The following is a 552,337-nucleotide window of genomic DNA, read 5'->3' on the forward strand; positions in this document are numbered from 1 at the left end:
CCTAGAACAGTCCCACTGCCCTCTTCCCATCTCTTTTTCCTTTTTTTAATTTTTATTGTGCTTGGGTTTTTTTTAAGTGAAAGTTTACAAATCAAGTCAGTCTCTCACACAAAAACTTATATACACCTTGCTACATACTCCCAATTGCTCTCCCCCTAATGAGACAGCCTGTTCCCTCCCTCCACTCTCTGTTTTCACGTCCATTTTGTCAGCTTCTAACCCCCTCTACCCTCTCATCTCCCCTCCAGGGAGGAGATGCCAACGTAGTCTCAAGTGTCCACCTGATCCAAGAAGTTCACTCCTCACCAGCATCCCTCTCCAACCCATTGTCCAGTCCAATCCATGTCTGAAGTGTTGGCTTTGGGAATGGTTCCTGTCCTCGGCCAACAGAAGGTCTGGGGACCATGACCACTGGGGTCCTTCTACTCTCAGTCAGACCATTAAGTCTGGTCTTTTTACGAGAATTTGGGGTCTGCATCCCACTGCTCTCCTACTCCCTCAGGGGTTCTCCGTTGTGTTCCCTGTCAGGACAGTCCTCCGTTGTAGCCGGGCACCATCTAGTTCTTCTGATCTCAGGCTGATGTAGTCTCTGGTTTATGTGGCCCTTTCTGTCTCTTGGGCTCATAATTACCTTGTGTCTTTGGTGTTCTTCATTCTCCTTTGATCCAGGTGGGATGAGACCAATAGATGCATTTTAGATGGCCACTTGCCAGCATTTAAGACCCCAGATGCCACTCTCCAAAGTGGGATGCAGCATGTTTCTTAATAGATTTTATTATGCCAATTGACTTACATATCCCCTGAAACCATGGTTCCCAAACGTCCGCCCCTACTACGCTGGCCTTCGAAGCATTCAGTTTATTCAGGAAACATCTTTGCTTTTGGTTTAGTCCAGTTGTGCTGACCTCACCTGTATTGTGTGTTGTCTTTCCCGTCATCTAAAGTAGTTCTTACCTACTATCTAATTAACGAATACCCTTCTCTCACCTTCCCTCCCTCCCCCTTCTCGTAACTATCAAAGAATATTTTCTTCTGTGTTTAAACTATTTCTCAAATTCTCATAATAGTAGTCTTATACAATATCTGTCCTTTTGCATCTGACTAATTTCACTCAGCATAATGCCTTCCAGTTTCCTCCATGTTATGAAATGTTTCACAGATTCCTCACTGTTCTTTATTGATGCGTAGTATTGCAGTGTGTGAATATACCATAATTTATTTACCCATTCATTGGCTGATGGGCACCTTGGTTGCCTCCATCTTTTTGCTATTGTAGACGGTGCTGCAATGAACGTGGGTGTGCACATGTCTGTTCGTGTAAAGGCTCTTATTTCTCTAGGATATAATCCAAGGAGTGGGATTGCTGGATCATAGGGTAATTCTATTTCTAGCTTTTTAAGGAAGAGCCAAATTGATTTCCAAAATGGTTGTACCATTTCACATTCCCACCAGCAGTGTATAAGTGTTCCAATCTCTCCACGGCCTCTCCAACATTTATTCTTTTGTGCTTTTTGGATTAATGCCAGCCTTGTTGGAGTAAGATGAAATCTCATTCTGGTTTTGATTTGCATTTCTCTAATGGCTAATGATCATGAGCATTTCCTCACGTATCTGTTATCCACCTGAATGTCTTCTTTAGTGAAGTGTCTGTTCATATCTTTTGCCCATTTTTTAATTGGGTTATTTGTCTTCTTGTAGTTGAGTTTTTGCAGTATCACGTAGATTTTAGAGATTAGGTGCTGATCAGAAATGTCATAACTAAAAACTTTTTCTCAGTCTGTATGTAATCTTTTTGCTCTTTTGGTGAAGTGTTTGGATGAGCATAAATAGGTGTTTGATTTTTAGGAGCTCCCAGTTATCTGGTTTCTCTTCTGCATTGTTAGTAATGTTTTGTATACTGTTTATGCCATGTATTAGGGCTCCTAATGTTGTCCCTAATTTTTCTCCCACTATCTTTATTGTTTTAGATTTTATATTTAGGTCTTTGATCCATTTTGAGCTCGTTTTTGTGGATGGTGTGAGGTATGGGTCTTGTTTCATTTTTTTGCAGATGGATATCCAGTTATGCCAGCACCATTTGTTAAAAAGACTGTCTTTTCCCCATTTAACTGTTTTGGGGCCTTTGTCAAATATCAGCTGCTCATATGTGGATGGATTTATATCTGGATTCTCAATTCTGTTCCATTGGTCTATGTATCTGTTGTTGTACCAGTACCAGGCTGTTTTGACTACTGTGGTGGTATAATACCAAAACCAAACCACACCCACTGCCGTCGAGTTGATTCTGAGTCATAGCGACCCTATAGGACAGAGTAGAACTGCCTCATAGAGTTTCCAAGGAGCTCCTGGTGGTTTTGAACTGCCAACCTCTTGGTTAGCAGCCATAGCACTTAACTACTAGGCCACTAGGGTTTCCGTGGCGGTATAACAGGTTTCTAAAATCAGGTAGAGTAAGGCTTCCCACTTTGTTCTTCTTTTCCAGTAATGTTTTATTAATCCATGGCCTCTTTCCCTTCCATTTGAAGTTGGTGATTTGTTTCTCCATCTCATTAAAGAATGTCATTGGAATTTGGATCAGAATTGAATTAAATCTAGAGATTGCTTTTGATAGAATAGATATTTTTATAATGTTAAGTCTTTCTATCCATGAGCAAGATATGTTTTTCCGCTTATGTAGGTCTCTTTTGGTTTCTTGCAGAAGTGTTTTGTAGTTTTCTTTGTACAAGTCTTTTACATCTCTGGTAAGATTTATTCCTAAGTATTTTATCTTCTTGGGGGCTACTGTAAATGGTATTGATTTGGTGATTTCCTCTTCGATGTTCTTTTTGTTGGCGTAGAGGAATCCAACTGATTTTTGTATGTTGATCTTGTATTCAGATACTCTGCTGAACTCTTCTATTAGTTTCAATAGTTTTCTGGAGGATTCCTTAGGGTTTTCTGTGTATAAGATCATTTCATCTGCAAATAGAGATAATTTTACTTCTTCCTTGCCAGTCTGGATGCACTTTACTTCTTTTCTAGCCTAATTGCTCTGGCTAGGACCTCCAGCACAATGTTGAATAAAAGTGGTGATAAAGGGCATCATTGTCTGGTTTCCAATCCCAATGGGAATGTTTTCAGGCTCTCTCCATTTAGGATGATGTTGGCTATTGGCTTTGTATAAATACCCTTTATTATGTTGAGTAATTTTCCTTCTATTCCTATTTTGCTGAGTTTTTTTTTTTTTATCATGAATGGGTGTCAAATGCCTTTTCTGCATCAATTGATAAAATCATGTGATTCTTGTATTTTGTTTTATTTATGTGGTGGATTACATTAATTGTTTTTCTAATGTTGAACCATGCCTGCATACCTGGTATGAATCTCACTTGGTCAGGGTGAATTATTTTTTTGATATGTTGTTGAATTCTGTTGGCTAGAATTTTGTTGAGAATTTTTGCATCTAAGTTCATGAGGGACACTGGTCTGTAATTTTCTTTTTTTGTAGTGTCTTTACCTGGTTTTGGTATCAGGGATATGCTGGCTTCATAGAATTAGTTTGGGAGTATTCTGTCTTTTTCTATGCCCTGAAATACCTTTAGTAGTAGTGGTGTTAACTCTTCTCTGAAAGTTTGGCAGAACTGCAGTGAAGCCGTCCAGGCCAGGGCTTTTTTTTTGTTGGGAGTTTTTTGATTACCTTTTCAATCTCTTCTTTTGTTACGGGTTTATTTAGTTGTTCTACCTCTGTTTGTGTTAGTTTAGGTAGGTAGTGTGTTTCTAGGAATTCATCTATTTCTTCTAGGTTTTCAAATTTGTTAGAGTGCAATTTTTCATAGTAATCGGATATGATTCTTTTAATTTCATTTGGATCTGTTGTAATTTCGCCCATCTCATTTCTTATTCGGGTTATTTGCTTCCTGTCCTATTTTTCTTTTGTCAGTTTGGCCAGTGGTTTATCAATTTTGTTGAGTTTTTCAAAAAAACCAGCTTTTGGTCTTGTTAATTCTTTCAATTATTTTTCTGTTCTCTAATTCATTTAGTTCAGCTCTAATTTTTATTATTTGTTTTCTTCTGGTGCCTGATGGATGCTTTTGTTGCTTGCTTTCTATTTGTACAAGTTGTAGGGACAGTTCTCTGATTTTGGCTCTTTCTTCTTTATGTATGTGTGCATTTATCAATATAAATTGGCCTCTGAGCACTGCTTTTGCTGTGTCCCAGAGGTTTTGATAGGAAATATTTTCATTCTCGTTGCATTCTCTGAATTTGAGCAAGGTATTGTTCAGTTTCCAAGTGTTTGATTTCTTTTCCCTGCTTTTCCTGTTATTGATTTCCACTTTTATGGCCTTATGGTCAGAGAAGATGCTTTGTAATATTTCAATGTTTTGGATTCTGCAAAGGCTTGCTTTATAACCTAACATGTGGTCTATTCCAGAGAATGTTCCATGTGCACTAGAAAAGAAAGTATAGTTGGTTGCTGTTGGGTGGAGTGTTCTGTATATGTCTACGAGGTCAAGTTGGTTGATTGGGGCATTTAGATCTTCCGTATCTTCATTGAACTTCTTTCTGGATGTCCTGTCCTTCACTGAAGGTGGTGTGTTGAAGTCTCCTACTATTATTGTGGAGCTATCTCACTTTTCAATAGAGTTTGTTTTATGTATCTTGCAGCCCTGTCATTGGGTGCATAAATATTTAATATGGTTACATCTCTTTGGTTTATTGTCCCTTTAATCATTATATAGTATCCTTCCTTATCCTTTCTGATGGGTTTAACTTTAAAGTCTATTTTGTCAGAAATTAATAATGCCACTCCTGCTCTTTTTTGATTGTTGTTTGCTTGATATATTTTTTTCCATTCTTTGAGTTTTAGTTTGTGTCTCTGAGTCTAAGGTGTGTCTCTTGTAGGCCGCATATAGATGGATTGTGTTTTTTAATCCATTCTGCCACTCTCTGTCTCTTTATTGGTGCATCTAGTCCATTTATGGAAACCCTGGTGCATAGTGGTTAAGTGCTACGGCTGCTAACCAAAAGGTCAGCAGTTGAAATCTGCCAGGCACTCCTTGGAAACTCTACGGGGCAGTTCTACTCTGCCCTATAGGGTTGCTGTGAGTCGGAATCTACTCGACGGCAGCAGGTTAGCATCCATTTATATTCAGCGTAATTACGGATAGGTATGAATTTAATGCTATCATTTTGATGTCTTTTTTTCGTGTGTTGTCGACAGTTTCTTTTTCCCACTTAGTTTTACGTGCTGAGTAGATTATCTTTATATATTGTCCTTTCCTCATGTTGGTTGTCGTTATGTTTCTGCTGAGTCTCTATTTTTTTCCTGTATTTTATTTTGATGAGTAGGATAGTTTGTCTCCTTCGTGGTTACCTTATTATTTACTGCTATTTTTCTAAATTTAAACCTAATTTTTATTTCTTTGTATCGCCTTATCTTCCTCTCCATATGGAGGATCTACGACTACTTAGTCCCACTTTATTGTTTTAATGTTGTCTTCTTATACGTAATAACATCGCTGTTACCCTGTTTTGAGCATTTTTTTAATCTTGCTTTGTTTTTTTGATTTCCCTATCTGGGTTGATTTCTGATTGCTCTGCCCAGTGTTCTAGTCTTGGGTTGATACCTGATATTGATTTTCTAACCTAAGAACTCCCTTTAGTATTTCTTGTAGTTTTGGTTTGGTTTTTACAAATTCCCTAAACTTCTGTTTATCTAGAAATGTCCCAATTTCACCTTCATATTTAAGAGACAGTTTTGCTGGATACATGATTCTTGGCAAGCAATTTTTTTCCTTCAATTTTTTAAAAATAAGTCATCCCATTGCCTTCTTGCCTGCATGGTTTCTGCCGAGTAGTCCAAGCATATTCTTATTGACTCTCCTTTGTAGGTGACTTTTCATTTATCCCTTGCTGTTCTTAAAATTCTTTATCTTTGGTTTTGGCAAGTTTGATTATGTCTTGGTGACTTTCTTTTAATATCTACCGTATGTGGAGTTTGATGAGCATCTTGGATAGATATCTTCTCATCTTTCATGATATCAGGGAGGGTATCTGCTGACAGGTCTTCAACAACTCTCTCTGTATTTTCTGTTATCCCTCCCTGTTCTGGTACTCCAACCATTTGTAGGTTATTTCTCTTGATAGGATCCCACCTGATTCTTAAGGTTTTTTCCATTTTTTTTAATTCTTTTATCTGATTTTTCTTCAAATACATTAGTGCCAAGTGATTTATCTTCAAGTTCAGAAATTCTGCCTTCCACTTGCTCAATTCTGCTCCTCTTTCTATTGAGTTGTCTACTTCTGTAATTTTATTGTTAATCTTCTGAATTTCTGATTGCTGTCTATGGATTTTTCCAGCTTATTAAATTTTTCATTATGTTCCTGAATAATCTTTTTAATTTCTTTATCTGTGTATTTCTTGGCTTGTTCTGTGTATTGTCTCATTTCCTTCCCGATGTCTTGAAGGGTTCTGTATATTAAACTTTTATATTCTGCCTCTGGTAGTTCCAGGAATGCACTTTAATCTAAAAGATCTCTTGATTATTTGTTTTGAGAGCTTGTTGAGGCAATCATGGTCTGTTTCTTTATGTGACTTGATATTGACTCTCATCTCCGTTATTGTACTCGACAGCACCGGTATATTTGCTTACTGTATCGTAGCTTCTTGCTTTGTTTTGTTTTGATATGCCCAAGTGGGTTGCTTGAGTGAGCTAGCTTGATTATTTTCACCTTTGGAGCTCTGACATCCTGTCCACAGATGGCTAGAGCTATTACCAGGTATATCAGTGTAGGATTCCACTTGCTTTTCTTGTATGAATTCAGTTCAGATGTCCAGGTAGCTGATCATCAAGTGTGTGGTACAGGCTCTGTCCTATAGTCTTAGAGGGGCAGGGGTGATTGGTGTAGGTGCCGGTATCTGGTTGCAGCAGGCGGTCACACCCTGAACAAGGCAGGGGGCTGAGAATCGTCCCCCACGTGTCTCTGAGGAAAGTGTGTCCCTGATCCCTAGAGCATACAGGTGGGTGGGTTCTGCAGACAGACCATGGGCATCCAGTGGTTTTGGTTATAAGGACTGGGAGGTACCAGTTATCCTTGGGCCCTAGTAATGGGTGGCTGGGTGACCTGAGTGGAGCTACCAGTCCTTAGGCCCCTGATGTGGGTAGGTGAGGACCCTGTTTAATAGGCAAAGCAATGTCAAACATCAAACTCTCCGCCCCTCAGCTGAAATGGTTGGAGTCTGCCAACAAGGTCCTATTCCCCTGAAATAGGCCCACACAGGTCTATGGGGAGGGGGAGGGTATTCAAAGTCCATGGACCATTTATGCTTAGACAAGAGACACTTTTGTCCTGAGCTCCCCTGGTTAGTGAAGCTGGCAAATTATCTTTTCCCCCAATTGCAAATTTTTTCTTTCTCCAAGGTCAGGAGGATGGCTCTAGGCACTCAACAGGGCCTATCTCAGGCCCAGGGAATTCAGCCGCTGAAGCTGGCTTGGGGGCTGAGGGGGCAGCGGTAAAATACACGCAAGTACTTAGCTTTTGCTGAGAGCGCCTTTCTCCTCAGGTTCCGGAGGTGTGAGTAGGCTGTGTGGCTGGCTGCTTCTCCCTGAGGAAACCGCGGCCGAACGCTAGTACCAGCCTGCTGCCGCCACTCCGGGAATGGTGCCTAAGGGCTCCCCATGGTTCAGGTCCAGTAACTCCTCTCTGCTTCTGAACGGTCTCTTCCTCCCCTTGCCTCTCAGTTCCTTTTCTAAGCTTGCCTTTGATGCTCAGGGCTCCTAGCCTGTCATAAATATACTCGTTTCACTTGTTTTTTCAGGTCTTTGTTGTAAAGAGGGCTCCCCGGAAGCGTCTATTCTGCCATCTTGGCTCTGCTTGTCTTTTTTAATTTTTCATATCACCTAAAACACATGGGATCACTCTGAGTCAGGACTAACTAGACAGCAATTTTTTTGCTTGTTTTTTAAACCCCTCTCTTTCCCCAAATCCTGTAACAATTCTATCTTTTCCCTTATTTGATGAGCTGCCCCATGGTGTACAGTCTCCGAGTTTTCCTCATTGCCACAAGTCAAAAATCCTGAACTTGTTGGACTAAAGATTGTCCTCTGTGGTCTTAGGCTGAAAAGCTCTTTCAGTGGCTGGTACTATGTCTCGCTGGTCATTGTAGCCACATGCATACTGACAGGCACATAGTGAAAGGCACATAGTAGGCACTTAATAAATTCCTCAGATTTCCAATGTCTGGGATTCAGCCTCGGAATGGGAGCGCCCGGTCAAGGGCGGCAGTGACAGCAGCAGCAGCGGATGTGCAGCAACTGGGAACCCAGGCCGGTGCTCACAGGGAGGCGCGTGCCCGCCAGGAAGACTGGGGCCTGACCCAAGCAGCATAGAGTTATTGTGCCAGCGCCCGCTAGGGCCGGCCTTGTCCCTTCCTGCTCCCACCGGGCTGCGGTGCTGCTCGCCTGGACCCATCACGCCCCTCCCCGCCTCGCCCCGCCCCTCCCCACGCGCCCCGCCCCTCCCCACGCGCCCCGCCCCACCCCGCCCTGCTGCCTCTCACCCTGCCACCTCCCCCGCCCCACCTCGCCGCGCCCCGCCCTGCCACCTCCCCCGCCCCGCCCCACCACCTCGCCCCGCCCCACCACCTGTCCCATCCCCGCCCCGCCCCGCCCCGCCACCTCCCCTGCCCCTCCCCGCCACCTTCCCCCATCCCCACCTCCCCCCGCCCCGCCCCACCACCTCCTCCCCCGCCCCGCCCCGCCACCTTCCCCCCATCCCCGCCCCGCCACCTTCCCCCATCCCCGCCCCGCCCCACCTCGCCCCGCCCCGCGCGCCGGGCTCTCCAACCCCAGCGGGCGCGCGGAGGCCGCCTCGGGTGCCATGGGGACTGCCTCGTCGCTGGTGAGCCCGGCGGGTGGGGAGGTGATCGAGGACACGTACGGGGCGGGTGGCGGGGAGGCCTGCGAGATCCCGGTGGAAGTGAAGCCCAAGGCCCGCCTGCTGCGCAACTCGTTCCGCCGGGGCGCGGGGGCGGCGGGGGCCGTGCCGGGGTCGCTGCCCCGCGGGGCCGGCGGCGGCGGGCTGCTGGGGGCCAGCTTCAAGTCCACCGGCTCGTCGGTGCCCGAGCTGGAGTACGCGGCGGCCGAGTACGAGCGACTGAAGAAGGAGTACGACATCTTCCGGGTCAGCAAGAACCAGGAGCTGCTGTCCATGGGCCGCCGCGAGGCCAAGCTGGACACGGAGAACAAGCGGCTGCGGGCCGAGCTGCAGGTAACACCGGGCCAGGCCGCCGCGATGGGGGAGACTGAGGCCCGGGGCGGCCTGCTCACGGCCGCGCAGCCGCGTGGCAGCACTGCCGAGCTAGGCTGGGGGCGTCCGATCTGCCCGCTCCAGACTTACCCCTCCTTTTTAAACCTAGTACTTGTGAGAGCTGGTGGGGGGAGAAAAAAGAAACAGAAAAACCCAGCCTGTTGCCATCCAGTCATTTCCGACTCAGCGACTCTGTAGGACAGAGGAGAACTGCCTCATAGGGTTTCTGAGGAGCGGCTAGTGGATTCGAACTGTGACCTTTTGGTTAGCAGCCGAGTTTTTAACCTCTGTGCCACTAGAGCTCCGAAGCGTGGAGGTGTACTGTGAGATAAACATGGGCCTTGAAGTCTAACCAAACCCATTGCCATCCGTTGGTTCTGACTCTATAGGACAGAGTAAAACTGCCCCATAGAGTTCCCATATTGCAGCTGGTAAATTCGAACTGCCCACAGCCTTTTGGTTAGCAGCTGAACTCTTAGCCACCAGGGCTCCCTCCGTATTTTAGATTCGGGGCCTTATTCTCTTGGGTTTTAAATTGATCCCCTAATTCCCCCCTCCATCCCCACCCCACACACTTTTCTGTTCCTGGTTCATTCATTCAGACACCCTGAAGCTGTAACCGGAAAGCCTCCAGCAGCAGTAAATGCCAGTCTCCATGGGCTACAGAAAATAGCTTCACACTAGGCACACACATACAAAAGACTTTGGGGACGTCTCTTGAAGCAACTCAACAAACTCTTCTAGGAGTTTTACCCCAATTTTTTACATGCTTCCAAGTAGGGCTCATGTCTTTATTGATCTTCAAATGGGTTTTGCTGGGAGCTCGTGAAGTCCCCTGATTTTCACTATTTTAACTAATGTGGTTGAAAATCTTTCCAAGATATAGTCAAATTTTCTTTAATCCATTTGATTAATTTACTCAAGAAACAATTCTTGCATAATCTCCCTTAAAATAGTATGTAAAGTGAGAGGTTGCTTTTTTGTAAGTAAGGTTCTCAGACTTTGTGCTGTTGGTTTGGAGGCCTTCTGAGGGTTGTGTGATTCATTTACTCTGTACTATGGGAGAGACTTCTAGTGTTTCTGGACTCATTACAGTAAGAATTGAATAAATCCCCTGACTGATTTTTCTAAAATAAAATCCTTCCTTCTTCTAATCTCAGTATCCTCCTAGTCAGCGTTTTTGTTTTTTCGTCATTAGCTGTAATGTAATTAGCAATGTTATCTAGGAGGACATACTTACCAGCAATCTATCTGTTGTCTTCCAAGTTTTTCTCTTGGGCAATCTTAATACACTTGCTTGTATAAAATGGATTTGTGCTTTTCAGATATCTGACTTCATGTGTCCATGCCACTTCCATAAAGAAGGGACTCAGCCCCCTCAGTGCCCACTGCACATTGGAGGTGCCTTTGAGATGGCAGGTGGAAAAGAAGGCTGGACCAAGGAGGGCAGTAAAATAACAACAACAACAAAAAAAACTGAACCCGTTGCCATCAAGTCGATTCTGACTCATAGTGACCCTATAGAACAGAGTAGAACTGCCCCATAGGCTTTCCAAGGAGTGACTGGTGGATTCAGACTGCTGACCTTTTGGTTAGCAGCCAAGCTCTTAACCACTGCACCACCAGGGCTCCAAAGAGAGCAGTAAGAGTTGACAAATGTCACAGCCCCAATTACACCTGTTTCTAACCTTGCTTCTGCACGTAACTTGGTTTTTTTCTCACATATCTAGGCATTAAAAAAAAAAAAAAAATACCTCATATATATTTATCTTAATTCAGTTTAGTCGAACATTTACTAGAGGCCTGCAATGTACCAACCACTGAAGGGCTCTGGGAATAGCAAGGTAAGACATGGTACCAAGAAACACACTGTGTCTTGCAGAATTAATTATCCCTCAAATTAAACCTTATGAATTCTGATTTTTGTTCTCGTAAAGATAGAAAAAACTGAAGCATAGGGAAGATTAAAAATAGCACTGTTAACTGATAGCAGTGTTTCAGGGAAAAAGGATTAATTCCCTTTGAAAGCTTAGTGTTGAAGTGTCTTTGTTTGCTGTATACTTCAAGCATGTTTGCATTTTTTTCATTCTGTGTTTGAATAAAATGGCAATATGCTGTTTTTGATAACTGATAAAATAGTAAGCAGATTGGTGAAAATGGTAAGATATATGTAATATATATGCAAGAGAATGTAAATTTTGGGAGAAATATTATTTTCGTTAAAAAATAATAAGGTGAATTATTCCCAGGCACTTCAGAAAACTTATCAGAAGATACTTCGGGAAAAGGAAAGTGCTTTAGAAGCAAAATACCAAGCAATGGAGAGAGCAGCTACATTTGAACGTGATAGAGATAAAGTTAAAAGGCAATTCAAGGTAAATTCTTTTTTTACCCCAAAAATGATGAGAATAAAAATAGCATATTTACAAAATTCATTTAGTATTGTGAAGAATAAACCTGTTAACCTGTTGCTATCGAGTTGATTCCAACTCATGGCGACCTCATGTGTTAGAGGAAAACGAGTTCATAGGGCATTCTTGGCTGTAATCTTTATGAAAGCAGATCACCAGGCCTTCTATGGTGTTGCTGGGTGGATTTGAACTGCCAACATTTAGTTTAGTAGTACAGCGCAAACCTCTTGCACCACCCAGGGATGCTGTGAAGAATAAGAGGAAGTAAATCATGTAGGATTTGTGAAACTTACAGGAACTAGAGTAATTTTTACAGATTTGAGTTGAACATAGTAAACTTGAGATAGTTTCAAAGGAAAGGTATAAAAGGGAACATTTAAGTGGGGATTTTGAAAAAAAGGTAGTAAATGTTTCTATATGGGGAAGAGACATTTAGAAATGTTGAGGGATGTTTTCTGTGGGAAGGCATTACTGGCATTTAGTGGGAGGAAAAAAATTTCCTAAACACTGTGGAGTGCACAAGACAGTCACACACCACCGGCAAGCATCCCGCTTGGAATTCCAGTGGGTTCCAGTTATGAAATAGTGAATTAAAGGAACTGGGGTTATTCATCCTATAAAAGAGGAGATTAATAAACAAATGAATATTGGTTTTATGCATGACTTTTCCCTTACAAATTGATGACATACAATTGGCATAACATAGTTCATAAAGACAGCATTCTACAACCTTCTTTGGTGAGTAGCGTCTGTGGTCTTAAAAGCTTGCAAACAGCCATCTAAGATAGAACTGTTGGTCTGTTTCCATCTGGAGCAAAGGAGAATGAAGAAAACCAAAGACTCAAGGAAACAATTAGTCCGAAGGACTATTGGACCATAGGAACCTCAGCCTCCACTAGCCTGAGGCTAGAAGAAGTAGATGGTGCCTGGCTACCACTACCCATCCCTCTGACCAGGAAAACAATAAAAGGTCCTGGTTAGAGTGGGGAAAAAATGGAGAACAAGATTCATAAAAAAGGCCAGATTTACTGGTCTGCGAGAGACTGGAGGAATCCCAAGACTTTGATCCTTAGACACCCTTCTAACTTGGAACTGAAGCCATTCCCAGAGATCACCTATCAGCCGAATTATAAATAGATCTATAAAATAAACAATAACACCTGTGAGGAAAGTGCTCCTTAGAACAATCATCTATATGAGCCCAAAAGGGCAACATGTGCCCAAAAGCAAATATGAGAAGGCAGGAAAGGGCAGGAAAACCAGAAGACTAGAACTGGGGAACTCAGGGTGGTAACGGGGAGAGTACTGACACGTCGTGGAGTGTGTAGCCAATGTTGCGAAACAATTTGTGTATAACAGAAAACTAATTTGCTCTGTAAACCTTCACTTAAAGCACAACAAAAAAGAGGAGGGGGGCAGAAGACACATTTTACATTAATCCCATCTCAGTAATATAACAAAGAAAGCCCATTCCCAAGTGGGATTATAACCACAGGTGTAAAACCAAACCAAACCTACTACCGTGGAGTCAATTCTGACTCATAGTGACTCTATAGGACAGAGTAGAACTGTCCCTAGGGTGCCAAGGCTGTAATCTTTACGGGGGCAGACTGCCACATTTTTCTCCTGTGGAGCGACTGCTGGGTTTGAACCTTGACCTTTTGGTTAGCAGGTGAGTGCTTTAACCACTGCTCCACCAGGGCTGCCTCACCACAGGTATGGGTTAGGATCTACGACACATTTTGGGGGGACATAATTCAGCCCATTACAGTGGGTGCTGGGAAATTCTCTGTGATGACTGACAGCTGACCACCACCAGCTGGTTAAAGTTACCAGAGTGTTCTCCCGATTTGCTTTTATCCTATTTAAATTGCATACACAGTTAATACCCTTAATTATTTTCATATCTTTTGCAGGAATAAAGGAGGTAGGAGTTTTTTGCCATTTAATTCTAGTAATTTTATTTTTTCCTAGGGTACCTAGCACAGCTGTGCTCTGAAACACATGGGGGTTTCACAAGTCAAGATCGATTAGACAACAGCTTTTTTTAGAAGCTGGGTGGGATTTTGGGAATGTGGTAATAGTCAAAAACGTGAGGGTCTTACATGTCAGAGCAGACTTGTAAAAAACTACCTAAATACACAGTTGTAAGCCTGAAAGACCAGACTCAATGCTGTCAAGTTGATTCCGAAACATGGTAACGCTGTGGGACAGAGGAGAACTGCTTCATAGGGTTTTCTAGGCTGTAATCTTTATGGGAGCAGATGGCCACATCTTTTTCCCTCAGAGCAGCTGGTGGGTTTGAGCTGCCAACTTCTCATTTAGCCACTGAGTGCTTAACCACTGTGCCACCAGGGCTCCTTAGTTAGAAAGGAAGCAAGTACGGATGAGTACTGAGCTAGGCTTTTAAAGAACTATCTGTATGGACAAATTGACAACAGCAACTCGAGGGAGTAGATAGGATACTGTGGAGGCAGTGAGTTTCTGTTAATGGGGGAGGAACAATTCTAAAAAAGGTAAGAATGGCTGCACAACTTGAAGAATATAATCAGTGTCACTGAATCGTGCACGTAGAAGTTGTTGAAATGGTGTATGTTCTGCTGTGTATATTCCCAACAAGAATAACAATAAATTATTTTTAAAAATTTCATTAAAAAAAAAAAAACTTTTGGGCTATAAAAAAAGTTTCAAAATTAAAATTCTTCTTTTAAAGATTTTTAGGGAGACCAAGGAAAATGAAATTCAGGACTTATTGAGGGCCAAGAGAGAGTTGGAGAGCAAACTTCAGAGGCTACAGGCTCAGGGGATCCAGGTATTTGATCCTGGGGAGTCTGATTCGGATGACAACTGTACAGATGTTACTGGTAAATTTATTTTCTCTTTATAATATTTTGCTCTTTCAGCATAGCTGTAGTGATACTGTAGAGCCAACTTTGAATGCTATTATATTCCTTTGACTTACCTATATTAGCTGGGTGATTGCTTTGACTGCTGTTAAAAATGGAGTCTCTTCTTTCTCTCTCTCGCTCTGTTTCTCTCAGCTGCTGTGGCACTCCTTCTGTGTGAAGTACGTGAAGTTGTCAGGGTCAGAGGTTCTTTCTGTCTTGTTCCTCTGCCAACCATAACCCACAGCTTTTCTGTCTCTGGTCTAAGATAGGTACACCAGCTCCAATCATCACATCTGCATTTTAGCCAACGGGAAGAGGAAAGGGGAGAACATTTCTTTCCTTGAAGGCTCAACCTCGAAAGATAAACAGATCATTTCTGCTCAAGTCCTATCGGTCAGAACTATCCCCACTGCTGTCGAGTGGATTCCCACTCAACAGAGACCCTGTAGGACATGGTAGAACTGCCTTTATGGGGTTTTCAAGGCAATCTTTATGGACGCAAACTGCCACATCTTTCTCCTGTGGAGCAACTGGAGGGTTTGAACTGCCAACCTTTCGGTTAGCAGCCGAGTGCTTAACTATGCAACCAGGGCTCCTTGACCAGAACTATACCTAGGAAGATTGGGAAGTATAATCATTAGCCAGATAGCCGTATGTCCAACTAAAATTTAGGGTTCTGTTACTAAAGGAAGAGGGAGAGAATGGATATTGGAGGGCAGTTAATAGTCTCTGCCAATTATTTTTGCATGTAATGATGTATTCTTTGTAACTATCATTTAGAATCTCTGCATAATATTTCACTGAGTGGTTTTCAGAGCAGTTTTGTGAACTACTCAAAGTTGCTATTTTATAATTAAACATAAAATATGTTTTTCTGGAAGAAAAATCTGTAATTACAGACTGAAAGCGTTCACCATGTTCCAAGAAAATAGTAAAAAAGACTGATACTGAAAAAAAGTAAAGGGTTCTATTTTAAACGTAGTGAAAAACGTAGTCACGCTTCTGTTTATAAAGAACTTCAATTATATTTTTACAAACCATATTTTGGAGTGACAATTCCCTTTTAATTTGCGTTTTAGTACCATTGTAATCTGACCAGAATCCTGGGAAGGTTTATTACTAACTTTTGAGAAAAAAATAGAAATGATTCTTACTGACCAAGAGTGACCGAGAAAAATGCTTTTATGCCCCACATTAATCAGAGTGGTCGTTTGAGTACCGACGTGTTAAAATATATGGTGTTTTAAAGCTGTTACAGTGTAATTGTCTTGGCTGTCCAAGATTTTCTCTCCTAGGTCCTCCTTCATATTTAAACATGAAGAAGGAATGCCTGAGGGAATGTCACCTGTTTGAGATTTAAAGAACTATAGACAGTAACCTCAATTTTGCCAGAAATATCGCCCAGATAGCTGTTTACTTATAGGCAGTCCAGGATGCAATGTAACATAAGTAAATGCAATTTATAAAGAACCATCAACATGTTCATCAGTAGCTACTGTTTCAGAAATCAGTTTTGTTGCTATGAGAGATTAAAAAGAATGTTCTGCCTGCCACAAAGAATTTACAGCCTAATGAATTACTAATATTAATTAGTATTCATGTGCTAATAAAAATGTACCTTTAAAGTTCTGTCTTTGAAATTTTCGTTCAATACCTAAACTGTACGGTTTGTTGTTGTTGTTAGGTGCTGTCACGTTGTTCCGACTCATAGCGGCCCTATGTACAGCAGAACGAAACACTGCCTGGGTCTGGGCCATCCTCACAGTCTTTGCCATGCTTGAGCCCTTTGTTGCAGCCACGTGCCAGTTCATCTTGTAGAGGGTTTTCCTATTTTTCACTGACCCTCTACTTTACCAAGCATGATGTCCTTCTCCACGGACTGGTCCCTCCTAATAACAAATCCAAAGAATGTGAGATGAAGTCTCACCATCCCTGCTTCTAAGCATTCTGGCTGCACTTCTTCCAAGACAGATTTGTTTGTCCTTCTGTCAGCCCACGGTATATTCACTATTCCTCGACACCACCGTAATTCTTCTTTGGTCTTAACTTATTCATTGTTCGGCTTTCACATGCATATGAGGAGATTAAAAACACCGTGGCTTGGGTCGGGTGCACCTTAGTCCTTAAAGTAATATATATATTTTTAAACACTTTAAAGAGGTCTTTTGCAGCAGATTTGCCCAGTGCCATGCATCGTTTCATTTCTTGACTGCTGCTTGTATGGGTGTTGATTGTGGATCCAAGTAAAATGAAATCCTTGACAGCTTCAGTCTTTTCTCCATTTATCATGATGTTGCTAATTGGTCCAGTTGTGAGGATTTTTGTTTTCTTTATGTTGAGGTGTAATCCAAACTGTACAGATAGAAATGCTTTTTATAATGTTTGGGGGAGGTGATGTTTTTGATGTCTTTCTCTTACTGTAATTCTTCTGTTTATTGTATTCTTTCTTGTTTCCATTTGTTGTTTTTTAATCCCTTTTTTGAATTTGAGATGATAACCAGAATTGTGTTAACGAGCAAAGTAGAAGAGTACTTTCAATATCATTAAAGTTTGAATTTTGTTGTATTTATAATATTCTAGTATTTTTTCAGTTAGGAATCTTGTTCAGAGTATGTGATGAGCTTTTGAACATTCAATAATTTGGTTTTCACAAGATCAAATTCCTTGCACTTAGCTGCTGGAACCCAGTGTGAATACTGGACTGGTGGAGCCTCAGGAAGCGAGCCTTCCATAGGGAGTATGATGCAGCTTCAGCAGCCCTTCCGAGGCCCAGAGTTCGCCCACAGTCTCATAGATGTAGAAGGACCCTTCGCAAACGTCAACAGAGGTAATATGTGCTGGTTTCCAGTGACCTTGGCCACCTGCAGTGGCTGTTCATGTACTGTGATCTTGTGAAAAGAAGAACTGCCATCAACAGAGCATGAGTTTCGTGTTCTAGGTGCCTCCCTTAACACACCTGGCCAGCCTGGTCAACAAGGTTCTAGTAACTGAGCTGCTGGTCAGAATTCTCAGGTATTTTAGTTGAGCAGCCAAAGTGTAATGCAGATTAACTGAGAAACAGTAGTTTTTAGTTGTTCCCTCAGCTTCTTTAATGGTGTTGAAGGTTAGAGCAGATTAAGGTGCGGAATACAAATAGCCGTGTTAAGTCATATAGTATTCTTAATCAAGAGAATACTTTTACTGTTATATAATTTGGTGTTCATAGTAGTTCTAAGATCTGGTCACAATTTCAGTATCCATGCAGACCTAAGAAGTTACTAGTAGCTCTACTCTTTTTCCTTAAAACTAGAATTATTTACGTGTTCAAAAATGAATGTGGTTTTTTTTTGTGTGTGTGCCTTTTGAATTAGCCAAGTATGTCTTAAAATGTTTATTCTTGCTAAATAGCATACTTTCATTTTGTGCCACTTTTGAACTTTTCTTTATGACTCAATATAATTAAAAGTAATAATTAGGTAAAACCATAGGCCAACCTGGAAGTATGGGCTCCCCTCAAATAGCAAACTAATTGAACCTCTCGTGCAAAATAGTTCCATGACATTTGACTGGAACCACTGGTACCCCAGGGAAAACCAGTGTTGACATTCGTTGCTTCAAGTCTCAGAATTTGAGATTGGAGAACTAATTGACTTCTCGTATGTAATTCTAGAAGCTCTGTCAGTAGTGACATGTGAGATCAGATTCCATTCTGTGATGCCTATTATGTTTTTTCAGACTCCTTTTGAATCATCCTGTCCAATGTTTTCTGGTGATTTTTCATGAACTTACGAAAAATTTTATTTTCAGATGACTGGGATGTTGCTGTAGCTAGTTTATTACAAGTTACTCCCTTGTTTTCACATTCTCTATGGAGTAACACTGTCAGGTGTTACCTCATATATACAGATGAAACCCAGCCTGAAATGGAGCTTTTCCTTAAGGTGAGGATACTTATAAATTCTGTATTCACTGATGTAGAAAACAAGGTAATATTTTATCCTATTTATGACATTACTACATCTAACCAAGTAGTTTATTACCTGATAGATTAAATGTCTTAAAGAACAGCAAGCACTTTGGGCTTTTCTTAAGAGAAAAATCTTTTTCCGTATTACCCGTTGCCATCGAGTTGATTCCGACTCATAGTGACCCTATAGGACAGAGTAGAACTGCCCCATAGAGTTTCCAACGAGTGCCTGGTGGATCTGAACTGCCGACCTTTTGGTTAGCAGCAGTAGCACTTAACCACTGGCCATCAGGGTTTCCTTTTCCGTATTATCAGTGTATTAAAGAAGTTCAGGTGCTGTGAATCGAAGGCTCTTTTTGTTCTGTTTGTTTGTTTGGGTTTTAACTTTCTGGGAGTAAGAAGTTGGAATCTCAGGCAGAAAAAGAAGATTCTAACTGGTTTTGGAGCGTTCTGAATATCAAACTATGGTGTTGGACCTTAATGTTTTTGGACCGTTTCACTGCACATTCTACCTCATGTTTCAGACCCTCGTTGAGGGTGCCAGCTTTAAAATCTGCAAGCTCTATCTTTGGGTTTGTTTCAGATTATAACAAAATTAATTCTTGGCAGGGCTTTTAATATTTCAATGCTGAAATTATTCTAAGGGGGTGGTCAACAAATTATAACCTGTCACAGTGGTTAAGAGCTCAGCTGCTAACCAAAAGGTTGGCAGTTCGAATCCACCATCCACTCCTTGGAAACCCTATGGGGCAGTTCTACTCTGTCCTATAGGGCTGCCATGTGTCAGAATTGACTTAACGGAAACGGGTTTTTTGGGGGGCAAATTCTAACCAGTTGCCTGTTTTTGTATGGCCAGAGCTAAGGTTGATTTTTACGTTTTGGAATGGTTGAAAAAAAAATTAAAAGAATAATAATGTTTTGTGATGTGGAAATTATATGAAATTCAAACTTTAGTGTCTATAAATGAAGTTTTATTAGAATACAGCATACTCATTTGTTTATGTATTATCTATGGCTGCTTCACACAATAACATCAGGGAAAGTTATGACTCAGACCAAGTAGGTTGCAAAGACCTATGCCAGAACAGCCAAGTTGTTATTCTTTTGTAAAAATATTTGGCATCTGGGCCTTTACAGAAAAAGTTTGCCAACCACCGTTCTAAATGAATTTGAAATAAATCTACGTGTCATGTACTACACCTGCTATGTAAATATCTTCCAAATTGTTGATTAATAAATTCATTATGTTTCTACTTTGTGATATTCCTTAATTTTGGTAAAAAGAGAGAATATTTTAAAGCACAAAGCTTCCACCCATTATTTGAACACAGGCTTCCCAAGGACATTTTGAAGGAATTACTAATTTTTTGTATAATCATAGTCATCATTACTTAGTAACCTAATTTATTATAAACCAACATATTTCTAATTTATATCTGTCTGTTTTAGTATTCTAATATATTGTGAATGCCTTCTACTATATGAATTTATATTTTCTACTTTTTTAAGTAATGGAACAGAAATTGCTCATAAACTAATAATAAAAAGAAACAAATATTAAAGCAGATAGCCTAATGCTTTCTCAGGTTGTTTTAGGTTTTATTATGAAATAACTTTTCTGAGCTAGAAAACAGCCAAGTTGTTAAGCTGTTATTATGTTTGTTTTATAGAAAACATGTTTTCTTCAAGGTTTTTTTTTTTTTTTTACATGTGATTGTATTATTTTAGAATTTAAACTAGAAAATATCCAACATAACCTGTTTAAAACATGCTTTTTTATTTTAAGTAGTATAACACTCAGTAGCTCTTTAATTAAATAAGTTATGATTTTATTTGTTTTAACTTGTTTTTAGGACTATTCACCTAAACTTAAAAGAATGTGTGAGACAATGGGATATTTTTTCTATGCTGTGTATTTTCCAATAGATATTGAAGATCAATACCTCACTGTAAGAAAATGGGAAATTGAAAAGAGTTCATTAGTTGTTTTATTCATTCATTTAACTTTACCAAGGTAAGTTGATAAAAATCTGTAGTATATTACAGGATTTAAGCTTTTACACAGAATTGAGATTGCCAAATGAATTTCAAAGATAAATTCTAGTTGCTTTGTTATAATCAAAAACAGTCCAAGAAATTCAATAAGTTCTCTAATTATTTCACACTTAAGTAAAATGAAGAATTAGAAGTTGCATACTGTTAAACTGGAAACCCTGGTGGCATAGTGGTTAAGAGCTACGGCTGCTAACCAAAATATTGGCAGTTTGAATCCAGCAGGTGCTCCTTGGAAACTCTATGGGGCAGTTCTACTTTGTCCTGTAGGGTTGCTATGAGTCGAAATCGACTCGATGGCACTGGGTTTGGTTTGGTTTTTGGTTCTGCACTGTTATATTCGTTTAATGGGATCATAAGAGCAATGTCATTAAAGGTTATTTTAATCAGGGGCTGTCAAACTACAGCCAGACAGAATCCATCCAGCTCCTGCTTTTGTAAATAAATTTCCATTGGCAAGTAGCCACCTTCACTTACTTCTTTTCTATGGCTGCTTTCATGCTAAAACAACAGAATTCAGTAATTTCGGCAAAGACTGTATAGTCTGTAAAGCCTGAAGTGTTTTACTATCTGGCTCTTTATAAAGCAGGTTGGTGATCCACATTTCAGTGATCAGCATTAACCTCCACTGTTTTATTTCTTTGGATACAAACTGAGAGATATTTGACATTTATGTGGTGCATATGTACTTGGACATTTGAATAGGTGTTGAATCATATTTTAAATCATCTAAGGAGCTAGCTACTTAAGTAAGCCCAGTAGAGTGAACATTTTCCTTATAATGTGACTATAGTCACATCAATGAATCTGTCTGCAATTAAAGTTTTTTTTTTTTTTTAACCCTTTGGATGTATAGATAAAAGACAAAATAGACTTAATAAGAAGTTAACTTTTCTTTCTAGATTTATTGTCCGAATGGATTTAACCTTTCCAAAGCATTTTTACTTTTCAGTGTTGTCAGCTCTGATTTTCACTGTGTGGGGAAGTATGTGGGGCCCTGCGCTTTGCCAGAGGACCATGTAGTGCCCATCACTGAGCCATGACTCTGCCTGGAGGCCAAGTGAGCAGAGTGTTATTGATAAAGGAGCATTCACCCAAATCAAGTTCAAGGGTGCCTTCAGCTTGGTTGCCTCCACTTGGATTTCTTTCCTATCCGCCCTCCTCCCTTTTTCTTTTTCCATTTGGTTTTTATATTGATTAAGAGGGTATCCTGTTTTATTACTTAATATCTAGGTGGTATTTTATCTCAGATGGTAATATATTTCCTTTGTTGTTAGATTCTTTTTCTTAATTTATTTCTTATCTTTAATCCTTGAAACATCTGGGTTTTTTTTCCTCCACTTTTAATCTACATTTTGTTAAAATATTATAGTCATTTTTATACTTTGAACGTTTTAGATTTAAATTTCTTGTTTTAAACTCTTCGTAATATTTTAGCTTCCATTTCTTTCATGTTTTATTACTTTTATTTGACAGATTTTGGTTTATCTCTTAATTAGATTTTTTAAAACTTTATCCTTTTAAAGAATTATGATTTCTGAAATTTGGTCTTTTGTTGACCTCTGCTTTTCCCTTTAATTTTTCTTATTTCATTTGTTAGTTATTTTATTTCATTATTTGTTTCTTTCATGGCTGTTAAGAAGTATGGCAATAGGAGTGGGCTTCACTATAATCGGACTTTGGGGATTTTATTTCTCCCAGATTGCTCCTTCTCCTCTTCTCATGGCTCCCACATCCTTCCCCAAAGATGAATCTAGAAAAATCTCCCCTGAACAGCTTGGAATCTCATGGAGAAACACTTTGCCAATCAATAATTATTCCTGTGTGCAGGTAGTACACTTGAATTTCTTGAAGATATTGCTCACTGGTGGCTCACACTAATTAACCCTCATCTGCAAAACGTTATAGCTATAAATTCATGGTCTTTGGGATCTGAAATCATTGAATTTGGGGCAAGCTATGCTAACAACATACATAGTGGCAGGAGAGGAAACTGCGTGGGAGGTCATGCTTGGTGAGGAACTCATGTGCCATGCTTCTTGGTTGATGTGCATTGGAGAAGGTACCAAAAAACCACACCCATTGCTGTTGAGTTGGTTCCGAATCATAGTGACCCTATAGAACAGAGTAGAACTGCTCCACAGGGTTTCCAAGGAGTGGCTGGTGGACTCGAACTGCTGACTTTTGGTTAGCAGCCGTAGCACTTAACCACTGCACCACCAGGGCTCCAGAATTCCCCATAGGGTTTTCAAATCTAAGTCTTTATAGAATCAGACTGCCACATCCTTCTCCCGTGGCACCGCTGACGGGTTCGAAGTGCCCACCTTTCAGTTACCAGCTGAGTGCCTAACCACTGCACCACCAGGGCTCCCAGGAGAAGTTAGGGTAGAGGGGAAAAGGTCAGACTTCTGACACTGCTTTTATATGTGTTCTTTAATGCATTTAATTTAACCCACCTCCCCTCATAAAAAAAAATTTTTTTTTTCCCCTCATAGCATAATCAGAGAAAAAAATCTCTTAAAATGAAGAATAGGAGCTAAGATATGGAGAGTCCAAGAGAGGCTGCCTAAGTAGAAGTAATCCAGATAAGGGTTTCAAAATGGGTCTGCTTTGCCCATGATGGGTGCTCCTTCATTTTGTTAGGAACCTCGTTTGGCATTGCAGGCTCACGTTCATGCTTGAACCTAAGGGAGAGGAAAGACTTCCCCTTTGGACTTCAGGCTTTGGTCCTGACAGCACAGGGGACTGACACTGGTTTTCTTTAGTGCATTGTCCATCTTTCTAAAGGGGGGAGAATTCACTCTTGGGAACGCTTCAGTGTCCAGAGGGTAATTGTACCATGTTTCAGGGCTTATGCCCTATTCCTGATTTCTTTCAGTTCTTGGTTTCATACAGATAGTCCGTAGAGTCGCCTCACAGAACTTAGTTACACAGGAACTCTTTTTCTGTGAATGAACTTTCTTCATTACTGGTCAGCCTCAGTGTCTTAACTCTTCTCCAGGCTCACAGAGTGGCCTCTCTCCACAAGCTCCCTCTCCTCTCCCCACATTTTTCTCTACTCAAGCCACTTTCTGATGGGGTCCCAAAAGGGCAAATTATCAACATATTAGCTGACTGACATGCTGTCTAGCTTCACCAGTTATCATCTCATGACCAATTTGTTTCATCTGTACCCTGTCTACTTTTCTCCCACCAAATTATTTGTACCAGATCTCAGGCATCATATCGTTTTGTCTGAGTACCATGTATCAGTTTTGTAGGGAGTGGTTTGGAAGTAGTAACGTGTACCTTGACAGAGATCTACTCTTTTGTATTCAGGTGGGCCACAGACTTTTCTCCCAAAGAAATCACAGATGATCCATTGAAGTTCCAAAATTCTGCAGAAGGTGGTCGGAATGATCTCAACATGGAATACTTCTATGATTTGGATAGGTTAGAATGGCATAGAAATATGTGTTGTTGTTAGGTGCCGTCACGTTGGTTCTGACTCATAATGACACTATGCACAACAGAACAAAACACTGCCTGGTCCTATGCCGCCCTCACAATTGTTGCTGTGCTTGAGCCCATTAGTGTGGCCATTGTGTCAATCCATCTCATTGAGGGTCTTCCTCTTTTTTGCTGACTCTCTACTTTACCAAGGATGATGTCCTTCTCCAGGGACTGACCCCTCCTGATAACATATCCGAAGTATGTGAGACGTAGTCTCATCATCCTTGCTTCTAAGGAGCATTCTGGTTGTACTTCTTCTGAGACAGATTTGTTTGTTCCTTTGGCAGTCTGGTATATTCAATATTCTTCTACAACACCACAATTCAAAGACGTCAGTTTTTTTGTTGTCCACCTTTCACATGCATATGAGGCAATTGAAAACACCATGGCTTGGGTCAGGCACACCTTAGTCCTCAGGGTGACATCTTTGCTCTTCAACACTTTAAAGAGTTCTTTTGCAGCAGATTTGCCCAGTGCAACACATCTTTTGATTTCTTGACTGCTGCTTTATGGGTATTGATTGTGGATCCAAATAAAATGAAATCTTTGACAACCTCAATCTTTTCTCCGTTTATCATGATGTTGCTTATTGGTCCAGTTGTGAGGATTTTTGTTTTCTTTATGTTGAAGTGTAATCCATACTGAAGGCAGTGGTCTTGGATCTTCATCAGTAAGTGCATCAAGTCCTCTTTTCTTTCAGCAAACAAGGTTGTGTGTCATCTGCATAATGCACGTTGTTAATGAGTCTTCCTTCAATCCTGATGCTGTGTTCTTCTTCATATAGTCCAGCTTCTCGTATTATTTGCTTAGCATACAGATAGAATGGGTATGGTGAAAGGATACACCCCGATACATACTTTCCTGACTTTAAACCGCGCAGTATCCGCTTATTTTGTTTGAATGACTGCCTCTTGATCCATGTACAGGTTCTTCATGAGCACAATTAAGTGTTCTGGAATTCCCATTCTTTGCAGTGTTATCCATAATTCGTTATGGTCCACACAGTCGAATGCCTTAGCATAGTCAATAAAACACAGGTAAATATCTTTCTGGTATTCTCTTTTATAGCACAATATTATTTTCTTCTGTTTTATATTTAGGGCTGGTACTAAAGTTTATTACACAAACTCTGAATTATGGAATAGCTCCTCCCTAACCCCATACACACACATACACACTTACCTCTCTAGACAAACTTTCATTTAATGCTTTCTAGAAAGGGGAATTGATTTTAATTTTTCTTGCAGTACAGAAAACTCCAGTAGGTTCTTCAGATTTTTCCAGAGTTTACATAGTAGTACAAAGTATAGTTTTGTACTGTGGCAAAGTTAAGGTTACCTCAGTCAAGGTTTTTGCTAGCCATTTAACCTCTCCCATTTGCCCCCAACACTTTTCTGTAGTGTATCTTGCTTATAAAGGCACCTGTCACTTATTGGATGAGAAAAGGCTAAAACCCTAGAGAAGAGAAAAATCCTCAGACCTTGGGGCTGATAATATTTGTGTTTTAATTTGGAAATCATGTGTTTGTAAAGGAAATTAGGTTTTCCTTTCGGTGACAAAGTCTCATGAGTCTGATCCATTATTTTGAGGCATGTTTAACAGTATTTTTGAGTTTTTTTTTTTTTTAAGGTTTAAAGAATAAAACAATGTTATGCATGCTTTAAAATTTAATTTAATGCACAATTTATTGTACCTACTTTCATCGTCTGCTAATGAACATGTAATATTTTAAGACCAAGCTAGAACAAAGCCATAAAACCCCTTTTTTGGAAAGATTCGCTAGTCTTGCATCTGGGTCTTTTCTGGCCATTAGTCGTTGAAGTAAACCCCATTGTTGGCATTTAGGTTGGTGGACTAAATGTTAGCTAACTGTGCGGTATAGCTCACAAAATGCTGATTTCCAATCTAGCTTTTTATCAGAAGAATGTGACGAAGCTTTTCTGAAAAACCCTGAAGGAAAACCACGATTAATTTATCATCGTTTGGAGGATGGGAAAGTCAGTTCTGACTCTGTCCAGCAACTGATTGATCAAGTTTCTAACCTAAACAAGACCAACAAAGCCAAGGTAAAGTTCAGAGGTTTGTTTTTAAACTTATATACGAAACTTGATGAGAGAAATAGCAAAAATAGTGAGAGTTTCAACAAAAACGAGGAAGTTCGTTAAGGATATTTTCTGTAAATTTGTATTTGCATCCATATGTCTGGTGAACCTAAATATGAATCAACTCGTTCGTTCATTTATCAAATAGGTGTTGGGCATCTGCTATGTGCCAGGCACTGTTTTAGTGCTTGGATACAAAATAAAGTTGTAGAACTTAGATTTTAGTGGGGAGATACAGGCAGTAAATAAAATAATAAACAAGATACTTAGTATATTAAAGGTGATAAGTCCTATGGAAAAATTATTTAAAAATATCATAGGGTTAGGGAGATGGAATGTGTGGTGGCAGGGGGAAGGGACAGTTGCTGAATTAAATATGATGGTTAGAAAAGGCCTCACTGGCAAGGTGAGATTGAGCAAATTCTTGGAGGAGGAGGAGGTAGTCATTAGATATCAGGCAAAATAACACACTTGGCAGAGAAAAGAGCTAGAGCAAAGACTAGGAGATGGAGTGAGCCTGGCATGTTTGGTGAGAGGAAGGAGGCCAGGGTGCCTGGAACAGAGTGAGTGAGGGGAGATTAGTAGGAGAGAAGGCCAGACAGGCAACAGATGACCTAGTGGTAAAGAACCTTGTAGATCATTTTAAAGGCTTTGTTTTTACTTGGAATGAGATGGAGCACCATTGGAGGAGCTTAAGAGAAGAATGACAGAATCTGACAAGATCATCAGACAGTGCTTTCTTAAGCTGTTGTGTTGAGAATAGACCATGGTTTGGAGGGTAGTGGGAGAAGGCAGAGTCAGGGAGCTCTGCCTGGATACTATTGCAGTCATCCACATGAGAGATGATGGTGGCTTGGATCAGGGCAGTGGTAGAGGAAGGGATGAGAAATGGCTGGATTTTGGACAAATTTTGACAGTTGAGCCAACAGGGTTTCCTAAAACCAAAAACCAAACCAAACCCACTGCTGTCAAGTCAATTCCGAGTAATAGTAACCTTCTAGGACAGAATAGAACTGCCCCATGGGGTTTCGAAGGCTGTAAATCTTTATGGAAGCAGACTGCCAGACCTTTTAGTTAGCAGCCCAGCCTTTAACCACTGTGCCACAGGGTTCCTTCCCTGTGGCAACGGTATAAGAGAAAGAGAGGAATAAATTACAACATGTGGCTAACGAGTATGATCTGTGTGTGGACACATCGGATTGTTTTCTTTGCTGTTCTCCCAAGCACAGTCTGTCTACTATCCAAGGATTTGTATAAGGAGGAGGATTTTTATTGTGATCTTTCCAAGGAGTATTGGGAATAACAAAAAACAGATGATGAATGTGAGAAAGAGATTTCGATCATCCATAGATGCATGGTGCAGCGTTTTGTACAATAGAGATTATGGGCTTTGTGTTACCGTGCGTTTATATAGCTTGGTAAATGTGTTGTAGTTAATGTTAAGAGTGAAATTGAAATAAACTCGAGGATCTTGACAAATGTATTATCTCTCGGTGCCCAGCCAGAAAATAAAATAAAATGTGCATTCAAGCATTTTTCTTTACATCGTTTACTGTGGAGAAGATAGCCCAAGACCAGCATGACAGATTAAACCCAAGATCCTTAGTCCGAAAGAAGTGCATATTTATTATAGTTAATCTCCAGAACCATTTCACTCTTTGTTTTAATTATTTTATATCAGCCTAGCCTGCTAGGTCCCATGAGATATGGAACCCTATATTCTATAAATACTGCTTTTAAGAATTAGTACACTAGAATGATGAACTCATTTTGTACAAAATGAGTAAAGATCTCAAAAAAAAAAAAAAATGATTGTAGACAGGATAAATTTCCGTGCCTGTTCACTTGTTACGCTTTCTAAAACCGTTGCCTTGTTCTCATCTAACGTTGATTGTTTATTAGCAGTACCTATGTTCGCTACAGATAGGGCATTCTTCTTCTGGTAAATTCCAAAAGACTACTGTTTTACATAATAATACCATTTTGCTTTTGCTTTTTTTGTAGAATTAGAGCTTTACGGAAAAGTTTATTTTGATACATTTTGAAGGTTGTGTGTATTGAATAGTAGGGAAATGCGTAAGACAAAATATTTACAGGTAGACAAAAAATATATACCTTTTTATTTCAACATTGTTTACACAGAAATCCTATGTAACGGAATGCTTTGTAAAATATAAAAATAAAAACTGCATGTGACCGATGTGTGACCTTGGACAAGTTACTTAACTTGCCTCAGTTTCCTTCTCTGTAAAACGGAGATAACGGTAGTATCTCCCTGATAGGGTTGTTGTGAGGATAAATCAGCTAATGTACTTTAGAACAGTCCCTGGCATATAATAAACACTATACAAGTGTTTGCTACCGCCTCCTCCTCCTATTACTGGAGTTGCTGGTGCTGGTGGTGTTCTCTTGTGGTTGTTAAACCTTTTTGTTTTGTTTTGTTTTCCTCAGATCATTGATCACTCAGGAGATCCTGCAGAAGGAGTGTATAAAACTTATATTTATGTGGAAAAGATTATTAAACAGGTAAATATACGTTCCCCATAAGATTCCATCTAAAGTATTTTAAGGCTGTTTTCCATAAAATTGGATTTTCCAGAGAAAACCTCTAGTTTGATTTTTGAAACCACCACTCAGGAGAAGCACCAGTTTCTCTCGGGGATCCGTCGTGGTAGCCCTAGGACTGTGCATCTTTCTCTGTCCACTCACAGGGCTACTTGATGCCAGGTAGTATACCTGTTAGTGTACAGTGGATCATAGAGAGTGTCTCAAGCCGAAAATGTCTATGAAGTCTCAAGTGTTATCTTGAAATTTTATGCAAGCTATATATTCTGCTCCATGTTATATCTGTTTTTCATACAAAAAAATAATGTTGTAAATTATATATCAGTAAAAATATTAATGATGATAATAATCCCCCTCATCTTCAAATTGGAGCCCTGATGGCACAGTGGTTAAGCACTCAGGCTGCTAGCCAAAAGGTCAGCAGTTCAAACCCACCAGCCACTCCCTGGAAACCCTACGGGGCAGTTCTCCTCTGTCCTGTAAAGTTGATATGAGTGAGAATTGACTCAACAGCAATGAGTTTTGGTTTTTTTTTTTTCCTCAATTTTCAGATAAAATGGGTATTATAGGAAGATGTACCATGCATAGCCTGTGGTTGCCCAAACCTCCTGAGACCTCCCCTGTGGTGCTGGGGACCCTGTTTCAGAAAGCAGGGGATTAGATTGTCTTTTCTAATTAATTTGCATTATAAGTATGGAGCTTGTTATCAGAGAAAAAGAGTGAGCCCCAAGGCTAATGATATCATTTCTGGCAACACGTTTGTTCAGCCTTCTTTTAATGTAAAGATTGACATTACCAATTTTGATCTTCTCAACAATCTTGTGAGTTTTGGAACTAAGATAAATAAGATGAATTGAGTGGAATGAATGGTAGGAGTGAAACTGGATATACCATTTTCTAATGCTTGAAGGACAGTATGTTTTCACAGATCTAATATAAAAATTAGATATAACAGCAGAGATACTTGGTATCAAGAAACGCTGTTGGTAATTAAATTCTTGTAAAAACATAAAGCAGCGTATTTCTTAACCATTAGCACAGTCATTAAAATTATTCACCAGCCAGATATAACTGAAGATATTGGGAAACATTTTTTAGAAAACAAATTCCATGCCAATCAAATACCCCTCTAGCTTTATTTATAATAAAAGGGAGATATCTTTGTTTTTATTATTTTTAATACAGTGAAACCTCTAAGAGGCAGAACTGTATGAGACTGTCCCGCTTTTGTGGGTCTCACAAGCTTCCACTTTGTGAGAACTGCACCTAAGGGTGCAGTCTTAGGCTTTTTTGCCGCTCTTTGTTAATGGGAAATACTGGCGTTTTCCGTCTCTGACAGGTTTCTGCGTTATACAGGTTCCTGCTTGCACAAGTTACGCTGTAGGTCTGTCTTTATTTTATAACTATAACTTCTGTTTGTAGGCATTATACAAAGGCCTTAGGGCTTGAATTTGCCTTCCTCGGCGTGTGTGCTGACCCGTGTTCGAGGTCTTTACGCTCTTCCTTTGTTTTCATTGCTTGTACTTGATGTTTAGGACATACTGGGCTTTGAGAACACAGACCTGGAGCCTAGGGGTCTGAGCAGTGACGATTCCATTCCAGAAGAAGATGATTTGGGTGATGTTCTGTGGGACATACATGATGAACAGGAGCAAATGGAAACTTTTCAGCAGGCTTCTCGTTCAGCCCATGAGCTGGGATTTGAAAAAGTAAGCATATGGACTATTGTTCCAGCAGAGGATCAGTTGCCACCTGAAGGCTCTATAATGATCCAGAGTAATGATTAGGCTGGTTGTCTGCCCTCATGGCTTAACTGTCTGTACTGAGATGTGTGCTTGGGTTTGTATCAAATGGAAGATGCAAGAGATTCAAATATACTTATGAACATCAATCATTTTTATTTACAGATTAGGATTTATAAACTACATGTTTATCATGTCATCATCTGCAACTCATCTAGGCCGAGATTGGGAGTTCTAGGAAGCAGTAAGGCTGTCCATGCCTCTAATTCTTCAAAGAATTGAAATACCGAACATTCAGAAAATAAATCCCAGTAGTTTATGCAGTAGGCAGATTAGTCCTTTTTGTTGGCCTAATCAGCACCCTTAAATATCTAAACAAATTAGCAGAATTTGAAGCACATGAACAATCTGTGTACCCATTCAAGCACTATTTAATAAGTAAGAACTAATATATTAACAAATATTACAGTAACATTAACAGTTGTATTTTTATAGAAATTGTCTGACTTAGACTGTCTGGGTTTGTGTCCTGGCTCCACCATCTCCTGACCGTGGAGTCAAGTTACTTAACTACTCTAAGCTTTGGTTTTCTTATCTGTAAAGTAAGAATAACTGATAGTACCTACCTCATAGGGTTGTTGTGAGGATTAAGCCAGGTAACACATGTAAGGTCTTTGGTGCTGTACCTGGCACATAACAAATGTTAGATTAGTTGTTATTTTATAAGAGAGGTGTTATTATCATGATTTTGTAAATGAAGAAACCAAGCTTCAGGTGATGACTTGCCTAAGAACACATGGGGAGTCGATGGCAGACCTAGCATTTGAATCTTGATCTTCTGGTTCCAAATCTGTGTTCTTTTAAAGAAGGGAGTCTTAACTGGGAACCATGGTCCATAAATAGGCCTTTAGATGGGCCTATGACTCCAGCTATCAGAGTGTATGAAATAATAAACCAATAAAGCCCTTTGCTCTTTCAGAAGCATCATTGTTACCAGAATTATTTGAGCTTTCGGTAAACATTCTGTATTTAGACATGTCAAACAGAAAAACTGGCTAAAGAACTACATCAAGTAATCGATTTTGTAGTTGCTGGAAATTTTAGCTACCCTAAAAATTTTTAGCTACCACAAACAACTTAATTACAAGTTCTTTTAATTTGTCATCAGCTATCGTTTAGACCGCTGGTATGGTTATAGTATCTCAGCTCCCAAGATGACTTTGGAAATTCCTTTGAGAGTTTTAGTAAGTATTTAGATTTTTTGGGTGTGTCCTTTTCAGCTCTGAACCAGTTTTGAGTGTCTGGTTAAAGCCTGGGAACGTGAATTCTTGGATGTTGCATAGAACTCAGTTTCAGAAAGATCTCAGAGGTTCTGTCCTAGCCTGATTGCCTGGAGCAGGTTGGATAATTCCAAGGTCCTACACGAAATCTGTTTGTGTTTGGGCCTGTTCTCAGGGATTTCCAGAAACTGAAATGGGCTCCAGGAGATCTAGGATGCCTGCTAGGCCTTCAAGGCCGTTTGTGGTTTAGGGACTTCAGTATAGTACAGCAGCCTCCCTGCAGCGTTCTGCAAAACATCTGAATGTTGGAAAACCCCACAGGAGTCTTCAGTTTTGTCCCTCACCCATTAATTTACAGTGATATTATGTGTAGAAGAAGTTGAAGCTCATTCTTAGTTTACTACTTCAGGCACATGTAGCCAACCATAAAAACAAATACTTAATAAGGCTGCTGTTGACTAAAAGTAGATTTCGTTTTCTCATGAAGCTTTTCTTTAATGTTTTCAGAAGATAATCAGAAGTTGACTGTGTTTAGTATTCTAAGAGGCATGTATGCCCTCACGATCTAAATTCGTTTTTGTTTCTAGTATTACCAACGCCTTAATGATCTAGTGGCGGCACCAGCACCAATTCCACCCCTTCTTGTATCTGGAGGACCAGGTTCTGGAAAGTCCCTTCTTTTATCAAAGTGGTATGATGCGGTGCAGTAAAACCGTCGTTGTCATCATGGTTTGAATTACTGAATTCTTTCAATGAAGTGTGTTACTGCTTGTCTTCCTTTCTGTGTGACCTGTGTTGCTGCTGTTCCTGCTGTTAGTTGCCGTCAAGTCAGCGCCAACTCATGGCGACCTTACGTATAACAGAACAAAGCATTCATTGCCCAGTCCTGTGACATCTTCATGATTATTGGTATATTTGAGTCCATTGTTGCAGCCATTGCATGGCCTGTATACTACACGTTGGAGCCCTGGTGGCACAGTGATTATGAGCTATGGCTGCTAACCAAAAGATCGGCAGCTCAAATCCACCAGCCGCTCCTTGGAAACCCTATGGGGCAGTTCCACTCTGTCCTACAGTGTCACTATGAGTTGGAATCAACTTGACGGCAATGGGTTTTATACTAAACATTACAAAAAAAAAAAAAAGAGTTAAATAATAGATTATATAATTTGGATGTTAGAGTGAACATACAGAAAGGGATATGAAATGTGAGCATTCATGGTGCTGTACGTAAATGATTTAGGTAAGAGTTAAAGGATTGCCAGGTGAGGGAGTGGTCAGTATGGTGGGGAAGTAGGTGAGTTAGGGAGGTAATGTGCCTTTATTTTCGATTATTTGCTTCATCTTAAAAGTTCCATTGGGATTTTAGATATTTGAAACAATAAGACAAATGTAGACTATGTAGAATGAAATACATCATCAAAATGAAGGACAGTCATTGTTCTGAATGTAGTCTAGCTCTTCAAATTATGGACTAAACTTCATATAAGCTAATAAACATTTATTTTATTTAAAGTAGTAAGAATGTCATTTGGTTATGTGCTATCGAGTCAATCCTGATTCACAGTGACCTTGGTGGTGTAGTGGTTAAGCCCTTTGCTGCTAACTGAAAGGCTGGCCATTCGAACCCATCACCTGCTCTGAGGCAGAAAAATGTGGCAGTCTGCTTTCGTAAAGATTACAGTGTTGGAAACCCTATGGGCAGTTCTACTCTGTCCTGTAGGGTCACTATAAGTTGGAATTGACTCCACAGCAGTGGGTTTTAGTAAGAATAGGTATTTTCATTCATAATTATTATTTACATTGAAGAATTAGTGTATATAATTGTTTCCTTTTTATTGTCCTTTGATTTAAAGTTACATTTGGGAAATATTTTTGTACTTAACAAAGAAACATCTTTTTTCCTTCAATAGTGTATCTTTAATTAAAGGTTAATGTTTGTTTTACTAATACCTTAACCTCCAATGTAAACTATTTTGGTATAAGTTAGTTAATCTGAATTTGTTGTTAGAATGAACCCACAGTTGTTTTTTGTTTTTTTTTTTTAAGTTTATTTAAAAGGATTTAAAAATGGAGTAAAAATGGAAATCTCTGTATTTATCAAAAAGTGACTGTGTGAACCCAGATAGGTAGCGTTTGATGTTTAGTATGTTGTGAATTTTGTTATTGCCGATAGTAAATGAACCTCCCCAGTCTTGTAAAAGTTCTGTCTTTTTCTTTCAGGATTCAGTTACAACAGAAGAGTTCCCCTAACACGCTGATTCTTTCCCATTTTGTGGGGAGGCCCATGTCAACCAGCTCAGAGTCTTCCTTGATTATCAAACGACTAACTCTAAAGGTATAGGACGCCATCTTGGGAAACATCAGAATTTTCATTTATATTCAGAGATTATCGGGACTGATAAGTACCTGATGATAAACCAATTTTCAATATTACCCATTTGTTTTGATTTTGTATGAGGGAAAAATAGCAGTCAATACATTCAGTGACTCAATTTTGGTTAAAAAGTAGATTATTAAAGCATAGCTTGAATTTGTACGTGTTCCCGTCTTGTAGTTGATGCAGCATTCTTGGTCAGCATCTGCTTTGACACTGGATCCTGCTAAGCTTCTAGAAGAATTTCCACGTTGGCTAGAAAAGCTCTCTGCTCGTCATCATGGCAGCATCATCATCATTATTGATTCTATAGATCAAGTTCAGGTACTGTTTTTACTTTGTACATAACCTATTAATACATTGTAACCTATTAATACACTCAGAAACTATCAATAATAGTTATAACAGGCTTTTAAATTATATGTTATGAGAAGAAAATGTTGTTGTTGGATTTGTTTAATACCTAGGGAGACAGTATGTGGACAAAAAATGTACTGTTTGCCGGTAGATGCTAGTGTCTTATTGGGAAAGACCAGCTAAATGTATACAATTAGCCAGGATAGGTCATATTGACATATTTTTAGAGCCTTGTGTTTAGAATTCAGAGCAGTGACAATAGTGCTTTGCCACTTGTTCTTTTAACATTCTGAGCTTAATCATCCAAAAATAAAGTCTTACCTTGATAAGAGAAAGCTAATTTAAATTTCACTTTACTTGGGGAGCAATTATTGGGTTGTTTGGAAAGATTTTCAATTAATAGATTGAATTTTGTTTTTATATTTTTAAGCAAGTTGAAAAACACATGAAATGGCTGATAGACCCACTGCCAGTGAATGTAAGAGTAATTGTTTCTGTGAATGTAGAAACATGCCCTCCAGCATGGAGGTACGGCGCTAACTTTAGTTCTTTCAGATTACATGAATTGTTTTAAGTACAAACAAGGAAAGCCTTTTGAAATGTGTTTGTTTTTTTCTTATTTTTCACATAAGTGGCAGTGAGGACAGGGAGAAGGGGATGAATCCAAGAAAAAGAATCTAAGATTTAGTGAGAGGTTAGATCTGGGATGTGAGAGAAAAGGAGAAAGCTAGGATGATCCCCAGCTTTCTGCCTTGAGACATTAATTGTGGTTCTGTTAACTGCAATAGAAGCAAAGGTGGAGCAGGTTTGTCAGGAAAGGATCACGAGTGCAGATTCAGGACATGGTTAGTGCGAGTTGCTTGTTGTAGCTCCAAGCAGCCATTCCTAGTAGGCAGTTAAATTATGGATGAGGAAAAACAGGGAGAGGGCAAGACTAGAGATCTGTTATACTGAAATGCAAGCTCACTTTTACTCAGAAAAGGGACCCAGTGGTCACATTCTGTAAGACAGTATTTCTCAACTTATTTTGCCCTCCCCCTTTTTTCCTACTGTGTGATTTTTTTTTAATGTAAAAACATAGATAACACAACATTTGCCAATTCAACATCTTTCATGAGTGCAGTTCAGTGACATCAGTTACATCAATCATGTTATCTTGCCCCTTTTAAGGAACCTTTTTAGACATTTTTTTTCCTAATCCCCCTCATAAAATGTTAATACCACGCATATACCATATATCCAGAAAAGCAAACCCACTGCCGTCGAGTTGATTCCGACTCCTGGCGACCCTGTAGGACAGAATAGAACTGCCCCATAGCGTTTCCAAGGAGCATCTGGTAGATTCGAACTGCTAACCTTTTGGTTAGCAGCTGTAGCACTTAACCACTGTGCCACCAGGGTTTCCATACTGTGTATCAGTTTATGTATATAAACAGATATGGATGTTTATCTGTGCTTTATACACAAAAGGAGTAAGATTTTTTCCACCCTCCTCCCCCTCCCCGGCTTTCACCACTGCCGTTGAGAATTCATGCTGGGGGGCAATTAAATTCTAACGGGGTTATAAGTACCTGGTACGCAAAGACTGTCTCGTCCTACCCCTCACAGGCACCAATACTTACATTTAGCTTTACTGATAGTACAGAACATAGAACTAGAAATGCTTTCCTAGTCAGCTGTATAGTATATATGCTGTTTATAACATTGCTTGTTGCGATCACTTGTTGAAAGGAATGCTACACTTAGGTTAAAATGGGTGAAATAAATTAGTATTACTTAATATTTAATATGATTAACAGATTAGTTTTGATTATAAAGACAGTATAAAAAACGTAATTTCTGTAATGAATTTTCACTTGTTTTTTTTGGGTATATTATAACTCTTGTTGTATTTTTAGAAGAGAATTTTATTTTTCTCTCTTTTAAATAAAAGGTTGTGGCCTACGCTTCATCTTGATCCTTTAAATCCGAAAGATGCAACATCCATTATAATGGCAGAGTGCCACTCTGTAGACGTTCAGCTGAGTAAAGAGCAGGTAGGAACTTCTCACTTTGACGCTATCTTTCACTCTCAGCTTTCCTACAAAATATGGTATATGAGACTTAAAATTCAATATAGCAACTCTGTATTGTTTTAGAAGGAAAATAGTATTTACTTTGTTTGAAGCATCCTGTCTTATACTAATGACATAAAAAAAAAAAACAACATATAGAAAGTAGTAAAAACAGCTTGGTCTTAAGGCTCACTTTAATATACAACATTAAGAAGTATTTTAAAGCAAAAAGCATTTCTATGTCAACTGCTTTTGCCATCTGCAATTGGAAGATTGGCCACGGCCGAGAATCTTCCTCTGTGTGGCGGTAAGGTCACTGAGGAGATGGCAGGAGCTGCGCCATTTCTCCTGGGGTATTGATTGATGGCTCCATGGTAAAGACCGCTTAATTCCAGGGTGGTTTTTGTATTTTGTTTTGTTTTTTGGTAAACTGGTGCAGGAGAAGAAGCTAGAGCGACACTGTCGTTCTGCTACAACCTGCAATGCCCTTTATGTCACCCTTTTCGGCAAAATGGTTGCACGGTAAGTGGTGATTGACTTCAGTGATCTTCTGCATGCTTTGTGTTGGCTGTGGGCCACTTCCTAACCGTGTCAAACTGAGAACTGAGCATTCCAGCAGCCTCTTGGGCCACTCAGGTTCTGTTTAACCTAACAGTGATACTAACAACCTGTGAGAATGTGACTACATTCATGACTGACGATTGAGTAGCCATGAATTATTAAAACTTGCTGAACATATTTGTCTAATTTTTATCACACTAAACCTTTCCCTCCTAGGGGTTGCAAAACAAGGCCGTCTTCGCCCTCCTTGGGGTCCGCTCATTAGTGCCCATTATATAACCTGTGTGAGGTCCCTCGCTTTGGGATAGTGGAGCAACCTCTGAAGTGTAGAATGTTATTTCAGGTGTCCTGGGATGTAGGTAGGTATGGGTGGCACAAGCGGTTTGCCACTGGCCGCTAACGTAAAGCTGGGTGGTTTGAACCTTCCCAGTGGCTGCATGGAAGAAGGGCCCGGTGAATTGCGTCCCTGAGATGACAGCCACGGAAACCCTGTGAAGCAGTTACACTCTGTCATACACGGGGTCGCCCTGGGTCAGAATTGCCTTGTCAGCAACAGGTTTATGTACGGAGGTAGGAATTTTCTATTATCGCAGTTCTCAAAATCCTGATGAACTTTTCATCTTAAAACATAATGCTTTTGTTTTAGATACACATTAGTAATTTGCCTTTAGATTAAGTATTCTGACATTCCACTATTTTTTTCTTCAGTACAGCTTCATCTTACTTTGTGTATCCCAACCAGAGACAAAAAAAGTGGATGCTTTGTTTTAGTGTTAATGGCAACAGATGGCAACCCTAGCACCGCTCTTATTTCTAGACATTGAATCTAGTACTCTCGTGTTTCAGTCCCACGTTCTTAAGTACCAAATTTGAAATGAAAAATCTTCTAAAACTTTTCCATGGTATTTCCACTATCCTCCCCAGTGTCAGCAGTGCCGTGGTGATGTATCTGGCAGCCGTGAACACCAGTAGCTTGCATAACTACAGTTCAGGAGTATGAGTCATTTTCTAGACGTTTCTTAATTCTTGTCAAAATTATTTATTTTACGAGGTACTGTGGATCATTTTTTTTTTCTTCATGTTAAAAAAAAATACTGATAAGCATTATATCAGTATCTTAAAACAAACTCTCCTGTTTACTGATTTTCTTTAACCTGAGGTTTTCCAAATTCTGGCTTTAAACAAATTTGCATGGCTAACTAACTAATAATACTTATTTATAATTGTATATGTAGGTGGCATGCTTCTGGATAAGAGGCCTCATCTTACTTATTTTTATATTTCATGATGATTAGCAGTTGCTTGGCGTATTGTCAGTCCCAGCATATGTTTATTAAGTTGAATTAAGTGGCATACCAGAATAAACTTGATGATTCTAGCAGCCTGCCATTTCCCTGTACCATGTTTTATTCAATTCCTTTTAATATAAGTTACAGTACAAAAAAGAGAGACCACGTTGTTTTTGTCTACCCCACAATTTTAAGATTTTGGCAGTCTGTAAGAAATTAAATCTCTTCTCAATTCCAACAGTGCTGGGAGAGCAGACAGTTTAGATAAAATCCTTCATCAGTGCTTCCAGTGTCAAGATACCGTTTCATTATATAGACTCGTTCTGCGAACTATCCAAGATTCTATTGGGAATGATATGGGTAAAGAACTGATGAAACAGGTAAAGTGTAATAAACTTATAAAAGGAAGAGTATTTTGCCTTGTATTTGTGTGTGAACTGAAATAAATAATAACTGTTTTATAATTTGTCTTTAGGAAACCCTGGTGGGGTAGTGGTTAAGTGCTACAGCTGCTAACCAAAGGGTCGGGTCGCTATGAGTCGGCACTGGGTTTTTTGGGTTAATTTGTCTTTAAATACATTTCAAGCATATACGGGAATGCTCCCAGCCATAGTGTGCATGTGACCAGAAGTGCTATCAGAAAAATTTGCATTTTCCACATTACCATTGAGATCTATACTTTTTTCATGTTTGTTGACGACAGCATTTTTACGCAGATAACACACAGCTTCTACATTTGTTTGCCAACCATGCCCTTCCTGCCTTGAAGTATTTTTGTGATCACTGCTATGCCAATTTTTTTTACATATAGAAAATACTTCCTTGGTGAGGGGAGGGGCAGTTGACAGACAAATATAGAAGGCGTGTATTGTTTGCATAAAAATAAGGGGGTAGTTTTGTTTCCTCTTATGTAAATTGACATTTTAAGTTCTTTACCTGTTTGTTTTTAATGGGGTGGTTTGTCTTTTTTCTCATTGATGTATAAAAGTTCTTAAATATTCTGCTTTCTACATATAAATTCTTTGTTATAGAGTTTGCAAATAAATGTCTTTTTCCTCTTGTTTTTGTCTTTAAACTTTATGGTATCATTCATAATACAGAGTTTTATTCAGATACAGTTCATTTATCAACATTTCCTTTATGATTTATACCTGTTTCATCTTGTTTAAGAAGTCCTTTGCTATCGTAAAGGTGTTCGTATATACAGTCAGTCCTCATTATTTGCAGATTCCGTCTGTGCAAATTTGCCTACTCGATAAAATGTATTTGTAACCCCAAAATCATTATGCATGGTGCTTTCGCAGTTCCTTGTGGGCACATGTGGAGCAGTGAAAAATCTGAGTTGCTTGATGCTGACATTCCCACCCGAGGTCAGACAGGGTTACACTCTGCCTCCTTGTTCCAGCTCTTGTGCTGCAAAGAAGTGTCCTTTTTGTGATCTATTTAGTGCCTTTTTTTTTTTTTTTTTTTGTAATTTTTGAGCTTTGTTGGTGATTTTACTGTTAAAAGTGGCCCCCAAGCATAGTGCTGAATTGCTGTTTAGTGTTGCTACTAAGCACAAGAAGGCTGTGATGTGCCTTACAGAGAAGGTACTGGTCTTGGTTAAACTTCGTTCAGGCGTGAGTTATAGTGCTGTGGGCCATGAGCTTAGTGTTCATGAATCAACAATTTATATTAAATGAGGTGTCTTTAAACAGAAACACACATGAAACAAGGTTATTTATTGACCAGTTGATGAAAATGTGGTGCTCAGAGGCTCACAGGAACCTAACCCTGTATTTCCTCTAGGAAATACAGTATTCTATAATCCAGTGTTTACCCTGACTTTTTAGAGCATAACCACCTTGAGTAATGAGAATCAACTGTGTCAGTGTGCACATATATATATATATACTTAAATAAGCTTTATAGTTTTGTTCATCATGTGTAAGTCCTGAATTTATGTCAATTTATTTTTGTTTATTGTGTGAGGTAAGGAATCTACTTTTTAATCTTTTATTGTATGGCTACCCAGTCATCCGCTTTACTAAATAGTACATCTGTTCTAGTTATTTGTAATGTCACCTGTCAAAGGTCAACCTCACATATAAACGTGCGTCTGTGTCTAGGCATTTCTGTTCTAATTTTGCCGATCCGTTGCCAAATCCATGTGGTCTTAGTTATTAGAGCATTAAAGTAAGCCTTGATGTTTAGTTGGGCAAGTCATCTCTTATTATTTATTATTTTTCACATTTGCCTTGGCCAGTTTTTCATATGTATTTTTAGAATTGGCTCAGCAAGTACCATGGAAACTGTCTTAGTTGTCTAGTGCTGCTATAACAAATATCACAAGTGGATGGCTTTAACAAACAGAAATTGATTCTCTCACAGTTTAGGAGAGTACAAGTCTGAATGCAGTGCCCCAGGGACCTTCTCTCTGTAAGTTCTGGGGGATGGTCCTTGTCATCAGTCTTCCCCTGGTCTAAGAGCTTTTAGCGCAAGGATCCTGGGTCCAAAGGATGCACTCTGCTGCAGGCTCTGCTTTCTTCTTAGTAAGTGGTCCCAATCTCTGTACTTGCTTCTCTTTCCTTTATATTTGTAAGGTAGAAGGTGATACAGGCCACACCCCAAGGAAACTCCACTTACATTGGATCAGGGTTGTGACCTGAGTAAGGGTGTTGTGTCCCATGCTAATCCTCTTTAACATAGCCTAGTCTTGGCCTCATTAACCACAGGCAGACATTAGGATTTACAGCACATAGGAAAATCACATCAGAGCACAAAATGGTGGATAACCACGCAATAGTGGGAATCATGACCTAGCCAAGTCGACACATATTCTTTGGGGGCACTATTCAATCCATGACAGAAACCCGTTTTGGGATTTTAGTTGGAATTGCATTCAATTTAGAGACTAAGTTGGGGAGAATTATGATGAGTCTTTGTCTCAGTGGAAATGGAAACCTCAATAGGTCTCCACTTCCTTATCTTCTTTAATGTTTTATCTTCTCCATGAAGGCCCATCTTTTATTAAACTGCATTTCTGAATATCCTGTAAAGTAACATTTTTAATTGTTTTGTTGCTAGTATATTCTTTTTTTCTATTGAAAATATGTTTTATGTCTAGCAACCTTTCTGAACTCTTATAGTTTGAACCTAGATCCACTTTTATGTTAATTTCTCAGCTTGGCAGTTGCTGAAATTTTGACTTCTCATCTCAGCCCCAAGCCCACAAGCTTCCTTATCTTCTTCTCGTGTCTGTTGGCAGATGTTTTTCTCTTGCACCGCTTCACTGAGGGTACAGCCTTTCAAAGGTCCTAGCAATTTGCAAGCATTCTAGTTCTAACCCTTTGCCTCTCAGGGCTTAAGGGCTCACCTTCCATCCACACTGTGGGTGTGAAAACCCAAGCCCTTAAATTACTGTGACTGCTGCCCATCCTCTGTTCCCCCTTTCCCAAGGCCAGCAGCTCCATCACACCAGCACTCAGTTCTCTGAGTTTCAGTTTCCCCTTCATTTCTGACACCTTTCTTTTTTGCAATTTCAACTTTGCATTTAGAAATGTTTTGTTATACATCATCTCATATTAATAGGCGTCTGTCGTAGGGGGGATAGTCCACCATCTTCCCAGGTTTGGAACTCTCATCACCTTAATAATCCGTGCAGTTTTAATCTTCACCAAACTTTTTTGTCTGTGTGCGTTTTCCTTGGTGCGATAGATTTTATATATTCACACTCTTTGTTGATTAATGCCTATTGGGAGAGTGTTTTATTGTGTGAAATCTGCTTCTTAGTTTAATAAATCATTAGAATTGTAAATGTGAATAAGTTAATAAGTCTAAAGGAATTACTGTGGCGTTTTTCATGGCTATTTTTTTTTTTTTATAAGTTAAGGAGGTGCTTTTTAATCGTTAATTGGTTCTTCTATCTAGATTCTTTGCCTCGTCAATGTTAGTCACAATGGTGTGAGTGAATCAGAGCTGATGGAACTCTATCCTGAGATGTCCTGGGCTGTCTTGACCTCCCTTATTCACAGTTTACACAAGATGTGTTTATTGACTTATGGTTGTGGCTTGCTTAAGTTTCAACATCTACAGGTAAATGTTTTAATAATATTTAAAAATATATATATGATTGCATGGTTTGACAGTGCTATATTATTTTAAATTACAAGACAAAATTGAAGTCTAAAATTGGTATAAAATTTGGCTAATAGTATACTTATGTAGTACCTTTATGTGGTAGCTATTACTTTAAAAAGTATTTTCTTTCTGAAATAGAAAATATTTTTCCATTTGATGTTTCATTGAATTCCTGATATAATTACATATATACATATGTTGTCATGTGCCATCAAGTCAATTCCAACTCATAAAGACCCTACAGGACAGAGTAGAACCACCTCATAGGGTTTCCTAGGCTAAAATCTTTATGGGAGCAGATTGCCAGATCTTTTCTTCCGAGGCTAGCGGGGTTGAACACTGACCTTTCAGTTAGCAGCAAAGTGCTTAACCATTGCACCAGTGGGGCTCTTTACATATACATATACATATACATATACATATACATATACATATACATATACATATACATATACATATACATATACATATACATATACATATACATATACATATACATATACATATACATATACATATACATATACATATACATATACATATACATATACATATACATATACATATACATATACATATACATATACATATATATTGTTGTTGTTTGGTGTCATCAAGTCAGTTCCAACTATGGCAACACTGTGCAACAGAATGAAACACAGCCCAGTTCTGTGCCATCCTCACAATTGTTGTTATGCTTAAGCTGATTGTTGCAGCCACTGTGTCAGTCCATCTCATTGAGGATCTTCCTCTTTTCCGCTGTCCCTCTACTTTACCAAGCATGATGTCCTTCTCCTGGGCCTGGTCCCCCCAATAGCATGTCCAAAGTATGTGACACAAAGTCTCGCCATCCTTGCTTCTAAGGAGCATTCTGTACACATCCAGTAAAGGTTTAAGTAAATGTTGGCTAATAGCATTTTTATCATCTGCACTGCCTTGGTTGATTTATATATGTATACAGTTACCAATGAAATCTTTTATTTGAGAATGTTGTGTATTCGCGGCTGTGAATGTTTACGATTTTGCTGACTTAATTTTCTCCTTTATTATGTGTCTCTTGAATATATTTTACTCTTTTTAGTACTTTTTCACTCCACATTTCTGAGATTTTTAATGTATTAAGTAGGCGTTTAAATAAAATTTTATCTTAAATTCTTAAAATATTAATATAGGAAATTTTATTCTAATAATCAAGTTTATCACATAAATATATCGTGAATTTAAAACTCTCCTGATGTCATTCTGCTATACAATTATAAAATTGAAATAATTATAAATTCCTTTTTAAAAGTTCGTTGTTAGATGTGCAGTGACTCACAGAAAATAGAATGCAGTATTTTTCTTTCTTTTTCTCTAGGCTTGGGAAACAGTAAGATTGGAGTATATGGAAGGTGCGGCCGTTGTTTCTTCATATAGGCAAAGGCTAATCAAATATTTCACCATGCAGCTGAGGTACTATAAACATCTATGTTGTTCTTCCGTAACTCCTACAGCACGCTCTGCCTTTGTGTCTCCGAGCTCTCGGTTTATAACTTTACATATAAAAATTTGTTACGAAAGAGATTAAAGCCGAGCCCTATTCTGTTAATGTCAAAAAAGCAAAAGATGATATAAGTAAGTGTTTTAATATTTTGCTAAAGATTTAAACTTAACCAAAACTAATTCAGGATTGTTTTATTATTATTTTATGCCAATTAAGTAGATTAAAAAAAGTGTGTGTGTATCTGTGCGTGTATATTTGAGTCCATTGATGATTTTTTTTTCATAGTTCAGTTTTAGAAAAATGCCTTTAGAGTTTGGTTAGTGGTCCTGAATTTCACTGAACTTATTTGTATCATTAGATGGGCAGAGTTTCTGATTTGACCTGTCTTGGTACTAGATTATACTTTAAGAGCTAGGGTGTATGTTGTCCGTTTTTCTCCCATCAACATTTTTGGGAAGCCTTTGGAAGCAGTCCCGTTGTGGGAAGCCATTACTGAGTGCCGTCCACCCTCTTGTCACACAGTCAGGACAGAGTGACCTGGAGAAGCGCGGATGAACTCCCTTGGCTTTTTCAGCAGCAGGGAAGTAAACAGAAGCTGCAGGATTGCCTGCTCAATCTCTTTGTGTCTCAAAACCTTTATAAAAGGTAAGAAACTTAGAGTAGAACACAGAAGAACAGAGTTAAATAGCTGCTCAGTTTAACAAAGGAAAAAAATGGCATTTCAGTTTAAAAATTCATCCAGTTTCAGTGGTACCTGAGATACAAAGCAGTGTGGGAGAAGTTTTAACATAGTTTGGAAATACGCCGTGAGATCTGCTTTTTCCAAGAGGACACGTAAAAAGGGTATTGTTGCTTCATAAAATCAGAGCCAACATGCTTCCTGAGACAGCTTTATCCTCCAATTCTTGCCTTTAAAAACCAGAACAATAAACCCATCACTGTTGAGTCGATTCCAACTCATGGTGACCCTACAGGATAGAGTAGGTTGTAATCTTTACAGAAGCAGACTGCCACATCTTTCTCCCATGCAGCATCTGGGGGGTTTGAACCACCAACCTTCTGGTTAGTAGCCAAGCGCTTAACCACTGTGCCACCAGGGCTCCCGTTCTTGCTTTTAAGCATGTCTAAATCTTAACCACCCAGATAGGTGGCTCATAATGTCTACCCCTTAGGGCCTTCAGATATCTCAAAGTATGGCCTTAAGTCCAGACTTTGGGCTCTAAATAGAAGCTGACTGGCAGTGATTTTCAAAAAAAGGAATACCTTGTCATTCATAAGTGTATTCTATGTCTCTTTTGTCAGGACAGAATCACCATTTTATGAGCCAAGCTTCTGACCTACAAGCCTCATGAGGATTTTACTGCCTCACTTAGAAATGGAGTCATTTCTCCTGATAGAACTGCATACTTGATTTTGCTCCTGAGTGAACGCTCTCAAATTTCTTCATTGCACCTCTTATATTATTTCTGACCTCTATTCCAATTTTTCATGGCTGCTTGGAAATTGAATTCATTCTTTAGTGTACCAGCTGTCCCATCCTACTTAATATCCTCACAGATGAATAAGCTTACTTTTATCATTAAATTCCTTGATGGAAATGAAAAGTAGATACCCTGACAGTTTGCCTGTATTTCATTAGTTTTTGCTTTTCTACTTTTTATCACTTAAAATAATTTTTTGGATGAGCTCAGCAGTTGACTATCATGAAATGTCTAAAAAGGATTCAAATAAATTCCCATTAGTGAGCAACCATACTGATATCAGTGATAACAGCCATCCGGGGAGTACTTACCGTGTGGCATTATCTCCTTACAGTAACACCTGAGGCAAGTAATGTTGGGTTCTCACTTCTGCAGATAAGAGCAATGAGGTGTAAGAAGTCAGACAGCCTGCTCGTGGTCATACAACTGAGAAAGCAGTGGAACTTAGATGACCATCTCAGTCTACAGTTTACCCTCACTGCACTGTACTTGCCTACTAACAAATTATCAATAACTTGATAGGAATTCTGACATTTTCACCATATAGTGTGTTTTAAAATTTGTTTTTCATGAAATTACTGTTATTTGTTGCAACAGAGGACACTTTGCTGAGTTGCTGAGTTATTGGCAGTTTGTTGGCAAAGATAAAAGCGCGATGGCAACAGAATATTTTGATTCATTGAAGCAGTATGAGAAAAACTGTGAAGGCGAGGAGAACATGAATTGCTTAGCTGATCTTTATGAAACCCTGGGGCGATTTCTCAAGGATCTGGGTCTTCTCAGTCAGGTAACTTCATCAGGGAGTCAGAGACAGTGGGTTTTCCTGAGGTCTGAGGTTTACTCCTCTCTCCTTCTTCCAAGGAGCTTTCATTTGTTGTGCTAAGAACTTGAATGGTAATCAGATGACAGGTCTTAGAGCATTTCAATCACTTTAAATGGCCTTTAACCTTTTTCCAGGCTGTTGTGCCTTTGCAGAGGTCTCTTGAAATTCGAGAAACAGCTTTAGATCCAGATCACCCAAGAGTAGCTCGGTCTCTCCACCAACTGGCAAGTGTTTACGTGCAGTGGAAGAAGTTTGGCAATGCAGAACAGCTGTATAAGCAGGCATTGGAAATCTCAGAAAATGCTTATGGTGCGGACCATCCACATGTTGCTCGTGAACTTGAGGCACTCGCAACGTTGTACCAGAAACAAAATAAGTAAGATTTAGATCCAGAATACTCCGGTTTTATGAGGGGGAGTTTCAACGTTTTAATGTACTCATGTGATAGGCTTGTTTTGTGGCTATGTAACTTTTCCTTACTCTGTATTCTTTGGAATGCACCATGTTCAAATAATACTTCCTGGTCTGTTTTCACAGGCTAAACAGAGAAAATTAAAACTGCGAGACTCATTTCTGGTTGATAATGTGTGGAGCATAGAGCATGCATAGACTTGGGAGTCATAGTCCTGGGTCTGAATCTTGTCTCACTCACTGATGAGCTTTGTAATATTGAGAGTATGACTTAGTTTAGTACAGGGCTTGTCTGTTGCCCATGGTTCAAATCCAGCTAGTCCCCCATTGTATAAATAAGGTTTGAGTGGAACACGGCCACATTTTTTCATGTACATATTGTCTGTGGTTGCATCTGTGCCACAGTGGTGGAGCTCAATAGTTGTGACAGAGCCATGTGGTCCACAAAGCCTAAAAGATTTACTGTCCAGCCTGTTATAGAAAAAGTTTGCCAACCCCTGGTATAATATAAAGTTTCACATATTTGTTAGGCACCCCAGAATGGCATGTCTTCCTCTTTCAGAAATCATTTCTTCTGCTTCATCATCACTGATACATATTGGAACTTTTTCTTAACTTCTTAGAAGTATTATTTCTCACAAATTTTGTGTGAATCCCAGACATATATTTGACAGAAGAAGGTGACCTATGCAAATAAACTTTGGATTTTCATTTAGTTCATTTGCCCTTTAGAGATTCAAACAGCAGTCAAATGCCAGCTACTTGAAGGACTAGATTTGTATCGTCAGATTTTGTGTTATGAAGTTCTTTGTTAGAGATTTATAATTCCATATGAATACCACTTCTAGAAGCAGTGCTGTATTAAATAGTCAAAGGTTTTACAGTAGGTAAGGAGTACTTTCATCTCACTGAAGTGAGATACTTTGAACATGTATCTTTTGTTTGACTTACTTTTTTTTTTTTTTCTTAAGATATGAACAAGCTGAACATTTTAGGAAAAAATCCTTTAAAATTCGCCAAAAAGCTATGAAGAGAAAAGGCAACTTGGTAATGAAAGATTTCTTTTGTGTTGTGTTTTGAACCAAAGAGGAGAACAGCATCTCTGAATATCAATAATATAGGTGCATAAACCTCACATGTTTAAGAGTTTTAAATTTTAAAGTGACTTCTAGGAAAGTTCTAACATTTTCTTGTTTACGTGTATTTAAGTACCACTCTTACTGGGAAATACGATAGTAAACTTTTAAAAAGTGAAACTGAAGTTCATTGAAAGGTTCGACTTTGCAAGATGGACTTCAAAGCTGGTTCAATTCTTTTTGTTAAAGAACTGGAAAAAGAAATTTAGTTAATATTATATGTTAGATTCAAATGCAGAGAAATTCTTCCCATTGAGTGAAAAAGATAGTTTTCATTTTTCTGAGTTGCTGATAAAACCTAAACATTGCACGTTCCTTTGTTGTAACTTCAAATGCTATGTGCGGTTTGAAGTATCTGATGTTTAAGTGTTTAAAAATGGGATTAATACCTGCAAGTTAATTCTTTTTCCAGATCTTTTGAAACACTTTGTGGTATAGTTCACTTGGCTCAAAGATCTCATAATGAATTTTAGACTGTGATGCCCTGTGGAAATGTGTATTCTTAATTACCATTAGGCTAATTATGATACTTAAAATAATTGTCTTTTACTTCAAAGGGGAAAAAAGGAGAAAGGATTTTTTAGAGCCCAGAATTAAGGATTACACTTACTTAGTGATTGTTTTTAATGTTTGTGTCTGCTGCAGTATGGGTTTGCCCTTTTACGTCGCAGGGCACTACAGTTAGAGGAGCTCACCTTAGGTAAGGACACACCTGACAATGCTCGGACCCTCAATGAGCTGGGTGTTCTCTACTATCTTCAGAATAACCTGGAGTGAGTACCATAGTTAATAGTGAAAATAGGCATCCATTTTGTCTCTGAGATGCAAAGCTGTTGTACTTTTCTGTCACCTTTAAAGCTAGAAAAAATCATGCCAAATTTCATGTTTGATTTTATGTTGTGCACATAGCCATACTTAACAAAGATGCTGGCATTTTCTCTACTTTGTTTCTTTTCATATTGTTTCTTTAGTACTTCAAAAGTTATTCTGTAGCTTCTATAGTACGTTTATATATTTATGAAAAGTGATTTATGTAGCTATTATACATGAAACCTCCCAAAAGAAACTTGTGGTTAATGGAGAATAAAGAAAATATAGATGGCTGCTAGTTTTATTCAGTTTATTTGGACATAGAAAAACCAAAATGGCATTTATATTTTATGAAAAAAGTATGTTTGGACTTTTTTGGATGTCAGAAAAATATAACAAATTTGACACTTCTGGATGTCCAAAAAATTTAACAAGTGTTTAACCCACTTCACAAAAGGCTTTTTTATTTAGTAATTTTTAAATATTTTTAATAATTTTAAAAAATATTTAAAGTACTTTTAAAAATTATTTAGAACGAACCTTGAAGGAAGAGAGTGAGTGACAAAATTGTTTGTTTCGTTAGGCCTAATAATTATGGTTGTAAAACATTGGTGTTGGAAAATATTTATGGTGTTTAGCTTTGAGGAGTAGTGGAGAATTGAGGCAATCTGCCAGAAACACTAGCCCTCGGTTATCAGGAAAGCATTTTTCATTTTTGGAAAAGGGGTGGAAAGGATGGGGGTGGGAAAGAGAGAATTTTGAGTCAAATCCTTCGTTTTAATTATCTTGGCTTTAAGAATAAAAATGTTTCCGTTCTCTACTTAACTAGGGCTAGGAATTCTGACCACTAGAGGATAAACAGCTTCTCATCCATTTTGGGATTTTGTTCATAGCACAGCCGAGCAGTTTCTGAAGCGTTCCTTAGAAATGAGGGAGCGAGTTCTAGGACCAGACCACCCTGACTGTGCCCAGTCCTTGAACAATCTGGCCGCTCTATGCAACGAAAAGAAACAGTATGATAAAGCAGAAGAGCTCTACGAAAGAGCTTTAGACATTCGGAGACGAGCATTAGCACCTGATCACCCTTCTTTGGCTTATACAGTGAAGCACCTTGCAATCTTATATAAGAAAATGGTAAGCAGTCCTCGCACGCTTACGTGTTTTATAATACTCTTTTTTTTTTTTTTTTTTTTTACCAGTTAAGGCGTAATTACTATCAGGAAAATAATTTGTCATCTGATGGATAAATTATTTTATCTGAACATTTAAATCATATTTAATTTTTTCACAAATAGCTGATTAGAACATTTAAAAATATTATTTCACAGACTTACTAAGATTCTGGTTTGGTTTTGTTAAAATACATTCCAAATACAAATGCATTCATCAGCATTGTAATTAGAACTTGTTCTTTTATTATACTTCAGAAGTTCTGAAATTTCAGTAGTATTGAGTTTGTTGTGTAAAGCAGTCCTTCACATAACAGACCACTCAGCTGTCAGGGCTTAATGAGGGATCTTTTTAGTTGATTAAATGAGCATTTTTATTTCACCCTTTCTTGGCTTTGCATACAATTAAATGTAACCCTTTTTTTGCCATATAATAGTTTGCCATAGCCTTCTATAATTGGGATTTTTATAACTATTCTCTTTTTTTTTTTTTTTTAATTTTTATTGTGCCATAAGTGAAAGTTTACAAATCAGGTCAGTCTCTCCTACAAAAATTTACATACACCTTGCTTACACTCCTAATTCTCTCCCTGTAATGAGATAGCACAGTTCTTCACTCTCTCTCCTTGTGTCTATTCGGGTAGCTTCTGGCCCCCTCTGCCCTCTCATCTCCCCTCCAGACAGGAGATGCCAACATAGTTTCATGGGTCTACTTGATCCAAGAAGCTCATTCTTCACCAGTATCATTTTCCATCCCATAGTCTAGTCCAATCCCTGTCTGAAGAGTTGGCTTTGGGAATGGCTCCTGTCTTGGGCTAACAGAAGGTCTGGGGACCATGGCCTCCGGGATCCTTCTAGGTCCAGTTCTGACCATTAAGTCTAGTCTTTTTACGAGAGAATTTGGGGTCTGCATCCCACTAATCTCCCGCTCTTCCAGGGGTTCTCTGTTGTGTTCCCTGTCAGGGCAGTTATTGGTTGTGACCAGGCACCATGTAGTTCTTCTGGTCTCAGGCTGATGTAGTCTCTGGTTTATGTGGTCCTTTCTGTATCTTAGGCTCATAATTACATTGTGTCTTTGGTGTTCTTCGTTCTTCCTTGCTCCAGGTGGGTTGAGACCAATTGATGCATCTTAGATGGCCACTTGCTAGCGTTGAAGACCCCAGACGCGACTCTCTAAATGGGATGCAGAATGTTTCCTTAATAGATTTTATTTTGCCAGTTGACTTAGAAGTCCCCTGAAATCATGGTTGTAACTATTCTTAAAAAAAAAAAAGTGAGAAGCTGACCTTGACTTGGTGCAGTTACAGAGCTACATAGATAGTCCTCGTAGTTCCTGGGACCCTCTGGTTGCCCTGGCCCTGAAGTTGATATGCTAGTAATATAGAGTCCGTTGTTGCTGTTTCTGCCCAACTTTTAGTAGAAGGAAATAAATTTTTTTTTTTTTTTAAATGTGGAAGGGACTTAGGGGATGATAATATTCATTGCCTTAATATTCTTATTAGATTTCCCTTTCATTTTTTAGGGGAAACTTGACAAGGCTGTACCTTTGTATGAGTTGGCTGTTGAAATTCGACAGAAATCCTTTGGCCCAAAGCACCCTAGTGTAGCTACTGCCTTGGTGAACTTAGCTGTTCTTTATAGCCAAATGGTAAGTTCCTCCCACTTGAATGAATTTAAGGTATAAAAGGTAAACATGAGTTAGGCATAGCACAGTAAAAATAATTAAAGAAAATGTAAGGTTATTATCTACTTGAGAAGTTATTGAAGTTGCATTTGTAGGAAGATGGTCCCTTCCTCTTATTGTAAAACGCTGACTTTTAGTTTACAGTATAGGCTTACTATTTTATATTCTGGAAGCTCCTACATCTCTACATATAATATTATTTTTAAGCTTGTGGCATTTGCCTGTGATGGGTAAGGAACAGGTGTGGTACCCACTGGCCAGTAAAGAAACAGGTTTGTGCTTAAATTGCTGGACTAAAATTAAATTTTCTGATTTTCTGTTACAATGCTTTTCCCACTATGACTATTCATTAATTAATCTGCTTATCCAGATCTTTTAGGGATGTTGATGTTTTTGAAGCACTTAACAAAGTAGGTCAGCTTAGTCTAGAATACATTAATAATAATTTCATAAACCCAAGGTATTCAAGTGAGCATTATTACTTTTTTTTAATAAGAAAAAACACATTGAAGCCTTGCCGTTATATGAAACAGCATTAAAGATTTATGAAGACAGCCTGGGCCGGATGCATCCTCGAGTTGGAGAAACGTTAAAAAATTTAGCTGTGCTTAGGTAAGAATTTTTTTTCACTTCCCTGATACAGCCCAACTCTCTTTAGGGACAGCTTTAATTTGACTCATCATAGAAAACAGAACATATTTACTGGAGAGTAGGTTTTTTCCTGGTGGGGGTGGGGGGTATTGTTGTTTATTGCTCTACTTCAAGAGGTAATAAAGTAGTATCCAGAAGTGAAGTGAAGGGTGCATATCCTGCGGAGAGAAGCGTATCATGGATGGTTCACGTTTATAACATTGCTAGCTCTGCTGTCCTCAGAGCTGATTTACCATGAAGTACATGTTGACTTTCTTGCTCATTTGTGTTTCTCTCACAATGCAGAGTAGCTAACTTCCTTAGCAATTTCACTGCGTCCATTACTACATGATGTTCATGTTGTCCATATGAGACCCTGAAATGTTCCCCAGAGGTATAGATGCTGAGTGAATGCACTGAAAAAAGAAAAAACATTGGAAACTAGTCACAACTTTTCTGTACTCTATAAGGTCACTTACAGTTGTTAAGAGGTTACAGTAATTCTTATTTTAAGAATTTTTTTTTCTCACAGTTATGAAGAAGGAGATTTTGAAAAGGCTGCTGAACTATATAAAAGGGCAATGGAAATAAAAGAAGCAGAAACATCACTTTTGGGTGGAAAAGCTCCTTCACAACACTCATCAAGTGGAGACACGTTTAGCTTAAAAACCACCCATTCTCCTAATGTCTTCCTTCATCAAGGACGAAGGTAATAGCAACAATGCCCAGTCACCTTAGGATAAATAAGAAACATTTGAGCATTAGAATTTAAAACTTAAAAACAACTTCTTAAGAAAATTCATTTTTATTTGTGTGATTTAACTAATATTTGTATGAAGTTGTATTGGACTACATTGATGTTTGAATTGAGATTGTGTCAGTTTTGTTTGAAATAATTAACTTGCCTATCCTGTGGGATCCAAGGATGTAGACATTAGAATTTTAAGGTGACATGAAGGGTGGATTGGTCTTCTCTGCAAGAACTGGCAGAGCAGTTAAGACGAGGAATTGAAGAGTTCCATCAGTCTTCTCACCTCTTCAGAGCTATGTTAGCCTTGTCTTGCTTTTAGTCTGGCCCCATTCTCTACCTCAGAGAAAAGTTTCGAGGGATTAACGGATGTTTATGAAAGGTTTGAATTGTCTTCAGTGAAAAGAACGAGTAGTGAGAATCCTTGATTACTACCTTTTTTTATTTTACCTTTTCCTTGAGCAGATTGGGCCAACCCCTTTGCATTCTTTGCTTTCTATGTTGGATATTGTTAATTACTGTGTACTGTGTATCTGCATAATGTCTGAAGTCTTTAACACAGTAACAGGTCAAACTCGTTGGCATTCTTTGACTCTTCGCGAAATAGGGACATGACATTATTAAGTGGCCTAAATCTGTTTCTTCATTTACCTCAAACTTAATCTGCCATTTTTATACTGAAAATTAAGTACTTTTTATAGATTTTATAAATGTTACAGCATTTTGGATGTTTTGTGCTGTTTGATGTATTTATATATAATTTTTTAAATCGTAATAATTTTAATACTTAAAAGATTCCAATGTGTATTAACTGTTAAGGGTGAAAGATATAAAAACCATACTTCAGTGTTTTAAAATAAAAGTGCAATTTTAAGTTTTTTTCCACTGCCAATTATACAAGAGGGCTACGTTCTGCATAATTAAAAACTTTACAACAAGACTTGAATGTTGCCATTACTGAGTAGTTTCCTCAACTTGAGGAGCTTTGCTGACTTTCATAGGGCTTCAGTTAATGCTGTCTACTAAGGCCTGGCTGCTCACAGGGTGGTCCATGAGCTTATGAAAAATTCAGACTCTTGGGCCTCCCCCCAGACCTACTGAATAAGAATCTGCAGTTTAGCTTGATCCTCAGGTGATTCTTATTCACCTGTTTGAGAGGCAACGTAACTTCTCTACATAAGTAGTTATATTGCTTAGCATATACACTGTAAAACTCCAAGGCACTCTCCTGAGTGCTGTCAAATTGATTTCAACTCATAGAGACCCCATGTGACAAGGGTAGAACTGCCCCATAGGGTTTTCTAGGCTGTAATCTTTAAGAGAGCAGATCTCCAGGTCTTTCTTCCATGATAGCAATTAACCATTGCACCACCAGGGCTCCTTAAGGCACTATAACCCAAAACCTATTTTTTTTATTGCCCTCGAGTTGATTCCAACACATAGCAACCCTTTGGGACACAGTAGAACTGCCCCCATAGGGCTCCCGAGGCTGTAGATCTTTACGGAAGTAGACTGACACCTGTCTCCCGCGGAGCAGAGCAGAGTGGCTGGTGGGTCTGAGCTGCTGATCCTTTGGTTAGCAGCCGACCACCTTAGCCGCTGCACCACCAGGGTACTTCTTAAGGAACTGTGGTGACTTAAAAGAAATTATGTAGGATCTTATGAAATAAGCATCCTTCCCCCTTCCCCCTCCTGGGAGAAGTGCAAGGGGAAAAAGGAAGATAAAATGTGACCACAGCTTATCTTTGTAGGTTTGCCAGCAGTGAAAGCCACAAAATCATTAAATTTATATACCAGTGATTTTAGAATTCAGCTATTAGAGGCTGAAATTTGATTATTAGTAGTGTAAGTAATTTAGTATATATATGTTTCAAGTTTAAAGTCTTAAAAAGCTGCCTCAGGAAATAATTTGAGATCAGTACTCTATAACAACCCTGAAAAAAAGGAAAAACCAGCTTAATATGTATTCGTTGTTTCTACAGAATTTGAACTTGAAAAACATACAAAAAGCAGAAACTTGTATTACTCAAAGTGACTTTATGGTAAAAATTCACTATAGTTAGGGACGATTACTCTAAAGTATGTATTTCAAAAAAAATAATGTATTTGGATCTTACTGTACTACCGACTCAAATGTTTTCATCTAGAATGCCTACTTAAAAAATTAAAATAGCTGGGACAAACTGTGTGTGTATGTGTGTTTGAGGTTCTCAGATAAGAATATCATGTTCACAATGTAAGAGACACCTATTATATATTAATTAGTATATTAATAGGAGCCCTGGTGGCACAGTGGCTAAAGCACTCAGCTGCTAACCAAAAGGTTGGTGGTTGGAACCCACCAGTCGCTCTGCAGGAGATGATGTGGCAGTCTGCTTCCATAAGGATCTACATCCTTGGAAACCCTATGGGGCAGTTCTAAGTTCTACTCTGTCCTACAGGGTCACTGTGAGTTGGAATCAACTCGACGGCAGTGGGTTTTGGGGTTTTAGTGTATAAATACAAGACACCCCTTCACAATGAAAAAGGTAGCTTTCAGACAATGCAGTTATAAATGTGAGTTGGTAGTATCCAAATTATGGTAGTTATAATCTTCATCAATTTTTACAGAAAACAGATTAAAAAAAAAACATGATTTGAGGAGGTCAAAGTTTTTCTAATAAATACTATTAAATGGTTATTACCTTTTGTGTTGGTCATTGTGTTGGTAGGTATGCAAAGAGTACTTTTATGAGAAGAAACCCGTAATAATATTTTCCCTACCACATAAAAACATTTGAGAAGTACCACAAACTCACTTCCATTAACAATGAGGAAGGAATTAAAGCTGAATGTACTGTGTTTTACCATAATTTACAGCCTCTGTGCTTAGGCAGCTTTAGGACTGCTTTTCCATCTTTCACATCAGAAACAACAGCATTTACAAATCTGATGAAATATGGATTTATTTATTAATGCAGTATGCAGTGAGGATTAATTTCTCACGCTCAACTGCTACCTATGTTGGACTTCTTAGGAAACCAAGTTCATCTGAGGAAAAACATAAACCGGATGCAAGTTTTCATGGCATGTAGACTGTCAAGAGAGCACTCCAGGTAGCGGCAGATAACAGTTACCAGACTTTGGTAAAATAATCCAATAAATATTTTTTAATTAAAGATCTTAAACCAAAAAAAAAAAAAGTTACATAAAATTTGGTTCAACGTAAGACCCCAATAATGATGTGGTGCCACGTTAAGAGCAGATAAAAGGTCTTTAGAAAATGGTAGGTTTAGGTACTATGCCTTATTAAAAAATTATAAATAAAACCTTACCAAATTAGTATACTAGAGTTTCCAAGGAAATAGAATTATTTTAGAAAGACTGTATTTTTGAAATTCAGAACATTTCTACTAACTTGGAAAGGTATTTTACAGATGAATGCAACCATGTCTTTTAAAAACGGTAAATGACCTACCAAGACAACGTAAGTTTCAAGAGTAGAACAAACTATCCCCCCGCTTTCCTGACTTCAGTGTAAACATAAGAATCACAACAATATTCTACAGCCACAAAATGGATAAATTGAACATAGGTGATACCTGGGCTGAGATCTGTTTTCAGAACTTTATTTTACAAGTAGGTAATGTACTTTTAATTTTTTACTAACATTTTTCTCTTAGAGATACAGTTTAGACATTCATATCATAAAGCAAATACTCATTTATCAAAATGACATACAGGTGTAGCTATGACGCTATTTATTGGTACCCAAATCATTAGAAACTTTATTTCAGCCAAGGCTCTCTAAGCTTTCATTATTTGTATGCAACTCCAGGAACACCAGTTCATCAATTTATGGTTTAGTGGTCACGAGTAGATACATGTCAGTCATTGCAGAGGCAATTTAGGCCTCTTCTGTTATGCCCACCATTCAGGACAAACCTTTTTGAATAGTTAACTACCTAGAAAGTCAAATATAAATGAAGTACAACATTCAAAAGTCAACCTATATGATGGACATTAATCTGGTTGATTTTAGCCTAAATTTATCTGTTGCTCCTCAGTAGAGTGAATCCAGATACATGTTCCATAGATGCAATGACTTTTTTCCATTGGTCAGTGAAGAATAAAATAGTTTGTACTTTCAGAAAGCACCTTTGTTTTTCTGTCCATGAGAACAGCTTCCTTTTTATTTGCCCTTGCCTTCTTTGTTTCGAATATATAATACTCAGGTTTACAAATTTTTCCAGTGACTACATTTCAGCCTGCACGTCATCAGGAAGCACGTGAGATGTTTTTATTTTAAAGGTTAGCTATTTTAAATTCATTATTGGTCAAGTTAGTCATGGGCACTTCTCTTACAGAAAGCAATTCCAAAAACAATAGATACTTGCTAGCTCTAATCAATACTTTGACCTTCTCCCTTTATTTGTGGATCACGTGATACTTTACTGTCCATGATCCTCAGATAACAAACCACATGGAATTTCTGGAAAAATAACAGAATACAGTATCGGACTGGTCCAGAAAAAAGAGGCCAACACATTTTAATGGCTAAGTTTTCAATAAAATTCTTAACTGTCTACAATATTCCTTTGAAGTAAGTTTTCTTATTAGAGTGGAACATGAATTTTAGAATTACTGATTTGGTTGGAGGGGACATCAAGCAACAGTCATATATAAGTCATATATTTCCCCAAAAGATAACAATTAAGTGAAGATTATCCATCAGTTAATGTTACCTTCTGTAAAAATATTCGCCCGTCAGTTTGTCATACTATGGTGGCTTGCATGTTGCTATGACGCTGGAAGCTATGCCGCCAGTATTTCAAACACCAGCAGCGTCACCGATGGTGGACAGGTTTCAGCGGAGGTTCTAAACTAAGACTAGGAAGTACCTGGTGTTCTACTTCTGAAAAAATTGGCCAGTGAAAACCATATGAACAGCAGCAGAAAACTGTCTGATACGGTGTTGGAAGATGAGCCCCTCAGGCTGGAAGGCACTCAAAATTTGGGGAAGAGCTGCCTCCTCAGTGTTGAGTCAATCTTAATGACATGGGTGGAGTAAAGCTTTTGGGACTGTGATTTGCTGATGTGGCATAACTTGAAATGAGAAGAAACAGTTGTAAACATTAATAGTAGGAATGTGGAATATACAAAGCATGAACCTAGGAAAACTGGAAGTGGTCAAAAATGAAAGGGAATGCATAAAGATCAATATCCTAGGCAACAGTAAGCTGAAATGGACTAGTATGGTCCATTTTGAGTCAGACAATCATATGGTTTACTATATCGGGAATGACAGGAGGAATGGCATTGCATCCATTGTCAAAAACAACACTTCAAGATCTATCCTGAAGTACAACATTGTTAGTGATAGTATAATATCCATACACCTACAAGGAAGACCAATTAATAAGATTATTAAGTTTATGCATCAACCAGTTAATGCCAAAGATGAAAAAACTAAACATTTTTACCAACTTCTGCACTCTGAAATTAATCAAACATGCAATCAAGATGAATTGATAATTACTGTGATTGGAAACAAAGCACGATTGGTAGTTGGAAAATATGGCATTGATGACAGAAACAGCGCTGGAGATTGCATGATAGAATTCTGTAAGACCAATGAATTCTTCATTGCAGATATCTTTTTACAACAAATGGTGACTATACATGTGGACCTCGCCTGATGCAATACACAGGAATCAAACTACATTTGTGGAAAGAGACGTAGAAGCTCAGTATCAGAACAAGGCCAGGAGCCGACTGCCGAACAGACCATCAATTGCTTATATGCTAGTTCAAGTTGAAGCTGAAAATTATTGGAGCAAGTCCATGAGAGCCAAAATACGACCTTGAGTATATCCCACCTGAATTTAGAGACCATCTCAGGAACTGATTTGATGCATTTGAACACTAATGACCAAAGACCAGACGAGTTGTGCAAAGACATCATACACGAAGAAAGCAAGAGGTCATTAAAAAGACAGGAAAGAAAGAAAAGACCAAAATGGATGTCAGAAGAGACTCTGAACCTTGGACCTGAATGGAGAGTAGCTAAAGCACACAAAATATGAAGTAAAAGAGCTAAATGGAAGATTTCGAAGCGTGGCTCAAGGGACACAGTATTATAATGAAATCTGCAAAGACCTCAACTTAGAAAACCAAAAGAGAAGAACGTACTCAGCATTTCTTAAGCTGAAAGAACTGAAGAAAAAATTCAAGCCTAGAATTGCAATACTGAGGGATTCTATGGGCAAAAAATTAAATGACACAGGAAGCATCAAAGAAGATGGGAGGAATATAATCACTATACCATAAAGAATTGGTCAACGTTCAACCATTTCAGGAGGTAGCATATGATCAAGAACTGATGGTACTGAAGGAAGAAGTCCAAGCTGCACTGAAGGGAATTGTGAAAAACAAGGCTCCAGGAATTGACAGTATACCAATTGAGATGTTTCAACAACGGGATGCAGCGCTGGAAGTGCTCACTCATCTGTGTCAAAAAATTTGAAAGACAGCTACCTGACCAACCAAATATGAAGAGATCCGTATTTGTGCTCATTCCAAAGAAAGGTGATCCAACAGAATGTGAATATTATTGGACGATATCATTAATATCAGACACAAGTATAATTTTGTTGAAGATCATTATCATTCAAAAGCGGCTGCAGCAGTACATCAATGGGGAACTGCCAGAAATTCAGTCCAGATTCAGAAGAGGCCATGGAACTAGGGATATCATTGCTAATGTCAGATGGATCCTGGCTGAAAGCAGAGAATACCAGAAAGATGTTTACCTGTGTTTTATTGACTATGCAAAGGCATTCGACTGTGTGGATCATAACAAATTATGGATAACATTGGGAAGAATGGGAATTCCAGAACACTTAATTATGCTCATGAGGAACGTGTACACAGACCAAGAGACAGTTGTTCGAACAGAACAAGGGGATACTGTGTGGTTTAAAGTCAGGAAAGGTGTGCATCAGGATTGTATCATTCACTATTCTTATTCAATCTGTATGCTGTATGCCAAGAAGCTGGACTATATGAGGAATGGTATCAGGACCGGAGGAAGGCTCATTAACAAACTTCCAATACGCAGATGACACAAGTTGCTTGCTGAAAGTGAAGAGGACTTGATGCATGTACTCATGAAGATCAAAGACTACAGCCTTCAGTAAGGACTGCACCTCAACACAAAGAAAACAAAAATCCTCACAACTGGACCAATAAGCAACATCATGATAAACAGAAAATACTGAAGTTGTCAAGAATTTCATTTTATTTGGATCCACAATCAACTCCAATAGAAGCAGCAGTCAAGAAATCAATTGCATTGGGCAAATCTGCTGCAAAAGACGTCTTTAATGTGTTACAAAGCAAAGATACCACTTTGAAGATTAAGGTGTGCCTGACCCAAGCCACAGTATCTTCATTCACCTCATAGGCATTTACAACAGCTGTAAAAACTGGCACGGCAGAGGCATTGTCTCACCTCCTCTAACTTCAGAAGGGAGGAAGAGAATCAAAGATCAACAGCATCAACTGCTCAAGGCTGATTCTTAGGAGCCAGAAGTCAAACATACCTCCTCTGGCAAACCTTTTACCAATTCTGATACCAGCCACCCCTCCCATGGCACTCTACTTCTCTGCTGGGTTCAGTAATTCATTCCAATGGCCACACAGAACTCAGACAATATTCACAGTTATGGGATTTATCAGGGGAAGTAATAGGTTACAATTCAGGATCAGGAAACAACTCAGGTACAATTCTTCCATCAGGACAGCCTCTTAGCTGTGCTGCAGACAGGCAGGTCTCTGGCCCTTGCCACATCGGCCCAGCCTCTGCCCTGCTCCAGCAAGTGTTACGAAGCTCTTTTAGCTCTGCTGATAACTGCCCAGAGGCACCCCCACACACAGTCCACCAGTAAGCCTCAGCCTAGAGGTGCTCAGCTTTCTCACTCAGTGGGTCGGATCCACCAATAAGTGCCCAGAGACACTCCACTCCACCAGCAGGCCTCCTGCTCATAGGCCCTAGCTTTCTCGCTCAATGGGTCGGTAAGCCTAGCTCTACCAAGTACCCAGAGGCACTCCACTCTGCCAGCAAGTCTGCTGCCCAAGGCACTCAGTTTTCTCACTCCATGGGCCAGGAGGCCTACAGCGATGTCTCCCACCAGTCTCCTGGTTTTGCCACCATTTCTCTGCCACTGCTTCTCACCGTTTCCTCTGTCTCTGGTGTTACAGCTCTCTCTCTCTCTCAGAGGTTCTTCTCAGCACAGGGACCCCAGGTCCAAAGGATTTGCTCTGCTCCCATCTCTTCTTGGTGGTGGTTAGGTCCTCCCTTTCTGCCTCTGAGGTGGCTCATTTTAAGCTTAGTAGAATGGCAAATCTGATCAATCCCCTTGTTAGGGTTCCATACAGCTTGTTTGCATGGCCCCACCCCCACATGGATGCCATACACTGTATTTGCATATTAGCAAGCTTTCAGTCCCCTTGGTGGCCACCTTCTTTGCATAATCCCACCCAGTCACTTGGGTGGGAGTGTATAAGACCATGGCAAGAAAAGGCCATATAAAAGCGAGCCATTGCACTGCTCCTGCCCTAAGTTTTATCAGTTTTAAAATATTTATTTTAACTCCAAAGAAATAGGTTTAAACATAGGAAATAAAATATATGTTAGTTCATCTACATATTCTTCATCTTGGCCATGAGGTCTTCCAAGCTTTCACCAGAATCTTCTACTGTTACATCAGGTACAGAATCTTCTTGCTATCAACAGATAAGGGAAATACAGTGAAAAAATAACTATATAAAATTCTTAATGCTTAGGAGCATATAATCAGCAAGCTTTAACCATGTTCAACAAATTTCTAAAGAAGTTTATAAAGCAGATTTTTCTTACTAAATATGCCTTCTAATTTTTAGGACAGACAGTCCTTTACTTTCCCTACAAGTCTTGATTTACAAGGTAGAGAGTAATTGCAGTTTTTGTGAGATCTCTACTGAACGGTATCTTTAAATAGTGTTGTGGCTAAAACTATCAATTTACAAAGCCGTCTTCATTTAATCAAAATCTATTATACTTAAGCCATCAATAAGTGAACAAAACTACTTTATGTCTGTTTTCAAATAGTTTAAAATGTGTTGTATATGTCTCCATATTAACACTGAGTACCTCTTTCTGACATCTTAATGCCTACAGTCTAAAATATCTAAAACAGGAAATACTGTATTGGTATTAAAAAACAGGATGAAGATGAAAGAAGAAAACTGATTAATTTCTCTTCTACAATATTTACTTGTGGATAAATCAGATTTTAGAAATACCTTTTTTGGGATCGTATACGCCACTGTAATTCCTTCAGGTAGGTCAGGAACTGGGCCTGAAGAATTTTTCAGTTCCTCTTCTGAAACCTCAGATACCAACTCAATACCTACAGAATTAAATTTGATCTATAATAGTTTTTAAGGAAGCTATAATTATTCAAAATTTGTAAAATATTATTACAATTATATTCCCTGCCATAAAAAATTTGGTTTTAGGATGCCATTTCAATTCCTAAAAGAATCCCTACCCCACTCGTTATCTTCATGTATTATCTCTTCCTCTTCTTGGACAACCTCCTCTTTTGGCAGTGCTGCTACTTTTTTCTGTGGAAATCAAATAGTATCAAAATGTTTTTACTCATTCTCCATTCTCTGAAGCATTCATCAATAATTCAAATAGCTTTTTATCTTACTAAAATCAAGAAAGGGCTTTGAATATATACTTATTTTCACTTTTGAATTTGGTGAATAAATTAAAACTTCAAAAAACCAGAATCCATTTATCTTATATTCCAAATCTAAATCACTGTTTCTATTTTTTAAGTTATCATCCTATGCAACATGATGCTTCATATATTCTGATTGACTGACATATACCTTATATTCTTCCTGCTGCTTCCTGCAATTTCTGTCATCACACTGAGGATTTGGCTTCATGGACATAGTAGGAAAAAAATCCTGCATTGCATTGTATCCAAGGTAAAAACTGACCGTACCAAAATTTAACAGAAACCTAGAAAAACAAAGCAATAAATAAAACCATAAAAAAAAGTACTAGAGAAGACATTCAGGTGGCTAACAGATTCATGAAGAAATGCTCACGATCATTAGCCATTAGAGAAATACAAATCAAAACAACAATGAGATTCCAACAACGCTGGCATTAATCCAAAAAACCCAAAATAATAAATGTTGGAGAGGCTGTGGAGAGACTGGAACACTTAGACACTGCTGGTGGGAATGTAAAATGGTACAACCACTTTGGAAATCGATTTGCCGCTTCCTTAAAAAATTAGAAATAGAACTACCATACAGTTCAGCAATCCCACTCCTTGGAATATATCCTAGAGAAATAAGAGTCTTTACACGAACAGATATACTCACGCCCCATGTTCACTGAAGCACTGTTTACAACAGCAAAAAGCTGGAAGTAACCAAGGTGCCCATCAACGGATGAATGGATAAATAAATTATGGTATATTCACACAATGGAATATTGCACACCATTAAAGAACAATGATGAATCCATAAAGCATTTCATAACATGGAGGAATCTGGAAGGCATTATGCTGAGTGCAACAGTCAGCTGCAAAAGGACAAATATTGTATAAGACCACTATTATAAGAACTCAAGAAATAGTTTAAACAGAAAAGATAATATTCTTTGATGGTTACAGGGGGGAGGGAAGAAGGGAGAGGGAGGGAGAGAGGGATTTTCACTAATGAGGTAAGATTTATTTTAGGTGAAGGGAAAGACAGCATACAATACAGGAGAGGTCTGCACTACTGGACTAAACCAAAAGCAAAGAAGTTCCCTGAATAAACTGAACGCTTTGAAGGCCAGTGTAGCAGGGGCGGGGGTTTGGGGACCATGGTTTCAGGGGATATTTAAGTCAATTGGCATAATAAAATCTATTACGAAAACATTCTGCATCCGACTTTGGAGAGTGGCAACCAGGGTCTTAAACGTTAGCAAGCAACCATCTAAGATGCATCAATTGGTCTCAAGCCACCTAGAGCAAAGGAGAATAAGAACACCAAAGACACAGGGTAATTATGAGCCCAAGAAACAGAAAGGGGCACATAAAGCAGAGACTACATCAGCCTGAGACCAGAAGAACTAGATGGTGCCTGGCTACAACAGATGACTGCCCTGACAGGAACACAGCAGAGAACCCCTGAGGGAACAGGAGAACAGTGGGATGCAGACCCCAAATTCTCGTAAAAAGACCAGACTTAATGGTCTGACTTAGACTTGAATGACCCAGAGGTCATGGTCCCCAGACCTTCTGTTAGTCCAAGACAGGACCATTCCTAAAGCTAACTCTTCAGACAGGGATTGGACTAGACTACAGGATAGACAGTGACACTGGGGAAGAATGAGCTTGGATCAGGTAGACACATGAGACTCTGTTGGCATCTCCTGTCTGAAGGGGAGATGGGAGGGTGCAGAGGGTCGGAAGCTGGCCCAGTGGACTCAACAATTAGGAGTATAGAGCAAGGTGTTTATAAATTTTTGTGTGAGAGTCTGACTTGATTTGTAAACTTTCACTTAAAGCACAATAAAAGTTAAAAAAAAAGTACTAGAAGAAAGTAACTGAATTTTTAAAAGATGATTTTATACTAGGTAATGATGTTTACAGGCCTGGCTTATAGTAGATACTTGAATATTTGTTGAATGAATGAAGGAAAAATATTTCATCAACTGTAGAACATACTATTATTTGATGAACCACTAAGAAAAATAAAATGTCACCAATTAAAATGTAACTTGTCAACAACTTTTTAAGAGGCATCCTGGATTTAGAGAGGTTAAAATGTAGGCAAAGTGTGTCTTAAAAGAATCCCTGAAATATGACAGAAAATCTTTTTTTTTTTTTTTTAATTATATGTAACTTCCAGTACAGTGGTCAATCTTAAATGTGCAGGTCGATGAATTTCAGCACAAGTCTTCATGCAAGTAACCACCACCAGATCAAGATAGAGGACTTCCCCAGTATCCCATGAGGCTACCTGTGCCTCCTCCCAGTCAAATCTGACTCCTTCTAAAAGCTTCTGTATAGAGCAGAAGTCATGTACAAAAGATAAATGACAAGAGGAAAAATATTTGCAAATGCTTAACACTAAGAAAAGGCCAAAAACTGAGAAAGGACATGAGCAGACAATTCACATAAGGATACATGCTGAACCTTCTCACAATAAATGTTGTTAGGTGCTATCGAGTCAGTTCTTACTCATAACGACCCAATGTACGACAGAAGAGAACACTGCACCATCCCCACAAGCCCATTGTAGCAGCCACTGTGTCAATCCATCTTGTTGAGAGTTTTCCTCTTTTTCCCTAATCCTCTTCTTTACCAAGCATGATGTCCTTCTCTAGGGAATGGTCCCTCCTAATAACATGTCCAAAGTACATGGGATGAAGTCGTGCCATCCTTGCTTTCAAGGAGCATCCTGGCTGTACTTCTAAGCCAGATTTGTTCACGCTTCTGGCAGTCCATGGTATATTCAATATTCTACACCAAGACCATACTTCAAAGGCATCAGTTCTTCAGTGTTCCTTATTTATTGTCCAGCTTTCACAGATGTATGAGGCGACTGCAAACACCATGGCTTGGGTCAGGTGGACCTTAGTCCTTAAAGAGGCATTTTTGCTTTTTAACACTTTAAAGTGTCTTTTGCAACAGATTTGCCCAATGCAATACATCATTTGATTTCTTGACTGCCGCTTCCATGGGCGTTCATTGTGGATCCAAGTAAAATGAAATCCTTGACAACTTCAATCTTTTCTCCATTTATCATGCTGTTGCATACTGGTCCAGTTGGATTTTTGTTTTATGTTGAGATGTAATCCATACTGAAAGCTGTAGACTTTGATCTTCATCACTGTTTCAAGTCCTCTTCACATTCAGCAAGCAAAGTTGTGTTATCCGCAAATCACAGGTTGTTAACGAGGCTTTATTTTTGCTTCAGATAGTCCAGCTTCTTGGATTCCTTGCTCAGCATACAGATTGAGTAAGCATAGTGAAATGATACAACCCTGATGCACACCTTTCCTTACTTTAAACCATACAATATCCCCGTGTTCTGTTTGAATGACTGCCTGTTGGTCTATGTACAGGTTCCCCATGAGCACAATTATGTGTTCTGGAATTCCCATTCTTTGCAACATTATCCATAATTTCTGATACACAGAGTCGAATGCCTTTGCATAGTCAATAAAACACAGGCAAACATCTTTCTGGTGGTCTCTGCTTTCAGCCATGATCCATCTGACATCAACATGATATCCCTCCTTCCTTGTCCTCTTTTGAATCCAGCTTGAACGTCAGCAAAATTTTACTTGTGTATTGTATTAATGATATTGTTTGATAATTTCAGCATTCTATTAGATCGCCTTTCTTTGGAATGGGCACAAATATGGATCTCTTCCAGTCGGTTGGCCAGGTAGCTGCCTTATAAATTTCTTGGCACAGACAAGTGAGTACTTCCAGTGCTGCATCCATGTGTTGAAACATCTTAAATGGTATTTCATCAATTCCTGGTGCCTTGTTTTTCCACCAATGCCTTCAGTGCAGCTTGGACTTCTTCCTTCAGTACCATCAGTTCTTAAATCATATGCTACCCCCTGAAATGGCTGAACGTCAACCAATTCTTTTTGGTATGGTGACTGTGTATTCCTTCCATCTTCTTTTGATGCCTTCTGAGTCACTCAACTTTTTGCCCATAGAATCCTTCAATATTGCAACTCTAGGCTTACATTTTTTCTTCAGTTCTTTTAGCTTGAGAAATGCCAAGCATGTTCTTCAATTTTGGTTTTCTAACTCCAATTCTTTGCACATTTCATTATAATACTTTCTGTCTTCTCGAACTGCCCTTTGTGATCTTTTGTTTAACTCTTTTATCATTTTTCTTTCACTTTAGCTACTTAACATTCAAGAGCAAGTTTCAGAGACTCTTCTGACATCCACTTTGGCCTTTTCTTTCTTTCCTGTCTTTTAAACGACCTTTTGCTTTCTTCATATATGATGTCCGTGATGCCATTCCACAACTCATCTGGTCTTCGGTCATTAGTGTTCAACGCATGAAACCTATTCTTGATATGGTCTCTGAATTCACGTGGGATATACTTAAGGTCATACTTTGGCTTGGCTCTTGTGAACTTGTTCTAATTTTCTTCAGTTTCAACTTGAACTTGCATATGAGCAACTGACTGTTCTGCAGTCGGTACCTATCCGTGTTTTGAATGATGACTGTCTTAGGCTGGGTTCTCTAGAGAAGCAAAACCAGTAAAGCATGTAAGAGAGAGATTTATATCAAGGAAACGGCTAACACAGTTGTAGAGATTGGAACATCCCAAGTCCATAGGTCAAGCTGGAGGCATCTTCTAATTAACGTAGCTGCAGGGGCTGGTGATTCCAAAATCAGCAGATCAGAGAGCAGGGCTATTGCTCACAGGCTATGAAGATAGGCAAACCACAAGATTCAGGAGGCAAGCTGCTAGCTCAAGTCCCAAGAACCCCAGGTCAGATGAACAGGGGCGAGCTGCAGAATTCAGAGCAAGCAAAAGCCCCCAAGCCTTGCAAGAATGTCTGCTTATATATTCAATGCAGTTCACATGCCCAAGGAAACTCCATTTCAACTGACTGGCTACTCACAGCAGATTCCATCACAGAGGTGATCATATCATCTTACAGCTGCAAAACCACTGAGAATCATAGCCTAGCCAAGCTGACACACAATCTTAACCATCACAATGATACTGTCCTTTTCCATTGTCTCATTCCATAGATATAGTCAATTTGATTCCTGTGTATTCATCTGGAGAGGTCCATGTGCATAGTCATCATTAATGTTGGTGAAAAAGGTATTTGCAATGAAGAATCCGTTGGGCTTGCAAAATTCTATCTTGCGATCTCCGATGTCATTTCTATCGCTAAGGCCATATTTTCTGACTGTTGTACCTTTGTTTCCAGCTTTCACATTCCAATCATCAGTCATTATCAATGCATCTTAACTGCATGTTTGATCAGTATCAGACTGCAGAAGTTGGTAAAAATCTTCAGGTTCTTCATCTTTGGCATTACTGGTTGGTACGTAAGTGTGAATAATAGTTGTATTAATTGGTCCTCGTAGGTGTACAGATATTACCCTATCACTGACCACACTGTACTTCAGGATAGATCTTGAAACGTTCTTTTTGACAATGAATGCAATGCCATTCTTCTTCAATTTGTGATTCCCAGCATAGTGGACCATACGATTGCCCGATTCAAAATGGCCAATACCAGTCTACCTCAGCTCACTAATACCTAGGATATTGATCTTTATGTGTTCTGTTTCATTTTTGATGACTTCCAGTTTTCCCAGATTCCTACTTTGTACATTCCACGGTCCTATTATTAATGGATGTTTGCAGCTGTTTCTTTGCATTTTTTGAGTCATGCCACATCAGCAGATGAAGGTCTCAAAAGCTTGACTCTATCCACATCATTAAGGTCGACTCTACTTTGAGGAGACAGCTCTTCCCCAGTTGTATTTTGAGTGCCTTCCAACCTGAGGTGCTCACTTTCCAGCACTATGTTAGACAGTGTTCTGCTGCTATTCGTAAGGTTTTCAACGGCAATTTTTCAGAAGTAGACTGCCAGTCCTTCTTCCTAGTCAGTCTTAGTCTGGAAGCTCTGCTGAAACCTGCCCATCATGGGTGACCCTGCTGGTATTTGAAATACCAGTGGCATAACTTCCAGCGTCACAGCGACATGCAAGTCACCACGGTACGACAAACTGACAGACGCATGGGGTACAATAAATGAGATACTGATTTTCCACCTATGAGACTGACAAAGATGGAAGAGTCTGATAATACCCAATGTTATCAAAAGTGTGTTAGAAACAGGTACTTCTACACTGTGGTAGAAATGTACAACCTTTTGCAGGAGAAATCTTGCAATATCTATCAAGATAAATATTGCCTAAACTCAGAAATTCCACTTCTAAAAATTTGTACTGTATAAAAATCTAGTGTATAAAAACATATGCAGTATGTTGTCTGCAGCATTGTTGATAACAGCAAAAAACTAGCCTAAGACACCATCAATGGAGGGCTGGCTAAATATGACACATCCTCAATAGAATACTTTGTAGCCATTATTTTTCTTTTTTTGTACCATATTATAGAACGTTTGTTTAGTTAGGGCCTACTGAAGTTTGTACAGACTATTTGCTCACATATTAAACAGCCCTAGACTATTGCCTTTAGAGTTCTTATATGTGCTTTTTAGAATTTCCGTGCTGGTAGGTAACACTTTTCACTGATAACAAGGTGCCTCCTTGTAACATGTTCCTGTTTGTTCTTATAATATTGGAGGACTAGGAAAGAGATAACTGAGCTTATTCCAAGTTTTAAAGTGAGAACAAAATGGCCCCTGTTAGGGAACACCTGAAGGAGCTTTGCCTTTAATAGTCATTTTCAGTTGGCTCATAAACTCTTTTGACATTAATTATAGCTGCAAATAAACTTTCCTTCTTTTTAGTTATAGTTTAGATAGGTGTTAGCGCTGGATATGTTTCTGTATAGCACAGGTGTCCTGGGTTGAATTGCATCCCTCCTCCCCCCACCCAAAAAATGTGTCAACTTGGTTAGGCCATGATTCCCAGTATTGTGTGGTTGTCCTCCATTTTGTGATTGTAATTTTATGTTACTTAGGGTGGGATTGGAACACCACCCTTACTCAGGTCACCTCCCTGATCCAGTGTAAAGGGAGTTCCCCAAAGGAAAGGGAAGCAGGCGGAGATTTGGGAACCTTGAACCACCAAGAAAGAAGCACTGGGAGCAGAGCACGTCCTTTAGACTTGGGGTTTCTGCACAGAGAAGCTCTTAGTCTAGGGGAGATTGACAAGAAAGACCTTCCTCCAGAGCTGACAAAAAGAGAAAGCCTTACCCTGGAGCTGATGGCCTGAATTTGGACTTCTAGCCTACTATACTGTGAGGAAATAAACTTCTCTTTGTTAAAGCCATCCATGTGTGGTATTTCTGTTACAGCAGCACCAGATGACTAAGACAACAGCTATTGCCATGGTTAGTGTTTAATCATCTTCAGATTATTTTTCTGACTCATGGTAACCCTATGTGTGCAGAGAGAACTGCTCCACAGTGTTTTCAAGGCTGTGGCCTTCTGGAAGCAGACTGCCAGGCCTGTCTTCCAGGGTGCCTCGCCATGAGTCGGAATCAACTTGACAGCAACTAACAATAACAACAAGATTATTTTTAGTAAGAGTTCAGTCAGGATAGTGGAAAGCAAGTGCTTTTATGTCTAATCTCCACCCTTGGTCAAACCTGCAGAGATTTAAATCATTTGGTTAATGTTTCATAAATAAATACACTAGTACTATTTCACTGTTTTGACTCATAGCAGCTCTGTAGGACAGAGTAGAACCACTCCATAAGGTTTCCAAGGCTGTAAATTTTTATAAAAGCAGACTGCCACATCTTTCTCCTGGAAGCAACTGGTGAGTTTAAGCTGCCAGCCTTTCAGTCAACAGCTGAGTGCTTAAGCGGTGCACCACCAGGGCTCCTTATAGGGTCACTATGAGTCAGAATCAACTTGACGGCAAAGGGTTCACTGTACCATTTAACAAGAGCTATTCCAAACGCAGACAATAACTGATAAGGTTGTGTGTGTAATAATTATGTGTATCATATATTACATATGTATAATTTATATATATGATTCACACATGTATACACACATACAGTACATATATACAAACATACTCATAGGATATATATACTGTACACACATTATATATATATAAATTACATATACATAAAGTATGTAAAACTAAATACTTGGCTGCTAATTTTAATTTCTGAAATTATTTATGAAACACATTTACTTATATCAAAAACAAAAAACTATTCAGAAAAATCAGCCCTCACTTACTTTAACACGTTTTGTACCAAGATTCCAGCAACTACTCCCATAGTGGTAGGAAGACTAGCTGCACAAACACCTTCTCGTTTCAGAGTCTTCTCATCAATATTTGCAGCAACTACAAGTGGTGGAGCACACTGCATGAAAAAGGAATAAAAATACATTTTAAAAGAAGGGGGAAAAATAGTATGAGATATTCCAAATAATATTTTATCACATTCAAAGTGTTTTTTCTTTGAATTATAATGTGTTTTCAATGCTTCTAATAACTCTAGTTAGAGCAGCCTTGGTGATGCAGTGGTTAAGTGCTCTGCACTAACTGAAAGGGTGGCAGTTCAAAGCCACCAGCTGCTCCCAGGAGAAAGATGTACAGTCTGCTGCCGTAAAGACTGCAGCCTTGAAAACTCCATGGCTCAGTTCTACCGTGTCCTGTGGGGTCGATGTATGTCAGAGTCGGCTCGATGGCAACAGATTAAGAACTCTAGTACCTAAGAATGAAAAACAGCCCAAAATGAACAATGCGTACCGCAAAACACGCAGACTCTCCAGGAATTATGAGCTGTATGTGCCCTGAAACTGCATTTTCACTGACTCCGGATTCCATCCATGTTTGTCCAAGTTCATTACAAGCCTTGGTTGAAACAGGTGAAAACATAAGAAAGAACATAAAAGAACAAGACGTAATTTACCACAATTCTTTTGATGAAAAACTATGGTTTAGTGAAATGGAATGCCACATTTTTTAAAAAATTAATTTTCTGAATAAAAGAGGAAAGTTATAAATAATGTAATTCTTTGGCAACTGAATAGACAGCATTCAAGTAAGCAGTCAATAAATATCTAGTTAATTAAATCATAGTGTCACTGAAACTTTTGTTACGTTCATGTAAAAATTCATTCTTCTAAAATAATTTCTGCAACAAAAAACCAAAATGTCATTGGAAAAGTTAAAAACACAGTAATTCCCAAGAACAAAAATTCAGTTTTACTTTTGAGAAACCAAGTTTTTAAGTATAGTTCAAAGTGGCAAAAGTTAAAACCAGTGCTAACCAAGAATAAGATAGTTTTACAAAATATTGATTTACTTTATTTAAAAAATCGTGTATCAGAAGTATTTTGCTATTTTATAATTTCCTCTAAGGGAGACTCTGAGTGGCACAAACAGTTAACACTCAGCTGCTAACCTATAGGTTGGCAATTCAAGTCCACCCACAGGCACCTTGGATGAAAGGCCTGGTGATCTACTTCCAAAAAATCAGCCACTGAAAACCCTGAGGAGCACAGCTCTGTCTGAGCACATGGGGTCCCCACGAGTCCGAACAGCATCAACAGCGACTGGCTTGGTTTTATCAGCATAAGAGATTTTTTTTATATGCCATACCAGCTAGGCTAATTTCACAAGTAGGCTAAGGGAACATTAAAAAATAAATAAAACACATTATAAAAAGGCTTAAATTCAGGACTGTTTTTAGGATGGGGAATATATATCAAGAGAATGTATGGGAAAATAGAAAAATCCATAGGAATACTCACTGTATTTATTGTCATTCGAGCTTCAAAATTGTCCACACAGCTAAGAACTAGGTCAACAGGTTTTCCCTCTTGTAACCCACCATTACTAGGCAAAGAAAATAAATTTTATTTAAAAAAAAAAAAAAGACACAATGCATTCTATTTAGACTTCATTTATTCAGTGACATGTTTATTATTTCATTAGATGTTTAAAAATAATTATAACACAGTATATATCAAATATCAGTAAAGCTCTAGTATATCTCTAGTACTGAGTAACGAATATGAATACCACATAAATGTTACTGTAGTACTTCTTGTATAAGGAGTACAAGTGTGAAAGGAGTTAAAAATGTGTTCACAGAAGTTACTATTTCCCTATCACCTTTCACAAACTTTTGATCATGCTTCACCACAAAAGTAAAGGTAATGAAAACTCATTGATTCCTCAAAAACACAGAATTACCATATGACCCAGCAATTCCATTCCTAGGTATATACCCAGAAGAACCGAAAGCAGGAACACAGATACTTGTACACCAATGTTCACTGAAGCACTGTTGACAATAGCCAAAAAGTGGAAACAAATGTCCATCAACAGATGAATGGATGAGCAAAATGTGGTATACACATACAATGGGATATTACTCAGCCGTAAGAGAAACGAAGTCCTGACACATGCTACAACATAGATGAACCCTGAAAGCGTGCTCAGTGAAATAAGTTAGTCACAAAAAGGTAAATATTATATGATCCCACTTCTATAAAATATCTACAATGGGCAAATATATAGACCCCAAAGTTTATTAATGGGTACTGGGAGTAGAATGGGGTGGCTAATGAGAAATTACTACTCGAAAGGCACTGAGTTTCTGTTAAAGGTGATGGAAAAATCACAACACTGAAAGTGGTGATGGTACATATGATGAACATAATTAATCTTACTGAAATGTACACGCAAAAAATGCTGAAGCCACAAAAATAATTTTTTTTTTACAGCTAGTTGAAGGCAATTCATTATTTCTGTCACTCTGCAAAAAACTGGTTTCATACATAAATATAATCTAGAACACAGAACCTTCAATTGAGAATCCCTTATTATATCATTATAATTTACAGGGAGTTTTGTTTTTTATTTTTTTGGTGTTTTTTAGACAATATATACTTGTTACTGAACTCCTAATATACAGAAATGACAAAAAATTTACTATTTTTAAAAGCAGAAAGAAATACATATATCAATCTAGCAAATGCTAAAAGAATGAACAAATCTGTCTTGGAAGAAGTACAGCCAGAATGCTCCTTAGAAGCAAAGATGGTGAGACTTCGTCTCACATACTTTGGACATGTTATCAGGAAGGATCAGTCCCTGGGGAAGGACATTATGCCTGGTAAAGTAGAGGCGTTGGTGAAAAAGATGAAGACCCTCAGGAAAAAGGACTGACAGACACAGTGGCTGCAACAATGAGCTCAAGCATAGCAATGGCTGTGAGGATGGCGTAGGACCAGACAGTGTTTCGTTCTATTGTACGTAGGGTCGCTGGGAGCTGGAACCAACTCCACGGCACTTAACACCACCACCACCAACTCACTGAATTGATCATCGGTAGATCTAATAATAATAATTGTTTAACTGAGCTGGACATTGTAAAAAATTCATAAATTAATATTTTACCTTATTCTATCCATGAAATGTTGAAAGTTTTCCACTGTGGTAATATTATAGTTGTGTACTTCAAAAAGAACATCAGGATTAATGTTCCTAAGAGGGAAAAGGGGAATGATTATAAAAACTTCCAGGAAGAATGCAACAGTAAGAGAAAGCAGGAAGAAAAAAAAAAAAAGTTGAAAGAGCCAAAGAACAATTAATAGGTTAACGAGGGGAATTCAAGCTTAAAATGAAAATCCAAAGTTGTCTTCTTCTACTTTTGTCCCACTTCAAGGGCTACATTCAAAAGCAGGTAGTGTGTAGACATAAGGATTACCAAAACGTTCCCAGCCCAATCTGGGTCCATCTACATGCTGAGAAGTAAGCCTTCACCATGTTTGGTAGCTACAGCTCAGCCTGACAGAAGAGCTTCTTTTTTCTTCATTCAATTCAGTGCAAGTATGTCTGGAGATATAAAAAACTTCTAGTACAGGGCTTGGCCCATGTGCCAAATCTGATCTGCCACCTGTTTTTGCATGGCCTGCAAGCTAAGAATGGTGTTTATGTTTTTAAATGGTGGGGAAAAAAAAATTCAAACCAAGAATAGTATTTTATGACATGTGAAAATTAGATGAAATTCAAATTTCAGACTCCATAAATAAAGTGTTATTGGAACACAGCCACATTCATTCATTTATGTATTATCTACAGCTGCTTTCACACTACAATGGCATGGTTGAATAAGTGACACAGACACCACACAGCCCGTAAATTCTGAAATATTTTTCCTCTAGCCATATACAGGTAAAGTTTGCTAACCCACATCGAAGAGGTAAGAGAACTCTTTGTACAATCGAAACCTAAATTTCTATAGAGAAAAGTTCAGGTCTATTTACATACTAGGTTAACTTATGTCCAAATACACAAAGGAAAGCTTCACTTAGTATGGTCTGTAATTGCTGTTCTACTTACCTCAAAGTGTGCTCTGCTGCTTGGACTTTACTTAATCCTGCTTGATGAGGTTGGAAGAAAAGTCTATTCATATTGGCAAGTTCCACCTTGTCATAGTCAAAGAGTAGCAACTAAAATGAAAACGGTGGTATTCCGATGAAAAACATACCAAAAAATAAACTAAAAATAACAGAGAGTAAACTAGCAAACATAAAAATGGAAGGGTTTAAGTTTGATAACTATAATATTAGCTAACTCTACAACAATAGGTAATGTGTATGAACTCAGTTAATGCTCATAACATGAGGAAAATACACAGATACCGGTGTAAATCCCCATTTTAGAAATGAGGCAACTAAGGCACTTGCCCAAAGGCCACTCAGCTAATATGTCGTTGAGATGGGATTCAAATTCAGGTATTCTCAGTCCCAGTGTCTGCACCCTAATCACAACTCTATGCTGCTCGAAATGATTCATTCAGAAATTAATGTTCATTCAGTTCTATTCTCATTTTTAACAATTGTACCAAAATCCTGTTTCATTCCTAGTTTTAAATATTATGCTAAAAGCCAAGACCCCAATACAAAAATGAAATCTTTAAGTAAGATAAGACAAATGCTATAACTTAAAACTATAACCTGACTCCTTTTGCAAGTATGACACCATAAAAAGTCACTGCCATGGCTAAAAAAGTCTAAATAAATTAACCAAGCAGCTGTCATTTCCTGCTATGTACTTAGGACTGTTTCGAACAGCATTTCCCTCCCTCCCTCTCTCACACACTCACACAAACAATGCCTGCAATGATCAAAAACTTCCATTTCTTATCAGTAAGAAAAGATTGGACCCAACGATCTCCAGTGGCATTTCCTGATCTAAAATTCTGTGAGTCTGCAATACAGTTCCTCAACACTCTAAATTTAATAATAAAAAATAGAATTGTTGTCTTAATACAGAAATTATAAAGAAAAAAATTAATCCAGCCATAACAACATCTAGAAAATACTTAATATCTAACATTTGCTACAAAAGATATCACTTACGCCCCCTGTGGTAATTTTCTAACCCTGCTGGGATGGGGTCTGGCAGTCTATGCCAAGCCTTCCCAGTGATCTTGTGCATCCTCAAATCTGAGCAGCAGAGATCTCCATGATTTCTAATACCCCTAGTCAATCAACCAGCCTCCTTAAGTCAGTTATAACTTACTGCTGGCTGGCCTTTGTAAACTTCATGAAAGATATTAAAATTTTAATAAACATTTTTAGTATTATTTTGGTATTTTTTCTTTTCTATATTGATAAAGAAGTATCAATTTGAAACCATTTTCTTTTAAGAATATGGGGAATTCGGTAGACCAACATTAAAAAACATTGATAAACTGTGGGAGAATGTTTGCTTTATCTGGATGACAGACTAAGAGGTATATATAATTGTGGAATGATTATTTATTCAACCACTATGTATCATGGACTCTGGCTTTATAAATCTAAAATTGGTAGACTGACTGCTGTTATGGGAAGTTTACGTCTTCCCACTCACAATCCCAATCAATTTTAGAAAAAAATGAAGGTATGGGTTTAAAAAATATCTGGAGCATTCTCCAGTTCAAATCAAAGAGTAAGAAAGATACATGCTTTCTAGTCTGTCTGGTCTAGGCTAGTCTAAAGCATGTGTTTAATAAAATATTTGTTGGATGTTTCAATGTTTCATTCACAGACTCTGATTAATTTAAAAGCCTTCTTTCTTAAGTTTATCTAAAACACTTAAGTCCAGATTGTTCTATATTATGCCCCCCCCTCAAAAGTTCCTGAACACAATTCGGTAGTTTTTGTTTAATTAGCAATAATATCAGCTTCTATTTGGGTAGGGATTATCTCTACCCATCAAGTAGAAAGAAGAATATGAATAAAAACACAAATAAATCATTCGTAATGAGGGAAAAAAAATTAATTTGTACCTGATTTACTTCAGGAGTGAGTGGTTCCCTATATGACAGGCAAAGAGAAATGTTTTTACCTTACCAATGCCACATCTTGTCAGCATTTCAGCAGTCACACTACCAACTCCGCCAACACCTACTATTGCTATCGCAAAGGTACGGATTCTCTGTGAAACGCAAAATTATATGTGTGTTGGTTAATAACTCCTCATCAAATACGTCACCAGAAATTATTTTCAATTACAGTAATCATCTTTAAAAATTTTGAAAGGTTTATCATACCTCATAGTCATTTACAATTCCCATTCGTTTCAATGCCATCAGGCGACTTAAAACAAAGAAAAAAAAAGTGTTAAAACTTAGAATCTTTTAGTTCATAGTGATATAGATAGGCATACAAAAATCACAGAAAGTAAACACCAACACTCAATCATTAATATTTTAAAGAGAATCACCTGTCTTTTACCAGATGTACTTCACACGTTCTTAAATGAGTTCTGTCTTAACCAACCAAAAAAACCAAACCCGTTGCTGTCAATTCCGACTCATAGCAACCCTATAGGACAGAGTAGAACTGCCCCATAGGGTTTCCAAGGAGCATCTGGTAGATTTGAACTGCTGACCTTTTGGTTAGCAGCTGCAGTTCTTAACCACTACTCCACCAGAGTTGTGTCTTAGCTGCACGTTAAAATCACCTGGGAAGCTTTTGGAACACTGATGCCTAAGCAACAAGATTTTTTTTAAAAAGCTCCTTAGATATTCTAATGTGAAACCAAGTTTGAGAACTAAGTGTTAAGTGTCTACATGAGACATGTCACAGTGAAGTTTCAACATTTTCCCATGCTTTCTTGGTGTTCCTGTCTATTCCATGTCCAACACTCTGGTCTCCATCATCAGGGTAATCTGGAATCCCATCCGCTCGTCACCTCTGCCCCTAATGAATATTACCCACTAACTCTTAATAAGGACCTTTTACGTGCCAACCACTGTACGAGGTGCTTTACCTAGTTCTGCTAATCTGTTTTGTTACCTTTTCAAATTATATGTACACGCATAGTTTAAACCACCCTACATACAATTCCCATTCATTTACACTTTAAAGAGTCAAACAGTTTCACCTCAACTGTTAGAAAATACAGCAGTCCTCAAGCCCCCCGGCTCATTTTCCTTTCTTCTCTCACTTTCAACTCTATTACCAACTTATCTCTAAATAAAATGCTAACATTGTTATTTCTTGACTTTCGGTTTTAGAAATACTCTGAAGATTTCACTCTTACCATCCTTTCCCTATTGCACAGAAACAAAACAAATTATCCAGAGAATAGAGCAGAAAACTAAAGTGATAGGAGATAGAATAAGAAGAGGACCAGTCCAGGTGGTCCAACTTCGTAATAAGAGGAGTTCCAGAGAGTCCAGGAAAAACATTTCCTACCATTGTTATATGACCATTTAGTTAGATGTTAATACTATTCATAACTGAGTCATGCACTATGTTAGAACTTAGCCTTTCCTGTACAACTCTTACCTCTTAAGTTAATAATTGTTTCCCCTTATGCTTAATTTTCTATGTATTTTTCACAAATTCAACCCCAAATCTCTATCAGTTGCCTAGAATTCCTCTAGATAAATTCATATGCAAGAAGTGTTCTATCAGTTTCATCTTCTTAAAAATATAACTTCCAGAGTCCTCTGACATGCCCCATGTCTAGATGCACTACACTCATAGCACCCATCCTGAGATCTCCATTCATCTTTATATAATGAATTCTCATTTCTTTATCCTGTGTTGATCCCCTGCTCTCTGCACCCTACAGTTCAGTGGTTTTAAAGTATAGTCCATGGACCCAGCACCTGGAAATATACTAGAAATGCAATTTTTTGGGCCCCATCCTAAACCAAAAACCATTGTCGTTGAGTTGATTCTGACTTATAAAAATAGCAACCCTATAAAACAGAGTAGAACTGCCCCACAGGGTTTCCAAGGAACAGCTGGTGGGTTCAAACTGCCGAACTTTTGGTTAGCAGCCAAGTTCTTAATCACTGCACCACCAGGGCCCCCATAGGCCCCACTCTATGTCTACTAAATCAAACATGACCCTTTGAACATGGGGCCCAACAATCTGAGTTTTAACAAGCTCCCCAGAATGATGCACAATAAAGCTTTAGAATCTCTGATATAGATTACTTCTTAATTTATTCCCTTGTGTTGATTGGAAAAACATCCTCCAGTAGCTTCATAACAAAGGGTATGAGGAAGGTAAATTTAGAGAACTTGCATACTTGAAAATGTTATTTCCCTCCCCCAACACACACACACACACATTTTATTGATAGTTTACCTTTATATTTAAGTCTAGGTTAGAAAAAAACTTCCTTCAAAATTTCTAATATATGGGAGGCGGGGCCAACATGGTGCTATAGACAGAAGCAACATGCTGTCCCTCTGCAGCAAAGACCCAAAACACTAAAACAGATACAAATGTCAATGCTGGAACCCAAAGCGTCAAACAAAGGAATAAAAAAACTCGATCAAGCACCAAATGGGATAAGAAACTGACAGAAAACTGAGAATGAGGAGAACGAGGGAGTGGAGGTCCCCTACCAGCTAAAGCAGCACGGATTTGCCATCTTGGACTACAGCCACCAAAGAATGCAGACAGGGAATATGGGAAGGCAGCTTCACAGGGTTCCCAACAGAAGACAGACACCCACTCTGCACATCACATCCTCTCCTTTCCCTCCTGCCTACCTGTACACACGCCAAGTGCTGTGCCCCTGAGTGGTACTGGCACAGATTCCTGGACCCTACCCCATACTGCCCCTAGCCCCGCCCCAGCAGCCCCAGTTCATGCTGCTAACAACCCATCCCCACCCTCCCCCTGCCCTGGACTTGCCCTCCTGCATCATAGCTGAGCGACTCAGCCCTGCCTACCTGGGCAAGGTGGTGAGAAGTATCATGCCCACAGATGAACAAGCAAGAAAACGTGCCCAGCCCACCTGCCCAGACATAACCAAATAAAACAGCAGGATGAAACAAACAAACCTACAATCAATACACAAAGAAAATAATTCCTGAATGTTCCCAAGACAGCGGACAATATCAAAACACATAAAAGAAAAAAAAAAAAGGAAAGGATGGCTCCAGAAAGCAACCAAAATAAAATACCAGATGACCTTCCAGTAGAAGAAAAGTCACTGGAACTACCTGATAGGGAATTCAAAACTTTAATATTCAGGGTTCTCCAAAAGATTAGGAAAGAGATGAAGGAAAATACAGACAAAAATAAGGAAAAAATAGACAAAATCATGGAAAATACAGTATCAGGGAAAACACAGACAAAGCAATGGAAGAATTCAGGAAAATAATACAGGAACAAAATGTCAAAATAAACTAGAAATCACACAAAAATAGCTATTAGAAATCCAAAAGATAGTAAGATTTCAGAAATGGGCAGTGCAACAGGTTTTAGGAGCAAATTTGAAACAATGGAAGACAGGATGAGCAAAATTGAAAACAAATTCTTGGATACCACTTTAAGGAAAAATCAGAGTAAAGAATGAAGAAACCCTGAGAACGATGTGGGATACAATCAATAAAGTAAAAATTTGCATGTCATCAAAGTTCCAGAACAGGGAGAGAAAACAGAGAGAGGCTCATTAAAGACTGGCTGAGAAAAAACTTTCCTAATGTCATGAAAGATGAAAAACTGACCATCCAAGAAGCTCAATGAAAGATGAAAAACCGACCATCCAAGAAGCTCAATGAACCCCATATAAGATAGACCCCAAAAGAAAATTACCAACTCATATCAGAATCACACTTGCTAAATCCAAAGACAAAGAAAAAAACCCTGAGAGCTGCTCGAGAAAAACAGTCACATACAAAGGGAAAACATTAAGACTAAACTTTGATTACTCAGCAAAAACCGTGCTGGCCAGGAAGGCAATGGGATGGCACATATAAAACCTTGAAAGAAAAAAATTGCCAACCGAAATTTCTAAGATATTGCTCCAGACAAGAACAAAGCACGGGTTTAACAAGAACAAATCCATTCTGATTCTGATACTTTACTACGTGGCCTGGTAACTTGTAAGATCTTCTGAGTCCTTATTAGTCCGAAATGTTGCAACATGCCTTGGTGTCAATCTATTCTCATCCATTGTGCTGAGTACACAGTGGACCCTTTCAACCTGGAAACTCATGTTTTTTAGTTCTAAGAAATTTTCTAGAAGAATTTGATGATTTTCTTGTTTGCTTTTCCTAGACTCTGGACTCCTATTATTAGGATGTTGGACCACTACCTTGACTAGTTCTCTGTGTTTCTTATTTTCTCTCTCCTATTTCCTATCATTTTCGTTTTCTGCTCTGTTTTTGGATAATTTATTTCAACTTTATTTTCCAACCCTTTATTGAGATTTTCATTTATCATTTTTCATTTGCAAGAATTCTATACTATACCATAATCCTGAAGCGCAGGGCCTCGACCCCCAACTGTTAATACACTTTATTTTTTCAATAGATGTTGATTCCTTTAAAAAAATTCCTTTACTATCACTTTAGTATGGTTGAGTAGAAAGTGACAGTAAATGCCTGTGATCAACCTGACATCTTTACCTTCCTCTATTCTTCATGTATAACCCTGAGAAGACGTATTGCAACTCTCTTTTACAGATGAGGAAAAAGATTCAATTAACTTGCTCAAGATCAAACAGCTAACTGGTAAGCAATATTCAGAGCTGGGTTTCTGAGCCAGATTTTAAACCATGTTTTCTAATTCCAACGTCTCTGCTTGCCTCTCCATTTTCTGCACATGCTTTAAATTATATTCCGTAACGCATAATTTCACACTTACTTATGTTGTTTGATCATTATTCCACATTCATTAACAGTATCTCCCAAACTAAACAAAAGATCTTTGAGAGTTCAGGGCTTTATATATTTCTTTATATCACTTGATACAATTAAAATGGTGCTGAGCTCCTAAAAACCCCTCTCCTATGTTTTTCCATAGCCCTGTACCTTCCCTATCAAAATTCTTACCACCTGTATTACAACTGCACGTTTACTTTTCTCACACTTATCTGGTAAACTCCGGAGGGAAAAGATCAAGTCCTCTTTGCATCCCCAGTGTCTGTACATAAAAATGCTCAGTAAACGGTAGAAAATATCATAAGAGGGCTAGAGATGAAAAGGTGCTCAATAAGCATTTGCTGAATGAACGAACAATTAAAAAACTTATGGCTAATCTTTTCTAAATTTCCCATATACCAGTAAACAGTTTTGCTTGGCAAGTGCCATCTCCTATTTAGCAATTTTAATAAAGTTTCATGGTACAAATGAGACAGAAAATACTAAATGTTTAAATTTGAGTTCTGAAAGTTTCGTTTGTGACTATTACAATGTCAAGGAAATCATATCACATTCAAGCAATATCTGAAATATGACTAAAGATGACTCTAAAGAACAGCCCATATTCCTTTGTTTTTCATTCTTAGAGGGAAAGTTTCAAAGCCTTCATGTGTGAAATTTAAAAATGTTACAAGGTGTTAAATGGAATAGTTTCTACTCAATTCTGATTAGAGATGTCACCTTATGCTTATTCACTCTCTAAAACATTTGAATCATTAACTCTTCATATTTGACAACAGTTAAAATACAGTGCACCCTAAGAGTTCACTGAAGCTTTATATGTCACAAACAACTAAAACTTTTTTTTTAATCAAAAGTCTCATGCTCTTCAAAGGGAAAGAGCAAAAGCACCTTTTCTATTTCACCTACTTTAAAACTATCCCGTTTTAAGCCACATTGTACACGTACTGGCTTGTTTATTTTTCCTGGGGATGTACGTACTCTGGAGTAAAAAGCCTAATTCTGGTCTAGGCCTTATAACTTACTTCTAGGTCTATGACCTGAGGCAAATCATCGCAGTTCTCTAAGCCTCAACTTTTCTCACCTAAAAAATGGAGGTAAGATAATAGCGATATTATAGGGTTGTAGTGAGGCGGGTAAGAGAATGCATGCAAAATGCTTAGCACATAAGAAAAGGTGTAGTGAGCAATAAAATTTTATATAAGGCTCACCATGCACTGACCACTTTACATATACTGACTTTCTGAATCCTCATAACTCTGGGACAGATACTACTATTATTTCCACTGTACAGATGAGAAACTGAAACAGAGAGGTTAAGAACTTGCCCAAAGTTAAACAGCTGCTAACAGAGCTGGGATCTGAATCCAGTCAGTCTGACGCTAGAGTCCTTATCCTTAACCACTACACTACACACCACCTTCTGAATTAAAAAGCCTTTTTAGGAAAGAAAAGGAGCTAGGAGCTTGAGCGGAAGGACTGGCAAAGTCGAATAGTCTGAGATGTTAGGGTGCCCTCTAACAGATTAGAGTCAGTTCGGTTCTCCCTTCCACCCCTTTAAGAAAAATTGAGAATCCTTTGTGAAACTTTTTAAAATTTATGCTTCGCGTGTTTTACTTTAGACGTCATCTGCAGAAAGTTCTTACTGCAACCAGTCTTACGTGGAGAGAGGCCAACTAACAGAGGAAGGGGTGAAAAAAAACTGGATACGTGTCCACAGCAGTACCATATGGCTGACTCGCTTGCGGTATGTTAAAAGAGAAGGAACAACTTATGACCAGTACGAAGAGGTGGTTTTGCCCCTTTGACAATGGGACCCCAAGACGAGGAAAAGGACGACGAGGCCCAATAAACCGGACGCGGGCGGGCGCGCCTCGTCCGTCCCCACGGGGGCACCGTCACCTCGTCTCCCTCTCTGCCTCCAGCCCCCGACACAGGTCACCTGTAGGGGTTGGAGTCCACCACCTCCGAGCTCATCTTCTCGATGCGCGCCCGGCCGCCGCCCCCGTCGCCGCCCCCCAGGGCCCGCCGACTTCTCTCCTGGGCTAGTTCCAGCTCCAGCGCCTGTACGCGCTGCTGCAGCCGCTCCACAGACTCGGCCATGGCTGGGGCTCCGGCCGCCAACCCTCCCAGCCCCGGCCTCCGCCGCCGCCGCCGCCCCACGCTGCTCGGCCGGCCGGGCCCACGATGGGTAACAGGAGGAGGCACCTAGTCGCCGCCTTAAAGCAAAGCCCTGGGAGGTACCACCGGCGCCTCACAGACAGACACGTCTCCCCGGCTCCAGCCGGACTTCCGCGGAACTGCTTCCGGTGCGCCGGCGTCATTGTTCCCCCTCGGCAAAAGTCCGCCCTGCTTTGGCTTCCTTCTTTTCCCGGAGCTGCGAGATCGGGCCGCGACAGAGCCCGGGTTCCTAAGTGTCTGGGCCGGTAGCCTGCAGGATGGACTCTGTGCGGCGAGGAGAAACACCAGGAGCTTTTATTCTTGGGCTTCAAGCCCTGACGGGCTCTTTTCTGAACCGGACCCTACAAGTCTTCCGCCTGCCGGTGCATTAAATTTAGGTGTGGAGGAGGCCTCTTTGTTCTCGTTCGCCTGTAGCGACGACTGGGCCTTTGCTTTCTTTAAAAGTGAGGCCTCCATCCCTACCCAGCCGCAATCCGGGCGCCGGCTGGCGGGCGTTGCGTAGCAACGGCGCTCGGGGCGTCTGTGATTGGCTGGAGCCCCTGGGCCGCCCCGGCCGGCTGCGGCCGCTGCTCCGACCTCTACCAGGCCCCGCCCCGCCCAGGGCTGGACAGCGGCGCTCCTCCGGCCGCCGGAGGGTTCTGAGCGCTCCAGACCGCCGGGTGCCATGCCTGTGTGGCCTTCGGCGGTGGCGGCCATGGAGGCCTGTGGCGCCCGGGAGCCCGAGACGGCCGCAGTGCTGCCCCAGCACCAGTTCGATCGCAGGTCGCTGGAGGACTACCTGAGCCAGCACCTGCCCGGCTTTGCGGCCGAGCCGGGGACCGCGCTGGCAGTTTCCCAGTACAGGTATCGACTCCGGCCGTCGCCTCCAGCAGATACAAATCTGTGCATTGAGCCTTTCTTCCTTTGGCTCTAGATGGGTTCCTAAATCCCTGCATCTCGATTTCTTCTGCAGCGATGCACTCTGCAGGCGGGAGCTGCCTTGGCCGGTCCCCCCGCATTTATTCTGGGGTATTCAAACCCTGGTGGCCTAGTGGTTAAGTACTGTGGATGCTAACCAAGAGGTCAGTAGTTCGAATCCACCAGGCGCTCTTTGGAAACTATGCGGCAGTTCTACTCTGTCCTGTAGGGTCGCTGTGAGTCGGGATCCACTCGACAGCAGTGGGTTTGGTTGGTCTTATTCCCAATTCGAAGGCAATAATGAAAGCCTGTTAGCATTCAAGATTCCTGTATGCGAAGGAATCATTAATAAAGGATGCAATTAGGCGCCTCAAGGGTTCACTGAGGCAATTGAGGCTGTGAAATAAAGACGCTTTCTCTCAACGTTTGTGCTACAACCGTTAGATCTTTTTTCTGAGGAGCTGGTGTAATTACGTTAAAAGTGGTGGTGTTCCTGGAGGCTGTTAATAGCGCCAGCTGGGGGATTCGAATTCTAATCCTAGCACTTTCACTCAGCAGGTCACACCACCACTTTGGGCCCAGGTTTTTGTTTTTGTCTTTGTCTTAAATGAGGGAATGGAACCCGAGACTACTGCTCCACATCTGAATCTGGTTCTATTCTTATATTTTATAATAGAAAATGAAAAAAAAAAAAAAAAACTTCGTTCTAGAAATAGCATTTTGGTAAACACAAATGCTATAGAAAGAGTCCTGGCTTCTGAGCAGGGCTTCGAATGTGGTTCATCTGGTTCCAACCCTCCTGAGAATCTGCATTCCTAACAGGTGCCCAGGAAGTCATAGGTAAGAATTACCTGAGGATCTTGTTGAACTGTAGATCCTGATTCAGTATATCTGGGGTGGAAATGCAAATTTTCAGCAGGAAACTTACTAGAAATGGGAATTCTCAGTAGGGGTTGAGCCTGATAACACAGTTGGAAGCCCTGCTTCTGAGACAGAAAAGATCTATCAGTTATAACTGGGAGTTGAAATATGTTACATGAGCTCTTTTGAGAACTGTTTCTTTCTTTTTTTTTTTTTTATTAACTTTTATTAAGCTTCAAGTGAACGTTTACAAATCCAATCAGTCTGTCACATATAAGTTTACATACATCTTACTCCGTACACCCACTTGCTCTCCCCCTATTGAGTCAGCCCTTTCAGTCTCTCCTTTCGTGACAAATTTGCCAGCTTCCCTCTCTATCCTCCCATCCCCCCTCCAGACAAGAGTTGCCAACACACTCTCAAGTGTCCACCTGATATAATTAGCTCACTCTTCATCAGCATCTCTCTCCCACCTGCTGACCAGTCCCTTTCATGTCTGATGAGTTGTCTTCGGGGATGGTTCCCGTCCTGTGGCAACAGAAGGTCTGGGGAGCATGGCCGCCAGGATTCCTCTAGTCTCAGTCAGACCGTTAAGTATGGTCTTTTTATGAGAATTTGGGGTCTGCATCCCACTGATCTCCTGTTCCCTCAGGAGGAGAACTCAGTTTCTTAATCTGTGACACCTCCTTCTAGTCAGTAATGAAGTAATGAAGGTGAAAGGGCTTAAACACTGTAGGGGTTTGAATTAAGGCACCAAGATATTAGTGTAAAGGCAGACAAACAAACCAATGAAATGAAATAGAGAGTCCAGAAAAAGACCCACGTAGGTGTAGAAGTTTGATATATGACATTGCTGGCATTGAGAATCAGTGGGAGGAAAGGAAATAATACTGAGATAGTTGTTATCTGTGAAAAAATTGAAATTAGATCTTTTCCTCACACATCTGCACGTGGATTAAAGACTTGAATGTTAAAGGTAAAATTATAAACATTTGGAAGACATACAGGAGACTATGACTTTGGAGTAGGAAAGTTCTTTAAAAAGACAATCAAATAAACATAAAGGCAATGATTGTGCTTTAGGTGAAACTTCACAGGGCAAATTAGTTTCTCATCCAACTGTTTCTACACAGATTATTTTGTGACATTGGTTGCAATCCCCCATGTGTCAGCACTCTTCCCTTCCATGCCCCAATTCCCCATTTTCATCTGTCCATTTTTCCTGTCCTTTCCTGCCGCCTTGTCATTTCTTTTGGGCAGGTATTGCCCTTTTGGTCTCATATACATGATTGAACTAAGAAGCACATTCCTCATGTGTGTTATTGTTTTATAGACCTGTCTAACCTTTGGCTGAAAGGTGAACTTCGGGAGTGAATTTAGTTTTGAGTTAGAAGGGTGTTCAGAAGCCATAGTCTCCAGGGTTCTTCCAGACTCTGTCAGAGCAGTGAGTCTGGTCTTTTTTTGTGTGAATTTGAAGTTTGTTCTTCATTTTTCTCCTGCTCTGTCTGAGATCCTCTATTGTGATCCCTGTCACAGCGGTTGGTGGTGGTAGCCAGGCACTGTCTAGTTCTTCTGGCTCGGGCTGTTGGAGGCTGTGATACCTGTGGTCCATTAGTCCTCTGGAGTATTATTTCCCTAGTATCTTAAGTTTTCTTCATTCTCCTTTGCTTCAGATGGGATGAAACCAGTAGATGTATCTTACATGGCTGCTCGCAAACTTTTAAGACTGCAGGTGCTACTACTCACCAGAGTTGGTCGTGGAACATTTTCTTTATGAAATTTTTTATGCCAGTTGACCTAGATGACCCCTGAGACCATGGTCCCCAGCCCTCTGCCCCAGTAACACAGTCCCTCAGGGTGTTTGCATGTGTCTATGAAGCTTCTATGACTTTACCTTGGTCAAGTTGTGCTGACTTCCCCTATATTGTACACTGTCTTCCCCTTCACCAAAGTTAACACTTATCTACTATAGTTATTGAACCCAGGAAAGTGGGTCCTTGTCTGGCATGCTCAGACCTGCCAGTAATCTGGACACCAGCCTTTGAGAAAAAGAAGGCAACTTTATTTGCAATGCACAGAGCAAGGAGCCAGGAGGAAGTCCCTCAGAACCAACTCCCCAAATGGTGGGGAGGCAGGGCTTTTATGTGATTAGGTAGCAAGATGGTGTCTGTGCAGGCGGCAGGGAGGGGTAGACAGTTTCCTGCGCAGCTACACTGGTTGGTTCCTGGGGCCAGGCTACAATCCCTCCTTGAGTTGCAGCAATTCCTTAATCTTAAGGAATGAAGGTTGATGACTCCCCTGGCTACTTCCTGCTGATGTGGGGTAAAGTTAGGGACTGAGGCTGCAGAATTGCATAGCATCTTTTGTTTGTTGTTGTTTAGGATCTGGTGGAGCAGGACGGAAAAGATCCCTGTGTACTGAAGCCTTTTTAAAATGAATTGGGTTAAACACTTTAACAGACAGGGCAGGATCAGATATAACAGGTAAATGAAAATTAGAGGAGTCACCAGGGACCAAAGCCAGCTGAAACTGAGTTGGCCACTTGGTCAGTTACCTGTAGATTTAGCTCAACCTCATGAAAGATATTGACCTATACACAGCAGGAGGTGCCAGCTATTGCACAAACTTCCCCTTCCTTAGCTGGAATATTGTCTAGAACCAAGTGGTGGTCTAGTCCTATTCCAACCAGGGAGTTTAATGACTATTGTTGAGCTTTTATGGCTCTCATAGTGGCTCATGATAGAAGGTGGGTGGTGCTGGAGAGGTTAAGCACGGCATCCTGTAAAGCAGCTAATTGCGGGATAATGGTTAGGATTCTTAAAACTGACCATCCTATTTCTATCTCTGTGATGGGGTTATATCTTGTTCCCCTTTAAATCTGAGCCTTCTTCGGTATCATTGGCATCTCTTCGCCACCTGTGTTATAAGGGTGATGAGGTTTTTGGAGGCCTCAAGGGTCATGGGGAAAGAGGGAACTCCTATCATACAAGTGCCAATCAATTCTTTTGGATTTAGGCATGGTAAGCTAGGCTCCTGCGATACTGAGTGCTAGGAGAGATAAAATTACCATGCAGGAAATGGAGTCCTCAGGGTGCATAAACAGAACCACCCTCTGCCAGGAGGGTACAGAGACAGGTAGTATTGAACCATGTTGAGAAGTTGGTCAGCCTAAAGGTGGAAACATGGTGGTTTCTATCACAACCTGGGTAGACACCAAGATCAGCCATTGAGGAAAGGTGTCTCCAAGTACTGAGGTTTCCAAGGTATCTTAGTTGTCTAGTGCTGCTATAACAAAAATGCTACAAGTGGATGGATGGCTTTAACAAAGACAAATTTATTCTTTCACAGTCTAGTTGGCTAGAAGTCCAAATTCAGGGCACCAGCTCCAGGGAAAGACTTTCTCTCTCTGTCAGCTCTGGGAGAAGGTCCTTGTCATCAGTCTTCTCTTTGTCTAGGAGCTTCTTCCTGCAGGAGCCCTGGGTCCAAAGGATGCGCTGTACTCCTGGCACTGCTTTCTTGGTGGTATGAGGTCCCTATGCCTCTCTGCTTGCTTCTCTCTTTATATCTCAAAAGAGATTGGTTTAAGACACAATCTAATTTGTAGATTGAGTCCTGCCTCATTAACATAACTGTCACTAATCCTGCCTCGTTAACTCATAGGATTTACAACACGTAGGAAAATCATATCAGATGACAAAATGGTAGACAATTACTTACTGGGAATCATGGCCTAGCCAAATTGACACACATATTTTGGGGGAGGACACAATTCAATCCATGGCACCAGGTAATATGCAAAACCTGCAAACTTGGTCCTGTTAAAAGAGGCAGTTTCAGGGACCACTGTAGGGCATCATGCCAAGCCAAGTACTTTGAAACATGGCACAGTTCTTCATGAGTCTTTTTTAATGGAGAGTACTCCTCTAAGGGGTCAGAGGTACTGTTTCCTCTTTTTGGTTCCAGCCTTAGATACAGTAAAAGTTGGGGATAGGGTTTCCTCAGGGAGTTTTCATATCAGCAGAGGAGGTTAGGAATGGATGACAGATCCAGCAATTAGATTACCTCCCCAGGAAACGGAATTGGAAAGGTGGATGAATTGGTTGTCTTCCCACTTAACATGGGTACAAGTGATAGGTTGAAGTAGGTAGACCAAAAGCAACAACGTCACAACAGGGTCCTTACTGGTTAATTTTAGCACCATGGCAAATAGTTGGTGCCCACAGCAAGGAGAATACAAGAGAAGATACAGAAAAAGAGGATCAACAGAGCACATGTGACAAGGACACCTAGGACTTCTACAGTCTGCAAAGATAGAGACATGGAAGAAAAGCGTTACTTATCTATCCTTTTGAAGAGTAGTTTCAAGTCCTCTAGCGGCTCACACTCCCACTCTGGCTCAGGAGGTTGGCTGCCTTTGCAGTCCCATGAATGGATCTCACTCTGCCAACCCGTTGCTGGTCTTCAAAGGCTCGTCTGGATTGAGGGGTGCTCACTTCACTCTGGTGTGGTGAATCCAAGGCTTTATTCCGGCTATCTTCACTGAGGAATGAGTGGCTAATAGAACCTCGTAGGGACCAGTTCACTTGGGCTGGAGCTGGCTGGTGGTGTGGTGATTGTCCCACATTTTTACAAGGACCTGGTCTTCTGGTGCAAAAGGATGAAGAGGGATATCTGTGGGAGTGAACAGACGACTGGAAGTGTACTGGTAATAGCCTTTAAGTTTTCATATAGTGACCTAAGATATCTGCAAACACTAAGTTCTTGGATTACCTTAGGGTCGTCTGAAGCATTTAGCCCCCAGGCCACCTTAAGGGAAGGTCTCCCACATATTTTATAAGGCTCAATTGGGGCCTGCTTCTAGGGGTCACCTGGACTCTCAACAGGACAGTTGGCAGTAGTTTGATCCAGGGCAAGTTGGTTTCTTGACAGAGCTTGGCCAATGTCTTTTTCAAAGTGTGGTTCATCTTTTCTGTCTTTCCATTTGACTGGGGTTTCCAGGAGACATGTAGCCTCCACTTAATTCCTAAATGTCCTGAAACCTCTTGAGTAACTTTGGATATAAATGTTCCTCCATTATCACTCTGAATTGAATAAGGTAAACCAAATCTAAGAATAAGTTCATTACGAAGAGCCTTGCTTACCTCTGATGCCTTTTCCATCCAGCAAGGGAAAGTTTCTACCCATCCAGTAGAAGTGTCTACAAACACTAAGAGATATTTCAACCCCCTTGTAACTATTGGCATAACAGTGAAGCCTACTTGCCAGTCTTCTCTAGGTCCAGTTCCATGGGCATGTACCCCAGGTGCAGAAGGTGGCAGACCTGTGTTTGGATTTTTTTTTTGCACAGGTGGCACATTGTTGCACTATCTGAATACTTCCTTGCATATTAGCCCCTTTAATCATTTTGTCATCCATTGGAACATAACACCTCGGCCAAAGTGTGTACTCTTCTGAGCTGCTTTTATCACTGGGTGCATCAGGTGTCCCAGCACTTAACACCTGCCTGTAAGAATTATAAAGCCACCCATCTTTCGAGAACCATGGGTCATTTACCAGGAAACCCCATTCATCAGCCCTGTTTGTATCACACTCAGTGTACTGTTGGTTTGTTGTCAGTTGGAGATCAGGAATCAGAGCAAGACAGGTGGTGGGGGCTTTTGCCTTGGTGGCTTGTTTGGCCACCTGATCTGCACGGTGGCTTCCTTTAATTGTGTGAGACTCTCCCTTCTGGTGCCTGGGGCAGTGCATGACTGCCACTTCTTTTGGTAGGGTGACTGCTTCTAGAAGGGCTAAGATTTCCTCCATATGTTTTATTTCCTTTTTACCTGAAGTTAGGAGTCCTCTTTCTTTCCCAACGGCTCCATGGGCATGAAGTCCTGAAAAGGCATAACTAGAATCTGTATGTATATTGGCTCCTTGGCTGGAGCTCATTTGGAGGGCCTGGGCCAAGGCAATAAGTTCTGGCTTTTGAGCAGAGGTTCCAGGGGGCAGTGCCTTGGCTTCATTGGTCTTACGAAGGGTGACTATGGCATAGCCAGCTTTTCAGACTCCTTGTTCCACAAAGCTGCTTCCATCAGTGAACAGCTTTAAATCAGGGTTTAGTGAGAGGCTGGTCAGACAAGTCAGGTCTGCTGGAATACACCTCTTCAATTACCTGGACGCAGTCATATTCAAGGTTCTCATCCTCTGATGAGGGTAGTAGGGTTGCAGGTGGAGGCAGTCTTCAGCATCACAGCAGGATTGTGGAGTAGGATAGCCTGGTACTTGCTGAGTTTCCCCCGCCTTTAACCACAGACCACCTATCTGTTCAAACAAAGGAATCACACGGTGGGGGGGTTAGGACCGTGGTAGGTTGGCCAAGAATGAACTTCTCGGCCTCTGTCGGGAGTTCACAAGTAGCTGCAACTGCCGGAAGGCAAGTGGGCCAGCCTTGGGCTCTAGGCTCTGGTTGTTTGGAGAAGTATGCAACCAGTCATTTCCATGGCCCTAGAATCTGAGTAAGCACCCCCAGGGCAACTCCTTGTCTCTACTCCTTGTCTCTCGTGAGTGTAGAGCTCCAAAGGTTTTTTGAGGTTTGGCAACCCTTGGGTGGGGGCAGACATCAGCTTGTCTTTGATTTGTTGAACAGCTATCTGACATTCTGGTGTCCATACCAAGGGTTCTGAATCGCTAATTTGAACAGCCTGGTGTAAGGGTTTGGCCATGAGTCCAAAATTAGGGATTTAGATTTTACAAAAACTTGCCATTCTAAGGAACCCTCACAACTGTCTCCTAGTGGTTGGGGAGGCCACCCAGGCAATTGCCTCTTTTTGGTCAAGTAACAGCTCTCTTTTTCCTTGTGATATTTTGAACCCTAGGTATTTTCCTTTAGGGGTGGAGATCTGAGCCTTTTTCTATGAAACCTTGTATCCTCAGTCTCCTAGAAAGTTCAATATCGTAACTGTACTTTTGTAAGTTCCTTGGTGGGACTGGCAATCAGAATGTCATCTATGTACTGGAAGACTGCAAGTCCTAGAGGTCTCTGGCTAGTACCTCCCCAAAGAGAGTGGGGCTATTCTTTTTTTTTTTTTTTTAATTGTACTTTAAGTGAAAGTTTACAAATCAAGTCAGCCACTCATACAAAAATTTACATACACCTTGCTATATACTCCTAGTTGCTCTCCCCCTAATGAGATAGCACTCTTCTCTCCACCTTGTCTTTCCATGTCCATTCAGCCAGCTTCTATCCCCTTCTGCCTTCTCATCTCCCCTCCAGACAGGAGATGCCCACATAGTCTCATGTGTCTACTTGAACCAAGAAGCTCACTTCTCACCAGTATGAATTTCTATTTTATAGTCCAGTCCAATCCCTGTCTGAAGAGTTGGCTTTGGGAATGGTTCCTGTCTTGAGCTAACAGACAGCCTGGAGGCCTTGACCTCTGGGGTTCTTCTAGTCTCGGTCAGACCATTAAGTCTGGTCTTTTTATGAGAATTTGGGGTCTGCATCCCACTGCTCTCCTGTTTCTTCAGGGATTCTCTGTTGTGTTAAGAGTGGGGCTGTTCTTGAACCTGGAGATAAAACAGTCTAGAAGTATTGAGTCTTAGTTCCTGCAGTAGGATCCTCCCACTCAAAGGCCAATATCTCTTGGGACTTTTCCTCCAGGGGGACACAATGAAAGGCATCCTTTAAGTCTAAAACCATAAACCATGTGCAGTCCCTTGGGAGGACTATCAGTAGAGTGTATGGATTGGATACCACTGGGTGAATGTCCTCTGTTATCTGATTCACTGCCGGTGGGTCCTGCACAAATCTGTACTCCTTAGTGTCTGGCTTTACTACTGGCAGAATAGGGGTGTCGCAAGCAGATTTGCAGGAATGAATAAGCCCATGTGCCAAGAAGGTTCTGATCAGAGGCTGCAAGCCTAGTTTAGCCTCTTGCTTCAAAGGGTATGCTTAAGATATGGGATAGCGTGGCTTGGTTTAAGCTTTACCTGGACTGGGGTCGCTGTCTTTGCCTTACCAGGGATTCTGGAGGCCCAAACCTGGGGACTGACTTGTTCCTGGAGGTGCTAGAGTAGGAGTAGAGACTCTGCAGGGTCAGTCAGCTCCAAAATGGCCACCTGTAGAGCACAGACCTTATCTGGTTCCATTCCTGCTTGGAGATGATGTGCTGTAAAGGTGACTGGAGATTTTAGCTTGGCTAATACAGCTCTCCCCAAAAGGGGAATGGGACATTCAGGCACATATAAGAAGCTGTGAGTCAATTCTTCACCTCCACCTTGACAGCTCATAGGTTAAAGAAATGATTTACTGGCAGATTTTCCAAATACCCCAGTAATGGTCATGTTTCTTTTAGAAAGTGGGCATTTTAGAGTGTTTAAAACCAAGTAGGTTGTGCCGATGTCCACCAGAAATTCAGTAAATTGTCTGCCCACAGTCATTGTATGTAACCTGTGACTCCTTGAGAGAGATGAGGATTGGTTGAGTGGACTGTAGAGGAGCCCCTGGATCCTGTCAGTCTAGAGTCTTCCTCTGACAGCAGGAGCTGTGTTACAGGTTTTCTCTTAGGTTCCTGCTCAGGTTGGGCCAACCTTGAGGGGCACTCCCATTTCCAGTGGCCTTCTTGTTTACCGTAGGTACACTGTCGGGGCCTAGTTTTGGGGGGGGGCTTGGTTTGGCCACTCTCCCTTCTGGGGCCTGTGGAGATTTACAAGGCTTGTCTGAGTGGTGAATTGCCTCTGAGAGCCACTGCCAGGAATGCAGCTTATTTCATTTTCTGATTTTCGTTCTTCTCCTGTACCTGGTCTCAATTATTGAAGACCTTAAAGGCAATCTCAATGAATTCTGAAGTATTCATTCCCAAAAAACCTTCTAACATGAAGTTTTTACCTGACACGTGGGGCACTCTGGCTGATGAAAGTCATATTTATTAACCTAGCGTTCTCTGGGTCCTCAGGCTTTATATTAGTAAACTGTCAGTAGGCCTCATATACCCGTTCTAAGAAACTGGAGGGATTTTCTTTGGGGCCTTCCTGCACATCCTGAAATTTTCTAAGGCTCTTTTGTTTGGGGGCCCCTTGTTGCAAACCTACTATTAGACAGTTTTGGTAAAGTTCTACCTGCCCTACCCCTAGCCGATCACTCAGGTCCCAGTTTGGATCAAGGGCAGATATAGCTTGGGCAGCTGGGAGCCTAAAATTGTTCTGAGGGTTGAGATTGTGTAGCATGTCAGCCTCTCAGCATGCCTCTCCTAAGACCATCCTCCGCTCTTCTGAGTTAAAAGAATATTTAGGAGTGACTGGTGATCAGCCCAGTTAGGGTGATGTGTAGGAAAAATGGACACAAACAGAGCTTCAGTGTATTTTAGGTCATCTGTGTACACTGGGGAAACCCTGGTGGTGTAGTGGTTAAGAGCTGCGGCTGCAAACCAAAAGGTTGGCAGTTTGAATCTGCCAGGCACTCCTTGGAAACCCTATGAGGCAGTTCTACTCTGTCCTGTAGGGTCTCTATGAGTTGGAGTCGACTTGACGGCAATGGGTTTGGTTTGTTTTTTTATGTACACTGGGAGACTGCTCTTCCAATCATACAGTCAGAGGTAGAGGACAGTGTATGGACCCAGACAAATCCTCTAGTCTGGCCATTGTGATCCAGTCCAGGAGGCATTTGTCTCAGTGAAAATTGCCCTGAGGAGGTTTGGGTAAATCCCTGGCCAAATTGCACCCCTGGGGAGATGATTCCCCAGGCAGGACCAGGAGCTTCCGACTCATGAGGAACTGGTGGGCAGTTCACTGGAGGGGTGGTGAAGGGTCCTGCCAAAGGATACCAGCTGCCACTGGTGAGGCAGCTGGGGCCGCTGGTGTTGAGGCCACAAGGGCTGTAGGGGCCGGCACAGGGCCGGAAGCCAGTCCTGCACCTCCAGGTGAATAAGGAGGAGGGGGCACAGGTAGAGACAAAGGGCTGACTCACTGTCTGACTCCTGAAGGACCAGGGGTTTCCTGTCTCTGCCTCCCTCTTCTTCTGTAGTCTGCACCATCAGCTTACACTGTTTTTGTAGGTTTTTATTTTGCCAGAGAGACATAAAGGTCTGTATGTAGGGGATTTCATCCTACTTTTCTTCTCTTTTGCAAAACAGATCTAACTGTAAGATGGTATAATAGCTCAGCCATCCATTCTCAGGCCAGTTTTTGTAGGACCCCCAACTGGTATTGTGGCCAGGCAGTGTTACAGAAGAAAATTAGTTTCTTCTTCTTCATAGGCTCATAACTAAAAAGGGACCAGTTTTTAAGTATATAGCTTAAAGGGGAACACTTTGGAACACTAAGTTTGTTTCCCATATCTCACACACGCACTGTCACTGAGAACCAGAACTGGAACTAGAAGCAGAACCAGTACTGCGGTCAACCAGAAACTAGGGTGCCTGTTCTCTGCCATCAGCTAGGGGGAGTGGCAGCAGGACAGGCAATGAGGATGTCTTAGTGGGATCTCAGTCACCCTTAACGGGGATGTCTTAGTCCCACCTTCAATCCTCCAGATAGCCTCCTGCTTCAAATCCCCAAACAAGAAGAGAAATCTCAAGGACACTTGCCTAGTGGATGTCCAAACCTGAGCTAGTTTCTAATTTTCAAAGTAAAAGGGCCTCGGGCCAGTCGCCACCTTGGCCATGGTTATGAGACTCACCCAGTCCTCCCAAACAAGAGGCTTGGTGCATGCTGAGAGTTGATGGAGGTCCCACTCACGGTCGAGGGGGAGCCAGGATCTGGATTGAGTGTCTCCATGACCCTCTAATGTCCCATCTGGGTTGCCAAAATTTTTATCGAACCCAGGAAGGTGAGGCCTTGTCTGGTGCGCCGAGACCTACCAATATCCTGGACATTGGCCTTGAGAAAAAGAAAGTAACTTTATTTGTAACCACAGAACGAGGAGCCAGGATAAAGTTCCTCAGATAGGATTCCACATATGGTGGGGAGGCAGGGCTTTTATGTGATTAGGTAGCAAGATGGTGCCGCACAGGTGCCCTGGGTTGGGGGCTCCCTACCCCAGGCATGCTGGGAGGTTTGTGGGGCCAGGTTCACTATCTAATTAATGATTTCCTCTTCCCAACCCTCCCCTCCCTTATAACTATCAAAGATTGTTTCTTTCTGTGTGTAAACCTTTTCTTGAGTTTTTATAGTAGTGGTCTCATACAGTATTCGTCCTTTGTGATTGACTTATTTTATTCAGCGTAATGCCGCCCAGGTTGATCCACGTTGTGAGACATTTCAAGGATTCTTCATTGTCCTTTATCGTTGCATAGTATTCCTTTGTGTGAATGTACCATAATTTATCTATTCATCTGTTGACGGGTACTTAGGTTGTTTCTATCTTTTTACTATTGTGAATAATGCTGCAATGAACATGGGTGTGCATGTCTATTCGGGTGATGGCTGTTGTTTCTCTAGGGTATATTCCTAGGAGTGGGATTGCTAGATTGTGTGGTATTTCTATTTCTAGCTTTTTAAGGAAGTACCATATTGTCTTCCAAAATGGTTGTACCGTTTTACATTCCCACCAGCAGTCTATAAGAGTTCCAATCTTCCCATAACCTCTCCAACAGTTGTTTTCTCTTCTTTTGATTTTTGCCAGTAATGTTGGGGTGAGATGGTATCTCAGTGTAGTTTTGATTTGCATTTCTTTAATGGGTAATGATCGTGAGCATTTCCTCATGTGTCTGTTAGCCGACTGAATGTCTTCTTTGGTGAAATGTCTGTTTATATGCTTTGCACATTTTTTAAATTAGATTACTTGTCTTTTTGTTGTAAAGGTGTTGCAGTATCTTGTAGATTTTAGAGATTAGACCCTTGTTGAGTATGTCATAGCCAAAATTTTTTCCCGGTCTGTAGGTTCTTTTTTTTCACTGTGTTGGTGAAGTTGTTTGAAGTGTTTGATTTTTAGGGGCTCTCAGTTATCTAGTTTATCTTGTGCTTGTGCATTGTTAATTATGATTTGTATCCTATTTATGCCTTATATTAGGGCCCCTAGCGTTGTCCCTACTTTTTCTTCCATGACATTTGTCATGGATTGAACTGTGTCCCCCAAAAAATGTGTATATCAACTTGGTTAAGCCATGATTCCCAGTATTGTATGGTTATCCTCCATTTTGTGATTGTCATTTTATGTTGAGAGGATTAGGGTGGGATTGTAACACCACCCTCACTCAGGACACCTCCCTGACCCAAGCTAAAGGGAGTTTCCCTGGGTTGTGACCCGCACCACCTTTTATCTCTCAGGAGATAAAAGGAAAGGGAAGCAAGCAGAGAGTTGGGAACCTCGTACCGCCAAGAAAGCAGCACCAGGAACAGAGCACGTCCTTTGGACATGGGGTCCCTGCGCCTGAGAAGTTCCTCCACCAGGGGAAGATTGAGGACAAAGACTTTCCTCCAGAGCCGACAGAGAGAGAAAGCCTTCCCCTGGAGCTGACGCCCTGAATTTGAATAAAACTTGTAACCTACTAGACTGTGAGAAAATAAATTTCTCTTTTTTAAAGCCATCCACTTGTGGTATTTCTGTTATGGCAGCACTAGACGACTAAGACAATCTTAATAGTTTTAGGTTTTATATTTAGGTCTTTTATGCATTTTGAATAAGTTTTTGTTTATGGTGTGAGGTATGGGTCCTGTTTCGTTTTTACAGATGGACATGCAGTTATGCCAGCACCATTTGTCAAAGAGATTGTCTTTTTTCCCATTTAACGGACTCTGGGCCTTTGCGAAAGATCAGCTGACCATAGGTGGATGGATTTATGCCTGGGTTCTCAATTCTGTTCCATTGGTTTATGTGCATGTCGTTGTACCAGTAGCTGGCTGTTTTGACTATTGTGGCTATATAAACAAACAAACAAAAAAACCTGTTGCCATCGAGTTGATTCCGACTTATAGCTACCCTATAAGACAGAGTAGAACTACCACATAGGGTTTCCAAGGAGCAGCTGGTGGATTTGAACTGCTGACCTTTTGGTTAGCAGCTGAGCTCTTAACCACTTTGCCACACTGTGGCTGTAGAGTAGTTTCTAAGATCAGGTGGTGTGAAGCCTCCTGCTTTGTTCTTTTTTTCAAAAACACTTTACTTATCTAGGGCCTCTTTCCTTTCCATATAAAAGTTAGTGATTAGCTTTTCCATCTCATAAAAGAATACTGTTGATATTTGCATTGGGATTGTATTATATCTGTAGATTGCTTTGTGTAGAATTGACATTTTCACAATGCTGAGTCTTCCTATCCATGAGCATAGTATGTTTTTCCATTTATGTAGGTCTCTTTTGATTTCTTGCAGTAGTGGTTTGTAGTTTTCTTTGTATATTTCTTTTACATCCCTGGTCAGATTTATTCCTAAGTATTTAATTTTTTGGGGGGGTGGATTATAAATGGTGTTGTGTTCTTGATTTCGTTTTTGAAGTTCTCTTTGTTGTTGTATAGGAATCCAACTGATTTTTGTACATTGATCTTGTAGCCTGCTATTTGGCTGAGTCTTTCTATTAGTTCCAGTACTTTTCTTGTGGAACCTTTGGGGTTCTCTGTGTATAGTATCATATCATCTGCAAATAGGGATAGTTTTACGTCTTCCTTTCCAACTTAGATGCCTTTTATTTCTTTTTCTTGCCTTATTGCTCTAGCTAGGACTTCTAGCGCAGTGTTAAACAGAAATGGTGATAAAGGGCATCCTTGTTTTCTTCCTGTTATTAGGGGCAATGCTTTCAGCCTGTCTCTGTTGAGGATAATGTTAGCTGTTGGTTTCGTGTAAATGCCCTTTATTATGTTGAGGAATTTCTCTTCTATCCCTATTTTGCTGAGAGTTTTTATCAGGAATGGGTGTTGGACTATCAAATGCCTTTTCTGTGTTGATTGAGCCGATCATGTGATTCTTTTGTTTTATTCATGTGGTGTATTACACTGACTGATTTTCTAATGTTGAACCATTCTCGCATACCTTGTATGAATCCCACTTCCTCATGGTGTAGTATTTATTTTGATATGATGCTGAATTCTATTAGCTAGAATTTTGTTGAGAATTTTGCATCTATATTCATGAGAGATATAGGTTTGTCATTTTTTTTCTTTGTGTTGTTTTTGCCTGGCTTTGGTGTAAGGATTATGCAGGCTTCATAGAATGAATTCAGGAGTATTCCTTTTCTATGCTGTGACATAGTTTGAGTAGTATTGGTGTGAGCTTTTCTCTGAATGTTTGACAATTCTCCAGTGAAGCCATCTGTACCAGAGGTTTTTGTTTTTTTTTTTTGGTTGGGATTTTTTGTTTTGTTTTTTGTTTTTAATGTCTTCAGCCTCTTCTCTTGTTATGGGTCTGTTCAGATTTTCTATCTCAGTTTGTGTTAGTTTAGGTAGGTATTATGTTTCTAGAAATTTGTCCATTTCCTCTAGCTTCTCAGATTTGCTGGAGTACAATTTTTCATAGGATCCTTTTTATTTCAGCTGAGTTTGTTGTAATGTCCCCCATCTAATTTCTTATTTTGGTTATTTGCTTCCTCTCCTGTTTTTCTTTTGTTAGTTTGGTCAATGGTTTGTGCATTTTGCTGCTCTTTTCAGAAACCAACTTTTCATCTTGTTGATTCTTTCTATTGTTTTTCTGTTCTCTATTTCATTTATTTCTACCCTAATTTTTATTATTTCCTTTCTTCTGGTGGTTGTGTACTTCTTTTGCTGTTCTCTTTCTATTCGTTTGAGTTGTAGGGCTAACATTTTAATTTTGGCCCGTTCTTCTTTTTTGATGTGTACATTTATTGCTATAAATTGACCTCTGAGCACTGCCTTTGCTGTGTCTCCAAGGTTTTGGTATGATGTGTTTTCATTCTCACTTGATTCTAGGAGAATCTTTGATTTCTTCTATTACAGAGTTGTTTTTAAGCAAGGTGTTATTCAGTTTCCATGTACTTGATTTTTTTATCCTTGCTTTTCTTTTTATTGATTTCTACTTTTATGGCATTGTGAGCAGAGAGAATGTATTATTTTGATGTTTTGGATTTTATTGAGGGTTGCTTTGTGGCCTAAAATATAGTCTATTCTGAAGAATGTTCTATGTGCATTGGAAAAGAATATATACTTTTGCTGCTTTTGGGTGGAGTATTCTATGTATGTCTATGAGGTCCAGGTGTTCAATTTTGGCCTTTAAATTTTCTGTATCTCTGTTGAGCTTCTTTCTAGATGTTTTGGCCTTTGCTGAGAGTGGTGTGTTGAAGCTTTCTACTATTATTGTGGAACTGTTTCTCTTCTACGTGCTGTTAGAGCTTGTTTTATGTGTTTTGGGGCCCTGCCATTAGGTGCATAGGTATTTATTAAGGTTATGTCCTCTTGATGGATTGTCCGCTTAATCATTATATAGTCTTTCCTTGGCTTTTATCATTGATTTTGCCTTAAAGTCTATTTTAGCTGAGATTAGTATTGTCACTCCTGCCCTTTTATGGTTACCATTTGCTTGTTACATTTTTTCCATCCTTCGATTTTAATAAACTTATGCCTTTGTGTCTAAGATGTATCTCTTGTAGACAGCATATTGATGTGTTGTGTTTTTTATCCATTCTGCCACTGTCTGTCTCTTTACAGGCATGTTTAAACCGTTTATATTTAGTTGTGATTATTGATAGGTATAAGTTCATTGCTGTCATATTGTGCTTTTTTTGTGGTGTGACATTTTCTTCGTTCCTCTACTGTGCTGAGTTCCTTTTGTTTGTGGATTTTCTTTTCTTTCCTTTCATTATTGTAGATTCTGTGTTTACTGACATCTTTATGTTTTTCTTCTTTTTTATTCTGATGAGTAGGTTTGTTAACTTTCTTTGTGATTGCCTTGAAATTTACACTTGTCTTCCTAAGTTCGAACCAGTCTTTTATTACTTGATAACATTCTGACTTCCTCTCCATTTGAGAGTTTTATACCTACACTGTTTATTCTCCCTTTTATTGTTTTGACATTGTCATCATTTACCTATTGGAGTCTCTGTTTCTCTGTTTTAAGTCTTTTATCTTTGTTTTATTATTGAGAGTTCTTTATCTGGGTTGGTATCTGGCTGATGCTTTCCTGTGTTTTAGACTCAGATTGTTGTCTGATGTTGTTGGTTCTCTAATCAGAGGACTGCCTTTAATATTTCTTTTACGTTTGATTTAGTTTTTGCAAATTCCCTTAATTTCTCTTTATCTGGAAATGTCCTAACTTTGCCATTGTATTTGAGAGAGAGTTTTGCAGGCTTTTTTTTCCTTTCTTTCAAGGTTTTATATATGTCATCCCACTACCTTCCTGCTTACATAGTTTCTGCCAAGTAATCAGAGCTTAGTCTTTTTGTTTCCCTTTTATAAGTGACTTTTCCTCATTCTCAAACTGCTCTCAGGATTCTTTTTTTGTCTTTGGTTTTGGCAAGTGTATGATGTGTCTTGGTGACTTTCTTTTAAGATCTATCATATATGAGGTTTGTTGAGCTTCTTGGATGAGCAGCTTTTCTTCTTTTATATTTCTGCCAGCAAATCTTCAACAATCTTCTCTGTGTTTTCAATTTTCTCCTCCTTTTCTGGAACTCTGATCATGTACAAATTTTTGCACTGAGGTGTGACGGGTTCTGGCTGCAGGGATGGGAGGTGGTGTATGGGGCTAGGTTCAAGGGAGAAGGAAAAGAGAAAAAAGAAAAAATAAGAATAAAAATAATTGGTGGTACAGTGGATGCTGGAGACTGGGTGCAGGGAAGTTCCAGGTGCCAGCTGGAAGAGAGGGGATATGATGTGCAGAGCTAGGTGGGAAAGATCAAGAAAAGGAAGAAGAGAATCAAAAGCAGGAAAGAAAAAAAATGGCACTGAAGGAGCTGGCCGGTGCAGGTGGGGCAGACTGGGGGTGGTGGCAAACCAGTGTCTCTCTTGCCAAATGGCACAACATGGCCCAACAGGAAGGGGCAGAGGTGGCAAACTGGGCTAGGTGGGAGGGAGAAAGGAAAGGAAGGAAGGCAAAGAGAAAAAAAATGGCTTGGCAGGAACCAGCCAGTGGAGGCTGGGTATACCTGAGGGCCAATTGGATGGGAGGGGATGTGATGTGTGAAGCTAGATGGGAGGGAGGAAGGAAAGAAGGGAAACAAAAGCAAAGAAAAAAACGGCAATGCCACAGGAGCTGGCAGGTGGGGGCAGGGTAGGTCCAGGGAGTCTGTGTTCCAGTGGCTCTCTAGCCAAATGGTGCAGCATGGCACGTTGAGAAGGGGCCAAGGTGGCGCATGGGGCTGGGTGGGCTCTAGAAAGAAAGGGAAAAAGAGAGAAGAAAAAAAAATACATGGTGCTGAGGGAACCGGCCATTGGGGGCAGAGTGGAACTAAGGTGTTGGCGAGTTGGTGTCTTCCTCACCAGGTGGCAAGGCACAGCCCATCAGGAAGGGGTGGAGTTAGCTTTAGGGGTAGGTGGGAGGTAGAAGGAAAAGGGTGAAAGGGAAAGAGAAAAGAAATGGTGCTGAGGGAGACGACCTGTGGGGGCAGGGTGGACCAGCGGTGGCAGTGAGCTGGTGTCTCCCTTGCTGAGTGATCGTGGCCTGTTGGTAATTGGTGGAGGTAGCATACAGGGCAGAATGGTGAGGGCTGGGAAAGCATGCGTCTCTGATTACTGGGTGCTCTGTCTCCTGTTAGGAGCTCCATGAATTTACCTTCCCGTACGGAGATGAGCTGCATTATTAGCTGGCAGGGTACCTCCACATCATACCTCCACTGTCCTGGTTCCCTGTTCTGTCAGTTTCTTCTTCCATTTGGTGCTTGATCTAATTCTTTATCCCTTCACATGATGCTTAGGGTTCTGGAATTGACATTTGAATCTGTTTTACTTAGTTTTTTGGGTCTTTGCTGCAGAGAAATGGCATGGTGCTTCTTTCTATAACTCCATGTTGGCCATTTCCCTCCTGATCAATTTTTATTTAAAAAATTCCTTAAAGAAAATGAAAAGACTAAAGAAAATATTTGCAGTGTGTACAATGGATAAAAGATTAGTATCTGTAATATATAAAGAAATACAGGCAGTCCCTGGGTTACGAACATCTGACTTTCGTACAACCCATAGTTAAAAACCAATCCCATAAAGCCTATCAGGAAAAAGTGTACTCGGTGTTCGGCCCCAGCTCCCACAATAGACTGTGCTTGTCCTTCTTGCACAGGTGCCACATCAGGTCCTTGAGTGGCCACTGGCAGCAGGTGGGCCCCTGCAACATGGTATGCCCAGCCACTGCCTGCAGCAGTGAGCAGAAAGCCCACATGCACCTGCCTCCCTCGGAGCTCTGAAAGGGCCAGCCCCACCATCCGCGTGCCCCAAACACCTCATGGTGGACCTGTAGGTGGTGGTGGTGGCCGCCACACTCTACGTGTTCTCCAAGTACAACTGGTCAGTGTGCAACACTGGGCACGCGGCTGGACCTCTGTAGTGCCCCTTTACCCAGCTGCGCCCCACCCCATCCCTCTAGGCAGTCTATGTGTGTAGCCCAGGGCCATCACAAAGGTTCTTGGCCTCTTTTGGTGGCTGGAAGGGAGGGGGGCAATCTTAGATTCCTGACCTCTGAATGTCCACATGGTTTCTGGGAATCTGTGGAGAACTTCCAACTTGGGCTTCCCTAAACATACTCTCTTCAACCCTTGGGCCCACTCTAGCTCACTCTAGCATATCCTGAGTGGCCCTTTCTCCCTTGCACCCCGAGGCAGGGGCCTCAGAGTTGGTGCACAGTGTCGACAGGTCTGGTGAGGAGGTGATGGAGGGATGATCTGTCTGAGCCCAACACCATCCTACCCATGCCCCCAGCCTTCCCTGCCTCTGCTGAGGAGGGTTCAAAACTCAGCGGAAATGTGGCCTGGTGATACAATGTAGATTTTTTAATTCAGAATCTACAACAAAGTATCTAATTGGTCTCAAAGATTTTACAGAACAGAATCTTCTGAGTATTTTGGGTAGCATTTGTCCTGTAGGTATCTTCAACTGTGGAGAAAGTACATACAAGTGGTTCATAATAACAAACGGGCGCTACTTTGCAACATGTAATAATTATTATTATTACTGTATTATTGTGTTAAAGATGTTTCAGTGTATCTGGAATGCTTCTTTTATGTTTTTATGCATAGAAAGTTACACTATATACTATGAAAAACATTTGACTAGCCAACGTTAGATACGAATCATACCTAGCTGTTCTGATTTAACATACAAATTCAGCTTAAAGACAAATTTAAGAATGGAACTCATTTGTAATCCAGGGACTGCCTGTACACTTTAATGACTAAGGTCCGCCTGACCCAGGCTATGGTATTTTCAATTGCCTCATATGGTTTTCATATGCATACAAAAGCTGGACATTGGAAAAGGAATACCTAAGAAGAATTGACCCATTTGAATTATGGTTTTGACAAAGAATATTCGAATATACCATGGACTGCGAGAAGAATAAGGAGCCCTGGTGGCAGAGTGGTTAAGCACTCGACTGCTAACTAAAAAGGTCGGTGGTTTGAACCCACCAGCTACTCTGCAGGAGAAAGATGTAGCAGTCTGCTTCCATAAAGATTTATAGCCTTGGAAACCCTATGGGACAGTTCTACTCTGTCCTATAGGGTTGCTATGAGTTGGAATTGACTCTATGGTAAGGGGTTTGGTTTGGTTTAAGATAAGGGGTGATGCAGGCCACACCCCAGGGAAACTCCCCTGGCATTGGATCAGGGTGGTAACGAGTAAGGGTATTGCATCCCACCCTAATGCTCTTTAACATAACCTAATCTCACCTCATTAACCACAGGAAGAGATTAGGGTTTACAACACATTGGAAAATCACATCAGATCACAAAATGGTGAACAACCCCCGCCATACTAGGAGTCATGGCCTAGCCAAGTTGATACACATTTTTGGGGAACACGATTTAATCCATAACACTCTCTTTGTTGGCTCTGGAGGAGGGTCCTTGTTTCTTTTGAGCTTCTGCTCCTGAGCAGTCTTCATGTGGTTTGGTATCACTCTTCCCCCATCTCTGCTTGCTTTTCTGTCCTAATCTGCTCTTTTTATATGTCAGAGGTAATTGGCTTAAAACACACTGTACACTGATACAGCCTCTTCGTATAACAAAGAAAACCCATTCCTAAATGGGATGATAGCCACAGGTAGAGGGGTTAGGATTTACAATACATATTTTTGGGGGACACAGTTCAGTCCATAACAGCTCCCAACAGCCAGCACCCGTGGTTTCCTTTTGAGAAGCTTGCCCTCTGGCTACTGGAGCCTCCTTTGCCCTGAATGCTGTAGTGCCTGAGATAGCCTGTTACCAGGAGTATGAAATCCTCAGCATCCTTGCTTTGGGGGATATGACAACTCTCAGGTATAACTTATACCCCAGAATTCCCCTGTAGTGCGTTAGACAGTGCTCTCTTCCCCCCAAATACATATATATGTCCACTTGGAGCTTTTGGATCTCTTAACTTTTCTATCACATTTTTCACCTTTTTTATTTTTTTGCTTTGTATTTTGGGAAACTACCTCACATATTTTAGCTTACTGATTTATCTTCACCTGCATCCATTCTGTGCTTTAGCTCATGTCTTGATTTGAGAGGAGGGTAAATTATTGTATCAACTTATTTGTCCCCCCACCCCCCAAAGAATTCTGATTGTTGTTTAATAGCTTATGTTTCAATGTTGTTTTATGGTTGAAGTTCCCCCTTAAATCTCTCAGAAAATATCAATTATGCTCATGTCAAAAGATTTTTTTCACTTTCCCATATTACCTGTTATCTCAGGGATTGATTCTTCTGTTTATTTAGTTTAGGGCCTTTCTTTCATGCTGCGGGATTTTTCAAAAGTTGAGTGATTCTTAATTGTCTATATAGTAAGTGACGGTCTAGATTGATAGTTTTGGTAGCTGGAGTATATCTCCTTAGTCCCTGTGAAAATTTCTGTTCACCTAGTGGGGAAGGCTGGTGCCCTGATGTCTGTGAGTTAACCGGGACCCCGCTGTGCTTCCCTAGTCCAGATGCTCACTCTGGTGTATTGATTATCAGAACTTCCAGTGTAGAGAGCTGTACTTGGGTGGTAGCCTTTGCCACGCCAGTGGGGATTATCTGCTCCAAGGGCAGGTGAGGGGCACTAAGCCAGCTTTTCTGGCATCCTTTAATTAATTTTCTGACTGATCACCCAATATATCTTCTTCCTGCCTCTGTTGCCTTGATTCTAGGCATTGTCCTAGGGGGACTTCTGATAAAACTCATGTTTTTCAGAGTATGACATCTTCTCTCCTACCTCTTGGTTTATAGATTCCCCACTGCCAACTGGTTCCCATCTGCTTTATTATCATCCAGAAGCTGCTGTTGTGAGCTGCTGGTAGCATCCCTCTTGGCTTTCCAGCATTGAGATGAATTTTATTTTTATTTCATGTTTCTTCTGACATTCCAGTAGGATTTGGAGAAGAAGGAAAATATATCTTTGTAATTGACCCTTTCTCTGCTCTTACCTAGATTAGGACAGTCCAATCCAACCTTTTATCTCCAGAAGGGCAGTCAAGCATATGTACTCAGGAAAAAACCACCGGGTTCCCTTCTTCCTAAAGCACACAAGGTATGGTATACGGGTCAAACAAATTATTTCATTCATACAAAAATAATTTAAATTGCTTTTAAAGACATCTCATTATTAATAAGTAATAGAAAACACATTTTATTTCTCAGCTAGATTAAAATTTCACTTGAATTATATCCCTTTCTGTTTTTGAAAAGGACTTGGGGTTGAAATCTCTGGGCTGTTAATCTTGAGCAACACCCAGTCCTCTTGTGGGTTTGATTCCTCCCTGTACAGTTGGCCAGAAGTATAGTCATTCTGTGAATATTTTCAGTACTGCTCATTTGTGGATGTTTTCATCTTAATTATATATTTAAATTATATAAAATATGGAATTATAATTTCATATACTAATATCTACTTAATGAACTATTTAATAAATTTGCTATGATTATTCTCTGATCTTTTAGTAATGAAAAGAAAGCTTTTAATAATCATTCTGATATTAGATTTATCAGTGAGGATTTTAAAAGATCTTCGTTAAAAACTGAATTTTTCTGTTTTCAGAAAACAGGTATTTACCATGGATTTTTAGAGAAGAGAACAGGAAAGGACAGAAATCAAAGTACTAGAGAACATAAAAATCACTGTGTATATTCAAACTGCCGACTTCCTGGTTAGCAGCCAAGCTCTTAAACACTGCACCATCAGGGCCCCCAGTGTATATTTAGGGCATTATGATCATGTGTAATGGAGTCCGCGGGTGGCGCAAATGGTTAAACTCTTGTCCACTAACCAAAAAGTTGGAGGTTGAAGTCCACCCAGCCTCCCTGGTGAAAAATCAGCCACTGGAAACCCTATAGAGTACATTTCTACTCTGACACACGTGGGTTGCCATGCGAATCCACTGACAGCAGTTGGTTTTTTTTTCTTCTGTTTTTGTTCTTTTTTTGAATCATGTATCACAGATGCTTCTTAGGCCTAGCTCCCCTGGGGAAAGACCATTGAGGGGTGGTTTTAATATCACAGTGATAGAAAATGCAGATTCTGACTTCAACCTTTCGTTTTGTACCTTGACACCCTTAACTTTCTGGGCCCCATCAAATTCTTAGAAATATGAAGTAACTTAGATGCTTATGATCAAAAATATTGGATAACTTTTATTAAATCTTCTCAGCATGACATGGCTGAGGGATCTGGAGTATGGGCATAACTCATTTTATTGTGCTTTCTTTATTGTACTTCAAAGATACTGTGTTTTTTTACAAATTGAAGGTTTGTGGCAACCCTGCATCAGGCAAGTCTATCGGTGCCATTTTTCCAACACCATGTGCTCACTTCGTGTCTCTGCGTCACGTTTTGGTAATTCTCCCAATACTTCAAAATTTTCATTATTATTGTATCTGTTATGGTGCTCTGTGATCAGTGATCTTTGATGTTACTATTGTAATTGTTTTGGGGTGCCACGAACCCTGCCCATATAAGACGGCGAACTTAACTGGCCAGCGGTTCCCCTGTCTCTCTCCCTCTTCTTGGGCCTCCCCATTCTCTGGGACATGACAGTATTGAAATTAGGCCAGTTAATAACCCTACAGTGGCCTCTAAGTGTTCAAGTGAAAGGAAGAGATGCACGTCTCTCACTTTAAATCAGAAGCTCAAAATGATTAAGCTTAGTGATGAAGGCATGTCAGAAGCCAAGATAGGCTGAAAGCTAGACACCTTTTGCCAAACACTTAGCCAAGTTGTGAATGCAAAGGAAAAGTCCTTGAAGAAAATTAAAAGTGCTACTCTAATGAACATATGAATGATAAGAAAGTGAAACCACCTGACTGCTGATACGGAGAAAGTCTTAGTGATTTGAATAGATCAAACCAGCCACAACATTCTGTTAAGCCAAAGCCTAATCGAGAGCAAGGCACCAACTCGTTTCAATTCTATGCAGGCTGAGAGAGGGGAGGAAGCTGCAGAAGAAAAGTTTGAAGCCAGCAGAGGTTGGTTCATGAGGTTTAAGAAAGAAGCCATCTCCATAACATAAAGTGCAAGGTGAAGGAACAAGTGCTGATGTGGAAGCTGTAGGAAGTTATCCAGAAGATCTAGCTAAGATAATTGATGAAGGTGGCTACACTAAACAGTAGATTTGCAGTGTAGACTAAACAGCCTTATATTGGAAGAAGATGCCATCTAGGACTTTCATAGCTAGAGAGGAGAAGTCAATGCCTGGCTTCAAAGCTTCAAAGGACAGGCTGACTTTCTTGTTAGGGGCTAGTGCAGTTGGTGACTTTAATTGAAACCAATGCTCATAAACCATTCTGAAAATCATGGGGCCCTTAAGAATTATGCTAAATCTATTCTGCCTGTGCTCTGTGAATGGAACAGCAAAGCCTGGATGACAGCACATCTGTTTACAGCATAGTTTACTGAACGTTTCAAGCCTACTGTTGAGACCTACTGCTCAGAAAAAAAGACACCTTTCAAAATATTACTGCTCATTGATGATGTACCTGGTCACCCAGGAGCTCTGATGGACATGTACAAGGAGATGTTGTTTTCATGGCTGCTAACACAGCATCTCAGGTGACAAAGTGGTTAAGGGTAAAGGTTGCCAACCAAAAGGTTGGCAGTTCGAATCCAGCAGTCATTCCTTGGAAACCCTGTGGGACAGTTCTACTCTGTCCTGTGTGAGTCAGAATCGACTCAATAGCATGCAGTAATAACAACAGCAACACAATGTCTATTCTATAGCCCGTGGATCCAGGAGTAATTTCGACTTTCATGTCTTATTATATAAGAAATACATTTTGTAAGGTTATAGCTCCGTAGATAGTGATTTTTCTGACAGACCTGGGCAAAGTAAATTGAAAACTTTCTGGAAAGGACTCACCATTCTAGATGCCATTAAGAGCATTTGTGATTCATGGGAGGAGGTCAAAACATCGACGTTAACAGGAGTTTGGAAGAAGTTGATTCCAACCCTCGTGGACGACTTTGAAGGGTTCGAGACTTCAGTGGAGGAGGTAACTGCAGATGTGGTAGAAATAACAAGAGAACCAGAATTAGAAGTGGAGCCTGAAGGCGTGGCTGAGTTGCTGCAATCTCAGGATGAAACTTCAACAGATGGGGAGCTGTTTCTTAGGCTGGAATCTGTTCTTGGTGAAGATGCTGTGAACGTTGTTGAAATGACAACAGAAGATTTAGAATTTTACATAAACTTCCTTGATAAAGCTGTGACAGAGTTTGAGAGAATTGACTCCAATTTTGAAAGTTCTGCTGTGGGTAAAATGCTATCGAACAGCATCACGTGCTACAGAGAAATCTTTTGTGAAAGGAAGAGCCAGTCAATGCAGCAAACTTCATTTTTATTTTAAGAAATTGCCGCAGCTACTCCAGCCTTCAGCAACCACCACTCTCATCTGTCAGCAACCATCAACATGGAGGCAAGACCCTCCACCAGCAAAAAGTTTATGACTTGCTGAAACTTCAGATGATGGTTAGCATTTTTTAGCAGTATTTTTAAATTAAGGTATGTATATATTTTTATACATATTATTATCGCACACTTAATAGACTACCCAAACCAAAAACCAAACCCATTGCCATCGAGTTGATTCTGACTCATAGTGACCCTGTAGAACCGGGTAGAACTGCCCAGGGCTTCCAAGGAGCGGCTGGTGGTTTCGAACTGCCGACCTTTTGGCTAGCAGCTGTATCTCACTGTAGCTTTTAACCACTGCACCACCAGGGCTCCTAATAGACTACAGTATAGTGTAGGCATAACTTTTATATGCATTGGGAAACTGAAAAGTTTGTGTGACTCACTTTATTATGACATTCTCTTTACCACGGCAGTCTGGATCCGAGTCCACAATATCTCTGAGGTATGAGGTATGCCTGTACTTTGTTTCAACTCCCTTCATTTTTCCTAAATCTGCATTGCAAAAAAGTAATGCTCCCATTCTGCGGTTGCTTCATTCTCCCATCCCTTCCAAACCTCTATGTCTCCCCCACTTCCCAAGAGCAGAGGGGTTATATTATAAACACTCCTTGCTATAGCCATTGGTCCATTGGCTGCTCTGACCTGGGCAGTGGTTTAGCCCCTTCCCAGCTCCAGTCATTGCAGCAGCTACGCTTTCCTCCCTGCATTCCAAATGAGCTGCGTGGTTTCCCCTCCTTGGAAGTGGCTGGTCACCATTACCTGAGTCTGGGGCAACGCAGCTTTGCATACAGATGAGTCGTCTTCACCTGGTCTGCGTCATAGCTCTACTGCACCCTAAGGTCCTTGGTGATAGGCCTGAACGGCCACCCCAACCTTCCTCTTAGTTGAGGAGGTCGTTTTATTTGGACTCCTGCTTTGCCTCTGGCTGACTCCTCTCCCAATAGCTCTGTTGAACTCCACAGCAGCCCTGAGCACCAGAAAGAACCCTCATACCCCTGCAGTGGAAGCATATGCCTTCTTTGATCTCCTGAAGAAGTGGGTGCTTTTCCCTTCCCACAAGCACCCAACAGCCTCCCCCAGTACCCTGCAACGCCCTATTTATAGCTTTATCCTCTATGCTGCCTGAAGCATTTCCACTCTCACCCCCTCACTTTTCTAGCTTTCATCAGTCACCCTTTGGGGAGCCAAGCCAGCAGCACTTGGCCTGCATTCCCATGTGGCAACAATCCAGTAGAACAAGTTAGCATTTTTCCCCTCTAGAGAGGAACTGGGCTCTATAAATTGTAACAGTCCCACCTCTCTCTACTTGCTTCTTCTGTTTACATCCTCTGGGTGGCTCCTGTAGGCATTGAATTTATGACTTTTTTTTAGATATGTACACTGTTCTTTTTCGGGGGCGGGTGGGTAGGTTGGGCAAGAATATGTTCTTCCCTGCAGTATGTATTAGAAATGGTGAGAAATTGGTCACCTTACCCAAATTCTGTGGCTTCTTGCTGTATTTCATTTTCCTTTTGCCTAATTTGGGAAACCCTATATCACCTTTTTTTTTTTTTTATCACCTTAAACCTTTTTATCTTTTTCTATTTCCTTAATTTCCCAAAATCCTAGTATTCATAACAGCTATTTAAATTGCACATCATTAGAATAGACTATTTTGTTTCTGCTCAAGGATAACTACCCCATCCCAAGGACTAGGTCCGAAAAAGGAATTCCTTCAAAGCTAGCATCCTCACAGTTTCCTAAGGAAGCTGTCTTTTATCCATATCGATTATATTAACATATATGAAGATGTTTTACTGTAGGGTAACAAATTCAACAGGAGTCAATGGGCCTAGTTCAATTTTTTGCCCCAGAATTTATTAGTCATGGGACCCTGGTCTAGTCATGTAATCTATCTGAGCTCAGCTTCCTCATCTATAATATAGAGATCATTGCAGAGGAGAGAAAGACATAAGCTAGAAGACATCCAGCTACCTCTTCAGACCAGACCCCAAGCGTGACGTAGAGGTCATTGAGATATTGTCTGGATCTCATCCTTAGTCTAAAAGGCATAGACCTCGGTTTTGTCAGAATACCTAGAAAAAACTGGACTCCAGGGCACCCATGCTCATCAGACAAGGCCTAGACTGATGTGTAAACAAGAGTGCTGTTTTGAAATTTACAAAGCTGACTGGACACTTAAATTACAGCAGCAGTATTCCTAAAAAGCCCTGCGTATCCCTTTCCTCTTAGTGCATCTTCTTCGAGTTTAGCAATGAGTAGCATTTGATGTGAAAACAGGCCAGATTCAGGGTACCTCAGAATTTTTGGACATTTTTTAAAATGAGGTTTGAAACATAATTTATGTACATCAGAGTATATTCAGAATAGTATAAATTTGGAGGCCTCATATGAGCAAAGAAGCTGAGGACAGAGCACTTCCTCTCTACTGGTTTGGGGATGCAGACTCTAGAAAGGAGCCAGGCTGATAGACTGAGCGCTATATGGCCTGAATGCACTCTGGATGCTGAGAAAGCTCTTACTCCCGTGATGCTGCTTGGCTTAGCTCTAGCTGGCTGTTGCTGAGAGCTAGAACAGAGACTTGGCAGGGTCCCTTTGGGAAGGATTAGAGAGAGTGAGCAAGGAGCTGCTGGGAACAAAAGGATGCTTTAGGATAAAATCTGTGAAGTGTTGGTCAGGAGCTGTTTCCCAGCATTACCAGAGCCAAGGTTAAGCCCCATTGCAGGTGTCCATCCTTTTAGCCTGATGAAGTAATCGAATAACCTGGAAAACTCATTTTTTAGTTCTGTCCTAATGTATTAATGATTGAAGTAAGAAAATTCCTTACTTACTTTTAAGGTTATTTGTTGCTATTGTTCTAGCATTTATCTCTAGCCTTAATGTTAGCTCAGGAGCAGTTTTTAAATGCCTATGTTTCTGATTTTTAATAACCCATCATTCTACTTAGATTTATAGAGAATTTCAAGTCCAGAAGGCCTTGTATTCAGTTGGATTCCCTGTTCCCAAGCCTTTACTGTACTGCAGCGATGCTTCTATTATCGGAACAGATTTTTACGTGATGGAACATGTGCAGGTAAATTAGCCTTTAATCTTACTTTGTTATGGATTTTATTTTTAATTCTGATGTTAGATGTTGCTAAATAATAGCATTTCTTCTTCAACATTTTAGGTCATTAGACAGCTTTAAAAAAAAGGCTTAAACTTTTGTTTTAATTTCAACGCACACAATGTGGAAGAGTAGGAACAAATGTAGTTATTAGGGTGTACTGACTTATTCGTGCATTTTCCTCTAGGTGTCAGTAAAGAGCCATATGAAATGGCAATAAGGGCGGGGGACAAAAGGGAAGGGAGTGAGAATCTCCAAATAGAAAATCGAGCCACTAATAACAATAAATAATTAAATTATTCTTATTTTTTGTAAAACGTAACGTGAAAGTAGTTTTGGAGCTTTAAGTTCATCATGGCTTATCCTTGTAATTTCTTTTGGAGCACGTACTCTTACGTTAAACAGGTTTTACAAATGAATGTTTTCAAGCATATTCCACAAAGAATTGGTTTTGGTTACAAAACTGTGATCCTGATCGTTTTCAGGCCTTGTAAGGAGTAAGAATGATGATATAGCAATTAATCGGTATGGAAAAAAAAATTTTTTTTTTTTTAAATAATCTCTTTCATAGGGGAGAATCTTTCGCGATTTCACAATTCCTGGAGTTAGCCCAGCAGAGTGCTCGGCCATATACGTGGCCGTGATTGAAACCTTGGCTCGATTACATTCCTTGAATATCCAGTCATTGCAGCTGGAGGGCTATGGCAGAGGCGCTGGGTACTGCAAAAGACAGGTAATGCATCTACGGACAGCGTTCCTTTTCTCGGGTTGCTGGAAATAGTGTACTGTACATTATTAGTCAAAAGTACAATTCTGTTATTTTATAGCTTTCTGAAACATTGGCTATGACAGTTAATATCAACCTTCAGTTTTACTTGTTTTCAGCATAAAATGATTTTCCTTGTTTTTTTTGCAGATCAGGTTTTGTTCAGAAAAAAGCTTCTGTAATTGACAGCATGTACTTGAATGCAAATCGAAAGCTGTTTACACTCTTCACTTAATGTTACCACTATGTTTTATATACCATTTCCCTTTTTAAGCTAGGTTAACAGGTATTTATTACAAGTGACTGTGTGATTAATACCTGCCGAATACTGTGTAAAATATCAAGAAAATAGAAGATAAGTCTCCTAAAGGAACTTATGCTCACTTTTGAGAGACCTATCTGTGAATCTCATATGCATAAAACAGCTTAAAAATGGTCTGAATGAATGTATAATTTGGTACTTAATTTTCTGGTATTCATCACGAGAGGTGAGCCATTCAGAGGGCAGAGATTGGTGTGCTCTTGCTTAGGGAGGAAAGCTTCCTGGAAAAGAGATGTCTTGTAGTGGGTATTTAAGGAAGGATAAAATTTAGAGTGATGAGGAAGAGATGTTGGGCATTTCAGCTCAAAGGAACAGCAGGAGCAGGTATGTCTGGAGTGATTTCTTTTGTAAGCATGTCATTTTGGGAGTTCAGGAAGGCAGTGGAGAGAGAGAAAAGGGAACTAAGGTTTAGAGTATAATCAGTTTATGCCAAGTTCCAGGCTGTGTGAGCTGTGGACCTCTTTTGATTGTTGCAACAATGCTAAGACATAGGTATTATATTATTAGACTCTTTTTGCAGACGAGGAAACAGAGGCTTACAGGGATCAAGTAATATACAACTGAGTGGCTTAGATGAAATTTAAACCCAGGTCTTTGTGACTACAGTGATGAAGATCTTTATCCTACTGCACTAAATTGCGAAGAAATACCTTGGGGGGTGCAGAGAGATACCAGATGCTGTTGAATTGATTCTGACTCATGGCGACCCCACGTGTGTCAGAGTAAAACTGTGCTCCATAGGGCTTTCAAAAGGGCTAATTTTTCAAAAAATGGATGACCAGGCCTTTCTTCCAAGACACCTCTAGGTAGTCTCCAACCTTCAGCCTTTTGGTTAGCAGCCAAACATTAACCCTTTGCGGCACCCAGGGACTCCATGGAGAGATACAAGCAGACAAATACTATGGTCCCAGTTGATGGAGGACTTTGGGAATAGGTTGTCTTGTTTGCATTCGAGTCTAAGAACAATAAAGAGTCTTTACACTTCTCATATGTGTAATAAGATTCTGTGAGTCGTCAGAAAGGATATTAAAATGAAAATTAAATCCCTCCCGCTTCTTCCAGCCCTCTGTTGTCTTTTTCAGGAGTTTCTTCTTTCTTGTGATCCCTTCCAGAAATTTTCTATGCCTGTTTATTTGTGTATGTGTGCCTTTTTTTTTTCTTTCCACCAAATAGTTACAGAAAAAGATTAGAACCTATGTCTCTTGTTGCCCATCCTCGAATTTTTATTTTTTCCCTGATAAAAAGCTGGGTAAGTAAAATGGAACTAGATGGAAAAGGAGCTGACATGAGTTATTACTTACAGGCAGTTGTCTTGAGCATTTAGGAGTAAAAGCAAGTTGCATATCCTTGAAATTTGTTTTAAATTTAGGATGCCGGAGCTTGTATTCTATTTTTAGCTCGGTTTTCTTATTTATGTATCTTTAGGTATCAACCTGGACAGAACAATATCAAGCCGCAGCTCATCAGGACATCCCTGCTATGAGCCAGCTATCTGACTGGCTAATGAAAAACTTGCCAGATAATGACAATGAAGAAAGTTTGATTCATGGAGATTTCAAACTAGATAACATAGTTTTCCACCCTAAAGAGGTATGTAAAATACACTGAGTAGGTGTGATTGGGGACACAAGTACTAAATGGACACTCCCCCAGAGCACCAAAGGAGTCCTTCTCATCCCCATTCTTGTCCTGCAGCTAGGGACTGCCTTCACCACTCAAAACTTTCAGAAATGCATCCTGCACACTGGCATAGGTAGCTACCTGCCCTTAAGGCCGGATCTAATCCTGATACCTGATTTACTGCTTAAAAAGGACTTGGGAATTATACAGACATATCACTGTTTCCTTCAGGAAGTTTTTCATTGGCTACTTAACATCTTTAGCTTATCCACATTCTTGCTCTTTCTTCTGGTTCATTTTCATTTCTTTGGTTTTTTTTCATATGAAAAAAATTTTGTTTATTATAAGCTTAAGTGAATAGAATTCCAGAAAAATCCTCAGTAGCATTGTATGAAATTAAGGTAAGCTTGCTCTGTGTAAATGTACTCAACGTAATCTTTATAAAGAGTACATATAAATCAAAGCTGTCACCCTCCACTGAGCACAGATAGTAAGGTCCATGACTGGAGGAGCATGGAGGGAATGAGGAAACTGCCTTGGTTTTTGTCTCACTAACTGTGTGCCTTTGGGCAAGCCACTTAGCCTTTAGTGTTCTTACAGTAATAAGAACAATTTAAAGTTCACTGAATCCTGCTTCAATCGTTTTCTCCAAATGTTAAGATGTTTTAGGGCAGGAAAAGTTGCTCTAAGTTCATGTGCTAATTTTCTGGGTTTCGTGTATTTTTCCTACAGAAAGAGTACAGGGGGAAAATGCCATTATAAATTACATTGCTACCATTATAAAGTAGTTCAACATCAACTGAAAGTCCAAAAATAACATAATATAAAGATATGTGAGCACATTCATCAGCAGGGCAGAATATTTTTCATAGAAAAGTCACTTTGGATTTTAGAATTATGTCCATATAATTATATATGAGAGCGCTTGGGTGACGCTGAACTATTAACCGAACCTATCCAGAGGCACGTCAGAGGACAGGCCTGGCGATCTGCTTCTGAAAGGTCACATGGGGTCATCATGAGTCAAAATCAAATCGACAGAAACTGACAACAATTATATATGCACGTGTGAGTAACCTTTTGTCAATGGCACTGATGAATTTTTCATACTAACTTTGTCAAATAGCTACCCTTATAGTGGGAATTTTAATTTATAACCTGGACAGATTATAAAAGTTTATACCTTAAAACATGGCAGAAATTGGCCTACAGCATTCGATTTGTTAATATTTTAGGAGTCTATCTTTCAGTAAATCAGAGTCCTCTGTAAAGAACAGATCCAGACCTGGATCTAATGGTTTGTGTGTTGTCTTCTAAGATGTTTACATTTTAGGATTAATCATGATACCTGAAAGTAGTGATAAGCTACTGTAAGTACCAAATAATTTTTCCCCTTCTATATTTAATATCTGAGAGCTCTGGTGGCACAGTGGTTAAAGTGCTTGACTGCTAACTGAAAGGTTGATCTTTCAAAACCACCAGCAACTCCATGGGAGTAAGATGTGGCAATCTGCTTCCATAAAGATTTACAGCCTTGAAAACCCTGTGGGATTGCTATGAGCCAGAATCAACTTGACAGCAGCGGGTTTGGTTTTTGGTGTTATATTTAATATCATGTTTAAAACAATTTGTTACAGGAGCAGATTTGCTAAACATATATCATCTTCCTTCATAAAAGGAGGATATTCAGTAGTTTGGGAGAGCCTTTTTTTTTTTTTTAATTTTTATTGTGCTTTAAGTGAAAGTTTACAAATCAAGTTAGGCTTTCATAAAAAATTTATATACACCTTGCTATATACTCCTAGTTGCTCTCCCTCTGATGAGAGAGCACACTCCTTCCCTCCACTCTCTATTTTCGTGTCCATTCGGCCAGCTTCTGACACCCTCTGCCTTCTCATCTCCTCTCCAGACAGGAGCTGCCCACATAGTCTTGTGTCTACTTAATTCAAGAATCTCACTGTTCACCAGAATCATTTTCTATCCCATAGTCCAGTCCAATCTCTGTCTGAAGAGTTGGGTTTAGGAATGGTTCCTGTCTTGAGCTAACAGAAGGTCTGGGGACCATGACCTCCAGGGTCCTTCTAGTCTCAGACCATTAAGTTGGGTCTTTTACGAGAATTTGAGGTCTGCATCCTACTGCTCTCCTGCTCCCTCAGGGAGTCTCTGTTGTGTTCCCTGTCAGGGCAGTCATTGGTTGTAGCTGGGCACTATCTAGTTCTTCTGGTCTCAGGCTGATGTAGTCTCTGCTTTATGTGGACCTTTCTGACTCTTGGGCTCATAATTACCTTGTGTCTTTGTTGTTCTTCATTCTTCTTTGCTCCAGGTGGGTTGAGACCAATTGATGTATTTTAGATGGCTGCTTGCTAGAGTTTAAAACACCAGACACCACTCTCCAAAGTGGGACATAGAATGTTCTCTTAATAGATTTTATTATGCCAGTTGACTTAGATGTCCCCTGAAACCATGGTCCCCAAACTCCCACCCCGGCTATGCTGGACTTCGAAGCATTCAGTTTATTCAGGAAACTTCTTTGCTTTTGGTTTAGTCCGGTTGTGCTGACCTCTCCTGTATTGTGTGTTCTTTCCCTTCACGTAAAATAGTTCTTACTTACTATCTAATTAGTAAAAACCCCTCTCTCTCCCTCCCTCTCCACTCTTGTAACCATCAAAGAATATTTTCTTCTCTGTTTAAGCTATTTTTTGAGTTCTTATAATAGTGGACTGAGACAATATTTATCCTTTTGCAACTGTATTTGCCCTCTTGCAACTGACTAATTTCACTCAGCATAATGCCTTCCAGATTCCTCCATGTCAAGAAAATTTTCACGGATTCATCATTGTTCTTTACTGATGCGTAGTATTCCAGTGTGTGAATATACCGTAATTTATTTATTCATCCATTGATGGGCACCTTGGTTGCTTCCATCTTTTTGCTATTGTAAACAGTGCTGCAGTGAACATGGGTGTGCATATATTTCTTCGTGTAAAGGCCCTCATTTCTCTAGGATATATTCCAAGGATTGGGATTGTTGGATCGTATGGTAGTTGTATTTTAGTTTTTTAAGGAAGTGCCAAGTCGATTTCCAAAGTGGGTCTACCATTTTATATTCTTACCAGCAGTGTCTAAGTGTTCCAATCTCTCCACAACCTCTCCAACATTTCTTATTTTGTGTTTTTTGGATTAATGCCAGCCTTGTTGGAGTGAGATGGAATGTCATTGTAGTTTTGATTTGCATTTCTCTAAAGGGTAGTGATTGTGAGCATTTCCTCATGTATCTGTTAACTACCTGAATGTCTTCTTTAGTGAAGTGCCTGTTCATATCCTTTGCCCATTTTTTAATTAAGGTATTTGTCTTTTGATTCATTTTGAGTTAGTTTTTGTGCATGGTGTGAGGTATGGGTCTTATCTTGGTTTTTTGTCAAAGGATATCCAGTTATGCCAGCATATTTGTTAAAGAGACTGTCTTTTCCCCCATTTAACGGACTATGAGCCTTTGTCAAATATCAGCTGCTACGTGGATGGATTTATGTCTGGATCCTCAATTCTGTTCCATTGGTCTATGTATCTGTTGTTGTACCAGTACCAGGCTATTTTGACTCCTGTGGCAGTATAATAGGTTCTAAAATCAGGTAGAGTGAGGCTTCCCACTTTATTCTTCTTTTTCAGTAATGCTTTACTTATCTGGGGCCTCTTTCCCTTCCATATGAAGTTGGTGATTTGTTTCTTCATCTCATTAAAAAATGTCATTGGAATTTGGATTGGAATTGCATTGTATCTAAAGATTGCTTTTAGTAGAATGGACGTTTTTACAGTGTTAAGTCTTCCTATCTGTAAGCAAGGTATGTTTTTCCACTTATGTAAGTCTCTTTTGGTTTCTTGTAGTAGTTTCTTGTAGTTTTCTTTGTATTGGTCTTTTACATCTCTGGTAAGATTTATTCCTAAGTATTTTATCTTCTTGGGGGCTACTGTAAATGGTATTGATTTGGTAATTTCCTCTACAATGTTTTTTTTTGTTGGTGTAGAGGAATCCAACTGATTTTTATGTTTATCTTGTATCGTGATACTTTACTGAACTCCTCTATTACTTTTAGTACTTTTCTTGAGGATTCTGTAGGGTTCTCTGTGTATAAGATCATGTCATCTGCAAATAGAGATACTTTTACTTCTTCCTTGCCAATCTGGATGCCCTTTATTTCTTTATCTAGCCTAATTGCTCTGGCTAGGACCTCCAGCACAATGTTGAATAAGAGTGGTGGTAAAGGGCATCCTTTTTTGGTTCCCGGTCTCAAGGGGAATGCTCTCAGACTCTGGGAGAGCCATTTTCTTAATGGACAATTTTCTAGGGCAGCACAGTTTCTCCTTCCATTCATGTGGTACTTTTGTCACAGTTAATGAGCCAATAGTGATACATTGTTATTAGCTAAAGTCCACAGTTTACATTAGTATTCACAAGCCATTTGTATTTTAAGGAAACAGCTGAGAAAGGCATTTAGCTGTAATACTAATTATATGTTTTATCATTATTTAATGTTGTAGGATTGTGTCACAGCTGAGCTAGTAAAATGTCTTCTAGCCTATACTCGGTAAGCTCCTAATAACTATTAGTTAAATCAAATTTAATCGGCTTGTGCCCTTCGCTGTAAATATTGTAGCTATTTCTTCTCCCTGGCAGCAACATATGGTTGGCAGAGTTCAAGTCAGCTAGCATGTATTCATTACTAACTATGTGCTCTCAATTGTGGGACTAGAAAGAAAATATAGCTCTTAATGAGCATAAAATATAAATGGAGAGAAAAGATACTGAGCAAATAGCACAGAGCAGTACATACCCAAGTGCTAAAGTATGTCATACAAGGTGAACTCCAAAAGCAGTTAAAAAAGGGAAGATACCCACTGTGGACAGGCATTAACCAGGAACTACAAATACTTCAAAATTTAATTTTCCTTAGTAGTTTATCTTTACTGTCTCTTTTAAAAAGCATCACAAGGAGCTAGGAGATTAGACTGCTTCTTTTTCAGCGAGGGTGTGCCACAAGTTGGAGAATCAGCCCCTGACTATGGCGAGGTGTGCATGTGTGTGCTCTCCTGTGTACATTCCTGGGAATAGGGCTGAAAGCTTTTTTTTTTTTTCTTTGAGGTTAAGGATTATATCTTTAATTCTTTCTTTTTTTTTTTCCTTTACCTTTGCCTCTAGACTCTATATATAAAACCGAAAACCCACTGTAGTTGAGTCGATTCCAACTCATAATGACCCTGTAGGACAAAGTAGAATGGCCCGAAGGGTGTCCAAGGCTGTAAATCTTTGTGGAAGCAGACTGCCACATCTTTCTACCATGGAGTCACTGGTGGGTTCGAACCACTGACCTTTTGGTCAGCAGCCAAGCACTTTGAACCCCTGGACCAGCAGGGCTCCTTAACTCTACGTAAAACCAGACCAAACACATTGCCATCGAGTAGATTCTGACTCATAGTGAGCCTATAGCACAGAGTAGAACTGCCCCACAGGGTTTCTAACGAGTGCCTGGTAGATTTGAACTGCTGACGTTTTGGTTAGCAGCCAAGCTGTTAACCGCTATGCCGTCAGGGCTCCGTATATGTATAGTACATGCTCAATAAATGAGGACCTGCTAGACTGGGAACTCCTTTACAGCAGTGACTGCATCTTGTTCATCTATGTTCAGTGTCTAAAAGGGAACCTAGAATATAGGAGGTGCTTATATGATTCTGGGTTATATGATTCTGAGTGAATCTATGTTGAAGAAATTGATTTTAGTGAATTAGCCACTAAGTAACTATTTCCACCTTATATGTTTAATTTTCATTGCCTAGCAGTATGGCCTTAAAGCAAATTACTTAACTCTTTCTGTATCTGTTTTTATTTTATCTTTTTATTTTGAAATAATTATGTGCTCACAAGAATTTATAAAAATAATACAGACAGGCCCTATGTACCAATCATCCCGATTCTGCCAATGGTAGCATCTATGTAACTATAGTTCCAGTCTTCAGAAAAAATATTATGGTAAAAATAAGTCTTTCGTAATATGTACTAAAACAGTAATTGTAGGGAATGGAATTACAGGAGACTTAAAAGTTACACATTTCTGTAATATTTGAGGTTTGAGGTTTTGGAGTGTTTTTTGTTTTTTTACAACAAGCATATTTTATTTTTATTGCTAGAAAATAGAACAGCGATTAAGAAAGAGAACAAAAACCAGTTTTAAGTGATAAACCTTCCAGGAATGTGTCGGGTTAGCCAGTAGATGACTACTGAAGGGAATGGCCGAGAAAAGCATGTTTCTCCATTTCCCAATCCCCAGAGCTTCTCCCGTTACTTGTGTGTAAAGTATTTGAAGCTTGTTTGAGCAAGTATTTGAGGAGCACAACATGCCTACTACAGTCTTTAAAAGGAATCCAGTTTTGCTGGTTTGTCCAAATGTAAATTTTAACTATCTAGTGAAGTATTGTTTAAGATTTTGAAGCTTAGTGTAAAATCTGCATATTGCCATTTTTAACTTGAAAAACAGTTTTTAACTAGAAACAGATAATTCCAGAGGTATTACACCTGCATTCATTAACTAGCAGTCAAAAGTATTTAAGATGTCAAATGTGTGTATATATAAGTCCCTGCCTTGTAGGCTTTTATATACGGTGAAACCTGTGGGAGCCACAGCTTGGCAGGACTGCCTGTTTTTTGGGATCTTGGAATTTTTCAGCCTTTGACAGACTGCAGTCTTACCGCTTTCTTTTGCTCACTTTTTCTGGAAAACATTTGAGTTTTCCGTCTCTGACAGGTTTCTGTCTTTCACGGGTTCCAGTTTTCGCAGGTTTTACTGTATTTACTTATGAAGAAAAAATGATTTATACAAATCACTTTTGTTGTAATTGTGTTTTCTTTTTAATTTTCCCATTGTCTCTAAAATGTAGGTGTAGTTGGAGAAAAACATAGTCATAAAATTTAACTAATTTATAGCTAGAAAAGAAAGGGATTTTTTTTCAAACTTTTCACTTTACAGATTTTTTTAAATGCTCTTTATTAGCATTAAATAATCCGAGAAGTGGACTATATGAAGAAGAATGTGGCATCAAGACTGGAAGAAGACTCATTAACAACCGGTAGTATGCCGATAACATAACCTTGCTTGCTGAAAGTGAAGAGGATTTGAAGCACTTAGTGTTCAAAGACTACAGCCTTCAGTATGGGTTACACCTCAACATAAAGAAAACAAAAATTCTCACAACTGGACCAATAAGCAGCATCATGATAAATGGAGAAAAGATTGAAGTTGTCAAGGATTTTATTTTATTTTACTTGGATCCACAATCAACAGCCGTGGAAGCAGCAGTCAGGAAATCAAATGATATATTGCAAATCTGCTGCAAAAGACCTCCTTAACGTGTTAAAAAGCAGATGGCATTTTGAGAACTAAGGTGTGCCTGACCCAAGCCATGGTATTTTCAGTCACCTCATATGCCTGGGAAAGCTGGACAATGAATAAGGAAAACTGAAGAAGAATTGATACCTTTGAATTATGATGTTGGTGAAGAATATTGAATATACTACTGCCAGAAGAACAAAAAAATCTGTCTTGGCAACAGCCAAAATTCTCCTTAGAAGCAAGGATGGTGAGACTTTGTCTCACGTACTTGGGGTGTGTTATCAGGAAGGAACAGTTCCTGGAGAAGTACATCATGCTTGGCAAAGGTCAGCGAAAAAGAGGAAAACCTTCAACGAACGAGGTGGACTGACACTGACTGCAACAATGGGCTCAAACACAGCAACAATTGTGAGGATGGTGCAGGAGCAGGCAGCGTTTGGTTCTGTTGTATATAGGGTCACTATGAGTCGGGACCAACTCAACTGCTTCTCATGCCCTGGAATTGATCACTGCAACTGCTTCTCATGCCCTGGAATTGATCAACTTCAGTGATCTAGAAATTAAAACCCCTTGTTTTTTCTTATCACATCCTCTTTACCATCCACTTCATTCTTTATACGTCCCCTGGGATGCTGCGAGTTTGATTATCGGACTTCAGAATCCATGAGCTCCTCATGACTTCACTTGACCTCTTACCCTGCCTGGGCCACATGGTCATGGACAGTCATTTCAAAAACTATTTTTTCTAGTATCAGTTTAATTAATAATGTCTTGACTGTGGATATGTGCAAGTAATATAAGAATTATAAAGGCTCCTGACCTTAGGTTACTTATTCCAGAATCCTGCCACCCTTGAACTTGGCTTTACACTGCCTCCAACCCTCACCTTGGATCGTCATATTTTTGCTGCAGGATAAAGTCAGAAAACCAGGTTAACTGTACCTGGAACATATTTATACATACGTGTAATTTCATCTGGGCTGTAACTTCATCCGTTAATAAAACCTGTGACATTTAGAAAATAATATTTTTTTCAAATCTTTTCCATTCTTCTCAAATGCTCAGGTTGCTTGTCCCATCTAGACTTCTACCTTCAGCATGTGGTTCTGCCTTCTACTTGACCCATTTTGATTCTTTCAGTCATTTTCCACCACAGGCTGCTTTCTGGGAATTACAGGCCTCTTGAAGTTTTCTTGATGTTGCTGAAAACATTTCAGCCTTCTGCACAACATCTCTTTCATGCAGATTGATGAGTAATATTTTCTTAATCTTCATTGCCAAGAAAATCCCTGTGAGCAGCTGGTTTGTTTTTAATCTCTCTAAGCTATAAATGTCATGAGTAATGCTTCCTTCTTGTGATGGTTAAAGTTGTATGTCAACTTGGCTGAGCCATACTTCTCAGTGGTTTGGCAGTTATGATGTAATTTGGCAGCTGCATAATGATGTAACCACCTCCCTGATGAGATCTGATACAATGTAATCACCTCCATGATGAGATCTGCTATGAGCAGCCAATCAGTTGAAAGGGAGTTTCCTTGGGGGTGTGGCCTGCATCCAATATATGTGGAATTTCTGGTGAAGCTTGCTGGTGTTGCTCATTGTGAATCCTCATCTGACCCCAGGCTCTTGGCACCTAAGCTAGCAGTTTACCTTCCGATCTTGGTAGTCATCAGCCTCCACAGCCTGTGAGTCAGAGGCCTGCTGTTTGACTTGCCAATCTTGGGTTCACCAGCCCCTGCAGCTGTGTGAGTCAGAAAAAGCTTCTAGCCCAACCCACAGATTTGGGACTTTCCAGCCTCTACAACTGCATGAGCCATTTCCTTCATATAAATCTCTCTCATATATATATTTTATATATATATATTATATATATATATAATTGAAACCCTGGTGGCCTAATGGTTAAGTGCTAAAACTACTAACCAAAGGGTCAGCAGTTTGAATCCACCAGGCGCTCCTTGGAAACTCTATGGGGCAGAGCCTACTCTGTCCTATAGGGTTGCTATGAGTCAGAATCGACTCAATGGCACTGGGTTTGGTTTTGGATATATATATACATATACATAATGTGTGTATATAGGAGAAAGATTTATATCAAGGAAATGGCTCATGCAGTTGTAGATGTAGATAGATACAGATATATACTTCACTGGTTTTGTTTCTCTAGAGAATCTAGCCTAAGGCAAATACAATAAACTAATGCCAACTAATTTATACTAATTGATACAGCTTGATGAACCATCAATTTTTTCTCAGTAGACATTTTATAGTTTTGTTTAACTACCTAAAAAATGTTTCAGAAATCTTGAAATTTAACTCGAGAGGATTCTAAATTTTTCTTTTTTTTGAAAAGTAAATATTTATAGCATGAGGAAGCATATCATCTTCTTTTCCATGGGTATTAAGAGCATAAATAACAAACAGAATGATATAAGAGGAAAATTCTTTTTTTTTAAATAGCTTAACAGATCTAGCTAGTACAATAATTTACTGGTTAAAAGCATATTGCTTTTTAATGGAGAAATTTATTCTTCTCATTTTCTATTTACTTTCAAGTGATGGGGCTTAGTTTTTTCCTATATTCTTCCACCCCCAACACTTCTCCCCAACACGGTCGCTATCCCTACCTTGTGTCTCCTTCCACAGATAGGTATTCTATTATTGTGTGTATTTTGGTAAGCCTCCTCACTTCTTTTTTTGGATAAGATGAAATGTGAATAAATGAAAGGTAACAACAACAAAAACCCTTCAGAATACCAAGACCATTTGACAGTTGTTCTTTTTCTCTTCCTTCCATTCCACTTCAGAGAAGCACTATCTTATTTCTTTTTGGTCCCAGAAGTTGTTGAGTCTATTTTTACTAATAGTGACCTTGTGTCTACCCCAGAGTAGAACTGCCCATAGGGTTTTCTTGGCTGTAATCTTTACGGAAGCAGATCCCCAGGTTTCCATCCCTTGGAGTGGCTGGGTATGTTTGAACTACCAACCTTTCTGTTAGCATCCGAGAGCTTAACCATTATGCCACCAGGGATCCTTTGGTTAATTGATTACAAAAATGAATAAGTGATTCTTTCCATTAAGGAGTTCATAGTCTAGTTGGAGACAGTTACTTGAACAAATTATTGTAATACAGTATAACCAGACCAATGAAATATGAAATTGAGTCATGGAGAAGGGAGTGATCAATTTTTCCCTTGGTAATAATAACAAATGTTTGATTGCCTGCTATATGCCAGACTCTGTACTGATTCATTGAATAAATAGATATTGGCCAGCTACTATGTTCCAAGTATTTTGCTAGGAACTAGTAAACAAAACAGACATGGTACCTGCCCTCATTTATTCCTCACACTAACCCTAGGTAAGAGGTATTATGGTTGATAAACTAAGAGAAGTTACCTAACTTGTTTGGGGTCACACAGCCAGTAAGTGATAGAACAGAATTTGAATAACATGTCTGTCTGATTCCAAAACTCACATCTTCCCACCAAGCTAAAATGATCTTTAGAAGTTTGCCAGGGAGATAAGGGTGTGCAGAGAACACACAGTCATAGCATGAAGCTCAGTAACTTGCCTCGCCCAAATGAGCTCTGCCTTTTTAACTGCTTCTTGATTTTAGCATTGGACTAATGCTGCGTCTTGCTCACTGGCCCTCCATACAGTTTATTCAAAATATAGCAGCCAAAGTGACCCTCTTAAAACACAAGTTGTATCCTGTCACTCCGTACAAAACCTTCCAATGGAGATTTCCCTTCCCTGTACCCTGTTCCCTTCTGCCTCAATCTGTAGATGTAGCCACAACCATTGCTGTTGGTTTGATCTATATACTTTCCACATTGACTATTCACTTATAACCTTTTCTTTAAACAGAAATGATGTCACACTATGCATATTACTCTGCAAATTGCCTTTTTCCTTTTGTATTTACAGTTGGATGTCCCATCCTCTTTACGTAAAGATATATATTCTCTTGATCCGTGTTGTGACACACTAGTGTGAGAAAAGCTTTCTGTTTTATTGGTTTCAGATTACATGATTCTTTTATCATGTTGCTATGTAATGGTAGATTATGTATTCATATAACAAATAGCATTTTTTAATAATAATTACATTTTTGTATCTATAACATGAAATAACTTACTTTAAAAATTTTTATTGCCACATTGTTGTTGTTTGCTGCTACGGAGTCAGCTCTTATTGATGGCAACCTTACGTATCACAGAACAAAATGTTGTCTGGTTCTGTGCCATCTTCACGATCGCTGGTATGCTGTTACCATAACAGTGTAATATTCATTATGCAGTTGGATTCATCACCAGAGAAAACTCTGAATAATATATGGCACCACACAGATTCTCGAAATAAAAGCAATTAATTATGAGAACGTTTTCATTATTATAGTTACTCCCAGTTGAGAAATTTTACTTGCTTTTGCCTCTGCTTATCAGTAGAGATATTAAGATTGTGTGCAGTGAAGGACAGAAAAGCTGATAGCCAGGAGCGGAGCCAGAGGGCTTGTCTGTACACAATCAGGACTAATTAGCTATTTGATGAATGAGAGGTGCCACTGTGAGTAAAGGCTGCAAATGAGGCCTCAGCTTGGCTTTTGATGATTTTGAATGTACTTTTTTTCAGTAATTTTAATATATGAAAACTTTGTTATTTTTTATTACAGTCTCGTGTTATAGCAGTACTGGATTGGGAGCTTTCAACCATTGGTCATCCTTTGTCAGACTTAGCTCATCTTTCCCTGTTCTACTTTTGGCCAAGGACAGTTCCACTGATAAATCATAGTTCTTATTTTCAAGAAAACATAGGTATAAAAATATATTGTCTAATTTGATATTCATATAAGATTGTCTTTATTATTCTTCATAATTTAAAATTTTTAGGATTATCTTACTATTTTAGGTAAATGATTTGTTTTCTGAAAATATTTCTAAATCATTTTATTTTTATTGATCTTTCTGAACTTAACGTTCCATTTTTAATAATTTATGAAAGAATTTGATCCTTTGTATATAATATTCTTTTTGGAATCAAAATTTATAATGTTTTGTTACATGGATTAATAGTTATTATATTCTGTTTTTTATATATCTGCAATATTATGACATACTGACAAATTCACCATGATATTTTTCTTTTGAAGTTTATATATGTGCTGTTTTTTATAGGGGTGCCATCAATGGAAGAATTGATTTCAATATATTGTCACCACAGGGGAATTAATTCTGTTCTCCCTAACTGGAACTTCTTTCTGGCACTTTCATATTTTAAAATGGCTGGAATAGCACAGGTAAGAAACAGCTAAAAATCTTACTTGATGACCTCAACTTCTGATTATAAAGCCATTGATTGACCAGGGCTGATGATGAGGGAAGAGTTATCTTTGTATTTCCCAGAGCCTAGCACAGCACCTAGCAAATAGAAGCCTCTTAATATATAATTTTTAGTGAATATAAAAGTAAAATTGTCCATTTTCCAATGCCGTGTTTATGTGATTAATTTTGAGAGGAAATTGAGCATAAATTTGATTTTCGAAATAATAATTTAAATAAATGCTTTCTTATGTATACTAATCCAGTCTGTAGGTACTTTAAATTTCAGGGATTTATTTAATAAATCAAAGTGTTTCACAAGTATTAGTGAAAAGAGGGTAGGGTTTAGAGGAGGAAGAGGTAAATAAAAATTTTTAGAAACAAAGAATGGGAAAGAAGGATTAAGGAAAATTTTAGTATTTTTCCCTGTCCTCAGAGTTCATGCTATTCACAAACAGTTACAGTGCCTTCTAGGAAATAGTTATGTTACATCTTAGCTCATATTCTAAGGCTTGAACATATTGAACAATATGTGTTTCTCAAAATAGGATTTAGAGTATCTTTCAATACCTGTCAGTTTCCACAAATAAAATACCAAATAGGCTTTGATTTCTAAATGGCTTTTCATTTCAAATAGATGTTTGACATGGGTTATGATTAAGTTAATATATACATCATAAACTATATAGTAGTAGCCTTAGAGATGATCATGAACATTCCATTTCAACTGGCAATGTGAAATTGGAAATGATGGAAAACTGCTACAGTGTTATATAGCCCAGAGAGTTATTTACACGAAGAAGTAATAGAATTCAGTTCTTTGTGGGGTTTTTTTGGGGGGAGGGGTTTGTATTATGTTGGGTGGTGCAAATGGGTAAGGAACTCAGCTGCTAACTGAAAGACTGGAGGTTAAGTCCGCCCAGAGACACATTGGAAGAAAGGCCTGACTATCTACTTCTGAAAAATCAGCCATTGAAAACCCTGTGGAGCCCAACCCTACCCTGACACACATGGGGTTGCCATGAGTGGGAGCTGGCTCGATGGCAACTGTTGTGATTTGGTTTTTGTATTGTGCTGGAAGCACAGAACATGGAGAATGAAGAAAGAAAAGCTGATTTGTATTCAGCTAACACTGTTCAAAGGAGGCCCAAACAAACCAAACCCATGCCGTTGAGTCAATTCTGACTCCTAGTGACTCTCTAGGGCAGAGTAGAACTGACCCATAGAGCTTCCCAGGAGCACCTGGTGGATTTGAACTGCCAGCCTTGTGGTTAGCAACCGTAGCGCTTAACCACTACGCCACGAGGTTTTCCTTCAAAGGAATATTTTCCATCTTTTTTTTTTGAACCTCTTCAAAGGAGACAGTCTTACCTAAATTAGAGGTAAAAAAAAAATGAGGGAAAATATTCTTAGAAGTTATCTAATTGCCTTCTCTTTGGTTTTATAATTTTTTAATCTTATTTTAGTTCCTTAAGAAGTTTTCCCCCACCAGGAAGGGAGAGTAGTGATCTGCAGAGGTGATACAGTTTGCACGTTTGACATGTTTGTTAACTGCTAAGCTCGTTTTCAAATTTGGTTTGTTTCCCAATTACCATTCTGCGAGCAGGAGAGTGTGCAAACTAGACGTAGCAAATATGACCCTTTATGGGGGTATAATTATCTGACATATAAATTAATAGAATTGATAGTCTGATTTATATCTTGGTAACTCATGAATTTAGCTAATAATAAGAGTAAATTTACTAGAACCTGTTCCACACTGGGTGGCTCATGTAGTTGAGAAACTGTAGATAGACTTACTGGATAGTCAAAGGATCGTTTTCAATAAATCTTAATTGCTTTATATTTACTTATAGGGAGTCTACAGTAGATATCTTCTGGGAAATAATTCATCTGAGAATAGCTTTTTGTTTGCCAATATTGTGAAACCTCTGGCAGAAACTGGATTACAACTCTCAAAAAGGTAAGCAAAACAGATTTCTGGGCTAACTCAAATTAGAACCTTTATTGTACTTACAATAAAAATGGGTATGTGAATATTACAAACTTCAGGAGGATAGGAATGGTTTTTTTGCTTACTCCACAATTGCTGCTGCCAGTTGCACTAGTTTGTTTGCTAAATCTCTTATGTGCTAAAAAATAAAGTGACCTCAAACAGAAAGAAAATTCCCATATTCGTAATGAAAAGTTTTTTTTTTTTTTTTTTTTGGCCAAACTGAATGGATAAACGTTTAAGGATACAGACAAAATTGTCAAATGTTCCCTTATAACATTTGTTACTTACACATATTTACACATACCTATTGAAAATTACATATTATATAAAATGATTTATTAATTTAGAGACATTGCTCTCTTCCGCTGTTACGTTTCATGAAATTTTATTCCAGCATTTCATAGGCGTCTTTGACATCCAGGCCTCTGTCAGTGGGGCACACTGGGAGGCCTCTAACACACTTTGCCAATCACACTTCTCTCCAGGTGGCGTGATATGTAGCACTCCTGAGTGCATGTATGAGGCTGTCCCTGGAGATCCTGCCTGAGTCGCCGGTACCAGTACCCATGGCATAGCATCAGCCCAGTTGTTTTTTACAATGCATCTTACAGAGGGATCTTTATGACTACCACAAGATTTTATTTCTGATGACATTCAGCAGTTGTATTTGTGAGGCATATCCCAAGAGATAATTATTAAACTTGTGTTCAGTTTCTTGGCTTCCTTTTTTAGCGATTGTGATAAGTGGCTTCAATCAGGATTCAAAATACCTTGATTGAGGTCATGCCAGGCTCATGTGTTTTCCCCAAAGAGTACTTTAAGCATTAAAGTTTAATGTACAAAATAAAGTGATTCTACGTTCAGCCCATAGTATGAGAGAGAAAAAAAAAAAAAATTTAGCAACTCATTCTGAGGGAGTTGCAGGGGTAGTATGAAATGGAGGATGGAGGGACTTCTTGTTATATTCAGAAATGTGTAATAATGATTTTGAATGTCTGTGTTTTGTTTTGTTTTGTTTTTTTAAAGAACTTTTAATACCGCACTACCACAGACTGATACTGCTGGACAGTTGTTTGTCCAGACTAGAGCAGGCCGGGAGGTTCTTAGTAGGGTGAAGCATTTCATGAAACAACACATCCTTCCAGCCGAAAAGGCAAGTATTGTATAAACATACAGAATGTATTTGTGCTAAAGGACTATTGATGACTCACTTCTGTTATCTCTGTTTCTAGGAATACCACGGCATCCTTATCTTTGCAGTCAGTCCTTACCTAGATTTCCCTCTTTACCCTAGCACTGGGAATCCCTGGGTGCTACAAACAGTTGCTCAGCTGCTAACCAAAAAGTTGGAGGTTCGAGTCCATCCAGAGGTGCCTCAGAAGGCCTGGTGATCTATTCTGAAAAATTAGCCATTGAAAACCCTGTGGAGCCTGGTTCTACTCTGACACACACGGGGTCGCCGGAAGTCAGAACTGACTCAGCAGCAGCTGTTTCACCCCAGCACTGAGCTGCTATAGAACCTGATCCAGAAAAATTCCAAGTTTTTAAAAAATGCAAGGGAATGCCACAGATAAGTTTGTAGACTAAAAATTAAGTCAAAGAGGGTTAGTCATTTGTAAGGCTGGGATCCTAAATATTTATTTTAATTATTATTATTATGTACCCACTTGAGAATTTAATGAGAACTCTAGACTGCACAAGTAGACAACCCAGAAAATTTTGCATGTCATTTCAGAATGCTCACTGATACTATGACCTCTCTTCCCCATAAGATACTATTTTAAAGTGTTAAGTTTCAGTTCACTGGAGGTAGAGAGGCAAAGTAGCATATTTATTCATTCAGTTAACTCATTATCGGTTACCTAATAAGGGGCTAGGCATGTAGGGAGCCAATGATGGTAAAAGAAAGAACAAGACAAACAAGGCTTATGCTCCCAGGTAGCTTACAGTTTCCCAGAGAAGAAAGTTATTAAATAAGAGATAAGTACTATGAAGAAAAGTGAAAAGCTCTTATGAAAATATGTCAGGGAGATGGGGCAGAGTATGTGTGTGGGTAGAAAGCACTGGTATTAGGAGTCATAAGACATTGATTCTAGTCCACCCTGCCATGAGTTAGGAGGTCTTGGGCAAATAACTTTCTCCAGCCCTCAGTTACTTCATCCACAATGTGAGTAGGCATCAGTAGTTATACAATAAATCCTCATTTTAATCTTCTATGGTTCTAAGAAATCTAGAGCTAGACTGGCAAAATCAAATAGAGAACTAAAAAAACACCAGAAGCCTCTTTCAACAAAAATGTACAGAGCCGATACGTGTTTGTCGGGCAGATAGTGTTGTTGCTTGAATTAAATAAACACTTATTTTTAGTAAAGATCTAGGTTGAGATGAACTCAGCTCACAGACAAGGTGTTTTTTTCTGCTGAGTTTTTTTTTTTTTAATTGTACTTTAGATGAAGGTTTACAGAACAAACTAGCTTCTCATTAAACAATTAGTACATGTATTGTTTTGCAACATTGACTGCCAACCCCACGACATGTCAACACTTTCCCCTCTTGATCTTGGGTGCCCTATTAGCAGCTTTCCTGTTCCCTCCTGCCTTCCAGGCCTTGCCCCCAGGCTGGTGTGCCCCTTCGGTCTCATTTTGTTTTATGGGCCTGTCTTATCTTTGGCTGAAGCATGAACAAAGCAGGGCAACGTTTTTAAAGAATGTCCTGTTTGAATTTGAGGACATTCTTTCTAACATGGTTACCTCTCATTTGTGCTCTGTGATTAAAGTATTGCTTTGGAGACTTTCTGCTCTATTTTTTCAGTTCTGAGCTTTAAAATACTGAACTTTTAGGTATTTAAAAGGGAATGTGACACTTTTGGTTAAAGATAGTAGATTGAATTCAGCATTTACCTCTCCTCCCTCAAATAAAATCCCACTGAAATAACTATAAAGAAGTTTTAGAAAATGAAGTAAATTTGTCTAACAGTAAAACAGGGGAGAATATATCAGAGCACTAAAGGTTTTGACAACAGAATAGAAATTGGAAAGCAGAATGGATCATACTAGAGAATAAACCGTAACAGAGGAAACCACGTCTCAGTGGAAATGAGAGCAGGCTGCAGCAGGGATGGTAACCATTTTTTCACAGTGGGGCCCATTGTGATTGGCTGATACGAAGAGCAAGAATGAGAAGAGGAAGAGAAATCGAGATGCTTGATTGAAGAATTACTTGCAGAAAGGCTGCTTGGGTTGGTCTCCGATACCCCTGTGAGCGGTGGTGTTTGCCACTAGACAGAGGGCTGCAGTAGCTTTCTAAAGAGAGTAAATGATCTGCTTCAAAGAGGCCAGGCCTTCCAAAGTGCCAACGGGTGCCCTAAAGTAGGGTCCTCCGTGTTTCGGCTTTTCTTTTTCTTGTGGGGGAGGGGTTGGATGGAGACCTCAGCTTCCCTATCAGCCTGCCTGATTCCTGTCTACCAACGCTGTTGCCGTTCAGTTGATTCCAACTCATAGTGACCGTATAGGACAGAGTAGAACTGCCCCAAGGGTTTCCTAGGCTGTAATCTTTACGGAAGCAGACTGCCACGTCTTTTTCCCACAGAGCAGCTGGTGGCTTCAAACCACTGACCTTTCGGTTAGCAACTAAACTTTTGGCTAGTTTAACCCTTGTTTAACCAGGGCTCCTTGATTCCCACCTGCTCACCCTCAGATGAAGCCATCTATTGGTGTGTTAAAACTTATAACCAGCCTGTCATTCAGAGGAGAGGCTAGATGGAATTGACAGAGGAAACCAAGCAAGCAACCTATGTTAGCTTATTCTTTCATTCATAAATATGAATAGGCAAGCGAGGGAGAACAAGGAACACAAAAGAGAAGTGTCACAGGTCAAGTGGTGATACCTGTACCGAGCTTAATATCATCTAGCTATTAAAATATTTACAAAGGAGCCACAATAAAAGAAAAAAAATTTTGTGTGTGTTACATGAAAAAGCAATCTATACCTTTAAAGGGAAGGTTGTGAATGTTTTCTGTGACGGGAAGCCACAATCATTTTGTCTTTGCAGATCTGTCAAACCTGAACCATATCCACATCTGATAAATGTGAGCTTTTTCTTTTTATTAAAAAAAAAATTTGTACCGGCATTTATAAAACTGTTTTCCTACAAATATTTTGTTATCTACATATTTACTACACAAACATACACACACACACAGGTGGATTAACCAGTAAGCAGGGTACCCAAAACCAAAACCCATTGCCGTCGAGTCTGTTCTGACTCATAGCGACCCTATAGAACGGAGTAGAACTGCCCCATAGAGTTTCCAAGGAGCACCTGGCAGATTTGAAATGCTGACCTCTTGGATAGCAGTCGTAGCACTTAACCAGTATGCCACCAGGGTTTCCAAGCAAGGCACACACAGGTTTAATTGTGTTTACTTACTAATCTGTAGGGCACAATTTCACTTCGTCTCTGATGTGGTGAAAAACAGGTGAAATTAGTGCACAATTTCACGTGGGTTTCACTACAGCTGTGATGTGTGAAAAACAGGTGAAATTGTGCACTGTGGATTGGTAAGTAAGCACAAGTAAGCCTGTGTATACTTTGCTTATTGGGTCATCCGTCCCTGCACATACAAAGGTATTTAAAAAAAAAAAAATTGTTTTATCCTATAGAGTGATTCTAAGCAATACTAATCCCCGTCTGTGAAATACACATTTGGAATGATATTTAGAGAAAACTAAATAGCTTTTTCAAAGTGGATGGAGAGAAAGTCTATATAATTCTATTCAATGTTATCGTAAGTATCTTTATAAAAACCAAACCAGTTGTGTCTAGAAAAGAAGGTTGTATACTCATAATATACTCACATGTTAACAGTACGTTCTTCATGCTTTTACATATATTTCAAATTTTCTATGGTAGGAAAAAAGCTTTGCTTTAACAATTCTGATGGCCTTTTGAAACTCCCTGGATATCTAAAAGTGACGTGGAGGCTGAGGACCTAAGAATCATTATCTAGCAAAATATTAAAAGCTCATTCTTCCTTTTTAAAATGGATAAGAAATCCTAAAAATAGTATGCTAATAGGAACTGTTGTTGTCGTTAGGTGCCGTCGTGTTGGTTCCAACTCATAGCGACCCTATGCACAACAGAACAAAACACTGGCCAGCCTGAGCCATCCTTACAATCGTTGTTATGCTTGAGCTCATTGTTGCAGCCACTGTGTCAATCCACCTTGTTGAGGGTCTTGCTCTTATCTGCTGACCCTGTACTCTGCCAAGCATGATGTCTTTCTCCAGGGACTGAGCCCTCCTGACAACATATCCAAAGTATGTAAGATGCAGTCTTGCCATCCTTGCCTCTAAGAAGCATTCTGGTTGTCCTTCTTCCAAGACAAATTTGTTCATTCTTTTGGCAGTCCATGGTATATTCAATATTCTTTGTCAACACCACAATTCAAAGGCGCCAATTCTTCGGTCTTCCTTATTCATTGTCCAGCTTTCACATGCATATGATGCAACTGAAAATACCACGGCTTGGGTCAGGCGCACCTTAGTCTTCAAGGTGACATCTTTGCTTTTCAACACTTTAAAGAGGTCCTTTGCAGCAGATTTACCCAATGCAATGAGGTGTTTGATTTCTCGACTGCTGCTTCCATGGCTGTTGATTGTGGATCCAAGTAAAATGAAATCCTTGACAACTTCAATCTTTTCTCCATTTGTCATGATGTTGCTCATTGGCCCAGTTGTGAGGATTTTTGTTTATGTTGAGGTGCAATCCATATTGAAGGCTGTGGTCTTTGATCTTCATTAGTAAGTGCTTCAAGTCCTCTTCACTTTCAACAAGCAAGATTGTGTCATCTGCATAACGCAGGTTGTTAACGAGTCTTCCTCCAATCCTGATGCCCCGTTCTTCCTCATATAGTCCAGCTTCCCAGATTTTTTGCTCAGCATACAGATTGAATAGATATGGTGAAAGAATACAACCCTGACGCACACCTTTCCTGGCTTTAAACCAATCAGTATCCCCTTGTTCTGTCCGAACAACTGCCTCTTGATCCATGTAAAGGTTCCTCATGAGCACAAGTAAGTGTTCTGGAATTCCCATTCTTCGCAGTGTTATCCATAGTTTGTTATGAGGCACACAGTCGAATGCCTTTGCATAGTCAATAAAACACAGGTAAACATCCTTCTGGTATTCTCTGCTTTCAGCCAGGATCCATCTGCCATCAGCAGTGATATCCCTGGTTCCACGTCCTCTTCTGAAACTGGCCTGAATTTCTGGCAGTTACCTGTCGATATACTGCTGCAGCCGTTTTTGAATGATCTTCAGCAAAATTTTGCTTGCATATGATATTAATGATATTGTTCTATAATTTCCACATTCGGTTGGATTATGTTTCTTGGGAATGGGCATAAATATGGATCTCTTCCAGTCAGTTGTTCAAGAAGCTGTCTTCCATATTTCTTGGCATAGACGAGTGAGCACCTCCAGCAATGCATCTGTTTGTTGAAACATCTCAATTGATATTCCATCAATTCCTGTAGCCTTGTTTTTTGCCAATGCCTTCAGAGTAGCTTGGACTTCTTCCTTCAGCACCATCGGTTCCTGATCATATGCCACCTATTGAAATGGTTGAACATCAACTAATTCTTTTTGGTATAATGATTCTGTGTATTCCTTCCATCTTCTTTTGATGCTTCCTGTGTCTTTTAATATTTTCCCCATAGAATCCTTCACTGTTGCAACTCGAGGCTTGAATTTTTTCTTCAGTTCTTTCAGCTTGAGAAATGCTGAGCGTGTTCTTCCCTTTTGGTTTTCCATCTCCAGCTCTTTGCACATGTCATTATAATACTTTACTTTGTCTTCTCGAGACACCCTTTGAAATCTTCTGTTCAGCTCTTTTACTTCATCAGTTCTTCTTTTTGTTTTAGCTGCTCAACGTTCGAGAGCAAGTTTCAGAGTCTCCTCTGACATCCATCTTGGCCTTTTCTTTCTTTCCTGTCTTTTCAGTGACCTCTTGCTTTCTTCACGTATGATGTCCTTTATGTCATTCCACAACTTGTCTTCGGTCACTAGTGTTCAATGCGTCAAATCTATTCTTCAGATGGTCTCTAAATTCAGGTGCGATATACTCAAGGTCATATTTTGGCTCTCACGGACTTGCTCTGATTTTCTTCAGTTTCGGCTTGAACTTGCATATGAGCAATTGATGGTCTGTTCCACAGTCGGCCCCTGGCCTTATTCTGACTGATAATATTGAGCTTTTCCATCATCTCTTTTCACAGATGTAGTCAATTTGATTTCTGTATGTTCCATCTGGCGAGGTCCATGTGTATAGTCGCCGTTTATGTTGGTGAAAGAAGGTATTTGCAATGAAGAAGTCGTTGGTCTTGCAAAATTCTATCATTTGATCTCCGGCATTGTTTCTGTCACCAAGGCCATATTTTCCAACTACTGATCCTTCTTCTTTGTTTCCAACTTTTGCATTCCAATTGCCAGTAATTATCAATGCATCTTGATTGCATGTTCGATCAATTTCAGACTGCAGCAGCTAATAAAAATCTTCTATTTCTTCATCTTTGGCCCTAGTGGTTGGCACGTAAATTTGAGTAATAGTCGTATTACCTGGTCTTCCTTGTAGGCGTATAGATATTATCCTATCACTGACAGCATTGTACTTCAGGATAGATCTTGAAACCTTCTTTTTGATGATGAATGCAACACATTCCTTCTCGAGTTGTCATTTCCAGCTAGTAGACTATATGATTGTCCGATTCAAAATGGCCAATACCAGTCCATTTCAGCTCACTAGTGCCAAGACTATCGATGTTTATGCATTCCGTTTCATTTTTGACAGTTTCCAATTTTCCTAGATTCATACTTCATACATTCCAGGTTCCGATTATTAATGGATGTTTGTGGCTGTTTCTTCTCACTTTGAGTCATGCCACATCAGCGAATGAAGGTCCGGAAAGCTTGACTCCATCCACGTCATTAAGGTCGACTCTACTTTCAGGAGGCAACTCTTCCCCAGTCATCTTTTGAGTGCCTTCCAACCTGGGTGGCTCATCTTCCAGCACTATATCAGACGGTGTTCCGCTGCTATTCATAAGGTTTTCACTGGCTAATGCTTTTCAGAAGTAGACTGCCGGGTCCTTCTTCCTAGTCTTTCTTAGTCCGGAAGCTCAGCTGAAACGTGTCCTCCATGGGTGACCCTGCTGGTACGTGAATACCAGTGGCATAGCTTCCAGCATCACAGCAACACACAAGCCCCCACAGTATGACAAACTGACAGACATGTGGGGGAACAGGAACTAGCAATATGATATATTATTGAGAAAACACTTTAAAAAAATGGTAAGATTAGTCATTTTTTCCTGTGCTGACTCTACTAATACACTAGAGAAGAACTGTTAGCTTTCTTTCTAACAGGCTTAAGTTCAGAGTGAAAAACACATTATATTATTATACAATTATGTGTAGATTCAGAATTAAGATTGTGAACCAACATACTCCAACGTAGGATCTCAGTAAGTGACTGAAGAATTCACGTGTTGAAGGTGATATTTTGGAAAGACTGACCAGGCACCAAGCATATTTTTGGCTTGCTTTTTATATCAACAAATTCTTTTTCATATTTTAGGAACCAAAGAAAGCTTCTTTGTAATGAGAAATTTTATTTTCATTCTGAGTCCAAATAAGATAAAATTTGCAAGTCCCTAAGTGGGTAGACTTTAGAACAGAGAGTATTAAATAATATAAGCTTTTAAATAATTATGTAAATATTGGAATAATTTAATTTCTTAAAACTGAAGATCATAAAAATGTAGTCAGAGAAAAAAAAACCCTTTGCCATCAAGTCGATTCTGACTCATAGTGACCCCTATAGTCAGAGATCAGAACATTGTAAATGTGTTACACAGTATATTTCTTATCAAACCCAATAGCATTATGAGCACTATTTCCATGGCAATATGAGGAATAGAAATAGTAAACAACCCTAAACAGGATGTCTTCCGACAAATAGAGTTCTTGACAGAAATGGCAAGTGCTCTTCACCCTGGTGCCTTTGAAGTCCTTGGCCTTCTTGAAGTGTTCACTAAACACAGCAATAGCACAGAGTAGCCAGGCTTCAGTGAGAGGAATTTCGTAGTATATTGCTTGTGCAACTATAAATCAGTGCAAAAATTTTAGAAAATAACTTGGTAATATGAATTAAGAGCTTTAATAATATTCATAGCCTTTAACCCTATAATTCTGCTAGTCTAAATGTAGAAAAAAATAATAGATACAGAGACAACAGCAAAATATTTAAGAATGCCATCATACAACATTTTAGTTTTATTTTGATTCTTTTAATTACACAATTGGAGATTACTTTATTATTGTTTTATGTAGCCAGTTTTTAATTTAGGTTTACGCATTTATTTATCATTTTAGTTATTTGCTATCCCTCTTGCAACTCAGGTATTCCTTCTGGGGTAAAGTTCCTATAGTAAGAGTGTGCTGGTGGTAAACTTATTTCTCTTTCTTTCTTTCCTTTTTTTGCTGGGGCAAGGGTGGTGCGTGTCTGGTAATGCCTTGATTTTGCCCTAATTCTTGAAAGATAGTTTTACGGGATATCGAATTCTAGGTCGACAATTGTTTTCTCTCAGCAATTGGTGATATTATTCCATTGATTTCTGACTCCATTTGTGGCTTCATTATCTATCTAATCGTTGCTTCATTATTGATAATCTTTTTTCTTACTCTCATCTTCCCTTTAAGAGCTTTTCTTTTTCGTTGATGCCCTACAGTTTGACTGTGCTCTGACTTCATTGTGCTTTCTGAGTTTGATGACTGGCGTCTTTATCAGTTCTGAAAACATCTTAGCTATATGTATTTTTAATATTGCCTCTCCCCTCGTTCTCTTCATCTAGGGCTCCAATTCGACTTATGTTAGAACTTCTCCCTGTATCCACCATGTCCCTCAATCACTCATATTTTCCTTCTCTTGAATTTCTGTGCTTCATTCCGAGTAATTTCTTCAGCCTTTTCTTTTCCTTTCTGTTTTCCAGCTGTATTTAGTCTACCTTTCTGCCCATCCATAGAGCCGAAATCAAAACCAAACCCACTGCAGCAGAGTTGATTCCAATTCATAGCGACCCTATAGGACAGAGTAGAATTGCCCCATGGAGTTTCCAAGGCTGTAACCTTTACTGAAGCAGACTGCCACATCCTTCTCCCACAGAGCCCTGGTGGGTGGGGTCAAATGCCCAACTCTTGGTTGGCAGCCAAGTGCTTAACCACTGTGTCTCCAGGGCTCCTATCCTTAGAGTAGTGGTTCTCAAATTGTGGAGTGTATCAGAATTGCCTGGATACCTAGTAAGGAACACAGAGGCTCAGGCTCAGTTAAGTAGGATAGGGTCTGGGCCCTTGTGTTTCTACTGAGTTCCCCAGTGATTCTGAATCCCACCAAGCTTGAGAACCAGTACCATAGAGGTTTTTGTTTTGTTTTGTTTTTTGTTTGTTTTTACTATGTAGTCAAGTTTATTCATTAACATCAGCACCAGGGAGGAAAGGGAGAAAGGAAATCCCAAACATGGATAGTCCAGATGTTATTTTTGTGATCTTTTTTACAATGTGATTTTTGTGATCTTTTTTTAAATTTTGTTGTTGAGAATATACACAGAAAAACATACAGTTCAGTGACTTCAAGTTGTGTAACCCTTCTCACCCTTTTTCTCAGTTGTTCCTCTGCCATTAACATAAACTCACTGCCCCCTAAATTTCCTGTCTAATCTTTCGAGTTTCTGTTGTCAATTTGTCCTTCTATATAGATAGATCTTGAAAGAACACAATGCTCAATGCAGACATTCTTTACTAGTTCAGCTGAACTATTGTTTGGTTTTAAGAAGACTCCAAGGACTATTTTTGGCTTAGGTTTAATTGCTATGATTTTCTTTTCCTCAAGTTACACATGGTTCTTTTCAAATTCACCTGATCAGCTTTGATAGACCTTTGTCATACTTTTAATTCCTTTCTTTATTCTTGAAATCTATTGAATGTAAGTATTTAATGTTCTGTGTCTGATCGTTATCTATAGTCTATGGCAGTGTGACTCTGTATTATTGAATTATTATTTTTGCTAACTCCTGCTTATAGTGGTTTGTTTGAGTATTTAGTAATTTTTCATTCTGAACTCATGTTCTTTGGAATGGAACTTTATCTGCAGGGATTATCTAAGGCTCTTGTTTAAAACCCCTTCTCCAGAGAGGATTTGCTTTTGTTGCTGCCAGCTACCTGCAGCCACTGTCACCCAGAAACACCGTAAACTTACCTTTTGGCTTGAGGTTTGGGGGCTCCCTAGGTCTGTGAATTCAGATCCCAAACTTGAGTAAAGGCAGACTTGATGTTAGGGAAATTTCTTTTTCTATTCCACCAAAAACCAAGAACTATATATGAGCCTACATCCCTGTGATCTACCTTGGGCTGGCGGGGGCGGGGGTTCTTTTTTTTTTATTATTTTTGGTTCCAGCCTTCAGATGCCCTAGCTTTATGGTAGAGTATTGGTGTTGGTGGTGGGGTGGTGGTCCCTGATCTACCCTCTAGCCCTGTTTGGGTTGTTTGGTTCTGTCTTCTGACCCCTGCCTATTGTTGTTAGGTACCATCGAGTTGGCTCCAACTCATAGCGACCCCATGTACAATAGAACAAAACTCTACCCGGGCCTGCACCATCCTCATAATCATTTTTATGCTTGAGTCCATTGTTGCAGCCACTGTGTCAGTCCATCTTATTGAGGGTCTTCCTCTCTTTCGCTGACCCTCTATTTTACCAAGCATGATGTCCTTCTTCCAGGTACTGATCCCTCCTGATAACATGTCCAAAGTATGTGAGACAACCCCTGCCTCTATGACCCATTAAAGCCCAGGGCCTAGGCTAACATGGATCAGCCTGCATCTCCCAGACAAACTCAGCTCCAGTGCTCGCTCACACTGAAGAGTCAGGCTTTTTTCTTTCTGACCTCTCAGGAATTCCCTTACTTTCCTTTCAACACAGCTGTGCATTACTAAATATATTTGGTTTTTATAAAAATTATTTTTAGTTTTTTTTATCTAGAATTTTTAATTGAACTGCATTGGAAGGGATACTGTGAATATCTACTGTGCCATATTGCTGAAAATGGAAGACTCAAATCTTGGTATAAGATTTTGGAAGTCTGTTGTCTAATATGGAGGTCTGGTGGTACAGGGGTTTAAGAGTTATAGCTGCTAACCAAAAGGTCGGCAGTTTGAATCCACCAGCCTGCTCATTAGAAACCCTATGGGGCAGTTCTCCTCTGTCCTATAGTGTCCCTATGAGTTGCATTTACTGCAACAGCAACAGGTTTGGTTTGATTTTCCTTTTTTTTTGGTATTGTCTAATACAGAGGCAGCATAATTTGTGAACAGCAAACTTTCAGAATTTTATATGCTTATGTTTGTGTTTTTTTTTTTTAAGAAGAAATATTACTGATTTGACAACGTCTGAAAAAAATTCTTCACCTAAAATTGTTTCCTTTGGTTATTAGCAGTTTATGGCATTGTTTACTTTGACTTAACTTTAGCTAATTAACTTTTTTTCCTTTTATTACTTTAAGGAGGTAATTGAGTTCTATGTTCAAAATGGAAATTCTGTGGATAAGTGGAGAAAACCTTTAGTGATTGATAAGCTCAAGGTAAGAAAAATAAGAAACCCTTTACCATTGTAAATTATACACAAATGTTTCTTTGAGACTTTATTTTGTTGTTGTTGTTGTGTATGTACAGATTATAACAGTAAGGAGCCCTGGGGGTGCAATGGTTAAGCGCTCAGCTGCTAACCGAAAGTTCAGCAGCTTGAACCCACTAGTGGGGAAAGTTTAAATATAGTATTCTGTAATGGGCTGCTGTGAGTCAGAATCAACGCGACAGGAATTTTTTTTTTAACATAAAAATTAGGCTACATAGTGTTATTTATATGATAAATGATGAAGACACCCTTTTACAGCTGTTCAAAGAAAAAAATGGTCAACACTACTTACTGCCAGCTGTTACTAAGTTGAGGCTAAAGTCAGGGCAGGGCCCTTGTCCCACATAGTCTTAATCCAAATTTCATGTTTTCAAATCTTAACAGCAATGTGAGGAATTGAATGGCACAAAACAGTATATTTGGCATGATTATACCCAAATGTGGGAGATTTTGTAAAGGCTATGATTGAATAGGAAGTATTCAAGTAAGCACATTTAGTTTTTCAGTCAAATCTAAGGAAGCTTGGAGGAACAGGCATTTCTTTTACAGTCAAACTGTTGTTTTATGAGGAATTAGTAATCAGTTTTACACACTGTAGGATACAATGAAATAAATAGCTCCATTGCTGTTCTAAATTTCAAAAAGCATAAATACCAATATCTTTTGAACATAAACTACTTTAGGTCATGTTAAATTATAATCACTCTGGCATGCCCGTCACCTCAACAGGAAATGGCCAAGGCGGAGGGCCTCTGGAACCTGTTTTTGCCAGCTATAAGCGGACTCAGCCAGGTGGATTATGCCTTGATTGCTGAAGAAACAGGAAAATGCTTTTTCGCTCCAGATGTCTTTAACTGCCAAGCACCAGGTTTCTATATGATATAAAAACTTTTTTTAATATTTTGAGCAGTGTTTAAAGTTTTTCTATTTTATGACAAGAAGAAAGTTTTTCTACTCAAAGTCATTGATTTATAAATTTGTCTATAATTTTATTTTTGGTTAGTTTGATTTAAATATAAAAAGTGGATTTAAAGTTCTCATCAAGTTATTCTTTTGTTAAACCTTATTACATTAAGAGTGTTGTTGACTAGAAGTTGCCACCACTGGGATTGGCAACCTAAGAATCTTGGTGGTAGATTGGACATTTCCATGGCTAGATGGGATGGGTAGAGAGTTCCATGTCTTTTGGTTAGCCTCACTACCTCCCCATTCATTCGCCAATTATTTATTGATCACCTACTATGTGCCAAGCACCGTTCTAGGTCCTTGGGATACATCAATTAATAAAATAGACAAAGATCTCTGTCCTTGTGATGCTGACATTCTAATGGAGAGAGACAAAAATTAACAATAAACAGAACAAGTAAATTATATAGTAAGTTAGAAGATGGAAAGTACATTGGAAAAAAAAAACAGCAGGTAGGAGGGCTCTGAAGTGCTGGGGGACAAGGATATAGGGTTTTAAATAGAATAGTTAGCATAGACTTTATTAAGAGTGACATTTGACAATGACTTGAAGAGGTGAGAGAGTTAGCCATGCTGATATCTGGGAGAAGCATATTCATAGCAGAGGGAACAGAAAATGTAAAGGCCCTAAGGCAAGAGTGTGGATGGTGTATTCCAAGAATAGCCAAGGAGGCTAAAGTGGCTAGCTAAGGGAAGAACAGTAGAAGAGACCTGAGAAGTAAATGGCACCAGATCACTTAGGGCCTTATCGGGTAGAGAAATGGGGACCCACTGGAAGATTTTGAGCAGAGGAGTGACAAGATGCAACTTCAGTTTTGAAAGATTCACTCTGGCTGCTATGTTGAGAATTGACTGAAGGAGGGAAAAGGGAAGCAGGGAGCCTATTGTAATAATCCTGGTGCGAGATGACAGTGGTTTGGACTAGGTTGGTAACAGCAGAGGGCTTGAGAAAAGGAAAGATTTTAAATGTATTTTGAAGGCAGAGCCAAGAGGATTTCCTGATTGGATATAGGGTATTAATAGAGGAGTCAAGGATGATTCCAAGGGCTTTGGTGTGACTGATTGGAATGATGAGGGAAGAGGCCAACTTTTCCTTAGAAAGATAAAATGAAAGGAGTAAACCTGGAATATAGTCTATACGATGTGTTTTCAAGCCTGGATTTCCAGAAGAACCACCTAAGGAATGTTTTAAAAATCCAGATTCCCAGAAACTATCCCTAGAGATTCTGAGTCAACAGGTCTAGGGTAGACCCTCGGAATCTTTTTTTTTTTTTCCCCAAGACACCCTAGCTATTCTGATGCAGCCAGTCAAGGACTAACACTTGCTTTTAGTAGAAGGATGATAGTATGATACCCTAAAGTCTCCCTGCACAAGTCAGACCTCAGTATTGCCTTTTGTGCTTATCATATGGCTCTGCTGCTGAAGCTGTCCCCAAAAGGGCTAATGCAGGGCAAAACTACCCCCAAATAGGTATATTGGAGTATATTGTACTTCTGAGAGAAAAATGCAGTCTGGATTTAACAAAGTGGCTCCACGTTGGACTTTGACTCTATCATTTCCTTGGAGCTCTTAAGATAGTTAGTAGACTTCTGATGATGGTTGAACTTGCCCCTGACATGCTTTTTCCTCTTCCTAACACTTGCCAAATTACTGCTGTAGAAATCAAATCATAAGGCTATTGTAAAAGTAATCTATCTACAGAGTTTCTAGAGATTTCATTTCATTTGTATAGGCTAGTAAATCACGCTGCATAGATAGCATGATATTGTAAAAGGGAACTGGTAGTCTTTTAGTGTCAGTTTGTCACACTATGGGGGCTTGCGTGTTGCCGTGATGCTGGAAGTTATGCCACCGGTATTTAGATACCAGCAGGGTCACCCATGGCGGACAGGTTTCAGCTGGGCTTCCAGACCAAGGCGGAAGGACCTGGCAGTCTACTTCTGAAAAGATTTAGCCAGTGAAAACCTTATAAGTAGCAGCACACTGTTGTTTGCAATCGCCTCCTGTGCATGTGAAAGCTGGATGATGAAGAAAGACCAAAGAAGACTTGACACCTTTGAATTGTGTTGGAGAAGAATATTGAATATACCCTGGACTGGCTAAAGAATGAACAAATCTGTCTTGGAAGAAGTACAACCAGATTGCTCCTCAGAAACAAAGATGACAAGACTATGTCTCACGTACTTTGGACATGTTGTCAGGAGAGATCGGTCCCTGGAGAAGGACATCATGCTTTGTAAAGTAGAGGGTCAGCGAAGAAGAGGAAGACCTTCAATAAGATGGATTGACACAGTGGCTGCAACAATGGGTTTAAGCATAACAACGATTGTGAGGATGGCGCAGTATTTCATTCTGTTGCCCACAGGGTTGCTATGAGTTGGAACTGACTCGACGGCACCTAACAACAACAACAACATAATAAATATATTTTCTATTGTGACCCAAAATGTAATATATGTAGTTGTATGTGTGTGTTTATGTATATATGCACATACAGGCCCATACAAACCCATTGCCACTGAGTCAATTCTGACTCATAGCAACCCTGTAGGACAGAGCAGAACTGCCTTGTAGGGTTTCCAAGACAATAGTCTTTACAGAATCAGACTGCCACATCTTTTCCTGCAGAGCAGCTGGTGGGTTCGAACCGCCAACCTTCCTGCACTTCACCACTGTGCCCCCAGGGCTCCCACACACATATACGTACATATATAAATGTGTGTGTGTATGTGTATATATATATATATCTGTATACTACTGAAGCAAAGGTTCCATGAGCCAGTACTTTCCCTTACTACATGCAACGGACTCAAATACGTTCTACCGACTTTTGTGTTATGTATTTGATTTTGTTCTGTCATTTTTAAGCAAATAGTAGCCATATTCCATTAAATTGATTTCGTGACTCTTCAATGGATCATAATATGAAAATAATGCTACAAGACTTCCTTTGTGGACACAGCTCTGCTATTGTTTTTCCATTTGACCTGTGAACTCACTTTTTATTAGATGGTCATGGAAATGGGAATTAAACTTTCATGAGCCTATCAATTGTAGCATCTAAATGATATCACCAGACCGCTGAAGTTTTAAAATTGGGCACGCAACTACATTTTCTTTAACTAAGTTATGATCAACAACTCTCTTAAGCAAACAAGAAATGAAACTTAAGTAGAAAGCTAGGCATTTTCTCTTCATGTGGAGATAACCTCATGAAGGCCTTGGGGGGTTGTGTTTTTGAAGCATTTTCAAAATGGATGAAGAAGGGAATGTAGTTGATGCCTATTAAATACTTTGTGAACTTTCAGAAATGTAAAAAGATGAATTTCTGCTTGTGCAGTCCAAATAATTTCCCAAATAGTTGTAAAAGCGTGTGGGAAACATGCCTTTTTTTTTCCTCCAGCTCGCCTTTTTTCTGCCCTTCAGTGAATCATGCAGTATTATATATTGGAATGTTGAAAATAACAATTTTAATCCTAAAGCTATCAGTGGAAAATTTTCTGAGCCTTTGTGCTGATTTTTTTAAATGGAAAAAAAAAATTGTTTTGTAGAAGTAACTTGTCTAGGCCTTTTTCCCAAACCATAATTGATACCTTTACTTTGCCAGCTTCTCGGAATAAACTGGTAATTTCTGGGAAATTTTTATTCAATACTTACCTCATTTGAGCTATAATGAGAAATGTTATATGCAAATAATTAACTTCATTAATGATAACTTAAGACTTATTTTCTTCCTTAGTCAAAAAGAATTTTAAGCTTATATTAGTCTACTAGGAATCTTATGAATTTTAGTATAACGTTGGCTGAATTAGGAGTATCTGAGCAAAGCACAAATATATTCTGAGAGATTTAGCTTCGGCTTAATTCGGTCTTCACAGGCCTTTCAGTAACTATCCTTAAAGTTGTTTTCAGAGGTGATACTGAGAATTTCTTCTTAAAAATTTTATGGGTAATCAGTACTAAAGGAAAAGGTTTTAGACCATGTGTTTAGACATTTCCTTGGAATAAGAATTAGAGAAAGCCATCTAGAGCCTTTTGTTCACTGAAACATTCTCTTGTACCTGGGTGATAGTACAGTGGGTTCAGCCTCAGGTGCTGAACGGCACCCTCTGAGGGTCAGAGAGGGTCTTCGAAGTTATCTATTGCCATTTTTTAATCCCGTGTGAGGATTCTGTTTTTAGCACCCTAAAGAGATGGTCCAGCCCTTTCGTAAGTGCCCTGGAGTACACATCAGTAAGAGCAGTGTTAGAGGTAAAGAGACAGTAGTGGTCATATGAGTGCAGAAGAAGGAGATATTTCTGGCTGAGTAATCAAGAGATTCTTCCCAGAGAAGGTGACTCATAAACAGGAATTTATGTTTAAATGCCAAGTAGAATTTCACTTAAGAAAACGCCTGAACCAGCCAGACATGTGGAAGTTTTCGAAAGAACAGGGTGTGTTTGAGAAACACGTAGATTTAAGGGATGGAGTCTCAGTACAGCATGTAAACGTGAATCACTCCCCAGGAGCATTGCAGTCACTCCTAGCAGGGCAAAGGTGCGAGACAGCAGGCAAGGTTTAGGCCAGTCAGCTGTTTTCCTCAGTCCTAACTGAGCTAGAGCTCCTAGAGCCACGCTCCATGGGGGTGAACTGGACAAGAGCCTGTAATTCAGAATAAATCGAGTAAATGTACATCGAATGCTATATACTTGTAACTTTGTACAGCATGCCATCAGTATTATTTTTACTGGATCTTTCAAAATAATTTTGTTACAAGCATTTGCTTTAAAAAGATGCATGTCTGTACTTACTATATGGAATCAAATTGCTAACAGCAACTCAAAATGTTAGGTAGAAAGCTGAGGGAGAAGTGAGTTTACGTCAATAAGGGAGGAGCAGATCGGGAAGAGAGGTTGAGGATGGCTGCACAATTTGAAGAATGTAATCACTGTCAAGGTATTGTTCATGTAGACATTGTTGAATCGGTGTACGTTTTGCTGTGTATATTTTCCGCAACAACAACAAAAAAGACCCATGTCTGTCTTACCTACATAAAGTTGTAGATTTCATATTTGGTAAATGTTTAAATGCAAAACAAATGCCTTTTCTTATTATGTATAGACACAGGGAACATGGAGGTGCTGCACCTATATGGAAGCGAGGAACAGAAGCAGCAGTGGCTGGAGCCTCTTCTTCAAGGGAGCATTACCTCCTGCTTCTGTATGACAGGTAAATAGCAAACCAAGGCTCTCGCCCTTGTGGAGTCACTTATCCAGGAGTTAATATGAGTGAGCTGAAGAGATGTGGCAGGTGGCTCTGTGTTTCAAGCAAATTTGCCTGCATCCAAAAATGTGAATATATCTGCTGTGAGCCCAGTTTTAAATATTGGCATTTTAAAATGTGCAGAATACAACTACATAATGTTTTCTAGTAGCCTGCTTTTTTTTTTTTTTTTTTTTAGTAGCCTGCTTTAGGCATTAACAGCAGGGTAAAACTAGTCTCATAATCTTTTGACTTAAATTTCTAAAATTGCCATCCGTGGGTATTTAAAGGTTTTGTTTTTGTTTTCCCTTGTGTATAGAATATTCATCTTTGTAATAATTTTATATTTATACTTACAAAATAAGTCTTCCATAAACCCATGCAAATAGGACTTTCACCAATGTTGGACACATGGCTCAAATTATAATTGTGTGGCAATATAAAACTAAGGATATGTTAGTAAGACTGGGTTTAGCACCATTTGTACAATTAAGAACTCTTCAAAGGGCAGAGTCACTGTTTCATAGTTGAGTTTAGAATTAGACTGAATCAGGGCTTGAACCTGTCTGTTCTGGGTTGGAACCCCTGCTGAGAATTTGCATTTCTACAAGTTCCCAGGTGACACTAATGCCGCTGGTTAGGGACCAAATGCCGCTGGTTAGGGACCAGTTATGAGAACCATTAATAGAGCAGTGGTTCTCAAAATTTATTGTAGATAAGACTCACCTGGGGGTCATGTTAAAATGTAGACTCTGAGTCAGTATATCGGAGAAGGAACCGCAAATTCTCAGCAGGGGTTCAAACTGGAACTAATCAGTTCAAAGCCCTAGGCTGAATTTTATCTGGCCATATTTTTTTTCTTTTAAAAATCAACTTTATTGAGGTATAATTCACATGTAATAAATTCACCCATATTGACTGTACAGATAAGTCTCATAAACGTAGACACCCATTTAACCAGTGCTACATTTCCATCGGAAACCCTGGTGGCATAGTGGTTAAGTGCTACAGCCACTAACCAAAAGGTCGGCAGTTCAAATCTGCCAGGCACTCCCTGGAAACTATGGGGCAGTTCTACTCTGTCCTATAGGGTCGCTATGAGTTGGAATTGATTCGACGGCACTGGGTTTGGTCTTTGGTTTGGTACATTTCCATCAGCCCCTGGCTAGATTTTTAATTGTTTTCAATAGTCAAATTTACTGTCCTCCATGATATTGTATTGGCTTTTGAATAGCACAGCTGGTCTTCATTTAAGTCAGTAAGAGGCATTTATTGAGTATCTACAGTATGACTTGTTACCTGCAAAGCACTATCTGGAGGCTACAAGGTAAGTATACAGCCCCTTTCTCAAGGAACTGTGTCTCTAGTTTTAGACATAGAGATGTTGTTGTTGTTAGGTGCCATCGAGTCAATCCCAACTCATAGCGACCCCATGTACAATAGAACAAAACACTGCTCAGTCCTGCGCCATCCTCACAATTCTTGCTATGCTTGAGCCCATTGTTGCAGCCACATAGATAGAACACATGAAATATCTGAGAGACCGATTAAAAGAGCAACATATTAACAAGTGTGGATTACTATAATCTAGAGCTAGTTTATAAATGCTGAAGTGCCATGCAGGACAGCAGTCATTTAAGGTGTCCCATGGCAAGCACTTTCTGAAGATGGGAATGCTGAGCAGGCTTTAAAGAATACAAAGTATATAAACTGGTGAAAGAACTTCTGATGAAATTTTCAAGACAGAAATTGTTTAAGATAGTAAAGTATACAGTGAGGAGCTCTGGCTTGTCAATATCTAGTACAGACTTCCACTGTGGAAAATAGAGAATGATTTTAATCTACTTTTGATGCTTGGAGAAAGGATTGAGTGAGTTAATTATATCCTACGTCATACATCAACGAGGAAGCCAAGAACACCATTCAGCAGAAATGTTCTAGAATACTTTGTTTATTCTTTCAATGCACATTTGTTGAATACGATAGAACGGGGGAAAGATACGAAAATGAAAAAGACATGAATGCCTCTGTCCTCAAAGAATTTACATTCTCTTATCCAAGTCTCTTTTACAAACTGATGATAGCTACCTGCTGGTAAATTCGACCTCTGCTTGTTTATAGAGCCTGGTGTAGGTTCAAGTGATGCCACCAATATTGAATGTAGCATCCAGCGCGATGGCGACAGCTATGTCATTAATGGCAAGAAATGGTGGAGCAGTGGTGAGTGTTCCGAATAATTTTTTCACTCAAGAGATTTATTCTTTGTGCCAGATGCTATGGTAGAACAATGTTATGATACATGCTGATTCGTTTCATGATCACAGTTCTTTCAATTCTGCCTTTGAAAGCATTTTCAAATTTAGAAAGTAATTTTAAAATAACGTCTTGATTAGGTGATCTTTAAGAGCAGAAAACACATCTTTTTTTTTTTTTTACAGTTTGTGAGAGAGCAAATTCATATTAGTATGTACTGTTTTCCATCAATGTAATTTCTGTCAAAATTTAATTTTAATAGGGAAGTAGTACATGGACTATAATAATTTGTATTTAATTATTTTTAAAAACATCAGCCCATTATTAAGAATCATTTGTGGTGGAAATATTTTCATTGCTTAAAAATACAAGTATTTACCTGAAAAGTCAGAAGCTTTATACATAGGCTAATAAATTATTTAGTCAGCACTCAGTAACAGAGTCACACAAATGAATGAGCCCTTTAGGATGTTATAAAAATTAGAACCTAGATAAATATGATAATCTGAAGATTGATTCTATCGTGTAAATGATAAAGTGAACATTTATCAGGATAACTAATTATTGCTAAAGAAAGTTGGTACCATGGAAACAGACTGTATCTTTAAAAATTTGCCAGGATATATCAAAAAGGCCAGAAAAAGCTTATGGTATATATTTTTATTGTTTTTTATTCTTTCTGGGATTTTTATGAAATTGCAAATTAAGAAACTGAAAAAAAAGATTAATTTTTACTACATAGTTATTTAAGTACTAAAATGATGCAGAGAAAAAGTCCTTATATTAAAATTTAGATAATTAAAAATAGTTATAAATGCCCCTTAACATAAATTTCTTTATTAATCTGTGTTAGGTGGCCTAGCCCATAGCCTAGTGTTTTTATTTATGTATGCCTGTTACTACTATTTTCCTATGTTGTTTAATTTTTATGTTTGTCCATTTATTATCTTATTTCCTCTTCTCTGCTTCTATTCTCATCACCCTCCCACCCCCACCCGTTCTTTGTCATAAGTTGCAACCACAGTGGTTGAGATTTGAATTTCAGAATAATGCAGATGTTTTATCTGAGGGAGAAGCATCAATCATGTGTAGCCAAGCGGGAGACGGAGCAGTTTTACATTCAAATGCTGAAGCTACTTGTTGGCTCTGTGGGACCTTCAGAGTCGAAAGGAATCTCTTCCACGTTTTGTCGTTGTCTTCTCCAGTGCCCATATGTCTTGGCCACTTTTGTAATGTAGCTTTTAAAAGAGGCTCCCATGAAAACATAGAGGATTGGGTTGAGGCAGCTGTGGAAAAGCGCGATGCTCTCTGTGACTTGAATGGCAACATCCATGCGTTTGCTCATGCTGCAGTCGGTGATCAGGGAGTAGATGATGTCTATGGCTTGGCAGAACTTGACAATGTTATAAGGCAGCTGAGTAACAATGAAGACTACAACCACTGTAAGCAGAACTTTGAGGGGCCTAGATTTTTTAATGTTTGGTGTCTTGATGAGTATCCTGGCCGTGATAAAGTAGCAGATTCCCATGATAAGAAAGGGCACGACAAACCCTATGCAGATTTCCAGCATTTGAATCGCTGCTTTCACTGATGTCCCTAGGTGGTGTGGGAAGATGGGAATACACCTAGCATTGTCATTTACTGTGTTAAAAACCAGCTGCGGTATACTCAGCAAAATGGCGGCCGTCCAGACACAGGAACAGATGATCCAGCCTGGTCTCCCCACTCCTGATTGACTTGGAGCTTTAGTTACTGCTAAATACCTGTCTATGCTGATACAAGCCAGAAAGTGCATTCCAGAGACAAAGTTTACTGTGTACAAGGCCGAAGTTACTTTGCACATCATTTTCCCTAAAACCCACCCGTGAACTGCACTAACTGCCCAAAAAGGCAGCGTGAATAGTAGGAGTAAATCTGCCACAGCCAAATTCAGGATGTACACATCTGTTTTGGTTCTCTGTTTCTTGTAATAGGCATAAATAGCCACGACCACGGAATTGCCTGCCAGTCCAATGACGAAAGCTATGGTGAAGAAGGCAGGCAGGAATGCTTTGGCAAATCTCCTGACCTCTTCTTTGACACAGATCATTTCGTACTGACTGTAGTCATGAGTGCCATTCACTTCATTTTCCTCGTAGTAGTAGTCTGTTGACTGGTTGTGTCCCAAAGCCATGGCACCAATCTAGATGGCAAAGACATTACAGGCTATTGGAAACTCATTTTAATAAGACTTGAAGGCAGGACTTCAAACCGGTTTGTTCCAGTTCAAACCCCTGCTGAGAACTTACATTTCCACTCTAGACATACTGAATCAGAATCTACATTTTAACAAGATCCCCAGGTGATTCTTCTGTATAATAAATTTTGAGAACCACTGCTCTGCTAGTAGGTTGCTGAATTGGTCCCTAACCAACGCGTCAGCATCACCTGGGAACTTGTAGAAATGCACATGCTCGGCAGGGGTTCCAGCTGGAATGAACCGCTTCAAAGCCCTGCTTGAAAGGAAACACGTTTCATCCAGCACGTTTTGTTCTTTCGCTAGAAAATAGATTATGCCTGTACCTTAGGTGAACCTGAAGTCAGCATTCTTTGAAACTCTTTAGTGGGATATACTTTTAAAGGTCTATCCTAAGTATTATTCATTTTGCAGGTATAAGTCTGTGCAGGAGCTTGAATTTACACAGGAAGATAAAACTACTTTTTTTGTAGGGAGTTGCTCTACTCATTAAACTCTAAATAAAACTAATAAGGGCTTTTTTGTTAAAAATAGTTGTTTAAGTGTGAAAATTCAGTCAGATTTTAACTGAAAAGAATCACAGGATGTTAGTTTTTACATAGACATGTTTGCGATTTCTCAAAGATTCCATCTACTTTAAACTAATAAAATAACATTTTTTTAATAAATGTATTTTATTTTTAATTTTTATAATTTATTTATAAATTTATTAAAAATAAGTTATCTCAGCAATTTCAGTAGTTAGCTTTTATAAAACAAGGTCATCTTTAGTCAGCTTCCTTCCAAAACTTATTACTACTTGCTCATTGTATATTCTCTTATTTGATAGCATCGTCAACCCCGTACACACCCAAGCTGTAAGCCTGCATCGTTCTTCTCTTTTTATCTCTGCTTTCAAATCTGTTCCTAAATCCCTCTGATTTCGCCTTCCAAATAGGTCTTAAATCTGCTCTTCGTTTTAATCTGGACTCTCACTGTCCTGCTTTCAGGCATGAACACCCCGCTTCTGCCTACTATAATATCTTCCTAACTGGTACCCTGCTGTTCTTATCTCTCCCCCACAGCCTCCTCCAAAAATGTTTTTCTTATCGCCACCAGAATGTCCTGTCTCTGAAATGCCAGTCTGTCACTCCCCCGCCTAGGTCAGCAGTGACCCCTCTTCACCTGAAAGACACAGCCCAAGCTCCCTAGCATGGTTCAGGGCTTCCTCTGATGTGGTCCCACCCATGGCTCCTGCCACCTCTCCCTGTGCCATGCCCTCACACAGCAACAGCACTGATTTGGTGGCAGTTGCCTGGCACACACTGTGCCGCAGCACGCATCTACATCTTGGCTCATTCTGGTCCCTTTATCTGGCACACTATTTCCTGCCCTTCCCTTAAGGGCACACTCTTACTCAACTCTACTTGGATGTCACCTCACCCAAAAGACTTTCCTCATCCGGAGCTATCTACGTCTCAGAGAACTGACCATAGCCCATGGAAAAGATGTGTTTCCCAGACTACCTTCTCCCTCTAGGCTCTAAGTTTCCCAACGGTACGTGTGAACTATTTGATTTCTGTTTGTAACCTTACTACCTGCAGAGTGCCTGGCACATGCTAGATGCTCAGAGAATATTTGTCCAACAGAAGGTTTTGCCTGCAGGTATAAAGCTGATAATCTAGAACAGACAGGAGATATGTCAGGAATTTCCTGTCTCCACTTATTTTATGATATTAGCTATCAGCACCCATAGTATTAAGATAAGATTGTACAGAATTCACAGGTTTTCAAACGTATGTAATGACTTTCAACGTTTAATATAGTGCTGAAATTTCACTTTCTCTTTAACCTTTCTATCTTCCTTTTAACTATTTTTGTCCTTGAAGAGTCTCAAATATTCTTATAGAATGAATAGTGAAAATAATTCTTTTTTAAAGCAGTGTACCAAATTACTGTACATTTTCAAAAGAGTGTTCTTACACTTGCTAAACGTTTTTGAATGAGTAAAGAAGGTCCCTGAGGAAAGATACTACATAGAACTGATTTTCTTATGCAAAAATCAGGTGCTGATCATTTTAAGCAACTATTTTTATCTGAATATTAATTGAAAAGTTTCAATCTGGTAAGACTGCCCTGGTCTTTATTTTCTTATGCCTCAATTATGAACACAATATTAACTTTGTTCTTTTCTTTCTTACTAGAAATCTTGAATATGATAATCAAGAATAATACAGCCAAATGATACAGGATATTAAGGAAGGGTATTCTTAAGTAAGAATTAATCTTACTGGAAATGTGACTAGTAAGAGTAGGAATGGAAATTATTTGCAGAAATGATCCTTTTGGCAGATACCTAGAAACACATTTAAATGTCTTTATAATTATTATAAGAACAAAAAAAAATAGTATTTGTAAAATAAAGCAGACAAATAACATAGCAAAGCTGATTTTCTCATTAACAAAGTTTTAGAGTCAAGTTATGGTATTAAAATAAAATTTCTTCTTGCTATGTTCAGATTTTAATTTTAAGGTTTAAGTGCACAACTGTTTTCAAGTAACTTGTTTTGTACTTGTAAACATTTAAACCTTCATGCATCAAGATTCCTTCTACAGAAGTAAATATACAAAGTCTTTGGGCTTTAAAAAAAAATCACATTCAAGTCAGGAGAGAAGAAAGAACCAACCTGCTTCAGTCGGCAGAAGGCAGCAGTCCTGAGTGCAGAGCGTGATCAAATGCCCTCTCTGTCTAACTCCAGCTACTTTTGTTTTCGTTTTACACTGCACTTTTGTCTCGTATCCAAGAGGGCTTTCCTGAAATTTAACCTTGTGAGCACTTGAGCTTTTACTTGTAGCCACCCTACTGAGTCAAATCCAAATTCTTAAGCGTGCTGGGAGACAAATCTGAAAGAATTCCATTTTGTTTCAAAAACCACGAACCTCTCAAAGTTTCCACTGCAGCCAAAGTGCCTGCAGCTGAGGCACTGAGGGCCAAACGAAGTAGGGACTGACCCTGGAGCTCAGAGACAGTTAACGAGCACTCGTAGGTAGTAGCATCTAGAGAAGTACTCCCTAAAGCAAGTTTTTCTAGGAAAGAAAACAAAAATGAGTTTAACCCAGAAGGTTGTCTTTTTGAAGACTCAATTATCAAAGACTAAATTCTGAACAATCATAAGGCATTTTTAGTGGAACTTAATATTTTTTTATGCCACATCATTTAATATTTTACTTAAACTGTTAGACTCCTCTTGGTTTCATCATATTCCTTCTCTGTCCTTGATCCTGTCTATGCCTTTCCATGGGGCTTTAACTCTCCTGCCCTCTTTGTAACCTTCTTCTTCAAAGACCAGCATACAGACCTTCAAAACCCTTCTGTTTGGGGTGGCTGTTTAATTTTCCCGCTTTGGCTTCCAAACAAATGTGAGTTAGAGAAAGAAGAGAAATGTCTGCGGTTTGGGGCCTCCGTGGTGTATTTGAACTTAGCCCTCCTCTCATTTGCCTGTCAGTTCTCTTATTTATTTACTCATGCAAGGCCAGCCAGGCTCAGTCTCCACCTGCAGAAGTTATTTCAGACCCCTGCCATTTTTTTCTCCAAACAACTGGCTTAACCTTCTTGACTTACAGGAAAAAGGTCATTAGAGCCCCCTCATCTCCCTTCATCTTCCCCTCAGTATGTGCCTAAGGGGACACCCAGCTTTGCCACCTTACTATCCACAGCTGTTTGAGGAAGAGGCATGTGCTTGTAGCTAAACCAGCTCAGAGGAGTCCCCGGGTGTGCAAATGTGTAAGCCCTTGACTACTAGCCGGAAGGTTGGTAGTTCATACCCACCCAGAGGCGCGTCGGAAGAAGGGCCTGGTGATCTACTTCTGAAAACCCCGCCACTGAAAACCCTATGGCGCAGTCCTACTCTGCACACTTGGAGTCGCCATGAGTCAGAATCCACTCACGGCAACTAAGAGCAACAACAAACGAGCACGCACAGACACGCTGGCCTGGATTTGTGGTGCTTGCCATTTTCTGTGGTATAAATACTCTAGGATACCGACGTGAAGTCATTGAGGGCAGAGCTGCCAAGAGACAAGCACAGTCAGTCTGTCTGAGTAGGCTCCAGCACAGCTCTTCTAAGAGGCACGCTTTACCCTTGCCGTGACTGACTGTCGCTCTAGTCTCCTGCTGCCTCCTGAAGGGTGCTGCCCTGAGTGTTATCCCTGCCCGGGCTAGACTATTTGGTATTCGCTTTTCTCTCACCCCTTGTTCTTGCTCTGTACACAGGGCCAGGAGGAAATGCACTAACAGCCCTCCGGTAAATTCTTAGAGGGGCCTACGTGTTCCCACACGGTCTGCCTCTGTTCCCCATTGCCTCTCTGACCGCATTCTGTGCTACTGACTTGTTTATTTTGCCACACCAACCTCCTTGGTGTTTTGAACATACCAGGCACATTCCTGCTTAGTGCTTTTTTTTTTTTTGAACGTTTCATTGTGGTTTGAGTGTCAGTTTACAGAGCAAATTAGTTTCCCGTTCAACAGTTTATGCACGCTTTGTTTCATTCGTGACATTAGTTGCAATCCTCTCAATGTGACAGCACTCCACCCACTCCCTCCCCGGGTTCCCTATTTCCATTCACCCATCTTTCCTGCCCCTTCCTGCCTTCTGAACTTTGTTTTTAAGCAAATGCTGCCTATCGGTTTCATATGGTTGATTTTTCTGAGGAGCACATCCCTCACGGGTATTATTGTTCACTTGATAGGCCCAGCGTTTGGCTGAAAGGTGATCTCTGGGAGTGGGTTCAGTTCCAGGTTTGAAGAGTATCTAAGGGCCATAGTCTTCGGGGATTCCACCAGTCTCTATCAGACCAGAAAAGTCCGGTCTTTTATGTGAACCCTGCTTGGCCCTTCTGTCTCCCTGGAAGGTTCTTCCTCTTAACAGCTGCAAGGCTTACTCCCTCATCTCTTTCAAGTGTTTGCTCAATCACCACCTTCCCAAGAGGCAATCCCTGACTACCCTATTGACAATACTCCTCACCTCTCTCTACTTTTAGTCCACCTTACTTATAGCATTAATGTTTTACTGTGCCTTATCATTTATATCATGCTTGCTGTCTATTGTTTCTCACCCTGTATTAGAATATAAACTTCATCAGGGTAGGGACTTTTGCTTTGCCTTGCTCACTGATGTATCCTAATAGTGCCCAGCCCACAGTAGATGCTCAATAAATATTTTTAATTAATGAATGAATCCTATGAACCCTTTTGGTTAATATCCCATTTACTTACCCTTGCTGCTATACTTATTTCATGACTGGTCTATAACTGCAGGCTCTATAATTAAATTAGTAATTACATATTCTCTTTTATCCATCTATATGATATGTACGTACAATACTGACTTGTCCACCTCTGCACATGCTGCTACTCCTATCTAGAATACTCTCCAACTCCCTAACTGCTATTCAGGATTCATGTCTGACCTTCACTTTACTTAATCCAGGAAGCCTTCCCTAACCGTTGTAGATTGGATCAGATGCACTGCCCTTTACTCCTATAGCACTATCACACTCTGTTATTACTTATTAAAAAGTCTGCCTTCCATAGCTATCTTGTACCCTTTTATATCGCCAACATTTAGCTTTGTGCAGTACTCACGGTACCAGCTTATTGAATATTAATTAAATGCATGCATGCATGCATGAATGAATCAATCAATCAGTGTTTAAGTAGATTATCCTCCACAGACATATAAGTTTAGCAATGGAGCTAGAATTTTGAATCCAGGTCTTCAGTCTTAGACTGTTTTTTCTCTACCATACTATCTCTTATAAAAAAATTAAAATATATATGTCTTATTATCTTTATTATTCCATGATAGCATCTGTTATAGGACCTTGATACTGTTTTTCATTTTTTTAACATTTGTATTTTAGCCGAAAGTTTACACAATTAATTAGTTTCCATTAAACAATTCACACACAAATTGTTCTGTGACATTGATTGATATCCCTGCAATGTGTCAGCACTTTCCCCGTTTCCACCCTGCCTTCCTCATTTCCATCTGTTCATTTTCCCTGCCCCTCCTTGCTTTAGGACAGATGTTGTCTGTTTGGTCTCATATTCCTCATGGGTGTTGTTTGTTTTATAGGCCAATCTATTATTTGGCTGAAAGGGGACTTTGGGAGTGGTTTCACTTTCAGGTTAAAAGGGTATTTTAGGACGATGGTCTTGGAAGTTCCTACAGTCTCTGTCAGTCCAGTAAGTCTGCTCTTTTTTATGAATTTGAGTTTTGTTCTATATTTTTATCCCATTCTAGGATATAGAACTTCATCTTTATGAATTCTTTTATGCCAGTTGACCTAGATGTCCCCGAGACTGTGATCCTAAGCCTTCAAACCTAGTAACTTAGTCCCACAAGGTATTTGGATATGTCTAGGAAGTTTCCATAACTGTGCCTCCTATGTGCTTTATTATATATGTGAATATATATGTAGCACATGCAAATAGGTGTATATAAATGCCCACAACTATACCTATACATATATGCACACACATATACTTCCATATGCCCTCCCGCACCTGTACAACATACATATCTACCTATGTGACTACTCACTAGTCTTTGGTTGTTATTACGTTGCTGCAAAATTATATATGTTGTAGCATTTACCCTAGTTGTCTTTTATTCTTCCGTATGTCTCAGTGTCTTCATTTACCTTGGTCACTTTGTGCTGACTTCCCCCATATTGTATATTGCCTTTCCCTTCACCAGAATTAACATTAGAGAGTGCCTATCTAGTGACTCTCCCGCCCTTTCCTTCCCGTCCTTGGTAGCCATCAAACAACGCTACTTTCTGTGTGTAAACCTGTTCTTGACTTTTTATAAAAGTGGTATCATATAATATTTGTCCTATTGTGATTGACTTGTTTCACTCAGCATAATGGCCTCCCAATTCATCCATGCTATGTTTTGTGGACTCATCATTTTTCTTTATCACTGCCAAGTATTCCATTGTATATATGTTTATCCATTCATCCACTGGTAGACATTTAGGTTGTTTCCATCTTTTTGCTATTGTGAATAATGCTGCAGTGAACATGGGTGTGCGTATGTCTATTCGTGTCACTGCACTTATTTCTCCAGGATATATACCTAGGAGTGGGATTACTAGATCATATGGTATTTCTATTTCTAGCTTTTTGAAGAAGCACCATACCATTTCCCATAGTGGTTGTACCATTTTACATTCCCACCAGCAGTGTATAAGAGTTCCAATCTTCCCACAACCTCGCCTGCATTTGTTTTTTTCCTGTTTTCTTGATTAGTGTCATTTTTGCAGGGGTGAGATGGTATCTCAATGTAGTTTTGATTTGCATCTCTCTAATGACTATGATTGCAAGCATCTCTTCGTGTGTTTGTTAGCCACTTGAATGTCCTCTTTGATAAGGTGTCTGTTCATGTCCTTTGCCCATTTTTTGATTGGATTGTTTGTCTTTTTGTTGTTGAGGCATTGAAGTTTTCTATATGTTTTAGAGATTAGACCCTTGTCAGGTATGTTGTTGCCAAAAAATTTTTCCCAGTCTGTAGGTTCTCTTTTACTCCTTCGGTAAAGTCTTTTGATGAGAATAAATATTTAATTTTTAGGAGGTCTAGTTTTTTTTAGTTATCTAGTTTATCTTTTGTGGATTGTGCATTTTTAGTTATGCTTGATAGTGTATTTATGCCATAAATCAGGACCACTAGCTTTGTCCCTATGCTATCTTCCAGGAACTTTATAGTTTTAGGTTTGACATTTAGGTCTTTGATCCATTTTGAGTTAGGCACGGTGTGATATGGATCTTGTTTCATTTTTCTGCAAATGGTTATCCAGTTTTGCCAGCAATGTCTCTTCGCCATTGAATGGACTTCTACCCTTTGTCAAAGAGCAGCTGTCCAAAGCTGGATGGATTTATTTCTGGGTTCTCAATTCTATTCCATTGGCCTATGTGTCTGTCATTGTACCACTACCAGGCTGTTTTGATTACCGTGGATGTATGCCAAGTTCTTAGATCAGGAAGTGTGAGGCCTCCTACTTTATTCTTATTCTCCAGTAATGCTTTAGCTATTTGGGGCCTCTTTCCTTTCTATATGAAGTTGGATATTTGTTTTTCCATTTTGTTAAAGAATGTTGGGATTGATACTGTTTTGTGGTTACTTAAAATTATCTATTCCTTTCCTTTGTTTACTTCCCCCCCCCCCAACTACATGCTTTCTTCTAAATAGGATTCCCTTCTTGTAAATCAGTTATGATTCTATCATCTTTACCTTATTTGAATTTCTGCAGTTATGGATTGAATTGTGTCCCCCCAAAATATCTGTCAGCTTGGCTAGGTCATGATTCCCTTGTATGATTGTCTACCATTTTATCTTCTGATGAGATTTCCCTATGTGTTGTAAATCCTAGCACAATGATGTAATAAGATGGATTAGCGGCAATTATACTGATGAGGTCTACAAGATTAGGTAGTGTCTTCAGCCAATCTCTTTTGAGATATAAAAGAGAAGTGAGCAGAGAGACGTGGGGACCTCATACCCCCAAGAAAGAAGCACTGGGAGCAGAGCATGTCCTTTGGACCTGGGGTTCCTGCGCAGAGAAGCTCCTAGTCCAGGGAAGATTGACGAGAAGCACCTTCCTCCAGAGCTGGCAGAAAGCCTTCCCCTGGAGCTGACACCCTGAATTTGGACTTCTAGCCTACTAGACTGTGAGAAAATAAATTTCCCTTTGTTAAAGCCATCCACTTGTGGTATTTCTGTTACGGCAGCCCTAGATAACTAAGACATGCATCATTTTTCTAATTCAAGCACGTACCCATCCCTTGGGGCATAATAGATCCCCGGACCCAACTTCTTCTGATAGCATATAGTGACCCCCACCTATGCGTGAATCATGGTGAAACTAGTCCCATGGCTGGCCTTTTCCTGTATTTTTCTTCTCTCCAGACGGAACTAGATAAGATTATGGTAATAGGGGAGAATTGACAAAATATGAAAAGCAATCGCTTAGCATCAAGGATAGGGAAAGCTATCACTGGACTTCAGCAACTTTTCCAAGTATTTATTTAGTTGGTGTTTCTTTAGTGCCATCTTTTCCTGTATTTCTCTTCCACTTCTCATTTCCCTAAGAACTAAGTCATTGTGATTCCAACTGGTTGCCCACTATCAACGGTCTTGCCCCTTACCTATTCTACCATAGCAATGTCCTTTGATCCTGAACAGTGTCTCTCCTCCCACCCTTTTCTCATCACTCCTCTTGTAATGCCATTTTGTTCAGTAATAGATGCTTGAAAATCAATCTGACTAAACTATATACTACATCATCACTGAAAATCTCAGTGATAGTGAAGTGTGTGTTAAATACTGTTTAGACAATCATATGGTTTCTCTTTACTGCCCAGATTACATATTGAATTCCATATTGTATGAGTTTTTTACATATTTCGCTTGAGCATTTTCATGTGTTATTCCAGACTCACTATAAATGACATTTTTAGTGACTCAGTAATATTTTGTTGTATGGATTATCATAATTTGCTCTACTATTCTCCTAACATAGGACATTTAGATTGTTTCCAGTGGTTTGCTATTACAAATAACACTGTAGAGAGCATCTTTGTAGATATTGTGGGAAACTGAACTTAATCTAATCTTACCAAGGAATGTTGAGGAATGCGACAAACCGTATGTAACTTTCCCTTTTTTTTCTTACACAAAAGACAGTGTTCTTACTATTGACACTGTATAATATATATCCTGGAGTTTTTTGTTTTTTAAATCAGTACATAGAACACTTCCTTGTTCTTTTTAGAGTTGCATAGGGTTCCATTATGTAGACACATCACAGTATATTTAAACTATCTCCAATCAATAGACCCTTGGTTTATGCCTGATTCTTTGCAAATACAAGCAATACTGCTGCAATGAAGAATCTTGTGTGTCTGTTATTTACCTCTCCACAGGGATGGTATCACTTTGAACTCCCACCAATAATGCATGGGAATGCCCGTTTCCCTAGAAGCTTACCAACAGAATGCATTGTTCGACTACACTTTGCTTTCTGAATGACTTATAACAGTCAGTAGTCCCCTACTCTTACCAGCCGTGTATGATACAAAACTCGTTGCTGTCGAGTGGATTCCAACTCATAGCGCCCCTATAGAACAGAGTAGAACTGCCCCATAGGGTTTCCAAGGAACAGTTGGTGGATTCAAACTGCTGACCTTTTGGTTAACAGCCAAGCTTTTAACCACTGTGCCACCAGGGCTTTGCCATGTATAATGATACTGGATAATACACTAATGTTGAATATTATCTTTGCCAATTAATAGGTAGGTAAAGGTAGAATTTTATTATTGCTTTACTCTGTATTTATCTGATTAGTAGTAAGGTTTAACACTTTAAAAATCTAATTATTCTTATTTCCTCTTTTGCACTTATGTTCTTTGTTCACCTGTCTCTTAAAATCTTTAAACTGATTTTTATACATTCTTTATATTCTAGATATATAAGTATTGTATACATTTTTGTCATAAATGTTGAAGTATTTTCTCAAATTTTTTTTTGCTTTTTAATTCTGTCTCTTTAATATACAGTAGTTTTATATAGTCATATACATTTATCTTTTTCTTTCAACTTCATTTATCTTTTTTAAGGTTTAAAATTTATTTCCCATTCAAAGATTTGGTAACTATTAAATTATTTTTTCTTCTTCTAGTTTTTATTTATTTATTTTTAATGTTTTTCTTTTTTTTTAATTTTCAACTCTGATCTATTTGGAACTTATTTTCGTCCATTCATACTCTCTATTAATGACAGCAATAACAGCAAGAGCATGTAACATTCATTGAGTATTTATTATTTGATATAAGTCTTCCTCAAGGTGGATTGAAGCCCTAGTGGCACAGTGGTTGAGCACTTGGCTGCTAACTAAAGGCTGGAGGTTCGAACCCACCAGCCCCTCAATGGGAGAAAGATGTGATAGTCTGCTTCTGTAAAGATTTACAGCCTTGGGAACCCTGTGGACAGTTCTATTCTGTCCTATAGAGTCACTGTGAGTGGGAATCCACTCTGTGGCAATGGGTTTTTGGCTTAGAGGTGGATTAAGTGGATTTCAAAAAGTAGTTCCACCATTAAAATAACAAATGTTCCAAGAGAACACGTGGCTTTTTTTTTTTTTTTACAAATGCAAATTTTATTGTAAAATGATATTTAAGTCATAATATTTTTTTAATTTTAATTGGGATTTATAGTATTAAAGCTAAGACCAAATGAAGTTTAAGTATTTCATCTCAGAAATTCAGTGGTGGTAGAAGAGACAGCCTTGAGCCTTTATGGATGATTAACTGCACTTTGAAGAGTACTCTGTTGTGTTCCAGAGTCTTCATTGGCTAATTTTTGGAAGTGCATTGCCAGGCCCTTCTTCTTAGTCTGTCTGATAGTCTAGATGCTCCACTGAAACCTATCATGGGTGACCCTGCTGGTATTTGAAAGACCAGTGGTGTAGCTTCCAGCATCATAGCAACATGAAAGCCACCACAGTACAACAAAACTAACGGCGACGAGGAGCTTGTAAGGTCAACATGAGTCAGAGCCAACTCAATGACAACTAACAACTGTGCATGATATTACGTAATTTTTATGTCACTTTCTTAATTGTTACAGACCGTATCCATACAAAACATCATGTTTTTTCTTCCATCTTTCATCTTTCCTTTTATTATAGAATGGTTTTGTTTGATAACTGTGTGATTGTAAGACTCTAAGAAATTAAAATTTATCAGCCAATGTCAGGGAGATCTAATTTTTAGCCTGACTGAATTCTGGCTCTTGAACGGTTTTGAAATACCACAGAGTTTGGATTAAAAACAAAATGATTTTATCTCTGCCACCTGTTTTCATTCAGAAGGCCTATGACACACTTAAGTGTTCTCTGGTCTATGCAGGTTTCCCCAAATATGTTTTATTTATGACATCTGGTATCCTGTTCATTAACTAAAATGATATAAAAAAACAAAAACTGTCTTTAGACGAAGGGCATTTCATCAGCTCCACCTGCCAAATCCTGCTTGTGTAGCCAAGAGGAGATGATATATTTGTGAGGGGGTTTTCCCAATTTCTGAAACGTCTGGGTTAAATCAAAATATTTCATCCTTACCTCCTCTATTTAATGGCCCCCAAAAGTGAGCCAAGTTAGAAGTTTTATTTTTGTAGAAATCGTGAACTGTTCTCTATATTAGATTGAGCAAGGCAGAATCGAAGAATCATTTGCCTTGTTTCTTGGGTTTCTTCAAAATTTACCTAATACCTGAAATTTATTATATAATCATTTAAAGCTATGGCAGAAATTTTCATGACAGAAAGAGCCAGGCAAGAATTCTTATGTTTTTGGGAAATATCAGAGAAAAAAATTATACATTCTGAATATTAGAAAAAGAAGACTTTGAATCAGGGGCTGAAGGGAATTGCAAAGATTTTATTTTGAAGGAATTCTAGTTTTTAGTTATCTAGGATTAAAAAAAAAAAAAATTTTTTTTTTGTTTTTTAGGATTAAGATCAAGGAGCCCTAGTGGCACAAATGGTTAAGTGCATGACTGCTAACCAAAGGTTGGCAGTTCAAACCTACCCAACAGTTACAAGGGAGAAAGACCTGCTGATCCACTTCCTTAAAGATTGCAGTTAAGAAAACCCAATGGGGCAGTTCTACCCTGCACACATGGGATCACTATTAGTCAGAACTGACTCAACAGTACTTAACAATGACAAAGGATTAAGACGGGTGAAACCTTAAAAGAGTTACTAAAATGTTCTTGATTTCCAGGAGAGAAAGTAGAGAAAGAAAAGATCTTTAATGAAAATGAACTGCCAAATTATGCCACATCTAATCATGTCATCCTAATCTGATTTTCAGAAGTACGCCCAGGAAGAAACAATGCATTATGTGGGGCGTGTGGCCTGGACACTTCAGCCTGTGGGCCTCTAGGCACTGGCCAAGGCTTCCTATACCTGAAACCTCAGGCACACCCCCAAGTGGAAAAATATCCAGCTGGAAAAGTAAAAGTCAGCCACTGTGAAAAAAAGACTTTGCTTATATAATTTCTACCTACGATTTAAATTACGATTGCACATTATTGCACAGCCAGGGCCAATCAAGGGTAAAAATCCTCAGGGTTTTCAGCTAAGGAATTCCTGCTGAGACCCACGATAAAATGTAAGTGTCGTCGTCTGCCATCTGAATCATCCTCATGTTCTTTGGGCTGCTCCTCAGATTAGTGGGATTCGTTTTTACCTATTAGCGCCCGTAAAAATCAGAAGGACACACTCTTGTAAAACTAAAATAATCATGCACAATTTTAAAAAGTCACACATTTCAATAAATGAAGATAGTTAAGTGGACTCACCATCAAGAGTATGATATCTGATGTTTTTAAAACTTAATTATGACATACATAAATGAGTGATCTGTTCTTTTTAGTGCAAAGGAGCATGGTCCTTTCAGAAGTGGTTAAAAAGTGGATTTCATTAAATTCATAGAAACCCAGATTACAAGCAATGGTTTAAAAGCAATTCAGTTTTAATCTTAACTACATTTTAATTACATGTGTAATTTATACCAAAGAAAAAAACCAAACCCAGTGCCATCAAGTCGATACCAACTCCTAGCGACCCTATAGGACGGAGTAGAACTGCCCCATAGAGTTTCCAAGGAGCGCCTGGCGGATTCAAACTGCCGACCCTTTGGTTAGCAGCCGTAGCACTTAACCACTACACCACCAGGGTTTCCGTGTAATTTGCAAAAAAAAATTAGTATAATTGAGGGAATCAGAATTTTAAGCTCTTAGTTTTATTGGTTTTAAAATTTTAGAGCTTTATTTCTAATTCTGCTTTTTATATGATTATATGACCATTGTATTCCTCAGACTTCCCCTGACACTAATGATAGGTATACCAATTGCTGTAAAGTCGATTCCAACTAATGGCAACTGATGTGTGTCAAAGTAAAACTGTGCTCTATAGGGTTTTCAGTAGCTGGTTTTTCAGAAGTAGATTGCCAGGCCTTTCTTGCGAGGTATTTCTGGGTGGACTCAAATCTCCAGCTTTTCAGTTAACCGCTGAGCACATTAACCGTTTGCATCTTACATATAGATATATAAAAGAAACTCCCACACTGGGTAAATGAGGACTTGATCTTTGGCAATTTAAAAGAGAAAACTGTAGGGGAGTTCCACTTGTGGTATAATGGAATAAGCACCTAAGATTGATCTTCCCACAGATAGCAACTAAAATGCTACCAAAACTTCCCACTTTGGGAGTAAGGAAGAATGAACAAAACTAAAGACACAAGGAAAAGATTAGTCCAAAGGACTAATGGACCACATCTCCCACGGCCTCCACCAGACTTGAGCCCAGTACAACGAGATGGTGCCCGTCTACCACCACTGACTGTTCTGACAGGGGTCACAATAGACGGTCCTGCACAGAGCTGGAGAAAAATATATAACAAAATTCTAACTTAAAAAGAAAGACCAGACTTGCTGGCCTGACAGAGACTGGAGAAAACTTGAGAGTAAGGCCCCCGGACACCCTTTCAGCTCAGTAATGAGGTCATTTCTGAGGTTCACCCTTCAGCCAAAGGTTGAACAGACCCATGGAACAAAATGAGACTAAAGGGGAACACCAGCCCTGGGGCGGGGACTGGAAGGCAGGAGGGAACAGGAAAGCTGGTAATACAGAGCCCAGGATTGAGAAGGGAAAGTGTTGACATGTCATGGGGTTGTTAACCAATGTCATAGAACAATGTATGTACTGTTTGATGAGAAACTAGTTTGTTCTGTAAACCTTCATCTAAAGTTCAATTTAAAAAAAAAATGCAGGAAAATAAATAAAATGCTACCAAAAAAAAAAAAAAAAAAAACACTAAAGGCTCCGAGTAGTGAACCAAAGGCAAGCTGATTTTGTAGGGGCATCAAAATTTGGAAGAAAAGACAGGCACAGGGTGAGTTTCCCGTTTCGGTGGCTTTTGGCCTGAGGACATGGTATGCTGCGGGAAAGCTGACACTTCCCTAGAAAACATAGGTCTTTCTGTTCTGAGAAATCAGAGGACAGAGTCTTAGGCAGCCACAGCTGTTGGAAGGTGAAGGGAGGTATTACTAGAAAGGAGAAAGCCCGAAAAGGGAAGGTCCAGGTTTCACATGTAAACTTTGCCCAAGACTCTGGTTGATTCCTGCACCAAAGTCATGTACAGAGCAGACTCAAAGCACCTTACAGCTAAAAGAACTGAACAGAAATTTGATCTCCCATCCCCTGAGGGGAGGCAGACTTTGCAGTTTGACTCCACCAAAGTGAATAGTCTGATAAAACAAAAACGTCAACACTCTTTGAAGGAATATAACAGAATCTAGAGTCTTCACAACAAAACAATCACAATGTCCAGAATACAATCTAAAATTACTCAATAAATTAAGAACCAGGAAAATGTAACCCATTTTGAAAATGACTCAGGTATTGGAATTATCAGGCAAGTGCTTATGAGAGTTATTATAAATTTGCTCAATGAGGTTAAGAGAAAAATACAAAGATAAGAAATATCAGAAAACAAATAGAAAGCATTAAAAAATAGAAATATTAGAACTGAAAAACACAATATCTGGAATAAAAAATTAACTGAATGGGCTTAATAACATAATGGAGATGACAGAGGAAAGAGTTAATGAACTTGAAGATAGACCAAGAAGAAGTACCCAATTTAAAGATTGAAAGAAATAAAGAGCCTCAGAGAGCTGTGAGACAATGTCAGAAGGTTTAAAATATGTGTAATTGTAGTCCCAGAATAAGGGGGCCAGGGGAGCGAGAGAGAGAGATCACTAAAAGAAGAACTCTAGAAATTCTAAAACTTCCATTTACCAATGTAAACATAAGTATATTTAATCTGAATTAAGGGCCTCAATGCACAGACTACAGCAGACTTTTGGAGGCAATGTAAAATGTTCTCCTTGGACAACATTTTGTTTTTCTTATATTTATGAAAATGCTTGTATTTTTCTTTTAATAAGAAACAGATTCAGCCCTTTTTGGTGTAATAGCTTCCTATTTAATTTTATTTGAAACAATTGTATTTAATAATAGGACTATGTTGAAAAAACTCAGAAGAGTGAGCAGCACAGTTTTGCTCTCTATCTCATGCATAATATGGATGATAAGTCATGAAGTGGGGGAAAATATGGGGGAGACCTTTTTTTAATTATATTTTTGATGAAGTCTTACAGTACAGACTAGCTTCTCATTAAACAAGTAGTACACATTCTGTTTTGCGATGTTGGTTACCAACCCCACAACATGTCAACACTCTCCCCTTCTCGACCTTGGGTTCCCTATTACCAGCTTTTCTGCACCCTTCTGCCTTCTAGTCCTTGCCCCTGGACTGGTGTGCCCCTTTAGTCTCATTTTGTTTTATGGGCCTGTTTAATCTTCAGCTGAAGGATGAACCTCAGAAGTGACTTCATTACTGAGCTAAGATTACTGAGCTAAAAGCATATCCGGGGGCCATACTCTCGGAGTTTCTCCAGTCTCTGTCAGACTAGTAAGTCTTTTTTTTTTTCTGTGAGTTAGAATTTTGTTCTACATTTTTCTCCAGCTCTGTCTAGGACCCTTTGTTGTTATCTCTGTCAGAGCAGTTGGTAGTGGTAGCCGGGCACCATCTAGTTGTGCTGGACTCAGTCTGGTGGAGGCTGTGGTGGTTGTGGTATATTAGTTCTGTAGACTAATCTTTCCCTCATCTCTGGTTTTTTTCATGGGGGGGGTGGTGGGGAAGAGGACAATTTTGTCAACGTATTTGTTATCTGGTTACATTGTGACCTCTAATGACCAATTTAATGTTTTCTTCTTATATTTCCTGTTCTAATTAGTTAAAAAGCCCCTCCCTTCCTTTCTACTCATAGATTAAATCATGTATATGTATATATGATTGCAAGCTCTGATGATTCTAATGGCTTTGGTCAGGGGAATTCAGTCTTGTCATTCAAACTTTAAGCCAGTTTAAGGTGTTTCCTTGTTCTGCCACCAATGTGAGGATGAACAGTCACCCATCTTAGGCATACTACCTTCTTGCCCTTCCCTCCCTTTTTCAGGTGAAACCAATTTTAAGTGTTTATATCAGCGTAAGTGTTTTACCAGGCAGAGGAGGCACGTAGGGTTTTTTTGAGTTTTGTATGATCACATAGAAGAAGTAAGAAATGCCCCGCTGTTTATGCAGGAATGGCTCTTCCACAATCAGGCTAAAAGGAGACGGGGAAGGAGAAATACGGAAACCATTGCAGCTCCCCCAGCAGCCCTCTCAGTCTCCTTCTCCATAATCGGGGTCTATTTTTTTTTTCCAAGATGGTAGGCTAGTTTTTAAATGTTTTTTTTTTTTTAATTATTGTTTTTTATCCAATTAATATATGGAAACAAATCAGAAAACGTCTAAGAACGTATTGTTTCCCATCACTGCACACCCCAGTACTCTACCCTAAAGACAACTCTTCTGGCAGTTTCTGGCTTTAGTTCTGTAGTTACCACTGTAATTCCGGGTAAAATGCTTTGACCTTTCTCCTGATTATTCATTAAAGACTATTGACTTCCCACTTTGAACGGTGAAGATTTAGCTCATTTCTATTATAACTCTCTGCCTTTTTTCTAATGTAGATATTTATTTTATTTAAACATTTTTGATTACTTTTTAAACTTTAAATACCTTTAAATCTCTTTTTCATCCTTGTCTTAGTTATCCAAGTGGATGGCTTTAACAAAGAGAAATTTACTCTCTCACAGTCTAGGGGGCTAGCAGTCAGTATTCAGGGTGTCAGCTCCAGGGGTAGGCTTTCTCTTCTGTCAGCTCTGGAGGAGGGTCCTTGTCATCGGTCTTCCCCTAGTCTAGGAGCTTCTTAGCACAGGGACTCTGGGTCCAAAGGACACAACATTCTCCTGTCTCTTGTTTCTTGGTGGTATGAGGTCTCCATGTCTCTCTGCTCACTTCTCTCTTTTATATCTCAAAAAGAGATTGGCTTAAAACACAATCTAATCTTATAGATTGAGTCGTCCCTCATTAACATAACTGCCACTAATCCCATCTCATTAACATCACAGTGATAGGATTTAAAACACATCGGAAAATCACATTGAATGACAGAATGGTGGACAGTCACACAATACTGGGAATCATGGCCTCGCCAAATTGATACACATTTTTTTTGGGGACACAATTCAATCCATAATAATCCTCATTTAATAGAATCTCTTCAAATTCTGCTTTATAATATAAGGATATCAGGGCCCTAACCCTTCCTCTGCCTTTCCTTACCTTACAGGACTATGTAAATACTCTTTGATGCTGGTCTAAGTAGTATGCTGGATTTTGTGTTCTTCTCTAACTGGTCCAACACAGTATCACCTAGGCCATTCTAAGAAGAGTGATTCTAGCATCTAGGCCAATTAGAATAGCTTTTCATACACTCTATGGATTACTTGACTTCATAGCACAATGTCATCTGCTTTTCTCTTTGGACCATGGTTTACTTGTACATTAAAAATTTTTTTCTTGGAGTTTCTAATTGTTATTTCATTGAATTATTTTCTTTTATAGCTTCATATCCTCCCTCCCTGTGCGCGCGCACACACACACACACACACACACACACACACACACACACACCCCTCTCTAAATCATGCCTTTCTTTCTATTGCATCCCCTTCTTTTCTGAAGACCTCTCTCCTGGAATCTTTAGTCTTCCTTTCTAAGCTGGATGGATTACCATTTAGGTGTGCTCCAGTGCAGCTGGAGCCATGGTAGGGGCACAGTGGTTAAGAACTCGGTTGTTAACCAAAAGGTCAGCAATTCAAATTCACCAGCTGCTCCTTGGAAACCCTATGGGGCAGTTCTACACTGTCCTATAGGGTCGGTATGAGTCGGAATTGACTCCACGGCAACGGGTTTAGTTTGTTTTTTTTCAGTGCAGTTACCTGGGACTTCCATATGCTGCTTTCCTGGGATCCACAATCTTTTGGGTCTTATGACTTTTTTTTTTCTTGATTTATAACCTTACTTTGCTAGAGTACATACTTAACTTTTAAAGAAAAGGTGAATAATAGGTCAATTTTCTGGGTTTTTGCATTTTTTAATATATATTTATTCTGCCTTCACAGAGATTGATGTTTTGGATGGGCACAGAATTCTAGGCTGAGCTCTCCATTTTCACTGAGCACCCTCTGTTACTGTCAAGAAGTCCGATGCCAGTCTAATCCTCATTCCTTTGTAGATGGCTTGTTTTTTCCCTCTGGAAACTTTAGGGATCTTCTTTTTATCTTTGGTATTTTGAAAATTTACAAGCACGTATCTAGGGAGAGATTCTGCTTGCAAATCAATAGTGCTTTTAATCTGAAGAGTTTTTTTTTTTTTCCAGTTTTAGAAAGTTTTCTTCTATATGTTTCTTTAATAAGTTCTTCCCCCTTTTTCCCTCTTTTCTCTTCCTTGGATTCCTTTTACTCTGATGTTGGACCTCCTGCTTTGGCTCTCAGTGCTCTTATCTTTGCTCTCTTATTTTAGTCTCTGACTTATTCCTCTATTTATCAGAGGTTGTCTTGACTTAATTTTTAGTGCTTCTATTGAACTTTTTACATTACCAATCTTGTGTTAATTTCTAATTTTTTTTTCCTTGTTCTTGAATTATTCCTGTTTTATAGCATCCTTTTCTGATTTTATGGCAGCAATCTATTTGACTCTGTCTGATTAGCTAGTTTTTGTTGTTTGGTTTAGTTTTTTTTTTTTTTAGGAACTCTCTGACTCTTGTTTTATCTTGTTCTTTACAGTGAGTTTTTCAGTTTGTTTATTCTGGTGAGTCATTCCATTTAATGCTGCAGATTCTCTTCACATACTAAAGGCCCTGAAGTAGCTGACTAAGGTTATCTCTATTATCAATATAAATAGAGCTCTTTCCCAGGCATGTTTTTCTCCTGAGTAGGAATTATGTTAGGTGGAGCAGGGCTGGGATATACTTCAGCGTGGGCAGATGGGAAGCCAGCTGTCACGCTATAACCCCCCTCCCCCCCACCAAGTATCAGAGTTTCTTTGTAACACGCTGTATACCTTTCTCCTTGAGGGTGTCAGATACCTGCCTATGAGTGTGTCAATTGCTCATTTATAAATCTTTGAAAAATCCCTCATTTGTAACCCTACTTTTCAGTCATATTTCTGACACTTAGGCCAGAGTCTTTCCCTTTGCATTTCCTCACATCATTTTCTAGGCTCTGTCCATTTAATTGGTCAACTTACCTCTCTCTGTTTCCCAGATATTTATTAAAATCTCTTATCTGTTGGTGACCACCAATACCACCAATCCTCTGCTTCACCTTCTCTGCTTCCTTTTCTGATATGGCCGTGCCTGCATTGTTCTTCTATACTTTTATTTCAGCGGGATCTTAGGGTGGGCGGGGGCAAACACACATTTCTGCTATCTTGAATCTCTCCAAGTTGATTTTAAAAGATTTAGCAATTTGATTTCCATTCTGAACTTTATGAAATTCTAGTTTCCATTGTATCTTCTCTGTTTACTTAGTATCTCCTCAGACTGAAAACTCTACAAGAGCTAGAGTTATATATTCTATTTCATTTGTTTCTTCTATAGAGCCAGATATACAATCATAAGGAGTTTTAAAATTGAAAGGTGTTAGTGTTTAAAGTAGACCCTTTCTCTCTAACTTTACTCTTCTACCGTATCCTCTCTTCTGTTTCTTTTCCTCTGGTTCTTACCTAATCACCTTTGTCCTAGGACTGTTTCTTCACTCTTTTCCCACTCTCCTCTCAGTCTCAAGAGTTAAGGTGTTTCTTTCCTCTTGGTTCTGCCTCCGTTACTCCTCATGTTCACTGTTATGTGACCTGTTTCCATACGTTTTCATACACTACCCATATTTCTCCTTCATATCCCTGCTGCACATTTATGTTTCCCAGGAATACTCTTTAACTAGCTTTAGAGATTCATTTTCAACTCATGGTCAATCTTGCTTCATCCCTATACCAGTCCCCTCTTCTCCTCATAGTATTTTTGAAATAAATCCCAGACTTCATATCATTTCCTTAATAAATATTTCAGTATGCATCTCAGTAAGGGCTCTTTTAAAAATAAAACCACAATACCATTAGCATACTTAAAATTACTTAATATCATTACTTGTCCAGTTAGTATTCAAATTTCTAATTGTTTCATAATGACCAATTTTTTTTTATCGTTCATTTGTTTAAATTCTTGTTAGTTGCCATTGTTTAAATTAGGATCCAAATAAGGTCTAAAAACTACTGTTGGTTGATGAGCCTTTTTTAAGAACCTTATAATTCATAAGATCCCCCTCCATCTCCCTTTTTCTTTTTGTTGCAGTTTAATTGTTGAAGAAATTGGATAGTTTGTTTTGTAGATTTTCCACAGTCTGGATTTTACTTCCTTGCACTGTCCTTTAATGTGTTCTGTGGAGTTTGTTCTTTAAACACTTGGGATTTTATGGTGTTATTCAACTATTTGATATAATTCCTAACATTTTTCATTGGATCTTCATATGTTTCAAATTCCTTGAACCACTTTTTTTATAAGAAATGAAAAAAAAAAAAAAGACTGATAAGGCCTTGAACAAATGTGCTTAACTTAATCTGATCCAGTTGTTCATGGCCTTGTAATTGGAAAGCCAGTTAAATAGTATTTTCCCTGAGGGACCAGACACTGAGATTTACTGAAGATGAAATGCATTTTTTGCAAGAAGGCCCCTTTGGGGGACTGCCACAGATCCCTAAACTGTGATAAAATAAAAGTTTGAATTAAAGGGAGAGTAACATTATATTTTTTAAATTTCTGACCTTTAATAATAAGAGCCTGGGCTTACTGAAGATGAGATCAGAGCCTCATATATGCAGACAGCCCCAAGTACTCTTTTCATCTGCTCCATGGTATAACAGGGGTGAATGACATAGTCTGGGATAGGTACCAAAAGCCAAAACCAAACCCATTTGCCACTGAGTCCCAGTGACACAGTGGTTAAGCACTGAGCTGCTAAACAAGAGGTTGGTGATTTGAACCCACTAGCTGTTCCATGGGAGAAAGATGTGTCAGTCTGCTCCTGTAAAGATTTACAGCCTTGGAAACCCTGTGGGGCAGTTCTACTCTGTCATGCAGGGTCACTATGAGTTGGGATAGGTACAGAGATCCTCAAACAGACTCACCCTCACCCAGTTCCCTGGCTAGGAAAATTAGGCCTTTCTCAGCTGCTAGTTGGGAAATTAATATTATATGAATTTTAATGCCTTCTTGTCCATGTATCAGAAAATATGAGGCCTACACAGGAGGAAATACTCTCCAAGAATTTCACAACCTTTCTAGCATGCCGATATCTGAGATGGTTTAATGGTGTCTCAAAGGTAGCAGCTCCTTCATGGCTTCTGTGACCAGCTTATTTTTGTGCTGGAGTGCTCACTGATGAAGTTTGTTCTTGGCCTTATCATTTTTTCTTGCATGAGATTCAGATTTGAACCTAAGCATTATTGTTTTGTAACAAATCAAAGATTTTTCTCTCTGTTTGTTATTTGCCAGAAATAAATTTGGAAGGCTGAGAATCTTCAGGGTGAAATATTAGACTAGAAGTTTCCATCCATGATGTATTCTCATTTTCCCCTGTTTTAGGAGTTGGAAGTCCAACATGCAAAATTGCAATTGTTATGGGAAGAACTGAAAATTCTTCTAAGTCCAGGTAATAAAATAATTCTGACTGAGAAGTCTATGCCTATAATAATTAAATGAGTAGATGTTTAGGTAAAAAGCAATGGTCTTGAAATGTTGAATTTTGTATATCAGGTACCAGTTGCCAATGTTGAGCAATCAAGAGAAGCCTTGATCAAACAACTTTCACTTATCTACAAACCACTGCAGTAAATGAAAGTTATTGTTTCAGATCCAGAAAATTGCAACTCCACCTAACATCTGTTTTATTTTTCCTCTTAGCAGACTTTTCTTAACATCTGTTTTTCTTCTGACTAGACACAAACAACACAGCATGATTCTTGTTCCTATCAACACACCTGGAGTAGAAGTAATAAGACCTTTGTCAGTTTTTGGCTACATGGGTAAGTAGTCGATAAACACGTCCACACTTTAGCAAGCATTGAAGGGAACTGAAGGGATCAATAGCATTTTAATGTATGAGATGTGTTCTCAGAAATCCCTTTGGCCCTTACAAATGTCTTAATGTAAATGCCGGTGGAGTTCAGAATACGGCAAATAAAATAAGAGGTAATATATCATTCTACCTCATTCTATTTTTTTGGAAAGGCAGATTGTATTCAAGAAACAGCAACTCTAACTGCCAGTCTTGTCTGTGTCATCTGTGAGAATGGATTAATGAACTAGACATAGATAAATTCAATTCAGATAATCCACATGGAAATTCATTTTTGTCTCCAAGCTTGGCTTTCTTAGTCAATCTATAAGAGCTGTTAATAAGTAGTGATTTTTGACATATTTGAATATAAAACTTTTCCTTCTTTCTGTCCTTGGGTGGAGCTGCTAAGAAGGAAGGACACTCGTACATGTTGCCACCCACCCTGTGCACGTTCCCATTGTATCCAGGCTACTCATGTCATTCACTCAGTAGGTATTTACTGAGTGCTGAGCACTATTCTAGGTGTTTGAAGTACATCAGTGAACAGAATAGGCTACGACTCCTGCCTTCATGGAGCTTACGTGATGGTGAAAGGAGAGAGACAGTAACTAACCAAAAACCAAACCACACCAAACCTGTTACCGTGGAGTCGATTCTGACTCATAGCAACCCTACAGGATGGGGTAGAAGTGCCCTATAGGGTTTCCAAGGCTGAAATCTTTACAGAAGCAGGCTGCCACATCTTTCTCCTGTGGAACAAGTGGTGGGTTTGAACCTCTGATCTTTCGGTTAACAGCTGCACGTTTAACCACTGCTCCAGCAGGGCTCCTTAGCCAATAACTACAGATGTATAAATGAGATTATATAGCATGTTAGAAGGTGATAAATGCTATGAAAAGGTTCTGTGGTGTCCGTGGCTTTCTTTATGGTTGAACATGGCTGATGAAAATGCCCAATAGCAGGGAAAAGACTTGCAGTTTATAGAGCATTTGACATCATTGCCTTCTGTAGGATGCAGCATACGTAGTCACAGGTTAAGTGGGGTGGCAAGATGGGGATGAACAAGCTCACTAGAGCAGATTGTGCTTGGGGACTCGTTGGATTGCAGAGCAATGACCTGAAAGACTCCCAAAATGGGTTTATATTATATGTTGGCTGCAAATACCCTCCATCACAAGCCTATGTTTGAATTTTCGATATGAAAAATCCACCAGCGCCTGTGTCCAAGGCCAAAAGAAACAGTGTGGAGAAGGTTGATTATTAACGTCTAGTGACAGGAAAAGGGTGTGAAGTTAGTATGAGGTTATCTCCAGAACTTGGCAAGGAGGAAGTGTGATGCAGGGCAAATGCGTGAATGTGTTCTTAGTCTCTGTCTTAGGCTGGGTTCTCTAGAGAAGAAAAACCAGTAAAGCATTTAAATATATAGAAAGATTTATGTCAAGGAAATGGCTGGAATATCCCAAGTCCGTGGGTTAGGCCCCGGAGGTTCCTTCTGATTCACGTAGCCCCAGGGGCTGGTGAACCCAAGATCGGCAGGTCAGACAGCAGAGCTCTGGCTCACAGACCAACAAATCCCAAGTCTCCAGGCAAGATGACAGGTAAACCGCTAGCTCAAGTCCTAAGAACCAAAGGTCAGACAAACAGGAGCCAGCTGGAGGATCCAGTCAGCAAAAGCCCATGAGTCTTGCCTGAGAGCCCACCTATACTGGATGCAGGCCATACTCCCAAGGAAACTCCCTTTCAACTGACTGGCTACTCACAGATCTCATCGTGGAGGTGATCATATTATATCAGGTCTCAGCATGGAGGTGATCACATGATATCAGGTCTCAGCATGGAGGTGGTCACATTATATCAGGTCTCAGCATGGAGGTGACCATGTCATTACACTACTGCCAGACAAACTCCATCACAACTGCCGAATCACTGAGAATCGTGGCCCAGCCCAGCTGACACCCAGCCTTAATGATCACAGTCTCCATGATTCAAATGCCAGCATTTTCAAGAGGCAAACACATAGTGGAACAAGCCTAGACTGGGAGTAATCATACCTACAGGCCTAGTCTCTGCTTCATCACTAATGCTGAGCCTGCTCCGTCCCCTTGAGCAGGCTCTTCTCATCTTTGGGCACAGGTTTCCACAATAATAAAATCAGAAACTTGAATCACATTACTCACTTGGAATTTTTGCATCATTAGAAGCTTTATTTTTTTCCAAGCAAAATTTCATTGGAAGCCTGTACAGTCACAATGAGTCAGAATCGTCTCCAGGTCACCTAACAACAACAGCAACGTATAAATGATTTCCAAGGAGAAACAATAATAAAATAGTCTGGTTGGAGCTGTGGAGCCCAGTCTTCCTTTTTCATAGCACTAGAACATTAGAGAATGGGTTTGAAAACCTCTAGATCAAAGGATGTCTAAGATCTTTTCCAACTTGAACAGGGAGTTGATGAGTTCTCTGGGCTGCTGGGTGCCAGGGGCTCGGGGCTGAGGTCTACCTGGGAATGTCCGGGACTTTTAAATCTTACCTTCTTTGAGTGATTTTATTTCATCAGGTCAACCACGTGTGGCTACTTCTTTTGTCAATACATTTTGCTGCTTAAAGTTTTCTTTTCTATTTTATAGATAATTTGCATGGAGGACATTTTGAGGTCTATTTTAATCAAGTGCGAGTTCCCGTCACCAACTTAATACTAGGTGAGATAAATTTGGGAAAATTACTCTCCAGAATTGTGCGTTCAAATATATTTAGGCCTGAATCTGAAAAAGATATGCCGCCTGCCTTCACTTAAGTACTTCTTCTTCTTTCCAGCATTTATCAAGAAAAAGTCTATTTTGTAAATTTCCTGACATAAAATAATAAGGTTTTATTTACGTTTTGGATGTGTTTTGGCTCAGCACGTCAATCGAGAACATAGCAAAGTACAAAAATCATGCAATTCAGGGAAACAGGCTTTTTCCTGGAACACTATCTCTCAAGCAGGCCTCTATTTTTTTTTTTGTTTTTTTAAGAAAATTTCATTACTTTCTGAATCCAAGTCTTTTATACAAATTGAAGGCACAGAATACTTGTGACATCATATGACTGGAAGGACTCCACCCTCCTGCTTATTGGAATCCTACCTGACCTTCAAAGAATGTTCTAGATGTCCTCTCTTTCAGGGAGGTTTTTGTGTTCCTTATCCCATCCAGACTTATCTATCCACTCAACTACCCCGATACCAGCCAGATGCTCAGGAAACAATGGAGAACAGACAATCTCTGCCTCCTTTGCCTTTCTTGGTCTCTGCCTATGGTCCTTGTCCCTAGCATCCTTGCCCCATCTTCTGAATTCTAAACCCTGAATGTCCAGGACGGTGTCTTGCCACCTTTGTAACCATTGTGACACTCATACAGTAGCTTATGCGTAGTAGGTACCCAAGAGAGAATTTTGGATTTGGCTGATGTATTTATTGATGATGGTTTAAAAATCATAGAAATCAAATTTTCCATAAATGTATAGTGAACCTTATTTTCCCTGCCAGAATGTGACTTTTATTGAGGGCAGCTCAACATTTTTCCCAGAATATGTGTAAATCACCACAGGCATGGGCCACGGCTTTTTCATGGCCTTCTTTCTTTCCTAGGTGAAGGAAGGGGGTTTGAAATTGCCCAAGGCCGCCTTGGACCTGGCAGAGTTCACCACTGCATGAGGACAGTAGGTCTGGCTGAGCGTGTTCTACAGATCATGTGTGAACGTGCAGCCCAGAGGGTGACCTTTAACAAGAAACTGTACGCACACGTAAGGACAATTTTTTAAAATTTATTGTAACCCAAATCACCATACTAATCTTGAACAAAAATGGTATTATTTGATCATAGAGACATTTCCTCTACATGAACAAGGTGATTCTTTTCCACGAAATATATCGGCTGTATTTAAATATAGTCTAATGAGAGGTGTTTATCTTGTGAAAGATTAAATAGCTCCTACCTACACCGCTTCAGTACCTCAGCACACAGAGCATGGGCAATTCCTTCAGCTTTTTCAGACTAGTTCTCTAGAGAACCTGGTACATGATTGCTCTCTGTGGACAAGGAGAGGGGTGTGAGAATAAAGTGGGATTGGACTTGTCATTTGGCCTTCTGGAAAGAATGAGGACAGACGATAGGGTAGTAAATGACATGGGAAAACAGCCTAAAACTCAATGGAAGGAGAAACATTCTGATAGTTCTCGAAATGGAGTGAACTGCTTCCTGATGACGTGAGTTCTCTGTCACTGGAGAGACACAAGTAGAAATGAGGCCAACATCTGGTGGGACTTTTCATGATTTTTTTGAATTTTCATCAATAAATTTTATACTTCTGAGTCTGTTGTTTACAAAGTGCTATAAACAGAGTAGTTACATAAAAAAAAAAATAGGCAATGTTATTGAAATTAGGAGATACTTATCAAGTGGGTAAAGAAGGTATCATTTCAGATTTCCTTGAAGATCTTTTTATGTGAACTGGGAGGTCTAAATCTTCCCCCCAAAAAGCGCTTCTAAATTTTAAGAAGGCGATAAAATCATTAAATAGTTAATTCTTACTACTGCTAACATAGTAATCTGAGGTCAAATTTAGGGTAATAGAATTGTATTTGCTGGATGTGTATATTTTAGTACATTGGTCTCCTTGTAAAGTACTTTTGTGATTATTTTATAAAATTTGAGATATATTTTTTATCTTAAATTCTTATAGGCTTATCTTTCCTTTTTGTAAAATATTATTCAGCATAAAAACTGTTGCCATCAAGTCAGTTCAGACTCAGCGACCCTATAGGACAGAGTAGAACTGCCCCAGAGAGTTTCCAAGGAGCGGCTGGTAGATTCAAACTGCTGACCTTTTGGTTAACAACCTGAGCTCGTAACCACTGTGCCACCAGGGCTCCATTATCCAGCATCTCTGTGATTTATTTGCAACATTTTTCTTCTGGAAGAATACAGCCTGCTTTGTGGAACCAGATGTAGGAATGATTTGTGGGAAACCCCTTTAATACGCGACAAGGGCAAAGGCTCAGCTTTTGGATACCGTGAGAGGAGATAAGAAGATGCGAGCACTGGGGGATGGCTTCAGCCCGTGCTGCTGCCAGAGTAGGGTTCGAGTTACTCATGGCACCAACGAGCACCGCTTACCCCCTTCTCTTTTCAAGACTGCCAGCCACACCCTGCTGCAGGGTGACAGTAGGACACAGTAAGTTGGGGGACAGTCATCTTGAACACATAGAAGCATTCTGAGTGCAGCTGTCAAGAGTGATGTTTTAGTGCAGTGCTGGGTGACAGTTATTTTTTCCCTCCCACCTTTGAAAATTAATGTATCATGGAGAACAAGCCTGGGCTTTGCAAACATAGGCCTCTCTTCACTGGAAACTTCTTGCATCTGGCACAAAGGAAATGATTTGGCAGAAGCAAAAGATATGTATGAGCATGTCATAAATAAAAATCTGGGCCAGGTTTTTGGGTTCTTTTTTTTTAATTCATGAAAGTAATATTCCATTTCCCTGAATTGGGAGACTCCTTCCAGCTGCCTTGTCAACTACTCCAGGCTCTCACACAGAAAGTTCTAGATCAAAGTTTCGTCTTAATAATTAAATGTGGTAGTCTCCTAGAGGAAGCCCTGGTGGCGTAGTGGTTAGGTGTTACGGCTGCTAAGCGAAAGGTCAACAGTTCAAATCCACCAGGCGCTCCCTGGGAACTCTATGGGGCAGTTCTACTCTGTTCTATAGGGTGGCTACAAGTCGGAATCGACTCAACGGCAACGGGTTTGGTGTTTGGTTTTTTTAGTCCCCTACAGCACTCAGTTTACACCTACTTAACATTTTTCAGTAAATGTAGGCTCCGTAGAAACCCAGCAAAGGACACTTTTCCTTTATTCTAAAACTGAGAAATAAATGCATTTTGGGTCTGTTCATGCAGTTATCATTACCCAATCTACAGCCATCAAAAACCAACTCATTGACTGCTGGCATTGTGTTTGCAGTTGTTCTTTCAGAGCCCCACGTTAGCCTCCAGGACAGCGCTGTCCAGGAGAAACATATTGTAGCCACAAACGTAATTTTAAATTTTCTAGCAGCCATATTTTAAAAAGTCAAAAGAAATCGGTGAACATTAATGTTAATAATACATTTTATTTAATACAAAATATCTAAAATGTTATCACTTCAATATGACACCAATATAAAAATGTTGAGATTTTTTTATGTTGATTATGTGACACTGAGTGTGCACTCCACAGTTAGAGTACGTCTCAGTTCAGAGTAGGCATATTTAAAATGCTCGCTAGGCACGTGTGGTCAGCGATTGTCATATAGAACATCACCGCTCTATCAAAATTCTGATCAAACGTCTGCCCGTTGAAGAAATGTACAGATGTGACCAAGCATAAAAAGTGGCTGTGGCTGGGATCTGAGCACTGGAATTGTCTGCTGGTCAAACTTATATTAACAAACATTATTCTCCATTGTAAACAACCAGTTCTCTGTTTAGAACTGAGAACCAAAATCCCATTACAGCCCACTGGACGCGCTAGGCGTGCCCCCTGGGTTTCAGTGCTGGATTCTGAGTGTTTAGTTGCTTGTGGGATTTACGGTAAAGTGTGCTCTCCCTATTCTTCCACTTACCTCCCCTACTGAGAAAAAACTCAGAGAATGTTCATTCAGACAAATTTTTTAAAGTACTGTCTTGGTCATCTAGTCCTGCTATAAAACAGAAATTTATTCTTTAACAATCTAGTAGGCTAGAAGTCTGAACTCAGGGTGCTAGCTCCAGGGGAAGGCTTTTTCTTCTCTCTGTCGGCTCTGGGGGAAGGTCCTTGTCACCAATATTCTCCTGGTCTAGGAGCTTCTCAGCGCAGGAACCTCAAGTCCAAAGGACATGCTCTACTCCCAGTGTTGCTTTCTCCATGGCGTGAGGTCCCCGCATCTCTCTGCTTGCTTCTCTCTTTTATATCTCAAAAGAGATTGACTTAAGACACAGCCTAATCTTGTAGATTGAGTCCTGCCTTATTAATGTAACTGCCACTAATCTCACCTCATTAACATCATTAAAAAAAAAAAAAAAAACCTATTGCCATCGAGTTGACTCTGACTCGTAACGACCCTATGGGACACAGCAGAACTGCCCCATAGGATTTTCAAGGAGCAGCTGGTAGATTTGAACTACCGACCTTTTGGTTAGCAGCCATGCACTTAACCACTATGCCACCAGGACTTCATTAGTATTAACATCATAGAGGTAGGATTTATAACACATAAGAAAATAATATCGGATGTCAAAATGGTGGACAACCACACAATACTGGGAATCATGGTTTAGCCAAGTTGACACATTTTTTGAGGACACAATTCAATCCATAACAAGTACTAATTTTTAAAAATTAAACCTTTTATTTTGAGACATTGTAAAGATGGCACAGGACTGGGCAGTGTTTCGTTCTGTTGTACACAGAGTCACTATGAGTCGGACATGACTCGACGGTACCTAACAACAACAATTTGAGATAATTTGTATCTTACTTGCAATGTGAATGTAAACTCACACGCGGGTGTAGGGATAATTGGTGAAATAATACAGAGAGATCCCTTGTCCCTTTTACCCACTTTCCCCCATGGTAACATCCTGCAAAACTATAGTATAATATCACAGCCAGGATATTGTCATTGATACAGTCAAGATACAGAACATCTCCATCACCATAGGATCTCTTCTGTTGTACTTCTGTAGCCACATGTACTTCTCACCCACTCCCACCCACTTCTGAACCTCTGGCAGCCACTAATCTGTTCTTCATTTCTATAGTTTTGTCATTTCAAGAATGTTACAGACATGGAATCCTACCTTCTATGACCTTTGGCGATTGGCTTTTTTTACGCGGTGTATCCATCCATGGCTTTTGTGTATCAGTAGTTTGTTCCTTTTTATTGCTGAGTATTTAACCATTCACCCATTGAGGGATATCTGCTTTACCCAGGTTCCGGCTTTCTAATAGCTGATATGTTAGGACTTAACAAGATCTTTGTTTCATTGATTTTTCTCTATTGTTTTTCTGTTTTCAATTTATTTTTGCTCATTATTTTTTCCTTCTTCCTGCTTGCTTTGAGTTTATTTTGCTCTTCCTTTTCTAGGTTTTTGAGGTGGGAGTGTAGATTATTGATTTGAAACTTTTTTCTAATGTATGCATTCCCCCCCTCCGCCCCTTGCTGTTGAGTCGATTGCAACTCATAGCGACCCTGTAGAACTGCCCCACAGAGTTTCCAAGGAGCGCCTGGTAGATTCGAACTGCTGACCTCTTAGTTAGCAGCCATAGCACTTAACCGCTACACCACCAGGGCTAGTGCTATAAATTTCCCTATCAGCACTGCTTTGTGTCCCACAAATTTTGACATACTGCATTTTCTTGTTCATTTAATTATATATATATATATATATATATATATATATTTTATTTCCCTTGAGACATCCTCTTTGACCTGTGGACCATTTAGAATTGTGTTGTTTCTAAGTGCTTGAAAGTTTTGTTATCTTTGTTATTGATTTCTAGTTTGATTCCATTATGGAGGTGTTGATTCCATTGCTGAACACTCTGTCTATGATTTCAATTATTGTAGTTTGTTTTATGGCCCAGGATAGTCTATTTTAGTGTATGTTTTGTGGGCACTTGAAAAACGTGTGTATTCTGCTGTGGGTGTTCTATAAATGTCAGTTAGATCCTGTTGGTTGATGGTGTCAGTGAGTTCCTTTGCACCCTTGCTGATTTTCTGTCTGGTTGTCCTATCAATTGTTGAGAGAGGTGTGTTGAAGTCTCAAACTACAATGGTGAATTTGTCTACTGCTCCTTTCTGTTCCATCAGTTTTTGCTTCACAGGTTTGGCAGCTCGGTTGCTTGCTGCATACACACTTAGGATTGCTTGTCTTGACGAATTAACTCTTTTATCATTATATAATGAGTTTTTATGTCTCTGGTAATTTTCTTTGCTCTGAAGTCTACTCTACTACTGTATTTGATATTTATATAGCTACTCTTGCTTTCCTTTGATTCGTGTTGTCCTGATATATCTTTTTCATTTTTTTTTACTTTCAAAATGCCTACATCACTATATTTGAAGTTTCTTGTAGACATGTTTTTTAATCCACTCTATCAACTTTGTCTTTTTAACTGGTATACACAGACAATATACTTTTAATATGATAATTGATATGTTTGGGCTTCAGGAACCCTGGTTGCGTAGTGATTAAAGCATTCAGCTGCTAACCAAAAGGTTGGTGATTCGAACCCCCCAGCTGCTCTGCTGTGGCAGTCTGCTTCTGTGATCATTTACAGCCGTGGAAACCCTATGGGGCAGCTCTGCTCTGTCCTATAGGGTCGATATGAGTCAGAAATCAACGCGAGTGTAGTGAGTTTGATTTTTGGTTTGGATTTGGGCTTAAGTCTGCCATTTTTTTTTTTCCTGTTTGTTTTCTGTTTTTCATTTCCCTGCTTGTTTTTTTTTCCTCTGCCTTCCTGTGGAATACTTGAACATTTTTAGAATTTCATTTTATCTGTAGTGTTTGAGTGTATCTCTTAGTATAACTTTTCCAGTGGTTGCTTTTGGTATTGGAATTGACTCGACGGCACTGGGTGGGGTTTATGTATATATGTGCATCTATATGCACATGTTATGTATGGATGCACACATACATACATACATATAATGATATGTACACACACACACATACATATATACAACCTATTACTGTCTACTGATATCATTTTACCAGTTCACGTGAAATATATAAAATTTACTTTTCTTTTATCCTTTATGTCCCTTTACCCTCCGCCATTTATAATTGTCTTAAATATTTTTTCTATAGACATTTAGTTCCACATCAGACCATGTTATATTTTTTGTTTCAACTGTCAAGCATAATTCAATTTAGAAAACTCAAGAGGTGAAGAAAAAGCAATTGTATGTAGCCACATTTTACTTACCATGTTCCTTCTAACTGATTTTCCAAGGTTCTTCCCTTTATCCTTTAGATAACTTTAGGGAACTTTATTTAGCTATTCCTTTAGGGTATGCTGGTAACAAGTTCTCTTAGTTCCTCTTTATCTGAGAATGTATTAATTGTCCTTTCATTCCTGAACGGCAGCTTCACAGAACATAGGATTCTGCACTGACAGTTCTTTTCTTTCAGCACTTGAAAAATATTGTGCCAGTTCCTTATGATCACCATAGTTCCTGATGAGAAATCTAGTGTGATTCAAATTGGGGTTTTTTTCCCTTACAGGGAAAAAAATATGCAAAAGTATGAACCTTGACCTAAACATCACACCTTACACAAAATTTAACTCCAATTGGATCACAGATCTAAATGTAACACTATAAAACTTTTAGAAGAAAACATAAGAGAAAAACCTTCATGACCTGAGATTATAGAAAATGATTTTAGACATGGACCAAAACATGATCCATAAAAGAAAAATTTACAAATTAGACTTCATCAAAAACTTTTTTCAGGAAAGGTCACTATTTAAAGAATGAGATAACAATCTGTGGATTAGAAGAAATTATTTACTAACCACATATCTGACAAAAGACTTATATCCTGAATACACTGAAAAAAAAAAAAAAACCCTCTAAACTCAACAGTTACAAACCCAAAAACCCAATTAAAAAATGGGCAAAACTCTTGAAAAGACATGTCACCAAAGGGGATTAAAAAAAAAAAAAAAGGGAAAGGAAAAAAGTTGTCAATTCCAACTCATAGTGACCCTATAGGACAGAGTAGAACTTCCCTATAGGGTTTCCAAGACTGTAAATCCTTACAGAAGCAGACTGCCACATCTTTCTTCCACTGAGGGGATACACAGATCACAAATCACACAAAAAGGTGAGCAACATCATTAGCCTTTAGGAAATGTAATTAAGACCATAATGAGATACCACTATGCATTGTTAAACCCAGAGAATGGCCAAAATAAAAAATACTGACAATACCAAGTGCTGATAAAGATGATGAGGAACAACTCGGCCTCTCTTCCACTACTGGTAGAATGCAAGATGATTCATCCACTCTGAAAAACTGCTTGATAGTCCCTTGTATAGTTAAACATATATAACTGCCATATGATCTAACAATCCCATTCCTGGTTATCTGCTTTAAAAAATGAAAGCATATTTCCAGACAAAAACCGACATGCAGATATTTACAGCAGCTTTGCTAATCATTAAAAACAGGAAACAGCTCAAATGCCTTTCAACAGATGAATGGATATACAAACTGGTATATCCCTACAATGGGATACTACTCAGCAATAAAAAAAGGAATGGACAATTGATACACACAACAATTTGGATGAAACTCAAAGACACTATGTGGAGGGAAGGACACCAATCTCAAGTCATATGCTGTATGATTCCATTTATATGACATTCTAGAAAAGGCAAAACAGTAGTGACAGAAAATATCAGTGGTTGCCAAAGGTTAGGAGTGGGGGAGAGTATGGTTAAATAGGAGCAGCATGAGGGAGTCTTGTGGGGCAGCAGAACTGTTCTGTATCCTGATTGGTGGTTAATCTCTGTATGTGTTGTAATTCATAGAACTGTACACACACGTACATTGTTTTTACTAGAAAAATCATAACAGCACAAGAAAAGGCTGCTGGACCATCCCTACACTGAAATTGACCTGGGAATTATCTAGTATGTCTATCAGCAGTCTCCACCACCATACATTTAACCACACTTCAATGAAAGCATGCGATTAGCATTCAGGAGGCCCAATGAGTGCTTTGCCAATAAGACAGTTGCTCAATTCAGCCTTCTTGACCTTAGACATCAAGATATTCAAAATAAACTATTTTTCTGATCAAATAAAATTGTCTAAAATCTGGCAATATTAAATGAAGCATTGACATGTATGTAGCTGGGCCAGTGTCTACTGGACGTTAACTCTTCCATTTTAAGACATACAGGGTATGGTATGTGAACAATCCTTAGCCTAGAGAGTGTCTTCCCTAAACTGCAAGGTGGTATTACTTGTGGATATCAGATTCTAGCTTACCTCCTCCTTCCTTTTATTGCCTTTTGCTCCCCACAGGAGGTCGTGGCCCACTGGATTGCTGAAAGCCGCATTGCCATTGACCAGATCCGTTTGTTGACCCTGAAAGCCGCGCACAGCATCGACACTGTGGGCAGTGCTCGTGCTATGAAGGAGGTGAGGACCGCCATCTGCCCAGCCTTCTCTAGTTTCTCCCACCCACTGGGCACTTCCAGTTTCATGGTGCCTTGATGGCACTCAGACTATTGGAGGCCTTCGTGTCATTTATGGTTTAAAATTGTAAATACATGTCACTTGCTAGTTTCCCTTCCACTGGGCTACTTTGAGCTATGATTTTCAGGGTGGAGAACATCTTAGCAGTCTTGAGATGCAGCAACAAAAAGTGGGGAAATCCTGGACTTTATACTGACCTGTAATTGTACCCCAGTGTGCCACTGTCTGCTAGCCTTTTGACCTTGAGCAAAGCTCTTAATCTTTCTGCTTATGGCCTAGGGTTCTTTTGAAAAGTAATCAGGACAGTCTATGTAGAATACATAGCACTACACTGCCACCTGGTAAATGTTTCATAAAAGGCCATTTAGTCTAATTCCTGCCTTCTTGTGTTTCTGGCTTATACAGAATAAAGATGAGTGTTTGATTCTTATAGTTCAGAAAGCTGCTAAAAGGAAACTGATTAAGTAAAGCTCCTTGAATTCTCTTTATAATCCCCTAAGTGATGAACGTGACTTACTGGCTGCCGGGAAACCTCTGGGGAACAAGGCAAGTTATCAATACGTGAATAAAATACAATTTGGAAGCAATCTCTCTTTCCAGAAGGTCTTTATTGACTGAAATATGGTCATTGACTACATTAGAGCGGATCTTTTTGTTACCTTTCACCAGAGGTCCTTTGTTAGTCGTTAATGTGTGTGGGGAAGTTCCCTTGTTTCATTTCACAAAGAAAACAGATTATATCAAATTCTACCACATTGTTTTTAGTCTAAGAGTGGAGCATTGTTTTAATATCTTGCTTTTATAGATTGCAATGATCAAAGTGGCTGCCCCGCGAACAGTCTGCAAAATCATTGACCGAGCCATCCAAGTATGTGGAGGTGCAGGTGTTTCCCAGGACTACCCTCTGGCTAACATGTGAGTGGATGTCAGTTAGTAGCTGTCTACATTTGATAAACTTGGACTAAAATCTATAGAAGCTTTGATACTCATTGTTTAAGAAGAAAATAGACACTGACTTAATACAGAGGAGCCCTGGTGGTACAGTGGTTAAGCTCTCAGCTGCTAACTAAAAGGTCGGTGGTGCAAATCCACTAGCTGTTCTATGGGATAAAGGTGTGGCAGCCTGCTTCTGTGCAGATCACAGCCTTGGAAACCCTATGCGGCAGTTCTGCTGTGTCCTATGGGGTCGCTATGAGTTGAAATCAACTCGACGGCAACAAGCTTTATTTTTAAAGTGTAATCGAAGGCTAAATGAAGTAATACAGGTACCTTAGTACAGAACTTGGCACCAACAAATAGTTGTTCTTATGATCACCATTATTATTTCACTCCAGTATGTTAGTGCTTACACTGAGAGGTCCCACTGAGCGTTTGTGGACTGTAGCCATAGCATGGGGGCTCACCCTGAAACAGGGAGGAGGGGAGGGCAGCAGGGACAGCCAAAGGGAGCCCAGAGCCAGGCTCTGTTTGCACTTTGGGCCATTTACCACCTACACAAGGAAGGCTTCTGCTGAGTTAGCAGCAATACTCTCCGGTGACAGTCTAATGTGCAGATTCTGATTACTGGGAGTCAAGGGGGAACGTTCTCCATGGCCCGTTGTCCATTGCTACACATATTCACATTGCCACCTTCTCTATCACACTGGAGCTGAGAGCCTGGGGGCCCAGCAGTTTTTTAAAAATTCTTGCCTTGTCAATTTTTAATTTAAGAATGAAATAAATAGGACTATATCATTATTTTCTGTGGCTTACCTAAGATCTCTTAGTTCTGGCAACTTCTAGTAACTTGCAGTAAACCAAGATTGAGAGTAACTCCTGTGCCATTTAAGATTCCACTTCCCCAACTGGGAACTTTAAAATGGCATTTCAGAGCCCTTTGGTTTACTTTCCTTGATTTTCCTTGTATTCCTTTTCTTATCCCTGCCCTCGTAGGATTTCAAAAATTAATACAGTTTTGGCTTAGAATCAGAGCAGCTGACATCAAAATATCATGTTCCCTTATGATAACCCACATCCTTGCTCTGTTTTTCCAGGTATGCCCTAACCCGAAGTTTGCGCCTGGCAGACGGGCCGGATGAAGTCCACCTCTCCGCAATCGCAGGAATGGAGCTGCGTGACCAAGCCAAAGGGCTGATGGCCAAAATGTAGGGCGGAAACCCCACACATTCCGCTGGCAGAAACTCTCCTTTAGACAAACTTTACCCGCTCCAACGTTGGACCCGTGTTATATTTTTGGAGCAACCTGAGAATAGGGTTAATTACTTACTTTTGGTATTGATTTTCGCATCTGTATCTGATCAGTGGGTTTCACAGATTTAAGTTAAATAGGGAATTCTGTAGCTGTTATCACTCAGTCTAGTACTTAAAGAGCTTAATGTTTATTTTTTTAAACACTAAAATTGTAAAGAGGTCGTGAAGTAAATTGGAGCGCTAAAGCAAAGGCATAAAAATATCTTTGCTTTTTGATTTTCAGGGATTGTTCCATGTAATACTGAATCACTATTTAATCACTGTGTTGTAAAAATATAGTGGGACCTCTTTTTTGATACTGGTTTGAGGGGCTGATTTAACACTGTAAACCAGCTGGAGAAAGTATTTAATGGATTTTGCACTAGAGAAAGTAGCACAGACTAATGGGGTTGCTTTAGAATTCATATCATTATGAGCCTCTTTATAATTCAACAGGAAATGTTTACACATGAAATCCAAACGTTGTATAAAGTTTACCAGAAAAAATGGCATAGAGTTTCCAGGGAGCACCTGGTGGATTCAAACTGCCGACCTTTCGGTTAGCAGCCGTAGCACTTAACCACTATGCCATCAGGTTTTCTAAAAGCATGGCATATTGTGAGAAAATTAAATGTAATTAAAATTTTTTATAAAAATGGTAAGTGGGCAGTTTAAGCCATTAAGTTACATAGCTTTGAGTTTAAAGACAGTCCGCTCTGAGTGCAATCCTGGTAATAGCAAACACCTGCTGCAAACATCCTATGGCCGTCTCAAATCTGCACAGACCAAGACAGTAGCCGTTAGCCTCAGGAGGCTCTTGAGGCACTTGAAATGTGGCTAGTGAGACAGGAACTGCAGTTTTAAAAATTTTAATCAATTTAAATATGATATTGAACTTAGTTGAATAAGTTGGGAATGTGGGTCTACTTTTTCAACTGTAAATTTTATGAACTAATACAAAGCAAGTATTTTAAATGAAAACTTAGCATCCAAATTAAGAAATGCCATATTTTGAAGACTTAGTATGAAAAAACCAAAATATCTCAATACTTTTTATATTGATTACATGTCGAAATGATATTTTGGGTTTATTTGGTTAAATAAAATATATTAATTTCACCTGTTTCCTGTTACTTTTTGAAGTAGGATGCTATTGCAACAGTGGTAAATTTTTAAACTTTCAAGTACAAGTATTTTTATTCCTAAAAGTGTTTGAACCGTGTTTATTAGAAACAGACATAAGTTCACTGATGTCCAGCGATTATGTCAAGCATTATTTTAATTTCATCCTGGGGTGGAAGTGGGAAGTGAGGACTTGAGAGACCTGGGTTTTGAGTGTGTGTATGAGAAAGATGCCTCTCAAGCATGACCTTTGAGCTTTAACTTCTCTGTACCTCATTGTCCTTTCCCTACACATGGCTTAGCTTCTATACCTAAAGGATCCTTACCTACTTGACAGACTGTTGTGAGAATTACTGAGGGCATGTAGAAGCACCTTAAAATTTGTGAAACACAATAAAACTTTATACAGTATTCTTATTTCAAGTGGATAAAATCTTACAACCCAAGCTATTTAATATTATTAGTTTTAAAATGTGCAACCTAGAAGAAATCAGGATTGCTTTTGAACAATCAGAATCAAAGGTTATGATGTCTGGGACTTATAATTTTTTCTCTGTCTTTGATGAAAGCTGGCTGAACTGTTTGTCCATTTTTTTTTTTCTGTTTATTTTTATCTGTGTCTGCCTTGTACAAAGCCAACCCTAAGCTGTCTTTCCATGTGACCCATACTTTCCTCTCTACCCTACCTTTGATTTACTCAAATAAAAACATGGTTAAGAGAATACTAAGGATTGTTTTGAAAGAGAAAAAAGTCTCCAGAGGATAAAATAGGAAGACCCAGGGACCTTCGCCTCAGCAATGGTGAGTGAATGGGCTGACTCTAAGTCTGTGAGCTTTAGGCCAGGTCTAGGGCTGTCTCCTCAGCTGTCACCAGAGTCAGTTTGCAGCCAACCACCTGAGACAGTCACCCAGGTCCCCATGTGTTTGAAACCACACTTTATAATAACCTCATTGCAGGAAGGAGGAAAGAGCTCACCATGCAGGGCAGGCGCCTTCACACCCAGGTGCTTTACCCACCGAGACCCAAGACCTCCAAGATTCACCCATGGTCAGCAACAGGGGAGCAGGGGCCTCATGACTCCAGACTTGGAAGATACCATGAGGTGCCACATGGAAGAAAAAAAGGCCCTAGTATTTTTCCAGCAAAACATTTAGGATCCCAAAAGGGGTAGCAGTGCTTATCCAGGGGAGTAACCAGGTACGGATCTCTTTGGTAGTTGAGATTTTTAACTTTGATTAAAATGTGACAGAAAGTTTGACTAATTGAGATGCCCCTCTCAAAAAATTGCAGTGGTTTCCATCTCTCTTAGATTAAAATTGAAAATCCTTACGTTGGCTGACAGGGGCCCATATGAGCTTGTCCCTGACACCTCTCTGATTCCATCCCCCTGCCTCACTATCTCACCGGCCTCCTGGCTGCTGCTCCAACATAGAAGACAGTCAGGCCTCTGAGCCTCGGTTCTTGTTACTGTTTCTCCGCCTGAGAGGAGCGACCCTGAAATTTCCAGATGTTTGCTCCAAAGTCACCTTTTCAGAGGGTCCCCTCCTGACCACTTGCTCTAAACCAGCACCATTATACTTTGTCACCCTTCACCTCCTAATCTGCCTTTCTTTTTTCCATAGCACCCAGTTGACATGTTTTGTATCTGTTTATCTACGGTCCGGCTGTGCACTAGAATGTCAGCCCACCTGGTCCCTGCTGTACTCACTTATCGCCCTTTTGTGTGTCCCCAGAAACCATGCCTGGCATCCAGGGAGTAAATGAGAGTGCACAGATGCTCTCCTGGTCTCTCACTTGCAGCCCAGTAACTGGTGAGGGGGCGAAGCATCCACTTACAGACCTGCAAACGGAACGGAGTGGAGCCTAGGCCCCTGCCTGTGCACACAAGCTGGACAGTGGCCTGGAGTGGACTGGGGGAGCCAGAGAAAAGCTGGCTGAGAAAGGACACTGGTGCCACAGACGTGCGGGGCACACAGTGGTTTAAGCAAATTGATCAAATACGTGTTGAATGAGTATTTAACAATTCAGGGGGTACACATTTACTTTCCACCCCTCCAAGGTCTATTCCAAGTCTAACCGGCCAGAGAGCTGTGAGCAGCTCCAGGTACAGAGGGAAGTCAGGATACTAAGAGAAGTAAATCCCTTCTGGTGATGGTTAGAATCTTCCAAATAAGCTGGATTTTGGGAAGTGTCCCCACTTAATTCAGGGCAAAGAGCACTTATAATTCTGCCATAATATTTTTCTCTTTTTCAGCGCCTCTTTTACATTGTGGCACTTACGTGTTTATCATCAAGAAAATTCATGCACGTTCTAGTGTGACAGTGTGGTTGTGGTAAGGTCTGTGAAACAAAGGCTTTTCGCTGCTATATCTTCACCCTATCAAGAAATCAAAAGATGCATTGCATTGGGCAAATCTGCTGCAAAAAACCCCTTTAAAGTGTTAAAAAGCAAAGATCTGACCCAAGCCACGGTATTTTCAATCACCTCATATCCATGTGAAAGTTGGACAAGGAATAAGGAAAACCAGAGAATTGTGAATTATGGTGTTGGCGGAGAACATTGAATATGGACTGCCAGAAGAATGAACAAATCTGTCCTGGAAGAAGTAGAGCCAGAACACTCCTTAGAAGCAAGAATGGTGAGACTTCCTCTCACGTCCTTTGGACATGTTACCAAGAGGGACTGGTCCCTGAAGGAGGACATGATGGCCAGCAAAAAAGAGGAAGACTTCTCAGAAAGATGGACTCACACGGTAGCTGCAACAATCGGCTCAAACATAGCAACGACTTTGAGGATGGTGCGGGACGAGCAGTGTTTGGTTCTGTTGTACACAGGGTTACTATGAGTCGGTCTCTACAGCACCTAACAACAACAACGAAAAATCTAATACATCGGAATTGAAGAGTGTAGACTCATTCTCTTAGGTTCGTAGAGTTGACTTATAAGCTAGAGTTCTCCTGGCTTAGTGGAATTAATAAATGATATTGTCGTGGGAAATGGAGACAATATTTTTATTAAATTGAAAACTGTGATAATTATTTCCTCCTAAACCATCCCTTAGAAAATTATAAGGTTTTTTGGGGGGGGGGGGGTTCAGAGGAAATGGTCCCCAAATGGTTTACCTGCTGCATTTCATTCAGCTTAGACCATCATAACTCCCATGTCTGTCTCCAAGAGTCCAAATGAACTTTCTACTATTAAAGAACTAAGCCACTAAATAATATTGGAAGGATGGCCCTGTTGTCAGATGTAGGCGTCAGTGCTGAAAGGAGCAAGTTCTTCACAGGAACCTCGAGGAGCCAATGAGCTTCCTTTCAGTCTGCTCTCATGTGCGCTCACGGTTGCTGGTTCTCAGTATGGGGGCAGAAAGGAATACAATGATCCATTAGGGATGCCTGTCATTGGTGGTATTGACCCTCCTTGCCTAGACTGATCCTTAGGCAGAAGCCAGAAAGACCTACACTTGGTTGAGGACTTCAGGCAGATCTGTTGGCCTTGGTAGTCTACCCTCCTCCACTGGATGAGGTTAGATCCTAAATTCCAAGTCCAGTTGAAACCTTTCCTGCAAGAGGTCTTCCTCCCTCCTGCTCTCCTAGATAGCTAGACTAATTTAATCCCAAAGGAATAAATAATTTGACAATCAAATCCTTATATATTGTATCTTCACAGGCTATTTTCTTTTTCTATTTTAAACCTTTCTTTTGCTGGCCAAGTTAGAGACAAAAACCATCCGGAATTAAAAACAGCCACTCACAGAAGCTTCAACATTTTGCCAGAAATGAAGCGGGAATGCTGAGGGACTCAAAATGTTTCCTTCCTGTTCAGTAATGTCTTTGCTGACTCACAATTCTTTAAAGTGTATTAAATGAAAAGGGTTTTTTCTTTACATCTGTTTGAAACAACAGTACACCAACTGGAATTGAAAGAAGACCGGTTTCATTTTCGAGCTGAGACTGACAACCATCTGCAATCCCAGCAATTCACCAAGTCCTCACTGAACCCCCAAGGGGGATGCACATGTGAGCACGAAGTGGTGCCCTTGCCCTCACGAGGTATGTCATCCACTTGACAATTCACTTAACCTAATAGGAATCGACTCGACGGCAGTGGGTTTTTCAGTGGAATAACCACCAACCGTTTGTACTAGATAAGGGCAGGTTTCCATTACCCATACAGCCTCAAGAAAATACACTGGTTCTTACACAGAAAACAAAGGAAAGACGTTTTCGAAATTTCTCTTTTAAGATCACCTTTCCGCTGCAGAAACTTGAGGACAAGCAGCCAAGTCCGAGACAACTTCAGCTGAAGAACCTAAAAGCAGGAATCAAGATAATAGGTGGGGGGACTCCTTAATTGGGAACACCAGTCTAGCCCCAAACTGCGGTAGGCTGGACTCTGAGAAGCTAGCATTGTTTAAAATATCTCAAAATCAGAGAAGATTGGCCCAGAGAAGGGATTTGTAATTTTGTAAACTATTATCACACACAGCACTGACTCAGACACAGCCCATGGTTTTGTTTCCGTCGATTTGTAAAGGTTGCTGTTTGCTAATATAGTCAAGCTTGTACCATGTGGACCTGCACTATTTTTCAATCATGAAGACTGATTTATATGAGCACTGTTTGAGTCATTCACCAAGTATTTACTGAGTGCATACAACACGCTAGGTATAAGGGATGTGAGGATGAACCAGACAGACACGAACCCTGAAAAATTAGCACAGTCTTTTTCAAAGGGGCCTCCCTCCTGTTGTTTGGTGAATATGTTTTATTCCTGAGGGTATAAGTGAGAACTTCTTTATCAATATTTTCTTCCTCATTGTGTTTTCAAATTGCCTTTGCTCTTCCTGTTTATGTCTCTTCCATGTTTCTAATCTCCTTCCTAGGGGTATATAATACTTGTCAGCAATCAAGCCAAGGTCTGATTTCCAAGCTTTCCATCATGCTAAGCTGCTTTAGGAAAAGTCCCTGTTACATGAAGGGCGTGGTATCCTCCAGCTCTGTATCAGCGGATGAGGTCTTCTGCTTCAAACTGAAGAGCTGCTCAGGTACTCTGAACTCATCTTGATCATCTTAGGGCCGAAAAGATCATCTCTGGACAACTCTACACTTAAAAGCCAGGAAATGTGTTCTGTTTCTTACCTTGGATGCTGGGAAACCTGGCAGGTGGATAAAGAGGCGTGAATTGGTTTCAGTTTAAGTTCTAACTGAAGCAACTTTCCTGAATTTGTATTTGTTAATAGATTGCTGAATTAGAGGAAGACTCATTAACAACCTGCAGCAATATGCAGATGACACAACGAGGATTTGAAGCACTTACTGATGAAGATCAAAAACTACAGCCTTCAGTATGGATTACACCTCAACATACAGAAAACAAAAACCCTCACAACTGAATCAATAAGCAACATCACGATAAACTGAAAAAAGACTGAGTTGTCAAGGACTTCTTTTTCCTTGGATCCACAATCAATGCCCATGGAAACAGCAGTCAAGAAATCAAACGATGTCACTTTGAGGACTAAGGTGCACCTGACCCAAGCCATGGTATTTTCAGTTGCCTCATATGCATGTGAAAGCTGGGCAATGAATAAGGAAGACCAAAGAAGAATTGATGCCTCTGAATTATGGTGTTGGCAAAGAATAGTGAATATAATATGGACTGCCAAAAGAATGAACACATCTGTCTTGGAAGAAGTACAGCCAAAATGCTCCTTAGAAGCGAGGATGGCGAAACTTTGTCTCATGTACTTTGAACATTGTCTTAGGCTGGGTTCTCTAGAGAAGCAAAACCAGTAAAAGTGTATAAATATAAATACATAGAAATTTATATCAAGGAAAGGGCTCACACAGTTGTAGAGGCTGCAATGTCCCAAGTTGGTAGGTCAGTATGGAGGCCCCCACTCCTGATTCACATAGCTGCAGAGGCTGCCAAACCCAGGATCGGCAAGTCAAACAGCAGGGCTCTGGCTCACAGGTTGCGAAGACTGATGAATCCCAAGACAGGCAGGCAAGATGGCAGATAAGCTTCTAGCTCAAGTCCCAAGAACCAGAGAAGGTCAGATGAACAGAAGCCAGCTGCAGGATCCAGAGCGAGCAAAAGCCTGTGAGCCTTGCCAGAGAGTCCGCATATGCTGGATGCAGGCCAAACCCCCAAGGAAACTCCCTTTCAACTGATTGGCTACTCACAGCAGGTTCCATCATGGAGGTGATCACATTATATCAAATCTCATCCGGGAAGTGATCACATCACCATATGATTGCCAAACTACAGCATAACTGCTAGACCACTGAGAATCATGGCCCAGCCAAGTTAACACACAACCTTAACCACCACAGTCCATCCCTTGTCATCTTGGCACCTGTACACATCTTCTTAAACCATAATCTCTGAATAAAGACAAAGTCATACTTGCACCTAACATGATATAACAAACATACATACAAGGCAGAAATAACAACGACGGTCCTCGTTTCTGCAACTGGTCACCTAGATATAACTGGTATTTAAAACTACCTTCATCTACCACCCATTCCGTATTCACTTTGCCCTCAGTAAGCACCTTAGCTGGTTGTGGTTCTTTGCCTGGTGGGGTGACTCAAACCTTCATTCACAAAGGGTCTGGGCCATGAGTAGTCATGTTGGAATTGGGTTGCTGTAGTTTTCCACTGATTTTAATCACAAGGCATGGTAGTACTAAGAGACACCCTAAAAGATCACCTGCATTCCAAACATACTCTTCTTTACCTCCATTATGTAACATCAATCCGACTTCTTCTTGGAATCAGGATCAATTACACCAGTCAATATGGTAACTCCTTTCTTTGCCTGTTGATTCAGAGGCATAAGGAGCCCAAAGAGGCCAGGTTCAATGGAATCAGTAATGTCTTTCCAGGTGGGAGCATTCCTCCCTTTGGAACTAAGACCTCTAGACCTGCAGAGCATAAGGTCGTAGGAAGAGGAACCAAAAATCTTAATAGCAGGTCACTAGGGGTAATAATGATTGGTTATCACTTCTATTTCCACCCTTGATTCCTGGACCCATGAGTCCCGGCTATGGGAGAAACAGCACCACATACCGGACGCTGATTTAGAGCAAATACAGCCTCCTGAAGACCACCACCCCAACCGTGCAAGGTACTGCCACCTAGCTGGTGCAGTAATTGTGTCTTTAGAAGGCCATTCCATGTTCTATCAAGCCAGCTGCTTCAGGATGATGGGGAACGTGGTAAGGCCAATAAATTCCATGAGCATGGGCCCACTGCTACACTTCATTTGCTGTGAAATGCATCCCTTGATCCAAGGCAATGCTGTGTGGGATACCATGACAGTAGATTAGGCTTTCTGTAAGTCCACGAATAGTAGTTTTGACAGAAGCATTGAGTGCAGGGAAGGGAAATCCATATCCAGAGTGAAGTGTCCATTCCAGTAAGGACAAAACACTGCCCTTTCCATGATGGAAGTGGCCCAATGTAATCGACTTGCCACCAGGTTGCTGGCTGATTACCTCAAGGGAAAGTGCCATATCGGGGACTCAGTGTTAGACTCTGCTGCTGGCAGATTGGGCACTCAGCAGTGTCTGTAGTCAAGCCAGCTTTGGTGAGCAGTCCATGTTGCTGGACCCATATATAACCTCCATCCCTGCCACTGTGGCAACTTTGTTCATGAGCCCATTGAGCAATGACGACAGTAGCTGGGGAAAGAGGATGACTTGTTTCCACAGAATGCATCATTCTAACACCATCCAGCCAAAGCACTGGCCACAGCCCATGAATCAGTATATAGTCGCCCATCTGGCCATTTCTCCCTCCAAGCAAAGTGAACAACCAAGTGCACTGCTCAAAGTTCTGCCCATTGAGAGGATTTCCCCTCACCACCGTCCTTCAGAGAGGTTCCAGCAAGAGACTCTAGTGCTGTTGCTCTCCATTTTCAAGTGGTGCCTGCATATTGCACAGAACCATCTGTAAACAAGGCACGAGTTTTCACATCTTCAGTCACCTGACCATAAGGAGCTCCCCATGAGGCCATAGGTGCAGACTGGGAGATGAAAGGTATGTGACAAGAATGGAGACCATGGGCATTGGGGCATTTCCTCATGGAACTTACTTGTGCCTTCAGGTCCTGCTGAGGCCCGATCTTGTATATACCACTTCCATTTAATGATAAAGTGCTGCTCTGCACCTCCAACTTTATGTCTCTTTGGGTCTGACAATACCCAGTTCATGATGGGCAGCTCAGCCCACATGGTGACTTGGTGTCCCATGGTTCAGCATGCAGTCTCTACTAAGGCCCAGTAACAGGCCAAAAGCTGTTTCTCAAAAGGAGAGTAGTTATCTTCAGAGGATGCCAGGGCTTTGCTCCAAAATCCTAAGGGTCTGTGGGGTGGTTCGCCAATAGCGGCCTGCCAGAGACTCCATACAGAATCTCCATCTGCCACCGACACTTCAAGCACCATTGAATCAGCTGGATCATACGGTCCAAGTGGCAGAGCAGCTTGCACAGCAGCCTGAACCTGTTGCAGAGCCTTCTCTTGTTCTGGGCCCCACTGAAAACTAGCAGCTTTTTGAGTCACTTGATAAAGAGGCCAGAGTAGCACACCCAAATGAGGACTATGTTGCCTCCAAAACCCAAAGAGGCCCACTAGGCATTGTGCCTCCTTTTTAATTGTGGGAGAAGCCAGACGCAAAAACTTATCCTTCACTTTAGAAGGACTATCTTGACATGCCCCACACCACTGGACCCCTAGAAATTTCACTGAGGTAGAAGGTGCCTGAATTTTTGTGGGATTAATTTCCCACCCTCTGGCACACAAATGTTTTACCAGTAAGTCCAGAGTCACTGACACTTCTTCCTTACCAGGTCCAATCAGCATAATGTCATTCATGTAATGGACCAGTGTGACATCTTGTGGAAGGGAGAGTCAACAAAGGTCCCTGCAGACTAAGTTATGACATAGGGCTGGAGAGTTGATATAGCTCTGAGGTAGGCAACTGCAGGTGTATTGCTGGCCTTCCCAGCTGAAGGCAAACTGCTCCTGATGGTGCTTTGAAACAGGTATGGAGAAAAAGGCATTAGCCAGATCAATAGCTGCATAGCAGCTACCAGGACATGTATTAATTTGCTCAAGCAACGAAACTACATCTGGAACACCAGATGCAACTGGAGTCACCACTTGGTTAATTTTTCAATAATCTACTGTCATCCTCCAAGATCCATCTGTTTTTTTGCACAGGCCAAATAGGCGAGCTGAATGGGGGATGTGGTGGGAATCACCACCCCTGCATCCTTCAAGTCCTTGATGGTGGCAGTAATCTCTGCAATCCCTCCAGGGAGGCGGTATTGCTTTTGGTTTACTATTTTCCTAGGTAGGGGCAGTTCTAATGACTTCAACTTGGCCTTTCCTACCAGAATAGCCCTTACTCTTATTTGTCAGGGATCCAATGTCGGGGTTCTGCCAGTTGCTGAGTATATCTATTCCAAGTATGCAGCCTGGAACTGGGGAAATCACTACAGGATGGGTTTGGGGACCCACTGTGAGACAGGCATGAGCCAAGACTCCATTACTAGCCTGATCTCCATATGCCCCTACTCTGACTGGTCGGCCTCAGTGATGTTTTGTGTCTCCTGCAATTACTGACAGTTCAAAGCCAGTATCCTGTAATCCCGCAAAAGTCTGATTATTTCCTTTTCCCCTATCAACAGCTACCCTAGTAGAAGGCCATAGATTCCTTTGGGGAAGGCTGGGAGAAAGATAAACAGTAAAAAATTTTGGCAGTATCCTGGAGTCTTTCCTCAGGGGTACCTGACCTCCCATTCATTCAAGGGCTTGTGGGTCTTTAAACTTGCTCCCACCCAAACCAAAACCCACTGCCGCTGAGCCGATTCCAACTCATAGCAACCCTACAGGACAGAGTAGAACTGCCCCATAGAGTTTCCAAGGAGCGCCTGGCAGATCTGAAATGCCGACCTCTTGGTTAGCAGCTGTAGCACTTAACCACTACGCCACCAGGGTTTCTTTAAACTTGCTCAAATCTGGGAATTGACTGAGGGACTGTGACACTCTGTTCTGGTGACTCAAGTTAGGCTCCTGTTCACCTGACCTAGAATTCATCCATTTATAAAGATCAAGTAAATATTTAGTAGATTTCCTATCTATTTCACTCCTAGGGACATCCTAACTAGCCGACGCCATAAGTACATACAAATCAGACTATTCTGATTACTGCTTTGACTCCACTGTCCATTACTGTAACCATGCCCACCTTGTCTCTTTCGATTGAGTGCAGCCACTTGGCCTTACTACCACAGGGTCCAATCAGCCTCATTGTAGTTAGGTGTCTTAATTCAGTTAAGACTGAATTCCCACTGTCAAATCTGATTTACATCAAATAGCAATCACAGCAGTCTTCCAAGGATCCTGGAGTTCCCTTCACAAATTTGTTTCTCACAGCTATAGTAAAAGGTATGTCCTCTGGGCACTCCATGTGTGGGTTGTGGGTCTAACCTGAAAAATTGACTCTAGCATGCCAGTTTCCCTAAGCTTTTGGATACCTTCTACAGTATACCGAGGCAGGTCTGGTACTTCAACTTGATTTAGCGTAGGCCACTGCATAATCCATGCTTCAGCAACCCAACCAAATAAACTATTAGATCCTTTCTTAACTTCTTGGTCTGGAACATTGAATAAAGAATCTGTGCTTGGTGGGCCCGTTTCAATAAACTCAGGCTGATCCATCTTTATGCTCCTTGCACCATTATCCTACACCCTGAACAGCCATTCCCACACATATTCCCCAGGTTTCTGTTTGTACCTACAGAAAAGTCAAGCAGTTCTTTTGGAGTGTAATGTACCTCCTCGAGGGTCACACTTTGTACTTCACCTTTTGGGGCTCGCTTGAACTTGAGTCTAGTTATAGGTCTAGAAGCCAGAATCAGTAGGGTGGAATTGTTTTGAGAACGTTCAGCACTGTCTTGTAAAGCATCTGCCTCAGGCAATGCCCCAGACAATGACTCAGGCAAGGGCTCTTTAGAGGCAGCTGGGCTAGAGCTAACCTCATTAGATGGGAGTGAAGGGACTAATGGTTTTTCGGGACAGGGTGGTTTAGCAGACAAACATGAAGTAATCTCTTCAGATGGGTGTGGTTCTGCCGGCAGGAGTGATTCAATGGAATTTAGGGCCTCAGCGCCCCCTGTTTCCTGATTATCTGCCCATATGTCCCCATCCCAAGTTTCAGGATCCCACTTCTTCCCAGTCAATGCCCTTACCTTAATTTCAGACACACCTTTTGAGGTTGACAATTGAGCTGGCATTGTAATTCAGCCACTCTTACAATAAGACTCTGGGTTTGGTTTTTGGCAATATCAGCTCTGTTACTCCAAAAATAAGGCTTTCTCTCAAAGCAAAAGTGAAAGCCTTGAGGTCATTTATGTGGCATTCCAGCTTTGACTCTGACGCGCTTAGCGCATCTCTTTCACCAGTTTGTTTAGCCAATGTAGGACCAACCAACCAGCTTCCTTATACTTCTCATCCTGACAAAAATGCAGAAAGGTATCACAAATGTGTTCATCCAGAGCCTCCCCTTTCACCAACACCTCATCTACTGGTGGCGATATTGTGCATATTTGTATCACCACCTCACGCCAGGATTAGCAGTGCCCTCTTTATTACTGGAAGCAGAGTCATCAGCATCTTTAAGACTAACCAGGCTTTAGAACCACTTTAGGAAACTCATCCTTACAATTTTGTTTCTCTAGGACCACTCTCGGTACCAAATGTCTTAGGCTGAGTTCTCTAGAGAAGCAAAAACAGTAAAGCATATAAATAAATAGAGAGAGAGATTTATATCAAGGAAATGGCTCACACGATTGTACAGGCTGGAACATCCCAAGTCCGTGGATCAGGATAAAGGCTTCTCTTGATTCACGTAGCCGCAGAAGCTAGCGAACCCAAGGTCAGCAGGTCCGACAGCAAGATTCTTGCTCACGGGGTGTAAAGATCGACAAATCCCAAAATCAGCAGATAAGCTGATAGCTCAATTCCCAAGAACTGGAAGTCAAAGGAACAGGAGACAGCTGCAGGGTCCAGACTGAACAAAAAAGCCAGAATGTCTACTTATATTCGGATACAGGCCACATCCCCAAGGATACTCCCTTTCAACTGATTAGCTACTCACAGTAGATTCAATCATGAGAGTGATCACATACAAACACTGAGGATCATGGCCCAACCAAGTTGACAATCTTAACCATCACATATTGCCACCTCATGCAATGGATTAGCTGTGCCCTGTTTACGACTAGAAAGAGTCATCGACATCTTTAAGACTAACCAGACTTGAAAACCAGTTGAGAAAGCTCATCTTTACAATTCTGTTTCTCTCGAACCACTCTCAGTACCAAATGTCTTAGGCTGGGTTTTGTAGAGAAGCAAAATTAATAAAGCATATAAATATATATACAGAGAGAAAGATATACATCAAGGAAATGGCTCACGTGGTTATAGACGATGGAATATCCCAAGTCCGTGGGTCAGTCCAGAGGCCTCTCCTGATTCACGCAGCTGCAGGGGCTGGCAAACCCAGGATCAGCAGGCAAGATGGCAGGTAAGCTGCTAGCTCAAGTTCCAAGAACCGGAGGTCAGGTAAGCAGGAGCCAGCTACAGGATCCAGTGGGAGCAAAAGCCCATGGGCCTTGCCAGTGAATCCACCTATAGTGGAGGTAGGCCATACCTGCAAGGAAACTCCCTTTGAACTGATTGGCTACTCACAGCAGATCTCATGGTGATCACCTTATATCAAATCTTATCCAAGAAGTGATCACATCATTGTACAACTGCCAAACTATATCATAACTGCCAAACCACTGAAAGTCACGGCCCAGCCATGTTGACACAGAACCTTAATGATCACAGATGTGTTATCAGGAGGGACCGGACCCTGGAGAAGGGTATCATGCTTGGTGAAGTAGAGGGTCAGCGAGAAAGAGGAAGACCCTCCACCAAATGGATTCACACAGGGGCTGCAACAATAGGCTCAAACATAGCAACAGCCGTGCAGATGGTGAAGGACTGGACAGTGCTTTGTTCTGCTGTATACTGGGTCACTTGGCCATACCTAACAACAACAAATACTTGTAGAAATTACTTCCATATGACCTCTTTCGAAGACAAATGAGTCATTCCTTCACTGACTCCAGCCTGACCTTCACAAACTTTTCTCTGCAATAATGAGTTCAGGGTTCCCCCTCTGCTCACAGACACTGCCACATTTGGCAGGGGCCAGGTTCTTTGTAGATGTTACATTTCATATAGAGCTGAAACCTCTTTACACACAATAACCACACAACCTTGTTATGTAAACCATATACTTTCTCAATGGTAAAAAATGTAAGCATAAACATTAATTTTTATTTGTGTATATAACTGAGACTTTTCATTAATAGTGCTGGGGCCTTTTGCTGCTCTTACAGTTACTGCCCTAAACTGAGGCTTTGAAAAATGATGAAAATATACACATCTTCTTTTGTAAGCTTGATGGCAAAACAAGAAGAGTTCATTTACAAATACAACTTCCTGAGCAATTAACTCACGGGACAGAAAGTACATACATCCGTGCCCCGTAACTGCCGGTTTTCTCTTGTTTCTAAGAGACCGAACCTCTGATTTTGTTTCCAGAGACCACAAACTGGCAACCCTTGAGTCAAGTCTAATCCACAGCCACATCTGTGTAGCCCACTTGGTTTTAAAAACATTGGCTGAGTTGTAACACTTAAAAATCAGATTTTGCATGAAGTCCAAACCTGCTTTTCATGGGCCTGGGAGCATCCTGCAACTGGAGCTGCTCCTCCTCCGGGGCACCCGCGATGGAGCCTGTTCTTGGAAATATGGATCTACATGAGATCTTCAAAGGGAAAAATTAAACTTGAACAAAGATGTCTCATTAACAAAGCAGTCAATTCCCTTTATTTTTAAAATTTTATGTACACATATGAATGATCTGTATAATGTACATTCAATATAGAAAGCTTTATATATTTAATAATGTATAGAACATTTCACAATTACACTAATCTCTTACATAACATCTTGACATCGTTTTTAATTTTTTTCGCACAAGCTCCTTCTCATTCAATTTGGTAAAGCCAGTTATACATACTGATGTGTACTGTCTGCTCTCAGGAAGTTAATGATTGAGGATACCAGTGAAAGGGCAAGGACAAAACCTAATAGTGTTCGGTGGTGGGAGGATGGCCACGCGACGCGATGCAGGAGACGGAGACACCCTTTCCTGGGACAAGTGACCCAGCCCAGTTTCTGTAGACTGCGGCTCAACCCCGGAGTCACACTAATTCAAAAAAACATTATAAAAACTAGGAAGAAAGTTTTGTCTTTTTGATTCACAGTCTTGTAAACAGATATAAAGGAACAAAATGTGCTTACATACATCAAGAAAAAAAATTCTTGTGTACCCACTTCGGTTGATCCAGAGTGCTTTCTTATAACGCTGATACAATTAGAATCACTGACTGTTTTCCTAAATAAAAATATATTTCTAGAAAAAGGAATAACACTGTCATGAAACCAGGAGAAAGGCAGTAAGAGTTTGCCTCAACGCCATCAGCTGGAGGAATGTGGACTCGGCACTGGCCTTTCGGCGTTTACTGTCTTTCATGAATATTTCAAGTCTGATAGCCAAGGTCGCCTGCCTCGTGGTCTACGGGAGGCGGCAGGTTAGATATAACTGATGAGGATGTCCCTGCGGTAAGGTAGCCAGCAACTCCAGGTCCTGCAAGAGAGAAAGGAAACACCTTCTAACAAGCTGAGTCGTGTGAGAACACTGGCCTTTAGAAACATGCCAGACCCTGGCCAAGCACCCCATCACGAGGAACTGGTCATCTACAAGAAGGACCTACGTGGAAAACTACACCTTAACAAACAGCTGCCCAGCACCATTTTCAGGTACTGCCTTTACTACATGGCAAAGTTAAAAACCACTTCAAAATCTGTACTGGATATTAACACTGGTTTGGAAATACGCAACAAAAATTTCCGTCTCTTATCTTCTGGGAAGTTCAATCTTTCAAAAAAAATCCTGGGTATTGAAAGATAATTATGTCAAATGGAAAAAGATGGGAACAAACAGGAAAGAAACTCACTGCACCGTCAGCCCATCCAAATATCAGACTTGATGAAACTCCCAACATAAACACTTCTATCAATGGTGAAAACTATGACACGCTACAGCTGCTAACCAAAAGGTCAGCACTTGGAATCGACCAGCTGCTCCCTGGAAGCCCTCTGGGCCAGTTCTGCTCTGTCTTATACGGTCCCTGCAAGTCGGAATCAACTCCACGGCAACAGCTTTGGTTTTCTGGTAACAACATTAAAGGTAACCAATTTCCATTTGGTGTAAAGAAATGCTGCTATAACCAGTAACACCAAACGAACAAGTATTGCTATCGAGGTCTCTGGCAAAGAAAAGGGAGGCTCTGGATACCTGTCATAGGTCAAAACAAGAATACTACAGGAAACAGCAACTTAATATTTTAGTTTTGTATGTCTTCACTGATTCTGATAGCCTCTATTGCGTGGAAATGCTACATATGCCAGCATTTATCAAGATGTGTCTATGAGCATCTAATGGTTTTAGTCCTCGTTTATTTTAGATATTGCACAGACATTTATTACAGCTCAGAAGTACAGCACAAACTGTACAAAGTACTTGCAAAAGCCATTGTAGCATAACACTGCATACGGAGCAATACTTTTAGCCAAAAAGTGTAGGAAACAAGGCAAATGGCCAAGCAACATTGAAGGGTTAGGACTAGAAAGGCAGTGGAAGCAGCATGCATTTAGCAAAACGGTTCTCTACCTGCTTCAGAGAGCTACACAGAAGTTAGCAAGCTGCCTGGCAGAGAGGATCTAAAGCCCACTCCTGAGGTGAAGGGGGCTGCTGCCAGTTAGAAGGGAAGGAGAGACACCTGAGGGGAAAAAAGAAATATAAGCAGCAAGGGAAGTTGTGAGGAAGTGCAAACAGCAGAGCAGTTTGATGAAGGCTGTGGCATATCAGGGACTGATGTAGGACAGAGGTCACCCTTCAGGCTCCTCTTGCTTTTCACCTTACAATCACTTGTACCGAAGATGTGAAGTAGCTTGTACCACTGAGCAGACACTGCACAGGGTGTGCAGTTACACGGCCAGAGGCTGCCCAGCCTGCAGGAGCTGCGGCAGATGCCAGCCAGGGCACCAAGGTGCTCAGAATCTTGTACATATAAAAGGGATTTTTCCTTTTTAAGTCACCATGGACCTGCATCTACTGATTTGGGCACTGCTGCCCAAGTGTCCACAGAAAGCCTTTTAGACTTCCTGCCTTCTGCCAAATCGGGATGCCAGGCCTTCCACAGACTGCTCAGGAAAAAGACTACCAGGCCAACGTGCCCCCTCTGACAATGAGGTTCAGGGCCAAACGCTACATTGTGACTTCACTTCCCGCCAACCTATCATTCTTTGAACCTTGGGCAGCAGTAAAACTAAAACGTAGGTCTCACTGAGGATGTGACCCTTAAGAATAAAACCTCAAACACTGCGGATAGGTATGGTTCCTTAGCACTTGTGACTATGGACTCAAATTGGCTCACATCAAAATAGTAGATTCTAAGACCAAACCATGAATGCTACACATAGAAAATGGACTGAAGATGTGCTTCTCAAACTGTGTTCCAAGGCACCCTGGGGCAAATTCACAGAGCATGACTAACCCACCCAGTGCCGTGGACATTTTAAATACGAGGGAAACACAGTGACATTTATTGGACACCATACAAATAACTTTCAATTGTTGGATGCAACTACTAATAAACTAAACTATTAGGTATTTCTTTTGACCTAGAGATGGATGGAAAAAATTACTGAGACACGAAGGGCACTGTGAACTAAGAAAGCTTGGGCACCTGTGGACTACAATCTAACTGATGACATGATGGGCCCTGAAGGATGATCCAGAGGGGACCAAATTCTAGCTCTACCATTTGCCTCTTTAGGAAAGACAAATCAATTCCTTGATGTTTCTGCAAATGAAGTCTGGGATGCTCTCCTTGTGGACATGGCTGGTTTCCTGGGACAAAAGGCCTGGTCATCAGGATGAGGACAGAGCAGTACTGTTCTCCAGAGGAACGTGAGAGGAAGAGTCGGGGCTGCCAGAAATGGGGCATGTGGTGGCACTGTGCAAGGTGTCAGACGGCCCAGGGGAATGACAGAAGATGCGAAACTGATAAAGAACCCGGCAAAATGAAACTGGCTGCCACATGGGAGTAGGGGAAGGGGCATGGGCTGTGGTGAGAATGGCCGTGGGATCCTCAGAGGGAAAATAAACAAAGGGAAGCCCTGCCTCAGTTAACGTCCTACAATAAACTGAATTTTAACCCTGCAATAAACTGGCACTAACAGCACCCACGTGGTATGATCTTGGTCAGGCATTAAAAAAAAAAAAAAGGTAATAAAAACCAACACTGCAAAGATCTCATGGGCTGGGTGAAGGAGAAGCCAACAACTGCTCCCTCTCTCCCTTTAACGACCTCAGGAAATGAAGTTCTATATAAAAAGTTCTCCATCTCTAAATCCAGCCCCTAGAAGCATTGTCACATCAGCCTGCTCTTGATTCTTTCTGTGTTGTTCGTTTTTACTCTATTGATTTGCTAGGTGATGTATGTAATCTGAGGATTTTCACTGCTGAAATTATTTTTATAGGGCCTTGATCCCATCAGCACCAAGCTACTCTATGGCCCTAGATTATGGGCAACCACAGCTTATCTACATCATAGGTAAAGTTCCATCAAGGCACTTTTAAATAATCGTTTATCATAAAACAAGTGAAAAACTAGGCAGCCTTATCTCAATCTGTCACCACTGAGTAATCCTGCCCGGGACTGTTGAGTTTTTATTCCAAATGCTGAGTATATGACTGAATGGCATTTGCTCAGCCGCCCGGGAGAAGACAAATAACAAAGTACTCTGGCCATTCTCATCCTACTTTGAAGTACTAATTAACTTTTATCTTTCCTCATCTCCTAAACAAAATCTACTTCCTTGCCAAACTCACCCAAAGACTGTTAGCTAGAAGCACCTCATCTGACTTGTAGACTGATCGGAGAGGGTTGGGTACAATCTGTACCTTCTGAAGATTGAGAGTAGGTAGGTACATCCTAATTTAACAAGAAGCCAATTCAACACAACGTTGATTACATCCCACGGAGTTCCATATAAGGGGATTTTTCCATTCTTAGAAGCACTTGCCCCTTTTATCAAACACATGACACTTGTACAAAACATCAATGGAAAAGCTAACAGAAGAGAAAACTTTTGGCAACCCAAGTAGTTCATACATATCAGTCCAACTGGTGGTGAACTCAAAAGCTTGAACTCTTCTGCATAAAGTCCTGAAGACGGAAAATCTTCTCAAGCAACTAATGTCTCAATAAAAGAACATCCTAGATTGATGATTTTTAGATTGACGATGTGCCAAAAATGTCAAGGCCAGCACAGCTCAGAATTATCCCAGATTGTCCTGTGTGGGCTCGCCTGCAAGCTTCAGCAACGCCCCTCAGAATGGCTGCAAAAGCTCCAGGCGGCTTCCAGGTGGGGACTTACACTACCTCCTCCCTTCACGGGCTTCACCTGGAACTCTGGCCCTTGTGCTGGCCCAAGGATGTGAAGAAGCTTGTAAACCTCAACTTTCCTTCTTCCCTAGCCTTCTTCCACCCCGACAGCTACTTCTTACATCTCATTCAGAAACCACACCAGGGATCCAAATAAAATAGAAAGGTACAGGCAGAAACCCTTTTTTCCATAGTTATTAGGGATTCGGGAGCCCTGGTGGCACAGCGGTTAAAGCACTCAGCTACTAACCAAAAGGTAGGTGGTTCGAACCCACCAGACACTCCTGGGGAGAAAAAGATGTGGTTGCCTGCTCCCATAAAGATTTACAGCTTTGGAAACTCAATGGGGCAATTCTGCTCTGTCCTGTAGGGTCGCTATGAGTTGGAGTCAACTTGATGGCAATGGGTTTGGTTTTTTCGGTATTAGAGGATTTGTATAGGAATGGGGAACAAAATGATTTCTAAAGAAGTCCAAAGGTCTCTGAAGTAAATTCTTATCTCTTCTGCATTCTAAACTCAGGCCTTTTGGGTCACAGCCTGTTAGCAAGTCAAAGACCACCTGTAATCTTTTATTTCATCAAGTCAAGTACAACGGAGAACAAAAAGAATCAGAAGAGGCCTTCCTGTAGGAAAGCTTACAATCTACATATCGCTATTCCTCAGGGCCAACTTTTAAGTAAGTTTAATCTTAGTTAAGAAAAACAAGATAGATTTTCCAATCATACCATCTTTATATATGAAGCAATGAATGTAATGCACGAACGTGGTGTGTAAACATTTGGGAAAAGAGTATAAAGAGGTAAAGTGTTCAGTTTTCCATTAAGAACATACTCCTTCCTACTTAGAAACTACTGCTCTGTCCCAAATGTGAAAGGAAGATATGGGATAGACTAAGACCACAGTCCAGGCATTTCTTTCCACAGAACTCATAGGACATGGGGTGGGAAACCGAGAGGCTCTCATCTTAACCTATGCACATGACTGACAGCCAGAGCAGCACACTGTATAAACTCCAGGCTCAGCTTCAACTCCTGTTAGGGGTGGATTAATATTCAAGTGGCCACAGTGTCACAATCGAGTCTAAAATTAAAACCAGGTAAGACTTTCTCCACAGCCCCTATTTCTGAATATTCAAGATTCAGTCTTCCTAATTTGTAAGCTTCTTTATTATATATATATATATTTCTTTTTTATACTAGTAAACTCTATGGGGCAGTTCTACTCTGTCCTATACGGTTGCTAAGAGTCGGAATCGACTTGACGGCAATGGGTTTGGGTTTTTGGTATACTAGTAATCAGCAACAGGTTTGGTTTGGTTTTTTTTAATACTAGTAATCAGGACTATTAAAAGTTACCCTGGTATGAGAAATATTGGTAATCTTTTTTTTTCCTCTTAATTTACCTATATCATAACTGGTGAGCAGAGGACAAGGGCTGACATCTTCTATATACTACAATTTCAGGTAGATGGTAAAAACTACCCCAATTTCTTAGGGTTAATTTCAAACTGAAAACTATTTCTCCTTATGCAGAAGCCCATATGAGAACTGGTATTCTAAAATTACTATGCTATTAGTGTGTCTTATGGACAACGTCTCCAATGTCAAAAGTGTATTATCCTTTGATTCCTAAGCAGTAAAACTTGCTTTCATTTATGGGTCACATATTCCACCCTCTACAAGGGACAAACCATAAATATTTAGTAAAGTCAGACTCATCACTGGAAACTTGGAAGAAAAATGTTTTACACATGATCATACATACTTGGAACTTCAATCTGCTTTTCTGATAGAAATGGAATGATGCGATCATGGTTTTGATACTGGTATTTCTCCATTTTTTATGTTTAAGATAGACATTTTAATACAGACATGCTCCACAGAGAACATACGACACCATGTTAATTGGCTCAAAACTGAGTCCAGTACAAGCCGTTTGAGTCAGCACACACTCACCACGACAGTTCACACGCTGTCCAAGGAAATGAAAAAGCAGAGCTCTACTGCATGCCCATAGCATCTCCAAGAAAGGTCAACTAACAGCCTCGGAAAACACTCTCAACGCTATTTTTAGTCTATCAGTGCAAGAGGAGTGGCTTCTGCAGTGTCTCAGGGGACCTAATCAGGTGTGGCTTACCTGTGAGGTATCCTGCTGTTTGTGACTCAGAAATGAACAGATCATGCTTCTGATCTTTGAAGGCACTCCAGACTGAAGAACGGGACAGGATTTCATTCACCTACAGAAGTAGAGCAAACTCTTTGAACATCCATAAATTAAGGGCTGGCTATTGGATGATGGAATCCACGAGAAAAATCAAACTTCCAGGACAACAAGGAAGAAGACCAGCTCAGGAAAGAACCAAAGATGGAGCAAGACCTAATATTCACCAGGCACTACCAGGCACATCCCATTAAAGCAGACATGAAAAAGACCTTAAGTCGCTCTACCCGCTAAAGCGCCATCATTCCAACCTACAATTCCCTGACTTGACGGTAATTCCAGCAGGACGATTCCTGTGCATCACCTTGTGAATGTTAACAGCTGGCTGACAGTGTGGTATGGACTAACGAATTATTGCTGGGGAAAAAATTGTGTGGGGAAAAGAGATTACAAGCTCGGGTCTAAGACCTAAAGCTGTTTTTCAAATTATGGGTTGTGACCATCGTACTTGAAAAAGTAACACAGATTCATATAGAAAGCATGAGAAAGCATCACATGCAAAACAGGTGAATATTGTTTGGTGAAATACAGACCTGAATATAAAAACCTGTGTGTGAAAGAAAGCGAGTGCTGGGCTGTACCGAAACCCATATTTCTTTCTGTGGGACACAGATACGAGTTTAAGAAATCCTAATTTAAAGGCTCTCTTCTGCATTTCAAGGTTCAAATGAACTACTGACTGAGCACCTCTTACGTGCCTGACACTGTGGACACAAAGATGAGAACATCAATCTCTGTCTCTGAGGTGCCTCTGGTCTAACAGGGGAGCCAGGCAGTAGGGATAATTTAGTGACAAGCATTAAAGTAGCAACACACAGGGGGGCCAGTGAGTCTGGCAGTGCACCTGTCCCAACCTTACAAAGGGGCAACAGTGGAAGCGATCACCTGAGAAGGTGGAAGAGGAGTTCCCATCTTGGAAACTATCAGACCTCCTCCATTCCTTTGGGAATGGAAGGTGGGGTGAGGGTTACTTTGCTAATTTCATCAAGAGGAATCCTGAGGCAGATTGGGGGAGGACATGGCCTGCAGCTGACAATACAGGAGTGCCTTTGTCTGCCATCAGGACACCCATGGGCAAAAGTCCAAAGAGGACTTCAGTAAACATTAAACATACTAGTCAGTAATTGCTGCAACAAATGCTGCCTCTCTTCTTTAGCATCATTTTAAATTGTTCAAATGACGATACTGATAGACTGGACAATGGCATCAAAGACGTTTCTTTAGTTGAAACATACAAACACACCAGATTCACTAAAGGAAAACTTGAATTAAAGTCAATTTAAACCTATAAAAAGAGCATGAGTGGACAAGGCTCTACAGTAACACTGAATGAGAAACTCCACAGAGGCAACAATCAGAATAAAGCCGAAGAGGAAAATGAAGTTACTGAAGAGGCCTGAAGTCAGCAAAAGCAACTGAAACACAATTAACCCATAAATAAGTCACAACAAAAGAAAAAGGAAACACCTAGTAAGTGTTAATAAAGAAAGGAGATGAAAATTAAAATGATGTTCTGCATCTTTCAAAATGGCATTATGGGATAGTTAATGAATGTGGTTATCAGCACACAACTCCTAGAGCTGGAAGTCAATTTTACGCTGAGTGTAGTCTTAGGGTTTTTCTTCCTGCAACGTACGACATGCCATCACCCCACAGAAAAGGAACTCTCCTGAGTGACTATGTAAGTATATGGTGTGTGCTTTTATTATGAGGCAACTATGCAAGTTCACCCTTGGTCTCCTGACCTGCTCCAATGACAGCCAACAGAATCATACCTTAAGTGGAACTCGAGCCCAGGTGCACAGACCACCGCGGCCAAGGCCCTGGCTTTGTGGATACAGGGTGGCACTCGGCAGATCCCAGTTGCCCCCGTGCAGACTTACCTGTTCTCCATACTGCAGACTTCGAGCCATAGCCTTGAGAGCTTTAACAATCTGAGCCTTAGTGGCTGCTGGGCTGTCCAGATTTTCAAGGCCAATGCCTTCAAGTAATTTTAAGAGGTATGGGACCAGATCTGCCTTCAGGGCCTAGAAGAACATATTAAGGATATATGAACATACTGAAAAAAATTAACCACCCACTAAAATAATTTCACCTCCAGGGTTATACCTGGAAGAAAAGCAGTCATTTACTAAGCCACCTGTTTTCACACTATTTGATCCAAGATACAGAATTATTTTTTAGCATGTAATGATAATGACATTCTTATTATTTAATAGGAGTTTATTCCATGCCTCAACTGTTCTAAATGTTATACCATTGATTATTTCAATTTAATCTCCCCAGCAACACAACGAGGTTGGTACTATTATTACTCCAGACGCAGAAGCCAATGCGTGGAGGGACGCAGAAGCCAATGCGTGGAGGGTGCAGAAACTTGTTCAGCCACAGAGCTGGGCAGCGATGGAATCTCTATCTGGACCCAAGAAGTGTACTCCGGAGCCTGGGCTTGTGGCCACTACACTGGGCTGCCTGCCCTAATCACACAAGATCAATGGGCAACAATATCTGAAATACCTCCATTTTTTCAAAATCTCTTAAAATAGCAACCTTTGCATTCATTATACATGTTCCTATCAGCCTGCTACAAGCTGAATAGTACTCAGGTATCCCACAACTTTCACTGTCCATTCTGAAACTCAGAAGGGACGAGACAGAGACAACTAACATTATTGAGTGGGCCTCTTTTTTCAGATACTATCCTTGCATTACCTCACTTCATTCTCATAACAATCCCGTGAGGTAGCAGTATCTTTATTTTACAGACGAGGAATCTGAGAGGAAGTGAGACCAGGCCTGAGGTCACAGAGCCATCCGGTGGTAGTACAAGAGCTCATGTTCTTTCCCATACATCAAAATAAACTCTCCAAATCAACTCTAAGTTTGAACGTCAGAGTATCGGATGTCTTCTTAGGATATTACTATAAATACCCCACACTTCACCTGCGTAAGGGCGGGAGATGCAGCAGGAAAGGGGCCTGGGAAATAGAAGGGGCAGAAAATAAAGGTGCAGGGCCTTGTATTCAGGCTAAGGACATGAGGTGCCACTCTGGCATCTGACAGGTAATGGCAAAACAATCAAAGGGTTTTAATATGAAGAGTGATCCAGTTACAGTTCTAGAGAGAGGACTTTTGAAATGGTTTTAAATTTACTTTGTTTTTTTTTGTTCCTTCAGTGTTTGTTTATTCTCCATTGGTACCTACATCAAGCTCTGTTAGGTAGACTGTCTCTCAAAGAGTACAATAAAAATCTTGGCATGCGTCTTAAACATTATTTAAGAAACAAAGATTCAGAATAGATCTTTCCAAATAAGATGAAGTAAGCTTTACAGAGCAAGCTGAGGATAAATGCTGAGTAGATAACGAAAAGTTAAAACATAAACATCACAAAAGTACTTTGAAGCTGGTGAGATTTTTGGTAGCTGGCCCCCTTTACACTGTGTTTGTGTGTATATATATGTGTGTGTGTGTAATCATATAAAATCATACTTGTACTAAGTCAAAAGTTCTCTCTCTAGCAAACCTACAGGAAACCAAATCAGTGCTAAATAAGTAAAAATCTATTTGTCTACCAAACAGTGCTGAATCTAGAAGTCACTTACTTGTGCTACTAACTCACTCTGCTCCCTCTGAAACATTCGGTTAATTGCTTCACAGGCTAGACCAACAGTATCTGCTCGCTTTTTCATTCCATTCATCAGTGGGCCAATGGTCTCTGATGACGCCATCGCTCGAACACACAGCTAAGTGCCCGGGAGGAAAAGGAGAGAAGCAATACTTGTAGAGTTGCGATACTTTATGTAGCACAGTAAAAATTATGAAAATGAAATAAATGAAAAGCCTACATTCAGTTCAACTGTCATAATGAAACTGAGTAAGGTCCAGCCTACTAAGTATACCATTTTGAACTGATTTAAAAATGGTTATAATACCATGCAGTTCCTATCCAAGAAAGGCACGCGGCTGAAAGGGAATGTACGCTTTAATTTACATTAGCCACGAAGAGGGGGCGTAGAGAAGTCCCGGAGCCACATACGCTACCGAACAGATTGACCGATACCTCGTTTTCAGACAGGGCATGGATGACCCGAATGGCACTCTTGGGAATGGCACTGTTCCTGTGATTCATCGCCTGGATGATTCTGGGAAGCTGGCCCAACGGAGGTACGTGGTCCGCCAGCTGAGGCTGCGCGTTGAAGAGACACACTGCTGCCGTTGTCAGAGTTTCCAGAGTCTCCCCCTGGAGGGTGAAAAATGCCCAACAAACCACGACAAGCTACAAAATGCTCATGACGTCCTAAACATCCTTGGCAATTATTTGGTGCTCAAAATCACAGACTGACAAGTTCTAAGTGCTAATACTTGAAATTCAATTCACAAATCCTAAGAGAACAACAAGCTTCCCCTTTCTTTGAGAAGAGGAATGAATTCAAAGGACTTTCAGAATGTGCTCTCTTAATGCAAGCAGACTTTCACTGGGTTAGATTACATCTTGTTTCAACTAGAGGTTTAAGACATCATCTCCCAACAGACATTACCAGAAATTTTTTAAACAATGTTATAAAAATGTCAGTGTCAGAGAACATCAATAATCCAGCAGAATGCAGATGTTTTTCCAGTTCTATTAAAACTCCTACTGTTTAACATGTCTGGCTGCCAGAATGCACTCTGCATTGAGGACCTTAGCCTGCCAAGAGCTGTAGATTATACCACTGCACGCAGACATACACGGCCACAGCACAACGCATCTTAAGTGATCACGGAAATGTGGACACTCCCAGAAAGAAAGGTGCAGATAATGTTATATGTGTCCCCTTTCTAAATTTCTGTTTTTTCTTTTAAGTACTTCATCTTCTAAGCAAACTACATGTGTGGTAAAAATTCTCGTAGAGAAAATGTGACTATGGAAAGTGACACAGGCCAATATTTGGCACACTAACCAGATATAGGAGCCCTGGTGGCTCAGTGGTTAAGAGCTCGGCTGCTAACCAAAAGGTTGCCAGTTTGAATCTACCAGCCATGGAGCAGTTCTACTCTGTCCTGTAGGGCCACTATGAGTCAGAATTGATTAGATGGCAATGGGTTTGGTTATTTTTGGCTTAATCATTTTTTTAAAAGTTATGTGAATAATAATAATGAATATTTTTTAAGCACTGAGTACACTCCGAGCATTAGGCTAAGTACTCTACGTGTACTGAAAACTTTAAAACCTCAGCCTGAGGGGCAGGTGCTGTGATCATTTTATAAATGGGGTGACTGCAACAGAGACATGAGGTACTCCCAGAGAGCTAGTACGTGGTGGAGCTGGGACTTGAATCCAGACCATGTAAAACAAGGCTCAGGCTCTTAGTCATTTTGCCAGAGCCAGCCAGGTTAATTCAATCTCTAACTATGTTTTGATTATTTTCAATCTAAAGCTGAGATTATAAAACCCTATATATTATCGGGATTTCTGACTCACCAAACCAAGACCAAGGCTAGTTTCTCACTCACTGCTGCTTTCCCAGGAGCCTTCTACTTTGAACATAGTTACAAGGCTCATCCATGTAGTGCCAACTTTCCTGTCAGTTTCTTTAACTGGGGTCACTCCTGCTATATATCCTGCTATATATATGCTACACGAAGTGAAGAACATACCCCAGAGCAGGACACACTTCCAGGGGACAGTGAACACTTACAGCATCCCCTCAATATAGATACCTCTAACTTTGGTTCAGAGATAAACATTATACTCAAGAGTTCTACTTTTGAACATGCCAAAAAAAGATCAACGGGGATATCTGAATTTAAAGTGGCTGCTAGATTGAAAGAGGTAGTCAATTCTTTGCACGTGCTCAATGAGAATGCTATCTTAACAAAAACAGCATCAGTCTATTAAGCAAGCGATCTGCAATGTTTGGCTGAAGACTGAAGCTTACATGAGGACTGTTCTTCTCCAGGAGCTCGGTTAATTTTTCTAACAGTGCAATAAGAAATTCTCTAGGCTTTCTTAGAACCCAAGCTGGTTGTGCAATAAAGATTCTCAAGAAAACTCCTCCGACGGCCAGTTCGCCCTCTGCTTCTCCATACACCACGGCAAAATCTTCAGGCAACTTTAGACAGAGAAAGAACCATAGTATAGTCAAGTCACTCAATAACCGTTAGTCGTACATGAAGCAAGAAACATGCACTGTATTAAAGAAATGTATCTGAAATTAAACTAGTATTTAATAGCCATTAATATAATCACAATTATTGAGTTTTATTTTCTCTTAATAAAGTTCAAAAAGAGTGCTTTTATAAATTCCTTCAAAAGTGAGTATCCCTACTTTGATCTTAAGTCTTATTTTCCAGGGGAATACCCAATACCTATCTATACACTGCCATTAAACTGACTCAGCAGGGGTTAAAAAAAATCAACAACAGCAAGAAAAAAGAACTTAAACGTCAAATTTCTTCCTCTGAATAAAGAACATCTTACCTTCCAGTTTACGTCAGGGTTGTCTTGCTGATTTTTAAAGTGCCTTGGGGAAAAAAAAGGGAGAGAAAAATACCAAACTTCAGTCACAAAACACTTCCATTAACCTGCAGAATAAGCCTTAGCGAGGTGGTAAGGCAGTGTGGGAAACCGTGCCCTCCCCCACGACTGTATCTAATGGCCATAAGCTATCACGCTTGTCTTTACTTACTCCAGCATCATTTCTCTAACTGTTGTGGACACTTTATCTCTGGAACTATCGTTCCAAATTAACTCAGGATTTTCATGAGTTCCTTCAAAAATATGTACAGCAGCTTCAGGGTTGTCTCTCATAGCATCCATAAAAACGCTCGGCAGAAATTTCATTAACGTAATTCGAACCTATATGAAAAGGTTTGAGAAAGAAAAAAAAAAGACCTACTGGAAACATCTTAATAGTTGGTTTGCTTTACGTATTTTTAGACAGAATATTGCTGTGATTTGTGTCATGCTGATATAGGCCATAACTATTATCCAAGAGTTCTAGAGTGAGAAAAATGATAAATCTTGATTATTGCAAAAGTAACTTTAACAAGACTCATTATGATCTCCTCTTGCTTACCCCTCCAACTTCACTTCTGCCCCTGTAGATCCCATGCCCTTCAAACCTGAGGAAATGCAGTATCCCTGGCGTGTAGTTCCCAGAGCTCCCCTGCCAGCCTTGCACACACACCTCCTGCCCCCTCTTCCCAGAGTATCTTGAGCTGGCCTGCTCCTCTAGTCCTACCCCCGTTCTCATGCTGCCTTGGTGTCTCACAATATTTTAAATTACATTTTGCTGTACTATTTCATGTTATGCTATATCTTTTTCCAAAAAAGGTTTAAAAAGCAGCTTTGAAAAATATATCCAACACACACACAAACAGAAATTCAAAGTCTGTAAGTGAGGCATAGGACAAAGGGTAAGTGAGGGTTGGGAAGATTGTTTTTCCCTGAGATCCTGATATGGTTCTCTCTCCTTTATGTCATTCAAGCCTGTGCTCAAATTTCATCTTATGGGAACCTCCCCTGATCCAGTCTGTCTTGCTTGTCGCTTACATTCTCAGTGCCTAGCATAAAACAGGTGACCAAATATTTGCTTAAATGAACGAAGATTCATATGTATAACTGCTGGCAATATACACAAATTTAGCTCTGAACTTCCCAGCAGTCAATGAACAGAAGGAAACAACATCAATTTCAACACACAGAGCATCATAATACTGTGCCAGCTGCTTAAGAGAAATCCAATTTTTTCTGGAAGAAAAAAGTAATCTCTCCTGAGGCTCCCATAGGAGGGCATTTCGTTATCATTAAACAAGGCCTTCAGGATGAAATTAGCAAGGAGTCTCATAGGCTTCTTTCTTCCAGCCAACAACATCAGACCCACAGTGCCATAACCTTACTACGCCAGGCCAACAACTTCACCCTTATTACAATCACTCTTGGGTTTTGTTTTTTGTTGTTGTTGTTTGTTTTTAACAAAATCATCTTTTTGAACAACACTTGGTTGTTTTATGTTTAATGAGAAATCCCACTGAATCCTCTTCCTGATTCCCCAGCAACCCAACCCTAACAGAACACTGCTGAGGCTACTCTAAATGAATTTTAGGGCAGAAATATCTGGTTACATTTGAACATATTCTATTATATCCCAGTATCTAAAAAAAAAACCCTTAACTAGTTCATAGCTTGAAACAAAAATTAGAGTTGTTTTTATGGCAAGTAAACTAAATTTGAAGTAAAGCCTTTCTAGAAATGAGCCATTTATACACTTGTCATGAGCTATATTTATGTTTGTGAGACACTACTGAAATCATCCAATGACTGGTTAGATGAATTTCAAATGTCTTAGATTTAAGCCATCGTCACGAATATTGTGAAATCAATATAAAAAGCTAACTTTAGTTTTACTTAGCCTAACTCAATACTGAGTCTTCTCATTTCTAGGTTTATTAACTTAGTCTACTATGGCCTAATAGTTTCAAAAAGAGAAAAATTGTGTTATTTCACAACAAATCATTTTCTTATCCTCACCACATCAGACTTTGGTAAACTTCATAAAACTGGTATCAAAGTAGCAGAGCTTTAATAATTAATTTCCTTCCAAGGACCTGTCTTATGCTCACCTTCGGCCCTATTAGTTTATCTGCTGTCATTTTAGCAAAAAGTTCTGCTGTTTGGGCTCGAACTTGCGGATGTGTTGAATTGCAGAACATATCCAATAAATAAATCAAAGCTCCTATGAGGGAAAAACAGAATCAGTGCTTATGCATAAAGAATATGACTTTTCTAATTAGTAGAATTCACTTTAAATCTTATTTTAAGTAAAATTATATTTCAACTCAATGCCATCTTATTTATTTTAACTACAGCCTTCCAAGGCATTCTTATTACCAGACTAATTATCAGACCATACAAAGCAGCTCAAAAAAAAAAAAAAAAAAAAACTCGTATTTACTATGATTGGATGAGAAAGCACTTCATACATTACCCTTTGCCATTGCTTCTTTGATTATTTTTGTACTTGATGTCAAAGCGTAAAGAGTTTCCAGGACAAGCTGACGACCTGCAGAGTAAAAGACATTTCAAGAAATACATCATCGTGTTTGTGTATATTTACTGGGCCTCAACTCTGCCAGACACTGAACTAGGTATTCCACACAGGGTATCATACTTACTCTTTACCATAACCAGTGAGGCAGGTATTTTCACAGCTGTGTTGTGAATGAGGAAGTGGGGGTGCAGTTTAACCAGCCCAAGGTTTCACAGGTAGTGAGCAGCACAGCTGGGCCCTGTATCCAGGTCTGTCTGACACCGCAGTTTATATTCATAACCACTATGTCATACTGTCTTCCCACCTCATTGTTCACTGCACGCTCAAAATCTTCTCACTTCCTGATACCCAGAAGACCCTCTGATCAGGAACCTAAGGTTTTTATATGGTGCTACTGTCTTGGGATCTTGGGAGGGGAGGGGGGAAAGAGAGAAGGAAGCTGCAGTTTCGAAACACTGTTTCACTTGAAGACCTAACAGCACCCTTCTGGACACAGCCTGCGAAGGCCTCTCACCTCTTGTCATTGCCATTATGATATGCAGGTGTGCTGGGCTACTGGCCTTCACTCTTCTAGAGTCAAATGGAAATGACAGATAGGTGGCCACAGGAGGAAAGAGTTGGCAAAGACAGCAGACAACAACAACAACAACAAAGGCTGGAAGCTCGGCTGGGCTGTTAACATGCGTAAGAACACACACTCAGAAGGGAATTTCTAAAATAAGCAACAGCACATCACTGAAAACCCACCACTGCTCTGAACTTAGCTTCAAAGGAAACAAGGCTTTAGAGGGGATAAAAGAAGGCTAACACTAACATCCCTTAGCAAACAGTGTGAGAGAGATAATTTAATCTAAAATATAAATCATAGCAGAGTAGGCTGAGACATCCAGGTGTCAGTTATTTTGCCTGTAAAATGCACATACTGATTGAACTAGGTAAGTCAGGAATGGATATAAAATTACACTTTCAAACTATGATTTCTGTAGCAGTCTCTGCTTCATCGACCAGTTTAGTTACGCATTGTTTGCAGCCTCACAAAGCTATTGAAAAACCAATAAAGAAAAAGGAAAAATAAAAACTGACTAAGATTGTAGATGTGGTAGAAATAATCTGTAAATGACTTTTTAAAAGCTGCCATCTTACAGAGATATTTCAATGTCATCTATTCAAGAAAACAAAATTATTCAATGGAAATTCAATTCCATTCAATTCACTGAACATACATGAAACACCTAACATGTGCAAGACGTTGGCACACGAAATGAATGAGATCAGGTTCTTGTACCCAAGAAGGTGGACAGACTTGAAGCCAAGCTGCACAACGTATTCTGATGCTTAGTGACAAGGCTGGAGTTATACTCCAATTGCCTAAAAAACTCAATAATCTAGCTTTTGGAAAGCAACGTGAAGGCTGGTTCTAGGGTGCCTACAAACTATTAAGTTATACAGCTGTACAGCTTATTGAGAGCCTATATTAGTACAGACCGTATTCAAGAAATCAGATTGGTATATTTTTAAAAATCAATTTCACCTTGTTGGTGACAGTCTCTAGCAGCATCACATCAGTAAAATACAAACTATGTGGAACTGAACTCTAAGCTAAACACGAGGTAATGTTTCCCTTAAGAATGTTTTTTATCATGCAATACCACGTTTCTAATAAAACATGGAATACTAGTCAATTCTCAATCACTCATTTGTAAACTGTGCTCAGCAAACTGAAAATCCTAGGTTATTTCCCTCTATTAATGCTTTATAGTGCTTCTGGACCTCTCTCTAAACCCAACTTTCAACTTTTGATATGAGAAAAGCAAAATAATTTTATTAACCTACTAAAACATAATTAGGAAGACTAATACAAACAATACCACTTAAAACATTCTAAAACTAAACACAGATGACATAATGTCCAAGGTTTTGTATCATCTATGTAATTGCTCCCCAACACGGGTTGGCTGTGCTATGGTTTCCAAAATGTCACTTGTGGATATACATACTTGATGGCAATGAATGCAGAAGAGCCAATAAATTGGACAAAACCACTGATTCAGCAATATTGTTGACACAATCTTGGTTAGATGTCACTATATTCACAACCTGAAAATTAATTAATAGGATATTAAGAGGTTTGGAAAGAACTTGGGACCTAAATCAAATTAAGTCATGCACATTTTACAAAAGTGAGAAAAAAGTTTGAAGGACAAAATATTTAATTCCCAGAGAAGAGTTTAATTTTAAAAGGTTGGCTTCACTACTTTGAAAAAATACTAGAGCTCAAGTATTATGTACATCGGCTCCCTATTCATCTAGAGGTAAGAATATAATAATATAACAAACATTTTAGCACCAATATGCTACACCTTGAGGCCTGTAAGGGAGCCCTGACGGCAGTGGTTAAGCACTTGGCTGTTAACCAAAAGGTCAGTGGTTCTAACCCACCAGCCGCTCCACAGGAGAAAGATATAGCAGTCTGCTTCCATAAAGATTACAGTCTTGGAAACCCTATGGGGCAGTTCAGTTCTGTCCTATAGAGGCACTATAATTCAGAATCAACTCAATGGCAGTGGGTTTGGTTTGGTTTGGGGGTTGAGGTTTACCAGAGGCCTTCAAACCTATATCATACAGGCTCCAGGATACACTATATTATTGGAAACACTGTAGTGCTTTCCAGTCACTGATTTGGGGGTAGGGGTGTTTAGACAAATAAAATCCTCACTACTGGGACCTTCTTTTTGCCTTTAGAGGGAAAGAATAAATGCCTTCAGTACCCAGCAGCAACCCTGGTGGCACAGTGGTTAAGTGCTACGGCTGCTAACCAAACGGTTGGCAGATCAAATCTGCCAGGCGCTCCTTGGAAACTCTATGGGGCAGTTCTACTCTATACTATAGGGTCGCTATGAGTCGGAATTGGCTCGACGGCACTGGGCTTGGGCTCATTATCCAGCACAATGGACTGAGTTCATGTTTTTTTTTTTTTTTTTTTTTTAATAACTTTTATTAAGCTTCAAGTGAACGTTTACAAATCCAATCAGTCTGTCACATATAAGTTTACATACATCTCACTCCCTACTCCCACTTACTCTCCCCGTCTTGAGTCAGCCCTTTCAGTCTCTCCTTTCTTGACAATTTTGCCGGCTTCCCTCTCTCTCTATCCTCCCATCCCCCCTCCAGGCAAGAGTTGCCAACACAATCTCAAGTGTCCACCTGATATAATTAGCTCACTCTTCATCAGCATCTCTCTCCCACCCGCTGACCAGTCCCTTTCATTTCTGAAGAGTTGTCTTCGGGGATGGTTCCTGTCCTGTGTCAGCTGAAGGTCTGGGGAGCATGGCCGCCGGGATTCCTCCAGTCTCAGTCAGACCATTAAGTTTGGTCTTGTTATGAGAATTTGGGGTCTGCATCCCACTGATCTCCTGCTCCCTCAGGGGTCCTCTGCTGAGCTCCCTGTCAGGGCAGTCATCGATTGTGGCCGGGCACCAACTAGTTCTTCTGGTCTCAGGATGATGTAGGTCTCTGGTTCATGTGGCCCTTTCTGTCTCTTGGGCTCTTAGTTGTCATGTGGGCTTGGTGTTCTTCATTTTCCTTTGCTCCAGGTGGGTTGAGACCAATTGCTGCATCTTAGATGGCTGCTTGTTAGCATTTAAGACCCCAGACGCCACATTTCGAAGTGGGATGCAGAATGATTTCATAATAGAATTATTTTGCCAATTGACTTAGAAGTCCCCGCAAACCATGTTCCCCAGACCCCCGCGCTTGCTCCGCTGACCTTTGAAGCATTCATTTTATCCCGGAAACTTCTTTGCTTTTGGTGCAGTCCAATTGAGCTGACCTTCCATGTATTGAGTGTTGTCTTTCCCTTCACCTAAAGCAGTTCTTATCTACTGATTAATCAATAAAAAACCCTCTCCCACCCTCCCTCCCTCCCCCCCTCGTAACCACAAAAGTATGTGTTCTTCTCAGGTTTACTATTTCTCAAGATCTTATAATAGTGGTCTTATACAATATTTGTCCTTTTGCCTCTGACTAATTTCGCTCAGCATAATGCCTTCCAGGTTCCTCCATGTTATGAAATGTTTCAGAGATTCGTCACTGTTCTTTATCGATGCGTAGTATTCCATTGTGTGAATATACCACAATTTATTTACCCATTCATCCGTTGATGGACACCTTGGTTGCTTCCAACTTTTTGCTATTGTAAACAGAGCTGCAATAAACATGGGTGTGCATATATCTGTTTGTATGAAGGCTCTTGTATCTCTAGGGTATATTCCTAGGAGTGGGATTTCTGGGTTGTATGGTAGTTCTATTTCTAACTGTTTAAGATAACGCCAGATAGATTTCCAAAGTGGTTGTACCATTTTACATTCCCACCAGCAGTGTATGAGAGTTCCAATCTCTCCGCAGCCTCTCCAACATTTATTATTTTGTGTTTTTTGGATTAATGCCAGCCTTGCTGGTGTGAGATGGAATCTCATCGTAGTTTTAATTTGCATTTCTCTAATGGCTAATGATCGAGAGCATTTTCTCATGTATCTGTTGGCTGCCTGAATATCTTCTTTAGTGAAATGTGTGTTCATATCCTTTGCCCACTTCTTGATTGGGTTGTTTGTCTTTTTGTGGTTGAGTTTTGACAGAATCATGTAGATTTTAAAGATCAGGCGCTGGTCTGAGATGTCATAGCTGAAAATTCTTTCCCAATCTGTAGGTGGTCTTTTTACTCTTTTGGTGAAGTCTTTAGATGAGCATAGGTGTTTGATTTTTAGGAGCTCCCAGTTATCGGGTTTCTCTTCATCATTTTTGGTAATGTTTTGTATTCTGTTTATACCTTGTATTAGGGCTCCTAGGGTTGTCCCAATTTTTTCTTCCATGATCTTTATCGTTTTAGTCTTTATGTTTAGGTCTTTGATCCACTTGGAGTTAGTTTTTGTGCATGGTGTGAGGTATGGGTCCTGTTTCATTTTTTTGCAAATGGATATCCAGTTATGCCAGCACCATTTGTTAAAAAGGCTATCTTTTCCCCAGTTAATTGACACTGGTCCTTTGTCAAATATCAGCTGCTCATACGTGGATGGATCTATGTCTGGGTTCTCAATTCTGTTCCATTGGTCTATGTGTCTGTTGTTGTACCAATACCAGGCTGTTTTGACTACTGTGGCTGTATAATAGTTTCTGAAGTCAGGTAAGGTGAGGCCTCCCACTTTCTTCTTCTTTTTCAGTAGTGCTTTGCTTATCCGGGGCTTCTTTCCGTTCCATATGAAATTGGTGATTTGTTTCTCTATCCCCTTAAAATATGACATTGGAATTTGGATCGGAAGTGCGTTAAATGTATAGATGGCTTTTGGTAGAATAGACATTTTTACTATGTTAAGTCTTCCTATCCATGAGCAAGGTATGTTTTTCCACTTAAGTATGTCCTTTTGAATTTCTTGTAGTAGAGCTTTGTAGTTTTCTTTGTATAGGTCTTTTATATCCTTGGTAAGATTTATTCCTAAGTATCTTATCTTCTTGGGGGCTATTGTGAATGGTATTGATTTGGTTATTTCCTCTTCGGTGTTCTTTTTGTTGATGTAGAGGAATCCAAGTGATTTTTGTATGTTTATTTTATAACCTGAGACTCTGCCAAACTCTTCTATTAGTTTCAGCAGTTTTCTGGAGGATTCCTTAGGGTTTTCTGTGTATATAATCATGTCATCTGCAAATAGTGATAACTTTACTTCTTCCTTGCCAATCCGGATACCTTTTATTTCTTTGTCTAGCCTGATTGCCCTGGCTAAGACTTCCAACACGATGTTGAATAAGAGCGGTGATAAAGGGCATCCTTGTCTGGTTCCCGTTCTCAAGGGAAATGCTTTCAGGTTCTCTCCATTTAGAGTGACATTGGCTGTTGGCTTTGCATAGATGCCCTTTATTATGTTGAGGAATTTTCCTTCAATTCCTATTTTGGTAAGAGTTTTTATCATGAATGGGTGTTGGACTTTGTCAAATGCCTTTTCTGCATCAATTGATAAGATCATGTGGTTTTTGTCTTTTGTTTTATTTATGTGATGGATTACATTAATGGTTTTTCTGATATTAAACCAGCCTTGCATACCTGGTATAAATCCCACTTGATCAGGGTGAATTATTTTTTTGATGTGTTGTTGGATTCTATTGGCTAGAATTTTGTTGAGGATTTTTGCATCAATGTTCATGAGGGATATAGGTCTATAATTTTCTTTTTTTGTAATGTCTTTACCTGGTTTTGGTATCAGGGAGATGGTGGCTTCATAGAATGAGTTGGGTAGTATTCCGTCATTTTCTATGCTTTGGAATACCTTTAGTAGTAGTGGTGTTAACTCTTCTCTGAAAATTTGGTAGAACTCTGCAGTGAAGCCGTCCGGGCCGGGACTTTTTTTTGTTGGGAGTTTTTTGATTACCGTTTCAATCTCTTTTTTTGTTATGGGTCTATTTAGTTGTTCTACTTCTGAATGTGTTAGTTTAGGTAGGTAGTGTTTTTCCAGGAATTCATCCATTTCTTCTAGGTTTTCAAATTTGTTAGAGTACAATTTTTCATAATAATCTGAAATGATTCTTTTAATTTCATTTGGTTCTGTTGTGATGTGGTCCTTCTCATTTCTTATTCGGGTTATTTGTTTCCTTTCCTGTTTTTCTTTAGTCAGTCTAGCCAATGGTTTATCAATTTTGTTAATTTTTTCAAAGAACCAGCTTTTGGCTTTGTTAATTCTTTCAATTGTTTTTCTGTTCTCTAATTCATTTAGTTCAGCTCTAATTTTTATTATTTGTTTTCTTCTGGTGCCTGATGGATTCTTTTGTTGCTCACTTTCTATTTGTTCAAGTTGTAGGGACAGTTCTCTGATTTTGGCTCTTTCTTCTTTTTGTATGTGTGCATTTATTGATATAAATTGGCCTCTGAGCACTGCTTTTGCTGTGTCCCAGAGGTTTTGATAGGAAGTATTTTCATTCTCGTTGCTTTCTATGAATTTCCTTATTCCCTCCTTGATGTCTTCTATAACCCAGTCTTTTTTCAGGAGGGTATTGTTCATTTTCCAAGTATTTGATTTCTTTTCCCTCGTTTTTCTGTTATTGATCTCTAGTTTTATTGCCTTGTGATCTGAGAAGATGCTTTGTAATATTTCGATGTTTTGGACTCTGCAAAGGTTTGTTTTATGTCCTAATATGTGGTCTATTCTAGAGAATGTTCCATGTGCGCTGGAAAAAAAAGTATATTTTGCAGCAGTTGGGTGGAGAGTTCTGTATAAGTCAATGAGGTCAAGTTGGTTGATTGTTGTAATTAGATCTTCCGTGTCTCTGTTGAGCTTCTTGCTGGATGTCCTGTCCTTCTCCGAAAGTGGTGTGTTGAAGTCTCCTACTATAATTGTGGAGGTATCTATCTCGCTTTTCAGTTCTGTTAAAATTTGATTTATGTATCTTGCAGCCCTGTCATTGGGTGCGTAAATATTTAATATGGTTATGTCTTCCTGATCAATTGTCCCTTTTATCATTATATAGTGTCCTTCTTTATCCTTTGTGGTGGATTTAAGTCTAAAGTCTATTTTGTCAGAAATTAATATTGCTACTCCTCTTCTTTTTTGCTTATTGTTTGCTTGATATACTTTTTTCCATCCTTTGAGTTTTAGTTTATTTGAGTCTCTAAGTCTAAGGTGTGTCTCTTGTAGGCAGCATATAGATGGATCGTGTTTCTTTATCCAGTCTGTGACTCTCTGTCTCTTTATTGGTGCATTTAGTCCATTTACATTCAGGGTAATTATAGATAAGTAAGTTTTTAGTGCTGTCATTTTGATGCCTTTTTATGTGTGTTGTTGACAATTTCATTTTTCCACATACTTTTTTGTGCTGAGGCGTTTTTCTTAGTAAATTGTGAGATCCTCATTTTCATAGTGTTTGACTTTATGTTAGTTGAGTCGTTACGTTTTTCTTGGTTTTTGTCTTGAGTTATAGAGTTGTTATACCTTTTTGTGGTTACCTCATTATATACCCCTATTTTTCTAAGTAAAAACCTAACTTGTATTGTTCTATATCGCCTTGTATCACTCTCCATATGGCAGTTCAATGCCTCCTGTATTTAGTCCCTCTTTTTGATTATTGTGATCTTTTACCTATTGACTTCCATGATTCCCTGTTATGTGTATTTTTTTTTTTTTAATTAATCTTAATTTGTTTGTTTTTGTGATTTCCCTATTTGAGTTGATATCAGGACGTTCTGTTTTGTGACCTTGTGTTGTGCTGATATCTGATATTATTGGTTCTCTGACCAAACAATATCCTTTAGTATTTCTTGTAGCTTTGGTTTGGTTTTTGCAAATTCTCTAAACTTGTGTTTGTCTGTAAATATCTTAATTTCGCCTTCATATTTCAGAGAGAGTTTTGCTGGATATATGATCCTTGGCTGGCAGTTTTTCTCCTTCAGTGTTCTGTATATGTCGTCCCATTCCCTTCTTGCCTGCATGGTTTCTGCTGAGTAGTCAGAACATATTCTTATTGATTCTCCCTTGAAGGAAACCTTTCTTTTCTCCCTGGCTGCTTTTAAAATTTTCTGTTTATCTTTGGTTTTGGTGAGTTTGATGATAATATGTCTTGGTGTTTTTCTTTTTGGATCAATCTTAAATGGGGTTCGATGAGCATCTTGGATAGATATCCTTTCGTCTTTCATGATGTCAGGGAAGTTTTCTGTCAGAAGTTCTTCAACTATTTTCTCTGTGGTTTCTGTCCCTCCTCCCTGTTCTGGGACTCCAATCACCCGCAGGTTATCCTTCTTGATAGAGTCCCACATAATTCTTAGGGTTTCTTCATTTTTTTTAATTCTTTTATCTGATTTTTTTTCAGCTATGTTGGTGTTAATTCCCTGGTCCTCCAGATGTCCCAGTCTGCATTCTAATTGCTCGAGTCTGCTCCTCTGACTTCCTATTACGTTGTCTAATTCTGTTATTTTATTGTTAATCTTTTGGATTTCTACATGTTGTCTCTCTATGGATTCTTGCAACTTATTAATTTTTCCAGTATGTTCTTGAATAATCTTTTTGAGTTCTTCAACAGTTTTATCAGTGTGTTCCTTGGCTTTTTCTGCAGATATCCTAATTTCATTAGTGATATCATTAAGCATTCTGTAAATTAGTTTTTTATATTCTGTATCTGATAATTCCAAAATTGTATCTTCATTTGGGAAAGATTTTGATTCTTTTGTTTGGGGGGTTGGAGAAGCTGTCCCGGTCTGCTTCTTTAAGTGGTTTGATATGGATTGTTGTCTCCGAGCCATCACTGGGAAACTAGTTTTTCCAGAAAATCCGCTAAAAAAAAAAACTGCAGTCAGATCCCTATCAGAGTTCTCCCTTTGGCTCAGGCTATTCAGATGTTAATGAAGCCGCCTGGGAAGGGTGGGGGAGGGAACAGAGAGATAGGAGAGTAGCACCTCAGAATATAGCCAGAGTTGCTTGTCTTGCTTGGAATGACTGTTATATCTGAGATTCTCGCGGGCGCGTCGCCTATGTGTGCTGGCTGTGTGGAGATTGCCCCCGGGGGGTCTGGCCCGCTGGAGTCACGGTCAGATCCTCCGCTTCCAGCCCCACGCCCCGCGTCAAGGCTCCCCTACTGGGACGGTGCACTCTCAACTCCAAAATCAGTCGCTGCCTCCCGGGGACTTCTCGTCTCTCCAGCCGCGTGGCCGTGCCGCCCCCGTGAACTAGGTGGGCCCCCTCCCGGGGTTAGTTCAGATGGGTGGAGTAGCTCCCTGTGCTTGTGCCGCGACCGAGTGTCCTGGCTGGAACGCTGTTCTCCCCACTCCAATACCAGTCGCTGCCTCCCGGGGACTTCTCCTACCGGCTGCGTCCCACGCCGCCCGCGGGACCCGGCTGGTCCCCTTCCCGGGGTTAGTTCAGGGGGTGGAGCAACTCTCCGTGTTTATGGCGTACCTGCGTGCAGTCCTAATCCCTGCGGGACGGTTCCCCGGCTCGGATGCTGCTCTTTCTGCTCCAAGATCAGTCACTGCCTCCCGGGGACTTCTCCTACCGGCTGCGTCCCACGCCGCCCGTGGAACCAGCTGGTCCCCCTCCCGGGGTTAGTTCAGGGGGGTGGAGCAGGTCTCTGTGCTTGTGCCGTACCTGACTGGTACGCTGGCTCCAGGCTCTGGAAACAATCGCTGCTTCCCCGTATTAGTTCGTTCTCCGTCTCTAAATCTGTGTTTGTTGTTCAGGGTTCGTAGATTGTTATGTATGTGATCGATTCACTTGTTTTTCCGTGTCTTTGTTGTAAGAGGGATCCGAGGTAGCGTCTGCCTAGTCCGCCATCTTGGCTCCGCCCCCCCTGAGTTCATGTTTACATCATAAAGAAAGAGGAATGTTTTTCCTTCAAAGAGAATGACCTCTCAAGGGTGACTTTTTATAGTATACATCTAAAGGCCAAAGTCACTTAAGCCATAAGGCTGGCATCTCAAAGCAACTTATCCTAGATTTCAAAATGTTTATTTTAAAAGTTACAAGGTACTTGAAAGAATTAAGGATGCATGAATTTCAATTAAAAGAGCTGACGCTTTACGCTTTTTGACCAATTCGATGCTTATTATTGTATTAAAAATCTGTTTTAAACCAAAATGTAATCCAAGAACACATGATACAAATCATCATAGACTGCTCGTGAACCTGTGACTGCAGGGCTGAGTTTATCACACGCCAAGCCGGCATGTGTTAACATGAACAGGATCATCTAAAAAATGACCCTGGGAGCTTACTCTGGGTTGTCTGGACAATGAGCCAGCTGTGACAAGGACTGCCTGCATCTCCCAGAGGAAAAGGCTGCACCCAAACAGCTTTCCACAGGACCAGTGGTTTCAATCCTTCTGAAGGAGGGGCCTCCAACTCTCTTGGACCCCCTAGAGCCCACAGGTTCTGGGCAGCTGGCTTTCCTAGACAACTCCGGTGAATAGCATCAGATACCAGCTGTCTATTTGTCATCCTCACTGAAAAGGTTGCTTTAGAACTAGACTTATAGAAGGGAGAGCAGCTGAGGGGCACGGGCAGGGTCCATTCTCTGGATAGCAAATCCATAGCATGCATCTAGCAGAGTGCCCTGGCGTCAGCATGCCTCTCTGTGGGGACAAGTAATCATGGAGCCCCTACTTACTCTTCTTGATGACCTGTGGCTTCTAAGCTTCCCAAATAAAGCCTATTCTTTAACCCACACCACATGACACTGTACATTCCAAGCCCAGCTGCGTGACAGACAATGACCACAAAGAGAACCACCTGGAACAACACTGTGCAATATTCACTCTTTGAAATTAAAATTTTAAAAACATATTCACACTGCTTAATAGGCATACTTCCATTCAATGTCAGATGAGGGTTACATAATCAAGCCTCAAGCCAGATACAGTAAGGGGTAGGAAAGACAACATGCTTTAGTATAAAATACTTTTACCTCTAAAGCCAACTGCTGCACTTGACCAGCTCCATGGACTCGGAGAAGAGAAAATATTAACTTAAAGTGACCGATACATTCACTTTCAGAGCCTAGAGAGTAAGAATAAAAACGTTATGTTTATTTCTAAGAGATGTTCTAAACTGTACACCTTCATACATTGTCAATTACAATTCTCTGACAACCCTTTTCCAAACACGGTGACATGAAATGAGTGGAGTATCTCTTAATGACAGTACATCTTAAGAGGCAAAAAGCAATATATTAGAGTATCTTAGGATTGTTCTGTTTTCCCAACCCCATCCTTAGCTCCCAGGCTAAAAACAAGAACTTCATCAAATAAATAATCCAAATACAGCTGAGAAATACAAGGCGTAAGGTGGTGACTTTCCCTCTTTATCTCTAGACCGTAAGGCTACCCTTCAGCCTAATTAAATACTGGGAGAGCTTGGCTTCATCTGGCTTTTAAGTAAGACTGGGTTAGAACTCTACCACTTGAGGGCTACATAAAAATAAATAAATAAAAATACTGACATACACATACAAAGGCCTTCTGGTGAAAATACGTAAAATTGAATGGTATTTCCATTCCCATCCATCTCAAACCCAATCCCATATATTTACTACCATTTTTTGTGAATAAAAGAAAAATATTAAACAGGAAGGTTTTAGCATATATTTCCTTTTGCTATGGGATCAATTCAATGGCAACGGCTTATATGGTAGGTAGAACATACTATGTAATTTGTGATCTTCTGAAACCTCATTAATTCACTTATACCCCTTCAACTGATATTATTCCATAGATATACTGTTTAAAAATTTATTTGCAAAACACTTAACAGGTAAGAACTGTCATGAATATATCAATGACACACAAACCATACTTCTAAACTACCAGAGAGTACACAATCCTGATGCATGAACTTTACTGACTGCATGCAAGTAAAATGTCTGTGCAGGCCCTTCTTCAATTTTAAAAAGTTCCGAATCAGTAGCTTGACCTGCTTCAATTTGCTTTATATCTAACACACCACTATTAACAGTCTGTGGTGCCAACTCCAAATAAGAGAATGAAGTCTTGCTCCGACCTTATAACACTGACTTTAATAGCATCCCGATGTATACCTTGGGAATAAGTCATTTTTCCTAATTACATTTCATTATTGTTATTTATTTGAATAATTTTTTGGTAATAACCTACAAAAGTCAGAGTTAACAGTACTTTGATATATTCTAAAAAAAGTAAAAAGTATCTGAAAAATAATGCAAAGAAATGCTAAAAAAAATCTGAAATCTTCATGCAGTTTAAATTGAATTTGTACTGAATTTATTATCAAACCAAAGTTATCGAAGTTACAAGCTTCCAGATTTTCACTCATCCATCTCCCTGGAATCAGGCTAGAGTGATAACATTTTTTGCATATGTCCTCTAAAAGATGTTTAAGAAAGAGGATTCTCACCTTTTTATTATTTCATGGGGATTCTCACCTTTTTTATTATTTCAATATTTAAGTAACACAAACTTGAGGCAATTTTTTAAAGACACAAGCATCCATATGCACATGGCACTGTGTTTCACGGTAGAGGAAAAATAAGACCACCTAATGAAGAAGCCTAATCCAAGTACTTGGTGTGTCAACTTATTTCGTCAATATGAAATTTTATATTATCAAATTATTCCTCCTTTTCAACATATTTAAGCCCATTTCCTCTTAAAGGTATAAATTCTTCTAAACATGGTACCTTGACTACTCTCTCCAGCCTCCTGTTTGTAAGTAAAAATATTGGCATCAATTTCCCTGATAAAAGAAAGAACTGGACATTTTGAGGCTTTTCTGTTGTGAGGATCATACTGATCAGGATACAGACACGCACCGGGATTATGTTTTATGACATTTCTCAGAGCTTCCAAAGCCATCTCCACTCTCGGCAGGCGGTCTCCGTGTTGCTCCGACTCCACCTTTGCCGCATGTGTGATGGCCATGAACGTGTGGAGGTACTGGGCCTGGGAGCCTATGTAATCCAAGAGACTTGCAGCAAATTCTTTCGGAACCTGAGTCAAACAGAGAAATATCGGAAAACATGTGTCCCCTCAGAAAGAACCTATAACAAAGACTCCATAACAGAAGAAAGAAATTTCAAGCTATGTAAGGCGAATAAGCATGATTAATTTAATACATACACATGAACACATGTATATATTTAAAAAAGAGGGTAAGTCAAAAACCAGTTGCATTAGAAACTATTTCTCAACGTTTGCTGTCCCAGCACACTGGAGATCTGATACACTTCCATCAGTACCTTAGTGTGACAATTCTGAGATCAGAGTATCTCGTTCCTTTAGAAATCAAAGCAACTGCTAGTTTATATTATGACATGTACTTCCACAATTTGGCTATATTTTTATAACTGTAAATCATATATATTTAGAATACAAATTCAAAAGAACTTCACAAATCTCTTAACTCATTCTGCTTACTAGTTATTTATGTATACTGTTCTGTCATAAATACTACACAGTATGGCTTAGAAATTCCTTCTTTTTTCCTAAGAGTGAAGCATAAAACACATAAAAGTTTAAGGCCTCAGTTCTTCCCTCCTAACAAACCAACCAACCACCAACTTCTCTGTGACACCCCCTCCAAAAAACAAAGAACAAAATTAAATATAATAACAACAAAAAACCCTGCACGATCGCCAGCACTAAGATGAAAAAGCAGGTGATGACGAGGGATAATCACCAGAAATGACCTGATATAACCTCAGCCACCTTCTAAACGTTTCCCTTTGCTCCCTACCTGTATTTTCTTACTCCCTTCTAATTATGGGCCAGAGGAGGACTTCTGTGTTGTGATCTGATATCCCACACGACAGGGAGACCACGTAACTGGCCACCGTCAGGTCCCCTCGCACTACCACATGGGACTAGTTAGCTGAAGTCATATATATCCATAATATATAAGGAACAGCTGGGCAAAGAATTCCTTCTGAGTTTCACGAAATTTAATTCTTCAACATTCAAAATAAAGAAGCTCAAAGCTATCAACAGTTACCCTACCATACACCTAAGTGAGTATTTTGACAAAAAACAGGTATTACTTCAATGTTTCCAGTAGGAATAAACTAGTAACTTTCAACAACAAGTCATCAAAGATATCAAACAAAACTACAATCAGAGAGCTTACCTCTAGTTGGAAAGTAGGGACTTCATTATATACCCTAACAAAAATCTCTCCCACAATAAGTTCTTTGGCATGATCACTGTAGACAAATTCTGATCCATAAGTTTTGTCACAATCACCCTTTTAAGAGAAAACACTGTTAGATATAAATTAGAATCACTGATGTCTGGATTTTAAATCTATTCATATTCAGTTTAGTAACTGATAATTAAAACAATGACCAAAAAAAAAGTGGCTGCTGAGGCTACTTATATACAATCAACACCTCATGGGATTTGGTTCTTTGGTTTGAAGGTTTAGGGTCATGGTTTCATGGGACAACCCAGTTAATTGGCTGAGTAATGTATTTTGTGGTTCTGTTCTGCCTCCTAGCTCACTGCACAGTGCCAGGGTCTTAAAAGCTTGTAAATGGCCATCCAAGGTACAACAATTGGTCTCTATTCACCCGGAGCAACAGAGGAAGGAGAGTCAGGAAAAGGAAGAGCATATGGGATGTGTGGCTAACTGCCTCCATGAACAACTGCCTCCTATGCCATGAGACCAGAAGAACTGGGTGGTGCCCAGCTACCATTGCTGAACATTTTGATTAAAGATTCTATAGCAGAATCCTGATCAAAAGGGGGAAAATGCAGAACAGAACTTCAAATTTTCATGGACTCCAGACTTGTGGAGACATGGAGGCTGGACAAACCAACAAAACTACTGCCCTAATATTTAAGCCTTAAACCAAAAATATTCCCTAAGGTCTTCTTAAAACCAAGCAATTTGGCTTAACTACTGAAGAATGTCTGCCTCAAGCATTATGCTCTTTTACAATCTATGTATATGGGATCAAATTGACAACAGCAACTCGAAAGATTAGATAGGAGCCTTAGGGGGCACAGAGTTCATGTTAATGGGGGAGGAACAACTCAGAAGAGAAGGATGAGCACAGCTGCACAACTCAAAGAATGTAATTAATGTCACTGAATTGTACATGTAGAAACTTGAATCGGTGTATGTTTTTGCTGTATATATTCTCGATAACAAAAAAACAATTTATTTAAATGAAAAAAACTGGCCCTCCAGAAAAAATGTGGTATGGTATGTGTCTCAGCATTCAATGCAATGATAATGTTCATAAGCACTGTGTGACTCTGGAACAGGCACAGAGTTACACTATGATAATGTTTATAAGCACTGTGTGACTCTGGAACAGGCACAGAGTTACACTATGATAATGTTTATAAGCACTGTGTGACTCTGGAACAGGCACAGAGTTACACTATGATAATGTTTATAACCACTGTGTGACTCTGGAACAGGCACAGAGTCACACTATGATAATGTTTATAACCACTGTGTGACTCTGGAACAGGCACAGAGTTACACTATGATAATGTTTATAAGCACTGTGTGACTCTGGAACAGGCACAGAGTTACACTATGATAATGTTTATAAGCACTGTGTGACTCTGGAACAGGCACAGAGTCACACTATGATAATGTTTATAACCACTGTGTGACTCTGGAACAGGCACAGAGTCACACTATGATAATGTTTATAAGCACTGTGTGACTCTGGAACAGGCACAGAGTTACACTATAATTTTTAGTCCACAGATTTCTATTATAACTCATTTTAGAATTTTGAGATCACAGATGAAGTATCTTCCAGCTAGAGTTTATAAAACAAGTATGATATCTGGCTCTTCTTACTCCACTCAGCAGGCATTTGGCCTCATCAGACATAAAACATAGGGTGGTATAACTGAGAAATAAGCAAATTTGGAATGGGTTTTAAGAAGAAATACACTGAATGAAAGTGCCAAAAAATAGGCTCTCTAAATAAAAAGACAAGTATGTCTATAAGTTGACGAATCAAGAACTGTTTCCATCACTTCTTGACCTTTTAGCTACCAAGCTCAAGTGTAAGAAGAGTTTCCATTTAAGGAAAAGGAACAAGATAGAAAAGAAAAAAACGGTTCCAGGGAGAATTTAGGTTGAAAATCACAAGAAATTAAGGTTGGACTAAAATAACGTGTGAAAGTATTGATAAATTTTTATGTGCTACAAAGGAAAGATGTTATTAGGTTTGTTCAGCTAAAAAGATAAATAATGTATAGAAATATGAGGCCTGTTTTGTCCAGCAATGCAGTTCTCAAAAATTTTATCTAAAGAGATCTTGGTAATTATCATGGAATGAGTTCCAAAACAAACTCTGGATAATTCGGGACATAAACAGTAATAGTTAGTCTTGAATAAATCCCAAAGCCACATACATAACTGCCTTCTAAACCAGCAAGATTCGACCACCTAGTATACAATTATCCAGGCCTTCTCCTTATCTCCCAACCTCCTGTCTTCCCTTTTTCACATGGCTTGCTAGCTTCTCCACTAGAAGGAGGCAGGACAAATTAGTCATGTTGGAATGTGTGGCTAACTGCCTCCATGAACAATTGCCTCCTATGCCATGAGACCAGAAGAACTGGATGGTCTCATCCAGCATTTCCAAAAAATGCTCTTCTTAAATGGGCCAAATATTAGGTGGCAAAAAGGTATAGGCTTAATTAATGCTGAACTTGGAAACAGCTGGTTTGTGTTTAGTCAATATTAAGTTATAGTTTCAAAATTCTACCAAAATAAGTTACTCAAGAAATGTATGAAACAATAGCATGCATACTTTTTTAATCATGCTTTCTTGCTGAGATTCAAGAAATTCAAGCAGCTCTGCTCTCGTAGAATTGTTCCACATCAAATAAGGGCTCTCTGTGTTGCTGTTAAGCATCTTCAAAATCTAGAAGACAGGATATTGCTTTTTTGTAACATTTAGAAAAAGGATATAGTAATAGAAGTTATCGTTTACTTAAAACGTCTACTACGTGACAGGCATTGTAATAGATAACTTACTCATGGCGACCCTGCAGGACAGAGTAGAACTGCCCCGTAGAGTTTCCAAGGAGCGCATGGCAGATTCGAACTGCCAACCTTTTAGTTAGCAGCGGTAGCACTTACCCACTACGCCACCAGGGTGTCCTGTAATGACTTACATGTCAATAACTCTAACAAGTTTGATGATACTATCCATTTTGCAACTGAGAAAAGCCAAAGCTGAGAGAGAGAAAATAACTGACCCTGGGTCTCACAACCCTTAAGTGGTGAAACTGGGGTTCAAATTTATTCTGCTTGACTTCAAAACTCTTAACATTTGCTCTGCTAACATGAAAATTAAATAAGATATTTCGTGTTAAATCATTTAATAAACACTGAATAAATTTAAACTTAAAAAGAGTCACACCACATTGCCTTTATATACATATATTTGAAAAGAAAAATCTAAGTCTTTATGAAGCATACCCTTAGGAAAGGAAACAAAATTTATGGGTAGAGATTCAGTTAATATTTCTTGGCCAAACCCTGATTCAAGGGTGGTTGGCTGGTTGTGCAGATATTAAAAAACAAAAAACCCATTGCTGTCACATCGATTCCAACTCACAGTAGCCCTATAGGACAGAGTAGAACTGCCCCACAGAGTTTCCAAGGAGCGCCTGGCGGATTCGAGCCGCCAACCCTTTGGTTAGCAGCTGTGGCACTTAACCACTACACCACCAGGGTTTCCCAAAGTATAAATATGGACAGTTAACTCTCCTCTTAAATTTTTTAATAAATGCAATGTTTTATATTTACAGAGCTCTATGTGCTGAAAAATAATTTCACAATCCATTCTCTCCAACTGTATACCCCAGCTCTATGAGGAAAGCAGAGAGGTATCACCTCCATCTCATACAAAAGTCATCTAATCCTTGTTTTCAAAAGGTTAACTACTTACTAGTAAGTGAAATGACTGAAAAATGTATGGTTAGAAAATTTTAAAGCTTTGAGACTTGGCAGTTTAAAATAAGCATTTTATTAAGTCCACATGGACTCATGTCAATATTTAATTCTGAAGTGCTACATATATGTATGTATGTATGTATATATATTGTTTGTTTGTTTGCTATAGAAATAATCATCAACTTGCTGGTGTTTCTGGAAAGAATGTTTTCGGTCAGAATGCGCCTCACTGGTGAGTTCAAAGTCCGCGAAAAGAACAAAAGTCATGAATGGTACACCTAAGGCTCCTCCCTCTCTCAGGGGCACTGAAAAGCACGGCCTACACTAAAAAACAGACTCAGATAGGATTGAAAGGAAACAAGCTCTTTAAACTCTAAAAACACTATAAATCTTGGGGACTTTTTTCCCTTACCATTAGAAAAAACAAAATAAAAACAGCCCACAATTCTGTCATTCAGGGATAACTACCATTAGCATATTGGTACAGATATTTTTATCATCCATCTGTTTTTTCTATCAAAAATGAGATCTAGCTTTTTCACTTAAAATACCTTAAACTTTTTTTAATGCCCTTAAATATTATTTTACAAATTAATGCAAAATCATTACATAGTCATGTATATACAATATTCCATTTAATGGATTTCTATACCTTACCTAATTCTCTAATGCTAGGTTCTTAGATTCCTTCTCAATGATCCTTAAGACAGAAGTCAGAGTTTGGTAGATTTGCCAACCTCATACTTTCTTTCGTCCTTTACGTATGTACGTATGTGTATATACATGGATGTACGTGTGTGTAGATATACATGTATGTTAGGATTTCATCCCTGAGGCTAGATAAGCTATACTTACAAGAAACAGCCAGGTACAGACTGGGCATCCTGATTCCCCATAGTCCACTCAGTGGGGAACACCATTCTGAGTTCATCTGCTTGTCCCATCCCTTTCTAACTCAAAGGGGCTAAGAATTAGAGTGCGCTCCACAGCTGAGAAATATGAAGTTAATCTACCCTTGCACAGACTGGATTTGTAGAGCTGGTATCATCAGCATCAATCCATAAATAAACTGAATTCATTTTTATAATAGCATATAAACAGTACTAGTTTTTAGGTTTCCAAGAACAATCAGCATAGCTGTGCTCTTTTACTATGTACCTACAGGATCTTAAACTTCTCATCAAAGCCCAGCCTACTTTTTAAGCTAATTTCAAAACCTGTGAAGCACATACCTCAGTAGCACTAACCACAGCAAGTTTTCTAGCAACATAAGGTGTCAGCATGCCAGCTAAACTTTTCCTTATGGTTGGATTTTCTGGGGTTGCTTGTTCTTCAGACAGGTACCCTCCAAGGCGACTTAAGGCACGGACACTCAGTTTGGCAAGGTTATTAGCTACTTCCTGTTATAAAAAAAAAAAAAAAGATTAAGACATTCAAGTAGATCTCATATCTTATACAGGTAACCTACTAACTTTCTGGAATCAAACATGCATGGAACATATTCTAAGCAGCAGTAAACAAACAAGAAAAAAGGAATCAAGCATTCCCTACATTGATGTCAGACAGCTTAAGTATTACAAAAGCTTATTCCTTTATTTATAGGAATCCATAAGAGCCTATGTATTCACCTGTATCCAACACCATAAATCATAGATAACTGGAAGCAGCTTTGGTTAAGGGCAGGGAGGGGAAACTTGCCTGCCTCACACACTGACAGTATAATGGACGAAAGAGAATAGGAAAAGAGGAGACAGAAACAGTATTTATAAAAATCAGACAATTACTCAACGAGTAGGGAAGCCAGCCCCAACAGCCCGATGGTATCGTTCTATTTCCCTGCATTACCCAACCATAATTTTACCAACATAAAGGTGACTGAGTAATCGAGAAAAGATAAAACTATGTCCATATGCTATTACAAATTCCTTTACCTTGAACCCTTTCAACCTAAGTGGTTGAGATAAAAAGTTTTGGGACTTAAAGAGTGGTAAACTTACTTATCTTGAAAAATAGTTTATACCTTGAGGGTTCTGGATAGCTGACACTCTGTTTCACATTAATTTAGCATTAATCTACTGTTCGGGTTCAAATTCAACATTAAAGCGGTGTTAAGAGTTACCTGCTGGTTTGTGTCTTCATTTTTCTGAATACCACTCTCTTCCAGTGTGTAGTCATAATTGAAGAGATAACCGAGCAGATACCACAAAATTCCAGCCTGAAACAGGTGCGTCTGTAGCCAGAAATCCACAGCAAAAGAACTAACACATTCTACCCCAAGAGCAGCTACCCGTGGAATACTCTGTGAGGATCAGAGAACAATTTATAGGGTTAAAAGAACCTTCCAAGAGAAACCGGTTGCTGTGAAGTTATGTCAAGCTAGCTACCTCACTGTGTAACATGTTCACCTCCTCACATTTTAAATTCCAATTAAAATTCAAATCTTACACCTTTTAAAGCCTAAAATAAAAAGTGACCCCATGATGCGATGGCAGAGTGACTATCCTTGAGGCTAGTGTTCAAAGACTTAGGAATTCAGGTTTTCCCATTTTATATATAAATCTAAATTCTCAGTTATAGGTATCAATAGCAACTCACAGGTTAATGATCTTAGGTGCATCAGTGATAACTTTAGTGTGGTATATGAATTTACTTCTTCCTATTAGAGTTCAGATTCTTACTGAGAGGAGATATTTTCATCAGCGATCCTTACTTCTAGGTATCTTAGTCCAGGACCAGCATCTCAATCTTACTCCATTCCAATACAACTCTCACTCTGCCCAGTTATCTAAAAAGTCTCTCTCTCCTCTCTCATCATTTACCATATTTTTACACCCACAGTCAACATCCCCCAGCAGTTTTGGATTGGGAGGAAATAGGAAGCTTTCAGATCCCTGAAGTGTTTCCCGCCAGACTTGACTCTAAGTTTCAGGTTTTATCTGATCCTTTCATTTTATCATTTCTTTAGTCTAGCCTTTTCTCTTTTCTTCTTTGACTCTCTTCTAATGTTTAGGGGGGACCCATCTCCCTTTAGATATGTCACTCTAGTCTTTTTGTTTGTGTGCCAGCCTAGGGACAAAGCCTTCACTGACTGCAAGGTTTCTATGAAAAAAGTTTTTGGAGTTCCAAAGAACTTACTTAAAAATAATTTGGGGAAAACAACCTGTTTACAAGTTGGGGACTGTCTACTTGACAAGAAAACCCATTGCTGACTGTATACAGAAAGCATTAAAGGTGAACTCCACCTTGCCAAAATATAGCACCCGACAGAGATCTTTGATGACACTAGGCATTTCTGTGATCTTCTCTCGACATTCTTCAAACTGAGCAGCCACACTGTAGCATTTACTTATGTGTCCACACACCTGCGGGCAACAGAGCAAAGAGAAAAGAGAGTCAAGTGCACGTTTTTACTGAAGACATAGGGAAATCAAATCAGTAGAGATTTGTGAATAATGCTTCATGGTATATGATACTACAAAATTCAACACAACATTTGTATTGGTTCACTAGTTTCTCTTATTAAGGTTTCCTATAGCTTCCTTCTCCAAAGAAGATAAACAAACGGCCAACAGCACGTGAAAAGATGTTCAATGTCCTTAGTCATTCCACCAACCAAAAACCAAACCCACTGCCATCAAGTTGAATCCAACTCATAGAGACCCTGCAGGACAGAGCAGAACTGCCCCATGGGATTTCCGGCTGTAAATCTTTACAGAAGCAGGTTGCCGCATCTTTCTCCCACATCATTAGTCATTAGGGAGATGCAAATCAAAACCACAATGAGATTATCACTTCACACTCACTAGGATGGCTATTATTTAAAAAAAAAAAAAAAGAAAAGAAAAGAAAACATGACTGAAAATAACAAGTGTTGGTGAGGATGAGGAGATACTGGAACACTCATACATCGCTGGTGGAAATGTAAAATGGTACAGCCACTGTGGAAATGTTCGGTGGTTCCCAAAAAATTTAAACATAGAATTTCCACATAACCCAGTAATTTTAACCTGGGTATAGACCCAAAAGAACTGAAAGCAGCGACTCAGACACATATATACCAATGTTCACTGCAGCATTATTCGAAACAGCAAAAAGGTGGAAATAACCCAAGTGCCCATCAACAGATGAATGGATAAACAAAATGTAGTACGTGTCCATAAAATGGAATATTATTCAGCCATAAAGAGAACTGAAGTTCTGATACATGCCACCACATGGATGAACCCTGAAAACATCATATTGAGTGAAATAAGCCAGATACCAAAGGACAGATACTATATGATCCCGCTTATATGAACCAGCCAGACTAGGTAAATCCACACAGACAAAAGAGGAAGACTGGTTACCAGGGGCTAGGGGGAAGGGAAGTGACAAATACCTGAAGGACAGACACATGCACATGAGCGTGCACACACACACACACACACACACACACACACACATATCTGAAGGAAAAAAAAAAGATTTTCTATAGATGCAGAGGGCTGCAAATCATTGCCACTTCAGCTCAGGGGCCAAAATGACCCATGACCTAACATGGCAGAAAGTGAAAGGAATGATTTTTACCTTTTTAAAGGGCTGTTATTAAAACACACACACACAAATAATACAAAGCAGAGACCGTCTGTACCCCACAAACCCTCAAATATTTACTCTTAGGCTCTCTAAAGAAAAAGTTTGCCTCTGCATTAAGGTAACTTTGTCCAGCAGAATATCACAATTCTATTTTTTTTTTTTTTATTTACATACTCTTCACGTCAATAAACTAGGCATAAAAATGAAGGCACCCTCGTGCTTCATATGTCTCCACAGCCAAACCAACGGAGGCTTGTGAACGTATCAGAATGACTCTTCCTTGGGAGCCCTGGGTGGTGCAAACGGTTAACATGCTCAGGTGTGAACGCAAAGGCTAGTAGCTGGAATCCACCCAGAGACACCCTGGAAGAAAGGCCTGGCGATCAACTTCTGAAAAATCATCTATTGAAAACCCTACAGAGCACAGTTCTACTGTGACACCAAGGGGTTGCCACAGGTCAGAATTAACTCAGTGGCAACTGGTGGTACTTCTCTTTGAGTGTGAAATAAAACTATCTCATCAGATCATGTATACAACTCTCAGCCCAACTATACTTCAAAATACAGGGTGAAACACAAAAGCCTACGCTCAATTGTCCTATATTCTAAATTTTCTTGGCATAAACAAAGGGCCACATAAAAAGAGGAACTCTACAATGATCTTAATGAATTCTTCATGAATTTTCCATCAAAGAATGCAACTATTATAATCTTAACAACAACAACAACAAAATTAAAATATTAGCAATGGGAGAAAGAGGCAGAGAAGGAAATTGTGGGAGGGAGTGGAAAATATATGAAACAAGAGTGGCAAATGACAAATGTTTGATACTGGGTGATAGGTGTATAAGGGTTCATTATACTATTATCCACTTTAAGAGAAAAAAGTTAAGCCAACAGACGACTATACACAGTCTACCGCAGTGATTCTTAAAGTTCGGTACACTGACCAGCAGTTATCAGTATCACCTGGGAACTCGTGAGAAACGTTTATCATCAGGCTCCCATCCCAGATCCACTGGATCAAATTCTGGGGTGGGGCCCAGCAGCCCATGTATTAGTGAGCCCTCTAGGTAGTTCTGATACATGTTGAAGTCTGAACCACTGGTCTAGTGTAACTTTTTTAGAACAATGTTTTAGCCTTACCTGTACTGACATGTCACCAGGTCTACTGGAACGATTCAAGACAGCCACACAGCGACTAAATGCCTCTTGTAACACCTGTCAAAAAAGAAGTCAGCCATTAACGCTCCATTTTGACTTCATCTCTGAAAGAAATTTTCTAGCAGAAATAAAATTGTAAAATAACCTTTTAATGTTAGCTATTTAGTAAATAAATGTTTGCTTAATTAACTTTGTTAAATAAATACATAAATAAAAAAGCCCCGGCAGCTTCTTTTTTAGCATTCCCAATAAGCGACTTTGCCAGCAATATTAAGTTAACCAATTTTGAACCCAAGGCTCTCCAACACATATTACAAAATAAAGCTGCTTCTTCCCCTTTAATTTTGGTGCCAGAATATACAGAATATTGTGTTATCTGATGGAATAAACTGAAGCAAGGAGCTACGTGAGCTGTATTTGCGCTTGGTGAGTTCTCTATGGCCGATGGTGATACAATGTGCCCAAACCAGTCCAATGATAAGCACGAAGGGCGTCCCGTGTCACCTCTATTCCGTTTTCCCTCCTGAGTTCTTCGGCATTGAGGGCCGAACAGTTGACAGTATGGAAAGCCAGCTCCGTGGCAGCAGGCAGCAACGGTGACTCTTTTGAGAAGAGGAGGTCATCTGAAGTTTCCATGGTTATAGTCCTGATTAGCATGGGGTACCCTGCATACTTATAAGGCTGTAAATCTGAAAGAACCAGAGGTTAGTGTTGGGAAAATAAAAGCAGAACACTGGTTTCTGTGTGATTCCAAGAGTTCTTTGCCATAATAATTTTCCATCTATTAAATTATGCTATGGAAACAGGTAACATGGTGGAATTACCTGGGAGACATTAAAATTTGGGGAATAACACATGTCTTACCTTCTTTATGACGGTTGAAAAGGATGCTCTGAGTTTTCAGAATCAAAATTATATTCTCTGGATCTGGTCCATCCACTATTTTTGCTGATTTGGTACATAAAAATTCATATGCTTTATTTACTTTCTCAAACATATCCTGTATATAACCGAAGATAATTAACTTTAATTGGGAACATCTCAAACCACAACCTAAACAACACAGTTGGTTTCTTTTTTTACCGATCACTTCTTTAGCTATTATTTTGCTTTGTTTTTTACGTCAAGGAATTCATTTCAACTATAATCTAGCAGTATATTGTGTAAGGTGAAACTGTTTTCCAAACTACTATCCGATTACCTTAATACTATTTGCTGAAAAATTCTTCCTCACTGGGTTTATACCATTTATAGCTTATTAAACTCACACATACCAGAGACAATTTGTATTGATATAAAAATAATTATTATGCCAAATGCTGTCAATTCCAAATGATAGTGACCCTATCGGACAGAGTAGAATACCCTGTAGGGTTTCCAAGGCTGTAATGTTTACAGGAGCAGGCTGCCACATCTTTCTCCTGTGGAGCCACTGGCAGGTTCAAATGGAGCCACTGGAGGGTTCAAATTCTGACCTTTCGGTTAGCAGCCAAGCATTTTAACCACTGCACCATCAGGGCACTTCATAATTGTGATAAAAAAAAAAAAAAAAAAAAAAACCTGTTGCCATCGAGTCAATTCCGACTCATAACAACCCTATAGGAGAGAAGAGAACTGCCCCATAGAGTTTCCAAGGAGTGCCTGGTGGAGTCGAACTGTCTACCTTTTGGTTAGTTGCCGTGGCACTTAAGCACTACGCCACCAGGGTTTCCCATAATTGTTGATAGCATATGATAATTATGATACTGACTATTGAGCATTATTGCCAGATTTACAAGATCTATCCTGAAGTACAACACTATCAGTGATAGGATTATATCCATACGCCTACAATGAAGACCAGTTAATATAACTATAATTCAAATTTACCCACCAACCACTAAGGCCAAAGATGAAGAAACTGAAGATTTTTACCAACTTCTGCAGTCTGAAATTCACCAAACATGCAATCAAGATGTTGGTAATTACCGGTGATTAGAATGTGAAAGTTGGAAACAAAGAAGAAAGATCAGTAGTTGGAAAATATGGCCTTGGTGATAGAAACAATGCCGTGGATGACATGAGAGAATTTTGCGAAACCAACGACTTCTTCACTGTAAATACCTATCTTCAACAACATAAACAGCACCTATACATGTGGACCTCGCCAGATGGAATACACAGAAATCAAATCAACTTCATCTGTGGAAAGAGACGATGGAAAAGCTCAATATCATCGTCAGAACAAGGCCAAGGGCCGACTTTAGGACAGATCAACTGCTCATATGCAACTTCAAGTTGAAGCTGAAGAAAATTAGAACAAGTCCACAGAGTCAAAGTACCACCTTTAGTATATCCCACCTGAACTTAGAGATCATCTCAGGAATAGATTTGAGACACTGAACACTAATCACCAAAGGCCAGATGAGCCGTGTAATAACATCAAGGACATCATACATGAAGACAGAAAGAGGTCATTAAAAAGAAAGAAAAGGCTGGTATCAGACACTTGCTCTTTAATGTCAAGTAGCGAAAGCAAAAGGAAGAAATGAAGTAAACAAACTGAACAGAAGATTTCAAACGGTGGCTCAAGAAGACAAAATAAAGTACTATGACATGTGCAAAGACCTGGAGGTAGGAAACCAAAAGGAAGAAGGCACTTGGCTTTTCTCAAGCTGAAAGAACTGAAGAAAAACAGTAAGTCTCGAGTTGCAATACTGAAGGATTCTATCAGCAAAAAATTGGATGCAGGAAGCATCAAAAATAGATGGAAGGAATACACAGAATCATGGCACCAAAAAGAATTGGTTGACATTCAACCATTTCAGGAGGTAGCATATGATCAAGAACTGACGGTATTGAAGGAAGAAGTCCAAGCTGCACTGAAGACACCGGTGAAAAACAAGGCTCCAGGAATTGACAGAATACCGATTAAGATGTTTCAACAAATGGATGCAGTGATCCAACGAAACGCTGAAATTATCAAACAATATCATTATTATCTCACACAAGCAAAATTTTGCTGAAGATCATTCAAAAGTGGTTGCAGTGGTATACTGACAGGGAACTACCAGAAATTCAAGCTGGATTCCGAAGAGGACGTGGAACCAGGGATATCACTGCTGATATCAGATGGATCTTGGCTAAAAGCAGAAAATACAACAAAGATGTTTACCTGTGTTTTACTGACTATGCGAAGGCATTCAAATGTGTGGGTCATAACAAATTATGGATAACATTGCAAAGAATGGGAATTCCAGAACACTTAATTGTGCTCATGAGAAACCTGTACGCAGATCAAGAGGCAGTTGTTCAAACAACAAGAGGCTACTGCGTGGTTTAAAGTCAGGAAAGCGTGCATCAGGGTCATGTCTTTTTCACCATACTTATTCAATCTGTATGCTAAGTGAATAATCTGAGACGCTGGACTATATGAAGAAGAACGGGGCATCAGGATTGGAGGAAGACTCATTAACAACCTGAGTTAAGCAGATGACAAAACCTTGCTTGCTGAAAGCAAAGCAGCCTTGAAGTACTCACTGATGGAGATCAAAGACCACAGCCTTCAGTATGAATTACATCGCAACATAAAGAAAACAAAAATCCTCACAACTGGACCAATAAGCAACATCATGACTCATGACAAACAGAAAAAAGACTGAAGTTGTCAAGGATCTCATTTTACCTGGATCCACAATCAACTCCACGGAAGCAGCAGTCAGGATATCAAACAGTGTGTTGCATTGGGCAAATCTGCTGCAAAAGACCTCTTTGAAGTGTTAAAAAGCAAAGAGGTCACTTTAAGGACTAAGGTGTGCCTGACCCAAGCCAAGGTGTTTTCAAGCACCTCATATGCATGTGAAAGCTGGACAATGAATAAGGAAGACCGAAAAATTGATGCCTTTGAATTACAGTGTTGGCAGCCGGCAAAGAGTACTGAATACACCATGGAACGTCAGAAAAACGAACAAGTCCGTCTTGGAAGAAGTACAGCCAGAATGCTCCTTAGAAGGATGGCAAGACTTTCTCATATACTTTGGATGTGTCATCAGGAGGGACCAGTCCCTGGAGAAGAACATCATGCTTGGTAAAGGGCAGTGAAAAAGAGGAAGACTCTCAACAAGATGGATTGACACAGTGGCTGCAACAATGGGCTCAAGCAAAACAATGATGGTGAAGATGGCACAGGACCAGGCAGTGTTTCGTTCTGTTGTGCACAGGGTCACTGTGAGTCGGAACCGACTCTACAGCAGCTAACGGCTGCCAGACACTGCGCTGAACGCTTTACATACATTATTTCATTTAATCCTCACAACACCCACGTGAGGTATGTACCTTTATTACCCTCATTTTTTAAATGAAGATATTAAAAAAAACACTTAGAGATGTTAAATAAGATGCCTAATGTCACAAAGTCAACTGGTAGAAGAGCTAAGACTTACATGCAGGTCTGACTCCTAAATTCATGCTCTTGAACTATTATACCATATTACATTCCACTGATCTGTGTTGATTCTTGTGTCAGGACCACACAGTTTTACAATTGTAGCTTTATAGAATGTTTTAACATCTATCAATAAAATACTGATTTCCAAAACTTTATTCCTATCTTGATTGCTTTCTCTCCCAGATGAATTTGGATTGCTACCAGGTCCTCAAAAATACCTGAGGCTTTTGATTAAAAATGCTTTAAACATGTAAAAGTGACATCTTTTCAACATCGAGTCTTTCCATTCAGGAATACTCTGTCCCCAGTGAAAAACACTGACCTTAGAGTTAGTGGGATTACTCCTAGTTTCTAGCAATAGACTACCAGTCCTAGTTTGGAGGGGTTCTTATGTGATTTCTTCTATTATGAATATCCATTGGTGTTTTAATAGGAAACTGGAAGAGGCAGGATCAGGAAAGCTGGAAGCAAATGATTTTAAACCTGAACTAAATTCTCTACTTCTCCAGTGAAAGTAATTTGAAGTCGGTTGAATACACAAACCCAAAACAATCCAAATGGCAATTGCATCAACTATTAATGAATTAAGTTCGGCCACATTCCAAACCATCAATTATTCATGTGACTTCCCATTCAAGCTGACCATCAAAGAGACACGGGAAAGGACAGAGAATAAAAACCCTAAGTTATTAGTCACAAGGACAGTCCTACTGGTAAAGCGGGGGATGGCCATGAAGGCAGAAGGCATAGGCTGCAAGTTTATGACAAGGCAGACACTGGAAAAGAATGTGAAAGTAACTTTTCTCCTCCAAAATACTGACAGGGCAAAAGGAAGTCAACCCAAAAGCCCTAATTCCAAAGGCAGTACATACCCTCCCTTCTGGATTCTTATCAGGGTGGTACTTCTGTGCAAGCCTGAAGTAAGCTTTTCTAATCTTGCTCTCGTCATGCCTGTTAAATAGGAAAATTGTTTCATGAATACAGTTAAGTGCAAGAAAAAAATATTTACATGATCATCTAAAATGTTTTAACATAACCTTGCTTTTATCAGGAATCTTACGTGATCATTTATTAGGTAACAAATTAAACCCAGTATGATTTAAGTAAGATTATTGTTTATGTTATCTGTATAACTGAAAGATAATGCCTTCCCTATGCAAGGTTATCATTCACTTTAAATTAAAAAAACATACTTGGGGTTTACAGAAGAAATAACTTTTTCAAAAAAACACCAATTTTTCAAAGTGTACAAATATCATTTCAAACTCTACACTTCTAAGTTATTATATCAGCCTTACCAAAAATACACCAACACTTTGAGTTCATATTTAAGAAAATGTCTTTTAAACCATTTAAATCATTTTTCTCTAACATTATCTGATCTACTATAAAGCATCGCTGATAAAGGAAATGTGCATTTTTTCCTACACATCTGTCATTCAGCATTCTGGGCATGTTGCTATCAAATCTCTTCCTCACACACAACACAAACTCCAAGAGGAAAACAAAGATGTGAATGAATACCACAGGTCAGATATGGTTCCAGACACACTGCACACATTATTTCAATCAGTAGAGAGCAACGATTGTAATAGCAATAACAGAAGAAGGCGTCCTGCTAATAAATTTGCAGTAGTGAAAAATCACGTGGATAGTTCCATACAGTTATTCCTCTGTATGTTTATCAAAGAACAGGTAAAAAAATTTTTTTAATTGTTGGTTTAACAACAATATATATTTGACATTGATATTTTAAGGGAAAACAGACGAGTACTATGGTAATACTGAAAATAACTCACGGCCCCTGTCCTTGGGGGAGGTTAAGCACTTCATAAGCATCATCTATTGACATCGTAGGTGGCTTCTTTTCTACTTCCTTCTTCCAGGCATCAAGGGTATCTTTTAGAAGCTTAACCTTAAAGACAGAGGGTTAAAATTTATATCTACTAAAATAAAAATATTTCAAAATATAATTTTTAAGTTATACAATTCTAGTGTATATGTACTTAAATTGACATTTCTAGGCTACTCAATTAGCCAGCTTTCTGAAATACAAATATACCCACTTCTCACTTTTTGACATGGTTAGGTTCCAAAGACCAGGTTGTTACGCAAAAACTGGCATTACGCAAAAAAGGTTGACCACATCAGATCACAAAATGGAGGATGACTACATCATTTCACAACTGCCAAATTACATCCTTACATAACTGCCAAACCACTGAGAACCATGGGCCAGCCAAGTTGACTCATAACCATCACAGCCAGTGTTACTCTCGCTTCACACCTCAGCATTCAATACTGCCAGACATACATGGTTAATACACAAAATAGCTGGATAGTATATTTTTCACTATTGTCATAAATGTGAAACTTTGAATAATGAAATAGTTGGGAAGCAAGGAATAGGTGTAACCAATTAAAATCACCTTCTTAGCAGGGCAGCTGATTTCATTCTTCTATAAAATTACAATAGTATATGAGAACACTGAGATTCCGTGAGGTAGTCACACGTTTCCCAGTTAATAAGCAGTGGAGCTGGATTCAAACCCAGGTCTCACTAAAAAGCTCATACTTTTTCTACTATCTCATGTTGCATCCAGAACAAGTATCACAGTCTACCTGCCTGTTCATAGCACTACAAAGTGACAGTGGCTTGTGGTACAAATAGCAATTGTTCTGAAATCTTTTGCATTGTAAGGATAATGGTATAACCTCTGCCGAAATAACAGAACATGGGCACCCATGTCTACTTTATTCCAGGCTCCAGCAGATAGCCAAGGGCTCAGGCTGGAGGGGGACCCCAAGGGCACTGTGGCCAGGGAGACAGCACATACTGCTACACAAAGGAGCAGGTAGCATTTATTACCTCCTGTGTGTGCCAGCAACTATGCAGAGTTTATCATGTGAATTCTCACTTTTTTTTCACAATCATGACATGAGATGGTTACTATCATTATTGCCATTTTAGAGATGAGAACTAAGGTATAGAGAAGTCAAGCAACATACCCAATGTGATACAGACCTATTAATGGCCAAATTGTGACTCAACCCAAACTGTCTAACTCCAACATCTGTGACCTTACCCATTCTGCTATACAGACAAGTTTCTGTCAAGCTATTACAGCGCATAATTGCATTATACACATGAAATTAAGTTTTTTTCCCCTTGTTACAAAAGATCAAGACTGTAAAGTTCTTAATATTTCCTTTAAAAATTACATTTCAGTTTGGGATTTAACCAAATACCTCAAACTACACTAAGAGCTGCACAGTGCTTAAGTAAGAGGGAATAATTAAGGAAACTGATTACTTCTTATCACAGAAGGAAGAAACATCCAGAAATGGTTAGAGGCTATTTTTACGGTTTCCAACCAAAAAACCCACTGCCATCGAGTTGATTCCAACTCACAGCAACCCTACAGGACAGAGTAGAGCCGCCCCATAGGGTTCCCAGAGCTGTCATCTTTACATGAACAGACTGCCACATCTTTGACCTGCACAGCAGATGAACTTTCACTTAGCAGCTGAGCACTTAACCGCTGCAACATCAGGGCTTCTTTTTTATGGTTTAAGAAAGTACAAGTTAATCTGCTGACTTACCGGATCTTTAATTGGCCAATCTGGAAACCGGAGTGTATCACAAAGTTGTTTGAGATAATAAATATTACAAAACAGTTCATTCTCTAGCTGTGGATAGTTGATAACTGGGATGGGACAATACTGATAAAGTGCTCTTGTGTTGCTCTGAAGACGAGGTGTGAAATCGGCAAGATGGGCAGCAATCTTCTCTATCATGAGGCGCCTACAATTATAAAAACCTCCATTCAACCGTTATGAAAGAATTAATTTATTTTAAAGAGAAGGTTAAGATAGGTAATCATGTGAGGAGGTTACATGGAACTCTTAGAGTAACTCCATTATTGGTCTGCATTGAGAGCTCATAAGGATGTTATTCAGGGTATTCTAAATATATTATATAAAAATACTCAATGGAGACAGTAAAAATCTCCTTTCTGAACACTTATCTGTAAAGAAGACCATGGAAGAAAAGGCCGGTACTCCCCGACTTTTCTACTGAAAAATTAGGTATCAGAAGATCAAATGGATTGAATCTGCATTCATAAGGGTATACCCAGGGAATTCAAGCTTGCTATCACCCCAAAAAAGCTCACTACATGGTATTAATTTTACTTAACTTACCACGGTAGGGTAAGCAAAAACTTGACTTGGCCAGTACATAGAGATGTAGATCTTTTAGATGGGGACTCAGACTAACCAATCTCAGGAGAAAAAAAATGGCATAGAAAAAGGGTATTGCTAACTTATTCATGATTGTGTACATTTGATTCCAATGAAAAATATGACTGTCACACAGAATATATTCAAATTGGTGGCTAGAACATGCCAAGCCTATAGGTTAACCTACCCAAGAAGTCAAGTGATAACCAGGTGGTATACTGGGCATGAGTCAGCCCAAAAGGACTAAGAGGACAGGGATTCTCCACAAAGAGGAGGCCTTGACAATGGAACTATGAAGTGCCAAGTCTTTCCTGGACAGTCTGGCTGGACACTGCCATCTCCTGCTTCTGGGCCTCTCCTTTTTCTGAGTTTCCAGAGGTTTCTCCTATGACCTTCCCCTCCTAATAAGAACATTCTTTAGGAATATTAACCTTTAGACTAAAGTAAAAAAATGCTGGCAGGGAACCCTCATTCTAAAATGATTTTAGATTATCTCTGCTCAGACTCATTTTGTGTGGACATAATTTTTACTTAGTGGATTAAAATCTTATATCCAAATTCCCAGGGGGTGTGTGTGTGTGTGTGTGTTGATTTTATCCCTACGTACCCCCTACATAAATATTATCATTTTATTGATTAAACTATAACCAGGTCTATAAACTTAAGAAGCACCAGTGGTAATAGGTCGTACCCTTACATACAGCTCTATTAAGGTAATAGCAATTTTGTTAAACCACGCTAGAACTGAGAAGGAAAAAAGCTTAAGACCTTGTCAAAACTTATCACATACACCTGATTTGGCACCATGAACCTGGGATTAGCTGTAGCTTATGGGACTAGTGAAAGCATTTCTTTGAACACCATCAAGCCAAGCAGCAAGTAGCAAAGGTTCTGGGTATAAAAATATAATCCGTCACTGGATAGAGGTGGTAGACATACAACACTGTGAAGGCACTAAATGCGTTATGTGAATTTCACCTCAATTTTTTAAAAAGTAAAAAAAAAAAAAAAGTCAATCAATCAACTGGCTATTTACCTCATTTCACTACTCCAAATTGCTTCTGGAGTATCAAATTCTCCTAGAAAAATCTCAGAAAACTTCTCAGGTTCGTAATTTTCTAAGTAACAAACCATTGCTTCAGGTAGGATGTGCCCAAGTATACTCCTTTGAAAAACATCTTGTCCTTTTGTCTTTAAAACAAAACAAAACAAAATGTAGTCAGAAACTCTGAAGTTATCTTTCAATTTTCTAAGAAATAAGTTATAGCTAGAGAACACTTGAAGAGCAAGCTGGAAGAAACTGCTTTATGCTTTGGAAATTTAGATGGAAACAAGACAAAATGCAGAATGGAAGGTATCTGGTATAAACTTTCCTGAAAAGGCAAGGCCTTAAAGAGCCTGCCCTCAGGAAATACGGCGAGAATTTTTATTCAAAGTACTTATATTTAACTGTATTTAGAACTCCACATCCTCTGGCTGGCCAACAGAGTCAAGCTAATGATCATACTTTTTATTTTTAAACTCATTTCTTCACCTGATAGAAATAAAACCTTAGAGGCAAAAACCTATTATAAATTTTTTCTAATTTCCTTTTAGGCAAATTGAGGATGTTTTACTTCTCCAGTACATGACAAACAGAAGGGGGAAAATGCAGACATGGTTTTACCACCTGGCAAAAAGGCAAATTAGAAGATAAATATTTTTAGATTTCTTGTTAATAAAGGCCATAAATTTGCTATGTGTTAAACTTGTAGGTGAAAAACTGCTTGTTCCGTTCTTTAGAATACTATCATTTGATAATTCCTACACCACAGCTGAAAAATTGTTAGAAACATGAATAAGAAATACAACGTATAGGCCAACTGCAAAGATGAAAATCCCAATTCTGGGTGGGGATGAAGTTAAGGGAATAACTGCACTTCTGAGAGCAAGACTACAACTGCCAGGCTCCTAAATAATTAGCCTTTGTGCTAAAGATGATTTCAAAGTTATTGCTTACTATCCATTACCAATATGTACGTATAATTTAAGAAAGCAGAATGTGACTTCCACAATTCTTTAGCTATTATTATTTTTGCCATGTCTTTTTAGACACACTGCTTTAAGAGAATCAAAATAGATCCCTTCTATTTGTAATAGTTAACTACTTGCCCTTCTTGCCTACATTCAGATTTTCTATAAATACGGTTTTGCTGTAAATACTCAACATATTGTTAGGTGAAATGATGTATATAGTTTCTAATACTGTAAAATTTTAAAAAAAGATTACATATGTATAACTGCACAGAAAAAAAAGGAAGAAAAAATGCCAAAAATTACTCAAAATGCTACATTAAGGTGGTAGCATTAGAGGTAATTTCTTGACTTTTTTTATATTCTCATTTTCTATTTGTATAAAGCTGTGGAAATTTTACTGTCACAGGCATCATTTAATACTATGAGACACACTAACTGCTTTTTAGGGCTTCACTAGCTGCTTTCTAAGCCTGCAGTTTGGCCAAGTGTCTATTGTCAAGGTGATGTAACATTCCTTGATTAGTCTTCCAAACAGCGGTCTAGTTTTGGTTACTCTTTTGCTCTTGACAAAATCCAAAAATCAATGAACAGTCAATTTGCACAAGTTTCTAAACATCTTTCAATTATATACTGACAATAAACATTTTTTTGTAAAAGGTAGGTATAAAGTTTCAGGTTGTCAAAGCTACCTGGATAAGTCTCATCCTTTCTTGGATCCCTAGTTTTCTTCTGCAGTTAAATGCCAAGAACACTTGGGAGCACCTGAAAAATTAAGCAGCTTCAAAAGAGAAACCTAGCACTTCTGTCACCTTCAGGTCTGAACAAAAAAGGCTGAAGTCTTACTGAATCTTAGCTGACTGAGTATAAGTTATATAGTTAGGCATGTAACTTATAAAAATCACTAATCTAAGTTTAACACAAGGAGAACAAATTGCATTCACAGAGATGTCAGATTACAATTCACACCTGCAATTTCAATATTAAATTTAATGGGCAATGTTTATTTTCATTTTAAAAAGATTAGCTTAGACTTTCTATATGTAAGGTACCATAAGGAATGTAAAAGCTAAATATAACAACACCTGCCCTCGAATGCTTAAAATCTAGTAAAAGGTAATACATAAACTTTCACCTAAGGCAAAATAAAATGTGAAAAATAAACACAGAGAAGAGTTGGAAAAATAAATAAATAAAAAGGCAAGCCAGTAAACATGCACAGCTCATGAAACTTCACAGTTTACCGAGCGTTAAGTTATATACTCAGTAGACTAACTTGGCTTACCTCCTCTGACTTGAAAGCCTGTTTCGTATGTGTGTACTTCAAAAACCTAGAAAGAAAAATAAATTACTTGTCAGATATAGGAATTCATTAGTTTTAGTAACATCAATTTTCTAAAGACCAGATCATACACACGTACATACACGCAAAGAAAAGCCACAAAGGGCAACTTATAAATTCATATCCCAAATTATTTAATTTCTAATTAAGGCAAGAGCTTAAATGAATTAGAAAACAATTTTAGTTATGGTCATATTAAGATTATGTAATAACTGTACAAACCATTTTAAGAAAAGGCAAAATGTAAAATTACATGCCCAATATATCAAATATGCATATTAAAATACTAGACAATAAAATTTTTGTTGTATGTGGTAAAGTGGTGAAATTCTGAGTATTATTTTTCCCTATTTTTCAACCCTCCGAATTTTCAGACATGTAGCCAAACAACTTTTATAACGAAAAATTTAATAAAAGCAATGACATACAAAAAATCTGGCAAATCAATCTGCCCCTGTAGAATTCAGATAAAAACTTTAACTAGGTTACCATTACAGTTCTTACCGAGCAACAGGAAGCACGTTGGAACCTGTGTACATCATGATAAAGAAAAATACTCCACTCAGGTAAAGACGAGGCAACTGCGGGTTATCTTGCATGATAAGGTGTAACAAAATAGCAACTTTTTCAACAAGGATAGGGTCAAAGGTCAGCAGTAGCTAAAAAAAAAAATAAGAAAATATTTTGGTTATTAGCAAAAATAACCTACAGTATCATCATTCCTTTTAGGTTTATGTATTTCATATGCTACGGTTATGGTTTGTGTGTAGTCAGTTATAAACGAAAAGTCCATGGGATTCAGTAAGCTTATCTGCCCAGCTCCCACAAAATCTGAAGAATGATTCCTATAACATATAATAAAGGGATAATAATATAGATATGGAGAATAGATCAAAACATATTCAGAAGAAACCCAAACATGCCTGACACTAGTTTTTTCATGAGTACAGACAGAACTGCTTCTGGTGCAAGAATCTTCCTGCATAGACTCCTCTGTTAATGATAGAAGGGAAAGGGAAAGTGGTTATGTTTTTGGTTAGTTTCAGTCCAGGTGACAAGAACAATCTCCCGAAGCCTATTTGAGAATTCAAAGAGCAGAACAAAGAAAACTTACGAATGAAATAGTACAAAGAAATACATCTAGAAGAGAAGGAGAGGTCAAGAGCGTAAACAGTTACCAGAAAATGTGGCCTCTAGAAATTTGGGCTAGAAATACTGAAGAGACTTTCTGGGACTACCACACTGAATCTGGGCTAATAAAAACTACAGACAGCTACTACGAATGGACATTTGATAAACACATTTAATAAGTTTTATCTACAAATCTTAATAAAATTGGCATTTCAATTTTCTATTAACACTTGTTCCCACAGAGTCCCCAATTCTGGATCAAATGCTACCAATAGAAAAAATTATAATAACAAGGAGGAAGTACTAGCTCAGATTAGGTGAAAGTTCTAGACTCAGATGTGACACTGAACAGCTACACGTCTTTAAATACCTAACTTAAAGTTCTGTGTCTTAGTGTCTTACCTGTTCAACAAGGTATTTAGATTAGGTGTTTAGTACTATGTATTCTACAAAGGAAAAAATTGAAATATATTCACACAGGCTTTTCCTTCACATTGACACCAGTTGTAGCATGAGACTTGACATCCCTTTAGCACATAATATGGAAATTAACAGGCAAAAAATCCAGAATATTTGAAATTATAACTATATCAGAAAACCCCAGACTGTCACTCAATATATCTTTAAAAAAAAAAAAAAAATTTGCCACGGAGTTGATTCCAACTCAGGGTAACCCCATGCGTATCAGAGTAGAACTGCGCTCCACAAGGTTTTCAATGGCTGATTTTTCAGCACTGGATTACCAGGCCTTTCTTCCAAGGTGCCTCTGTACAGACTCAATTTGAATTGCCAGCCATTCCATTAGCAGCTGAGCATACTTACCATTTGCACCATGCAGGGCCTCCCACTGTATCTTAGACCACACTGAAAATTCTGAAGCTATGTCAAAGAGTAAAACTATATCAAGTGGTGATTGCCTTAAAGTCAAATGAAGTACAGAAATTCCTTACCAACAATATAGTATGTTCCTAAATACTACTGCAGCTACCAAACTGTGCTGGGCAAGATTAACATCTCCCAGAATACAGAAACTTAAAGGAAAAACAAAACTAACTACTAAAAAATATTTTTAAACCTAGTATAAAAAATGTAGGAGGCATATGCTTTTGAAAGAAGCTAGATCTAACAATAAAATTCTTCTCCTGGATTGCTTCAATAGTTTAAGTATTATTAAAAATTTTGGTTCAAATAGCTTAGTTTCATGTTATCCTGATCAAAAAAAACCAAACCTACGACCATCAAGTCGATTCTGACTCCTAGTGACCCAAGGTGACAGAGAACTGCCCCACAGGGTTTCCAAGAGGCAGCTGGTGGATTCAAGCTGCTGACCTTTTGGTTAGCGGCCCAACACTTAACTGCTGTGCCACCAGGGCTCCGTTATGCTGACCATGTAATCTTAGAAGTTTTTCAGTAATCCCTTTCTGGCCTAAAATTGAATGCTGTCTGCATTTACTTTCTTCCTTTTTTGTTTTGTTTTGCAAGTTGTGGAAAAATGTTTAGGAAGTGGTTGATTTTCTAAGCATAGGATTTATCTACACATTGAGAGGAAGGTTCAACACAGAAAATGAATCTCCTTTCCTTTGGACCACCTCACATACGCGGTTACATGGTCCACTGGGCATAAAGTGGTAGTGGTTTAGAAGAAGCAAAAACTGCAGTGCTGTTTTGTTTAATGGTATAAACAGAACCGTCACACTAGGAAAATGACAAAAATTTTGAAATGCTGGTATGCTTAAATAACAGAAGTTGGTAAAACAGGTTGGTAAGGTACTATCATATTCAGAAGTCTTTGTCATTGCCAGCGACTTACACAGACACACCACTGACAGATGAGCGGTGACTGTACAAGAGGTGCAGTAGCTGGGATTCAAACCTGGGTCTCCCACATGGAAATCGAGAACTCTACCACTGAACCACCCCTGCCCCCAAGCACTTATGCAGTATAATACACAATTGTAAAAATATAAATACATCGATATACAACTGATAAGACAAAAACTGTACAAGTTATTGGCACAGATCTTACAGTTAAGCCATGTGTGATTAATTTTAAAAAATAGATTTGACAACAGAATAGACAGGAGGAACACATTTACATAAAACCTCTGGGACCTGCTAATTATGGGGTATACACAGTTTCATTCCAAAAGGGCAGACTGATTTAAATGAAATAAAAAATTTGAAGATACCTTGGTGTATCCTACATAATTCCAATTCAAAGCTTTCAGTAGGCTGCTACCCATGAAAACATACAACCCAGAATAGTCAAAACCTGAGGCATAACCTAGTGAATCTGCTGTGAATATTTCTCAAGATCCAAACCACCACGTCCACATCTGTGGCCTGCTGGTGCTTCCCAGTAGTCACAATACCAACATGCACCACAAACTGGAATAATCACCTTTCAATTTTTGTAAGGGTGTGATTTTAAGAATAGATAATAAATTTCTTTTAGAATAATTCTGGAGTGAGATGCTACTCATGTTTGGATACCTGGATACACAATCTTCTACAGTATACAGTACTCAGAATGTCAGTTCAACTAAGAGTAAATGAAATAAATGTGATCCAGGACTCAGACGGTTTCAAATAAAACAAGGACTGAGGCTCATAATGAAATTACCTAAGGGTAAATGATTCTTAAATTACTGCTCAGTTTGAAAACAAAAGTAACTTACCTGAATAATATGGGGAAGGCAAGTGCTGTCTGACAGCAGTCTTTTCACTCTGGGTAAGGGCCGAATGATGGCATTATCTTGATCCCTAGAAAATATTTTCTAAGGTGAACATTTAATATGTTTAATAAAATTTGTATTTTCAGAGCATATGGTATTCTACTAGGCATGAAGCAGTTACCTTACTTTTTTGTTAATGAAGACTAAGCTCTCATACAGCTGGGAACATGATTAGGTATTTTGGTTTAAATCTATTTGGCTGCTTAATAGGGCTTCATTTCCTTCCATAAGATTTCCTTGAAAAACAGTACCCTAGAAGAGCCAAAGACTCTTATTTATTATTTAATTGATTAAACTTGGTGCTGTCCAACACAGTGCCAGTGGATATTTCCCCCCAAAGGGCATGTCAAACTTTGTCACATAAATTTAAACCTTAACTCCTCTAAATATCTTCCACGTATGGCCTTAATGCTAATGCTACATTACTTCTAAATACTAATTTTATAATTTAAGTCTGATCTGATTTTTAAAGAGAACTGGAGCCACGGAAACCTCAAGCATTATTAAACATGTGATAGTTTCTCAGTAACTGCCATCATTAGCATCGCAATAAAACAAAATCAGGTATACGCAAATATTTTACAAAGATCAAAAAGTTCCATGCAAAAGTTATAATTACAATTATCAACGGGGAACAAAATCTCACCTTCACTAGTCAGGTGGGGACAAGATGTTGGCCTAGACTCAAGTTCTACACCGAGAATGGTCACCCTGATGTGGGAGCCGCTACTCGTCGCTGTCTGTGCTGAGTTTGCTAATGACGAGTTATCTAAAATGTCCATCTCTGATTCACATAAATCCTATTAACTGTTATTTTTGCTAGAGTACAGTTATTGAGCCTCAATTTTGTAATATTATCTGAGGTCTCACAGAGAAAGTCACTTTTCAGTCACTTTATCAATAGAATTTGCAAATTATTTCTTTATATCAGGGTTTTTTAATATTTTGTTTTTATTTTTCCAAAAAGCTCCAATAGCAAAAGCAGCATTCTCCCAAGGCCACAAATTTGGACATTTTTGTTCTAAATCACCAGAGTAATCTCATTCCATAACTGAAGAATAACCTACATAAACAGGGAGAACAAGGTGTTTTAAGAGTTCCTGTTCATCATGAAAGTGCTCAATTGCATTTTACCTGCTTGGAAAATATCCACACATTGTTATTAACATGTTGAGTATAAGGGTAGCAAGGTCAGTTTCATTCAGTACAGCCTGTCCACTGGCTAACAGACACCACTTAAGCTGGGGTATGGCCTGCAGTGGTCGCCAACCATCCATGCCTTGAGCCCAGCACCTGGTTTTTGCATTTAACATTCCTTTGGTCCACAATTCTTGCATCTAAATGGACAGAGGCATCATGGTTACAAACAGATAAATAAAATGAAAAAAATTTCTATTTCAAAGTAAATTCATACTAAACTATGAAATAAACATGCAAGTTCACTATTAAAAACAACAATAACAACCAGCTTTTGTGGGCAGGCCTTCAGGAACCCGAATTTGACTATTAAAACAAGAAAAACAGCCATGTAGTGACTAAACTGCAAAGCATAAGGAATACTAGAAAGAGTGAAAACGGTCGGCAGATTGTAAAATGAACAAATTATATACAAGCAGAAAGCTCTGTCCCCCACAAAACTATTTTTAGCCAAGTTCCAAAGGGACGAAGCCTGGGAGGCTGAGCCTGAGAAGGCAGGATCAGATCTGGGAAGACGTTCAGCAGGCACTGCCCCTAGTTCTTGGACTCTATCAGCAATTTCAGACTGCGTATTAAAAATTACTATTAATACCACAGAGACGCATTATAGTCTGATAGAATTATTAAGGTGGGAATTAATATATAAAATTCATTATGGAGTGCCACCTCTGTAATAACAGCTTTAAACAGTAAGATCCGAAGATGTGACTTTGTGTGTGCGTTTTTCTAGAAATGCAATCTAATCCTTCGTGTGGTAATGGAGTATCAGAGTCCTTGGAGCTGATGACAGTGATTCAAATCATACCTGAGAAATATTTCACATCTATAGGGTCGCTGTGAGTCTGAATCGACGCCACGGCAACGGGTGCCTGAGTGCTAAGCGGAAGAATAGAAGGAAGGCTGAGGCCTTTGGAAAAACGTTCTCCACAACACATACCTCACGAAACCCATACGGGCCACTCCGTTCTTTGTCTGCATTGCCAAAATACCACTCCTTTTCACTCTCTCTTTTCATGTCTGGGGCAGCTTCGATGACATTGCTCTAAGTTTTAAAAAGATTTAGTTATTTACCGAGACAAAAACCTGAGGGAGCAGACACTGTCATAAAACAAAATTAAACGGTACCATTTATTTTCAGCTTATATCCTTTTAGAAATTCACCTCAATTTTTAAGTGATCTTATTTTAAGAGTTAAGGATTCGGTATCTAACCTAATAGTCAAAAAAAACTATTTCCTTGTTAATTGCCTTTGAAGTAAATAATTTCCCAAATCTGCCCAGCAATCTGAGCTAAATTCAAAGACATCTACATTCCTACAGTCATAAATTTTCAGGACACAAAAGCTGTAGTAGCAAAGAATATTGCACAAAGCTATATAAATTAGCATTCACCATTAACCTCAAACCACCATGCTCGGAAAGCTGAAGTTGTTTTGGGGAAAAAAGCTCACGACAAGTAAAAGCTTCAGTAAGAATCTGAAATCATACCATGCAGAGTAAAATGCCAGCTGGCAAGTTTTCAGTGGTTTTAAACATTTACTTTCAACCTATTACTCTCACCGCGGATTAATTCTTGTAACTTTATACATGCTTTATGAGAATCCAGGATAAGAATTTTTATGTAGTTAGAATATTTTATTATAACATGCATTTTGAATACTCTCCTAACTATTGGTTTTCAGTTAAAACTCGTATAGCAAGGTACAGTAAAGAACACAGGCTTCCGGGTTCTGCCAGTGACTGGGCGACTTCGAGCAATACACCTAGCCTGTCTGTTTCTCTATAAAATGGGAATAACGATGGTACCCGCTTCATATGGATATTGGAGGATTTAAAGAGCTAATATATTACTGTATCAGGACAGTACCTGGTACACACTGTATGGTGATACAAGCATTATAATTATTACTACTGATACCTGAGGATAGAAAATGCCATATTCTAAACATTCAAATAGCACTTTTTAAAAAAGTTTTTATTGTACTTTAGATGAACGTTTACAGAACAAACTAGTTTCTCATTAAACAGTCAGTACACACATTCCATGACACTGGTTAACAACCCCATGACATATCAACACTGGGTTCCCTGTTACCAGCTTTCCTGTTCCCTCCTGCCTCCTCCTAGTCCCTACCCGTGGACCGGCGTGCGCCTCGTTCCCTCCCGCCTCCTCCTAGTCCCTACCCGTGGACCGGCGTGCGCCTCGTTCCCTCCCGCCTCCTCCTAGTCCCTACCCGTGCACTGGTGTGCGCCTTTAGTCTCGTTTTGTCTTATGGGCCTGTCCAATCTTTGGCTGAAAGGTGAACCTCAGGAGCGATTTCATTACTGAGCTGAAAGGGCGTCCGGGAGCTCAAATAGCACTTTTGTTGACAATTCAACCAAAATCTAACATGGCATGTCTCACGGCAGGAGATGAAGCAAAAACAAAACGTAACATCAAAAACAATCAGCAACAAACTAAACACAGATCCTTTCTATAACTTAGGTATCAGAAGAGGTCTTTCATTAGAGACTTGCCATTTTGCCCTCTTGTTGGTTGCTTTCAATAAGGCCCCCAGATTTCTCAAGGCAAAAATATAGTCTCGATGGTTTCAATGCTAAAAGTCCTAGTTACATAACTGATGACTTCAGCTTAAATCCTAAAGGTCACACGTTGCCTCAAAATAAGCCACATTTAGAGATGTAATAAAAGACAAAAGAGCTATTGGAAAAATAAAACTGGATCATCACTATTTTGGATGGTTCTTATAAAGGCTTCACTTTTTTGCATGTGAATTAATCTCCTCGGCATTAGTACCATCATAATTATTGGAGAAATACACTCATAACCACATACATTGATGTGTTTTCCGATTTCGATGATTCTTTACCTAGATAAGCATACATACCTGCAGGGGTACTGTGGCTCTGCTCACATGGAGGTGGGCAAGAGTGAGCAAATCCACAAGGATTCTAATTCCATTGGAATCCATCAGGTCCTTAACATTTTGCTGGAAGAGGAAAACAAACCTTTTCACATAATCTAAAACCTTTCTCTCCAAGAGGTACTACTAACTAAAAGGCTTTCAAAGAGGAGAATATCAAAAAACTGTATTACAAAGAAATCACCTAAATTTTTTTAAGTATATTTTTGAATATATATTTTGAAGAAAAAATACATATATACACACACACATATACATATATATATATATATATATAAAAAACCCGTTGCCATCGAGTTGATTCCAACTCATAGCAACCCTAAAGGACAGAGTAGAACTGGCCCACAGGGGTTCCAAGAAGAGGTTGGTGGATTCACACTGCCGACCTTTTGGTTAGCAGCCAAACACTTAACACTGCACCAGCAGGGCCCCTATATACATACATATATACATAACCCACTAAAAATATAACCCAAAAAAACCCAGTGCCCTTGATATATACATATATATATACACACACACATATATATATACATATACATATGTATCCCGTAAAGCCTGGCAGGGATAAAACCTGTGATAAACTTTCTGGTTCTACAATTATGGATGATGAGTTTTCTTTTCCATATCCTGCATTTTCCAAGGTCTTTCAAAAAAATAAACAGCTTATTCCATGATCGGAAATAAAATTTGCCTTTTAAATGTTCCTTTTTTTTTTTTTTTGGTAAACTTAAAACTGCTAATTTCTCAGATGTTAGGAAGAGATTACAAATTACTTTAAACTAAAATCTGCTAGGAATTATTAAATACACTCCATTTTAAAGTATTTGTATTATTTATTAAAAGTGATGATAAAAACTAGGCAAGTTGGTATTAGTATCAAAAATACAAGGAAAAAAACAACTTTGCTTAGATTTCACTCCAAAATCCTACATTGTGAATTAATGTTATATATTACAACTATGAATTCTTGTCAGAAACCAGCATAAGCCTACTAAAATGTCTTTTAAAATGATGAAGAACTAAAGTGACAAAAAGTTCACCTAATATAAAAAAAGGAAAATGGAGATATTATATTCTTTGAATTCATTTTATTATTAAAAATGTACTCTGACAAATTAAAAAAAAAGATTTTTGCATTTTTCTGTGAAGCATTCATTTTACTTAAAATTTAATCTTAAGGATTCCCTAAAGGGAAGTCAGCTAATGACATATCCTTTATTATCCTCCACTCATAATTTTATTATCATTAATCTACTCAGCATCTATAATATTAGGGCAGAATGAACAGCGGATAATTTTGCACAAACTTTTTCCTCCAAGAGGTTAGAGCAGCGAGGTTTCTGATTTCAAGAGGAGATAAAGAATCAGCTGTAGATGATTAACCCAAACTGGGAGAATTTCTGTTAAATGCTCATGTGGTTTACTTGGAAATAACAGCACATTTATGCAAAAGTACTGTACCTTATTAAGGATCAGCTTGTTAAGGAAGAGGATCAGCCTATCACGTTCCAGTTTATCTGTGCACTATCAAAAAAAAAAGGAGGACTTAACCAGAAGTGAACAGAAAAGCAAATTCAGATATTATCATCGCTGGCCAAAGGCAGCCAACTGCCAGTAAGAAATAAGGTCATCTTTTCAACACTAAGGATAAAATCATAGCAGACTGTCAATAACTGCAATTCCTCCAAGTCTTATGTTTTCTGCAATTTAACATAACTTATCTAATTTCCCTGAAAAGGTAGATATATTTAAAGGCATTAAAAAGACTAATATATAGCTTTAAGGATATATGTAAAAATGGAAATAAATGGTAAGAATTGGTTCAAATGACACTCTCAAATTAAATAAAAATTCTAAAGAACTGATGAGTGATGTTTCACATAAATCAAATCATGATGAACCAAACCAAGAAGAAAGAATACATCTGCCTGAAAAGCACAAATGGTATGCTACAATTACCACTACAAAAACCCAAAAAACCAAACCCGTTGCCGTTGACTCGATTCGGACTCATAGCAATCCTACAGAACAGAGTAGAATTGCCCCACGGAGTTTCCAAGGAGCGCCTGGTGAATTCAAACTGCTGACGTTTTGGTTAGCAGCCGCAGGACTTAACCACCACGCCAGCAGAGTTTCCACCGGAATAATAGTGAATTAGAATTCGTTAGTGTAATCTAGTTTAACAGCAAACAATCTAAGGACTTTTGTCCTAGTTATGTTACTTCCTAGGTATGTGACTTTATTCGGAATCAGTTTTCAAATCCACAAAGCATGATTCACTTGTAAGACAATTATAACAAGTATAGATAGCGTGATGGTTAACGCCATGTGTCAGCTTCTCTAGGCTATGATTCTCTGCGATTGGGCAGATACTATATAATCACCTCCCATTTTGTCATCTGATATGAGCAGCCGATCAGTTGAAAGGGGGGCTTCCCTGGCGGTGTGGCCTGCCTCCAGTATATAAATGGATGTTCTGGCAAAGCTTGCTCTCTCTCGACCCTGCATTCTTCTAGTCGCCTGACTTCTGGTTCTTGGGACGTTTAAGCCCACCCAGTGTCTCCAGCCTGCTGCCTGACCTACAGATTTGGGGTTTGTCAGCCTCTGCAACCACATGAGCCAGCAGAGGTCTTCAGCCTGCTGCCTGACCCACGTACTTGGGACTTGTCAGCCCCAATAGTCTGAGCCATTTCCTTGAAGTAAATACACTTCACAGGTTTTGCTCCTCTAGAGAACCCAGACTAAGACAGTTTATTTTAAAAATTGGTGAAATGGTTCTCTTTAAGGCAGTTCACTGAAATTTAAATTTAAAACATTAAATATAAAAGGAATAGAAACACAATTTAAAAAACAAAGCATACATACTGCAACAAGTGAGTTAACACTCAAATTTGAGTTTTATGAATGAATTGATAATATTATCCTCTCTCCTTATCATGCTCAAGTGTTAAATGACAAGCTTTCTAAAAAAAAAAAATGTGCTAGTACAAGGTTTCTTTTCTTTTGGTTAGTGATACAGTTCTAAAAATTTTTACTGTTTTTTGTTATGCTAATATCATTTATAAGATTTAACCAAAATATATACAACTCTAGAAGTCACTATTTCTTTTACACCTATCCAGTTCATCATAATTAATTTAAAGATTGGCAAATAGGTCACTAAAGTTGTTCACAAGAAGCAACTGAAAAAAATAAATAAGTAAACTGACATGGATAAACATTAACCCATTTATCATTTTCCTAGTCATCTAAATTCCAGAAAAACTCCTCATGCAGAAAGTTACACTAACAATGGGATCAAACAGAATTTCAATTCTGGTTTAAAAATTTAACATATACCTCAATGACACTAGCAAATTGCTGTCCTTAAGTGATATCCTTACCCTTTCTAACATTCCAATGATATATCTTGTATCTGTAAAAGGTCCTATTTCTTCATGACATCTGCCATAAACAATAGCAAGGGCTTGTAAACATAAACACTTCATGTTTACTTTTGGAGTGAGCAGGAAACGATGATAAAGCTCATTGAAAAATTCATACCTAAGTTAAAAAGAAAAAAATTAATAAAATCAGCCATGAGACCAAAAGTGAAAACAAATATAACAGGACATGAAGAGTAGCTTACGATCTCTTAATTGATCCACTTTCTTCATTCTCATCTTCCTCCAACAGTAGTCTCAAGTAATAGTCTCCGATTTTGATTTCCTCCGCCAGGCACTCATATCTAACCTTTATTAATAAAAACAAATTATATTATTTTAGTTTACAATAGGATTTTTGGCAATTTCCACACAAGAAATTGCTTCTTACAATTCCTTCCATTCAGGACTTTTTTTCTTTCCTTGATAAGACAGCTCGTAATAAAAAAATTAATCATTTCTTGAACTATCTGATAACTCATTACTGTTAAATGTTAAATGTTAGCAGTCTGAATTACACATCAAGTTTTCAAATGTAAAACTTGCCAACAGAAACTGTCATAGGACTACACGGTGTCAATGAAGGCTCAGGGGAACAACAAAAAAAAAAAATTAAGATCTAATCTGCTCCATTCCCTTTTTGGCCTGTCTTAGCCAAGCGAGGAATAGACAGTCCTGCATCACCACAATTTGCCCACCTCACACAAGCTACCTCAGGTCTTCCCTCTACCAGCAGCTCCTTACCTCTTGTTGATGGACCAAGATTTACAACACATCAACTACATTTTACGTTATATTTTTGTACAGTATTCATTTTCTGCATGTCCAATTACCCCAGGCTACTAAATGAAGGTGATACATCAGGGAGAAGCCCAAGATCAGGAGATGAGGCAGTGCCATGACCCTTGAATTCAGTTAGGCTGCATGCCCCAAGGAAGGATGTGCAAGTAATTACAAAAAAGAATCCCCTGACCAGAGGGGCTGATTATCATATTCTTTTTCCAAAACCTAAGATAACTGATTTTTAAAAATATAAGCTATAAAAAAACAAAATAGACATATCCATTTTACTTTCTTTCTATAAATTCTAAACATTCATTCACTCCCTTTCTATTTATTAAAGATACATTGTGTGACATGTCTGTTATAGACATTGCGAATAGAGTAGCAAACAGATAAATTTTTCTGCCCCCATGGGGTGAGCAAACAAAAAAGTAAAATATATAAATGGTAGTCAGGCAATAATAAGTGCTGTGGAGGGAAATAAAGCGGGGAACCAGTGAGGGAGAAAAACGTATGTGTGCATATGTGTAAAGAGGTTGCATTTTTAAACAGGGTGGCCAAGGAAGGCCTACTCAGATGATGAAATTCAAGAAAAGACCTGATGTAGATAAGAAAACAAGTTATGATGCTATCCAGGAAAAAGAATATTCTAGACAAAGAGTGCAGCAAACAGAAAAACCTTGAGGCTAGAACATACATTTGGTGTTTTCAGGAAGCAGTGTGGCTGAAACAGAATGAGAGAGGGTAAGTAGTAGGAGATGAGATCAGAGAAAATGCTTCAAGCTGGGGTACACAGACCCTTATCCTGAACCTCGACTTTTACTAAGTGAGGTGGAAAGCAGTAGGAGCACCAGAGGGTTTTAAGCAGAAAAGTGACAAGATTCCACTGCTGCTGTCATAAGCCTGATAACAGATTGTAGGAAGGCAAGAGCCATAACAATGACATTATTGCTACAATCCAGCAGAAAGAAGAGAGTTGGATTCTGGGTAAGTTCGGAAGATGCATTCAGCAGGCTTTGCCGATGAACTGGATTTGGAGTGTAAGAAAAAAAATGATTTCAAGAATTTTAACAAGAAAAATGGAGTACTCATTATCGAAGATCAGGAAGACTGCAAGTTAAGTAGGTTCAAGGGAAAAACAGGAGAACAATTTTGTAGGTAAATTCTAGATGCTTACTAGATATACAGACAAAAGCATGAAATAGGGAAGAAAGTCTAAGGAGGAGATAATCTGGGAGCCATGAGCAAATATAAAGCATGTGAAGCCCTGAGAGTTGATGAGATCACTTAGTAAGGGGGAAAGGTAAAGGCAGGTGTTACACAACTATAAATACTAAAAAAAAAAAGAAAAATCACTCTAAAAATATTACTGTTTTTAAAAAAAAGATTAATATACTGCAAACATTTTAGAGCTTACCTCAAATTCATGGTGGTTCCATGAGATCACATTAGCGCTACCAAGTTCCCTATCAATATTAAATGCTCTCATTTCAGATTCAAGAGTATCTCTCAGTTCTTCTCGTGTTTTGAAATTCCAAATTAGGTTTGACCTGGCATGGTCCTGACTAAACCTAGATATACGTATAATCAGAAAATAGTCAGGAAACAGTAAACATTAAAATAAAATCAACAAAAGATCCTTTAATACATCCTATAATAAACAAGAAAACAGTGGGATTAACTTTAAACCAAAAAACCAAACTCGCAGCGACCCTACAAGACAGAGTAGAGCCGCCCCAAAGGTTTCCAAGGAACAGCTGATGGATTTGAACTGTGGACCTTTTGGTTAGCAGCTGAGCTCTTAACTACTGCACCACCAGGGCTCTTCATTAACTTTAGCAAGTGTAAATAAAGAGAATAAAATCTGCATAAAAAGTATAAAACCAAAAAGCCAAACCCACTGCCACCAAGTCGATTTTGACTCATAGCAACCCTATAGGACAGAGTAGAACTGCCCCATAGAGTTTCCAAGGAGCGCCTGGTGAATTTGAACTCCCAACCTTTTGGTTAGCAGCCATAATGCTTAACCACTATGCCACCAGGGTTTCCAAAGCTAGTTAAGTGTTAATGGCAGAGTCTTAGTGGTAGGCAGGCATACATACAGGAATTCACTGTAAAATTCTTTCATCATTGCTGTATGTTTGAAAGAATTTATAATAAATTGTTGACAGAAAAATGGACCTAAAGTACAAAACAAATCTGTGTGAATTCCAAAATAATCAACTATTATTTCAATTTCAGTATTTATTCCTAATACAAATTCCAGTCAGAAAATCACTCTACTGTCAAATGTCAAATATCTGGATGGGATAAGAGTTTATAGCTTCTTGGGTGTAAAGTATGTGGGATGAAGAACATTCTAAATTAGAAACTTGCAGGTGACCCAAGAAAGATTACCGCTAAACTGCCTCAAGCTATGATTGAGGATTTTCAAAATGTCTTCCTTGTACTCTTGGAACAACTTAACTTTTATCACTAATCTGGACACAGGTCTGAACTGGGGTTGGATGGGCCCTGCTTCAGTCTGCCATCCTCCTAGATAGTCTGATTTCAGAGTTCCAAGAAAGTCCTACGAGAGCAACACAACTCAAGGATTCCTGAGGAAGAAAAACATGGCACAGACTTCAAACCATACTAACTATACTTACTATATACTTTAAAAAGTACTGTGGAAAGTTTTCAAATCACATGTTTTCATTTATATTACACCTTAGCTTAGGTATAATCAGATGAATAGACTAATACAACAGCTTTCAGACTAAGTGCTCCGAGTTATTTTGAAGAAGTTTGGCCAACTCCCCAAGTATGTTTGTTACAACGCCCTTCTATGTGAGGTGTGCATCATGGGTGTAGGTGGGTTGGGGTAGTAGTAGATGACAGAGGTAGAAGGTAATCACAGTAGAAAGGCTGGAAATATGTATGAGGTCAGAAAACTTACTCATTTCCCACAAGTCTCCATATGTTTTCTCTATCCACCTCTTTTTAATTGTGTTTTAGGTAAGTTTACAGAGTAAATTAGTGTTCTCATTCAACAAATTGTACACAGAGTGTTCCACTACACTGGTTGCGATCCCCACACTATGCCAGCAATCTCCTCATTTCTACCCTTGGTTTCCCATTTCCTTTCGTCTGGTTTTCCTGCTCCTTCCTGCCTTCTCATCTTTACTTTTGGGCAAATGTTGCCCTTTTGGTTTTGTATTAAGTGTCTGTTGTATGGAGCACATTCTTTTCAGGTGTTGTTTATTTTATAGGTCTGTCGATTTTTAGCTGGAAGGTGGTTTTTGGGAATTGCTGCAGTTCCGTGTCAGAGGGGCATCTTAGGCCATAGTCCTGGGGGTTCCTCCAGCCTTTATCAGGTAAGTAAGTCTGGTCTTTTATTTATGAATTTGATTTTTTTGTTCAACATTTTCCTCCCACTCTGTTTGGAACCCTCTATTGTGATCCCAGTCAGAGGGGTCTGTAGTGGTAGCCAGGTACCATCATCTAGCTCTTCCGGTCTCGGGGCTGTGTAGGCTGTGGTGCATGTCGTCCGTTAATCCTTTGCACTAATTGCTCCCTTGTGTCTTTGGTTTTCTTCGCTCTCCTTTAGTCCAGAAGGGAAGAGATTACTAGTTTTATCTTCGATGGCTACACCCAAACTTTAAGACCCTAGATGCTACTCACCAAAGTAGGATGTAGAATATTGTTTTTATGCACTATGCTATGCCACTTGACACAGATGTCCCCTGAGTCTGGTCCTTAGCCTTTAAGCCTAGTATTTCCACCCTGGGAGGTACCTGGTTGTGCATAATTCATCAACCTCTTTTAAGACTCCATTTCCACCAAGTTTTAAAGGAAGTATGCAGTTATTTCTAAGCCTTAATAAAGCATTTTATAGTAGTCATCTCTAAGGCTTAATAAAATTTTTAAAGTAAATCTAGCTCTTCAGACAATCAACATGCTATAAAAAGCCTTAATTTTATGGAAGCGACACTAATCATACCAACTTTAACAGTTATAGTTCTTGAACGTGATCGCATAAAAATATCTGTGGCATAAAACACTAGTTCCAGAAAAGGAAAACTGTCAGGATTCCTCTGATGGCAATGACAAATTTAATCTACATTAGAAAAGAGGCCCAAAGTTTACCTATAATAGAAGAGATCCCAATTTGCTTCTATTTTTATTCTTTGTCTTCTCTTTCGAAGAACTACTGGCTTTTGAGTTACATTCTAGAAAAGAAAAAAACTTCATAGTGCTCAATCTGAGGCTACCAAATAAGCTGTCAGATCATCCATCACCTTACAAGTGACGAAAAACATTTCATTCATTAAATTTTGGCAGGAACAAAATTAACGAAACAAGTAAAACTTAGAAGATATGAATACATGACATAATGCTGTATTACAATATAATAATTTGCCAGCGTGTATTTCTATAAAGTGCTGCTGAAATATTTCCCATGTAAAGTCCTGTTTCAACACCAAATTTTACAGAGTGCTCACTAACAAAATTTATAACAGTCAAAAACAGTGACTTATTCAAACATTTACATGCAGTTAATACAAAAGTCACGGAAAAACAATAAATGCAAAAAGTTACAGGTTATTAAACTGATACCAAAGCCAAGAGAAGGAAGCACAAACTGCAATAGCTAATGGAGAAGAAGTAAGTATCTACATTGAGACACTTGTGAAGTAAACTCTAATTTATTAGACAAAGATCATCAAAGACAACTCCACATGCCAGGCAGCTTAACACATTTCACACATGTAGCAAGGACTTAAACTCACCATATTGTTTCTGTCCTGAATTTAATTGTAAAAAGGAAAAAACGAAAAATTTTTTTTAAGAAAATAAAAATAAGAAAGCAAGCCTAAATCTGCTAAGCTGTATGATATAAATTCTACACAGATGCCATCAATATAAATCACCTTTATTTTAAGGCAGAAAAAGGCCCACCTGCTTCTCTAAGCTTAAGGCTCAACCTTTTGGGTCGTCATGAACACCTCTGAGAACTGGAAGAAAGCTACAGCCTCATCCACAGAAAACGGCCCACACGTAAGGTTAACGACTGCGGGAGAAGATTTCAGAGATTCCCTGGAGCTTGTACCTGGACCTGAGGTTAGGAATCTGTAGACATTTCAGACATAAAAATTCTAAATCCTCAATATGGCAGAAGCAAAAAGTAAAAAGTGGTATAGATTAAAAAATGAAAGTCGGTAACTTCATTTAAAAAAACCAAAACCAAATCCATTGCAATCGAGTCAATTCCGACTCATAGTGACCCTTATAGGACAGACGAGAACTACCCCATAGGGATCCCAAGGGGCAGCTGCTGGATTCAAACTGCCGACCTTTTCGTTAGCAGCCAAGCTCTTAACCACTGTGCCACCAGGGCGCCAACTTCATTAAAAAAGTGGCAGATTATATAAAATCAATCTAGAAGACAAAATAGATGACCAAGAAAGAATAAAGGTATACTGAGTAGCAAATTTTAAAAAGCAAATACATTTAAAATATAAAAACCTATTCATTATACAAGAAAAATGCTTCCTACGAGTTTTAATTCTGTGCACTGTCACTAAAATTAATGCAAAGTTGACTTGAATAAAATATATAAACAATTCAGAAATTTGATTTCAGTGAAAAATCTTTCCTTAAAACTTCTGGATAAGAAGTACTTTCTTCAAACCCACCTCCCTCCTCCCCAGGACAAAAGGTTGGCAGTCTAAAGTAATGAAAATGTAAGAGCTATGTAAAAAAAGAACAATTAGGAAAAGAGAGAGTGGAAGGAAGGAGCAGGCTGTCTCATTACGGGGAGAGCAATTCGGAGTATAGAGCAAGGGGTATATAAATTTTTGTATGAGAGACTGACTTGATTTGCAAACTTTCACTTAAAGCACAATTGAAAAAAAAAGAACAATCAAGTACCCATAAACTGAGCTGACTCATTTAGGGATTTGGACTAAGAGCAATAACTAGCTAAACAAACTTCTCAACGGGAAATAATAAAAATAAGAACTCAACATGGAACATGAGCTACAAATGGAATTGACCTCACAAACGTTCTGGTTCTGTAAGCAACGCAGCTCATTTAAGACTGGATGGTTAATTTTTACAATGGTTAGTTTTTAGGCTTTAGCTAAAGCACAAGATAATTTCACATTTTGATGTTAGTGTTTCCATGAACAAAAATAGTCACAAAGATAATTCACTGCTTCCTAAAGATATTAATGGCAAAAGAGTACCCACGTAGAAATGACAATCAGTTCATACTACCAAAATAATTTCTTGATCAGCAAATCTATTTGGTATCATCATTTGGTCAAATCTTTAAATAACATTCCACGTAGTAAATAACAGGAAGAGACCAAAAACACGTTATTGGTATTAAAAATACACTATTTTCCCTCTGAATTGATGTCTTTAAATAAGAGATACTATCTATATTTCCAGCTAAAATAGCTTTGTGTTAAACCTTATGCTAGATAAACGTTACATATGAAATCTGATGCCAGATTGAAACAACTATTATTTTAGAACTGTTACTTTAACTACTCGAAGAGCTTGCAATTTTTAGTTACCGTAAAAATCACGCTTATCATAGCTGTAGATTTTCAACTGTTCAAATACTACAGCAATATTATTATGACCAAACATGTATACAGTGCTCTTATTACCATCTTGCTTTTACATCAAAGCAACCCTACAATGTACAGAAAGGAAGTATTGTTATTCTGATTTCACAAAAGGGGAAAGTAAGGTTCTGAAAACCTGTAACGTGCCACATACATTAATAAGTGATAGAACTGGGCTCTGGTGTAGGTTAATCAATTCAACATTCAGAATTCTTCTTCCTATCCTAGTTAGTTACTTGAAACCTTGCCTAATGATTCTTTATAGCGCATATATCACTCATACAAATTAGAATTAATCCTTTATTCTCAACTTCTAAAGAACTGAAGATTGGCCCCAATTTCAGACAGACATGCAAGACTATTAATATTTGTTGTTTGGTTGTAACCAATTTCTAATGTTTAGATATTCTGGAAATTCATAACGAAACCATTTGTTTCCGAAAGTTATCTGGATTATTTTCCTTGAATATGGAAACAGCTATCTTACCAAAAAAAAAAAAGGTTAATGGGAAAGAGTCTAAGTGTTATTGATAAAAACTATGAGATCAAGACAGCTTTTCCAGGATTCCTTAGCTCATTCTTAACCACACCGCAATCGATCTTAAATAGAAGAATGTGCACAGCTCAATTAGATTCTGTGGTAAATACATATTGAAGAATGAGACAAAAACTGTTTTAGATCTGATCTAGATCTGAGGAGCTAATACTGAAAAATTTAAGTACATATACCAAAACCAAACCCACTGCCATTGAGTCGATTTCAACTCATAGCGACTCTATACCAAAAAAAAAAAAAAAAAACAAACCCAGTGCCGTCGAGTCGATTCCAACTCATAGCAACCCTAAAGGACAGAGTAGAACTGCCCCATAGAGTTTCCAAGGAGTGCCTGGCAGATTTGAACTTAACCACTATGCCACCAGGGTTTCATATAGGGAAGCTTAATTTAAAAATGCAAATCTTTTTTCCAAAACTTTTGTCTGGCTAGTTCTGAATAGAAAAGCTAAACAAGAAGTGCAATTTTATTTTTATAGCTATAAACAGAAGTCCAGAAAAGGAAGAAAGAAAATAGATACCTATGAATAATAAAATATAGAAACTGGGAGTTACGGAAGAAAATAGTTGAATTTTATATTCAATTTCATTATTAATACCTAACTAAAATTCTGATCATTATTTATGGAATTATGAATTAAGGAAAATGTATGTAAACACACGAATCAGAACTAGCTCATGTTTCTTTTAAAGGTGCAGATGCCCGATCAGAACGACGTGTCTGAATGTCAGGAACTAAAGAAGACTCAGACCACACAGAAGTGCTAGAAGCTTGGAGAGTTTTCTTTTTACCTCTTTTTGAGCAATGCCCATTCTGTCTCTCCAGTGCATCAATACAAGATCCACTTTTTCTTTGGCAAATTTTTCAACTTCTTTAGCAGCCTTTCCAGCTAATCTTTGCCATTCGGGAACTTTATTGAACTTTCCGTATTGATCCTGTAACAATAATGTCGAAACCTGTTACGGTCTTGTTTGCAAAAAAAAAAAAAAAAACAAACCCAAGTAAAGCTGAGTTACACTGTCTATTTTACTTGATAAAATGAATACTGGATGTCAGGGGTCAGAGAAGAAACAAAGTGAACATTTCTACAATAAATTTGTTGCGTGTGTGCAAACCCTTAACTTTTCTACTTAGATTTTAAGGTGATTGTTTTATGAAGGGTGGTAAGATGCAGGCAGGAGAGATGGATGCAGAGAAAGGAGCGGGGGTAAAGACAAGAAGGGTTTACTTACATGGAAGATGTTATATCATTTATCATGAAAGATGTTTATATAGTTTTCTATGGGACAGCCACATCCTGATAATTAATATATATCTTTAGAGAAAAAAGTTCTACCTAAGATAACTTTTTTCATTGTTTTTTTACCAACACTTATCAATCATGTATTATGTGCAAAACATCAATTACACACTGTAATTAAAAAAAAAACAACTCCCTGAATGTGACAAAAAGTTGAGTTAAGGAAAGAAAACATACACTAAGAGTAGTACTACTACTGGTAAAATTAGAATGTGGTGATTGATAGTTACACAATTCTATAAATATATTAAATTTACTGAATTGGACACTTAAAACAGGTGCATTTTATGGAATGCAAATTTTACCTTAGTAAGGCCATTAATAATAATAACAAGAGTACTACTATTCAATGAAGTGAATTCTTGACTTAAAATTTTTCGTGTGTTTCCAAGGAGAGTATATTACAGTGCCCTCCCATGCTGAGAAGACATGTAAGTCAATCATATTTACCATTGCTATTTTCACATTATCTCTCACATGCATCCGATCAGCGTCCTTCTCAGGGACTGGATCTGAGCTGTCCAAGTAGGCCAGCAAGCCTGGTGGCTAAAAACAACAAACAAAACAAAACACAAACTCTGTTTTCAAAACAACTGCACAAAAGAAAAGTCAGTCTTGAAAACTTAGATAGATTAATATTATGATTTAACTATCGAGGGCAGCATTTCTTACACAGCAATTTCTACCATAACTACCTTTTAAATTAAAAACAACAAAAAAAACTTTCTTATTGTGCAAGAATACACAAATCTTTCCACTTTCTCAACCAACTTACCAAAATGCGTTTCAACAGGTTTGAAGCAGTTGCATTATCAGCTGTCCAGAGTCCCACTAAATGTCTACTTAACTGTCTGAAAAAAGCAGACGTTGAGAAAGGTTTGCTGCTTTATCTCAGCTAGAACAGAAAGGAATTTTTAAGAACAAAATAACATATAATCATAAGAAATATGGCTACAGTAAAAAAAAAAAAAAAGTCATTCTGATGTTAAAGATAAACATTAAAATCAATATTTTAATTCTGAGAGATATCTGAGATAGTAATTCAAATGTTACTAACATTTTGAACCTTTCTCCAAATTAAAACACATCCCTGATAAGTTCACTAATTCTCAATGGACCTGAACAAGAAAAAGCAGTTTCTTCATTTAAAGAAAGGAAAAACAAAAAAAGATTAAACTTGCTGATATAATTAGGTACACCAAGCCCTGACACAGTGGGCACAGCACTCTGGTATTCTCTGGAATTCTGAACGTGAGCAACAGTCACCAACTTTGCTATAATATAACTTTTTTGGACAGAAAATATTTTCAGTTTTGGAGCTTGGACAAAGACCGAAAGCACTTAGAGGAAATTATTCTACTCATCCCTTTTAAAAGCTAAAAGCATATTTTGGTTCAAAGTGAAAATCTAAGCTCAATGCCAAATCTACAGGTTAGCCTTTTATTGATCTTAATTCCCATGACGACATCTGTCTCCTCCTGAACGAGGACTCTATTTTATTCAATGTTGACTCTTTCAGGCTTTGGTAGGGATTCGGGTACCATTTGCTATGAGAATGGGCATAAAAGCTACAAGAGAAATGAGCAAGTAACCACCTATGGCCATATGTATTTAAATATAAATATATGCTGCATTCCCAGAAGTAAAAAATTTTAAGAGCGAAAATCAAACTGTACTTTACTCTGTCAACAGAAAATGAACACTACTACAACTGTTCCTTCTTGTGCCTATTTTGAAGCTGATAGGTCAAAGTAATTACATGTGTAATGTCCATCTCTGACGTTTGGTAGGTACCGTATCAGTGACTCCTAATAAAGCTTTAATTAAGGATAAAAAAAAAAGCGTTGTATAACAGCAATTTGTAAAAGATAAAGCAATGTAAATGAAAAGTGATATTTCCGTTATACGTGGGCAGTTTTTCAATACAGTGACTGACCACAGGAAAGAACGCAACTAATCAACTATAATAAAGGGAAACAGCAGGCAAATGTCTAATACGGGAATTTAATGGAATGCAACATCAAATAGTCTATTTTAATGTAAGATGGTATCTGGCATTGCTAATAAGGCAATACCAAGGAAATATCTTCCTTGTATATCTTTCTGTCCTCACAGGCAAGACAGAAGATTTACTTTTGTAGCCTGACATTTACAAGTGATAATGCGGATGCTTTCTTCTAACAGCAGAAAACTGGCAAGGCAGCACACCACAGCATAACAATTGCTGGACACAGGTGATAAAGAAAGGAAATTTACAGTACCACAACAAAGTAAACATGGGAGTCAACAATTTATGCTACTATTTACACAGTCAACGTATTATTGTGATGTACCAAAAAGAGTAAGATTAAAAATATTTGATACACTTATTTTTTTACTAATATATGATTCATAATATACTATGCTAAGTGTTTCTGAAAGGATCCCATACCAGGAAGCATAAAGAAAGGGTTAAAGGGGCTGAAATTCATGTAGCCTGGAGTAAATGAAGAGATTTCTGTGCTTCCTCATATCTGAATGATTATTATAAGGAAGCAGATGATTTGCCAAAGAGTAAATGACTTGCATAAGAGATTTACAGACTCATGCCAGCCTGGTTAGATGTTAAGGGGGTAGTTGTTTTTTGTTTGTTCTGTTTGTTTTTAATTAGAGCACCTTACTGCCCAAACACATTTGAAAACTGACCAAGGGAGGTTTTCGCATGGGGTCATCTGCATGCAAAATGACCACATGGAGACACAAGGAGAAAAGGCCTGAGCGTGTCATTCTAGTTCCATAAGCTTCTAGATACTCTTCCATGTTCAAGTCCCATGACTGTGGGTTCAGAGCCTGATAACAGGCGAGTGGGAAAAAAAGCAAACACAATTGTCCTTTCCCAAGCTATCCAGAGGCAGGGACAGAGAGCATTTGGGCACAATCCTTCTACAGGGAAAGGAAAAGGAGAGCTAGGTGAATCCAAATAAAATGAACATTTGTGTAATCCAAATGCTTTAGTTTGTTTTAACACCCAACAGCAAGTTGATTTGTAGCAAGTTAAATTTGACCTACCTATTTGTAAGCGCCCTCTGATCCGAGCTCACTGTAAACATCGCAGTGTGCAGGTGTCGAGGTAAGGCACCTTCGCTGAGGGCGAGGTCCTGCATTCTTGTGGCAATTTCTTTGTCACCTTCCTTTGGAAAAAGCGTAAGATGATCCCTAAAGCGGCCATCCACAGCAAACCGTCCCAACTTTTAAACACCCATTTCACCTTCTAAAGAAAATAATTATTCGGTGTACAATACAATAAAAACTACAGATGCAACTTCCAATTACCCAAAATAACATAGGTGACATGTAGTGCAAGTCATGTTTAAGATACTATTTGCCTTTGGAATGAGATTTGAAAGCTTTCAGTACATTTACCTTATGAATTACACTTTGCTCAATTTATTAATAAAATTAGGTTCATTCCCTGCATATGTATCAGTCAACAAAGGGAAAAGCCGACTCAGGGGAATCAGCAATTCCTACAAAAGGCCTCTGCAAACCTGGCTTGCTTTTGCTATTAACAATATATTCATTTTCATAGTGAATACAATCTTTCACTTTTTTAAAGAATGGCGTAACGTACGGATAATTCGTTTTCCTCTGATTTTATTTGATTTATAAGCACTCACTTTGGCAACAGGGTAAGGCAGATAAAAAAAAAAAACCACTGCTAATCAAGGTAATCATAAAATGATGAATTAAGTAAGGAATGTGATATTTAAGGCAGTCTGTCAAAAAGCAAAAAGTCTCACAAAATTAGGAAAAAAAAGTACAAGTACGTAGTACAACTATACCAAATGAGTACACAGTCTGTATATACTTTGGAAGAGAACACAAGCTAAGGGGAAACTCATCAAAATACTAATAGTGGTTATCTCTGGATGGTAGAAATATAGGTGACTTATTTTTATTTGCTCCTTATATTTTTCTGTACATTCTAATTTTTCTTCAAAAATCACATATTGCTTTTATAATCAGGAAAAAAATTAAGATACTTGCCAGGGTTTCTGTGTAAATAAAATCTTCCTCACACAGGTATCAGTTCTAGTCACTGGTTATGACACTCTGACGTGTTGTTTTTTACCTGAAGCCAAACGTCAGCATTTTGGTCATACCTGGCACTCATAGATATTTTTAAATGAACGGCAAAACACTGGTGGATCAAGGTCAGGAGTACATCTCTGTTTGACCTCTTGATCCTATCTGTCCTTGGCTAAGCAAGCTCTGTATGGGAAAGGTGTGGTTCTTACTTTAGAAGCTCAAATTGAACATGAAACTCATTAGCTGGAGGGGGAGAACTAGGCTTTAATTGTACATACACACTAGAAATGCAAATAAATTTGATGTTCTAACAAGTTCAAAGGCTGTATATCACTTTTTGTTTATACCTACTTAAAAGCATACTAAGTCTATGCTTATATTTAACTACCTGTTACTTTTATGAGCTAAAACAGCAGAGCTTTTTGGTAAATGAGTCAAGCACTCTTACATTTTATCAAATTACTACGACAACAAACAAATACAGGAATTCAAAAGTCATTGTGGACTGATGTCATTGCAAACACCACAATATGCAAGTTGACATTCAGTCACCATCTCATCTTTAAAAAAAAAAAAGGAGAGAAGGCTGAAGCAATATCCGTGCCCAACAATAATCATCCTGATCTCTAGGGCTTAACTACTTAATTTATGTGCAGTGAAACCTGGGAGAGCCAGAACTCAACAGGCCTGCCTTGTTTTTCTGGGTCTCGCAAGTTATCTGCCTTTGACCAGCTATCATCTTACCACTCTTCTATTGCTTGTTCAGTGGAAAATATTTGAGTTTTCCTTCTCTAACAGGTCTCCGCGTTAAACAGGTTCCTGCCTTCCCAGTGTCACTGTCCTTTACACGAGGAACTAACCCCTGGTTGTCACTCGTCTTTGATACTGCCTTGCTATGAACTACCTCCTTTCACGTATCTCTATGTAACCTCAGTACCTAAAGATTTCAAGACTGTTACCACTGTCCCCTGAAAAACAACAAGAGAGATAGAATGCTAACTTTTAATTCTTTAAAAAAAAGAAAAAAAACTAACAAAAAAATGCAGGAACAGGAAGAGATTCATTTGCTGTACAACCTGCTCACTTAAGAACTTCCGACTCTTACTCTTCTTAAAGGCTGTTTCTGCAAGTAATTTAAAACTAACTTCTGAATAAAGATTTGAAATTACTTTTCTCACCCATGCTTCCCATAAAAAGACAAAGGCACTTTTGCCAGCTTCAATTAAAACAGCTAATTGGTACTGACATAAGTTTAAAATTTCAAAACTGTTCTCTCACCTCTATTATTGCCTTCATAACCAATCCAGCTCCCTTTATAATTGCCATGGAAGGATGCTTTGAAATGGAAAACAACAGAAAAAAATAGCACTGAATAAAAACATTTTATTCTAACACATTCGACTGCTGCTCTTAAGGAAGATATGAAATTTTATGCAAACTGTAATTAGTAAAAGATACATCTCAAAGTCAGAAAAAAGTCTAGCTAAATATTTTAGGTATTCTTAAAATACAGCCTGAGACTTAAAACAAAGAGTACACATTAGTAGGAACCAGCTAGCACTTATTTGAATATATATTTATGTGAATGATACAAATCACACACTAATGATACTAAAACTAAATATAAAAGAAAATGTACACACTGTACATTTATGCACATATGTATACATAAAAAATACCATGGTATTACTTGGGAATTTGTAAAGAAAAGGGAACTTTGGGCCAATGACAAAATGGGTTTTTCACTACTTCTAAAGATGAAAACAAAGTCCCTGGGTGGTGCAAATGGGTTGAGGCACTTGGCTGCTGATTAACACGTTACAGTTTGAGTCCACCCAGAATTGCCCCGAAAGAAAAGCCTGGAGACCTACTTCTGAAAAATCAGCAACTGAAAACCCTAGGGACTGCGTGTGAGGTTGCCATGAGTCGGTGTCAAGTCGATGGCAACTGGTTAAAGATGGAAAAAACGGGCAAAGGGGTCAAAACAACGGTCAACAGCTGTCCACAGAGCTCTACATGAGCCCCTAAAAAATACGTGTGTTTAAATTTCCTAATTGGGCTATATATTATTTATCAATATTACTATAGAAACACACATGGGTTATTTAAAAACACAAGGACCCCAAAATAAGTTCCCTTAGACTAGTTGTCATCTGACAAGAAAAATGCATGCTCTTACCTGAAAGAGTTTAAAGAGGGTTCTTCCATTGGATGCTACCATCTCTAAAAGCATATCGAACTGCTGCCCTTCAGTTGTCTCACTATACGGAGCACAGAGGGCAAAAGTAAGGAAGTCCAACAGTGAACTAATAACTAGGGCACCAGTCCCATGATCCTGAAACGAAGTAACATACTGCCTTAAAGCACGCCAATACTGGGTCTGTGTTATTCTACATGTCAGAAGTGAAGGCTTAATTTCTCAGCATGAGGTTCAATGTTTGATGACTAAGGACTACTTCTGGCAAATCTATTACCCGCCATACTGCAAAAGGAATGTAATTAAAATTCATTAAATTTCAAGAGAATAACCAAGATTTCTCAAATGTGTATAACTAAAGTTTACATGTATTTGTATAAAAATTAATCTTTGAAACACCTAAAAACTTCAGCAATTTATGTTCCTCCTAGATGTTATAGATTGCCCATCTCCAAAATTATTACCAGTGACTGAAGAACAAAGATTCAGCTTAATTTTTCCAGAGCAGTTTTATTTCATAATGGGCATTTTTAAAGAAAGAAAAAACAAAAATCTGGAGTATCACTGTAAAAATCTAGAGGCTTTGCAACCTCTCCTTCCCAGATGAATGGATACAGTCCTAAAACAGAATATTTTCTTATTAGTGACCTAGCCTAACCATGACTAATACCACAGTTGGGGGCTGCAATTTAAAAGAAAAAAAAAAAGCATTTGTCCATGTGCACTTCTAGAATACCTTTCAATAATGATACAGCATTTCCCATTAAGACAAATTTCATTACAACTTACCACATGGGAATTAAATTTCTCCAATAAGTTTTCCAGAAACTTCTTTGAAGAGAGAAGAGAGGCTTTGTTTAGTTGTTCTTGCCTTAAGTCATAGTCATCATGCATGGGCTATTGATTAAAAACAGTGATAATTCATGAGCGGTCCCACGTACTGGCATCACACAAGTCATTTATAAAGAGTATTCATTATGCACCAAAAGAACTAAAAACCACAGCCTTTAAAGTTTAAGGCAAAAAGGAAACTCGTGATAAAGACAGTCAGAAGTGACAATTTCACAAAAGGGCAGGAAAACTGGACGAATGGAAATGGGGAATTCGGGGTGGTAACGGGGAGGGTGCTGAAGAAACATTGTGGGGATTGCAACCAATGTCGCGGACTGATTTGTGTACGAACTTCTGAATGGGAAAGTAATTTGCTCTGGAAACCTTCACCTAAAGCAAAATTAAAAAAACAAAATAAAAGTGACGATTTCCTTTGGGTTTAATTAGACTTAATACATACATTTGCCCAACAAGTGACTGCAGACAGTCTCGCACAGGGTACCCTCTCACAAGTCTTTCTTAAAAGACAAACATCCTCCCACCCACCTACGGCTTTATAACATAAGTTGAAATGACACAACTTTAGCACTTCAAACCAAAACAAATCCACTGCTATGGAGTCAACTCTGATTGATACAGACCCTGTAGGGTTTCCAAGGCTGTAAACTTTTTGGAAATGGACTGCCACATTTTTCTCCTGCAGAGCGGCTGGTGGGTTTCAACCACCGACCAACTGAAATTGTAAAAGGGATTCCAGTATGACAGTTAAGAGCTGAGTTCAAATCCTAATCTGCTACTTCTATAGCTGGGAGGTAACTTACATCTTTAGCTTCATTTTCCTCTGCTATAAAGTAGGCATAATTGTATTTACAGAACTATCATGAAGTTCAAATGTGATAATTCACATAAAATACACAGCCGATACCTAACATGTAACGAGGGCTCAATGTGTTTCACACTATTATTTTATGTCTCAGTTATCCCACTAACTCTCAATGAAATTATCTGTAGTAGCGAAGACAATAAAATAACAAACTTTAGTTCACTTCTGGGAATAAATAAAAAAATGTTTGTTCTATTCTGCTAAGCTTGCATAGAACACTTTATATAAAAAAGTTCCAGACTACATACGAAGCTGAGGTAAATGAAACTTCAAAGTTATACTGAACAATTGCCTCTCCCTCCATAGAAGCAGTCGCACCAAGTTAGTTCCTTATCTCTTTAGCCCCTGTCTCTGCCCGAGCTCAGCATCTCATTTCTTACGTGGTAATTTGGTCTACCTGTCTCCAACTGTACCGCTAATCCATTTTCCACACATCACCAGAGCGGGCTTTCTGAAATCTAAACCTGATCGTGTTGTTGCTCCCCTGTTGACAAAGCTTGCAGTTGTTCCTCACTAAAAGATACAGCTTAAGGCCGATCATCTGAAACAAGGCTTTTCATGACTGTCTCTTGTGTACATCTATAGTGACAAACCCTAATGCCACTCTCATACACACTTTGCATGCCAACCACATTTAATTATTTGCTGCTTCTCAAACATGCTTTTGTATACATTATTCTCTCACCTAGGAGAGCCTTCCCACAGCAGGAAAACATCCACCCACCCTCAACATCTTCTAGAAAGACTTGTCTAGAATCTCTCATCTACCCTCACTACCAAGCTAAACTCATGGCCCCTGTACTACTTTATATTGCATACATGTGCCTACCCTACTAGACTGCCGGCAATTTGAAGGAAGAAAAGACCTTTGTCTTAACGTCTTTATACTTCTAGCACCTAGCATAGTCCTGACTTACAGGATGTGCGAAACAAAAATTTATTAGACTAAATAATAGCTATAGGAGCAAATTAGGGGACATAGAACCGTAGGCTTTAATTGGTACAATGACAATCTAGGTTTTGGCAACTAAATCACCAATCAACTTAAGAAAAATCAGTTTCCTTAAGAGAAATACTACTTACACACATGAGGGCACAAAGCATATCAACAGCTGCATGGATTACTCCATTGTTGTTCCTCTTGAGAGCTTTCACTACCTTCACTCCTAGACGCTCTCGAAACCTTTTAGAACAAAAAACAAGCACATACTTGCACACTAGAGCATTTGTTATTGTTCAATTATTAAAATGTAACACAACAGATCATCTTAAGTTTTCTTTGCATTACTGCAGCAATTAGGTATTTTGGTTCCCACTTCTAGGCTATATTATGCTTACAATCTACTCAGTTTTCAAAAGCTTTTTTCTTTGGGAGGGAGGAAGGATTTTTTTTTTAAGGTTAACTAGAACCAGAAAGCACATCATTTCCCATTCCAATTCACTAAAACAAGAGTGAGCCGTATTGCTGGTGAGGATGCGGGATCAATATCCCACTTCAGTTCCCCTCACCTTGCTTTTGCATTTCTCCTGAATAAAAACCACCATATCGTCACAGAAGAGGTATCAAGGTTTAATAAGATATCAAGAGGTAAACTGTGGGTTATTTCAATGGTTGAAATTCTCTGAAAGGAAAAAAAGTGTCAGAAACAACTTACTTTGGAAGCTGAGTGAAGGCTAGAAACCCAGCTTTGGAAGCCACGAGCCTCCTCACAGCCTGGAACTGACTCTCAAGTTCTGCATTTGAAGCCACAGCATCTCCCTCTTGGGACAGTAATGCTGTTATGGCGTTATTGATCAGTTTTTCTTTGTTTTCTGAGAAGAGGCCCTGGGTGAAGGAAGAGTATTTCAAAAAAGTTTCTACACCAAAAGTTAATGACAATGAATGCAACAAGATAAAATTTATCTTACATCCTGCGTGACTGCATGCAGAACCCCACTGTAGGAGATATTGGCATTGAACCTGAATACAGCGTCTGCGAAGTTCCCATCTATAAGGAAATGAAAAGGTTCAAACAGAAGAGTCAGAGGTCTGCATTCCTAGTTCTTAAAACATTACTGAGTAGATGGATCAAAATGCAATTACATCGAAATCAGTGCTTACTTGGAGGTGCAGCTAAGAACCTGAGATGAAGGCTCTCTACTTCCTCATCGACAGGCATGCTGAGTAACCCCCATCGCTGACCTTTATGGGTTGATGTCATTTTTACACAAACATCTCTGTTACCAGAGGCTCTCACTCCATCCAGCAAACTTGCTAATAACGAATCTCTAGGAAGTTAAAAAATACATGAACAAGGTTTTAGGATTGGTATAAGGAAAATTTTGATTCAAATGCAGCCTAGGCCCTTTAACACGTAATGCACTCAGGGAGGCACTGTGGGTACAATACAAAGCTCAAAAGAGCAGGGGGCTTTGGGAGAGAGCCTGGAATTCCAAGATCACCTCTTTACCTTGCTGCTGCATCACCCTGTACAAGTTACTGGAGCACTACAGCTTTAATGGCACTGTGTTTTTCCTGTTGTTGTTGTTAAGGCTGTATGTAACAGCTTTATTGAGGTCTAACTTCTTGTTGTTACTGTTGTGTGCCGCCGAGTTGATTCCAACTCATAGCAACCCCATGTTACAGAGCAGAACTGCCCCATAGGGTTTCCTATGCTGTTATCTTGACAGGAGCAGTTCGTTGGATCTTTCCTTTTGGCTTTAACGAACAGAAATTTATTTTCTCAAAGTTCAGGAGGCTAGACGTCCAAATTCCGGGTGCCAGCTCTAGGGGAAGGCTCTCTCTCTGTCTCTCTGGGAGAGGTCCCTGTCTCTTCCAGCATTCCTTGTTTCCTTGGCAATCTTCAAGTAGCATCCATCTTTTCCATTTGTGCTTGCCTATCTCTGTATCAATGCTGCTCCTTATAACTCAGAAGTGATTAGGTTTAGGACACACCCTTCCTCCTGAGCAATGCTCCAGGTGGGCAGAAGTGTAAACAGCAGTGAGTTTATAGAGAACTCACAATGGGCCAGGCACTGTGCTGAGAACTGCAATGCATTATTTTTTCCCCAACAGTTCAATGAGGCGATTGTTATCTCATTTTATAGATGAAGAAACTAAGACTTAAAAATGTTAATTAATCTGCACATGGTCACACACCCACCAAATGGCGATGTGAAGACTGGAATTGAGGTCTGACTCCTAAGTCAGTGCAGCTCACGACCCCACCCTCACCTATCACCTCTCAGATCTGAATTCTTGCATCCCCTGTTCATTCCGCATCCTATCCTCACCCTGGTCCCAGCTGCGCTAGCCCTGCCCTAGGTGCCCCAGATGCAGCTGGAAGGTTCACACTGCCGATCTTTCCGTTGACAGCCAAGCATTTAACCACTGCACCATAAGGGCTCCTTAGGTATAACTTGCAAATCACAAAATTTACCCCATTAAAATGCACAATTTGATAATTTTTTAATAAATTTATTCAGTTGTGCAATCATCACCAGAATCCAGTTTTGGTACACTTCTATCATCCCAAAAAGTTCCCTTGTGCCTATCTGCAAAAAACTCTTCTGTTCGCGGCAACCAATGATGTGTCTTCTCTCTCTATAGATTTGCCTTTCCAAGAAACTTGATAAAAATAGGGATCATACAATATGCAGTCTTATGTAACTGCCTTATTCACTTCTCAAGGAGGTTTCACTTATTTCACATGGCACACTGTGGCATGTATTAGTTCAGTCCTTTTCATGACTGAGTAATATTCCATCATATGGCATTTTGTTAATCCGCTCACCAGCTGAGATATATGTGTCATAAAGTACGTGACAAACTGAGTGTTGAGTTCCTTCCTCAGATGAGGACATCTGCACTGTTTTTTTCAGCTATTCTCTTCCCTTAAATTCAGGACAGGAAAAAATAAAACCTACGCTTGTTGCTGTTGTTAGGTACTATCGATTCCAACTCATAGCTACCCTATGCATAACAGCACAAAACACTGCCCGGTTCTGTGCCATTCACAATAGTAGGTATGTTTCAGCCCACTGTTGCAGCCACTGTGTCAATCCATCTCACTGAGGGTCTTCCTCTTTTTCGCTGACCCTCTACTTTACCAAGCACGATGTACTTCCCCAGGGATTGGTCCCTCCTGATAACATGTCCAAAGTAAGCAAGACGAAGAATCACCATTCTCGCTTCTAAGGAGAATTCTGGCTATACTTCTTCCAAGACAGATTTGTTCGCTCTTCTGACATTCCATGATATAGTCAGTATTCTTCGCCAATACCATAATTCAAATGCATCAATTCTTCTCTGTCTTCCTTATTCATTGTCCAGCTTTCACCTGCACATGAGGCGATGAAAAATACCATGGCTTGGGTCAGGCACACCTTATTCATCAAAGTGATATCTTTGCTTTTAAATGTTTTAAAGAGATCTTTTGCAGCAGATTTGTCCAATGCAATATGTCATTTGATTTCTTGACTGCTGCTTTCACGGGCATTGATTGTGGTGGATTCAGGTAAAATGAAATCTTCCACAACTTCAATTTATCTCCATTTATTATGACATTCCCTATTTGTCTAGCTGTGAGGATTTTTGTTTCTTTAAGTTGACGTGTAATCCATACTGAAGGCTGTATTGTTTGATCTTTATCAATAAGTACTTCAAGTCCTCTTCACTTTCAGCAAACATGGTTGTGTCATCTGCATATCACAGGTTGTTAATGAGTCTTCCTCCAATCCTGATAAAGCATTCTTCATATAGTCCAGCTTCTCAGATTATTTGCTCAGCATACAGATTGAGTAAGTATGGTGAAAGGATACAAGCCTGACACACACCTTTCCTGACTTTAAACCACACAGTATCCCTTGTTCTGCTCAAACGGCTGCCTCTTGGTCTAGGTACAGGTTCTACACGAGCATAATTAAGCGTTCTGGAATTCCCACTCTTCGAAATGTTATTCGTAACGTGTTGTGATCCAGAGTCAAATGCCTTTGCGTAGTCAACAACACACAGATAAACATCCTCCCGGTATGCTTGCTTTCTGCCAGGATCCATCTGCCATTAGCAATGACATCCCTCGTTCTACGTCCTCTTCTGAATCTGGCTTGAATTCCTGACATTCTCTGTTGATGCACTGCAGCAATCGTTTTTGAATTACCTTCAGCAAGATTTTACTTGCATGTGATATTATTTTTCAAAATTTTCCATATTCCATTGGATCACCTTTGTTTGGCATAGGCACGAATATGGATCTCTTCCAGTTGGTTGGTCAGGTAGCTGTCTTCAGAATTTCTTGGCATAGATGAGTGAGCGCTTCCAGTGCTGCATCCGTTTGTTGAAGAATCTCAATTGGTTCTCTGCCAATTCTTGGAGCCTTGTTTTTCACCAATGCCTTCAGTGCAGCTTGGACTTCTTCCTTCAATACCGTCGGTTCTTGATCATATGCTACCTCCTGAAATGACTGAATGTTGACCAATTGTTTTTGGTACAGTGACTCTGTGTATTTCTTCCATCTTCTTTTGATACTTCCTGCACCCTTCAATTTTTTGCCCACAGAATCCTTCAACATTGCAACTTGAGGCTTGAATTTTTTCTTCAGTTCCTTCAACTTGAGAAATGCCAAGCATGTTCTTCCCTTTTGATTTTCTAACGCCAGGTCTTTGCATGTTTCATTATACTATTGTAATGAACCTATGTTTCCCAACCCAAAACCCAGTGCTGTTGAGTCGATTCCGACTCATAGCGACCCTATAGGACAGAGTAGAACTGCCCCATAGAGTTTCCATGGAGCGCCTGGCGGATTCGAACTGCTGACCCTCTGATTAGCAGCCGTAGCACTTAACCATATGCCACCAGGGTTTCCAACCTATGCTTAAGATGCCATTTTTGTAGACCTTAGATAGAAAGTTTTCTAAATCGAGAGATGATTACTATAGAAATTCTTTTAAAAACCTCAATAAGGTTGTAGTGCACACATTGGTAAAATGTACTGAAACTATTTTAACTCAATTTCAAACATAGATTCAATCTCAATTTATTTCTAGTTGCATGAAAGAACTGCCTGGAATATAAGAACTGCCGATCCTATGGTAACAGTTTAGTACGTGAAGGGAGATCCTGTCACTCAGGGTAGAATGCATTATGCATGCATTTACCTTACAGGTGGTTCTGAGCTCTAACAGCTCACAGGTGTTCACAGCCACAGCCACAGTAATATGAAAACATTCAAGTATATTCCACTGGAAAACTGGTAACTAGCTTATGATATCAACTTGCAAAAATCTAACATTGAGTGTACTTATATTAACTTGTCGCTGTTATCCAAGCAACCTCAAAAGTGTCGTTGTTCCATCTGCTGCTATAGAGTCTACTCCCCAACTCATGGCAAACCCCTGCACAACAGGATCAGGCTGCTGCAATCACAGGGTTTTCACTGGTTGATTTACAGTCTACCTTAGTCTGGGGGACTCACTGAAATATACAAGCCTCCACTGGCAGTCCAGTGATGGCTGCACATGAGGGGCACTGACCGGGGATCGAACCCAGGTCTCCTGCATGGAAGGCAAGAATTCTACCACCGAACCCCCACCACTCTCAACAGTAGAAGGTGCTATTTTAAAATACTTAAAAAAAAAAAAAAAAGTTACAGAAATGCTTTTTTTTTTATTTCATTTAAAATTAAACCACCATTTTTCTCTTTAGGAATCTGAAAAGTAAACGGAGGTAATTTAAAGTACTCATTTAAACGTAAAAATTCTAAATAATGTAATGTCTTCCTAAGTTACATAATTTTACAGTTCTAGATTATAAATCTTTGTTCTTCCTCTTTAATGGGGCATTTTTCTTTTTTTCAAAAGCTCGAGGAATAAAGAAAAAATAATGAAAAAATAATACCTGTCTGTTGAAGAGTACTTTCGTATTTGCCCTTTTATAAATTCGATGGTAAAAAGCTGTGGATTTTCTGAGTCACAAATCAACGCAAATACCTAATGAAAACAAAAAGTTCAACAAAAAAAAATGTTTATAGTTTTATGGTACTGCATTACAAAAACCACATACCATCATTTAGCTTACAATATTTTAAAATATAACTAATTTACACTATCAGAGTTTAAGAACTGCTTAAAAGTCACATTCAGATTTTCATACATCACTGAATAGAAAGTTCTGTTCTTCGTATACTTTTTGAAAAATATCCACTGCAATATTCATTGTTCTAAGATCAATAAATATAATTATATGGACTAATGAACCATAACTACCACAGTCTCCACCAGACTGAGTCCAGCACAACTAGATGGTACCCAGCTACCACCATGGGCTTCTCTGACAGGAATCACAATAGAGGGTCACGAACACCACTGGAGAAAAATGTAGAACAAAATTCTAACACACACAAAAAAGAAAGACCAGACTTACTGATCTGATATAGGTTAGAGATCCCCAAGAGTATGCCCCCGGACACCGTTTTAACTTTAGTACTAAAGTCACTCCTGAGGTTCACCCATCAGCCAAAGATTAGACAGGCCCATAAGACAAAATGAGACTAAATGAGCACACCAGCTCAGGGGGAAGGGTGAGACAGCAGGAGGGAACAGGAAAGCTGGTAACAGAAAACTCAAGGTGAGAGGGGGAGAGTGTTGACATGTTGTGGGGTTGGCAACCAATGTCACAAAACAACATGTATATTAATTGTTTAATGAGAATCTAATTTGCTCTGCAAACCTTCATCTAAAGTACAATAAAAATAAACAGTGAAGAATTATATACAGATTCTGCCTATTGCCCATTCTCCAGGCATGAGTAAGTATTAAAACAGAAAAAAATTCTAATTTATCAATGAGAAGAAATCTCATTTAAGTTAAACGTACCTCTCCTAAAGGCTTCAACGTAGCGATATTATAGGTTGCTGGATCACGTTCTACTAAACACGTTTCTGTAAGCGCTAAAACTCTTTTTACAGGTTCCTTCAAACAATAAAATTGAAACATATTACAAAGTTATTGAAAAACAGTCAAAATCAGATGAACGAATTTTGATTTTCAACACGTAGGCCTTACCGAATGTCTAGGTGATATTTTTTGGACTACAAACTCCGCTAAAGACGTGATGGACTCATCAGTGCTGTATTTCCCAAAGCGAAGATTCAAATATTGCTCAAATTCTAAAGGTTCTTTTCTGATCCTCAGTGAAATGCCTATGTAGTTGCCAGCATGGTCTATTGCACTTTTGATAATTTCTTCTCTTTGCTCTGATGCAAATAAATGCTGCACAAATATTGAAATTAAAAAAGTCAGGGCTGCAGCAACTAACATGTGACATTACTTAACTCATAGGAATGAAAATAAAGTAGCAATTTGGAAAGAAAAAAAGAAGTCGTAGACATTCTCAGAGGTAAATAAGCAGTGAGCTGCAGTTCAAAGGTTATTACTAAATTAAGCCAGACAAGTAACTCACTGAACGGAAGTTATCTCACAGCTTCTCAGGGTATGGTTCTCAACACCGTGTACAAAACAGTAACCTGGAACTTCCAAGGAAAGGCCCCAAGGACCCCAGCCAGGCTCAGTAGGGGTGAGGGGTACTAGGTAGGCAGGATTCCCAATTACAATTAGGACAGCTCTGATTTAAGCTGTTTTATACAATAGGCTTCTTTGCAAGATAACCTTTGAACAATGTATAAATGATTACAAGTCATTGGCCAAGAAATAGTACAAACCATCCCTGGTGGGTATTTGCAAACTAAAGAATAATGTATTGCATTTGGTACCTGGAAACCAGAAATGCTAAATGTCCTGCCAAGGGAAGGGCTAGAAATTCCCACGCTAGAAAGAACTATCCGGTCCAGAATGCTAATAAATAATAAACCCCTGCTGAGAAACACTGGATCAGATCATGCCTAAGAACCTGATTTTATTCCCAGCAGCATGTCACAGTCACTACAGGTGTCTACCTTCTAAGGTATCAGATAAAGGTTTGTTGGATTAATGAATCTATGTTACGATATATCTGTAGTGAACTGATTGTTTTTAAAAGCTAGTATTTTTTAAAAGGCAAAGAATATACTTTGAAGGTGGATGATTAAAGTTTCTTGCTGCCATCAAATAATAAAAAAAAGTTGGCAATAAAAAGAGTATCAAACAATTCTCTTTAATGGTTACCTTGTGTACTATGTGGTTGGTTAAATTGTAACAAAACTGTTGAGGTTACTTTGATATGGTTATCCCGTGAAGACCTGCAAGGCCGTATTTCTGTAATTAGGTATGTTTTCTACCAAGGCGTTAATCATTACAAATCACCACTGCCCAGGTACAGCAGCTTTAGGCGAGAAAGGGAACCATGTTTCTCCTTGGGCCTTCCTCATTTGGGTCTAGGTAACAAAATGTCTAGATGTGTGTTCCCAGATGAGGGACACTAGGATGGTACCCATCACCTGGGGAAAGAGTAAAATCTAGGTGGAAAAAGGCCCATAAACTCTGAAGTGTAAACTACGTTTTATAAATCAGATCATACAGCCCTCCGTCATTGTTTATTTCCCTTTTGCTATTCTCTAGGCTCTTGTATATGTAAAAGTTCCAGGCTTGCCTTGGCTCTGCTCCCCAGGGAAGGATAATTTATCCACAGAACGCTCTATCTTGGCGTAGTGTTCCCAGACCACCAAGGTAATAAAAAAACAGTTGCCAACAAGTTGAATCCTGACTCATGGTGACCCAATGTGCTGCAGGGCAGAACTGTGCTCCACAGTTTTTAAGGCTATGATCTTTCATGTGTAGATCACCAGGCTTGTCTTCCAAGGTACCTCTGGGTAGGTTTGAACAGCCAATCTTTCAGTTAATAGTCGATTCCTTAACCATTTAAGCCACCCAGGGACTCCTAAGATAGCTATACCCAGTACTGTCAAGCCGATTCCAACTCACAGCAACCCTACAGGACAGAGCAAACTGCCCCATAGGGTTTCCAAGGAGCACCTGGTGGATTCGAACTGCTGACCTTTTGGTTAGCAGCTGTAGCTCTTAAACCACTGTAATAGCTATAAACCAAAAAACTGGTTGCCATCGAGTTGATTCCGACTCATAGCGACCCTGACCCACAAGGTTTCCAACAGAACAGCTATAGGAATTATAAATTCTAAAGAGACAGGAATCTTGAGAGACAAGAGTAAATTCACCTGAGCCTCTGCGTGCGGAGGCTCTTTGTATCACTCATCTTTGAGATCCGGGGTCTAAATTTTATTAAGAAGACAGGATGTTTCTTATGAAAAGATGGTCACCATCTATAGTTCCAGGTTCTATTACTGACTAACAAACAGGGTCTCAGCATCTTACAGCTTCTGCTATACAAGACAATTTACTTACAGATAATTCAGAATTTTAAGACCAAGAACGTGCAATGAATTCCAAATCTGAAGTTCATGGACTACTCAAATTTTAAGTTACAAATAGCTGGGTGAAGGAGGAAAGGCTATAACTATAAAAATAAGAGATTTTAAATTACTTCTTCAAAGAAAGCTTAGACACTATTAGGTAAGACGGTACCAGTGAAAATAACTGTGATCACAATTTACTGAGTGCAGCTTAGCCTGCACTGTGTGAATTAAGCATTTTACATAAATTATCTTACCCCACCCTCACAAAAAAACTAATGACACATATATTACTCTCCCTGTTTTAGCGAGCAAGCAGTAAGTTGGAATTCTAGCTCAGTTCTCTTTGCTACTAAAGCCTGCACTCCTAACACCATACTTTCTCCCAAATGACTCACATGAAATTTCAAAATGAAGTATAAAATCCCTGCTTTCCTTCAAACATCTGTTTCTTTTCAAACGTCTTTTTAAAAAACAGTACTTACCAATCTACTAAATCCTCCATAAAGTATACAAAACCCTCCTTGATAATCAGAAAGATCTACGAAGCCTTCAATATTTCTATAGTCATAGGAACAGAGGACTCTGTTGGTTGCAGGATTAATTTGGTCAAAGCCTCCAGGAGTTACTTCCAAAATTACAGGCTTTCTTGTATCACTCCAATGATGCTTATAGCAGTTATATCTCTAGAGAGAGAAACAATACTACTTTTAAGTTCATACATAAACTTGGCAAAAAAACAAAGTTACAATTAATGTACCAATCACTGCTGAAACAACCAAAAATCTAGGTCGTCTTACAAATATTTAGAACTCCTATACGAATTGTTAAAACCATGCATAATTTCAGCTATTTGGAGAGAGTCTGTTTATCTCATTAAGAATATTTGTTCTAATTGATGATAATATGTTCTTTTTTAAATAGCAATGGTTTTGGTTTACAATATTTTTAAAAATTATTTTAAGTCACTGTATGTAAATCTATAAAAAGAAAAAAGTTGGGGATTCTGGAAGAGTTTTAACAGGAAAAAGATTTTCACTTTTGTTGAAGGATTCTTTTAATCCAAGTTAGATATGGAAAAGAGCCAAGTCACATTCCAAGGAAGTTACAATATTCAACTTAAACAACCTGAGCTGGCTCATAGATTAATACAGATTTTCTTTCTACACATAAAAAAAAAAAAAAATGCTAAAAAAGCATTTTTCTAATAACACCATTTGGAAGTTATCTCTAGGAGTTCTGATCAGATTTGCAAGTAACATTCCATTTACGTAATAACATTCCTTTATAAAGTAACTGAGTATCAGAGATGATCAGTCTTATTCTTAAGAAAAGGAAGCAGCTAACCAAAATGACGTGAAATAAAAGGAGACAATAAACTAAAACAAAGGAAAAATGAGGCAAAGAGAAATGCAGATACACCAAAGTTTGGACTGTGAGTTAGTATCCCCTGCCCACCAAAAATAAACACACAGTTTTCTACCCATCAGTACGAAGAGGGACACGTGATGACTTACACGATTCTTGAGGTAAAAATATATTAGTCGCTCAAGTGTACAACCACTTCTAATACTGAGATCAGAGAGAATTCCCTCACAGGTGTTCAGAAATGAGAGCCAGACACTAAGAAGCGAACACCTGCACTAACACCAGCCACACGAAACCCACGAAGAGGTTTGTAAGCCCACGTCTGATCAAGCCCCCTCGGGATTACTGATCAACGGCGTCAGGCACAGTATAGCTCCATAAAAGGAATTCTGCAGAAAGCCGAGAGGACCTGAACAAACCAAGAATGTATTTAGAGTCTTGGCTCTGAACTAAAGGCTGATCAGTGCCACACCTCTGCAGCAGGGGCTGACAGCATTAAACACGCCACTGGAATAGAGGTGGAGGTGGAAGAGAGGCCACAAAAAATTGTGATGCTTTCCAAACCATGCTTGTTTACATGGGTGGTCCCAACCTGCTCTGCAGGATAGTCTCCATTCCTCCCAGCTGACAGTCAGCTGCCATGATGAGATGTGCTGACGGAAAGAAACATCAGCGAGGAGGCCACGGGGAGACCTTGATTTAGAGTGTATCCAGGGGCAATTGGAGGCCTGAGGGCCAAATTCAACTTACTAAGAATGTTGTTTAGGCAGCACAGCATTGAGGTTGAGTCTCAACTTTTTCTAGGGAGATACACTGGCCACAAGAGTCCTTACTCCTGGCCAGAAGTAAAGTTAGGTGGACCACCCTTCAGACAATCTTCTAGCGATACCGTTTCTACGGCAGAGCTTTTCAAATGTCCTAAGTGGCTGAAGTTAATCAACACAAAGAGAAGCTTATCAGCAGATCTGCAGCAATGCTTTTGGATGCAGGTGTTTTCCAGACAGATAAGATACACAGAAAGCTCACCTGCTAACATAAAATAAGCATGCCAAGTTATGATTTATAGAAATTTGACTGTGGGTCATCGGGAATACGAAACGAGCACTTTGCCAGTTGCCATAAAAACTATTTTAAATGGCTTTCGGGCAACTAGCCAAGTGCTGGAGTTGAGATCAGTGAGGCTTTTGGGATGTTAAAACAGGCAGTGAAAATTCCACAGAAAGGAAGAAGGGCTTAAGAAAGACAGGGAAATGGTGCCACCAGCATATCAGAATTCAGTTCTTGCCTTTTGCCAGAAGCCATAGGTTTTAAGCAGTATTTTTTTTTTTATATGTTTAGGTTTTCTTTTTTCCAATTATATAATCAGTACTTGCTCATGAAAAGAAATCCAGTATTTCAAGAGTAAAACCCAATGCCATCGAGTCGATTCCAACTCATAGTGACCCTATAGGACAGAGCAGAACTGCCCCATAGTGTTTCCAAGGAGCGCCTGGTAGCTTCAAAGTGCCAACCATGGTTAGCAGTGAAAAGCATGAACTACTATTACCCATCCCCAGAAGTCTCTGCTTTAGGTTAAACGTTGCTGTCGCACGATTAGAAAAGGCTTGGAAAAGTTGAGAAGATTCTAGTGAGCCACTAACAAAAAGACACCCCCCGCAAAGCTATCAGCGTACTATACAAACCTTCATCCTGGCCAGATCCAGTGCAAGAAGATATAATAAGATAGTTTCAATACATCTGACCCTTCTTAAAGCTTTAATTCTTCTAAAACGGGAAACTCACATCAGCCACCTGTCGCATGTTCCAACCAGCATTATCAGCAGTGTAATGCTTACTTGTGCTCCGGTTTAGAATACTGAATAAGGATTACTTTTTAGTGGTTGTAGCTGTTGTTTTTAACATTCCACAGATCCTGCCTGATGATTTTTTCCCAATCACTGGCATTAGCAGTTTTAAATCTAATTCCTCATATTTCAGTTTCCTGTTAAACTACGTTCATCTCTGTCACATGGTATCAGGGAATATTAAAATTGTGTTTCCTTGTTTCCCATCAGCTTTGCCATAAAAGGAAGACACAGAACATGGAATGATTTCTGCAATAAAGGGCAACATCTGAACAAATAAAAATATCTACTAATAAATGTTAAATACTTGCCCTTCCTGTGATTTTTCCTTCTGCAAAATCAGTTCGAAATCTCTGAAAAAGAAAACAACCACAGTTTATGACAACACACTGGTAAGGATGACTCATGACTCAGACCTTTCTACCCAAACAACTAAAGTCCCACCTTGGCAACCTTGATATTAAAATATGTTATTAAAATTACAGTTTAAGAATATTCAATAGTGTGTGGAATTTCATTGAAGAACAAGATGGATTACTTAAACATACAATTGCTTTATACTATAGATGCATTTAAAAAGACAAACTACCAAATATATAGGATTTTCCAGCCTTTCAGTTAGAGAATAAGGAAAGTTTTCCAGCATCAAGTCAAAGGTCAGTAAGAAAAAATACGATTAGTGGATACAGAGGTTCAAACATAAATACCTGTACTTTAAGGTATGTATGTTTTATTTTACAAAGAAAAAAGAGAAATTCAGTTTGTCAATGGGTAACCTGTCTTACCAACGCTTCTGTAAGAAGTTCTGTTCTGTGCTCTGTAGAAAATTTTAAAGTTTCTGACTTTTTTCCACTGCCTTTACGAAAAGTGAGGTTGAATTCCGTTCCCTGTCCTTTTCCAACAGGACTGATACTACAGATGTCTCCATAAGGCCACTAACAAAAAGAAAAAAATTCCTTCAACTGATGGTACAATATAGTGAATTATGACACTTATTTTTTATTACTTTAATTTTCACAACTTTAATTTTGCTGATTAAACGAGCAAAATTTTACAAAATAACATACTGCAGAGGTCTAAAAGAAGTTATGTCCTATAGCAATCCTAGAACACAATGATTGCTTCCAAAGGTTTTTAGTCATCAGAGTCAACAATAAGAAACACATCTGTATTCCAATTTTAATGATTAATGACATCAACTCAAAGCAATTAAAATAGATAAAAGTGAAATGAACTGGGGAATAAAATTGTATACTTACTTGCTTCAGTTTAAAAAAAAAAAGAAACCTGGACTATATGCCTAAGAATTAAAATATCTTTAAATACGTCTGCTTAGCCACAGTGAGGTTAGTCTTGTCTTTATAAACAGTATTCCTTCCCCAATGACAAGTATTTTCACCCACTTGCACTCATGACTTAACTTACACATGCATATCACAGTAACAATATAAACCTTTCAAAATTATAAAGAACTAATTTACTAACTACACATTAAAAGAGAGAGCAGCATTCAATAACAACATATTAAAAAATTACACCCTTTAGAACACAGAAATAAGCAGCATGTTCTCCCCCCCTCCTCCTTTCTTCTCATTTGGCTCTGAGCACAGAACACTGTATAAGTGTATCGGTCTCTTTCAGATGTGACCTTCTGTGCCAAAGAACGGATTTCAGGCCAGGAGGTCATGAGTTATGCTGTGGCTTTTAAATTTCCAGTGGAGTTCATACAAATGTCTGATAGCTTCCAGGGTGATTACCTGATTTGTTACTTCTAAGGTATTAGGATTATAAGTAGTAATCGCATGGGTTCCAACTGAAAAGACACGCTTATACCTACAAAAGAAGACAAGCGCTTAAATTTAGTTTCAACGAAAGCAAACATTTTATAAGAAAATACATGATACCAACACAAGAACATTTCAGTGAGGAAAGAGAAAAGTGTTAGCTGATTAACGGTCACTAAAAATATTTTAGTTTTTGTATTTTCACATTTTTCAGTGTTCTCAATGTTACTGGTACTAAAATCTATCCTCTCCCCCACTTAGTATGAATGATTAAGATTCATAAATGGAAAAATATGACTGACGCAAGCAGGCTTGTGTTGTTAGCATAGACTAAGGTGGTAAAGCACTGGCTGAGGAAGCCGAAAGGTTCTAAATGGGAAAGGTTTATTTTTACAAAAGACACTGAACACTACCAATTCTTTCAAAATATCCTTTGAACAAAACCGTGATGGAAAGGAAGGAAAAGCTATGTCCTGCAACTGCTCAGTCAGAGCCATATCCTGGAATCTTAATAATTTCCATTTAAGGAACTACCTATTACATTTAATTGTTGCAATTTTATACAACTAGGAAGCCTATACCACAGACAAGCAATTTTCACTTCTCACTTTACTTCCTTCACTTAAAGTAACAAATTTGAAGGAGAAAAATTACTGGGATATCAGTAATTCTTTAAGAGAAAGAGAAATTCATAACAATAAGAGTAGAAATTGAATTAGAAAAACATATTTAAAACTAAAGAGCTTATTCTTTAGAAATAAAATTTTAAAAATGGGTAAAACATTAACTACTCAAAGAAAACACAAAAACAAAATTAGGAATAAAAGAGGATTTATAACCACAGATAGAGAAGAAATTTTTAAAAGAAAATGCTGCGTGACTCCATCTTGAAAAATTTGAAAATCAAGAATAAACCATCCCCCACAGAAGAATTTAAGAAAAGTGACAAAGAATTACGCCCTCCAAAAGCACCAGGTTCAGGTAATTTCAAGGGAGATGAAGCTTTAAAGGACCAGAAAACAGGACAGCTTCTCAATTCTTTTAGAGATACTAACCCTGATGAAGACAACACAAAAGAAAGGAGGAAAAAAAAAGAAAAGAAACCACGCAATATTTTTAAATAAATATTGGCAATAAGAATCAAACAGCATATGAAAATAGCGGTATACTGTGACCAAAGAAGATTCACTTTATGAAAATACAGAGTTCAATAATGGAAAAGTCTTACCAATAAAATTGATCATATTTATATGATATTGAAATATCCATTTGTATTTTAGTAAGAGACTCTTAAATTATCAAAAACAGATGTTCTATATACAAATGCCTTTCTGATATCTACGGAGAGGGTCATGCTTTTCTGTTTGGAACTACTAATAAAGTAAAAAGTAAAAAGATACAAATTAGCTTAAACCAGCAGACATCATCAGACTCAAGAGTAATACACTAGGGCCATTCCCATCAAGACCAAGAGAGATTTTTCAAATTTTAATTTTTCTATTGTCCATTTTTTTTTTCTCATCAGTATATTACTTACATAATAAAAATAGCAGTTATTTCCATTTTGGGGAAAAAAATGAGAGATTTTCTGTTTTTCTCACATATTCATAAAAAAGCATTGTTGTATTCTAAGTGTTTTCCTAATTTTCAACGTCTAAAATAGAGTGTGAAGGTGAAGAATGAGAGCACTTCCTTCTCACATAAAAACTGCAGCGTTCTAGGGTGTGGTAAGGAAGGGGAATTGGGGAAGTAGATGAGGATTTATCTAAACATTGATCCCAAACCTGAAAGCTTCAGAGACATAACCAATTCATGAGAACCAAAACAAAGAAACAAGATCAAATCAATAATTTGCCTTAGATATACACAATGAAATCTAATACATGATAGGAATGTGAGCTCACAAATTCTAACTTTCAGAATGATCATGAAAGTCAAACATGCAAATCTTTACAACCTGGAAATAAAACTTTTCTTTTTCACACTGGAGTAAAAAGGATAAGAATTAAAGGCCTAAAAGTTCCAAATGTCAACTATTGTTGTCACATGCATAACCCTAGAGGATCAGTTAAGAAAACATTCTTTTCAATTCAATATTAGTCTCCTTTGCCACAACTAAGCCTCTTTGAATCTTTCTCATCAAACTTTGTCATTTAGATCAGCGCTGTCCAGAGAACTTTCTGCAAAGATGGAAACTTTCTGTATCTGCATTATCCAATAAGGTAAACACTAGCCATGTACGGCTACTGAGCTTTTGAAATGTGGCTGAGAAAATGGATTTTTAAAATTTAACTTCTTTAATTCTAGTACATGTATATTGATATATTACATTTTAAGTGTTACAGCTGTTAACCAAAAGGTCGGCAGTTCGAATACTGCAGGCGCTCCTTGGAAACTCTATGGGGCAGTTCTACTCTGGTTTACATTTTAATAAAATTGTTTTACTTATATCTGTGTAATAGCAAATGACATTTAAATTGCTTTGTGATCATTCCCTATATCTGCTTACTCAGTAATTACTTAATAATTATTAATTTCTTATAAATCTTTACAAAAAGGAAATATTTGAAGAGAATAATATGAATAAACATTCAAATATATTTTAAAAAAAAAATTTAACTTCTTTAAATTCAAATAACCACATGTGGTTAGTGGCTACCATATAGGACAAAGCACATTCCAGGTCCTTCAGCAAAAGGATCCTGGAGTTAGTTGCACATTAGGCCCAAAGTACTGTCACAACTAGCAACTCAGAGCTAGAAGTAACTCAGAGCTACAAGAAAACAGAAATCTTAGGAGAGCTTCCTTTCCTTCTTCCATGCACTCCCCATGCCTCTCCCTTTTCCTAGCCCAAACAGCAGCTGAACTTCCCTTTAAGGGTAGGACAAATGCTTCTAGGTCACTTAAAACACCTCGCTAACTACCTTAAACCTTCAAAGATTATAAAGTCCCCTTGGATGTCAGATTTAGAGATTAAAATCTGAGTGGTCTCACATGTTAGTCTCATAGCACTTGTAACTAAAAGATTTTTTCCCCTAATCTTACTAAGTCACAAATGCCCTAGGTCATAAAGTACAAAGATTCCATAGATTCGGGAGAGCACAAGTCTTTTTTATCTTTCCAAGTCTAAAGCCTAGCACAGTACCCACCATGGCATACAACAAATGTTCAATAAATGTTCGTCAAATATGATCCATTAGTTTACCACTGTTTTTTAAAACAGAATATAAGTTAGGCAGCAACTAATTTTATACCAATTTTTTTATTCATAACTATAATACCATCAGAAAAAGACTAAGTTCATATTTTTATGACAGGAAATATATTTTAATGGTTATCTGCAAAGGGAATTTGTCATTTGGAAGTTTCAATCATTTAACTTGCTGTTCCACAAGTCTGAAATGAACTTGCTGGCTAACTTTTAAACAGTATCATACTAAAAATAGATTCTTATTACAAAAATACGGCTACATAAATCAAATTATAAAAGAAATAGAAGCTGATGTAAACAAAACATTTAAATTATGAGATGATATCACATATACAAAGAAACGTGAAAGCAAACACCTTTTTCCCCAATTGAAAAATTTAATATTCACTATTATTTTTACTTACTGCATTTATTTCCTTTTTATTCAGAACTAAAACTTGTATCATTAAATGCCTATAGGGAGAAGGCATTCTCCTATTCCACAAATTTCCTGATCCAAATACTTAATATGACAGATTATTAGGAAACATGATTTACATTACCCATTTTTATTAGCTATAATGTTATTTAGAATCAGAAAACTAATGTCACTCAAATAAATAAAAAAGTGTTGGTGGCAAAAAAAAAAAAAAAACCCTGCTTTATCTAACCAACCACCAAACCCAGTGCCATCAAGTCGATTCCAACTCATCGCTTTATCTAAGGGACGTTTTATTCCTGTAGCAACTGGTAAGATGCCACCAAGTCAATTCCAACTCATAACGACCCTACAGGACACAGTAGAACTGCCCCATTGGGTTTCCAAGGTGTAAATCTTTACGGAAGCAGACTGCCACACATCTTTCTCCAGCAGAGTGAATGGTGGGTTTGAACTGCCGACCTTTCGATTAGCAGCTGAGCGTGTCACCACTGAACCACCAGGGCTCCCTTAAGATGATAAGAACATGTGAAAAAATGTTGTGCCAATAACAGTGCTGGTAGACTTGAGAAAGATCACCTGAAAGCAAAGAAGACCACTGAAGTAAAAAAAGCTGGGGATGGAATCACGTTTTGGATTTGACAGGTAATGTTTAGTTTTTTAATAGGCTGACTAAACTTATATTAAATACACTTCTGTAATTTTTTAATTCCTGCAAATAAAAATATGTTGTACCATTCTTAAACTTTCTAATTGTTACGAATACAATGTTCCCCTTTGAAACAATTTTTTTAACATGGTATTTTTTTCATAAGGCAAAATTGTTTTTAAGGAAAAGAAAACATGTTAAGTCAGGTATTGTATTAAGAAGTCATACTATGAATTGATCCAATATTAAATGAGCACATAACACTGTGTTAGTTCATTGACATGACAGTGAACAAAGAAGTCAGCCCTTTAAAGACTTAGCTTCCTCCCAACATTTTACTTATTATTTAAATTATCTAGCTCAGACATCCGAAATAACTTCAAAGTAGCAAGAGCAATAAGCAACATCATGATAAACGGAGAAAAGAATGAAGTTGTCAAGGATTTCATTTTACTTGGATCCACAATCAACACCCATGATGCAGCCATCAAGAAATCAAACCATGTATTGCACTGGGCAAATCTGCTGCAAAAGCCCTCTTTAAAGTCTTAAAAAGCAAAGACATCACCTTGAACACTGCGGTGCCTTGACCCAAGCCATGGTGTTTTCAATCACCTCACGTGCATGCAAAAGTTGGACAATGAATAAGGTGTTTCAAGGGCAGTAATAATGATGTCACTTAACTGGACCAATATTTTTCAGTTATTCCTGGAAACAGCCCACTAGAAGCCAAAAGTGGGTCAATTGAGTCACTCCCGGTTCCCGCGTTCATACAAAAATGAACATCAATCTTTTTTACATCGGTCTTTATGCTTGTTTGATGATGGATTTTCGTGTGTTCCAAGGACAAACAGACGCTTTACGTGCTACCAGATCTAAAGTTTCTCTCACCAGCAAAAACAATCAGGAATAATCAAGAGAATATAAAATTTCTGATCAATTTTTTTCACTCTCTTTGTTCAAGAAGTACAAATTTTGTGAATCTATTAAAGTAAAGCTCCGGGGAGAATACTCACTACTTCCTGTCACACAAACACCATGATTATATACCGGGGAGAGAAATACAATAAATGCAATCGTATTTATTTGAAGAGATATCTGTTATAAAAAAAAAGAATGCATTCAAATATTCAAACATCTACTATTGGACTTTATCACCCTCCCACTTCCCGAAAGTTTCCTGTTTTCAGAACTGCATACTACTGCTGAGAGTTTTTTTCTATCTCTCTTTCCAAGGGACCACTCAAAGTTTTTTTTAAAGCATTGCAAAAGAAAGATTAAGTGGCCCATCTACTGGGCCAAATACATCAAAATGTATCGATTCAGGCCTCAAAAAGATCAAGACCGTGGAAAAGTAGGCCATGAAGTTGTACATTTAAATTTCTGGAACTACAGCAAAACCCAAGGCAAAAGTTTAGAGGAACTAACCACCAAACACAGAGCAGGAAAAAAGGAAAGACGGAGTGGAAGAGTACCAATACCATAACCTTGGGGAGGAGATGACTTTAAAGAGTGACAGGGGGAGAAAAAGTAGTTGGATATGGCATAAAAACATATCCAAAAGCAGTTTAAATAAGATACTACTAGAAAGGGAAGGGACACATGAATAGCCTTTTACTTACTTAGCACTGATAACATCAAACCAAAATGAAGGGCGATTCAAAAAGGAAGAGATGGTCAGTACCAAATGCTACTAAAAGGTTCAAGAATCAGGCTCAGAAAATGCCACTGGACAGGTTGACAATGGAGTATACCCGTAACACTGGAGAAAAGAGTTCCCACAGGATTTGAGAAATTAGTTAGGAAGTAATAGAAATACTGAGAGACAGTGAATGCAGACTCAGGAAATAAAGGGAAAGAGGTAAGTAAAAGGAAAGAAAATATAACAGACAGAAATGGAAAAGGGTGATGAATTATGTCTCAGAAATCACAAGCGGATCGTTCATCAGGTTGTATCTCCAGGGTATGCTAATTCTGGTCAAAATTCCTCTTGAAAGACTAGTTCAACCTAAGACGGTTTGTTCACACTGAAATTTCTACTCCTTGGAAAAGAGAAAAACTAGACAGGAAACACTCTGCAAATATTTGTCCCAAGGACTCAGGAAGAAAATGCCCTAATTCTCTCTGAGAAAATAAAAGGCATAAATGTTCTGTTTTAAGGACTTGAATTCTGCAATGTAACGTCCACATTTTTTCCAGCTCAGATGAAGCTAACTTTCAGTACAAAACTGTGTGTAAAACATAAAATTCCTATAAAGGAGATCCCATTTGTACTGATGGGTGGAAGATGTTCAAATACCAGATTACCTGGCAATAACCACAGAAAGTAATACAAAGACAATTTGGAATGGGCTCACCTGAGGTTTAGAGTCTGGCAGGGTCAATAGGCGAGACAAAGCAGAAGGGAAAAACAAAAACAAAACTCAAGATTCCTAGGGTTATCAGAATTAGTGAGATGTGTAAATGCCAGGCAGTTAAGGTATCTCTGTTCCTGTAGGATCCTATTCCTACATATAAAAAAGGTAACAAATTTACCAGCTTCATTTTCTCTCAACTCGACTTCCCTGCGTCCAGTCATTCCAGACTGCCTGTTAACACAGTGTGCGTCTGTCAGGGAATTCCCACAGACTGACCACCATACATCCCAGTGTGCTGAGGCTGGAATCCTGTTCAGCTACTAACATGTTACTCCTAAGTTCAGAGCATTTGCTACAACCAGTGTATGCAATGACTAAAGTGATTCACAGGCGGACTTGACCTGGCGCCACCGCCGCAGGCGGGCTTGACCTGGCTTCACCACTGCAGGCGGACTTTATTTGCCGTCACCATCGCAGGCGGACTTTATTTGGAGTTACCATCCAAAACACTTTAAGAGCCTCGGTTTTGAACATTACTCTGCAGTTTGCCATAAAATTTACACTTCTGCTTTATAGGAAACATCTGCACCTTCTTTCCTGCCTGAAACGGCCTGCTAAGGCCAAAAAGGAAATTTTGCCTTTTCATGAAATAAAAGCGTTTTCCTCGAAATCGGCTCCCCCTTGCAGTTCCTCCCAGAACAGACCTATAATTAAATTACATGGTTTACAAGTGGGGAAAATGGTCAGCACAGAAGAAAGGCTGCTCTGCCAGCCAAAGGATCTGTACTAGCGGTGAGTGAAGCTGCATTACTAAGAGCACAACCGTGGCTGCCAGGTGAGGCGCAGTGGAAACGCACAAAGGCCATGGAAATGGCTCCCACAAATATTCTAAAAGGGGCTATCTGGAGAGGTTATCTCTAATTTAGGTACATGAAGAGGATCTTCACTGCCACTATCAAGAACGGTTTTCTAAGATATTAGGGTTAGTTTACAACATGTACCTATGCCTGTAGTCTCTTAAAACTAGGGCTCTAAAGCCCCAAAATCGCATGGAAAATTTATTGTATATGGACACACTTCTAGAGAGGAAATTCGGTTAGCAACTCAGAAACAATAGAAAGTTTTCAGCTTGCCATTTATTTTTTGCATTAGAATATGCTGAAAAATACTTTAGAATTTGGCCACATAAAACAGGTAAGTATTAAAAAAGGTTCAGTGCTACTTAATAGTATATGTGGCCCAATGAAGTCAGTCACTATGTGGAAACCTAGAACTTTCAGGGAGAATTTAAAAGCTTCAAAATATATACATTGAAAACAACAAAACACTGTTGAAAGAAATTAAAGATCCACATAAACGGAGGAGCCCCTGGGAGGTATAAATGGTTAACGTGCCCAGCTGCTAACCAAAAGGTTGGAGGTTTGAGTCTACCCAGAGGCACCTCAAAAAAAAAAAAAACCTGGCAATGTACTTCAAAAAAATTCAGCCACTGAATACCCTAAGGAGCCTCGTTCTACTCTGACACACATGGATCACCACGAGTTGGAATCAACTCGACAGCAAATGTTTTTCAAATAAATGGAAAGCCAGCCCTTGTTCATGCATTAGAAGGCTTAATCCTTTCACGGATCATGGGCTACAAGCTGTGTCACATTTTCTGCCCCTGGAGGTTTACTGGCAGGTATTTGAGCCACGTTAGTACGTTCTGGCATTGTGGCGGGGACTGAGGCAACCACCTAAAACACGAGGAAGCTGGCCTATGCCACATTTAGGTGTCGAGAGCCATTCATATGAGGGGATGCTTATTGGATGAGTGACTATGTGAAACTTCTGTCTTTTGGCTTCTGTACAGTAAAATGGGATGCTATTCGGCAATAAAAAAATAATGAAGCAGTGATCCATATCACAACATGGATGAACCTTGAAAATGTCATACCAAGTGAAAGAAGCCAGTCACAAAAACCACATATTGTATGATTCCATTTACATGAGATGTTTAAAAATAGGTAAATTCAAAGACAGAAAATTAGTGGTTGCCAGGTGCTAGAAGAGAGGGAAATGAGGAGCCACTGCTAATGGGTATGAAGTTTCTTTGTGGGGTAGTGAAAATGTCCTAAAAATAGTTAGTGGTGATGGTTATACAACTCTATGAATATAGTAAAACCCACTTCAGATGTAATGAATTACTTAGTATGGCCTTTCTCACCATGGTCTTGTAACTTCCACCCAGACGACTGGGCAGGACTGTGCAAAGTTGATATTATGCCCCCCCCACCAAGGGGATTGGTCAGTTTTTGCCTTAAATGAGAGCCAATTCCAGAGCAGAGACAAGAGCCTACCACCATTGGGGCAGGGGAGACGGGCAGGAGACAGCGCAGAGGGCTTCCCAGTTCACGGTGTGAGAAAGCTGAGTGTCTTTGGGCACAGACCAAGGACCAGAGAGAAGCCTATGCCTCACCCACCAATTTGGGACTGTGTGAGCCATTTCCTTAATATGATTAGTGAGTTCCCTGAGACTCTACAGTGAATTAGGGAGAGAACTGAGGGGAGAGGGAATAGTCGATGTTAGAGATGAGGGAGTGGTACAGCAGCTTGGAAAAGTTGGACATTCGGGACATCTTTAACCTCTACCTCATAGGAACCAGCTTTGTGCTGATCCTTATAAAAGAAATTATTCGTTTACCACCAAACTGTACGTTTTAAAAAGGTTGGATTTTTATGATATGTAAATTACGTCTCAACAAAGTATGATAAAAACAAAACAACTTCAAAGCGTGAATGACAGAAAACAATTGCGCTGTGTTCAGAAATAGTTCTTGAGAAAGGAAAAAAAAGGATTGTCTTAAGTCTTAAACACTAAGAACATCAAAACAAAAAAAAATCTAGATGATCACAATTACATACACGCTCACAAAGCAAAAAATACGGCAGTAAGTATATTCTTTTGAATTAATGCATCAGTATGCTATAATCATATTTAAAAACAGCAGTTATGATGACCAGAGCAATCTACTACTTGAGAAATAAAGTAGGATACAACATTTTTTAAGGCTGATGCAGGGAACTAAAGAGACCCATACTACCCTGAGTAAGCCAATTTTTTTCTCTAACTTGGCTCAATGAAATTAACTGGAGAAAAAAATTAGAGACAAGTATTCTGCAAGGGTAACAATGATGCCCTCTAATTTGGGAGCTCACACAATTCCCTACTAAAAGGGAACAAACTCAAACACTCAAATCTTTCAAAATTACAGTTTGCTAAAGAAAACCAGAAATACAACAAAGTTCAGATATTGCATCATTTTAAGACGTTACCACACTATTACTTAAAAATTTTAAAGTTAAGAGTAGGAACAAAAATCATCAGCCTCATGTACGTGTCATGTTTTATCTACCATGAGGCCCAGTTTGGAATAAAGCGGCCACCTATCTAAGTGTGAGACACGTTACTCTTGATCATTCGAAGCGCTAAACTTTCTCCACAAGGGCCTACACGTAGCCAGTCAATGAACACTCAACGTACTTAAGGCATAATTTAAAAACTTTCATATACTCCATATCACTTCTTCAATTAATTCTTATAGCAATCTGAGGAGTAGAAATTACCATACATTTTACAGAGATGACCCAGAGGCAGCTACACCTTGGTCTGACTAGGCAACTATTAACAAATGTTACTGCCCCATCTCAGGGAGAAGAAAAGATCAAATCCAACTTTTAAATTTCATTTCAGGCCTAAAGGAAGATTATAAACTTCACTAGAATTAATGGCATTATTTTCTCCAACTGTCAAATGGATATGCAAATGTGTTGATCACACACAGGCTGGTCTTTGGGTGATAAAGCTGGGGAGTTAGCACTCTCGTTCCTACTGCATAACCTCGTCATCATTTGACAGCATCCAAGAAGGTCGGTAACTGGTTTACTTCCCTTTGTTACTTTTAATTCTTACCAAACTCTTCCCCAAGACAGACGGAGAAAACCAGAAATGTCAAAAGCAAAAAGAACAATTATTTAACGTTCATTCTAAATGCAGCATTTGCATTTCTAATATGCACATAATCTTTGCAGAAGAGAAGGGCTGAATAGCATTAGTGAGTCATGGAGGATATACTCAAGACACTACAATAGTCATGTTTAAAGTACACTTAACAGGAGCACAGAAAAATAAAGTCACCAGCAATACTCACTTTCCCCTCCATGAATGTTTTGTTGTATAGAAACATGCCAAGTCCTTATTTTCCCTAATTATATTCATTTTGTGCTGAAACCTGAAAGAGAAAATATGGGTGAATTCAGTAGGGTGATATATTCTTGGGAGTTCTTCCTGAATCTTCTATACTAAATGCACAGGCTCTCTTTCTCTTTCATTGCATACCACATAGTGCTCATTGTAAGGCACAGCCTCCCTACAGGACCGTACGGTTGAGGACAGGGACTGCTCCCTTCATCTATTACAACCTACTGTGGTTATCTAAGGAGCCCTAGGGGCACAGCGGTTAAGAGCTTGGTTCTAGCCCAACAGTGGCTCTGCAGGAGAAAGATGTGGCAGTCTGCTTCCCTAAGATTATAGCCTTGGAAACCCTATGGGACAATTCCACTCTGTCCTATAGGGTCACTATCGGTCAGATTATCCGATAAACTGATTACCTCCCCCAGCTGACTAGGTATCTTGAGTACAAGAATTAACCTCCTTTCAACATTCCCAGTTTAAGAACTCTTATAAAAATATTTGATAAATTAAATCAATCTTTAAAACTCCCACTGCCATGCAATGCCTTGGCACACAACGGGCACTTAAAATTATCCACCAAATATCTAACCAATTCCAAAATGTTTCATTAAACTGTTCAGTACCAGTCACTTTGCTGTCACTATCACTTTGAAAGGGATCTACATAAGTCTTGACTTAAAAATAACAATTTTCTCATTATAAAAACAATGCATGACCCCAGTAAGAGATGTAAAACATACATAATCAATCATGTTTCATCCCGGCACCCAAAGATAACTACTCCAGCCTCCCTTGTTTTACAAAACTAAGAGTATGTCATTTGTACTGCTTAACCTCTTTTCACAGAATATTAACATTTTCCCAGGGAATAAAATATTGTTTGAGAAAATATTTTTAAGGTTACGTGGTATTGCATCGTATGAATATACTAGAACAGTGCTACTCAAAGTATAGTTGCAAACTACTATGGGGCCACATCGAAATACGTACAGAAATTGAGGATAAACATTTAGAAACTTCCATAGCAGTTTGATTAGTGGACTCCTCCGGCTGAACAGAATATAGACCAGTGAGCTGCCTAACAGCTGCATGCAGTAGAACCACGTTACCAACAATAGTTTAAGAATAATTATAACCCAGGAGCGTATAAAATCCAGAATCCACTTCTTTCATCAAAATATTCCAATTCTGCTAACTTCATAGGATAATATACTGGAACTGGCTGCTAATGATAAATTTTGAAAATACTCTATCATTTGCTTCAAATTTGAATAAAAGGTAAAAATGAATATGCTGAGCTTGCTAAAATTGCTATAAAATCTCTTCTTCCGTTTCAGTCAACATACCACTGAGGCTGGTTTCCCTGCTACAACAGATGTCACTAAAGCAGTATGCAGAAGCAGGCTAAACACGTACTATTCTCTGAAAGCAGCATTACCATCACGCAACCTAGTGTAAATAAACTACAAAGAAGCAAGCATGCTTTTCACATTACAAATTTTAAACACTGATATTCCCAGCGTGGTTCAAAGTTTGTATATACGCATTTACATGAGAATTGCTATTTCACTCAGCCTTTATTTAATTGTAACTGCAGCACAGCAAAAAGTTGTGTGTAACAGCAATTTCCTACATTACTGTCAGCGAACATGTACAGTTTCTAAAAGTCTTTTATCGCTAAGTTTGTTCAGATTTATTTACTGCAATGTAAATTTAGGTCTGTTAAATCTAAGAATAATTTGGGTTGTATTTTAATGTCTTTTTGTTTGGTTGTTTCGTTTTCCTAACAACTCTTTATTATATTTCACAAAATTATCAGGTCACAATGGAGTTAAAAACAAAAACAAAAGGTACTTTACATCACAGTTCCAGAAACGACGCAGGATACATACCGATAGTAAACACTCAGGATGTCTGGTGGTCTTTGACTATTATATCCCAGTTGCAACAGGTATCTTGGTAGCTAGCTCTAATTAATTCTACCCAAAAGATCAATTACCAGAGGAAAATTACTAGGTATAAACTCTTAAGGCTTTACTGCATCCTGCCAGAGCATTCTCCTACAATTCAAACACCCCTAAGTTTTTCCACAACTTTTCCAATACTAGGTATAAAACCACGCCCACTGCCACGGAGTCAATTCTCAGTCATAGCGACCCTATAGGGCACAGCAGAACTGCCCCACAGGGTTGCCAAGTGGCGCCTGGTGGATTCAAACTGCTGACCTTTTGGCTAGCAGCCGAACTCTTAACCACTATGCTAGCAGAGTTTCCATACTAGGTAGAGTTGTTTTAATTATTTTCCACCTTAGTAGGGGGAAAATGGCATCAGTTTTTAAAATCTGTATTTATTTGATTACTAGCAAAGTATAAAGGTTTAGTAGTATTTTAGAAATCTTTGGTCATTTCTTTTTGTGACTTGACTTTTTGTTATTTTTTCACTCTACTGTTGATATGAGAGGGCTTTTTATTTTTTAAAGAATTGAAGCTTGTCAAATTAATTCATCCCACTTATCATTTTTATATTTTTTCCACATATTCACTTTAAACTATCAAAAATATTAATCTTTCTTCCTGCCTTTAGTGTCCACTTAGAACAGTTTTTCCAATTCCAAATTATTCCCTCCTACTTTGACATCAGGCTACTTACCCTAAAATGCTTCCTTATACTGTTCATCAGAAAGTATCTTCTCCCTAGTCCTGATAATTAGAAACGCACTCTAAAAAATACTACAGAATATATACCAAAGTGTCAATAACGCAAATTTGAGTGGCTGGAATATGGTTGACTCAAGCTTTCTTTGTACCTTTATACACTGTTATTTTTTAAAACTAGCAAGTATCCTTTACATAATTAGAATAAAACCACTTTCAATGGTTTTTAGTATACTCAGAGTTGTAAAACCATCACCACTATTTTTAAACCATCTTCATCACCCTAAAAAGAAACTCTAGGAGCCCTGCGGTGCAGTGGTTAAGAGATCAGCTGCTAACCAAAAGGTCAAAAGTTCAAATTTACCAGTCCTCCTTGAGAAACCTATAGGGCAGTTCTACTCTGTTCTACTGGAAACCCTGGTGGCGTAGTGGTTAAGTGCTTCGGCTGCTAACCCAAAGGCTGTCAGTTTGAATCCACCAGGTGCTCCTTGGAAGCTCTGTGGGGCAGTTCTACCCTGTTCTATAGGGTCGCTGTGAGTCAGAATTGACTTGACGGCAATGGGCTTTTTTTTTTTTATTCTGTTCCTACAGGGTTGCTATGAGTTGGAATCAACTCCACAGCAACGTTTTTTTTTTTTTTTTTTTTACTGGTAGCTGTCACTCCCATTCTCCCCACCCCACAGACCCCGGAAACCACTAATCTACTTTCACCACTATGGATGTGCTGAATTCTGAACATCTCTCATAAACGGAATCATACAATATGGGATCTTTGGTGTCTGGCTTCTCTCACTTAGCGTATTTTCAAGGTTCATCCATGATATAGCCTGTATCATACTTTAGTCATTTTTATTGCCAGAAAACATTGTTTTCTTTATTCATTCACTGGTTCATGGATATTTGTATTGTTTCCCTTTTTTCTTTTTGTAATTATTAATAATGCTACTATGAACATTAGTGTACAAGCTTTTGCATGGACGCCTGCCGACATATTGGTTTTCATTTCTCCTGGGATTATACCTGAGTGGTTAAACATTTTTAAAGACACTTGTATTTTGAAATCACTTTCTTCATTGCTCCTGTTTTTGTATCAGCAAATTGAGAGAGCCCCTGCCCTCTGTGGAGAATGATCTTCCCTGAGATATCCAAATGGCTCACGTTCTCATCTGCTTCAAATCTTTGTTCAAATGGCACCTTTCCAATAAGGCCTACCCTAAACATCTTTTAAATTGTAACCACACTCCTCACTCTAACCAAAACCCCAAACCAATCCCACTGCCGTCGAGTCGATTCCAACTCATAGGTGCTCGATAGTTTCCAAGGAGCGCCTGGCAGATTCCAACTGTCAACCTCTTGGTTAGCAGCCGTAGCACTTAACCACTACGCCACCATGGTTTCCTCCTCACTCTACACTCCCTGTTTTCTTACTCCTGCTCTTTTTTGCCCCCTAGCACCTTTCATTCTAATGTTCAGTTTATTAGCTAACCCTACTGGAGGGAGGTAATCTTGTCTGTTTAGCTCACGAATATATATCCCCAGAACCTACAACAGTACCTGACACAAAATAGATGCTCAGTGAGTATCTGAATGAATGGAGCAATCCCACAGGCAATTCTGATGTCCCCTTCCAACTTGATGTTTTAACAGGTCCTTCTAAATAAAGTTTTTTGGCCTAGAAAAGCATCATTAACTCATACTCTGAGAAATAATAAAGAGGACCAAAAGTAACAGCAAGTTTTAGAGCAAAGTTTATTGCTGCCAGAGAGAAGAAAGTTGTTATAGTCAACTGGCATCTTCCCACTAATGAGTGTGAAAACAACCAAATACAGTCCATACGGTTGGCATGCTGGATCTTTTTTGCTTTGTTTTTTTTTTTTTGAGATTGTGTATCTGGGATCGGATAGTGAGCCAACGAGGATTTATTAAACCCAGCAAACGATATTCCTGCCTTCTGAAGCATTTGCAGTAAATGGTATTGTTGAAAAGAAACCTGGGTAGCACCTTTGAGGACCTGCCAAAAAAGCAAAAAATGCAGGTATACAGATGACTGGGGTTTTTTTTTGTTGCTGTTTCCCTTATATACTATAACTAAAGATTGGAACGATGGAAGAGAGAGGAGGACAGAAAAAGTGAATGACTGATATTGAGGACTGAGATCTGGATTCTTGGTTCTTAAGATATAAGACTCTGTCCCCAAGAGCCTAAATCTTGGGAAAACTGAGAAGAAAATGTGTTTGAGTGGTGACTGCTGATATTATCAAGGGACTTCGAAACAAAAGGGAGAGAAAAATATCAAAAGATTTTAAAGTGAAAAGCACATGGGACTTAAGGCATGGCCCAGAAGGAATAAAGGCAGTCCCTAATAATCCACAGGGGAAAGAAAGCAAACTAATCTCACAGTAAATAATAAACATTTAAGAATTAAAAAAAACCTCAAAAACCTAAAGCACGGCCTCCTGGGTATCACTGATTAGGGGGATATGTAACTCAAAATAAGCAGACCTTTTAGGAGGGGAATTAAGTTTGCATCAAGAAGGCTTATCTACAACCTTTAGGAGACTTATGAACTTGGGGTGTTAAAAGCACCAGACTTCGGAGAGAGAGGTCCTGGGTTAGGGAATAGAAGAAGGGAGAAAATATATAACCTAGTTAATATAAAAGTAAACTACTGACCACCTGGCCAGTTAGTTAGAAATACTGTATTTTTTACGTAGATTATAATACTGACAGAAAAAAAAAATGTGGGAGTAAATAAATACTTCAACCCCACAGACAGAAGTTCCTATGGTCAAAATCAGCACACTTGATAATTTTCTGTCTCCAATGAAGCAACAGAAACCCTGGTGGTGTAGTGGTTAAGCTACGGCTGCTAACCAAAAAGGTCAGCAGTTCAAATCCACCAGGTGCTCCTTGGAAACTATGGGGCAGTTCTGCCCTGTCCTATAGGGTTGCTATGAGTCAGAATCGACTCAACTGCAACAGGTTTGGTTTGGTTTTTGGTTAATGAAGCAACAAGTGCTACTGGTACTGTGCATCCAATTCTTAAAAAAAAAAACTCAAGCCTGTTACCACCCAGTCGATTCCGACTCATAGCGACCCTATAGGACAGAAGAGAACTGCCCCATAGAGTTTCCAAGAAGCGCCTAATGGATTTGAACTGAAGACGTTTTGGTTAGCAGCCGTAGCACTTAACCACTACACCACCAGGGTTTTCCACATCAAATTCTGGGTAACGAAAAAAGGCTAGTAAAACAGAAGTGCTCCTTTGGGAGAAAACGACTCATCTATATGAAAAGCTAGGCTTCAGTCATGTTATATTTAGGAAGTGGTATATTTTAGAGAAGGTGCCCTGGTAGTGCAATGGTTACACACTCGCCTGCTAACCAAAAGGTCAGTAGTTAGAACCCACCAGCCGTTCCGCTCCGCCTGCGATGTGCTCTCTTCAAGATTGCAGCCTAGGAAACCCCATGCTACGGTTCTACTCTGTCCTAAAGGGTGGCTATCAGTCAGAATCAACTCAGTGACACACAACATACTTGAGAGGTAAGGGATGGAGGAGACACCCACCTATCTAGGCAAATCAACCCTAGAAATAATGGGATATTCAATGCTATAATTAGAGTGTCTACACAGCCTCAAAACAGAAATCAAGATAAGGCTGTTTCACGTTGAACCTTCTTAAAAGATCTTCCTGAAGTTTGAGGAGCGGGTGACCTAATGTAAAAATCTGTCATGTCCTGAAATTATGCAACAACTTGCTCTTATTATGTACTCACCACATGTTAGTGACTGGGCTAGGCACTGATCATGTATCTAGTTCAGTTTATCCCTACTACGACCCTGTGGTACAGGTATGACGATCCCCCTTTGGCTAACAAGAAAACTGAGATTTAGAGAAGTCAGATCATGTGCCCAGGGCCAAAGAGTTGGTAAGTGGCTGGGCCTGCCTTTGGCCTCAACTTGCTAAACCTCACAATCTATGGGCTTAATTTAAACTATATTATATTAAATTATCATATAAACTATAACCAAAAAAACCAAAAACCAAACCTGTTGTTGTCAAGTTGACTCCAACTCACAGCGACCCTATCGGACAGAGTAGAACTGCCCCCCAGGGTTCCCAAGGAGTCGCTGGTGGATTCGAAATGCCAACCTTTCGGTTAGTAGCCGAACTCATAACCACTGCACCACCAGGACTCCATAAAATAGTTCCTAGCTATCTTGCCGGGTGAATATAATCATTAGAGCTAGTTCTAAATTAATCTAGAAATGTGCTGTCAAATGATAGATTTGTAATTACACAATCAGAATGAATTTGACTTCCTACATTTAAGGGATGTTGTTATAGTTTATAATAGTTATTATATATGTTATAATATATACAAATTATATAACTATACATTATATATATTACAGGTATTATATATAAGTATATAAACCAAAAGCCCAGTGCTGTCGGGTCGATTCTGGTATATTATATATAATATATATTAGTTTAAAATAACATCCCTTAAATTAGGAAAATCAAATTAAATTCATTCTGATTGGTTATTATAATTTATGATAATTATGATTATGCAATAAACATATATAGTATATAACAGTAATTATATAATATACACATTATATATAATATATAACTATTACATATAATATATAACTTTTTATATAATATATACTATAGTTTATAATAACATTCTTTAAATTCAGGAAATCAAATTAAATTCATTCTGATTGTGTAATTACAAATCTGTCATTTGACAGCACATTCCTGTATTAATTTAGAACTCACTCTATTACCTTCATCGAGAAACATGACTAGGAACTAGTTCATGGAGCCTTGGTGGTACAGTGGTTAAGAGTTCGGCTGCTAACCAAAAGGTCAACAGTTCATCACTTGACAGCACATTGCTGGATTAATTTAGAACTAGCTCTATTATCTTCACTGGGAAAGATGAGTAGAACTTCCCAAAACAACTTACAGAGAGTGAGACAAATTACCATACACAATACAGGACAAAAGAAATAAAAAAAAAAAAGGGAAGACTCCATGGCTTAAATACTCCAGCATCTATGAAAAAAAAACTTTTAAAATATTTTGTCTATAGATAATGCTCAAAACAAATATATGGCAGAAACTTGTCATCAATATATAATCTCAGGCTAATCTTTAAGGAAAGTTGAAAAACAGAAAAAACACTAATTTTAACACTGAGCTTTTAAAATAAGCTCAGATTAATGAGCTCTATTTTTTAAGGCTGGGGCCTATTTCCCAGAAGTGTATAACCTTTTCAAATTTAAGTACACCTACTTTACATTCTCAGCAAAACCTCAACTACTTTTTGAAAAAGTCACTTCATCTAATGAATGGCAAATGGTCTGGAAATTGCACTAACTCTTTCAGACCACAAAGGTACTTCAAAACTTCCAGACATACCAGTAGCTCACTAAGGAGGGTAACGGCAATGTACAAAGATCAGAAAAAAATATGGTAAGAATATTCTGTACCAACTATGTATCATTCAAAGTCAGAGTTGGAACAGTGGTTAAAGCCCTTGCCTGCTAATTGAAAGGTTGGCAGTTCAAACCCACCAGCCACTACGTGGGATAAAGCTGTGGCGGTCTGCTCCCATAAACATGACAGCCTTGGAAACCCTATGGGGCAATTCCAGTATGTCCTGTAGGATCACTGTGAGTTGCAATGGACTTGATGGCACTGGGTATGGGTTACATATTTGGGATTTCAATTATTATAAATGTTTCTTTGTACATATCTAACTTAATATTTTAAAATGTTTGATGCCTAGAAATTAACTATGGTTTCAGAATCTTTCAAGAGAAAAATGAGAACTTCACTCCATAAGAATAATTTAGTCTACAGTCAATGTCTTCTCTGTACATATTTAACAACCTCTAAAATTGTTTCGTTGCTCATGGGCCAAAAAAAAACCTCATAAGCAATCATTAATTCTCATTATAAGTGATAAAAAATCTGCAGATTTTCTAGTATAGAGAAGCTCAAGATCAAGCAGGTAATATCAGTAACAGTCATCCATAGGCACATGCTATGATAACAACTGTCCAAGTAATGAAATGCAGAAGCTGTTGAATGAGTCCTTGGTAGCAGCTATTCATCAGCATTTGCTACTCTGCCAGTTGTTGAGGCTATACAAATTAGCAAGAATTTATCTGTTTAAACTAATCATTACTTGAATTTCATCTCCTTCAAGTTTATATGCCCTTTGTAACTACATCGTTTAAAAGCATCTCCAGTTTTTGCAAGTCCGCTTCAATTTTCACTTCATATCCTAAATTTTTTTTTTTTTTTTTATCCTAAAATTACACTACCACCAAAATTTTTGCAACCTTTCATCTTCTTTTGAGAAAGAACTGTACTAAGAGTTAAAACGTCAAATTCAGGGCAGCACGGGCATTTTGGCTAGGTTCACATTTTTCAATGAATTCCATTACTTCACGCTTTCGAACAACACCTCACGTTCTCACATTCTCTAATTTATGGCTGGCAGTAATACTGAAAATCCATTTAAAGGTCATTTGTGGACAAAATGAGAATGATTTTTTAGAAGACACACGATTTTGACAACAACAAAATAAATACCCCACAGGATTTGCCAGGTCCAATAAACTGCAGCCTACATCAAACTGCCATTATGAAGAAAACAGCAGGATGAAGAGACTGGACACCCTAGGTACCCAAGCAGTTTACAGCCAGGCTATAAGAGAAGCTGCACATACAGCGAAATTCAGTATACGTGCATGCCTTGTGAAAGTAAAAACTCAAAACTGAGCACTCATTTAGCAAGGGATGAGTATACTCACAAAAATATCACACTAATCAAAGAAGAAACTGGCTTAAATCAAAGCTATTTGTTTAAAGCATACATTTTACAGGACAAACTCGAAATAATTTTTACACAAATATCACAAACTTCAAGAGAGCAGATAAGAGGCTAATTCTCCCACTTTGTGTCCTTAAAGTAGAATATAGTAAAATCTACTTTCATCATTAACCTTGCTCTCAAGTAATGAATTAAAAATATGAGTTTCTCTTGAAATACATCAAAATATCAGGTGGCCAGAAAGATGGATCGGTTTGTGATAAAGCAAGCACAGTAAAATGCTAATGTGAAAATCTTAGAGGTAGTTATTGGGTGGTCTTTCAACTTCGCTGCAGGTGACAGTGTTTATAATACGTTGGAGGAGAACTGTGAGCTTGCCCTTATTTTCTAACCAAACTATCCTACAATAAAAACACTGTTTGCCTGCTATATTGGGAAACCATATTTGAAAATACAATAGAAATTCTTGAGACAGGGACTAATTTGTGAACACAAGATGGCTATAAAAAAAATATTGAAAACACAGCACAGAGGAGAATCGCTGCTAGGCAAAGACAGTATTAACCAGAGAAAATCTCTTAATACTGACTTTTTAAAGACCTAATTTTATTTGTAACTGGATTAAAAAACTGAGTCAATCTAGATGAGTGTGGTTTCCAACAAAGGATGACAAACAGAAATGGCTAACAGAACATTAATTTTTACCCAGATGAAAAAGCTACAACTAGGCTGTTAAGTCTTAGAATGTGCTGTGTATGGGGGAAAATTACCATATGAACTTTAACCCTCTTTTTTAAATTTTCAGCTTGGTGTTTTAACAGGTAACTCAAGGGCAAGGTAAAAGCATTTTCTTCTAAACAAACAACGAATCAGTATCTATAATGTGTACAATACCTACCACACAGAAATCAAAGCAGATCACAAGGCAAGGTTTCAGGACACCCTACCGGAGCTACCTGGACTTGAAGAACCTGATACCTCCACAAGTCAATTGTGTTGGAAAACATGAAAGCCAGAGGTGATACCAAATTTAACCTGACAATCATTACCTCCAAATAGCTCTCCAGAGGTTACAACGTTGAAGCCTTTGCATTGTCCGCCATGCAAAATTAACTTTGAAAAACAGCCACTACCAAGATTCTAGGATCCATTCCCCTCTTTTTAATCAATTCCTTTCCAATTAGAAACTGGATAAGTGCTCATGGAAAAGAAAAAAAAGGCAAGAGAAATTCAAACCAAGCCCTTAATCTGAAAAAAACGTTTTAATATTACCTCAATGCAAAGAAGGGGTCAGAGCATACACCCCATAGCAGTTAATTTTGGTGGGCTTTTCTATTCATCAGTATACATCAAATCCTGAAAAAGATACCCGTTCCTTCCCTTTACATATCCTGTGTGTTCTGATTTCATCTGAGGTAATTATTCTTATTTCTGATGAAAGAGATCTTTATGTTTAAAAAAAAAAAAACTTTTTTCCAAAAAAGATGCATTATTGTGACTCTTTTCTTGCCAAAACTTAATAAACATCTTGAAATATCCACTTGAAAAAAACTAAGAAATCTGTTCACTTAAGCAATTCTGTGAAATCCTTGCTATTAATCACTTACATGTTTTCAGTTTATACATTCTTGAAATTTTCTACTCCTAATATTTCATTTTACCTTTGAAGCATAACTTGGTTTATCCAAGAAGAAAGCATACTACTTTAACATGCTCTTCCTTCAGCACAGAGAAACTTAGTAATTCTGCTCTATTTATGCTAAATCGGTCCTAACGGCCAAGAGATTTTTAGCAGTGATGTTTTAACTTGCTGTTTTTCTTATCATCAAACACATAATGGAGGACTAAATTTCCTAGGCGTATAATACAAGTTGAAGAAAGTTTTATAGTAAGCATCCTGACATCCAAACACTGTTCTCTTTATAGTATTAAAAGTCAAGGAGTTTCAGACGCTACAATTTTCCTTTCGCCCAATACAAAATAACAACATAGAGGTTTCCAGTTTAGTGCTTGGTCCTCTCTAAAATATCCCTATTATTCCTACTCTTTTTTCTTTTTTTCTCCTCATTGCACTTTACAGTTTACAAAACACTTCCAAATCTATCAGTTCACCTAAAAAAAGCAAATTCTGCATGTAAAATTAAACCTAGTCTTTCTACTATTTTTTTCCCCCGGGGGGGTTTATCTGCTCTAAAATTTGATGAATACCCAAAATACACTGTCTTGACTAGAACTTTGAGAGAGACAGACCTCATAGCACAAGACGACTAAGGAATACAATCAGAAATCCACATATAAGAATTTAAATTTTAGCATAACTAGTACAGAATTTGAAGAGCATAGGTAGGGCAACGGTTAAGCACTTGGCTACTAACCAAAAGGCTGGTGGTTTGAACCTACCCAGCAGCTCCATGGGAGAAAGACCTGGCGATCTGCTCCCATAAAGATTAAACTGAAAAAATCCACTGCCATCAAGTCGATTCCTGCTCATAGCAACCCTATAGGACAGTACAGAACTGCTCCATAAGGTTTCCAAGGCTGTAAATCTCTAGGGAAGCAGAATACCACATCAGCAGAGCCGCTAATGGGTTCAAGCCGCTGACTTTTAGGCTAGCAGCCGAGCGTTTTAACCACTGAACCACCAGGACTCCTGTCAAATAAAGATCACAACCCGGAAAACCCTATGGATCAGTTCTACTCTGTCACACAGGGTTGCTACGAGGGTAAATCCACTCAACAACACACAAGTATGGTGGATGGGGTCACAGACGCTAGATATCCTCCAGTGTACAAGACAGTTCCACAGATTGAGAAACCGTCTTCAATGCAGGACTTTTAAATATCTCTCTAGTCATTCACATAGACAGAAACCTACTTATAATTAACTAATCCCAGATTACAATTCTATTTTAAATGTAAAAGGATCCCTGGTGGTACAGTGGTTAAAGCGTTTGGCTGCTAACCAAAAGATCAGCAGCTCAAACCCACCGGCAGTTCAAACTCACCAGCAGCTCCACAGGAGAAAGACGTGGCCGTCTGCTTACACAAAGATTACAGCCTTGGAAACCCTGTGGGGGCAGTTCTGTCTTTTAGGGTCACTATGAGTCAGAATTCACTCAACAGTGGATTTGCATTTTTAAATATAAATCAAAGTACTTTTTACAAGCTTTCACATACACTGAATTTTCCAGGAATGCAACTGTAAATTGAGAGACTTTGCTTCATTTTCATATTTCTTTCAGAAAACAATGCTGACGGCAACGCTACTTGTGGTATCTGAGTCATCAATATGACAACCTGTACCAGCCAACATTTCTGTCAAAATCGCACTGCATCTATACAAAGGCGCAAGCCTCTGACAACTTTATTGTGTCTTTTGGTATAATCATACTTAAGTATTTACATACTGAAATGTGTACAGCCAGTTCTGTTACAATGCTTATTTCGACAGCAAGAATGTATTCCAACAGGGTTGATATATTAGGGAACAAGATGAGCATAATGAGAACTTCCCATTTGCTTCTGCACGACTTTGCCTGCAAGGAACACTAGGTGAACACAAAAAGCTGCACCCAGCTGACCGAGCCGTGCAGGCACACACTGAACACACACATGCACGTATCTTCAGAGGACAATGAGTCACACACATTCCACATCTGGTGCTAAAACTTTTCATCTGATTGCAGATTAACCTTCCTCCTTCCATTACCTCACGATAACTCACAAGCTACAACGTCTTCCAAGGCTCACTTCCACAAGCTATCTTTTTTCAAGGCAAAGTGATATATTTATTGTAGTATTTAGGTATTTCTTATCTAACGTGTGCAAAACTGCTACTACTTTCACTAGGTTCCTTTTTTTAAATGTGTCATTGGTGAAGTTTTGTGGTCCTAACCCATTTTTCCCATAAGCCCTGTGGCTGTCAACTGTGCAATTTTATATGGTGACTCTTAGGTATGCACGTGTGACACTACAGCGGAACTATTTTTTATAGGTTATTTTTATTTTTACTTTATGTTAGAGGAGTGTGCAGATTTTTTAAAATCAGGCTGCAAGGTGGTTGTATCATTTATTTTGGTAAGTCAAATTTATCTTTTTTTCCTTTTATAGATCATGCTGCTGGTGTCGTATCAAAAGCTTACTGAAAAATGAATTGTTTTCTATTTGTTCCATCTGTTATTTTCTCCTTTTCTGCCTTCTCTTGTGTTAACAGAGCTTTTTTAATAATTCTATTTTATCCCCTCTACTGGCTTTTTGTATGTCTTATTTATTCATTTTCTAGTCATTTTCTTAGGGTTTACAATATACATACACCTTTAATTAACTAGCCTACCTTCAAATATCATCATATAACATAAGGATCTTAACAGGAGTCCCTGAGTAGGGCAAACAGGTAATACATTTCACTGTTAACCAAAAGGTTGGAGGTTCAAGTTTACCCAGAGGCACTTTGGAAAAAAGGCCTGGTGATCTACTTCTGAAAAATCAGCCATTAAAAACCATAAGGAGTGGCCATAAGTCAAAATCCACTTGACTGCAACTGATTTCTTTGGGTTTCAGGCCCTTACAGCAGTATATTCCCGATACCACCCTCCCACCTCCTGTCCAACTGTCTTGCTCTCTTCTTTCTCACGTGATATTACCACATAACGTTTTTACATTTGCTTTTACTCCTACTTTTGCTTTTATGGTTTTTCTGCATGATTAAAAATAAGAAAACAATTTTATTTTACCCTCATTTATTTCATTTCTGGCACGCTCCATTTGTGTAGATCCAAGTTTCAGTCTATCAAATCTGCCTGCTCCAAGAACTTAACATTTCTTATGGAGTGAATTCTGCTGGGAATGAATTCACTCAGCTTTTGTCTTTATTTTTGAAAGAGATTCTCAATGGTTATAAACTTCTGGGTTGACAGCGTTTTCTTTCAATACTTTGAAGATGTCACTCCATCGTCTTCTTGCTTCCATGATTCCTCTGAATATAAGGTTTTTTTCTTTGGTTGCCTTCAAGATTTTCTCTTTGTATTTTGTTTTCATCGATTTGATCATGATACGCCTATGTATGTTTTGTTTTGGGGAGTGGATTCTGCTTGGTATTCTTTAAGCTTTTTTGGATCTGTGGTTTCAAGCCTGACATTAACTTTAGAAAGTTCTCTGCCAGTATGTCTTCAAATATTTCTTCTTCTAGGATTCCAACTATGCATATATTAACATGTTGAATATTGCCCTCCAGCTCTTGGATATTCTTTTTTTTTTAACTCGTTTCAATTTGGGTAATTCCTATTAACATATTTACAAGTTCACTGATTCTTTGGTTGCGTGGAATCTACTGATAACCCCAAAGGCATTCTACATCTCTCTTGCTGTATTTTTTATTACTAGCATTTCTATTTGATTCTTACAGTTCCTCTCTCTCTCTTGAAATTGCCCACCTGACCGTGCATATCATCCACCTTTTCTGTCAGACCTTTACTGTATTAATCATAATGATTTTAAATTTCCTTTCAGACACCAGCATCTATGTCAATCTGAATCTGATTCTGAAGACTGCTTTCTCTATGGAGTAATTTTTTTTTTTTTTTGCCTTTTAAGTCTTGCCTTATTATTTTTTGTTGAAAGTTGAACATGATGTGTAGGACAGCTGGGTTTTTGATCTGTTGTTGCTACGGTCATCCTCAGTGCACGACAGGCTTCAAATATCTGCAGAAATAACTTGTGTCTTTGGTAAGGGATGGTTTACTAGACCAGTATCTGATTCTTTGTGCTGTGACTCAGAGAAGGTCTCTGCATAATCTTGTCCCCTCCCCCCGTCCCTCTCCCAGTAGCATTCCACTGTTATTCCAAGCTTCTTAGCATGGTTGCAAGGGGGGGTGCAATTTCTATTTGGACTAAGACTCAATTTCAGTCATACGTTGTGTTCACGGGTCTTAAGAATACAGCCTTCTCTGTTCTCCTGACTTCCCATGGCTGCAGTTTTGGGTTCAATACCTCTCCCCCAGAAGTAGGACTCTTTCCCTTTCCCTTCTCTTCCCCCAGCGCAATGAATGTTTACCAAAAAGGCCAGCAGTGATGCCCTTCACCCCACAGATTAGGGCTTTTATTCCATGGAAAAGGCAGAAGTGAAGAATCAGAGAAGCTTCTTGCCCCTCCTGAAAGCTCTGCTGCTGCTCCCCTCCCCTAGGTCTGCACCACAATACACACCTCCAGGGCTCGCTCTTTTCAGTGTTTGTAAATAAAGAGCCTGCAGGCTCCCCAGATTTCTGTGGGTTCCGAGGGTTTCATGGGGTCCCACCAACAGGCGCTTAGCTTCACCAAGCTGTTATTCTGGCTGAACTCTTCTTACCAGTGTCTGGTTATATCTAATGCAAATGAAGATGTGTTCTGGTCTCCCCTCTCTGCAGGCACTGTCTCTCCTTAAATTTTGTCTGTGGTTTATTCTGCAATCTCAGCTCCTTAACAGGTTCAACAAAAGTCATGGATTTAAAGTTAGTCTGGTACGTTTTTGTTGTTAAACAGTGTGAGCGAAGCTCCTTTCAGTTCTCTATGTCCTGGAACTGAAGCTAGAAAGTGGTTATATCACCTATAAACTATTTCAGGATAGTAAAGGAGATATTGTAAAATATTTGGTATAAAAAGGGAGCCTTTTTGGGTCTGATAAAGTTGAGAAACACTGACTTAAAGGATCTCTTAAAATGACTCCCCTTTAACCATGTCAAACATTAGTCAACATGTGCTATAGTTTATCTACGTAGCCTTACTTCTTTTTTTTTTTTTTTTAACTAATCTTAAGTACCTCAACTAGAGAAGAACAGGAAACATATGTGTAACTGAAGCCTCAAATTCACCTGTGTAAACAGAACGGGATGCAGAATGGAGCCATATTAGTTGAGCTAAATCCTTTTTGTTTCAGCCCTAATTTACTATCTATAAGAACGAGACTCCAGTATCAACCTTCTTACAGTTTAATAATAAAGCCAGTATCATTACTATCCACCTAGCAAACAAGCTTCTATTTGTGGATAAAATTAAATTCTTACAAATAACTCTTTCAAGCTTTCCGCAATTCCTTAATTGGTTTTCACTGTCGCCTTTCATATAGCTGAGAGTATTTACTACTCACTTTACTGAGAATGGAAACCCTGGTGGCGAAGTGGTTAAGAGCTATGGCTGCTAACCAAAACGTCTTCAATTCAAATCCACGAGGCGCTCCTTGGAAACTCTATGGGGCAGTTCTACCCTGTCCTATAGGGTCGCTATGAGTCGGAATCAACTCGAGGGCAGTGGGTTTCAATTGCAGAAAAAGAGGAATAGCCACTGACTCCCTGTGTAACATAAATGGTGGTATTTTCCACGAACTGGACTCTAACTTTAAGGTTCTCTACATTACTCTCTTAATAACCCTTCAATTCCTCTTTTCCTAACTTAATATATTCTACTTCCTGTTTCCAAATTAGGAGTATACCGTTTTCAACACATGGACTCAGTTCTCTGAGTACACTGTGATATTAACAGCATAAACCAAGTTTAAGACATACCTGCTTAAATATCGTTTCATATCATACTGCATTTAAAAAGTTAACTGGATTTTATGCTACATGCTAAATTAAGTCAAACAATAAAACACTTTCCAGAAACCAAACAATTGTGAAATCATGTCTTTTTAGAACACTGACTCTCTAAATTTCCTTTTTTGTGTTTTTTTAAGGCAAGTCCTGTTTCATATTCCTATAGGCTCATACAGCACTGGTAACATACTACACAAAACGTGACCATTGGAAGCAATTTCCCCAAACCCTGCTAACAATACTTTCCCAAACCTAGAAATTTACCAAGTCCATAAAGTGAGAGAGAAAATACAATAAGAAAGACAGTCACTGAGGCAGGTTCTGAAGAAATACTTTGAAATTCTACTTTTCTTCAAAGATACTACACTGCAAGAAGTTCAAAATAACCCCACAGTAAAAAGAACCTCAAACACCGGAGATAACATCATCAGACAGAAACCCTCCTTTGGCGGGGTGGAGGCGTGGGGGAATGAGGGTGAGATAAAGGGAAAAGACAGATGGGAAGCAAGAAATCATTACTTTAGGAGACCACCACCGTCACATTAGGGGGAGATTTTTACTCCCCTCCCCCCAAGCAACTGATAAAGGATACAATCTCAAGACAAGACTGAACACCCTGCAATAAGGAAACAATTTAAGGGAAGGAGCTCTTCTTACTTGTAGTAACAGTCTCAAATATGCTTTTAACAGCCACTTCACTGAACTTGTCTAAATCCTACTTCGCCCACTTCACAGGCACCCTTCAAAAGTAAAATCGTAGCAGCCGAGCAAAAGCGACAGTGAACTGCTGCCTATCAGGAAGCAAAAGCCTGGGAGGGTGGCTCGATTTGGGAAAAGAGAAGGAAGGAAGGAAAGAAGAGACGACGAAAGTGCTCCCCATTTCCCAACAAAACGAAACCAAGCCAAGCAAAGAAATGCAAAGTCCATGCAAATCCTGGAGGGAAAGAGGGCTGCAGATCTAAGGAAACAAGATCTAAGGAAACAAGAGTTGCAGACATTCAGCAAGAAGGGTGCTCGGACTAGGAGGCTAAAAGGGAATCCCGAGGGCGGAGCCCAGAGAGGAGTGAAGAGTGTGCGGGATGGGGATGTGCTAAGGGGAGCGGTGGGCCGTGGTAGGTGGAAAACAAGGCAAAAACAGGGATGAGGCTGAACAAGGCAGCGCGCTGGGCGGATGTCACTAGGAGCCGGGGAGGTGGGGGTGGGGTCCGAGGGAAGAAACCCGACCAGCACCCTGGGGGGAGGGTAATCTGCCTCCCTTAGCACCTGCAGTCAGTAGCGGCCAAAACACCACCCCTCTTTTCCCAGCCCTGAGCCCTGCAAGTCCCCGCGGCGTGGGGAAGGGGGAGGCAGAGCCCCAAAGTCCAGTGCCCAGAGTCGGCTTTACCTTCGCGGGAGGCTGGAGAGGCTCCAGCACGAGCTCCTCCCGCCGCCGGCTCTGCGTCCTGAGTGGGATGAGGCGCCCTCCGGCCTCCTCCCCCTCACCCACTTCCCCCTTTCCCCCACCGGGGCCCTGTAGCTCCGCTGCCGCGGGTTCCTGGTGCCGCGGCGGCGCTGCCTCCCCGCCCCCTCCGCCTCCTCCCTTGGCCTCTCAGAGGCTCACTCTGGAGGCCGCCATTTTCGTCCAGGCTGAGAGCAACCAATGCGCCTGCGCCGCCACCGCCCAGGCTGTCACGAGGCCCAGTCAGCTGATTTCAATTCTTCCGCTTTCTGCCCCGCCCCTTACGCCTTTCCCTGGTCCCACCCCCGACCGGTCCCATTTGCTTCCTTTCCTAAAATTCTGCATTTCGCCCGCCCACTGCCCCACCCTCAGGCAGTTACGCGTGCGCACACTGACAAGGCGGCTCTGAGGGCCAGAGTCTACGCAACGCGTGAGGAAAGCCCGCCCGTTCGCGCGTGCTGAGAAGGGCCCGCCCCTGGGCGTGCGTGAGGGGGCCACGCCCCCCGCGCTCTCAGAGGGGGCCCCGCCTCTCGGCACGTGTCTCCGAATCCTGGGGACAGTTTGCCATTCGCCTGGGTTTTGGGTTACTGAAACCCAGAAACACGTTATAAAGGAATCGTCCTAGCTTATCCCTGAGGCTATGTGCCTTGGAAGCATCCGCGATGTAGTCTGAAGCCCCTGCCCACGATCTGGATTGGCAGAATTGCAAGGCAGCAGGTTCACTTAACTGTGGAGACGTCCAGAACGACAGCTGAACTGGGTTTAAATTTTGGGAGGCTGGAGAGGGTCACAGGGACCAGAGTTTTGGAGACGCGGACAGCTCTTTGGTGGTGGGAGTGTTTGCAAGATAATACTGATAGCTCCCACCTGTCTGCTGATCCCACGGCAAGGTGTTTACTTACTTAATCCGGAACTCACTGAGTTAAGAATTACCATCCTTTTTTTTGCAGATAAATTGAGGCCCAGTGCCATGGTAATGGGAGCCCAGGTGGCGCAAGGGTAAGCGCTAAGCTGCTTACCAACCAAAAGGTCAGTGGTTTGAACCTACCAGCACACCTGTCAGTCTGCGTGAGAAAGATGTAGCAGTTTGCTTCTGTAAAGATTATAGTCTTAGAAGCTCTATGGGGCAGTTCTGCTCTGTCCTATAGGGTTGCTATGAGTCAAAATCCACAGAAATGAGTTTTTTGGTTTGGCTGTGATAGTGGACTTAATGTTTGAACTGAAGCGATATGACTCCAGAACCTGTGCCGTCTGTACCACTTCTTTGAACCTATATAGGAGGAGGAAAGACAGAATATTGACAAAACAGGATATTGAGATTAGAACAGAGACTCACCTGAGAATTGTGTTACCTGTGGGCAAAGGTTTAATTAAGGAGGGTCAGTCTGTATTCTTGGACCTGATCTGTAAGGACCATAGTTCAAAAATAAGTGATTCTCCCGCAAACTTTAAAAGATAGACGGTATAGGGTGACTTGCAGAACACATTATTTTATGAGGGCTAAAGGTCTCTGATGCCAGAGTTTAGTACTCACTCTGCTAAGCAATCCTGAGATTGTGGCTTCTTGGGAGTTCCTTCAGTGGTTGACTCGTTTTAGAAATGGTGGTTTCTGGGTGAAAGAAGTAGACACTGTTCTCACTGATTCTACTTCTTGACTTTATCGGCCTTGTGTCCTACCAGGGGGCAGGAAGAGACTTCCGTTATCTTTATAGTAGACATTCCTGTACTGCAGCAGTAAGATAAGGTGCATGTAAGGGGAGGTACCAGGCATAGCTCTTTATGGGAAGACAGGACCCGAAACAGTAGGAAAGAAGAGGAAACAAGAAACGAGAACTCAGTCAGCTCGGAGGCCTTTTTTTGCTCATCCCATGGAAACAGAAACGTATTTATGTGGCTTTTGTAGGTTACAAAGCCTTCTGATAATCCTAGCGAATGTAGCTGTGGGCTCTATTGTTTCTACATCCCCATAGAGCCCAAGGGACTTGCCCAAAGTGACTGATCTGTAAATGGTAGCCAAGATTCAGTCCCAGGGTTTTTAACATCAAGACCAGTGAACTATTAAATCTCCACTGTATCTCCCTTTGGGACAGATAAAACATCATAAACTGCACCCCTCCCCCTGGTGGAAAATTCCCTTCCTCTCAAAACATTTTTTTTATTGCATTTTTAGAAACTGCTTCCTTTCTTTCATGAGTAGTTTTTTCCCCCGTTTCTTTTTCAGTGTGACATTCCCTTGAGTATTTGCCAATACAGCTAATCACCCCACCTCCTCCCCTCCCCTGCTTATCCCTGTCACTAGTGCAGCCACAGCTTCTCTTCTTCGGAAGTCATATTCCTTGTGCTTTCAACTGTTGCTCACAGGATGTGATTTCAAACCTTTTCAGTCCTCTGTTGTTGTGTGCTGTCGATTTGACCCAACTCAGTGACCCTGTAGGACAGAGTAGAACTGCCCTATGGTGTTAGATGGCTCTTAATTAGGTTTGGAAAAGTCTGTTAATATCCTTCTTAAAACACTAGACCTAACCATAGCAGTCAGAGGAGGTAGCATGAATCATCTCTATTTTCCTTATGCTGTTAAATTAGTTCCTCCACACTCTTTATGAAGAGTTTAACAAGCTGGGATCTTCAAACTCCTTTTTCTAGATTTATCTTTTTCTTTAAAAATTTTTTTATCATACTTTAGGTGAAGGTTTACAGCACAAACTAGTTTCTCATTAAACAATACACATATTGATTTGTAACATTGGTGGCCAAACCCACAACATGTCAACACTCTCCCTTCTCAACCTTGGGTTCATCATTACCAGCATTCCTGTGCCCTCCAGCCTTCTCATCCTTGCCCCTAGTCTGGTGTGCCCATTTAGTCTTCTTATGGGCCTGTCTAACCTTTGGCTGAAGGTTGAATCTCAGGAATGACTTTATTACTGAGCTATAAGGGTGTCTGGGGCCATATTCTCAGGGTTCCTCCAGTCCCTGTTAGACAAGTAAATCTGGTCTTTTTTTTGCGAGTTAGGATTTGGTTCTACATTTTTCTCCAGCTCTGTCCAGGACCTTCTGTTGTGATACCTGTCAGAGCAGTCAGTGGTGGTATCCAGGCATCATCTAGTTGTTCTGGACTCACGTGAATGTGTGAAGCATCTTACAACGTGGACGAATCTGGAGGCATTATGCAGAGTAACATAAGTTAATCACAAAAGGACAAAAATTGGGGGAGGCGAGGCCAAGACGGAAGCATAGTCAGACACTTCCGGTGATCCCTCTTACAACAAAGACTTGAAAAAACATGTGAAACAATTATATATACGACAAGCTATGAGCCCTGAACATCAAAGGCAAAGTTAGAAAATGACCTGAGTGGCGGGGGAGGGAGAGTGGGTTCAGAAGCAATGAGGAGTTTCCAGACATGAATCGTGGGAACCCTCAGGCATCATTCCCTGGAGGGACCTCCGCAGGGCTGGAGGTAGCATTCCAGATGTTGTTTCCTCAGGTAGAAACAGCAAGCCGCACAGCCTACTCACACCTCCAGAACCAGAGAAGAACCTATTATACCGCCACAGTACTCAAAACAGCCTGATACTGGTAGAACAAGAGATACATAGACCAATGGAACAGAACTGAGAATCCAGACATAAATCCATCCACATAGGAGCAGCTGATGTTTGACAAAGCCCTAAAATCAGTTAAATGGGGAAAAGACAGTTATGCTGGACATCCATCTGCAAAAAAATGAAACAAGACCCATACCTCACACCATGCACAGAAACTAACTCAAAATGTCAAGGACCTAAATATAAAATCTAAAACGTTAAAGATCATGGAAGAAAAAATAGGGACAAAACTAGGAGCCCTAATACATGGCATCATCAGTATACAAAACATTACTAACGATGCACAAACACCAGAAGAGAAACTAGATAAATAGGAGCTCCTAAAAATCAAACACCTATGCTTACCCAATCAACGGCACTGGGTTCTGGGTATGCTTATCCAAAGGCTTCACCAAAAGAGTAAAAACATTACCTACAGATTGGAAAAAAGTTTTTAGCTATGACATTTCTGATCAGTGTCTGATCTCTAAAGTCTACATGATACTGCAAAAACTCAACAACAAAAAGTCAAAAAACCCAATTAAAAATGGGCAAAGGATATGAACAGGCACTTCACTATGGAAGACATTCAGGTAGCTAACAGATATATGAGGAAATGCTCACAATCATTAGCCATTAGGGAAATGCAAATCAAAACTACAATGAGATTCCATCTCACTCCAATAGGCTGGCATTAACCAAAAAAACACAAAATAATAATTGTTGGAGAGTTTGTGGAGAGTCTGGAACACTTACACACTGCTGGTGGCAATGTAAAATGGTACAACCACTTTGGAATTTGATTTAGCACTTCCTTGAAAGCTAGAAATAGAACTACCATACAATCCAGCAATCTCACTCCTTGGAATATATCCTAGAGAAATACCCTTTACGCAAACAGATATATGCACACCCACGTTCACTGCAGCACCGTTTACAATAGCAAAAAGATGGAGCCAGCCCAGGTGCCCTTCAGTGGATGAATGGATAAATAAATTATGGCATATTCACATGGTGGAATACTACGCATCGATAAAGAACAGTGATGAATCCGTGAAATACCTCACAACATGCATGAATCAGGAGAGCATTATGCTGAGTGAAATTAGTTGCAAAAGGACAAATATTATATGAGACCACTATTATAAGAACTCAAGAAATAGTTTAAACAGAGAAGAAAATATTCTTTGATAGTTATGAGAGTGGGGAGGGAGGGAGGGAGAAGGATATTCACTAATTAGATAGGCGACAAGAACTATTTTAGGTGAAGGGAAAGACAACACACGATACAGGAGAGGTCAGTACAACTGGACTAAACCAAAGGGAAGAAGTTCCCTGAATAAACTGAATACTTAGAAGGCCAGCATAGCAGGGGTGGGGGTTTGGGGACCATGGTTTCAGGGGACATCTTGGTCAACTGGCATAAAAAATCTATTAAGAAAACATTCTGCATCCCACTTTGGAGAGTGGCATCTGGGGTCTTAAATGCTAGCAAGTGGCCATCTAAGATGCATCAATTGGTCTCAACCCATCTGGAACAAAGGAGAATGAAGAACACCAAAGACACAAGGTAATTATGAGCCCAAGAGACAGAAAAACCAAAAAAAGAAAAAAGCAAACCCATTGCCGTTGAGTCGATTCCAACTCATAGCAATACTATAGGACAGAGTAGAACTGCCCCATAAGAATTTCCAAGGAGCGCCTGGTGGATTCGAAACACCAACTTTTTGGTTAGCAGCTGTAGCACTTAACCACTATGCCAAGAGACAGAAAGGGCCACATAAATCAGAGACTTCATCAGCCTGAGACCAGAAGAACTAGATGGTGCCCAGCTACAACTGATGACTGCCCTTGCAGGGAACACAACAGAGAATCCCTGAAGGAGCAGGAGAGCAGTGGGATGCACACCTCAAATTCTCATTAAAAAAAAAAAAAAACAGCCGTAATTGTCTGACTGAGACTAGAAGGACCCCAGAGGTCATGGTTCCCAGACTTCCTGTTAGCCCAAGACAAGAATCATTCCCAAAGCCAACTCTTCAGACAGGGATTGGACTGGACAATGAATAAGGAATAAGGAAGATCGAAGAAGAATTGACCCCTTTTAGTTGTGGTGTTGGCAAAGAATATTGAATATACCATGGACTGCCAAAAGAACGAACAAATCTGTCTTAGAAGAAGGACAACCAGAATGCTCCTTAGAAGCGGGGATGGCGAGACTGCATCTTACATACTTTGGACATGTTGTCAGGAGGGACCCATCCCTGCAGAAGCACATCATGGTTGGCAGAGTACAGGGTCAGCTGAAAAGAGGAAGACCCTCAATGAGATGGATTGACACAGTGGCTGCAACAATGAGCTGAAGCATAACAACGATTGTGAGGGTGGCTTAGGACCAGGCAGTATTTCATTCTGTTGTGCATAGGATCGCTATGAATTGGAACCGACTCGACGGCACCTAACAACAACATAAGATAGAAAATGATACTGGCGAGGAGTGAGCTTCTTGGCTCAAGCAGACACATGAGACTATGTGGGCAGCTCCTGTCTAGAGGGGAGATGAGAAGGCAGAGGGGGACAGAAGCTGGCTGAATAGACCTAGAAATAGAGGGTGGAAAGGAATAGTGCTGTCTCATTAGTGGAAGAGCAACTAGGAGTATATAGCAAGGTGTATATAAATTTTTGTGTGAGAGACTGACTTGATTTGTAAACTTTCACTTGAAGCACAATAAAATTTTTTTAAAAAGGACAAATATTGTGTGAGACCATTACCTTAAAAACTCATGAAAAGGTTTACATGCAGACAGAAACAACCCTTGATGGTTATGGGGGGGGGAGTGGGAGGGGAAAAACTAAATAAACAATAGGTAAGTGGTAACTTTGGTGAAGGGTAAGGGAGTACACAATGCTGGGAAAGACAAGGTCTTGGAAACTCCATAGACACATCCAAACTCCCTGAGGGACCAGATTACTGGCCTAAGGGTGGCGGGGACCATGGTCTTGGGGAACATCTAGCTCAACTGGCATAACATAGTTTATAAAGGAAATGTTCTACATTCTACTTTGGTGAGTAATGCCTGGGGTCTTAAAAGCTTGTGAGTGGCCATCTAAGAAACTCTACTGGTCTCACCCCATCTGGAGCAAGGGAAAATAAAGAAAACCAAAGACACAAGGGAAAGATTACTCCAAAGGACTAATAGATTTATTCTTTTATTTAAAACCTAAGTTCACGTTAGCTTTTTCTGACACTGTTTTCATAGAGAAGACATATCAAATTTACAGTCAGGAAAGGGGAGCACCACAGAAGATGCCCTATCAAATTATATGAAATATACCAACAGTATTTCACGGCTTTTAGACACCAGTAGATTTTATCATGGCCTAATCTGGCATACGAGATAGGAGAGCTTTAAGATTTTAGAGCATGTGTAAGACAGCCAAATACCTGCTTATCAAATGCCTTGTTGCTGCTAAGTTAACATCCTAAGTATATCACATCTGAAACTGAAACAAATTCCTAACTAGAACTCTGTACCACTCAGCAATATTTGAACTGCATTCCCTTTAAATTCTCCAAACTATAGCATCGCAGTTCCAATATTATTGTTGTTAGGCGCTGAGGAGCCAGCTCCTACTCGTAGATACCCCAAGTATAGCAGAACTAAGCATTACGAAGTCTCACACCATCCTCACAATCAATGCTCCTCTTTGAACCCATTGTTGCAGCCACTGCATCAATCCATCTCATTGAGCGTCTTCCTCTTTTTTTGCTGACCCTCTACTTCAGCAAGCATGATGTCCCTCTCCAGGGACCGGTCCCTCCTGACAACATGTCCAAAGTATGTGAGATGGAGTCTCACCATCCTTGCTTCTAAGGAGCATTCTGGCTGTACTTCTTCCAAGACAGAGTTGTTCATTCTTCTGGCAGTCTATGGTATATTCAATATTCTTTGCCAACACCAGCCACTAACCCCGTGTGGCTATTAAACTTGACAAGGGTGACTTGCTAAACTCATATATGAATGTTAACAATGCGAAAAAGACCTAGATTTTCTAACTGCAAATCAAAAGGCATTCAGTATTCATCTGCCACAATATAATATCTGAGAAACAATGAATCAAAACTTGACCATAATTTTCATGCACGCACACAAAAAACTTGACCATGAAGAACTTCTTAGAATGTCAAAGGCTTGTTCACACCTAAATCAAGGTGAGCAAGCATTCTCTAAATCTATTAGATGCAACAGAAGTTTTTACTTCCCGTTTATTTTCTCAAAAGCTCATCCCACCCGGAAGGAAAGGATGTCCATCCTTTGATCTTGGATAATAACTTATTTACATTTACTTGTATTCATTTGAGAACACAAAACTTCATCACGTGGCTCCGGAAACACTTTTAGCTCGTTAATGAAGGCACTCCTGAGGTTCACCCTTCAGCCAAAGATTGGACAGGCCCATAAAACAAAATGAGACTAAAGGGGCACACCAGCCCAGGGCTAAGGACTAGAAGGCAGGAGGGAACAGGAAAGCTGATAATAGGGAACCCAAGGTCGAGAAGGGAGAGTATTGACATGTTGTTGGGGTTGTTAACTGATGTCATAAAACAATATTTGTACTAACTGTTCAAGGAGAAGCTAGTTTGTTCTGTAAACCTTCATCTAAAGTAAAATAATAATAAAAAAAAAACTTCATTACATAATTAAATTCTCACTGGTTTTGAGTGTATAAAGTTGATATATGACTGCTATTTCCATGGAAAAATTTTGCCGAGAAAAATATGTTTATCTTTTTTTTTCTTCTTGTAACAGCGGTAAATGATGTAGCAGCCACCTACTCAGCATAAAGGAAAATAAAACTAATAAAGGAAGTAGTATTTCTAAGCTCAGTTGGCTTAGAAAGTTACTGATTTTCAGTCATACTGTGGCTTTTTCTTAAAAATAATGAATCAGTGTAAAACCAAAATAAAAGACACCTATTAATAAATGTAATTTCAAAAGAATATTACTAATATAAAAGTACTTCGTGTTCTAGTCTACCCAATTTTTTTTTTTTTTTAATGTTGGGTCTATTACAAACAACCTTTGTGAGTTGAAAATGGTATACTTTACATGAAAAGAAGCAATGGTTTAGTTACAGCAACTAAGCTGTCACTTTTTTTTTCTGTTTAGGAGTCCCTGGGTGGTGCAAATGATTACGATGCTCAGCTGCTACTTGAAAGGTTGGAGGTTTGAGTACACCTAGAGGTGCCTCAGGAGAAAGACCTGGCGAGCTACTTCCCAAAAATCAGACATCGAGAACCCTGTGGAGCACAGTTCTGCTCTGACTCACGGGGTTGCGTAAGTCAGAATCAACTCAACAACTGGTACTGGTGTTTTTCCTGTTTTTAACTATCTTCTGACAAAGAGGGTCCTCATGGCACAGTGGTTAAGAGATATGGCTGTTAGCCAAAGAGACAGCAGTTCGAATTCACTAGCTCCTTGGCAGCTCTGCTCTTGGAATCCACTCCACAGCAACGGGTTTTTTGGAGCCCTGGTGATCCAGCGGTTAAGAGTTGGCCTGCTAACCAAAAGGTCAGCAGTTTGAATCCACCAGGTGCTCCTTGGAAACCCTGTGGGGCAGTTCTACTCTGTCCAATAGGATTACTATGAGTCGGAATCAACTCAACAGCAACAGGTTTCAGACAAGGTATTCACTTACTTGGGGACATATATTTTTACTGGTATATTTGGTCTACCTTGTAAATGTTAAAACCCTCTTACTTTTCACACTCGCTACTTAACCCTTGAGCCTCGATTTCCTTATCATTGAAATGGGGGTAATAATACTTATCAACTATGGTTGTTTCAAGGTTTGAATAAGAGTCAGTATATACTATCTAATATTGATGGACCAATATTATTTAATATTCTACATGTACATAATAAAATAGAAGAACAAAAATCATAAACTCTTCAAAAATACGATAAAGGGAAGAGAATGTTCTAAATACTCCAAGTCCTCATCTTTCATTGGTGTTGTTTGCCAGCTAGTCAATTCCGACTCATAGAACTGCCCCATAGGTTGAAATCTGTATGACTGCCAGGTCTTTTCTCCCATGTAGCTGCTGGTGGGTTCAAACCATCAACCTTTAGGTTAGCAGCCAAGCATTTAACACGTGCACCACCAGGGCTCCTTCATCTTTCATTATAGGTCGTAACTTAATATTGTTTAAAAACTCAAGAAAGAAGGGCAGAAGGAAACTATTCTGGATGTTCAGTAAGTACCACTCATGCCCCATTAACATTAACTTACTTCTTCCCTTCCTTACATGCCATTTGCTTTCTTTTTCTGTAATTCTAGAAGCAGATAGCGCAACATTTGGGCAGTGATGGATTACCCAGTAGGCAGTTTAAGCAAGTGCTCAGGACACCTGCAAAGCAAGGACTTCAAAATGAAAGAAACTTTCTACAAAATAAATAGGAAGTAAAAGTTTCTGCTGTACCTAATAGCTTTAGAGAATACTTGCTCGCTTTGATTTAGGTGCAAAAGAGCCTTTGGCATTCACGTTCTTCACGGTCAAAAGTGTTTTTTCCGAAACTTTTGAAAAACATTCACTAGAAAAAATTTTCCATGTAATGTTTTTTCAAAAGCATCAAAATAATAACCATGGGGAAAATCAGAACCTTGTTGGGCTTCCTTCACTTATTTCGTGGAGTCGTATTTGTTTTTTGTTTTGCGTATGTGTGTGGAAGCTCCATAGTCTTCTCAAAATTAAGGAACTCTAATGATCTGAATTCAGCTCTGAGTTGGGGAGTTTTGTTTTTGTCTTTTAAACCTGTGAATACATATTCTGACCGGATGATTTGTGTTAACTATGTTGAAATAGGGGTTTAAGATAGGCTTAAGAGATCAAAGGAGAGTTAAAAGAGAAGGCATTATTGTGGGTTGAGAATTAACCGTGCACCTAGCACTTTGTTACAACAGCCTGTCATTACCTGTTAACCTCATTTGTAGACAGAGACAGATAGCTGCTGTAGTCAGCTCCAACTAGTGACGACCTTATGGACGACAGTACAAGGAGTTGCCGGTTGCTACATCATCCTCGTGATCACCGGCAAGTTCAAGTCCATTGCTGCAGTTATCCTGTTAATCCATCTCAGCGAGGGTCTCTCCCCCTGCTTCACCAAACATGATGTTCTCCTCTAGTAACTGATCCCTCCTGATGATGTGTTCAAAGCAAGAGAGTTGGACAACGTTCTGTTGTGATCCATAAGGTATCTGAAATACAGTGGCATAGCATCTAGCATCGCAGCAGTACCAAGCCCCACAGTAGAACAGACAGTGGTGGAAATTCATTTGCAGAGAGGAGGAAATGCCTCAAGGATCAGCGACTTGATGTGACTTACCCTAAGCCTCTGAGTTAAGTAAGTGACAAAATTAGATTTTGGACCCAGATCTGCCTGATCCCAGGATATTCTGAGAGCAATCAGTGACTGTTTTTATTTATAGGTGAAATGGTACACTTTGAGTGAATGGAATAAACTGGCATACCTTCTTTTGGTTCTTCCTACGTACTCTTAGAAACTTGACAGTTTTCTACTATGACCAGAAAACAAACTGTGTAGTGGTTATTGCTATCAGTAAATTCAGGAAAAGAAGCACAGATATTCTTAGGAGAATTACAAAGTAATAAACAGTGAGAATTTCCATCTGAGAGAAAATGTGTATATTAATAGATGTTTAGAGTTTTAGAATTAAATTTTTCCTGAGGACCATCAATCCCCCGGTAAGAATCTTCCTGCATGTAAAGTACTCTTCATGTATAGGTTTAGTTGCATCCGCTTCCAGTTTATGAACTGATAACAGACTTTTTTCAAAACTCACTTAAATAGCCTAGGATTAAAGAACTGTTTTAAGATTCAACAGGTCCCTAAATTTAGTGTTCATCCTTGCTTTTTTTCTATGTAATCTTAGAACAGATATCTTTTTTGTGTGTGTGTGAATTTTATTAAACTACGTGCAGTGTATAAAAATTGATTACTGAAAAAATATGTAAGTATTAGAAAACCATATGTTTGGCATAAAACATTTTTATTTTATCTATGCTAAAGGACATTGCAGATTGTTTCCAGATAAGAAGATGAAGTCTTTTATTCCTGAATTTAAATCTCTGCCAATGACTAAATTGGTTCTAAAATGTGAATAAACCCAGATTTAGCAAAAATGCCCCTAACGAATACTGCAGTGAGAAATTGAAGTAGACAGTGGCTTGATAGCACCTTACTTCTAAAACAAGTGAAATGTAGTAAATCCTTATTAATAATCACCTTCCAAGATAATAAGTTATTGATTCGTTATTATGGCCAAAGTAGTTATCAAAAATATCTGGTTAATTTTGGACCGATTGTTAAAGAAATATCATATGTCATATATCATCCCATCTTTTGTCTATCATTTGTTGAGCAGTTACTTTGTGCCAAGAACTGTGCTAAGGGCTTTAATGTGTCATCTCATTTAATTTTTATAACAGCCCTGTAAAGGAAGGTACCGTTATTATCCCCATTTTATAGATGAAGAATTCAAAACTTTAGAGATGTTTAGCTTGCCCATTGTCCTATCACTAGAAAGCAGCAGAGCCTTTCAAACCAGGGCCCTTGGATGTCAAAGTCCAAGCTCTAAAGCACTACTCTTCATTAAACACATAGGATGAACTAGTTATGATTTCTTCTTTCCTTGACCATTTAGGAGTCACTTCTGGTTATCATTTTCCTAAAAATTTGTTAGAGGTTTTCAAACCAAAGAAAGACAAACAGTGCAACTCTTCTACACTTTGTAAGAGTGCATTTTCTCAGAATAACATGGAAGCCGACAACTTATGTTTTACCCTTTTCGGCATCAATTTTATAATACTATATTATCTTTATTATTAAAATTTGACCTAGAGATAAATTATTTCCTCAAAAATATTTAGTGTCAATGAGTACATGGGAGCCCTGGTGGCGCAGTGGTTAAGAGCGTGGCTGTTAACCAAAATGTCGGCAGTTCAAATCTACCAGGGGCTCCTTGGAAACCCTATGGGGCAGTTTTACACTGTCCTATAGGGTCGTTATGAGTTGGAATCAACTCAACGGCAGTAGGTAAGGTAACAGGGTGATGAATACATAATTTTAAATTACAGAAAATGTAATTTATTCACATCTGCAGTCTTCCCCAGCTTCCAGCCCATTTGTGTAGCCTAAATTAGGAGTGAAAGAAATGGAAAGTAAATAGTGTTTCTTGTGAAATCAAATCAACGTCATGGGGAAGTAAAATTGCAACATAATCCCAAATCAGCTGAAATTAAACTGCGCAGGGAAAGAGGCGTCTTAGTAATCTAGTGCTTCATTAACAGGATACCACAGGTGGGTGACTTTAACAAACACAAATTTATTTTCTCATATTTTGGGTGGCTAGAAGACCAAACTCAGGGTGTTACCTGGAGAAGATGGCTTTCTCTCTCTGTCAGCTCTGAAGGAAGGTCCTTGACTCTTTGAGCTTCTGTTCCCGGGCGATCTTCATGTGGCTTGGCATCTCTCTTCCCCCATCTCTACTTCTGTGGCTTGCTTGTTTAATCTCTTTTATATCTGAAGATATATCCTAATCCTGCCTCATTAATGTAATAAACACAACCTAACCCTCACAGATAGGACCTGAAACTGCCTCATTAATATAACAAATACAACCCATTTACAAACAGGATTATAACCACATGCAGAGGCTAGGATTTACAACACATATTTTGGGGAATACAGTTCAACCCATAACAAGAGTAAAATGGCTATATCTTGGTGTTTGTGTTAATTTATTACATTATCGGTTGACTTGAACCCAGAGTCCAAATCTAGATGTTATCAGGTGGATTAAGAAATCAGGTCCTGGAAGCTGTTGGCTCTTTCTCCTTTGTTTCCCTGAGCTTCACTCCTTAACTCATTCATCTATTTTTTCATATGGTAAAAGGTGTCTTAGGACATGGAGGAAATCTAGCTTAACCTTGAGAACAATCTCCTAATAGATTAAGAAGAGAGTAGATGAATCCATACGGGCAGTTAACAGCGAGGAAGACCCATGAAGTCAGAGTATGAACAAGAATGGCTGCTTTTATCTTCAAATATATTAATTTTATATCTCCTCGTTCTTCTCTTTTCAATTTTTTTTCCTTTTCCTTCACTTCTTATCACCCCTAACCCCACCCAAGGGGACTTTTGTATAGAAAATGGCCAAAAGTCATTCAGTCATCAAAGAGGCCACCTAGATAATTAGTCCTCTAGATCAGTCAGCATTTATTTTAAAACACCCTGATTAATGTTGCTTATAACAATTTGTGTTGATTTCAGTGGCATTTCAGCTACACAATTTCAGATTAGAGTAGATTTCACTCATAAAGCCAACCATTCCTTGCTGCTATCCCTTCACAGTGGTGCTCCTGAACATCTCTTCTACAGCAGACTTCCTAGAATTTGGGAAATCCAGTGCCACACACCAGGCAGGAGGAGGTGGTATCTGCAATGTCCCAGAAGAAAGGCCCGACTCCTTGTGCTGGGTTTACCACCGGCCACCTCGCAATGCCACGATCATCATTACCGTCCCGTCACTCTTAACCCCTGGGGTCTTACTCAAGCCTCTGACCAGTGAGACTGTGAGGGCTAAACTTCAGTTCTGCTTGTTGAAGGGCCGGAGCGGACCATGTAGCACCCGTAGACCCTAACAAGCTTCTGGGTTGTTCTCATTTTGTATCAAAATATTGACTGCTCTGGTCACGTAGAGTCAGCACCGTTTTAAGAATCCCGAAGTCAAAATTTCTGGAGAAGTGACCATTGCAAAAGGATTTGTTGAGAATAGTTGAATATGCTCTGTTGAATGAGAAGGATGGATGGAGTATTAATTTTTACTATGAACTTATGAAATAACTATAAAACATATATAGTAAGAAGCAAATAGATAGTTGTAGTTCTGTCTGCCTGAGGAACTAGTTTGACATCAGCTCAGACACTCTTCAAATCTCTAGTTTCGTTTCTCTCCTGTCCAACTTTCTTTTATCGCCTTTCCTCCTTGTGACCAGAACATGACTCTATCAGAAACTGTCTAGGATCGTTAAAGCAAGCTGTTGCAGGAGCTGGAGTGTCGAGTCAGCATTTGGCAAAAGAATAGAAGACTGTTCAATGGAAGCTTTGATTTCATTTTGATTTGGCCAACAAACAATAGCAGCACACTGGCTTGGTTGATAAAAAGAACAAAGAAAACAAACCAATACCTTTTGCTGACATTTCTATTTCAAGTGCAAAATGGGGAGGTGTTTTATCCCTTTCCTGACATTAGGAACCTTCAGTAGCTAAAATGAGAACATGATCCACCTTTCTGATAGTGAAGGCTTAAAACTAAAATCCTTAATAAAATAGTTGTATTTCTTCTAGCCCTTCCCTTCCTCTCCTTTTCTGCCCCAGACCCTCCTCCCTTCCCACTCTCTGCTGCACTTCCATTATCTACTCAATATAATTATTTTCTTTATAAACCAGACTCTTTAGAAAGATATTTTCTGCTCTGCAACCTTCATGTGGCCATAAGTTGTGTTCTGGCTTACAATTCAGAGCTGATATTGCTGAGAAAAGGAATATTTGCCTTCCATGAGTAGGTCACTTTGCCCTGTGATTTATCACATTTTTGATGTATATTTTTCACAAAATGCTACTCACAAGTCCAGTTTTCTACATGAGAAGGAGTTTGAATTCAAAATCAAAGGGCAAAAGTCTTCTTTCTGCCTTGGTACTGTCTCTGGCAAAACCTCCAACACTCTCGGTAAGAGGTTTGCTCTAGGAGAGTAAGGGGTTACCAATTTCCTCTCCTTGGGTAAAGTGTTTTTATAAGCTCCCATAGAAGGCACAACATCAGCATTATCATGTTTTGTAATTTTCAGAATTACTGTTCTAGACCAGCTCTGGCCTTATTTAAAGTAGAAGAATATGAACAGTTGGGCTGGGATAGACTTTTTTTTTTTTTGCATAGTGCCTGTCAATGGGAGCCATCATTGTTTTCTCTGCCATCTTTTTGCTTCTTCATTCACTCCTTGTCCTCTTTGTTGTCCTCTGTGGCCCTGAGTCCTCTCTTAGGAATCTCTGCTGCAATTTTTCCCTCTAACTGGAAGTTTATTTAGGCTTATCTTATTTGGAAAGGGAAATAACAAAAAAAACCAAACCATTGCCACTGAGTTGATTCTGACTCATAGCAACCCTACAGGACAGAGTAGAACTGCCCCATAGAGTTTCTAAGGAGCGCCTGGTGGATTCAAACTGCTGACCTTTTGGTTAGCAGCCGTAGCACTTAACCACTACACCACCAGAGTTTCCAGGAAAGGGAAATAGCTTTCTTAAAATGCAAGTGATCAAAAGAGAAAAAGGACTTTTCCTCGTAGAAATCACCAGCTAATAGTGACATCACCTGTTGAAATTTTAAAGACCTTGTCTATCTTAAGTATTTTTAAAAATAAGGCTTTTAAAATCATAGAATGTATGTCATTTAAAGCGTTAACATATTTCACATGTTCTCTTCTCAATGCTCATTAAAGCTGTCTGAGGTAGGTAGAGAACAGGCGTTTTAAGTGCTATATCCAGACAGAGTGACCAGAGAATTCATCTAATCTGGGTTCGGGTTGACATCAGACCAAAACTTTGGTAATAAAAATAGGACTGGGTGTCCCTTGCCCCTAATGAACAAAGAACACAGTTACAGTCCACACTTCACTTGAGAGAGGGAAGAAACCAAAATATCAGAGCCAAGATACTATGAAAACTCACCCTGACCTGAGATTCCTTTTCCTTGTTCCCACTGACGCTGGAGTTTTCCCTTTGTCTAGGTCCATCCAGTCCTTCATTTCAAATTTTTTCTCTAGTGAGAGACAGCCTCCCAGTCTTGGCCTTCCCACCCGCCACTGGCAGAGATGGTCTCTGATAGTTGTCAGCGGATATAGGAGTGGCACATTAGCCATGGTTTCTCCTCGATGTACTTTCTGGACTCTTCCCAGAGCTCTAGTAGGAGAGCCCAGGTTTCCAAAGGAATGATGTGTTAGGGCTTGTTCATCAAATCCAAAGATGTTCACAACAACTTAAGTACACATATATTCCTAGGCATTTTGAGCAGAAAAATAGTGATATTAATAAATTCTATCTTTGCATTTTTATTTAACCATTCTGATTGGTTTATATTTTTCATCCTAAAAGAACCAGAATGGGAGTGGGAGTTAATCGGTCTATTATTGTTCTCTGCTGTATATATAAATCTTTAAGATTGTAATGAAACACTTAATTTCTATAAATGCTTTGTATAAAGTTTAAGATCAACTGCTTTTGGGTTAGACCTGTTGTGTCCACATCTCATCTCTGCCACTTGATAGCTGCACGACATTAGGCAAATTACTCAATCTCCCTGTGCCTCAGCTCCCTCATCTTAAAATGTGATAAAATGATACTAGTTGCCGAGTTAATTCTGACTCATGGCAATCCTACGTGTGTCAGAGTAGATATGTGTACAACAGGGTTTTCAGGGGCTAATTTTTCAGAAGTAGATCACCAGGCCGTTCTTTTGAGGCAACTCTGGGTAGACTGGAACTTCCATCCTTTCAGTGAGCAGCCCAGCATGTTAACTGTTTGCACTATCCAGGGATTTCAAGTATATATTTATACATACATATTTTTTGTTGATGTTTGACACAAATGGTAGCAAACCACACCCACAGTTCAATATTTTATGTTTCTCACTAATAATATCTCTTGAAAATTGTTTGATATAATTTGCCTCATTGTTTGTGAAGGCTGAAAATGATTTCATCATATGGAAGAACCATAATTTAACTTCTTTCCTACTGATGAACATTTAGATTGTTTCTAATTTTTTGCTTTTATAAATGAGGATGAAATGAACATCCTTAGCCACCGATCATTCCAAACACATGCAAGAATCTCTCTTGACTTTTTACTATTCGATTTGGCACAATTCTTTCTTGTGGCCTTCCCTGTTGTTGAAAGTAGTATGCTTACAGTCATTTAATTTTTGTAATACGTATACGTAGTGTGTTTAATATGTATTATATAGCACATATGCCAAATATGCCTCAAAAATGAAAAATAAATCACGTGGATTCATGGGTAATATCTGCAAAGATTTTCTGTAAACAATTCATCTCAATTCTGACATTGACTCTTCTCTGTTTCAGTCCTGTGACCTAAAGGTCTTGTCCCTTTAATCACTGTGGCCCTAGGCATGTCTTATCCTTGGTCTTCAAGCCATTTTGGAATTGGACTCATTTACTCTTGCCCCTGATCTTTTCTCATTCCCTGTATTTTATTGTTTTTATCTCCAAAAATAACAATTTGACTCTTTCCAAATTGACCCTTTCCAAAATTAGGGAAGTCATTGTAAACATCTTGAAGAACAAGGAAGATAAAGGAATCCTGAGGAATTCGATATAATTAATCACTGTTGAAAAACACAAATTTAAACTCATATAGGAAAAAGATTATATTTAATTGCATTGAAAAAAGTGTGATATCGGCTAAGAAGCACCATTAAGTTCAATGGCGGGTTTTGTACCTGACTATACAGACAAACTTGAATAATAGTTACAGCAACTAATGCTTATTGAGTGCTTACTTTTTCTGGTTCTTTGGAGCCCTGGAAACCCTGGTGGCATAGAGGTTAAGTACTACGGCTGCCAACCAAGAGCTCGGCAGTTCGGATCTGCCAGGCACTCCTTGGAAACTCTGTGGGGCAGTTCTACTTTGTCCTATAGGGTCACTATGAGTCGGAATCAACTCAATGGCAGTGGGTTTGGTTTGGTTTGGGTTTTGGAGCACTAGTGGCACAGTGGTTAAGAGATCGCCTGCTAACCAAAAAGTTAGCAGTTTGAATCTATCAGCTGCCCACTGGAAACCCTATGGGGCAGTTCTATTCTGTCCTATACGGTGGCTAGGAGTTGGAATCAACTCAATGGCAATGGGTGGTGGTGGGCATTAAGAGCACATACATGCTTTATCTTACTTAATCTTATTACTTTATCTTATTACTTACCTCGCAATAACCTCATGAAAGAAAGGGTATTACTAGTTCTTATTTTACAGAAAGAATACTTGCTTTAAGTCACACAGGTGGGTAGAGCTAGAAATTGGACCAGCATTTGATTCTAGCATTATTAACCATTTCACTTTTTAATGAAAATACATTTTTTACAAAAGTTAAAATTTTAGCTCTCATTGACTATTGGTTTTTTTTTCATTTACTTCCTTGTTTCTTTCATTTTGAATGCAACTATTTCTAAATGGGGTGACAAAGAAAAGTGATAAGTTGAAATACATAATGTTTAAGGTGACTTCTAACTCTGAGATTCTGCTCTTTTATGAAAGTCCTATATTAATGCATAAAATCATTTTTCCACTCTTACATTTTGCTTATTTTTGAAGAGTGTTATCTACTTAATTTTTTTTCCAGCATAGCTTTATATGCTTAATTGGTTTGCCTAAAACAGCTTGCCTGAACAAAATAGAATGTGGTAACAGGAAAAATCAACAACTTGCATTGAAATTTAGCAATAAATTATTTACAATTTTCAGTTAACTTATGAGTTCATTGAAGAGATTAGATATAATTATCATTTGTTTCTACAGTCAGGAAAGAAATCAGCTCTGTGGCTTTATTTCATATCACTTCCATTATATCAAACGAAGAATTTGGCTGGGTGTTGGGGGAGGAAGCAGGAGGGACTAAAATAAATGATTTCCTACAAGCTCAATTTCCCTATTATACATTCATTTCCAATATTTCTCAAGCGGTATATCTACCTCTCAATTTCTCTGAGTTAATGCTGCTATTTTGTAAATAAAGTAATAAACAAATGAATACCTAGAAACAACCCTTTTATTTGACTTTTAAAATTGCAAAACTAATTTATGGCCATTGTAACAAGTTTAACAATACAGAAATATATAAAGAAAAAGTTGCTTTTTACCCATATTTCTCCAAATCTAACCAGTTGAGATTATCAGCATTGTTGGTGTTGATCTTTTCATGGTTTTCTTTATACTTTTACAAACACAACATCTAAGCATACATTTTCTTTTCCAAAATGGGATCATACTCTGTATATTCTTCTAGAACTTTTATTCCAGCATATCATAGACATTCCTCCATCCCAAATCATATAAATCTAACTCAATAATTTTGATATCTCTACAATATGTGACAATATGCTATACCATTAATTTTTTGAATGATTCCCCTATTGATGGAGAGTTAGGTATTTCCATGTTCTTGCCATTCCAAACAGTGCTGTTGTGTAATTCCTTATTTCTGACACTCAAAAATATGTAACTAATGTTACTGAACAATTTGTGTGGAAATTTTCAAATGAGAATCTAATTTGTAAAAACTTTCACCAAAAACACAACAAAATATTATTTATTAAACATATATATATATACACATACACACACATGCATTTTTCAAAAACTTGGTTTGAATTGCCCACCAAAATAACTGGTCCTTTTTTAGGCAGCGTAGTTGGGTAGCATGGCCAAGCGATGTGCAAACACAGCCCCATCCAATTTATAGCACAAAAAATAATCTATTACCATGTAGGAAACCCTGGTGGGGTAGTTGTTATTGTTGCTGTTAGGTGCCGTCGAGTCGGTTCTGACTCATAGCAACCCTATGTACAACAGAATGAAACACTGCCTGGTCCTGCGCCATCCTTACCATCGTTGTAATCCTTGAGCTCATTGTTGCAGCCACTGTGTCAATCCACCTCGTTGAGGGTCTTCCTCTTTTCCGCTGACCCTGTACTCTGCTGAGCATGATGTCCTTCTCCAGGGACTCATCCCTCCTGACAACATGTCCAAAGTATGTAAGATGCAGTCTTGCCATCCTTGCCTCTAAGGAGCATTCTGGCTGCACTTCTTTCAAGACAGATTTGTTTGTTCTTTTGGCAGTCCATGGTGTATTCAATATTCTTCGCCAACACCACAATTCAAAGGCGTCAACTCTTCTTTGGTCTTCCTTATTCATTGTCCAGCTTTCACATGCATATGATGCGATTGAAAACACCATGGCTTGGGTCAGGCACACCTTAGTCTTCAGGGTGACATCTTTGCTCTTCAACACTTTGAAGAGGTCCTTTGCAGCAGATTTACCCAAAGCAATGCATCTTTTGATTTCTTGACTGCCGCTTCCATGGCTGTTGATTGTGGATCCAAGTAAAATGAAATCCTTGACAACTTCAATCTTTTCTCCATTTATCATGATGTTGCTCATTGGTCCAGTTGTGAGGATTTTTGTTTTCTTTATGTTGAGGTGCAATCCATACTGAAGGCTGCGATCTTTGATCTTCATCAGTAAGTGCTTCAAGGCCTCTTCATTTTCTAAAACTTCTAAGTGTAGTTGTTAAGTGACCTAAAGGTCAGCAGTTTGAATTCATTCATCAGGCGCTCCTTGGAAACTCTACAGGGCAGTTCTACTTGTCTTGTAGCATCGCTGTGAGTTGGAATCAACTCAACAGCAACTTTTTTTTTTTTTTTAAATGTAGCTATCGCTTTTACTTATTTATCACCGGTCTGTTTCTCTAGAAAACCCTGACTCAAACACCTGGGAACTTGTTAGAAAGGCACATTCTTGGACCTTACCCTAGATCTCCTGAATCAGAGTCTCTGTGGGTGGGACCCAGAAACCTATGCTTTAACAAGCCTCCAGGTATTTCTGACACTCACCTTTGAGAACTAGTGGACTACAACATAGCAGCAGTTTAGAGGATGAACTTTGGAGCCAGGTTGCATAGATGAATCCCATCTCTATCATTTACTAGCTCTTTAAGAAAGCTAAGTTTAGGCAAGTTCAACCTGAACTGAAGCACATTCAGTTTCCCTCATCTGAAAAATGGGGGTCAAAATAATATCTCTCTCATATATTTGTGAAGATTGTTGTTGTTGTTCTTAGATGCCGTTAAGTTGATTTCAACTCATAGCAACCCCATGTGACAGAGTAGAACTGCCCCACAGGGTCATAAGAGCAGATTGCTGGGTCTTTCTCCCACGAAGAGGCTGGGTGGGTTAGAGCCACCAACCTTTCAGTTAGCAGTCAAGTGCTTAACCATGGTACCACTGGGACTCCTTTTGTTAAGAATAAACCAGTTAATATTTGTGAACCACTTAGGATATTGTCTGGCACACGGTAAGTGTTCTGTAAGTGTTTGCTATTGCTGTTTTCCCAGGACTGTAGCAACAGCCTACTTAATGCTGCTGAAATCTACAAATCCCAGTCGGGGAGCAGTTATGCATCCCACACCAAACAAGTGTCCCATCATTCTTTTACGCGTTTTTTTCACCAAATACTTATTGAAGAATCTACTAAGTTTGAGACACAATGTTATGTTATGCACGGTTTTAGGTACTAACTCAAAATCTTAAAAGCCATATTTAAAAGTACATTAGTCAGGAGGTCAGATGATGGTACTTGAATGACACTGGGATGGGTAGAAATGGTTAAAAAAAAAAAAGAGGAAAGGAGGGGAAAAGCTACGTTAAATAGTACAGGCAGTCCCTGGGTTACAAAAGTCTGATTTACGTACAACCGGTAGTTATGAACCAACCCCCAGAAAGCCTATTGTATTAAAAACTTATGGTACATACGATTTTTTGTAATACAAACAGGCACTACTTTGTGATGCACATCAAAACATAAATATTACTGTATTATTATGCTAAAGATATTTTAGTGTATCTGGAAGTGGTTTTTTTAAGGTTTTTTATGCATAGAAAGGTATGCTATATACTAAGACAAACATTTGACTGATGTTAAATAGGAATCATACCTGACTGTACAAATTCAACTTAAAGACAGATTTAGGAACAAAACTCGTTCGTAATCAGAGGACTGCCTGTATCTGTTTAACCAAAAACAGAATAGAAAATATACATACCTCCTCCATCAATGAGAATTCCTAACCTTGTCTTAACTTCCTAATTGTGATACTATTTTCTAGGTAACAATAGTGGATCGATTACTGTATACTGTATTTCAGTTTGGTTAAACATGCTTATTTAAAAGAAGGGTGTATAACCCAATAGAGGATATGACTCTTATTGGACTATTATGACTATATCCTTTATTCAACTGGTTGTGCTCTGCATTTTATTTTCACTTAGCTACTACTTTGTCTGGAAATCTTGGTGAATAGGTGGAAACTTTGCCTTTATGGGTCAAAAGCTGCCTCAAGTATTGTGCCATCGTTTTTTTTGTTTGTTTTGTTTTGTATTGCTTACCATTTCTACACATCCCAGTCTGATCCAGGTTCCATCGTCTGGCTCCCTGACCAATGTAATCCACTCTTAAATATGACTTTTAAGATTACAAATTAGTACCTAAAACGTGCAGAACCTAACCTCATGTCTTACACTTAGTGGATTTTCAATAAACATTTGATGAACGAATGCATAAATCAATGATGTGTGATGCTTGATATGAGAAACGTGTTTGTCCTTCTACTGAAATTATGTATATCTTTTCCATCCTTTCAGTTTTAATCTACATATTCATTACATTTGAGTTTCTTTTGGGTCATATATGTATATATTTTTATCCATTCTGACAACACCTGTTTTTAATTAGTGTGTTTAGACCCTTTATGATAATGCTATTATAGATATGTGCAGGTTTAGATTGTTAGTACTCTGAATTCTGGTGTTCAATCCCAATCTGTTTGCTGATATTTATTTTTCAGAGTGTTCAAATAGTTGTTTCATTCATTCTGTCCAGATTTTCTTGTTATACTCAGTGGGAGAGACAGCGTGAAGTATGCTTACTTCATCTTACCGGCAACTAGAACTTCAAGGATAATTATTTTTAGAGCTCCCCTTCAAACTAGGGATCAAATTCCAAGTTTCTGATTAATGTTCTGACCAGATCACAGGATCCCAAATTTGCTCATAATCCAACACACTTATGTAATTATTGTCTTTCCACAATTAAAAAAAAAAAATCCTCAAGGACTCCCAGGAAGGGCTGTTTTAGAAAACTCTCCCCAGTTCACTGCTGCAGACTCAGAAGCCCCTCACAGTTCAGACATACTTTGGATGGTCATTCTTGACATTGTAAATGTTTCTTTGACCAAGCCAAACAGAATCTCTCAGCTAGCAGGTGGCTGATGTCACAAAATAATTATATTTATTAATTTTTTCAACAAATATATTTTGAACACTTATTATGGGCAGGTCCTATTCTAAGTATTGAGGATATAGCCGTGAACAAGAAAAAGGCACCTCTCTCTAGTGGATGAGGCCTGGGAGAAGACCCAAAACCAAAGCCAAACCCATTGCTGTTGAGTTGATTCTGACTCATAGCTATCCTATAGAACAGAGTAGAACTGCCCCATAGGATTTCCCAGGAGTGGCTGGTGGATTCGAACTGCCGACCTTTTGGTTAGCAGCCCAACGCTTAACCACTGCGGCACCAGGGCAAGACAGAGATACATAAATTAATTAGACAGTTTCAGTTAGCGATAAGTGCTATGAAGAAATAAAAATAAGGTAATGGGCTAGAGAGTGATGGGGCTGGGGAGGGCAGAGTAGCTACTTGTTCAGGGAAAGCCTCTTTCTAGGAGGTGGCATTTGAGTTGATGTCTGAACGTTGAGAAGGAGGAAGGCTTGGGAAGATGTGGGGGCAGAACTTTCCAGGAAAAGAGAAATGAAATTGCAAAGGCTTGTCTATCATTTTTTCTAGCTTTTCTTCTACATTTCTGATCACAGAATTTAAGTCTAGATGAGGAAAGGTTGTGGGTCCCTCCCCTCAACCCCCCGCCCCCACAGCTGGGTCCCTTAACTGAACCTTAACTATGCACAGGTAGTAGGCTACCTGGAATTAAATTGATATAACTTCCCACAATTTTTTTTTTTTTCTTCAGATCAATGAAAGCCTAAGTTCTGGTCCAATTTCAAGGGAATTAGGATGGTCAGTTTTAACTAGTTATAATGTTTGGAATGAAGGAGTGAGATCATTAGCTTGTGGACAACAGATCCAGAATTTCTGTCTCATTTGCTCATAAGAAACACCAAAGCATACTTTTTGCATTTTGACTTATATTTTCAAACTGCTATGAAAGGAATCAAGCAAAGACCATTTATAGACAGCAGATGGTAGAGAACACCTGGAAGTTAGTGTCTGAATGCTCTGTGCAACCCTACAAATATTCACAGAAGGAGATGGTCCTCAGCTTCTTGTATCACACTGATTAGAACATCGAAATGGTATAAAAAAGTATATTACAATTGTTGGAACAATTGGAAGGTTTTATGTACTAATACCACTGAAATTACCTCCTCACAGTAAGTAGACAGATTCCTTACATGTAAATTCTATGTACATTTAAAGGAGAAATAGCACTAATCCTATGCTTTCTCACCATTAGATGGAAGAAGAAGAAACATATCTCAACTCATTGAAAAATACATGCCATTTTCGATTGCTCCAAAAAAAAATAAAATACTTTGGCATATATCTAACAAAACATGCACAGGAACCATATGCTGAAAACTACAAAATGCTGATTAAAAAAAAAGTCAAGGCGAAATATGCTGTATTCTTGGCTTGGAAGATGTAAAAATAGCAATTCTTCCAAAATTGTACTATAGATTGAATGTAATATCAACCTAAAGCCAAAGAGAATTTTTTGTAGATATAGACAAACTGGTTCTAATGTATGTATGAAAAGGCAAAGTAAGAAGAAGAGCTAAAACAAGTTTTTAAAAAAGAAAGGATAAATTTGGTGGAATTTGTAGAAAAAAATGGAAAACTATGCCTTATATATTGCATTCTAAGGAAGACATTTCACAACAAATTCTTTTTCTTTTGGTACAGGTTCAAATGCCTTCCCTTTCACCCTGTGGAAAAACCAGTTTTGTCTCCATTCGTAACTTATCTCAACATTCTTTTACATACTGACACAAAAAATGTGCTTTTTTTCACTTTTCCTTTGAACTGGTTTTAAAACCTTCCTGGTACCCTCATTAACAATTAAAATGTTTAAAATAATTCATTTTTATAGCCAAATGAGTGTCACGGTTTTACCTATTACTGAAATTAGCTTTTAACAAATCACACTATCTGATTTTAAGACTTACTGTATTCGCGACAGTGTCATATTGTTGAAGGTATTGACACATAGTTTAACGGAACAGAATAGAGAGTCCAAAAATAAACCTACACATATGGGGCCAATTTATTATTTTGACAAGTGTACAAAGTCAATTTAATGGAGTAAGGGTAGTTGTTTCAACAAACGATGTTGGAACAATTGGACATTGATATGTAAAAAAAATAATTTTGACCTAAATTTCACACCTTATACAAAATTTAATTCAAAATAGATCGTAGACCTCAATGTAAAAGCATAAAACTTTTAGGAAAAAGCGTAGAAGACCTTGGATTTGATGATGAATTCATAGACATGGCACCAGAAGTGTGATCCTTAAAATAATAAAAATGATAAATTGAACTTTATCACAATAAATAATATTTCCTTTGTGAAAAAGTGTTAGGAGAATGAAAAGACAAGCTATAGACTGGGAGAAAATGTTTGCAAATCATGTATATGACAAAGGACTTTTATCTAGATCATACAAAGAACTCTCAAGACTCAACAATAAGAAAACAAATAACACAATTAAAATCCACCAGTGACAGAGGTAGAAGAACAGCAAATATACCTGTTGCTGTTGAGTCCATTCTGGCTCATAGCAACCCTATAGGATGGAGTAGAACTGCCCTGTACGGTTTCCAAGGCTGTAAATCTTTTCTTTTTTTTTTTAAATTGTGCTTTAGGTGAAAGCTTACAGAGCAAATTAGCTTCTCATTCAATAATTTATACACAAATTGTTTTGTGGCATTGATAGCAATTCTCATGATGTGTCAACACTCTCCTCTACCCCGGGTTCCCCGTTTACATTCATCCCATTTTCTTGTCCCTTCTTGCCTTACATGATTGAGCTAAGAAGCATGTTCCTCATGTTTGTTTGTTTTACAGACCTGTGTAATCTTTGGCTGGAAACCCTGGTAGCGCAGTGGTTAAGTGCTACGGCTGCTAACCAAATGGTCGTCAGTTGGAATCCACCAGACGCTCCTTGGAAACTCTATGGGGCAGCGCTACTCTGTTCTATAGGGCCGCTATGAGTTGGAATCTACTCGATGGCACTGGGACGGGGGGAATCTTTGGCTAAGCAGTGAACATCAGCTGTAAATCTTAAACCAAGGCTGTAAATCTTTACGGAAGCAGGTTGCCACATCTTTCTCTCACAGAGTGGCTGGTGGGTTTGAATCACCAAACTTTTGGTTAGCAGCCAAGCACTTTGCCCCTGTGCCACCAGGTATCCCCCAAGGATGGCAAATAGGTGCATGAAAAAACATTTGACATCATTAACCATTAGGGAAATTCAAATTACCAATGCTATACCACTACATTCCCGAGTGTCTAAAATAAAAATTATTGACAATACCCAATGCTGACAAGGCTGTGGAGCAGCTGGAATTATGATACATTGCTGCTGGTGGGAGTGCAGAATGGTATAGCCACTGTGGACAACTGTTTGACAGTTTCTGATAAAGTAAAATATACCGTATTTATCGTATGACCCGACAATCCCACTACTGGTATCTACTTTAAGAAATGAGAACTTATATTCAACAAAAACCTGCACATATATGTTTGTTGAAGCTCTATTCATAATTACCCACAATTGAAAACAACCCAAATGTCCTTCAGTGGGTAAGTAGATAAACTAAAATGTGGTCTATCCATACTATGGAAGTCTATTCAGCAATAAAAAGTCTTCTGATATGCACAGCAACTTGGACGAATCTCAAAGACAAACTGAGTGCAAGAAGCCAGTCTCAAAAGGTTAAATACAGTGTAATTAAATTTACATATCTTGAAAGGACAGAACTATGAGGATGGAGAACAGATTAGTGGTTACCAGGGTTTATGGGTAGGAGGAAGTGGTGACTATAAACAGATAGCATGAGGGAGATTTTCAGGGTGATGGAACTGTTTCGTACCCTGGTTATGGTGGTGGATACATGGAGATATACACATGCTAAAATTCATAGAACTGTACACCAAAAGGCAAAAAGTCAGTTTTATTGTATGACAATTGAAAACAAAAAAAGTAATTATCTTAATAGTGATGTCTCTTCCCTTCAAAAAGTCTTTGAAAAAAAAGGAGACTGGAACCAAATTACCCCCCAAAATGGGCTCTCTACCACTGAGTGAGCCTAACAAAAAAGGCTTCCATAGACCCATAGTAAGATATCCTTGTACTTTAAAAAATGAATGATAGTTGTTGGGCTATGAATAGGTATTATACAACTGGGACCATGAACCAGGTCTACCACAGGAAAATGAAAAGATGTAATTGCAGTTCATAAAAATTAAATTAATTTAACAAATAATTTAATTAACAGAAACATAATTAATATATAGACCTCTGTTCCACTAACCCATTTATCTACATAATTTCAATCTGTAACTAAATTTCACTGAAATTCATCACAATTTAAAGACATACTCTTTTTAAGCTTCCCTTAGCACATTTTGTATCAAGATGATAAGACTGACCCATAAAATGATTCTGAGATGTATCTTCCTGACTTATAGTAGTGTACTGTATTTCTCTAAAATTATTCATTGACTTGGATTATCTTATTCACTGGCTTTGTTAAGATGATATTTTTCTGTTGCCTATGAGAATCTAAAAGAATGTAACTTAAAAAAAATGCAACTTTATTTTTCAAAGTGAACTCTATTCAGTGTTTGGAATAATGGATCAGTTCCAGAATTTAGGCCTTCTGTCACTGAATGGTGGCATGACCCAACAGGTCCCTTAGCTTGTCTTCTAGTATCCCATCCCCCAAATGAAAATGTTAGATGTGATTAATTACATGTGTTTCCTTCCTATTCCCAGGGGTATATAATATAGCTAATTATACTAACTACAACACTGGCTACCACTGCACTAGGCTATTTACATGTGTCATCTCTCAGATTATCATAACAGCCCTATAAAATAGATATTATAACTAGGTTTGTTAACTACCAGAACTTTGAGGTTCTGCAGTTTAATTCCAGCTCTGACATCCTAGACACCATGATCTTTCAAAGCCCAGGGATCTCACCCCCTCTTTTGTTTCCACCAAGCCTGCCTTGCTAAGGACAGCTGTCTTCTCAGTGTTGGCTGTTGACTCTCTAAAGATGTCAGCTGCTGGATCTCAGTCCCTTAACATCCTTGGTTCTCGCCATCACTCTGAAGATTTTCAATGGTCTTGCAGACAATTCATACAAAATATTATCCTTGCTTGAATTCAAATCCAATGACTTTACTCCCACTCCAATTCAGTTACCCATTTATTGTTCACACTCTGTATTACTGGGTGTTTGAGTCATCTTAGAAATCAAATCCAAAATTCCAGTTACTGAACAAACCATCTTTCTAGCTCTTTCATGACCAAACTCCACCTCTATCTGCACTTAAGCTCATAAACACCTGGTCTCCTTGATTCCTCTATCTTCCCCTCTATATGTCAGCCTCACGTTCTTCCCACCTCTATTCTTTTCCTGTCTGGCTTCAAATTCATGATTAATCACTTGATTTCCTAACACCAGTGCCCCTTTCCTGTGTTTGAAGTCTTTCTTGGGTTGGTTCCTTCCTGCCTCTACCCAGTGGCCTCCAGTCCTGCTTTAGTTCCCTCCCATTTTTTCTCTTTACATTCACCTTCTTTACTTTCATGCCCTATTAGTTCATCATCCCATTGATTCTTGCACGAAAAGTGATTTCAGGACGGTTGTGAATGGTGGTTCAAGTGCTGAATCTAATGTAACCAAGACGTTCTTGTCTCCCTGGGCAGCTCTGCTGCATTTCAAACTGCAAGTCGTTCAGTGAGGTTTCCACCCAGAAGTGTCTCGTACTTACTTTTCTTTGTATTTCCTTTACCTGTATTTTCTGTCGGATTGTTGGTCTTTTTCATATTTATTTCTAAGAGCTCCTTATTTATAAAGGAAAAGAAAAGAGCCTTCTGTCATATATGTTGCTGTTTGTTTTGCTGGTTTTTCATTCGTTTGTTAACTTTGTGATATTTTGTTCTATGCTCAATTTTTTTAAAAAATGTAGTTTTATTTATTAATCTCATCCATTATAGCTTTGAATTTTAAAGAGATTTTAAAGCTTTTTCTATTCCGAAATTATATATATATATATAACTTTTTTTTTTTTTTATATAACTTTACTTGTTTTCTTGGTATACTATATATGGTTTCATTTAAAAATAATGATTCTTCTAAAAATCATTATTGGTAGGAACCCAGGTATAATCTTTCTAAATAGCTATCCAGTTTCTTAACCCCATCTTTTCTTATGTATTTGAGTATATTTCTGGAATTTATATTCTTTTTGCTTCTTTGGTCTGTCTATTCATGAACTTGAACAAAACTTATTTAATTCTTGTAGCCTTATAAAACTCACCAACGTAATATACATACCAGTTTTCATGCCATTATACCTTTGGTAGACCATAGATTGTATTGTCAAGCATGGTTTCTCCAATTGTTTTATGTATTCATATGTTTTTTTGTTTTGATCTCCATTCAAAGCAGGAATTCTTAAACTTTTTGGGACATGTATAAAAGAAAATATATAGGATTATAAAGGAAACCAATTAAATTAAAATCTAGTTAATAAGATGTTGAAAAAAACTGCAATAGAGTACTATTCTGCTTCTTTATTAACACTTTAAATAATACGATTTAGTGGTGGGTTTTATAGCTGCTATAATTTCAAAGTAGTTATGAGTATAAATGAAATTTTGAGATATTTATAACAACTAAATGTGATATAAAAGTACCTGTGATTTCTAGCCATAACAAAGTCATTTTGTTGTGTTGTTATTAGGTGCTGTTGAGTTGGTTACGACTCATAGCAACCCTACGTATAACAGAACAAAACGCAGCCCAGTCCTGCACTATCCGCACAATTGTTGCCATGTTCAAGCCCATTGTTGCAGCCACTGTGTCAGTCCATCTTATTGAGGGTCTTCCTCTCTTTCACTGACCCTTTGCTTTACTAAGCATGATGCCCTTCTCCAAGAACTGGTCCCTCCTGATAACATGTCCAAAATACATGAGAGGAAGTCTCACCATTCTCAGTTCTAAGGAATATTCTGGCTGTACGTCTTCTAAAACAGATTTATTTGTTCTTCTGGCAGTCCATGGTATATTCTATATTCTTTGCCAACACCAAAATTCAAATGTATCAATTCTTTGGTTTTTCTTATTCATTGTCCAGCTTTCACATACATATGAGGGAACTTCCAGGAATTCAAGCTGGATTCAGAAGAGGACATGAAACAAGGGATATCACTGCTGATGTTACATGGATCTTGGCTGAAAGCAGAGAATACCAGAAAGATGTTTACCTGTGTTTTATAGACTACGCAAAGGCATTCAGCTGTGTGGATCATAACAAATTATACATAACATTGCAAAGAATGGGAACTCCAGAACACTTAACTGTACTCATGTGGAACCTGTACGTAGACCAAAAGACAGTCATTTGAACAGAACAAAGGGATGCTCTATGGTTTAAAATCAGGAAAAGCTTGAGGCAGAATTGTATCCTTTCACCATACTTATTCAATCTGTATGCTGAGTAAATAATCTGAGAAACTATATGAAGAATGCAGCATCAGGATTGGTGGAAGACTTATTAACAACCTGTGTTATGCAGATGGCACAATCTTACTTGCTGAAAGTGAAGAGGACTTGAAGCACCTACTGATGAAGATCAAAGACTACAGCTTTATGGATTACACTCAACATAAAATAAAATCCTCACAACTGGACCAATAAGCAACATCATAATAAATGGAGAAAAGATTGAAGTTGTCCAGGATTTCATTTTACTTGGATCCACAAACAACTGCCATGGAAGCAGCAGTCAAGGAATCAAACGACATAGCGCATTGGGCAAATCCCCTGCGTAAGACTTCTTTCAAGTGCTAAAAAGCAAAGATGTCACTTTGAGGACTAACGTGCAACTGACCTAAGTTATGGTATTTTCAATTGCCTCATATGTGAAAGCTGGACAACAAAGTCATAGGTATTGCTAAAACTACTGTAGTTTATGCCCACATTCAAAATTGACAGAAATGATAAAGTTCAAGCAGAGAATTAGGGAAAATAAAAATGGAACTTTTTCTCTTCTAAGTTGACAGACCTCCTGAATCTTGTCTGTGGACCCCTGCCTTAGAGTAAAAAAAGAAAAAGAAAAAAGCTCTTTGAGTTGTGGCAGACAGCGTGTTCCAAAGAGAGCTGCAACAGTATCTCCACCGGATATGCTCTTTGGCAATATGACCTTGACACTCTCTCTGGCATTAAGAGGTTGAGTCTGTTTCTGTACCCCCTTGAGTCTGGATGGGCCTGTAATTGCTCTGACCAACAGAATATGTTAAAATTAATGTGCCAGTTCTGAGGGATTGATCTGCCAACTGCTGCTTCCTTACCGATGCAAGCCGCCGTTTAGGAAGGACGATTACCCTGAGACCATCATGCTGTGAGAAGCCCAAACCACATAGAGAGGCTTTGGAGGTTGAAGCACCATAGGGAGAGAAAAGGCGACCAAGGAGCAGCACTAAGGCACGGTATCTAAGTGAAGAGGCCATCTTGCAAGTGGATCCTTCAGCTTCCTTTACCCTAGCTGACGCCACAAGGATCAGAAGTGAACTGCCCCTCTCAGTCGTTCCAGAATTCTGGACCCGCAAATAGTGAGCAAAATAAAATGCCTGCTTTAAACCTTTAAATATTCGGGGTAGATAGTTATGCAGGTAGAACACTGAGCAGTGACCATGTTCTGCATATCTCTTCTATCCTTCACATTGTTTAGCAAACTGACAGGCAGAAAAGAGGAGCACAGGGATTGTTGACATATTAATTGAGCCGTGCAGAGCATTTCAATGTCAGTAAAGAACCACCAGGAGTAACAACACGGGATCAAAATGCATTGTTTAATAGATGGACTATGACTAGAAAGCATCTTAACCTGCTTTCCAAATTGGCTGTGAGGGCTGCCCTAGATGCTGACTCCTGGGTTGATTCCCAAAGATTCTAAGAGATTACACTTTCCCCAGAAAGGAGTATAAAAGGATTTAAGAGGGGATAATGAAAATGCAAGTTAAAATGGTATCATTGTATCGGAAGCATTCCTTGTGCCTATGCACACTTGGACTTGGCCTGAACGGGACAGACACAGTGGGGTGCTGTGCAGTAAAGGGTTAACTCAGCAGTTATGGAATAGTAAAACACTGCACATTCCAAAGACTGGCTTTTCACCAGCTCTTGGAAGATAACCTCTAAACTCTTGGAATATCCTGTCTTTTTATACCTGGGGCCTGGGGCTACGCCAGATAGTTAATGCTAATCACGATGAAACCTGTGAGAGCCAGAACTCCAACGGACTGCCTTGTCAGGTTGAACTCTAGAGGGGCTGGAGATGAGACTTGTCCAAAGTACGTGAGAGGAAGTCTCTCCACCCTCACTTTCAAGGAGCATTCTGGCTAAACCTCTTCATGGGAGTGTAATAAACTCATTGCCGACGCGTTGATTTTGACTCATAGCGACCCTATAGGACAGAGTATAACTGCCTCATAGGGTTTCCAGGGAGTGGCTGGTGGATTCGAACTGCCGACCTTTTGGTTAGCAGCCAAACACCCTCTGCGCCACCAGGGTTCCTATGGGGGTATACTAAAACCGTCGAGTTAATTTCGACTCACAGCAATCCCATAGGGTTCCAAGGCTGTAAATCTCTCCAGAAGCAGAGTGCCACATCTTTCTCCCCATGGAGCTGCTGGTGGCTTCAAATCACCAACCTTGCATTTAACAATTGATTGCTTTAACCACTGTGCCACCAGGGCTCCTTCATGGGAGCATCAAACCCATTGCCCTTGAGTTGATTCCGACTCATGGTGACCCTATAGGACAGAGAACTTCCCCATAGCGTTGCTAATGAGAGGCTGGTGGATTCAAACTGCCAACCTTTTGGCTAGGAGCCATAGCACTTAACCTTTACACCACCAGGGTGTATCCAAAAACAAAAAACCAAACCCATTGCTGTTGAGTAGATTCCGACTCATAGCAACCCTACAGGACAGAGTAGAACTGCCCCATGTGGTTTCCAAGCAGTGCCAGGGTGTATGGTAAGGTTTAAATGAGCTAATACGTTTGGAACATTGCCTAGGAGCATACATAGATGCCACTGAGGAACAAATGGATCTCTTGAATTACTTGAGTTGATTCTTGAATTATATAGGTGATTCCAAAGATACATATGTGCCACATAAGTTTTTATGTGAAGATGTGATAATTTTAGCTGGTGCATATATCAGGGTTTTATAATTATAATATAGGCACTTATATTTAATGTGTACTAGGAAATTTATAGCTATCACTCCTTTTTTCACACATAGAGCGATGATAAAACCTTAAAAGGGGCCAATTAAAAAATATTAAGCAATAATAGTATAGGTATGGCTCAACTGGTGAAGATGCAAGTCGTGTGCCTGAAATAGGTACGTAGGAGTTTGTAAAGGAGAAGGACATAGAGTCAATTACCACTCACTGGACCAGCATCATGTTCCCACAGTTCTTGTGCTTCAATCTATTTTTTTTTTTCCACATTTGGCCACCCGAAAATGGGCAACAGTACGTAAAGACAGTATCTGCCTGCCTTTTTTGGCAATGTATCTTTGATGGGTCAAGTTGTAATTTTCACTTCAGCGTGTTTCCCTGAAAAGGATCATTCGTTGTGGTCTTTAAGACACTGATCTACAAAATGATTGTGCTAATTTGGCGACAGTAGGTTCTCATGAGGCTGATTGATTTGATTGCCATGTGCCCTTGTTTCTGGGACAAACTTGAGTTGGGCCTTGTTCCTGTTTTTTTCTGGTGTCAAGGTCGAAGCATCCTTTGAGGAGCTGATAGAGGACATCCAATACTATTCAGTTATGATTTCAGAATTTGGCAGTGACTTTGCAGCATAAAAATGAAGGAAAGATCTGGCAACTCTGATTGGGGGTTTCAATACATTTTTTGCTAGACAGGGCCAAAGGAGGGCATGAGTCATCAGGATATACTGAATTACTTGATCAATATATTGCTAACTTGTATAGCTTTGCCCAAAATGTCATTCATAAAGTTATGAGAGTATCAAATCTTATCTTCACTTCGCTATTACGTCTACACACAAACCACGAGTTTAAAATCATGTCAATGTAATTGTGGCAGTTTCACATTTAACCACGAGATTTAGATGTTTTTGTGACTGTACTGCTACTTGCAAAATCTTTCCATTATATTTGACTTTGAAGTGGCCAGGTAGGAATGTCACCAGCCTGAACAGAGTGTAGAAAAACAACTCACTTTCAGTAAGAGGTGCCAAGTTTGCAAAGATCAAAATAAAATAATATTTTACTTGGGTGGGACTCACAGAAAGCATATCATCTTAACAGACATTTTCTATCAGGGCATTAACATCACACAAGTGGGAGACACTTTGGATAGAGACAAAAAGAATTAATGAGGTGTGATTTTCTAATTATTTATTTTTTTTACTGTCTTAGTTGTCTAGTGCTGCTGTAACAGAAATACCACAAGTGGATGGCTTTAACAAAGAGAAATTTATTCTCTCACAGTCTAGTAGGCTACAAGTCCAAATTCAGGGTGTCAGCTCCATGAGAAGGCTTTCTCTCTGTTGGCTCTGGGAAAGGTCCTTATCATCAATCTTCCCCTGGTCTAGGAGCTCCTCAGTGCAGGGACCCTGGGCCTAAAGGACACACACTGCTCCTGGCTCTAGTTTCTTGATGGTATGAGGTCCCCATGTGTTTCTGCTCCCTTGTTTCTTTTATATTTCAAAAGAGATTGACATAAAATACAGTCTAATCTTGTAGATTGAGTCCTGCCTCATTAACATAACCGCCACTACCCCACCTCATTAACATCGTAAAAGTAGGATTTTATGACACATAGGAAAATCACATCAGAGGACTGGGAATCATGGCCTAGCCAAGCTGATATACGTCTTGGGGGGACACAATTCAATCCATAACACCTACCAGAGTACTTTTCCTCAAAGGAAAGCAGTGTGGCCTAATTTAAGAGCACAGCCTCTAAAAGAAGACAGCTTGGGTTCAGATTCCATCCCTGCCACCTTCCAGCTCTGTGGCTGTAGACAGATTACTTAATCTCTTTTTGTCTCAGTCTCTCCATTTGTAAAGTGGGAATGATATTAATATTAGATTCACAGGATTAGCCCATGCTGATGTAGTGTGCCACTGAGTAGATTCTGACTTGTAGGGACCTTTTGGAAACCTTACAGAGTTTCCAAAACTGTAACCTTTACGGAAGCAGACAGCCATATCTTTTTCCTGCAGTGGCTGGTGGGTTTGATCCTCTAACCTTTGCGTTAGCAGCCAAGCACTTAACCACTGCGTCACCATGGCTCCTCGGATTAGCACACAGTAAGTGCTAAATGGAAACCCTGGTGGCGTAGTGGTTAAGTGCTACAGCTGCTAACCAAAAAAGTCAGCAGTTCGAATCCACCAGACGCTCCTTGGAAATTCTGCAAGGCAGTTCTACTCTGTCCTATAGGGTTGCTATGAGTCGAAATCGACTCAATGGCAACGGGTTTGGTTTTGTTTTTCAGTGCTAAATGAACAAAATGCACACAATTTATTTGTTGACTACAAGAATGTTTCATCAATTGCCTTAATGAAATAAGGGTGCTCCCAGTTCACAAATTCTTATCTCCTGTACTTGTCAGGGGACAGCCCAGGCAAGGAAAGATCCTCACTGTGCATCCTGGCAGATAATCCAAAGAACTGACACGTAGCTATTTCCAGATTCACGAGTTCAGGGAAACTTACTGATACCAGCAAGCAGCTGCTCTCCAGTGGCGGCCAGCTGGAGTATTTTCTGCAACCACCTAGCAAGGGACCCCAGCTTATATACCATTCCAGCTGGGACCGAGGCTCATTGTTTTTTTCCCACGTCCTTGGGTAGCCAGTATTCTCGGGGACTTCATGTCCAGGCCCAGATGTTTTCCTTCTTGTTGCAAAGGCATTCCTCGGCTTTGGCCACTGGCCCAGTCATGCCACTCCCGGCCTTGTACCTTAGCCCAAGTCCATCCCGAATTCATCCCCAGCATGCTTCGGGGAAGAGCAAGGCTAATTCCATTAGGAGGGAATTCATATAACTGAATAGCATTACCCTACAGTACTTTTTCGGATGTCATTATTGTTGGGTGCCATCAAGTTGATTTCGACTCATAGCAACCCCATGTAAAAGAGTAGAACTGCCTTGTAGGGTTTTCCTCTCTGTAATCTTTACAGGAGCAGATTGCCATATCTTTCTCCTACAGAGCGGCTGTGTGGGTTTGAACTGCCAATCTTTTGGTTAGCAGAGAGCACTTAACTGTTTGTACCTTCAAGGCTCCTTACAATTTGTGTAGGAAGGGTAAATTGGGTGCATACAGTAAAACTCATAGCGACTCATAGCGACCCTATAGAACAGAGTAGAACTTCCGCACAGAGTTTCCAAGGAGTGCCTGGCGGATTCGAACTGCTGACCCTTTGGTTGGCAGCTGTAGCACTTAACCACTACACCACCAGGTGAGTTGGAATCGACTCGATGGCACTGGGTTTGGTTTTGTTTTTTTTTAATATGGAAAAACCTCATTTTTCACCTTGTATACCTGTTATCTCACAGAGGCCATTTATATATCTCACGGAGGCCATTTATATAATCAAATCAGCAAACATCTAACAAATGCTTGCTAACTGCAAGGTTCTGAGAAAGGTATATGAGGATAAAATAAGGAATGGTCACTGCCTTCTTCAAGTTTACCTTAGCTGAAAAAAAAATTTTTTTTTTTTTGAAGACAGATCCAAATAATTCTAACATAAGGGAAACGGTGCTAAGCGCTGTAACAGAGGCTCAAATAGATCATTGGGAAAAGGAATATCTGATTTACTTGGGATCCAGTAAGGCTTGCAGAAGAGATGGGATTTGCCATGATCATTGAATGTTTGGTAAGACTTTGAGAGGCCAGCACAAGAGAGAAGAGGCAGACGGTACGGTCTGAGCAGAGGCATGGGTGTGGGACCAATGAAGCTTGCTTGCATAGCAGAGTGCTAAAGAGCTGAGGTTATTCTCTGTACCAAACATTTCTTGAGGGCCTTTAGTAGGGTTAGATAGTGACATGAGCCCAACTGTGCCAAGTGAGGCAGGAAGAATTCATTCATTTGCAAACAGTTATTGAATGCCCACTCTGACCTTGTTCTAAGCCCTTTTGTTCTAAGCAATGAACAAAACAAACAAAACCCTCCCCTCCCGGGGTTTATCTTCTCTCTCCAGACCAGTTAGGGGAAGTGTCCCACTCATTGTGTTGTGGTAATGGGGGCTGAGAAACATGCTGCCTTTGGCAACTAGGGTTAGGAATCCAGAAGATGAACAAAGTGACTATTTTAGTGACTTGGAAAATTTTCTAGCCCACTGTACCTAGGATACATGTGCTTTGAGAAAGGGCCATTGACGTTTTTCGGCTGGCTGTGGGATGCGTGCTTCTCACTGCTAGAAAATGGGAATGGCCAGACCCTGCTTGAAATCATCCCCTTCTTGAAGGCCATTTGTTCACCTGCTGCTCTTTCAGTTTTGGAGGTGTTACCATGTCAGTTTTTTTGAGGTCAATGAAACTCGGGGACAAGGTAGGCAATTCAGCTCCAAAATTATAGGAAGGAAGTTGAGATTTAGCAAGAGACTGAAGAAAGTCAGGACAATATGAATCACCTACATTCAATATGATTCTTATTTGAAGAGAAAATCTTTATCATTATCAAGATAATATAGGGTTTTTTGAGGGGGGGATATCTTTATAAAACCAGTTCTTTTGCTTATTTTTTCTTTCTACAATATCCGCCTTCAAATTAAATTGATAATAACTTAAGCCGATTCCATTTTGGAATCTGTCTTCACATTTTAATGACTTTTTTTTTTTTTTTTTAAAGCATCCTGTTACAGTTAACCTTGTGCTGAAATCTGGGTTTCTCTGAGAGAACTCCTTATTCAAAGTAACAGTTTTAATAAGATCTCAAATCTCCCTGCTGCTCCACCAAATGAAACTGCCATCATTTTAATAATAGCTGTCATTTAAGGATGTAGTATAAGGCGGTTGAAAAACATGCTTTCAAGATATACAGAGAACTAATGAAAAATAATATCTCATGGTTGTTTAATTTCATAAAATTCAAAGCAATAATGTTTTTGGCTGGGAATGATAACTATTTGCCTTTCATTCAATATATTGTTTAACACACACAGTATTTACTATGTGCCAGGCACTATTCCTGGCACTTTACAACTATTAACCCATTTATTCCTCATAACAATCCTTGGAGGTAGGTACTATTATTATCCCCATTTTGCAGACAAGGGCACTGAGACATAGACAGGTTAAGTAACTTGCCCAGGATCATATGGCTAGTAAATGGCAGAGCTAGAATTTGAATCCATGCAGTTTGGTTCCATCGCTCTATCCTCTTTTGTTCTCCACATATGAGAACAGTTAATGACCCAAACATAGGGCTAACGCTGTGTAGCTTTAAAGTTCCCCATCAGTTACTTCACTAAGAATAGTTACTTACAACATACAAAAACCCAAAAAACAAACCCACGTCCGTCAAGGCGATTCTGACTCACAGAGACACTACAGGACAGAGTAGAACTGCCCCATATGGTTCCAAGGAGCACCAGGTGAATTCAAACTGCCGACCTTTGGGTTAGCAGCCATAGTTCTTAACCACTGCACCACCAGGGTTTCCTCTAACATATAAGTACATTGCAAAAATTTGATTTAAAAGACTTGGCCTGTTTTTATAAATACTTAAAATAACTTAATTATATATAGATCAGATACACTTGTGAGAAGACACTGACAAAAGGGGGAAAAAAGAAAAGAAATAAAAATAATCTTTTTTAAAGACTGAAGGAGAGATACACAAGTTTTTTTTTTTTTAACCCATTCATTTTATTTGTTTCAAGTGCAATTTGTTTTGTGCAATATTTGAAAGAGTGTTGGAAGATAGGTAGGAAGAAATAGTGATAAATAGTTTTGGAGCTGTAACAACAAAGGCTCACATAATAAAGTTTGGCTTTAAAAATGTTCTGCGGTATACCAGAAGTTACTTTTTATAACAGATTTTTCAGGGCAGTTATTGTCTCAAATATCTTGTCACCATACACACAATGGAGTATTACTATTACACAATGATGAATCTGTGAAGCAGACGAATATGGGGGGCATTATGCTGAGTGAAATAAGTCAATCACAAAAGGACAAAGATTGTTAAGAGACCACTACTGTAAAAGCTCATGAAAACGTTTACATACAAAAAGAAACAATCTTTGATGGTTATGAGGGAGGGCAAGGGTGGGGATGGAAAAACACTTAATAGACAACAGATAAGTGGAAACTTTGGTAAAGGATAAAACAGTACACAATACTGGGAAGCCAGCACAACCTGTACAAGGCAAGGTCATGGTAGCTCCATAGACACTTCCAGACTCCCTGAGGGACAGAATTGCTGGGCTTAGGGCTGTGGGGTCCATGGTCTCAGGGAACATCTAGCACAATTGGCATAACATAGTTTATAACGAATATATTCCAATTCTACTTTGGTGAGTAGCGTCTGGGGTCTTAAAAGCCTGTGAGTGGCCATCTAGGATACTCCACTGGTCTCACTCCTTTGGAAGAAAGGGAGAATGAAGAAAACTAAAGACACAAGGGAAAGATTAGTCCAGAGGACTAATGGAGCACATCTACCACGGCCTTCACCAGGCTGAGTCCAGTAACAATAGATGGTGCCTGGCTACCACCACTGATTGCTCTGACAGGGATCATAATAGAGGGTCCTGGACAGAACTGGAGAAAAATGTAGAACAAAATTCTAACTCAAAAAGAAAGACCAGACTTGCTGGCCTGACGGAGACTGGAGAGACCCTGAGAGTATGGCCCCCAGACATGCTTTCAGCTCAGTAATGAGATCACTCCTGAGGTTCACCCTTCAGCCAAAGATTGAACAGGCCCATAGAACAAAACAAGACTAAAGGGGTACACCAGCCCTGGGGCAAGGACTGAAAGGCAGAAGGGAACAGGAAAGCTGGCAATAGGGAACCCAGGGTTGAGAAGGGAGAGTGTTGACATGTCATGGGGTTGTTAACCAACGTCATAGATCAATGTGTGCACTAACTGATGAGAAACTAGCTGGTTCTGTAACCTTCATCTAAAGTACAGTAAAGAAAAAAAAAAAAAAGAGCTCAAGTACCTTGTCACATTTTAAGTTTATATTTCTTATGGAGAAAAGGACTTGGAGAATATGATCACAGTAAGCCTACTTATATTCATTTAATAATAAAATGAGCTTTTTTGGGAACAACGCCTTGTGAATTGTTCATCTTCTTGAGGAGTTATTACTCTTTGTTTCCCAAAGCACATTTAAACAGCCCATAATAAATCTATTTCCTCTGTTCTTCAGGTGAGACCTACTAAAACTACATTTTAAAATTTTAGCTCATTTTCAACTTGTTCTACGACTCTTTTTTTCAAATATATCCTCATTGCCTACATAATTAAGGCAGTTTAGACCTCTGGCTTATTCACAGAATGAGAATCTTGAAGAAGTGAGCAAAACTGCATATTCTATTCACCCAAGGGGTTATTTCATTGTTGAGAGCAGAGTTTCTTAAAGCAAGGTCAGGAATCATCTGTAGCAGAATCACATTAGATACCTGTTTAAAAAGGTAGATACCTGGACCCCAGTTCAGGCTTACTGAGTCATTATTTCGGGAGAGAGGCCTGAGAGCCTGAATCTTCAACAAGCATCCTATGAGACTGTTATGCACACTGAAATTTGAGAACTGCTGGTTTAGCTATACTTCTGGTAGAGTCTCTATAACCAAAATCCCTGAGGCACAATGCCGGAAAAATAACACAAACTAGGGAAAAATTTAAAAAAAAAGAACAAAAAAAAAAACCCAGTGGAAGAAATTATTTAGCTGTGAGCTAGTTCAGTGCTGTCTTTACTATGTCGAATAATGGCACAATGGTACTTAGTCTTTTCTTAAGGTAGAATTCCCACCTGAATTTGAAGACCATCTCAAGGATAGATTTGATGCATCGAACACTAATGACCTGATGAGTTGTGGGATGATATCAAGGACATCAGACATAAGAAAGCAAAAAGTCATTTAAAAAACAGGAAAGAAAGAAAAAAAAAAGGCCAAAATGGATGTCAGAAGAGACTCTGAAAGTTGCTCTTGAACACACAGTAGCTAAGCAAATGGAAGAAATGATGACGCAAAAGGGCTGAACAGAAGATTTCAAAGGGTAGCTCAAGAAGATAAAGTATTTATAATGAAATGTGAAAAGAACTGGAGTTAGAAATCTAAAAACAAAAAAACACATTGGCATTTCTCAAGCTGAAAGAACTGAAGAAAAAATTCAAGCCTCGAGTTGTAATAATGAAGGATTCTATGGGCAAAAAATTAAACAATGCAGGAAGCATCAAAATAAGATGGAAAGAAAACACAGAATCACTGTATCAAAAAGAATTGGTTGACATGCAACCATTTTAGGAAGTGCATGTGATCAAAAATTGATGGTACTGAAAGAAGTCCAAGCTTCACTGAAACCACTGGCATAAAACAAGGCTCCAGTAATTGACGGAATACCAATTGAGACATTTCAACAAACAGATGAAAAGCTGGAAGCGCCCACTTGTCTATGCCAAGAAATTTGAAAGACAGCTAAGTGTTCAACAGACTGGCAAAGATCCATATTTGTGCCCATTCCAAAGAAAGGTGGTCCAACAAAATGTGGAAATTAGTGAACGATATCGTTAATATCACACGCAAGTAAAATCTTACTGAAGATCATTCAAAAACAATTGCAGCAGTACATTGACAGGGAACTGCCAGGAATTCAAGCCAGATTCAGAAGAGGACATGGAACTAAGGATATCATTGCTGATGTCACATGAATCATGGCTGAAAGCAGAGAATACCAGAAGGATGTTTACCTGTGTTTTATTGACTACACAAATGCATTTGACCATGTGGGTCATAATAAATTATGGATAATATTGTGAAGAATGGGAATTCCAGAACACTTAATTATGCTCATGTGGAACCTGTGCATAGACCAGGAAACAGTTGTTTGAACAGATCAAGGGTGTCTTAGGCTGAGTTCTCTAGAGAAGCAAAACCACTAAAGCATACGTACAGAGATACATATCAAGGAAACAGCTCACGCGATTGTGGAGGCTGGAACATCCCAGTCCGTGGATCAGGATAGAGGTTTCTCTTGATTCATGTAGCGACAGGGGCTGGTGAACCCAAGATCAGCAAGTTGTGGAGAGCAGGGCTCTTGCTCACAGGCTGTGAAGATCAGCAAATCCCAAGAGTGGCAGGCAAGACTGCAACTTCTCCTGATTCACGTAGCTGCAGGGGCTGGCAAATCCAAGATCGGCAGCTCAGAGAGCAGGGCTCCAGCTCTCAGGCTGTGAAGATCGATGAATCCCAAGATTGGCAGATAAGCTGATAGCTCAAGCTCCAGGGGCCAGAGGTCAGACAAACAGGAAGCAGCCACAGGATCCAGAGCAAGCAAAAAAGCCAGAACACCTGCTTATATTTGGATGAGGCCACACCCTCAAGGAAACTTCTTTTCAACTGATTGGATACTCACAGCAGATTCAATCATGGGAGTGATCACTTACAAACACTGAGAATCGTGGCCCAGCCAAGTAGACACACAATCTTAACCATCACAAAGGGGATGCTGTATAGTTTAAAAGCAGGAAAGGTGTGTGTCAGGGTTGTATCCTCTTACCACATGTATTCAATCTGTACACTGGACTATATGAAGAAGAATGTAGCATCAGGATTGAAGGAAGACTTATTAACAACCTGCGATATGCAAATGACACAGCCTTGCTTCCTGAGAGTGAAGCACTTACTAATGAAGATCAAAGACTACAGCCTTCAGTATGGATTATACCTCAATATAAAGAAAACAAAAATCCTCACAACTGAACCAATAAGCAACATCATGATAAATGGAGAAAATATTGAAGTTGTCAAGGATTTCATTTTACTTGGATCCACATCAATACCCATGAAAGCAGCACTCGAGAAATCAAATGACTTTGTACATTGGGCAAATCTGCTGCAGAAGACCTCTTTAAAGTGTTAAAAAGCAAAGATGTCACTTTGAGGACTAAAATGTGCCTGACCCAAGCCAGGGTATTTTCAACTGCCTTGTATGCATATAAAAGCTAGACAATGAATACAGAAGACCGAAAAAGAATTGATGCATTTGAATTAAAAAAAAAAAAAAAATAGGTGTTGGTAAAAAATATTGGATATACCATGCACTGCCAGAAAAATGAACAAATCTGTCTTGAAAGTACAGCCAGAATGCTCCTTAGAAGCAAGAATAACCAGACTTTTTCTCACATATTTTGGACATGTTATCAGGAGGGACCAATCCCTGGAGAAGGACATCATGCTCGGTAGAGGGTCAGCGAAAAAAGAGAAAGACCCTCAAAGAGATAGATTGACACAGTGGCTGCAAGAGTGTCCTCAAACAGCAATGATTGTGAGGATGGCACAGGGCTGGGCAACGTTCCTTTCTGTTTTGTACATGTGGTCGCTCAGTTGGAGCCAACTAGATGGCACCTAAGGACAACAGGGTTCCCTCTGAAAAATCTAACAGAATTGTGGACTCTGCTAAGAGCAGCCACTTAATACATTTTTATGAGATTAAGTTAAATTGTTTACATAGTATTATGTCTGAATTTTTTCCTTGAGTAAATGACTTGCCTATTTTTCTTAATTTTGGCAGGCATCATTACAGACATCTTTGCTAGAAAACCAAACTCAAGGTTTCCTATTTAGGGAAGGAAGGCCTATTGTACCTGCCTTTCTTTCCTCTCAAAGTGTTACTGAAATAATAGATAACTTGTTAAAAATGAGATTTCAACAGTGCTAAAGAGAAAGAGTGGCATCAGGAGGTCAGATATTTTGAGAAATTCTTTCAAGATAAGCAGATATGATTGATCTGTTGAAGAAATCAAAAACAGGGAACTTGCAGTCAGACCTGCTGGAGATGAATGTGTTTCTTTCCTAAAGAGCCATGGAGAAGCTTGGTGCTTGGCTCATTACCTGCAGCATTAGAGAAATATGGAGTATTTGTCAGGGTAATTAAAGAATGCATTCTCTATCAGCTGGCCATTCCACACCTTACTCCATCTACACAGAGTAGCTGCCTCCAAGATAAAATATGGAGGGGTGCTCTCTGTGGAAAGGAGGTGCTCTTTCTGGAGGACTCCTAGTGTGGCCGTTGTACCTGAGAGAGAAGCAGAGCAGATGTTGAGGTAAGTTAGGACTTTCATCATAACCATAGAGGGAAATTTTTAAAAAGTTAGAGTCACTCCACCTAGAAGTTTCATACACAGAAACACTCAGCCCAGCCAAGAGTAAAGTCCTTTTATTTTTTGATAATTTGGTGGGTGTCCCCAGCCGACATGCCACTTCTCTGTCCACAAATGCTACTGAGCATTTAATGATATAAACCTTCTGCCCTTCCACAAACACCAAAATTTCACCTTACCATTCAAGTGAGAGCTTCCACTTATGATAATGGTTGAATACCTCTTATCAGACTAACCCTGCCACAGATTACAACCTTGAGTCAAGGGCAAAATATAAAATACAACTAACTGAAGGTACCTTAAAGCAATCAAAAGCAGGTAGACATTGAAGGGAAGTCAACACTTGGAAGAAGAGAATGGCATTGGGTCAGTTTCAATTTTTACTGCCTTTAGCCTAATGGGAAACCTAAGTCTTGGCCATGCAGAGTCTACTGGCCTGAAAAACCAGATGACAGAATTTGGGACATCCATAGCCACTGAGAAGTGAGAAGGAAAGCTCCCAAATAATTGAGTGCCAGAGGGAACCCCAAATTCTGTATATAAACTCTGCCCAAACTTGTGGCTGACCCTTACACTTTGAACTAAGAATACACAGGGCAGACTCTAAGCAGCTCATCTAAGGCTAAAAGAACTGAACTGAGATTTGAGCGGCTCTCCGTTGCAGAGGAAACAGCTTGCAATTTGAGTTCAACCAATTTAACTGATTGTCTAAAAACAAAGAAAACAAAATACAAAAAAGGAAAAGAAAGAAAACATTTCTGGAGGAACATAATAGAATCCAGAGTCTCTACAACCTATCGTTCACGATGTTTATAAAACACAATTCAAGATTACTCAAAATACAAAGAAACAGGAAAACATAACCTATACTAAAGAGAAAAGGCAATCAATGAGCACAGGTCCTGAGGAGACTAAAGTGTTGCAATTAGCACAGAAGAAATTCCAAAGCAGCCATCAAGGAGAGGTTTGTATGGCAAACAGACATATATGACTAAAAAGGAAATCAATACCAGACATCACTACTGTGATCCTTAAGGCTGTGTGTCAACTTGGCTGGGCCATGATTCTCAGTGGTTTGGTAGTTACGATGTAGTCTGGCAGTCATGTAATGATGTGATCACCTCCATGATGAAATTTGATATGATGTTATCACCTCCATGATGGGATCTGCTGAGAGTACCCAATAAATTGAAAGGGTGTTTCCTTGGGGATGTGGCCTGCATCCCTATACAGGTGAAATTTTTGGCAAGGCTCAGGGGCTTTTGCTGGCTCTGGATCCTGCAGCTGACTTCTGTTCATCTGACCTCCGGTTCTTGGGACTTGAACTAGCTGCTTACCTGCTGTCTTGCCTGATGGTCTTGGGATTCATCAGTCTTTGCAGTCTGTGAGCCAGAGCCTTACTGTCTGATCTACCAATCTTGAGTTCCCCAGCCCCTGTAGCTACGTAAATCAGGAAAAGGTTCCAGCCTGACCCTGGGACTTGGGACATTCCAGCCTCTATAACAGTGTGAGCCATTTCCTTAATACAAATCTCTGTATGTATTTAAATGCTTTACTGGTTTTGCTTCTCTATAGAATCTAGCCTAAGACATCTACTAATTCACAAAGTTCTTCATTTATAAAAACAGACAAAAGACTCATAAGAACTTGAGAAGAGCTCAGAGCATAAAACAGGAAGTCCAAGATTAATAAATTCAAACAGCTAAGCCCAGATAAAACAGATAACTTACAGAACAAAGGGGAACTTGAAAAAATTCTAAATAGTATCCTTAAAGATATTCAAAAGGAGACTGCATTTGTAGGCCACTATTTTTTTTTTTTTTTATGAAAAAAGGAACTAAATCAGTGAACAGGATTCATGGAAATAAGAAAAGAATAATGAAGTTGCTGAAGACCAAATTGGTGCTCTGCAAAATGAAATCCCTTAGTACGTAGAGAAATAGGGTCGCTATGAGTCGGAATCAACTCGATGGCACTGGGTTTTTGTCTGTATTTACTGTTAATATGAATAAGAAAGACCAAAGAAGAATTGATGCCTTTGAAATGTGGTGTTGGCGAAGAATATTGAATATACCATGGACTGCCAAAAGAATGAACAAACCTGTCTTGGAAGAAGTACAACCAGAATGCTCCTTAGAGGCAAGGATGGCGAGACTGTGTCTTACATACTTTGGATATGTTGTCATGAGGGATCAGTCACTGGAGAAGGACATCATGCTTGGCAGAGTACAGGGTCAGCGGAAAAGAGGAAGACCCTCAACAAGGTAGATTGACACAGTGGCTGCAACAATGGGCTCAAGCATAACAACGATTATAAAGATGGCACAAGACTGGTCAGTGTTTTGTGCTGTTGTGCATAGGGTTGCTATGAGTCGGAACCAACTCAATGGCACCTAATAACAACAAAACAACTGTTAACACAGGTTTACAAATAAAACAATTCAGGAAAACCTTTCCTCAATTCAGCACACACACAAAAAGAAAAAGATGAAAACACATAATAAAGATGATTTTTATTCATTCACGATAATTTGAAAGTGGGTTTTGCAAACTATAACAAAAAATACTTTTCCTCTGCTTCAAAGAAGTTTTCATATAATAGTCTAAAGCTGAACTGTCCAATATGGTAGCCAATAGTTACATATGGCTATTGAGCACTTGAAATGTGCCTAGTCCGACTTGAGATGTGCTCTAAGGGCAAAACACACACCAGATTCCAAAGACTTAATATAAGGTGAAGAGTGTAAAATATTTCACTAATTTAAAAAAATATTAATTTACATGTTGAAGTGATATATTGGATTAAATAAAACATATTATTAGGATTTATTTTACCTATTTATGTTTACCTTTTTAAAATGTGGGTATTAGAAAATTTAATATTATGTATGTGTTTCACATCTGTAGCTGGCATTGTATTTCTACTATACAGCCCTGGTTTAAAGCACCAAAATGTACCACACATATGTTACTGCTCAAATGGGATTTCTATAAAGAGAGTTTTGAAAGAGAAAACAGTAACATTCTGGCTTTCATTTACTAGGAAATCCCCCTGGCTACAAAGAAAAGAATCAATGCTCACAACAGTACAAGACAGAAAGAGAACAGGAAGTTGGGAGAATAGGGGCTGAATTCAAGTTCTTATATAAAACAGGATCATTGGCAGAATAACTTCTGGTAAAATGCTTGCTTCTAGCTTGCACTCTTTCTAACACCCTGAAGGCAACAAATTATTTTTTTTAATTGTGTTCTTGTAATACTTTCTTAAAGTAGTGCCGTTCTATGGGGGTATTCTACCCACAACTCTTCCTTAGTACTTTTCTACATGTATATTTTTTTACTTTAGGGAATGTCTCTAAACATGATTTGTGGGGATAATTATTGCTCTATTCTGATCCTGTTCAAAGCCCTTTATAGTGGTTCGAATGCAGCGAATATACTCCAGAACATAGGTTACCTCAGCCCCAGTGTCTGTCTTTCAAATAATATTTATAATTATGGCAATTGGACTGATCATCTCTGACCATCTGGAAAAGTCCTTTTGATCGGTAGGGAGACTTCGCAACCCTCTCTTGTTCAAGTCGGGTAGGCAGCTTATTCCCTGACAAGCATTACAGCATATTTGTGCTCTCTGAGGCATGGCTACAGATCATTTGCCACTTGTGATTTTTCATCCTGCCATGAAGTTTGAAAAGCAATTACAGTATTTATCAACAGAGGATCCTTGAGGACGGTATAAAGGAAAAAATCAAGTGAAGAGAGAGAACTTTCTTTACAATAGTCAAAAGAGATGATCCAAGAAAGAGTCCTTCAGGAATACCAGAAAGTAGAATTAACTCCTTTTGACCACTGGCAGTATTAAAAGGTGATATGGGGAAACGATCGGGAAGGCTTTACGTTTATATTCCACCAGCTCTGTATAAGGTTGTTGCTGAAGTCAAACATCTTAATAATCACATTAGAGACGAACAATTCTGTGTCTAGGCCAGCGATTATAGTAATTTCTCCATCAATGTTTGTTGACTGAGTAAGAAAGTCCATGACTTGTGATTATGTTTACACTTTTATTCTATAGTCTAACCATCCTTAGCATACGATTTTATAATCATTGATATGCCTGGCTACTTTATTGAAATACTAATTTGTACTTTGTTCTTGCATGTAAACGTTTTTCCCTTTCCCAGGCCAAGAGTATAGCCTGATCATGGGTTTTTTGCCTAGGTGCCTCTTGTGTTGAAGCAGGAAGCAGAAGTTGCCAAGCAAAAGAAGACAGCTCCTCCCCAGGTTTTTGTTTTTTTTCCCAATAGCCTTGGCTCAATGAAGAGAATTATCCAGAAAGTGATACAGTGATGGAGGTAGATGCTTTAAGAGGTGGAAGCTGCAAGAAGTGAGGAAAGAGGAAGATTCCTGAGCCTAAAAGATGGGGTGGGGCTCTGGGGGGCTTCCAAGAAGGGCAAAGATTCCAGCTCCACTTGTAAGCGTCACTGCAGGTAGGGGAATGAACTACAATGCCAGGTTGGTGAACTCCAAGAGTGTGGCCTTGGGCGCAGTGGTCCAAATGTGGCAGACCTGCCTACCTTCAGAGAACCTTGTAGGCATCAACAGCGAGTTTATTGGAGACCACTGTGGAGAGAAGCCTAGAGAATCCTTCTCTGACTGCTCCCACCAGGTGTGAGCTGGGATCTTCAGCAGAACCTGGGCAGGTAGAGAATCCTGCCAATGGATGAGATTGAAATTCTCACCATCTGGATAGTCTGGGGCTCAAACCAGAATAAAGTATTTTAGAGTAAACTTCAAACTTCCTACAAAAGCATCATCCATGAGGGTCTTTGCTTAGGCAATGACCAATCTATAGCATAAATTTTTTTAAAAGTTTGTTCACAGAACATGAGGACTAGAACAGATTTCTTGTTTACCAGGTCCAGAGCCTTCATTTTTTTATATATATAATTTTTATTGTGCTTCAAGTGAAAGTCTACAAATCAAGTCAGTCTCCCACACAAAAACCCAAATATACCTTGCTACACACTACCAATTACTCTCCCCCTAATGAGACAAAAAAAAAAAAAAATTTTTTTTTTTTTTTTTAATGAGACAGCCCGCTCTCTCCCTCCACACTCTCCTTTTGTGTCCATTTCACCAGCCTGTAACCCCCTCCACCCTCTCATCTCCCCTCCAGGCAGGAGATGCCAATATAGTCTCAAGTGTCCACCTGATCCAAGAAGCTCAATTCTCACCAGCATCCCTCTCCAACCCATTGTCCAGTCAAATCCATGTCTGAAGAGTTGGCTTTGGGAATGGTTCCTGTCCTGGGCCAACAGAAGGTCTGGGGGCCATGACCAACGGGGTCCTTCTAGTCTCAGTCAGACCATTAAGTCTGGTCTTATGAGAATTTGGGGTCTACATCCCACTGCTTTCCTGCTCCATCAGGGGTTCTCTGTCCTGTTCCCTGTCAGGGCAGTCATCAGTTGTAGCTGGGCACCATCTAGTTCTTCTGGTCTCAGGATGATGTAGACTCCAGTTCGTGTGGCCCTTTCTGTCTCTTGGGCTTGTAATTGTCTTGTGTCATTGGTGTTCTTCATTCTCCTTTGATCCTGGTGGGCTGAGACCAATTGATGCATCTTAGATGGCTGCTTGCTAGCGTTTAAGACCCCAGATGCCACTCTTCAAAGTGGGATGCAGAATGTTTTCTTAATAGATTTTATTATGCCAGTTGACTTAGATGTCCCCTGAAACCATGGTCCCCAGACCCCCGTACCTGCTATGCTGGCCTTTGAAGCATTCAGTTTATTCAGGAAACTTCTTTGCTTTTGGTTTAGTCCAGTTGTGCTGACCTCCCCTGTATTGTGTGCTGTCTTTCCCTTCACCTAAAGCAGTTCTTATCTACTATCTAATTAATGAATGCCCCTCTCCCACCCACCCTCCCTCCCCCCTCTCGTAACCACAAAAGAATGTTTTCTTCTCAGTTTAAACTATTTCTCAAGTTCTTATAATAGTGGTCTTAATACAATATATGTCCTTTTGCAACTGACTAATTTCACTCAGCATAATGCCTACCAGGTTCCTCCATGTTATGAAATGTTTCACAGATTCCTCACTCTTCTTTATTGATGTGAAATATTCCATTGTGTGAATATACCATAATTTATTTATCCATTCATCTGTTGATGGGCACCTTGGTTGCTTCCATCTTTTTGCTATTGCAAACGGTGCTGCAACAAACATGGGTGTGCATGTATCTGTTCGTGTAAAGGCTCTTATTTCTCTAGGATATATTCCAAGAAGTGGGATTGCTGGATCGTATGGTAGTTCTATTTCTAGCTTTTTAAGGAAGCGCCAAATCAATTTCCAAAGTGGTTGTACCCTTTGCCATTCCCACCAGCAGTGTATAAGTGTTCCAATCTCTCCACAGCCTCTCCAACATTTATTGTTTTTTTTTTTTGGATTAATGCCAGCCTTGTTGGTGGACTGACTTTTTTACTTCTTCTGTTTTTTTAAAATAATTTTTATTGTGCTTTAAGTGAAAGTTTGCAAATCAAGTCAGTCTGTCACATATGAGCTTATATACACCTTACTCCATACTCCCACTTACTCTCCGCCTAATGAGTCAGCCTGCTGCCTCCCTCCAGTCTCTCCTTTTGTGACGATTTTGCCAGTTTCTAACCCTCTCTACCCTCCTATCTCCCCTCCAGACAGGAGATGCCAACACAGTCTCAAGTGTCCACCTGATACAAGTAGCTCACTCTTCATCAGCCTCTCTCTCCAACCCACTGTCCAGTCCCTTCCATGTCTGATGAGTTGTCTTTGGGAATGGTTCCTTTCCTGTGCCAACAGAAGGTTTGGGGACCATGACCGCTGGGATTCTTCTAGTCTCAGTCAGACCATTAAGTCTGGTCTTTTTATGAGAATTTGGGCTCTGCATCCCACTGTTCTCCTGCTCCCCCAGGGGTTCTCTGTTGTATTCTATCAGGGTAGTCATGGATTGTGGCTGGGTACCATCTAGTTCTTCTGGTCTCAGGATGATGTAAGTCTCTGGTTCATGTGCCCCTTTCTGTCTCTTGGGCTCATAGTTATCTTGTGACCTTGGTGTTCTTCATTCTCCTTTGATCCTGGTGGGTTGAGACCAACTGATGCATCTTAGATGGCCACTTGTTAGCACTTAAGACCCCAGATGCCACATTTCAAAGTGGGATGCAGAATGTTTTCATAAGAGAATTATTTTGCCAATTGACTTAGAAATCCCCTTAAGCCACAGAGCCTTCATTTTTAAACTCTAAAATCAATGTTTTAGATATAAAATAACTTGTTTCAAGTCTTTTACCCCAAACCAGTGCAGACCTGACAACTCAGTCAATTCTAAGTTCAGTTTTCTTTCTACCTCATGACTTGTAAAATCCAGACATATTTGTGAGAATTAAAATGCATTATTATTTCATCATGGACATGCATAGCCCTTATCAAAGTAAGATCTCTTACTTTTAAAATGAAATAAACAAACCAGAACTATATAAACATCTACCTCTGACTGGTGGAAAAAAAAAAAAAAGACAAAAATAAAAAAATAGCTAGATGAATTTCCTAGTTATTTCCCACTATAGAAATTGTGGGAAAAATGACCTGAGCCACAACTAAAGTGGTTGATATTACAATTTCTGAGATACCGTATCTCTCTGAGATACTGAGATACTAAAGTACCTCTTATGAGGTATTTTAAATATAGATATGTATATGTATGTGTTAGTCTACAGAACACATATAGAAGTCCGTTAGCTGTCAAATACTGGGCAGGGATTTCTTTTCACAAGGGTGTGTGTATTTGCATTAAGCCTACTTAATAACTGAAGAAAAACTTTATTTATAACTTTTGATTGAGCCTTATTTTAAAAAAAAAATCCTATGTAATACTACTTCTAGTCTAATTTTCCCCATCATCCAGTCTTCTGTGATCTTTGTCTTGGTCCCATCTTGCAACCCCTTCTGTTCTCAGGAAAAAGGCTGATTGGAGTTTGGCTTCTTACTTCTCTCTGGACATCTGTGTCAGAGAATACAACTGTCTTTTGGAGAAGAGCAACTTTCTAGCCCAATAAGGAGACCTATTAAGTAATGTGGGTGTGCCTCTGTCAGTTCAGCTATTCTTCCTGGGTTGCTGTGAGTTCAGTCCCTGCTTAAGGAGGCTTGAAAGGAAAGGATGTGGACAGGGTGATCCCTCATGGTGAAGCCCCTTCCTTTGAATGTGGCGTCACTGACAGATGCTGTATCACGGGAGGTTTGTCCGTCTTGTCTGTCCTTATTCACACATCTGTTCAGAAGTCCTGAGAGTGTTCTCTCTTCCAGCAGGGCCTGTGGCGGATGAGGGTAAACAGCAGTAGCACTAGGACACCGGTCACAAGGCAGAAGGCAACGGCAAGCACAACCTTTAGAACTGTGGGAAGATAGGAAGAGCATTGGTGTAAAATTAATGTGTTAGGAAAACACAAAGAACATACATCAGTGCTGATTTCTCCCTGAACTGTGAATTGTAAATTTAAGGGGGTTTTCTGAAGCACCCTTAAAATCAACATTATTGTTAGTCAACTGTTGTTGATTCCGACTCATGGTGACCCCATATGTGTCAGAGCAGAACCTTTCAGAAGCAGATTGCCAGGCCTGTCTTCCAAGGTGCCTTTGGGTGGGTTCGAACAGTCAACTGCTCAGCTAGTAGTTTAGCGCATAACCATTTGCACCACCAATAATCTCCTAAAATCAGCACATTATGGGGAAAAGGGTGCTGGTTTAGGAATCAGGAGGCAACTAGGTTCTAGTCCCGGCATGAACTTTAGCCTTTGGGCCTCAGTTACCCCACTGTAAAGAAGGGCAACTCACTGAAGCATTTCTAAGGACTTTTTTTTTTGAGGGGGTGTGGTAATATTAAGATCTTATACCTTAAATTTGTTTTACAAAAGTTTTTAGCCTCCACTAGTAAAAGGATGGAGCCCTGGTGGCACAGTAGTTAAGCATTTGGCTGCTAACCAAAAGGTTGGCAGTTTGATTCCATGAGCCAGTCCTTGGAAACCCCATGGGGCTGTTCTACTCTGTCCTATAGGGTTGCTATGAGTCAGAATCGACTCAATGGCAATGGAATTTTTAGTGAAAGGCTAAATTCCCAAATCTAAAATTCTCAAAAATTTGGGTTAAGCTATTTTTTTTTTTTCCAAACTCCCCCCAAGGTCCCATCACACTGAACTCATATCAATTCCTCCCACACACTGTGCACTTACACTATGAATTTTATGTCTCTCTGCCTTGTTCAGGCTACTTAATCTACATGGAATGCAATTCTTCACTTTTTTTTTTTTGCTTGATCATTCTGGAAAGTCTAATATAATATCATAGTCTTTATAGGTCCTGTAGTCTTATTCTTTTTGTATTTCAGTATATTTACTTTTACACACTTTATTGGCCAAGCCTGACATCAACAAGGGGATAAAATATAATTTTTCCCATTAAGGACATTAACATTTGTAAACAAAAAGACAGTATACCATGGTCTGTCCTTCTGATCACAATCGTTCAGACTCCTTTATTTACTCAAAATACATTCCCCTTTTTCCCAAGGGAGCTAACCTAAAAGTCCTATCCTGTCATTATTTCCAGCTCAGAGTCTGTAATGGTTAATGTTATATGACAACTTGGTTAGTCCACAATTCTCACTGGTTTGGCAGATATTGTGTAATCATTCTCCATTTGGTGATCTGATGTTGAGCAGCCCATCAGTTGGAAGGAGAGTTTCCTTAGGGGTGTGGCCTGTACCCAAGATATATATGGACAACCTGGTCGAGCTCACTCTCTTTTTCTAATCTGCATTTGTCTTGTCGTCCTCTGACCTCTGGTTCATGGGATGTGAGAAGCCTTCAGCTGCTGCCTGACCTGCAGATTTTGGGTTCATCAGCCCCTGCAACCATGTGACTCAGGAGAAGCCTCCAGCCTGCCATCCAACCCATTTGGGACTTGCCAGTGGTTAAGCACTCAGCTGCTAACCAAGTCAGCAGTTTGAACCCACCAGCTGCTCCACGGGAGAGAGCTATGGCAGTTTGCTTCCATAAAGATCACAGCCTTGGAAACCCTATGGGGCAGTTCTAGTCTGTTCTCTAGGGTCGCTTTGAGTCAGAATCTACTTGATGGCAATGGGTTTAGTTTATTTGGTTTAGTCTCCACAATTTCATGAGCCATTTCCTTGAATTAAATCTCTCTCTATATATTTATATATCTATATATTTATCCACTGGTTTTGCTCCTCTAGAGAACCCAGCCTAAGACAGAGCCCATGATCTATGAGTGATGCTGTAGTCTGTGTATTAGTTCTAGATAGGTCTGCTCTTGATCTGGAGACCTATGAAGTAACAAAGGTAAGTTATTTGCCCCTCAACACACATAATACAATGGTGGAACAGAGCTTGGATAACCATAATGAATTATGCTATTCAAAGAGGGAAAGAATGGGAGACACACACTGGCCCTAAAATCTCACTGGACAGAAGTTGCTGCTGACTCAAGTGGGTAACATTCCTCGATTGGGCCCTAAATTTGCTCTCTGGGGATTAGTTGGAATCTACCTTTTCTGTGTCTCTTGCTCCGCCTTCGGGAGGTCTTCCCTTAGACCCACCTAATGAGGGCATTAGAGAATAGGCCTTCCTTGTAGGATGAGCACATCTCACCACCTGTTCCTCACCTCCAGAAGACTGAGGAGCCCAAGACCACTTCACATCTGAAACAGTCATAATCTCTTTAATCCAAGCTGTTAATTCTTTTAGCAGTATTTAATCCAGTCATCTTCATGTACCAATGGCCATACCCACAATTTTTCCTGAGACACACTTCTTTCTTTCTCTACACTTAGTTTCAGTCACCTTAATTTCAGGAGCCCGGGTGCCTCAGTGGTTAAGCCCTCAGCTGCTAACCGAAATGTTGGTGGTTTGAACCCACCAGTCACTATGCAGGAGAAAAATGCAGTTTGCTTCTGTAAAGATTTACAGCCTTGGAAACCCTATGGGACAGTGCTATCTACTCTGTCCTATAGGGTTTCTAGGAGTCAGAGTGGACTGGACGGCAATGGTTTTGGCGTGTTTTTGGATGATATCAGCTTTTGGTGGGACAACCACACTCTTATCTCCTTGCCCTTTAAAATTATCCAGCTGAAAGGATTTACTGGAGACACCTTAAGCTACTGATTAATCTATGTCTTAACAAAGGTGCGATGGCCACATTCTTTATTGGATCATCACCTAGAGGCTGAAGTTTAACTGACTTTTGTAGCCAAATACCTTCTTACTTTTAATTATACAGGCTGAAGATGAGAATTAGTTACATCTTCCAACTTTAAAAAAAAAAAAAACAAGTCTCCAAATTCCTAGATGCACAATTCCCTGTCATTACAGCTTGTAAGCTGGCCAAATATCTTCTGAACCCATCTTTTTATTGTACGATTTTGTGGAAACCCTGGTGGCGTAGTGGTTAAGAGCTATGGCTGCTAACCAAAAGGTTGGCAGTTCAAATCCATGAGGCACTCCTTGGAAACCCTATGGGGCAGTTCTACTTTGTCCTATAGAGTTGCTATGAGTCAGAATCGACTCAATGGCAACAGGTTTGGTTGGGCTTTATCTTGTCACCTATAGCCAATAGTGACTGACACAGGCTGCTAACACAGTCTTTGCCTGCCATTTTACATTTATCATAGTTTAGGATCTCATTTTCCTCTAATATCCATTTTACGTATTTTGGGTCAGCCACACTGACCTCCCTTGAGCGCTTGTTTTTATCTCAAAACCATTTTTCTTGCCAGTTGGAACCAACTGGAAAATTCTTCCCCCCAGCTCTTCACTAGTTTGCCTTTCTTTTCATTGAGGTTTTAGCTCAAATATTACCTTCTCAGAGGGACCTTTCCTGTCCACTCTATCAAGGACTTCTTGCAGCATTAACTTTACGTGTTTTTCAACAGTTAAGATAAATTAGCGACTGTTCACGGTCTTAGGGCTGAAGGAAATTCTGACTACTCAACTGGAATCATTAATTTTTTTTTTTTTCTAAAAGAAATGAAATGTCATCTTTTAGTCTTTGAATTTGATTTTCAGGTACATATGTTTCAGAGAGAAATCCTTGAGCACTTGTTGACCAAGGCAAGCATTTTCAGCATACCTGTGTGCTATTGCTCATCTGTATCTTTATTTACATGTATCTTTTTAATAGCTGACCAGTAATGAAGTAGATATATGGGGTCTTTTCAATAATGAGATGCTAATTCATTATTTTACCTGGAAAGTTACTCCCCCCTCCCACACTCTGGTCCACTAAGGAATATTCATCATAAATCCCAGTTTGTACTGTCTTTAAATGTATGTCTTTTCATTGTAGAAACATGGAGTTGCTCGTTGGCTTAGGCAATGGGGGAATAAACATCCCTGTCATCCTGGCATCTCCATCTACTAGTGTTCCAAGGGACACAGTTTGAAAATCACTAATTTAGCCTAACCTTATCAATGCAGAAATAAGGAAAATGAGAAGCAGAGAAATTAGATAATTTGGCTAAGGTTAAGCAAATAATTTTAGTGGAGTCTCATGACTTTAAAAAACCACATACTTACTAATGACTCCAGATTTAAATCTCCAGCCCTGACCTCTCCCCCAAACTCGAGACTCGTATATCTGTCTGTCTTAGTTATCAAATTCCGCTATAACAGAAACATCACAAGTAGGTGGCTTTAACAAACAGAAAGTTATTTTATCAGAGTTTAGGAGGCCAGAAGTATGAATTCAGGGTGCTAGCTCTAGGGGAAGGCTCTCTCTCCTTGTCCACTTTGAAGGAAGGTCCTTGTCTCTTTTAGCTTCTTTTGCAGAGTTCCTTGGTGAGCATTTGGCCTGTATCTTCCCCTCGTTTGTGCTTGCTTGCTTGCTTTATCTGCTCTTTTGTATATCAAAAGAAATTTAAGACACACCCTACACTAATACTACCTCATTAACATAACAAAACCCATTCCCAAATGCAATTATAATCATAGGTGAGGGTTAGGATTTACAACACATATTTTGGGGAGACACAATTCAATCCATAACACTGTCTATTCAATGCCTCCCCTTGGGTATCTAACAGGGATTTCAATTTCAACAAGTCCAAAACTGAACTCCCAGTTTTGCCCCCTCAAATGTGCTCTTTCTATGGCCTTTTACATCTCAATTGATGGAACCTCCCTCCTTCTAGTAACTCAGGATGAACTCTCACAGTCTTTCTCAATCTCTCTCTTTCTCTCACACGCTAATCTGTCTGGAAATCTCATTGGTTCTACCAACAAAATATATCCAGAACTTCTCCTCCCCTCTTCTGCCACCACCTTGCTTTGAACCACTGTCATCTTTTGCCAGGATCATTACGGGGGCCTCCCAACTTGTCCTCCAGCTTCTAACCTTTCTCCCCTACATTTATTTTCAACACAGCAGTCAAACAACTTCAAGTCAAAACATGCCAATTCTTGTGCTTAAAACAAAGCCTGCAGTGGATGTTCATCCCACTTAGAATGAAAGCCAAAGTCCTGATGATGACAGCTTAAAATATATAAAAAATATATAGAGGCTCTATATCTGGTCCCTATTAACCTCTCAGATTTCCTTTCCCACCAGTTTCTCCCTCACTCTCTTCTGACCACACAGGCCTTTTTGCTATTCCTCAAACATGCCAGTCACATTTCGCCTTAATGCCTTTGTTATAGAAAACCCCTGGATTAGGTAACTCCCTCACCTTCTTTGCTCAAATCTCAATGATGCCTACCTTGACCTTCCTATTTAAAAGTACTACCTGTACGCCCTTTCTCAAGTTGGCATTTGTGATCCTCACCTTACAATGTATTTATTTACCATATTTATTACTTATCATCTGTCCTACTTTCCCCCTAATAGAATGTAAGCTTCATGAAGGAAGGGGATATGTATAATGAATTTATTCAAGCACTCAGAGCAATACCTGGCATACAGCAGGTGCTCAATAAAGATTTGTGAGAGAATTAGTGACCTAGAACTCATAGGATCCAAGTCTTAGACCAGTGCTTTTCTCATAATGGCAGGATGTCCCTCAGCGTCATGAGAAGGTGAATACCAGTTAAGTTAGATTCTGATGGACAGGTGTAATTAGAACTACAAAGAGGGTTAACGTAAATTTGGAGGGAACGAAATAGAATTGAGGAAGAAAGGAAAGTGTAAAGGGAAACGAGGAAGACAGAGATTATAATTTTTGAAAATCAGTTTTCAGGGCTGACTTTCTGTATTTGAAAATTTATTTTCAATTTTTTTATTGTCTACATTGTCATGGTAATCCCATAGAATACGTTTTCCTTTCATTCCTTACTTGCTTCCTTCCATCCTAAAAATGTAGTGAGCACACACCATGTGCCAGACAGGGTATATGTGCTGAGTGCTGGCATTCCATAATCGCTGCTCTTGAGGAGCTCAATGTCTAGTGGGAAAGCCAGGTAGACAACTATGCGATGATGTGATAAACCCTAAATGTAGGTATAAAAGTTATGCCATTGGAACCCAGAGAAAGTTGCAATTAACAGAATGTATTCTATTTGAAAGAGACAGAGTTTGAAAAGCCTTCAGAGTATTAGCAAGATTTGATCTTGGCCTTTGAGGTGAGTATTTTGACATGAAACAGAAGGAGTTACATTTGGCTGGAACATAGGCTGGTGGAAGGTGAGACCAGACATCTAGGTTGGGGCTCACAGATTTTTTTTTATGTTAAAAATCATAACTTATTTTTGTTGTTGTTTGTAAAATGCCCAAGAGTATGTATTTTTCATAATAAAGGTAATAATATTTACCAAAGGACTTCCTCTGGGCCAAAAACTTTATCTTCCTTATTTTATCTCCCCCAAACAACTTATTATTCCATCTTAAAGATGATAAAACTGAGGCTTAGAAAGAAAAGTGAAGAAGGCTACTAATACTGATAGGACTGGAAGAATCTAAAACCCAATTCTGGAGCCTTAGCCCAGGATTGATCTTTTAAATGTATGATGTCACATTAAAAAAAAACCAAACCTGTTGCCGTAGAGTCAATGCTGACTCATAGCGACCCTATAGGACAGAGTAGAACTGCCCCATAGGGTTTCCAAGGAGCGGCTGGTGGATTCAAACTTCTAACATTTTGGTTAGCTGCCGAGCTCTTAACCACACAGCTGTGCCAAATTGTAAGATCTGCACGTGATCTTGGGGGCCCTGTTTTTAAACTGTCGAGGTTGAGAGCAGGAGTAGGAGCGAGGAGGGACTTGGTGTACACCAAAACAAGTCCAAAAATCTTGAACAAATGATGAGATATAGCTGGGGAAAATGAAGATAATGGCGACAAGGATAAGAAGAAGATATTGTAATCAGATGGCTTCATCTCTGAGGGAGCAGGGGTGCTAAAAGGGATATTGTTGAACAGGGGCTCTGAACAACAATAGGAAACAAAAGAATGACAAGGTAATTACGCTAAAAATAGAGGCCAAATACAACAGATACGTTGGTATGTACACATACACATAGAGTGAATGATTGAATCTTTGTAGTGTAGTCATTTTTGTGGCACATTCACAGCTTCTCTCCCTATTTATTGAACAACTGAGTCCCAGGCTTCTGACATCTGGGCCCAGCCATTAGGAAGTCAGGCTAGGCACAGAGAGCTCAACATTTATTCAACTAGCAATTACCAATTGAAGGTGTACCAGGCTCTAGGTATTGTCTCCTGGCTGAGGATTCAGAAGAAAAAGGTATGGATTCTGCCTTTAAGCTTACGGTAAAGTCTTAGGTTTGTGTACATGTGCAGTAGATTCTCAGCTTTACGAAGCTTATGAGAGCAACTGGAACTTCCCACCAGTAAAATCTCAATGTCCCTCCTGTGAAAGATTTTGAGTTGGACATTGAGGTAGGGGATGGGAGAATGCTAGCAAGAAAGCCTAACTAAGTAAAATTTAGGAATTAAAGAAACATTTTTTTAAAAAAGAAGTTTTATTATTTTCAAGTAACATAGTGTAGAACTTAGACTCATCATGACTTTCCTAGTAAAGCTCTGATTTAATAAATTGATATAAGAATGGAATGTTGGTCTGCTAGAACTAGCTGAATGCATTTCTTCTAAGTGTGGCTAGAATTTCATGAGTGAAAGTGTACTAAGGAGCAGAGTTACCAGGCATCCTGTTATCTATAGGATAATATCCTACTCTTAATGATTTTGTCCTGCTTCCTCTATTGGCTTTGTCATGGTACCCTAAATGTCTTGTATTTTTTTCCCCAATAAATTCAGCAGTTAGAGCTATTTTTCAATATTTTTTTTTAGCATCCCGTATTTTTGTTTGCAAAATCTGGAGACCTGACTAAGAAGTAGATTCCCAATAACTTCCCATGCTTAAGCCCACTCTATAGCATCGCTTCTGAGGCAACTTCCCAACACTGGATGACAATCTCTCTGAGAGTTTTACCTGCTGCTCTAGCATTGCTCTTTGAGACCATATAGAACAAGTCTAGTCCTCTTCTGTTAAACAGGTTTAAATATTGAATTCACTTTGTTGGAGGCCACCTCATGCTACAGACTTTTAACAAGCTTTCTTTGAGCTAAAACCAGTGGTATACTGGTAAACCAGGTGAGATAGAGAGAGAGAGAACTTTGATCTATAGTATTTGCTTATTTTTGTGGTGAAAATATTTCCACCATGACTAATTTCATGCTGTTAAAGTGAAATCACTAAACTCAAGGTTAGAAAGAGATGCAACTTTCCACTCCTGAGACCTGTATGAGCTGGCCCCAGCACAGCAACATGTAAGTTTTCTTTTTCTTACTTTGCGTTTAAACATGTTTTGATGCTTAATTAGATTTCTTTCTGTTGAATTGTTGATGTCAGTCTTTTGAGGAAAACAATTTTACAGAGTTGATTAGAGGAGGTGACAGATTGGATACGGAAAAGTGGGATTAAAATGACTCCTAGGTTACTGGGTATGGCTGCTAATCAAGACAGAGAAGAATAGGTTTATAGAGGAAAGGTTACTAATTTATACATCAATTGAGCAAATATTTATTGAGCTCCATGCTAGGTACAGCTGCTGGGGACAGATACAAAATAGAATGCAACAGATAAAAATCCTTCGCCCCTACGTATATATACATATACCCCAAAGAATTGAAAACAGGGACTCAAACAGACACAAGTACACAAAGTTCATTTCAACACTATTCACAACAATCAAAAGGTGGAAATAACCCAAGTGTCCATTAACAGACACATGAACAAAATGTGGTACAGACATACAAAGAATTATTATTCAGCCATAAAAAGGAATGAAATTCTAATACATGCTACAACATGGATGAACCTTGAAAACATTATGCAAAGTGAAATAACACAAGACATAAAAGGACAAATATTGTATGATTCCACATATATAAAATAACCAGAATAGGCAAATTCATAGAGATGCAAGGTAGATCAGAGGTTACCAGGGGCTGAAGGTAGTAGAAAATGGGAAGTTATTGCTTAATGAATACAGAGTTTCTGCTTGGGGTGATGAACAAGTTTTGGAAATAGATGGTGGTAATGGTTGTACGACCTTGTGAATGTAGTTAATGCCACTGAATTGTACACTTAAAAATGGTTAAATGGAAAATTTTATGTGCTATATTTTTTATACCTATACATATGTATAAACAAAAACCATACCCAATATTCCCGACTCACAGCAACCCTATAGGACAGAGTAGAACTGCCCCACAGGGTTTCCAAAGAGCAGCTGGTGGGTTCAAACTGCCACCCTTTTGGTTAGCAGCCGAGCTTTGAACCACTGTGCCACCAGGGCTCCATATGTATGTATACATATGTATATTAATATTATCACAATAAAATAGTTGCACCCCTGAATGAAACCTGTGGGAATCTCTCTGGACTCCAACTCTTTTGCCTAGTAACTCCCCTATCCATTCCAGCTTCAAGCCACTAGGACATTTGATAAGTGCCTTTCTGAATGCGTGTATCACACCATTAGAAACCTCCATGCAAACTGGTTTCACGTGGTGCAGTTGTCATCTTCTACAGGAAACCTTCCCTGACCTTCTTCCTCCCTCCCTCCCTCCAAATCCAGGTAACTCTTGTTCCCATTGCAACCTGTGTAATCATAAATCATAACACTTGTTATTCTGCATTTTATGCATCTCTATGCTTTTCCATTACATTGTGAGCTTCCTGTTTCCATCTTAAATAGTGAGGCAGGGACATCCATCAGCTTAGCCTTTATGCAAAGTAGTAAAGTCCAAATTAAATACATTTTCAATGTACAATGTTCATTTTATTCAGTCAAAAGTATTACTTTATATTAATATTTTTCCTCCAGTTGCATTAAAACAAAACCCCTCAACAAATAAAAATAATGCCCCTAAAATCTTTCCTGTAGGAATTTTTTCATTATTAGAAATGCTTTTTGAAGTCAATTATGAAAGTACTGCTTTTGAACTTCCTAATAAGGACTTTATTCACTATTTTACGTTTGGCTCATTGCTGAAGGAAAGTTACATGCATGGGCCAAAAGAAAACCCAAACCTGTTGTAGTCAAGCAGATTCCTACTCATAGCAACCCTATAAGATAGAGTAGAACTGCCCCCATATAATTTCCAAGAAGCAGCTGGTGGATTTGAACTGCTGACCTTTCGGTTAGCTGTCGTAGCTCGCTGTAGGTCTTTACCACTGTGCCACCAGGAACTAATAATTAGGTGATGGCTCTAAGGCCAAATATTTTTTGGGGGAAGAAAACACAAATAAGCATATCAATTGGTGTCTTCTGTCAATCACCCCAAGACCAACTAGGAACCGGGCTGACTTTGCTCTAGACTCTGGCATCCAGTTGAAACCATCTTTTCAGGCCTTCTCTGCCTTTATCCTTAATGGTAATGTTGCTGTTGTTGTTGTTAGATGCCGTCGAGTCGGTTCCAATTCATAGTGACCCTATGCACAACAGAATGAAACACTGCCGGGTCCTGAGCCATCCTCACAATCGTTGTTATGCTTGAGCTCCTTGTTGCAGCCACTGTGTCAATCCACCTTGTTGAGGGTCTTCCTTTTTTCCACTGACCCTGTACTCTGCCAAGCATGATGTCCGTCTCCAGGGACTGATCCGTCCTGACAACATGTCCAAAGTATGTAAAATGCAGTCTCGCCATCCTTGCTTCTAAGGAGCATTCTGGTCGTACTTCTTCCAAGACAGATTTGTTCGTTCTTTTGGCAGTCCATGGTATATTCAATATTCTTCACCAACACCACAATTAAAAGGGGTCAATTCTTCTTCTGTCTTCCTTATTCATTGTCCAGCTTTCATATGCATATGATGTGATTGGAAATACCATGGCTTGGGTCAGGCGCACCTTAGTCTTCAAGGTGACATCTTTGCTCTTCAACACTTTAAAGAGGTCCTTTACAGGTTTACCCAATGCAATGCGTCTTTTGATTTCTTGACTGCTGCTTCCATGGCTGTTGATTGTGGATCCTAGTAAAATGAAATCCTTGACAACTTCAGTCTTTTCTCCATTTATCATGATGTTGCTCATTGGTTCAGTTGTGAGGATTTTTGTTTTCTTTATGTTGAGGTGTAATCCATACTGAAGGCTGTGGTCTTTGATCTTCATTAGTAAGTGCTTCAAGTCCTCTTCATTTTCAACAAGCAAGGTTGTGTCATCTGCATAACGCAGGTTGTTAATGAGTCTTCCTCCAATCCTGATGCCCCGTTCTCCTTCATATAGTCCAGCTTCTCAGATTATTTGCTCAGCATACAGATTAAATAGGTATGGTGAAAGAATACAACGCTGACACACACCTTTCCTGACTTTAAATCAATCAGTATCCCCTTGTTCTGTCCAAACAACTGCCTCTTGATCTATGTAAAGGTTCCTCATGAGCACAATTAAGTGTTCTGGAATTCCCATTCTCCGCAATGTTATCCATAATTTGTTATGATCCACACAGTCGAATGCCTTTGCATAGTCAATAAAACACAGGCAAACATCCTTCTGGTATTCTCTGCTTTCAGCCAGGATCCATCTGACGCCAGCAATGATATCCCTGGTTCCACGTCCTCTTCTGAAACCAGCCTGAATTTCTGGCAGTTCCCTGTCAATATACTGCTGCAGCCATTTTTAAATCATCTTCAACAGAATTTTGCTTGCATGTGATATTAATGATATTATTCCATAATTTCCACATTTGGTTGGATCACCTTTCTTGGGAATAGGCATAAATATGGATCTCTTCCAGTCAGTTGTTCAGGAAGCTGTCTTCCATATTTCTTGGCATAGACGAGTGAGCACCTCCAGCGCTGCATCTGTTTGTTGAAACATCTTGATATTCCATCAGTTCCTGGAGCCTTGTTTTTCGCCAATGCCTTCAGAGCACCTTGGACTTCTTCCTTCAGTACCATAGGTTCCTGATCATATGCCACCTCTTGAAATGGTTGAATATCGACTAATTCTTCTTGGTATAATGACTCTGTATTCCTTCCATCTTCTTTTGATGCTTCCTGCGTTGTTTAATATTTTCCCCATAGAATCCTTCACTATTGCAACTCAGGGCTAGAATTTTTTCTTCAGTTCTTTCACCTTGAGAAACGCCGAGCGTGTTCTTCCCTTTTGGTTTTCCATCTCCAGCTATTTGCACATGTCATTATAATACTTTACTTTGTCTTCTCCAGACGCCCTTTGAAATCTTCTGTTCAGTTCTTTTACTTCATCAATTCTTCCTTTTGCTTTAGCTGCTCAATGTTTGAGAGCAAGTTTCAGAGTCTCCTCTGACATCCATCTTGGTCTTTTCTTTCTTTCCTGTCTTTTCAGTGACCTCTTGCTTTCTTCATGGATGATGTCCTTGATGTCATTCCACAACTCGTCTGGTCTTCGGTCACTAGTGTTCAATGCGTCAAATCTATTCTTCAGATAGTCTCTAAATTCAGGTGGGATATACTCAAGGTCATATTTTGGCTCTCGTGGACTTGCTCTGATTTTCTTCAGTTTCAACTTGAACTTGCACATGAGCAATTGATGGTCTGTTCCACAGTCGGCCCCTGGCCTTGTTCTGACTGATGATTTTGAGCTTTTCCATCATCTCTTTCCACAGATGTAGTCAATTTGATTTCTGTGTGTTCCATCTGGTGAGGTCCATGTGTATAGTTGTCATTTATGTTGGTGAAAGAAGGTATTTGCAATGAAGAAGTCGTTGGTCTTGCAAAATTCTATCATTCGACCTCCGGTATTGCTTCTATCACCAAGGCCATAGTTTCCAACTACTGATCCTTCTTCTTTGTTTCCAACTTTCACATTCCAATCACCAGTAATTATCAATGCATCTTGATTGCATGTTTGATCAATTTCAGACTGCAGCAGCTGATAAAAATCTTCTGTTTCTTCATCTTTGGCCTCAGTGGTTGGTGCATAAATTTAAATAATAGTCGTATTAACTGGTCTTCCTTGTAGGAGTATGATATTAACCTATCACTGACAGCGTTGTACTTCAGGATAGACCTTGAAATATTCTTTTTGATGATGAATGCAACACCATTCCTCTTCAAGTTGTCATTCCCAGCATAGTAGACTATATCATTGTCAGATTCAAAATGGCCAATACCAGTCCATTTCAGCTCACTAATGCCTAGGATATCAATGTTTATGCATTCCCTTTCATATTTGACAATTTCCAATTTTCCTAGATTCATACTTTGTACATTCCAGGTTCCGATTATTAATGGATGTTTGCAGCTGTTTCTTCTTATTTTGAGTTGCACCACATCAGCAAATGAAGGTCCCAAAAGCTTTATTCCATCCACGTCATTAAGGTTGACTCTACTTTGAGGAGGTAGCTCTTCCCCAGTCATCCTTTTTTTTTTTTATTAACTTTTATTGAGCTTCAAGTGAATGTTTACAAATCAAGTCAGACTGTCACATATAAGTTTATATACATCTTACTCCGTACTCCCACTTGCTCTCCCCCTAATGAGTCAGCCCTTCCAGTCTCTCCTTTCGTGACAATTTTGCCAGCTTCCAACTCTCTCTATCCCCACATCCCCCCTCCAGACAGGAGATGCCAACACAGTCTCAAGTGTCCACCTGATATAATTAGCTCACTCTTCATCAGAATCTCTCTCCTACCCACTGTCCAGTCCCTTCCATGTCTGATGAGTTGTCTTCGGGAATGGTTCCTGTCCTGTGCCAACAGAAGGTTTGGGGACCATGACCGCCGGGATTCCTCTGGTCTCAGTCAAACCATTAAGTATGGTCTTTTTATGAGAATTTGGGGTCTGCATCCCCCTGTTCTCCTGCTCCCTCAGGGGTTCTCTGTTGTGCTCCCTGTCAGGGCAGTCATCGATTGCGGCCGGGCACCAACTAGTTCTTCTGGTCTCAGGATGATGTAGATCTCTGGTTCATGTGGCCCTTTCTGTCTCTTGGGCTCTTAGTTGTCGTGTGACCTTGGTGTTCTTCATTCTCCTTTGATCCAGGCGGGTTGAGACCAGTTGATGCATCTTAGATGGCCACTTGTTAGCATTTAAGACCCCAGACGCCACATTTCAAAGTGGGATGCAGAATGTTTTCATAAGAGAATTATTTTGCCAATTGACTTAGAAGTTCCCTTAAACCATGGTCCCCAAACCCCCACCCTTGCTCTGCTGACCTTTGAAGCATTCATTTTATCCCGGAAACTTCTTTGCTTTTGGTCCAGTCGAATCGAGCTGACTTTCCATGTATTGAGTGTTGTCCTTCCCTTCACCTAAAGTAGTTCTTATCTACTAATTAATCAGTAAAAAACCCTCTCCTGTAACCACAAAAGTATGTGTTCTTCTCAGTTTATACTATTTCTCAAGATCTTGTAATAGTGGTCTTATACAATATTTGTCCTTTTGCCTCTGACTCATTTCGCTCAGCATAATGCCTTCCGGGTTCCTCCATGTTATGAAATGTTTCACAGATTCGTCACTGTTCTTTATTGATGCGTAGTATTCCATTGTGTGAATATACCACAATTTATTTACCCATTCATCCTTTGATGGACACCTTGGTTGCTTCCAGCTTTTTGCTATTGTAAACAGAGCTGCAATAAACATGGGTGTGCATATATCTGTTTGTGTGAAGGCTCTTGTATCTCTAGGGTATATTCCGAGGAGTGGGATTTCTGGGTTGTATGGTAGTTCTGTCTCTAACTGTTTAAGATAACGCCAGATAGATTTCCAAAGTGGTTGTACCGTTTTACATTCCCACCAGCAGTGTATAAGAGTTCCAATCTCTCCGCAGCCTCTCTAACATTTATTAGTTTGTGTTTTTTGGATTAATGCCAGCCTTGTTGGAGTGAGATGGATTTCTCTAATGGTTAACGATCGAGAGCATTTTCTCATGTATCTGTTAGCTGCCTGAATATCTTCTTTAGTGAAGTGTGTGTTCATATCCTTTGCCCACTTCTTGATTGGGTTGTTTGTCTTTTTGTGGTTGAGTTTTGACAGAATCATATAGATTTTAGAGATCAGGCGTTGGTCGGAGATGTCATAGCTGAAAATTCTTTCCTAGTCTGTAGGTGGTCTTTTAGATGAGCATAGCTGTTTGATTTTTAGGAGCTCCCAGTTATCTGGTTTCTCTTCGTCATTTTTGGTAATGTTTTGTATTCTGTTTATGCCTTGTATTAGGGCTCCTAGGGTTGTCCCTATTTTTTGTTCCATGATCTTTATCGTTTTAGTCTTTATGTTTAGGTCTTTGATCCACTTGGAGTTAGTTTTTGTGCATAGTGTGAGGTATGGGTCCTGTTTCATTTTTTTGCAAATGGATATCCAGTTATGCCAGCACCATTTGTTAAAAAGACTATCTTTTCCCCAATTAACTGACACTGGGCCTTTGTCAAATATCAGCTGCTCATATGTGGATGGATTTATATCTGGGTTCTCAATTCTGTTCCACTGGTCTATGTGCCTGTTGTACCAGTACCAGGCTGTTTCGACTACTGTGGCTGTATAATAGGTTCTGAAATCAGGTAGAGTGAGGCCTCCCACTTTCTTCTTCTTTTTCAGTAATGCTTTGCTTATCCGAGGCTTCTTTCCCTTCCATATGAAGTTGGTGATTTGTTTCTCTATCACCTTAAAAAATGACGTTGGAATTTGGATCGGAAGTGCATTGTATGTATAGATGGCTTTTGGTAGAATAGACATTTTTACTATGTTAAGTCTTCCTATCCATGAGCAAGGTATGTTTTTCCACTTAAGTATGTCCTTTTTAATTTCTTGTAGTAGAGCTTTGTCGTTTTCTTTGTATAGGTCTTTGATATCCTTGGTAAGATTTATTCCTAAGTATTTTATCTTCTTGGGGGCTACTGTGAATGGTATTGATTTGGTGATTTCCTCTTCGATGTTCTTTTTGTTGATGTAGAGGAATCCAAGTGATTTTTGTATGTTTATCTTATAACCTGAGACTCTGCCAAACTCTTCTATTAGTTTCAGTAGTTTTCTGGAGGATTCCTTAGGGTTTTCCATGTATACGATCATGTCATCTGCAAATAGTTATAGCTTACTTCCTCCTTGCCAATCCGGATGCCCTTTATTTCTTTGTCTAGCCTAATTGCCCTGGCTAGGACTTCTAGCACAATGTTGAATAAGAGTGGTGATAAAGGGCATCCTTGTCTGGTTCCCGTTCTCAAGGGAAATGCTTTCAGGTTCTCTCCATTTAGAGTGATGTTGGCTGTTGGCTTTGCATAGATGCCCTTTATTATGTTGAGGAATTTTCCTTCAGTTCCTATTTTGGTGAGAGTTTTTATCATAAATGGGTGTTGGACTTTGTCAAATGCCTTTTCTGCATCAATTGATAAGATCATGTGGTTTTTGTCTTTTGTTTTATTTATGTGGTGGATTACATTAATGGTTTTTCTAATATTAAACCAGCCTTGCATACCTGGTACAAATCCCACTTGGTCGTGGTGAATTATTTTTTTGATATGTCGTTGAATTCTATTGGCTAGAATTTTGTTGAGGATTTTTGCATCTATGTTCATGAGGGATATAGGTCTGTAATTTTCTTTTTTTGTAATGTCTTTACCTGGTTTTGGTATCAGGGAGATGGTGGCTTCATAGAATGAGTTGGGTAGTATTCCGTCATTTTCTATGCTTTGAAATACCTTTAGTAGTAGTGGTGTTAACTCTTCTCTGAAAGTTTGGTAGAACTCTGCAGTGAAGCCGTCCGGGCCAGGGCTTTTTTTTGTTGGGAGTTTTTTGATTACTGTTTCAATCTCTTTTTTTGTTATGGGTCTATTAGTTGTTCTACTTCTGAATGTGTTAGTTTAGGTAGGTAGTGTTTTTCTAGGAATTCATCCATTTCTTCTAGGTTCTATGCAAATTTGTTAGAGTATAATTTTTCATAATAATCTGATATGAGTCTTTTAATTTCAGTTGGGTCTGTTGTGATGTGGCCCTTCTCGTTTCTTATTCGGATTATTTGTTTCCTGTATTTCTTTAGTCAGTCTAGCCAGTGGTTTATCAATTTTGTTAATTTTTTCAAAGAACCAGCTTTTGGCTTTGTTAATTCTTTCAATTGTTTTTCTGTTCTCTAATTCATTTAGTTCAGCTCTAATTTTTATTATTTGTTTTCTTCTGGTGCCTGATGGATTCTTTTGTTGCTCACTTTCTATTTGTTCAAGTTGTAGGGACAGTTCTCTGATTTTGGCTCTTTCTTGTTTTTGTATGTGTGCATTTATCGATATAAATTGGCCTCTGAGCACTGCTTTTGCTGTGTCCCAGAGGTTTTGATAGGAAGTATTTTCATTCTTGTTGCATTCTATGAATTTCCTTATTCCCTCCTTGATGTCTTCTATAACCCAGTCTTTTTTCAGGAGGGTATTGTTCAGTTTCCAAGTATTTGGTTTTTTTCCCCTAATTTTTCTGTTATTGATTTCTACTTTTATTGCCTTGTGGTCTGAGAAGATGCTTTGTAATATTTCCACGTTTTGGATGCTGGAAAGGTTTGTTTTATGACCTAATATGTGGTCTATTCTAGAGAATGTTCCATGTGTGCTAGAAAAAAAAATATACTTTGCAGCAGTTGGGTGGAGAGTTCTGTATAAGTCAATGAGGTCAAGTTGGTTGATTGTTGTAATTAGGTCTTCCGTGTCTCTATTGAGCTTCTTACTGGATGTCCTGTCCTTCTCCAAAAGTGGTGTGTTGAAGTCTCCTAGACACCTGTGGAGGTGTCTATCTCACTTTTCAGTTCTGTTAAAGTTTGTTTTATGTATCTTGCAGCCCTGTCATTGGGTGCATAAATATTTAATATGGTTATGTCTTCCTGATCAATTGTCCTTTTTATCATTATGTAGTGTCCTTGTTTATCCTTTGTGGTGGATTTAAGTCTAAAATCTATTTTGTCAGAAATTAATATTGCTACTCCTCTTCTTTTTAGCTTATTGTTTGCTTGATATATTTTTTTCCATCCTTTGAGTTTTAGTTTGTGTCTCTAAGTCTAAGGTGTGTCTCTTGTAGGCAGCATATAGACGGATCGTGTTTCTTTATCCAGTCTGAGACTCTCTGTCTCTTTATTGGTGCATTTAGTCCATTTACATTCAGCGTAATTATAGATAAATAAGTGTTTAGTGTTGTCATTTTGATGCCTTTTTATGTGTGTTGTTGACAATTTCATTTTTCCACTACTTTTTTGTGCTGAGACGTTTTTCTTAGTAAATTGTGAGATCCTCATTTTTGTAGTGTTTGACTTTATGTTTGTTGAGTCGTTACATTTTTCTTGGCTTTTATCTTGAGTCATGGAGTTGTTATACCTCTTTGTGGTTACCTTAATATTTACCCCTATTTTTCTAAGTAAAAACCTAACTTGTATTGTCCTATATTGCCTTGTATCACTCTCCATATGGCAGTTCTATGCCACCTGTATTTAGTCCCTCTTTTTGATTATTCCCAGTCATCTTTTGAGTGCCTTCCAACCTGGCGGGCTCATCTTCCAGAACTATATCAAACAATATTCTGCCGCTATTCATAAGGTTTTCACTGGCTAATGCTTTTCAGAGGTGTGAATAGCAGCCTTATGAATAGCAGCCAGTGAAAATGGTAATGTAGCATGGTATTATGGATTGAGTCGTGTCCCCCCAAAATATGTGTTGGACTCCTGGCCCCTATACCTGTGGATATAATCCTATTTGAAAATAGGAATTTCTTTGTGATGTTAATGAGGCCATAGCAATGTAGAGTGTGTCCTGTACCCAATCACTTCTGAGTGATATAGAGAGCAGCTAGGAACAGAGACAAGTGAGCACAGACGGTGGAAGATAGATGGCACACAGAGATCACCAAGGAACCAAGGAATGCTGGGGCTAGAGAAGGTGAAATAAGGACCTTCCTCTAGAGCCAACAGAGAGAGAGAGACTTCACCTAGAGCTGGTGCCTGAATTTGGACCTCTAGCTTCCTAAACTGTGAGAAATTTCAGTTCATTAAAGCCACCCACTTGTGGTATTTCTGTTATAGCAGCACTAAGAAATTAAGATAACTGGTCTTCTTTAGATGAGCTGTAGCTGCCACTTAGCAAAAAATCTACAAGACTCTAAAGAATGTCAATTTGGACATGATTATTTCCTGTACAATGAGTAGTTTCAGCAGGACCTCTGAGTTTGCTCAGGTTTTCTGAAGATACCAGAATCAAAGTTTTACACATTTTTTTCACCCTCCAGATTTCATAACTGTACTGTCAACGTTCTAGTAAGTTTCGATCTTGGAGGCATCTGGAGCATGCTTATGTTTCCAGCTTTGCTGCAGTTTGGTATGTGTCATCATACTTCTCTCTTAAATCAACTTCAGATTCAACATCTCTTATCACAGGAGCTTTAAGAGAGCTCTACTCATTCCGTGTTCTCATCTCTGATATGCTGGGCCAGAATATCTTGTTCTTATTAGACTACTTACTTACATACATCAGAGCTTTCTGTCAAGTTTGATTTTGGTTTCTTCAAAAGGAACATGGATGTTCCAGGGTCAAGGAAAGCAAAGATGCTTTTATTTCTCAGCTCTGCCACCCAATATATTTAATACAAATGTTGAAACAATACCAAATTTTCAGCCTAGAAGATTTCCGCAAATCCATCCACTGTATCTCATATTTTTGCCTCTCTTGGTGAGAAGGATAGAACTAACAGGTGGGTTATTCCTCTGCCTATTAGACTAGGAATAACCCTTCTCTTCCTTGTTCTCATCCTAGTTTGCAAGTTTTGTCTGTTTTACTACAGGCACGTAAAGAACAGCCTCATATAATCCTACTGAAACAAAATCTGGGAGTTCTTAAATACCAAGTGACTTCTATAAGCACCTCATACTAACTTTACTGAGGTTGGTTTAAGCTAATAGATCTTCCCCAAACAGTACTTTGTTTTTAAAAACAAAATATTGAGAGAGCACTCCTTAATATGAGAGATTGTGAGGACTCAAATATTTACCCACCCCTTCTTTCTGAGGGATAGTTTTGTGATAAAGTCATGTGTGTGGCCAATCACATAGGTCATGACTGCCCCATGGCCTTTAACTCAAGTTTTATTCTGATTATATTTTGGCACAGATGCCCCTTGATATTAACACTGAAAAAACTAAGTCAAGGCAAGTGGAGGCAGGGCTAGGTAGCAAAGTACTTGAAACATAATTATCACCCAAAACCATTTCCCTCAAAGCTGGGGGTATATTCTCAAAGCACTATCCTGAGAAACGTTGTTCTGCCTGTTCTGCAGAACTCTGCATACACACTAGTCTGTAATGTCCTCAATACCTTGGTGGTCAGTTGTAACCATACACTCCGCAGCCCAGTCTCCTGGGATCACAGGTGCAACTAGCTCAGCAAACTTGGTCAGAGGACAGCTGTGGCTACAGCCTGGCAGTGTGAGGGGATGTGGCTCATGCCGCGACTCATTCCGATAGTACATCTCCACGAAGTACTCCCTGGTGACAGAAGGCAGAGGAGAGAGCTCTGTTAGTTCTGTGTCGTTGAACTGCCTCATAATTTCTTTCTAGCTGGACTGTAACATGCTAGTTGAGGGACTAGTGAGCCAGTTTATGGGGACAAGGAGATTTTAGCCAACTTAGGGGTAGGCATTGGAAATTGGGACAAGGGGGCCAGATCTGGAGGGTAGAAATGGGAGGGGCTGGTTTATTAGAAAAACCCAAAAACCCACTACAGTCAAGTCGATTCCAACTCATAGCGAAACCCTGGTGGCATAGTGGTTAAGTACTACAGCTTCTTACCAAGAGGTTCAAAGTTTGAACCCACCAGGTGCTCCTTGGAAACTGTGGGGCAGTTCTACTCTGTCCTATAGTGTCACTATGAGTCAGAATCAACTCGACAGCAGTGGGTTTGGTTTTGGTTTGTTAGAAGAGGAGAGGCATAGGAGGTGGGGCCAGGATGCGTAATCAGAGAAGGACCAGAGAGGCTATGCACGGTTGGGGGAGTCAGAGGTGACGTGGATAAGCTTTTGAATAACAAGTGGGGGTGGAGGGAGGTGGATGAGGGCTGTTGAGTTTTCCCTCTCCTGTTGTCTCCCTTCTATGTTTCTCATTTGCTCCTTTTTTCCTCTCTTTTTCCCCATCAATATTTTTTCAGTTTTTCCCCTTAATATATCTCCCCTCTCCTTAACCAGGGTATAAACACAGAGCTGAATAATTTATAACATATACACTTGAATACATGACCTGACTTTATCACAAAATTATCCCTCAGAAAGAGGGGGTGGCTGTGTATTTGAGGCCTTACATCTCCCACATTAAGGAGTACTCACTTAACACTTTATTTCAAAAAACAAAGCACTGTTTAGGGATGGTCTGTTCGTTTAAATTAACCTCAGAAAAGCTAAAATGAGGTGCTTATAGAAGTCATTTGCCAATAAAAAAGGAAGAGGAGAAATTTAAGGGACCCTTCTTGACATCACAACTGTAACCTTTGGATATTGTTATAAACAAGCCCTTCGAAATACTGCTTTTAAAAAGCATTATAGACAGTAGTGACCACAAACATTCACATATGAGACATGTATTAAAATACTTTTCTAATACTATATGAAGGAATACTTGTTGCTTGGGGCAATATTTCTAGTGACAGCATCATACAGAGACTTAAAAGTTGTTCAAGATATGTTGAAGATGCTAATAGTCCACTAAAATTCAGGAACCTTCTTCCATAAAATAGAGTTCTAGCTGTGAGTGATTACATTTCCCAGAATCTCTTGCACCTAAGTAAAATCATACGACAAATTTTAGCCAGTAGAATGTGAGCAGAAGTGATATGTGCACCATTTTCGGAATGTGAGCAGAAGTGACATGTGCACCATCTAGGCTGAGGCAGTTGCCTTCTCCATCCTTTCTTTTCTATAAGCTTCATGCAGGTGAGTATAGAACTCTTTCAAGATTGTAGGTCTACAGGATGGATCCCTAGGTCCCTGAGTCACCATGTGTGAATCATAATATGTGACCAGGGACACCTACACTGGACTTTTAGATGAAGAGAAATATATTTCCACTGGGTTATGGCTCCGAGAATTTGAGGTTCATTTGTTCCAGTAGACAAAATTACCCTCTCAGTTAATAATCAGGAAAATGGTTTTAGGAGACTCAAAACTGGCTCTAGTAATAAAGACACAAGCTAAATATGCGTGCAAAGGACTTCCAGTTTCTTGTCTGGAATGTAAAAAGCTTGGAAGTCATCATTCCTGTCCTCACAACAAGAAAAAAAAAAAAAAACTGAAAACCAACAACTATGCTTAAAAACATCAGAGAATTGAGGTCACAGGGCAAACTGCTTCCCTGAAAACTGAAGACATACTGGCTGATACAGAGACTCACCATTTACCAGAAGCAGAATTCACTGCTGCTGGACCCAGCATTGGGTAGGAGTACTTAAAGGGTAACTGACTAACTTCTGGAGACCGATCTTGGACTAGGTTGAGAAATAAAAATTCCTGATGGCTCAGACTTAGGAGGGGCCCACACTTTCGTGAGTTTTACCTGCAGGAACCTCATCAGGTTCTCACTGTGAAGCTTGGAGTAAGCTCTCCTTCCGCTTCCAGCAATGGAGGTGTGTGTGGGGTGGGGTGGGGGGGGCGGTGTAACCGTTTTGAAATAGTGTCCTTCTCTCCTTGACAACAGCCTGTCCTCAAAGGGAAATATTTTACCAATGCCTGCCCTAAATGAGTTTTATCACACATTGAGGTACATAAAAAAAAAAATTTTTTTTTTTTTTTTTTTTACATGGAGGAAGGTTAATAACCAATTCCAGTACAGCATCATCTGGCCTTGGATATGGGGGAAAGGAAATACCTAATTCTAGCCACCTCTAGCCTTCCTATTTCACCAAAGTAGTGACATAGAAAAAGAAAGAAGACTTTGTGGAGGTCACAATCCAGGGGCACAGGCTCACTAAAAGACTAAGATATAATCATAGGATTATAGAACACATCCTCCTTCCCCAGACCTTAATACCAATAAACATCAACAGAGCTTTAGAGGAGATGACAACAGAAAGAAATTTAGCTACTATTGTCCAAAACATCATTTCTGTTTTCAACAAAAAAATTACAAGACATGTTGAAAGTTAAAAAAACACGGTCTGAAGACATAGGGCAAACATCAGGACCAGACTTGTTTATGGTAGAGATTTTGGAATTATCAGATGGGGAATTTAAAATAACTGTGATTGATATGCTAAGAGCTATAATGGAAAAGGGGCCAACATGCAAAAAACAGATGGGTGATATATGCATAGAGATGAAAACCCTAAGACAGAATGAAAAGAAAATGCTAGACATCAAAAATACTGTAACAGAAATTAAGAATGCCTTTGATGGGCTCATCAGTAGACTGGACATGGCTGAGGAAAGAACCAGTGGGCTTGAAGATATTTCAACTGAGGCTTTCCAAAGTGAAAAGCAAAGGAAAAAAAAAATACTGAAAAAATGGAACAAAATATCCAAGAATTGTGGAACAATTACAAAATGTGTAACATATGCATAATGGGAAGACCAGAAGAAGAGAGAAAGGAACAGAAGAAACATTTGAAGTAAAAAATAATGACCGAGAATTTTCCAAAATTGCTAACAGATACTAAACTACAGATCCAGGAAGCTTGGAGAATACCAAACAGGATAAATATCAAAAAACTATACCTAGGCATATCATGTTTAAACTGCAGAAAAGTAAAGAGAAAATCTTGAAAGAAACTGGAAAAGAGTGGGGGAGATGACAAAATGCCTTACATATAAAGGAATAAGGATAAGAATTATGGAATTTTCTTCAGAAACCATTCAAGCAAGAGAAGAGTGGAGTGAAATTTTTAGTGTTGAAAGAAAACAAACAAACAAAAACCAATCTAGAATTCTCTATCCAGCAAAATTATCCTTCAAAAATTGAAGAGAATTAGAATTTTTCAAACAAAAATTGAAAGAATTTGTTGCCACCAGGTCTGCTTGCAAGAAATGTTAAAACAAGTTCTTCAGAGAGAAAAAGAACATTATATAGGTCAGAAACTCAGATGTATATAAAGGAAGAGCATTTAAGAAACACAAAGGCAAATATAATATTTAATTTTCCTATTCTTAATTTACCTAACAGATAATGGTTTGTTTAAAATAATGGCAACAATATATTAGATGATTATAGCTTATGGATAGGTGAAACATCTGACAACAATGTTAAAGGAATGGGGGGAGGAATATCATAAGGTACTTATACTACCTGTGAAGCGGAACAGTATTATTTGAAAGTGACTTAAGTTAGTTGTAAATGTATATTGAAAACTGTACGGCAATCACTAAAACAATTTTTAAAACAAATATATCGATATGCTAAGAGAAGAGAGAGAATGGAATAATACAAAATACCCAATTCAAGCCAGAGAAGGCAAAAAAAGAAACAAAGAACCAGAGCAACAAATAGAAAACAATTACAAATATAGTAGATATTGATTTGACTATATGAATAATCAATTTAAGTGTGAATTGTCTAAATATACCAATTAAAAGAGAGACTATTAGAGTGGATAAAAAACAAAGACTGAACTATATGTTGTTAACAAGAAACCCACTTACATATAAAGACACAGATAGATTAAAAGTAAAGGGATGAAGAAAGATATACCATGCTAACATTAATTGCAAAATATCTGTCATAGCTATATTAATTTCAGAAAAAGTAGATTTTTAGTCAAGGAAAATTATCAGGGATAAAGAGGGGCATTAGGTAATGATAAAGGGGTCAGTTCTCCAAGAATACATAACAATCCTTAATGGGCCTAACAGAGCACCAAAATATATGAGACAAAAATTGACAGAGCTGCTTAGAGAAATAGACAAATCCACTAGTATAGTTGGAGACTTAAATATTTCTCTATCAATAACTAACAGACCCAGCAGGCAGAAAACCAGTAAGAATATAGTTGAAGTAAACAGCACCACTATCAACTGCATTTAATTGATATTTATACATCATCCAGCAAACAGTGAATATACTTGGAAAATTCACCAAGACAGACCACATCCCGGGCCATAAAACACACCTTAATAAATTTAAAAGAATAGAGATCATACAAAATATGCTTTCAGACCACAATGGAATTAAACTAGAAATAACAGAATGATAGCTAAAAAATCCCAAAATATTTGGAGATTAAACAACATACTTATAAATAACATATGGGTCAAAGAAGAAGTCTCAAAAAAAAAAAAAAAGTTCTGAACTAAATGAAAGTGAAATTACAACTTATCAATATTTGCAGGATGCAGTTAAAGCAGTGCCTAGAGGGAAATTTATAGCATTGAATATATGCATTAGAAAGGAAGAAAGATCTAAAACCAATAATTTAAGTTTCTACTTAAGGAAACTCGACAAAGAAGAGCAACTTTAATCTAAAGGACCAGAAGAAGAAACATAATAAAAATTAGAGCAGGAATCAATGAAGTTGAAAACAGGAAAATAATAGAGAAAAAAATCAACAAAACCAAAAGCTGGTTCTTTGAAAAGATCAATAAAATTAATAAACCTGCAGCCAGGCCAATCAGGAAAAAGAAAGAGAAGACAAAAATTACTAATATTAGAAATGAAAGTGGGCTATCACCACTGAGCCCATGGATATTAAAAGGGTAATAAAGGAATAATATGAACAACTCTACACCCACAAATTTGATTACTTAGATGAAATGGGCCAATTCCTTGAAAGAGGCCATCTACCTAAACTCACACAAGAAGAAATGGGTGCTCCGAATAGGCTCCTGTCTATTAAAGAAATTGAATCAACAGTTAATAACTTTCCAAAACAGAAAGCACCAGGTCTGGATAGTTTCACTGTTGAGGTCTACCAAACATTTACAGAAAAATTAATACCTATCCTTCTTAAACTCTTCCAAAAAATAGAAGAGGAGGAAGCACTTAATAAATCATTCTATGAGGCCAGCATTATCCTAACACTAAAACTAGACAAAGACATTATTAGGAAGGAAAATTACAGGCCGATATCTCTCGTGAACATAGATGCAAAAATCCTTAACAAATATTAGCAAATATAAAAATAATTATACATCATGATCAAGTCGGATTTATTCCAGGTGTGCCAGGCTGGTTCAACATTTGTAAATCAATTAATGTAATTTGTCATATCAACAGGCTAAAAAAGAAAAATCATATGATCATATCAATAGATGCAGAGAAAGCATATGACAAAATCCAACACCTATTCATGATAAAACCTGTAGGCGAACTAGGAATAGAAGGAAACTTCCTCAACTTGATAAAGAACATCTATAAAAATCCTCCAGCTAACATCACGTTTAATGGTGAGAAAATATATGCTTTCCCCCTGAGTTGGGGAACAAGACAAGAATGTCCCCTCTCACCAATCCTAGTCAACATTGTATGGAAGTTCTAGCTAATGGAAGTAGACAAGAAAAGGAACTAAAAGGTACACAGATTGAGAAGGAAGAAATAAAACTTTGTTCACAGATGATATGATTGTCTATGTAGAATATCCTAAAGATTTGACAACACACACACACAAAACTGGAACCAATAAACAATTATAACATGGTTACAGGACACAAGGTTAATATACTGGACACAGGCCCTAAAGCAAGGAGACCCAAAAATGTCACTATGGTACACCAGTCAGAGTAGGGGCATACTGAGATCAGGTTATCAATGCAGTTGTGTCAAGTCTGCCTCACAGTGGGTCCAGTGAGTCCATGAACCCATTCTGCAGTAATTTCCCTAGTTTCAGAATGCATAATTGGAATAGACACACTCAGCAAACTGGCAGAATCTCCACATTCATTCCCTGATCTTGGAGCGAGGATTATGATGGTAGAAAAGGCTAAGTGGAAGCTACTAGAACGTCCTCTAGCTAGGAAAATAGTAAACCAAAAGCAAGACCACATTTCTGGAGGGATTGAGAGATTAGTGCCAATTGCAAAGACTTGAAGGATGCAGGGGTAGTTATTATCACCACATCCCCATTCAACTTGCCTATTAGACCTGTGCAGAAAACAGAAGGACCTGGAAGAACGACAGTGGATTCCTGTAAACTTAACCAGGTGGTGACTCTCATTGAAGCTGCTGTTCCAGGTGTGGCTTCATTGCTTGAGTAAATTAACACATCCCCTGGTACCTGTTACACAATTATTAACCTGACAAATGTTTTTTCTTGATATCTGTTAGTAAAGACCACCAGAAGCAGTTTACTTTCAATTGGCAAGGCCAATAATACACTTTCACTGTTCTACCTCAGAGATATATCAGCTCTCCATACCTGTGTTGTAATTTAATTCACAAGGAACTTGATTTCTTTTCTCTTCCACAAGACAATACACCAGCCTATTACATTGATCACATCATGCTGATTGAATCAAATGAGCAAGAAGTAGCAATTATCGTTTTTTTCATGCAAGTAACACATGCCTTCTATCTGTTTGCCAACTGCATGCTTCCCCCATGAGGTATTTTCATAAGCACTGCTATGCCATTTTTTTTTATATGATGCTGTAAAAAAAAATAGCATAATGTGCTTATGAAAATACCTCACAGGAGAGGACGCAGTTGGCAAGCAAAGGTAGAAGGCATGCATTACTTGCATGAAAATACAGTGTTTTAGATTTACTAGTAAGACAATTGCATTCAGAGGGTGGAAAATAAATCCAACAAAAATGTAGGGGCCTCTACCTCAGTGAAATTTCTGGGGCTTCAGTCATGTGAGGCATGTCAAAATATCCCTTCTAATGTGAATGATATGTTGTTGCATCTGGCCCCTCCTACAACTAAAAAGGAGGCACGATGCCTAGTGGGTCTTTTCAGATTTTGGAAGCAATATATTCCTCATCAGGGTGTGCTACTCTGGCCTATTTACCAGATGACTCAAAAAGCTGCTAGTTTTGAGTGGGGCCCAGAACAAGAAAAGTCTCTGCAACAGGACCAGGCTGCTGTGCAAGCTGCTCTGCCACTTGGGCCATATGATCCAGCTGATCCAATGGTGCCTAAAGTGTTGGTGGCAGATAGGGATGCTGTTTGGAGCCTTTGGCAGGCCCCTGTTGATGAATCACAGCACAGACCCTTAGGATTTTGGAGCAAAGCCCTGCTATCCTCTGCAGGTAACTACTTTCCCTTTGAGAAACAGCTTTTGGCTTGCTACTGAGCTTTAGTAGACTAACGCTTACCCATGGGCCAACAAATTACCACGTGACTTGAGCTGCCCATCATAAACTGGGTGTTGTCTGACCCACAGAATCATAAAACTGGGCATGTACAGCAGCACTCTATCGTCAAATGGAAGTGGTATGCATGAGACCGGGCTTGAGCAGGCCCTGAAGACACAAGTAAGACACACGAGGCAGTGGCCCAAATGCCCATGGTCCCTACTCCTTCTACATTATTTTCTCTCCCAGTGTGCATCTATGCCTCATGGACAGTTTCCTATATCAGTTTACTGAGGAAGAGGAAACTCAGGCCTGGTTTACAGATGGTTCTACGCAATATGCAGGTACCACTCAAAGACAGACAGCTGTAGCACTGCAGCCCCTTTCTGGGACTTCTCTGAAAAACATTGGTGAATGGAAATCCTTCCAGCAGGCAGAATTTTAGCAGTGTACCTGGTTGTTTATTTTGCTTAGAAGGAGAAATGGCCAGAGTTGTGATTGTACACTGACTCGTAGGCTGCAGTCAATGGTTTGGCTGGATGGTCAGGTACTTGGAAGGAACATGATTAGAAAATTGGTGACAAGGAGGTATAGGGCAGAGGTGTGTAGACAGACCATTATGAATGGACAAAAAATACAAAGATATCTGTGGCCCATGTGAATGCTTACCAAAGGGTGGCCTCAGCAAGGAAGAATTTTAATAATCAAGTGGATAAGATGACCTATTCTGTGGATACCAGTCAGCTTCTTTCTGCAGTAACTCCTATCATTGCCCAAAGGGTTAATGAACAGAGTAGCTATGGTGACAGGGATGGAGGTTATGCATGGGCTCAACAACACAGACTTCCATTCCCCAAGGCTGACTTGGCTACAGCCACTGCTGAGTGTCTAGTCTATAAGCAGCAGAGACCAACACTAAGTCCCCGTGTGGCACATTCCTTGGGTGATCATCCAGCTACTTGGTGGCAGGTTCATTACATTAGGCCACTTCCATCATGGAAGGGGCTGCTTTTTGTTCTCATTGGAATAGACACTTACTCTGACTATGGATTTGCCTTCTCTGCAAGCAGTGCTTCTACCAAAACTACCATCTACAAACTTACTGAAAACCCTGTCCACGGTCAGTATTTCACACGGCATTGCTTCTGATCAAGGAACTCATGATGTTACAGCAAATGAAGTGTGACAGTGGGCCCATGATCGTGGAATTTACTGATTTTACCATGATCTCCATCATCCTGAAGCAGCTGGCTTGATGACTCAGTTACAGTACCAGCTAGGTGGCAATACCTTAGAGGTACGGGGCTGTATATACTCTAAATCAGTGTCCAATATATAGTGCTGTTTCTCTCATAGCCAGAATCCACAGGTCCCAGAATTCAGGGGTAGGGAAGGGAGTGACACCACATATTTCTAGTGATCTACTAGCAAAATTTTTGCTTCCTGTCCTGTGACCTTATGCTTTGTTGGTCTAGAGGTCTTAGCTCTAAAGGGAAGAATGTTTCCATCAGGAGATACAACAATTCCATGGAACCAGAAGTTAAAAATGCCACCTGGCCATTTTGGGCTCCACATGCCTCTGAGTCAACAGGCAAATAAGGGAGTTACCACATTGACTGGTGTATAATTGATCCTGATTACCAAGGGGAAATTGGACTGTTACTACACAATGAAGGTAAGGAAGCGTATGTCAGTAATATAGGAGGATCCCCTAGGGCATTACTACCATTCTCTGTGATTTAAGGCAATGGGCTCCAATGAAAAACTATAGTAGTTTAATTCAAGCAGGGCTACTAAGGGCCCAGATCCATCAGAAATGAAGGTCTAGTTCAGCCTACCAGGTAAAGGATAGTGGCCAGCTGAGGTGCTTGCTAAGGGCAAAGGGAATATGGAATGGATAGTGGAAGAAGGTAGTTTTAAATACCGGCTACAATCACATGACCAAGTTGCAGAAATGAGGCCTATAATTTTTATGAGTATTCTTTATTTTGTTATGAATGTGGTCATGTGTCTCAAATACGTCTGCTTTCTTCCCTCTCTCATCCTCTTATCATACAACATAAGATGTATTAACTTTATATCACAGGATTTAAGTCATAGGATATCAAGAAGAGTGCACATCACCCAAGGACTTTGCATCCTTTTCTGGGGAAAGGGTTAATGTGTTCTGGGGTTGTATACAGGATAGCTCTAACACAGGATATTTGTGTTCTGGGGTTGTACACGGGATAGAAGTATGACCTGGTTATTGTGTTTATTTTGAGATTAAGTATGGTTCAAGGAGATGTGTATGGATGCCAAGTTGTCAAGGGGTGAACTGGGATGGTTAATTTCAGTGCCAACTTGGCTAGGCTATAAAGCAGTCAATTTTTTGGTCAAATATTAGTCAACCATATTTTTATCCAAATAACGTGCACCTTCTATGTTTGTTTGCCAGCTGTGCCCTCTCCTCTCAAGGTATTTTCATAAGTGCCACTATGCCAGTGTTTTTTTATATGTTGCTGTAAAAAGATTTAGTGTAGTATGCCTATGAAAATACCTCGTGAGGGGAGGGCACAGTTGGTAACAAACGTAGGAAAAAAAAAATGTAGAAGGCGTGTGTTATTTGCGTAAAAATACGGTAGATATTGCTGAGAACGTACTTTGTTGGTATGATTAACAGTGGAGATGGCCCTCCGTAATGTGGGTGGGCTTCATCCAGTCACTCGAAGGCCTTGAGAGTAAAAAAGTTTTCCAAGGAGAGAAGGATTCTGCCCCTAGGCTGTTAATACAGATGTTGTTGTGTGCTATCGAGTCAATTCTGACTCATTGTTACCCTACAGGACAGAGTTGAACTGCCTCTTAGGGTTTTCTAGGCTGTAATCTTTACAGGAGCAGATCACCAGGTCTTCTTCCCCTTAGAGTGGCTGGTGGGTTTGAACCGATGGCGTTTCAGTTAGCAGTTGAGCATTTAACCATTGTGCCACGAGGGCTGCTGCTGCAATTTCCGGACTGCCTGGCCTATGGGTTTTGGACTCAAGACTGCTAGTTTCCAGCCCACCACCTGACCTATGGATTTTGGACTTGCCAGTCCCCACAATCACGTGAGCCTACTTCTTAAATTTCTCTCTCATAATGCATACATGTATATATATAAGTGTATGTGTGTGTGTGTATATATATACTGTATTGGTTTTGTTTCTTTGGAAAGCCCTGACTAATACAGTCAGGATCACTTAATATGTAAGAATATACAGCTTTTGTTAACTTGTATCCTCCTTGTTCCTAATTTAAAGGCAGGTGAGTTTTACCTTTGACATTTCTCTAGAATACAAAAAAAAGAAAAAAAAAAAATCCCAACATAACAATAAACTTGACTTCTATCTGGACATGGCTGTTGGTTAATTTTGTTTTATATGTCAATGTCTCTCAGTTGAAAAATACCTCATACTTGATTCATAATATGGATTTACTCAAGTTGATGAGAGACAGAGATCCAGTGGGACAAAATACTGCAGCGCCCTGATAAAACAGGCTCACATCACCTAAGAAAAGAAATCAGCAAGAAAGGAGACCAGAGTAAAGCCAGTACGTTCCTTGTCTTGTGCCTGAAGAGACAGTGTCCGCTCCTAGGGCTGGTTCTGGATTTGGGCCAGCCGAATTACTCTGTGCCCAGAGCTGGCCTTCAAAGGCGAAGACTTGAGCAGTGCTTGTTATTAAGGGAACAACTTGTGTCTATAGTCTTCACATTCCCATTTTCTTCTCTGTTTGGCTAGTCTCCGTTTCATGGGTCTTATCTCTCCACCTGGACTGTAGGTAACTGGGAACAAGGTTAGCTAAGGCCACGTTTGAGTCCTACTCTGTGACGCTGCTGCCTGGTTAGGGGTCCCGTAAAGGAGGGGCGTGCCTTCCTAACTGAGCAGGATTCACTCTCTTCATGAGCACTGAAGCTGTTGGCTAAGAATAAGATCTCCTCTGCACTGCTGCTCTCTCACTGTGCAGATTCAGGAGGCCAGCAGCCTGGATTGGCTACATGATTTGCGGGGTCCAATGAGACTATGTGGGTAGCTCCTGTCTGGAGGGAAGATGAGAGGGCAGAGGGGGACAGAAGCTGGCTGAACAGACACGGGGAGTACAGAGTGGAGGGAAGGAGTGTGCTGTCTCCTTAGGGTAAGAGCAACTAGGAGTACGCAGCAAGGTGTATATAAATTTTTATATGAGAGACTGACTTGATTTGTAAACTTGCACTTAAAGCACACCAAAAAAATTTTTTTATTTTTCACCTACTATGTATGTACATTATTTCCCAATGTAAGTCTTCATGAAAACAGAGAAAAAGATCTATGAGTAGGCAGATACTGTTACTCGCCACTATTCTCCCCACTTAATATCAAACCAAACCAAACTCAACAGACAAAAAAACCCTTGAGGAGGTAATAAAATGGTAAGAGAATGTGGAGTCTAGTGATGTTGATTTTGATAAGTCCCTCTCAGAAACTTACCCCTTGTCAAGGTACAATTCTGTGATGTGGCAGGAAGCATAGGGAGGGAGTTGTCCATTGTAAACGTCTAGCGCCATCTGTAGGCCACTCACAGTAGTGTCATGCTAAATAGATTTGAAATAAATCATTTTTGATCTTTACCTCTGGTCCAGGTTCACGTTCAATAGGTATTAAGCACGAATAGAGTACCACGATGGTTTATTTCCCACAAATGGCCCAGTTAAATTCTCATACTCCCATGACTTAAGAAAAACCGAAAACCCATTGCCGTTGAGTTGATTTCAATAAGAAAAAGAGAGGGAAAGAACACATTTTTTGGTTGAGTACATCTGCGCATGCTTGTTGGTTGTTGTTGTGTGCTGTAGATCCCGACCCACAGTGACCCTATAGGACAAAGTAGAACTGCCCCATAGGGTATCCTAGGCTGTAGATCTTTACTAGAGCCTATTGCCAGGTCTTTTCTTCCGTGAAGCCACTGGTGGGCTTGAACCACGGACCTTTCAGTTAGCAAGCAGCTGAGCGCCTAACCATTGTGTCACCAGGAATAGTTTGCTGCATGCTAAAAAAAGCAAAAACCAAACCCATTGCTGTCCAGTCGATTCCGGCTCATAGCGACCCTATATGACAGAGTAGAGCTGCCCCACTGGGTTTCCAAGGAGTGGCTGGTAGACTCCAACTGCTGACCTTTTGGTTAGCAGCAGAGCTCTTTGGTTACCACTGCACCACCAGGGCTCCAGCTGCATGCTAGGCAGCATGGTTTACAAACATCATTATTATCCTTGAAGAGATGAAGAAACTAAGATGCTGAGAAGTTAAGTAATTTGCTTAATGCCGTAAAAAATAGCCCCCAAAATGGGAGAAAATAAATTTAAACCAAGTCTTCTGGCTTTAAGTTCTGTGCCTTTTCCACTAGAACATGTCTTTGCTTTAGTTTCTTTCATTGATTTTCATCACATTTTAAAATATGTTGGGATAAGTTAATGATAGATCATATTTTCTGTATATTGGTATCATCTGCTATTTTAAAGATGGGGAAGAGTAGATGAGGTTATAAATGTTTAAAGAAAACCCACTGCTGTCGAATCAATTCTGACTCATAGCGACCCTACAGGACAGAGTAGAACTGCCCCCATAGAGTTTTTAAGGAACGCCTGGTGGATTCGAGCTGCTGGCCTTTTGGTTAGCAGGTGTAGCTCTTAACCACTACGCCACCAGGGTTTCCAGTTATAAAATGTTTAGGGAGGATAAAAATGTAAGGAAGTAGACTGAGTAGCTTAAAAATAATTGTAACACTAATTTTTTTTTTAGTGTGGCAGAAAGGAATAGAGGACTGGTTTTCAGTCCAAGTTTCACCATTAATTAGCTTTCTAATCTTAGGCAATCTCAGACTTTCATAGGTACAAAATGGGGATAACATTTGGCTGCCTAAGTTGTATGGCAGTACATTCAAAAGGGGTTAGAACTGATTTAGCAGAGAAAGGAATAGAGTTACAGACAGAAGACGTGCTACAACGAGTTAGAACTGGAAACCAGATAAGAAAGTAGAAAAATCAACAGATTTGACTAATTTCAGGACCATCTCCCTCCAGGAGGGAGTCCCTGGAAGGTGCAAATGATTTACTCATTTGGTTGCTAATTGACAGGTTGGGGGTTTGAGTCCACCCAGAGGTACCTTGGAAGAAATGCCTGGTGATCTGCTTTTGAACAATCAGCCATTGAAAACCCTGTGGAGCACAGATCTACTGTGACACATGAGGCCACCACGAGTTGGAGTCGATGGGAAGACAACTGGTTTTATTGGTTCTTTCTAGTAAGCACTGCACTCTGGTGCCTGCATGGACCCTTCCTTTAGTCTATACAATTTAGAACCCCTGACTTTAAGTAAACTTCCCTATATCTTCAATCACCCCTTCCACTTTACTGTATGAATGAAAGCATGGCTTTCTCCAGCCAAATCACATTTGTGAAACATCTGTCATGGAGACAGGAGGTAGGAGGAGTCTGCATACTATATCTTGTTTCCCTACTTGCCTGGGACTCCATGGGCAACCATTTCAAAGCACGATACACCCCTAGCCTTCTTCCCTAACAGTGTCTCTTCCTTGGTTCCTGCTCTAAAATGGAAGTCTTCTCCAGGATCTCTTTTCATTCTCCCCCAAATGTTGCCTAATTTCAAGTAGCAACTCTCTTTTCCTTCCTCTCTTCTTTCCCTTTATCATTTGGAGTTTTCTACTTAGATGTCTTGGCATTTCAAGCTCAGTTGCCTAGTTGTCACCTGTTTTGATAGATCCATCTTTCTAGCCTTTAAGGCTTATACCCTTACCATCATCTGTGGCTTCACCTTCCACATCACTGCCCTTCACCCACATTCCAGTTCATCACTGAGTCCTGCCGCTCAGCTTTCCTTTGTAACCATGTTACTTTTCCTCCTTTCCTGTTGCTGCCCTGGCTTTAAGGCACATCCCCACTTTCCTAGACTACTGCAAAAGCTTTGTATGCCGTAGTCTGCTCCCACCCTCCCCCTCCTCCAGTCCATTCTGCTACTCTGATCTTGTCACCTTTTGCCCCACTCTCCCTGAGCAAATACCTCTGGGCGGTTCTCCCTTGCTTCATTACTCCTCTTATTTATTAACCAAAGAAGCAGGACCAGGTGGCCTTTAAACCACCTTCCAAGTCAAACATTTAGAGATTCTGTATCAGCATTGTTCAACAGGACTTTCTGCAATGATGGAAATATTTTTGATCTGTGTGATCCCATTCAGTAGCCACTACCCATTTAAGGCTATTGAGCACTTGAAATGTGCCTAGTGCCTCCTAGGTACTAATTTTTCATTCTATTTAATTATAATTTAAATAGCCGCAGGCAGCTAATGGGTTCCATATTGGACAGCACAGTTATCTAATCTCATATCAACTTCTCCACAAGATCCTGGCCTTCCCCTTCTTTCCTAGTAATATTCCTTCATACGTCTCACAGTGCAGTGAGGAACTGCTTTAATGCCCTTGATGAGCTTGATGCCCTTGATGAGCTTGATGCCCTTGATGAGCTTGATGCCCTTGATGAGCTTCCTACTCTGGGAATCCTTCCTGCTTCTCTTCTCCACCCTCCCCCACCAGAAGTAAAGCTTCTCTTCTCTGAGTCATCAAAACACTTGCTTGCATGGCATTTCTATAATGCTTTTCATGTTGTTTATGTGTTTGCTTGCCTTCTTGTCAGTATTAGAGTGTAAATTCCTTAAGGGCCAGAATTACGTGTTTAATTCCAAACGCTTTCAACAGCTGCCTACCATCTACTGGGCAATGAGGAAATGAAGACAAAGATGAGATCCCCATCCTCAAAGAGATCACACACTTGAACAAATGGATGTTGAATAAAGACAAAAATACTTACTGCTGAATACATGATAAGTTTTCTGTGGTTTGATGGGTGAGTTGCAGTCTTCATGTTTTTGAGTATTTCATTGACCAGGGCACCTTAAAGAAGATAAATTGACAATGGAGCTGAACCAAACACAGCTGTATATTCTAGTTCATGAGCTTTTTGTTGGTTCATAATTGGGGAATCTCCCTGACATAACCCTCATGACTTAAAAAGAAAGGGAAAGAACTAATTTTGGTTAAGTATCTGCTGTGTGCTAAAAAAAAAAAAAGGCAATGTCATTTAGATACATTATTTTCCTGAATCCTAACTTCTAATCTCTATTTATAGGTGAGGAAATTGGAGCTTAGAGACATTAAGTGATATGCCCAAGGTCACATGCTGGGTAATGAGAACTGAATTGGTAAACTAGAACTCTACTATACCAGGTTGCATTAAAGCTCAAGTTAAGAGACTGAAAAACTTAGAAAATTTTTAATTTTTTTTCTTCCCTTTCAGGTCATAAAAGACAGTCGTCCGTCAGTGATCTTCTCAAGTGCAGACATGAGGTGACAGCATGTTGTGTACTTCTCTGTCTTCTCACTTCCATTCTCTGGCCATCAGACTTGTGAGAGACCGTGGGGGAAAGCAGCTCTCTGGATGTCTGTACAGGGCAAGGACTGTGTTCTGTGGACAGTTTCTCCAGGTTACTAGGGTGTCACTACTAGGGGGAGAACCAGGATCTTTAGGTTTCAGGTGAGGACTCCATCTGTCTCCAGTGGAGACATTTTGCCCTTCACATCCAAAGAGCCAACTGTTCTTGCTCTTGAGATGATGAAAGGCTGATGCGTGATTCATGGCCTCCATCCTGTTTACAGACACCTGAAGGCTGTGGAACACCTCATGATGCTGGATGCTGTTTTGAGGACATGTGGTCTCAGGGACTTTCACAACCATCACCTAAAACTCTGACTTATTGTTTCATGGTATCTCTGCTGTGCATGTTCTCTCTTGGCTTGAAGATGACCAGTTTTTTTCATAATGAATAGGGTATCGATGTTACAGGCTGACTATAATTCAAGACTCTGTGGTCTACTTGCAATCACATTGAACAGCTATAATGTTCCACACAGTATGCTAGATGAATCAGACATGGTCCCTGAACTCAAAAACTCATGAAATAGTAGGAAGGCACAAGTCTGTATACGAATAAGCACAATAAATGGTTAATTAAAGACGGCAGTGATTTGTCCCTTCTATAGATGCTGGGATTTCCTCAGAGGTGAATGGAAGAAGCTGGACACTACATCCTTAACTGGTTCAATCTCTCAGTCACAGATAGGGTTGCCCTCTGGAGACCTTTAGGGACATTTAGCTTGACCTTTATGACACATTGGCATTAAGCTCTGTGGCCAAGTTTCTGCAAGTTGTTACAACTCTTCTGCAATCAGCAACTTCTCCCCTTCAATAGGGGCATTTTTGGGTAGACTGCAGCCTCCATAATAGTGTCAACTCTTGGTTCTGGGGTGATTGTCCTTCTTGTACCAGTAACTGGGGGTGAGTGTAATTATCCCCAGGCTCTGGCATGCCAATAATTCTGTTTTATAGGTGGAAGCGAGTTTCAGAGAAAGCTCTGGAACTTGTAATAAGATTATACAACTTGTATGCAGAGAAGCTGAGATTTGAACCCAGCATGTCTGACTTTAAAACCCTTACTCTTGATCATTAGACTACACTGTAGCATAAAGCTAGCACCTATGCTTTCTGTTGCATTCCTTATTAAATGTGTATAATTTAGATCAAGTACCATTGATCTTATAGCATAAACCTTACTTTCCTCACTGTTGGGCTATAGCAGGAGTCAGCACATTTTTCCTGTTAAAGAACCACATGGTAAATATCTTCGGATTCCCAGGCTAATAAGGTCTGTCGGTCCCAGCTACTCAGCTCTGCTGTTGGTAAGGTGAAAGCAGTCATAGACAATGGGTAAATGAATGTTTGTGGCTGCTTTTCAACAAAACATTATTTACAAAAAATGGACGGTGGGCTGGATTTGCTCTGTAGGCTGCAGTTTCTCAATCCCTGATCTTTATAAAGCCAGAAGAGGGCTCTGTTAACACTGACATGACCAGTTGTATATTCCTAAATCAGTCTTAGGGATTTTCTTGGTGTGTATGCATTGGACTGGGAAAAAGACACGGCAATCTTCTCCCTTAAAGATTACAGCCTTGGAAACCCTATGTAGCAGTTCTACTCTGTCCTACAGGGTTGCTATGAGTTGGAATCAACTCGATGGCCAGGGGTGGGTTCTAAGTGTTGGCAGAATCTTTCTGGACAGTGTTACCCGTGAAAGCAGCTGGTAGAACAGAAGTTTTGGTAAAGGTCAAAGTCCTGATGGTCCCACGTGACTCTGTGTCACCCTGTCAATACATGTTTTCTGTGCAGGGCTGTGTTCAGCCGCATTGTCATTAGACAAGCACGTAGTTAATAAATCTCTCTCGCCTACTCAGATCTGCACAGTAGGCTGGGCTTGTGTTTTGGCAGGAAACCACTTAGCAAACAATTTCCTGGCTTATCAATCACACTGGAATTCCTCCAGAAAGTAAGCCAGGTGCCTTCCACAAGCACCAGCCTTTAGAACCCAAGACCAGGAAAGAATCTACTTATCCACTCATCAGACAGGGAAACTGGGACCCAGAGAGGGGAAGTGACTTCCTCCAGATGCAATCTTCTAGTAACCAAAGGAAGAAAAAAGAAGGAACACAAGCAAGCTGCTGTTATAAACCTCGTTTCTCATTCACACACACCCCTTGAATCTATCATTAGATTATTGACTCCTGCCTGGCTTTCCCTGCCGGTTTCTTCACTATCTCTTACATCTAGAGAAGGGCTTCTCACACTTGAATGTACTTACAAGGCACCTTAGGATTTTATTAAAATGCAGACTTTGATTCAGCTGGTCTCAGGTGGCACCTGAGAGTCTGCATTTCTAACAAGCTGCTAGGCGATGCTGCTGGTGCCCAGGAATTGCAGTTTGAGTAGAGAGGACAGGGGCTAGATTGAGAGGCTTGACTCTTGAGCCCGTCATGACTAGGTTGGAGGCTATAAGTCCGAAGTTTATATCCACCATCTGATGGGGCTTGGGTTTGGGTCACAGTGCTGACACCTGGTGGAGCAGGAATTACAGCCAACAAGACACCCCTGCTACCATCTGTCTCCTTTGTTGGTTTAGTTCATGAGATTGACTTCCTTCTGGACTCTTGACCTCACACACAGTCTGTATCCTGCTGAGTAATTTTTTTTTTACATACATTAATTCATTTTAATCCTACCACAGCCTTAAAAAGTAGGTGTCATTATTATTCCCATTTTGCAGAATGGAAACTGGTGCAAGAGAGATCAAGTGATTGGCGGTAGGACTAGGGCTCAGACCTAGATCTCCCAACCACAAACCTAATACGCTCTTCTCATTTATTTCACACTTACCCCCCTGGAGTCTAGATTTCTCTTTCTGCTTGTAAATTCCATAGAGGGACAGGATGGATAATTCCGATAATTCTCTCAGCTTAGTCATGGTATCCTCAGTAGCCCAGGAGGGCAAAGTGAAGTTGTGAGTTCTCTTTAACAACAAAAAAGAAAACATGCATGTATTTTTTATTTCTGGCTGTCCCCTTTGTTGACTTTTTATCCCCTTCACCCCACAGGAGCTACTGGGTCTAGCCTTCCTTGTCTTACTATTTCTTTCTAGGATAACTTTATATTGTGATAAGTCATGATGCTGATTCTCAGAAGAAAAACTAACTTGTCCCTTCCTACCAAGTCAATAGCTTTGACTTAACTCTTGATGAACGAGTGACTGATATTTTGCAGAGTATGAATGTGCTCAGAACAGTAACAATGTACCTCGTTCCTTCATGAAAGATTTAGAAATCTTTCATCAACCTGTGTGGAAAGTAAAATCTGGCAAAGAATTAGCTTACCAGGGTTCGACAATGCTTCCTTAAAAATGGGATGAGCTGCCTGAGAGGCCAGCCGGGGAAGGCCTCCCGTCCCCATCAGGTTCTGGCTCAGACTCTTTGGGGAACTCTGCACCTTGCGTGCAGTAGGCACTTGGTGAATGAATATTTGCCAAATGGATGAAAAAGCTGTACAGCAGGGCAGGTGGAGATACTGTGCCAATATTTATTACCAGCTATGGACACTTGATGGTGAAGTGGTTAAGAGCTTGGCTGCTAACCAAAAGGTTGGCAGTTTGAATCCACCAGCCACTCCTTGGAAACCCAATGGGGCAGTTCTACTCTGTCCTTTAGGGTCACTATGAGTTGGAATTGACTCGATGGCGCACAACCATGACAACAACACAGAGAGTTGATTAGGATTCCCCCAGTTTCAAAAGTAAGATTGAGAGACAGTTCATGAAAGAGGAGACCAAAGTGAAGTGATTGACAGAGGAAATGAGTGGGGTGGGAGCCAAAATACAGGATCTTGTGTCCATTGAAGACTTTTTTATAAGGCAAACAAACCACTGAAACAAATGCTGACGATGAAGTGAAACTCTAAGTAGCATGTGCTTGGGCTAATTAACTTTTTCATGGAGAGGGGACAAACTGTGTCACCTGTTATTGAGAAAGAGCTATGAAATTACTCACTGGCCCAGACATTCATGACCTCGACATCAGAGGAGGATGAGTAGCTAGGATTTGGGCAGTCAAACATTTGCAGTCAGGATTTAGTCCCAGAATTTAGTGAACTGGTTGGAAACAAGAATAGGGAGTACTCCTTTTGGCCAGAAGGTGGAGCATGGTGAATGAAAAACACCACATAATCTTGAAAAACAAAATAGTAATGAATCTAGCTACAAAGATTATTTCGTTGGCATAGCCCAGCAAGGAAGCAATCCTTTACTAATAAGCCAACTTCACAGCCCAGCAAGGAAGCGATCCTTTACTAATAAGCCAACTTCACTAGCCTGGCTTATAGTTGGCTTGCTAACTGATATTTCCAAAAATTAAGTAATTTTCCCCCCCTTTCTGTATACAAAAACGTTGCTTTTTTTCTTTATAACCCAAAACCCATGACAGGAGTCCAATATTCCTGACTGAAAAAGAAAGTGCCAAAGCATGGAAGAAAAAAAGTTTCTAAAGGGTGAAAACATAAATAATAGCAAAGAGAAGTTAGGATTTTCAAGTTAACATAAAGAAGTCTTGAGTTATGTTTCAATGTCAAAGGAAGAATAATACATCTGCAAAAAAAAAAATGAAAATGCATTTATCTGTTTCAAATAGGTATAAATCATAAATATTGCAAATTGATATTTTTTTTCTTTACCTCACAGAATAAAGGGTCATAGACTGTACTCCAAATTCCCAGAAGGTCCTGATCCTGGTATCCTGAAAGTTTTGGCAAGGTTTCTATAAAATCCTGAAACACACACAGAGGGGAAGATTTTTTCTACATCAGGGATTCTCAACTTCAGCACTTTTGACATTTTGAGTTGGATAATTCTTTGTTGCGGGGGGCTATCCTGTACATTATAGGATGTTTAGCAGTATCCCTGGTCTCTACCCACTAGATGCCAGGATCAAGCTGCCAGTTGCGGCAACCGAAAATGTCTCCAGATATTACAAAATGTTCCCTGGGTGGCAAAATTGCCCCCTTTAAGAACCACTGTTCTTCATAGAAAAGTGCACCAGGGATATAGACTGTGATAATGCCAGCCAAATTTTACACACACTAATTGATCATTTCTCATTATTACTTTAAAAATAGTGACCAATGCTGGCTCACTACCAAGTGTTCCTGATTTGTCCTTGAACCAATGGAAGCACACTGCTGCCAATTCCTTTTGGAAGTAGGTAGAGTGTAGCTCACGTGTAAATGAGCGGGTGCCATGAGAGAGGAAGGTGTGTCTCAGCCCCGGAAAACACAATAGAAACAGCATCTGGGTATCTGGCTAGAAATGTGAAATCTGATTGGGATGCAAACACCCTGCTAGGTTCTGTATTATTCTTGAATTTTCGCAAGGATGAGACCCAATGTGCAGCTGTCTGACTCAACTATTCATGGCAGCAAATTTTAGGAAGACTTTTGGAAGATATTTTTTTTTTTTTTTTAGTTTTTTTTGGAAGATATTACTCATCTGAAGCAAGTGGACTATCTTCTAGGAAAAAAATAATTTTCCAGTATTAATCCCAAGAGAGATAAATAGATCAATTTCTATAGAATAAATTTTATGAATAATTGTTAAAGAGCTCCTCCCCACCCCCACCCCCCAAAACAAAACCAAACCCCAGGGCCAGATGATTTCATGGAGGAATTCTGCCAAGCTTTTAAAGAGTAAATTATTCAAATGTTATTTTAAATGTACTGGAGCATAGAAATGGGGGGGGGACTTCCATTAAAAAGAATGAATTAAGCATAATATTGCTACTGATGAAGATTGGCTAGGAAAGAAAGCCATAGGCCAGTGTTGCTTGTGAATATCAGTGCAAAAGAACTAAATAAATTATTACTTAAATAATCCAATAGTACGTGAAAAGAAAGGAGTTTATTGTAAAACACGCAAAGGCAGTTCAATATTAATAAATCTAAGTATAATTAATCTTAATAATTGATTCAAGGAGAAAAATAACTTGATTATATCCAAAAAATGTTAAAAAGATCTTTCAAAGAATTAAACTACTATCATTGATTAAAAAAAAAAAAAACTCAAGAAAATAGGAGAGATGAATACTTTCTTAACTTGATAAAAATATACCTATCTTGGCTCTAGAACCAGAATGTTTAAAAGGGAAAGACTAGTAACGTTCCTTCTAAAATCAGGAATACGACCAGGATACTCACTACCAACACTATTATATAACATTGTACTGTAAGTGCTGGCTAAAGCAAGCAGGCAGAAGAAAGAAATTAGAGGGATAAATACTGCAAAAATAGAGGTAAAACCATTATCGTTTGCACATATTGTAAACCTGGAACAGATTTTACATGAAACGTAAAGACCTATGTGAAGAAAACCCTGAAATAATCTTGAAGATAAGAACAAACAGGGAAATGGACAATGTTATTGGAAAGGAAGACTCAACATTGAAAAGCCGCAAGGTCCTCCTAAGTAATTTATAAATGTAATATGATCTCAATAAAAATGCTAAAAAGATTAAAAAAAATAATTTTGGAACTAGGTGAGCTGTTTCTAATGTCACAAAGAAAATAAAAATATGAGCTGCCATTGAGTCGATTCCGACTCATAGCAACCCTACAGGACAGAGCAGAGCTGCTCCATAGGGTTTCCAAGGAGCAGCTGGTGGATTCGAACTGCCAGCCTTTTGGTTAGCAGCCATACGCTTAACCACTGTGCCACTAGGGCAATGAAAATTCTGAGAAAGTAGAGCAACGAGGGAGGACCAATCCTTCCAATATTAAAGCATATTATACAGTCCTAATAATAAAAACAGCATGGTTTTGGCTAATGAAATAACAATTTTATAGAATAAAAAGTCCGGAAATAGATCTCATATATATGGGAATTTTAACATATAATAGGTCAAATTAGGGGAAACTGATGAACTACTCAATAAACAGTGATAGGACAATTAGTAATCTGTGAGAAGAAAGTAAGCAGGATGCCTTATACCTAATACCAGGATAAACTGCAAATGCATTCAAGACATAAATGTAGAAATGAAGCTATAGTAGAGTTAGAAGAAAGGATTGTAATTTTCTTTCGAGGCAGAGGAGTGGAGAAGGCTTTTCTAAATATAACTCAAAATACAGAAGCTGTGTAAGGCTATCCTGACACTTCAACTACATGGCAAAAAACACCATAATCAAAGTCAACAGGCAAACAATAAAAAAAATTGCCATTCATATCAGGCAAAGATGTTAAAATACATATAGGAAAAAATAGAGAGACAGAAAGCTCCTAATAATTTATGGAAAAAAGAAAGCCAATAATCCAATAGAAAAATGATCAAGGGATCTGAACAGAAAAGAATTACAAATGTCATTTAACCAGACGAAGACACTCAATTGTACTCATCATAAGATAAGTGTACAATAGCACAGTATTTTATAATAGTGATGATGGTGGGCTTCCTTGTCTTGTTCCTGATTTTAAAAGGGGCACTTTAGTGATACTGGCTTACTTATCAGATTAGCAAATTTCTCCCAAATGGTCTACACACTGTGGAAAAACCTATGGAGAAACAGCACTGATGTGCAGAGCTGATGGAAGTAGGAATTGGAATAACCTCTTTGGAGGGTAATTTGATATTTCAAGTTGACCTGGAATTTCCACTTTTGTGATATTATCCCACAGATATTCTTGAGAAATTATTCAGCTGCACAAGGTTATTCATCATAACCTTTTTGTAAAAATAAAAGATTGGGAAGACCCAAATATCCATCAATAAGGGCTGGTCAAATAAATTAAAGTACATCTGTAAATTCTAACACTATCCAGTTGTAAAATAAAGCAAAAAGGATGAGAAAATTCTTTATGTGCAGATATTTTGTTAAATGAACAAAAAGGTGCCCAACCTTGTAAACAGCATGCCACTTTTGTGTACCAAAGGAAACTATCAGAATGGCACACAACTACTCCTCACTTATCAAGTATTGTTATCTGATGTTTTGCATTTACAATGGTAAAAAATCTACTACCCATTTTGCACATTAATGATGTACGGCTGGTAGTAACGAACAAAAAGGTACAGGTGAAGAGTAATGCTGGCTGTGACAGTTAAGGTTATATGTCAACTTGGCTGGGACATGATTCTCAGTGGTTAGGCAGTTATGCAGTTATGTAATTCAGCACTTATGTAATGATATAGTCATCCTCCATTTTGTGATCTGATGTGGTCATCTTCCATTTTCCCATAATGCTGATTTTCACATCATGACCTGGTCTTTGGAACCTAACCATGTCAATAAGTGAGGAGTGGGTGTATTCATATTTGCTTGTATACGTATGAAGAAACTGGAAGATTACATAAGAAAATAATTCCAGTGGTTACCTGTTGGGTCACTAAAAGACTTTCCACTATATTTCTTTCTATATTTTCTGATTTTTGAACTGTGTATTACTGATTCAAAATATTACTTTTGATAGTGCAAAGATCTTTTGTACACCTTGAAAAGGAGGATTTTATAAGTTGGAAACATAGAGATAAAAAGACTATCATTTACGTGCAGACAATTGTCCCAGCCCTGAGCCTTAGTAAGGCCGGTGAGTTTAGACATGTATCTATGTTGATCCAGCTGGTCATTTAACCTGGTGTCTCTCAGGGACATGGATGCAGAATTCTAAAAGGTCTGTGGCCACGCATGTCATGATGTCTGACCGTCGTGAAAGAGTCTAACCCATTCCTCTAACCCACCGCAGACAGACGTATTCATCCTATGCTTTAAGAAGCTGGAGCTTCGTTCTTTGGCTTGGCTTTCACACTCCCCCGTGCACCAGCGAAATAACACTATCTTTTAACCTTATAAGGATGAAGCCTCTTCTGGAATTCCTCTGATTTCAAAGTCTCCTTCTTAAGTTCTTGAAAACGAGGGCAGTGCTGGAAAGGCAGGAGCAGCAACTAAGGACAAAACAAAAATAAAAATACCTCCATCAGTCAGAAGAACTTGGCTAAAGGAACTGCAGCCATGTTTTAAGCTTTGTTAAGTCCAAAGTCCAAACCGATATGAATAGAAGATCCAAATGTGATTTGAGATAAAGGGAAATTCTAAAATCGGAGAAAAGACATGAAGGGTTTGCAAGTCTTAAAATTGAGTCCTTGGTGGTGCAAACGGTTAATGTGCTCAGCTGCTAACCAAAAGGTTGGTGGTTTGAGTCCACCCAGAGGCACTTTGGAAGAAAGGCCTGGAGATCTACTTCTGAAGAAATCAGTCATTGTAAACCGTCTGAAGCAGCTCTGCTCTGACACACGCACGGTCACCATGAGTTGGGAGTTGGTTCAATGGCAACTTTTTTTTTTCCCCTAAGTCTTAAAAAGTAGGATTTGTATGTTTTTTGGTGGACTTCGCTAAATAGAACTGTGCTGTTGGTAAATGTTCACATTTCTTGGCTTTCTATGTGAAATGATAAGTTAATCTTGCTCCCTTCCCCACCCCCTTTCATTCCTGGCACTGGCTGCCCATGCACACACACAGGTGTAACGAGAGCAGTAAATTAGAGGTCCCGAAAGAATATTAAGTCAGCTAACCCATCCCCTTGCAGACTTCTTTTAATAAGGGTGCTTACTAAATACAGGTAAGAATGTATTTAAAAACGTATTGTGAGAACTAAGTGACTATCCTAAAATGAGTTTAAATTTGACCATCTTTCCTAGTTTTAACTGTAACCTACAGGCTATCGATGCCAACTTTGTTTTGCTGCTTTTACTTTCCATCGTGGCCAGTCCTGTGTTTCCAGCCCTTTAGTGAATATGACTACCTGACTTGGAGTTTACCCTAAAGGCATTCAAGGCAGAGTGACCTACTAGACTTTGTTTTAGGCTGTCCTGGGCAGAGTGGGAAGAGGGGTGTGAGGGGTGGAACCTGGGAGGCCACTTGGAAGGTGGTACCACCGACAGTGCAGGGGTGGGGAGGGGCTTAAGTGACTGTCAAAGGTAAAATCAACAGTACCTAGGGGCGAGAAGGGTTGCACAACTCGAAGAATGTAATCAATGTCACTGAATTGTACCTGTAGAAACTGTTGAGTTGGTATATGTTTTGCTGTGTATATTCTTAACAAAAACAAAATACAATAAATTATTTAAAAATTGTAATTGTGATATGAAGGAACATTAGAAGATTCTATGAGAATGTTTATCATAGTATTCACTGAACGTATATGTATGCAGCATAAAAGATAATGCATAGCAGGGAAAAAAAAAAGAACAAAGGATTGAGTGGAGAAATTAGCACTGGATTCTCATTAAGCAGAAAAAAAAGGGTTCCTACATTCAAATGTGATGGTCTTCCATGGGGCCTGCAGGGTATTGATTTAGTCATTTGTCTGTTTTTGTTTTTAACATCACAGGAGCCATACAATAGCAGAACTTTCAATACTATGTGATTTTCAATCCCAAATTTTGAACGTACATTAAAAATTATGAATGCATCCAGGTAGATGTTTTGCAAAAAGAACACAACAACAGTGCTCAGTGACTAATTGGAACTGGGGAAGGAGAGGGTAGGAAGAGCCTAGAATTGTAAGTATTTTGGCCTAGATGACTGAATACACAGTGGTATCACCAACCAAGAGAGGGACGTAGGCTGCTCAGGCGGGTAAGGAGGCAGGCCCAGCACTCAGCCTTGAGCCTACACAGGAAGCCTGGCTCACCACCTCCTAGTTGGTTGTCCTTGGGCTAGATATTTTATTCACTCTGTGCCTCAGTTGCCTCACCTGCAAAATCAAAATAATAATAATACTACCTATCTTAGGGGAGGAGCCCTGGTGGCGGAGTGGTAAAGATCTTGGGGATGCGAGCCAAAAAAAGTCAGCCATTTGAAAACCCTATGGGGCAGTTCTACTCTGCCCTATAGGGTAGCTATGGGTTGGAATCAACTTGATAGGAAGGGGTTTGGTTTTGGTTTATCTTAGAGGATGTTTGTGTTGATAGCATAGGATGTGAGGGTAGAGGTTTTAGTATGGGCCTGGCACATAGTAAATGCCCGATAAACATGAGCTATTGTTACTACAGTCCCTGGGTAGTGTAATGTGCTCTGCTCATAACAGAAAGCTTGCATGGCTTTCAAGTTCTTCCATAAAAAAAAGACAAAACCAAACCCATCGCGGTGGGGTTGATTCCAACTCATAGCTACCCTATAGGACAGAGTAGAACTGCCCCATAGGGTTTCCAAGGAGCATCTGGTGGATTCGAACTGCTGACCGCTTGGTTAACAGCCGTTGCACTTAACCACTACGCCACCAGTTCTTCCATAGAAAATCATATTGTTAATGGAAAAAGCACAGGACTGTTCACTAAAAGGCCTTGGTTTTAATGAATTACACAGCCTTCCTGGATTTTCGTTTTCTCACCCCCAAAATAAGACAGCCAGACTGCATATAAATAGCATCAACACCTAAAGATCTGTCCAAAAGTTTATAATGTCTTTCCCATTTTTTAACCGGCTTGATTTTTCACAAATTCTTGTGATGAAGTTAGGTGGGTACCACTGTTCTGATTCTACAGAAGAGGAAACTGAGGTGCAGAGAGGTTGCTCAAGGTCAGGCATCTGAAGTGGTAGTTGGCTATCAGACCTAGGTTTTCTAACTTCAAATCTAGCCCTCTTTCTAACATTACACTGCCTTTTAGTTCCAAGTTTTCCTTCAGGTGTGAAAACTTGGATGTGCTAATTTGCCCCAACATAATTATCCAATTTAGTCTCATTATTTCTCAATATGAACTCTGGACACAGTAGGACTACGCACCCTGCATATTCATTGCATGGTTGTGTTTTTGTATTGCCTTCTTCTCCTTTCCTATTTGCCTCCTTCTCCTCCTCCAAGGTCTGGTTCAAGTTCCCTCTTTCTTCATGAAGACTTCAATGACTTCCCTGCCATAGCTCCAGGTACGTTTCATTCTCTGAATTCCTCCAGAACTTCCAGTTTGTGCTTGAAATCCTTGTCTACCATCTTGTTTTGTGTTCTTCAGGTTTCACACAAGCTAATCTCCTTTCATCAAATGGAATATAAATTAGGGAAGAAACCTGGCCTCATAGTTCTTTTACTTTCTCCACAGCGGTTAACACAACTCTGGCAGTACCCTTGGGCTGATTGATTTTGTTAGATTTCTTGATTGAGGTTTTTTGTTTTTTCCTTCCCCACCTTAGAGAGTAGGTGGCTGGGAGCCAGAAGTAGAAAATCTTGTTTGTGAATCTCTCTCTTATCCCTCTCCTTCTTTTTCTTTCCCTCTTCTAATAGCACCTATATTCTTTACTATGTAACTTAATTACTACCTTTCAGGACTAAGAGTTAAACTTACATCGGCTAAATTTGATGTTACTGTTCTCTAACTGTCCTCCAGTCTTTATCTCTGCAGAAAAGGCTGTGGCAAAACTGATGGTTTTCCTTATTTTTTCCTTTGGGAAAAAAATATTCACAACCTCCTAAGAACACTAATAATTATAATACTTCACTCCTGATTCTGTGAAAGCAAGAGGCACAAATAAATTCTCCTGTGTGGGAAACACCAGAAGAGTTGATTGGAATATATTTACCTATAATGAAATTGACAAGATAAGATTGTTTCTGAAAAGTATTTGGGGCATACGTCTAAGTCCCCAGATGCAGCCATTAAGTCAAATTTCTAGGAGTACTGGGAGGGCAAAGAGGGCAGTAACCTACCCTAGAGGTCACTGAGCGAGAAAGTCCAAGTCCAGTAGCCACGCTCTCACCCAGAGAGAGATGAGAGGGTCACATTTATGATGTAACTACAAACGAATTAAGAAAGATTCCTTGTCCCGAACTATTTCCTTCATATAGAATTAAGTTCCACACTTGGGAGATTAATTAAACTATTTATTACTATTTTAAAAATACAATTTTCTCTCAAAAGGCTAAAGAGTTCTTACTCACTCCCACTCAGAGTAAATAAATTTGAGAATTTCTCTCAAACAGCCTCATTTAGTCACATTGGTTTATGGTAAACCAAAAACCAAACCCCTTGCCATCGAATCGATTCTGACTCATAGTAATTCAATAGGACAGAGTAGAACTGCCCCATAGGGTTTCCAAGGAGCAGCTGATGGATTGAAACTGCCGACCTTTTGATTGGCAGCCGAGTTCTTAACCACTGTGCCACCAGGGGCTCTCAAACTTGGCTGCCCACTGGTATCATCTGGGGGAGATTACTTTTAAAGTACCGTTGCCTGGGTCCTACCCCCAGAGATTCTGATTTGTCATGGGTTGTACTCTGGGCATTGAGAGTTTAAAAAATCTCAGATGGTTCTAATATGCAAAGTTTAAGACCAAAACCCAAACTAAACCCACTGCTGTTAAGTTGATTCCGACTCATAGCGATCCTACAGGACAGAGTAGAACTACCCCATAGAGTTTTCAAGGCTATAATCTTTTCAGAAGCAAACTGCCATATCTTTCTCCTATGGAGCAGCTGGTGGGTTCAAACCATTGACCTTTCAGTTAGGACCCAAGCACTTAACCACTGTGTCACCACAGCTCCTCAAAGTTTGAGAAGGATTAGTTTATTGGAAAGAAAATTGCTCTGAAGTCAGATAGGGCTGGTTGTAATCCCAGTAGTGATGTTGACCAGCTGTGTGACTTTGGGCCAGTTTTGTTATTTAACCTCTCTGGACCCTTATCGAAGCCATGGTGGTACAGTGGTTAAGAGTTTGGCTGCTAACCAGAAGGTCGGCTGTTCAAGTCTACCAGCCACTCCTTGGAAACCCATAATTGACTCGATGGTAACAGGCTTTTGTTTGGGCACTCTGCTGCTAACCAAAAAGTTGATGGTTTGAACCCACCATCTCTCCATGAGAGAAAGATGTGGTAGTCTGCTGCCATAAAGATTACAGCCCTGGAAACTCTATGGGGCAGTTCTACTCTGTCCTAAAGCTTCACTATGGGTCAGAATCGACTTGATGGCAGAGAGTTTGATTTTTGGTTGAGCTGCCTGTAAAAAGAGAACAATAATATTGTCCATCCAAGGTTGTTATGAAAGGTAAATATGACACGTATAAAAAGTGTTGGGCAGTGATTTAGGAGATAATATTGGAGTCATTATTCCCTGTCCTTGAGCATAGAGAATGTGACCCAGCTGGAGCGGGACTCAAAGGACTCACAAGGCAACATTAACTGGGCCCTGAGGTATAAAAACAGTAGCTAGGATAATCTTGGAAAATATCTTTTAGGGAACCTTTCATGTAAGCCAGTCAACCGGAACACAAAAGATTTTGCAGATTTTGCACTCTTATCTTTTTCTATTAGCATTTAGCGAATAGAAAATTTGTTGAGTCAGTGAAGACCCTCCTGACTGTGGTTACTGAAACCTGTACCAGTGATTGTTAAGAAAGACAATTTAAAATGTAGGATCACAGTTTCTAACCAATTTGTGAAAAGGTGAAGCTTTCAATGATTCTGCCCATTTATAATGTTTATACTGATGGTTCTGTAACATTCCTTGGACTGGGGCAGACATGGCTGCAGCAGCATGCTTGTCTGTTTTCCCAATTTTGCTTATTCTGTAATATTTCCTTGAACATGGGCAGACATGGCTCTGGCAGCATGCTTGTCCGTTTCCCACTTTTGCCATTTTGAACACATTCTGAATAAAACTTTCTTTTTGCTTTACTAAACTTTGTGATGTTTTTTACCCTACAACGGCAGCAATTATGTACCCAAATCTTCCTTTCTTCTTTACCTAGGAATGGGGATTTTCACTGGGGGGAGATGTGGTAGGTGGGAAGACAGATTTGAGTATATTATGCCGGGAGAAAAAGATCGTGTGGGGCACGCATAGCCTGCGAAGCGGAAGGCAGAACACTGGGAGACTCGTGTGTGTGTGTGTCTGTGTGTGTGTCTGTCTGCGTTTGTGTCTGTCTGTGTGTCTGTGTGTCTGTCTGTGTCTGTGTGTCTGTCTGTCTGTGTGTCTGTCTGTCTGTCTGTCTGTGTCTGTGTGTATGTGTAAAAATGGAGACTCTTGGTTTTCCCAGTATACTGACCCGATCTTCAGAAGTAGCCACCGTGTGCACTGGGATGGGCTGCCAGAGTAGGTTAGGATTCCAGACGCTGATGCCCTCTGGGGGAAACAGGGCTGCAAGGTTTGACATGGCACTCATCAAAGTTCGGTCAATGTCTGTGCTTCGAATATAAACCTAGAACGGAAAAATCAAAGCAAAAGCTTACTGAGAGGGACTGGGGTTTTTTTTTTTTAATGGAGCTGATGGGGTATTTGAGAAACAGCAGGGCAACCACACCAAAATATTGATAGTCATTGTGGTAGCATCTTTGATCACAATATCTGTTACAAAAGATGCAATTTGTTACAAAAGAGGGCAATAGTTGAATTGACAAGCAGCTAATTAAGTGTCGGCTACTTGCCAAACTGAGGTATTTAGCACAGATTTTCATAAAATTTTGTACTTATATTCATAAATTTTTAGAAACAATAATTGTATAAAAAGGAGACTATTTATAAACAAGACTTCTGCTTTGTATAAGTTGTTTGGAAAACAGGCAAGGGACTTTTCACATAGGCAGCATTATGTTAAATTCTTTCAAGGGTCGAGGTTCCAGTTCTTAGCTCTCCAACTTGCCTGTTCACGTTTATAAGACCCATTCAAGAATTTTTCATATCTTTTCCTCATATATTCTCCAAGTTCGTAATGTTGCTTCATTCCCACCTATGGGGGCGGGGGGAAACAAAAGTTAGTGAAAGTAGGCTCTATGAATTAAATTGTCATAGACATTTGTCTCATCTCTCCTCACTGTACATGAAGAATGAACAACCTGTGCTCTAATAGCCCCACAATAACAACATCTGCTGACATGAAAACAAGAAAAGAGCTCTGAAGTTTAGTTAGGTCTCCCTGAAAAAAGTCACTCACCTTCATTAGCACTTAACAGCACCTTGCACATACCGAAAAAAACCAAACCCCGTGCCATCGAGTCGATTCCGACTCATAGCAACCCTAGAGGACAGAGCAGAACTGCCCCATAGAGTTTCCAATGAGCGCCTGCTGGATTCGAACTGCCGACCTTTTGGTTAGCAGCCGTAGCACTTAACGACTACACCACCAGGGTTTCCACCTTGCATACAGTAGGTGCTTAATAAGTAGGTGGCGACTGATCTAAGTAAATGGTGTGGTAGTGAGATCTGTGTTAGTAAAGCATTCTTTTGTACAAGAATTCAACCATCTGATAAGAGTTGACTAAATGAATCTTAAAATCCTCTGGGTACAGTCATTTTATTATCCTCAGAGTTTAAGCTTGGCTCATAAAAAATTAGAGTCTGATACTCGAAGTGTGGTCTGTGGACAAGCAGTAGTGGCATTACCTGAGAGCCTGTTAGAAATCAAATCCTTGGGGCCCAACCTTGGCCTACTGAACCAGAATCTTTGGGGGGTGGAGCTGAGGAATCTTTTTCTAACAAGCTCTCTGAGTGGTTCTGATGCGCAGTAATCACTAAGAAGCGATGCATTAGCTCAGTGGTCCTCAAACCCTTACTATGCATCAGCAGCAAAATTATCTGGGGGTGCTTGTTGAAATGAAATTACTCAGCTCTCCCCTAGAGATTCCAGCTCATTAGATCCTGGGCGGGGCCCTGGAATCTGCATTTTAACAAGTGCCCCAAGAAATTCAGATGCAGGTCATAGAGCACCACGCTTCGGGAAACATTACATTCAAGTTTGTCTTTAATCCAGAGCCTCGCCAGAGCTCCAGGAGTCAGAGGACATGGTCACTGTGGCTGTCACTGTGGCTGCCACTCAGTGGCACTCACTCATTTGGCTTGTCACGCCTGGCCACCACTGTCACCACTGCCCATCTAGGATGGAGATGTGGGCAGTAAAGGAATAAGGTGCGTTTTGAGGTTTGTGGGCTTTCCGCATGAACTGAGTAGCTGAAGAAGCAGGTACTTTGGGTCTAATTGCTGTTCTAACTTACAGCTCAGTTTTGAGGAAATAGTTCTTTTTTGCATAAAAACCAAAAAATCTCATTGTCATTGAGTCAATTCTGACTCATAGCGACCCTACAGGACAGAGTAGAACAGTCCCATAGGATTTCCTAGGCTGTAAATCTTTACAGGAGCAAACTGCTACAGCTTTCTCCTGTGGAGCAGCCGGTAGGTTTGAACTGCTGACTTTTTGGTTAGCAGCCGAGTGCTTAAGCACTGCACCCCAGGGCTCCTTCTTCCGTATCAAGCAGCGGTTTTCAAACTTTAATGTGCACAGAATCACCTGGAGGGTTCACATAAACACAGATTGCTGGGCTCCAACCCTAAAGTTTCTGATTCAGTAGGTCTGGGTTGGGGCCCAAGAATGTACATTTCTGACAAGTTCCCAGGTGATGATGCGGCTGGTCCGGGGACCACTCTTGGAGAATCACTGACCTAGAGAGACATCATCTTGTCGATATGTGGGTTGGAAGTACCTGGCCCAGGGCAGTAATTTTAGCTCTAGACCCTTGTTACATTAAGAGTGGTCCATGTATCAGCAGCATCAGCATTACCAGGGAGTTTGTTAGAAATGCAGAATCTCAGGTCCGGCGTGAAATGTGCTGATTCAGAACTTGTATTTTAGTAAGATCCCCAAGTGATTCATTTGGATGTGGGAGTTTGAGGGACACTGCTTTAGAGAAACTTGGTGGCTAGTCAAGGACTCCCAGGAGGAGAATCCAAACCCAACAGTCCAGAAGAATCTTTTTGTCTTATTGGAAAAGCATAGCAAGGGAACAGGAGTCTCTAAGAGACATAGATATTAAGAAGCAAATCTGAATTTTTGTAACCCTTCTCTCATTCAAAATGCCGGAAGCTAGATAGGCTATAGTGGAAAGAGCTGTGACCTAGAAGACAGAAGATGCTGACCTCAAATAACCTCTCTGAGCTCTATGAAAGAGAGGTTTTTTGAGATTATTTCCTTCTCTAGGAAACATCGGGTCGAGTTCGGGCAGTAATTCTCAGCCTTGGTTACACACTAGAATCAACTGATAAATTGAGGAGCTTTTAAAAATTCCAAAGCCCAGAAACACACTAGGCCAATTAAGTAAGACTCTCCAAGGCAGACACTGGTATTTTTTCTTAAAGCACTCCAAGTAATTCCAACGTCTAGCCAAGATTAAAACACTAGTTTTGGAAACATCAGCTCTAAGCATTCTATGACATTATCTTAATGTGTTTAAACGGTGCTTTGGACAGGACAGAAGCAAAGCGCTTGACCTGGTGGCTCCAAATAGAAGAGCTGTCCAATCTTATAAGTGAAGGCGGGTAGAGAAGAAAATACTGGAACAGTGGTGGCAGATGCCTTGTTTACCCAGTTCACTTCCTCCTTGTGTGTGCTCTGTAGGTGGGAATCCCTGTGTTTATGTGATCACTCATCAGAAAGGCTAATTCCAATTTATCTAGCTGACAAGAAATGAAATTCTGATACTGGCACTTCCAGAGGAACCATGTTTTCCCAGCCCTGTTGATTCACCTTATTGTTTATAAAACTATTTTTTACTTGCACTGGTGAAGCTGGCTTGTGAGTATCTCTTGGCTGTCTTCAGCATCTCTAAACTCATATATTCCTCTTTTGTCCTTGCACATCATTTATGCTTTAATAAAGCCAACTGAGTAAAAAAATAGTGAAACAAACAACTCTGTGCACATTTCCCCCACAAACTTAAAAACTTTTAGCTGAAAATTCAACCAACCTTCGTGAGTTGGCCAAATCCTTGTGGCCATTCGGATTCTTTAATGGGGTCGTTAGGAAAGGTTTCAATGGGACTTCGGTCTCCATGTCGAAACAACTGAAAATAGATGTGAGACGGTAATGCGTCAAATTTCTTCTGCACATTATAATAGAGTTTCTTCTAAACCATTGTTTCTCAGCCTTGGGTGCCCATTGGAATGACTTGGGGACTTTAAAAACACCAAGGACTGGGCCCCATCCCAAGAGATTTTGGTTTAATTAGTCTGGGGTGCAACCAGGGTATCAGGATTTTTAAGCCTCACCAGGTAAATCTAAGGTTAAGAACCACTGTTCTAAGGTCACTAGCACTTTCCCTGTGTTTTAGGTAGTAGAAGAATCAAGATGATTAACCCATTAGATATGCATGGATATACTCGGAGATCAGATACGTCAGATAGAGCAAGGAGAAACACAAAGCTTAGCAAGATCACTTTATTGCCGCAAACTCTGATGAGAAGTATATCTCCCTTAATTAGGGCTACAGCAGTAATGGCTTTAATTTTTTTTTTTTTTTACATGTAATAAAACAGTGGCTTTTAACTGCAAGTATTTTGTCTTAAAGAAAACCCACTGTCATTGAGTTGATTTGGACTCATAGCGACCCTGTAGGACAGAAGAGAACTGCCTCATAGCACTTTCAAGGCTGTAAATCTTTACAGAAGCAGACTGCCACATCCTTCTTCCTCAGAGCGGCTGGTGGGTTCGAACCACCAAACTTTTGGTTAGCAACTGAGTGCTTTAGCCACTGTGCCACCAGGGCTCCTTGTCTTAAAGAAAAAAAAAACATGGCTGTTGAGTTGATTCGGACTCATAGCAAGCCTATAGGACAGAGTAGAACTGCCCCATAGGGTTTCCAAGGAGTGGCTGGTGGATTTGAACTGCTGGCCTATTCGCTAGCAGCCAAACTCTTAACCGCTACGCCACCAAGGTTTTATCTTGAAGAAAGGCACCTAAGATTTGGTAACCATTTTGAGCCAATGATCTGTTAGTTTTTAGGGGAATAGAGGTAAAGGAATTGTGGGTGGGGAGACTGGAAAAGCTAATTCTCAATACTTTAAGAAGACACTCTTTGGGGAGAGTAGCATGAACTTTTGAAACCTTGGTACTTGGATTCTAACATGCCGAGCTGAATGCCAAGCCAAACACAGCTATTTTATCAGCAAAAGATAAGGAAAGAAGAACACTCAAGTGCAAGATGAAGTCTACAGCAGATGTTTTAATGTGGAGGAGGGCTACACAACCTTGCATCATCTGAGATTTCCCACCCCTGTCACGTACGCTTCCTAGATAAGATGCTCATTTGGAAAATAAAGCCAAGAGGCTGCTCTTCTGAAATCCTATAAAACAATTCAGTAGACACTGAATAAGGAACGGTCTCCAACTTTAGTCATGCTTGAGGTGAGATTCTAGGGAAGTGGGGCAGGTTTTTAAGTCCTGAGCTGGCGTCTCTGGTGTCTGAGGAAAACTGATCTTTTGGTCCCCTAAACTGATGAGGGTTTAGAAACTCAGTAGACCAAGCTGCAGAAAGCAGAGGCACAAGGACTCAGTGGATCCCATGAAACCACTTTGGTCAGATAAAGAATTACTGCCATGAATGGTCCCCTCCTGGAGGGAAGAATGGCTGTGTATTGTCTGGTGAGTATTTATAGCTGCTAGTCACTAGAGGTGACTGGGTCAAGATCAGGAATTATCAAGGCTAACCCTAATGCTTTTCCTTCCACAATCAAAACACATTTTAAACTTTCTAGATCCTGGGTTGGCATTGGTAGTTCAGCGGTAGACTTCTCACCTTCTGTGTGGGGGACCCAGTTTGATTCCCCGTCAATTTGCCTCATGTGCAGCCACCACTCATCCATCAGGGGAGGTTTGGGTGTTGCTATGCTGCTGAACAGGTTTCAGCAAACTTCTAGACTAAGACAGGCTAGGAAGAAAGGCCTGGTGATCTCCTTCTGAAAATTAGCCAGTGAAAACCCTATGGATCACAATGGTCCAATCTGCAGCATAAATGGGCACCACTTTGTTCTGTTGTGCATGGGTTGCCACGAACTAGGGTCCTGTAACAGATCCCAGGTAATTGTGCAAAATACTTTCCCAGATATGAGTTACTAAAGTTACATGGTTTCAGGCAATTACAACCCTTACATTGTTTAGTTTTCAGGGTTTCTCAACCACAGCACTACTGATATTTTGGATCAGATAATTCTTTATTGTGGGGGGCTATCCTGTGCGTTTTAGGACATTCAGCAGCATTGCTGGCCTCTACCTCCTAGGTGCCAGTGGCATCCCCCCTAGTCGTAACAACAAAAATGTCTCCAGACATTGCTAAATGTCCAGTGGGGGCCAAATCACCCCCCAGTTGAGAGCCACTGAGTTAGGCAAAGAGAAATCAGAAGAGAGACATTCTAGTAAAATAAATGAAAATGCTTCCTACCAGCCTACAATGACAACGACAACAATAGCTCCTCAACATTGTTTGAACACTCGCTTTGTCCCAGAAACTGTGCTAAGTGTTTTTCATGCATTTAATCCTCTCACCAGTTCTACAAGGCAGTTACTATTATTATTTCTATTTCGGAAACCGGGAAATTGACCTTAGTTAAGTGACCTGCCCAAGGTCGCAGAGCTTGTAACTGGTAGGGCTTGGATTTATTGTGTGTCTCCAAAGTCAACTTTTAAAAAAATTTTATTGTGCTTTAAGTGAAAGTTTACAAATCAAGTTAGCCCCTCATACAAAACTTATATACACCTTGCCTAATTGCTCGCCCCCTAATGAGACACACACTCCTTCCCTCCACTCTCTATTTTCGTGTCCATTCGGCCAGCTTCTGGCCTCCTCTGCAAAGCCAACATTCTTAACCACAGGTAGTAGGTTCATTTCTCCATGCTCATACAAACCCCTCAGACTCCTACCACCTAAATCCGGACAATATGGGACCTGGAGCTTCTGTTTAAACTCTATTCCATGTATTCTTTTTATCGAAGATTTGAAGGGTTTTTGTTTGTTTCTTTCTTTCTTTTGCATCAGAAGAAACCAAACCTTGATCAGTAATGAAGTCACTCCCTTCAGACAAAGGTTAAAAACCCGTTGCCATTGAGTTGGTTCCGACACAGAGTGACCCTGTAGAACAGAGTAGAACTGCCCCACAGAGTTTCCAAGGAGTACCTGGTAGATTTCAACTGCTGACTTTTTGGTTAGCAGCCCAACACTTAACCACTATGCCACCAGGGTTTCCAGACAAAGGTTAGACAGGCCCATAAAACAAAGAGACTAAAGGGGCACACCAGCCCAGGGACAAGGACAAGAAGGCAGGAGGCAACAGGAAAGCCGGTAATAGGGAACCCAAGGTCAAGATGGGGAGAGTGTTGACATGTTGTGGGGCTGGCAACCAATGTCGCAAAACAATGTATATACTAATTGTTTAATGAGAAGCTAGTTTCTTCTGTAAACTTTCACCTAAAACACAATTAAAAAAAAAAAAAAGAAAGAAACCAAAGCTTAAGGTAAGAAAGAAGCCTGAAGGCACCACTATGTACCGTGCTTAAAAATAAAATGGAGGTTATACTAACTGAATGGCCTGGGGAGAGAAAACAAGTGTGGTCACCTTAGAGGAGCGTGTTTTAAGGAGTAAGCACCCGGAACATAATCCTGAGACTTGGAGCCAGCTTGCTCACTTTGTCCTTATAGGTCAGAAATAATTGAAATCCCCTTCATTTCAGTAGGTTATAAGGGTTTCCAAAGTAATGGCTCAAACGTGCTGTGAGTGCACAGAAACACTTAACAAACCATCTCCCACACCTGTGCTGGAAATTAAAGTGTGCCTGTGTGTGTGCGCGTATACACACATAAAGGGAAATCCCAGCAGAGCCATTTTCAAAATGGAGCCCTCAGACTATACCTAGGCATTCTTTTAAGTCTGTGGTAGGACAATGTTCTTCACTGCTGCTCGGCCAAATTTATAATCTTTGTTCTCAGCCTAGCAATCATAGTTTATGAAATGCTTTAAAACAAACAAAAGCCAATTGTTGTTGGGTCGATTCTGACTCATGGTAACCCCATGCGTGTGTCAGAGTAGAATGGTGCTCCATAAGGGTTTTCAATGGCTGATTTTTTGGAAGTAGATTGCCAGGCCTTTCTTCCGAGGTACCTCTGGGTGGACTAGAACTTCTACTTCTTCGGTTAGCAGCCAAGCTTTTAACCATTTGCACCACTCAGACCAAAAACCAAACCTACTACCTTCGAGTCAATTCTGCCCCATAGCAACCCCGTAGGGTTTCCAAGGCTGTAAATCGCTATGGAAGCAGACTGCCACATCTTTCTCCCGCAGAACCGCTGGTGGTTTCGGTTAGCAGTCAGTCGCTTTAACCACTGTGCCACTTGGGCTCCTTTGCTCCACCCAGGGACTTTATAATATCCTTTAGAAACTAAAAAATATATTAGTGGGAGTACTATTTGCAGTGCTAGTGGTAATTGCATTAAGGATACATTCAAGATAAATATAACACGTTACATTTGTTCAACCCTGCATAGTTTGTAGAATTCTTTCCCTTGCTATCTTGTTGAGTTCTTACAACCCTACCGTGGGGACAGGTTGGCACCATTGCTGCACTGAGCACTTAAGGAAAGCGAGGCTGAAAGAGATTAAGTGAGCTGTCCAGATTTCCCTACCTGATCTGGCCTCTGCCCACCTTGATGCCCTTACCTTACCTTATCCTCCCTCTTGCTAATCATGCTTCAGCCGCACTGGCACTCCTGCTGTTCCGATACCTTAACTCTGAGGGCCAGACTCAGGGCCTTTGTCCTTGATGTTCTGTCTGCCTGAAATATCCTTCACTTCCAGTTTGCCTCCTGGCACAATCACTACATTCAGGTCTGTGCTGAAAAACAAAACCTTTACAGATCCACCTCGCTTGACCACCTGATATAAAGTAACTCCTGCTCTGTCTCTATCGCATCTATTTTACTTTCATCCCTGATATTTTCATGTTTTGTTTAATTCACTTATTTTTTAAATATCTGGCTCCCTCTCCCACAATAAACTCCTTGAAAGTAGAAGCCTTGCTGTCACATGCTCTGCTAACTCCCCAAAGCAGGGCCTGGCACGTAGTAAGCACACCAAAAAGATTTGTTTTAATAAATGAATCCTGGATTAGACCAGTTCCTCCAGGTAGATTATGACTTTCTTTTCAATCTTCTCATTTCTCAAGGCTTTTCCTTTTTATCCTTATTTATTGCAAGGCGTGCTGTGTGTGTTCCTTTTCTTCTTCCTTTTTCTGGTTCTCTTATTTTTCCCTTTGATGCCCTACATTTGTGCGTTTGTTTCTGGAAGGGAGAGTCTGCCCCTGGGCTAGACTGGAGTGTCATCAACCATCATACTGACCTTTCAGGTTTGGAATTTCAGATGCTTCATAAAACTTCCAGTGATTCTAGAAACCCGAGAAGGGATTTTGGCTGTTGACATTAAGCTCTAGTCTGCCTTTTATTAGAGCGTGCTTTAAATTGTGAAAATCTCGCAAGGCACAAACCTTGGCGGGAACAAAAGCCTATTTTGTTTTCTTGTTTTAGGAATTGAGAAATAAATCCTCTGGTTAAAAAAAAAAAAGTAAAATAATTCAGACAGAGAAGAATGAGTCATCCAAGTGGCTGCCCCTTCAGAGGTAAGCGGGAAAGCTGCCTGACTAGAAGGAATCAGACTGGGAATATGGCCTGCACTCACCGTAAGGAAGACAGAGAAGCAGGGCACACTAATGAGACTTCTACCCAGGGCCCAGGAAGAATGCAGAGCCCCATGAGAAAGGAAAGGAGGGAAAGCTGTGGGTTATATTGGGTGGAAGGTGTATAGCAGAAAAGATCTAGGCTTTGGGGTGGATAGACCTGGGTTCGGGGCGGATTCACCAGTAAGCAAGGTGCATATGGGCTTACAGTAAGGAAAGCACACAGGGACTTAATTGTGTTTACTTACTAATCTGTGTGCACATTTCACATGCGTTTCATGTGGTGAAAAGCAGGTAAAATTGTGCATTACAGATTAGTAAGTAAGCTCACGCATATCTTGCTTATTGGGTAATCTTCCCTGCCAGGGTTCAAACACTGGCTTTGTCACTGACAACCCGGTGACCCTGGGAAAGTGATTTAACTTCAACTTTCACATGACTCAATTTCCATCTCTGTAGAATGAGATAATCCATATCTACCGGTAGGGGCATCATGAGATTTAAAGCCATCAGCATAGTACTGGGCTCACAGGATGCACTCAGTATATGGTCTTTATTATTATACTTGTTATTATTATATTATTCAGACATTTAGCTAGCTATCTTATACACTTACTTTTCTGATGGCAATACACCCACTCCTCACTTATCGACATGGTTAGTTTCCAAAGGCCAGGTTGTTACACAAAAATCGGGGTTATGTGATAATGAAGGATGACCACATCAGATCACAAAATGGAGGATGACTACATCATTACATAACTGCCAAATTACACCATTGCATAACTGCCAAACCACTGAGAATCATGGCCCAGCCAAGTTGACACATAACCTTAACCATCACAGCCACAGTAATTCTTGCCTCACACCTCGGCATTTGTTACTGCCAGATGTAGTATGTCATTAATTGCAATATAGTTGGATAGTAAATTTTTTACTATTGTTGTGAATATGAAATGTCAGATAACAAGATAGTCAATAAGTGAAAATTAGTTTGCAGCATAAACACATGTAAACATCTTTCTGGTATTCTCTGCTTTCAGCCAAGATACATCTGACATCAGCAATGATATCCCTTGTTCTAAGACAGAGAGCAAAGGCTCTGAGATCGGAGGGTGCCTTTTTGAGAAATAGCAAAGAGACTGCTGTGGTTAGAGGAAAAGCAAGTAACAGAGAAACAGGCTATACCATCAGGGAGGTAATAGGGGGTCGAGCGAGTGTGGAATCTAGAGACTTAGTAAGACAGAGAACAGAGGGGCCCCCAAATCTGCAAACAAAGTAACAGAAATGGGCCAGGGTGCAGAAACAAACCATTGCCCAAAACAATGGGGCAGGGTATCTAAAAATAGTCCATAAACTTCTTTAAAGTTGCCTTTCAGAAGCAGCTGGAGTAAACTAGACCCAGGGACATGCACAGAACATCCACCTGGGACCGCTGTGTGACCTTCTACCAGGGGCAGTGAGGGGCTGCAGCCCCAGCAGGGAAATTGAACCCAGGGAGTGAGAGGCTGCAGGCTTGACACCCCATAATAAGTCCTGCTACTAATCCCAGAGGCCTCCGGGACAGGGGCCATCTTGGAAAGGTGCTACATGTGCACCCTAGTTAACATATCCCCGCCTGTGCCTATGAATAAACATGAATCTTTTCCCATCCAAGAACTTTTAAAAACTCAGGCCTGTCTTTTGTTCTGTGAGATGAGGCGGGGCGGGGTGTAAGCGTTGCCCTAGGCCCTCCTCGTATCTGCTTGCAAGCCTCTTCAATAAAGCTTTGCTCGTGTGGAAAACTACGTGCCTTACCTGCTCATCCTTGACCAGTGAGAGGCAAGAGCCTTATTCTGGTACCAGTTCCACATCCTTTTCTGAATCTTGATCGAATTCCTGGAAGTTCCCTGTTGATGTACTGCTGCAATCGTTTTTGAATTATCTTCAGGAAAAATATACTTGTATGTGATATTAATGATATTGTTCAACAATCTCTGCATTCTGTTGGATCACCTTTCTTTGGAATGGGCACAAATGTAGACCTCTTCCAGTTGGTTGGCCAGGTAGCTGTCTTCCAAATTTCTTGGCATAGAACAGTGAGTGCTTCCAGCCTTTCATCCATTTGTTGAAACATCCCAGTTGATATTCTGTCAATCCCTGGAGCCTTGTTTTTCGCCATTGTCTTCAGTGCACCTTGGACTTCTTTCAATACTATTGGTTCTTGATCATATGGAACCTCCTGAAATGGTTGAATATTGCCCAATTCTTTTTGGTATGGTTACTCTTTGTATTCCTTCCATCTTCTTTTGATGCTTCCTGCGTCATTAAGTATTTTGCCCATAGACTACTTCAATATTGCAACTTGAGGCTTGAATTTTTTCTTCAGTTCTCTGAGCTTGAGGAAAAGCTACATGTGTTCTTTCCTTTTGGTTTCCTATCTCCAGGTCTTTACATATTTCATGATAACACTTTACTTTGTCTTCCTGAGCTGCACTTTGAAATCTTCTGTTCAGCTCTTTTACTTCATTTCTTCCATTAGCATTAGCTGCTCTATGTTCAAGAGCAAGTTTCAGAGTCTCTTCTGACATTCATTTTACTGACTATGCAAAGACATTTGACTGTGTGGATCGTAAAAAATTATGCATAATATTGCAAAGAATGGGAATTCCAGAACACTTAATTGTGCTCATGTGGAACCTGTACATAGACCAAGATGCAGTAATTTGAACAGAACAAGGGGATACTGGGTAGTTTAAAGCCAGGAAAGGTGTGCATCAGAGTTGTATCCTTTCATCATACTTAATCCATATGCTGAGGAAATAATTTGAGAAATTGAGCTATATGAAGAAGAACACAGCATCAAGATTGGAGGAAGACTCATTAACAACCTGCAATATGCAGATGACACAACCTTGTTTGTGGAATATAAAGAGGACTTGAAGCACTTATCGATGAAGATCAAAGACTGTAGCCTTCAGTATGGATTACACCTCAACATAAAGAAAACAAAAATCCTTACAACTGGACTAACAAGCAACACCATGGTAAGTGGAGAAAAGACTGAAATTGTCAAGGATTTCAGTTTACTAGGATCTACAATCAATACCCATGGAAGCAGCCGTCAAGAAATCAAACAACACATTGCATTTGGGCAAATACACTGCACGATACCCCTTTTGAAGTGTTAAAATGCAAAGATGTCCCTTTGAGGACTTAGGTGTGCCTGACCCAAGCCATGGCATTTTTAGTTGTTTCATTATGCATGTGAAAGCTGGGTAATGAATAAGGAAGACAGAAGAAGAATCGATGCATTTGAATTATGGTATAGGAGAAGAATATTGACTATACCATGGACTGCCAGAATAATGAACAAATCTGTCTTGGAAAAAGTACAGCCAGGATGCTCCTTAGAAGCCGAGATGGTGAGACATTGTCTCACGGAATTTGGACATGCTATTATCAGGAGGGACCAGTTCCTTGAGAAAGGCATCAAAGTAGAGATCATTGAAAAGAGGAAGACCCTCAACAAGATGGATTGACACAGTGGCTGCAACAATGGGCTCAAGCATAGCAATGATTGTGAGGATGGTGCAGGACCAGGCAGTGTTTTGTTCTGTTGTACACAGGGTCACTATGAATCTGAACTGACTCAATAGCACATAACAAGTTTGCAGAATATAGGCCAAATGAGCAATTACCAATTAAGCGTAGAGAAACATAGCCTTCTCCCCCAAGAAACACGTCTATTAATTTATAATCATCCATTCTCCGTTTTGATTTCCCTGACTGAGTTGTTGTTATTAGGTGCCGTCGAGTCGGCGACTCATAGTGACCCTACGCACAACAGAATGAAACACTGCCCAGTCCTGAGCCATCCTTACAATAGTTGTTATGCTTGAGCTCATTGTTGCAGCCACTGTGTCCATCCACCTTGCTGAGGGTCTTCCTCTTTTCTGCTGACCCTGTACGCTGGCAAGCATGATGTCCCTCTCCAGGGACTGATCCCTCCTGGCCTCATGTCCTAAGTATGTAAGACACAGTCTCGCCATCCTTGCCTCTAAGGAGCATTCTGGCCGCACTTCTTCCAAGACAGATTTTTTTCCCTGACTGAGAGGGATAGTTAACTATTCCTTTTAATTTAACGTATTTTGAAAGCTTCAGGTGCCCATAGTGGCAACCTGGTTGATTGAAACAAACACATCTTGAGCCAAATACAATCTTCCTGACCAGTTTCACCACTCTGAAAACATGCAAACGGCATTGGCATAAAACTGTGGAGAGTCTTAAGTAAGCAAACTGAGCTGAGCTCCTACTTGGCTTGGCGCAAGCACTCAGTTCACGGGGAGTCTCTCCAGCAAAGGTCTTTGAAGAACTGCAGATCTCCACAGCTTTGCTGCTCCTTTCAGTTACATTGAGTCAATTTTGACTGACGGCGACCCCACATTTGTTGGGGTAGAACTGTGCTCCATAGGATTTTCGATGGGTGATTTTTCAGAAGTAGAAGGCCAAGACTTTCCACTGAGGAGCCTCTGGGTGGACTCAAACCTCCAGTCTTTTGGTTAGCAGCCAAGTACATTAACTATTTGTACCACATGGGGACTCAATTGCGGCCACTTAGCTCCAGCCATTAGGGAGCCATAGAGCAAGGAAGAGAGGTGGTTGGGCAGTTTGTAAGCTGAGAAAGGAACCCTAGTTTTTGTTTTCCAGTAGAGAGTTTTATCTGGTACGTCTTTTATAAAGCAACTCAGAAGTTCTAAATGTACCACCAAAAATGGCTACCTCTCAAGTTCCCAGCACCCAGTACACCAAAGCTCCAACTGTCTTTTTATTTCTTGTAGGTAACACCTAGATACTGTTACGGGCTTAGTAGGGTAATTTTGGGATGACGAAATATAAAAAGTAAAGATCCTGGCATCAAGTGGATGCGCCCATTAAGGTAGCTATAATTTCACTTATTTTAACAGAAGTGAAAAAAAAAAAAAAGAATGTATAGGCCTTGAGAATTTCATACTTCTGTTTGAAGGTATTGTTCAAATATAAAAAAATGAAAACGAAGACAAATAAAAGGAAGGTCAATAGTCTGTTCAGTATCCTAATCAAAAGTTATAAAGCAAATGACCAGTAAGTCAAGGGGTCAGTAAGACAGACCGTGGCTGAAATGGGTAAAACCTGTAGAACTCCTGGAGTCACATTTGAATGTATATTTCTCCAGGTGTCTTTATTGGGCCCAAAGCTGAGAAGAAAACTGATCAAACTTAAAAAAGCCATGTTAAATCCTTCATTCTTTTGAGAATAAAAGGCACGAATAGAAAACAAAAACACCCGGGCATTTTAATGAACTGGTTATGTGAACATTATAAAAAACACGCGTGGGATAAAACGATGTAAGATTAGGTAGATTATAATAGTTACAATGTTTGGGGCCTTTACCAAATGGGCTTGTAAGTGTTTTTTATGTATTGATTCATTTAAACCTCATAACAACTCCATGAGTTATTATTATCCCCATTTCACTGATGATGAAACTGAGGCACAGATAAGTTGTTACTCATAGAAACTCATATGGGAGTGAGGGGTTGAGCTGCATTTAAACCCAGATGGTCTGATTCTTGACCTTGCACTCTTAACTACTGTGCTACATTGTATTGTATAGTATACAAAATTATAAACTTCTTTGGTTTTTACCTCACATTCCTTTTTAAGAATTTCAAGTGTTTAACGCCTTTTATGTATCTTACCTCCGTAGCATCATCATTTTTCCAATAACCCAAATTAGAAAATTAGGGTCATTTCGGTTTCTCCCTCTTCCTTAATACTTACATTCAACCCACAGGGATTCTACCTTTACAATTCTTTAAAGAAAGTTGTCCCTCCTTTTTCAGTTCTACTGCTCTCTGATCCAATTTAGGCCTTAGTTATGCTTTGCTTGAACTGTAGCAGCAGCCCCTTGCTGCTCTCACTTCCAGCCTCTCCCTCCCTCAAGCCACATTTGACCACAGAAGTTCATCTACCCCAAGACAGAGTTCATAGATGTGAAGGCTTGAGTATAAACAAGTTAAGTGGTTAGCCTAAAGGATCTAGTAGACATAATAACCATTTAATACCTTCTGTTTCTCTCTTCCTTGTTCCCTTTAAATTTCATTCGAGAATAATTAAGTCATCTAGATTTTATCTAGAAAAGTTGGAAAGCTTCTATTTTAGACTGATGACCAACAGCACCACCTTCTGTTTGCGTTGTGGTTCGAGCTTTCATATGCATATCACTCCGTTCATCCTAAAAACAACGCTGTGATGTGGGAAGCATAGTTATGATCACTTTCTCCAAGTTTCAGTTTGAGGAATCTGAGACCCAGCTGTATTAAGCAGCCTGTCTGTGATTCCATAGCTGGTAAATGATGGTGGAACTGGAATTAACGAAAGTTCAGTGCTTTTCTAAGTTGTGGCCTTCGACTTTGATTTGTGAAAATAGCATTAGAAAATTTATAACAGGATTGGACTACCAGCCTGAGGAGTAACTTGCCAATTGTTCTTTTTCCAAGAGCAGTGAGGAAGAACCTGGAAAGTCCGCTGTCCCTGGAAATGTGTAATGGCTGGCATCGTGTTTGGATTTGCCAACCACAATATGGAAGTTAGCCATCCAGGTGTAAGACCAGGTGCATAGAGTTTGGAGGCTATCTCCATCAAGAAATGCCACATAACTTGAGTAAGACTTCCACCTGGTCAACCAGGAAGAACAAGAAGAGTGGCTCATCCTCCCTTTCTTTATAAAACTCTAGTAGAATGAGATGGAATTTTTGTGTCTGAGGGCACCTGAACTTGTAGTTTTTCCCTGTCTCAGGGGAGAGCGAATGCTTTAAAACAGCAGTTTTCTATTTCTGAATGGACTGCTAGGATATATGGGATTGCTTCAAAAATAACCTAGTGGGCTTGTGTGGAGAACGGATGGGCATAGAGATGAGACAGGTTGGCCGTGAGTTGATAGCTACTGAAGCTGGTTGATGGGTACATCAAGATTCACCATGCTTACTTACTATTCTATTTTGTAAGTATATAAAAATTTCCATAATATAGCAATTCCCTAAGTATTTTCTAGGGGGCGCTGTGGAAATAAGAAGAAATGGATTCCGTAGTTTAAACTTAGGACATAGGATTTATGCGATCCTTTCTTTGAAAGTCACAGTGCATGCTAGCATATTGAAGACTGAGGCAGGGGCCTAACTACGGAAAAAAAGGCCTATGGCAATTAGTGTTATATTGCGGAACGGTCTCTTTGCAGCTGGCGATGGAAACTGATGGCCAATAGAAACTGCTAATTAGTGCTTCTCCTCAAGCAGTGCCCAAGGCATGCACTACCTGCTCCCCTAACCCCCCCAGCCAGACCTCTGCTCTGAGGAGTCCTGCAATAAAGAGAATTATCTTGTTTAACCTACGTTCTGTCCCCAAAACGGACTTGACCATTGAGTTTTTTTTCCCCCCAAGCAACACCTGTTAACAACTTGTCAAACTAGTGTTTCATGGACCACAGTTGGAGGAATCTGATTTAAAAGACCATGTTGTGGCTCTGCTCACGAGAGAGAACAAAAGCCTAAGACAGTTTCCTGCTCTTCCTGCCAAGAGCAGCTTTTTGGAAATGGGGAAGATTTGCTTTTCCTGGATGACAAAGAAAAAGCAAGGAAAACACCTGCTGATTTTGAGTCATCACCACAGCAGACCACCAAGGGGGATCTCAGACCAGCTCCACGTGCTGGGCCCGTGGGCACAGCTACCACAAGCAGGAACAGAACAGAGCTAATGATTAGCACTTTTTCTGGGGTCAGACAGCCTGTGTTCAAATCCTGCCTCCACCATTCCAGGTGGGTGGCCAGCAAGTTGCTTAGCCTCTTTGTACCTGAATTCTTCATCTGTAAAACAGGGATTTGAATAGTTCCCTACACTTTATAGTTGCCAGGTTTAGCAAATTAAAAAAACCCCCAGGACATCCACATATTACATGGGACATATTTATATTAAAAAATTACTCACTGTTTTATATGAAACTCCGTTGAACTGGGCCTTCTGTTTTTTATCTGGCAACCCTACCTTGTAGGGTTTTGGGGAAGATTATAGAACATAATACAAATGGCACTCTCAGGACAGTGCCTGGCATGTAGTAAGCACCCAACTGACTATTTATTGGTTATTATCATTAATATTACCCCTTTTAATCAGACATACTTTGCTTTTGTTCTCATTCTCCCAATAATATTCTAAGGATTGTCCTGTATATATAATTTAACCATGGATAGTTAAATGTTCTTTATAATCAAAAGAAAATTATATCTTCTGACTTAAGTCCTGAGATTAGAAGTTGTTTTGTAAGGGCTAAAAAAGATGAATTAAGTTGACCTTCATCTACCATTAATGGAAGGAAGCTGTAGTAAGAAAAATAGTTAACATTAGCTTTGTACAAAATTTGTGTTAATTTTTTAGTTCCAAGAGATTTACCTTTGTAATTTTGTTTTGCTTGGAGAAGAATTAACCCGTAGTTCCTGAGCACATGTTAACCGAGAGTGGGGAGAGGAAAACCACAATCACCTTGGTAACCAGGGAATGTTTGTTAGCCTGGGCCATGGGTAAAGCACGGAGGAAGACAACCTATCATATGCAGTGGCCTGGGATTTTGCTGTAATATCTCAAGGAGGCTTGCCACTGAGCCAGCTTGTTGCAGGCCTACAATGTTGGCAGCATAATTTCTGCAGATTCTCTATGCTTGTTTAAAGCACACGTTGGCAAAGAACTCAAGGAAAGAAGTAAAAGCCTAGCTCACCTGGGTTTCCCTATAGAAACTACACAGCACTATATAGTTTTTTTCAGCACAGAAGCCTGGCAGTCATTTGTAATTAATTGGTGATAACACTTTTCTGCTTTTCTCTCTTTTTCTCTGTATTACTGACTCATGACTAGTAAGCATTTACTGGGCTAAGAATCATGATTTACATAATAAGCGTATGGCCATGAGGGAAACCCTGGTGGCGCAGCGGTTAAGTGCTACGGCTGCTAACGAAAGGGTTGGCAGTTCCAATCCACCAGGCGCTCCTTGGAAACTCTATGGGGCAGTTCTACTCTGTCCTATAGGGTCGCTATGAGTCGGAATCGACTCGATAGCACTGGGTTTGGTTTTTTTATGGCCATGAGATGTTCTGTAGAAAGAAGGGAATTCTGAATACATCAAATTGAGAAAATTGGAGTTTCAGGTGTAATTTTTAAGTTAAAGGTGACTTTGCCCAAATTATAAAAATATATTTTGGCTATTTCTTATGGAAAGAAAATTTACTTATTTATCTGCCCACTTTCACCATAGCAAAATCAACTATGGGAGGAAGAGAAAGAGAGCAAGAGAAGCTGTGAAAGACAAGAAGAGTGACCGAGGCAGAGGGACAGATTGAAACAGAGAAAAAAGAGAAATAGAGACTGAAAATCAAAGAAACCAAGAGATACAGAGTATTAATGCCCGGGCTCGTATGTAAAGTGGTAAATCCTTACTTTTTTTCAAACCCTCGTGCCATCTATAATTGATGCCAACAGTACATTTTCTTTTGCTGACATCATGCATTAAGCACCCCCTGTTTTTTCCATGTTTTGTCACAGATATCACAGGTGTAGAATAAGCCTGATTTTAAAGGGTAACCAATTCTATATATCAGGAAACCCATATATCAGGAAGTTACCCTAAAACTCTGAGTTTTGTTTCTCTTTCAAGCTTCAAAGGCTGTTTACAAATATATTTTCCAATTTCCTGATAAATAAAAGGGGAGGGGTCTGCTTAATTCAAAAAACGACTGTTTTTTGGGTTATAAACTAATAATCATTAAAGTGGATGAAGCTACTTTAGGTTGTCCTATATCAACAGTGCTAGCTGGGGCTTCTGGCCACCTGTGGCTATCAAAAGGCCTTTGTACCCGGGCAGTTGTAATGTAAGTAAGTAAATGAATAAATAAATAGCATCGGCAAAGGGGGGAAACTCCTGTTTGTCAGGACTTGTTAGGTCTTCATTAAGAGGAACTTGCAAAACTTGATTATTCACTTTCAAAGTTTGAACACTTCCAGGTCTCCAGGAGACAACTCAAGGGTAAAACGAAACCTGACACTTGGTTTTCAGACCCTGCTGGTAACACGCGTTTAAAGAAAAAGCACTGAGAAAAGCCTACTTACCAATGTCACAAACTTCAACTCCTTGGCCACCACACCTTGGTCCGGCCAGAAGGAAAGCAGAACTAAGAAGCTAAGGCTCAGGCCGGCTGCCTGGGCCACGAGGAAGGGGGCAGCTCTCATGATAGGGAAGAGCTGCCTTGGGCACAAGTTAGAAGGTCCTGCTTCCAGTTGAAAGGACTTTAGCCAGAAGCTATTTAATGAAGGGATTGAAAGGAAAGGAGGAGCCAGGCTCATTAATAGTCAAATTTTCAGGAAGCTTGGGGAGGGGTTTGGTATGTATCTGGTCCTGTAGGTTTTGAGGCCGGGAGTTAGAGATTACAATCTCCTCCTGGGAGGACACTGAGGCCCAGAGGGGGGGAAAGCTGTTGCTCAAGGCCACTGTACATGTTAGTAGACATTTCTTTCTTTTTGTTTCTCTTTTCTTTGGATGGGGTGTGATATAGCCTTTTCTTTGTGCTGTCTCTTGGAAAGGGATCTATCCTGACCTTAGAAATTTTGGGCCTGTGATTGCTAATTTTTGGGAATGCAGAATTATAGGGAGAGAAATCTGAATGAACTCCAGATACTGGCACGATTTAGACCCATTCCACCTGCTAAAAATACCTCCTTTTTCTAAAATTCTCTTATAGCCTATTGAGGTATTTTCAAAATTGAAAAAAATGTAAGGCAGCTCTTGGAAAATATTTAGTCATACCTTTTTTTAGATATTTGGGACTCACCTGTGGTATCTCAAAATTAGGATTGGAAGCCCCTATCTTAACCCGGCACAGCTTTAAAAAACAAACAAACCTTACAGCTCTATATTGTCAGTCATCAACTTTAGCCAAAAGCCTTACATTCTAGATAAGTCACCCTTGCCTCTCTAGCCATGACCTCACTGGGGATGCCACAAAAGAGGGTGGTGATCAGGACTGATGGAACTTAGGTTTCCATTTTCCCCACCCTGTCAACCCCACCACAGGCTAAAGCAATTCACACTCGAGCTGCAAGTTGAGGTTTTGCAAGATTTAGTGCAGGGATCTGTTTGTCCGTGGTGCTTCCACTCCACCAGCAAAGGGAGAACAATTGTTTTTGTGGCAACTGGTTCTGTGGTTCTTCGCACTTACTTGTGCAAGGAGCGTTCTGTTATTGTGTGATCCTGGGATGGCCTGGAACGTGGTGTGTGGGAGAACTGTTGCTCCTTCTGGTATTGGGAAACATGTCATAAGAACTATTGCATGTGAGGTTGGGGTTAGACATCTAAGGGGACTTGTGGCCCTTTCTTTGTCATCACATTCTCCAGCTTCCAGTCCCCGCTGTCATCCTTAATGCGTGAGTTTTTGAGGCAGTGGGTGCAGGGGAAAGGGGGTGAAAATAGAGAGGTGGTCTAGTCCAGGACAGAGATGAAATTGCCACAACCCAAGAAAGGATGCTCTGGCATCCATTCAGTAGTCACTGGCTTAGTTCTGAACTACATTCCTTAACTTGTGGCAGGTGCCCGATTCTGTCCAATGTCTAACCCTCTCAGTGATCAGCCTGGCTCCTTGTTCTCTTGTCTTCTTCCTTGTCTGACCCATAGATTGATGCTCACCACTGTTCTGGCTGGAGCCTTAAAAAACTAGCCTTAGTCTTCCCTAATGATGACTCAGGTTCCCTACCCTACCTATGCCATGCCATTCTATGTTGGATAAACCCTCCTTCTCACTCACACCCTCCTTTCTCTGTGGTGCCTCCTCTGGACTTCTTTTAGCTATGCAAGCGAGAACAACAACAAAAGTTTCTTAGCGAGAGATCCAGAAAAAAAAAAAAAAAAATCTGCTTGAATAAAACAAATCTCAACTCAATTGTAATTCAGTTTGAGTTTAATTAAGCGTATGGTTTATACCTCTATTTTTCCATCTTGGTCACCATCCTAACTTCCACTTGGATCATCAACTTATAAGGGAAGGAGAAAGATTCAGGATAGCAAAAATGTAGTTTCTTGAAAGGCCTGAGCACCATGAAGCTGAGTCTAAAATATCCTCAAATCAGATGAAACTCATTTCAGAACCTTTTAAATGGCTTCTTGAAACTTGAACTCATAAGGCCTTTGCAAAGACTTAGGGGTCACCTAGAGTACACATATGGGTATAATAGCATTGAAAGTGAGACTTGAAAAATATTTGGATGTTCTTATATAAGAGTCAAGGGTGTCAATGATTTTACATGATTAGCACAATTAACTGGCTGAATCACATATGTTCCCTTGTAGTACTTATCTCTTCATATGTCAAATGTTCAACCTCTAATTAACACAGCGTTAGGAAGTTCCACAGTGGAGCCTGTTGGGTTCCTTGGGAAGCAGCCTCCTACATGGAGATTTGCATGCAGGAAGTTTATTAGGGAGTGCTCCAGGATCAATACCAGCAGGAGGAAGAGAAACAAGCAGGACTGGGCAGAGGGAGAAGTTGAACTGCAATGCAATATTATTAAATATCGCAGCTGATCCTGCCAGGATTTCTGAAGCTGAGACTTTCTGGGCTTGTCCTGAATTGAAGCAAGGGAGCTAGGTCTTTTTACCCTCCACACTGGCCTGTCGTTGGATGCAGGCTGCCCCTGGTAAGGAATGTGACCCTTGCCAAGCTGGCTCTTTTTAGCCAAGGCAGATCCTGAAGAAGTTGACAGCTGAGCAGTTTTCAAGAGTTGGGGGAATTAATCCTTCAGTTCATTCATGATGGGAGGTCTGGGTGATGCAACACAGAGCCCACGACAATGAACTAATATTTATTGGAAAAAACAATTCATGATCCTTGGTTGATCAAGGACTATGAAGGCATTAAGCGTGCCTCTGAATAGGATCTTATCAATTGATGAAGAAGAGGGATTTGACAAAGCCCAACACCCAATCATGATAAAAACTCTCAGCAAAATAGGAATAGAAAGGAAATTCCTCAACATAATAAAGGGCATTTATCCAAAGCCAACAGCCAGCATCATCCTAAATGGAGAGAGTCTGAAAGCACTCCCCTTGAGAGGATAAACCAGACAAAAACGTCTTTTACCACTACTCTTATTCAACATTGTGCTGGAGGTCCTAGCTGGAGCAATAAGGCTAGAAAAAGAAATAAAGGGCAGCCAAATTGGTAAGGAAGAGGTAAGAGTACCTCCATTTGCAGATGATATGATCTTATACATAGAAATTTTATTTATTTTGTTGCTGTTTTGAGAATATACACAGCAAAACATACAGCAATTCAACCACTTCTACACGTACCATTTAGCGACGTTGATTACATTCTTTGAGTTGTGCAACAATTCTTACCCTTCTTCTCTAAGGTGTTCCCCCCCAATTAACATAAATTAACTGCCCTCTAAGGTTCCTATCTAATCTTTCAAGTTGTTTTTGTCACTTTGATCCCATATAGATAGTTCTTAAAAAAGCATAATGCTCAAGGCAGGCATTTTTTTTTTACTAGTTAAGCTAAACTATTGTTTGGGTTTAAGAAAACTTCAGGGGATATTTTTGTTTTAAGGTTTAAAGATTATCTTCAGGCAATAGTTTCAGGGGTTCATATGGAGTCCATGAGAATTTGCAAATCTGCATTTTCTCCTTTGGGTCAGGATTTTTGTATGGAATCTTTGATCAAAATGTTCAGTAATGGTAGCTGGGTGTCATCCAGTTCTTCTGGTCTCATGACAAAGGAGGCAGTTGTTCACGGAGGCGATTAGCCACACATTCTTTATCCTCCTCCAGTTCCTGACTCTCCTTCTTCCTCTGTTGCTCCAGGTAAACAGAGATGGATCATTGTGCCTTGTATGGCCGCTTGCAAGCTTTTAAGACCTCAGGCACTACACGTAGAACTCGGAGATGGGACAGAGGCACTAAACAGGCTATTAGACCAATTAACTGGGATGTGCCTCAGAACTATGACCCAATACCTCCAAACCAAGAAACAAAATCCCATGAGGTTTTTGGCTGTACATAATCAGCCTCAGCAGCTACTCTTTCTTTCTTTTTTGTCATTGTTGTATTGTTGTAAATATTATCTATCACATAACTTTTGCCAGTTTAACTTTTTACAGGTGACGATTTATTGACAGCAATTGCTATAATGAGTTGTGTCACCCTACCCTTAATCAATGCAATATTTTCATCACTGTTAACCCTCCCTCCTGCCCCTGGTAACCACTAATAAATTTTGTTCTCTTTGTTGATTATATGTTAGTCTTTTCTTGTCTTTTTATGTAAGTGTGGTCATACAATATTTGTCCTTTTGTGATAGACTTATCTCATGCAGCATAATGTCTTCCAGCTCCATCCAGATTGTAGCATTATCAAGGCTTCATTTCTCCAACTGCTGGGTAGTATTCCATTGTAGGTATGTACTACATTTTGTTTATCCATTCATTTGTTGGTGGGCATTTAGGTTGGTTCCACTTTTTGGCTATTGTGAATAGTGCTGCAATGAACGTTGGTGTACAAATCTCTGTCTGAGTCTCTGCTTTCAAGTCTGCTGGGTATATACCACGAACTGAAATTGCTGGGTCGCATGGTTCTATTTTTAGTTTTTTGAGAAACTGCCACACTGTTTTCCAAAATGACTGTGCCATTTTGCATTTCTACCAGCTATGGGTGAGGGTTCCAATTTTCCCACATCCTTGCCAACATTTGTTGTTTCCTGTTTTTGAATTTTTTTAATTGTACTTTAGATGAAGGTTTACAGAGCAAACTAGTTTTTCATTAAACAATGAATACACGTATTGTTTTGTGACATTGGTTGCCAACTCCATGGCATGTCAACACTCTTTTTCCACCTTAGGTTTCCCATTACCAGCTTTCTTGTCCCCTCCTGCCTTCTTGTCCTTGCCCCTGGGCTGGTGTGTCCATTTAGCCTTGTTTTTTTATTTTATTTTATTTTTTTATGGGCCTGTCCAGTCTTTGGCTGAAGGGCGAACCTTAGGAATGACTTTATTTCTGAGCTATACGAGTGACTGGGGGCCATACTCTCAGGTTTTCTCTAATCTCTGTCAGACCAGTAAGTCTGGTCTTTTTTTTTTTTTGTAAATTAGAATTTTGTTCTACGTTTTCCGCCAACTCTGTCTGGGACCCTCTATTTCGATCCCTGCCAGAGCAGTTGGTCATGGTAGCCGGGCACCATCTACGTGTCCTGGACTCAGTCTGGGCCGTAATCTTTGTCGGAGCAGATCACCAGGCCTTTTACCTGTGGAGCCACTGGGTGGGTTTGAACTGCCAGCCTTTCAGTTAACAGCCGAGTGCTCAACTTTGTGCAACCAGGGCTTCTTCTGGAAACTCACACTTCCTGTGAGTCAGGAGTCCAGAAACAGCTTAACTGGGTCCTCTGCTTCAGGGTCTCTCACAAAGCTGCAACCAAGGTATTAGATAAGCCTGGGGTCTCACCTGTAAGGCTCGATGAGGGAAAGTACCATTTCTGAACTTGTAGTTATTGGCAGAATTCAGCTCCTGCGAGCTGTTAAACTGAGGGCGTTGGTTCCTTACCAGCTGTTGGATGGACCACTCTTAGTTCCTTGCCACTTGGGCCTCTCTAATATGGCCACCTACTTCGTCAGAGCATGCAAGCTGAGAAAGCAATAGAGAAAATTTAGAGGTCATCTTTCTAGTACTTCTAAAACATTAGCATGAATAAGAATCACCTGGAAAACTTGATAAGCTGTGGATTCCTGGGCCTCACTCCCAGAAATTCTGGCTCAGTAATTTCAGACCGACTCAGTAACAGTGCCCTGCCAGCTTTATTGGAGACTGAGACAAAAGATGAAAATCAGCTGGTCTACTCATAAACATTCCTCCTTGTTTTCTTCTTCCTGCTTTTCTTACGTTCAGAACTAATTAACCTGAGATAACAGAGCTGACAGCGACTGATCACTGAGAAGTTTTAGAGAAGAGGGATAACCAAAAAAAAAAACACCAAACCCGTTGTAGTCGAGTTGATTCCAACTCATTGTGACTCTATAGGACAGAGTAGAGGTGCCCCATAGAGTTTCCAAGGAGCGCCTGGTGGATTCACACTGCTGAGTTTTTGGTTAGCAGCCGAAGCACTTAACCACTACGCCGCCAGAGTTTCCAGAGAACAGGGATGGGGGTCAGTATTTCTAAAATTGTCATCCAAGGATGAGCTTCAGTTGACCAGGTACCGGCAGGAAAGATAAGGCACACATGTTTTGCCACAGTCCACCTTGCACGTCATTCCAAGGGCCTGATCACTGCAACAACCAAGCAAATGTTGTCCTATCATCTTGTATTTCATCTTGATAACAGCCTTGCAGAATAAAAAATATATTGGGTCTATCATATTTCAAAGGTAAAGGAAAGAACTGACAACTGCCAAAATATTATCCTATCTCATTTTTTATACATGTGTATTGAAGAAAAGACTGAATGAAGATGTACTAACATTTTAATGATGATTTGCTTTCCTGGGTCATGGGATTATAGGTGGTTTCATCTTCTTTCTGTTTTTTTTCTACTTTCCAAACTTATTACAGTGAATAGATGCTCCTATTAAATCAGAAATGTTAAGATGTCTAATATTCAAAAACCCAAAGCAGTCGAGTCGATTCCGACTCATAGCGACCCTACAGGACAGAGCAGAACTGCCCCATAGAGTTTCCAAAGAGCGCCTGGCAGATTTGAACTGCTGACCTTTTGGTTAGCAGCTGTAGCACTTAACCACTACACCACCAGGGTTTCCTAATACTAAAAAAAAAAAAAAATATATATATTAGCTATATGTTATTTCTCACTTGATTACTGGGTACCTTCAGAGTTATAGATGGTAGGCCTGGAAGGTAACTCAGTTCATAGCATCATTCACCTGCCAATCCCTAAGCTATTGAAAAGCTTTCCTTTTCCCTGCCCAAGTTTCTGCCCCTGCCCTCCTCCTCCTTTTGATCTATCTTGAATCAAAGAAATTTCATAATTTATTACAGTATCATGAAAATCCCAGGGTTACACAATTCCCATTTAGAAAATCCTCAGTTTGTTTTTAAGAATTTTCTGAATTCCCTTGGCGTATACACTCCCATCACAGCTGATTTCAAGCTACCAAGGTGATGCCATCGAACACGGAATTGGAAAGAGGTGAGCACACCATTATATACTATGATATATAGTATTTCCAGAATAAAGATGCAATAAGTATAAACAACCTCAAGAGCATAGATAATAATAAAATGTAGCAAAATTATTTGAAAGTAATGAGTTTTAAGTATTTGCTACTTTTGTTTTTAATATAATTTATTTAATTTTAACTTTTAGTAAAGGCTATGTTTAACAACCAGCCTGCAAAATTCCCGAAGATTTAACAATTGGCTCTCTCAATCTGGTATAAGCTAACTCCAGCACTCCACTGGTCCACCATATCATTAATATTATGTTGTTAATTATGGTTTTGAGACAATTTCCTCCTGTTGGAGGGGGAGAAATACGGGACACCCTTGCTGAGGAACAGATAGGGGAATTGTAAAACTCAGTTACGGTTATAGTTATGAAGGAAATAGGTGGAAGATGGGGCGGGCCAGGGGGGAGCTGTGCAAGGGTTAAAAGAGGAGGGTTAGGAATGGGAATTATGAAGGCAAAGTCACAGCATGAACTCTGGGTATTAGAAGTGGAAGTTCCTTAGAGGAGAAAGAGAGAAAGGGAGGACATTAACATTTATGGAGTGCCTATTGTATGCCCTGAACTCTGCCAGTCACATGACAGATCTTATCTAAACCTCACAACATACTTAAAGGGCAGATAGCTAAAAAGTGCAATGCAAGAATGCAAACTCCGGCCTAATTCCAAAATCCTTATTCTTTTTAGTTTGTCAGGCAAGGTTAGAAAATTTATGGGGAGGTGGGATAGGAGTATCTGGAAGCAGAAACCAAGGAGACAAATACCAGGCCAGAGTAGCATCTCAGTGAAAGTATGATCACAGTGCTTTGCACCTGGAACATTACTGCTAGATCAGACAGTATTACAGAAGTCCGAGACAGCTTCCTAAAGGGGCTGTCTATGGTCTCCAACATAACAGACAGAACACACTCTTGTGAGGAAAGCTAATCCATCTCTCCTTTTTCAGGAAATGCCAAGAGCTTTGTGCACTTATAGCCAGCATCATGGGAATCAGTGCAGCAGTTAAAGGAATACGTGATAACCAAATTGTAGGAATCCAGAGTTATAAATAGCTTATTTATGGCTATGTGTACAAAGCCCCAGCAAGGGAGGAGGAGGAAGATGGTCCTCAGCTCTGCTTTGTTTCTATCATTGCTGCTATGATGGCCTTCTACAGCTTCTCTCTCTCCTCCCTTCAACAGAGGATCTGAACTGCCTGCTAAACACAAACAGGTAGTTGTCCTGAAACTACGGATCCTTGACGAGCCTCCCTTCCTTCCATTTTGCCTGCATGTCATGCTTTCTTGGAGCCCTGGTGGTGCAGTTGTTAAGAGCTTGGCTACTAACCGAAAGGTTGGCAGTTCGAACCTGCCATTCCTTGGAAACCCCATGGGGCAGTTCTACTCTGTCCCATAGGGTTGCTGTTAGTCATGATCAACTCGACGGCAATAGGTTTTTGGCTTTCATGCTTTCCTGCTCATACTGTCCCCAGATAGCTTGAGGGCTATTGGCATGGCCTGCACTTAGCTAATGTGTTGGTTGTGCTCTCCATGATGCAGATGCCAAGATAGGGTTAGAATCACAAACTATTTAATGGTGATAATGTCTATTAAAGAGGAAAAAGACCAGGAAGGGGCAGGGAAAGCCTTCAGACTGTGATGTAGGTCCAATACCTGGGAAAAGAAAGGTAGAAAAAAAGAGGATAGGGTGGGAAGAGCCTCAGACTATGGCACAACCCTGAGAAAGTGTCAGCCTACAAAATGGGGCTCTCTGGTGCAATAGAGGAATCCTGAATGGGCAGAAGTATCCAGGCTATAGTACCCCTGTCATGCTCAGTCTCTGGTCTGAACTGCCGGAGAAGAATGTGGCCCCAGCTTAAACACTACACTGGATACCAAAGGCACTGCATCTGGAGTCTGTCAGCTAACAGCACTCCTTAGAGCCTACTGACAAGTTTGTTCTTGAAGGCAGATCTGTACATCACATCTCCATGGCTGCCACTGTTAGTTTTCCTGACAGTACAGGGCATTTTCCACACACATGGCTTGGCATTGAGGGGAGGAATGGTGGGGTCTCAGTCCAGGTACATGACTGCCATTCTTGCTGATCAAGGTTCCCCCTCTGAAACTCTGATGTTGTTGGAACCTCCTTTAGGAGGGTATTTGGTCCCTTCTCTGAAGACTGTTTTTCTCTTTAGCATTAAGGATTGTTTTGGTGGCAAGTGACAGAAATCTAATTTGATTTACCTTAGGTGAGGAAGTGAATTTTTTGCCTCATGTAACTGAACAAATGGAAGAGCAAAAATCAATGGAAAAAAACCTAGAACTCAGAAATTGACTCAGAAATTTCACCTATAGGTTTATACCCAAGAGACTTGAAAGCAGGGACTCAGATACATGCACACCAACTCTCATGGATTGAATTGTGTCCCCCCAAAATATGTATATCAGTTTGGCTAGGCCATGATTCCCAGTATTGTGTGATTGTCCACCATTTTGTCATCTGATGTGATTTTATTATGTGTTCTAAACCCTACCTCGATTGTGTTAATGAGGTGGGATGGGCGGCAGTTATGTAATGAGGCAGAACTCAATCTACAAGACTGGATTGTGCCTTGAGCCAATTTCTTTTGAGAAATAAAGGAGAGAAGGGAGCGGAGAGATGGGGGGACCGCATACTACCAAGAAAGCAGCGCCAGGACCAGAGCTTGTCCTGTGGACCTGGGGTTCCTGTGAGGAGAAGCTCCTAGTCCAGGGGAAGGCTGATGACAAGGATCTTCCTCCAGAGCCAACAGAGAGAGAAATCCTTCCTCTGGAGCTGATGTCCTGAATTTGGACCATCTCAAGAATAGATTTGACACATTGAACTTTAATGATCGAAAACCAGACGAGTTGTGAAATGACATCAAGGACATCAGATCCAAAGAAAGCAGGTCATTAAAAAGACAAGAAAGAAAGAAAGAAAAGACCAAAATGGATGTCAGAAGAGACTCTAAAGCGAATGGAAGAAATGATAAAGTAAGAGAGTTGAACAGAAGATTCCAAAGGGCGACTTGAGAAGACAAAGTAAAGTATTGTCATGAAATGTGCAAACACCTGGAGTTAGAAAACCAAAAGGGAAGAACATGCTCGGCATTTCTCAAGATGGAAGAACAGAAATAATAATTCAAGCCTCGAGTTGCCAAGTTGCCTATGGGCAAGATATTGAACGATGCAGGAAGCATTAAAGGAAAATGGAAGGAATATGCAGAGTCACTGTAGCAAAAAGAATTGGTTGATGATCAACCATTTCAGGTGGTAGCATATAGAACTGATGGTACTGAAGGAAGAGATCCAAGTTGCCCTGAAGGCCCTGGTGAAAAACAAGGCTCCTAGAATTGACAGAATACCAATTTAGATGTTTCAACAAACAGATACAGCACTGGAGTTGCTCACTCATCTATGCCAAGTAATTTGGAAGAGAGCTACCTGGCCAACTGGCTGGAAGAGATCCATATTTGTGCCCATTACTCAGAAAGGTGATCCAACAGAATGCAGAAATATTGAACAATATCATTAATATCACACGCAAGTAAAATTTTGCTGAAGATAATTCAAAAGCTGTTGCAGCACTACATTGACAAGGAACTGCCAGAAATTCAAGCCAAATTTGGAAGGGGACATGGAACAAAGGATATCACTGCTGATGTCAGATGGATCTTGGCTGAAAGCAGAATGTACCAGAAGGATGTTTACCTGTGTTTTACTGACTATGCAAAAGCATTCGACTGTGTGGATCATAACAAATTACGGATAACATAGAGAAGAATGAGAATTTCAGGACACTTAATTGTGCTCATGAGGAACCTGTACATTGGCAGTCTTTTGAACAGAACAAGAGGATATTGTGTGGTTTAAAGTCAGGATAGGTGTGGATCAGGGTTGTATCCTTTCACCATACTTATTCAATCTGTATGCTGAGCAAATAATCTGAGAAGCTGGACTATATGAAGAAGAAAGAGGCATCAGGATTGGAGGAAGACTCATTAACAACCTGCGATATGCAGATGACACAACCTCATTTGCTGAAAGTGAAGAGGACTTGAAGCACTTACTGATGAAGATCAAAGACTTCAGTATGGACTATACTTCAACATAAAGAAAACAAAAATCCTCACAACTGGACCAATAAACAATATCATGATAAATGGAGAAAAGATTGAAGTTATCAAGGATTTCATTATATTTGGATCCACAATCAATGCCCAAGGAAGCAGTAGTCAAGAAATCAAACGACATATTGCATTGGGCAAATCTGCTGCAAAAGACCTCTTTATTTTATTTTATTTTATTTTTATTGTGCTTTAAATGAAGGCTTACAGAGCAAATTAGTTTCTCATTAAGCAACTTATATGTATATTGTTTTGTGATGTTGGTTGCCAACCCCACGACGTGTCAGCACTCTCCCCTTCTCGACCTTGTGTTCCCCATTTTCATTTGCCCAGCTTTCCTTCCCCCTCCTGCCTCCTTGTCCTTGCCCTTGGGCTGGTGTGCCCATTTAGTCTTGTGTACATGGTTGAGTTACGTGTATTATTGTTTGTTTTATGGGCCTGTCTAATCTTTGGCTGAAGGGTGAACCTCAGGAGTGACTTCAGTACTGAATTAAAAGAGTGTCTGGGGGCCATACTCTCAGGGTTTCTTCAGTCTCAGTCAGACCAGTAAGTCTGATTGCAAAAGACCTCTTTAAAGTGTTAAAAGCAAAGATGTCACCTTGAGGACTAAGGTATGACTGACCCAAGCCATGATATTTTCAATCACCTCATACACATGTGAAAGCTGGACAATGGATAGGGAAGACTAAAGGAGAATTGATGCCTTTGAGTTATGGTGTCAGCAAAAACATTGAATATACCATTGACTGCCAGAAGAATGAACAAATCTGTCTTGAAAGAAGTATAGCCAGAATTCTCCTTAGAGGAGAGAATGGCAAGACTTGATCTCACTTACTTTGGAGGGGCCAGTGCCTGGAGAAGGACATCATGCTTGGTAAAGTAGAGGGTCAGCAAAAGATGGGAAGACCCTCAATGAGTTGGACTGACACAGTGGCTGCAGTGATGGACTCAAGCATAGCAATGATTGTGTGGATGGTTCAGGACCAAGCAGTGTTTCCTTCTGTTGTACATAGGGCCACTATGAATCTGAACTTGCTCGATGGCACCTAACGACAACAGCAATATAAATAGTAAAGCCACAGGATTGTATGAAATCACCTATAGAGAGTATGTCAAAAGAAAAAAGGAAAAGCAAACCTGTAGAAACAGAAAGTTGATAAGTAGTTCCCTGGGGCTGGGCCTGGGAACCAGAATTATCTATAAAAGAACAAGAGGGATCTTACTGGGTCGATGATGATGTTCTGAAACTGGGTTGTGGTGATGGTTGCACAAACTCTGGAAATTACTAAAAATTATTGAATTGTACACTTAAGATGGGTGAATTTTATGAGAAGTAAGGTATACCCTACTAAGAACACCATTTAGAGTTTAAACAGAGGAGGAGTGGCCAGCAATGGAGGCTGAGAAGGTGTAATGAGGACACAGAAGGGAAAGAGGAAAGTGTAGTGTCTCAGAAGCCAGGCAGAGAGAGTATTTAAGGGGAAGTGGTCAACTCTTGAAAGTTGCTGAGTGTTTGGAAAACAAAGATGAGGACAGAAGTAACTGCTGGATGTGGCAAGACGAGGTCCTAACGACTTTGATAGGAGCAGTGTCAGGGGAGTGGTGGAGACGGAAGTTCCATCAGAATCGATTCAGGAAGGAATTAGAGGTGAGGATGCCGAAGCAGAACCGCGAGTGATGCTGGAAAAATTTAGCTATGAAAGCGAGCTGAGAAATGGGGAGGTAGATGGAGATGTGAAGATGAGTAAGATAATGTGAGCTTTGTGTGCATGTATTTAAAGTAGTGTGTATGTGTGTTTAAAGTAGTGAGTTTGAATGATGAGGCAGCAAAGGGTACAGAGGAACATCCTTGAATAGGGAGAGGGAATAAGATCCAGGACACTAGTGGAATGGTTGGTTTTAGATACGAAATTTACAATTCACTCATTTTAATGGGAGGGAAGACAGAGGTATGGGAGGAGGATCAAGCTCCATTCTTAGGGCCTTTATATTTTCAGTGAAATAAGAGGCAATATCATCTGGAAACATGGAAGCAATAAGGGTGGAGAATGTTTAGAAGTTTAAGGAGTGCCGAGTTGAGAAATATATGTCCTGGATAGTAGGGAAGTGAACATCCAGTGGAAATACAGTGCAATTACCAGGCAGTAGTGAAGACCCACTTGAAATCGTGGCTATAGTACTTCAATATTCCTTTACCCAGATTGCTTTATTTATCTTTTATCCAAAACAAGTTGATTACTAAGAGCACAGGCTCTGGGTCAGCTTGCCGGGATATAGATCCTGACTCTACCATTTGCTATTTCTCTCATCTGTTTTTATATTAATTTTTAAAAAAATAATATGAAATAGTATGCATATGGAAAACTGTTTAATAATAAAAATAGTTGCAATAAAAAGTGAATTTTTCTTCTACTCTCAGAGTTCTGTTTTATTCCCTAGAGATTATTATTATCACCAGGTTCTTGTGCGATAATGAATGAATCGGAACGGGCTTGATGGCACCTGACAAAAAAATATCCACACATATACTCAATAGAAGCACATGACATATAAAGACCAACACCTTGCTTTTTCATTTAACATTTTTTGCTTGTCTAATTTGTGGAAAATGGTATCTCATTAATGTTTTAGTTTACAATTCTTTAATTCTCTTATTGATTTGCAGAACCTCTTTATATATTAAGGAAGTTAGTCCTTTGTCATACACATAGAAAATACTTTTTTAAAAAAGCTTGTCTTTGATGTTTTGAATTTTTGTACAGCCAAATTTATCAATATTTTCTTGTATGGTTTTTGGTGTTTCTGTTTAGCTTAGAAAGGTCTTTTGCCACTTAAAGTTTTAAATATATACCTACATTCATTCTGGCATTTTATAGTTCTGGTTATATATTTAAATTTATTTGTGTATCAGGAGTGTATCAAACTTATATTTTTTCAAATGTTTATCTGGAATGTTCTTACATGATTTATTGAATAACTCATTTATCCCCTGATTTGAAATGCCATCTTTATAATATGTTAAAACCTATGTGTATTTGAATATATAGCTGAACTCTATTATATTCTATTTTACTAATATAAAAGTTTTATTATATTTTATTAATAAGAATAGTGTTATTTATATTTATTATTTTAAAATTATATTTTATTAACATAAAACAGTTTAATCCTGGGCATTCCTATCCAGAGCTGTAATCCACACCCCCCTTGGATTGAGTGCTTTTTTTAAAAAATAATTTATCTTATTTTTGTTGTTGTTGAGAATATACACAGAAAATCATACACCAATTCAACAGTCTCTACATGTACAATTCATTGACATTGATTATGTTCTTCGAGTTGTACAATTATTCTTACCCTCTTTTTCTGAGTTGTTCCTCCCTCATTAACATAAACTCTCTGCCCCCATAGATTCCTATGTAGTCTTTCAAGTTGCTGTTGGTTTGATTCCACATAAACAGATCTTAAAAGAACATAATGCTCAAGGCAGATATTCTTTATTAGTTAAGCTAAACTATTATTTATTTGGTTTTAAGAAGACTTCAGGGGATATTTTTGCTTTAAGGCTTAACTATTTTCAGGGCAATAGTTCATGGGATTCATCCAGCCTCCATTGCTCCAGAAAGTATGGATTCCACAAGTATTTTAAATTCTGGCCTGCATTTTCCCCCTTTGGATCAGGGTTCTTCTACAGAATCTTTTATTTACTTATTTCCATTGTACTTTAGATGAAGGTTTAGAGAGCAAATTAGTTTCTCGTTAAACAATTAATACACATATTGCTTTGTGACATTGGTTGCCAACCCCATGACATGTAAACACTCTCCCCTTCTTGACCCTGAGTTCCCCATTACTGGCTTTCCTACACCCTCTTGCCTTCTTGTCCTTGCCCCTGATCTGGCGCTCCCATTTAATTTTGTTTTGTGTTATGGGCCTATCAAATCTTTGGCTGAAGAGTAAACCTTAGGAGTGACTTCAGTACTGAGTTAAAAGGGTATCTGGGGGCCATACTCTCGGGGTTTCTCCAGTCTCTGCCAGACCAGTAAGTCTGGTCTTTTTTTTGTGTTTGCGTGAGTTAGAATTTTGTTCTACGTTTTCCCCCAGCTCTGCCTGGGACCCTCTATTGTGATCCCCGTCAGAGCAGTCAGTGGTTGTAGCTGGGCACCATCAAGTTGTGCTGGACTCAGTCTGGTGGAGGCTGTGGTAGTTGTGGTCCATTAGTCCTTTGCACTAATTTTTCCCTTGTATCATTGGTTTTCTTCATTCTCCTTTGCTCCAGACTGGTGAGATCAGTGGAGTATCTTAGATGGCCGCTCACAAGCTTTTAAGACCCCAGATGCTACTTACCAAAGTAGGATGTAGAACATTTACTTTATAAAATATGTTATGCCAGTTAAGCTAGATGTCCCCGGAGACCGTGGCCCCCAGTCCTCAGCCTAGTAATTCGATCCCTCAGGGAGTTTGGATATGTCTATGAAGCTTCCATGACTTTGCCTTGGTCAAGCTCTGCTGACTTTCCCAGTCTTGTGTGCTGTCTTACCCTTCACCAAAGTTGCCAGCTACCTATTGCTCAGTTAGTATGTTTCCCTCCCCGCTACTCCCCTCTCTCATAACCATCAAAGATTGTTTCTTTCTGTGTGTAAACCTTTTCATGAATTTTTATGATAGTGGTCTGATACAATATTTGTCCTTTTGGGACTGACTTATTTCACTCAGCTTAATGCCCTCCAGATTCATCCATGTTGTGAGATGTTTCACAGATTCATCATTGTTCTTTATTGTTGTGTAGTATTCCATGTGTGAATATGCCATAATTTATTTATCTGTTCATCCGCTGAAGGGCACCTTGGTTGCTTCCATCTTTTTGCTATTGTAAACAGTGCTGCAATGAACCATAGCTTGTTTATCCATTCATATTGATGGGCATTTAGGTTGTTTCCATCTTTTTGCTATGGTGAATAATACTGCAATGAACATGGGTATCCATATGTCTATTCATGTGATGGCTCTTATTTCTCTAGGATATATTCCTAGGAGTGAGATTGTTGGATCCTATGGTATTTCTATTTCTAGCTTTCTAAAGAAGCGCCATGTCATTTTCTAAAATGATTGTACCATTTTATATTCCCACCAGCAGTGCATAAGAGCTCTAGTCTCCCTGCAGCCTCTCCCAACATTTGTTATTTTCTGGTCTTTTTTTTTTTTTTATTCGTGCCAGTAATGTTTGAGTGAGAAGTTATCTCATTGTAGTTGTGATTTGCATTTCTCTGATGGTTAGCTATTGTGAACATTTCCTCATGTGTCTGTTAGCTGCCTGAATATCTTCTTTGGTGAAGTGTCTGTTCATATTCTTTGCCCATTTTTTAATTGGATTATTTGTTTTTATTGTAGAGGTTTTGGGTTTTCCTATAGATTTTAGAGATTAGATTTGTCGAATTCGTTACAGCCCAAAATTTTTTCCCAGTCTCTTTTTACTCTTTTGGTGAAGTCTTTTGATGACCATAAGTGTTTAATTTTTAGAAGACCGTAGTTATCTAGCTTATCTTCTCGAGTTTGTGTATTGTTAGTTATGGTTTGTATCCTATTTATACTGTGTATTAGGGACTCTAGCATTGAACCTATTTTTTCTTCTATGATCTTTTTAGTTTTTGGTTTTGCACTTAGGTCTTTGATTCATTTTGAATTACTTTTTGTGTATGGTGTGAGGTATCCGTCCTGTTTCATTATTTTTTACTGATGGACATCCAGTTTTGCCAGCATCATTTGTTAAAAAGACTGTCTTTTCTCCATTTAATGGACTTTGGGCCTTTGTCAAAATCAGGTGACCTTAGGTGGATGGCTTTACATCTGGGTTTTTGATTCTGTTCCATTGGTCAATGTGTCTGTCATTGTACCAGTACTGGGCTGTTTTGACTACTGTAGCTGTATTGTAAGTTCTGAGGTCAGGTAGTGCAAGTCCTTCTACTTTATTCTTCTTCTTCAGTAGTCCTTTACTTATCCAGGACCTCTTTCCTTCCCATATTAAGTTAACGATTAGTTTTTCTATCCCATTAAAGAACACTTTTGGTATTTGGACCGGGATTACATTGTATTTGTAGATTGCTTTGGGTAGAATTGACATTTTCTTGAGTCTACCTATCCATGAGCATGGTATATTTTTCCATTTATGTAGTTCTCTTTGTAATTTTTAACACTAGTCTCTCTCCAATTTTATTCTCCAGAATTTTCCTATATATTCTCATAGATTTATTTTTCCATATGAACTTCAAAATCAGCTTGTCCGCTTCTCCAAAATCCTATTAAGATTTTTTTTTTTTTTGCAATTACATTACATTTATAGATAATTTAGGGAGAATTGAGATCTGAACATTACTGAATCTTCCTTACTAAGAAAGAACAAGATACCCAAAACCAAAACCAAACCCATTGCCATTGAGTCTATTCCGACTCATAGCAACCCCATAGGACAGAGTAAAACTGCCTGATAGAATTTCCAAGGAGTGCCTGGCAGATCCGAACTGCCAACCTCTTGGTTAGCAGCCATAGCACTTAACCACTACGCCATCAGGGTTTCCAAGAACAAGATAGGTAATAGTAATTCAAATATTGTTTTATGTTCCTCAGGATAATTTTGAAGCTTTCTTAATATAGTTACTACACAATTTCACATTAAGTTTAACCTTATGTATTTTTTGGTGGCCATTATGTAGGAAGGAGTCCTGGTGGGGCAGTGGTTAAGTGCTCAGCTGCTGACCAGAAAGGTTGGTGGTTCCAACTCACCAACTGCTCCATAGGGGAAAGATGTGGTAGTCTGCTTCTGTAAAGATTTGTTGTTAGGTATCATCAAGTCAGTTCTGACTTATAGTGACCTTATGTACAACAGAAGGAAACACTGCCCCGTCCTGTGCCATCCTCATGATCATTGTTATGCTTGAGCCCATTGTTGCAGCCACTGTGTCAATCCATCTCATTGAGAGTCCTCCTCTCCTTCACTGACCCTCCATTTTACCACGCATGATGTCCTTCTCTAGGGACTGGCCCCTCCTGATAGCATGTTCAAAGTTAAGTGAGACAAAGTCTCACCATCCTCGCTTCCAAGGAGCATTCTGGCTGTACTTCTTCGAAGACAGATTTGTTTGTTCTTTCGGCAGTCCGTGGTATAGCCTCTATTCTTCACCAACACCATAACTCAAAGGCATCAATTCTTCTTCTGTCTTCCTTATTCATTGCCCAGCTTTTGCATGCATATGAGGTGATTGAAAACACCATGGCTTAGGTCAGGCGCACCTTAGTCCTTAAAGTGACATCTTTGCTTCCTAACACTTTGAAGAGGTCTCTTGCAACAGATGTGCCCAATGCAATGCGTTGTTTGATTTCTTGACTGCTGGTTCCATGGCTGTTGATCATGGATTGAAAATGAAATCCTTGACAACTTCAATCTTTTCTCCTTTTATCATGATGTTGCTCATTGGTCCAGTTGTGAAGATTTTTATTTTCTTTATGTTGAGGCTGTAGTCCTTGATCTTCATCAGTAAGCGCTCCAAAAAAACAACAACAAAAAAAAACAACCCAAACCCGTTGCCGTTGAGTCAGTTCCGACTCGTAGTGACCCTATAGGACAGAGTTGAACTGCCCCATACGGTTTCCAAGAAGCACCTGGTGGATCTGAACTGCCGACCTCTTGGTTAGCAGCCACTTGTAATCACTATGCCACCAGGGTTTCCAAAGTCACCTTTATTTTCTGGAAGCAAGTTTGTGTCATCTGCGTATCACAAGTTGCTAATGAGTCTTGCCTCATTCTTCTTCATATAGTCCAGTTTCTTGGATTATTTGTTCAGCATACAGATTGAATAAGTATGATGAAAGGACACAACCCTGATGCACACCTCTCCTGACTTTGTATCCCCTTGTTCTATTCGAAAGACTGTCTGAATCTATGTACAGGTTCCTCATGAGCACAATTGTTTCTGAAATTCCCATTCTTCACAATGTTATCCATCAGCAATGATATCCCTCATTCTGCTTCCTCTTCCAAATCCAGCTTAAATTTCTGGCAGTTCCCTGTCAAAAGTGGTTGCAGCAGTACATCAAAGAAGTTCTGTATATCTCCTTAAAAAAACGCTGCCTTGGGGAAAGGACTATGACTAAAACACGAAGGCAGAAATCCTCAAGAAATGTAAAAAATTGACTGTCTTAGGCTGTTTGCCCACTGAAGTTCCTCCTGAGTCTGGGTTCTCTTGTACCAGTCAGCCTGCAGGAGGAGCAGAGCTGTTATCCAGGACCCTTTTCCCAGATGCTCCATAGCTTCAGGGCCTCTGCAAGGAACTGCTAGAAGAACAATGCTAGTGCCACTCTTGTGCTGCTTCTAGCTCTTCTCTTACCCTCTGCAAACACTGAGCATCCTTTCCTTTCTCAGTTCAGTCTCTGAGATACTACTTACCTTAACCACTAACGAGTTGCCTTGGAGTCTACCCTCCATGGTGACCCCATGTGTGTCAGAGTAGAACTGTACTCCATAGGGTTTTCTATGGTTGATTTTTCAGAATTAGGTCACCAGACCTTTCTCCCATGACATCTCTGGGTAGGCTCAAACTTTCAATCTTTTGGTTAGCAGCTGAGCACGCTAATCACTTGCTCCACCTAAGGACTCCACCACTTTCTTTACCCTGCACAAATTGAAGTATATCTTTAATGCAGAGGAAGGAAACACCGTGTCTTCCATATATTCTGAACTGATCCATTATCTCCTTAGGAATGACATGTTTACATTGGTAGGATGTATTAACGCCTTCCTTCCTATGTGATATACAAAAAAAAAAAAAAAAAATCCCACTTTTTTGATAGATTTTTTTTTTTATTATTAAAAAAATTTGGTAAGTATAAAAGCTTTATTTAAAATTTCTGGTTTCTCAGTCATTTAAATTTCTTCTTTGGTGAATTATCTTTGTATTGTTTACTTTTTTTTTCGGGGTTTTAAATGTTTCTTCATATTGATTTGTTTGAACTCCTTAAATACTAAATCTTTATTTTATTTATTGCAAATACATTTTCTAGTTTGCTATTTGCTTCAATTTTGTTGATGGTATTTTTGACATGCTAAAGTATTAAATTCTTAAATAGTCATTATATCCTTTTTTGTTTGTTTCTTTGCTGAATTCTTTCATCTTTTTTTTAAGCTTGGAAAGTGGTTAGTCAATTATTTACAGGAGTTTCAGCAAAGCTCAGTGTTAAGGCTGTTAAAGTCAGACAATTAAATGGCTCCTTTTTCTAGGGTAATACATAGCATTTATTGAAAGCTTTCTACTGTCAGACCTCGTGACAAGTCCCTTACACTATCCTTACAATGACCCTAAAAGGTAGTTGCTATTTCCAATTCATAGATGAAAAAAGTAGATTTCAGAAAGCTTAACAAATTTTCCTAGGGCCCAGAGTATTAAGGGCCAAGGTTAAACTCAGGATTTCCTAAATATAAAGCCTGTATTTTTAAGCATTCTGCTGTATCTCTAATAAAGGGTATATAACTCGAAAGTTTAAAGTAACGGCTTTTTTTTTTTTTTTTAGTACTATCTTGGTATTTAAATGATCACCAAATAATTTTGTTTTTTATAATTCATTTATTTGACAAATATTTATTGAAATCTGAACTGTCCTGAGCACTGAGCTAAGTGCTGGTGCTGCAGATAAAACATAATTTGCTGTTGGGAAATATTTCAGAGTGAACAAGTGAAGTCAGATAAATTATTAATTGCCTAATGTGGTGTGCACGAAGTACTCAGGAAAGAGAGAAGTTGGCTGCTTGCATATGGCTTGCCCTGGACTTTGTAGATGTGCTCTCCTTACTCTCTGGAAACCCATGTTACACTTAAGCACATCTACTCCACACTTGGGGTTACCTTCACATGAGCACAAACAAACCTTTGTGCTGTCCCAGCCACTTGCTTTGTATCTTTGCATGAACTACTGTTTACTGTCCACTTACTCTGTTCTCAATAGGAACTCCTTTTTCTGAGCTATAAATCTGCCCTGTGCCATTTGTACAGGAACAGTGCAGAGGGTTTGGATCAGAGAATGTTTCTTACGTTCCAAGATGAGCCCTTAGGCGGTCAATCTGTTGGCTTCAACGGTCCACTGAAAAGAATACTATCCTTGTTAGAACACGTTTGCCGTTGGCCCCTCAGCCTGAGTTACCTTTTCGTTTGTTACTGAGATGCTAGTGAGGGGCTGGCAAACAACTTCCAAACAGTTAAAATGCATTACTTTTTTATAACATTGTATAGTTCTCTGATCAATTAATGTGACCACTGATCAGAAGTGACCTGAAAGGCCCTTCAATCTAATCACTTGTCCATTCACTCTTTAACTCTCCCAAGGGGCAGTGTGATGCAGGGTAAGGGCACAGGTGTCCGTTTGACTCCTGATCCTACCACATACAGTGTGTCTTTGGATAAGCTCTGGAGCTCCTGAAATCTTAGTTGCCTCACCTATAAAATGGGGGTGATAATAATGGTGCTTAACTCATAGGATTCTTGGGCGCCTGACTTATAGTAGGAGCCCTGGAGGCACAGTGGTTAAAGGCTTGGCAGCTAACCAAAAGCCTGGCAATTCCAATCCACCATCGCTCCTTGGAAACCCTACGGGGCAGTTCTACTCTGTCCTGTAGGGTCACTATGAGTCAGAATCGACTCGACGGCAATGGGTTTTGTTTAGTTTGGACTTACAAGTAAGTACTCAATAAAAACCCAAACCAAACCCACTGCCGTCGAGTCGATTCTGACTCATAGCGACCCTACAGGACAGAGTAGAACTGCCCCATCGAGTTTCCAAGGAGTGCCTGTGGATTTGAACTGCTGACCTCTATGGTTAGCAGCCGTAGCACTTAACCACTATGCCACCATGGTTTCCAAGTACTCAATAGGTGATATATCTTATTATCCTAGACAAATGATCTTTCAACATTTACTTAACAAAAATTAATAGAGCATCTGCTATATGCCCAAATCAGTTTTAAGTGCTAAGGATACAGCAGCGAATTATGATAATTACAATCATAACAGAGCAGGACCATGTCTTCCTAGAGCTTACATGATAGTGGAAGAAACAGACAATAATCAAATAAACTTAAATGTATGATATAATTTCAGATAGTAGTAAGTCCTATGAAGAAATTTAGCAGGATAAAGGGAAAGAAACAGGTGAGGCTATAGATGAAGACATTAAGGAGGTCTCTTTGCTTATTTATTTCTTTATGTAATTGAGCAGTTGATGAAAATTTACAAAGAAAATTAGTTTCTCATTCAAAAGTTTGTGCATAAAGTTTGTACATATAGTATACATTCCCCACAATGTGTTGGCCCTCTCCCCATTTTTTTTTTGTCCTGGTTTTCTACCCTTTCCTGCCTTCTCATCTTCGTTTTGGGCAAATGTTGCCCTTTTGATCTCGTATAATTGATTGTTCTTAAGGGGCAAGTTCCTGTCGAGTGTTATTGTTTATTTTGTGGGCCTGTCTGTGGTTTGGCTGAAAGCTGATCTCCGGGAATGGCTTCAATTCCAGTTCAGAAGGGTGTCTTAAGGCCACAGTCTTGGAGGTTCCTCCAGTCTCTGTCAGACCACTATGTCTGGTGTTTTTTGTGAGCTTTATTTTTTGTTCTACAGTTTTTCTCCCACTCTGTCCAGGACTCTCTGTTGTGATCTCAGTCTGAGTGGTTGGTAGAAGCAGGTCCCTTTGAACAGATGCACTGAGCAGAGACCTGGATGAAGTAACGGAGTAAGCCATATGGCTTTCTGTTGGGAGATGAGCCAGAAAAGAGAGGAATATATTTGATTCTTCCATTTTTTGTTCCCTATTGGATTTTATTTCTTTGAGTACGACTGTGGTTTGAGACTAGACCTTATGGGGGCCAGATTTCACATGGGTTACACTTGATGAGCTCATTGGTTTGTATGACCCTAGAAGAACAGTGATCTTCTTATACAAGTGTAGCTGTAACTCAAGCAGGCTCTGTAGAGCTTGGGAACCCAGAATTTGAACCTGGTAATAATAACTCAGCTTAGCTACGTGGTGGATGACACAGAGTTTCATTTTACCTGGCAAGTAACTGCCAAAACTGAGCCATATTTTAGAGATGATAAAAATGTACCATGTAAAACTAGTTTATCACAATAATCATCGCCATTGAGCCGATTCCAACTCATGGTGACCCCACCTATTATAGGGCAGAACTGCTCCATGGGGTTTTCTTGTCTGTAAACTTTTATAGAAACAATACGTAATGATATATTATGGGCAGATTTTTTTCTCTTTTTTTACTGTATGTTTTACAGGTTTTAAAAGTTAAAGGAAATTTTAACTGTTTTCCATGTACCTTGTTGACCCATTGCCCTTAAGTTGATTGCAGCTCATAGTGACCCTATAGGACAGAGTAGAACCGCCCCATAGAGTCTCCAAGGAGCACCAGGTGGATTTGAACTGCTGACCTTTTGGTTAGCAGCCCAACACTTAATCACTGTGCCACCACAGATACTTTATATATGTGTCTCATTTAATCCTTGTAACAACTCCAAGTAGTGAGAATTATCTTCAGTTTGCAAACAAGGAAAGAAGGCTCACTGAGATTAAGTGTCTTGTCAGAAATCACCCAGGTAGTAGGCAGCAGAGCCAGAATTTAAATCCATGCACCTGTGACTCCAAAGCCTATGAGTTTCCACTCACACAACATTATCTCCCTCAGGCAGAAAGCTTCAGTCATGTTAGTCAGTAGGACATTTTTCTCTGAAATTAAGTAATTCTCCCAGAGAAAGTTGCTCAAATTATTACATTGTTTTGGGGAAGAGGAAGAATGAATTAAGAATATTTGATAGGCAGCTATTTTATAAGTTGATTTTAAAGGAAGTTCATGACATTGAAAAGCAGTGCTGAGCCCAAAACAATTCTCAGACAAGGAGAAATTCTCTTTTGAATGATAAAGGCTAACCCTGTTTGACAACTCTCCCACGTGCTGTCTTTCCATCCCCCCCACCCCAACTCTGCAGCCCTTGAACTTTAAAGAGGAACCACGGAGATCACACTGAAGATGCTATTCCTTAGGAGGAGCTACCATAGTTTAGTTGGACTATTGGCAGAATCGTGATGAGTTGGAATCCACTCCATGCCAATGGGTTTGGTTTTTTATGGGTATTGCCAGAATCCGGATTTGAGTATGCAATTTAAACGCATAGCTGCTCCTGGCCTCTCCCCTAATTGCCTATTGCTCATGCCTCCTTTATAGCCCTATCGATGCGTGCTGTCACTTTCCTAACAGTGGCTTGAACTAGAAATCTTGGTGAATTTCTTTATCTCCTGAATCCTTATGTACTAAGCAGTCATCACGTGCTGCCAAGCCCTGTATCTTAAATCCAGATTTCACTGTAGTGTAGTTCATGGCGGGTCTGGGGCTCAGGTCCCGATCTGGCCACTTACCAGCTAGGTAATGAACTTCTCTGTGCCTCTATTTCCTTATCTTTTAGGGTGCTGAGTTAGATTCCTACGGCTGCTGTAACACTCTTCCACAAACTTGATGGCTTAAATCAATACACATTTGTTGTCTTATGGTTCTAGAGGTCAGAAGTGTGAAATGGATCTCACTGGGCTAAAATCAAGGGGTTGGCAGGGCTGTGTTCCTTCTGGAGATCTAGGGCAGAATGCATGTCCTTGCTTTTCCAGCTTCTAGAGGCTGTCGTCATTCCTTGGCTTGTGGTCCCCGTCCATCTTCAAAAGCAGAGATAAATGGTTGAGTCTTTCTCATGTCATATCACTCTGACACTGGCTCTTCTTTGCCTCCTCCTTCCACTTTTAAGGAGCAGTTAATCGCTGGACTACTAGCCGAAAGATTGGGGGTTCTACCCACCCACAGGCTCCTCAGAAGACAGGCTAGGTGATCTGCTTCTGGAAGGTCACAGCCTTAAAAACCCTACAGAGCAGTTCTACGCTGCATACATGGGTCACCATGAGTCTGAATTGACTTGACAGCAACTAACAATAAAAAAAAAAACAATAGCAACAGTTTATAATGGGCTACCTTTTTTTTTTTTACCTGGATAATTCAGTATACTCTCCCTATCTTAAGGTCAGTTGATTAGCAACCTTCATTCCCCTTTGCTATATTCACAGGTTCTGGGGATTAGGATGTGGACATGTTTGGGGGCCGGGGTCCTACCTACCACCTATACCTATCTCATAGAGCTATTGAGAGGATTAAATGGAATAAGTTTAGACAGCACTTTGTGCAGTGCTTATCCTGATGTAAGTACTCAATAAAAGTTACCCTTATTGTTGTGATTATTATTAGTTTGTGTCTTCCATCTCTCCCTTCATGCTGATTCCAGAGACATATTTTCAAAAGACCAATCTTCTCACACTTTTCCCCTCTTCAGCTTTTAACCTGGTCCTTCTTCTGCTGGCTTACCGCCCTGCATGCACACCTGTTTTCTCTATATCAACTCACCATTTTCTAAAAGTTGGTTGACCTGTCAGTCTTCCACCAGAAGGTAAGTGTTGTATCAAAGTGTGTTCCATGGACCAGCAACACTGGCATCGTCTGGGAGCCTGTTAGAAGTATAGAATCTAAGCCCTTGCCTCCCTTCCCCCACCAGTTATAGACTGAATCAGAATCTGCATTTCATCAAGATCCCCAAATAACTCATAAAAAACAACAACAACAAAAAAACCTTTGCCATGGAGTTGATTCTGACTCATAGCGACCCTATAGGAGAGTAAAACTGCCCCCGTAGAGTTTCCAAGGAGCGCCTGGTGGATTCGAACTGCCGACCTTTTGGTTAACAGTCATAGCTCTTAACCACCATGCCGTCAGGGTTTCCAAATAACTTACAGGTACATTAAAGTCTGAGAAGAACTGTTCTAGAATACAAAATTCTTGGTAAATAGTGGGTGCTCAATACATGTTTACTAAATAAAATAATAAATAAATACCAGGCACCTATGTTAGGTGGGAAACCCTGGTGGCATAGTGATTAAGCGCTACGGCTGCTAACCAAGCGGTCGGCAGTTCAAATCCAACAGGCGCTCCTTGGAAACTCTATGGGGCAGTTCTACTCTGTCCTATAGGGTCACTATGAGTTGGAATTGACTCGATAGCAGTAGGTTTGGGTTTTTGCGTGTGTTAGGTAAGGTAAGAGAAGTCCATAAAAGACAGTCACAATTTCTCGCAGCTCCTTGAACGTATCTGCTCTTGTATTTCTTCACGTCTCAGGATAGCCTACATGATGGTCAGCTTGAAATGATCTAAAGGTGGGAGCTTAATCCCCTGCACAATTATACAAAGGGTATCATGGGGTCCAGGCAGAAAAGGATTTGTGTCTGCCTGGCTCACCACCATATCCCCAGCACCCGGGACAGGTGCCTGGCACATTAACACAGCAGGTGCTCCATAAATATTGTTGAGTGAGTAGATCCTTGTTTTTTTTTTTCCCCCAAATGGAGGAAACATTTTCAGTTTAAATTCATTTGAGGAGGGACCCTTTCTGCCACCAAGATGTTCCTCACTTCTCTCTTCATTCACCACAGAGGACTGCAAATCCCTAAGAACACACGGGCAGCTGCTCTGGAAATGAAATGTACCAGTGAGAGAGAGAAACGAACAGGAAGGGACCGAGTGTGTGAGGAGAGAGCAATAGTGAGAGCGAGGGCAAGAGTGAGAGCGAGAGCAAGAGTGAGAGCGAGGGCAAGAGTGAGAGAGAGAAAAGGACAGAGCAAGCTGGGGGGTCCTGTCATCAAAGAAAGAAGCCATTTTTGGGCCAATAGTGAACACAACCGACTATGAAAACCAGATAATGATAACCTAATCTACCAACGATGATGGGGATGGCACAGGAGTAGGCAGCATCCTGTTCCGTTGTGCCTGGGGTTCTCATGACTTTACAGCAGCTAACAGCAACAGCAGCAGCAACAACAACAAAAAGTCAGCAAGAGAATTCTTCACAGCAAAGTTATTGCCAAAGTCTTTGTTATTAAAGTGCACTTTGAACATATGCCCAAGCAGACATGAAAGTAGAGGTTTTGATCCAAGAAACTGCAGACTCTGTTGGAATAAAAACAGCATGAGACTCAGAGAAGTGGATCATCAGATCTTGAACAACGAAAGAAGAATAGAAATCTGGAGTAACAGAGTCCCAGTGGTTACTTTGTGATGAGAAACTGGAAATGAGTATCAGACCCTTCTTGGTGGATGTCTGGCTCATGCTGCTGGAGCAGTGTATAAACTGTATGTGGTTCTCATTTCAGAGTTCAGGCTCAGCTGTTCTTACCAAATTGTTTGCGATTGTCATCATGCCCTGAGTTAAACGATACCTTCAAGTATTATTATAAACAGCTATCTGGACTGGCTGGATCCAGGGAACGGGAGTTCAAAGTTGGGACACAAGATAAGCATCCCCATCCTCCATCCCACCGCTTCAGCAAGGGTTGTTCTTCTCTGAGGGTGTGCTTCACATTGTGTCTGCACACACTGTCTCTACCCAGAATGTGCTGTGCACTGCTTTCCAGCTCTAAGGTCATGTCTCTGCATCCTTTAAGAGCCAGTGTAGACATCCCCCTTTCTCAAAGTCTATCCTGACCCCCAAGGAGTTATTTCGTCACTGCCTTTTTTTTTCTTCTGTACCACAGCCTTTGTACAAACTTCTATGATAACGTGAAGTCAGTTATTTATGGGATCCTCTCCCCAGTTGAACTGGGAATTCCTCCAGGGATAGACTGCATTTGACTCTCCTTTATCTCCCTCCTGACCCCACAGTCATCAGCACAGAGTAGGCACCTGGTAAATGCGGACCGATCATGATTGCCTCTGGTTAGTAGGTGCTGTCTTTGTACAGGAGAGGTTGATCTGCTGACGAATCAGCTTGTTAGAAGAAAGAGAATGTTCTCCTTGTTTGATGAATAGGCCAAGTTACACCCTCCTCACTTGCCTACTTGCCAAATGCCTTGTGTAAACTAATACCACTGTAATACACTGGCTTTGAAAAACTATTGTTATTAAGAAATAATTTGAATTTTTATTGCCAGAGGACTTTATCTAGGGTAACAACTCAACTAAAACTGAACAAAACTTAGTCATTTTGAAGGTGTGCCAATAGCAACCTACTTCCCTCCCTCCCTCCCTTCTTCCTTCCCTTTCTTCTCAAGTGTTTATTGAGCACTTACATTTTGACAGTGCTAGTGGCACAACGGTTAAGTGCTCAGCTAGTAACTGAAAGGTCGGTGATAGGAACCCACCCAGCAGCTCTGAGGGAGAAAGACTTGGTGATCTGCTTCCATGAAGACTACCAAAACCCTCCTCCCACAAACCAAGCCCATTACATTGATTCTGACTCATAGCAACCCTATAGAACAGCGTAGAACTGCCCCCAAGGGTTTTCAATGAGCAGCTGGTGGATTTGAACTGCTCACCTTTTGGTTAGCAGCCTGAGGTCTTAACCACTGTACCTCCAGGGCTCCGTGAATATTACAGTCAAGAAAAAAAAAAAAAATTACAGCCAAGAAAACCCTATGGGGCTTTTGTGTCACATGGGGTTGCTATGAGTCGGAATGGACTCGATGCCATCCAACAAAAACATTTTAACAGGTCTCGTTTTAAGTATAAGAGATAAACAAATTGAAGAAGTCTGCCTTCCAAATGCTTTCTTTCCAGTGCTTTTCATTTGCAGAAAGAGAAAAATGGCAAGACAGAGCCTTTGAAATTTGTAAAAATGAATTAAGAGCAAGAATTGGAAGCTGGTGATTAGCTTTGTGCCAGTTGAGACAGAAAGCACTCAGAAGAGGAAAACGTCCCATCAACTACTTCGTAAAAGTTATTATTTAATTGCCATAAATCTGGATTGCATTAATTGCACTTCCTATATTCAGTATCCTTTCAAATGAATATAAGATGTGGACCCTGCCTCGGTTACTTCATCTTTAGAGCTATATCTTCTACGGGAATCTAAGTTCCCTGCAGGGGCCCTGGTGGTGCAGTAGTTAAGGGCTTGGTTGCTAACCAAAAGGTCGGCAGTTCAAATCTACCAGCTGCCCCTTGGAAACCCTACGAGGAAGTTCCACTCTGTCCTACAGGGACATTGGAATCTACTCAATGACAGTGTTTTTTTTTTTTAAGTTGTTTAAAAGCTCCCTACCAGCACAATGAATTTATCATGCCTCTTAAAGATTGGCTGGAAACCCTGGTAGCATAGTGGTGAAGAGCTACGGCTGCTAACCAAAAGATTGACAGTTCGAATCCACCAGGCACTTCTTGGGAACTCTATGGGGTGGTTCTACTCTGCCCTATATGGTCACTATGAGTTGGAATTAATGCAACGGGTTTGGTTTTGGTTTACAAAATGGTTAAAGAAAACTAGTTTCTAAGAGTCTCACTTGGTTATTCCAGACCAGTGATTCTCAAAGAGTAATCTCTAGATCAGTAGCAGTATTACCATTTGGAACCTTGTTAAAAATGCAAATTCTCAGGCCCAAACCAGCGCTAATGAATCTGAAGTCCTGGGGGTGGGGTGAGGCCAGACATGTAGGTTTTAACAAGCTTCCTATGTGATGTGATGCAGGCCCCTGTGTGACTGAGAACCACCACTCACTCCAGTCTGCCGAAAACAAAAACAAAGCCCTGTTACCATGGAGTTGATTCTGACTCATGGTGACCCCATGTGTGTCAGAGTAGTGTTCTCATGGCTGATTTTTCAGAAGCAGATTGTCAGACCTTTCTTCCGAGACACTGCTGGGTGGACTCAAACTTCCAACCTTTCAGTTAGCAGCTGAGCTTGTTAATGGTTAGTACCACCCACTCCATTCTAACCCGTAAAACCCAAACCTGTTGCCGTAGAGTTGATTCCAACTCGTAGTGACCCTATATGAGTGGGTCCATTCCAGACTGTTTATATTCACAGTGTGTTCCACAAACCAGTAGTCCAGCATTCCCTGAGAGCTTGTTAGAAATGTAGTAGAGTCTTGGGCCCCACCCCAGACCAACTGGATCCGTATCTGCGCTTAACAAGATTCTAGATTTTGAGAAGCACTTCTTTAGACCTGATTGGACCTTAAACAGCATTGAGCCCAGCACAGTCTCAGCTGTTCCATTTCGCCTGTCTAGGCACAGGTGGGATACAATTGTGAACAGGCATTTTGAAGACTTGGACAGCACCTGGGCTTCTTGCAGCCTGAGCTCAGTTCCTGTCCGCAGGATTGGGGTGGGGTCACCTGAGACATGATCAGTATGCCAGCAGCCAAGAGCTTACTATTAAAATTGTGTAAGCCTCAGGAGGTGCCCTCTTTCTTAAGATACAATTAAGTTTTCTGTCTGAATGAGGGGCAAAAAATTTCCAACAAAAGTGGGTCAAACAGATTTACAAAATAACGAGAAAGGGCAGAAATCTGGGATTTCTCAGTCTGCCAGTAGGAAGTGACTGAGGCAGGGCCAAAACAGCTAAACTGGTTAATAAAATACGAAAATCTCCTTACTGGGTTAGTAAACAGCGTATCCCCACACCACCCCTGTCTACCCAGCTCCCCGCTAGGGCTCCTCATGACCCAGCAGTCAACGTATTTTTGCCTAGCACATCAGAGGCTGCCGGGGCCTTAAATGATGTGGTTTGCTTCTCTTCTGGTTTGTTGGGCTCCTGCCTTACCACTTATTAACCAAAACCAAAAACGAGTTGCCATGGAGTCAATTTCAACTCATGGAAACCCCCTGTGTTTCAGAGTAGAACTGCAGTCCATGGGGTTTTCATGGCTGTGACCTTCCTGAAGCAGATGACCAGGCCTTTCTTCCAAGGCACCTCTGGGTGGATTTGAACCTCCAACCTTTCGGTTAGTAGTCAAGCACTTAACCATGTAGTGCCACCCAGAGATTCCACCACTTGTTAGATGTTTAGAATGTTTATGCCACCCAGGGACCTATCACACAGGGGTGTGGTTTATGTATGTTTTAATTTATTACTTAAAAAAAAAAAAAATTGTGTCAAAATATGTACTACAAAAATTTTGTCATTTTAACCATTTTTAAGTGAATAATTCAGTGACCTTAATCACACTCATCATGTTGTACAACCGTTACTGCTATCTATCTCCAAAAGTTTTTCATCACCCCAAACAGAAACTCAATAGCCCTTAAGCGGTAACTCCCCACTTCCTCCTTCCTTCCAGCCCCTGGTAACCCCTAGTAAACTTTTGTTTCTATCCATTCGCTATTCTAGATATTTCACATAAGGGGGGTCATTTAATATTTGTCCTTTTGCGCCTGGCATTCCACTCAGTAGAACGTTCTCAAGGCTGATCCATGTAGTAGCATGTGTCAGAAGCAGCATGTGTTAAAACTTCTTTCCTTTTTATGGATGAAGAATATTTCATTGTATGTATACACCACATTTTGTTTATCCATTCATCTGTTAGTCTAACTCTTTACTTTTGATAACTTTGGCAAACATCTTGTAAAGAATGGCGTCACCCCATCTTCTCATTGAATTGTGACTGCTTGATGGGAACAGAGGATGGAATAGTCAAACGTTGTGGAGATACATTCCCCTAAAAGGTAGTATACTGTATATATCTCTATCTTTGTCTCCGTCCTGCATATGGAGCCTGGTGGTACAGTGGTTAAGAGTTCAGCTGCTAACCAAAACGTTGGCAGTTTGAATCCACTAGCTGCCTATGGGGCAGTTATACTCTATTCTATAGGGTCGCTATGAGTTGGAATTGACTAGATGGCAATGGGTTTTGGTTTGGTCCCTGCATATGTAGGTCTTCATGAACAAAACTTGTGAAGAAGCAGTGGGGACGGGTTGGGATCTAGTTAGACCCTGGCCAATGGGCCTTGCAAAACTCATGATTCCTTTTGCTACAGGGAGCCCTGGTGCAGTGGTTAAGAGATTGTCTGCTAACCAAAATGTCGGCAGTTCAAATCCACCAGCCACTTGGAAACCCTGTGGGGCAGCAGTTCTACTACATCCTATAGGATTGCTATGAGTAGAAATCGACTCAGTGGCAACAGGTTTGCTTTTTGTTTTGATACAGAGAAGGTCCCTGGGTGGCATAAATGGTTTGTACTTGACTATTAACTTAAAGGTTGGTGGTTTTAACCCACCCAATGGCACCACAGAAGAAAGGCCTGGCAATCTGTTTCTGTAAAGATTACAGCCAAGAAAACTCTACGGAACAGTTCTACTCTGTAACACATGGGGTCGTCGTGAGTCAGAAATGACTCGATGTCAACAGTCCCCCCACCCCCCCACGCAGAGTGGATGTGAGGTGCTGGAGTTACATAATGATAAAGAGAATATGGTCCCTGCCCTTCCTTCCTAAGAGGCACAAAGTCATGAACAAGATAGACGTGTGAAGGAGTATATCTCATTTCGTAATCACGGCTATATTTGAGCAGTTGTAGGAGAAGCAGCTGGAAATTGAAGGAGGAAGGGCTTGCTTTTTCAGGGAAGTTTCATGGAGCAGGAGACATTGACCTGAGTCTCAAAGGAGGGAGGGTTCTTTAAGTAGATAAGAGGGTGAGGTTCACTGCATGTGTGTGCGTGGGTGGGAGGGGGAGTCCAGGCAGAGGGAGTAGAATCATGAAATTGTGTCCCGGAGGTGTATGGGTGGTGGGGTGGGTAGGTGATGAGGCTGGGGAGGTAAGCAGGGGACAGAATGCTGGGGAGAGAGGAGTGGTGTGTGTATGGCATGCCTCAGGGGTGCCTCAGCGGTTTGAACTTTACCTTGTAGGCCATAGGAGAGCAATCAAAAATTGAGGCACAGGAGTTGCATGGTCAGATTTGTGTTTAGGAAACGTCACTGACAGCAGTGGGAAAGATGGGCTGGAGCAGAGAAATCCTGAGGTAAGGTTGTTGCAGCTGCCCTTGACTCTTGCCTGGACTCATGGCAACCCTGTGCACAAGGGAAAGAAACAGTGCCCAGTCTTGCACCACCTCCATGATCAGTTACAGATTGAAACATTGCGACCTGTAGGATTTTCATTAGCTGATTTTCAGGAATGGTTGCAGGCCTTTCTCAGAACTGGTGATAAAACCTAGCTCAACCTGCCCCTCTAGGAAAATTCTGTGCCCTGGAGGGGCTCCACAGGGGTGCATATCTGTAGTCTCTTAAAATGCAAATCCTGATTCAGCAGGTCTGGTATGGGGCCGCTTTCTGCAGTGCTAACAGGCTCCAGGTGATGTCGATGCTGGTGGTCTACAGACAGACTCTGAAGAACAAGGCTCTGCCTTGCTCCTACATGGGAACAGCTTGGGGAGTTTTTACATTCTGATGTCTGGTGCCATCCCAGGTATTCTGATCTCAAGGTCTGGGGATGAGATTTTTAAAAGTGCCCCAGATGAAGGACTCATTTGTTTGTTTGTTTGGCTTTATTTTTAGATTTTCAATCCCTTGCAGATATTTTGATCCTTTAAAAAACACTGGTCTCTGAGGCCTTGAGCAAGTCATTTAACTGCTTTAGGACTCAGGGTCCTTATCTATAAGATGGAGATAATAATATCTACATCTAAGGGTTACATTAAATTGACTAAATCTGCTGTAGGGTGTGGTATAAGGTCAAATGCTAAATGTGCCTCTTTTAAGTCTCAGAACTTGGGAATGACTCTTCAGAGGACTTGAGAGCCATCTCTTTAAAATGTTGATCTCAAGGAAGATTGCCCCTCTATCTTCCAGTTTCCTAGGAGGAGATGGACATAACTTGAGGTGACGCTGGGCTCCAAATTACAAACCTACTTCAGCCCACTAAGATACTAGAAATTTGTAATTATTTATCTTGAGAACATGTATGAAATGGCTTAGGTACATAAAAGGGTGAGAAGTCCTTGGTCTTTGCAATCTCTTTAACCAGACTGCCTTTGATGCATCGCGTTCTGGTTTAATGCTTACTCAATAATAAAATCGTCTTCTTTCTCTTCTGTCTTTACAGACAAGTTTTCATTGTATTTCCCCAATACTGGCACATGTTGCTGTTAGTAGGCACCGTGGAGTCAGTTCTGACTTGTAGCAATCCTGTGTACAACAGAATGAAACACTGCCCGATCCTGCACCATCCTCAAAATCTTTGCTATGCTCGAGCCCATCGTTGTGGTTACTGTGTCAATCCATCTCATTGAGGGTCTTCCTCTCTTTCAGTGACCCTCTATTTACCAAGCATGATGTCCTTCTCCAGGGACTGGCCCCTCCTGATAACATGTCCCAAGTACGTGAGATGAAGTCTTGCCATCCTCGCTTCCAAGGAGCATTCCGGCTGTACTTCTTCGAAGACAGATTTCTTCATTCTTTTGGCAGTCTGGTATATTTGATATTCTTTGCTAACATCATAATTGAAAGACATTAATTCTTTGGTCTTTCTTATTCATTGTTCAGGTTTCGCATGCATAGGGGGTGATTGAAAACACCATGGCTTGGGTCAGGCCCACCTTAGTTCTTAAAGTGACCTCTTTGCCTTTCAATACTTTATAAAGAGGTCTTTTGCAGGTTTGCCCAATGATTACGTTGTTTGATTCCTTGACTACTGCTTCTGTGGGTGTTGGTTGGAGATCCAAATAAAATTAAATCCTTGGCAACTTCAATGTTTTCTCCATTTATCATCACGTTGCTTATTGGTTCAGTTGTGAGGATTTTTGTTTTCTTTATGTTAAGGTGTAACACTGGCACGCAGTAGGCACTAAGTAAATACTAATTATACTTAATTAATTATCCTAGTCTTACCCTTTATTAAGCTTGATTATACAAAACAATAAGGGGATATGCAGCAAAAATGAACAAAGCTCCTAATACACGTTATGTAGTTGTTCATTGCTAAATATTCTATAAATTCTGTTATGATTTCTTCTTTAACCTGTGAATTATTTAGAAGTGTTTCTTTATTTCTGAACATAATGGGTTTTTGTGGTCATACTTCTGGTATTGATTTCTAACTTAATCACATTGTGATCCAAAACTGTGGGTTGTTTGACGCTAATTCTTTGAAATTTTTTGAGACTTGCTTTCTGGCCCAGCATATAATGTTCTCTGTGCATTTGAAAAGATCGTGTATTTTGAATTATTTGATAGTTGCGTTCAATGTATGTCTTAGACTCCATTAGATCGAGCTTCTTAATTGTTTATCCAAATCTTCTCTATCTTAATGAACTACGGTAACTCTCTGTTTCGGTTTTTGAGGAACCACCAAACTCTTCCAGAGGGGTACACTTCACCAGCAACGTATGAGGGCGTCTCATTGTTCTTAAAATAAATATCCACATTGTAAAATTTGACTGGAAGCCCACATTTGAGCTCTGATATAGCCCCTGGCAACCTAAACCTTTCTGGTCACATCTCACCCAACTTGCCCTCTTACCTTTGAACATGTTGCTTTCCCTCCGGGGAACACTGTTTTTACAACCTCCTTTCAGTTTATTCTTCAGGTCTCTGCTTATAAGGCACTTCCTCAAGGAAACTTCCTGTTTTTTCTTTTTTTTGCACTTTAGATGAAGGTTTACAGAACAAACTAGCTTCTCGTTATACAGTACACATACTGTTTTATGACATTGGTTAACAACCCCACCACATGTCTACACTCTCCCTTGAAGACCTTGGGTTCCCTATTACCAGCTTTCCTGTCCCCTCCTGCCTTCTAGTTCTTGCCACTGGACTGTTGTGCCCTTTTAGTCTTGTTTTGTTTTACAGGCCTGTCTAATCTTTGGCTGAAGGGTGAACCTTGGGAGTGACTTCATTACTGAGCTTAAGGGTGTGTAGGGGCCATACTCCCAGGGTTTCTCTGGTCTCTGTCAGGCCAGTAAGTCTGGTCTTTTTTTGTGAGTCAGAATTTTGTTCTACATTTTTCTCCAGCTTTGTCTGGGACCCTCTATTGTGATCTCTGTCATGTCAAGGCAGTCAGTGGTGGTAGCCAGGTACCACCTAGCTGTACCGGATTCAGTCTGGTGGAGGCCATGGTAGTTGTGGTCCATTAGTCCTTTGGACTAATCTTTCCCTTGTATGTTTAGTTTTCTTCATTGCTCCGGAAGGGGGTGAGACCAGTGAAGTAAATTAGATGTCAGCTCACAGGCTTTTAAGATTCCAGATGCTACTCACCAAAGTAGAATGTAGAACATTTTCTTTATAAACAGTTATACCAATTGAGCTAGGCTTTCCCCCCAGACCATAGCCCCCACGGAAACCCTGGTAGCGTAGTGGTTAAGTGCTTCTGCTGCTAATCAAGAGGTCAGCAGTTCAAATCCACCAGGCACTCCTTGGAAACTCTATAGGGGCAGTTCTACTCTGTCCTATAGGGTTGCTATGAGTCAGAATAGACTCGATGGCAGCGGGTTTGGTTTGGTTTGGTTTATAGTCCCCACGGCCTTCAGCCCAGCAATTCGGTCCCCCAGGGAGTGTGGATGTGTCTATGGAGCTTCCATGACCTTATCTTGCACAAGTTGTCCTGGCTTCCCTAGTATCGTGTACTGTCTTATCCTTCACCAAAGTTACGGCTTATCTATTGTCTATTTAGTGTTTTTCTATTCCCACCCCTACCCTCCCTCGCAGCCATCAAATATTATTTCTTTTTGTGTATAAGACTTTCCGTGCATTTTTATAGTAGTGGTCTCATATAATATTTGTCCTTTTGTGATTGACTGACTCAGCGTAATGCCCTCCAGTTTCATCCATGTCGTGAGATGCTGCGCAGATTCATCATTGTTCTTTAACACTGCGTAGTACTCCATTGTGTGTATGTACCACAGTTTGTTTATCCATTCATCTGTTGATGGGTTATCTAGGTTGTTTTCATCTTTTTGCTATTGTGAACAATGCTGCAATCAACATGGGTGTGCATATGTCTATTTGTGTGATGACTCTTTTGTGTCTAGATATATGCCTAGAAGTGGGATTGCTGGATCATATGGTATTTCTATTTCTAGCTTTCTAAGAAAATGCCATATCGTTTTCCAAAATGGTTGTACCATTTTGCATTCCCACCAGCAGTGCATAGGAGTTCCAATCTGCCCGAAGCCTCTCCAACATTTGTTATTTCCTGTTTTTTTGATTAGTGCCAGTGATACCAGGGTGAGATGGTATCTCATTGTGGTTTTGATTCGCATTTCTCTGATGGCTAGTGATTTTGAGCATTTTCTCATGTGTCTGTTAGCTGCTTGAATGTCTTCTTTGGTGAAGTGCCTGTTCATGTCTTTTGTCCATTTTTTAATTGGATTATTTGTCTTTTTGTTGTAGAGGTGTTGGGTTTTCCTATAGATTTTAGAGATTAGACCTTTGTCGGATTTGTAATAGCCAAAACTTTTTTCCCAGTCTGTAGGCTCTCTTTTGGTGAAGACTTTTGATAAGCAGTAAGTGTTTAATCAAGGAAACTTCCTTAACATCCCAGACTAGGTCAGACCCCTGTTTATGTGGATGGCTTAGTATCTTCATTGTCTCCTTTTAGTAATTTTACATTAAAAAAATTTTTTTTTATTGTACTTTAGATGAAGGTTTCCAGAACACACTAGTTTCTCATTAAATAGTCACTACACATATTGTTTTATGACAATGGTTAACAACCCCACAACATGTCAACACTCTCCCCTTCTCAATCTTGGGTTCCCTATTACCAGCTTTCCTGTCCCCTCCTGCTTTCCAGTCCTTGCCCTTGGGCTGGTGTGCCCCTTTGGTCTTTTTTTGTTTTATGGGCCTGTCTAATCTTTGGCTGAAGGGTAAACCTCAGGAGTGAATTCATTACTGAGCTGAAAGGGTGTCCAGGGGCCATACTCTCGGGGCCTATCCAGTCTCTGTCAGGTCAGCAAGTCTGGTCTTTCTGAGTTAGAATTTTGTTCTATATTTTTCTCTAGCTCTGTCTCTATTGTGATCCCTGTCAGAGCAGTCAGTGGTGGCAGCCAGGCACCATCTAGTTGTACTGGACTCAGTCTGGTGGAAGCAGTGGTAGATGTGGTCCATTAGTCCTTTGAACTAATCTTTCCCTTGTATCTTTAGTTTTTGCCATTGTTCCTTGCTCCTGAAGGGTGAGATCAGTGGAGTATCCTAGATGGCTGCTCACAGGTTTTTAAGACCCTGGACACTACTCACCAAAGTAGAACGTACATTTTCTTTATAAACAATGCTATGCCAATTGAGCGAGGTGTTCCCCAAGACCATGGTCCCCACAGCCCCCCGTGATTTTATATTTTTATTTGATTTCCATCTGTGTTTCCCACTAGACTGTAAGATCCATAGTGGCAGGGAAGATGTCTACAGTGGCTCATCAGTGTGTCCTACAACAGTCTTGGAGAGTAGTAGATTCTCAGTAAGTATTTGATGAATAAACAGAGTGAAAGCCGATTGTAAAGACAATTAAGGGCTACTTCTTTCATTTTTTTTTTTTTTCTTTCAAGGATAATTGGAGTTTGACAATGAGAGAGTTGGCAAGTGCATGATGTTGGGTGTGTGTGTGTGGAGGAATGTGTTTTAAAGGAACAAGAGCAGAGAAGGCACCCAGCTAGCAAGTGGTAGATCCAGAATACAAACTCTTTTGCCTAAACGAGGTTTGTTTCTCTCCATATTTGAATTTTTACTTTTCGTTTTTGTGGGATAACACAACTGTTTGACCACATAAGATTTAAAAAGGAAAATATTGGAAAATTCTTTCCAATTTCTTACAATCTGTGAATAAAGGGTTACAAGGTAAAACATGCTTGGGAAATACTTTAGATACACTTCATACTGTTGGGATAGTACGAGGTGAGTGTTACAAGGTACAGTGATATATTAAAGGCTCTGAGGAATCTTACAGTAAAGTGATCTGTTTAATTTTATTTAATCCACTATTTCTTTCTTTTTTGTTTTTTGACATAGTCCTTGACTACTACCTTGATGAACATACTGAGTGCATTTTCTGTTCTAGAGGGTATATCCTGCATCCTTTAGATTAAAAAAAAAAAAATAGATTTAGACATTATTATTTCCTAGTTCAAGTTTTTTGTTTTGTTTTGTTTTTTATTGTGATTTAGGTGAAAGTTTACACAGCAAATTAATTTCTTATTAAACAGTCAATACACAAATTGTTTTATGACACTGGTTGCCAACCCCATGATATGTCAACGCTCTTCCCTTCTTCACCCCAGCTTCCCTGTTTCCCATTCATCCAGTTTTCCTGTCGCTTCCTGCCTTCTCATCTTTGCTTTTGGGCTGGTGTGCCCATTAGTCTCATACACATGACTGAACTACGAAGCAGGTCCCTCATGTGTGTTATTATGGGCCCTATGGACCTGTCTAATCTTTGGGTAAAGGGTCAACCTCAGGAGTGACTTCAGTGCTGAGTTAAAAGGGTGTCCAGGAGCCATACTCTCAGGGGTTTCTCTAGCCTCTGTCAGACCAGCAAACCTGTTTTTTTTTTTTTGTGAACTTGAATTTTGCTCTACATTTTTTTCCAGCTCTGTCCGGGACCCTCTGTTGTGATCTCTACCAGAGGAGTTGGTGGTGGTAACCAGGCACCATCTAGTTGTTCTGGGCTCATTTTGGTGGAGGTTGAGGTAGTTGTGGTTAACCCAGTATTTCTTGAACTTATTTTTACCAAGGAATCCCCACTTTTTTGCATATTAATTTATTAACATACTATATCATTTGTGTTTCATGGTCAGATAGGTTTGGGAAATGCTGGCCTGGGATTTTTAGGAGGGTGGAAGAGAGATGTTATCCCTGGTGGTCTCCTCCTGCCTTTCCTCTCCTTATATAATAGGGTAATTATTATTCCCATATACACCCTGTGGAGGAGTTAGCCTTTCATCAGCACTCAGGCTTGTCCCATTCAGGCTGTGTCTGAATGGAAAAAGCCTGGCTGTGACAAATAGTTTCGGATGCTGACATAGAAGAGAAGCTGGTTGTACTTACTGGTGTAAGTTTGTTTATGGGCAGCTTTAAGAAGATTTGTAAAGAAACCCTCCTTCATTCCACAGCTGTTAGAAACACTAAAGCCAAACGCCAAGAACTTTTATGGGTCTCTAAGCGCCTCAGTGATGACTTGAGCAGTTGTCATGCATCTGTTAGAAGTTTTTTCTTTGTTAGGATTCCAGTTTTAAGGGCATCAATGGTATAAAATATCACTTCTGAGTAGGAGGTTGATTTAAAAAATGACAGATGAGAGAATAGGATGAGACTGAATTTAATTCTTCTTAGTAGTAATCCCAGAGGCTTTTGTAAGAGCTGAGATCAGACTTATTGTAAAGCAGCTGCTCCCTCCCACAGCCCTCCTACTGGAGAGTAAAGAGGTGAATTGCTTGGGGAAACCCCCAGTCAGGTAGCTACAAGCCTCCTGGAGACTGAGAGATCAACATTTAGGCAAGTCTCATTAGATAGCAAGTGAGTCACTGCATTTTGGCATCATGACTCAATAGCCATTTTCTCAAGCAGCATCTGGACATGACTGCTTGAAGTTGTCTGTGGGATAGCCAGAAGACTGCGGAACAAACATGAGTTCCCCTAAACACTTTTAGCCCTAATCCCCTAAGGATATTGTTGTTGGTAGGTACCTTTCAGTTGATTTCGACTCATAGCCACCGCATGTGGCAGAGTAGAACTGCCCCACTGGATTTGCTAGGCTGTATTTTTTTTTTTTTTTTTTTAATCTTTACAGGAGCAGATCACTAGGTCTTTTCTCCCACAGAGCCTCTGGGTGGATTCGAACCACCAAACTTTTGGTTAGCAGCTGAGTGTGCCACAGGGGCTCCATCTAAGGAGGTCAGGGCTAGTCTAAAGGACTCGAGGAAGACCACATTGGACCAAAGGATGATCTAGGGCGAGTCTGATGCCAGGAAAGAGAAAGGTGAACTTGAATGAATGGTCCTGGACCATTCTCTTAAAACATGTTTTCTAGAGTTATTTTGGCTTTATGATTCTATGGTCCTTGAGCCTAGAGACGGGTAATAAGAGCTACAACAGTATCGTAAGACTGACTGCCTGCTATGTATGGGTCAAGAACGCTGCTAAGTGCTTTACATGCTTTCTATTTTCTCACCTGTAAAACCATCCTATACTGAGGGCTCTGTCATTATTCTTTGTTTATAAATGTTGAAACTGAGGTTCAGAAAGGTAGAGCCACTTGCCCAAAGTCACACATAGCTAGGACTGAAACCCAGATCTGTCCACCACCTGAGCACCTGCTCTCAGCCACAGTGCCCTGCTGCCTAACTTCAGTGTGTGTGCATAGCATTTTATGACTGGAAACTTTCCTTCAGGTTTGTCTCCCTTGATCTCCACCATAATTTTGTTATAGAGGTTGAGCAGGTATATTTACTGTCCTTGTGCAGAGATAAAAACTGAGGCAAAGAGAGTTTGAGTGACTTACCTAAGGTCCTGTAGTGGTAAGGGATGGGACCAAGGCTCGAGTCGGTATTGTCTCCAAGACCAGTCTTTTTCCCACCTCCACGCTGCTCTTTGAAATCTGCTGTTTTCCAGCCCCTGCTTCTTCTCTAGCCTGAATGTGGGGTCATGATTTGAGGTGAAAGAGAAATTGAGTCAGAACACAACTAATTACAGGGACTGCATCATAAAGAAAATTTCCACTCCTTTACTATATTTGCCTCAGGATTTGGCCTTCTCCTCAGGATGGAGAATTACTATTTTTGGTATTGTTTTTAAGTACAAGATTCACCAAAAGACTCCCCATAAACAACCCACAGTTTTCATTTGAAACACAATTTTTTCCACTGACCTCCTTACTGCTCCTCATTACAAATAACAAAAAATTTGATGTAAGAAAACTTCAACAAAACCATATGTTGCCTAAAGAAAACCGGTCAATTTTTATTTTACGATCACTTCTGAGGCCAGAGTGGATACGCAAACCATAGAGGAGACAGGAGCAAAGGGAGGGGGAGGGGCGTGGTAATAAAGAGAAAGCAAATACTTGCTGTACTTTGAGCTAAAGCCTCTGAAAACGGAGCAGTACCCTGAATAGCCTCGTTTTTAAAGAAAACCCTTTGTGAAGTAAACTTCAGAGGTTAAAAAAGGGAAAAAAATAAAAGTCCTGACAGACCAAAGCCTGATCAAGGTGCTCATCTTGCCCTTATCTTTTAGCGAAACATACTCTACTAATACGTTTATAGATGAGGTCCTATGATGTTTGAGATTTGATTCAAAATAATAAGACGGGTAGGGGAAGTGAGTTGGGGTAGGCAAACAAGACTGGCCACTTGTTGGTAACTACTGAAGCTGAGGGATGGGTATTCATTTTACTATTCTCTCTACTTTCACCTGTTTGAAAATAAACCAAAACCAAACACGTTGCCATTGACTCAATTCTGACTGTATAGGACAGCGTAGAGCTGCCCCGTAGGGTTTCCAAGGAGTGAGTGGTGGATTTGAACTGGCGAACTTTTGGTAAGCAGCTGAGCTCTTAACCGCTGTACTACCAGGACTCCTGTTTGAAAATACTCATACTAAAGTTTTTTTGTTTTTTTCAAAGAAACTCTCTGTAGTCCACTGGAAACTCTGGTTGTGTAGTGGTTAAGAGCTATAGCTGCTAACCAAAAGGTCAGCAGTTCGAATCCATGAGGTGCTCCTTGGAAACCCTATGGTCCAGTTCTACTCTGTCCTATAGCGTCGCTACGAGTCGGAAGCTCGACTGCAATGGGCTTGGTTTTGGTTTTTATAGTCCACTAGTGCCATCTATGGGTCATCGGCGGGAACTGTCCTTCTCTGAAGAAAATTTAATTGCTGAAGGTCGTGCTGCAGAGCGACTAATAAGGGAAACACTTGGCTACACAGTTACCTTGGAGGACTAAGCTTTGGGCAGTTGGCCAGCCGGCTCCTAGTTTTGGAGTCAGTCAGAGGGTTTGGAATAGTATGAAATATAAACTTTCCAAGGACAGAATGCATGTCTAATCCATAGGCACAGAGTTTAGCCCAAGACCTGGTCCGCTGTTGGTGTTCACAAAATGCTCGTGAATAAAAGAATGGGATTCTCTGGACATCAAAGTAATTTTTGCAGAAATGGGTTATATTGCAACGTTCATAGGGTCTAGCTCCCGAAGTGTTGATTCAGCCACATCAGCTAAAAAATCAGCTAGGATAGTTCAAAGTTATGATTTCTTCAGCTGTAGCAATATATCTATAAAAACAAACAGTGCGCATGCTTTTTTTTTTTTTTTGGCTTTTTCTTTTTGGAGAGGGACCTTAGCAAACCAACATCTTGGAGGGTTAAGTGTAACTTCTGGTACTAGAAAATAATTTTTCTGATATCATCTCCCTGCTAATATTTCACAGGAATCTGTAACTAGTTTTCTGGAATTCTGTGGCTCAAGGCTTGTTCTTTTGTTGTGTAATGTCCCATTGTTTGACTGACTCTCTTTTGCCTGAATAGCCAACTTGCAGGTTAATCACTGTACTAACCAGGAAAGGGATAAAAAGACAACTATTTAAGTGCCTATTGTTCCTTGCCTCTTTATCAATCACCATCCATTGCTCTGCTCCATCTTCCTTTGATCTGTTCCTCCAGTAAGATGTCTGAAGTCAATCCCTTACTAAGGTTTGAAGGCTCACTTTGAGAAGACCAGAGTAGGTGAAGCGACAGGTGATTCAAGTCTGTTGATTCCCAAATGGTAATGTATATCTTATGGGAACCCCAAATGGGTAGCTCCCATCTTATTTGCCGTCTTCTTGGCACAGGGAATTTTATTGTACCCGTAAGTAATAACGTTAATAATAACTTCCTGTTTAAGATTGCTGACAGAGCACGCCTGTTTATCTTTTTTTTTCCAAGTCCCATTAGAATGAACGAAAAAAATACATGTGGATCATAAACATAACTTACATGTCTATTTTTATGTACACTCATTTAATCTTCACAACAAATGTGGGAGGTAGATAATAATGTCTACCTTTCAGTTAAGGAAGCCAAGGCTCAGAGAGGTCAACAAGCTTGCTCAAGGCAGAATGACATGCCAGTGGCAGGGCTGGCACTTTAATCCGGGTGTCCGGAATTGCCTCCTACAGAGCTCTGGCTTGTCTACATCATCCTGTTATATAAGTCCAACCAACCATCCAACCAGGCAGGACAAACTTCTAATTGCCTTAGAATTGCTTATAGGGAGAAATCACTTTATATCTGATACAAAACACAAGGGTTAACCCAGAAGGGTTAGAGAAGCTAGACTGTGGGAAACAGAACAACCAGAATGGAAACGAGAAAGTCGATACATTATGAACAATACATCCAATGTCACTGAACAATTTTTATGTTGTTGTTAGGTGCCATTGAGTCGGTTCCTACTCATAAAGATGCTACGTACAACAGAACGAAACACTGCCTGGTCCTGTACCATCCTCACAATCGTTGTTTTGCCTCAGCCCAGTGTTTCAGCCACTAACAATATGTATAGAAATTGTTAAATGAGAACCTAATTTGCTGTGTCGTTTTTTGCCAACACAATAAAATATTAAAAAATAAAATAAAACACAAAGATCTGTTTTTATTTGCACGAGATCTCACCATATAATGTAGGATGCATCGGACCTCACCACCCACCTCTCCTATAACAGAGGCCTCTGTCCAGATTACCAGAATTTTCAGCGGTGCCTGGGTGATACCCGAGGCTCATGGAGCTGGGTATCTCCGGGAACACTGTGCTGCATTTAGTATTATGACAGTATCGATGCTTTGGTTTGGGAATGAGAATAAGAATCCAATTTGATACTTAATTTTTAAAAGAGCTTCACTTGATTAGTGATTAGTTGTAACTAAAACCAAATGCCTGGTTTCGAGAAGTGATGTAGAAACAGGTGAGGTAGGTGTCTATGGAGACTTTGCCTTGGTTTCTGAATCCAAAACAGTTTAAGAACCGTGGGTTTTGATCATCCTAAATAAAATGCAGGATTCAAGAGTGTTTGTATGGAAAGGAACTGCATCAGATCCATGGCTTTACTGATGTCATTTAAGAAAGTGTTTAATGTCCAAAAGCTGCTCAGTGGCCTAGGCAAGCCGCTTACATTTGCACATAGCAGATAGAAGAGTGGAGGCTACGAATCCAGTCCAATCAAACCATATAAAAAAACAGTACCTAAATCTGAGAATTTGAGGGCTGTCAGACAAGGTGATATCCTGCAAGATGTACATGATACCTGAAGGATTTGAATATAGTGACTTTTAAAAAGATCTATTTCTCTTATCTGCTCTACATTTGTTGTGGAAAAAATTTTGTTTGCTTAAATTCATAATATAATTGAGGAATAAGAGTATTTGTGATTTTACTAAAGGGACATACTACAAATGTTTGGTTGCGTTCTCTATCATTCTATTTCTTCTTCTCTGAATGGGTATAGACATGCATGTACCCACAGATGTCTTTTCATGTACCCTGTATGTACATACACATCATGTGGCTAGTTGCTACCGTACACACCCCCCCACACACAAATACGGCATGTATATTTAGGATTGTATTGCACATGCTATCTTGCAAGTTTTTTTTTCTGTAACATAATTAATTTACTTCCATGGCAACAAATAGACATATACATGAAAAATGCCTTATTTTCAAGGTAAATCCCAATCACATAAGCCTCGAAAGATGCGGCCTGTTGGGAGACAGCCCCAGCAAGGAAAGACCCTCACTGTGCGTCCTGGCAGATAATCCGAAGAACTGACATGTAGCCCTTTCCGGATTTATGAGTTTGTTCAGGGAAACTTACTGACACCAGCAAGCAGCTGCTCTCCAGTGGCGGCCGGCTGGAGTATTTTCTGTAACCGCCTAGCAAGGGACCCCAGCTTATGTACCATTCCAGCTGGGACCAAGGCTCATTGTTTTTCTCCCACGTCCTTGGGTAGTCAGTATTCTCGGGGACTTCCTGTCCAGGCCCAGATGTTTTCCTTCTTGCTGCTAAGGCATTCTTCAGCCTTGGCCGCTGGCCTAGTCATGCCACTCCTGGCCTTGTACCTTAGTCCGAATCCATCCCGAGTTCATCCCCAGCACACTTTGGGGAAGAGCAAAGCTGATTCCATTAGGGAGGGGATGCATATAGCTGAATAGCAGTACCCTACAAGGCCCATATTACTACTGAATTTCCATTTAGCAGCATCCATTGTTTCTATAAAATTTAGTTTACTAAACACAGTTCATCATTTCCAAATTGGTATTCAGGGATTAGGTAGCTGGTTGACAGAGAAGTATAGGCACACCTTGTTTACGCAGAGGATGGATTCCTGGTCGACCAAATGAGTGCTGTTTGCGGTATTATAATCCCTCTGGAGACACCTTCCTGTAATCGAACTGATAACTGGCTTGGGTTCTTTTTAAAGCCCTTGGAGTTAGGATATGCCTCCTGCCAAAGTCTCTTTAGGCTGTGTTGTTGTTGTGTGCTGTCCAGTCAATCCCAACTGATAGTAACTGTTTAGGACAGAGTGGAACTGCCTCAGGGTGTTTCCTAGGCTGTAATCTTATGGTAGCAGGTTACCATGTCTTTCTCCCATGGAACTGCTCAAGGGATTGAACTGCTGACCTTTCGGTTAGCAGCTGAGCACTTAACCATTGCACACCAGGGCTCCTTTCTCTTTATGTTAGTATTTCCTAAATTGTGGTTATTTTTTGCCAGGTGGTCCTTGGAAACTCTATGGGGCAGTTCTATTCTGTCCTATAGGGTCCCTAAGAGTTGGAATCGACTCGACGGCACTGGGTTTGGTGTTTTTGGTTTGCAGTGATAACTGTGATACCCTGATTGCTTTTTGGAACTGTTTTCTCAGCCATTTCCCCGAAGGCATCTTCAGCTGCTTTAAAACTCATATTTTAATACCCAGGTGATAACTTCCTTGCCACTTGCCATGGTTAAAGTTGTGTATCAACTTGGCTAGGCCATGATTCTCAGTAGTTTGGCACTTATGTTATGATGTAGCTTGGCAGTATGTAATGATGTAACTTGGCAGTTATACAATAATGTAGTCATCCTCCATGATGTGATCTGATGTGATCAGCCAGTCAGTTGTAAGGGGAGTTTCCTCAGGGATGTGGCCTGCCTCTGATACTATACTACCTGCTGATCTTGGGGTTCATCAACCTCCAAAGCCTATGAGCCAGAGGCCTGCTGTCTGACCTGCCAATCTTGGGATTCATCAGCCCCTGGAGCTACATGAGTCAGGAGAAGCCTCCAGCCTGATGCCTGACACATTGACTTGGGACTTGCCAGCCTCTACAACCATGTGAGCCATTTCCTTGAGATAAACCTCTCTCTCTATATAAATATATATATTTATATGCTACACTGGTTTTGCATCTCTAGAGAACTCAGCCTGAGACAACGCTTTTAAGACACTTTCAGCATTTGTGAGCCTTTTGTTATCCATTATGGGTCACCAGTGTTCACTGGAACATGAAGTGAGGGCAGGAAGAGACACAATGACCAGGACAGTGGTGTACCAGGACGGGGTGGTGGCAACAGTCTCCTATGGGTGCAGTAGCAATAATTGTGTGCCTTGTTGGTAAAGATTTTAAAAACAATAATAAAATTAAAAGTTGGTCTGCTTTTTATTACCACCATTTACCAGCAATTCTAAATAATGTCAGTGAGAGACTACTTCTCTGTGGCTCGACTGACTGCTCCCACCAATTCCCCAACTTGGAACACCATTGCTGAGCAAATACCAGGTTGCCAGGCTCTGTCCACAGTGAAGGAAGAACAGTTTGGTGCATGAGTGTCTTCTGAATGAGAGCCTCGAACAGCATACACTAGGTCTGCACTCTCCTTATGGTAGCCACTAGCCACATGTTGATTTAAATCAATACGAATTAAGAAAGATTAGACATTGACTTCCTCAGTCTCACTAGTCACATTTCAAGAGCTCAATAGCCCCATGTAGCTGGTGGCTACCATATTGGACAATGAAGATATAGAAAATTTCCATCATCACAGAAAGTTCTTTAGGACGGTGCTGCTTTGGATTCTACCAGCTATCTGATCATAAGAAAAACATATATTAACAGTACTGCTCAGATATAATATATATCACTATTATACATATTATGCCTGTAATAATATTCCTGATATGAACAGTGACATAAAAAATCAGTGTTGTATGGGGCATCATTAAATGAGATATATTTCTACTCATAAAAGTTTGAGAATAATTCAGTTTAATATAAATATTATTGATTGCTTCCTCTGTGCCAGATACCGTGCTAAGTACTGGAGATATCAAGGTTGTTAATTAGATACATGCCCAGGTGAAATTTACCACTTAGTAGGGGAAACAGACAGGTAAACAAATATAACATTGCAGTATGATATGTGTAATTATTGAAGTGTGTTTAAAGTATAGAGTCAGGACAAAGGAAGCTTTAATAAACCATCTCTAGCTTGAAGGTGGGAGAAAGATGGTATTTGAAGCAGAGTTTTAAACTGGTTCACTCTGGTTTGAACCCCTGCTAAGAATTTGCATTTTTAAACAAGTTCCCTGCTGAGAATTTGCATTTCCACCACAGATATGTTGAATCAGAATCTATATTTTAACAAGCTCCCCTGGTGATTCTTACGTATAACTTCCTGGGAACTTGTTAGACATACAAATTCTCAGCAGGGGTTCGAACTGCAAAAAACATGTTCGAAGCCCTGATTTGAAATAAATGGGGGGAAAGGGCATTTCATTGGAGAATTGAAGACCTAGGATAATTTTAGTCACAAAGATTGATTCAACCCAGGCCATCGTGAAAAGGAATGGACAGAATGGTTTCTGGTCTTAAAGAAAAGTGGTGAGCTGCATCCCTAAACACTTTAAGCATTGCTGTTACTAAACTGGAAGATGACTTGGATTGAATGAATTAGCATTGTCAGTCTCGAGTTAATGTCACAGAATCTGTGTATTTGTTGTGAAGTCACTGTTTAGAGAACATGTAAGTCGGGTAACAAGAAAACGATAACTTGAACATTGAATCAAGACATGAAAGAGAAAGGTGTTGAATACGTTAAAGACGACGGGATGTTAAGGTAGGCAAATGAGAAAGAAGAAATAAAGGACAACATATATTAGGAAAAACAAACTTCTTTGACTTGGCGTTGAATCCCATCTAGAATAAAGCTTGTGCTTTCTGCCATAATTAAAGTAACAGAAGAACTAGAGCCCCAAATGGCGAGTAGTTTTGTCAAACACCTAACTGCCTTCTAGGTACATTGGTGGCTTGTAAAAACACTTTCCGGTAAAGCTAAGCTGTGGTTACTGCAATGATTCTCAAAATCTAGTGAACATAAGAATTACCTAGGGAGCTTGTAAGAAATAAAGATTCCCGGGCAAGTCCCCATCCCACCCTGACAGGTTTGGGATGAGGCCAAGAATTTGCATTTTTAGTAAGTACCTCAGGTATTTACAATGAAGGTGACTCACTGACCACAGTTTCAAAACTACTGGTTTACCACAACAGCGAAATGGGGAAGGAGGAAACCAGGCCACAGGAAAACTTCCGGGTCAGTTCCCTTTCAAAAGAAGAAAAAGAGTGCACAAGATGAATACTAGTTTTGATTTCCAGAGAAATTTGCCTCTAAAGCAAAGTGCAAATACATCCCAGAAATGAACTACTGCTTGTGGAAATGGGCTGGCTAAGAGGTAAATAATTGCTGACACTTTAAGATTTATTTAATTTGCAACATGTGTTTATTAATAATAATTCCTTTAATTGTACAAATTGAGCACAAGAATAGGGCTGGAAGAAAAAAAAAAAAAGCCACAGCTCTGGGCAAAATGCTAAACAGAGTCCTCTCCATTGGCTCTCAAAGGCTGTTTTCAAGTTCCGCTGAGGAATGTTTCCCACTTGAGATGAGGAGGCTTCTCCGTGTCTTTCTAGTTCACCGTTATCGATCTCCCTGTTTATTTTCTGCCCAAAATGAAGGGCTCTGCATCAAGGGATCTTCATGGAAGAGGGGTTCCTCTGGGCAAGAGGGCATGAGGTTTAATGGTCTGTATCCTTGGGAAGGAAACCCTGGTGGCGTAGTGGTTAAGTCCTATGGCTGCTAACGAAAAGGTAAGCAGTTCGAATCCTCCAGGCGCTCCTTGGAAACTCTACGGGGCAGTTCTACTCTGTCCTATAGAGTTGCTATGAGTCGGAATCTACTCAACGGCAGCAGGTTTGGTTTGGGTTTTTATCCTTGGAAATAAAAGAGACCAGAGAGGGTATATGGGCTACTTGGAATAGAACAGGGATTAAAGACTAGGAGAATGTAGTAAGGTGTTTTAAACCTCTGGGACTTCCTTATATTTGACCTGGACAATCCTTATAAACTCCATTTAACTTAGTCATAAAAGTTTTAAATGAATAGGCCTCAGCAGGTTATGGTTTTTTGCCTGGCAGGATGACCCAAACCTTCATTCCTGAAGGTTCTGGGCCATTAGTAGCCCTGTCAGAACTGAGTTACTATAGTTTTCCATTGACTTTAATCACAGGGCCTGGTAGTACTAAGAGATGCCCTAAGGGATCTCCTGCATTCCAGACATACTCCTCTCCATCTCCATTGTGTAATATCAATCTGATTTCCCCTTGGTAATCAGATCAATCACGCCAGCCAGTATGGTAACTCCCTTCTTTGCCTGTTGATCCAGTTGCTAGGTGGCATTCTTAGCTTCCAGTTCAATGGAATCAGTGATGTGTCTCCAGGTGGGCGCATTCCTCCCTTTGGAACTAAGACCTCCATACTGAAGAGCATAAGATCATGGGGACAGGAAGTGAAAATCTCGTGAGTGGGTTACTAGGGGTAATAGTGAGTGGTGCCTCTCCCGTTGCCACCCCTTGATTTCTGGACCCATGAATCCTGGCTATGGAAGAAGCTGCACCATATATTGGATGCTGGTTTAGAGCATATACGGCCTCCTGAAGAATATTACCTCAACTCTGCAAGGTATTTTCACCTAAACCCGTTAAAACCCTTTGTCGTCAAGTCGATTCCGACTCATAGCGACCCTATAGGACAGGGTAGAACTGCCCTGGCTGTCACCTAGCTGGTGCCATAATTGTGTCTTTAGGAGGGCATTCCATCATTCTATCAAGCCAGCTGCTTCAGGATGATGAGAAGCATGGTAAGACCAGTGAATTCCATGAGCATGGGCCAACTGCCGCACTTTATTTGCTGTGAAGTGAGTCCCTTGATCGGAGCCAATGCTGTGTGGGATAACGATGACGGTGAATAAGGCATTCTGTAAGTCCACAGACAGTAGTTTTGGCAGCACTTCTTTCAGGGAAGGCAAATCCATATCCAGAGTAAGTATCTATTCCAGTAAGAACAAAATGCTGCCCTTTCCATGATGGAAGTGGTCCAATGTAATCAACTTGCCACCAAGTTGCTGGCTAATCACCTTGAGGGATGGTGCCATATTAAGGACTCAGTGTTGGCCTCTGCTGCTGGCAGATTAGGCACTCAGCAGTGGCTGTCACCAAGTCGGCCTTAGTGAGTGGAAGTCCATGTTGCTGGACCCATGCATAACCTCCATCCCTGCCACCATGACCACTTTGTCCATGAGCCCATTGAGCAATGATGTGAGTGGCTAGGGAAAGAGGATGACTGGTTTTCACAGAACAGGTCATCCTATCCACTTGATTGCTAAAATCATGCTCTGCTGAGGTCATGCTTTGGTGAGCATTCACAAGGAACACACATATATTCACTTTCTTGACCCATTCAGAGAGGTCTATCCACATACCTCTTCCTCATAAATCCTGGTCTCCAATTTTCCAATCATGTTCCTTCCAAGTCCCTGACCATCCAGACAAACCATTGACCACAGCCCATGAATCAGTATACAATTGCACATCTGGACACTTCTCCTTCCAGACAAAGCGAACAACCAGGTGCACTGCTTGAAGTTCTGCCCATTGGGAGGATTTTCCTTCACCACTGTCCTTCAGGGAGGTCCCAGCAAGGGGCTATAGTGCTGCTGCTGTCCATTTTTGAGTGGTGCTTGCATATTGCACAGAATCATCTGTAAACCAGGCACAAGTTTTCTCTCCTTCAGTCAACTGATCATAAGGAACTCCCCATGAGGCCATAGGTGCAGACTGAGAGATGGAAGGTAGTGTGACAGGACTGGAGACCATGGGCATTTGGGCCAGTTCCTCATGCAGCTTACTTGTGCATTCAGGTCCTGCTTGAGTCTGATCTCGTATATACCACTTCCATTTAATGATGGAGTGCTACTGTGCACGTCCAACTGTGACACTGTGGGTCAGAAAACATCCAGTTCATAATGGGCAGCTCAGGCCGCATGGTGACTTGGTGGCCCATTGTTAACTGTTCTGTCTCTACTAAGGCCCAGCAACAAGCCAAAAGCTGTTTCTCAAAAGGAGAGTAGTTACCTGCAGAGGATGACAGGGCTTTGCTCCAAAATCCTAAAAGGGGCCTGCCAAAGACTCCAAACAGCATCTCTATCTGCCACCGACACTTCAAGCACCATTGAATCAGCTGGATCATATTGCCCAAGTGACAGAGTGGCTTCTCCCGTTCTAGGCCCCACTCAAAACTAGCAGCTTTTTTAGTCACTTGATAAATAGGCTAGAGTAGCAAACCCAAATAAAGAATATGTTGCCTCCAAAATCCATAGAGGCCCACTAGGCATTGCAGCTCCTTTTTAGTTGTGGGAACAGCCAGATGCAATAAATTATCCTTCACTTTATTTAATTTTTTTTAAAATAATTTTTATTGTGCTTTAAGTGAAAGTTTACAAATCAAGTCAGTCTCTCACATATAAACGTATATACACCTTACTACATACTCCCATTTACTCTCCCGCTAATGAGTCAGTCCGCTCCCTCCTTCCAGTCTCTCCTTTCGTGACAATTTTGCCAGTTTCTAACCCTCTCTACCCTCCCATCTCCCCTCCAGACAGGAGATGCCAACACAGTCTCAAGTGTCCACCTGATATAAGTAGCTCACTCTTCATGAGCATCTCTCTCCAACCCATTGTCCAGTCCCTTCCATGTCTGATGAGTTGTCTTCGGGAATGGTTCCTGTCCTGGGCCAACAGAAGGTTTGGGGACCATGACCGCTGGGATTCTTCTAGTCTCAGTCAGACCATTAAGTCTGGCCTTTTTATGAGAATTTGGGGTCTGCAACCCTCTGTTCTCCTGCTCCCTCAGGGGTTCTCTGTTGTGTTCCCTGTCAGGGCAGTCATCGGTTGTGGCCGGGCACCAACTAGTTCTTCTGGACTCAGGATGATGTAAGTCTCTGGTTCATGTGGCCCTTTCTGTCTCTTGGGCTCTTAGTTATCATGTGACCTTGGTGTTCTTCATTCTCCTTTGCTCCAGGTGGGTTGAGACCAATTGATGCATCTTAGATGGCCGCTTGTTAGCATTTAAGACCCCAGACCCCATATTTCAAAGTGGGATGCAGAATGTTTTCATAATACAATTATTTTGCCAGTTGACTTAGAAGTCCCCTTAAACCATGGTCCCCAAACTCCCACCCTTGCTCCGCTGACCTTTGAAGCATTCATTTTATCCCGGAAACTTCTTTGCTTTTGGTCCAGTCCAGTTGAGCCGACCTTCCATGTATTGAGTATTGTCCTTCCCTTCACCTAAAGCAGTTCTTATCTACTAACTAATCAGTAAAAAACCCTCTCCCTCCCTCCCTCCCTCCCCCGCTCGTAACCACGAAAGTATGTGTTCTTCTCAGTTTATACTATTTCTCAAGATCTTATAATAGTGGTCTTATACAATATTTGTCCTTTTGCCTCTGACTGATTTCGCTCAGTATAATGCCTTCCAGGTTCCTCCATGTTATGAAATGTTTCACAGATTCGTCACTGTCCTTTACCGATGCGTAGTATTCCATTGTGTGACTATATCACAATTTATTTAACCATTCATCTGTTGATGGACACCTTGGTTGCTTCCAGCTTTTTGCTATTGTAAACAGAGCTGCAATAAACATGGGTGTGCATATATCTGTTTGTGTGAAGGCTCTTGTTTCTCTAGGGTATAATCCGAGGAGTGGGATTTCTGGGTTGTATGGTAGCTCTATTTCTAACTGTTTAAGATAACGCCAGATAGATTTCCAAAATGATTGTACCAGTAGTCATTCCCACCAGCAGTGTATAAGAGTTCCAATCTCTCCGCGGCCTCTCCAACATTTATTATTTTGTGTTTTCTGGATTAATGCCAGCCTTGTTGGAGTGAAATGGAATCTCATCGTAGTTTTAATTTGCATTTCTCTAATGGCTAATGATCGAGAGCATTGTCTCATGTATCTGTTAGCTGCCTGAATATCTTCTTTAGTGAAGTGCGTGTTCATATCCTTTGCCCACTTCTTGATTGGGTTGTTTGTCTTTTTGTGGTTGAGTTTTGACAGAATCATATAGATTTTAGAGATCAGGCGTTGGTCGGAGATGTCATAGCTGAAAATTCTTTCCCAGTCTGTAGGTGGTCTTTCTACTCTTTTGGTGAAGTCTTTAGATGAGCATAGGTGTTTGATTTTTAGGAGCTCCCAGTTATCTGGTTTCTCTTCGTCATTTTTGGTAATGTTTTGTATTCCATTTATGCCTTGTATTAGGACTCCTATCGTTGCCCCTATTTTTCTTCCATGATCTTTATCGTTTTAGTCTTTATGTTTAGGTCTTTGATCCACTTGGAGTTAGTTTTTGTGCATGGTGTGAGGTATGGGTCCTGTTTCATTTTTTTGCAAATGGATTTCCAGTTATGCCAGCACCATTTGTTAAAAAGACTATCTTTTCCCCAATTAACTGACACTGGGCCTTTGTCAAATATCAGCTGCTCATATGTGGATGGATTTATATCTGGGTTCTCCATTCTGTTCCATTGGTCTATGTGCCTGTTGTTGTACCAGTACCAGGCTGTTTTGACTACTGTGGCTGTATAATAGGTTCTAAAATCAGGCAGATTGAGGCCTCCCACTTTCGTCTTCTTTTTCAATAATGCTTTACTTATCCGGGGCTTCTTTCCCTTCCATATGAAGTTGGTGATTTGTTTCTCCATCATATTAAAAAATGTCATTGGAATTTGGATTGGAAGTGCATTGCATGTATAGATGGCTTTTGGTAGAATAGGTACATTTTTACTATGTTAAGTCTTCCTATCCAGGAGCAAGGTATGTTTTTCCACTTATGTAGGTCCTGTTTAGTTTCTTGCACTAGGACTTTGTAGTTTTCTTTGTATAGGTTTTTACATCTTTGGTAAGATTTATGCCTAAGTATTTTATCTTCTTGGGGGCTACTGTGAATGGTATTGATTTGGTGATTTCCTCTTCGATGTTCTTTTTGTTGATGCAGAGGAATCCAAGTGATTTTTGTATGTTTATCTTGTAACCTGAGACTCTGCCGAACTCTTTATTAGTTTCAGTAGTTTTCTGGAGGATTCCTTAGGGTTTTCTGTGTATAAGATCATGCCATCTGCAAACAGAGATAATTTTACTTCTTCCTTGCCAATCCAGATGCCCTTTATTTCTTTGTCTAGCCTAATAGCTCTGGCTAGGACCTCTAGCACAATGTCGAATAAGAGCAGTGATAAAGGGCGTACTTGTCTGGTTCCCGTTCTCAAGGGAAATGCTTTCAGGCTCTCTCCATTTAGAATGATGTTGGCTGTTGGCTTTGTATAAAAAAAAAATAGATGCCCTTTATTATGTTGAGGAATTTTCCTTCAATTCCTATTTTGCTGAGAGTTTTTATCATGAATGGATGTTGGACTTTGTCAAATGCCTTTTCTGCATCAATTGATAAGATCATGTGGTTTTTGTCTTTTGTTTTATTTATATGGTGGATTACATTAATGGTTCTTCTAATATTGAACAAACCTTGCATACCTGGTATAAATCCCACTTGGTCGTGGTGGGTTATTTTTTTGATATGCTGTTGAATTCTATTGGCTAGAATTTTGTTGAGGATTTTTGCATCTATGTTCATGAAGGATATAGGTCTGTAATTTTCTTTTTTTGTGATGTCTTTACCTGGTTTTGGTGTCAGGGATATGGTGGCTTCATAGAATGAGTTAGGTAGTATTCCATCATTTTCTATGCTTTGAAATACCTTTAGTAGTAGTGGTGTTAACTCTTCTCTGAAAGTTTGGTGGAACTCTGCAATGAAGCTGTCTGGGCCAGGGCTTTTTTTTTGTTGGGAGTTTTTTGATTACCTTTCCAATCTCTTTTTTTGTTATGGGTCTATTTAGTTGTTCTACTTCTGATTGTGTTAGTTTAGGTAGGTAGTGTTTTTCTAGGAATTCATCCATTTTTTATAGGTTTGCAAATTTGTTAGAGTACAATTTTTCGTAATAATCTGATATGATTCTTTTAATTTCAGTTGGGTCTGTTGTGATGTGGTCCACCTCGTTTCTTATTCGGGTTATTTGTTTCCTTTCCTGTATTTCTTTAGTCAGTCTGTCCAATGGTTTATCAATTTTGTTAGTTTTTTCAAAGAACCAGCTTTTGGCTTTGTTAATTCTTTCAATTGTTTTTCTGTTCTCTAATTCATTTAGTTCAGCTCTAATTTTTTTTTTTAATAATTTTTATTGTGCTTTAAGTGAAAGTTTACAAATCAAGTCAGTCTCTCACACAAAAACCCATATATACCTTGCTGCATACTCCCAATTACTCTCCCCCTAAGGAGACAGCTCGCTCTCTCCCTCCACCCTCTCTTTTCGTGTCCATTTTGCCAGCTTCTAACTGCTCCCCCATCCTCTCATCTCCCCTCCAGGCAGGAGATACCAACATAGTCTCAAGTGTCCACCTGATCCAAGAAGCTCACTCCTCACCAGCATCCCTCTCCAACCCATTGTCCAGTCCAATCCATGTCTGAAGAGTTGGCTTTGGGAATGGTTCCTGTCCTGTGCCAACAGATGGTCTGGGGGCCATGACCACTGAGGTCCTTCTAGTCTTAGTCAGACCATTAACTCTGGTCATATGAGAATCTGGGGTCTGCATCCCACTGCTCTCCTGCTCCCTCAGGGGTCCTCTGTTATGTTCCCTGTCAGGGCAGTCATCGGTTGTAGCCAGGCACCATCCAGTTCTTCTGGTCTCAGGATGATGTAGTTGCTGGTTCATGTGGTCCTTTCTGTCTCTTGGGCTCGTAATTACTTTGTGTCCTTGGTGTTCTTCATTCTCCTTTGATCCAGGCGGGTTGAGACCAATTGATGCATCTTAGATGGCTGCTTGCTAACATTTAAGACTCCAGATGCCACTCTTCAAAGTGGGATGCAGAATGTTTTCTTAATAGATTTTATTATGCCAATTGACTTAGATGTCCCCTGAAACCATGGTCCCCAGACCCCTGCCCCTGCTACACTGGCCTTTGAAGCATTCAGTTTATTCAGGAAACTTCTTTGCTTTTGGTTTAGTCCAGGTGTGCTGACCTCCCTGTATCGTGTGTTGTCTTCCCCTTCACCTAAAGTAGTTCCTATCTACTATCTAATTAGTGAATGCCCCCTCCCACTCTCCCTCCTTTCCCCCTCTCATAACCACAAAAGAATGTTTTCTTCTCAGTTTAAGCTATTTCTCAAGTTCTTATAACAGTGGTCCTATACAATATTTGTCCTTTTGCATCTGACTAATTTCACTCAGCATAATGCCTTCCAGGTTCCTCCATGTTATGAAATGTTTCACAGATTCCTCGCTGTTCTTTATCGATGCGTAGTGTTCCATTGTGTGAATATACCATAATTTATTTAACCATTCATCCATTGATGGGCACATTGGTTGCTTCCAGCTTTTTGCTATTGTAAACAGTCAGCTCTAATTTTTATTATTTGTTTTCTTCTGGTGCCTGATGGATTCTTTTGTTGCTCACTTTCTATTTGTTCAAGTTGTAGGGACAGTTCTCTGATTTTGGCTCTTTCTTGTTTTTGTATGTGTGCATTTATTGATATAAATTGGCCTCTGAGCACTGCTTTGGCTGTGTCCCATAGGTTTTGATAGGAAGTATTTTCATTCTTGTTGCATTCTATGAATTTCTGTATTCCCTCTTAATGTCTTCTATAACCCAATCTTTTCTAAGCAGGGTATTGTTCAGTTTCCAAGTATTTGATTTCTTTTCCCTAATTTTTCTGTTATTGATTTCCACTTTTATGGCCTTATGGTATGAGAAGATGCTTTGTAATATTTCGATGTTTTGGATTCTGCAAAGGTTTGTTTTATGACCTAATATGTGATCTATTCTAGAGAATGTTCCATGTGCACTAGAAAAAAAAGTATACTTTGCAGTAGCTGGGTGGAGTGTTCTGTATAAGTCAATGAGGTCAAGTTGGTTGTTTTAGCAATTAGGTCTTCTGGGTCTCTATTGAGCTTCTTACTGGATGTCCTGTCCTTCTCCAAAAGTGGTGTGTTGAAGTCTCCTAGACACCTGTGGAGGTGTCTATCTCACTTTTCAGTTCTGTTAAAGTTTGTTTTATGTATCTTGCAGCCCTGTCATTGGGTGCATACATATTTAATATGCTTATATCTTCCTGGTCAATTGTCCCTTTTATCATTATGTAGTGTCCATCTTTATCCTTTGTGGTGGATTTAACTTTAAAGTCTATTTTGTCAGAAATTAATATTGCTACTCCTCTTCTTTTTTGCTTATTGTTTGCTTGATATATTTTTTTCCATCCTTTGAGTTTTAGCTTGTTTGTGTCTCTAAGTCTAAGGTGTGTCTCTTGTAGGCGGCATATAGACGGATCGTGTTTCTTTATCCAGTCTGAGACTCTCTGTCTCTTTATTGGTGCGTTTAGTCCATTTACATTCAGCGTAATTATAGATAACTATACATATATATATTTTTTATGTGTTTAGTGCCGTCATTTTGATGCCTTTTTATGTGTGTTGTTGACAATTTCATTTTTCCACTTACTTTTTTGTGCTGAGACATTTTTCTTTTTAAATTGTGTGTTCCTCATTTTCATAGTATTTGACTTTATGTTTGCTGAGTCATTATGTTTTTCTTGATTTTTATTTTTAGTTATGGAGTTGTTATACCTCTTTATGGTTACCTTAATATTTACCCCTATTTTTCTAAGTAAAAACCTATCTTGTATTGTCCTATATCACCTTGTATCCCTCTCCATATGGCAGTTCTCTACCACCTGTATTTAGTCCCTCTTTTTGATTTTTTGTGACCTTTTACATATTGACTTCAATGATTCCCTGTTTTGAGCGTTTTTTTTTTTTTTAATTAATCTTAATTTGTTTTTGTGATTTCCTTATTTGAGTTGATAGCAGGATGTTCTTTCTGTGACCTTGTGTTGTGCTGGTATCTGATATTATTGGTTTTCTGACCAAACAATTTCCTTTAGTATTTCTTGCAGCTTTGGTTTGGTTTTTGCAAATTCTCTAAGCTTGTGTTTATCTGTAAATGTCTTAATTTCACCTTCATATTTGAGAGAGAGTTTTGCTGGATATATGATCCTTGGCTGGCAGTTTTTCTCCTTCAGTTCTCTATATATGTTATCCCATTGCCTTCTTGCCTGCATGGTTTCTGCTGAGTAGTCTGAACTTATTTTTATTGATTTTCCTTTGTAGGAGACCTTTCTTTTATCCCTGGCTGCTTTTAAAATTTTCTCTTTATCTTTGGTTTTGGCAAGTTTGATGATAATATGTCTTGGTGATTTTCTTTTTGGATCAATCTTAAATGGGGTTCGATGAGCATCTTGGATAGATATCCTTTCGTCTTTCATGATGTCAGGGAAGTTTTCTGCCAACAGATCTTCAACTATTCTCTCTGTGTTTTCTGTTATTCTTCCCTGTTCTGGAACTCCAATCACACGCAAGTTATTCTTCCTGATAGAGTCCCACATGATTCTTACGGATTCTTCATTTTTTTTTTAATTCTTTTATCTGATTTTTTTTCAGATATATTGGTGTCAATTCCCTGGTCCTCCAGATCTCCCACTCTGCATTCTAATTGCTTGAGTCTGTTCCTCTGACTTCCTATTGCGTTGTCTAATTCTGTAATTTTATTGTTAATCTTTTGGATTTCTGAATGCTGTCTCTCTATGGATTCTTGCAACTTATTAATGTTTCCACTATGTTCTTGAATAATCTTTTTGAGTTCTTCAACTGCTTTATCAGTGTGTTCCTTGGCTTTTTCTGTAGATTGCCTTATTTCTTTTCTGAGGTCATCCCTGATGTCTTGAAGCATTCTGTAAATTAGTTTTTTATATTCTGTATCTGGCAATTCCAGGATTGTATCTTCATTTGGGAAAGATTTTGATTCTTTAGTTTGGGGAGTTGTAGAAGCAATCATGGTCTGCTTCTTTATGTGGTTTGATATCGACTGCTGTCTCCCAGCCATCACTAAGATATTGTAGTGATTTATTCTATATTTGCTCACTGAGTCTTATCTTCTTTTGTTTTCTTTCAATGTACGTAGATGGGCTACTAGATTGTGCTGTCTTGATTGTTGCAGCCCTTGACTCATTCATGTCCTATTACCAGCTGGTTTGGGCTGTTACCAGATATATAAGCTGGAGTCCATTCACAATTCTTGAGTACAATCTGATTTTGGGTCATCAAGTGTGTGGTGCAGACTGTCACCTATCCACCTAGAGAAGTAGTGGTGATAGTTGTGTGCACCCGATTCTAGTAGCAGCAGGGGTTCACACTCCGGGGGGGGCAGGTCAGGTAAACCCTTTAGATCTGTGTTTGATGGTCAGGGTTGGTAGATTGTCATGTATGTGATCGATTCACTTGTTTTTCCAAGTCTTTGTTGCAAGAGGGATCCGAGGTAGCTTCTACCTAGTCAGCTATCTTGGCCCCACCTCTATCCTTCACTTTAGATGGAATATCTCGACATCCCCCATATCACTGGACCCCTAAAAATTTCACTGAGATGGAAGGTGCCTGAATTTTTTTGGAATTAATTTCTCACTCTCTAGCAGGCAAATGTTTTACGAACAAGTCCAGGGTCATTGATACTTCTTCCTTACTAGGTCCAATCAGCATAACGTCATCAATGTTCTAGACCAGTGTGATATCTTATGAAAGGGAAAGGTGATCAAGGTCCCTGCTGACTGAATTGTGACCTAGGGCTGAAGAGCTCATGGAGCACTGTGGTAGACAAGCGAAGGTGTATTGCTGGCCTTGCCAGCTGAAGGCAAAATTCTTTTGATGGTCCTTTGAAACAGCTTTGGAGAAAAAGGCATCAGCCAGGTCAATAACTGCACACGAGTTACCAGGACATGTATTAATTTGCTCAAGCAATCAAACTACATCTGGAACAGCATCTGCAATTGGAGTCACAACCTGGTTAGGTTTTCGATAATCTACTGTCATTCTCCTAGGTCCATTTGTTTTTTGCACAGGCCAGATGGGTGAGTTGAATGAGGAGTGTGGTGGGAATCACCACCCCTGCATCCTTCAAGTCCTTGATGGTGGCAGTAATGTCTGCAATTCCTCCAGGAATTCAGTATTGTTTTTGGTTTACTATTTTCCTAGGTAGGGGCAGTTCTAATGGCTTCCACTTGGCTTTTCCTGCTGAAATAGCCCTTTCTCCATTTGTTGGAGATTCAATTTGGGGATTCTGCCAGTTGTTGAGTATATCTATTCCAATAATGCATTCTAGAAGTGGGAAAATCATTACAGGGGGATTTGGGGACCCACTGGACCTATTGTGAAACAAACATGAGCCAAGACTCCATTAATAACCTGTCCTCTATATGTCCCCACTCTGACTGGTGGGCTACAGTGCCATTTTGGGTCTCCTGGAATTAGTGTCAGTTCAGAGCTAATAGGCAGTAATCCCCAAAAAGTCTGATTATTTTCTTTTCTCCAATGAAAAGCCACTCTCATAAAAGGTTGTAGACCCCTTTGAGGAAACCTAGGAGAGAGAATAATTGTATATATTTTTGGCAGTGTATTAGAGTCCTTCCTCTTGGGGCCCTGGCCTTGCCTTTGTTTAAAGAGTTGTGGGTCTTTAAATTCACTCAAGTATGGAAGTTGACCAAGAGTGATTCGAGTTAGACTGCTGTTGATCTAACCTAGAAGTCTTCCATTTGTACAGATCAAGTAAATAGTAGGTTTCCTATCTATTTCACTCCTAGGGACACCATGACTAAGCAGTCATAAGTCCATGAGTCAGAGTATTCTGATTACTGCTTTGACTCTGCTGTCCATTACTGTGACCATGCCTACCTTGTCTTTGTCGATTGAGTGCCACCACTTGGCCACTACTATCATAGGGTCCAATCAGCCCCATTGTATTTAGGTGTCTTAATTCAGTTAGGGCAGTTTCCACTGTCAAATCCGATTTACATAAAATAGCAATCACAGCAGTCTTCAAGGATGCTGGATTTCCACTTTAGCATGCCAATTTCTCTAAGCCTTTGAATACCTTCTTCTACAGTATACCAAGGCAGGTCTGGTACTTCAACTTGATTTAGTGTAGGCCGCTGGATAATCCATGCTTCAGCAACCCAACCAAATGAACTATTAGATCTTTTCCTAACTTCTTGAGGTGAAACATTGAATGAAGAATCTGTGCTTAGTGGACCCATATCAATAAACTCAGACTGATTCATCTTTATGTTCCTTGCACCATTATTCTGCACCCTTAATATCCATTCCCACACCTGTTCCCCAGGTTCCTGTTTGTACATATTAGAAAACTCAAGCACTTCTCTTGGAGTATAGTGTACCTCCTCCTGGGTCACACTTTGTACTTCATCTGTTGGGGTTCGCTGGGACTTAAGTCTAGTTATAGGTCTAGAAGCCAGAATCAGTAGTGTGGAATTGTTTTGAGAACATTCAGCTTTGTCTTATAAAGTATCTGCCTCAGATGATGCCCCAGGCAGTAGCTCAGGCAAGGGCTCTTTAGAGGCAGCTGGGCAAGGGCTAATTTCATTAAATGGAAGTGGAGGGGCTAATGCTTTTACTGGGCAGGGTGGTGTAGCAGACACACATGAAGTAATCTCTTCAGATGGAAGTGGTTCTATTGGCAGGAGTGGTTAAATGGAATTTAGGGGCTCAGTGTCTCCAGTTTTCTAATTATCTGCCCGTATGTCCACATTGCAAGTTTCAAGATCGCATTTCTTCCCAATCAGTGCCCTCACTTTAACTTCAGACAGCTCTCAAGGTTGGCAATTGAAGTAGGATTGTAATTCAGCCACTCTTACAGTAAGACTCGGGTTTGGTTTTTGGAAATATCAGAGCTCTTACTACAAGAAATAAGGTTTTCTTTCAAAGCACAAGTAGAAACTTTGAGGTTGTTTATGTGGGACTTAAGCATTGACACTGAAGCCCTGAGCACATCTCTTTCTTTCACCAGTTTGTCAAGTGAAAGTAGGACCAACCAACCAGCTTCCTTATACTTCTCATTATGAGAAAATTGTTGAAAAGTATCATATATGCAATTACCCAGAGCCTTGTCTTTTACCAATACTTGATCTATTGATGGTGATAATTTGCATGTTTGAATTGGCACCTCATGCCATGGATTAGCAGTGCCCTCTTTACTACTGAAGGCAGAGTCATCAACATCTTTGAGACTAACCAGACTTGAGAACTAATTTAGAAAACTCATCCTTACAATTTTGTTTCTCTATAACCACTCTCACTACCAAATGTCTTAGGCTGGGTTCTCTAGAGAAGCAAAACTAGTAAAGTGTATAAATATACATTGAGAGAGATTTACTTCAAGGAAAGAGCTTGGGTGATTGTAGAGTCACAAGTCAGTGGATCAGGATAGAGGCTTTTCCTGATTCCTGTAGCCAAAGGGGCTGGCAAACCCAAGATTGGCAAGCTGGAGAGCAGGGGTCTTACTCACAGGCTTTGAAGGCTGATGAATCCCAAGACTAGCAGGTAAGCTGCTAGCTCAGTCCCAAGAACTGGAGGTCATATGAACAAGAGACAGCTGCAGGATCCAGAACAAGCCAAGAGCCTTGGCAAGATGAGCAGGAAGGAAGTACATGGCAGAGGGTGAAGAGATAAAGGCTGAGTGGGGAGTGAGCCACCACAGGCCCTACCTGCACTGATACCACTCAGAAGATTCCATTATGGGGTTGATCATATATCAAATTTCAGCAGGGAAGTGATCACAACATCATACAACTGCCAAAACTCTGAGAATCAAGGCCTAGCCAAGTTGACACACACAATCTTAACCATCACACATGCCCTGTGATTAAAGTCAATGGAAAATGACAGCAACTGAGTTCTGACATGACTACTAATGGCCCAGACCCTGTGGGAATGATGGTTTGGGCCAGCCTCCCAGGCAAAGAGCCATGACCAGCTGAGGTGCTTGCTGAGGGCAAAGGGAATACAGAATGGGTGGTGGAAGAAGGTATTTCTGAATACCAGTTATGGCCACGTGACCAGTTGCAGAAACGAGGACTGTAACTGTTATTAGTAATTCTGCTTTGTGTGTGTGCATCAAATATTTTTGTTTTCTCCACTTATAAAACATTAGATGTAAACAGAGCTAGTGCATTTTTGGTTGTATGTGTGTTCATTGTATCACGTTAGGCAGAAGAATGACTTTATAATTGTCTTTATTCAGAGATTATGTATGGTTTAAGGAGATGTGTACAGGTGCCAAGTTGACAAGGAGTGAACTGTGGTAATTAAGATTGTGTGTCAACTTGGCTGTGCCATGATTCTCAGAGTTTTGGCAGTCATGTTATGTTGTGGTCACTTCCCTGTTGAGATTTGATATGTGATCACCCCCATGGTGCAATATGCGGTGAGTAGCCAATTGGTTGAAGGGGCGCTTCCTTGGGCGTGTGGTCTGCATCCAATGTGTGCAGACATTCTGGCAGGGCTCAGGGGCTTTTGCTCGTTTTGGATTCTGTAACTGGCTCCTGTTCGCCTGACCTCCAGTTTTGGGGACTTGAGCTAGCCATTTCCCTGTGGTCTTGCCTGCTGATCTTGGGATTCATTGATCTTCACAGCCTGTGAGCAACAGCTCTGTTCTCCAGCCTGCCTATCTTGGGTTCAGCAGCACCTGAGGCTATGTGAATTAGGAGAGGCCTCTATCCTGACCCACAGACTTGGGATGTTATGGCCTCTAAAACCGTGTGAGCCATTTTCTTGATATAAATCTCTCTCTCTGTACAGGCATTTATACACTTTACTGGTTTTGCTTCTTTAGAGAACGCTGCCTAAGTCAGAACATTCACATGAGATACAAATATATTGGCTTCTTTGGCCTGTTCAGAGAGGTCTGTCACATGCCACTTCTTCAAACTTCCTTGGCTCCAAATTCCAATCATGTTCCTTCCAAGTCCCTGGCTATCCAGTCAAACTATTGGCCACAACCCATGAATCAGAGTACAATTGCATATCTGGCCATTTATCCTTGCAAGTAAAGTGAAAACTCATGTGCACTGATTGAAACTTTGCCCATTGAGAGGCTATTCCCTCACCACTGTCCTTCAGGGAGGTCCCAGAAAGGGGCTGTAGTGCTTTTCTGCCACTGTCCATGTTCAGATGGTGCCTGCATATCATGCAGAGAAACACCTGTAAACCAGATGCCAGTTTTCTCTTCCTCAGTCAACTGATCACAAGGCCGTAGATGAACACTTGGAAAGGGCAGGTAAAGTAACAGGAGTGGAGACCATGGGCATTTGGGACATTTCCTCCTGTGTCTTACTTGAGCCTTCAGGTCCTGTTCAGGTATGATATGATATATACCACTACTAGCATTTAACAATGGAGTGCTGGTGAGCACATCCAGCTTTATGGCTCTGTATGTCAGGCAACACCCAGTTCACGATGGGCAGCTCGGCTGCATGGTGACTTGGTGTCCCATGGTTAAGTGTTCAGTCTCTACTCAGGCCCTGTAACAAGACAAAAGCTGTTTCTCAAAAAGAGAGTAGTTAAATGCAGAGGATGGCAGGGCTTTGCTCCCAAATCCTAAGGATCTGCACTGTGATTCACCAATAGGGGCCTGCCAGAGACTCCAAACAGGACTCCAAACAGCATCTCTGTCTGCCACTGACACTTCCATAACCATTGAATCTCCCAGATCGTATGACCCAATTGGCAGAGCTGCTTGGACATCAGCCTGAACCTGTTGCAAAGCTTTCTCTTGCTGTGGGCCCTGCTCAAAACTAGCAGCTTTTCAAGTCATTTGATAAATAGGCTGGAGTAGCACACTGAAATGAGGGATATGATGCCTCCAAAATCCAAAGAGGTCCAACAAGTGTTGTGCCTCCTTTTTAGTTGTAGGAAGGGCCAGATACAGCAACTTATCCTTCACTTTATAAGGAATATCTTGACATGGCCCACACCACTGGAGCCCTAGATTTTTCACTGAGATGTAGGCACCTGAATTTTTGTCAGAATAATTTTCTACCCTCTAGCATGCAAATATCTTACCAATAAGTCTAGAGTACTGATACTTCTTTCTTACTAGGTTCAGTCAGCATAATGCCATTAATGTAATGGACCAGTGTGACGTCTTGTGAAAGGGAAAAGCGATCAAGTTCCTTGTGGACTAAATTATGACATAGAGCTTGAGAGTTGATACACCCCCGAGATAAATTAGTGAAGGTGTATTGCTGGCCTGACCAGCTGAAGGCAAACTGCTTCTGGTGGCCCTGTAAAACAGGGATAGAGAAAAAGGCATTGGCCAGATTAATGGCTGCATACCCCAGAAGATGTATTAATTTTCAGGCCACATCCCCAAGGAAACTTCTCTTCCAACTGATTGGCTGCTCACATCAGATCACAAAATGGAAGATGATTACATGATTTCTGCCAAATCCCTGAGAATTATGGCCTACACAAGTTGACACGTAACATGAGCCATGACAGTGGTGACAAAGGTGTTCTGAAATAGATACTGGTGATGGTTGGATAGGATTGTGAAAGTAGGTAAAGCCATTCTATCACACGTTTTATAGCTATTAAAACAAAACTTTATTTAATGGGAAATCTACCAGTTAATATAGTATAAACTATAAAGTATAAATTGAGCTTGAGAAATACTACAACAAAAGAAAAAAAAATACCCACTGAGGTGAGAAGAAGAAAATGTCTGGTTCTGAGGCTGATGTTCCCTGGCTGTGAATGAGGAGCTGCTGTGGAGGAGGCATGGCAAGTGGCTCTGCCTCTGGTGCCCGAGGCAGAGCTAGAGGTGGCGGATTTATTAGCCTGTGGGGCTCCAGTGTTGAAGGAGGAGCAGGATCAATATCAGCTGTTTGTCGGGAGCCAGTTGGAGGTGGCCCAGGTTGGAAATCCGCCCCTCCAGCTGACTCTTTGTCTAGCTCCATCGCCGGACCTGGTGATGAAATACCTGGTGCCCTAAGGACTTCCGGTGTTGGTGCAGGAGCAGGTGGTTGAGGAACCATTTCTGTAGGTGGCCCAGGATGGGAATCGAGCCCTCCAGCAGGCTCTTCCCCTGGTGCCGGGGCCAGAGATGGAGATGGACGGCTGTGGGCTATATTGAGCCCTAGTGTTGGTAGAGGTACAGGAGCAGGGTTGACATCAGCCGGTGGTCCAGGAGCCAGCTCTGAATGTAGCCCAGAATAAGAATCTCATTTTCCCCCTTTCTCCCCATTTGGTGCCAGTGCTAGAGCTGGTGATGCTGCTCTGTGGAGTCCCAGTGTTAGTCCAGGCGCATGATGGACCTCACCAGGCGGTCCAGGAGCTCGTTATGGTCTTGGCCCAGGGAAAGAATCCGATCTTTCAGCAGGCTCTCTGTCAGGTGGCAGTGCTCAACTTGGTGATGTTGGACCTGTTGTTGTACCCAGCTCCAATGTTGCTGGAAGAGCAGGATCTGACTCAGGAAGTGTTCCTTGAGTCTGTTCTGGAAGTTGCCCAGGGTAAAAATCCAGCTCTTCTGCGGGCTCTCCATCTGGTGATGGGATAGGCGGTGCTCTATTGAACTTCGATGTCGGTACAGGATCAGGATCGATGTCACCAGGTGGTCCAGGATGCGGCTCAGAAGGTGGCCCCGGTTAAGAATGTGAACCTCCAGTGGGCTGTCCATCTGCTGCCAGAGCTGAAGCTCGTGCCGGAATAGCTGGTGCTCTGTTGACCTCCTGTCTTGGAGAAGGAGCAGGATCGATGTCAGCTGGTGGTCCAGGATCTGGTTCTGGAGGTGGCTCAGTGTAGGAATCCACCTCTCCATCGGACTCTCCATCTGATGCTGCTGATGGACCTGGGGGAAGACCTGGGCTACATCAAGCTCCAGTGTTGGAACAGGAGCAGGAGCAGGAGCAGGAGCAGGAGCAGGAGCAGGAGCAGGAGCAGGAGCAGGAGCAGGAGCAGGAGCAGGATTGACATCAGGCAGTGGTCTGGGAACCGGTTCTGGAGGTGGCCCAGGATACGAATCTGAGCCTCCAGCTGGCTGTTTGTCAGGTTCCACTGCAGGAGCTGGTGATGGAATCAGTGGTGCTCTGTGGAGCTCTGGTTTTGGTGCAGGAGCAGGATCAACCTCACCAGGTGGTACAGGGGCCAGTTCTGGAGGTGGCCCAAGATAAGAATCCCACCCTTCAGCCTGCTCTGGGTGTGGTGGAAGCAAAGGAGCTGGCGATGGAATAGCTGGTGCTCTCTGCAGCTCCGGTGTTGGAGCATCAGCAGGAGCAGGATTGACATCAGCCGGTGGTCCGGGAGGCAGTTCTGGAGGTGGCCCAGGAGAGGGGTCCGCCCGTTTAGCCAGCTCTCTATCTGGTGCCAGTGCTGGAGCTGATGACATAATAGGAGGTGCACTATGGCACTCTGGTGGTGCTACAGGAGCAGAATGTACCCCAGTAAATTGTCCAGGAGTTGGTTCTTGGGGCAAAGATAGCTCTCGAGCTCCTTTTACCATTGGCGCTGGCCCCGGCTCTGGAGCTGCAAGAGGAGAAAGGTTCACTAACATGACTGCCTTTCCTCATGCCTTGCCAATGATGGAGAACACCCACTGCCACGAAGAGAAGCCCATTCCCAAGATTTCCACCCCAGGAAGTCTTCCCAGACTGTAGTCCACCAGAGGAGGGTCTGAAGTTACTCTGAGCTCTGGCTCAACCCCAACCTCTGGGGGTCTTCCCATGTCCCCCTCCCAAGCTCACATGCAGTCATGCCCAGTCTTCCTCACCCTCTGGCTCTGCCTCAGTGACCTCCATTTGATCCAGCTGTGCCAAAAGAAGTTGGGCATGGCACTGCAGATGTGAGCCTGGCATGTTCACGTGCACATACTCCACCACGAGCTTTAGACAGGGGAAGTCTGGGGGCTGATTGAAATCCTCCGAGTATTCCTTCAGCCATGTGCCCAGGATAAAAGAGATGGCACTGGGGGTGGGTGGTGAAGAGCAGGGTCAGAGACCTGGCTTTTCCCACCACACTGCCCTCCCAGGGCACCCTTGCAAGGGGCCAGTCCCTCTGTCTGCCCCTGCCCTTCCAAAGGTCGGCACCACCCTGCATCATGCCCTCTGGTTGCTCTGGCAGTGGCAGGCCTTGTCATTGACAGGGGGCTAACACAGAGCCTTGTCCCAGGGAGCTTCCCATTGATGGTCTGACCAACTCTCCCTCCTCAGGGAGCCTGAATTACATCCCTTTCTGTCCCTTGGCCCTCTCCTCACTGGACAGTAACCCTCTAAGGGCATGGAGATGTGTGTCTGCATGTTCACTTCACAGCCTGGCACACAGTAGCGCTCCAGGATTATCTGATGCTGGGTGACACAGGGTCCGTCCCCTGACCCAGATGCCCAGGCCATAGGGTCCCTCCTCTGTAGCATGTGCACCAGCATGCTGCCTGATTCTCTGCACGTGTGTGAGGGTCTCTTCTCCTGTGGACACTGTTCTCCCCTGGGACGGGGTCCCACTTGCAGCTGAGCACCACAACTGGGGATCGGAATTTGGGAACAATTTTCTCCACCCCCCATGCCCCCCACCTCCTGTTTTGGGCCCCAGAAGGGTGGGGACAAGAGGTGATGTGAGGGGATTGTGGGAGGATGAATTCTCTCAGGGGCCTCTCTGAGCCCCCAGCCTCCCCTGTGCTCCCCAGTACACCCGGGTTCCAATCCCAGCTCTCTGTGACTGCTTATGTCCTGCAGGGAGCACCCCTAAACTCATCCCTCTAGTGGAATCTAGATGTATGGGGCCCAGGGTCTGCCAACCCCAGTCCAGACACAGGCCCCCTAAAACCTCTACCCTTCTGTAGAGACAGGAGCCCCTCCTTCACCCATAGTTCACTCACACTTTCAGCTGCTCCTGGGGTTCACTGTACTCAGCAGAATAGGGGTGGTTACTTCCATACCTAGAGGTGGTGTGAGGGTGTCACATCTAATGCACTGTGGACACTACTTGCTTAAGATGTCTAGTGTTCCTGTCTGACTCTCGGACTGGAGGCCCAGGAGGGCAGGGCTTCCTATCTACTTTGTTCACTGGACAATCCTAAATACCTAGAACAGTGTCTGCAACAGTAGGGGCTTCATGGATGATTGGTGAATGAGTGAACCAAACCAGCACCTTCCCAGGTATCTGAGAGTCCTGGGGCCCCTCTACCAGTCTCCAGGGATCCCTGTTCTGGCTATACCAAGGACAACCCATTACCCACTGCTGTTGATTCGATTCCGACTCGTAGTGACCCTACAGGACAGAGTAGAACTGCCCCATACAGTTTCCAAGGAGCACCTGGTGGATTCAACTGCCGCCCTATTGGTTAGCAGCTGTAGCACTTAACCAAGGGCAAGGACCCACTAAACGGGATCTCAACTTCCACTTTACAAATGGGAAGTAGGTTTGCTGAAGGGCACGTAGTCACTGAGGGGTGAGGCAGACAGCTTCTTCATGGGGGAGAGGAAAATAATAAATGTGAACATCCCCGCCCCTCCAGCAGCCTTTACCATAGAGCTGGGCTCTGGGTACGCACTTCCTGTGGCTTATCCCCTGTGGTCCTGACCGTAATGCTAACCGATTGGACCTTTACCACCCTACTTCTCAGGGGAGAAAACTGAGGCTCTGAGTGGTGAAGTGACATTCTCCAGACTCACAACTGGTAGGGGGTAGAGTCCTCATTCGGCTGTGGAGAGCGGGGCACTCACCTTTGGAGCAGCTGTTCTAGGACCTGCTGGGTGGTGGCATAGTTTCTGTAGGCTCCCAGAAAGATTTTGATGTAGGAGAAGTCACCCTTTAGGTAGGCGGGCACCAGGAGCTCCACCAGCTTCTCCAGTGAGCCTGCCTTGAATGTTTTCATCACCCAGACCTCATCCAGGTCCTCGTCAGAACCACAGACACACTGGGGTGGGACAGAGGAGGGACATATTGTCAGAGGCAGCCCATGAACCACCAGGATGTTTGGGGGCCCAGAGCTCAGACCAGGTACTCCCTCTCCCTCAGTGACCTGTGGCAGGAGGTGGGACACGAGTGCCTTGAGCAGAAAAAAGGACTTGGCTTTCCAAGCAGGATTGGAGGTGGGGGATGATTACAAACATTAGGAACCTGAAGGGATTTTGTTAACGAAGTAACCATGGTATCTCCCTGGAGGAAAAGCAGTGTCCCCCTGAGTTCTCACAAAACACCCCATTCCACAGATGAGAAAACAGAGGCTTGGTGATATCCAGTGTCTGCTTGAAGTCACCTGGTCAGAGCCCAGAACTGTCTGACACTAGGGCTCCATTATGTTCCCTCTGTGCTACATGAGGCCTGCTCTGCTCCTGACTTGGAGAGGAAGGTCTGGTCCAAGCTCACTCCTTCCCAGCTGGAGACAGTGCACAGAGCAGACACACCCATGAGATAGGCCAGACATGGATTTTTCTTTCTGTACATAAAGGGGGTTTTGAGAACCTGAAGCTATGGAGCACCCAGACCCAGTCAAGGGTGAGAGCCTGGAGATCCTCGGGTGGGAGAAAGACCCCCACAGAACTAAGGATCTGAACAGATGGCTCAGGGAGGGCAAATGTGAATGGTTGGTAAAGGACTGAGAGGTGGCTCAGCTTCTCAGGGCCAACAGGTGCCTCAAAGCCACGCTGCAGTTCTGTTGGCCACCCTGACAGCGGATTGGCAAAATGGAAAAGAACCATAACACCTGGAACAGGCTTGATGCAGAGACGCAGCCAGCATCACAATCTGCTGGGCCATGGGACTGCGACAGCTGTTTTGGGAAGGAGTCTGGCTCTAGTGATCCTAACTTGAAATGTGCACATCCTTTCCCCAGCATGCCACTCCTGGGAGTCTATCCTGGGTGGGTCAGTGTATGAGGACACACGTAAGCATTCCTGCAGCCCTGCTGAAAGGCCAGCAGAAGAAATCAGTCCAGGGCCAGAAGCAGTGAGAGGCTCAGTCGCTGTGGGGACAGGCCTATCTTCTGGAATGTTCTGCATCAAGTGAGGATACAGCCCCTGACCTGAAGGGGACACGTAATGTGCTCCCTGAGATTGCAGGTTGTAGAAAAAGGCATGTCGTAGCCTGAGCCCTGCACTTTAGGGTAAAAGAAGCCTGCTGAGTGTGATATGTGAGGCTGGGAGAAGGTGTGGAAGGACAGTCCAGCGGACTGCTGCCTGAGGCCCTGGGGTTGGAAGTTAAACACTGAAACAGCAGCAACATGCAAAAGACTCATGGGCTTATGTGAAGTAAAGACACTATAAAAAAGTTGTTTCTAATATTCCTACAAATGTGAGAAGTGTGACTTTGTAGCTGGCCAGGGCAGGGAGGGCATTGGGGAGGGGGGAGAAAGGTAGATTCCTTTGGGAGGGGACTGGTGACTCTCGAGAGGGAAAGTCCTGGGGCGGGGGGGAACTGAGGTCTACAGGGTGGTATCTGGGCCCCGGGCCCCCTCTGGTCATCTCGGGTCCCTGGGTGGAGATGCCACTCCCCTCCCCCCATACTCACCCAGAGCCTGTGCCAGCCCTTCCTGGCCCCTTTCTTGGGGTAGACCGAGTAGATGATGCCATCCTCCTTTTCCTTGGGGATCTCCTGTGGGGAGTTCTGCAGAGACAATGCCAGCAGCAGCCAGGGAGACATCAAGAGCCCCTCCCAGCCTCCTTCTTCCCTCTCTGCCCCTCAAGCCCTTGTGCCTGTGAGGAGCTCCCAGTTCCCCCATGTTGAGCAGGTCGGCCTGTGGGCTGCACCATCCAGCCCTGACCACGTCCAAGGATAGAAAACTCAACCTCTGACTATTGCAGCAGGATCTGGCAGAAGCTGGGCTGGCACAGGGTCAGCAGTGGCCCAGGCAATGCCAGCAGCTAGGGCTGCACGTTGACCGCCCCACTCAGGGTGAGCTGGATTTCTGAGAAGGTCCAGGTGAGAGTGCTGACTCAGCCTGTGACTCCGACCATCCCTCCCTAAGGCCTGGTCTGAACTGGAACCCCTGGGTAGACTTACATCCCTGCGTTCTGTGCAATCAGGGGGGTTAGGGCAGGGAAGTAAAATAGTCCCCCTCATTTGCCACCTCAGCCCCCAGCCTCCCCAAGGCGCCCAACCTGATGGACTAGGCCCAGCCACGGTCAGACTCAGCCCAATGAACCCAGTATGGTGAGAGGCCGTGGGAATGGAGCTTGGGGTTGCCCTCAATGTGTGCTAGTCCTGAAGGAGCAGCCCCATTTTCATCATCCTCATTATCACTCCTCCCCTCCCAGACCTCCCCAGGCCACATGGCTCCTCCTTCCCTGACCCCCACCACCTCTCTCCCAAATGGACCCTGCCTCATCCAACAACTTTCTGCCTCCTATCAGTTCTGTCCACATTTCCTCCCAGCCCCCATTCCCAGGGACCCCATGAGGACAAGGGCTGGCATGGCCTGGGGGGTGGTATGACCTTGGGAAGGGGTGTGGGGCTGCCCAGGTGGGGTCACAGTGGTGGCCTGGCCTGGATTGGCAGCCCTGGGCCACCCTGTGTTACCTTCGGATTCTTTTTGGTAAATGGCCTCAGCTTTTGGGGTTGAGGGATGAAACCATGTCTCAGCCTTCGTGAAAGTGTCGAACTCCTGGGTCTCTCAAGCTTTGATAGAAGGGAAGATGGGGGACAACAAGAAAACATGTTCCTAGTTTGAGTGTCTCCACTCAAGTGAGCTGGGTAGGGGCTGCGTGTAGAATGTGGGTGCCTGGTTACCAGGGTTCCAAGTTCTATGTACTCTGTCGTCAAGGAAGTGAGGTTATGTCCTGGGTCTCCTGACTTAGGCCTGATGTCAGATAAGAGCTCCCCAAAGTCCCCTCTGGGCTGCTGAATGCTCACCTCTCCCCATGCCATCTCCATAACTGTACACAGTGACACCAACACAGCCCCCTCCCCGCCCCCAGAGCCTGGGGAAGGTCTGGGTACAGCCAGTGCCCAAGCTTTCAGCAGACAGAGCTAGGTTCAGACAAAGCTCACCCCTTTCAACCAGTTTGAGATCCTGAACAAGTTTTTGTGATTCTCAGAGCCTCCCCAGTCCCTCTACACACACAATAGGGATCATTCTAGCATCTTCTTCCTAGGGATCTCAGCAGGTATATATAACACCTATAGAACCCGTGGGCTGGCATTACCTGTAGCTAATCAGGGGTGGATTATCTAATAGCCAGGGTAAGCACAGGGCTTACCTGGTTACCAGATCACCTGTAATGAACATTTTCACCTTTCCATATTTTTTTCACCACGTCTAATACTCTGCTTCTAGGTATGGTTGGCATCTGTCCCTCTCCCAAACCCACAGCACCTTCCTACGGAATCAAAGCCTTTTTCAAATTTACAAACCCTGACGGGGGCAGATGACCCTGTAAGCAAGGTAAGCACAGGTCTCCTTGTGCTTACTTACTAATCTGTAGTGAGCAAATTCACATGGGTTTTGCCATATCAAAGATGTGGTGTTCACTGTGCTTACCTTGCCTATTGGATAATTTTCCCCTGTAGCTAACGCACAAACTCAGAGATGGAAGAATTTCAAGCAAGGGTGGGAAGCAGCATGGAGTACATCTCCAAACAGGGCTGGGTTCTGGTGGTGTGAGCTTGGGAAAGTCACTTCCCCTCTTGGCCTCATTTCCCAGTCTGCACCAGGAGGGGGTTGGAATTAAATGAACATCAGATATTGTCACCCTCTGCATAAAACCCTCCAATAACTTCCATTATATAGAATCGGACCCAGTGCCTCATCTCAGACTAGGGGGTAGGCAGCCTGCACGATGGCTCCCAACAATCCTACCTTCTGGTCTCCACATCCTGTGTGACCCCCTCACCTCAGTGTGGATTGACTCAGGGACTCGCTTCTCAAGAATGTTGTTGTTAGGTGCCACTGAGTCGATTTCAACTCATAATGACCCCATTTGGGGCAATGTTTCTTGGCTCTCTTTTATTCTCTCTCTCTCTGTCATTTATTTCTCTCTCCCTCCCATCCTCTGGGAAGCAGCTGTGATGTATGGCCTGCCCATGAAGAGACTCGTGTGACAAAGACCTGAGGGAGGGTCCTGATCAACAGATGGAGAGGAAGTGAGGCCCCCCAGTCCAACAGCTCACAGAGTTCTGCTCATAACATGGAAGTGAGTGGGGAGCAGATCCTCCCCATTCAAGGCTCAATTGAGACCACAACACAGGCTCCTGAGAACTTGGGGCAGTCACCAGGTAAGCCATGCCTGGATTCCTGGCCCACAGAGACTGTGTTCTGTGTGCTGTGTGCTGTTGTGAGTCATTGGTTTTGGGGGTGTTGTTATCACAGAGCAGGAGGTAACTTCTCCAGCCCACCTGGTCATGGGTCCTGGACCTGTCCTCTTCCTCCCTGCCTCCTCTCTTCCTCAGCTCCCTCTAGCCATACCAGCTGCATTTCAACCCCCTCTCTGGACAAACTCACATCTGCCTCCCAGTCTCTGCACCAGCTGTGTCTTCTCCCTGGCACGCTGTCCCCAGGCTCCAGCAGGGCTGGTCCCTCCTATCATTCTGATCATACATAAACGCCACCTTAGTGAGGCCTTTTGGACCACACTCCAGCCTTAACTCATAGCACCCGGCTTTATTTCCTCTATAAAACATGCTTTTTTTCTTTGTATGTATTTGTTTTCATGCTTTTATCCATCTTCATGTCTCCTCTACAGATTGTGAGCTCCTGGGGACAGGGACCACATGGGTCATTTCAGAACCAGCTCCTGGACCACCTGCTGATGTTGACCCTGCTCCTGCACTAACACTGGAGCTCCATAGTGCACCAACTATTCCATCACCAGCTCCATCGCCAGCATCAGACGGACAGTCAGCTGGAGGCGTAGAGTTCAATCCTGGGCCACCTCCAGAAGTGGCTCCCAGATCACCTGCTGGTGTTGATCCTGCTCCTGCTCAACAACAAAGCTCCATAGAGCACCAAGTCCCCCATCTCCAGCTCTGCCTCGGTCACCAGAGGTTGAGCAATTTGCTGCATGTCCTCCACAGCCACCCCTCATTCACAGCTAGGGAACGTCAGCTCCAGAACCAGACCCTTTCTTCAACTCACCTGAGTGGGGATTTTTTTTGGTTTTGTTGTAGTATTTTTCCGAATCGCTTTATACTATTTTAACTGGTAGATTTCACATAAAATAAAATTTGTTTTAGTAGCTTTAAAGGGTGTAGTATAGTGGCTTTATGTACTTTTACAATCTTATTCAACCATCATCAGTATCTACTTCAGAACATTTTCAACACCACTGTGATGGTTAATGTTATGTGTCAACCCTAGTAGGCAATCATTCTCAGTGGTTTGGCAGAAATTATGTAATCAGCCTCCGTTTTGTGATCTGATGTGAGCAGTCAATCAGTTGGAAGAGGAGTTTCCTTGGAGGAGTGAACTGCAAATTAACACATCTCCTGGTATGCAGCCATTAATCTGGCCAATGCCTTTTTCTTCATCCTTGTTCTGAAGGATGGGCTCTTCTTTGTAACTTACAGTGCAGACCCTTAGCATTTTGGAGCAAAGCCCTGCCATCTTCTGCAGATAACTACTCTCCTTTTGAGAAACAGCTTTTGGCTTATTACTGGGCCTTAATAGAGACAGAACACTTAACAATGGGCCACCAAGTCACCATGTAGCTTGAGCTGAACATTTTGTACTGGACGTTGTCTGACCCACAGAGTCATAAATTTGGCCATGCACAGCAGCACTCCATTATTCAATGGAAGCGGTATATACAAGATCGGGCCTGAGCAGGACCTGAAGGCACAAGTAATTTGCATGAGGAAATGGCCCAAATGCCCATGTTCTCCACTCCTGCCACGTTACCTTTCATCTCCCAGTCTGCACCTATGGCCTCATGGGGAGTTCTTATGATCAGTTGACTGAAGAAGAGAAAATTTGTGCCTGGTTTATAGATAGTTCTGCATGACATGCAGGCACCACTTGAAAATGGAGAGTGTCAGCAGTAAGGCCCCTTGCCGGGACCTCCCTGAAGGACAGTGGTGAAGGGAAATGCTCCCAATGGGCAGAACTTCGAGCAGTGCACCTGGTTGTTCACTTTGCTTGGAAGGAGAAATGGCCAGATGTGTGATTGTATGTATACTGATTCATGGGCTGTGGCCACTGGTTTAGCTGGATTGTCGAAGACTTAGAAGGAACATGATTGAAAAAATGGAGACAAGGATTTATGGGGAAGAGGTATGTGGATAGATCTCTCTGAATGGGCCAAAGAAGCGAAGATATTTGTGTTCATGTGAATGCTCACTGAAGTGTGACCTTAGGAGATAAAGATTTTAAAAATCAAGTGGATAAGATGACGTGTTCTGTGGAAACCACTCACCCTTTTTTTCCAGGTACTCCCATCATTGCTCAATGGTCTCATGAACAAAGTGGCGATGGTGGCAGTGATGGAGGTTATGCGTGAGCCCAGCAACGTGGACTTGTACTTATCAAGGCCGACTTGGCAACAGCCACTCCTAAGTGCCTAATCTGCCAGCATCAGAGACCAACACTGAGTCCCCAGTATGGCCCCATCCCTCAAAGTGATCATCCAGCAACCTGGTGACAAGTTGATTACATTGGACCACTTCCATCATGGAAAGGGCAGCATTTTATTCTTACGGGAATAGACACTTACTCTGGATATGGATTTGTTTTCTCTGCATGCAATGCTTGTGCCAAAACTAACACCCATGCACTTAAAGAATGCCTTATCCACCATCATGGTATCCCACATGCACTTCTTTGAATCAAGGGACTCACTTCACAGCAAATGAAATGTAGTGGTGGGCCCACGCTCATGGAATTCACTGGGCTTACCATGTTCTCCATCATCCTGAAGCAGCTGGCTTGTTAGAATGATGGAATGGACTCCTAAAGACACAATTACGGTGCCAGCTGGGTTGCAATACCTTGCAAGGCTGGGGCAGTGTTCACCTAGAGGCTGTATATACTCTATACCAGCTTCCAGTGTATGGTGTTGTGTCTCCCATAGCCAGGATTCATGGGTCCAGGAATCAAGGGGTGGAAATGGGAGTGGCACCACTCACTATTACTCCTAGTGACCCACTCACAAGATTTTTTGCTCCCTATTCCTATGACCTTATGCTCTGCAGATCTAGAGGTCTTAGTTCCAAAGGGTGGAATGCTCCCACCTGGAGAAACATCACTGATTCCATTGAACTGGAAGTAAGAATGCCACCTGGTCACTTTGGGCTCCTTATGCTGCTGAAGCAACAGGCAAAGAAGGCAGTTACCATACTGGCTGGTGTGATTGATCCTGATTACCAAGAGAAAATTAGATTGGTATTACATAATGGAGGTAAAGAAGAGTACATCTGGGAATGCAGGAGATTCTTTAGGGCATCTCTTAGTACAATCATGCCCTGTGATTAAAGTTAATGGAGCACAGGCATCCAATATGGTGGAGTAGCCACCATATTGTCCCTCTTACAGCAAAGACCCACCAAAACAAGTGAATTGATTATATGTGGCAGTCTAGGAGCCCTGAACATCAAAGACAAAGTTGAGGAATTGGACTGAGTGGCAGGGGGAGGGAGAGACAGTTCAGGAGCAGTGAGGAGTTGCCAGGCCTGACCTGGCCAGTGCTGGCACCCTGCAGGCTAGATTGGCTGATGTGTGTGGTGAGGCAAGCAGTGGTGTTTGGAACCAGTTTTCCACATTGGGAGAGACCAAGTGGCTGAGAGTCTACTCAAGCCTCCAGAACCAGCAAGAAATTGTGCTCAGTTGGTGAAAGACAAGTACAAGTGTCTAACCCACTGTGTGGATCAAAAAAAAAAAAAAATACCCTTAGGGAAGTACCTCTCTCCCATTTACCTACTTCTTCACTGCTCTTCTCTGGGTCCTGGTCAGGCTTCAGCAAGTGCTGTGCTCACTGGGCAGGAAGTATGAACCATTATATGTCCTGAGCCATTTTCCTTGCTTTGCAGAGGGAACAAATTAATGAACAGGAAAAAAATATTCTGCCAGTTCCCCTACTCCAGGAATACAGGGCAGGCACAGGCCTTTTGCCTAGGCACAGGCATAAGGGGTCCATTACTTTGAATGCCTTTCACTCCTGCATAGACCTGTGTGAGCCCATTTCAACAGCGTAGGCCCTCAGTAGCACACTATAACAGGGTTTATACCTGAAGCCTATTTTCATGGGTATCTGCTATAAGGGGAATGGCAGATTTGTGCCACAGTTGGCCCTGCCCTGACCATTAAGCAGGGTCCTCACCTACCCACATCAGGTGCCTGAGGACTGGTAGCTCCACCCACTTCACTGTGCCACCTGTGACAGAAGTCCTAGAAGAAATGGTGAGTCCCAGTCATTACACCCAAAAGCATTGGGTGTCCATAATCTGGCTGCAAACCCACCAACCTATGTGGTCTAGGGAACAGGGACATGCCTTCCACCCAGACAGGGGCAGCAGTCAGCACCCTGCCTTGATCAGTGCATGACCCTCCACTGCAGCCAAATAGCTGTGCCTGCTCCAATCACCCCTGCCTGTCTAGGATTGTAGGTGAGAGCCTACACCACACACTTGGTGACCAATGACCTGGACACCTGAGCAGAATCCCCACAAGAAAAGCAAACAGATTCCTGGGCTCACATACCTAGTAACAGCTCTGGCCACCTGGAGACAGAATGTGAGAGTTTCAAAGGCAAAAATAACCAAACTAGCTCACGTGACCAGCCTATCTGGGCATATAAAAACAAAACAAGAAGGTAGGACAGTGTAGGCAAATGATAAATAAATAAATACAATAAATTATTGATGGCTCAGAGACAACAATCAATATCAAATCACATAAAGAGGCAGAGACCATGATGGCTTCAGCAAGCCACCAAAACAAAGAATCAAGAAACCTTCAGGAGGAAGATAACTTCTTGGACTTACCAGAGGTAGAATTCAAAAGACTAATATACAGAACTCTCCAATAGATCAGGAAGAAAATCAGGCAAAATGCAGAACAGGTCAGGGAACACACAGACAAAGCAACAGAGGAAGTTAAGAAGGTTATACAAGAGCTTAATGACAAATTTAACAGGCTGCAAGAATCCATAGAGAGACAGCAAAGAGAAATAAAAAAGATTAACAACAAAATTTCAGAATTAGACAACTCGATAGAAAGTCATAGGAACATAATTGAGGTAATGGAAGTCAGAATTGGTGAGATTGAAAACGAAGCACTTGACACCAACTTATTTGAGGAAAATCAGAAAAAAAGATTAAAAAAATGAAGATAACCTAAGAATTATGTGGGACCCTATCAAGAGGAATAACCTATGAGTGATTGGAGTACCAGAATGGGTGGGGGGAGAGAACAAAAAATACAGAGAGAATTGTTGAAAATTTGTTGGCAGAAAACTTCCCTGATATAGTGAAAGATGAGATGATATCTTTCCAAGATGCTCATTGAACCCCACACAAGTTAGATCCCAAGAGAAAGTCACCAAGACACATTATAATCAAACCTGTGAAAACCAAAGATAAAGAGAGAATTTTAAAAGTGGCTATGAGTAACTGAATAGTCATTTACAAAGGAGAGTCAACAAAACTAAGCTCAGACTACTCAGCAGAAACCATGCAGTCAAGAAGGCACTGTGATGACATATATCAAGCCTTGAAGGAAAAAATTGCCAGCCAAGAATTATATATACAGCAAAACTGTCTCTCAAATATAATGGCAAAATTAGGGCATTTCCAGATAAACAGAAGTTCAGGGAATTTGCAAAAACCAAACCAAAATTAAGAGAAATACTAAAGGGAGTCCTTCAGTTAGAAAATCAATAACATCAGATAACAAGTCAAGACTATAAAACAGAACAGGTATCACACAGATATCGACCCAGATAGGGAAGTCACAAAAATAAATAAAAACTAAAACTCTGAAATTAGAGAAAAAGAGACATCAATATGTAAAAGATGACAACATTAAAACAAAAAAGAGGGACTAAAAAAAATGTAGACATAGATCTTTCATGTATGGAAAGGATGTCAAGGTGATATAAAGAAATAAAAGGTTTGTTTAAACTTAGAAAAAAAAAACTCATACCTATCAATAATTACACTGAACGTGAATGGACTAAATGCACAAATAAAGAGACAGAGACTGGCAGAATGGATAAAAAAACATGATCCATCTATTTGCTGCCTAGAAGACACACACCTTAGACTTAAAGACACAAACAAACTAAAATCAAAGGATGGAAAAAAATATATCAAGCAAACAACAATCAAAAAAGAGCAGAAGTGGCAATATTAATGTCTGACAAAATAGACTTTAAAGCAAAATCCACCACAAAAAGTAAGGAAGGACACTATTTAATGATTACAGAGTCAATACACCTGGAGGACATAACCATGATAAATATTTATGCACTGTAAAACAGGGCTCCAAAATACATAAAACAAACTCTAACAGCATTGAAAAGAGAGATAGATAAGCTCCACAGTAATAGTAGGAGACCACTTTCAGGGAAGGACAGAACTTCCAGGAAGAGGTTCAAAAAAGACAAGCAAGGTATAAACGCCATAGTCAACCAACTTGATCTCATAGACACATGTAGAACACTTCACCCAACATCAGACAAGTATACTTCCTTTTCTAACACACATGGAACTTTCTCCAGAATAGACCACATATTAGACCACAAAGCAAGCCTTAACAGAATCCAGTGCATCAAAATATTATGAATCATCTTTTCTGACCATAAAGCCATAAAAGTAGAAATCAATAACAGAAAAAGCAAGGAAAAAAAAAAAAAGTGGAAACTGAGCAACACCTTGCTCAAAAACTACTGGGTTATAGAAGAAGTGAAGGATGGAATAAAAAAATTCACAGAATCAAATGAGAATGAAAACACTTCCTACCAGAACCTTTGGGACACACCAGAAGCAGTGCTCAGAGATCAATTTATAGCAGTAAATGTACACTTCCAAAAAGGAGAAATCGCCAAATTCAAAACATTAACCTTACAACTCAAACCAGTAGAAAGAGAACAGCAAAAGAAGTCCTCTGGCATGAGAAGAAAGGAAATAATAAAAATTAGAGCAGAATTAAACGAAATAGAGAATAGAAAAACAATTGAAAGATTTAACGAGACCAAAATCTGCTTCTTTGAAAAGTTAAACAAAATCGATAAACCATTGGCCAGACAAACAGAAGAAAAACAGGAGAGGAAACAAATAACCCAGAGATTATGTATGATTTGGGGAAATGTGCACAGGTGCCAAGGTGAAAAGGGGCGGACTGTAATGATTAAGATTGTGTCAACTTGGCTGGGCCACGATTCTCAGTGTTTTGGCAGTTGTATAATGTTGTGATCACTTCCCTGTTGAGATTTAATATGTGATCCCCTGCACGATGGGATCTGCTTTGAGTGGTATGGGCAGGGGCAGGGCCTGTGGCAGCTCACCACTCCCTCAGACTTCATCTCTCTGCCCTCCATTGCCTAGTCCTTCCTGCTTCTCTTGCCAGGGCTTTTGTTTGTTCTAGATCCTGCAGCTGGCTTCTGTTCGTCTGACCTCCGGTTCTTGGGACTTGAGCTAGCAGATTACCTGTGGTCTTGTCTGCCATTCTTGAGATTCATTGATCTTCATAGCCTGCAACAGACCTGTTCTTCAGCCTGCAGATCTTGGTTTCATTTGCTACTGTAGCCTCTTTCCTGCCTCAAGGGTTTGGGACGTTACAGCCTCTAAAAATCATGTGAACCATTTCCTTGATATAAATCTCTCACTGTGTATTTATATGCTTTACTGGTTTTGCTTGTGTAGAGAACCAGCCTAAGACAGGTGCCGTCGAGTCAGTTCGTCTCATAGTGCCCCTAGGTACAACAGAACAACACACTGTCCAGTCCTGCGCCATCCTCACAATCTTTGCTCTGTTTGAGCCCATTGTCATAGCCACTGTGTCAATCCATCTCATTGAGGGTCTTCTTTTTCTCTGACCTTGTACTTTACCAAGTATGATGTCCTTCTCCAGGGACTGGTCCCTCCTGATAACATGTCCAAAGTACCTGAGATGAAGTCTCATCCTCCTCCCCTCTAAGTAACATTCTGGCTGTACTTCTTCCAAGACAGACTTGTTCATTCTTCTGCAAGGCCGTGGTATTTTTCATACTCTTTACTAATGCCGTAATTCAAAGGCATCAATTATTCTTTTATCTTCCTTATTCACTGTCCAGCTTTTGCATGCATATGAGGTGATTGAAAATACCATGACAACTTGGGTCAGGCGCACCTTAGTCCTCAAGATGACAGCTTTGCTTCTTTAACACTTTGTCTTAGTCAGCTAGTGCTGCTTTAACAGAAATACCACAAGTGGATGGCTTCAACGAAGAGAAATTTATCTCTCAGAGCCTAGTAGGTTAGAAGCCCAAATTCAAGACATCGGCTCCAGGGGAAGGCTTTCCCTCTCTTTTGGCTCTGGAGGAGGGTCTTTCTCGCCAATCTTCCTTGGTCTGGGAGTACCTCAGCGCAGGAATTTCAGGCCCAAAGGACGTGCTCTGCTCCCTCCTCTGCTTTCTTGGTTGTATGAGGTTCCCAACTCTCTCCTTGCTTCCCTTTCCTTTGATCTCTTGGGAGATAAAAGGTGGTGCTGGCCACACCCCGGGGAAACTCCCTTTACCTTGGATCGGGGACGTGACATGAGTAAGGGTAGTGTTAAATCCCACCCTAATCCTCTTAACATAAAATTACAATCACAAAATGGAGGACAACCACAGAATACCGGGAATCATGGCATAACCAAGTTAATACACATATTTTTGGGGGGACATAATGCAATCCATGACACACTTTAAAGAGATCTTTTGCAGCAGATTTGCCCAATGCAATACGTCATTTGATTTCTTCACTGCTGCTTCCAAGGGTGTTGACTGTGGATCCAAGTAATATGAAGTCCTAGAGTAGTTATACTTAACAAATAAAAACAGTATTTGAATTTATTTGTAAAATACAGAATAAAAGTTGGAATTTCAGATAAACAATTTCTTTTTAACATAAGTACGAAATATGAAATACTATGGAATGTTTGGGGCATACTTATACTAATAAAATTGTTTATCTGAAATTCCAATTTAACTAGGCATCTTGTATCTTATCTGCGAGACTACTTTCAGGAAACAGTGATTCCCATTTGAGTTTCTTCACCCAGAAAAGCCACATATTTCAGAGAAAACTGGAAATATCATGCAGTTTATATCCCACCATTTGTGCAACCCTTTAGGCCTCCTGTTGTGACCAGAACTCCTATTTAGAATGGTTGTTTAAAATGTGTGAACTGTAAAAAATCTCGTCCTTAGGAATGTAATTATAATAAAAGGAACATATATTAGTCATAAAAACAAGGATAGGCTTATTTGTATACAGATGCACTAATACAGTAGCCATTTAGCCACTTGGCTATTAAACACATGAAATGTGGCTAGTCTGAATTGTGTAAACACACCTGATTTCAAAGACTTAAAAGAAGACTGTAAGATATCTTATTAACAATTTTTTACATGTTCATTATATGTTGAAATGGTAATATTTTGGATATATTGGGTTAAATAAAATGTATTATTAACATTTATTTCACCTGTTTCTTTTTACTTTTTTAATATGGCTACCAGAAAATTCAAAATTACATATCATAGCTCACATTTGTGGTTCACGTTACGTTTCCATTGGAAGGTGGTGGCCTAGAGCCAAAACAAAACCTGGGAGACCTAATAACGACCATCAGGTCAGGAGCCAGGTGCCAGCCTGCTCAGAAAGAGTTAGATTCTCCTCATTATGAGCCTGTTGTGGCTGAAATGGTTGGGGTGTACAGAATCCTTGAATGTAGTATGTGTTCACATAGTTTTCCTTGTTTTTATTTTCTGTCCTGACGATAACTTGGTGATTTTTGAATGTTTGCGGAACAAATAGAATTGTGGCTTATGTTTCCTATTATGTATGTTTGGCAGTTGACTTATGTTTTTGACAATTACAGATTTCCATCTGCTGTGTAGCTCACAAGGACATTAGATTGGGACATGGTAGGATGAGGCAGGAGGGAGAATACAGGAGGAGGGGCAGTTGGGAAAGATCCTGTTTCCTAGAAGCTGTGCTCATGAGTTATTCTTTTTTATTCCTTCTTCTTTTTGATTGCAAATTGGTGGTGGCAGGGCCACTTTGACTATACTTGCTAGAAGCAGATGACCAAGTTAACAAAGAGTTTTAAAGACTGAAAACCATAAAGGTAGCTCCAGAAAATAAATAAATAAATAAACCCAAACCCACTGCTGTTGAGTTGATTCGAACTCATAGCGACCCGATAGAACAGAGTAGAGCTGCTCCATAGAGTTTCCAAGGAGCGCCTGGCAGATTTGAACTGCCGACCTCTTGGTTAGCAGCCATAGCACTTAACTGCTATGCCACCAGGGTTTCCAGAAAATATAGAAGAGGCAAATGAAAATTTCACCAGGCAAATTAAACCTCTGCAAGTCCTCTGACTTTTGAAAACTATTTACAGAACTGGGTTCTGAAAGTGGGACATCTTTTTATAACGGAAAATATTTTGAGATTTCAAAGTTTAGGTCTAGGACTTGAATTCTTTTTGATCTACCGTTCCCTCCCTTCCCCTGCTAAATTGCTACCTAATCTTTTTCTAAGGTTTCTGGAAAGTAAAGCAACATTAGTGAAAGCAAAGCAAATAAAAACTTAAAGCCTGTGGGTGCTGAGGGCTTGGTCTATGGTAAATAACCTGGTGTTTTCCAAGCTCCATTTCAAATTTGTATGCCAACCGTGTCAAGCTGAAGAAACAGTTCTCAGCTGTTTGATCCACCATCTGTCAATTTCCGTTTTTTTCCTTTCTATTTTTTTTTTAATCTCACCACCTACCTCCTAGGCTGACACATTGCCCTCCACAGATGCCTTGTCACTTGATTCTAAGATACGACACCCAAGTTCTCAGGCCAGTGAAAAGGAGTTGCTGCTACATCCCTTCTCAGTGGCAATCTAGTGGTTATTCCATCTAGTCTTGGCAGCAGCACCCCCATTCAGAGGTCTTCTTTTTGCCATTACTCATTATTTTGAGAACTGTTGAGATACTGGGTAACACATGGCTTTTCAGTAAGAGGGCTGTTGATGGCATTGGCTGGCAGAATGAGGCAGGGAACAGGGCACAGGGGCTGTGTGCCAGATGTCATTTTGGGAGACTGAGCGTGGGAGGAGTTGTGGGTGCTGACCAGGAATTTTGAGTAGATGAGAAGATATTGCTGTTGCCTGTACTCTCTTCTTCATAGAAATCCTGGCTTGCCTAGAGAGGGATCTGAGTATCTGGTTTGGAGTTCTACCAAGTGAAGCTGAAGATTTGCCAGCAGCTCGTCATCCACTGGTCACTGGTTCCTGTCTTAGACCAATGGGAGCTGGAGAGGTAACGCAACTTGACAGATGGAAGGGCCAGGACAAATAAGAACAAAATAAAGAATTCAGAAGTCTCAGGTTCAGCTCACAAGACCATATTGCCAAGTTTCAATTATTAAACTATGATTTACTTTTCCTTATTTACTGCCTAGTCATAGTCATGCTACTCACCCTTATGTTTATACTATCTTGGGATTCATCCATAAGTCAGTGCAGTTTACCATGGCAAATCAGATCAGGTGAAGAGAGGGACAGGGTATGGAGCTTAGGCTAGTGTGTTGGGATACTGGTGGAGGAGAGCCGGCAAGGCAGAAAAGGAACAGGACCCAAGGGCATTGCAATCTCCTCTTCTCACTGAGGCATGTAATTATGGAATGTCCCAACAGGCATAGCAATGACAGGGAATACAGGACGGTAATTCCAGCTATTTGTTGCTGCGTAATAAGCCATTCCAAAGTTATTGGCAGAAAACAATAATATTTATTTTCCTTATGGATCCTGTGTATCAGAAATTTGGAAAGGGCATAATGGGAACGGCTTGTCTCTGCTCCACAGTGTCTGGGGCCTCAGCCAGGGAGACTTGAAGTCTGGGGATGACTTGATAATTAGCACTGAAATGATCTAAGTCTTGTTCACTTATACGTCTAATTGTTGGACTGTCTGGACCTTAACTGGGGCTATTGGCATGAATACCAATACATAGCCTTTCCTAGTGGCAGCTTGGGCTTCCTCGCAGCATGGTGGCTGGGATCTGAGAGCAAGAATCCTGTTAGAAGCAGTTGGAAGCTGTTTCTTAGTTATCTAGCTGTTAAACAAAAACATCACATGTGGATGGCTTTAACAAACAGAAATTTATTTTCTCACAGTTTAGGGGGTTAGAAGTCTGAATTCAGAAGGCTGGCTCTAGGGGAAGACTTCCTCTCTCTGTCGGCTCTGGGGAAGGTCCTCCTCTCTTTTCAGCTTCTATTCTTTGTCTCCTTGGTGATCTTCACGTGGCATGGCATCCATCTTCCCCTATCTTTGCTTGTTTAATCTGCTGTTTTAAATCCCCAAAGAGATTGAGTTAGGGCACACCCTACACTAATACTGGCTCATTAACATAACAAAGAAAGCCCCTTTCCCAAACAGGATTATAACCACGGCTATAAAACCCATAGCCATTGAGTTGATAGAGGCTAGGATTTACAACATGTATTTTTTTTTTATTAGCTTTTATTGAGCTTCAAGTGAACGTTTACAAATCAAGTCAAACTGTCACACACAAGTTCATATACACCTTACTCCGTACTCCCACTTGCTCTCCCCCTAATGAGTCAGCCCTTCCAGTCTCTCGTGACAATTTTGCCAGCTTCCAACTCTCTCTATCCTCCCATCCCCCTCCAGACAGGAGATGCCAACACAGTCTCAAGTGTCCACCTGATATAATTAGCTCACTCTTCATCAGCATCTCTCTCCCACCCACTGTCCAGTCCCTTTCATGTCTGATGAGTTGTCTTCGGGAATTGTTCCTGTCCTGGGCCAACAGAAGGTTTGGGGACCATGACCTCCGGGATTCCTCTGGTCTCAGTCAGACCATTAAGTATGGTCTTTTTATGAGAATTTGGGGTCTGCATCCCCCTGTTCTCCTGCTCCCTCAGGGGTTCTCTGTTGTGCTCCCTGTCAGGGCAGTCATTGGTTGTGGCCGGGCACCAACTAGTTCTTCTGGTCTCAGGATGATGTAGGTCTCTGGTTCATGTGGCCCTTTCTGTCTCTTGGGCTCTTAGTTATCATGTGACCTTGGTGTTCTTCATTCTCCTTTGCTCCAGGTGGGTTGAGACCAATTGATGCATCTTAGATGACCGCTTGTTAGCATTTAAGACCCCAGATGCCACATTTCAAAGTGGGATGCAGAATGTTTTCATAATAGAATTATTTTGCCATTTGACTTAGAAGTCCCCTTAAACCATGGTCCCCAAACCCCAGCCCTTGCTCCGCTGACCTTTGAAGCATTCAGTTTATCCCAGAAACTTCTTTGCTTTTGGTCCAGTCCAGTTGAGCTGACCTTCCATGTATTGAGTATTGTCCGTCCCTTCACCTAAAGCAGTTCTTATCTACTAACTAATCAGTAAAAAACCCTCTCCCACCCTCCCTCCCCCCCCTTAACCACAAAAGTATGTGTTCTTCTCAGTATATACTATTTCTCAAGATCTTATAATAGTGGTCTTATACAATATTTGTCCTTTTGCCTCTGACTGATTTCGCTCAGCATAATACCTTCCAGGTTCCTCCATGTACAACACGTATTTTTGGGTGACACAATTTAATACATAACAAACTGCATTTCCCTTTCTGACCTGGCCTCAGAAGTCACATAATATGACTTCTTCTGTATGCTATTGGTTGGAGATGCTTCACCAATGACCTCCCAGAATCAAGGGGAGGGGACCATAGATACCATTTTTCAACGAGTAGGATGTTAAAGAAATTTGGGACCATGTTTTAAAACACAATCTGCCCCATGACCACAATTGTTTACATTCTTCCCATGTGCAAAATGCAAACACTCCTCCCCAAGACCCTCAAAGTCTCATCACCCCATAAGGCTCAGGCTTAAGGTCCAGGCGCAAAGGAAGCTTCTCAGATGCAGTTTCTCATGTCCATCACCTTGAGTACTGCCCTTCTCAGTCTGAAAACCTATGAAATAAAGAGCCTGACTATTTGTCCCACAATGGTAGGAGAGGCATAGGATAACTGCAATAGACATTCCCATTCAAAAAAGGAGAAAACAAGTGACACTCAGCAGCCTCTGGTCTACAGCAATTCTGAAATCCAGCTAGGTGCATGTGGCTAGTTTCTTGATTAGGGGTCAGTGCTACTGATTGAGAACGATTTTCCATGGCTCTTGATTCTGCCCTCTGGGCTCTTAGTTTTACCCTCTGAATTATCCTTCTTTGTACATAAGAAATGGCCTCATAGGTAATCCCAAGAGATTTGGGCAAGGAGGCAACCACTACGTGTACTAACTGTCCATAGAGAGTAGAGTGCTGGCCACTGGGCTTGGTTTCTGTATCAGGGATCTGGCAGTCCCTGGGTAAGGACACATAGACCCCTAGGCCTTGTAAGAGGGACAAGACAGAAATCAGTGCCTGATGGTCCGTATACAAAGTGGGGACCTGGGCCTGGGTGTTCATTAACTCAGGTAGAATGGGGCGGGGGGGAGGGTGGTCATTGTAGATGAAAGAGTTGTCTTATAAGTAAAGACTCAAGCTGTTTCACTCTATGTAACCTGGGCCAAATCAGCAAAAACTTTATGCTCAGTGTTTTCTCAAGCCTAAATTTCTTCCTAGAAGTAGCTCAGGTCTCTTTGAGAACTGTGTTCTTCCCGGTAAAGTTAATATAATACTGTTTCCAGGTAACATCATAAAGGAGTTTTACACTGAGATGGTTTTTCTTTAGAGCTACCAGAATATTTGAATATTTCTTTACAGTTTATATTTCACATATTGCTAAATAGAATTTGAGGTAGTATATATTAAAAACACAAATATTGCCAAAATAAAAATAAAGCATCAAAAACTATGTAAATAAATACACTAAAAACCACAGTTAATTTAGTAAGTATGATTGAATAGCAAATTTGACCTGAGCTTCATTCCAGAAGATGCTTTCACACAGCTGTGCCTGTGTTGGATATAAGCTTGAGAATATACAGAAGTCTAAGTATTTGCTTCTAGAAATATTTACTTCCAGCTCCTTTTATGACAGAGCTTCTCTTGGAGTATTTAGAATGTTTTTTAAAAGATTGATTTAGAATGAAATGTTTGAGATCTGCAGATGAGGGTTAGAGGATCCAAAGAGGATCCAAAGAGGTTCCAGGGTTTGCCCAAAGCTCACACCAGTAGTAGCAGAATTGGACTTGACTGCCAACCTAGTTTTCTTTCCTCTAAACCATGAAGGAGAGACTCTTGGATCTGAAGTTTTCAATGGCAGTGCTATCTTAAGGATTAATGAGAAATAAACAAACCATATATTTGCAGAAATCATGATTTGATAGGCACAGATCTGATTTCAGATATAAACTAACGTTGAATCGGTGGGATCAGCAGGTTCATGGCTTGAAAGTGGTGAATGCAAGGGCAGAGAAGTAGAATGGAGATGGGGCTAAGGGTAAGGTGAGGATGACAGACCCCTAAGGGGAGCCAGAATCCATTCTGCTGTTGGCTGCTCACAGTGAGGTTTCAGAGAAGGTGAGAGCTCAAGAATGGATGCCACTACCCAAATCCTCAGCCACGCTGTGAGGTCTTCCAAAGCAGGCTTGGGTTAGATGAGAGCATTTCAGCTCCCACAGATCATTTATTAACTTCTTTCCTACAGTATTAATTAAGATTCAATCAGAGAATCACAGCCATATGAATGATATAAAGGATTTTATATCTAATAAGATTAAACCTGATGCCATTGTGGGAGCTGGCTAAGCAGTGTAAGTAATTCTTTTGTCCCTGTGTCCGATGTTGGGCTTGAAGTCAGCGAGGCCAGCAGTTGGGAAGGTAAGATAGATGTGAAGTGGGCGAGAAAAGGACAAACCGCAACCCACAAAGACAATCTGGAACTCTAGTTTTTCAATGCCTTCAAGCCTCCAACTTCAACGATACTAGTGAGCTGCAGTACTGCTAGCACGTTTCACTCTGCAGCTGCTCAGGAGTTTGGCCCAGGATTCAGAGAAGCTGAAGGAGGCGGGGGATCCAGTGGGAGGCAGAGGAACTGTGCTGCCCCGGGCCAACAAGATAGCCCTTACTGTGAACAGGTGACTGTGAGTGGACTGCAGCAGCACCCGACCCTATGCCCTCCATATGAATGTAAACAGGCCTACTGCATCTTTTCTACCTCCCACATCTCCTGCACATTTTCTTCTGGGCAACCTGAATGGAGAACCATTCAGGGAAGGGAATTCTGGGATAGGTAGTTCCAGTGTAGCTAAGTGGATTGCATGTGAACCACCATATATATGAATTAAATTATCTGCCCAATAACCTTATATTCAGGGTACTAGCCAAACAGCTGGCAAACTGGTGATTTTTCAGACTTTCTGAGGAAAGTTTAGGGAGGGGAATATATGCCAGAGAAGACAATATTCTGTGAAATAAATTAGGGAAGGCATTCATGGAAGGACACACTGATGTGGTTGTTACAGTGACTTTTAAGGAACAAACCTTGCCATAAAACCGGCACATCTTTTCCTGAAATCGTAACTTTTGGAGTAGAAAAATGACTATCTGAGTAGCTTGAATGTACTTTGATAAAGGACTTTTGTTTCACTTAGAGAATAAATTGAACCCTGGGAGAACCTACATCCATTTGTGAGAGAGAAAGAGAGAGCGGTAGAGAGAGGTGGAGAAAGAGAGAGTGAATAAGAGTGAATTTTAAAACAAAATACAGCACACGCTATGACCTCAAGGGTACAGTAGAACAGAGTCCCCACTTCCCTCTCCCCACAAGCCTTTTGAGATGTAGAATGCAAAGCAATTAGTCAAAATACTATTTTGGCCAGCCTTTTCCATGATAATTCATTTTGTTGCCCTTACCTGGGACATTTGTTTTCCTTTTTAATTTTAATTAAATTATCATGCACCAGTCTCCAACTTTCTCATCTGACTGAAGACTTAACAAAAACTTGAAAGACTCCCCTAGACCACATGTTAATGGAGTGGGAAGCCTGAAGATAGGATCGCTAGATTTGGAGTTTTGAACGTGGGGCTACATCTAGGTGCTGCTTCTTCAGGAACAGAAAAATAGACTACTGTGTAATATTGGCTGCATTTTGTTTTGTTGCTAAGTGGGTAATGAAAGGGGCTAAAATAAATACAAAGAGCGCCTGTGGAATACAGAGTACTGGTGGTGGTATACCCAAGTGGGGGCAGGGAGAGTCATGTGGGTTTGCCACTGAGTTAGAGGAAGAATTTGTTTTGATCTGTGAATCAGGCAAAATCTGTTCTTTAAGTTGGAGATTGCAGAGTAGCTCACCATCAAGAGAGATAAGCACTTACATGTGCCCTCCATTTCTACAAAAAGGCACGTGTTTGGTTTTTTGAGATGGCTTGGTTCTTAGAAAAACTAACCCGGTTGCCATTGAGTTTTTTCCAATTCATGGTTACCACATGTGTGCAGAGTAGAACTGCTCCATAGGGCTTTCAAAACTATGACTTTCCAGAAGCAGATCACCAGTCCTTTCTTCCAGGATTCCTCTGGGTGGACTCAAATTGCCAACCTCTCGGTTAGTAGCTGAGTTCTTAATTGTTTGTGCTAAGCAGGGACTCCTGCTTCATTACCCAAGTTCTTTCTAATATTATAACATGGATATTGCTAAAATTAAACAACTCCCCAGAATCCTGGACAATACTGTAAGACATCTGTGTGTTTTAACAGTATTCATAAGAAAGAAATATGTTCTGAAGAATAAAATGAGAAAAAATTAGAGTAGTAATGTTGATGGTGAATCTTGTGGCCCTGGTAAAAATATTTTCCTTTTATTTTTATGTTGTACTGTGTCATGGATTGAATCGTATCCTCCAAAAATATCTGTCAGCTTGGCTGGGCCATAATTCCCAGTGTTGTGTGATAGTCCACCGTTTTGTAATCTGATGTCATTTTCCTATGTGTTGTAAATCCTATCTCTATGACATTGATGAGATAGGATTATCAGAAGTTATGTTAATGAGGCAGGAGTCAACGTACAAGACTGGATTGTGTCTTGAGCCAATCTCTTTTGAGATATAAAAGACAGAAGTGAGCAGAGAGACATGGGGACCTCATACCACAAAGAATGCAGCGCTGGGTACAGAGCACGTCCTTTGGACCTGGGGTGCCTGTACCTGAGGAGCTCCTAGATCAGGGGAAGATTGATGACAAGACTCTTCCCCCAGAGCTGACAGAGAGAGAGAGGCTTCCCCTGGAGCTGTCACCTTGAATTTGGACTTCTAGCCTACTAGACCATGAGAGAATAAATTTCTCTTTGTTAAAGTCATCCACTTGTGGTCATTCTGTTATAGCAGCACTAGCTAACCAAGACATACTGCATTTGAAACTTTCCACACAGTTTAATCCCTTTTTTCTACCTTTATTTGGTCATTCTTGTACTTTGTGACCTGGTCCCCCACTAGAAGGTAAAGATGAGGTATAATTTTTAATTGTGAGTCATAGATTGTCCGGTTGGGAAGAATTTAGGAGATCCTCTAATTTCAAAATTGCCTTGTTTCAGTTGAGGAAACTGAGGATTAAAAAATGAAAAAGAATTCAACTGAGAAGAAATATTTTAATACAAGGGGGAAAACCTCGTAATCATCGAAAAACTTAAAGTTGAATTCCCCTTATAAGATAGTCCTGTGGAGTCTAGAAGTATTGGGAGGACTCAGTTTCCAAAACCACATATTTTGAATAACTAAACAACAATTTTTCCGAGGTCTCTGCAAGCTGCTTGGTGCTGTGATCCTCTCTCCTTCCTTTTGTAGCTTGGATGTAAACTTTTGAGTGCTAAGATTGTTTGGCTTGTGTATCTTGTAATTAAAACATATGTTAACTTTTGCTTATGTTTTGACCCTTTTTTTGGGACAGCAATTTCACACCTGACGGTGGAAGTAAGAGGGAGTTAGGAATACAAGAGC

General features: G+C 40.0%; 6 protein-coding genes and 1 long non-coding RNA gene across 12 annotated transcripts; 3 read left to right on the forward strand and 4 right to left on the reverse strand.

The window, feature by feature from the left end:
* The first annotated feature begins 8,794 nt into the window (after nt 1-8,794).
* NPHP3 (nephrocystin 3) lies at nt 8,795-55,565 on the forward strand. 5 transcript variants are annotated; one of them, XM_049870874.1, is made up of 27 exons: nt 8,795-9,249; nt 11,538-11,663; nt 14,413-14,563; nt 17,262-17,414; nt 18,374-18,507; nt 20,387-20,547; nt 25,987-26,143; nt 28,631-28,705; nt 30,280-30,453; nt 32,354-32,457; nt 33,990-34,104; nt 34,324-34,467; nt 34,931-35,028; nt 36,434-36,536; nt 36,994-37,076; nt 38,646-38,784; nt 42,314-42,478; nt 43,881-43,975; nt 44,529-44,651; nt 46,085-46,274; nt 46,445-46,686; nt 47,693-47,768; nt 48,503-48,630; nt 49,561-49,801; nt 51,359-51,484; nt 52,017-52,132; nt 52,683-55,565. In XM_049870874.1, the coding sequence occupies exons 1-27, from the start codon at nt 8,860-8,862 to the stop codon at nt 52,861-52,863; spliced, it is 3,990 nt and encodes a 1,329-aa protein (XP_049726831.1). In that variant the 5' UTR covers nt 8,795-8,859; the 3' UTR covers nt 52,864-55,565. The 5 variants fall into 5 exon arrangements, 3 of the variants coding, with proteins under 3 accessions (XP_049726831.1, XP_049726832.1, XP_049726833.1); XR_007515673.1 differs by lacking the exons at nt 51,359-51,484; nt 52,017-52,132; nt 52,683-55,565 and having other exon boundaries at nt 48,529-48,630; nt 49,497-49,652; XR_007515672.1 differs by lacking the exons at nt 51,359-51,484; nt 52,017-52,132; nt 52,683-55,565 and having other exon boundaries at nt 48,529-48,630; nt 49,561-49,651.
* Nucleotides 55,566-60,203: 4,638 nt separating this feature from the next.
* On the reverse strand, nt 60,204-84,071 carry UBA5 (ubiquitin like modifier activating enzyme 5). 2 transcript variants are annotated; one of them, XM_049870878.1, is made up of 12 exons: nt 83,739-84,071; nt 77,209-77,254; nt 77,004-77,093; nt 75,009-75,118; nt 74,064-74,150; nt 72,410-72,494; nt 71,403-71,507; nt 70,886-71,013; nt 62,820-62,955; nt 62,471-62,546; nt 62,223-62,329; nt 60,204-61,664 (listed from the first exon to the last, which is right to left on the reverse strand). In XM_049870878.1, exons 1-12 carry the CDS (start codon nt 83,897-83,899, stop codon nt 61,581-61,583), a joined length of 1,215 nt encoding a protein of 404 aa, XP_049726835.1. In that variant the 5' UTR covers nt 83,900-84,071; the 3' UTR covers nt 60,204-61,580. The 2 variants fall into 2 exon arrangements, with proteins under 2 accessions (XP_049726835.1, XP_049726836.1); XM_049870879.1 differs by lacking the exons at nt 77,209-77,254; nt 83,739-84,071 and having other exon boundaries at nt 60,216-61,664; nt 77,009-77,090.
* Nucleotides 72,490-83,767, forward strand: LOC126068400 (uncharacterized). Its single transcript, XR_007515674.1, has 3 exons — nt 72,490-73,126; nt 81,599-81,646; nt 83,419-83,767. It is a non-coding gene; the product is annotated as an uncharacterized LOC126068400 (long non-coding RNA).
* Nucleotides 84,072-84,207: 136 nt separating the features above from the next.
* ACAD11 (acyl-CoA dehydrogenase family member 11) lies at nt 84,208-193,296 on the forward strand. The gene is made up of 20 exons (XM_049870877.1): nt 84,208-84,820; nt 107,191-107,290; nt 113,611-113,736; nt 114,341-114,502; nt 116,283-116,447; nt 128,532-128,673; nt 129,034-129,155; nt 131,034-131,140; nt 132,200-132,326; nt 143,786-143,863; nt 144,646-144,784; nt 149,984-150,091; nt 152,246-152,344; nt 177,310-177,376; nt 177,664-177,749; nt 180,412-180,483; nt 181,413-181,567; nt 189,883-189,999; nt 190,862-190,971; nt 192,090-193,296. Exons 1-20 carry the CDS (start codon nt 84,642-84,644, stop codon nt 192,202-192,204), a joined length of 2,376 nt encoding a protein of 791 aa, XP_049726834.1. The 5' UTR covers nt 84,208-84,641; the 3' UTR covers nt 192,205-193,296.
* Nucleotides 153,361-157,380, reverse strand: ACKR4 (atypical chemokine receptor 4). The gene is made up of 2 exons (XM_049870880.1): nt 157,280-157,380; nt 153,361-154,559 (listed from the first exon to the last, which is right to left on the reverse strand). The coding sequence occupies exon 2, from the start codon at nt 154,548-154,550 to the stop codon at nt 153,498-153,500; it is 1,053 nt and encodes a 350-aa protein (XP_049726837.1). The 5' UTR covers nt 154,551-154,559; nt 157,280-157,380; the 3' UTR covers nt 153,361-153,497.
* A 67-nt stretch (nt 193,297-193,363) lies between the features above and the next one.
* Nucleotides 193,364-333,028, reverse strand: DNAJC13 (DnaJ heat shock protein family (Hsp40) member C13). Its single transcript, XM_049870873.1, has 56 exons — nt 332,818-333,028; nt 314,311-314,391; nt 303,459-303,534; nt 302,487-302,636; nt 302,013-302,054; nt 298,975-299,175; nt 296,190-296,396; nt 296,001-296,096; nt 295,024-295,115; nt 290,251-290,417; nt 290,058-290,137; nt 289,805-289,974; nt 289,233-289,332; nt 287,225-287,332; nt 286,418-286,573; nt 285,517-285,573; nt 283,219-283,340; nt 280,946-281,021; nt 280,621-280,716; nt 279,662-279,805; nt 275,825-275,907; nt 273,114-273,267; nt 271,120-271,223; nt 270,875-271,034; nt 268,953-269,015; nt 267,453-267,554; nt 265,503-265,607; nt 264,503-264,705; nt 263,312-263,396; nt 260,007-260,161; nt 259,446-259,491; nt 257,184-257,338; nt 255,509-255,710; nt 253,705-253,820; nt 252,778-252,856; nt 248,344-248,479; nt 247,984-248,168; nt 247,462-247,536; nt 244,983-245,102; nt 243,860-244,039; nt 242,973-243,140; nt 240,590-240,703; nt 237,931-238,047; nt 236,621-236,798; nt 234,743-234,834; nt 225,310-225,409; nt 223,250-223,324; nt 222,885-222,997; nt 220,949-221,118; nt 220,741-220,783; nt 220,199-220,372; nt 218,341-218,520; nt 217,883-218,023; nt 216,164-216,307; nt 214,197-214,296; nt 193,364-208,192 (listed from the first exon to the last, which is right to left on the reverse strand). Exons 2-56 carry the CDS (start codon nt 314,376-314,378, stop codon nt 208,086-208,088), a joined length of 6,732 nt encoding a protein of 2,243 aa, XP_049726830.1. The 5' UTR covers nt 314,379-314,391; nt 332,818-333,028; the 3' UTR covers nt 193,364-208,085.
* A 52,966-nt stretch (nt 333,029-385,994) lies between these two features.
* On the reverse strand, nt 385,995-458,031 carry ACP3 (acid phosphatase 3). The gene is made up of 11 exons (XM_049870894.1): nt 457,893-458,031; nt 441,970-442,065; nt 438,876-438,962; nt 438,282-438,434; nt 432,095-432,193; nt 427,941-428,033; nt 426,099-426,231; nt 422,646-422,728; nt 419,255-419,358; nt 406,883-407,052; nt 385,995-386,502 (listed from the first exon to the last, which is right to left on the reverse strand). Exons 1-11 carry the CDS (start codon nt 458,010-458,012, stop codon nt 386,384-386,386), a joined length of 1,257 nt encoding a protein of 418 aa, XP_049726851.1. The 5' UTR covers nt 458,013-458,031; the 3' UTR covers nt 385,995-386,383.
* Between the last annotated feature and the right edge of the window lie 94,306 nt (nt 458,032-552,337).

This window comes from Elephas maximus, chromosome 27 (assembly GCF_024166365.1).
Source record: "Elephas maximus indicus isolate mEleMax1 chromosome 27, mEleMax1 primary haplotype, whole genome shotgun sequence".
In the NCBI taxonomy this organism is placed as follows: Eukaryota; Metazoa; Chordata; class Mammalia; order Proboscidea; family Elephantidae; genus Elephas; species Elephas maximus.

Coding starts and splice junctions, on each gene's coding strand:
- NPHP3 (XM_049870874.1), top strand. CDS start 8,860: ATGGGGACTGCCTCGTCGCTGGTGAGCCCGGCGGGTGGGGAGGTGATC. Junction 43,976..44,528: donor TATTTCACCATGCAGCTGAG/GTACTATAAACA, acceptor CTTGTCACACAG/TCAGGACAGAGTGACCTGGA. Junction 52,133..52,682: donor AAAAATTTAGCTGTGCTTAG/GTAAGAATTTTT, acceptor TTTTTCTCACAG/TTATGAAGAAGGAGATTTTG.
- UBA5 (XM_049870878.1), bottom strand. CDS start 83,899: ATGGCCGAGTCTGTGGAGCGGCTGCAGCAGCGCGTACAGGCGCTGGAG. Junction 74,151..75,008: donor GCAGCAGAGCACACTTTGAG/GTAAGTAGAACA, acceptor TTTCCCTCTTAG/GAACATTAATCCTGATGTTC. Junction 71,014..71,402: donor GAGAGTCTGCGTGTTTTGCG/GTACGCATTGTT, acceptor TTTTTCATGCAG/TGTGCTCCACCACTTGTAGT.
- ACAD11 (XM_049870877.1), top strand. CDS start 84,642: ATGCCTGTGTGGCCTTCGGCGGTGGCGGCCATGGAGGCCTGTGGCGCC. Junction 129,156..131,033: donor AAATGGCTGGAATAGCACAG/GTAAGAAACAGC, acceptor ATTTACTTATAG/GGAGTCTACAGTAGATATCT. Junction 152,345..177,309: donor CAAGAAATGGTGGAGCAGTG/GTGAGTGTTCCG, acceptor CCCCTGTTTTAG/GAGTTGGAAGTCCAACATGC.
- ACKR4 (XM_049870880.1), bottom strand. CDS start 154,550: ATGGCTTTGGGACACAACCAGTCAACAGACTACTACTACGAGGAAAAT.
- DNAJC13 (XM_049870873.1), bottom strand. CDS start 314,378: ATGAATATAATTAGGGAAAATAAGGACTTGGCATGTTTCTATACAACA. Junction 289,975..290,057: donor TGCATGCAGTCACGCAGGAT/GTAAGATAAATT, acceptor TCCTTCACCCAG/GGCCTCTTCTCAGAAAACAA. Junction 238,048..240,589: donor AAGAAAGCATGATTAAAAAA/GTATGCATGCTA, acceptor TTCTCTTAAAAG/GGTGATTGTGACAAAACTTA.
- ACP3 (XM_049870894.1), bottom strand. CDS start 458,012: ATGAGAGCTGCCCCCTTCCTCGTGGCCCAGGCAGCCGGCCTGAGCCTT. Junction 426,232..427,940: donor ATGACCCTTTATTCTGTGAG/GTAAAGAAAAAA, acceptor TTGTTGTTAAAG/AGAACTCACAACTTCACTTT. Junction 419,359..422,645: donor AACTTATCATGTATTCAGCA/GTAAGTATTTTT, acceptor AAATCTATTTAG/CATGACACTACTGTGAGTGG.